The sequence below is a fragment of the Anopheles stephensi genome, chromosome 3 (assembly GCF_013141755.1).
Source record: "Anopheles stephensi strain Indian chromosome 3, UCI_ANSTEP_V1.0, whole genome shotgun sequence".
Classification (NCBI taxonomy): domain Eukaryota; kingdom Metazoa; phylum Arthropoda; class Insecta; order Diptera; family Culicidae; genus Anopheles; species Anopheles stephensi.
The window spans coordinates 55,766,645-56,343,360 of NC_050203.1; the positions used below are offsets into that span (position 1 = coordinate 55,766,645).

At 43.2% G+C, this 576,716-nt stretch overlaps 12 protein-coding genes and 2 long non-coding RNA genes across 48 annotated transcripts; 6 read left to right on the plus strand and 8 right to left on the minus strand.

The window, feature by feature from the left end:
* Positions 1-507: 507 nt before the first annotated feature.
* Positions 508-1,982, minus strand: LOC118509995. The gene is made up of 3 exons (XM_036051378.1): positions 1,789-1,982; positions 910-1,714; positions 508-822 (listed from the first exon to the last, which is right to left on the minus strand). Exons 1-3 carry the CDS (start codon positions 1,935-1,937, stop codon positions 508-510), a joined length of 1,269 nt encoding a protein of 422 aa, XP_035907271.1. The 5' UTR covers positions 1,938-1,982.
* A 5,735-nt stretch (positions 1,983-7,717) lies between these two features.
* LOC118513454 lies at positions 7,718-12,906 on the plus strand. Its single transcript, XM_036059215.1, has 4 exons — positions 7,718-7,746; positions 9,281-9,483; positions 9,558-10,362; positions 10,450-12,906. The coding sequence occupies exons 2-4, from the start codon at positions 9,335-9,337 to the stop codon at positions 10,762-10,764; spliced, it is 1,269 nt and encodes a 422-aa protein (XP_035915108.1). The 5' UTR covers positions 7,718-7,746; positions 9,281-9,334; the 3' UTR covers positions 10,765-12,906.
* Positions 12,907-13,330: 424 nt separating this feature from the next.
* Positions 13,331-18,455, minus strand: LOC118513452 (anoctamin-10). Of its 10 annotated transcripts, none has more exons than XR_004906475.1 (8): positions 17,600-17,902; positions 17,134-17,304; positions 16,304-16,682; positions 15,045-16,242; positions 14,577-14,956; positions 14,341-14,515; positions 13,803-14,242; positions 13,331-13,599 (listed from the first exon to the last, which is right to left on the minus strand). XR_004906475.1 is itself a non-coding variant. In XM_036059208.1 (8 exons), the coding sequence occupies exons 3-8, from the start codon at positions 17,147-17,149 to the stop codon at positions 13,525-13,527; spliced, it is 2,223 nt and encodes a 740-aa protein (XP_035915101.1). In that variant the 5' UTR covers positions 17,150-17,304; positions 17,909-18,002; positions 18,331-18,455; the 3' UTR covers positions 13,331-13,524. The 10 variants fall into 10 exon arrangements, 9 of the variants coding, with proteins under 9 accessions (XP_035915101.1, XP_035915100.1, XP_035915103.1 ...); XM_036059208.1 differs by lacking the exons at positions 13,803-14,242; positions 17,600-17,902 and adding exons at positions 17,909-18,002; positions 18,331-18,455; XM_036059207.1 differs by lacking the exon at positions 13,803-14,242 and adding an exon at positions 18,331-18,455 and having other exon boundaries at positions 17,678-18,002.
* A 70,225-nt stretch (positions 18,456-88,680) lies between these two features.
* On the minus strand, positions 88,681-291,259 carry LOC118513455 (carboxypeptidase N subunit 2). Of its 7 annotated transcripts, none has more exons than XM_036059221.1 (16): positions 291,070-291,259; positions 288,827-289,374; positions 212,198-212,219; positions 163,412-163,441; positions 106,501-106,902; positions 101,537-101,697; positions 100,698-101,023; positions 100,486-100,629; positions 100,302-100,406; positions 100,093-100,219; positions 99,828-100,024; positions 99,511-99,666; positions 97,468-97,614; positions 97,138-97,306; positions 96,893-97,021; positions 88,681-94,948 (listed from the first exon to the last, which is right to left on the minus strand). In XM_036059221.1, exons 6-16 carry the CDS (start codon positions 101,688-101,690, stop codon positions 94,779-94,781), a joined length of 1,824 nt encoding a protein of 607 aa, XP_035915114.1. In that variant the 5' UTR covers positions 101,691-101,697; positions 106,501-106,902; positions 163,412-163,441; positions 212,198-212,219; positions 288,827-289,374; positions 291,070-291,259; the 3' UTR covers positions 88,681-94,778. The 7 variants fall into 7 exon arrangements, with proteins under 7 accessions (XP_035915114.1, XP_035915113.1, XP_035915109.1 ...); XM_036059220.1 differs by having other exon boundaries at positions 101,537-101,701; positions 106,504-106,902; positions 290,944-291,259; XM_036059216.1 differs by having other exon boundaries at positions 290,944-291,259.
* On the minus strand, positions 207,540-208,225 carry LOC118513456. The gene is made up of 3 exons (XM_036059224.1): positions 208,179-208,225; positions 207,902-208,092; positions 207,540-207,771 (listed from the first exon to the last, which is right to left on the minus strand). The coding sequence occupies exons 1-3, from the start codon at positions 208,220-208,222 to the stop codon at positions 207,701-207,703; spliced, it is 306 nt and encodes a 101-aa protein (XP_035915117.1). The 5' UTR covers positions 208,223-208,225; the 3' UTR covers positions 207,540-207,700.
* A 13,000-nt stretch (positions 291,260-304,259) lies between the features above and the next one.
* Positions 304,260-324,410, plus strand: LOC118509955 (DENN domain-containing protein 1B-like). 5 transcript variants are annotated; one of them, XM_036051317.1, is made up of 10 exons: positions 304,260-305,125; positions 306,268-306,429; positions 312,813-313,137; positions 313,219-313,651; positions 313,726-313,874; positions 313,953-314,093; positions 315,176-315,208; positions 315,369-315,995; positions 317,292-318,224; positions 321,074-324,410. In XM_036051317.1, the coding sequence occupies exons 1-10, from the start codon at positions 305,109-305,111 to the stop codon at positions 321,851-321,853; spliced, it is 3,600 nt and encodes a 1,199-aa protein (XP_035907210.1). In that variant the 5' UTR covers positions 304,260-305,108; the 3' UTR covers positions 321,854-324,410. The 5 variants fall into 5 exon arrangements, with proteins under 5 accessions (XP_035907210.1, XP_035907212.1, XP_035907211.1 ...); XM_036051319.1 differs by lacking the exon at positions 321,074-324,410 and adding an exon at positions 318,672-318,866; XM_036051318.1 differs by lacking the exon at positions 315,176-315,208.
* A 2,649-nt stretch (positions 324,411-327,059) lies between these two features.
* LOC118509957 (leucine-rich repeat neuronal protein 1-like) lies at positions 327,060-329,562 on the minus strand. Its single transcript, XM_036051323.1, has 5 exons — positions 328,741-329,562; positions 328,530-328,666; positions 327,904-328,464; positions 327,751-327,839; positions 327,060-327,679 (listed from the first exon to the last, which is right to left on the minus strand). The coding sequence occupies exons 1-5, from the start codon at positions 329,070-329,072 to the stop codon at positions 327,221-327,223; spliced, it is 1,578 nt and encodes a 525-aa protein (XP_035907216.1). The 5' UTR covers positions 329,073-329,562; the 3' UTR covers positions 327,060-327,220.
* Positions 329,563-330,910: 1,348 nt separating this feature from the next.
* On the minus strand, positions 330,911-333,140 carry LOC118509956 (protein PTCD3 homolog, mitochondrial). Its single transcript, XM_036051322.1, has one exon. It carries the CDS (start codon positions 333,032-333,034, stop codon positions 330,983-330,985), a length of 2,052 nt encoding a protein of 683 aa, XP_035907215.1. The 5' UTR covers positions 333,035-333,140; the 3' UTR covers positions 330,911-330,982.
* Positions 333,141-333,554: 414 nt separating this feature from the next.
* LOC118509958 (transcriptional regulator of yeast form adherence 4-like) lies at positions 333,555-335,451 on the plus strand. Of its 3 annotated transcripts, XM_036051325.1 has the most exons (3): positions 333,560-333,630; positions 333,717-334,023; positions 334,116-335,451. In XM_036051325.1, the coding sequence occupies exons 2-3, from the start codon at positions 334,009-334,011 to the stop codon at positions 334,611-334,613; spliced, it is 513 nt and encodes a 170-aa protein (XP_035907218.1). In that variant the 5' UTR covers positions 333,560-333,630; positions 333,717-334,008; the 3' UTR covers positions 334,614-335,451. The 3 variants fall into 3 exon arrangements, with proteins under 3 accessions (XP_035907217.1, XP_035907219.1, XP_035907218.1); XM_036051324.1 differs by having other exon boundaries at positions 333,555-334,023; XM_036051326.1 differs by having other exon boundaries at positions 333,558-334,023; positions 334,087-335,451.
* A 5,774-nt stretch (positions 335,452-341,225) lies between these two features.
* Positions 341,226-439,493, plus strand: LOC118509959 (calcitonin gene-related peptide type 1 receptor). 14 transcript variants are annotated; one of them, XM_036051331.1, is made up of 14 exons: positions 353,198-353,468; positions 355,315-355,842; positions 406,111-406,162; positions 427,199-427,297; positions 427,954-428,289; positions 428,815-428,925; positions 429,024-429,130; positions 429,264-429,355; positions 431,996-432,122; positions 432,234-432,460; positions 433,199-433,372; positions 435,483-435,606; positions 435,795-435,917; positions 437,953-439,493. In XM_036051331.1, exons 5-14 carry the CDS (start codon positions 428,187-428,189, stop codon positions 438,010-438,012), a joined length of 1,248 nt encoding a protein of 415 aa, XP_035907224.1. In that variant the 5' UTR covers positions 353,198-353,468; positions 355,315-355,842; positions 406,111-406,162; positions 427,199-427,297; positions 427,954-428,186; the 3' UTR covers positions 438,013-439,493. The 14 variants fall into 14 exon arrangements, with proteins under 14 accessions (XP_035907227.1, XP_035907228.1, XP_035907224.1 ...); XM_036051340.1 differs by lacking the exon at positions 427,199-427,297 and adding an exon at positions 436,853-436,892 and having other exon boundaries at positions 435,795-435,921; positions 437,968-439,493; XM_036051339.1 differs by lacking the exon at positions 427,199-427,297 and adding an exon at positions 436,853-436,892 and having other exon boundaries at positions 437,968-439,493.
* Positions 433,270-436,450, minus strand: LOC118509961. Its single transcript, XR_004905961.1, has 3 exons — positions 436,326-436,450; positions 433,478-433,757; positions 433,270-433,402 (listed from the first exon to the last, which is right to left on the minus strand). It is a non-coding gene; the product is annotated as an uncharacterized LOC118509961 (long non-coding RNA).
* A 6,007-nt stretch (positions 439,494-445,500) lies between the features above and the next one.
* Positions 445,501-449,574, plus strand: LOC118509962. Its single transcript, XM_036051341.1, has 5 exons — positions 445,501-445,732; positions 447,968-448,095; positions 448,200-448,329; positions 448,570-449,157; positions 449,231-449,574. The coding sequence occupies exons 1-5, from the start codon at positions 445,651-445,653 to the stop codon at positions 449,329-449,331; spliced, it is 1,029 nt and encodes a 342-aa protein (XP_035907234.1). The 5' UTR covers positions 445,501-445,650; the 3' UTR covers positions 449,332-449,574.
* A 27,199-nt stretch (positions 449,575-476,773) lies between these two features.
* Positions 476,774-482,014, minus strand: LOC118511253 (sodium- and chloride-dependent GABA transporter 1-like). The gene is made up of 7 exons (XM_036054103.1): positions 478,764-482,014; positions 478,582-478,683; positions 478,322-478,505; positions 477,983-478,250; positions 477,811-477,914; positions 477,355-477,724; positions 476,774-477,280 (listed from the first exon to the last, which is right to left on the minus strand). Exons 1-7 carry the CDS (start codon positions 479,344-479,346, stop codon positions 477,062-477,064), a joined length of 1,830 nt encoding a protein of 609 aa, XP_035909996.1. The 5' UTR covers positions 479,347-482,014; the 3' UTR covers positions 476,774-477,061.
* A 17,221-nt stretch (positions 482,015-499,235) lies between these two features.
* On the plus strand, positions 499,236-499,776 carry LOC118511254. The gene is made up of 2 exons (XR_004906133.1): positions 499,236-499,291; positions 499,373-499,776. It is a non-coding gene; the product is annotated as an uncharacterized LOC118511254 (long non-coding RNA).
* Positions 499,777-576,716: the final 76,940 nt, after the last annotated feature.

Consider the following 576,716-nt stretch of genomic DNA (forward strand, 5'->3'; position numbering starts at 1 on the left):
TCTGTATGTTTGAACGTATAAAATTTACTGGGATCTGTTTTTTGTCTGCAAATGCGCGAAACAAAACAATACTAGCCCACAAGGGTAATATGTCAAGGAAATATCAAATGCGACAATAATAAAACTAAATATTGAAAGTTTTTAGGAAACAATACTGAATAAAAACTGAATGGTGAAAGGCTACAGTCCCAGCTTCGTCTGGCGCGACGAATCACAATTGTTGGTTATCATTTGGGCTTGTCGAACTCGAGGTCCGCTAATACCGATTTGTTCTTCATGTGTTTTGAGAAGCTGTCTTAGAGAGTCTGCGGTTTTGTACGCACAAAAGTTGCCAGCTCGATCATGTGTGTTTCTAGTTGCACGCATTGAGAATGATGTTTGGCTTTAGTATCTTTCCCTTTTATAATGGTATAAAACCGTCTTGAGCATCTGCTGTTGGTAGTATATGCATAAGTTGCTGCATCTAGGATGCATGTCTTAGGTTTAGGAAAGGTCGCACACGCAAAACTATTGATTGGCACCGGTGCTGGAGGGATCGATTCCGACCGATTCATCAAGCTCAACGGATAGTTTGTGTAGAAAGATTGCTTTTATGTAGCTCAATCCCACCTCGATTAGCAAGCGCAAAATGGGCCAACCCCACAGCACAGGATAATCGAAGATCGCTAGTGGCTCGTAAACGAAAAGACAGAACATATCGATGTAGAACCCTTCTAGACTATAGTCGGGCATAACTACCGTACGGCGATTCCACCTGGCGTGTGGGTCGTTTTCGTCCATATACTCGCACTCATTGCTGTTCTGGTGTTTGGGATGTTTGCTCTATAAGTAACGAATGGCAAGAATGATTTGTGTGAGAGAAGCGTAACATTTTTGATTGTGCTGGATAAATAAGCCATCCATACTTACAGAGCCGTTCATCGTAGTACAATACCATTCCTTTCCGTAGGTTTTTAGGAACAGGACGAAAGTGTCGAACAAAGTTCCCAAAAGTGGAAAGAGCATTTGTTTGATTGCTTCTCGTTGGAACGCTGCGTCGTCGAACAGCACGAATCGAATGAAAGGCAAACGTAGATGTTTCTTTATCGCGTTGATCCTGGTCGTGATTTGTTTGGTTTTGTGGTTTCCAAACAACATTAACGCCAACCGGCACAGTTCATAAACAATCGTGGAAACATAGCTGGAGTATGGAAATTCTCCCATCCACTGCTCCATCGACCATTGCAGTGCGACAATACCTGTGGCAATTACTGCCATCAGCATCATGTCCGTATGCCACCGTTTATAGCCGTAGATAAAAAAAATGTTAACGCGATTGAATAAAAGCCCGAAACCCGTGCCGTAGATCATCATCCTGTGAGGCAAAGCACACGGTTGCTGATGCGTATTGAAGTAGACTGCTGTCAACGCGATCAGTACGCCGGCCAGCACGTGGCACACGATATTGGCAACGAATCTTATTTGCAGTCGCCAGCCGCCTAATCGTGCCAGAGACATAGTCTTTTGCCAGTATTCTAGACGATATGGTGAAGCGGGCTGCATGTACAAAACAAATTGATCACGATTGAGCGGAATGTCGGTGCCAGGTATTTGATAACCATTGTTAGGCGCAACCAGTAGCTTGTAAAGTGTTGCTTTAAAGCAGTTGAAAGCGCTCTCAAAATCGGGTTGCTTTGCAGGAACACTGATATGAAATGTGGTCTTGTTGCTGGTGCTGCAAAACAGAACTCGAAACTGTTAACCCAATCTTGTTTCATGCGTGACGGTTTAATGGGCACATCGGTTTACCTTTTCAGTGGACGTTCGATTGATACCATACCACACTGTCGAATCTTGTCCACAACTCTGTTCATTGTTTCAGTCGAAACTAATGATTTGATCGTCAGTGCATAGTAGTATATTACGCTCATAATCGGTAGAATCTGCTGTCCATCCATCTTCTTGTCCGGTTCAACAGTGTATCGCTCTAGTCAGTCTCTAGTCAGGTGTGCCTGAAAAGAGAAAAGAAAGAAGCTATCAACATGCATACAAGCATGTCTTGCATCCGTGCGGCTTCCCCCGCCATGAGAAAGGCCCAACCAACCAGGATCGACCAGAACTGAGATAGAGTAATAGCGTTGGCCGGGAGAATGGTCGGGATAATGATTTTGCAGATTGAAGACTGCAAGCAGCAGACCAAGAGCGCGAAGCGGTTGTCCTTCAAGCACCTCGGACCAAATACCGCAGCATCTTCACCCCATCTTCAAAAGACAGGGATCCGTTAATCGAGAGTCAACCAGCTGAGCGATTCATTCCAGCCTCGCCAACTGCGCCATCAAATCATTCCAAACCTCATGTCCATCAGTTCCTCAGCAGCAATAGCTCCATCACACTTGTCACAAACGAAGGACTCATCGGTCTCGTACACTGACAGTGGCCGTTTTCTTACCATCGTTGAGTACGGCCTTTCTAATGATCCTCACATCATCCCTTCAAGGATACGAGAAAAACCGACCGACAGGCTATCGCACTGATGCAGATTGTCTTCGCCCACCCTAATCAGATAGTCCGCTTTCACAGCGTGTAGCCGGCCGCTTCAAACTAGACCTCCATCACGCACAACGCACACTACCATAAAAATTTCCCCCGTGTTTTTAGAAGAGACGAGATGGAAGAGATATCGGCAAGATTGAGAATGTGTGGATTATTCGAACTGGTGATATTAGTGGTGGATCAAACCCACTCCACTGGTGATCAACGTTGTAAAACACACATGTGTGCTGTTGGACCATTTTCCCGCAACAAATGCAGCCGGGGTAAATGATCGTTTGTAGCTGGAGGCGCCCAGTACTTCACTGCTTTTCATGCCCTTTATGGAATGCACCGTTGCTGAAGTGAATGAAGTTGCTTGCTCAACATAACGATCATTCGCCATCGTCGTGCGTGTCAAGGTCGCGTTCGCAGAGCATCGAAGTTATAGTGAGCAGTGCACCGAGGAAATTCCTGCGAACCAGCTGTCATAGACGCTACAACAAATGTTTATTTCTGCAATGGATGTACGCCGGAAGAGCAGTATAGAATGGGAAGTGTGTTTATGTCTGTGGGGTGTTGCGTGTCCCATAAATAGATTCCCAACAGGTTGGCGCGGTCATTGATCACCAGAACTAGAAAACACGTGTTGGGAGGTAATTGAGGAACACCTTTTTTCCTGTTTCGCTAGGTCATGGCGATCATCGAAAGACACACAAACACAACTTTGTCTACTGGCACGTTTTTTCGCTAACATGCCCATGCGCAAACGTAAACGAGTAAGAACACGTTATGCGCACGTCTGCTGAAGATTCTACACGAAGTGAAGACAGTAACAGCTGACGCTTAAGTGATGTCATCAATGATCAATTTGATCGAGACTGGCACAAGGTTGCGTCAGCGTATCTGTGATGCTTTTTCTAGTACAAACACACACACACACACACACATCGAATTTCCACACGAAGCGATCTGTTTGCCAATTTCTGAAAGGGAACGAACGTTTTCACTGTAGCCTACCTTGCCTATACACCCCTTCCCGATCGTATCGTTTGCTAACCGATTACTGCCCAGCTCCGGTAGTTGGAAAGGATTGAAGCTGGACGCACACAGTGCACCAGGAAGACCCCACGCACCACCGACGTTCACGAACCACTGGGAGAGCTCTCAATAAGAGAGAAAGAGAGAGAAAATCACCGATGCCCGAGGATCGAAACGAAAAACCGATGGCGATGGCGAAAAAGGAAGGCGATGCATCGTAATGAAAATGTGACGGAACAAAGAGAAACGAACGCGATGATCGTAATATATAGGAGGTGTGTTTCATTGCATCACCTACGATCTCACGCCATCTGTGATCTTGTTTCAAGTGTTACAGCAGAAAGATACGCGGAAAAGAGTAGACAATACATAAGCTACGAGAAGAATACTGAGAAAACATTTATTTATGCCAACTTTTTTCATCAATGAATTTTTTTATGCCAACAGAAAAGTAATCCCTAGCGACAGTCAAAAAAAAGAGAAAGAGAGAGAAAGAGAGAGAGAGAGAGAGAAGCGTCCGTGACGTGGATTTCATTTCTAACGAAAAAAGAATGTATTGTAAACTGAACGGGCGGGTTTCATAGTGTGTCCTGTGTATGACCTTGATTCAATGCATACCCCAACGTGGACTAACGGAGGAAAATTGTAATGGTGAAAAAACCGTGTCACTGTGTTAGAGTTATGTTGCCGCGAACGTGTACGGGTACGGGGGTGATCGCGGTCTCGACAACGGAGCTGATCCATGAGCCCGTTGTGCTGGCGGCTTAGCACTTCCACTTTTCGCGAGATTAGTTGCAGCTTTCTGTGCGACGGCAATGACAGTAGATTGTGCATCCAAAGGTCGCTCAGCAGCGATTCCGTCATGGCGTTGCTAGCGGTGCGCCGCTTCTCCGTGAGAAGCTAAGATGGCCTGCGGTCGCCAAGCTCCATGCTGTACATCAGACGATGGAACTGGCTGCGTTGGGACTCAAAATGGTCGAGAATGGGTTTTTTTTGCGAAAGCGTACTGTTCCGTTGTAGGTACACTATCTAGCAGCGGATGAGGCTCAGAATACACCCGTAGCGGAAGCTGAGCCATAACGATGTGGAAGAGCTTTTGGTTTGGAATTTTCGAATTAATATCGGATGCAGCGAACCAATGCTCCAGGGCACTAAAACATGCCGGAAAATTGTTCAGGTCCATCTCGGGCAGGTTCAATCGCAGGGCATGGCAGGCCACGACGTGTTGTGCGGCAGGCGGTTCCATCGTAGGACCGCTAGCCTTTTCGTCTTCCACGATGGCTACCGCAAGGACGGTAGTGAGCGTCGGGGCTGGGGAAGCGCGCTGTGGTTTGGGGCTATGTTGCGTCATCCTGCCACAGACAAAAAGGCTCGTAAATGGAATACACAACGACAGTCAGCAGATCACACGATAGTCGGAAAGTGCACTGATTGCGAATGCAAAGGTGTGCGTGCTAGAACCAAAATGTTGTCTGCAAACAACACGAAGGTATGACGGCACTGTCGGGCACACGATGGTGTGTGTTGCATCCTGATTAGAACGTGCTGTGGTAAACAATGCGGTTCGTTCGGATGACGCTTCGGCACACGTTCGATTCTATGGCTTACGGTCGCGGTACGATTTGGTGCGCGGCACTCATTGGAAAGTGCTAACTCGGACTTTTACGGGATGACACATCGAGCGGAGGTGAACTTAGACAACTGGTGTCGGATCGAGCTTCCCTTCCGTGATTGAACAACGACGGGTTGAAATGAGACTCTGGACGTTGGTTACTTTTACTGACGTCGGAGTCTCGAGTTGCATCAGCAACATGCTTCGTCTGTAACTCGGCACTGTCTGCCCTTGCTTCTCGAGCGGTTCTATTTATTTGAAGCTTTCTTTGATGGTCAGCCAACATTTGTCCATCATATGTTTATATGTTTGGCAAACGTGTGGCTGCTGAGTTGTTCCGGGTTTTGGGTTTACAATGTGTTTTCCTTATTTACAGAGTGCGGTTCTTCCGTATCAGTTTTGCGTATGGCCCTAGTGACAACAATAAATGTTTCGTTATGCTTGTTTATGATCTATTTGCTGCATGTTTCGATTGTCGCATCGGCATGCGGTAGTTTATGCTGATTTCTGTTTCTTTTATGGTTCTTGCCCTTTTCTTGGTTTGTGAGGCAGGTACGGGATGATCTAATATGCTGTTAACAGATGTAGCATGCTATACTGCAGTGCTCTCTATGCCGTCTGCGAACTGACAGCATCCGATGTGTAGCGGATATGGCTGTCTCGCTCTAGCGACGATCGGAGATGCGCTTTAAGAGCGTGGAAAGATCGGAGATGCGCTGTTGTTGTACAAAATGCCGTTCGCACAGCACGCTGGTTTGGACACGATGGTGTAAGTATATAGCGTCCGCACGAGAACAGTAAACAGTGTCGATGTTTTATGTACTGGCCCCAGACGGCTTTCTTTCGCGGTACGATGTCGAGGGCACGGCGTGACTCGGCTCAAATTCGGGGGGTCGAACGTCGAAAATGCGGCTTCAATGGCGGAGCTACGACGCGGGTGACGGGGGCGTGGAACGGGCGCCGAACCACGATGTGTGTAGCGAAAACGTCGGTGACGCGGCAGGAACACCCATTGTGGCGTGGATGGCGCAACTCGTGTCGCAATGTTCTAGTGTGAGGATCACACAGTAAAATACCGGTTGCGATAATGCGCGTGGAAATGCACGAAGCACTTGCGAGCCGCAAAAGAGCGTTACGATAGGCACTAGTGAACACTTTCCACACACGAGTCGTATCTTTTTCACCCGCAAACTATGGCTTATATGGCTATTCGCACCTCTTCACTGAGGGATCACGTCGGGGTCATATTTTTTATAGAACAAAAAAATACATCTTCTTAATACATACCCCATGGTCGTACGATGGAAACAATTGTTTTGTCGTACGACGGCCATCTGTCAAATTCCATACAAAATTTTAAAAACCTTACGACGGAGCTGTGCCACTGGCGTAAGTTGCCAGTACAGACCACTACCATTTCAGAGGTCTGCGGACGTGACAACGAAAACAAAAATGATGAAACGCAGAAATACGTTTGTAGCGAAAATGGCTCTAACAAAAAAATTGTTGCACACCGTCCGGAGTTTGGTTTGCGATTGACTTAATTTTATGCTTAACACTACTACATTTACAATCAGAGTATTCTTACATCTACGCTCCTATGCTAATGCTAAAGCTGATAGTTCAATACTTAACAACGTTCTTACTTTTTTGTTAAGCTATCACTAAACCGGTGCATTCAAAAAAATGCATGAAAAGCGATGAAGTACTGGGCGCCTCCATCTATAAACGATCATTTACCGATCATTTACGTGTGTGTGCTAAAACGTTGATCACCAGTGACGCGGTTTTAATCCAACGCCAATATCACCGGATCGAGGAACCCACACATTCTCAATCTTTTTGATATCGTTACACCGAACAAAGTGCTGCGCCTGCGTGTAATGTGTGTGGTTGTATATCAACCCAGCTCTCTTTCCGTTCGCAGTTATGAACATCTTGTCGAGACGTATGGTCACAAACGCGAGCAGCGGCTAGTGGCAGCATCGGGCGGAAGAATATAAGGAAGAAGAATTTCAAAGTGTAAAGTGTGGTTCACAGTTCAAAGTGTGGCAGGACCGCGGCTCACATCCCATCTAGACTGCCTCCCCGTACGTAGGCCTGACTATTACACTACTCTGGCTGGTTTGACGAGCTTTGCAGACAAGTGCAACGTGTGCAGGTGTAGCGGAATACTCGTGATTCATGATGGCTTCATGAGAATACTCTTGAGCCGGTTATCAGCCGGCTGTGTCCTCGGAGGTCCCCTTATCGTTAATGTTGGGATAATGAACAGTATCCCGATCCGACCCGATAGTATCACGATCGATTTCGTTCGTTTCTCTTTGTTCCGTCACATTTTCATTACGATGCATCGCCTTCCTTTTTCGCCATCGCCATCGCTTTTTCGTTTCGATCCTCGGGCCTCGGTGATATTCTCTCTCTCTCTCTCTTATTGAGAGCTCTCCCAGTGGTTCGTGAACGTCGGTGGTGCGTGGGGTCTTCCTGGTGCACTGTGTGCGTCCAGCTTCAATCCTTTCCAACTACCGGAGCTGGGCAGTAATGGGTTAGCAAACGATACGATCGGGAAGGGGTGTATAGGCAAGGTAGGCAACAGTGAAAACGTCCGTTCCCTTTCAGAAATCGGCAAACAGATCGCTTCGTGTGGAAATTCGGTGTGTGTGTGTGTGTGTGTGAGTGTTTGTACTAGAAAAAGCATCACAGATACGCTGACGCAACCTTGTGCCAGTCTCGATCAAATTGATCATTGATGACGTCACTTAAGCGTCAGCTGTTACTGTCTTCACTTCGTGTAGAATCTTCAGCATACGTGCGCATAACGTGTTCTTCCTCGTTCTCGTTTGCGCATGGGCATGTTAGCGAAAAAACGTGCCAGTAGACAAGGTTGTGTTTGTGTGTCTTTCGATGATCGCCATGACCTAGCGAAACAGGAAAAAGGCATTCCCCAATTACCTCCCGACACGTGTTTTCTTGTTTCGTCTGACCGTGCCAACCTGTTGGGAATCTATTTATGGGAGACGCTACACCCCACAGACATAAACACACTTCCCATTCTATACTGCTCGTCCGGCGTGCATCCATTGCAGAAATAAACATTTGTTGTAGCGTCTATGACTGCTGGTTCGCAGGAATTTCCTCGGTGCTCTGCTCACTATAACTTCGATGCTCTGCGAACGCGACCTTGACACGCACGACGATGGCCAATGATCGTTATGTTGAGCAAGCAACTTCATTCACTTCAGCAACGGTGCATTCCAAAAAGGGCATGAAAAGCAGTGAAGTACTGGGCGCCTCCAGCTACAAACGATCATTTACCCCGGCTGCATTTGTTGCGGGAAAATGGTCCAACAGCACGCGTGTGTGTTTTACAACGTTGATCACCAGTGGAGTGGGTTTGATCCACCACTAATATCACCAGTTCGCATAACCCACACATTCTCAATCTTGCCGATATCTCTTCCGTCTCGTCTCTTCCTAAAACACGGGGGAAATTTTTATGGTAGTGTGCGTTGTGCGTGATGGAGGTCTAGTTTGAAGCGGCCGGCTACACGCTGTGAAAGCGGACTATCTGATTCGGCTGGGCGAAGACAATCTGCGTCAGTGCGATAGCCTGTCGGTCGGTTTTTCTCGTATCCTTGAAGGGATGATGTGAGGATCATTAGAAAGGCCGTACTCAACGATGGTAAGAAAACGGCCACTGTCAGTGTACGAGACCGATGAGTCTTTCGTTTGTGACAAGTGTGATGGAGCTATTGCTGCTGAGGAACTGATGGACATGAGGTTTGGAATGATTTGAAGGCGCAGTTGGCGAGGCTGGAATGAATCGCTCAGCTGGCTGACTCTCGATTAACGGATCCCTGTCTTTTGAAGATGGGGTGAAGATGCTGCGGTATTTGGTCCGAGGTGCTTGAAGGACAACTGCTTCGCGCTCTTGGTCTGCTGCTTGCAGTCTTCAATCTGCAAAATCATTATGCCGACCATTCTCCCGGTCAACGCTATTACTCTATCTCAGTTCTGGTCGATCCTGGTTGGTTGGGCCTTACTCATGGCGGGGGAAGCCGCACGGATGCAATACATGCTGGTATGCATGTTGATAGCTTCTTTCTTTTCTCTTTTCAGGCACACCTGACTAGAGACTGACTAGAGCGATACACTGTTGAACCGGACAAGAAGATGGATGGACAGCAGATTCTACCGATTATGAGCGTAATATACTACTATGCACTAACGATCAAATCATTAGTTTCGACTGAAACAATGAACAGAGTTGTGGACAAGATTCGACAGTGTGGTATGGTATCAATCGAACGTCCACTGAAAAGGTAAACCGATGTGCCCATTAAACCGTCACGTATGAAACAAGATTGGGCTAACAGTTTCGAGTTCTGTTTTGCAGCACCAGCAACAAGACCACATTTCATATCAGTGTTCCTGCAAAGCAACCCGATTTTGAGAGCGCTTTCAACTGCTTTAAAGCAACACTTTACAAGCTACTGGTTGCGCCTAACAATGGTTATCAAATACCTGGCACCGACATTCCGCTCAATCGTGATCAATTTGTTTTGTACATGCAGCCCGCTTCATCATATCGTCTAGAATACTGGCAAAAGACTATGTCTCTGGCACGATTAGGCGGCTGGCGACAGCAAATAAGATTCGTTGCCAATATCGTGTGCCACGTGCTGGGCGGCGTACTGATCGCGTTGACAGCAGTCTACTTCAACATGCATCAGCAACCGTGTGCTTTGCCTCGCAGGATGATGATCTACGGCACGGGTTTCGGGCTTTTAGTCAATCGCGTTAACATTTTTTTTATCTACGGCTACAAACGGTGGCATACGGACATGATGCTGATGGCAGTAATTGCCACAGGTATTGTCGCACTGCAATGGTCGATGGAGCAGTGGATGGGAGAATTTCCATACTCCAGCTATGTTTCCACGATTGTTTATGAACTGTGCCGGTTGGCGTTAATGTTGTTTGGAAACCACAAAACCAAACAAATCACGACCAGGATCAACGCGATAAAGAAACATCTACGTTTGCCTTTCATTCGATTCGTGCTGTTCGACGACGCAGCGTTCCAACGAGAAGCAATCAAACAAATGCTCTTTCCACTTTTGGGAACTTTGTTCGACACTTTCGTCCTGTTCCTAAAAACCTACGGAAAGGAATGGTATTGTACTACGATGAACGGCTCTGTAAGTATGGATGGCTTATTTATCCAGCACAATCAAAAATGTTACGCTTCTCTCACACAAATCATTCTTGCCATTCGTTACTTATAGAGCAAACATCCCAAACACCAGAACAGCAATGAGTGCGAGTATATGGACGAAAACGACCCACACGCCAGGTGGAATCGCCGTACGGTAGTTATGCCCGACTATAGTCTAGAAGGGTTCTACATCGATATGTTCTGTCTTTTCGTTTACGAGCCACTAGCGATCTTCGATTATCCTGTGCTGTGGGGTTGGCCCATTTTGCGCTTGCTAATCGAGGTGGGATTGAGCTACATAAAAGCAATCTTTCTACACAAACTATCCGTTGAGCTCGATGAATCGGTCGGAATCGATCCCTCCAGCACCGGTGCCAATCAATAGTTTTGCGTGTGCGACCTTTCCTAAACCTAAGACATGCATCCTAGATGCAGCAACTTATGCATATACTACCAACACCAGATGCTCAAGACGGTTTTATACCATTATAAAAGGGAAAGATACTAAAGCCAAACATCATGCGGTACAAAACCGCAGACTCTCTAAGGAAGCTTCTCAAAACACATGAAGAACAAATCGGTATTAGCGGACCTCGAGTTCGGCAAGCCCAAATGATAACCAACAATTGTGATTCGTCGCGACGGACGAAGCTGGGACTGTAGCCTTTCACCATCGTGCAGTGAATTAGACTCGCCATGGTTCGGTGTGCTGGCCATGTCATGAGAATGACACCGGACGACCCAGCCCATAAAGTGAAGCCCGTGGAAGTGGATTTTCAGTTTTTATTCAGTATTGTTTCCTAAAAACTTTCAATATTTAGTTTTATTATTGTCGCATTTGATATTTCCTTCACATATTACCCTCGTGGGCTAGTATTGTTTTGTTTCGCGCATTTGCAGACAAAAAACAGATCCCAGTAAATTTTATACGTTCAAACATACAGAGGAAACACGTTGTAACGCACAAGCTAAAGCGATGAGCCGGCTTCAGACAAAACGAATGGTGCCTAATACCGATTTGTTCACAATTCCAACCGAGCGCCTTTCTCTTACATTCGGGTTTTATATTTTTAGATTTATATAAGGAAGTTGAATTAGTTTCCCCGTTGTGTTGATTATCATTCACCTCTCTGTGCCAATTATTAAAAGATAGTTAAGAAAAGACATTACCGTAGTGCGGTGGTGTAGCTGGCGCCAGTTACTCACACGAATCGATCCAAGTCCCGTAAATTTGATAATCGTTTGATTTCTCCTCTGTTTCCCTTTCGTAAGGGTTTGCTACTCAATGATAGGGGAATGGGGGAGAGTGATGGTATAGTTTTGTACAACTTAACTAATCAATCAATATGCATTTTGGATTTGGATCTGCTTGGCAGTTTGAGCAGGGCCAGAAAGAAGGCAAGAAAGGAAGGGCATAGAGTAAGAGCGCAAGAGAGAGGTAGAGAACAAGCAGGCTGTTCAACAACGGGTAAAATCAACTTAAAGACCTCTCGAGACTGTAGTGCCAAAGAAGACGAACTAGACAAGTGTTCCTTGGTCCGATCGGATACTTAAAGCTACGAGCTGTGAAAAGAAACGTAAACAAAATGGCAATCGTTACATTGATCATAGAATAAATATTACATCCCACGGATTTACTCTCTTTATGTATAACAAAAAATAAAGATTAAAAAGCTAATACACAAACAAAAACTTTCGGTAATGAAGGAGTGATTGATGCACCGGTCTTCACAGACCGCCTTCATAAGGACACAGGAAGTCAGAGGTGGGAGGCAAAGACCTTTCGAGGTTAGAATCACGTTTCAATACAAACAACACAAACGGAAACTTAGTGACTTAGTAGTGAAAGCGACATTGAGTGCAGCAAACAAAAATATAAACAATCAGTTACTTTACAGAACATGTAGGATATGAACTACGGCGATGACAGCCCACAGAGAGAACAGTGAGTAAGTTATGAGTGACATCGCCGTGAGAAAGAGCAGATAAACTGGAGACACTCATGAGCGACGAACATCAGCCAACGGGAGAACGATCCGTATTGATGAGCGGGATTACAGGTTGAGCGATCGAACTGAGTGGATGTGCGAATTAGTCAGGCAATAAAATACACATAGATATTATCTAAAAACTGAGGTTTCTACAGAACATTTTTGTCAAAACATTAATGTGTGAAAGTTTACAAAACAAATAAATAAATCGGTTAAGAAAGGGAGTATAATTAAAGCTTATTTAACCTGGACGAAGCAGAAGCAATTGGACCTTCAGGCTAGAGAGAGACCCCCTCCACTCACTGGCACTCACTTTTCGCTACTGAGGTACCCAAAGTGAGAATCTTTTTCAGACTGCTTACTATTATTATTTATTATTACTACAATTTTCCATTTTTTTTGTTCTCCATTACCCGAAAACAATTAATATCTACGATAGATACGACCAAAACTTGATGGCTTGCAGTTGTAGCACAAAAAAAACACACACACACACAATAATTTGCGCAACATTTGGTAATCTTTCTTCACACAATGTGAAATCATACATACGAACAAAACTTGATGTGCATGGACGGACAGTGTTTTACGGTGAAAGAAAGAAGAATTGATTGAGCAAAACATTCGAAATAAACGAAAACTTTAAGTTGATTTAACGACTTTTCTCCCGACCACTGAACCAGTGGTCAGTGGTGTGATGCTTTGTCTAGTTTGCGAAACTGCTTGTCTTCAAATTATTCACTTCTCTTTTGCCGACATGCTCCACTCAACGAAACTATAGTAAATTTGTTGTGATTTCTCGAAGAGCACTTTATCGCTAGCATTAACTGAGCTTCGTCCGTCTTTTAAAAAGCAAAATACCAATCGCGGTTGAGCTTTTCAACCGTGATCGATACAGTCCTTAAGAAAGGTTGAAAGCGTGCCCATGTCATCATACTTTTCTGTGGCAAGTTTTCGAGACTTATTTAACTGTAACTTTATTTTCATTCTAGCTACCCAAAACATATCGAACATAAATTTAAAAAAAAACTCTCACATACTTAAAATCCGCACCGTTGTCTAGCGGTTGAAAATCACTTGCGGATCGCTTCTCAGCGACAGCGGCAAGAAGCTGTCTTTATGCTCCCCGTTTGCAACCATGACTGTGACGCTTCTTAGTTCAGCATCGAATGCGTGTCGTACACGCTGCGAAATCTGCGAAACAGTACGTTACGAGATCGTTGCGCATTCTGTAAGTAACGAATAATAATGGGTGAACCATTGTACAAGCTCGCTGCCCGACAGCATGCTTCAGGCCCTAAATTTTGGTAAGCGTTGGCACACAATAAAATCTACACAAACGCTTTAATTTCAGCCTTAGCGCATAGTACGACAGCTATGGCAAGTTGTTGCGCTTGATTGAGGATTTCGCTCCGAGGTAGATCAAACGTACCGTAGTGCGGGTTCAGCTTCCGTTTGCAGCGGTTCGAAGCACCATCATCGAAGCTGCTGTACATTATCAGTATGAAACAAAACACTTCACGCGTGTTACTGCGGGCGATCGTTGCTGCTATATGATTAGGAGGCACTCTTTGGAGGTTAAAACAAGCGTTAGTAAGCTAACCGACTGCTGCTTACATCGAGTCGCAACGATCGATTCTACGCCTAAAATCGCCTTAGATCTCGAACAGTTCTGTACGCTCGTGTGATTGTGGCTGAGGTGAGATGAGTTGGCGAATGAAGAGCGGTATAGAAACGATGCAACAGGTAAGAGGGTGTCCAAACTGTACGGCCGAAGCACGTGCTTGTGTTTCGTGTGTTCTATTCCTACAAAGTGAAGTAAAACTTGTTCGTTAGAGGTTTTCGTGTGTGTTTGTGTTCTATTATTGTTATCTGTTGGCTTGATAGTGATGGTAAAAGGTAGTAGATAAAAAGAATGTTATGGAAAAGGAAGAAAACACGCACGCAAACGGCTCGCCTCATTTCCGTACCTCGCGTTTCAGCGCTTGGCGCGATTCGTGCTCGGCTTTCGCCAAAGCCACACGCACCCAGTGCGGTGTATCCGGGATCGCTTTATAGATGAACCAGGTTAACCCGAGCAGCACATGCTCGATAATAAGGAAGGAAAGTGTGTACGCCTCGCGGGTAAACCCAGCACCAAGCTCTCTGCAATGGAAGGGAACAATATTAGCCTAGTGCAAGTGGACCACCGAGCTTAACGCTTTACCTCATCTGGGGCGATAGGTAGAGAATGCCACAGTTGGTAAGGATCGAGATGACGGCCAACGTTTCGAACGCCAGCTGCCACGCACCGATGTTTTTCGTCCGGCGTGCAAACGGACGCTTGAAGAAGCTGCACAGCTTGTACGCATCGAGCCGTATCTCGATCACGTTGTTCAGAATCGCCCAGAAGGCCGTTAGTGGCGCGACGGAGGAGAACAGCACCACGTACCCGAACTGTATGTACAGCTCCAGATAGTCATCGTACGTGTTGTACTCTTCCAGGATCGTTTCCTTGCGATTCTGCACAACCCGCGGATCATCGTCGTCCAGCGACTGCAATCCCATTTCGTCGTACGATTCATGCGCTTGCTTGAGCTTCTCGTACTGCAAAAAAAAAAAAACGTAAAAGAAGACACAACAGTGGCGTGAAGAAGTGACTCAAACAGCCGTGCACTACAACCGCACAACCTACATTCGATTTCACAAACAGCCGCACAATCTTCAGGCCAACCTTCTTCTTCAGGTAGGGGTACAAATTTTCAAACACGTTCTGCAGAAACTGGAGCACGATCAGCTGCATCATAAGCTGCGTCTTGAGCATCTTCATGTCCTGCAGTATGAACGCGATGTAGAACAGGCACAGGAAGTTGTTCACAAACTCGAGCACTATCAGCTTGTTCACGCGGTGCCGCTCGTACTGGCTCTGGGTGCGATGGTTCTCCTTGTCCGTCAGGTACGTCGCCAGCCGATCGTACGCCAGCGTCGATACGGCAATGTAGATCGCGTTCACCACCGACGGCAGGTAGAGGATGTACGCATCCGCACCGAACAGTTCGGCCAGGTACGCTTCGACGTAAAACTGGAAGATCGTCACGAACGCGGCAATGCCCATGCACAGCATAATGATCGGTGCCGTCACGCAGTACATCTGCACGTACGTTTTCCACTTCGGGTACTGTGGGGTCCACTTGCCGGTGATGGGATCGCGCGCCAGCTTCCCGTAGTAGCCGGGCCTCGGTTCGTCCAGGTTCGTCATCGTGATCGTACCCCACCGGTACGCGTGCGATGAGCTTTTGCGCTTCCACAGCTCCAGAAACACCTTCATCCACACGACGTAAAACACGCAGAAGAAGGGCACGGTTTCCGTTTCCTCCGAAAGGCCGAGCTGCAGGAACCCGAACACGGTCGGCACCACCAGCGCGTACGTGTAGAAGCCGAGGAAGGAAAAGTACATGCCGACACTTTCGCCGAAATAGTCCCGTATCTCGTCGATCGGTTGTACGCGGGTCGGTTTGATCCATCGGTGGCGTAGCTCCTTCAGCGTACGCTTATCGTGCAGCGAGTACAGGTTGGCGATGAGCTCGGCACTCTGTGCCGCCTGTATGATCGATTGGCCGTGGTAGAGAATGATCTTGGTGCCCGGTATCCGGTGCTCGTCGTCGGCCGCCTTGATCGTTTCGAGCGCGTACTTGATGATGATCTGCCGGTCGGCGGGCGTCAGGATGTCCTCGAGCGCCATACCTTCGTCGTAGAAAAACTCGTCCAAGCAGGCCACGTTAAAGTTGCGTATGATGCCGGTCTTGGTGCGCTTCATGAACCCCATATCGTCCGCAATCTCGAGCAGCTTCATGTGTGTGGCGGAGATGTGAAAGATGATCGTTTGGCTGTCTCTGGAATAAGAGGAGACCGTTATACTACTGAAGCAAATGAAAGATAAATCGGGCCACTCACTTGCTTAACGGTTCCTTCCGCACAAGCAACTCCATCCCACCGTCCACCCGCCGACCACGGATCTTGTCCATGATCCATTGTATCGCTTCGATCGGAGCATCCTCACCAAACTCCAGCACCATGAGGCTTTCGCCGAAAGGTGTTTGCCCGTCCGGTGGTTGGGCCTTCTGCTCCTGGCGGGTGACTTTCGACTGGGTGAACCGTACCGTACCTTTGCGCTGCCGCAGCTCGCCCCGCTCATGATCCATCTGTTCCAGTAGGTTGATTTGCGAGTTGCGCTGCAGTAGCGACGGGATGGTCGGACGTCTCGGTGGTCCAATCTCTTCCGCGAGCTCCTCCTCATCGTTCTCCGCAAAGTGTAGGTTGGGGATAAGATTTTCTGGAGGAGTTTTAGATAGGCAAAGACAAAAGTTACACAAAAAAGTTAGTTCGAAAGGAGCATAAACAACACGGATGGAGAGAACACGTTGTGCTACTACTGGAACGAGGTGGTACAACAGGGAACAACTATATCTTGCTCTACAGTGCTGCGGAAGGTGGGAAAGTTGCACCAAACAACCGAGAGGTGACTTTCGAACGTGCACACCAACACACTACGTACTGAAACGTTCGGTTCCTTTCCGGAGAAAGGATGAATCATCAACAGGTTTGTTGGTGGGTCGTCTACGATTCATCGCAATCAGCTGACCTACCCTGTTGGAAGCTACAAAAACACGAAACACACGGTAGAACACATTGGTTCGATTTTTACGAGATTATCCCCTATGAGTGGTGGTAGATTAAACACCTCAAGTAAAGTAATTATAGAATAAAGCGATTAATTTTCTTACCCTTAATGTCTTCCATGTTCACCGGTTTCCATGCGTGTGACTGTGCGTTTTACACCTGTCCGTGCGTGTATGTTGATCGCCGATCACAACCACATCACAAGGCCGCTCTGGTGGGGACAGATCTTCAATGCCAACACATGAGCGATGCAGCAGCAGGCGACACGATCGGCGCTAATAAAACAACAGAGAAACAAAGTAAACAAAATGCGATCCACCATACAACTGCATTACAAGCATGTATTGACAAGTGGCGAAGCAATTTAGAAGAAAACATTTACATTACTTCCAAACGGTGCGATTCGCCGTGAGTTGGTGTGTGGGATTTCGGTTGTAGAGGGGTGGTTTAAAAATAATATTTTCCGCTTTGCTCCCGCAAATCGCGGGAACATCCGCCAATGGGCAGCAAGAGTTTACCAAAACCAGAAACAATTTCTTCCTTATAAGGACCAGGGTTAGGTAGAGGTACCTTGATATGAGCGTCTGATTGATCACCGAGCCACCAGAAGGAGCAATGAATTCTCTTTACGAAACTGTAATCACTTACGATAACGTAATGAACAAGCACTAACCGACGCCGATACGCGTACGAAATTAGATTGTGGCTTTTATGGTTCTCCCGATAAAGCCCCCTTAACACAACACCGCGCACAAACTCTTATCTTTGCAATAACGCTGTGTATTGCCACTGTTGGAATTAAGTCTTTTAATACTTTTTCTGTTTTTTTTAAACGAAGGTCTTGCACAGCTTGATCAAGAATAGTGAAATGATACGTACGCGAAAACTGTCGACGATCGTCTGCACGGTTCTCTTGATCGCGCTGCTGCGTACGGGTGTGAGTGAGATGTTGGGTGCTACCCGTACGCGTTCCCTGCAAGAGTGTGTTTGTGTGCGTGAAAGGAATTTTGCGCAAAATCGGGTTGCGTGTGTGGTGTGTTTGTAGCTAGGGCTATGCGCCTGAAAACAGCTGACTGTTACTTCAAACACCGGTTGCGGTGGGATTGGTTGTGCATTGTTATCTGCCGGTACTTCACAAGCAGTTCCTCGTGCAAGGCCTTATTTTAGCGTGATTAATGCCAAACGCAGCATAAACTCGGTTTGAAAGCACAATTTTTATTGCACTAAGGATGCAACCTGGTAGCTCACGACAAGTTTCACGTTTCTCACAAGATAATGTAAGCTACAGTAACACTTTTTACCTGTGCACTTCCGCACTTTGGCATAGAAATCGATGATGATTTTACGCAATGAAATAAAGAAAGAAGCAGAGATGAAACGGAGACTGCAGACGAGAACAAAAAACACGTTGTTGTTTGTATTGACAGTCGGTCTGTTGGACAAAAACATACGGTTTTCGCCCCACACTAGGCGTAGCATACACACGGTTCAAAATTTTATCCAGTAACAGCTGATCTGTGAGGGCCTGATAAAACTAAAGATACTCCAAGAGTATTATGTCTGTACAAGAATATAGATATCGAATTATTGAAATATTCTTTATAGGATAATTAGCTCAAGAAACCTAAATTTTTGAGTGTTCTAGTTTAAAAATGCGTAAAATTAAAATAATTATTTTGTCCTATAGCTAAGATGGAAGTAAACAGTGTGCTTGCGGGTTCGCTTTTTCGCTTCGAAGCTGGTTTGAGTCTTGAGTAATAGTTCGTACCATCATCACTAGAGCGCGCTATGGTGCGGCCCACGTGTTTCCAATTGCTTGCTTGTGTGATGTTATTATTAATAGATAGAGTAAATAGACTACAGTCTTTTTTATAATGTTAGAGGTTATATTTTTACAAAACTCTGTTAAATTTAAAGTATATGAAAAACAGGTTTCCTTATTTTTACATTAGGTTTTCGATTTTCTGCACTTAATTTAGCGTTCCTCTAAGCTTGTCAATTCAAATCATGCACTTCTTCAATACAACTACATATGCATAACAAAAAGGAATGAAGACGTATGATATGAAAAAAATACTAAAAATATTATGTTGCCTCTTTAATAATGCAAAGCAGAAAGCCCGAGAAGTTTACTACAATCATTCAAAACATATTTACTTTAATAAGGATTGCTAAGCTGCTTGTCATTTTTCCAATAACCTCGTATGTTGTAATTTATTTTAATTCTACAAATTGATTCGGATTATCAGGAAAATTTAAAGAAAACTACATTGAATGGTTATGTGCCTGAGCTTCTTTCAGCCAGCCTCTTTAGATCAGTCTTAGGAGTTAGGGACTAAATTCTTAGGACTTAAGACAGTTTCCCAAATATTGAGGAGAAGTATAAAACAGTCTGATCTAAAGGATGCGTCGCGGGCCTCGAGTGGAATTTGTTCGCGTACTAGTCAAAAATATGGCAAACGTTAAGCGAGACAATTTCGCGCTCAAGGATCAGGCAAAGGTGAGTGTGCACGTGTGTCTACGAACAAACTAGGGCAAAAGGGCAACATTTTAGCTGTGTGATGAAATGGCTTGAATGCGCTAGAAACCTATGCGGGATGGAATGTCCGCTGTTTGAAGCTGCTGGTAATTCCAGCTCGTGTGTCTTAGGGGGCAGGATGCATCGTTTTGTAGCTGTAGTCTTGTTGGAGAAGCACAACGATTAACTGGAACCTTAAGATGGGAACGCCCAGATAACCCAGATGACAACCTTGTTAGACAACTCTAAAACAAAAGCAAAAAGAAAAGATTTTGTGTTATAAAAGTTGCATACTTTTAGGAGCTAGAGAAGCCAAGCTTAGGAGGTAGTTTAATTTAGTAAACAAAATTTAGTTTGTTTCAACAATTAAACTTTTTTTTTCGGGAATAGAACCAATCACTGGGCAGCTCACGCCAAGGCTATTCGCGTCGCACTCAAACGCTTCCTAGCATGCCACCCATGGCTGGAATGTTGTCAGCAGACAGTGCCAGACCGGGCCCGGAATCGGGACGGGTCGCATCCTAATCCGGAACAGCATCCCTCCCGTATCGCTTCAGCGGGCGGAAGAAAAATGATACAAACACCCGTTTGCGCCCGGGAGCCGCTTCCGGTAGGTAGTTTTAATGATTAATGGCCTTTAACCTAGCCGGGAGAGGTTTAAAGTGACCGGGCCGGGCCGTCTATGTTCACGAAAAAGCGAGCGGTTAAACTTCACTAATTTATCGCTGTCTCAGGGCGGGATTTGGTCGTTGATTTGCTGTTGTGATGCTTTGCCGAAGGATTAGTTGCATGTTTACAGTGGGATCTCATGGCTACAGGCGATGGGATTTAAGGGTGGGTGGGTGTGTCTGTTGTTGTGGAATTAGGAGCTTTTGTTGTAGGGATTAAAAAGATATTCTAGTACCCGAACTACTGTACAATGTCGAAAGTGATACAGTGCTGTACAGAGTCTGTAACAGTTCGCTAGGTTCGTATTTAAAGTACAAGCTGCTGTTAGTCACTACTGTTGCTCAATCGATGAAACGGATCAGAGAAAATGGCCCCGTTCCTTAAGCCAAAACCACCGAAGGAAGACGTGTAAACGGCGCCTTTAAATTGCTTTTGGGAGACCCAGCACCGCCATGTGCGAACTCCCCCCGGCGAAAGGTGTGTAAAGGCCGAAGCAACTGCTGCCGCCGTATTTTGACCCGCAAAACCTTCGTGTCGGAGTTGTTTCCTGTTTGTACGGTGATAATTGAATTTGTTACCGCCGTTGCATCGCTGCACTGCTGCAGCTGCCCGATCTTCGTCCGCACTGCAGCAGCAGCTGGGGAATCAGAGATTGGTAAAACCGATCGCTGTATCGCAGAAACCGGAACGGGAACCAGCCACCACCGTGGTCGCGTCCTTGACGTGAGCTGCATTTGCCTTACCGTACATTCCACGGCCCAGCCGGTCGAGTAAGCGGAAATAGTTGTTAATTCAATTATTCAGTTCCCCGTGAGAAGCTTGTCGGAATGGTACCGGCACTGTACCGAAGTTCTGGCTGGTGCTCCCGCAAGGATTTGAATGTTGTTCCGTACGAACCGAACCGAACGATCCACGTGGAAAACCACGGCTGAGAAGGATGCGGATTGGAAGTAAATCTATCATTTCGTCGAGTTTCGCCCCGAAATCGTAATGTAAACTGGGGTTCCGAAATGGATTTATCGATTCGATTGCTACAAGCGTGTTTATGTTTGAGGGAGCTTTAGATATTTTTTGTTCTAATTCTTACCAGGAAAGCTTTCGCAATCCGAGCATCCCGTAGCAATTAACGGGTTTAATCGACCAGCAAACCAGCCTTAATGGGGTGTGTAAAAGACTTTGAAGAAGTGCTTCACCCTTTTAAAGCTTCGCGTGGCTTATACGTGGCGACAGGTATATGATGCAGCTCAGTAGTGGAGTTTAAAGTGAGTGTCTTAATGTCTTGATAGAGCGTTTGGATTGTTGCTGTTGAGCATTTGTTTGTTTAAAACGTCAGTTAATCGATCGAACATCTAATATGAGATCGCTGAACTGTTCCACATTGATTTCGAGGAAGTTATCTGCTGCCTGGCTGCTGCTGAACGGCCATGGCCGTATTGCACCCTGCCTCCTGGTGATACATTTACAAGTGATGCAGTACTGCTTAAATGAAGTAATTAAGTAATAGGACGAGTTGGTGGTCCGGTGGTAGATGTGACAGCCGCACCGGTCTTCATACGGCAGAACCGGGGTTGAAGTCTCATCTGGGGCGTTCCAGATGAAGATGATGAAAGATGAAGAAGATAAGGTACCTATTTCATTCGAGACCCTGGAACTGTAAAAGGCTTATCGTTGGATACTACCACAGCATTGGGACCTTGGAACTAATCGGGCTTGTCTGAAAAATATTTCTGTTGGAAAAAGAAAAGAGAGTTGAACTCTGCGTCAGGAAGTTGTTTACGACGACACAAGCTTTTTAAGTGATCTTTCCGAGCGACTTTTACGGGCTTTACTTTACGGGCCTGGGTCGTCCGGTGTCTGTCTCATGACATGACCAGCTCACCGAAGTCTCCTGACGAGTCTAATTCGCTGCACGATGGTGAGATCATCGAACAGCTCGCAGAGCTCGTCATTGTAGCGGCTCCTCCATTGTCCTTCCACACATACTGGGCCACACGCAATCCTTCTGAGCATTTTCCTCTCGAACGCGGCTTAGAGGGCCTCGTCAGTTTTAGACAGAGTCCATGTCTCAGATGCGTATGTGAGTACTGGGACTATGAATTTTCTGTACGTTCAGTTCCAGCTTCGTCCGTCGCGACAGGTATTTCAGATTGAAAAGTAGACAGGCAAGCCCATCTCCCTGGCGCAAACCCTTGGTGGTAGCAAAGGGCCCTGAAAGTTTTCCATCCACCTTCTTCTGACATGTGATGTTGGACATTGTCCTTCTTACAAGCCTTACAAGAGCTTCCAAAAGAGCTTATTGCGTCGTATAGTTTGCTACCCTGGCTATGCTGTCATATGTAGCTTTAAATAAAAGATGATAGGATCATTATCAATAAAGAGATGGTAGGAGTGAAGCTGTTGCTCCGCCATTTTCTACAGGATTTGCCGTCTCGTGAATAATGTCTAATATATTGCTGTTAAATAAAAAAATGTAAGATGTATGTAAAAAAAGTGCTCTGTTTATAGTGCTACTTAACAGTCATGATCACGTAGGCTAACGCTTGACATTTATGATCCTTTATGTTTGAAATACCCCCTCTGCTGTCTTGTGTCTCGTAGTTGTTTGGAGTATGCCCGTGTGGTTTGGAACCCCTCTGGATTATTAGATCTAGACTAATAAGCTTGAGCATCGTTGTTTTCTCTCGCATTGTTTTCTGACGTTTTATTGGCCAACATCTCGCTCCATTACTTCCTTACCAAGAGCGTTGCCAAAAGCTTGGTTTGGAGTCGCAAGAAAGTAGACGAGATCGTGCCCAGACAGGCTCTCTTTATTGGTGGGTTGTTTCTTAATGTATTTCCTCTCACGCATCCCTTTCTATTCACCTTCCCGCTCCCTTTGTCCACGCAATGTCCTCGTTGAGCTTCCTGCACGAACTCGTCATGACCTTTTCTTGTTTGTCTTTCAACCATTCAACCACTCCATCCATCTCTTCAATTTTCACTCTTATATTGCCTCCTTTCAATACTCCTTCTTCCCTAAATTTTTCCCTGTCATGAAAACCATCCGTCTTACTGATTATAAAAGATTAGAAAATGTTAGAGGTGGCCCAGTGGTTGAGATAACAGTTGCGCCAGTCTTCACTCGGCAGGACCGGGGTTCAAAACCCATCCGGACCATTCCCCCGTAGTGTGAGGACTGACTATTCAACTACGTGGTGTGGTTAAGTCTGGTAAACCAGAAACTGCTGTCAAGTCCTTAGAGGTCATTATTTTGTTGAACTTTTATGGTGGAGCTGGTGGAAAAAAGGGAAATCCTGAAAAAATTCTGTCTCCCGAGAGGATAAATAGTTATTTTAAAGCCTGTTCTACGTAAAGTTTTACTAGATTGCCCGTGGGATATTGACGCTGTACTACATTGTAAAAATCCCCTTTGCTGCGTTCGAGAGATATAGTTACCTAAGACGTTTGCGGGTTTCGTATCTATTGAAGGATAATTTCCTTTTTCAAAAGTCTAATCTTATAATGTTAATGTTCTGCTCGATTGAAGATTATTAAAAAATATTTCATTATCAAATGAATTAACAACAATAAATCCTTGCAGAACCTGTATTCTTAAAGCTTACCAACGAAAGCACCAAAGTATTCTGATGATGTACACGCCACGTAAATAATTAACATATTGCTGTACTAAAGGGTACAGCCTCCCCCCCTTGGAACTCAAAATTGTAGGTTACGATTTTAACGGCAGGCAGCTTAAAAGCAAACCAACGATCCTGCTGCTCAAATGCATATGACATGCATCAGCGCAAAGCCCCGCCGTCAATGCTGATATCTGGCGTAAGCATTGGCGACCTGTTTGCGTACCTGCTGTAAGTGTGTCATCGAATCGGATTGAGTTGTAAAATGTCCTGCAGCAGAAAATGGTGGCCATTAATTCCCATCCTGGTGATGTGAACAGGCACTATGGCACGGTGGCGCTGGTTAAAATAGATCAAATACACTAACCGGGCTATCGGGTGCTGTTTACCGTACGTACCGGATGCAATGTTCGCATCAAACGAGAATGTTAATAAACCGAATTTTAATTTAAACTCATAGAGAACTCATCGCACCGTCACCTTGAGCCCACTGTGCATCGTGCATTGATGAACCGCAGCAGATCATTGCGAGCTGCGGTCGGAGTGCTGTGTGCCGTCGGAACCTAATCGAATCACATCCGAAAAACCGAACGAACGCACCAAGATGGAAATGTTTACAACCGAACGTAGCTGGAAGGTTGGCAACGTTGGCTTGCGATAGGTTTTGCCCGGGCTTCATTCCACCTGCTAGGAATACCCGGAAGCATTATGAAGTATTTAATTTTCCTGTGCGGTACGCTCGTGGACGGATCACCGTGACTTGTCGGCTCGGTCGTATCGGATGTAGGATACCGTCGCGATGCATTTAGCGAACGATGCATCAAAAGAGGCTTTCTGATGGATGCTTATCAAATTTGTTGCTGGTTGCGTTTCGGGACGGGTTTCGGCGCAGAGAAGAGATTAACCTTCCGGCAGGGTGGATATTACTGTCCGTGAACACATTTGGGGTGTTCCATGATGAGTGGAAAGCTCAACATTTGCATGGCTAATTGGAAGTGGGTAATAATAGTGCAAATGCAAATAATGTGCTTCAATGTGCGCTGGTGAGTGCTGTGAACAATGTTTGTAAAAAAGTTTAATACTCCTCTTAACAGCAGCTGTGGTGTGCGCCTTGGAGGAGTTTGTCGAAAATTTGGTACAAGTGTGACCGAAATTTGTCGCCTGTTTCACGCAGTGAAGTCTCGCTAGTTGCTCATATGAGATTTAAAGTCTTAACTAGTGCCTGTGTTTAGAAAACTTAATGTGAAGAGTGAGAAGCAAATCTCGGTGGAAGTTTGCCAATTTTATTATTTAGGATAGCAAGAGAATTATCGCTTAAACTGGCAACCTGTTCAGAACATTCTGATTAACTTTCTGAAGGGTTGCAAATAATACATTCCAACATGGTTTTAAGGCATCAAAATAGTTTTTCAGTCTCTTCAAACTAATTTAAACTAAAACGACTTTAAAAAATTCACTGAAGAGTATTAGACAACCAGGATATCGATCTATACAATAGAACTTTTGAAAAGTTACAGAGGAAGGTTTGCAATCCTACTGTCGATCTGTGAAATCATATAATGATGAAATTCCGTATTTCCGTCATCAAGGACCTAGATGTCAGATTCGACTCTGGTTTATCTTTTTTGCACCACTTTGGGGTCTCGTCGAGTGAAGGAAATCCTGTTGTTTCCCTCTTAATATCACTGCCATACCGCTCGGGCCCTCCAAATATTTTCACCCACCACTGCGTTGATGTCTGTGATAGGTAACGGTTTAAGGACGCTTAGTCGGTTAATGCTTGTGGCTCACGATCTTACTGACTCTCTATGTCTGAAAGCTCTGTTTTGCTTGTTGACCAGGAGCTACTGCTCAATCATCTGAATCCCCTCTGCTAGGGTTCATATTGAACGAAGCGTGTTCAGAAACTGTTGGGCCATTCGTCCTCTGCTCTTTGCCTCCTTATGAGTCCAGATCAGACTAGTGCTCTCTGCAAGATCGCCGTTTCATCGCTTCCCTACTTCTCAAAGATCTAGATGCCCCCGCTCTTCTTTCCTAAATCCAGTTTTAAGTCCCCTCTCGTTCTCAGCGTTCTCGTCCTTCCAGACTAGGCTCTCTGCGATCAAGCAAGTTTCAATCGATCTGCTTATGGCTTTGATCCTCACTCCTCGATCTCCTCCTTCTCTTCCCGTCTAAGGTAGGTTAGTTGTTAGGGTAGCAGATAACATAGATTAACTTGCCATTAAGTAACATTTCTGTAGTCGCGAGGAATAAAAGTTCTGAAAAAATAGTAATAATAATATAATATTGCATACAGGTAGAGTACATTTACGCTCAGCTATGTTTTATGGGAAAGGTATCCAAAACACTTATTTCTTTTTGCGTTAAATCCGTTCAAATGTGAACAGTACGGTGTGACGATATGACGTTTTGCAATGTTACAGTTCGACAGGTTTAGACCAACCACACGGCAGAAAATCCACAGCTGATTTCAAAGTTCCAAAAGTGCGTTGCAAATGTCCCCTAACTGTATGCAAGATGCTATTGTAAGATTTCAAGATTCTATTGTGGAAATTCCATTATCCATATGACATATTCCTCTTAAGTATCCAGGATCCTAGAATTGTTGGATGATAGTATTGGATATTTGCATCGGAAGCCAATAATGAACAAATGAAAGATTCAACTTCACTGCACTTATTCGGATTTTTGAACTCTAGAAGATGTTTCTTCAATTCCCATTCTATCAAAATAGCTTCTCTTTACTGATCTTATGCAGATTTCAAAAATTTTCTAATGAGGTTTAGGTTATTTATTTATTTATTTTTTAGCCGTATTGCTAAAAACAAGAATATAAAACGCATACAATTCACGGTGGTTTGGAGACATTACATCGGATGAAGGTTAAGGCTACGATAGCTTTGGAAACGGCACTATTCCAACATATTGTGTTCCTCTATGTATCCAACAAGAATATTGTAAGGATATACATAGAAAAGATTTCAGATCATAAACATATTTTAAGATATTTTATAGACCTTTTCTGGTTTTTATGCAAAAAGGACTCCTTGGTCTTATTGGAATATTTTTCTCCCTGGCTATATATTTTCTTATATATTGGCTTACAGTAGAATCGTACTGGCAGATCAGATGGGATTCGACATCCTGCCAGTAAAACTGCCTTAAGGGCGGTTCAGAGGCCGAAAAGAAAACGGCACCGATCTACACACGAGTAGGACCCCATACGCAGGACTGACTATTCAACTCTGGGTAGTATCAAATCACAGAAAGCCAGAAATGGCAAATCTTTCGAGGTTGAAGGCATCCAGGAAGTAAGGAAACTACTTTAGAAGGCATCAAAAATTTTGGGAATATTATCGTAAGGAATAAGAAATTTATGTTCAAAAAAAAAAAATTATCTGAAATTGATATTAATTTTCCTTTTAAATCTCTCACTCTCTCACTTAATCAATCTCAACGGGGTGTGAACATTTTTAAAACTTTAATAGAGAGCCGTTGCAATTCTTACGGCTTCTGCCACATACGCGGGCTCCAGTCCGATGTGATATCTATGCCTGGCACGTGCTTGCCTGCCCATAATTCATACACATCGTTCAGACTAATTTAATAAAACAATTATTTACGCTCTTCATGCACACCGAACCAACAGCACCACACACACACACGCGCGCGGGCGTTCGCATGCCATCCTTTAGCTTAACGTCATAAAACATAATTAATGTATTTGTTCAGATTCATTGGGAGGGAAAAGCGTGGGCGTGGACGTACGAGCAAGGGTGGAAAGCTTAAAATTAAAGTCAATTGGGTAGGTTAAACGGTATGAACTGATGGCATGGGTGGCAGGTCATTTGAGGAAATCGGGCGATTTTTTTATCCTACCAACGTCATGATGACATGCATGTTTTATACATTTTTTGGTGCGTTGCTTTCGATAGTGCAGACCTGTGCGTCAGTCACAGCGCGTACGTGTCCATCATGCAGGTAGGTATTCCAAGAAAATGGATGCAGCAGAAACCATGTCCACGCCAGCGGAGCATGTAAATGGCATGTTTTTCTTGATGTAACTGTGCTCGCTGACAGACATTTTTTGGGTTGGCAAACGAAATTCAATGATGTGTGCAAATGTGTTATTGCCTAGCGTTTTACCTTCAGACGGGGTTACCAGAAGGAAAAAAAATGCATTAAATATCATGGTTTCCGTAAAGTGTAATCCATAACTTACACGGGTTGTAAAATGCAAAAATGGATTTCCTCGAACCAGAACCACAAACGGTATGTTACCGTTGCGTTTGAATTTAAAATTTCACAGCCAACTATGGTTGCACGTTGCTCGGCTACGCGTTCGTTCTCCGTATCAATAATGCAAAGCACGTGGGGCACTATTTCCCCCATGTTCGAACAATGTTTCAATTTGTTTTATGTACTCGATGGGGGAGTGCAACATTTTCTGTTAATTGTGCTCCGGAGGTGATGAATGTTTTCATCTCAAACCTAGCCATATTTTCATTTCCTTCCGTCTGCTGCTGACCGGTACGATGGGTAAGCTTAAGTTTGCCAATTGGCTACTCATTTTCATTTCACGCATCAGTGCGATTGAGTTTGCTCCTGCGGGAAAACTGTTCCGTAGACACTGCCGCACTGTTGCTACGACGCTCTGGGAGGAAGCATGATTTATGGTTGACCGTACGGGCAGGTACGGGCAGGTTAATTGGTGTGGAGCAGTACTCTAGCGAAAATCGACGCGTCGCAATCCGCACGTGATCAAAGAGCTTTTCCGGAAGAATTCATGCAGGTGTGTGTGTGAAGCAAGAGAGAGAGATAGGATCAAAATAAAATATGAATTATTATGGACTGGTCCTGTTTGGCTGGCAGGTAAGCCGGTAATTGATGGCCCATCGTTGATGCCTGACATGCTGCCCGTTTTGTACAGCGAGCTCAGCATCTGGGGCTGCTTTCTTGCCCATTTAAATACTGCTAGGATGCGGCAGGAAAAAATAAACAGAGAGTAAGACACCAATATTGAGTCAACTTGTATGACTTATTTTCGTTAAAAATCGGAATAGCTTATGTTTACTTAGTAGTGTCTGTGCTTTAGAAGACTTTTATTGCTCCCTATCTCGGGATGTTTTGCCTGCCATTTGTGACTTTCTTCACCTGATCAGTAGTAGGCCGATAGTTTGGTTTGCTTACACGAAAACGATCTATTCTGAATTCGTAGTCCTTCTTCTTCTTCGTCTTCTTTGGCACTATAACCTCTAAAGGTCTCGGCCTGACATTTCTGGCTTTCTGTGATTTGAATTTACCCGTAACAAAGACCTCGTGTGAATGGTACCCGTGTGAAGACCTCGTTGTCCTACCATGTGGAAATCTGACGAAATTGTCGATTTTTACTTACTTACTTACTTACTTGCGCTAGAACAGCTTAGCGGCCTCGGCCTGCTTCAACAATCCTCGATACTGCTCACGGTCCAGCACCGTCGTCTGCCAATCAATTATCACGGCCGTTCTGGCGGCCGCATCTGCGCCATCACTGCATCTTCGTTTGGGTTTATCACGCCTCCTCTGTCCGTTAGGACGGCCTAAAAAGACTTTACAGGCTGGCTCGTTTGGTGTCATTCTCATGACATGACCATCGTACAGCTCGTAAAGCTCGTCATTGTAGCGGCTCCTCCGTTGTCTTCCTCTCGATCGCGGCTAAGAGAGTTTCTTCAGTTTTGGAGTCCTTGTCTCAGAGGCGTATGTGAGTACTGGGATTATAAGGAGGATGAATGTGGTATGCAGTACAGTCCCAGCTTCGTCCGTCGCGATAGGTATTTATAGTGGAGCAGTTTCCGTAGGCTGTAGTATGGCCGGTTGGCAGCAACTTCCGATTTTTGCAACTTTAAAAAGCTTTTGAACCTCGGACAAAAGATGCGAGGTTAGGAGCTAAATATGTTCGTCATTCGGTAAGTTCCCTCAGGAAGTTTTCCAAGAAAGCCAACATCTCTTAAAACTCTGTGAGGAATTATCAACGGAAATTTAACGGATAGATGAAGTTACAGTTTTGACGGTACAGTCCAAAGGCATTTAAATGACATATTTTGTGTTTTCTCATACACTCAGACAGACAGACAGAGATTCTATCTCTTTTGAACCTTTCCTTTTCATTCTAACAACCGATCTTTCGAGGTCGTTTTTAGCATATAAGACTGAATTTTCGTTAATAAAATCACTTGCATTTGAAACCTTAATCGGTTTAGTCGAATCTTAGGAGTTTTTCCTCTTAGGTTCTGGACTGCAAGTTGGAAACTTGTCCTGGCGCCCTGGAAAAAGGCCTTCAGTCTAACTCGATGGCATTTGGGAAGCCATCTTCCGGAAAAGCGTAATTGTAAGGTCCATCGTTGCGAACTGGTCCTGGTTAATCCAGGACGGCGCCTAACGTCCGACCAATCCTTCGGTGGAATCTACTTTGTCAATCATGATCATGGAGCACTCTCAGTTACAGAGGGAAGCAACAGTAGAGAGTAACTGGTTATCGTCAAGGGCTGCATAGTTTAATCTTTTATTTTTCGTCTAATGAGTCCTCATTGATTCGCTCACACGCAACGAAATCGGAACAGGGCGAATTAAAAGCTTCTGTAATTCGACTGTTCCGACAGTTGGAAGGACTTCAAATGAAAATCTACCTTACTGGAGCATTGGAGATCTCAAGACAATACCATGGACAGAGGGACTTTTGACGCGAAGTATCAAGTTCGGCCAGCCGACTTTGAATATTCGGAAGGATTCCCTGGGATTCTTGACTCGAGGATCTTGGGTTCTAAGCCCGGTACTTATTCTTCTTCTTCTTTTTTGACCTAACGACCTCCTGCTCATGCCTGCCATTTCTGGCTTACTAGACTTATTGTTGCCGTGTGTTCCTGCCGTGTGAAGACCGGCGCCGTTATCGTCTCGGCCACCCGACCGCCTCATAAAGAAACTATTATTATGAAAAAGCTAGCAAATAATCGCAGCTTAGTATGGCAATCTCATGAAGCCTGCATTACGCACGTGGCAATCAAATTCGCAAGACTACTTCAGCATAATATATGTTCAGTGAAAATACATCTTTGTTTGTCGGGCTGTTCGCCAAACAGGCAGCTTCTGTTTTACGGCCGATTTATAAAGATCCCATCGCCGAACGCGAGCACTGTATATCATAAATGCAAATAATGCGCCATGCAATGATGCGTGCGTGAGTGCATTAATAATGCAGCCATGGGAGTTTTATTTGCGGGGAAAAAATGCAGATGTTTAATTATTGGCTGGAGCAGTACAGCAACCAGCTGAGGATAAAGTAACATTTTCATTGTGTACACAGAATGTATTGCAGCCGGTTACGTTACGCCGATCGGGTGCAACGATTCGTCGAGTGCAGACTCCCTTTCGGGCATCCATCGGGCCGAATGGGGGATGAATTTTTTGAAGGGGAATAAAATCATTTTTCTTCTGGTAAGGTAAGAAAAACCTGGGGTTCTTTTCCCCCTTTCCGTATGCTTTACCAGCGCAATGTATGCCACAGCACGACAAGCAAGAGCTTAAGTAGCTGTTCGCGTTTCGCAACATACCCGGTAATGTACTCTCCGCGTAAGCTAACCCACACTGCACCACCATTGTTGCCCGGTTTGGGGAGGTGGAGAGCGCACACATATGGGGTTGTAAAAATAAATACAATATGGTTGTTGTGTGAACAAAAAAAAAAAAAAAAAACGGAAGATGAATCTCGTGTACGCTAGTTTTGCTTATTTGCACTGCAGCGTTTGAATGGTGGTTGAAGGTTGAAAATCATCTCCAAAGCGGTGTGGTGGTTGTTTGCGGTTCGTCCGCAACAAAGACGGATGACGGTATAATTACGTGGGTAAGAATTTATTACACAAATCTTCACCCTTTTTTTTTGGTAAAACTCATCCCCATTTCATGATTACGGATGCTGCAAGGATCAGGTATGCTTACTGTGGAACATTTTTCCTTGAGGAATTTTGTACACTTTTGTAGCGAAACTCCTTGTCTCTGTGCAAGATTGGGGTAGGATCACGTGAGAAATATACCCTCGCATGCGAACCCGTTGAAGCGTGAGTGTCAGGTGAGGGGCGTTTTTGTGATAGCACTCCAATTTTCTGCTCGTTTGTTTGTTAGTTTTTTTTTGTGCACCGCACCACGCCACCACAAGATGGTCGTGCGATGATGACACAGTGAGGTGCAATGTTTGAACTGCACTAAAATAATATAAAATGTACCGGTGGCGGTGATTTGTGGAAAACGTGAACTAATTCGTAGATGAGCTTTGCCTTGTTTTACGTCCGTGTGTTATGGTATGCTCGCTGCAGGACGGGTTGATGGGCGCGATTTGCCAGAATTTGATGGACAACTGGGTTTCGCAACAGCTGTGTATCAATTCAAGGAACATCATGATTTTTTCTTGTATGAGCGAACAATGTTATGAATAGTTTTTTTTCGTATCTTTATTGTAGTTGGGATCTCTTGTCATTTAGAAGAATTCATACTAAAGTTCAAAACATTATAAGCTATTTTTTTTGTTTAGAGTAAAAGTAGTTATATTGCTGTATCCTGCATAAGAACAGAGGACGAGTTTTCCATGCGTTGTCATGGTGTCGATCGCTTGTACGTAGGGGTTAGTAGTATAGTTAGTTAGTAGTTATAGTAGCATACTAGCTCTTTCAGTAAAGATAACGATAAATTTGCCCGTGACTTCCTTCAATGCTATAGCGATGACTTCTACTGATAATATAGGAGTATTATCAGGAAGCTTTATACTACAAAGTACGTTTGATGTTATCATTCCTGACTCTTTCGAGCGGTGTTCTATTGGACCACCAGTGTAAATTGGGCAGAAACATTTGCATCGGTTGGACTTCTAGCTTTCGGAAATGTTGCGGTATTTCTCATTAGTTGTATTTCATTTCAGTAAGAGAAATCTGGATTTAGGAACGAACAGTAAAGGATGGGTACGAATGGAATGAGAGAGTACAAAGAACGGGATCGACGAGAGTAATGATGGCGAGTTCGAGAAAAAAGAAAAAAAATATGGAGGATTGGACAATTAACACAAATCTTGGTAACGAGGAAGTGTAGTGAAACTTGCCTCAAGCGTCTTGCTATAGTAGGAATCCTCATAAAAGATCTTTTTTAGCGACGGCGACCAGACTAGCAAACAGTACTCCGACAGTAACTTTGACAGTTGAGCAGAGTAGCGGTTTGAGGCATAAAAGATCACTGGTAATACTCCAAGCGTTTACCTCACTCTGGCGACCAGTGAGTCGAAATGGTTGTGGAAGGAAAACCCTGCATACATCCAAACAGCCAAACTCCGATATCCTTATTATGGTTACCTAAAATTAAACTGGTAACGAGAACGGGAGTGAGTAAACGAGGTTACATTTAATAGGACTCAGAACAATTATGACATCATTACTTCGCATGGTAAAACGATTATGGACGTTTTAGAGGGCTAACCAATCACAGGGAAATGAAATCAGATTAAAATGATTTGACGTCATCAGTATAAATCACCATCAACAAAAGTAAGCCAATAAAGAGCTGACATCGGAGCTGACCGACGAAAAATGTCAGAAGATTAAGGATACTTCTGTGAGGATCACTAGTGTTCGATAAAATGTAACACAATAGGAGCGATTACATGCTATACGAACGAAACTAAGAGACAAGAGATACGTAGAAGCCAACTTGCTGTAGCTTGTTAATGAGAAGCCAGTGAGGAATTAGATCAACCGAAGCTTTTCAAATTGATGAAGCTAGAGACATGTATTAGTTGATCTAGGATCTAAAATTTTTACGAGCTTTTACTTACTTACTTACTTATATTTGATATACTTCTAATTACTTGTAACGCGCTATATCGGCTGCGCTGTCTTAGACTTGGCATCACTCAATTCTTTTGGGGCTTTTACGACACCTCTAACCTTAAAATACTTGACCGACTTCACGAAACTCCGGTGTGTTCCTAAGACATGATCAACCCCGCTTATGAGTTAGATGCACTGCACATTGTCCTGTCTTGCTTTTTTTAAGTTCTCTTTGCGAAAAGATTATATGAATTGTCTGCAATATAGTTTTTGATAGAATAATAAAAAAAATCCTCGTAATTTTCTCCATTGCATAAGTGAGCTCAGTAAAACAGAAGTAAAAGGAAACAATCGTGCAACATCCAACAGGGGATACATTTTATTTCTCTACAGACGCAACGGAAAATGGAAAATGCCCCTATCCTCATGGATGTATCCAAAACTAACGGAGCAGTTGCCAGGTCTTAAGATGCATCGTCGAATACGGTAGGGTTTTGTTTATGTCCTTGTTGAATAGTTTTATAGTGCCACTCCCTTAGAGTGGCCGTATCTAGTTTCCAATGAACGAAGCAAAAAAGCACACACACACACACAAATCCTTTAAAATCGGATGTCGCGCTCCAATAAAAAGCACATCGAAACCACAACGAAACAAACCAAAAACCTCACCGAAGCTAATAAAGAAAAGTTTCATCCGAAAGCGTAGTTCCTGGTGGCGGAGTACTTTGCTTCCCTCTCCTTCCCGTTTTCCATCTCGCGCTTATATTTTTGTCAATTTTCAGTTCAATTGAGTGTCAGCGGGAGCTTTTTTGGCCCCTTTCTTGGTTTCTTGTTTCACTCCGTACCGTGCCTCACTCCACGCTTTACACGTTGGCGAATGGAATTGCAAATTGTAATTCCGTTGTCGTTGTCGGCGGCGTAGACCAATTGAAAGTTTTCCACTGTTGTCTGGGGCGAAAGGCGACTGGTTTTTTATTCGTTCCTACGCTTTCTTTGTTTTCCATTGCGCCCCGGTGCATAAAGCTGTGGTCGCGCCAGTTGTTGCATTAATTTTCACTTCCGGTCTTTGGAGGTGGTAGTGGGGTGGTTTTGCGGGTGTGGAAGTTTATGCTTACTGCAACACAATTTTCTGTCCTGTGGCAGAAGTAGTTCGCGGGGTGGTGCCGGTTTGGTTGCCGAGCGGGAAGATGCTATTGACGATGGGGAAAGTTTTCGAAGGGCTATTTTCGATTTTTATTTGGATTTGACTGTAAGAGGTGAAGAGCGGTGAAGCAGTGAATGAAAGTGGCAGTAATGAGGGTAGAAAGTATGAGCTTTTATACCAGTAAAAATAAATAAATGATAAGCAAACGGGAATGTATAGCTTATGAGATTTTGTTGATTAGCGCTTGTTTAAGCATGTTCTGTAATGTTATTCTTCCAGCTGATTTGTTACGATAGTTTGTAAACATGACAAACATGACAGCTAAATAGTGCACCTTCTTGGAGGGATGCCCAGCTGGTCTCGTTACCACGGGTGGAGCTAAAGTCAGAAAAAAGTCAATCTGCTCGTAGTGTATGGCCTGTCTCTGTTCTGATGATTATACTTGTAGTGAAATTATACTTGAATGCTCTATTACTGCCCATCTCTAAGCGTGGATTTGATTGAAAAATGTTAAACTTATTATACCCCCAACGCGACAGGTCGGAAAATGTATCTACCATGGGTCTTCGTCATCAGGGGGAAATGCACAAACAGCGAGATTTGCGAGAGTTGAATTAAATAGAGGGTTTTTCAGTTGATAAGGCAATAGCACCCAGTTTTATGGCAGGCTTCTTAGATGAAATGGCAAACAAAGCTAGTTGACATGGGAACGGCTTCAGATGGTAGGGCAATCAAATACCTTTTATTGTGATGTTCTCAGATGATATTGTCATAGTAGCCGTTGTATCATAGTATCATCTGAGGACATCACAATAAAATGTATTCGTTTTCTCTATGATCTGAAGCCGTTTCCATATCAACTAGATTTGTTTGCCATTTCATCGAAGGAGTGTACAATAACAATGGATGCTATTGCCTTATCAACTGAAAACCCCTGTAATATTACCCAAACTAGATATCTTTGCTTGGGATGGCTCTTTTGAACGAAACCGACTTTTTGTCTAATTGAAGCCGAAATGGGTTTGGTTTCAACGGTCATTTGTACCGCTACTTTTTCTAATTTGGCCTTACGACCTCTTCTAGACTACGTAGATAGCAACGGGTAAGTCACAGAGAGAACGAAATGGAAGGCCGAGTACTTTCGAGGTTGGAATGCTAAGGAAGCATACGAAGAAGTTTCCGTAGCGTAGCCCTGTAACCGGGTCACATTTTTTTTTTATTCATGAAGGTTAGCCTGGCCGTATTGCTACCTGGTCAGATTTACTAATAGCAAAACATTGTAGTTCGTTATTGATAGAATGGTTAAATATTTTTTCTAAGAACTACCACATAGTTTTACTGAAGAAAATAAGTCGATTTGTAGAATATCTTCTCCATAAGTTAAGTTACTCTTTGGTCGATAGATCATCTAAATCTTTGTATGTTAATTTACCTTAAAGATTTTTTTTTGTAATTTCTTAACACTGCATGACTTCTTCTTATTTCTTAGCCTAATGACCTCTCATAGGTCACGCCTGCCATTTCAGGCTTTCTAGACTTTTTGTTACCACATAATTGGATAGTCAGTCCTCACTATGGGGGATATGAACGATCCGGATGGGATATGATGGGGATGGGATATGAACTCTTGTCCTGCCGTGTGAAGGCTGCCACCGCTGACATCTAGACAACCTTCCCTTACGCAGGACTGGCTACTTTGCTACGGGTAAAATCAAGTCCCGGAAAGCCAGAAATGGCAGGCAGCGACCGCTTTAGCATTTCCTGTACTTCTGTTGGTATTCTTTCTCAGTTTACTGTATAGTCTGTATTGGTTCCATATAATAACCAGACAACCTACCTTTTTGAACCAAAGTCCGCTTTGGTGGAGTGAATCAACTTTTTCTTTGATTCGCTATTAGAAAAGGATATACATACGAGCTGGTATTGGAAACACAATATAGCTTACCACAAGAAATTTACAATACAAAAGTAGAACCAGTTTACAACATAGAACAAAATTACAACGAAACGAAATACAAGCTACAAACATCAGACCAGAAAACAAGCAAAAAATTGATAAAGCAAAAGAATAAATCGAGTGCAAAATTTAAATGAAGAGACAAACATAGTCAGAAATAGGCTGTAGGAACCTTCAAAGTAGAAGAAATATAACACAATAAAACATAAATTGCGTTATCCGGTACATTGCAGCAAATAAAATCACACATGTGTCAATTATTAGGCAAGTTTTGTTCAAAACAGCTAGCTTAGCCTCTTACCCACTAGTTAGCGATCTAGCACGCTTTAAATCAGGTTAAGAACCCTAAGAAAGTAGAAAATGAAATAGAAACACTAACTTTTGCACAAGAGATGGGCATACATAAAGAAAGTGGTGATGACCACAGCATTGGCGGTCGCAGTAAGTCTCTAGTCGGAAGTGATCATCGTAATGCATAGTACAATCTCTTACTACTGGAGACTTTTTCTGTTCTCGAGTTAAGTCCATCTTATTTTTTTCTATCAATCTCAGTGCTATTAGTATTTAAATCTTGATTATATAGTTGTTGCGAATTGCAACGCCTAACCGGCAATAATAAGGCGAATGGATTCTCCACTTACATACTTTTAGTACACTAGTACACTTTTATTTTCAAGCCACTAAAAATTCGTCCGCTTGACCCGCTGGTCAGGATCACAAAGAAGAATCCTTTGCTCGTCCAATCGATCGACACGCCAGACCACGTCATCCTTCGCTTCCTTCGTCAACAATTGCGTCGTTAACATAAAGTAACAATAGTTCAAAAACCTAAAACCTAAGGGAAGCAATGTTTGTAGTTTTTGAATCACACTGTCCTCACCACATCAGACCTAATAGCATAGTGAGGACCAATGGTCGGAAACAAACTTTCCAAGTTTTCCAAACCGCAAGGGTTAAGCAATCAGATTCCTAACAAGCTTGGTCTCTCTCTCCCTTTGTTTCCCCCTCTCTCCCTCCGTCTCCTATTCGCTCGCCATCAGACATGATCCTAGATCAAGCATGGTTATCAATTAACAACGCTTAGTTAACCCAGCTTAACGCTAACCATTAGGACGTGAGTATTTTCGCGCACACAGTAAACATTTCGATGGGGCGAACATCCAACCCGCTAACGTCTAACGCGCTCATAACTTTTGCTCCGTGCAAAACTGGCCCAACCGGGGCCGTAAGGCTTTGCTCGGCTAGAAACACTCGGCGGTTGAATGTTTGCGTGCCAACCGCACGGGAAGATGATGTGTTTTCCACTGAAATGATGAATTCCGCGGTTACTAATAGAGAGCAACTGGTGGTGATGGTGGTGATGGTTCTACTGTAAATGTCATTAGTAACCGACGCTCTCCCGCCCCCCCCCCCACCACAACAGGATGGGGTTTGGGTGGACCATTCACACATACACCCCTACCAAATGGGTGGTGTACGGTGGCTGTTTGTATGTGGCGTATGGTTTGCTGCAACAGAGTGTTACTAATATCCGCGACCCGAAATGACCTCTCTCTCTCTATCCTCTGTTTTGTTTGGAGTGCGTGCGGTAGATCCCAAGTCCTAAGTCCTGGCTCGAAAAACTTTTGGGAGGGAGAAAATAAACACGCACCAAATTAGATTTTTTCCTTCTCCGTACGGGTACCAAACCATTTTCCAGCTCCCAGTCATACATTCGTTCGGTCCGAGCTTAAAAGGATCCGTGCCAGGATCGCCGGTGCGTACCGTTTGTGGTTGGAAGGGGATTTTAAGGGTGCGTGCCACGACCAGACTAGGCCCCAGAACAAGCTGGAACCGTTGTTTGTGGTTTGTATCCGAAATGGTTCGTTTCCGGGTGCAACCGGGGCAGTCGGGTTTTATCCTTTCACAAAATTTGGCCAAAAGTTTACGACGGGGTAACCGGTACTAGGGAAACGGGGTGTTTGCGCCTGAGTTTCCACCTTCTGGTACCGGCAGGATGGTTCCGTAAGTAAATCGTCCTTACCACCGGCATGTCCTTTTTACCCGTGGCTGGTTTTTTTTTCGTTTGCACCCACCAGAGAAACACACACATTCGCACACACACACGTCCCGATAGGACCTATCCTAGCGTGAATGTGTGAATAATTCGACCAGAAAAGTGGCTAACGTGGTCCCATCACGTGCGATTATGTTTTCCCGCCCTGCACGCCCTTTTCTGCATCACATCATCGTAAGCCCTGCCCTGTGCTGGGTTTTTTTAACACCACCCCACCTGGGTGGGTTGATGTTAGTGATGCGGCACCAGTAATGGTACGGTTGTTTCATCAAAGGTCCCGGCGGTTACATTCAAGATGGATGGTGATGGACAAACGGATGAACGGAATAGATGGATGGACGGTATAAATCTTTTGGCAGTTTTCCACCACCTTGCCTTGCCGCCAGAGGAAGCGAGACGGATATGCGGATGGCTAGATGGGCTTAGTGTCCCGTGGAAATGAGCTTATATCGCAGTTTTTCGTACCACTGTGTGGTGTGTATGGGATTCCGGGCTTCAGCTGAATAGGAACGCGGTTTCAAATTAACACACACTTGACATTGATGTACCATATCAATACTTAGCTTAGTTTTGTTTAATTATGTAAATAATCTTATTTTTTTAATAAAATTTTAAATATTTTTCTGCATTTTACATAAGAAGAGATATTTATATCTTCAAACTAGTCACTTCGTCCAAGTTCACTTATTCTAGATTTAACAAGGTCCCGGACTTTTGGTTAAGCCGCATCGATTTTACACGATTTCTCCTGGCTCCGTACAGTGCATCATTGACTTTGAAATTAAACTATAAATTTTCCAGCTTTTTAGCAGCTAGACTTCGTTGATTGCGACTCATCATTCCGAAGGTCGTTGTGTAGGGCCAATATGTTAGACTATCTGCAAAACCAATAAAGCGTACATGATCTTCAAAATATTCCTTTAAAAGACCCATAAAAATCAATTTGGAAAGCATTTTTGAGTAAATTCCTTCTTAAAGTTAAGTGTTACATCAGGTAGTTGGAACGGTGGTAAACATAAAACTGCAACCGATAACTCAACAGATAAAGTATTTCTCGAGTCGCACGATCAAGAAAAATTCTTCGCCAAAATTGCCTCTCGGTCCCAAGAATCCTTGTCGCATTGACCTGATATGTCTTGGCTATTAGCTGGAGTCAAAAGTGATCAGCGTTTTGATAGAAATTTAATAGTTGAGGCCTGTAGTGAGTCTCTTCGGTCGATCGATACGCTCACTAACGTAAACATATATTTTTTAAAAGCACAAGAAGTCGCTTGATGATTATCACGTAGACAGTTTCGTTTTAGCTACGTATAGTGAGTTTTTTTTATAACAGTCCTGAGTATACTACAAAAACGCCTATCTTGTCTAGGATATTCTTCTCTGTTTTCGTGCACGCAGGCTAGGTTACAGATTAATTCTAGTCACAGAAATCCAGAAACATCAGGTTCAGACCTGATGAGATTGTATTGTATAGATATTTTAACAACAAAAGACTAGGAAACAATAAAGTTGCTGTTTTAGAAGAGTTCTATAACTCTGTTGGGTTGTCGGAATTTGTACCCTATTAGGTTTAAAAATTAAATAGAAAAGTGAGGAAGAGGCAGGTGTGATCGGTTATCAAGAAGTGGCTAACTATCTACATGATCTATCTACTTAGGGTTACAACTTATAGCACTGACAAGTTCTTAATCACGATTCCTCTTCTCTTTTGGCTATCATGGGACCAAATAAGCTGATAAGCATTCTGACATGATACAAAAGAATATTGGATCGCTGGGATTTAGGGACATCATAAGAACAATTGGGGTGGTCCGGTGGCTGAGGCGATAACGGCACCGGCCTTCACACGGCAGGACCGGGGTTCAAATCCCATCCAGACTACCTCCCCGTACGTAGAGCTGACTACTTTGCTATGGGTGAAAACCAAGTCACAGAAAGCCAGAAATGGCAGGCCGAGACCTCTCGAGGTTGTTATTGCCAAGGAAGAAGAAGAAAACAAGAACAATATATCAAATCAGTCAATTTTGATAATGCATACGTTAGATCTGGTATCTAATGCTATGAAGGCTACTTCTCCGAACGCAGGGTAAATAGAATTCCAGGAAAACACACCTAGAGCGAAAGATGTTCCAGTACTTAGAAGAAAAATATATTCAACCATACACCATAATTTTAGTGATGCTCAAACATAAATCAAAGGTCGAATCGAATCTCATATTTTGTTAGATAGTGATCGTGGTTGTTTTGAAGTTGATCTTGGCAGAAATAAGTCTGGTACAATTTAACATGAAGTACTTTTTATCAAAGCCAAAGTTGAGGGTCTCCATGTTATCCTAAATGTGTGTAACCGTAATCGGACAAGTTTTTCCCATTTGTAACTGCTTGCATGTTGTGCCGTGCGTTGGTCTAAAAATAGCACCCGCGAGTGTCTCATGTAAGCACTGGAAGTGAACTTAAACTGCAATGAATTAATCAAGAGGCGGGTTTTATTTGTCCCTCTACATACACTCGGGAAGCTCGCGGGTTCTTCGTTTATATCCAGTCCATGCTGCCCGTGAACCACGGCAGCCACCTGTCACTTGCTCACTTTACAGATTGTTCGTTGATTAATGTTGTTGATGGGGAAAGCACACAGAATAATTCGCACAAACGACAACAATGCCACTGTACGGTTTGGCGATGCTCAGAAGATTTTTCCACCATTTTTTTTTGTTTATTTTGCGTCACCTTCAATTACCATTTATTTCATGAACCTTGTTTTGAGCCTGATGAAATGAAGGAATGTAAATTTATTGGATTTTGTTTTTCCGTACACTTCCTTACCACAACAGGGACTTGCTGGGCTGTAATCAATTCGGATGGTATGCTCCGTACGCGCCCCGCTTCAACGCCACCGTATGTTGTTTTGCTTCGAACGTATATTGCTTTCGCGTGGCCATCAAATACAATTTGAGCGTACGGAGCTTCCAGCTTTCCAGTGTTTGCGGGAAGCGTTTCGGAAACGTGGAAAATTTTTCACTCATCAAGATCGACGGAACGGATCCGTTGTTCCGGGGGTGGGGAACGATGTGGAGAGGGCTTTTATTTCCACGTATGCGAAACGAAGGTGTACCGTGGACCCATTACTGGCGAGGCTCAGGGCTCACCTGGTGACGAGTTCGGCGGAAAGCTATCAGGCCCGACATCCGAAATGTATGCAAATGGGGAATCTATGTAGATGAACGTTTCGCTCCCATTGCTTATGGATGATTTTGTCGCTGATTCGAACGGTGGCCATAAGGCCTATTTTTGGGCAATAGGCTTATGGGGAGTTTTTTTTAAAGGGCGCTGCAGCTCCAGGAATAGGACAACGAAATGGAACGTTCGACTGATCTGTTTTACTGATGAGATGTTTTTTTTCTCACTTTCTCCGGGATGTTTAGGAGACTAATTTGCAATTGTACCGCGTGGCGAATAAAGGAGATCGAATTTAGAAGAATTAATTTTTCATGAAATCTTTGAAGTTAAAATTAAGATAACAGGAATGTGACAGATAAAGGTCAGCTATATTTATTGCACTATTTCCCAATGTTTTCACGACACATGTCCCTTTCCTTTTATTAGCCTTTATTTGACAGGATTTTATCAATTTAAATAAACGGCATCCGGGGTAGCGGACCGGCAAACGACAGGATGTGACACCGATATCAGATGTCGCTCGATACGATCTTATGTCGCTGAACCAAGGTGATGATAAATATTGTGAAAATAAATGTCGTGTCGTGGATAAGATATCGGAATATTTTATATCTGTTCCTTCCTCCCGAACTTTGGTTGTTTTTATTTTTAAAGATGAAGCTTGCTCTCAGGCAGAGCTCGAAGTGATTTAGAACGAGCGATACTACTTCGATTCGTTCGCCACACTGCTCAACACCTCGATCGTAAGCGTTCGATCCGTGCAGGCAGGAGTGAACAATCGGTGGAGCAACCCGTTTCCGGTTATCAGGCACAGGAAACTGCGCCGGAAAGTGATTCCATAAAAAATCATTTGAATTCACATCGCACACCGCAGCAAAGGTATTGGACGTTCCGGCAAATGTGAAGGAAATTGATTTCCTGTCGGTTCTGTCAGGCACAATCCATCCGGCTGGCGGTGAAGCATTCGGTTTTGACTGCCTGTTTTGTCTTGTAGGCCGATGATGAGAAAAAATGTGTGTCTCAGATCGAAAAACAATCAAGCCGCCGGTGTTTGCCCGGTAGAGGCCGGTATGGCCTTGAGGTGGAAGTGTGGAAGATCTCGATGTGATTTTGATCAAATATAACAAAACACAACCGATGGAAGGATATTTCGAACGGTGCCAGCAGAGAACGCAAAGGACAACGACAAATCGGTTGTGCTTTGAGGGATGATTCTTGCCGGTTGCGCTCTAGCGTGTCGATATGGCGTTGTTTTGCTCCTCGGCAGGCACGATCAAATTGTCCCGACCGGAAATAGGGAAGCGATTTGATTTGACAACAGTTGGTGCTTTTAATGTCTTTTAAAACGTGTGCTTGTTATAATCGTGTGAATGACAAGGTTGAAAAAATAAGCAAGGACATCCTGAATCTTTAAGCTTTTTAAACCGTCCATAGAGACGGTACTCCAAAAATGAATCCCTTTAATGTACACCAATATCCAATATCCCTTTACGCAGACCTCTTTTGAAGCTCTTCATGGGAATAATTTTCGGGACTGGGCCATTACTAATGTGCTGTCGGACAACATTAACCATTTTCAATTACACCCGTCCGCTTCCGCACGCACCCACCCCAATACGCACTGGGGAAAACTATTACAAAACCACACGGACCTCGGTTAGGGCGAACGTGTCGCCCAATAATGATGCTCATAAATCCTAGTGTTCGAGTCGCACCAACGTACCATGCTCGGTGTCCTGATACAATAACACACACAAACACACACATGCACACTTCCAATCCTGTCGATTAGTTATCATTTGCCAATGGATAACGGTGCACTAATTTTGGGGAAAAGTAATTTAAATTTAATTAAACCAAAACCTTGCACAAACGTTTCAGTGGGTATGTGGGTCGGTTTAAGCTTTGATTGTTTAGTATTTTCGTTTCGAGGGAAGGGGGGGGAGGGGGGGGTTGGGAACCGTAAACAGCATGCCGTATGTTAGTGTGATTCATTTTTTGTGAACAGAAAAATATTTAAATAAAAATATTTGAACGTCTGGTTTGATGTGGGAAAATAAATGCATTCAACTCTTTGCTTGTGGTTGATCGATAAGGTTAAATGAAGTATGTGCTGGCGATAGAGTTCGATTGGATTGTTTTTTTTTTCCTCCTGAACGGTAAACAGTTCAGAAAATCGCTTCAGTAGTTTGACATTTATTTCAGAAGATAACAATATTTTATCGCATAATTCGCGGACCCGACGGCCATGCCCAACTGCAGGCGTCTTTACGTGACTTCAGGTCCTGTTGCCAGTATAATACCTTAACATTCTCTACAAAAAAAGTTGTAGACAATCACTTTTAAGTGCACTCGACGACAGTCAATCTATGACTACCTTGCAGGAGGAACAGTGTGTCAAAGATCTAGGCGTCTTGCTTGAAACGAGGCTTTCCTTTAAGGATCAGCTCGATCATGTCGTGGCCAGCTGTAGTAGGCTGTTTCAACAAAGCGTAGTATTGCTCATTGATCCGTTCGTTGCTGCAATACGCCAACTGGTGTGATGGCCTAACTCTACCTTAGGCGCGTCTAGAGACCATAGTCAGTTCTGCTAGAGCTGGATAGTGAGTCCTTCTTATGGGGAGGCGGATGGGATTTGATATCCGGTCCTGCCGTGTGAAGATCACAGCCGTTGTTGCCTCGGGCATAGAACCGCAATTCTGGCATCACAGGCTGGAATATAGGACCAGGTGCATGCTGCTTGGTCTGTCTTATTTAGGAGAGCGAAGCTCTGCGAAGACTGTCCTTTATCACGGGATTCCTCGATGGCCGCATTACTTTGGGACTCTTCGATGCTCCTCTCAGTAATACATTTGTGCGATCCAGCCAGGTCTATGTCCGGGCAATGCTAGCCGTCTCCTGATGTAGGACATCAGTCGGCAACTCTGTTGCGATTCTTTAGATGTGTCATGCGTGCGCTGACGGTATAGCGGCGACTTCGAACAAGGGATATCGACAGAAAATTTCATCGACCGTGTTTTCGTTTATTCGTCATATTCCTTCTCATGGCGTCCGGTATCGATCAATCTATTCGATTTGTTTTCGTATTTATATCTGTAAAACGGTATCACGAGAGTTCCATCCATGTCCATCGGCTGACGAACAAACATTAAACATCTCGATCGATAAGATGCGTTGATATTATCCTTGAAAAATCGTATACAGATGTTTGGAATGATCCGACCACTCGTACAACCAGATAATGGAATAAGAACTTCATTTCTTCTCGGTGATCCAGTTTTTCTGGAGGCCTTCAACACTGGTCCTTGATGGTGTCTGTAACAGGAATATCCCTGAAGACTCGATCTTTGAACTTGTCAATTCAGCAAGAGCCTATTCCACGTAGGCTTGCTACTGAATATTATCCACAAAATAAAATGAAACATCTAGTCCAATTACGATCAATTAGCTTACGTCAAGGTCGAGTCTATTTGAACTGAAAAAGGTCAATTCTCACTTTTGTACCATCAGGATGAAACATTTGGTCATAAAAATTGATATTTTGTTCGGGTATTTGTCCCGAAATGTTGAGAATTGCAGTCTAAATTTGTTTGCCCTTTACGTTCCATCAATTATTTACCGAAGCTATGAACAGGAAGGCAACTCCGAGATTTCAACCATTTCTAGGCTATTTTTTTTTTATTCATAAAGAACGGCCTGGCCGTATTGCTATGGGCCGTATTTCTAGGCTATTTGTAACACACAAATTCCACAACAATAAATCCTCGCTGAAGTAACCTACTGAGTGAAGTACGGTTCGTTGCCCATGTAATTGACCATTTTTAGCATCGTGTATTTTTGTATTGTCCATTTCCTTTTCTTCCGTAGCAAACATTGCGATCCCCAAAAAAAGGACCAATCGCCGGTACGAAGGCGTGTGATGAAAAGGCTCTTTACAGCGACTAAGTAAATTATGATGGTCAGGATGAGGGCAGCCGCGGTACATCAGCTCAAGTTCGAGATTTTGTGCTGTGATTTAGAGCGTTGATGTACTGTGATCCAAGGCCGTCGCAAGGAGAGAGTGTTCAGTTTAATGTAGACCATTTTACACTCCAAATTCCGTCCAGTAAATGGTGAGAAAGTAGAAATTTAATTATAACAAATGTGCTTGCGAAGAATGTAGGCCACTGCTGTTTACATTCGGTGGACGGTCTGACGTATCGAGCATGCAGAACATTTTTAACGATGTTTTTGTAAGAGCATAACTTACAAAACATCATTACAGCTAGCTGTGCCTGAACACTGACCCAAGAATATCGGGCGGGAAGATCCTTGCATCTAGCAGGATGAGTGTCGCACGTTTATTGCTTCAATCACAATTGCGCTCATTTGGCAGTCAGCGCCACCTTAGTTGACGCAACCATGCCAACGACCAAGGTATATGGATATAAATACATACACCTTGCCAACGACAAAGTTGAGCTGTCAAAAGTTTTACGCGCGTGTTTTGCTCCCAGTCTCGTCGGAAGTGCCATTTTAACTAGCAGCTGAAGATTTTCGCTAAGTTTTTGCGTTTTCCTTTGGTGTGTGCTGAAAACGCGAACGATAAAAGTGTCCACCGTGACCGTGACCATGGGTCTAGCCGTCAAGGTTATCTGTTCGCGAGTGGCGGTGTGCATCACAATACGGTGAAGCCATGACGGTGGATTTGCCCAATTCTGCATCATTTATTTAACCGAAACGGTGCGAAAGAAGCGTTGTGTGTGCCTGTAGTGAAGAAAGATTCAGCATACTAAAGACTTTACTTCTTCCACCTTGTGGTTCCGTCGGAGAAGGTGAACATTGCGCGAGGAAGAAATAAACTGCGTTAAGACTGCCGGAGACCATGGTAGAATTCCTGAGGAGTGAAACTTTCAACTCGGACGGGGGCAGTACGTTTTTGGGAATGTGTTGAGCCGTTCAGCGGAACGAAGCGTACCCAGTGTCGTTCCCAACACGTGAACTAACAATGTAACTTTTCCACCGGAGGTAATAATGTTAGAAGGCATTTGATCATCATCCACGATGAACTTCCCCCGCAGCTTGCTGGTGGTGCCGTTGGATAGGCGACGGTTGAAATTGCCAGGACGCTGACACTTCATTACATTAGACGAGGTCTCCGGACCTAGTGCCGAGTGTGGATCATTACCGAGAAGTACCCCGTGTCGCCATGTTGCGTATGGCTCGAAAGGCAAAAGTTTGCTAGCCGTAAAACCGTCCGTCCTTTTTAACGGTGCGTCGTTCGTCCCTTCGATGAAGTGTGTGTGTGTGTGTGTGTGGGAGATAATTTGAGGTAAAGTAAGTTTTGCTAGAATGTAGCTGATTTAGTTTGTAAGTGTTAAGAGCGGAACGCTTCGGTTTTCAGAGAAGTCAACAGTTAAGGCGAACCGATTACGGTTGTATTTGTGGCAGCTTTGTGTCACAATGTGTGCAAAGTGCATTTGCATTTGGGTAATTATTGCCTAGCTTTTGTAGCGTTTTGCTTCGGCTGGCAGGAACCTTTTCTGGAGTTGGTGCTGTTCCGAATTTCGTGTTAGTTTTATATCAGTGGGTCAAATATCATACCAGAGCATACTGACTTGCTTTCGGGAAAGTGGATTTCCTAGGTGCCTATTGTGTGGAGGTAATATTTGGTGGCAATCCTTCCGCTTATTAGGGTCTTCAACCAGCTAAAGTTTTATCCCTTCATGTCCGATGGCTGGGCAATCGGAAAATTGAATCATCGTTAAGGGAGAGGGCAGAAGTTTCAAACAAGTCGGCATTTGAACCGAACGTGTTACATTATTGACCTATTCTACCAACTATGTCACTTTCCCGGTATTGCCCCATTTTCTTGTAAAATTGATCAAGCGTGTGTCCTAAAATTGTCACTCAAAGTTTGATACGAAGATGTGACTTTAAAATCATAATTATTCTCAAGCGTCTTAGGACGAGTAAACGAGTAGAATTTTTGAATTTAAAGACTTCTTATTTATTCAGCTTTATAAATTTTCCATCAATATAAGAATTTTTATAACGTTATTAGTGGATTTAGAGAAGCGTTAACCTAAACACTCATCGTGTCACGTCAAAAACGTTGTTTGAATTTACAGCTCCAGCTTCCTTCCTGTGTAATTTCAAATGGTCAAGAGGTAAGCGATTCTGTGGTTCTATCCAATCACTAGTTATACAAGCGTTATTTATTTATTTATTTATTTATTGAGGATTATGGTCCGATGCCGTATTGTCATATACAAGAGTTAGTTTTTCAAAAATTCTCTCACTTCTAGAGAAAGATCAGAACACATTGAAGGGGCGAGTTTCCAGCCTCCCAAACATTTAACTAGCGCCACTAGAGGCAGGAGGACATCAAAGAGAACCTGGTATATTTCGCCTTTCGCATGGTAGGACTAAAAGCAGGGTATATATCAATATAGTAAAGAAGATTCTGGACACGATTAGTAATTTAATGCATGACTACCATTAGGCATTTACCTAGAATGGATGCAAATCGAAACTCTTGTAAAATTTCTGAGTCGGTGAGCCCGAGCACAAAATACTCCAAATTTTCATCAGCCTGAATAATTAAATAAAGAGGGCATATCTCTATTGAAGGACCTCTTCTGAAATTTCTGTGACCAAGATGGCGGATTTAATGGCCATTTTTTTCCCTTGGCACTACAACCCTGATAGGTCTCGGCCTGTCATTTCTGGCTTTCTGTGACTTTATTTTACCCGTAGTAAAGGCCAATAGGCCCTAATGGCCAATAAGACCTCTAAAATGCGAATATAAAGCAAACATTAAACCTTAGCAAATGAGGACTTGAGTGCCTTATCCCTGTTGAAATTTAATCCCAGAAGTAAGGATACTATTTTTGGAGCAAACGGCAGAACATTGTCTCAAGAAGATACTTTTTTTTCTTCATTCAATAGTTTTATGTTTTTCTTGTTGCATTCAAACGGATTTATATTTATTACATCGAATTTTTACACGTATACAGTTCACGAAAATCGCAAACATCAAACGCACGGGCGCAGCACTTACATTGAATCAGGCAGAGGTAACCGCGTGAACACTAGGACGAATCTGATCAACCGGTGACCGTTGCATGTCCCGTTGTTCCCGTGTTCCCGTGACAGATCTGCCGAGCCAGGATGGACCATAACAAGAGGGATTTTATTTTAATCGTTTATTAATAGACCTTACCGATATGGGTCTCTGAGACCTTCATTTGCATCTTTAAATCCAGAAGGACGGTGTGGATCCGATATCCAGTCCTGGCGAGCGAAAGACTGGCGTAGCTACACCACCAGATAGCATACATTAGTACAAATCAAATTTAAATCAAACATTTTAAATCTTTTCAATAGCTTTTTCTCTGTTGATGTGCTAATCTTTAATCTAAAATTTCGTTTTTAAGAACGCAAATTAAATTTGACAGTTTCTTGATTTGCCTGACACAAAACAATTTCCTCGATGCCGGGACATCACCTAGCATCACTAAATAAATGTTTCACTGGTTAACTTCACGTGTATCCGTATGCTGCTTGTTCATTCTTGATCCAGATTCTAACATAAAAACGCTTACGCAAACGAACGGTTTCACGAAGCGTTCCTGCCGTATGATCTGTTTTGCTATGTGCCCATGTGTGCATTAGGAGTCGCAGCCAAAGAAATGTACCGTGGCTGGTTGCATTATTCAACACCATTGAACACACACACTGATCCGTGGCAGCAGCAGCAGCAAGTTCGCGTTTCGAGTCACCGATTTCGTCACCGCTGTGCACGGTAGATTGCACCCGTACCGAAATCGCGATACACGGTGTCGATCCCTCGTGATATTAACATATGATTGTTTTATCTGTATCATCCGTTCCGGTTCCGGGCGTCCATCCGTCGCATGGGCCTAGTGACTGCAAAGACGAGGGGGGCGTTTTTTTGCGCTTGGTAGGAAGGCGTACTCTCTGGCAACTTTTTTTTCCATCTGACTGCGATTCTATATCCTCTGCAATCGCGGCAGAGGTGCAACGTGTCGATATTCCCTTCGGAACGTGTCGCACTCCAAATTCAGAAGGTACACGGTGATTTCATTCCGGTGAACCACTTGCTTATTCACCGGCTAATGCCACTAATCGGACGACGGTAGAATCCCGTCCGTTCCCGTTTGGTGGGTAAAAAAGTTGACCGACCGATAGAGGAGCTGACTTGGAAATGAAAATTCACACGGGACGTTTGCATGGTATTTTAATTTGCTCTAGCTTGGCTTCGTGCTTCTGGCATAGAATGCTGCTCCACGTGTGTCTGGAATGTCGGGCTGGTGCGAATGGTCGTCTATGGTTTAGTTTTCCCCCCTCTGAAAAATGCGATATGTTTTAGAACAGAAACACCATTTTTCGGTTTGTTTTTTTGTTTTTTGGTTTGGGTCCAGTTGTTCATAAATGCAACCGCCAGGCGGTGTTGTTTGACTGCGATCGTAACGATAGGCGCCGGACGCCTTGTTTTTATTGCCTTGTACTCCACCAAAGAGATTCGTATTTATATCGACATCAGAGTTCTGTGACAAAAATTGTACAAACGGGACCTGGCCGGTAGCCAAACACCAGTGGCCCGGCCCGCTCGTCAATGTTTTAATACGGCGGAACGGGATTTTCGGTCGAATTGGACCTCGCGCGTGCTCTATGGCAAAGGTGTGCGGCTAATGCTGCTGCACGCGAGTAGAGTTGCGGAGTTAGATGGAAACATCTAACCAAACTGTAGAAGCACAAAAAAGATCAAATATGTTTTATTCATGAGTCATTTTCACGATTATGAATATTCAATTTTCACCGTTTTTGAGAACCCACCAACGTGTTTCCGGTAACTGAAAGAAACTAAAACGAAAAAAAAAAAAATCTTCCCGACCCACATACCAAACGCTAGCGGACGACCATGGCACGTTATGGTCGTTAGAAGGCTATCTGTGGCGATCGCTTAATGTTCGAGTGGTATTAGGCATGGTACGATAATTTCAAACGGAACACACACCACACCACAATCTCTATTTCAAATTGGAACAATTTATTGGAACAAAGAGAACGATACAAAGGATGAAAGTTTAGCGCGCGGGTCTGTGAGGGTTTTTTTTTGTTAGTTGTTGCTGGAAATGGCCTTTATCTCTAGGAACTCTCGCCGCTAAGCCGCTTCCTATCAGTGCTTGTTCAGAAATTGTTCGATTGAGATTTACATGGACTTGTACACGAAAGGGAGCTATATTGGGAGAAGTTTTTGCTACAAAAAATGCACTCTATGTCCAGAGAGATAGAGATCAGGGTAAGCTTAAACTTCTTATTGGATATTCTTTACCAAATGAGTATTTGATGCAAAACTTCAAAACATATCAAAGCCTTCGGTAGTAGTCCGAGAATCATTCGCATATGGCTTGAGTTCACCTTCCAGGATGTAAGACCACTGTCTTCCAACGCCTTATGGTCAGTTGGTTGTCATGCTTTTCTGATTCTTCGGAAAAAGTATTTTCCTTCAACACTGCAAGGAAGCTCCTCCCGGGAATAGTACCAAGAATTACTGAAGCATATTTTGATAGCATTTATATGACTACCGACGGCTCCAAAATAGACAGCAAAACGACATTTAAATTTAAACATTTCGCTACAGTCGGAAGCGCCATGCACTGTGTTTGTTGCTGAACTTGCATCAATCTGTTGTGCAGTGGAAGCTGTTGCTGCTAGACGGCCAGATAGATATTCCATTTTCAGCGACAGCCTCAGCGCAATTGAAGCCTTTAAGTCTCGGACGATTGGAACTTCAAAGTAAAAGTGACTTTGAATGGTCTGTCGGACAGATGCAGTGCGATATCCTTAATTTGGATTCCAGCACACTACCAAATAATTGGAAACGAGCGTGGCGATCGGCTGGTGAAAGTAGCTGCCCTCGCGGGACAAATTGCCCAATATATCATCAGGAGATGGAGATGAAAGTGAACCTACGACACTGCTTCAAAGACCTTGACATTGGAAGATCATTTATTCGATGTCTCGTGTAATCCTCAATCATTCCTCTCTAAACGCACACTTGCATCTCATAGGCCTTGTGACCACAAAAGAGTGCCCATTGGGCGTTGGATATCATGATATCGATCACTTATTGTGGTCAAGTCGGCCATTCGGTGCCATACGCCCTCAACTCCTTTGTGCAGTGACTGCCCTAGACACTCCAATAAGAGACCTGGTAGCGCTGAGAGACGTGGAGTACTTGAGACTCATACATCTATTTATGAGGAGCAATAGTAATTCTACCTAATTTAGCTTACCTCAATAACCCAAAATATATATAAACAGAGAAACCCCCCATTTTCCTTTCAAACACTCAAATACTTTTTCTTCTTCTTTCTTGGTCTTATGACCTCTTAGGTCATGCCTGCCATTTCTGGCTTACTAGACTTACTGACACCGCATAAGCTGGATAGTTAGTCGTCGCTATGGGAGAACGGTCTGGATGGGATATGAAACCCCGGTTCTGGCGTGTGAAGATCGGCGGAGCGGTTGTATCTACCTCTGGGCGGTCCTCCAAACAATCACATATTTCAATAGCATATTACATACAATCACATCCCAGGCCCATCCCATCATAAAAAAACAACAAACAAATTACAGAAAATGGTAAAAAAAATTGTTGTGTCCTCTCTTATGCACTTACATTTAAACATTTTTGTATCGAATCAACACCACAAAATGGAGTTTATATAGGTCGCACCCAACACTGGTTGCATAACTGAGTGGCCCGTTTACTCTAATCCACTTTTAATAACACATGTTACCCCTATGCTGATGAGATTTTGGACGAGTGAGTCCAGCAGAAGGGGTTGCACATAAGCTCGATGCACGTAACATAGATTTCGCCAAAGTTAGTGTAACTCGCCTAAGCACCGAGACCTCTCTCTCTGTCTCGGTCCGTTTTTTGGTAAAAGAGTAGAAATTAAATTACTCTAAAGCATCGCACGTACGCAAATGAAACGATGAGCCCATGTCATCATCATCCGGTGTTTGAAACAAAGCAACCTTCCGTGCAAGGGATGATCCCATCGGCCACGTGAGGTGTCGTAAATAGTGCAAACGAAATGCTATTTTGAAATTGAATAAATATAAATTCCGTTACTTTATGCATTGTTTCCTGCTTCCTGGTAAAAGCACACAGTGGGTGTGTGTGGACTGGGTTTTTTTGTTGTTTTGTGTGCCAAACCGGGACACTTTTTGTGTGACATTTGGGTGAGATATTTTCGCCCAGCATCAAGTCCTTTGAACCCTTGAAATGAGTGGCGCAAAGTCGAACAGCGTTGGCCAGTGTTAGCATCTGGTTTGGAACTGCCTTTTCCCGCTCACACAGATACGCATGTCGATCCGTGTCGACGAGTCGGTGAAGGTTAGCTATAGCTCGAGCGCAGGATCCATCCGTTCCCAGACACACGGACACCCACACACACACGAGATGGAGATAGCGCAGCATTTTCATTTCGCAAACTCCCAACTCGAAAGGACCCGGAGGATTACGTGCATAGGTTCCGGCTTGGACTGGACAGCAAGTTGGTTGTTCTGTCGTAACGAAGGTCCGCGATGGAGAAGAAGCTGTGAACGTGAAATGTATCCACCCGACGCGCTCCATCGTCCGTTTGAACTGCAATTTGACACGCAAACGGTGCGCCCCGGGACCGCCTGGCTAAGTACGAGAATAGAATTAATTGTATCCAGTTTTGGAGTGTGTGCCACTGTGAAATGGAACGTGGCGCGCTAAATTTTGTGTCCCTGGAAGTTTTGTTGTGGACGGTGTCTATAGTCGAATGTATGGATAGGAGTCGGAACAGACAGAGGACCATCGTACCATCCAAACCTATGGGTATCGTTGTAGGTTAAGTAGGTCACAATACACAGTTTAGAGTCCAAAAACATACACCAAAACGATACTCGGTACGATGGCTTCGAAAGACGTTCAAACGGACAGAGTTTTAAATCGGAGTTGTGGACGTTTTTGGGAAAGATTCGCTTCACACCAAAACTCTGGACCTGGCCGATAGTCAGTACGGGGTAGGTACTTTGTGCCATTCCAGGCGTTGATGCTCGGAGTGGACTTAACGGTTCCTCCCCTGTGTTTTTTGTTGTCTGTTTGCTGTGGTGCATATGCCAGATGTGGCACATGTGTGCGCGTAGGCAGACAGCATGCAATATTTGGTCCCACGTTTTCTGTCGGCACCGGATATAGAACGGGCGTGATATTTATTAAAGGAGTTTTCCAGTTTCATTAACCGGATCGTTCCACTTCGGGTTTGGAGTGTAATTTCATTACGAAGGTTCGGGGGTCCTACGGGTGCTGTGCGAGTTGAAATGCTTCGAATGAAATAAATCAAAGTCAGTTTAAGATATGCTGGTCAACAGCATTGCTAGTGGAACATAATGGTTTGTCCCGTAGGGTGTTGTAGGAGGAGGTTTTTAGCCGGACATAAATAATTGTGCGTGAAATTGAAAGGGAGTAAATTTAATTTTATTATGGAAAATGTAAGATTATTCGAATAATGGAGGCTAGCCACAAGATGGTTTTCTGAGGAAGGTGTCCAAGATATTTCCTTGACCTTCGAACCAAGGATCGAACTCAACTGGGCGGTTGTTTGGTGATTTTTTCATGACATCATCCTCTGGGTACAACACGAGACCATTACGGTGCAGAATAGTAAGGTCAATGCAGGGCCTCTTCCATTTTTACACTCTCTTAATTTCGCTGTACAATTTTGTCCAACATCCTGAGGAATGTTTGAAAAATAAATGCAAGAACTATTGTACTGCTCTGACGCAGTACAGGGATGATATACAGATTCCTTACGCAGGGATGATATACAGATAGGTGAGTGTACCTTTGAAGTAGTATAAAACATAATTTATCTGGCATGAAAAGTCAACACCGACAATGAGAATGAAGTTGAGTTAGGCACACGGGAGCTGGCTGCCAACCGATCATACTACAGCCTGAGGAAACTTCTCCACTCAGAATACCTGGAGCAAGAGATGAAGCTGGGACTGTACGGAACATTTAAAGTCGCAGCACTCTCATACGACTCGGAGACATGGACTCTGACCATAACGGACGAGCTGTTATTTAGACTATGAATTAGACTCGTCTGGCTCCGGTGGGATGGTCACGTGATGAGAATGACACTAGACGACCAATCCCGTAAAGTCCTTTAAGGCCGTCTACATGGGCAGAGGAGGCATGCCAGGAGACATCCCATTTAGAGATGGAGTGATGGGGTTGATGCGTCCACTAGGCAGACTAAGGTGCTTGTTCGTGAGCAGTATCGACAATTGTTGTAGCAGGTGAAGACTGCGAAGCGGTTGCAGCGCCTGGTTAGTAAATAAACTTTGTTCTGCTAGTTCTGCTAGTGCCTTTAAACAATCAGGAGTCTTTACAATGAATATGAATAATAAGTTTTTTATTAAGAAGCCCAAGTATTATTAGAATGTTTAGTACTATCAGTTAATGGAGAACAGCTTATCCAGCTACGGTTATATTCAAGTGAAGGAAGCCTGCTAGGAGTGTCAGGCCAGAACGATTTGAAGTTTCGAACAGAAGATTAGTGAAATTCTTTGATGATAGAATATCCAGAGCTTTCAGAACATGTCAGGCTTCAGTATCTTCCCTATACGGTATTGCAATGGCGGTGGCTCCTGCTGAAAGCATAGAAGCTTTTTCAGAACAATTTTCATCACAACTTATGCCTTTGATTCTTCAGAATCCATCGACTTTTCTAGAGCTCTGAAGGTGTGGAATTAATGATGTTGATCCTACAGTTTCTTAAGATTAAATATGAACGGAAGGCCAAGTTTGTTAATTTAAAGCGAAAAGTTAAATCCCACTCTTCAACCGCTTTTTCTAGTCCAGCTTTAAGCCTTAAGAAAACAATTTAGACAAAGCTTTAAATTCAATCATTTACCTTCTTCGCACGATCGAGCTTTGATAACCCGATTAGGGGAAGCGATTACTGTGCGACTTAAAACTTAACACTCGAGCCCACGATGGTGCCCACGCTAACACTCGCCCATTTACCTCAGCTGCCGTCAGCAAAAGCACTCGAAGAGACATTAATTTTATTTCACTTCACACGTGATACATGAAGCCTTTTGCGAAACCCGCCACCTAACAGCTACCTGCCTACCACGAATCCAATTTTTGAGCCCTCACTTCCTTCGATGGTTTGAAATCGGAGCCAGAGTCTGGCAGCTTTTCTTCTTCCACACGGTTCTTTGGAGCTGTTCGTCGCGAGAAGGTGGCAGCATAAAGTGTATGGTACGATAATTTGCATCGTTAGCCACCGCCTTGTACGCAATCATCGTAAAAATGTTACTGTGCCAAAATTTTAATGACCCCTCGCGAAATGTTTCTCGTTACGAATTCGCGATTTTCCACGAGTTGGACCGGGAGTGCAACTTATTCCTTCCCCGGGCGCGCCAACCACACGAGCAGAGTCGTCTCCGTCTTGCTGGCTCTGCTGGTTTGATTTCCGTTTCACGTTTTTCTTCTTGCAGGTCCGGGGAGGTTTTTTTCCGAAAAGCTCTGCCAGGAATAGAATTTGGAAGGAAGAAAAGTTTGTTGTACCCCCTCAACTCATCTTCTTTTTTTTTTGGGTGAAAGACGGAAGAGATTCGTTGGAAAAAGAATCCATTAAGCTTCCAGACAATCTCATTTGATTTTGCCCGCCTTTGGATTCCTGTTGGATGTTTTTTTCTTTCTTAAGATAGGTTTTCGGGTTTCCTTCGGTGCTCTCTGGAGCAAAGCAAAAGTGCAACCAAATTACGGTAATTTTCCGTTACCAGGCTATTGCCTGGTGAACTTGTTCTTCCACCTTAACCTCTTGGCTCAAAGCAGCAACACAAAACAAAAAAAACACTCCTCAGCCTTGGTAACGCCATTCCGTTACCGGTTTAGGGAAAGCACAGCGCTCAGGTATGGTGGTTAGAAAATCCTTAAAAATTCCAGGAAAATTGTTCCCTGTGTTTTCGCCGTACTCGGCGCATTCTTTTCCTCAACAATGCTTTCAGCAAATCACCACAACATGCCGCCGCTGCTCAGTGTAAGTGTGGTTACTTAAGGGTAAAGAAATAATTAATTAAAGCATCACGAGCGAAAGCGAACAGACAGAGGGGGCCAAAGTGAGCGTGCTCCCTTGTCACACCGGCCACGAGCCCGAGAGTGTTGTATCTCTCTCTCTATCTTTCTTCCGAGGCTTTTTCCGCATGGTGAGAGAAAAACAAAAATGCTTCCGTGTGCCAAAGGGAAGTTAGACAAAAGTTCGCTGGCTGCCGGGTTTGCACTCCGGTGAAACGTGCACTTCCGTGGTGCGAAAATGAGTGCATATCGTGTAAATGAGTAAGGCAAACATAAATTACCGCAATAAATCGCACGCCTCTCGGAACGGAGCTTGGCTACCCTCCCTGCTTGGGCTTGATGCAGTTTTATGAGGCAGTTTTGCAGGCAATAGGTCAAACATTTCGTAAGGGTTTTTGCTTTGTTTCTGGGGGTCGTAGAGCATGGTAAAATGCATATGAAGAATGGTTGCAAAATATGGAATGTTAATAGAATTGTCTGTCAACAGTTTTTATTTAGTAAAACAATTGTATACTTCTTATTGTATGCAATTTTACATACTAACTTATGCAAAATTCGTTTTCAAGGTATTAATAATTTAAGCTTGGTCCTCGTTACATTAATGATCGTAAAACTTGTGCTTGCTCCAATCCAATGTTCTATTTCGTATCCCTTCAGGCCATATTAAGTCCCCCCTGGGAAGCTTACTACACTGAGCGAAATAAAAATAGTACCAGCATGTTGTTTTTTGGGGCGGTCAGGTGGCAGATTCAATAACGGCGTCGATCGTCACACGGCAAGACCTGGGTTCAAATCCCATCCAGACCTTCTCCCCGTATGCAGGGCTTTCTACTTTGCTATGGATGAAAGCCAAGTCACAGAAAGCCAGAAATGGCAGGCCGAGGCCTCTCGAGGTTGTAGTGCCAAGTAAGGAGAAGAAGAAGCCTCAATATTTTCGAAATTTAAAAGCGTTGCGATTAAAAAAAAACTTCTTTTTTAATCTATTCAGTTTTTTTTAATTCATAAAGAACGGCCTGGCCGTATTGCTTAATCTATTCAGTTATGTCATAAAAAAATCATAAAAACGGGTGAGAAACATACTAGGCAAACAAAGCTAATTTTTTATAATTTTTAAACCAGTTTCGACTCTGTTGTCAGTTCCCACTGGAGATGAAGTTTTATACCAAAGTTTCATATACGGCTGCGCGTTCGTAATACGTGAGAGAATAAATTGAGCTAAGGTGCTGTATAAGCCGATCCGAGATGAGTGCTCCGGGTTAGAATCACGATTCTGATCCGATTCCACGTAATAATGAGTCAGATTTAATTTAAAAAAAAACCGACCAGTTCCGGACTCGTATTGATTCCGGAATCTGATTTGATTCCGGACTCGTTTTGATTCCGGTTTACCTCTGATGGTTTAGATAATTATCTACTTTTTTTTGCTAGTTCTTCTTGATTAGCTCGATTCTGATATGTGTTGGAACATTGATGCGGGTAAACTGATAATTTAAATCATTGAGCATTTTGATTACAAGGGAAGCTTCCATTGGCATGATATTCAACGAGACTGGAGTTGATCGGTATCTAAATGCTAGAAATAGTCGTTTTTCTCGATGGCATGCCTTGGAAGGGTCCAGAGTTCACCCAGCAGCTGAAAAATTACGCGATTTATAGCTCCAAACTAACTAAAGCACTTCCTACGGACCTTCAACTTCAACGGACCGAACCTCTTATCCATCCTCCCTCATTGCATTTATGAAGTTAGCAAACAATTGGATAGCTTTAAGAAGCTATTTTATCGCACTGGTAGATACTGAAAACATATCGAGCCAGGATAAAGGTATATTGGAAATATGGACACGCCATATGCAACTAAATTGGAATAATGACTCGTATACTTAATTTTAATACCTTGACAATGTTGTTTGTAGATAATGTAATGTAATGTATTCGTACTTTGTACTAATTTCATCGTAATGATTCAAATATTGTTTAAACATTTTTAACTGAAAATAGAACAATCGGTATGTAAATTAGAGACGTGCAAACTGTATCAAAATGAGTGAATGACTTAAATCTTAGCAATGAATTAAATTATTTAAATCACCACGAAGAGTTATTCCAACCCACCTATGATTTAACTCTCCGTGCCGACTAACCACTCACTCACCTCGTTTTAACTCACAAGAGAGTTAAATATCGTATTGGTATATCGCATTGAACACGATCAGTTCGTTGATTGAAGAAAATACAATACGGTGACAAGTCGTTAAAATAGATTGTTCATAAATAAATGATTCTAAAAGGGACTATGTAGACCATTCGCTTGTGTGTTCGGTAACTGAATAATGTTTAGTCTACATGTAGAAGCAATATCGGACGAAACGACGAAATGCTCCCATCTCCCTCTTTTTTCTAGCAATGAATGAATTAAAATTTAAAAACGGCGTGAAAATAAAAGCTGTCCGATTCGTGCGTTCAACCGTTTCCCAATTCTTACCTTAGAGAATAAAAATCGCTAGCATTGGTAACGTTTTTAGTTTCCCCACTGGCAGAAAAAGTTGTCGTTTCGTAAACCACGTTCCTTACCTGTTGTGGGCACTAATTTGAGTTAAATGGGAAAGGGTTTTACAATTCTTGCGTCCACTAATTTAGTCACGGTGGTGTGCAAACATTTTGCACGGCAATACTAAAACAACTCCGTACAACGGGGAATCGAGTGCTGTAATCTCGAGCACTTTTGAACCAATTTGCCCAGCTCACGTAACGCGTGCCCTTCCCGGTGGTATGGGATTGTAAAGAGTGCTGCTTGAAAAGGGTTAGTCGAGGTTGAAAAAATGGTGTGTTTCACACAGCCAGCCGGAAGGTATTTCGGAGAGGGTGTAGAGATAATAATTTCGTTCATTTTATGCACCACCCGAAACTACTAGCTTATGGTGTTTGGGTTAAGATAGAAAAGTTAAGCATCGTCGTCGTTGTTGGTTGGTCGATTATTGAGGGAGGCGCAAAGACGTGATTTTAGGAACAGAAGGTTTCGGTGTCTTTCCTTTTTTTTGGGAATGCCCCTAAAGCAACAGGAAAGGCTCGATAGAGGTGTGTATGTACGAGCGGCTAGTAAAAGCTAGACGGGAAGCCGTGAAAAGCGTACCAGCCTATGGTTCCGGTTCCGGTTGACTGGATGGTTAAGTAGATGCCAGAACGATCGCATACCAGCCCCGAAAAGAAGCAGGTGCTTTTTTGATATCGTGAGAGGTATGAGCAGGAAGGTTTTTCGGTAGCATCTCCTAGACTCGTAAGACGATTTGCTAACCACCGCCACCGAAAGTGCTCGTAAAGAGGGTTTATTTATTCGAACTAATTCGCCCACCCGCCCGAAGGACTTCAAAGCGATGTTTACCGGCAAACAGAGTCACGCTCTGTGCTGGGTCGCACTAAACAGGGAGCGTACAGTGAAGGCAGGTATGCTTTTACTCGATTGGGATCCGAGCGTGAAAGATGGAAATGAAATTAGAAAACCAATTAACTACTGTTTCTAATTGATTCGAGTGTGTGTGTGTGCGCGCTCGGTGCCGCCTTGTGCTTCAGTACAAAGTAGTAGTACAAAGTAGCGTAAGTGGATGCTGGTCGCCAAACAGTCAACATCACTTGTTTGAGTTTGTTGTAATGCGTTATCAAAAAGATAAAATGTCGGAACGTATCGTTCGGGTAAATGCAAGCTGATATGCTTCGGGAAGACTGCTTCATTTCCGTTAGCAAGGAGCTGAGGGTCAATTGGTGGAGCGAATTATGTTTGCCAGTTTTGGTTAAATTCTTTAACATTGTTTCCGTGTCCGGAAATGTTAGAGAGTAAAGGTTTTAAAATATTTAATTGCGGTGTGTATAGCGCGTTCTGTATATGCGCCTGGCAGTATGCAATATTAGGTTCAAATTGCAAGATCTCGAGCAGAAGAAAACAGACTATCATAGAATGAAATTATACAATATAATGAGCGACATAAGATTAGCTTTATCATGTTTTTCGAAATATTTTAAACGTTTACTTACCTCCAACTTCTTTATTCTGTTCACAATGTTGAAATAGCTTTTTTTTTAACCTTTTTTATATTATTCTAGGATTATTTTACCAATTGTTTACAATTCAGTCTAATTACCCGTGAAAAAAGTGGCCTACATTACAAAAAAATGAGTGTACGAGTAATTTTCTCGAATTGCTTTGTGTAAGTATCCAATATAATTTTCTAGGCTATGCAGCTCGATCGGTTTTCTGTATACACGATTACAATGTCACAGCTTTAAAAAGCTGTCCAATTAATTGTGTGTGTTTGGCAAATTGTGCTGACCAATTATGCCAAAATACATTCGATAAGGAAGGATGGATTAGAGGTTTGATATTGGTCTTCACACGGTAGGACCGGGGTTCAAATCCCATCCAGATCACCTCCCCGTACGCAGGATTGAATACTTTGCTACGGGTAAAACCAAGTCACTGAAAGCCAGGAATGGAAGGCCAAGACCTTTTGAGGTTGTAGTGCCAAGGAAGAAGTAGAAGAAAATGGTCAAAGATCCGTAGAACATACTAACCAATCAAAAACCTTTAAAATGCTGTATGAAAATCATGCTTTGATCAGTTTTGAGCTGTACGAAGTCTGGACCCTTACAAGAATTGCCTTGACCGAGTAAGACTATTTGGAACACTGAGATATCCTCTGACTTCAGTATCGTTTAATTTCATGCCAAATAAAGCATCGCTTCAAATGAAAAAGCTCACCAATTTATCAGTTTATCAGCATCAATGTTCCAACACATATAAGAATCGCGTTCTTCACGCAGATCTTTCGAAAAGTATTGTCAAAAACTCAAACCTCTTATGTTGAATTTCGTTTCATGCCATCAAATCTACATGTTTCTGTGTAGGAAATATATTTTTCGGTGATATTTAATCGATTCGAGTTATGACGCTCTGTGAAGTCGGATTCACCGAAGCTCCGAGACAGCACCAAATTTGAAAAAAATAGCAGTTTGTTCAGTGGTGCTATTTGCCTTTTTATTTTTTTTGCTTTAATATAAATGGTTCTCAAAATAGTCAACGTAATAATTCAATAACGTTTTAAATAGGTTGCCAAACAACATGCTGGTGCTATTCCTATTTCGCTTAGTGTATGCGCCTGGCAGTATGCAATTCAGGGTTTAAATTGCAAGTTCACCCGAGCAGAAAGAAAACCAACACTCCTCCTCTAACAAAACCCATATTATAAGAATGAAGTCACAAAGATATGATATTGTGTGCCTTCCTTCCGGTACAACGAAAAGCCTATCTCCAGCAGTAAAGAGTCAGTTGAATATGAATCTTGATCAGTGCTGCGTATATCTCAACCGTTTCGTCTCCGACTTGAGTGATGCTGCCATGAAATGCCATGTTGCTTCTAGGCAGCGAAAAACTTCTAAACAAATACGATGTCGAGCGTTTGGTGTGGAGAGAAAATAATTTTCCTTAACATACTTGCCGGTGCTCTACATTTCATCCCCGTGAGGGACGAAAAATTGCAGATGGTGCAGTTGTCAGCGCCCGCGTTGTTGTTGTCGTTGTTGACGTCGTCATCACCGTCGTCATTGCTCAGTCTGTTAGTCGGTCGCTGCTCAGAAAGAAATAAAAGTAAAAGCATTTCAACTTTCTTCCCAGTGTTCCAGTGTGTCTACGTAGCTCCTCGTGCTGGGTTGAACTTCAACAACAAACGACCGTTTTTCTCCAGGGCCCTATCGAACGGATTCACCGTAGCCAGCGTTGATGGAAAGAGTTGCAACGATCGTTTGCTTCACGAGTGGTTATATGAAAGTTTTCTGTTGCTTTCTTTTCCATAGCCTGCTGCTGCAATCAAATCATCTCTCGCCGCTCGCTGGGAACGCTCCGGTGACGCAGACGAATGTGGGCAACAATTTGCCAACGGCAATGTCAGCAAAATTGTGTCATCTTACCGGATGCTGCTACCGATGATATTGATCTTTACCATGCTCCTCGGGTTACTCGGTATCCGGTGTGTGTGAGTGTGTACGGTGTGTCTCGGTATGAAGTACAGAGTACGTACTATTGCCGGATCTTTGTTTATTGTTGATATTTCTTGAAGAATGTTTACCCGTCGTATGGGGTTAGGCCTGAGCTACTACCGAGGGAACCTTTCGCAGTAAACGTTTAGCAGTTGGGGTTGGGGATGTAGAAATGATACACAGCACAGATTGAAGTTGCAAAGTTTGATCAACAAGCGTTTTGCACTCGTGCGTTGAAATGACATTGCTGAAGAATAAGCAGCTTTTGTTAATCGTTTTTGATTGTGCAGCGGGTTTATCCCAAGTTTTGTGATCTCACTGTAATATATAAAAATGCAAAAATATTCAAGAGTGAACAACAACAACTTATTTGCTTAATTTCAATCATCCGGGATGTTTTGTTTTGTAGTGGCCTTGGTACCCCCTAGTGACTAAATTTGATATACTTTTAAGAAAAAATATTTACCAGTAAGTGTATTAAAACCGTCCCAAAGCTAGGACCGTAGTTAGAGTGACGTGATTAAAGGATTATCTGAACTGACCCGGCCAACAGTAATTTATTCGTGAGGAAATTAGCCAGAACGTCCTACCAACTATCCGCTGATTGACGGACGATTTTTGTTTCAGTTTGATTCAGTTGCGACGGCCGGTGAATAATTTCCCGAAATCCAGCTAATCTTTGGCTTTGCCATATTAAACACCATTCGTTTGGCAATGCACCAACGACCGTTCCAATCCCGTGCCTAGGCCGGTTTAAATAGAGATCGAGAAATTTCGGCTCCATTTTCTAATTAAAATATTTTCCCTACGAGACTCATGCTGGTCTATGGACTCGAGCGCGCCACCCGCGTTCTGTTCAGATGGTGGGATGTAAACTGATCCTCTTCGGTGCTTGTGCTTGTTTCGGTTTGCTGGCCTCTGGCAGGCGGAAATACGCCTCCCTGCCTACGGACAAGACAATGCAAGACACACTACGGACGCCGGTTTCCGGTTCTAGTGTTCAGTCAGAGCGGGTTTTTTTTTTATTCCGAAGGCCAACCCCCCCCCCCCCCCTGGACCTAGTTGAACAATTTTCTGTATAAAGTAAACGCCGAACCAACGCTCACACCCACTGTTAACGGGGTGGAAAATTTTAAACTCAAACTTTTGTTTTAGAACCGACCGATGGGGCAAAGTGTGCAAAAATGTGTGCTCCTTGGGTAAAATTATGACCAGTTTTACGGTGGTTAAATGCTCCGGTTTCTACTGCATTGTGCAACAGTGGGCAGAATGGAATAGGTTTGGAGGATGGTTGGCTAGAGAGAGCTGGTACTGGTATGTGTCGCGCATTGCTTATGAAAACCGTCGCAAGCTATATTGCACTACCGCACGAAGGTTTTTCCTCCGGGAAAAAGGTTTGCGTAAAGGAAAGTTATTCAGCTCATTAATTAGCGAATTTTCGCCAGGGTTAAACGTTCATTTTATGTGCCAGTTTATGGCAGCAGAACGGATCTATGGTTTGGTTGGTTGTTTTTTTTGTTTCTTAAGGAAGAATAAAGCGTTAAACATAAAATCGTTACGGCAACAACGGTTGAAAATGTCTTATGCATTATAATGACAAGGTAAGCTCAACAACAAAGCATATTAATTTGAAATATCTCAGCTAGATTCTGATCTCAAAAATAGATCGAAATTAATTTTTTCTATCGTTTCCTTGAAGCTACTGGCGTCCTTCAAGGCGGAAAATTCGGTTACAATTTTCAGGTCAACTTGGCAGCGGCTGGACACTACTTGATTGCTTTGCTTCAGCAACTAAACTCTGTCGCGCGCGCGTCTCTCTCTCTCTCTCCTTCACTGCATTTGACATAATCCTGAACAGCTGAACCAACACAACAACCTTCCCGATGAAGGATTTTGGGGCATCAAATAATAACCCTTCCCAATAAAAAAGATGGAAACTTTCCGTATCAGCTTCTCCACTCGGTAGCTTTCGGAAGGAATGGATACAATAACAAAAAATACGAGTGTTTCGTCAGGTTTTTTCGGTCGAGATAAAATGAACCGCCTTTCTTTTGTGGATGATTCCCTGGCTGACTGGCTCACTTTCTACAAAATTTTTGTTTGTGTTTTCGGTGGTAAATGACTTAAGAGGCTATGGGGGGAGTGAAGGCGACGGCATCATTTTTCCCTGATCTCCGCTTATAATAAATCATTGCAACAAATTGAACGACGACGACGACGGGTAGAGGCCAAAAAAGTGAGCGAACCAAAAAAAAAAAAAACATCCCCATATATACACACAAACTGGAAGACAAAACAGTTGAGAAAAGCGGGAACCACACAACACTATCACCCAAGCAACTGGGGTATCCGGCTTGGGCGAATAGTTCGGGCGTGGAAAATGTGTTTATCTTTGTTTTTCCGCCATGGAAAAGTTTCCCACACCCGGGCGGGAGAATCTCGGTCACAACGGTCCTGTGAAGACATTGCAAGCATAACCTCCGGGAACGGGAACGAAACAGAGGCGCAAGCGAACTGTACGCCCACCAGAAGAAGTGTAGAGGTTTACATTTTTACAAAGATAGAAAAAAAGTCGCGAGGGGCCAAGTTTTGCTGCAAAGGAGACAATCCGAGGACCGGAAACCGAGAAGCCGCCCGACTGAATGCAAAGCACTTGCTGGTGCGTCTTTGCATCGAACGGATGCAAGTAGGTGCAGAAATTTCGTAAAACAGTTTCGTAAAATTGATTGACTTTAGTTGGGAACTTTTTTAACGACTTTTTAACATAGACTCCGGCTACCCGAGATGGTGTGCGCAGCGTGGTCAGTGCCAGTGGGCGACGAGGAAAGTTTTGTGCTGAATGGGATTTTTGTGTTAGTTTCGGACCCCTGGCTGCAACGCTGCTCGCAGTCATTTTGAGCTTATTTCAATGAGCATATTTTGTGCCGGATAAAAACTAATTTATTCACTCGATCGAGGAAAGGATTTGCACGAGCAAGAATGATTAGTTTTGTGTTGCTTTGATTGACAATTATTTGTTTCTTGTGTGTATCTATCATTCGGAGAATCGTTGGCAAGATTTAAATTAATGTGTTGCGCGGATTGCATGACTTTAGGCGTTTTGTAATGAAGGTTGCATACTTTGAGCAGGATTCTTTTTGTATTGTTATTAACTAATTTCTCCGAACTCAATTTTAATGCCTTGCCACTGTTTTCTTCCTTTTTATAAAGAGAGCTACTTTAGTAGTAAAACATGAATCAATTTATCAAAAGGTACGAAGAGAGCGTCGGAAAAAGAAAAATCCATATTTTCATAGTAGCTTCTCACGTACCGCTGCACTTCTTGTGTTCGAAGTGCGATGCAGATTAAGTACAAAGTTACTACAGAGGAGCAAGGGTAAAGTAACAACAACAAAAAAGGCACCAGATTATCCTTCGTGAAAAGTGCAGCACAGCTTTTTATCATCCGCGTACCCAGGCACAGTCGCTTTCTCTCGGTTGCGATAATCCTTCCCGTTTTGCTATCAATTTTACAATCAGCCATAAAACTTTCATCAACGACACACTGGCTGGCATATTGATGGATTCAGGACGCGATCCAGAATCGCGGTGGGGCGACCTCTGAAGCTTTTTTTTTTTACTTCCCTCTGAAGCAACTACACCACTCGAAGCCCCCTTCGAGTCCATCTATTAGTTTGCTCCGCGTACTTGAACGGTAGAATGACTCTATCAATCGAAAGGGCAGCTAAATCTTGTCCGGGGTTGAGCAAACGATGAGCAAATCTCGCCGCTGGCGTGGATGCACATTCCGCACACAAACACAGACAGGAAGGGAAAAGTTTTGCGTGATAATTTATCTTACCAGCATCGGGCTGGCGATCGGGTTGAGCAGCGCAAAAAGTAAGGGCAGTAACATGCTTGCAAAGAAGGGGAGGTTTTTGGATCAAAGGAACGTAGAAAGTGGGAACCGGGAATTGATGCCACTTCAGCGCAAACTTACACAAACACATGCGGCTGTGTACGGTGGTTATGTTGTGTGGTTGATCAAAAGAAAAAACATAAAAATAAAAGCAGAGGAGGTGACTTATCCTTTCACCTCCAGGGAGCGAATGTATGTTGCGGCTGGGGCTTGCTGGCTGGCTGGCTGGCTAGGGGCGTGGACCGATCGCCCGCGGACGCAAAACGGGCGCACCGAAAAAGTGCACTAATTGATAGTTTAATCAAGCGGCTGTCGGGCGTGATTTACGGTGTGTTTTTATGTGCATTGTTAGCGTTGATTGTTTTCAGGGTTAGGATGGAGCGCCGGAAGCTCGGAGCTCCGGAGCTCCGGCGATGGAAATCCGGAGTTAACACATGACGTCAAACTAGCTGGGTCGTGAAACAGATTGTTTTTAGAATATGCACCGGAGAGGAAACGGGAGAGGGAAGTGAGGGAGAGTTTCCTCACCCGCAAAAGATAAATTGATGTCGGGGGCAGTGCTGTCGATAATCGACAAGGTTCGAAAAGTATGTTTCAATCCGCCCCGGCTAGAAGAATACATCGTTTCGACGGCGACGGGGGAGGAATGTTCGTTCATGCTTCTGGGAGTAAATTGTTTAACACTGCGTAAATGGGAACAACATAATTTGCATCTAATTTAAGTGGTCGAATGCATTTTTAATGCAAGAATAAGGAGTAAAGTTGAACATTAAATTGGTTTTTATTTTATATAAAGTGTTTTAATTGTTTGGAATGCATTTTTACAAACAAATTTTACTTATTGAATTATTAACCTAACCTAACTGCTCACCTAACTAAAAGGAAACTGGGAACGGAAGTAGGAAATAGAGATATGAAAATCAAAGCTGTTGGCCGAAATATCAAAGCTAACCATAGCACTAAGCACTTGATTTTTGTTACCATCTGCAGAGCACCTAGTGAGGATCTTTAAAGGAGGACAGGGGCGCAGTGAACGAGAAGGAACATAGAAATAGATGAAGGATTCGAGAGCGGGAGCATCTCGGAGATCAAATTAAAGGACAATGATGAAAGAGAATTGAGCAAGGAAACGACGGTCTTGAGGAATACTCCAGCCAAACAGCTAACATCTGGACTCATAAGGTGGCAGAATAGAGGCCGAATCATACAACAGTTTACGAGCGGAAAAGTCTGGAAAAAGTCCTCTGAATTAGCTCGTTACATGATCACTCAGCAATACTCCAGCAAGGACCTGACCAACGAACAAAACTGATTCTTCAAACATAAATATTCGGAAAGATCGTGAGCCATACGCTTCAACAACCCAAGTGATACCAAGTGATCAATTGATATCAATTAGTTTGAAGAAGCTGTAGGGAAACAAGTTAAGGATTTACAGTTTATTAATATTTTCATAGAATGAACTTTAACCATGAGCGAATAGAATATAGAGGAAACATCGCAACACATCCTGACCACCAGTTATAATCGCGCTTTTACAACACCTTGTTGCGCGCTCATTTCTGTAAAAGGGAGAACAGATTCCTTCCAATGAACAGTCTTGAGGAATCCTAATGCGTTATGAAGAATAATTAAAAAGTTTCAGACATCATCACTTGATGGGTTTTGAATTGTGTTTCAAATATTCTGGGAGTAGATCATTTGTCTAAATCTCCTTCTTCTGATTTGGCGTTACTACCTCGAGAGGTTTTGGACTGTCGTTTCTGGCTTTCTGTGACTTGCTTCTACCGGTAGCTGGATACATGGTTTTGCGTACTGGAGATTAAAACAGATCTCAGTAGTGATCAGATTTTTTTTTTTCATATCTCCAAACCTTAATTATTCTCTCTTGATTCAACCTTGGCAAGTGACAGCCAATGATCATAAAGAACTGTATTTAAAGGAATTTTGATATAGTCATTCAAGTGAACTGCTGAAAGTTCATCAGGGATGGAAACACTAAGTTCTTTGCAGATGGCTTCTTGAAAGTAAAAATCGAGCTCAGTTAGTGATCTTTAGTAGATTTACTTTAATTACTGTATGATGTTTGTCTATTGTTTAACATGCATTATGAACTATGTTGACCGTGGTACAGGATTGCTAATGGCTGAAATTTGAAAAAATTTAATTAAACTGAATAGTTTGCTTTATGTTGTTGCAGTTTTAGCCCAAATCACCCATAATGCTCATAGGTACATTACCAACATTGCTTTCTGACTGCAATCTATAAATCCTATCTGAGAATGGATTTTCTAGCTTTAAGATCTAATGATGCACATATCCCACATTTACAGGTGATAATAGAAGCGTTTCTGCATTGAAAAGCACCACCACACGGTTCGAGCATTGTTGCATCGCAGCCGTTTTGAAATTTCATCGTCCATTCACCACTAACAGTGGCAACCTTAAACGACAATCCCATTGAGGTGTGCGCTCCATTAAATCGCGTGCACGACGAGCGTTCCAAACCAGCGTAATGATGGTTGCTGTTTGCGTTCCGTGCAGCAATAGCACACAAATCACTGTACTGCACTGTACCATTTCGAACACCCTCCATGCCTAACCGGACCCGACGAAACACGCGTGTCTATTGTGTGCCACCACCTGGTGGCTGGTGCCATTTTTGTCACTAGCAAAAGTCAGCAGCAACATTTATTTATGCTTTCACGCGCGCGCTCGTTCGCGTCTGTGAGTGAAGCGTAACGGTGAGATAAAAAGGTGTTAATGATAATTGCCGCGATTAAAAGATATTCTACTTTATAAACACTTGAAAGCACAGTGGAATGGGGTCGTTTGAATGGGTTCGGTTTGAAAAAGTGAAGAAAACCCGGAGCCGAAACCCTTCCCGAACTGATTGTGAATGGAGGCGCCTGGTCATTTGTGGCTTTCGGGGCAAGTTGGTTATTTAGTGGCCGGCGGTAAAAGGACAAACGCGAGTGAGTAAAGCAGAGCAAAAAGGAAAAGAAAAGCACAAAAAGGATTTACGAATGTCTCGTTCCAGCGTGGTTGGTTGCTGTGGGTTATCTTTGCTAGACGCTGACTTCACTCTTGACCGTCATCAGGGGTTCATCGTTGTGGCGGTACGAGTTGCGGTTTGTCGGTCTTGAAATTGCTGGCAAGCTTGAATAAAGCTAACCGCCAGTGCTTGACTCATTCGCCACTGGCCATTAGCAGCGATAGCGTCTTTATCAGACCGTCACAATCGTCCGGCAGCTTTTTTGATGCTTTTTTATCCCCCCCTTTTTGGCCGAAGGGTCGAGGACAAACCGGCGTCCCGTCCCGGCTGGTGGGAAGTTGTGAACATAATGGGAAAAGGAATGAGATATTAAAAAGCGTTTCTAAACAACGTTGTTATCGGGCTGACATAAATCTTATCTTGCGGTTGGTGCTACAACGGGGGCCCGGCGGCCTGTTGGTATTTGTTGATACGGCGGATAAGGGAAGGGTGAGGGATGGTTGCGGTGAGAAACGCTACGACAACATTACAGCGCGAACAAGTAGCGACGATAGCGACGAAAATTGGCCGTAGCCGGGTTTCGTTATCGTGAAGCAAGATTATCGCTCGCAGAACATTTTGCAGCATGTTTCTGGTTGCAGCGTTGAATGAGAAATGTCACATGATCATTCATTCGAGATCTTTGTTGCTTTTCTTTTTAATTTTATTTTTGTAGCGACAATCATATAATTTATTTTATTTTAATTAAATTTCGTACTGATTGCTTTTTAACTTTATTTTTTTAATTTATTAGAAGCCGATGGTTTTTAAATGTTGAAATTTTCAAGTTACTTGGCTCGTACCCGTTTGACTGCCAATTTCCGCTCTTCACTTAGTAACTAATGCACCCACAAATGACCAGGCGCCTCCATTAAATATGATAAATAGTTGCCATTTAAGAAATGAAATTAAAAAAAAAACTTAGAATAGGTATAAACCTTGTTTTCATGCCATATTTTTAAACGTTGACCTTTTTATGAAATTTTCATCATCTGTTTGTTTAACTATCAATATTAAGATAGCGCTGTATAATTCGACCTTTTATTCAGACTTGAGCTCAACCTCTCAGACCATGCCATCCATTTCTGGTTTACTAGACTTATTGATACCACGTAGTTGAATTGTCAGTCCTCACTACGGGGGAACGGTACGGGATGGTATTTAGGTCCCGTCTCCTCTTGCTGTGTGAAGCCGGACGACGCTATCGCCTCTACCATAGGAACGCATCTATTTTTTCAAGAGATATTCATTGTATATATATTCTTTTTTTTTTCTTCAATTTCTTATTTGAGGATAACTGTTTATTTGTCAATGATGAGTTACCTGGCTCGTTCACGATTGGCCACCTTTTTCGCGTCTTTTCGCTTAGTAAATAATTTTTTGTGTATTATTTGTTGAATAAGAATTGCATTTTCATTGCTGAATATACTTGTTCTAAGACAACAATCAAAAAAATTCATGTTTTTCAAAACTCATATGAATTGATCGACATCAAAGAGATTAGTGTGATAACGATTTCTTTCCTTTTTTAATTGTTTTACGCTCCAAAAATTTTTGAAATAATTTGCTTAAATTACTCCTCCTCAACGCGAATAGAAGCTTAAATCTGTTGTGTGCTGTAAAACGCTTCACAATATCATCCCGCATAACCGACACAGGCAGGATGAATGCTTGATGTGGGTGCTAAACTACCGGAAAATCAATAGCAAGTTACCACATCGTTACCGCGAACGGTGGTGGCACGTTGCCTGATGCAGCAGCATCACCGGTTTCACCATCGAATCCTTACCATTGACCATTGTTTATGTTTCACAGTCGCCACCCGGCTCCACCAACCGATTCACCACCAGCTGTCGGCTATTGTTGAGTCGCCTAATAAAAGGGCTGCTCTACCATCGTTGTTGGTGTTGCTGTTGGCGCTGCATCCAGCAACAGTTATACCAGCTCTCCCACGATTTTATGGACCAATGTTGTTACGGAAGCGGTAAAACGGGTTTTACCAAACTATATTTATGCTATTTATTTCGCCCGCTGCAAACGAACAATGAAGATCTATAAATGGGCGTAATCGGGCTGGCAATGGGAAAGCGCACGAGAGTGTACGAAGAGTGCATTGGGAAGGGATAATGCGGAAATGCAAAAATAAACAGTTCTATCGCTTCGAAGCGGTACCCACAAATCTCCACTACTGAGAAAGGGTACGTGTGTAGTGTTGGATTAAACGTGTGGCACATGAAGTGCCACACTGGTGGGATGGCTAGTGCAGTGCACAGCATCAGGCAAACGACGGCAATGCCACTACTGACACACATAGGAATGGAAACAAAATAGAAAAAAAGAGTCAAGTACTACATTCAAGTTCACTCGGTCAAACGGTCGTCGAGTGCGAAGGAGAGCGCGTGGTAGCGTTTTCCCCTAGGACAAGCGGAAGATTGTTGACTGTTTTGCTTCGAATGAATTGCAGATGAACGCATGCGGGCGCATGCGTTCTTGGTGACTTGGGTTGGTGATGCTTTGACTGTGAAGTTCACTAGCGATGAAAGAACCGAGTCTGCAAGGAGCAAAACGGAATGGAAACATCATCGTTATCACCCAACGCGCGTGGTCTCGATCCCGGCGTGTTTGGGTGTCAACACCCATCTACCGGGCCCGGTACACCGTTACGGTAGAGTATGTATGATGGAATGATAATATAATGTCGTTACATCAGTTTTACCACCAGCGCAGGTGAACGTGTTGACCCGTGCTAAGCCACCAAACTCACCGGGGCGCACTAAGATGTGTGTGCGTGTCGGCCCAACCAAGCCAGCATGTGTCGGCCTTTCGCTTGCCAAACCGATGGAGACGCCTGGTCGCCCATGTATATGCATTTTGGCTGCGTACGTGTGGTTTCTTCATGTTGGGTGGAAATAGTTTCACTCAGAAGCGGCAAAGGCTACCGTAAACTCCTATTGTACCGTACCGTACCGGTGCTAATATTACACGGGAATGTGGTAGCTAGAAATAGTCAGCATTTCTTTGGTGTAAGTTGTGAATAATTAAATTCCCCAAAAGTTAGTTCCTCGTACTCGGCTATCCGCATTGTGCGACGGGGCTGGGAACGGGGGCAAGTTTTGAACCGGAACTTGCGAGTGCGATTGTTACCGCTGCGGTTAGCTTTGGTGGACCCGCTAGTCGGAATGTTTAGTGTGTGTGTGTGTGGGGGGGGTAAGCTGTGCGCGTCACGTGCAGTTATTCACCGGTGGCCGATGTTTTGTGCATGGCTTTCTCGGTCCTGCTCGATGCGGCTGTGTGAATGCACGCTTTGCATCCGCTTCTTTGCATCCGAGCACCAAAGGCGCGTACGTTACCGAGCCAAAGCCGCGCAGGGGCGCGGATTACACGCGGTTGTTTCACCCGCGTTTTCCCGGTCGGTTTTCTAGGACCCGGCGACCGTGCTGGAATAAATTTATCAACCTTTTGGGTTGCTCGGACAGGTGGTTTCGCAAGGGTGCCGTAGGATGTCGTTCGGGGAATGGTGTGTTTGAGGTTATGTTCACTCGACCCGACCCGACACGGTACGGTGTGTTTACGTTTGCACCGGTACAGGTATGAACCTACGTACACACACACACGCGCGCCGGGTGTATCCTTAAGGTGTATGGATTGCTTGTGTTAAGGGGTTCCAGCCTCAACGCACAGGAACTACGAGGACAATTCCTGTTCGTTCGTGTTGCACCCAATGTTCTGGGTGCCAGCTATTTCGCTTACGGGGTAAAGTTTTCCCGGGGTAGTGAAAGTTTACTGTCCGTGTGGTTGGAAGCGTGAGTTAGGAAGCCACAAGCCAGTCTAAAGACATGCAGTTCGGATGGTGTACCTGTTGGGTAGATGTTAAAGGTAGGATGCCTACGCTGGTCGGCGATATGGTTTTATTGGTTTTTTATAGTGTTGTGTGGAATATTTCCAATTCATTTGTTTTGGGTTACAGTTTGAAAAAAAAAAAAACATAAAAACTGCAAATACCTTGAATTTATTTGCCATGGTTGACGCTTCAGCACAACTTTATCATGCAGGTAGGAAATTGTTAATAAGCGATCTTTGTATGTAAAATACTTTCAAGGTGTCAATGCTGTGATGTCAATGAAAAAATATTTTATTTAATGAATAGACTCTGGTCCATAGCTTACAAAGCCACTGGCAACACCTACTCGAAGCAAAGGACAAATAAAAAGAAGATTGCTGTAATTTAATAGAGACATGGTCGCGGGAAAATTGATTATGTATTGAATATCATAAACTTGAGTTAAGTTAATAAAGTTTAAGTCGGTTAATTTAGTTAATACAAAAGATACAAAACATTTGTTAAACCTCCCGGCCACGACAGCTGACAAATATTTTCATCTCTCACTCTCTCACGGTTCGAGTGCTGAAAACGTTTGTGAAGAAACGAAGATTTTGTGCGAAATTTGGGAGGATTTTTTTTAAACAAATCTAAGTACAAACAAACAAGAATTTTGCAATGTGTTTTGTAGAGAAGAAGGGCAAGATAGAACACATTGTTTTTGAGTGCTACGACCGTTTCGTAAAGCAAGTGTGGAAGATATAACCTTTGACAATTCTATTTTCTTCTCCTTTATATAGAGCCCGGTAAAGGTGAAACGCCTGAAAATCGTCAGTTTTTTAGCATGAAAAGCTTTTTTCAGCTCAGCTCTAGTGGCCAGCTGGCTATTGAGTTGATTTCAAACTGTAAAAATCATCTTTCAATTAAAAGAATTTGGTTTGTTATGCTGTCGGGTTCTTCTTCAAACAAACACTCATTAGAACATTATAATTTGAATAATTTTTTGAGCTCGTGGCCCGTGGTCTGAGGACTGAAACATCGATTTTAAACCTCAAAATAAAAGATTTTAAAATAATTATAAACCATACATCCATTTTAGGCTGTTTTATTTAATTTATGTCAAAACATTAAACGGAAAGGGTAGACTATTTTCGGCAACGAGTTTCGTTGAATGTGACGAAAGAGAGGCGCGAACCGCTGGTTTACGTTGAAGAGGAGAGCGCCCAAAGTTAGGCAACAAGGTTTTAAATTGGGCTGTACCGGTGGCAGGGGCGATAATGGCGTTGGTATTTACACGGCAGGACTACGGCTCAAATCCCATCCAGATCGCCGAGTCGTACGCAGGGCTGAATACCTTGCTTAGATCTCTCGAGGTTGTAGTGCCAAGGAAGAAGATGAAGCTTGGATTTAATTTCTCGAGTATTAGTAAATCAAAACATCATTTGCAATTAGAACACTGTACCATGTTTATTTATGTATTTATTTTCGATTATGACGGCTTGACGCCGTATGGTCAACTGTACCATGTTTAGTTACAGTTAAAAATACAGTTAAAACGACACTGGGCAACGAAAATTTCAAACATGACTATATAGATTATTAAAAATTGTTTTGCGGATTGCATATATGCGCTTCGTGTTGTGGAGCACATGGAAATAAAAGATGAGTTTATTCTTATAAGAATAAAATTTACATGTTCTTTTCAGAAGCAAGATTTTGTTAAGTTAAATGTCAGACACTACATCATCCTTTGACGGTGCGTTCAAAGATTATTTAATAGAAAGACAAACCTAACCGTCGGTAAATAAATTATCCCACCCGTTTGCCCGATTTTAATCGTTGATTTACGACACTCGTTCCATCCAATTAACCCAGATTTCCCGTTAAAAAGCGCCACCGGCTGCACTTTCTTGCATGATAAATGTCCTCCTCCAGCACCCGGTCTCGAGGTTTCCTTAGCGTGTTGCGTGTGTATGCGCGTTTGTGCGTGCCTGAAATTTGTTGTCCGGATTAGTTGCTTAAATCATCGCAAAATTGAGTGATCTTTGCCTGCGCCAGACTGGGCCCGGCGCAACAGCCAGCAACCCGGTGGTGTAATGTTAAAATCGTAAAATGTACTGCATGGTCCATAAAATTTGGCACGTCTTGCTGCAAAAAACCCCGGTCAGCCCGGTTTCACCAATAGTACGGCTGCTGTAGCCTCTGCTCGGTGGGTTGGTTGTATTCATCTTCATCTAAGCTAATTTCGACCGGAACGCCCTGGATGCTACTGGAAGGTATAAATAAAGTTTCATAAATCAAAACACCGTCAGCAGTGTTAATGAAACAGTAGTCAACAGTTGGGGTAGCGTCCGTGTACCGCCGCAGCTCCTGTCAGCAAGTAACCGTATCTCGTGCCGGCAAGGAACGGAGCTTTTTTGTCCGTATGCATGATTAAAGTAACGTCACAGCTTACCACCGTCCGATGGGTTTTGATTGGTTGTGGGGTGTGGTGCTATGGGAGGGGCTGAAGAAAGCGATTTGTTTTCCCTGTTAGTCGCTGCTTGACGTTCCGGGACGGGTTAGTAAGGGCTCTTGAAAAGGGATGGTAAATTTTATTAGCACCTTTCTGCACACGCTGCTGGTAGTGTAGCCAACACACCCCCTGCTCTTGATCGGGTTGTTCCGTTTCGTTCGGAAGCATTGAAAGCGGATAGGAAAAGTTTTTGCCTTTGTTACGTTGATCCCTTGCTCTATCGAGAGCTTACGCCGCGGTAAGCAGTGGCCGTTTTATCGGCTTGACCTATCCTAACCGGATCAAATAGTTATGACTTTAGCAGCAGCAGCAGCAGCAGCAGCAGCAAGGCTTCACATCTTCTGCAGGCATTACTGGTGACAGAGCCGGCGCCTTGATGCGTTAAGAAGCATAAAACCATTGGGGAGGTTGATGGTGGCATTATGAAGCTAAGCGGAGGCTTAACGGCGAATATTGTACCATTTAAGTTTCTTATTGGAGAGTTATTTTCATTATTCTTTTGTCAGAACTTCTTCACGGATGTCCACATATGTAACCAGAATTAAGGGTAGTAAATTGCGAAGAAAGAACTGTTGATTTTCAATATTTGGAGAAAATTGAACTTTCGCCAAGGTTCAAGCGCTTAGAAAACTTCTTGATTTAAGAGTTCATTCCTTCTAAAACATCTCAACGCTGATCGGATTTGCTCTTGAATTTACTTTGATTTCTTTTTTTTGGTTACTTACAATCGTGTCGGACCGTTTCGGTTCAAATGGAACCGATGGGTGGTGGTATTGATGTGGCTTTGCATGGAAGGATGCAGCATACAGACAGCAAACTTTGTTCGTAAAAGTTGTTAAAGCGTTATAAATCGTTTTCAATAAAAACATGCTTAGCCGGGGGTTATCTCGGTCTGGTTGCATCTTTTCCTTCTAGTGCTTTACGGTACCTTGATCGTATGCTGCATTTATTGCAAAAAGAAACTTTGCTCACTCTCTTTCTTTTTTTTACAAAAACTCATCCCTTTTTGTATCAAATTGTTACATCGAATCGAATGTGTGGGAGCGTTGCATGATTTTGTAAATTGAAATTGATGTTGCAACTGACCAACCGTTTCGGTAGTGTAATGGTTGAGGCTCTTTCTCGATGCTGAAATTGCCAGTCCCAGTCAGTTGTCTGAAAGTGGTTATTTCGGCACCGTTTCTGTTCGTTTCCTGGCCAGATGTAGTTAAAATTGAATTCGGATCGTTCGTACGCCAGCCACTTTTCAGCGCAGGATGTTTGAAGGTGTTCGATATGGTGAAGGCGTAACTGTTGCAACCGGTTTGTATATTTTGTAACAAATTGGGAATTTATTTTTGAGGATTTCAATAGGTTTACTCACTATCAATTTATAAAAATAATGTATGAAGCTATGGACAAGATAAGGACTTCAATAAGCTGATATTTAAAATTTAAAAAAAAAAATCACAAAATCGAATAAAAGTGACATGACTTTGATCATAAGTTTTGTACATTAACCAAAACGAACTAGTTATTAATCGTGCTCGTAGTAAATATAAGCTTGAACGACTTGAAGATCTGACTTTGCGGATTGCAAAAGACCCCAAAACTGTTTGACTCAATTCAACTCGTGGTTGCAAAGTAACAAAAGCAACTTAAAGCTCCTGTTGAATGTGATTACAAAATAACGGCTTCCTCTGCCCCCTTCTTCGTGATCTTGGCGTCCTTTGCGATTCACACTTACAATACACTACAAGCAGCTTATCTCAAAATCAGTCTGTATTCAAGGCTTCATGATACATGTTTCCAAACATCATAAACATCCATCTCGTGTCAAATACTTATACTGATCATAGCATTCGTAAGCATTGTCTTTTTCACAACAGCATTTTATTAACAGGATAGAATCAATTCATCGCTAGGTCACACGTTTTATGCTTTATCGTCTTCCATGGTCCTATGTCTCTAGATGCCTTTTATTTATACTAGAACCACTCGAACATAGGAAAATGACGGTATAGGTCATATGTTTACATAAATGCGCTCCGTCGATCCTGGAGAAGATCAGCATTTCGGCACCTATTAGGATATTGAGACCTGGGGCATTTGTAAGATTTGTATTTGTAAGAGACTTTAGAATAACATTTTTCGGTGCAGAAAAACCATTGATGAAAATGCGCATTTAAGCTTAGTGTGTGATCCATTTTCTGAGCATTTAAAAAAATAAAAAAGTAATAAATAAATATGATGCGTTTAAAACTTTGCTGTGTAGGCTCACGATAGCTGACTAACTGACAAAGAATAAATGTAAAAGAAAATTTAAATGTAAAGCTCTCCTAATGGTTGCAACGAATTTTTATGCAACCTAGCTTGAATCAGCCCAATGCAAAAAAATACCCATTTTTCATTGCGATAAAATCTCGACAGGCCCATAAAATTACTTGAAATGTTTTCATTCCCATAAAATTACTCCGTGACTCTGGTTGGGCATGTAATAAAGCAGCGCATGCAAAAATTAAATTAAAATATCACAAAATACATTCACATGGTGCAAGATACTGGGGTGTTCCGACCTTTTGCCAGAAGCGTGCGATAATGTCACCACCTAACGACCGTCGGGCACGCTATGCCGCCGTCCGTCCAATCAACAGCTTGTGCCATCTCATAAGTCCCGAGGTTGGTGAATTTTTCTTAAGCCTGTGCAGTTTTTGCGTTCTTTTAAGTACATGCTTCCTGGATCGTTTTAATCACGGACTAAGTGAATAAATATGCAAACCCGTTCATACTGCCAAGAGAACTTACTTTGCTTGTAGTTTTAGCAGCGTTATTGTAAATGGATTACAACGCTGGTGCACGACAAACGATAGATGCTGATTTCGACTAACCGAAGGTATTTTTGTAATGAATTTAAATCTCGTCGAATGGCGTGCTGATGGCATCAGTGTAAGAGGGTATAATTAAAAGCGTTCGAGTTACATTTACATTGCAGTTCAAATCGTTTACATGATAGGGGGTTATGCAGCAAGTTAGCTCAACCGCAATCCTCGTGTTGTTCTAATGGGGTAAGGTGCTCGCTAAGGTGAAAGTTGATCACATTCTTCTCCCATTTACAAGAGTTGTGCTATCACGCTTAAGAAAAAAGTTCACTTTTTGCCATGGTTTATTGGAAGCTAGTGTTCTACGACTTCGTAATCGTAAGGTTTATAGTATTCAATAACCATCCAAAATCATAAGTTGACTCCAAGAAGATCGTATTCATACATCATAAGAGATACATTGAATTGCCTGTGGAGGCTCTCTAAGAAATTATCTGATTAAATGATCTTGTGTGAAGACATTTGCTTCTTAAATTCAATTTTTTGAGCATTTTGAGAATTAATTATACTTTAATCTTGGTCCTGGTAATACGTGAAAGAATCCTCATTGCTTGAAAGTCTTATACAGATAAATTGATGTACTTGCTGAAGCACGGGGGTAATATGAATCTCTTCCATAATAATAATAACCGTCAGATTTTTTTCCGGTGGCTTGACCTTGCCAGAAAAACCGTTGAAAACCGTTAAATTAGAGTTTAGGAAATTTCCATACTGTATTCAAAGAGGTAGACCTTAAGCACCAAACAAATACAGCTAGTTGAACTTGCTAAAACTTGCCCGGTTAGAAGCATCTACCTACACTGTGCTGTGGTTGAGTGCTCTGCTCTGCAAAGGTAAAGAATCTTAATGGGGCGTCAGCTTGTGGAAAGCGTGCTACGTCTAGCGACAAATTGTGTACCTATTAGCATGATCGTTAAACTCGCAGAACCCGAACGGAAGGTGTCTTCTCATTCGCTACCTGATCGATATGCTGCTTATTTCTAGGTAGCTCCTACGTAAGGGTCGTGTGAGCAAATGGAAGGAAAAGAACGGGACAGAGAGTACATACAGGTAAGAGTCGAGTGAAGATGGTATTTAACACCTAGGAGACGATCGACAGTTCATCAGTTGTGATCGTACCAGCGAACAGTGCAGTTGGCAGTGCAGTGCCTGTGATCTTCTTCCCATCGTAACAAGCGGTCCTAATTTGGGGCGATTGTCGGACTAGTCGCTGTCGCATTCATTCGGTTTCACCTTAGTGACTAGACCGAACACTCGCGTCCTAAACGAACGACCCAATCTCCTAACCAGTCCAATGCGTGTGTGTGAAAGTGCAGTTCAAGTGATTCATTGTTTGCCTTGCGGTACTGCAGCTAGCTACTTTGGTGTTCTACCTTATGAGTACTGTGCTAGACATCATAAAGCTAGACCATCACTGCAGATAGGAGCAGCGAACAGCAGCACCAGCAGAGGTTTGTTCTAGGAACGTGTACACCCAAGGAAGTACGCTGACGGGTGGCGATCGAAGGAACTCCCGGTGTGATATGTTGGTAAATCCGTACCATATCACAGCGGTAGTTACCTGATATTGCTGCCGGTCCAAACTCAACACGTGGCCTTAGCTGTAACCAGTGAATGTGAATTAAATCCGTGCAAAAACAGACAAACAATGGGCGTCTACATTGAAGGAACTTCTGCTGTGATCTGAGTTATGGACATATCACAGTAGTTGTACTTTAATGTCGGCATTTCCCACAGCCATCGAGGTGTGCGAGCATGGTGAAGGGTCGATAAGTGTGTGTGTGTGCCATAATTAACGATAAATTAATCCCCACTTGAAGCATGCACCTGATTGTGCGACAAACTCCGTCCAGAGGGTGGCCCCATTCTTAGAACTCATCACTGGGCAAAGTTTGTCGCACAAGCAATACGCAACTCGACGACGGGAGGATTCTTATGCTATGTATTGTTGTGATGATGGGTGGGATTGTTTGTTGTTGAGTGTCATCATGAAGGGGTACTTTCGGGGCAAAAGCTTGTGTTGAAAGCGCCACAAATAGTGTTTTTTGATGAGATGAATCTATAGCATTTACAGGTACGCAGTGTTTGAAGTGTGCTGGTGGATAATGAGTTTGATCATGTGTGATTGATTTACATGGAATAATGATTTTTGACAGCTATTTTTCTTTATTAGGGAAGCGTCTTTCATATGTGTTTAAAGGTACCTCAAGCGGTCGAAAGGGAGAGAGGACAGGTAAAGTTATGAAATCGACTCAAGGATTTCAATATTGCTTTATGGCGTTGAGATATGAGCGGCTGGGAGGATTAGCAGTTCTCAAAACAGCTAACTACCAAGTTGCCAAGGTCTTCTTCTATTGCGCTTGGAGAGGAGAGCCCCAGGTAACATTGGCTGCGATCGTACTCTCGCCTACACGATCTTCCAGGTAACCATTACCCTAATCCGTTTATGGCAGGATTAGCTAGGCAAAGTTTTATTTCGCTCCACGCGGGAAAAGCCAGCTTATTTATGTTGTTTCCCGGCCAGTAAAATCATTCCGACCGATGTGACAATTATGACAACCCCGGTTGTCAGGGATCACAATAATTGATGGCAAAACGCAAAATATCCGCCTCGAAGGTATTGGCCGTGTTGTTGCCAACGACGAGCACAAATTTTTTCTGCTGCCGGGTTTGACCTTTTCTGGTGAATTTTATTGCCCGTCACAGGTAGCGTTGATTGTCGTCCGAGCCGTAACGATCATCTCGTCGATGTCCGTCGTCCGAGGTCGATTGGGTTTTGTTTTTCGTTTCGTGTCCGTGTCGGTGTTGTCGGATCGAACTCTTAAAATGGGAAAATACGTCAACAGGGCTGAGGTGCGCACCTCATTTGCTTTCCATCGAATCAGACATTCGAGTTTTGCTTTATTTTCAGCTGCATTCGTAGGACGGATCGGGGGTTTTTGGATTTCGTTTTGCTGGATACTGTCTCTTTGTCGGCGCGTTCCATTCGTCACCATCAAAACATCCGCGCGGGTCCGGATGTGACCTGCAAGCATTGGTTATTGATTCTCGCGTGACAGCCCGCTTGGCGGACGGCCCTTGAACGGTGATGACTTAGAGTTATTATCCTTCATACCCCGTCAACGTCATCGGCAATATCGGGTGGATTGTGGTCGGCCCCGTTGACAGGACAGGTTGACTAGGTTTAAACAAGGCGCGTTTTTTTTTTATTTGTTTTGCGCCCAGTGTTGTGAGGATATCGTCCAGTCCACACATTTATTCTGATCAAAAAAAGGAACTGGATACACGCACAGTACGAAAACATGAGCAATCTCCATTCTTCTGAAGCACGGACCGCACACGTGCCCACGTGCCCGGGTGAAGCCTTTTCACAATGTCATCTCTGTCGGAAGCCTATTCATCATTCGCCTGTCATAGAGGCAGCTCTAAATCTTTATAAAAAAACTGCACTGCATAGCGACCGGCCACACACCGGTGACGATTGAATGTTGCATCGTGTGTTGTGACCCTTTTCCGGGATGAGTCATTGCCATTGCGCCCCGGGCCAAAAGGTACAGTTTGTTGCCACAACAAGCCATACTCGTCCGTCAGGTGGAGGAGAATGACAATAAGATTTGGGATTGATTTTTCGCATTGCCGCTACCCAACAGCCAATTCTGTGTGATGTGATTCGTCTGTGAAGGACAAAAACGAACATTGGGTTTTGGCGAAGTTTTTATTTACTTTTGAAGTGAGTTTGAATGCTTCCACCGCTGTTATCTTAACGCAAATGAGCAGCGAAGAACGACCACGCTTCAATTAATTGTTCATAACAAGGAGTTAATAATCGTTACGCCCTGAAATTGGTTGTTAATGGGGTGCGGAGAAGTTCGCTTGCAGACAGCTTTCCCGCAGCAACGCGATAATTACAGCCTCATAAAAACCTCGGCTATCTTGGAGAGCATCCCCTTCATTGGCACCATTTGTGGAAGGGTTCATTGTTTGAAGACGAAGATGTTGATGATCTTGATAATGATCTTTCTCGTCCGTTTGCGTTATTTTGAGTAATTGGCTTTCGTTTCTCACCTCACAAAACTCACCATCATCGGGTGAATGTGGGTTTGATCAAAATCGGTTCTAGGAATTTCCCGCACAATTATTACCGAAGCTGGGGGACGCATTCAAATCGCTTGTTCTGAGAATGGGGAGCAAAAACTTCCAAAGTCTTCCGTTCGCCCACGGCATTCTACGCTGTTGCGATTGCTTCGTCTGCGATGGGAGCGCAGCAGTAAAGAAGGTGATAGCCGGCGGTCAATTCTATCATTCGGGACGTGTCGGTGAGAATTGCAGCTGGGGACGATTGGAGGCTTAAAAAGCATCTTCTCTTTTGGATTCTGGTGAGCAGCTGGAAGAAATTGATTTCTATCGGATTATCATCGAACTTCTTGTTAATGTTGGCGCTATCGAACCCGATAGCCCCAGTGGCTTGATATTATCGATATTCGTTCTTGATGTTCGTTTTATAATTTAACAATTCTTGCTTCCTTTCGTTCCTAAGGTCAGCAGTAGACATCAAACGGCAGGCGCTTGTGAATTCTGCTGAGGATAGAGAAAGAAATAAACGTAGCAGATATTGTGTATCGAAGAAACGTGTTAATTATGAACGATTGAGATGAGCAGCTGCGTCGAGTGGAAAGCGCTCTCGATCACGCTTGTACGGGGCGTCGTCGATGAAATCAATGGACGAGCGCTTGCGATGAGATGCTGCGAATCGTTGTCACCCGCATACTGATAACGTTTTTCTTCTTCCTTTTTTGCGAGTTGGGAATATGCTAGAGAAGCTACTGATGATAGAGAACGGTGGCACGTGTGGGCATTCTGCAAGGGAAACACCAAGAGTGTCTACTTCTGTACGTGCACAAACAGATTCAAATGATGGTGTATGCGGTTAGCAGGAACACGACGCTCTTCACGGGACCTCTCTCTCTCTCTCTCTCTCTCTCTCTCTCTCTCTCTCTCTGGACGTCAGGTTTTTTTGGTCCTGCTTCAAGGAGCGTTTCAACGAGACAATAATGGTGTAATGCTGTTGTCGTTAAGCTGAAGTAGTAGTCTTTTGTGTTGTGTGACGCCTTCTGAAGTGGCGCACGTTGCCGCTGATGTTTGAAGATGCACGTCAATTTAATGCCCAAGAATGTGTGCCTGTTTGCGTTCAACACTCCTTCGTCCGTAGTTTGTTGTCTTAGGCGCTTTGATGATTGAGCTATGGGCTTTGTATTACGTGAGCTGTACAAGCTAGTAAGATTATGTCGATTTTTGATAGCGATAGGTTTAGAAAATGGTATGTTAAGGATTTAGCGAATAAAATATTAAAATAGCCTGTATTGAAGGTTATCAAGAAAATTTACTAGGAGTTTTTTAAGTCATAGAATTCATAAGCTCAAGATCCACCGTCAAAATAATCTCAATATAATTTGCGTTCCAGTTTTTTAAGCAAATATTGTAGCATAAAATTGATTGAATAATGCTGATGCTATGATGAAGTTATTTAATAGCATAAAAGCATTGGTTTTTTTGGGATTAATTTTTACACTTGTTATATTTTCCAGAGCTTCCTTCATTGCACCGAGAGTACACTGAGCAAAATAACCATAGCACCATCATGTTTTTGATAATATTTTCTAAATTTACTTACCATTACTGCTATTTCCAGTTTGGAATGTTAAAACAATCTATTCCTACTCACGACCTCTTATCCGTCATACCTGCCATTTCTGGATTGTTAGACATAATGATACCACGTAGTTGAAAAGTCTGCCCTCACTACGAGGGAACGGTTCGAATGGGATTTGACCTTTTCTACCAAAGTCTGGGACCTTACTAGACTCGTCATGGTTGAGTTAGCCTATTGCTTACATTTAAATGCCCTCTGATTTCAGTCTCATCGAGATTCATGTCAAAAGAAGATTTCCATGGAATGAAAAAGCTCTTCAAACTTTCAATCTGTAAACAGTAAACTTTTTAACTCAAATCTGCGTCAGGTTCTACGGGTATATCTTGAAAAAGGTGTTGATTGAACATCATTTCATCCTTAAAGATCACATCTTTATATTCATCCGTTGATGATATTGAACCAATTCGTGCTATGACGTGCTTTGTTAAGTTGCAGTGGCTGAGACTATTGTGCGGCTCCGAGTGGTTAACAGAATATGTGGCACAAGTCTTGTGGTCACTAGACATTGCTATTTTACAAAAAGTAATAATAATTCTCTTCTCGGCTGGCTCACTACTGTACGCCTGTGTGATTTGATTGAAATATATTTTAATCGATATCTCTTAAAGAGATGCATGGTCACTTCAGACGTTTACCTTTGCTGAGAATTTAGAATTCTGCACTCGATCTATTGCTACTATGCTCATGTCTATGGCTCATTAGCCAAAAGCAAAGGTAGTTCGTGTTTTAGGTTATGTAGAACATTTAATACAAATACTTTTCCGAAATGCTTAGAAAAATTAATTGAACCAGAACGACATTGAAGTTTAAACATTTCGACTGTCATAAGTCACAAGCGATCAATGGTTTTTAGGTGAAAATTTCAATCCGATTTGAACACGCTTAGCAATTACTAAATCAATGAAGAAAATGTATCATTAAGTTTAATTTTTATTGGAACTGTCTTTTTGTGATGATGAGCAAGCCTAATCCACGCATTAAAAGGCAATGGTTGTTGCTTTATCTTTTTTAATTCCTTGCCGCTAATTTAATTGCCCTCAGATATGGTCCTATTATTTGCTTTACTAGAGCATTACTTAATTGCAGTCTTTATTAAAATGTCATAAAAGTTGGTAGCTGTACCACTCGAATGTTCTATTACAACACCAGCTGAACGGTCCCACCCGAGCGCGGTCACATATACGCGCCATCATGGAAACGACACTTGCAATCTCCTTTTATTGGAGTTCATCGCTTGTAAATGTAATTATGGTAAACACTTTGCGATCGTTGCGCTAGCAAACTGGCAGTATGGAACGATACGACGCTCCTTTGCTGCAGCTCGTCTACCGAGAGCAAACTTCGTTCAATGGGCTAGCTGCGCTGCTTAATAGACGACAATTTTATTATATTACTGTACAAAGTGTCTCGGCCCTGCCCTGCCTCGTTGCGTTCGGGTGCGTCTCCAAGGATGGAACGATCTGGCGGGAGGTTGCATACACAAGGACGCAATGCACCGATGTACGCGTTTGACGTTTGAAGTGCGCTTTCGGGACGACAATAATTGGCCTTACTCACCTGTCCTTGAGGCGCGAGCGTATGTATGTGTGTGTAGGTTCCGCGTACGTTGGCTGAGCCTCTTCAACCGTTCATCAATCGATCGCATGATTGAGTGATTGAAGTGAGAAGGTGTGTGAAACGTGAAACATTAATATACGTACAGGTCCTCGTCCTTTTGATGTACGTGCTTTGATGGTGTACAACTGAATGGGAAAAAGCGTAATAGAACGGTTAATTTATTCGCAAGTAAGATTGTAGAGGGCAGTATAGGAGGTATGTTCATATTTTATTGCAAGCATCAATGCAGTTGGATGGGGTGTTCTATTTCGATCTAAATTAGTTGCAAATCGTTGATAGTAATGATGTGTTGCGAGGAACGTGGATGTAAATGAACGAGAGAAGTGAGCTACTATAACTCCCTTTTTGGCCTAACGACCTCTTCGGACATGTCTTCCATTTCTGGCTTACTAGACTAACTGATACCACGTTGTTAGATAGTCAGTCTTCACTCTAGGGGGACGGTTCGAATGGAATTTAATCCCGGGGTCCTGCAGTGTGAAGGTCGGTTCCGCTGTCTCCCTTCCCACCTACTTACGCTCCGAGTGAGTGAGGTTGTTCATCAGTTTTATTATCAGTATTAGCTCACACAAGTAAAAATTTGGCAAAAGACAAGAGTTTACACATTTTTCAACATTTTATGCCAGATATGCATAATTTACTAAGCAAATCGGCCAGGCCGTTCATTACGAAAAAAAACAGGACGAACCTAACCAACTAAGAATTTTCTTTTTATAGCGGGCTAAGCGACTAGACAAGGGTTCTCATCACATGCGGACATTAGGCAAAGAATATTTCAACTATTCCAACATGAGACAGAACTTTACTAACCAACCCAAGGAAAAGTCTCTAATATTGCATTGCTCTGAACTATGCACGCATCCCGATTGTTTAATTTTGATGCAACAAGAGCAATATCGGTCCTTTTGTTGGATAACTTAACCTACTTTCTAAGCCTAAGGTTTAAATTCAATAAGTTTATATTGCTTCATTTGCATCTTATATGGCTCTAGAACCTCAAGAAGTTTTTGGCTTGCAAGCAGTGGCTTACTTGGCATGATTGCAATAGTGATGGGAAAAATGAATCCCAGTGGGGATTCGAATCATTGAATCACATTCCTAATAAGCAAACACAAAACAGAATCCGAATTCGAATCATGTCCGTGTTTCCCCGTTCAAACATATTATATTCCTTGTTGATAGGCCACCGTAGCTTCCAAGAATGATGCAGTCAAGCAGTGCTTTTAATGAAATATATTAAAAAAAAAATGCTAACAAACTTTATCAATACTGAATCGAAACCCGTTCGCGTCCTAACTGAATCATAATCGAATCCCAATCGAATCATAATCAAATCCTAATCGAATCATTATTGAGTCCTAAACGAATCCTTAATCCTCAATCCTGATCGAATCCTTAACGAAGTGGAATGTTAAAAAAATCCCAATCAAATATAAATTGGATTCGAATATAATTAGATTTTTATCGAATCTGAAAAGGATTCGAATCCGTTATTCAGGATTCAATCTGATTCAAATCTTTCTAGGGATTAGATGTTCGAACTGGGAGGTGCGGGGACCGAGGCGATAATGGCGCCGGCCTTCACACGGCTGAACCGAGATTCAAATCCCATCAAGACCGCTACCCCATACGCAGGGTTGACTACTTTGCTGCGGGTAAAATCAACTCACTGAAAGCTAGAAATGGCAGGCCAAGATCTTTCAAGATTGTAATGCCAAATCAGAAGAAGAAACTTTTTACGGTTTATTGAGTATGTTCCGTAAATATACCAGTTTATCGGACCAAACTTTGCTCAAAAGGACAAAAATAGGACTTGTTTTACGGGAAACATGAATCGAGAATATTTCTATAATATTTCAAAGCCCTGCAAAATGTATTTTAAAGTTTGTTTTATTCAATTTGTCTATGAATATAATTTAATCTAATTTTTAGAATCTGTGTCTTACACGAAGCAGCTTCACTCACCTTTACATATGTTAATGAATCTAATTCCAGTTCTTAGTCAGGCCATTCATTTTCGGATATAATTATTAAAAAAACATGAATTGATCCATTTTTTATACAAATACCATCATATAGTGGTAATGGTGGTGTGGTGTGAGAGTGTTTATTATTGTTTTTCCTCTCTCCTCTCTCTTCCTCTTGCGAGCCCACCAATTCCAATTCCGTCAGAACTAACTCATAGCACTCGAACGGAACGGCTTCGCCATGTAATTTCCCTTGCAAATTCCGTTACAATTGCACTTGCCGTTCCCGTGCAATGCTCGGGAACCCTGCGCGCCTTTTAACCTTCGCACGAAACTCTTGTCCGCATTGTGGAGAGGAAGGAAAATTTAACTGCAAATTGCGTTTCCAGTTTCCGTGGAATCGTCGACCATGTAATGAATTATTCCCTTAGCACGTTTCGCGTTTCTCGGGGGGGTTTAAACGTAGCGAGATGGCTGGTGGTTTACGTGTTTTTTGTGTATGTTTGTAAGGAAACCGTTTTATTACTTTTCTTCCAAAAACGGGGTTAATGATTTTGCACCCATGCACCCCCTACTTGTGCCTAGAGTTTCGCGGCCCTTTGGGGTGGTTAGCGTGGAAATGGCTTAGTACAAAACAAGAGATTCACTGCGGCACACAACAAAATGGTCATGTAGAAATAGTCACAATGATACAAACAAGAGACACAGAGAGCGAGAGAGAGAGAGAGAAAGAGAGTACGCTTAACCATGTAATACCGGATTTAAATAAAATCATGTCCGTGTTAATCGGTGTGTAAGTTAGCTTACCAATTCCCTATTCTAATCTTCGAGTCTCGAATTCTCTTTCCATCGGTTTGTTGTTTTTTTGTGTGTTAAATTTTCCGCTTGTTTGCGTCCACCCAACGCATTTTATACATAATTCCGTTTGTTTTTCTCGCTACATCATCTAGTAGTAAAATGGATTTGGGGCTGAATCTGTGGGGCTGGGAAATGTAGGGAAAGGATGGATCTTGATCTACTAACACGCATTATACACATCTGGATGATTATACACTCACAACTCGCACGCAACTCGTAATAAATCTTTTTTTTCCTTCCCCCTTTCACGGTTCACTTATCTACTTAAGCTTAAACCTTACTTCTATTCTTGTTTTGTGTTGCTGTGTGTGTGTGTTTGTGTTTTTCGACTTGCAAAAAACATTTTTTTATCGACCAATTTCGCTCTATTGCAATACTTCTCCCTTTAGTTAAAGTTGTCTTAAAACATTGCAACGTTTCGTTTTTTTAAATAATCTTTTCGGGTCCTATATTCGGGGGTTTTCCCGCTTTCCTGGGTTGTTTCGTGGCAGGGAAATTTTTTGTTTATTTATTTCATCGCTCCCCACGCTCCCTTTTCCCTTTCCCGATCCGTGCGTTTCGCGTTTTTGCGTCTGTTTGTTTGTATTTTAATTGAAAAATGTTCCCTTTCCGTGCAAACGATGCACTGCACAGCGTCTAATCCCTTTTTTGGCCCGTCCCCCCCTCGAATCGCACTGCTTTCACTGGTGGATCTCATTTCGTTCCCACTCGTTGTGCACTCGATTCGTCGGGTGGAAAAACAGCAAAAAAAAAATCAAACTTGTGCCGAGGAATGTTTGCTGCCTGTGCCTTGGGAGATAAAACTTTTTGTTTTGGCCCAGCTATTTGTACAAAAATTGAGTGGGTTATGCCACTACGGGGGAGTAGAATTGCGGGTGCTTGTATTATAAAATATGCTTTTTTATGGGCAAAATGCAATTGTGAAAGAATGCTTGAAAAGCACGAGCATAAATCACTCCTTCGAAACCAGTCTGTCAATTATCTGCCCAAATAAGTGCCTAAGGGTAGGCAACCGGTATGACAACGTAACCTTGTAATGATTCTATAATCAGCTTTTCCAGATCCCGGTTTCGCGTGTCTGTCACCTAAGAGATTTGTCCCTTTTTCGTTTCTTTTTGATGCATTGACGCCGATGTAAGCGAATCGCTTCGTCAAAATGCTATCCCTTTCGAGCTGATGATATAGTAGTGGCTTTATTAAGCCCAGTTTTGTGAACTCTCCCCAATGAAGAAACAACAAAAAAAGGCGGAGGATGATTTCCTAACGGGATGAGGATACCGGTGTCGTGCGTGTGCCTTTGCCCGGCTGTGTTTATCATTAATTTACTCTCACTTTTCGGTTACGCCCGCGACACATCACAATCCTTTTACCCGCCTGCCTGTGCCCAGGTTCCCCGGCTAAGCCATGATGTGTGATGGGATGATGTTTGGGGCGAAAGAACCAAAAAACCGAGCTCATACCAAACGAGCTTGGCGGTGAATATTTATCATGGTAATTAATTATACCTCAGCTTTCAGCGCGTCAGCGCGGCTTCTTAGCGAAAGTGGAGCTTTTTTCGGTTTTGGGGAGGGCAATTTCAAAATTAAGTAACCCTCCGCTTCACAAACCCTGAGCCGTGTGTTCCGCGGGGAGCAGAACGGTCGGCTTGAGCTCCAACGTCGCAAGCGAGTGAATTAATATTTTGATAAATTTAATTCCTCAATTCTGCGTACCCACCATTTGGAATTCGTCAGGAAATCCAAGAGCTTTCGTCGTTTCATTCAAAACAGGGAGCCGAGTCGGGCAGGGGGAGGACGCAAACAGGCGGGTGATGAATTTGCGTTACGGATCGTGGATCCGTAACTTTGTCGGAAGGGCTGCTGTTTTGTTTTCGAAATTCCGCCCATTCATCCGCTGCGCCGGCAAAGCTGCTGCTACCTGTGACAGAAGTTTTTGGGTGAAAATATTTTAGGAATTTTCGTTCGCTGCCGGCTGCCCCTGTTGGTTTGTTTGGTTCGGCGCGGAATGTAGCCACGTCTAATTCGTCTCACTTTTGCTGTCGGTTTAGTCGTTAGCATGATTGGTATGATTGTATGATGTAAATGAACACGCGCGGGCTATTGCATACCTTTAGGCGGTTCTGATGAGATGCTAGGATGACACTTGATAGAATTAGCTCAACATATTTTTTTCAAATCTAAAGAATTTTCATGAAACGTGAACCGAAAGAGTAGTACGAACCATCACATCAAAAAGTAACATTATTGACAAAAAAACCCCATCAAACCCAACGCTCTTATCTTTCGCTTCAAGAACCGCTAGCGATGGAAAGGTTCTTAGCTTTAAGCAGAAGTAATGATCCCTTTTTTGTTGCGTGAAGAAAAACGAATTCCGTTCCTCTCCGTTTCCTTCTAACGGCAATCAGCAACCCACTAGACTAGGCCATCCCATGCCGCATAGACCCATTCTTATTTACAGCAAACGATGACACTAATGTTGGTTTATGAGTGTGTTTTGGTGGATGGTTATTGCCGCTGCCAAAGGGGTTTTTGCCGATGGTGAATGAGAAGTCAATTGAATTAAATGTGCCGTGTCGGGAAGGACATTCGGAAGGTCGTATTCTGTCAACATGGTTATAAATATGGCGCTGTAAACGCTCACCATGCATGCCATGCTTGTCAGTAAAAATAAGTCCACTCCATGTAAGATACAAACTACTAGCGATGGGAACATTGACTTCGACGACGATGATGCACCTTTGCTAAGTGAAACACATTTCTACGTGTGTTGTGCGGTAATAGTAAACGAGCCGGAATAAATATCTCATCAAAGCGTTGCTACACCATCAGCAACGCTTTTGTACAAATACATATTGCCCTATATATCAATTCCTTGGGTGTAACTGTATCCTGTCCATAACACAAGTACCTGTCTATAGACAGTGCAAATGGCCTGCTGTTAGATCAATGGAATCACCCCACCCACAAACGGTTAGCACAAATCGTCAGTGTCCGTACCGGGCGGTGACATATTCCCACCATAGAAATGTTTGACCATTTTGTCTGATTTATGCAACACTCGCGCTCGATGTTTCCGCATCCACACTGTATTGCAGTAATAAATGTGGGCTTGCGGGAACCATCGCCAAATAAATAGGAAAAGTACTTTTAATCCCAGTTAAAAAAAACGAAGGAAAGAATTTAATACTCCGGTTGACATTTTCCCTGATGGCATCCACCAAAAAACGGAACACTTTTTTTTCCCCCGGGTTCTAAAACACGCAGTTCGGTTTGGTTGGCGTCGGCGGTCTCTGCTTAAACGGTTGGTGTGGAACTCCTCTTGCAGCGCGCTATTCCTGTTCCTGTTGTTGCTATTCCTGGTGCGGTCGGTAACCATCGGTAACATTATTGTGAGCGTAGCGGGCCCAATATACCACCGACAGTAACCGCTGCGGTTTGCCACCGTGTGTCGGAGTTTTATGTTGACAAGCGCCGAAAAAGAGGAAACAAAAAACCGCCACGCGTAGACGCAACAACATTCCGATGGGAACTCGCATTTGTTCTTATTGTGTGTTGGGCCACCGTTTCTAAGCCACCGCACCACTCTGACCGGGGGCAAAAAAATTTACCATCCTCTGTCACACATATATTTTACGATAGTAGCTAGCGACCGGCATCGCTGTCATAGTGCACGCGCGAATTGGCTTTGATACAGTTTTATTCGCGATTCGCGTAAAACGGTTTTTTTGCGCTTTTGATTGTGTTTTTGTTGTTAGGTGGAGTGGGGGGTGGGGGGGGGGGGGCTTTTTCTGTTATTCGTTCGCCCTAACCGATAGCTTATTGAGTAAACGAATGTCATCGGTAGATTTCGTAACTGATTGCATTTTTAAAAGCGGCTTTTTGTTTGGTTAGCTTTTTTGTGTGATGAACGCCCAAAATCTAACGGTTGCAATCGGGTGCACCCAGTCAAATTCCTGGATTCCTGAATGAAAAATTTGTGGTTTAATTGAAAACCAAAACGATCATACTCGGACATTGATTTTTGGGCATGATTGAATAAGGGAACTTTATAGAACTAAGCTCCGTGTCAGTTTCACTACCTCATCGCCAACATCAGAAGTACTTCCCCAAAACTCGTAGGTGTACGGAGTAAGGTTATAATCGCAAACACCGGGTTGGCACACAGGTCGTTGAATCATGTCACGGGTGTAAGCCAACATGCAAGCCAGGTCGGGTCGACCGGTAGGGATTTGGGTTGTAAAATTATAAACCCATCATGATTGTCATCGTGACAATGTGATGGAACAAGGCTTAAACCAACAGGCACGCTTGCTGAGGAAACCCATCAGCATCTGTTGAGTTGCGCGTGGGATCATACGCACAGGAAAAGGAAAAAAAACCACCCAACAAATCCTCCCCAAACGCACACCATTAATCTCGCGTAGGGATTTGGGAGGCGGCACCTCGAGGGCAGACGGCTTCGCCTTTACCGGAACGATGATGATGATTTTCCCAAATATCCGCTTCAAGAGCTTCAGCAGCAGCAGGATCAGCCACGGCGGCTGAACAAAAGGGATTTTTGACGCACGCACGCACGATCGAAAGGACGCTAGGGAGTCACTTGACGTTGGTTGGTTCATTTGACTGCGAGCAGCAAAATCCGAGGAAATATCGGGTGTGTTTTACGGGTGTGTGTGTGTGTGTGTAGTATGTACAAGTTGGATTCTCACGCAATAAACCTGCACACGTCACGGCTCCCTGTTGCCGATGGGAGTCAGAAATTCCCTCACCGTAAACGTTTGCAATCTGTCAACTTCATCGCTAAAAATCCGCCTGATTATAATTAATAACTAATAACACACTTCGCACGCATTCGGGTGTCCGCTTGCGCTTAGATTAAATGCTTCCCGTTTGACACGGATACAGCGTTTTTTTTCTTCCGAAGGGTGCTTCTTAATGCATAAAATTCACCTGACGTACATCGGCGTATCCGGATGATGATGATGACCCCGTCAGCGGGATGGAACTATTTACAAGTGCATGTGATAGGATCCAACCTAGAGCCCCGTATCGGTACGCTTTCGGAGGATGCTTTTCGGTGTGAAGGGCTTCGCAGCGGGACCACCGCCGGTCGAGGGTGCATCCGGTATCGGTATGTCGGCACTCTGCGATATGCTGCTAATGGTGACGGTTCGCGTGCTGTGCCCATCGGCTGCGGACAGCAGCGAATCCTTGGAACCGGGATGGCTGCCCGTTAGCTCGATCAGGGCAACAGTTTCGGCGACCGGATCGGGTGTCGAGGATGGCAGTAGCCCATCCGCCCCGATGCGGACCGCTGGTTCCGTTCGTTAATCGAACCGTTCGATGCTGGCGGGGGCCAGTTTGCCGGGCGGTGGCGGTGGTGGCGGGATGCACATTTCGTCGATCGTGCAGACCCGCTCGTTGTACGGGAACTTGAAGTTGATTTCGCTGCCCGTCGTGATAATGGGGGTTTCCGCGTTTTTCTCGAGTATTGTGTCTGGGGAATTGGAACGAAATGAACATTTTTGTTATTGCGACAGTATGGAAGAATTGCGACAGAGTTGCTTTAGTGATGACATGTAGTTCAATGTTTGTTACATAGAAGTGGTAGGACTTGTTGGCCTATTGAATGGTGGTACGGCATGGCAGTTTTAGGAGCAAATACTATAGAAACCAGAACTTAGAACTGATGATATTCTACTTCGCAGCATTCAATAACATACAAATTTCAATCTATCTATAAGTTATAATTTGTAGTGTATAGTTGAGAACTGTATTAGGGCTTCGTTTAATTGATCATAAGTGAAAAATACTCGAAATAATGTAACAATTCAAAACCAGTTCAGGAAGAGCCTTTCAGTCGGCAGCTCCTCTTGCTGATCCAATATCGAAGAGAATCGAAGTCGATTTCTGCATATCAATCGGTTGAATGTATTACTCCTGAAGTATCACTACTGACTGGTCTATTCTACCTTCCCTTATCGAGTTTTGGGAAAATAGGTCGAACATGCATAAACTAAAATAATATGTCACTTTCCTAAGGTTCCCTTTAGTCAGGCCGGATTAACGCTTTGTTGTAACGTTTAGAAGAAGCTCTACTCTATTTGAATAATATACGCATTTGAGACGTATGAAATAGGTTCCTATTCAAATGCGATCTGGAATTCTATTATGTATACTACTTTCTATTGTATTGGACGTGGACTACATAAGTTCTAGACGCTCTTTGTTTGATGCAGTATGGAAGTATAAGAGAATGCCATAGTAGCCATGATGCAGAATCTATTCAGGTGAATTGACCCATGGCATGCAGCTATGACATGACTGTTATGCATTTGATTTAAATGTCCTGCGTTAGGGAAAAATGTCTGCTCAAAAGACCAAGGTTATGCCGAGCGTATAATGACTTATGGGACTAATTAATACCTCGTAGCTATTAGTTGGTTAGCTATTACGAGTTGATACGAACAGGTTACGAGTTGGGGACTAAACGTATTCGTTCAAAGCTACAGTGCGTAACAAAAAAATAAGGCCACTAGATGTTTGAGATCAACTAGTCGGAGCTATTTATTTGTTTAACAAATTTAAAGAGTTGGAGTCGAAGGTTAAAAATGATGTTCTGCAAAGTTGTAGAGAATTTTTTTAACTTCCTGCACATGTTTAGCGGACTGTAATAGGGATATTTATTTTTCTTCAACATATTTTGTAGTTTTCTATTTAAAAAAATGGATCAAAATAAGCGTTTGACTCCCCTATAATTTCGTTCCAGGGTTTACTAAACATTTAGATAATGTTTTAAAAACGGTTTTAATATTCTTTGGAAGACTCTCTTGCTCCTTATGGCTTTAAAGTATTTTTTTTATAATTCTGATATAGGAAACAATTTTCAAACTAGTAAAAAAAAAACATTTTAATGTGCATAAAATATGCAAAAAGTAAAGAAAATGATTTTTTTAGAGTAAGAGAAAACTCATAAATTAGCGAACATCATTTTTACTTTGGTCTCCAACATTTCTAATTATTCTCAAAAAACAAGAGACCTTATTGCTGTGTTGTGCACTGTATTACCTCAAGACCTCTAAAGATCGTTGAGTCTTTAGAGAATTCTTGCTAATGTTTCTATAAAAGCGATGTAATAGGAAATTTAATTTTTTTCCGGTTTTTTTCCTGGTTCTACAATCTCAGGTCACCTGAGAGCCTGTAAAACAGTGCTTACAAATTTAAACCTTACAATTTTTCAAAGCATAATGACGTTGAAAATGACATTCTAATCGTTGCTACGAACGAACAGCACTAGTCTATAGACTCATCACTGTTCCTATCATTTGCGACCATGTGCGAGGACCAGCGAAAGCTTGCCGATGTACTTATAATTTTCTACCCGTCAGTTTAACTTACACAAAGCAGATGAAGTAAAGTTTAAGCCTCCCCTCCCTCTTACCTCGTTTATCCTCGTGCGTGTAATAGCGCGCCCGGTGCCTCGAGAGACAGAGCGCCGTGGACACGACGATGATGGCAAGCACGATGAATATGATCAGCCCACAGGCTGCCAGTATGCTAACGCTGCCCGCTATAATGCCGCACGAGTGGGAGATAAAACACAGAATGGCATATGTAAAAGCTAGCCGAGATTGAGATTCGAAAATTGCCCACCCCCTTGCCGATAAGCCCTTAGCTTTCGCTTACCTTGCTCGAGAAAGTTGTGCGATGTGCTGGCAGCATCATGATCCTCGTCCACTATCACCTCCATACAGTCCTCCACACCGTCTTGGTGCAGGCCGTCGATGCGCACCTCGCGAAGTCGTTCCGGTAGAAAGCAGCGTGGAACTTCCTGCCACGGAAGACGTCGGTTTAGCTGCGAGAAGGAGAACAAAAAACCGCCCAAGCGGGAAAGGAATTAGCGCTAAGCGGCTAACCCAGTGTTGAAAGAGAATGCCGATTTGGCTGTATTCTCTAATCCGGGCGTATCTTTGTGATGTGGACATATGCAACCTCGGCGATGCGCTTGTAACGTACCTTTTTCGTCTGTGTGATGAGCGGTCCCATGTGACACCAGTCGCATATCAAAGGGTTGTTCTCCAGCTTGACGTCGTCGATTCGTGCGAGCTGAGTGGCGTACCGTTCCGGGATACCGTTCAGCTGATTCCGGGACAGATCCAAGAACTGGAAATGGGAAAGTGGAGAGATACAAGATGTAAAATACACCACCTTGCTGTAGTGGAAAATCAAAAAGCTGACAGCAAAGATGAACAGCGTACGAGCGAGCGAGCTTCTTGCCCCATTTGCCAGGGATATCTCGTAACTTGCGATCGCTTTGATGCAATGCAATGAAACGGCGTGACAGGGTCATGCTCGCTGACAGGTCAATTGCTGCCAGTGCTGCTCGTTGTTTTCCACTGCCTGATTCGATTTGACTTTGAACGCGCTTCGGTGGTGGTTGACACTAGAAAAGCGATTTATGTTGTTTTTCACGTTGCGTGCCTTTTTGAGGGAAAAATCGGTTCGATCGTTTCGAGCGAGGCATTTTTTGCCCGCTAGTTTCGGATGCGATTTCCATTTCCGAAATTGATTTTCCATCGAATTTCACACGTTCTCAAGACTCTCCCGGGAAAAGTGCAAGGAATTCAAATTCAATAACTTCTTTATGTGGAAGAGTGGTTTAAGCGTTAAGTTTTGTAAAGAAACACCTTTTTGCATTTCAATGGCGCTCGGTGGTGTACGCTTGCAACTTGCCGAAGCTCAAAAAGCAATTTCTTTATATTCGCCTCGGTTGAAGTGCATTACCACCTGAAAATGGCATATGCAGGTGAAAAACGACATATTGCAGTATGGGCGGCGAAGGAAAAAAAGCCGATGTTTATCTTGCGGTGGTTTCAGTCTGTTTTTGCTTTGGCCTCTGTGTGTGTGTGTGTGTGTGTGTGTGTGTGTGTGTAAGTGTGCCTTTGATAGTAAACACAAGCACATGGTATAAATCAAATATTTCATTTTCCAGCTTGGTGTGTATTTAGTTTTTCCTCCTTTTCTTTTCAGGGAGCCTTTTCTACTCTCCAGCTTCCAAAATGCTTGTTTTTCGTGTGCCTATTTACGGTCGAAAATTGGCTTTTTCCGGAGGCAGCAGCAGACGTATATATCCTAATTCTTTCCCACACAAACTGCGGTGTGTAGTTTCGGAAAAGATTTGCGCATTTTTTTCTTTCTTTTCAACCCGTGTGGCATAGCTTAGCTACGTGAGTCGAAAAAAAGAAAGAAAAAACTAGCAACGCCATTTCGGTAAATCATATCCACAGCACAATGGGTCGGTTGATTGAGAATCTTGTGTGTGTGTGGAAGATTGAACGAGCCCAGCAAGAAGTAGCAAAAGGAAATCAAATACTAGTTTAGATTTGGGTTGCATTCCCGGGCGCTCTCGAATCTGTGCTGTCTGTCCCGAGTTTCAGTGATAAGATTTGAAGTAGTATACATCCGGTTTGCACCAACGGAAATGGTTCACCACGCCTTTGAGCTTCCGAGATGGTTCGGAGGGGTGTAAATTTGTACTTGAAGCAATGATTCTTTTCTACCATCATTGCCGGTGGTACGGCAACGTACAATCGTCGAGGTTTTGCATCATGAATCGCCGACAGATAGGTGATGTTTCAAAAACCCGGGGCAGCCTCGCCTGATTGTCTGTCTGCAGTGCAGCGGAACGCGCTGGATGGAAAATTGATCTCTCCTTAGTACCCGGTTCGCGGGTATTCATTCCGAGGTTATTTATCATTGTGCAAGATTGTGGGTTGCAGTTTGCGGATGTATAAAATTACGGCTGTTAATATTGATGCACGATCTTGTGCAGCTCATTGAAATGCTCGGTCTGTGGTGCGAACTTTCTTTTTCCTCTGCATCATAGAGGACCATTGTGAGTGAAAAATGAATCTGCCCCGCTGCGGTGCAACCTTGCAACGAGCAAAGCTGCCTGCCCATCGTCAGTTGTAGCGCATAAGAGTGATTACGGATAAACCCCACCCCCGAGAACTCCGCATCGTACCACCCGCGCGGAGGGTTTTTCCAGGGAAAACTTACCTTCAAGTGGTGCAATGGTTCGATGATTTGTAGCGTGATGTTATCGATATGATTGCCAGACAGATTGAGTTCGAGCAGATGCCGGAATGGGCTGAAGAGGTTCGGTGGCAGCGCACCCATATCGGCCACCATCAGCCCTTCGATGTCCTTTATGACCTAGGCAAATCGGGGTTGGTGAGAAGCAGAAAAGGAATATGTTTTGTGTAAATAAAAAAATGTCCTGCTGTGAGAAAGACATTTATTGTTAACGGGGTGCAATATACATACGGGCGACACCCCCCACCCAGGTATTGATGGGGGTGATCGCACATACACACCTGTATCGTGTCCTCCATTTCGCTCAGGTCCAGCTGCAAATTCCCACTAATGTTCAGTGTCTTCAGATTGCGCAGTGGGCGAAAGCAGGCCGGCTCAATGTGGGACAGCTTGTTGTACGAAGCGTCCAGATAGATAAGGCTGGTCAGGTTCTCGAACGCCCGGTCTGCGATCTTGGCCAACCGGTTACGGGAAACATCTGGATGGAGAGTATGGAGCGTTGTTACAAAGTTGCTACATTGACTAATGCTAGTGCTGCCCACTTACCGAGATATTTGAGTCCCTTCTGGGAAATGAATAGTTCATCGACAATCACTGACAGCTGGTTGCCGTCGAGGCGTAACTTTTCCAGATGCACCAAGTCCTTAAACTCTTCCCGGTCGAGGAACTTTATCTTTTGAGTAAAGAATAAATTGAAGTTAGTTTAAGCTAGCAAATAAGTTGTACAATTTGTGTTATCGTCGTCTAGCCCGTACCTGATTTTGACCCAAGTCAAGCTCCGTCAGGTGAGACAGAATGTTGTAGATCTGTGGGTTAATGTTGGACAGGCGACATCCTCGCACTTTGAGTGTTTTTAAATCCTGCAAGACATGGATAACCGTAAATGTAAGACACAAGATGGATATCGTTTTTAAGAAAAGAATTGGAAGATTGCCGTACCTGTACATCTTTGAACACTTCCGGTGGCAGATCGTCGATAGAGTTGTGGCTCAGGTCCAGGTACTTTAGCTTGGCCAGATGCAGGAATAATCGCTGATTGAACTCGGTGATGGAGTTATCGATCAGATGAAGTTTTTTCAGTTCCTGCCGATGAAGGAAAGCAGTAAATCATCAAGAAACCATTTGCAACCGCTACCATTTGCGTGTCTTACCTTCAAATGACCGAACGTGCCGCTAGCGATATTGTCCAACCGATTGCGGGATAGATCGAGCTCGATCAGATTGTCCTGGCCGCGAAAGTTTTCCATCGACAGCTGGGTAATGTTGTTGTGCGAGATGTCTATCAGCTTCAGCCGTACCAGGCCCCAGAAGGAACGATCGCCCACCGACGGTATGTTCGCGTTAATGATGCGTAGGATTTCGAGTTTTTTGAAGAACTGAAACTGTGGTCCCACGTTGATTGGGTGGCGCGTGTTCGAGATTACGAGTATCTCTACGTCCGGCTCGAAATGGGATAGTGGTGGGATGATCCATTCCACTGCGAAGCGGAGGAGAGTATGGGACAGAAATTGAAGTTAATTTTGTTAAAATTTGTCGCGGAGAATTGTATCTATTTCAAATGATATTTTACGAAACAAAGGTAAATGATTTAATAAGATATATACACCCCAACATTCTTTTATCATGTTCTGTGCATTAACACTACTTCAAAGCCACACCTTAAAGGCATTTCATGCCTGCAAATGATGATTGCACTAGCAGGTTCATTGCATTGCCTACCGATAATTAAGAACAAAAACACTCATATTGACGCATAGCTCTGGCTTTGAGAAGGATCATTCGTTGTGGCAGACGCGTGTTCCGTTTGCAAGAAACAGCCAGCCCCGAGGCCATTCATTTGTTGGCAGTAGACTGTTCTTTATTGTTTTCATTTGATCATCTTCGAACACCTTAAGGAGTGTGTTTGACTCCGATAGCTCCAACCCCCAGACGAGTGACTAACGAAGTGGTGTATATGTGTGTGTGTGTGAGTTTATTAGATTGAACATACCTTTGTTGCAAACCGCACTGTACCGTCCTTCCTTGTCACGCTCGCAGCGACAATCGTTGGGACACTTACGGGTTGCGTTGGCTGCCATTGTCCCGGAGACTAGGGCGAGGACCGTAATCAGTACCGTCGCTCGGATAGATATGTTTAAATTCATTGTGGTACTGTGGAGAAGATTGGAAGAGAATGATGGGTGTGAACAGGTTAGAAAAGTTTAATTTGCAAATATAAAAGAAAAAAAAACAAAACATTCGATATGGATGATGGCGTTCGAGTGGACAGTGCTGGACGTTGCAGTATGACATTTATTGAAGGTTTTACGTCATTGACCCACCGTCGTGCACCATATAAAGGATTGAATTTGTTATTTTAATAGAAACCTTTTTTGAAATAAATTTTAATAATAATCGTCGGTAATGAATTGCGTGGCCCCAAAGGGACAATTAGAACAATAGTTTTGCCTGCCATTCGCATGGTTTTAACATTAATTACATATGTTTCCCGTAGGTGGTACTTTGTGTTAGTAATTAAATGTAAACAAAAGGAATTAATTAAAAGTTGATTGGAAAGCCCATTTGAAGCACATTGAATTAGTTTTTTTTCTCTATTTGTTGCTCATAATGAAGAGCCGATTGATGTAGAATACAATATTCACAACAGGTTGAAAGACAATCAATCAATTTTCTCGCTTGTTTTAGTATTTTATTTTTAAATCAGTAGAAGCATTTGTGGTTGTTATACTGTAAATATTTTAAAGCTTTATTTTTCTCTTTGGTTTAACGATAGCCACCTCAGTAAACATTCTGCAGCTTAGTGTGATGTTTCGTTAAATTTCCCCAACGTCAGCAGTATGGAGCTCAAAGAATAAAATAAAAGCACAAAACATTCCCCCCGCAGTGGAATCCATAAATTGGTGGACGAATTTATGAACCGAGCCACAGTAAATCACCACGCTGAGAGAAGATTCATAACCTGCAGTGTAGCAGAGCAAGCTAAACAACATGCAATCGAATGTAAATACACACTGCAAACGCACTGTTTGTGGACCCACATAAATCGATGACTATTAATGTCACGTTTTATTACGGGCTCGACTCGAACTCCGGGGAACGGCACAGCACGGCAACGTGAACAAAACAGCACACCGAGTCACCCTAATTCCGGGCTTGCACACGGCGCTCCCCGATGGAGGCGCCTGGTGGTTCATGACGTTACCGGGCGTTTTGGAGGTGGGGAATAGGAACTAACTAAAACTGCCAACCGGCATTAACTTCCAGCAAAAGCTTGAGCATTCAATCGTGCACACTGTTGCGTCGCATTAAAGCAGCGTTGCAGAACGGGCCCAACAAATAAAATCGAACGAATTGGAATGCTGTCAAAAAGTGGGGGTGTGGAAAATCGGTTCCCGAAAGCTGGGTTTTGCTTATCCTACTTCGGAGAAGAGGAAAAATGCTTTGCATCTGAAAAGAATTTCACTGTGAAGAGGTATCGTGGCTTTTTTCTCTCTATTTTGCAACATAAGTTTAGGTCTTAATCAGTGGAGTTTTGATATGTGAGAGTGAAATCTGAGGCAACCACCAAGGACAGCCTTTTTCTCTCCCCCCCGTGAGGACATTTTGGGAAATCAGCAGTAAAACCGGTTTTCCCATTTTTCACTGTCCTCCCGGTCAACGGTGGATGGTCCTTAAATGGACAAGAGCATAAGTTATACATGCTCTGTTGATTCTTTCGCTCCAATCACTCTTAATTCTTAGGTCCCATTCGGTTCCGTTCCGTAGTTTACCTCGGCTCTGGGTTTTTATTTGTATAAGCTTCAAGCGGTGTAGTGGCTGGGAAAATGTTTACCATCGTAAAAGAATCATCGCTCAACAAGTCAGCTATTGCGAGAAGCCCGAAAAATCGCTACCGTCCCCGATTCAGCATCGCGTTGCTACGGGCCCGGAGATTCAGTTCGGTCACGATACAATCGTTCCTTATCCGATTTAATGTCGACAACTTTCACTGATTTTGGTAGAGAAAAAAGAGAGGGACTCGCCCAATCAGAACGATCGAATTTTCTTTGACAATTCCTTTCCCATTTTTCCTACAGCTTCTAAGCTTTCTCCAACGGGGTTTCCCGCCGTTTCGTTACCTTCGTGATGCGCCGTTAGAACATAAATTAGGCCTGAGTTTGATTTATATCGCTTTATTTAGCAAAAGCGGATCGGTTTTTTTGTTGGGCATGGCACACAGCACGACAGATACGGTTCTGATTTTTCAGTTTTACCTTCAGTTACTTCTGGTTGCTGGTGGTTGGCGTGTTTACCTTTACCCGAAGCTACAAAAGGTGGGTGCGTACTCGTGCGTTACAAGTTAGCTAAAAATCTGTCTGTCGGCTGTCGAACCCCGGTCGAAGCGATGGCAAAGTTTTTGATCGTGATGGAGGTAAAAATATTACTAACGTTTGCCGTGGTGGTGGAACGGATTTAGATTTAGATTGGTTTATTTACGGTTCAACGATTGCCACTGGAAGTGTCAATATTTGCTATCGTTTTCGATCAATTTGCTCTGTAATATGGCGGTGGCGTACCGTACCCATCTGTAGACGGATTGATTGATTCGTAACGATGTATGATTTATGGTATACAAGTTGACGTTTTTTTGTAGCTTTATAGAGTTATTGTAAAATGAATTGCAATTCTTCAATTGATACGTAAATATGATGAAATACTACAGCTGCACTGTAGATAAAACTCGCAGTTATTTACGTCTCAATTGTACACTATGAAGACTTGTTTCCTCTTACAATCACTCAATTGATTAAAATCAAACACTAGCTGGAATCGTGTGAATGCTATGCTGTTCGAAAAACGTCACCTGTAGTGCCAGTGGAGATTGAAAATGGCAGGCTGCGTTTCAATATTTCATTCGCATCGAGACAGATCGGATGAATGTGCGTAGGATTAGGTTTTTGTACCGTAAGCCGCAATCAGTGATGGAATTGCTTCAGGAATAATGATATTGCTTTCTAGTGGTGCAATGATTTTCAGTAGAAGTGTGTGAAGTGTGCTCTTCTCAATTAGTTTAATGGACGTTGGACGTTTGGTGTTCAAAATACCTTAGAATTCTTAGAATATACTTCTAAGACTTTTAAATATTTAGAAAGATAATTGACTAAAAGAATATGTTGCCGATTTGAGAAAAAAGTCTCAACCCGAAAGAAAATCTTTCTTAAAGCAGTCTCATAATCCAAAACCCAACCGTCGTCTCATCTTTACGGCGAATATTTCTTTGTACATTGATTTTGTCTCGTCTCGTTGTGCTGTAAGCAAAAACTGTTGCCACAAGGACAAGCACTGGCTACCAAAGTTCATTTGCTATGATGTTTCATAACAGCATTAAATCCCAAGCAAAGAAAATCCTTATGCTAGAACAAGCACCACAGTCCGTTTGTGTCATTATCTGATGTTGAGTGATAATAAAGAGAGAGAGAGAGAAAAAACAGCCAGCAGACGGTGAGCAAAAGTTGTGGAAAAAACTCCTCGGAAATATGTCGAACCCCGGGGTGGGTAAACCCCGTAAGCAGTCATTGTAGCCTGAGCGAGATTATGAAATGAGGTTTACTTGGGAGGAGAGAGTGGAAGCATGGCGGGTACAGTGGCAAACGGAATGAGGTGCAAATTATGAGTGTTATCGAAGAAAAAGATTCGATTATTTGCACTGACTTAAGACTCCGTGCCGGCTGACAGCTGTTGCGTTGTTGTGGCGTTGTACTGAGAAGGGACAACCATTTTGCCGCTACAGTAGCTGCTCTACCGTCGAAGCTTGCATGTAAAATCGTTCAACGGAAATGTTAGGTTTTAGCAGTGTGGTTGTGCTAGAGTGAGTAAGTGAGGGCAGAGAGGGAAGGAGATAAACAAGAATCAAAAGACATCACGACGAAAAAGCCACAAAAAACATTTTGCCATTAAACATATTAAGCAAGGAACGTGAAATCTGTTGTGCTTCGGTTGAATTGAAGAGTGCTATGAGCGAAAGCTTAGTGATTTTTGTGTTGATTTGGGGTACTTTTTTAAGAGTTAATGATGGTTGACGGCAGATTTATGGTAAGTAATAGTACGATTAACTCTGACTTGTCTAAGAGCACAGCTAATCACGAGTATTTAAACTTTATTTGAGCTCATCGGAAAAGCTATAACCGAGAGACAGAGAAAGTAACCGCTCGAAGATGTTGGTGTCTATCGTTCAATCCGAACCATCATCAGCAATTTTCCCCAACAAAAATGTCCAGCATAGAAAGTCTATATGAAATAAACCATCAAATAAGCCCTGATTCTGACAGTCTTCCGGCCAGTAATCGGCGTATAATGTATAATGAATAATTAATTTTGAAATTTATTTATTGCCTTACTATTTGTCAAAAATAAGCACAGAAATAAGAAAAGACAATTAGTTGACAATAAGTGTTTCAACCTTCCAGATATTGTAGTTTTTTTTACAGTGCTTGAATTATTCACAGCTCTACAGCCCATTGCCTATATTTAGGCGTCTTACAGCTTTTTGTTATTGTGTTATTTTACTAACTAGCTATAGCTTAATTTAATTGATTCTTGTCAATTGAGGGTTGAACCTAATTTTAAAAGTCGTTTCAGTAAGTTCGTTCAAAAGTTTAAATGTAATGAATTTTGTATGATTGAATAGCACTCTGATGCAATCAAATAATCCATTGCATTCATTCGAGTAAACATTTTGAAATTTCAAAGTAATGTTTGCATCAAGTTGAACAACGGGAAGTGTACGTGTTTGGAGTTTAAACGTCTAAAGTCGAATAGCTCTCATGTGAAGATTAAATGTAATTTTTTTTGAGTGATTGCATAACTTCAGGCGTCACCACTTCAAACACAATGAAAGTTAATAAAACAGATAAATATAAACTTGCTTTTTGGCTTCTTCGAGACTAATAAATCACATCCATCTCGTTTACATACCTGTTTTTTTTCTAGAATGCGGATTTAAAAGCTGTGATAACTACGGTTTATTGTTTCACTTAACACTGTTGTCACTTAAACTACTTCAAATGCCGCTTCGTTTGAGTTCACTCTAAAATACCAGACGTCAGTCACATAACCCCCAACAGCATCATTGTACTAGCTTGCAGACACAAGTTCATTTACGGATGCATCACCGTGTTTCACTTTTGATCGGTGCACACACATGCAGTAGCGGGCACAGGCACACATACGAACGGAATTGACAATTGTGTTTGTGTCGTGCAGTACGTCCGATGATCATCGGTTTCATTTGCGGTTTTGGGGCTGGGAAACTGTTCTGCTCGTCGTCGTGAGTTTGGCTGGATGTCGATCAGATCTGTTGGTGGTTGGTGTTGGAAGCTGTAAGGAAAAACAAGAGAAAGTTGTTGTTAGCAGTCGAAACTTGATTGATAGGGTTATGGATTTTTACTGAAAATTCATTGCCCATTTTTGCTTCATACAAAAATGGGAAACATGATATTTAAGATGTACACTGGGCTTTATTATTTATGGAAAATTTTCATTTCTGCAAAAGAATGCTTTCCAGTTCAACGCTGCGGTTGGTGTAATAATTTCTCAAAATTACAGTAAACATGAAGCCCATAAACTGCACCGAATGTTCGAAGGAAGGAAGCATTAGAGTTGCAACCTTGCTCGGAATTTTTCCTCATAAAGCTTAAGCTCTTTAATGCTAACTGCTTCATCATCCAAATAATGCGCAGTTGTATTCTGATGTAGAGTTTTATGGCGAGACTCTCCGCCAGATGCAACTGTAGGCGCACGAATGATTTAGCTAATGATTGCCGTCGTTGCTGGGCTTGCGAGCTTTAAGAGGGCAATAGGGGAAGCAAAAAGGGCACCATTTCAGTTGTGGATGTAATATTTTTACGACGTACATCGTAAAGCTTAACTTGTACACAAATGGTAATTTTCATTTCCAAATGTTATGGAACAAGACGGCCAAGAGGGTTGTTGAATGTAGCTTCTTGCGATTGGAGGCAATGCGATGAAGTCGTTGTTTTCTTTTATTTTGAAAACAATATCGCATATTGTAGAAATTTTTAGTGAAAAAGTGTTTATAAGGCTTTAATAGCCGCATCAATCAATCTACGCAGGATTGCTCTCAATTTTCTGCTACGCACACCTCTCAGCCGCATGTTGAAAATGCATTTAACTAATTGTTTTAGCTATTCCAAATTGGTTCACTGAGCAGTGGGCTGTTTTTGCTGCAACCGATCCCGCAAGCTTGAGCCATAAAACTCAACCTCCCTCTTGAAAACCGGCAGGGAGTGCGTGCAAAAAATAGCCACTTAACTGGCAAACGGTAACACTTTAGTGCCAGCGGCAGACCTGCAACAATTCTTCGAATTGGCTGTTGACCGCTGCGTTTCTCCCTAGCTTTAAGCAGAGGGGTTTTTTCTGTTCAATCCCCGCTGATAGTGCAGTTCCAGTGGTCGTTCTAGCCCGTTTGCCATTTATTAAGTAATGGCAAGTACGAGGGATTGTGCACAATGTTGGAAATGATACTTTGGACAGGGTAGGGTCGCTTTATATGTTTGCGAGAGAGAGTTGGGGACTAGAAATCTGTGCTGCGTAGTAGCTATTCGATAAGCTGAAATTACTAACAAAAAAAACGAGGGGAATTTTGATTGTGGATTCGTTCGGAGGTGATTGTTGAAATGTAGCTACAAATTTATGGACGGTTTATGATAATGCCAAGTGGTGGTGGTAAAGCGAGGTAAAAGACTCGAGAAGGCCCCCCCTAGAATCTTTTGTGTGCAGCACTGTGGCCTGTCATTTTTGTTGTACAGTGGGATTTCTGTATGGTCAAAACCCATTTGATGTAAACATTGTGCATTGTTCCTTAATACTTTTAACAGACAGCGAGTAGAACTTGATACAATACATTGTAACAAGTGGTTTGAGATTATGAAATTCTTATGTTTCCTCCTTTTCTGAATATCAATGCAAGGTAACAAGTATTCATCGAATTACTGTTCCGTTACCGTCCGAGAACGCCGTGCATGTTTTAGGCCCGATTGTTCACCCCTAGTGCGACTGAAAACTAGTACGAAGCCCCTGTAACCCAAACTGAATGGCAGGGTTAGCGGAGAGGGGATTTTAATCAAATAATAACAATATTTTATTCGACTTTCTTCAACCAATTTTGACCACACTGAAAGCACACTGAAAGCTCACTGTGAAGCTCTCACAACGTGTACTGCGGATGGCATACCTTTAGGCGTAAATCCTACAGCGCCTAACAAATTTTGTCAGGGGGGGCCCTTCTCGAGTCTTTTACCTAAAGCGATAGTTAAGTTAAGCCAGCCAGTAAATTGGATGCAGCGGGGAAAGTCCAAGCTACAAGAATCTTTGAAATTCGGACTATCGTTGAAATATTTACACGAGCTCTAGGTATGAGATTGATTCTGGAAAACTGACCAGTTTTTTTGTGAAACAAGGTATAGGTTTTAATAAATTCCATGGCAAGTTTCAACTCTTTCGAATCCTAACAACGGATCGTTTCGGGGTTTTTTGTGTTTCTACCGTTGTTATTGTAACCCATCGTATTTTTTTTTAATGGAAGCATTAGATTATTTCATGGGTTTGTTCATTACTCAAAAAATTGGATTCGTTCACTTTAAAAATAAAGTTAGCATACATTTAGGCGTATTCGTCGAAATTACTCCTAAAGGTATGCAATAGAATTTACATTTTAATTGTCACGCTTGTTGAAATTTTCAGAAATTTAACGAGAACATTTAATGCAGTTTCAGGATTCTAATCATCCTTCGGGTTTGGAAAAAAACCTTCCTAAACAATTTTTTTTTAAATCATTTGAAGGCAGAGCAATTTAATCGAATATAATTGTCAATGGTTGCCAGGTTAGGAACAGATGCAAGTACTGTGGACAGCTGGTGTTTCTTTATAAAATACAAATCAAAACAAACCTTCACTGGTTTAAAAACAAATCACTTCAGCAAATAAATCAGACGGTAAAAATGTTAACACATCCCGACGCCCGCCTTACCTTCTTTACACCCTTTTGTCCAACATTGGTTGTACGGCACAGCCAACGCAACATTCTTGTGGAATAATTTATCGGCCACCGAAGAATAAATCTTACCCACCATAATCTCTAATAAATCATGCTCATAAACAAAGGATTGATTCGGTGGCTCGCAGCAACGTTCACGTCTACCGCCCCCCCCCCCCCCCCCCCCACCAAAACGGATGCTGCTCACCCAATGTACACGTACTTCACCCGTGCTGCTAATCATTATTATTCTGCCAGCCACGCACAAATTAGTGTGGTGTGTTTCTTTCGCGTGCGAAGAATTTATGGAGTGTCGAAATCGAAACCAGCGAAAAGGTGACGAGGTGTTTTGGAAATGAATTAGCCGCGCGATTCCGGGGGAACGTGTGTGGCATTGCGATGCACGGCCCGCAACCAGATGATTGGCCGACGATGTCTCGCTGTGGTGCGAATTGTTTTGTATGTGATACGCTTTCCGATGCCGGTGCCGATTGTGACGTGGTGTCGTCGAGCCCGGGAGTCTGGTCCGGCTCGGAAGGTCAGACTAGATATGGTCCGTTAAGCTCATAAATCAGCATAACAATCAATTATCGAAGGGGCGGTCAATTAGGGAAGGTCCCGAAAAGCATAATTTTCGAATGGCCGCACACACGCAAGCACTCTTCGAACCCGTGGCAGATTATTGATGATTCGAGCGCGCAAAATATGCAACTGATTGGAAAATGTGTTTGATTTGTGGGACGTGAGAGGGGGTTATAATGGAAAGGGAACATATTGGCAGGGCTTTGCGGGATTTGGTTGCTTCTAAGAATGAATAATTTTGTTTGTATAATCCTCAGTCAGTCAATTGAGTCCTGTTTTAACCATGTTTTATTAGCTTCATGAGTAGAAGATTGAAGACAAAAATTGTTATTTACCATTCTAAACAATAATTGCTACACCTTTTCTACAACTCATACCAAGAAGAGAATGGCAAACTGAATAGAAAGCTTCAAATTAAATTGCATACCTTTGGGGGCTATGCCTGCTTACGCCTGAAGCTATGCAATTTTACAATATTTATTTCAAATTTCTTCTTTTCTCTTGCTTCAGTGGGTTCTTAGCCAACAGTAGCAAACTAATAAAGCAATAAATTACCGTCTACTTTGATGTTAATCCAACGCCACGCGAAACACATTACTGTTTTCCTTACATTGTCAGGCTTTAAGGTGGTTTAAGGTAATTAAAATCTTTTCCAACCCCCTTCCTAACCAACCCTTCTGCCGCTAGGCATTCACTGCAACCCGTGCAGCCTACAACGCACCACAAACCCGGAAATAATAACACACCGTGCAGCCACGCGCTCCACGACGCAAGGCCCACTCGGTTGCAAAACAAAACCAAACCAGTGCAAAAGCCCACAACCCAAACCAGTGACGCCGTTGATGGAACCGTTTAATTATCCTACCACCATTTTTCACCACCAATCTTACCACCGCCCGATGTCTGGTTGTATCAAAAACAAAACAACAACAAAAAAACTGGAGGGAAAAACACGATGTTTTTCGTCCGGATGGCGAAAAATTGTAACCAAAACCATCAAGCGCTCGTTGGCGTAGGTAATTAGGATGAATTTTCATTCCGTAAGTAACGCCACCTCGGGCGAGGTTGGCGAGGAAAAGCATGCGTGGATCCGTACGGGGTCGTGCATTTTGGGGTGAAATCCCGCTCGCTCTTTTCACCACTTTCTGCACGCGGACTATCCAGAAGAGGATTGCTTGTTGAGGTTGTTTGTGGCGGTGGTTGGCAAGCGAGCGAGTGTGGTGGGTTAAAAACACGAATGACATGCTTTGACTAACAACATTGCTATTATATTTTTGTCTGCCCTGCACATTTCCACGCGGTGACGCGCCCACCAGTGTATTTATGCAAAATCGGGACGCGAGATTTTGTTAGCTAAAGAGCGTACATAATTCGTCAATTAGTTGCGGACACTCAGACGGCCGGATCGTCGGTGTTTTCGGATGGGAGAATGTTGATAATTTATGGAAAAGCAGGAGGATAGCAAAATTGGGATAAAAACGAGCAAACGAAACAAAAAAAACTATATCATCGTGAGCAAAAGCTCATCACATTGAATATTGAATCAATTAGTGTCAATTATGCGATATCTATTTGGGAGTTTTGCCGAGTGGCTACCAGCTACGAACACTATCATTGTGTGGAGGAATGTTTTTTAAATTTTAATATCTACATGCTCGGGTGAAAAAAAAGGTAAATTATTCGATGCTGGATAGAAAGGGCCATTCCGAGAACGGATATTTATTGGAATGTGCAATGTTGTTGAGTTTTTGTTGGTGAGTCCTCCTAGTGGTCGGTGTGGTTTCAAATCTACCACACTCACTCACGCACATCACACACAATCACAAGTTTAATTGAGTTTATGTTAATTAATTGATAAAATGCGCCATTTCGAAATGGCTGGTTTGGTGGACATTATGCAACTGTTCTTTTTCACATTGAAACCAATTACATTTGAGGTTGTTTTCGTTTTTTTATTCCACTCTTGTTAAATCTTGTTTGTGGATATTGATTAATGAAAAGTTAATGTTTGTGGCCGTATGTAACATGCTGTATAAATCACTACCGAAACACTGTTTTACTATTGCAACAGCTATTCGTCACTCGGCTAGCTTCTATGCTTTCGTAGCATTAAATTGTGGTTCATGGTTGAATCGATTGTAGCATCATAACCCCCCACGACGGGATAAATAACTGTACACACAACCACCAACACAACCGAACCGCTCGAAACGATCACGACCGGAACGGTTAGATCATCTGTCAGCATAATCACTAATTAAATGGTAACAGGATAACCGAACGCGCACTAAAACCCATCCTGTGATCGCAAATGCAATCGCCGCAACTGCGTACGTGCCCCGGTGTCGGTTTTATGCTGCTTCAACAGACAATAAGTCTCAGACGTCTCCAGGACGCCATGTGTGCCGAAGAGAGCACCACGGTGTAATTGTGTTATCCGGGCGGGGGTTTGGTTCTTGTTCTTATGAGAATTGGGCTTGTCGTTGGGGCCCATCCGCAAGATGACCTTTTTCTTTCTTCACTTGATGTGCCTTTTTCCACTTTGTTTGCTGTTCATTTGCCACGTACCGATGTGGCACGATACGCTGAATGGGGAAGCTTACGTGAGCGAAAGTTGCCATTTGTAACCGGGCGAGGCTTTCCGGAAAGGGTCAAGCAGTCAAGTGTTTCAAACCTACCGATTGTATTGATTGTGCTTTCCGAGGAAATCCCTAATGTGGATGGATTTTTGGTACGAAGGAAAGAGTAGCACGGGGTGCAATCGAAGGCAACCGACGTTTCGTGGGTAAATGAATTTGTCAAAAATTAGTTGTAGCGGTGACACGTGACTGGGAAATGGTTGGACAATGAGTACCAGATGTGAGGCTTTGTAAATGGTTGAAGATTTTTCCTGGAAGGCATTCGCTTTAATCAATAAACTATCGGAAATATATTCCCACGAAAAAACTGGAATAGAAATACATCAAACTAGTTTGTTCACATTTAATCCAACTTTTTCGATCTAATCACGTTGCTTTTCTGTGATATTTCAATATAAATTTTCCGTGTCAAATATTCACTTTTTGTACATATACATACACACACAAACCGTCGCTTGAAGTGTTGTAGTAAATATTCAATTATTTCTCAATTGTTTTTTGAAACTCAAGATGCTGCTGTGTAAGTCCTTGGATTTAAATAAATAAGTCATTACCCTGGGTCCCCAGTACCCCTACTGTGCGGTACCTCGGAATTACACTAGATAGCAACCTTACATTCAAAGCTCATATCGAAAACCTGAAATCTAAAACATGCAGTCTTCTACTCAGTCTATATCATCTTATCAAAAGACGGTTCACTCTTACAATAGAAAGCACACTTATCCTGTACAAACAAGTTATACTACGTGCAATTCTATATGGATCATACATCTGGGGGTCATGCTCCAGCAGGAGTATGCTTGTTGTACCGCGAATACAAAACAAATTTTTGAAAATGATCCTCAATCACCAGCCAAGATACCGCAGAACACAGCTTCACAAGGAAGCTGGAACACTTCTTGTCAGGGATCAGATCCAACAATATCTGGATAACCTTAAACACAAATGTCTCTCATCCAAAATCGTAAATATTGCCTTGTTTAAAATAAGACAATTAAGGTTAGTTTATTAGATACGTTAGGTACGTCAGAAAGATTAAGTAGATTCAAATAATACATGGGAAGATTCCTTTCATGAAGTCAGCATAAGTGCCCTTCCTCTACCAGCTAGTTTATCTGGTCTTCATGAAAATATAGTCCTTCTGACTTATTTTCTTCAAATTAATTAAATTCGGTAGAAAACTACAGCGTAAACACTAAATAGAAGGATACCTGTCAGGATGTTCAAAGCGACCTATTAATGTTAAAATTGTTGTAAAATAAAATCAATTTTATTCTTAAAAAAAAGTCAGGGCTACGGTCTTTCTTGTGGAACTGGACCTACGTCGGTGAAGCTGGATTTAAAGGATTTTATGTGTTGGGTCGTTCGGTGCCATTTTAGAAGTATGACTAGCCCACGGGAGCTTCACGAGTCGAACTGGCTACACTCGTCAAGCTCGGCAAACTAACGGGATGACTTACACACGTCGACCCGAATGATGCCAGGTCACTTACGATTACCTCCTACCAGGTTGACCCGCCCATTACTACTTTGAACCCGCGCCACGAGTACTACCTAGACTCGTGCCTTAAAGGGCTACCGGACGTATCTGTGTCCTTCTACATGTATGAGGCCAAAGATTTTTCTGAACGGATTACTCTCGATTGTGGTTATGCAGAATTTGGCGATGTTGGATCCCATGTCGAGTCCATTCATCCTGAAATAATTGTGAGTACTGGTACTACAAATGCTCTAAACACGCTTAGCTTTATCCTGGAGAAATCATTTTGTGACACGCTGATCGAAAAGAGGCAGTAGTGCCATTCTTTTATTCGGCAGGACTTAGTATCACATCTCATGCGGATTGTTATCTCCTACAGAAGACTGAATATTTAGTTACGTTTACCAAAACTACTCATGCTTTTTGTGCCGAAAATATAGAAGAAGATGGCGAAGTCGATGTGTAATTAGTACTATTTGCAACATTTCACCTAAGTCAGATATATCATAGGCTTTATGGTGATGGCTTAAATCGGCCACGATTCATCGGCCACTGCTGCAACTCATTTCAATAAAAAACGTTAAAATCAGCCAAAGTTTAAGTAATTCACATTAAATTTCAAATAGCATAAATTAAGGCGCAATCACAGTTTTATTTTTTTAGACCTGGACATTATTTTATACTATTTTATGAGTTTTACGTAAGGATTGGAACATTATTTTATTCTCTGCATGAAAGAGAAACACTTTTAACTACGGCGAAGCCTTCAATTTCAGTTATATTGCAATGAACATTGGAGAAGATTTTTACTCTCATAATAATGTTATTATTTGTTTTTCTCAGTCAACTGCCAATGAAATGGGGAAAAACTAAACTGCCCCAAAGCTTCAATTTAAATGAAGCTAAAAATATGCACACAAAATACGCGTCCTGTAGAGGATATAAATTCTTTCCATCGGCTGAGCTATTAGGATATTTTTCACTAACGCAACGCCTGACCATTTGGTCCATTACTGTGCCCGTCCGAAACATCCACCACCATCGCCACCATAAGCTTTCATCACCTTCAACCCAAGCCGAGCAGCAGGAGCAAAACGAGATTGTATGGAATTAAAATTTCATAATCATTGCAATGGAGTGTTTTTCCTCGTGTCCTTTTTTTCACCATCGTCCTTTTTCCGTTTGTGGGATGCTACAAACATACCTACAATACAGGGGTGAAAATGGTGAAAAGGCAGGAGCGGATTGGTGCAGTCGTCGGGGGCGGTACGGTATATTAGGCGGAATGGTTTCATCCGGTCGTTAGGCAGAACCATTTTCATTAGGATTTCAATTAAAACCGATCAGCGGATGCTTTGGATGCGGGTTCGTTCGCAAAATGTTCGCACGGGTTGGTGAAAATGAATTGCCTTTTTGCATTCTGCTGCCGACCGAACCAGCCGAGTCCGGATCGTGGATCGTTTGTTGACTGGGTGTTACCGATAGAAGCGGCGGCCGAGTGACGGTGGAATCGTTTCCCGTACAGGGCAAAAGTTGCGTGTATGGGATTGATTGGAGCGGTGGTAGTTTTGTAATTTATTAGCCTCTTAACAGCTCTTTACCGATTAAGCTGGTGTTACGGGATAGTCCTTCCCCGAATCACACTGTACAATAATATTTTGCATTTCAACAAGAACTCCGAGCTTTCGTTCCCGGTGGAGCCGTTAGAGAGCATCACTACTGCGCATCACTCCTTCTTCCAGCTCGACACTGTGCCTGTCAACACCATCGGCGTGGAAAGTGCCGTCGAAAGGATGGTTTCCAATTTGCATACTTTGCCAGCAGCCGCACCTACCGAAAAATTAAAGATTTTATAATGCACGCGGTTTTCGGCCCGTTACCATTTTAAGATTCCCAGCAGCCACAATCGATTTGCTTTCGGGGATGCCCATCCCATCCCAACCGCACCAACCATGGTGGAGTTGATTATTATTCACCCACCCTTAAGGTTCCCTTTCCCTTTGTAAAAAGAAGACAATTGGAACCCCAGTTTTTGGGCATTTTATTTATAGCAATCACTTAAACCGATTAATGTTTTGCTCTCCTGCAGTCCGGATTCGTCCCTTTTTTGCGCTCGCTTGTCTGTGTCTGTGTAGAGAGTATCATCTCCCTGCGGAAAATGGGCTCCCCAATATTCAACTGCGCTCTCCCATCCAACCATAAATGTAAATCATCCTGCTGGAATAATATCAATTATACGCGAAAGCACTTTCGCCAATTGTAATCCTTTTTGTTGATGCGAAGTGGCCCGAAAACCCCGGTTGAAGGAAGCAGAAAACCACCTCTGGCCAACCGTTGGCTCATCACCACCCAAAAAGCACATCACAGCACTGTGGATGAAAAAGAGCACATCTCGAACGGTGGATAGAATCGAAGTCGAAATTGTGGTAAAGGAAGGTAGACAATAAGATGAGATCAGACTGACGCGTATCGTGCCATGTCTTACCGGCACGTTTGCTTGTTTCGTTTGTGCATTTTAATTAACAGAGTCTCTCTTTTTTTCCACTGTTCGAAAAGCTCTCACAAAGACTGTCTCTTTGAGGTTGGTGTCTAGTGAAATGCGGTTGGGTGAGAGAGGATAATGTAATGAGCTTACGAGATGAGATGAGCACCTTACCCAACGTACGGCTGGGAAGGTGAGTTCCGGGTGTGTGATTCGATTGTCGTCGTGCCTTCGTCGTTGCACTGTTATAATGAGTCCGGGCGCAGCGGCAATGGGTTTTAATGAAGTGTTTGCAAGTGTGGAAGCGATATTCTTTTATTTCTGTTTGAATGCTGTTTAATTATCGTTCCAATATTATTCCCCGGGGCGAGATTGGGTTCGTTATGGCGCTAAATTTGTAATGCGTGATTCTTTTAGCTTTGTTGCAAATTTTTTTGAATTTTAATTTCTTTTATTTATCGTTTCTCGTTTAACGAGTGTTCACATTATCATTGCTTTTAACACAGTTCTGGTTGCAAAAAGGCCAGAATTTATGCAATAATTCTTTTTTTATCTCATTTGTTATGTCGATGCGTTCAAAGAATTAAAGGCCGCTTCGTCAAGGTTGCTTGACGCGTACATCGAATGATTGAATATTAAAATGCATATTGCATACTTTTAGGCGTTTTGAATTCTACACTGAATCCGTCGTAGCATTCCCTAGGATTGAACTTCGAAAACCTAAGCGCAAAGAACACTTAATGAGGTGTTGTTTTTGTAACGAAATTCTCTTCAAAGTATTAGCTCTGAATAGCAATACGGCCAGGCCGTTCTGATTGTTTATTCTACGATTATGACGCTGGACTGTTTCGTCCTGTCCGGTGCGTTTCTGAGTGTCTCTGTCTGAAAAATGCGTCAGAGGTCTCAGAGGTCTCTGAGCCTTTATAAATTTATGATTAAAAACTGTCTCAGCAATTTTGTGATATTTGAGACGAAATGCTAGGAATTATTCGGCAGCAGTTTAGAGCATTTAATGACCCACACTGTGTTTTAATATTCCATAGATCCTTTCGTCTAGTGAATGGACAAACAATGGCGGATCAAGGTTTTTGGAGGTCCCGAGCGGAATGGCAGTTGATGCCCCTCTAATTGTGAATCGTTTGTGAGCAAGACGAACAGAATTTCCCTCGTCAACCTAAACAACCAACCCCTGAGCGGTCGCTCCTTTCGCTCCTAGGTTGATCCGCCACTGTGGACAAATGGTATCCTATCTGTTCATAGACAAATTGAGCTTTGGTTAAGTGTAGTCAAGCCTTCAAAATCAACCTTAAATAAAATAAATAAATACATTAAGCTTACTGTCTTTTACTTCACCCTGTGGCGTAACGCAGTCTCTTTATCTCTATGCTCCTCATTGGTGAGATAGATTGACCTTATCTATTGGCTAGAGTTAGTTAGCAATTATAGACCACTTAGAACAGACCGTAGAAGGCGTGTATATAGAGAGAATGACATTATGACGAAGATTGTTCTGCGATTTAATTTACGTTACGCTTTGTTTAACTGGAACCAACCTATTAATTTGAAATAGGCTTGTTTTTATTCATGTGTATTGCGTTTATCTTTCTGTTTGTTACTTTGTTTCTTAAAAAAGTTAAGAAAGTTTCAATTCTAAGATAGTGATAAGATCATGTGTGACCAGGTCCTCATTGACTGTCAAAAAATAAACAACAACTTTGACGAGGATGATCAATCAGCACGATGAATATGTTTGGCAAAATTATCATAGAAGTTAGGTCAGAACTTTTGTAATATCGTTTATGAACTTATGGCTTATAGTCACATAATATTGTAATTTATACAATGTTCTAAAGTGGCATAAGTAACGCTCATGTCGCTACATGACATTAATAATTAAAATTGAAATTGTTTTGCGTAGCAAACGCTTCAGAGATGCACATTTTTAATAAAAAAGTATACTTAAATTTTTAAACTTTAATAGCTTGCTCTAATGCTCGATTCGACCGTTTATTTAAAAAAAGGAAAGACTCGCCATAATTACGTCAGCTAACCTCGACGTGGTAATTTATCACACCTCGCCTCCTCTCCCATCCCGATATCAAAGCACGGAAGGTCAGAAGCTTTACCGTTCGCTGAGTTTTCTGTCATCAGTTGGGCTAGCGTTGGCAAAGTTTCGCTTTAATTTCGCTAACATTCTTCCCAGGAACGGCGAACATTGAAACGCGAACGTTCGCACACACTCACACGTTTTTGGAACGTTTGATGAAGGAGCAAAAAGAAGGTTATCAGTCTTCTGTGGCTAAATTCTGCTCTGCTTTTACTCATAAAAAACACACGGAAAAGCAAATTGGAAACTAACAAAAAAATTCCTGGCACTGAAAGTGAAATAATGCAACCCTGGTTCGGAAACTGACTGTTTGACGAAAACGGTAGAATCAGAACCACGACGAAACCCGACGGACGGATGAAAAGTTGCAGGCACGTTTCAATAATTTATAGGAAAGTTTTTTAATTAAATAATATTCACTCATTTCCTGGTTCAGTTTTGGGCGGGGGACGTACTGAAGGCAATTTGATGACGCTCTCCGTACAAAGAAAAGTATGTAGCTTCCGTCCGCTTCTTAAAGACATGCCATGGTTTGATGCAATAGATGGATCTGATTATGATTCAAGGTGAACATGAACCATCAGTTTAATTTCTATAACTTCCAGCTCACCAGCGACAATCTTTGCTCGTTATCCTTTGAACGGGCGAAATTCAGCACACCCCAGTAAGCCGGCAAGAGTTTAAATTAGACAATTTGTCACGTCGCAGACATCAGGCACCGTCATGAACCATTGAACCAAATCGTTTCCCTTTATTTATTTCCTTTCTCTTCATATCTACTGATTGACTTTTATTGCAAATGTTCTACCCGCCGCACGGTTCTGGCACGATTGATCGAAAGCTCCCACGGAATTCTTCATTCTGTGATCATTTTTTTGCACATCAACTCCTAGCCGCTCTGTGTTTGTTGCACCGAAACGAGTGCTTTCCTTATGGTCCGTACCCGTCGCACTGTTGCTGTTGTTCGTTTGTTCTGTAGAGGATGCAATGCTTTTCTTTGCCATAATTTCATCACGCCACACCGGAATATGCTATCTACGGCAGGGGCAAAACCGGCGACAAGACAATCAGATTTAAATTTTCGATTCAACACGAAGACTGTATGTGAGGAAAGTACGGGCCGAGAAAGGGAAGAAGGAGAGAAAAACAGTCAGTCGCTCCTTCTCCTAAGGGGCCGGATATGGAAATCGATAAAATATAATAAAATATAAATTTAGATTGCTTAGCACGACTGTCGCACGAGGGAAAAACAGTACGTTAAAGGATGCCCAAAAGCATCGACACGGGGGAGAAAAAAAAAAAACAGGAGAAGCAACCGAAAACAGAGCGGAAGAAAGGAGCGATTTATTGGTGCTTAGCATGGAATTGCGATCGAATTGCGACGGGCATCGTTGTAGGCTGGCAGAGCAATGCTTTATGCGCTATCTGCGCCGAAGTTTTTCAAGCAGCAGCAGCAGTGCTCAGAGACCTGGACCAAAATGAGTTGAAACGGACGGAGCAGCTCTCTCATTTCCGGTCGCCGTGATTTCTTTGCAGAATTTAATTTATTTGCCTTACCCGTTTTGTTTTCCCACGCTTCTCCGAGTATTGTGGCAAAAAAAAAAAACGGGGGGAAGGGTTTTAATTGTGTCTCATAATCAGCTGACGGTTATCTGCTGGAATGGGGCGGAACATTCTTTCTTGTTCCGCCAAAGGTTGTGCTCGTTCGATATGTGAGCAATTTGTATGATTGTTGATACTGCATTGGGTTGGATTGTGCTTGAGCCCCTTCTTGATTCGAGTGGTATTTTGTGAGGATTGTGTGGTGTTTTTATTGAGACATTCCATGGCATCTTGAAGGAGATACATTAAGTCATATCAAAGAGACCGTACGGCTAATCTGCAGCCTGGGAGAATGGATTTGAGGTCAAGGAGTGGTAACATTGGGACTACGATGAGGTTAGGGAAAATATTAAAATATCTTGCCCAGATTATGATTCTGATTCACAGTTATGCAGTATTTAATCGAAAATCTTAGGGAAAACTTGAATCTAAGGGTGGCGTGTGACAAAAGACACATTTTTTTTTATACTGGTCACTTAAAACGTCATGAACTTGCAACAATTCTGTAATAATGTTATACTTTGTTTACGTTTGGGTTTATTGCCAATCTTCCCAAACGTGCATGAACGTGAAGAGCAATCTTCTTCTTCTTCTTTCTTGGCTTGACGACCTCTTGGGTCATGCATGCCATTTCTGGCTTTCTAGACTCATTGATACCACCATAGTTCGAATAAGGTTGATTTAATAAGGTTGAGGTTTGTTAGGCATGACAACCTCTAACTTTCGTATGACGATAACAAACCTACTCTGTATTGCATACATTTAGGCGTGCATTTTCAGCTGCTTTGGCTGGAAGGGGGTTGCTCTAATTTTGCCTGTTATTTTGCATAACGGACTAGCAGCATTTGAGCAACATAATATCAAAACACATTCGAGAAAAATAACCTATGTTGTGATTGATTGCATTAGTTGCAAACATTAATATTAATAACTTTTTGTTTTTACTGACAGTTAGTTGATAGGGTTCATAACCGCGAAGCATGATTCAACGTATGGAACTGATTTAAACCGTTTGGAAGGCAATGGTAGTCCTTTCTTAAAGACTGTTAGCTTAGAAGATCCTTATTTTTCGTAAATCGTTCTAAATGCTAAACTGTATTGCATACATTAAGGCGCTTTTTTAAACTGTTCCCTTTCATTTTTTGAAGCGAAAAGTGGTCTAGGGCAAATACATTATGGGTAAATTTTGTGTTATTTGCAACTTTGAACCAATCCGTAGTGAAAAACATTTTAAACATTTAACCAGAAACATGCTACAATTTTGATTCCAGTTTTTATACCTCCAACGCGTGGCAGGTACATAACATGTAACATTGTAACGCCACTCAACTAAACAGCCATCGTTCAGCATCACCCTCGCGGTACGGTGGCTAGCCTTGAGTGGCTTCCGAAAAGTGGCTCTTAATGGTACTTTATGATTTCCTCCCGGAAAGGCATTCAGCACGACGACTACGGCGACGAGTGCAGCATGAGTAGTTCTGGGAATGACCCATTAGGAGAAGATTGCCACGATTTGCTGCATCCCTGCCGCTCATCCGGTTCTTACCGATTTGCGCAGTGCGCATCGGTGTACCCATCGACCCATCGACTGTCTGCCACGGACGTACCGGAATAGCTGTCAGTGCAGTCGTACGAACATGAAATGCAGACACGCTGATTATGATAGTTCGTTTTAATATTCTTTAAAGGTTCGCGCAATAGCGATTGCAGTAAAAAGCAGCCAATAAACGATAAGACCGAGGATAATTTACTCTTTGTGGATAATTTACTCCCTCTTGACTCCAACCCGCAAATGTTGCAGATTTCTCGTTCAATAATTTAAGCCCAAAATAATTATCCATTTTTTTGTTGGTCGTCGGGAAGCAGTTCTTCCCCATTTTCCATCAGGGAAGGTAAACAGATTGGAAAAATATGCTTACTGAAACGATTTTTTTCTTGCTTATCTGCACCGGTCGAACCGGTAGCAGGGAAAGCTTTGGCCGAGCGTTGAATAAATATTTACTATTCATTATCCAAAATGTTCGCTTCTTCACAGTGTGTGCGGAATGTTTTTTAGATGTTGTTTTCCCCCGTACCTTTCTGCGGCGCATTTTAAACCTTTCCAAACAGTTAAACAAGTGTAGCCGGTATTTTCTCTTAATCGTGGAGGAATCGTTGGACCTCCGTTCTCAATTTTGATTCCCTGATTAACCCACAGCAATTTATACTTTACTGGTGAACGAGAGATTTGCGTACTGCAAACCCAAAATTCTCAAGTGTGATAATAAAACTTCCTCTTCGGTGAGTTAGATGAAAACATTAGCATCCTTAACGGGATGGATTTTTCCGCATAACGCGCACGGGAAAGTGTGGAAAACACACCCCTTTCAGAAAGAATGCAACACTGGATGCAACTTTTTAAAATTCTACCACCGTATGGGAAATATGTAACACAAAGTTACATGTAAAGATAATAATAATTGTGCCCGGTGCCCGGCACCCAGCACGGGTTGGGGTTCGCAACCCTCCCCACGGTGGGAATTAGGATCTGCAGAATCGCGGAAACTTTCCAGCGAACGGTATGCTGGCCGCTGCTGTAGGTCCGGGGAGGTTTTTTTTTCGTTTTTTGGTTGGAACGTTTGATGTTTGTTGTTAATTTTGAATTTGAATTTTAATTGAAGTTTATCCATATTTTTGTTGATTATTTTTCGTGCCACAAATCCTCCTACGCTACGCGTCGAAATGGTGTGGATTTCCGCACGTCTGGCATATTTTGGGCTCGTTGCTCGTTGCTCGTACAGTTGCCGGCTGGTGCGTTGTTTCCTTTGGCAGGAAGCATCGTGGAAAGTTATCCAAAATGTGAACAAAAACGAAAAAGTGTTTTTGCTACACCAGTGCAAAGGAACAAGCGATTCGTATGCCCGGTGTTCGAGGCCGGTTGAATTTCGGTGCGCATGGTGATTTTTCCTCCCCATGCAGTAAACCCATAATAATGAGCACGTTTGTGGGTAGATGTTAATACATGCATTGTGAGATTGTTATTTACATTTTTTTTCTCGCACTTGATCTTTCATTTCGATTTGGCAGTGGAAAAGCGAATGGTAAAGTAAGTTAAGGAAAAATGGCTTTTGTGGAGCTTATTTCCAATAGAATGTACAAAGATTCCTACAGCAACTGTGCTGGAGGCGATCTTCCATCCCTTGATAGAAAAGTTCATTTTTAACTCAATGTGGATGACAAAGCCATACTTTTTTCGCAAAGATTCGTAACTGTACAAAATTTTGACCTGCAAAAAGAATTCGACGATTACACAAATTACCTTAGCGACTAGACAATTAGAGTTAATAGCTCTAAGACTCATGCTATTGTTTGCCTCCCATCAAGCACAGAACTCATATGAGAGACAACCAAACATGCAAGGAAATACCGTATAATAGACGCCTGCTGGGGATAATACCAATTGTTGAGAGGTTCGGTGGCGGAGGAGATAAAGGCGCCGGTCTTCACTCGGCAGGTGTAGGTATCAAATCCTATCTAGACCGCCTCTAGAGGGCTGATAACTTTGCTACGGGTTGAAACGAGTCACAGAAAGCCAGAAATGACAGGCCGAGACCACTCAAGGTTGTATTGCCAAGGGAGACAAGAAGGAGCAGAGAGAAAATTGTGCTTCAAAGAGCATTTTCAATATTATCAAGATTAAATCTTTGGGTACATTAATGACTTTGTAGCCATTATTAAAAAGAAGATCCTCTCTCTCTCACTATCTAACGAGATAATATTCTTCAATTAGGTAATGCTTCCAACAATTACCAACGGGTCAAATGTTTGGGGTTTTCGTTTCCCAAACAATCTAAAAATTGTTCAAAGAGTATAGAAAAGGTTTTTAAAAAAGATGATAAATAACCACCCTAAGAGCTTCCTCAATTTTGAACTTCGAATCATCTCTTCCTCTAATGGCAGACACAATAAGGAAAGTCTTGCAGCGTCTACGGACTTCGTGCCTATGATCCTGTTTTCCTTTAATACAAAATCTTCTCAATATTCTACTCCATACGCATTATTTTCTCCTGCAAATACTTTTAACCTTGTAAATGGTTTTTCTTTAAAATCCATCTACAGCTAAAGTTGAATAGAAGTTTTTGTTAATTAGTTGATATTATCGAGACTCCATTTTTATCTATAATTTTTAGGTAGTATTCCATTAAATAGGTCATAAAGAATAATTTTCTACGATGGAGCATTTTCTCCAAACATGTGGCTTATAAACAGGAGATGAAAAATGTTCACCAGTTACGTAAGTATTTGTTAATAAAAATCATGACCGTAAGCCAAGGCTATAGAGTAAACTCTTTGTACAAGAGCATAACCTTGAAATAGGTACACAAGTACATCCCCAATTAAATGACAAATCGAATGGAAATGAAATCAAATGCAAAATTATGTTTTTATTTATTTAATTTTAATTATGACGGCTTGACGCCATAAGGTCCGCACCGCCTGAGCAGACCGGATTACAAATTTACAAAAAATATTCTTCAAAAAGTTGAACTTGTTCTCATTTTTGGTTCATCCTTTATGAATGCAGAAAAGTGGAGGTAAAAGGTTTTATGTTTTGTTTTAATATTTTTTAAGTAACTGGCATAGAAAGTCTTTATGTGACACCCAAATAACGAAACTACAACTCAAACAAGTGAAGTGTGAAAGCTGACTGAGCGTCGACTTCTTCAGTGAGAACGATCTTTCCCTCCCGTTATTTATCCATTCAAATTAGTACCACGGGCAGGAAAATTCAATTAAAAATCCATTTAACTCACCAGCGCTTCAGAGCGCGTTCAAAAGAATGGTCGTTCAAGACGGTCAAGAAGCAAGTGTCAACAAAGCGATGAGATAAAGAAAAACGAGAAAAAAACGAAAAGAAAACCGTCCAGCTCAACACGATCCCTCTCCTTTCAGTAATTATTGTTTGCTTCCGGGTGGCTGTAGAATCGTGGAGGAGATCGGATTTTTTGTTGTTGTTGCGTAAGTTAAGTCTTACATCGGTAAGGAACGCAACAAAAATAAAAAAACACTAATCCTTTTAGCTGTGAAGCAAAAAAAAAAAAAAAAAACCACCACAATCCTGCTAGGGAGAAATTATTTCTTTGGCTCGGTTCGCAATGACTGGCAGCAGTTGCAGGCTTTGAGCAAGCTGCTGTGTACGCCTTAAAGTATGCAATCCCTTGTGTGTGTTGCTGTGCTGCCCGGATGGATGAATATTTTTGTTTACATGTGCAAACTTTGACGCTACATTTCTTTAACATTGGGGTGTTTTGTTTTGCGTGAAAGGAAAAATGGGGTTGAAACGGTGGAAAAGTGTACCAGAGTTCTTAGCAGCTTTTCTGGAGACTTTTTCTTTGAGCCCATGAGCCCCTCCCCCCCAAGGCTCAGATGTGTCGCTACACAAGTACCTGCCAGATGCACAAGCAGCAGCAAGCAAGGTGTTTCTCAGCGACTTACTGTGTTCGGTTTCGTGCTCGGTTGCTTTCGCCATTCTCCCCCCCCCCCTCCTCCGGACACCTTAAGCAAAGCTCAAGTGGAAGTAATTTATGCACCAACTCGTAATCTCGGCCCACAGCTGTACGCGTGTGTGTGAGTGTTTCTTTGTCGCCTTAATCCTAGAGATTTTCCCGACGTGTTTTCCCCCCGGACGGAACAAGGATTTTTCTGCTTAAGCTTTCGTAGTTTTTCTATTATCCTGCACTACACAGCCACTCGGTGTTCGGGAAGGTGTTTGAGAAATCAATAATCCTTTCGGGGTGATGGCAACATGTCCCCTTTTCATGCACATCAAATGACAACGTCGTTCATCTTGAAGAAGCGTACGCACTAGCAGAGATTTCCTTTACCCCATTCGTCTGGTTCTCGCCAGGTAAAGTGTGTCCATAATCACACCATCACACTCTGTTCGGTGTCTCGAAAGCGAGCTTAGACGAATGGGCTTTGAAGGACAGTGATGGTGAGTGGCACTAGAAGCAGTTCGCACATGCCATCAGTCTGTTTGATGTGTAAGTGTCCGGTGGAAGGAAAATGAAGGGTAAAATATAATACACTCACAGCTAGCACAGATTCCGGCGCGATGAGCAATGCGATGGGTGTGGTACAGATTTGCAGGGAAATGGGTCAAGCTTTGGCTCACCGGTGTTGTTTGGATTTGGTGTCTCACAATAAGACTTCGTAGCCTTAGGTTTGTCGAGAAGAATCTTGACTTTTTTGCAGGTTAACAAAACCAAGAAAGAGATATTGAATAACCCTGACATCGTTCTTTCGTCATGAATACCATAAATCTTCGTATGATCTGCGCACATACCTCACAGCTTCAGATAAATTTCTGTGCTCCCTTCTTTGGATGTGTGCACGCTGAAAGCCACAAATGCAATAAGGCATAGAATGAATTTCTTGTCTGTAAATAAATATCGTCTCATAAATTTGCTCCTCTCAACCACACAAAAAGCTCGCCTAACCGGAAGCATTAAGCTAAGGATGCCGAAAAGGTTCCGTCGGTATCATCTCCTCGTTATCAGGCCACGATTATCGCATGCCACCATTAAACACAACTTGAAATTGAACCACGGTTTCTTATGCGTTAAGACGTACATGCTTCGAAGAAGAACCGGTACAACAACTCACACCGACCAAACCATCAATCGATTACTATCGTGTGCGATTATATCGCCCGACCCAGTGAACGTCTTCCGGGCAGCATGTACGGTGTCGTCTAGAGGGTAGAAACGCCACCAGACCTCACCGATCCAATCCGCAAACAAGGGGCCGGTTTCTTGGCGGCTTTTTGCAGAAACATCTTCCACAATCGCACGACTCATAAAAAAGTCAATGAGCCGCAAGCACAAGCGAACAGGTTTCGTCTTTCATGCACGCCTAAAATTAAGCATACACGCAGCAAAAAAAACCCAACTCCTTAAGATCGTACCGCGATCGGAGCGCGTTGAAGCGCGAAAAAATTGACGAACCCGTGCGAGTTGAAGTTGGTGGCGCTTTCGATACGGGGAACCGCAAAAAAGAAACCTGTATCAAAACCAGCTCCACGAAAAAGGAGACTGTTGGAGCTGGGATTCTCTGCTTTGCGCTGCCAGCACTCTCACTGATGAATGAACGGTTGAGTTTGGTTTTTGCGCTTGTTGCTGATTGTTCATCCGTTTCGCATTCTTCAATCTCGTGCTTATTGATGCATGCAATATGTTCTAGCCGATACATTCTTTTCCTTTTATACTGATCGCTTTGAAATGTGGTACACGTTTTTTTCTTGTTGTTTCGTTGAAAAAAGCTTCCGAAAAAATCGTGATGGGGTTGGCTTTGCTTCGGTAGGATTATGTGATGGGAGAAAACTGATATGAGTGTGCTTGCGAGAAAAGAGGAAGTTGGTGTTTTTCTTACGTTTCAGTGAATGATCCTAACGGTTGACGTATTGTGATTTATTTTTTTATTCCGGTGATTTAGAACATGAGTTCAGATTTTTGTTATGCCATAATACCAGCTTAAGGGTGTCATGAGAGAAAATGAGGAAATATTTATTAAACTTACACTTTAGAACATTTTCTTTTTGCTTGGGTATGCTGTTTTAGCTGTCGTATTTAAATAATACTATGATTGCTTATACATTGATCTAGCTTTGAAAGTTATCCGCAAGTATTGCCTACGTTATCTAAAGGACTTTTTAAGACTAGGAGCTCTGGACCAATATATTTCATAGCATTATAAAACACAAAGCTAGAACGTTAACATAAATAGCATGACGAAGGATTGAAAATTTCATGAATTTAAATATGATAAGATTGTTAATATAAATGATTGATAAATCAAATTCTCTTACGGCATTTAATTGGGACTAGCAAACAGAGCCAAAGGACTGGCAATTTTGTATTCAAATTACTCTGGAAACTTTCTGGAAGGATTATGTCTTCAATTACATCCTATTTTGTAAAGATTCAAGATTGTTCTGAGAAAATCATGTTGCATTACTCTACCAGACAGCGGCGCCGGTTTTCACACGACAGGATCGGGATTCAAATCCCATACATTAGTAATCCCATGACTACTTTACTACGGGTTGAACCGAGTCACATAAAGCCAGAAATAATGACAGGCCGAGACCTCTCGAGGTTGTACTGCCAAGGAAGGAAGAAATCGATCCCTAGTATTTTTTTTTCTTTCTGAACAAAACATGGTAACTCATAATATACAATCAAGTAAGACTATTCAACATGTTTCAAATAGGAATAATTTTTTCGTTATAGTTTTCTATATCAATTTAATCTATTTTTTACCTTAACAAAGTCAAACTTTGCTATCACAAAGTAAGATTTTTTGTGTGATAAAGATGTAGAACTTTATTCATTATTTTTCTCACTCAAAGTTTCCTGTTTTTAAAAAAAAGTTTTTATAAAGAAATATAAGATGTTAAGAATGCTTTAGCCTAAATTCGGTTTCATAATACCTTGTAAGAGTATCAAAAGCAGTAATTGAAAATCGGATATAAAAATTGTATTATTTTTTTGTCCATCACTGTATACGATAATGTTCTTATGCCCACAGCACGTCCAATATTATTATATGCCTAATAAGCTTTGAAGACTCGAAACTTTCCAGCCCTTTATGTCTCATTCATCAAGTCCGTAGTTTGTTGCAGAGCTGCTGATGCTTGGCAGCTTCTGCAGAAATGCATTAGCCTCGTGATTTCAGGGTGCTCGACTTTGTCTGGTTTTTCGTTCGATAAGCTGAGTTTGCCTATACTAAGCGGCAGATGTCCAGAAAACGCAGTAAAATCCTCCGTTTGTTGGCTTGCTACTTCAGTTACATGATTGGAAACAATGGTAACGTTTGTAATTTGTTATTGAATGTTTAAATGCAATTTTGTGCATTGTTGTCTCTATTTGTAAACACGTTTGTAAATAAATGTTTTATAAAAAATATCCGTTGCTTGATTATTCTCATATTTTTTAAAAAATTAATAAAGATACCCAAGAATGATCAAAAATTAATTTCAATATCACATGGTTCGAGAAACGAGAATCAGATATAATAAGAGAAGATGAGAAAAAACTAGATCCCGATGTGCGTTAGGACTTGTATGCTTACCTTACGTTTTTATCCGCTTGTCCCAGTTAACAAGCTTGATCAAAGGTCCATGCTCATACAAACCCAAGAAAAAAAGATCTTGATTTATTACGCTTGAACAGGTTTTCAAGCTTATTTTCGCAAAGCTACCGTTGCGCATCGATCGTTTGTGTTTCTTTCGCTTTGCGCTGCATTCAGTATTGCTGTATCGCATCGAACATTAAAAAAAAACACGTAAAGATTGAAAATTGCCCAGCTGTTGTTGAAAACACAACTCATAAAAGGAGGAAAAGGATATTTTTATTCACCATACAGCACCCGACAAAAAAGCACCGCAGGGGCAAACTGCAACAGCACTCATCAATAAGCAGTCATACACGGGGCGTTGTATATTCTTGAGGGAACTGAACCATGATAAAGACGAATAACAGCCGGCTCTCAAAATTTACTCAATTGCTTATACATCACTCATGTGAGATGTTACGGATGCAAAAAAAAGAGAATCTAAAAAAACCCCGTTCTACAGTCAAACTTCTGTTCAATAGGAAAACGACGTGAAATAATGCCTACCAAACGGTGGAACCAAGAACAGGAAGCGAAAGTTAAAATATGTGTACAACACATACAGAGCGAAAAACAAAAACAAAACAATCACACAAGCGAAACGCAACCCGAGTTTGGATAACAAGCAAGAAGGAAGGAACAAACAAAAAACGAATGACCCGGCGAGCAACATTTGCACCGAGAGATCAAGATTGATGAGCAGTTCGGCGTTTCGGGCGTTGGGTGTTGTGGCATCGTTGCGGAACCGCCGTCGGTGGTTGTAGTTTCGAAAGCTTGTACAGCATCAAACTCCTCAATCAGAAACTTTAGCGATCGATAAACCGTTGTGCCTTGTTGAGAAGGATGCAGGGTCAGACACAAAAGCCCGGAGGCCCAAATGCTTTATGTGGATTGAACTCGCGCACTCGACGAAAAAACCCTCGACACAGAAATAAAATATTACCCCAGCCTGGGAGAGGTTGATTCAAAAGCGAAACAACGACGGCAAAAGGGGTTTGGTGACCATCAAATCTAATCGTAATGGATGATCCAGTTAAAAGATTCACCCTGCCCGGTGGATGCTTCTGTTCAGGCAGATGATGCCTGAAATCGTGCTCGGAAAGGACCGAAATTCCACTTGAATGAAAATTAATGATTGCGGTGCCGAGCGTTAAGGGCGTATTGGGAAGTACGGTTGGTGTTTTTTTGCAAACCCGTATTGATGTTGATTCGGTCGAAAAGTGATGTTAGGACTCACCAATTTTGTTAAGGTAGGCAGCAGAATAGTTCGGATGCACTGAGGTTCAGCACATTCCATTAGCATCCATTTCGATTCACGGTTTGATGGAGCTGGAGCGAATGTGATGTACGATGGGACGGTTTATGGTCCACACAAAAGCCCTCCTTAATCGGATTTACTGCAATGCAAAAAACAGATCATCATGATAATAAACTGTAACACTGCAGTTTGATGTAGTTCTCGTTTGGTCGGGGGAACAAAAAACGAGCCACCGAAGTTGTGTCACCTTGCACCGGGACAGATTATCGCAAATAATATACAGAATCCTGCCCGGGGAATGTATGATGGCGTTTTTATCGCCATCACAATCTCTGTGCTGAGCGCCTTAAGCACCTTTTTACATTCTTCCAACTCAACCGGATACGGTAAACCGATTGACGCAGGACGGTTGTGTTGTGGCTTGGAGTGCATAAATTAAAAACACACACGCCCAAGGAGCCGAGGCACAAGAATTACGTCGAAAGTAAACAAAGCGCCCCAATACGAATGGACGGCAAAGTGATCCAGGAACGCCTCCCTTAATGGCACCTGAAGTGCAATTGCGGTGCAAATGCTCCACAACCCTGGACGCCATACAGCCGGTTCCATAATCAGGCGAGCGAAGAACTGCAACAGGAGAGCTGGCTTGCCAGTTCCGAAAATTAATTAACGTTCTACGGGCGATGCTTGGCACGGTACGAGACGGGGACGCCGGCGTCAGGTGCAACCGGAAGCGTGGTGTGCATCGTGTGATGCTGCGGCAGTATTTTCGTCGTGCCCGAGGGTTCCGACGGACTGGTCCGAGAACTGGTTTACTGGTTCGGAAACATGTACAGAATTAATCACGACCCGAACCGGCAAGTCCGAAACCGGATGAAACGAACCGTCCGAGAGAGCGACTGATCGTTTATGAGCCGTTCGGCAGCACACTCCACTGTGAGGAGGATGTAATTATTTCTCGAACGGCAGGATCGTTCGGAAGCATGCATGTCCAGGTGTAGCTAAGGGCCCTCGGGCCGGGAACAACAACAGCACATCGTCCAGCGAACGAACGAAGTACGCTGACGTTTCATTCCCACGGTGAGAGCCACGCGACGAGCCACCGTTTTGCCGCTTGATCTTCTTTTCGGGATTGTCCATAAATCAAACTGATCATCTTCGGTATCTTCACTTAGCGAAGCAAAGCAAGAAGCGACAAGCGTTTAGTGGAACGGTTTGAAAATCAATACGCAAGATGCATTTCCGTTTGAATCCGCAGGTTGGGTTGCAAGGTTGGGCTGCCATTTTCAAGCAGCTCGTCTTCACGAACGAGACATCAATTCTGTCAGTCGCACGGTACGCACCGCCGATAATACTGATTCCTGGAACGTTCCAAGCCCACGACTCTGCGTGACGGGATAAACGCTCCTCGGAACCGGAGACTGTGGCTGAAGAAATTAATCACATGTTCGCCGTATCATCCATCGCGAGTCATTTGTCGAAAACTTCTTCCCAACAGCACGACCCCTTCAGTTGGGGGGATTTCAATATATGCAACGCTACTGGAATGACCTTTCATTCCGGCTGTCAGTGAGCCGGGCGAGCGCTAAGGATGGCCATTCGATCGCAGTTCCTCGTGTGAATTCTCTCTCTCGAGTGTGCTGATGTGTCAAAACCCGAAGCATTGATGTTTATGCTCTGGAAAGGGTGAAATATCGGTCGAGTTGTCATTTGCGATGATGATGATGATGATGCTGGTGCCGCATTTAACGAGCACCCTCCCTACCTTGGGAGGGTCCTCATCCTCATCCCCGGTTGCTGCGTCTCATTTACATACGACGCACAGATCGATGTGGGTGTTCCTCGTTCCAGGAGCTCGTGTGCGGTCCCGGGTTTCGCATATACGAGAGGTTCGGGATCAAGTTAGACAGCGGTAATTAATATTTAGCATCATTAAGCGGCAGCTTTATGAGTGGTAAAAGCCGACGGGCAATGAATGGCGCTGACACCGCACAGGTAAGGTCTTTTCGGGATATTGGCAGCCTGGAAGTCCACCAGCGGGGAAGGAGAAAGTACTTAGACTGATAGGCTGCTGTGCTGAGACGTGTGCTGAAGCTCTGTTCGGCGCTGATGTGTTTGTTATTCAAAGTGATAATTTATCATGGTGAAGAGCGAGAGGCTTTGAATCGCAGTCACTTTCACTTCTGTGTACAATGCAACTGTCAATTCAGCTCCAACAATAACGCTTATTGTAATATTATTAGGAGGAACAACAAAAAGTGTCCAATACCATTAAACGTAGCTTTTTACTCCCTACACATGTTTCATTGTTGTATGAAATGTAAATAGAAAGCTTCGGTACGTAACGTCATCCACGCGCCATATGCCACGTGCTAAAGTTTGTCCACTTGAAGCCGGCAACGTCACGACGTTGCCATTTCGCTTTCTAAACATTCAACATTTGTCCAAGGTACGGTTTGTGTGTGCGTGTGTTTTTTTTTGTCGGCCCTGGTCTTTCGCAAACAGAGCATTCCACAACAAACTGACAAACAATTGCCTCCGGATTGTGCTATTCGAGCATGCCCGTCAAGAAAGCAGGTCCCCCATCCGATATTGGTCCCTACTGTATGTTTGTGTTTCACGTATTTCACCCACTGACGCGAATTCAGTCCTTATGGCTCTCCGTGAAGCCCACGGAATAAGAAAACCGGAACCCTTTATGGTGGTGTACGCACCGGCTCGCACGCCATTTTCCCGGTATTTCTGTCCAGCGCTCTGGCTGTATATAGAAAATGTAAAAATAAATAGAAGGACAAATAAAGTCAGCTCCTTTAAATAAATAAAGCGCAGCAACATCGTTGTGGTATGGCTCAACCCGTGGGCAGAGAAGGATTATAAAAGGCAAGTAGCGTGCTAATGGTGCGACCCGGGGCCCGAGACGATTAGTCGCTCGGAAAAGCTCGGGCAGGGTGCGGTGTTTGAACAATTTCTGTTCAATTTCCGTCTGGAACGGTTCAACGAGGTAAGGGTTCCAAGTGTTTGGTCTGGGTTTTTGAAAGGGGAATTGCTACAGACTACGTCTTTTAGTAGTCACAAGTGAAGAAGTTGTTGAGAGTGTATGTGTGTTTGGATATTTATTTTGCATACAGGAGACAGCACAAATAGAAGCTACGGTACATTTCTATTGAGAAAAATCACTTGCTTTGTTATTAAAATATTTATTGGAGTTTTAAGATAATTTTCCTGTGTGCAGTAAGGCATATTGAAACATTCTCTCATTCGAATTGCATACTTTCAGGCGATCGTGGTGTTCACACGAGCAAATTACCCTTTCAGAAACGCCTAAAGTTATGCAATTTCAGCTGCAATATTATCGTGTAACGACTTTGTTAACAACTTGATTGGCTACTCGGAACACGTGGGCTGTCCGAAGATGAAGGCTTAATAAAGCATCTGTCTACGTTCTCTGCTGCCGGTGCTGTGACTGTGACCAATCGATTGAGCTTATCACCAAGGAAATGAACATCAATTTCAGGATCCTTTTTGTCGGTCTAGCCAGCCAGCCTTGCCAGCAGACACATACATCAAACCGAAAGTGATTAAAGTGCTTGAAAACCGCAAAGAAAATTGCCTCTTTCTTTCGTGTTTAGATAGGGTTCCTCACTGAACTCCTCAACGGCCTTACCCCCCGTATTGTGCACTATAGCAACCAGCAAACATATCAAAACTTTCTTTCAAAGTGTCCTTTCCTACCCCCGCACTCTGGCTTCCACGTTTGTGCAACACGAAACAGAAGCTAATAAGACTGAAAGGGTCTGCTGGTCAGCACCGTTGTTATGCTTTATTGTTCCAACGCTTGTCAACCGTTCGGTAACAACCCCTTAAAAGCCATTCGATTTGACCGCTCTAAGGAGTGTTTTTTGTTGTTGTTACCCATCCATAGACTCTTAGGGATAATTTTGTTTGGGTACGGGCACGTGTGTTGCGTCGGGAGAGAAATAGTTCTTCTGTTCCTGCTCTTCCAGCTTATCCTGCGTCATGGAGGTCGGAAGAACGGTGGCCTCACAAAAACAACACCACAGTGACAACACTCACTCCAAGTGTGTCTTGGGGTAGGCTAAGAGTTGCCCGGCGGGAAGGATGCAACCGGGTGCCCTTTTATCGAATCGACCGGCCACACACAAAGAGGGTGTTAAAGTGAGATGTTTACCCAAGCCTCACCAAAATATCAATCTTGACGTGTCCTTAAGGGGAAAGTGTGCGGATGGGTGTTTTTTCCGCTTTAGTTTGCTAGCGTAGGAACAACGGACGAATGTGGTCAATCGTGCTGGTGTAGCACGCAAACCGCCCTGACTTATGAGCTTCATTTGACCACATTTGCTTAAGCGGACGAGCTGGTAGGGTACGCTTCTTCCGATCAGTGTCAGATTCAATTTCGGCTGGAGTGTTTTAGTGCAGGAAGGATGTGCGAAAAAAAAGAAGGACAAAGAAACACATTTCGATAGAATTGTTTACTTTTCCACTATGCTTTCTTTGGACCGGAGGGCTAAGCTCGGCTCCATCCTGTTTGGATTTCTGTGTCAAAATGTAATTATCGGAATTGGATAGTTTGTTTGGTGCTGATGGTAAGGAGAGGTGACAGCAGAAGAAAGCAACATTAACAGCGGGGTAAATGGACAAGAATCGAACATCTTGACAGCGTCCGACAGGGTGGTAAAGTTTGTCCCCTACTTAGCAGTACGCCGTGCTAAGTAGTAGTACTTTGAGGCTATTTTTGGCAAACGTTCCTTGAGAACGCTTCTCAGCTTCTTGGCTAGCTTCTTTAACGCGAGGCTAATTCCGTTCCGGGTTTTGGCAGATGGTCAAGTTTTATCGGGTTAGTGCAAACCCCGAGTTCTGTGGAAATGTTCCAGCAACACCACATCACATTAGGGGGTTGTGTTTTTAAAAACACGATCTGGAAGAACTAGTTTCACTTTGACCGTGTAGTGTCCTTGTTTGCACTGCTCTTAACAGGACCGCCACAGCGCAAACATGCAATAAATACTGTACTTAGACCTTAGAGCCGTACCCTCTGTGGCTTATATATGACCGCATCGGGACACATCGGGAACAATTAGAATCATGACACTTGAGACATGTTTTTCTGGTGCAACATTTACCCACAAGGTACTGTTGATGGTTTTACAAGACTTTCTTCGCTGCTTACATAGTCTCGGGCCCCCCCTTCCCTGTGTCCCTGTGTCTGGTCTGGTAAGTGGTGAGCACAGACCCAAACAAACGGCACGACAGCGGAAGATGCATGAACAATTTACCACATCAATTCACCCATTATCTTTGTGTGCTATAAATTATCAAACTTGTGCTTGCATCGTGTGTCGTGGCTTGTGGCTTCTGAAGGCAGGAGTCCGTGTCTCGAACGAAAACCACAACGCACTGACAAACTGCCTCTGCCTCGATAGAGGGTCGGTGTAAGTGCGGTGTTCCGCACTGGGGGAAGAAAAGGAAACTGGTTCGATGTGCGCACCAGGAACCAGGTTCGGTGTACGCACTTATATGCTGGAGTAGCATTCCGAGATACAGGCCGGCCGTGGTTTGCCTCCCATGTCCTCGGTACAGCGTGAAACTTTTGCTTATAAATAATATCCTGCCTGACTGTGCGAACGAAACCGAAACGACCGATTGGGGACATCGACCAAAGGCGAGACCATCGCGACAGAGGCTGATGGGCGGATTATGAAAGGTTTGGAAAGCAGGATGACTAAAAGTGGAACGGAATCCGGAAAATTGAGGTGGAAACAGAGAAAGGATGGAGCTAAACAAAACGTAGAAGAAAAAAAAAATCCTACGGCTTACAAACATCCGGCCATTGGGCAGAGGGAAGAACTTTTCTCACTGTGGGATTGCGATGTGGTCAAAATTATGATCTTTTAATAACATTTTATTGCAGTTTTTGTTGATTTTGGGTATAACGTCCATTGTCGCTTGGGCAAGTAAAAAACGGAAAAGCTTTTTCTGTTGCTGCTGTTGCTGCCCCCAAATCCCCATTAGAACGTTGTCGATCATAATCCAAAGCCTTTTCTGCACCACTTCTTCAACTTCCGGTTCGGCCCAAAAAAAAAATACACAAGGGGCGTAAGGAATTGAGTTGCAAGCAAAATTGGGAACACTAATGGAGCACAAATTTCATGGAAAGAAAAAAACGAATCTCCCAGAACACTCATTCTCACCGCCTGTATAAGCACGGGTCATCGTGACGTTCGTAGCGTACCTCAAGGCGTCCGACTGGCACGGAGCGATGGGCAAAACCCCGGAAACGAGCAACGGAAGTGTTTTGTCTTTATCGGTGCGCCGCCTCGGCACCATCAAGCTTTTTCGGAGCGCTTCTGTACAACACAAACACACATCCCGTGTAACGATTAGTTTAGTGTGATTGACACATTTATTGCGTGACATGTCACCGGGCTCGAGCGTTCCTAGCTGTGCGAGCGTTTCGGCTTCATCGTTAGGCCTTTTTCAGATGTGCCATTTTCACTCCTTTTCACTCCTTTTACTTTTGGGCGAGAACTTTCCCGCGCGTTGAGTCACTATAATCATAGGATGAACCGATTGGCGTAAGATTTCTTTATTGCCTCTCGGGTTCTCTAATTTTGTGAGGTCACTTCTTGCTTGCTTTTAAAACACAAACACTCGAAGGCTTCCGAAACCCCCCCCCCCCCCCCGGATACGATAGTCGCCGAGGTTTTTAATGATAAGCTAAACAGGATGTTGTGTGAGTGTGGTACAAATTGTGCTGCCGAGTTCGTTCCGGCTGAAATGATGATTGACATGAGTGGGAACCGGTGGTGGATCGAATCGTGTGCATGTTGCCCCGGTATAAGGAAACGGTGTTTGCGTGTGGTTCGCTTTTGAATATATCCACACGTCTCATATGTTTCGCGGGTGTTTCGGAAAGGAATCAACGAGGTCATCCTTCTATTCTCACCAAGTAACAGTGTATCACCTTGGCTCGGAAGAAAGTTGTAACGATTTGGTGGTAGAAATGAGATCCGTTTCCGCTTCAGTTCCTGGCGTCAGAGCTGAAATTGTCTTATGGGCATTGAACATGCAAGTGACACAGTTGCATATGATGGATCGGTTCGTTTGACGGCGGTAATATTCTTCCGAACCAAATGGATTCATTTTGCGGCTAGGGCAAACGAACGATACATGATATTTACACATTGGGGAGGTTCCATTTCCTCTTTTTTCGCAGAAACCCGAACCGTGTCCCCGATGGGATGGGCTTGACACGTGTGCAGTAATGCAGTTGGCACCAAGGTAAATTGCCGTTGGTGGTGGATTCTTGTTAGACAAGTCAAACAAATCGATCAAATTTATAGCCTAGTTCTAGCAAGTCTGACATATTTCGTGGAACTTTGAGCGTATATCATTTGCATTGATTTTAGCTGGAGCAGCATTACTGTGCCATGCCAGCAGAGATATTCTTAATCGTCATTCATTGTAAACCGCATGACGCTTTCCAACCACCCAGCAGGAAGGTGCGCGGTGACTTCGTAATTAATGAGCTAGCTTTTATTCTGGTCGTTTCACAGATCAAACAGCGGGCTCGCTCAGTAATCAGATCAAGCCGAGCCAGTACGACTTACCTCCAACGATGCATGATTGATTGACTCGTGATCAAGGCAGCAGCTTCTTGAGATCTGTTTGTTTTATCGTTCCAAGTGGCTGAACGAAAGCCTTCCCTTCATCCCGAAGCCAGCCAGGAATGGGCAGAAGATAAAAAGGGATAAGCCTGGCTGGGTTGTTAAAAGTAATTCCAGGGGTCTTATCGTCGCTTGGAAGTTTGATGATGATACTGGCTCGCTTTTATCGTTCAAGACGGTAGCAAGAACTCGGCTCGGAATCGGTTGGTGGGAGCAGTGAAATTTCAATCAATTCTATCCATTGACGTGTGGTGCTGCTGCTGCTTCTCGATGGAAATGTCAATTTTATTATCTCCATAATTAAGTTCCTTCAACACCCGCTGGTGGGGGTTTTTAACTCCCGCTTTTAAGCTTTATACGGGTTCTTCGTCACTTCGGCAGCCAGCTACCAGCCAGCCCGCCAGCGTCTGCCAGTGTTTGTTTATCTTTTTCAAGCATGCAAAATCTCTTGGTCATGCAACGAACGGCCACTGATGCGATTGTTGATCAGCCTTATCGTAAACAATAATGCATGGCACCGTCGCTTTCGAGTAGGAATAACTAAAGGCCATTCCTTACCGGATCACTGTAAATATAAATGTCACTGCTGGCGAAACAGTCGATTAAGATATTTTGATGCTCACACAGCACAGCAAGAGCGCTACCACTGGCGACAGGGATCGACAGCATAAATCGTGGCATAAAGCAACCGTCAAATTAGCGTCCCTAAACCGGGAGTCCCCAAGCGGGAGTGTGAGCAAAAAAAAAAAAAAAAAGAAAACAAAACAGGGAATATACTTTGCTGCATTGGCATAAAAAAATCCCCCCTTGATGGTTTCATTAGTTGGTATTTTCACTTCAAATGTCCACCCCATTCACCGCGGGAGAGGGTGCCTGTACAAAACAAAAGCGAATCTTGTGTAAACATTGTGCAACGATTGTGCTGTTGGAGTGTTTGAAAGTAGGGACAAAAAATTACCAAATTAGTATCACGTTGTGCAGACGTTTAACAATCCGTAGGACATACAGAACCACACAGAGCTTTGTTTATGAAGCTCGAGCCGACGAGTAAGCAAGACGGCGAATCAGCGTGTGGCCTACCGCCAGCGGTGATTGAGTTATATTCGGACACAAAAAGGCATCAAGAATTCTTCTTGGAACTTGAGCATAATTTGTGTCCATCGGCGGGGAAAAAAGTGTCCCTAAAAGGATTTGTTCTGTCCCTTAGGGGAAGTCCGATCAGAACTGCAGTGTGCTTCATTCGTGACCCTGGTAACTGGTGATGCTGATTAGTGGCGCTAGTTTGGCACAACGATTTGAGCGATTTTTATGCTAACAACAAACTGTTTATGTCTGCATGAACATTTTTGTTGATAAAACTGCTTCTTTGTCTAACCATGTTCCTCACCATGTGTAGGGAAACCTACACGAGCTTAATCCACACCGAGCGGGCGTTATTATTATTTCACATTGACATTTTCCGTCACTTGTCTTCTGTCTGGCGCCCTGGGCGTTCGAACTCGGGGTTCAACAAAAAAAAAAAAAAAACAATAATACATTTCGTAACTCAATTAAGGCGTGGGAAAACGTCCCAAAATGATCCGGAATCGCTTTTTTCTTCTATCGCATCGTTTGCTTTACCCACCGGCTTCTACGGTCACGGTCCTTTTCCTGAGCCCGGGCATTAGCTGGCGAGAAAGGAGAAGGCCCGGCCTATAATGCCTTGCCTCTGTCACAGCTTCGACCGATGGCGGGGAACCCTTTTCGGTTTCCTCTGTCGGTGAGCCACATTAACCGGCCAGTCCGGTGTCTTGTTTTTGTTTCGCCTGTTCGCTTAAAGTAATGTGTTTTGCGTCCTCTGTTTCATTCTGTTCATTCATTCTTCCATACGGCCTTATTCTTGCCCAGTCGCGATGATATCCGTTCCGTTTCGTGTCGGTCGTTTTGGGCTGGAAATTTATGCCTTTGCGTTTGATTTCCTTTATCGTTTGATTCTCATCCGGGGAACGTTAGGTTAGGATAAGGCTTCGCCACCGCGTGAAAACAACAGGAAGCAGAATAGCGGAGCAGTGATAAAGGCACGGTGCAAAGCGTGCGAGATTTCTCACACTGCTTACGGTGCTGAATTGAACGTTTATTGGGAAAATGTTATTTTTTTCTGCAATTCAGTCAAAAAAACGGAAAGGAAAGACAAAAACAAAGGGTTTTCATTTTCCATCTGGCATCGGGTCCTTCCCGCGAGCAATAGGAAATGTTTATTTATTATGGAAAATGTCACACTTCACATTTCCCTCCGGGGTGGCCGTGGTGGAAATTCATCATCTTTTTTATGCGCTCCTGTTCACCCTTTTTGTTGCTTTCTATTTGATTTGTTTGTTTTTTTCTTCCGTTAGGTTCAATTCCGGCAACCGGTACTGCTAAAATTGGGAAAATTGGAAACGTAAACAATTTGTCCCCAACATTTTTCCCCTCATGAGCTATTTGTGTGCAGTGACACTTTTGTCGAATGTAAACAAATCTCACCACAAGTTGGGGTGTGTTTTTGGTTTTGTTCTTTCATGCTGTAGTGAGCGAGTTGTTGATGAAAATGATTTTGTTTGAGGTTGAGGTTTTCCCGCATCCAGTGTTGCCCCGGTTCAATTTATTCATATTCTGGTTGATATGAATGAAGCTGTTTGTTTAGGACGGTTTGATGTTGCTGTATTTGAATAATGATGGTTTTACAGTGAAAGCCTTAAACTATTTGGTAACAGCATTGATCGGTATGCTTTCAATAAATCTAAAGCTTGATGTAGGGTTAGATTTTTCTACTGGAAATTTGTTTTCTTTTATTTATTTATCGAGCAATATTTGCCTGTGTAACAGAGAGCTGGTCTTAATTATCTACCTGGAGCAAGAAAGCTAACTTTTCCGGGAGTAAACCGGGCGTTTATAATTCCAATAATTGTTGAGTGTAGCAAAATACACTGTGCCGGCATTCTTCTATGTTCTAAAGATCCTAGTCCAACAAACAAACATCTTGTCCGGTAGATAGGAAAAGTTTCATTACGGGGAAAATGTTTTTTCTGTTAATTTACACTAAATGACTTCCTATCTTGAGGCCGACCCGGTGACGAAACCTTATACACGTAGAGTTTTTGAAATTGTCTAGTCTAAGAGATTCTGAAGAGTAAACTTGCAATCAAGAAGCACTCAGGGATCACGAGCGTCATCACAACAAGGAAGCGTTAAATCTGACATTTCGTGGTCAATCTTTAAGAACGTATTTGTCCTCAACATAATTCCAGCACAACCAAATACGCTAAATTCTATCAAACAATTTTGTAAAAATTGGTACCATCCGATCGTTGTAACTAACTTGGTAACAGGTACGTAGATTTTAAAGTCGTCGGAGTATAGTAATTTTCAAAAAATAGCACAGAAAGACGCTCCAATATTTACTTTGATTGACCTATGTTTGGGACAACTTTTCAGCCTTTTAACAAGTTACTCCGTATAAGGTTAGTTTCACCGAATCGATATCGTACGATTGATTCTATGATACGACGCATGAATAGGAGTAACGGGCGGCCTGGTGGTAGTGGCGACAACGGTGTCGGTCATCATACGGCAGGACCGGGGTTTAAATCCCATCAGGATCATACCCCTGTAGTTGAGGACTAACTTTGAAACTACTTGGAATCATTAAGTCTGGTAGGTTAGAAATGGCAGTCATGACCTTAAGACTTCGTAAGGCCAAATTTCTATCTAGCGGTTGAGGATATCACCCGTATTGCTCAGGGGTGATTATTTGACGAAACCCATGAAGAAGATATTCACTTATCAACAATTTACTTGCAGCGAAGAGCATATATATATATATATATATATATATATATATATATATATATATATATATATATATATATATATATATATATATATATATATATATATATATATCCCAATGGTTAGCTACATTACTCCTGTATTTCTTTTTATGCACGCTAAACATCCAAGAGGATTTCCAGATAAACGGGTAGCTCCCCGATTGCGGTGATTTGTTGAACAATTTTGTCATTACGTTTTTATGGACCTCTTTCTCTCAACATTCGAAAACAGTAATCAAAGCAGGTATGCATATAATTTCCCCGGAATGTAAAGCATCACCGAAAATACAGCACAAAAATGCTAATGAAGCGCACAGGCATCAGCATCGACACGTAGCGTGTCGTTCAACCGTGTCAATAGAAAGGCCGCCCCATGCAATCACATGCCGCCGTGTAAGTGCGTGTACGTTGTCGCAGTACTTTACGCAGCCCCGTAAATGAGCCTGTCAATCATTAACCTCGAACCGAACCTACCAGGTAACAGGCATGCACAGTCGTGGAAGAAATTATTCAACCCCAAACCCCACACAAAGTTCGAAGTCTTCACGATCCTTTGCGGCTGACATTTGCGGGCACGGCAGGAGCCACACGGTAGGTCAGACGGTTCGTTTTGTCCCCTGAGGCTTTAAACTTTAAGATGAAATATTAGACTTCAAGGATGGCAGTACATATCTCCTATATCCACTAGATGGTTTAAAAAACCCCGAGGCGTTTAAATTGCATCACAACTGAAGGGGAAAATTTCGCAAACAGTTGAAAAATGATTGCGTTCCGGTTGGATGAATTTCTAAAACAAACAATGCCTCAATCAATGCCCCGACGACGACGATCTGGCACATCGGTAATGGTGAAGGAAATTACACGGGAAATTTGAACCTGATTTTGGCCAAATTGCTCGCGCAGGATGTGAGCTCACCATGGATCGGTTATTGAGGTTGGCCTTACCTGAAAGAAAGATAGCAGAAAAGATGCGAATTAAATTGGGTTCATAAAGAAGTGCTTTAATAGTGAGTAGCAAATGGACGGCATCGTTTCAATTATAGAAGTGAATTTTGTACCAGACACCATCAGGACCAGCAGCAGCAGCAGCAGCAGCAGAATACACACCCATTAACGATAAGATGCAATAAAATACAATATGGCATGCGCTGCGAGAGAGAGGGGGTGCCAGACAAAAACCGGTACCTTCACGACTTCACCACTTCCTTTATTGGCCACTTCGTCCAGCAGACGTGGTACAGATGCTCTGGGCTCAATGGCGAAGAAGCTGGCTTCTTCAATTTGAAGATAAGCACCAGCGACGCACTTCCCCATCCTACCAGCGAGAAGGTAAATGGCGTATGCGTCGTCGTATTGCTTTGCGAAAGTTTAAAGCCCCAGGAAATGGCGAAAGGATATTATAAATGCCCCAGCAGGACACGCTCGTAGGGCGCGCCGGGGAGGCAGGCCGAAGGGCACACAAAACGGAAATTGAACGACGCAACGGCGCAACGGCGGCACTTTGAAACAAAACACAGCACTTCGTTAGTCAAATTTCCTCCGTTGGGTTGCCACCGTGTGACTTGGCGCCTTCGCTTCCCACCGTGTGGCACCATTAGTGTTAACGTAATTTTTACGCACAGTAACGGCTAAGAACGCACCGTACGAGTGGGGATGATAAAATATTGAATTATATTTGAGGCAGCGCAGGCAAAACGGAAAGAAAATAAAGTTGAATTGTAAAACAAAACATCCCGACGCCACCATCTGTCCCGTGCGTAGTTTGGGCGGGAAGGGCGTTGAGCTTTTAAGGGGCCCAGAGTGAATGTGTGGAGATGTTTTCATGTTTCTGGCAAAAACAGCCTCCCGGCATTTTAGCATACGCGATGGATACAAGACACAGCTTTTTGTTTTTTGCTGTCTTGAAGGTACATTGCTTGAAGGAGTTTGTTTTATTTGTGTTGTATGTAGAACGGAACTGAAAATTGCACGGATATGTCTATGTGGGTGCACTCCACACAGACACCATCCATCATGATGGGGTTGTGGGTTGGAGTGTGTCATCTATCTTTACATATGGTAGCGTGCCGTTGGTAAGGATGGGAGGTTAGCTGAAGGACGCCACACAGCAGTAGGCTGGCAAGCCCCTTTGTGACATTCTTTGAGCGATATTACTTTGAATGATTAATATTTGCACAGGTGGGCTAGAAATGAAGCCGGAAGCGTTGGTCAAGATGTGGCACAAGATGTGACAGAAGCATGTGATGCTTCAAATGGTACGTTTGTGTACAGATTATGTATCAAACTGCTATGTTGATTGTGCATAAAACGATGAACAAGAAAGAGGATTGGCTTGCGATAAAATGAGGCACGTATGATTGTCGCATCTACGTTCAAATCATTTTATTCTAACTATAGTATACCCGGTCGCAGTTGAACTTTAAATGGTTTAAATATTCTAGCTTAGCTTACTTGTTTCCTCTTAGATCACGCCTGCCATTTCTGGCACATTAGACTACCTGATACCTGATACGTAGTCGGATGTTCAGTCCTCACTACAAAAGGACGGTCTGGATGGGATTTTATATTCTGTCGTGTGAAGACCGACGCCATTATTGCCCATACCACATGGCCACTTCATATCCATATCCTTACTTTTTACTCTCGAGAGGTCTCGTCCTGCCATTTCTGGCGTACGGGGAGGCGGGCTGGATGGGATTTAAACCCCGGTCCTGCCGTGACTGGTGCCGTTATCGCCTTGGCCACCAGACCACTTCTAACTTATCCTTACTCCACTAGGTGCTAGAACTGGTGCTCGGTCTTGACCAGAGGCAGAAGTCACTCAAACAGCTCACGGGTCTAACGTTGTCGAGTGTCAATCTCAGCCTTTCCGACGGATACATCAATGCAATCCCTTCATCTCAGTTTAGTTCTACGAAAATGCTTTAAATACTGGATCTTGCCGAGCCATTTCCTGGAACACGGTGAGTCCGATTCCCTGTAAAATAGTTGAAATCACCCTAAAGCTCGTAGAACTCAACATTGTAACCTCTTCTGAGATGCTCCCATTCGAATATTCGTTTCGTTTCGTCAAAGTAGAACAGATTTCATATCTTATAGACTTTTGATTCAAATCACTAATCTGATTGCTCTAATATTCTGTTAAATTTCGCTTTTCGGTCCAATATTTTGTCAACTTCCCGCTTTTTTTTATTTTGCTTGTGAGTGTCACCTCTTCAATGCAAGCACTTTTTCTGAACGGCAATTCAAAATGGCTTAAAACACTTATGCGGTATCAAAAACACTAACACTGAAAGTATTAACAAATCGCATCGAACGTTTAATGAAATGAATTAAAATATATAGATACGTGTGAGAAAAGGTTGTCTTTATTTTTAAAAATGGTTTTTAAAGTCATTAAAACAGCAGAGAAACATATTTTACGAAGGTTTTCGCGTAGTTATGACATGACAGCTGTCAGCATTCTCGCGTATCAGATTATAAACATTTCTGTGGGAATAATGACGATGAATGTTGTTATAAAGATCATTTAGCAATTTTGTATTATTCATAGCCAATTGATGGTTTCAATTCATTGATTGATTGACAAGGGAGTAAATATTAACGAACAATGTATTAATCACAACGCAGCTGAGTATAATTTCACGAATGATGATGAACTGCATGTTTAAATCGGCTTACGGAAAATGTTAAAGTTCTGTTTAGATTCCAGATTATGATTAAAACCCTCGACCTTCCGATACAAAAAAAAAAAAGTTCCTTTGAATAGACATGTAATGGATGCTGTACAATGTTCAGCAAAAATTTAATTCCCAGTACAATTTGAATGGACTTCTGTGTTAATTCTGAGCCTGATGCGTATTTATCTAGCTAATTAAATTCATTGTAAAATGATACTCTATGCATATGTCATTCTAGTGAACCTTTTTGTTCATTAGTAAATGAGTAATTCCTTTAAGCTTACCTGAAAACCTACTAATAGGCGTACCAGTTTCAGTTGAAAATTGATAATTAATTTCTCCCCAATTGAGGCACAACTGATCAATCTGCCCGGTAAATCATCAGCTCTGCTTAAGGATATTTGTGGCTCGAAATATTATCCAACTCTCCCCCAGGGGATCGTTTCACGTGAAGCGGAAGCTTATATCGCTAATGCTCGCTCTTCCAATCATTTGGCATGGTTCACGGTGAATTCTAGCGAGGCGCCAGAGATAACGAACACCCGCTTCTAAACAAGCCTTCCGGCGAATGGCCGTTTGATTACTGGCATCGGCTTGCCTGGTATCCGGCTACACCTAACCATAGCGAGAGTCAAAATCAAACGGTGTTATCTTAGCACGCTGTTGCCGGATGCTTTGCGTGCCTTCCCTCTGGACTATCGATTGATGATGGACCGAACTTCACGATCAATTTCATTGCCGTCGGTTCGATTCGGGGTGACATCTATCTGTCGGATCGATAGCAGGCAGGCGATGAAGCGAATGAAGATGTGTCGATCGGTGAAGCATGATAGTGTTGAGCTGGTTATGCTCCGGGCGATATGATGTGGACCTGTTCGACATGTTGTTCGATAGGGTTTGAAGAAGAAATTGAGTGATGGTGTGATTAAACACTTTAATGATACATGCTTCACTTTATCATATTCGCGTTAATTGCTAAGAATGTGAGGTGAGAAACTGTGCTGGAGCTCTATTTGATTTAAATGCAATGATTGGCTTCATGGGTACCGGGCCAATCATAACTAGCTCTACCAGGTGATTGGTTCATTGGCTGTGAATAAATTGCAATCATTCCTTCGCTATTGCTGTGTGCAGCTAGATTGTCATCACACAGGAATGACACTACTCTGAAGTCTGTGGTGGCAGAAGAGACAGCCTCAAGCCACTGAAGTCATCGCTTTGTAAGTAGTTTTTAACAAGCCCTCGTTGCTTTTAAACCCATCCGTCCATATAGGACCGTTTGATTGATGGTGTGCTGTGACCGAGCTGATCAAACAGGTTCCAGCGAAATAAACCATCCTCAACCGCAACCGTGTCCCACGAAAGATCAATCCACTGCTCGGTAATTTGTTTGCAAAAATCTTTCATCATGCATCATTCTTGCCCAGCAATGCAACTGTTGCAAATCATGGTTCGCTTAGTGCAGGCGCAATCATATCGTCGTTGCTACAAATCTTCCCTGGAACAGTCGTCACACAGGGCACAGCGGTAATTTCGCTTGTAATTAGACGAAATGAAACATCATTCCAATCATCATTCCCTCTCGATTGGCAGGAATCGCTACGCTGCAGCCTCGTACTGGGTCTCACACACGCAACAAGCTCTGGTGGGAACGTGAGAATCTCTCCCCGGCAGGACCCGTCAGAAGCATCAGCCGTCGAAGGAAAACGATTTCAAACTGTAATTGACGTTGGAAGAAAGGTTGTCCCGAAAAAAAACGTCCCTCGGCCCTGGAGCTGTACTTAGAACGCTCCCGAAAAGTGGCTATTACGTTCAATCGCAGCTCGATTTTTGTTTTTTGGGAAGAAACCATCGAAACATCCGACAGCACCTCACTGCACCGCCCTCCAACCGCCGGTCGGCTGTTTATTGTTTTAAAGCATAAACATGCATCATACATGCATCCCGAGGGACCGTCTCCAGCGGCTGACAGTTATGGGTTCCACATGTGTTTGTGAGTGTGTGTAGCGTGGCCACATAATTGGGAAACACGAACCGGGAATTAGAGGGTGCCCTGGAAAAGCACTTGAGGCGTTGTATTTAAACCGTGGTGAGATTACAATTACCCGCCAGTCAGTGCGTGTGGATGACATGAGACAAGGTTTGTCAAAAATTGTGCCGCTCGTTGTACAGCTGGTAAGAACATTCCATCTCTTGACGTCAATTAGCCTTTCACCTGAGTGTCGCTTACGAGGGGGATACGTGAGCTCAAGGAAAAAAAAAGAAGAGGAAATCGGCAATACCCGAGTGATTAGTGTTAGTTTCAATTTTCTTCTCCAAACCCACCTTGATTTACGACCGACAGAACCCCAAACCGAAATTGATCCATTTCCGGTCAGTGTGCTTGATGGGTCTTTAAATCGAACCCCGTGCTGCTGGAAACATTTGGTGGTTGATTTTAAGTGCCCCGTATGGAGATGCTCATCAATGAAAAGTGGCTGCTTGAAATGCTCGGTTCAGGTTGGGCGCTTGATTGTTGGACATTAGTTTAGCTCTCTGTTTTACGGTGCGTATGGAATATAGCTGGAGGAGATGGATATGAATCGATTCAAGAAGAGTGCTGCCAAGCAATCTGTATCCATAATAGAAAAAATATGGATCCACTTCAATGTCCATACCCCGATCGATGATGGGCCAGTACGGTACGGTACGGGAACAGAATTCTTGACTTCCTGTGTGCATTGTTTATTTAAGATGTATTTACAATGTGTCCATCGGTTATGAGAATGTTGCATTCTGAGGAATGCACCTCTAAGAGTGAGCTCTCCCATTTGAAAGAACCCTTTTGTTTCCGCTTTTAGAAGGGAAGAATTAATTATAAAAATGGATTTCCTTCCAAGAGTCTTACTTTCTAAGTGTTTATTCTGAAAAAGAGTCTATGGTATTGGTTTATAAACAAGGAAGCATTCCTCCACACAAATACTGATAGACAGAAGTGATGGATAGCCGTGTATTGAGTGGCAGGGTTACTCAACGTATACCTGGAGCTCTAGGAAATGTTAACACGTAAGTCCAGAAACCAGAAATGGCAGATCGAGACCTTTCGAAGTTGTAGTGCCAAGGAAGAAGCGAAAGAAGAAGGAAGAGAAAAATCTGTATAAAATAATTTCAAATTGAATTATTCAAAATGCAGGGCTGATCTTTGAATCTTTCCGAAAATTTATCCTCTTACGCTGGATTGACCAAAGTTGATGTTGTCATGTTGTTTTTGGTTCTTTCTAACATCTTTTTCATGCTATTCAGTTTCATGCAATTGTCCATGAAACTGTAGACTTTCTAGCCAATCAAGGCAGACGAGGACCGATCATTGACAGCATCGCACTAACTAGAAGCGACCTGCTTCTCTAGGCCAAAAACATAGTCTCTGACACCTGGACCAGTAAGGTCAAAACCGTTTTCTACCACTCACAAAGATAATGGCTCTTGTCGAAGGCATATGAATGCTTCCGGAAAGGGCACACTCAAATCTCTCAAAATAACATACTCAAATATGCTGTTTTTGTGGTGTCAGCATCTACTCATGGATTGCTTGGGATATACCCAACAACGATCCATTCTTCAGCTTGACCAAATCATGAACACTATTCTATCCAACAACACTGAATCAGGACGACAACTCATCCGAGTTTTAAAATTCTCAGCATTTACTACCAATTTGCATAAAGAATGCATGAAATAAATATTCAATATAGATTTTTCCATCTCTTAATTAATCTTAATAGAACAAGCCTTAAACTCCATTTTCTCTGTGGTATTATTACTCTGAGTGGTTATAAAAGACGTTTTATTTTTTATTCGATTAATCAAAACGATTTGTCGAGCCCTGCTCAATTGCAAGTGGTCAATATCTCACCCCACCTTTTATTTGCATGGTCTCAGGAAGAGTAGAACGCATTGCCCTATCAGAAGACCGGAAGAAGTATCCATCTCCGGATGCTTTTTCAATACTTTCCACTGCCGGGGCAAGATCCTGAAGCTGTGAAGCTATTGAATGCGAGCATGAAATTAATATACCTTACAGTACAAACATATGCTGTGCGATGTGCGATAAACAATGCCAAAGGGGATCGCTTAGATGATGATGTGTAACACAACCGGAAATAGGCTTTTGATCGGAAATTAAATACTGTGTGTTGGTTTTGGGTTTCAATCATCTTGCAGTTCTTATCGGCGTACCGGGTGCGGCTCACAAGATCCTAATGTGGTCAGTGGCGTTGTCAATCGGCCAAGTAATGATCGACGAGCACCCATCGTAACTAGAAGATATGCGACCTTGCGCTCGTCAACGAGATTGTGGTTGCTGGTAAAATGTGGTTAAGCAATCGATTAACCGCTACATTAACGCACCTCTGGCGAAAGTGGATTTTAGTTGCACTTCCCACACCAAACCCGCTCGAACCACACGTGTCTATTTTACTGTCTTGAAATAGGTGAGGTTGTAGTCAACGATACACCACGTCGGTATTTCGGTTGGCAGATAAGTACAGTAAATTGTATCCCTATCGATGAGTTACTTCGCACACATCCGCTCCTCGGTGGGGATAAGGAATCCCTTTGAGAGTGTGGTTTTTGAACTGTTACTCCACTCGGAACCGGATCCGGAGCAGTGTCATCCGAGTACCGAATTAGTGGCAATGAGCTGGAAATACACATCCACTGCCGATACAGCCGTGCGTATTCCAAAAACCTCAAAATCTCTCCCCAAGATGTCGAGCAGATTGGGTTTGTGGTGTGGCAATGATTCGTTTGGACAGGTACAATCCAAACAGTTACGTGCGTCCGTCAAGCTTAGGCAATCAAGGGTTGACGTGCCAGGCCTAATCGGACGGAAGGCATGAGGAAGGGGGGTGTCTACGATATTTGAGAATTAGTTCCAACGCCTTTCGGTTCAGGTTGGCACCGTCGGCCTATTGCCTGTCAGCGGCTGTTTGACGGGCTGAAGATTACTATCACACGAACCTGAAGAAGGATTAATGAATTTTAAACGCTTCAGTAAAGTGAACAGCGTCTTGTGTTTGAGGTTTTCGGGGCACGAAATTGGACGGCAGCATGCCGTTGATCGATAATTTCCCGCCGGCGCTCGCTCCCCTCACCCGACCGACGCTTTGAAACCTGATCACGTCTAATCAGCCCAATTATCTATCGAACCATGTTTGGGTTTGTGCTCAAAAGGATAAGACCTTGGGAGCTTTTTAAGTTAGAAGCTAGAAGAAAGGCGCACCGATGTGTTGTTGTTTATCGGCAAAAAGTCAAACCACCGTCCACTAATGGTGATGAAAATTCGCCTGTAAATGGTAGTTCCATTGTGCTAGACACTGGTGGGAATGTTTTTTTCCGATAAGATTAATTATTATCCCAGCATTGCCACAGCCAGTACAGGGCTGTGAGAGCAGGCCAGGCCACCCGGTTCCTGGAAGTGGGCTCAGTACTTTCACCGCTTACATGCACACCCAACCGGAAGGCGCAAAATGTTTACCCCACGCGCCAGTAAAAGTCCTCGCAAACAATACCGAAACTGTTTCTTGGCAGCCAGTTTTCTCAAAAGAAAATCCGTGTGGTCTTGCTCTTCTTTTTTTTCCCCTGCTGTCCTAGGACGAACACTGGAGGAAAACTTCGGCCCAAGAATAAAAGATCGGCTGGTTGGTAAAACTTTTGCCTTACGGGGTAGCGGCGATGTTGTTTTTTCCTTCCTCGTCCGTGTCTTTTTGCCTGGTGTACACGTTTCGGCCACCATTTGGCTGAGCTGTTGATTGATGGCAAACAAAATGTTGCGTTGCGTTTGGGTGCGTGCCTGCGTGCGCGAACCGATGGAACTTTTCTTTTTCCCCCAGTTCGTCGACCGACGGCGACTAGCGAACGGAAAGACGAAAGCCTTTCAACACACCACAATGAGATGAGATTTGTAGGTCCTCGAATTTTCCAACGTGTGGGGTGGGAATAGGAATAAATGGGCGAAAAAAAAATCCTTCCCCGGTTGAGGTTGCGAAAAATCAAACTTTTCCATTCCGGCACATACACGCACACGGAGAGCCGGTTTTTGTTTTTCATCTTGCCGGTCGTCGAAAGGAGCAATCATTTTTCCGGGAGGAAAATTTAAGATTTTTTTGTTTTGTTTCTCAAGCGGATGCAAAACCCGTGATCCGGTTTGTGTATTGTGATGGTTGAGGCAGATACGAAAGCATCTTGCAAAAATGAAGAATAACGACCAACTACCAACTACCGGCTGGCCAGGCCGGTTGGTCGATTCATCTTTGTTCCCGACTACCGATGTGTAAAAAAATCTGTTCAAGTAGATCGTGATCGAATAAAGGTTTTTTTTTGTTTTTCAGGGCTGAGTTTTTTTTCCCCCCGAATGTGGCCGAGTTTTTATTGTCGGTTCCTTTGGTTGCAGGAGTCTTACACATTCCAGGTTTAAATCGGGCATTATGAAACGTTTTTCAAGCACGGTTGATTGATGTTGGGCTGCTATTTTGGGGGCCGTTCAGCGTCGGTGGGGATGCCGCTTTTGAAGAGCGAACGCGTTTTGAAATGAATATTTTTGATGAAATAAAGTGTGTGAGGGTTGGGTTTCAGTGTGAGATGGTCAAGTGGCAAAGAATTTTGGTAAAAATGGTTATCTATTTTAGGCAAGTACTAGGTCTGGTTATTTAATGCCTTTTCATATGGCCGTCCGAGGGATAGCATTCGAGTTGTTAAAGCTTGTTGGGTTCTTATAATAGCAGAAATCTATTTGAGCTGTATTGAGACACAAATAATCATTGCCTTGAGTAATAGGTATGATTCTTAAGTCATCATGATGATAATCAACAACGTGATGGTGATCCAGTGATGCTGTTGTTTCTCATGGAAAGCCAGGGTTTTAAATCCTTCTTGGTCCTGCTGACTAAGTGGTACCAGTAAGTCTAGTGCCAATTTTTTTATGTAACTTTGACATGACCTAGCTGTTAGGGTTGACGAAAATTAGATATTCTAAGCTAACTAGTAAAATAACTTCTTCGTAGAAGGCCAAAGCTCTAAAAGCATAAAATTTTGAACAAAATTTAGCAAATTTAACAAACATAAAAAAGATGAACCCAATGGTAACCGAGCATACTCAGGATAGGACAAAAAAAAAACAGTAAGATCATCAGAAACTTCGAACTCCGTGAAACGGACGAGCTCGACCTTTTCGCTCGAAAACTCGTACGGTACATTTAAATAAGGGATTTTAAAGTTTGGTTTAGGTAAGTTAGAGATACTGACAGGTGAGAATAATTGAATAAAATTAAATATTTTTAAATAATATAAAGTTAATTACTACTGGCTCCAACCAATCCGCACAAAATATTGCAATACTCTTTCAGTAATGGATTTATTTCTTTTTAGATCATAACATTTGATAGCTCTCGACTTTGTCCAGAAAGGATAACTGAAGTCAAACTTGTATTCCCATAAACTAAGCTCACTCTTACAATTCCATGAAAATATTCACAGAGAAATCATCTTCTCTACAGGCTCTACAACCTCAATAGGTTTTGGCTTGTCGTTACTGACTTTCTTAACCTTAACCTTCCCCTTGGTGGGAGATTCAATCCTTTTTACGAAGAGAAGATTCGGATGGGATTCAATACATGGCCACCTCCCTAGAAAAACAGCTCATGTGAGATTCGTTTTGAACGTCTGTAAAAGTTCTTATTTATCAAAAGATCAAAGAACAAAATAAAATAAAGATCGGTCTTGTAAAATTGTTAGAATAAATCTTCAGTTATAAAAGATTGCTCTATCTCTTACTAGAAGATTAAAGCGGATACTCTATCATCCTGTATCATCTGGATTGCAAAAATTTTGAGATTCATAAAGAAAACTATGTTTTATTTGCTGTACAATATTAATTTTACTCAAAAATTGAAAACTAGGATTTTTTTTACCATTTATACTGACAAAACTTTAAGAATCTACGACATGAAAATGAAGAGAACAAACACTGGGTCTGATTTATTTTTTATTCGTTAAGAATTGCCTAATCGTATTATAAATTGATTGTTGAAATCATATGTATATAAGATATAATATAAATATTTTGTAATGCTTAAAACAGTGCCTGAGCTGTTTAAATGCTGCTTTAAAGCTCCTAGAAGATAGGTGAAGCTGATGAAATACTTTCATGCCGCTGGAATCAGCTTGATTTTGTCTTCAGGGTGAAACACAACGAGTGATTGGGCTGGCGAAGAGAAATGGAATGAAATGCATACATTTTCTTAACTGGTGTCCACCCTTCAGACAGGATAAACAATTAATTAACTTGTTCATTGGACAGAAACTCAATAAGAGATTAGACAAGTCGGGTGTCAGTCTGTAGACTGTAGATAGACAGTACCACCAATGTTTTATTTTTTTGTTGTCGCTGTAACATGAATAAACTTTATACACCTAACACAGCCCGAAAGGACCACACAAAGCTCCGGCCATATCCCATTTCCAGCCCAGCGGGCAAAACGGTTTCCGTCCCAATAAAGCTTAAAACAACTGGCGGTACACTGATGGCTGGGCCCTTTGAAGTTCGGCGCACCGAATTAGTTGTCATTGGGCGGGCCGTCGACATGATTTTGATTTGTAACTATCATGTTGTCGAAAGGACCCGCTTTTCGGGGAGCGCCTTCACAATTCGCCGTCCCAAAATCAATAATCGATGCCATCAAATTTAATCGCCATTTAAACGGTCGTCTTTTTCCCCCGCGGGATGTTTTCCGTTTTCCTGTACACGAGAGCGCGCGCGCGCCAGCTTACCCGGTTCGGGAACGGGCGGGTGTCTTGGTGTGCGCTGGTTTGGGGTGCGGATTAATCACTCGGAAGGCTTTAATCGGGCAACCAAACCGAGCCGAGCCGGCCTGAATGCGGCGAATGATTATTTAATGAAGTCCGCTCAATGTTGGTGCCGGCTGGCGCCCATCCGCCCCGCTCGCTTCACGTAGAGACGATGTATTAATTATTAATGATGTAGCATTTGTTTTTAATCAACCCTTCCGGAGGCACGTCGGGACGTCCGTTTTCCGCGGTGCCATTGCTGCTGTCGTTCGATAATAATCGCGTTTCAATAATTTTCTGGAAGTGCTCGCCGTCGATGGACGCAATTTCTAAAGGCGGAAATGCGGAGTAAGTGGAGAATATGGGGAATGCGTGAAGGAAACGCAATGTTTTCAACCCGACTGGGTTTGGATAACTTTATTATGAATAGATTTGGTTGGCGTTGCGCTGGTTGATTGGATATTTATCTTACGATTGATGGTAACATAACACCATACGGGGGGCAACAGTTCATTCTGATGGTGGTGGTGATGTGTTTGATTGAAACAAAACATTGTAATCACACGAAACCGATCATATTTCCCATTTGAATATGAACCCTATTTTGCCTTTCTTTTGGGATCCATTTCGTCAGTTAAGCAGATCGTTAGTCCTAGCGAATATTGCAGCAATCAGTCACCTGCTGATGATGCCTATGTCTTGTGCTTCCAAACTGGTCATTTCGCAATCAATAAATGCTACCACCGACATCAAGCAACCCAACCTAAGCCGCACGACCGAAAAAGGCAATTTCTCGCCTTCACATGTCGCGCGTCAGCCTAACGAGATCAATCAATCGAAGACATTTGGACCAAGGGAATCCTTTCCCCCGGCATACGTGACTCCGGCGCCAATTTAGGCGCAACTGGCGCAAGGAAAAGCTTACCGAAAGGAGTGAAAAAAATCGTGAGAAAATGTGAGCAAAAGCCACAGCAGCCAACACCAATCGAACGCGCCCTATAACGATTGAAACACACCGAAATCTGCGTGTCAAAATATCCGCAAAAAAAGGTGATCTTGTGTGGTGGATTTTTTCCGCTTTCTCCTGCCTTTCGTCGAGCGCTTTGAATTGATTCAAGCCTTCCGTTTAGGGCAATCGTATCGAAAACACACACGTCCTTGGTAAACTCCTGTATCATCCCCGGGCGCAGGCAGGCGTGCAGATCGGGGCACGGAGCGGTTATTGAATAAATTTTTCAAATACGCAAATCGAAACCGGATGTTTCGTTCGGTGGATGTGGAAAATGGGGCTGGTTGTGTGTGTGTGTGTGTTTTTTACTGTGTTCTATCCCTTTTTGGACAGTGGGATGACCACGAGCTCACAGGATGCGTTGATGCGTGACAAGATTTAGAGACGGCTTCGCTGTTTACTTTTGCCGTTCGAGGAAGCGGACAAATAAAGCACATCATGCCGCGAGGTTTAAAAAAAATGGTCGATTGAAGCTGACTTTTTCAAGAGATAGCGTGTTCGATGGAGTTGGAAGAATTCTACTAACTTACTCAAGCAGCATATTGTATGCTTGCGTGGATGAATATTTTACGATTGAAGGCGTTTAAGTTTCTCCTGGTTTATTTACTTATTCGGGCGGATAAACCGTATGTGTGTGCGTATTGGGAAAAAGTTTTCGCGCTGTACTTGCTGTTAATGTCTAGAGCAACATCACATTTTCAAATGCCACTCTCTTCCCATAACCCCACAGTGCATATCAAATGTTAAAACGATTATTTTCAACGCTTCGTTAATTCTTCACACTCGAATGCGGTGGTATCGTTTCGAGGGAAGGAAGTAAGATTTCACTTGACAGTGTCAGAAAACGAGGGTGATGTGCGTTGCGTGTGTAAAATCTTGAAAGGCGCAAGGTCAACCTTCGGGTAAACCGGGAGATGGTGCAGGCAAGGATGTAATTAGAAAATCATCTTCTTGAGTAACGTCTCATATTAACTCGTCATTAGTAAATTTAAACTAAGCATAGTGGAGGGCATTTCTACAAGAGTGGGTTGAATAATGATGATGAGTTGTCGTAAAATTAAGCAAACATTAGCGTCAATCAGTTGTGTGAGCTGGAATGGAAAGATATGCTTTATTTGTTGGTTTTGTGGTGTTGTACTCCTACTCGTTTTATTATTTTAAATAAGCCAAGAAGTATGCAATTTAGGGATGTTTTTAATTTCTATGTGGCTACTGATTGCCTATTCTTGACGATACTTATAAGGACCATCTCTGCGTACGCAGATCTGACTATCCAGCTATCATATTGAAATAAAGTGAAGGAAGTTAGATTTTTTTTAATCATTTATTTATAGATGCTTAGGATCTTTGAGACCTTATTCGCCTCTTTCCTGTCTATTTTTACACGTGTGGTGAATCTATAGAATGTATGGCTTAGCTATGGATAACTGTTATGGTTCGTGTTATGTAAACACTATGGCGCTATGAATTTACATCTCTCGGTGCAGGCTGCTGATGGGCAAAAATCGAATGAGTTGGCTCTGCTGTTGTTTGTCGGGTGATTGTATGATGGCTAGTTCGGTATCAAGTTGGAAGGTGGCTCGGCGTGTAGTGTATCCATGGCAATCGGTGAGGATGTGGTGGTCGATAATGTCGACGACACAGAAGCTGTAGAAGTCATAAATGACAGTCCAAGTTCTCTTCAGATTGAAGTGAAAGACAATAATCGATTCCTTTGTGGTAGTTATGGCCAACATAATCGAGAAGCTGTCAATATTTATTTGTACCGATAGTTTAATCCATGAGTAGTTGAAGTTGTCAAGCAGACCCTGAACCATAGTTATAGCCGCGTCGAGTTTAGCAATATCTTCTTATTTCTGGAGATATCGAAAAAAAATACAGTTGACAACAACAACGATCAGCGGCTTTTGATGCCTGTTAAAAAATATCTCTGTGAGCACGTTGTCGATTCAATAGATTTATCCTGGCCTAATTTTTGCCTCTGATGCCTCTAAGTCGTAAAAAATATAATAAATAAGAAACTTATTTCCCGATTCCACGGAAAAATTGGAGCAGTGACTGACTCAGAAAGGGCTCAAAACATTTAAACTTTGATCCAATAATGGTTGAGATGGATAGAGTCTCAGCCGACCGCAGGTATACTTCTTAATTGTTTCTTGTTGGTCTCCAGATTTTTTTTTAATTAATCTGTAATTATTTAATTTGCACAATTTTCCGCATTTTAAAGCTTGTTGCACGAATGACCAGAATTTGTACAAGATTATGAACATTTAATACGTTTCATTTTCATTTTTTTTACACATTTAAAATTTATGTACACAATAATCGACCACCTTCCTGTACTTATCATGTTCAATTTAATTGCAAAAATTGTCTTTAAAATACACGCCACCAACATACCAAAGGGTGAGCTGCACTTGATCAAAATGTTTATCAATATTCAAAGCCACTCCCCAACTAGCAGCCGAAAATTTGTCAACAAATTTACAGCTCCCCGACAAGGCAAAATAAATGTATATCACCGATCCTCCAAACAATACGGATACGAATATTCAATCCTAATGTTGCTGTCTTCCCCATCCCATCCCATCTTTTGCCTCATGGTTTTACAGAGTTGATCGTAACGATCCCCGCACGTGACTTCGGCAACGGTAAATCATCGATATGCCCGGTGGCCAAAAACGCGCTGGACAACTTTCGACGCCATTACATATTCCTGCATCATAAATCACACACGGTTCGGGCTGCAACCGCAAGTGCTCAAAATGACACTCGAAAGTGCTCCACATCATGCCCTAAAATGCAGACCCTATCTCTCCCAATGGCGTTGGTAGTAGTAGAAGTAACAGTGGGATGCATTTCAAACAGTCCTTTCACACACACACACATGCAGACATATTATGCCATCGTGAACAATCGTTCATTGCATCCGGGATAATAGTGTCCTGCATCGGTTCGACCCCTAGTCCGAGAAACGCTTAAATCATCGCCGGATTGTCGGTGGAAGGCGGAAAAGCACAAACGGGACCGTCCAGCTCGACGATTCGACGTAAATGCAAGCTTGCAAATATCTCGCAACGCAATTCGTCAGCGTGTGTAGTGTAAAAAAAACTTCACTGCAACTGAATCGTAATGCATTACCGGCAAGCACCCTTGGGAGTGCTCCGGTGGGAGCGAGCGAGACCGGAATGGGCTTAGAAAAGTAAAATAATTTTAATAGTGGGCAGAGCATAAGCAAAAAATAAAAAACCCTCTACAAGAAACAAATTCAAAATGGGGTGATTTAAATTTTTCATTGTTATCCGCTCGTACTCCGGGGGGAGGCTTTCCATCATATCGAACCGTAGGCAATGACCGTAGAGGGAAATAAAACACGACACTTAGTTGGTGCTGATCCCGTAACGGAGATGTTGCGTGTGAGTGATGTGGAACGTGGTATTAATGTGGTGGCCCGCTCGATGGGTACCAGCTTCCAGCATGCAGTCCCTGCCCAAGTGGGGTTTCGGGGATGCAAAAGATGATGAATTATAACCCATCGACTTACTCGCAGTGCTTTGTAGCTTCGATCCTTCCGTCCATGTTTTCAGTGTGCAATTTACTGCAAATGGACATGATTGCGTGAGAGTGTGAGTGTGTGACGGGGGAATATCTGAGAGCTGGTTTTTCCTTGGTCAGAATGCTACATTCTAAACCCTCCGGTTGGGAGTGGTCGGCGATAGAAGTGAAGCATGTTGTGCCCGTACATGCACCGATCGACGAATGGTTTCATGTTCTTCCGGTGATCCGATACGCAAGAGGGTACTCGACTTATCAATTCGGAAGTTTCACACAATTTTGGGACTGGTGTATCATTCTTCCCTGTGCATAAAAGTGCATTTTTCGTTCACCAGTTCCAGTGTTGATGAACCCAAAGGGTGGGTAGGAAGCGGGGGGGAATCCATTGCAATCGATCATGAAATATTGCTACGGATATTGGATACAAGTTGGGCAAACTTTTATCATTCCCTGGAGGATTTAGAACCGCACAGGAACTCGGATACTCGAGCAGCTCGGCAAATTGCAGCACGTTGTTGCACGTTGATGCTGGCAGCTTACTTGTTCCGGAGTTTTTTTTTTGACTCGCTTCCTAAAAAATGAATATGGCTACATGCACGTCCGGTGCATCCAGGGCGTTACTTTGTGATGAAATGAAGAATGGAGTTGTGGCAACTTCGAAACGGTATTTAATTTCATGTTGCAGTCGACTGATCTTTTCCTTCACGGATCATATTGTACGCTCACTACAATGTGGCTTTCACCTGTGACATAATGCATCGAATTCTGGTAGCTGTCGATGGGGTACGCTTGTGGTAAATGTTCCGTTCTATTGGTGGTTGATAGCAACTATGTAAAGAGGATTGTAACATTTCACCGTTGACGGAGTGCCATCAAGAGTTCCATTGAATTTTGAGAAGTTTTTCCTTTGCAATATTATATTTTGTATTACTGAAATGCAAAACTTCGACCGAATTTCATTGAAGGTTTTCTACATTTGTTTATAATTTAGAAATTCTAAGCAACCAACCAATCGACAAACCAGCGAATGGAAAAATTTTAATTTACTACTGACAAGATGGGAAGACCTCCAGTGTTTAAATGGTAGCAAGTTGCTGATACGATGGAACCGATATCGAATCTCATTCAGACGGTCAGCCCGTATTCTGGATTGAATATTCAGCTGGGAGTTAAATCAAGTTCAAGAAACCAGCAATTAAAGGTCTAACTAATCCCGCAGGATTATAATTCCACTCGGCGTTATTAACTAAGGACTTCAAGCTGATTGCAAACCAAGTCTGGAAAGCATCTTCAGAGATGACCACTACATATTCCAGCATGCAGCAACCGAAATTGCTATTGTGTACAAAGTCTGGTGTTAGGAAAATTCTTTCGAATTTCCTGGAAAAATTGGGCAGTTTCCTAGTTCTCCGGAATTGAATCTTAAGGATTTTTTTGTGTAGTTCGATATGACATCAAAGCATACAAATTCAAGAGTAAAACGCTATTTATGTTGCTTTCGACGCGTTCCAAAAACATGTGGAGTTTGTACAGATATAAGGCTTGAATTAATCAAAGAAACACTTTTCGAACGAGGATAGTCCGGTGGTAGTCCAGTCTTCAAACGGCAGGACCGGGATTACAATCCTATCCGGATCATACACCTAGAGTTAAGGACTGACTATGCAACTTCATGGTATCAATAAGTCTAGTAAGTAAGCTAGAAATGACCAGGGATGACCTAAGAGTTCGTTAGACGTGCCTATGGGTGTTCATTGTCTGCTTTAAATCCCATCATAATAAAGCCTATATCATAATAATATATCATAATAATATATCATAATATATAATATATATCATCATAATAAAGCCGTAGTCTAAGTTGACCAAGTTTTTTTTTTAAATATGAATCCAAAAATCAACCAAGGCATGCTAATATTACTGATTTAGTAGTAAAATATTACTTATTTCTTGCAGAACTTGCAAATCAGATTGTTTTGTAGTGCCCTAAGCCTTTGTCGATATAAGGATTATCTAAATAGCCTTTTTGCATAACTTTAGGCGCAAAACCGTTTAAAATAACCTTCAACGCATTTCGATTGATTAAATATACTGTTATTCAATCCCTCGTGCCATCTACCGCATTAATGTAAAATCCATCCGCCTAATAGAACGACCCAGCTTTGTGTTTCATTTAATAATTTACATTTCTATTCCTTTAGTTCCTCCTCCCTCTCCACTGTAATAACATTTCATCATAGGAACATAATTTAATCATGCCCGCACCTCTTCACATGCTTTTGAATACGCTCCACCATGTGGTTTTATCATATTTTTTGTTGTTGTCTTGCTGTTACCGCTGCAGATGCATATCGTGCTGCAGTACGAAAGAAAGCTCCAGGCGAAAGTGCATTTCGAAACATAATAATTTACCCGTCCGGTGCTAACCAGACCGTAAACTGTGCCATAAAACATGTGTCCCCCGAGCACGCGGGTAGAACGCATGTTACATACACATGTGTGCCGAGGGGTGATGTGGCATTAGCGTGGTCTGGCTCCCTCATTCACGGTCACCGAACGGGAACCTCGCCACAAGATAAGACTTGGCTGCACAGGTGCATTAGATCTTATCGGCACCGTGATCAGCCGCTTTTGTAACGCGGTGCGGCTGCATGATTGGCAAGTGAATGCACTCAAGGTAAGCTTTATTAAGGTTGCAAACGGTTGAGCGGCCTGTACACGTCACATCCTTCCGTAATTAAATCCTTCCCTCGCATGAAGCTAACCTCATCTTTCGCACCACGTCGGCCGGCATGTGTTCTGTGTTTGGGTTGAATCGATCGGTTTTTGCGGTCGCTTTATGTAGCTTATCGTCACTCACAGCACGTACCGGTGATTCGGTTATGATGCTGTCAGCCTAGTCTGTTGGACACATTTGGGGAAGCATATGGAACGGGCCCAACTTTAAAAGGGGGTCCAAGGGTTCTTTTTTTGTTTCCTTGGTTAAAGTTGCTCATCGAACCGTGTCGGTAACGTAGAACTGGTGTTCCAAAAGCCGAAAGCTTCCCAAAAATCATTACCTCATACCACGCACGCACTACGACCGAGGTCAAGCACGGAAGTACACCCCGTTACGGCAATGGTGCTGAAGGTGAAGAATAGATCAGCTGCAATGCTTCGTTAAGTTTGGTGGCCAGTATCGCTGCTGCCGACTGTATCTAATTTAACGCTCCAATCTTCCGCAACTTAGCGGACAGCGGAGAGAGATTCTACACCAAATACCATACTTTTCTATGCCAGCTGAGCGAATAATGACTATTTATGCTACACCATACCACCCAGCAAGGGGTTAAAGTCGAATCGAAGACAGAACGCGAGAAAGCTCCGACGAATGGTGGAGAACGTCGCCTGTTTGGTGAAATTGTTCGAATGGCTTAACCGTTGCGACTCACTCCGGCGGAATAGGCCCGAGGTCGTTGGGGTTTGAAATGGTAATGAGACAGTAATAATGCGTCCGCGCGAGTGTGTCCGTACTGGAATGCGTCCGCTGCTGCGTAAGGTGCGGTACAATCAAAGAAGTAAATTAAACGCGCTATGGGTTCGCGTTCGTCGAGACGTTAGGCTGAAGGCGTTTTTGGGCGTTCTTCCTGAAGTAAAAAAAAAAAACAAACCTAACAGAGCGACGCACTAATGAAACAATGAGGGCTGCGAACGACTGATGAACTGCTTAATAATTTACGAATGCTTTGCTACGGCACGTGGTTGCTAGCTAGTGTATTGAACCGTGATTTTTTGGGGGAAAACCCCGTACGTTTGTTCAGTTAGGCTTTCGATAACCGAGACCGAGGTTTCGTTCTGTTAGTAGTGCGCTTGGGTTGGTGTGGTAGAAGCAACAGAACAATTTCTACTAATTGGGACTAACAGCTAATAAATAACTTAGTTAACCCTACCTTATTTATTTGTCGTCACTGAACGAGCCACTGGAAAGAGAAGAGAAGTTGTTTATTAGGTTTGGTTGCACTTTTGGGGAAGTTCATAATTAGCATGTGCTTCAGGTGATGATGGCCAGGGTTTTGATTTGTTTAAATTTTCATTAAAGTGTTTGATTTTTAAATATTGCTGTTTGCGCCTAAAGGTAGGCAATCCGCATTTGTTTTTCAAGGGTCGAATATGATCGGATGAATCAATGGAATGATCTGATATCAGGATTAGGAATTCGATTATTCCGCGACTCAACAGTTGCTTTATTTATAACTCTTCTAAAGCGTGCCTGTTATAATGATTTTTCTCATTAACACATCAACTACTTCAAAGCTGAGGAGTCACACAATTTTGATTAGTATTTTAATATTTGAAGCGTAGAAGTAAAAATATAGTTCCAGCTTATTACATACGTCGATTTGCTTTTGTTGCGGGGCATAAGGGTCATATCCATTTCGAATCCTAGTTTTTAACTCTTTTGGAAAATAAATAGTTTCTGTGTGTCTCTTAGTATCTCGAGATTTAGTGTTCTGCTTCGACCTGACATCTTGAGACTTCTGGTCAACAGAACTGATCCGTCGCTTTGTATCGTTCTGAAGCTATCTGTCAAGTTCCCATCAAGCTTCATGGTCATACAATTACCACTTACACACGTTAACTTGTTCAAACTATGCCCTTCAGCCGTTGTCCAATGTTGTCTACTTGGTCGTGGTGATTTGCTTTGCGGGAACACCAATTACCCTTCATTTCTTCGGATACGGAAGACTCAATTGCCTACTCTACTACGAACAGTAAGCAGCCTTGAACTTTAAATCTTCCTATCTAGTTATGTTTAAATCAAGCCAAGGATAGGTAACAGTAATGGCCGCCATGATATTTCCAAAGAAGAAAGGTCCAAAAAGAAGGAGAAAACAACAACAAAGTTGGTAAAAGGTGTCTGTTAATATTTTGCTTTAATATTATAATCGTAGGCTTTGCAAAAGTTTGTGTTCAAGCTCAATCCTACGCTTGATCGAGCTGAACGAATGCTCCGAACGGCTCCTCTTCAAGTTAATAAACACCGGTATAAAACTTAGATTAAATTGTTTCCAATTTGCACTTCACACCAAAAAACGGTAGGATTACACAGAAAAGCAAACTTATCCCAAATACATAGGATTGAACACCTTGTGATGTCCGTCAGTTAAAATACCAATAAGTAAATTGTAGATTGATAAGTCATTCAGAGTCATCCAGACGATGGTGCTTCACCATACGAGATTTATAAGGCACCTGTAGTCTTAATCGCCTAAAATCCTGTGATAAGGGTCGAACGCTACTCATTGGTCACTGTCTTGAAAGAATAATTTGCAACGATTCCACCACACTCTAATCTTGACCAACGAAGTCAAAGTTTTCCCAGCTCAATCAAAGCACTAAGTACCGAAATCCTTCCCTAAAGCATTTTGCCGCACGAATACACTCCTGATGGTTTCAGGCCGAACCATCCGTCTGATTCTCTCTGGCACACACACACATAAGTTGATCCGATTGCAATCGAGTCGGCTTTCGTTTAATTTATTCACGCTTCACCTGTCAATCTTTAATCGCATCAAACGGATGCCCTTCCCTGGGATAGGCACCAGGACGCTAGGTCGAACTGGTTAGGAGTAGCAAGTGTCCCGTCGAACACCGGGACCGGGCAAAATTGCGCTACACCAATCGGAATGGCAATTAATTAGTCGCATTAAGTTTATTGTCGCGTGTCGTCGAGTGCAATCACGCATTGGTAAAGCTGTTCCAATCATCGGCCGGCATCATGTTGCTGCGATGCTGCGATGAACTGTGGTGACCAGCGAGATAATGTCGCGTGCACCGGTACGTGCCCATATACAGCGTGTTCTAATGGTGCTTTCGGCACACGTCATGTCGACGAATCAATCATCATGACAAACGACCCGATTCGTTTTCGGGTCACGCCAGCGTTCGGCAAAGCATTGACGGTTTGCCGTTTGTCAGCGCGCGGGAGGACATCGGGTGTCACCAACTCCGCCGCAGAAAGCGCTCCAAGATGCTCTCAATTTCCTTTCGCTTTTGTACACCCGGTGCGATGCCTGGAGGCGCCGAAAATTGGTTCATTAATTTTGGTCTCCACGGTGTTCGGTTCGGCCTCTTTTCAATGAGCCGAACGGGACGACTGTATCCGGCAGTGGTTCCTGGTTTTCTTTTACTCGTGAAGAAGCGAACGTACCATCAACGCCACTCTTAATAAGGACATTACGAAGACATCCACTGCGGACGTTAATGCTGCGGGCGTGGAAACTGCCGTGACACACCAAGGGAGAGAGATTGAGAGAGAACGAAAAAGGGAAGTGAAAAACCCACCCGACCTACCTGTCGTCAGTCGGAACCCACCGGTAAAGGTCAACCTCGCGGGAATTGTGTACCGCACGGCGGTAGAGTTATGCGAGCCAGTGCCCCACGGGACCAACATGACAAAGTTAATAAAACATGTGCTCGAATAATAATCACATCGTGTGCTTTCACGAGTGCACGAGGTCACAGCGAGTTTGTTTTTTTTTGTGTGTTCGTCGATCGGCGCGCTTTTCACTCGCTTTTCCACCCAAAATATACAGCTTTTTTTTCGCGAAGCGTTGTACCAACAGCACACGAGTTCACGAGCGCAGGACGGGACGAGCATTCTAATGCCAAACCATTTGTTCAACATTGGAGTTTGTGTGTGTGTGTGTGTGTGTGTTTGTGTGTGTGTGTGTCTGTGTTGGTTCTCTCGTTTTTCCTCCTGTTTGTCTTTCTGCCGGGGTCGGAAAAATCTGTGCCCCCGGTACGAAACGGTGGACGCTTCGGTGAGCTGTTGCTGCTGGCAGGATTAGCTTTAATTTCAGCTGACAGTTTGTTGGTGCATGAACTGTCAAAAAACTTTACCCAAGCGGTGGCAGGGTTAGTGGCCGTCATCGGTTAGTAGCCTTCCAGCTTTCGGACTTCCTTTGCTGCTGCTGCTGCTGCTGAAGAAGAGCAATTTTTGTTTGGAGAATAACACGAGGGCAACCAAAAATTTGTCTCTCCAGCTTGGCTTTGTATGATAAGCTCTGTGCGCCGGTGACAGCGAGTTGGACAGGAAGCGAAAGTACTTGCGTGTGGGTTAACACGTGTTTTGCTGTCACCGCTAACTGGTTCGATGACATGTCGCTAATCGGATCGGTGGCAAAGAACGCGGGAAAGTTTTTGCGAAGGGAGAACGAATTTATTAAATATCAGCCAACAGTCTTATGGTTATTCACCATAGTTATTCTTTATTGGGTAAATAAATTTGAATAAAAATGAGCTTTCATATGAGCATTTCAAGAATGTAATAAATTATTCCAAACAATTAAGTAAAACATATTTTATTGGATTTTTTAAAGAGAGCATTTGTTGAAGGCCTTTTCCACTGCTGGTTATTCCAGTGATAGTTTGGTCCAAATTAAACAGGTTTACTTTGCCGTAATGTATAGTTCGATGTTTTTTGTCAAATTGAGCAACATTTTTTTTTCTAATTTGATGCTATTTTACCAAATGATCTTCTGGTCATTTTCTGATTTAATAGAAGAATTCACATTTTAAATATACTCGAATTGAGCCTAACTACTGATCGGTTTAAAGAGTGTCCCCGACTTCTGTCGTGGTTGTTGTTCAACGCTGAATTGGGATTCGATGGTTTTGTGATTTTTGCTTTTATTTTAATATTTTGATACTTTGATTGAATTATACGTAGTTCCGCAACAAAGTTTAACCCACCAATTAAGTTTAAGCGATCGTTGCAGATTAAATAGGATAAAATAATATTGTTAGCGCCTATGAGTATGCAACACGACGTTTAAGGTAGTTTCAAGTGTAGTATGAAGGTGGTATCAATGTATTTGTTAATTGGAAATAAGGCAAGGGATACAAGAAAATGCAAAACTTTAATAATGACCAATCCAAATTAATCCATCGTGCACATGATCACATCGAGATCAAACTATCTATCGGGAGCTAGCTATCGGTTCTAAATCGAACTTTATTGTTGTGATTTGATTTAATTGTGATTTGAGATTTTGTTTTAACTATTTTTACATCCATATGAGGAATCCAATAAGAATTGTGAAAGCATTAAAAGGACATATTATAAATAAGATTCAGCAATTTTGTAACCAGGATCTAATTTTTGTAAGCAGGATGTGGGACAGGATGGGTCGGCCGGGTGGTAGAGGCTACAGCGGCGCCGGTATTCATACGGCAGGTCCGGACAGTTCTACCAACTACCCAACTACATGGTAGCATTAAGTCTTATAGGCCAGAAATGGTAGGCATGGCCTACAGAGGTCGTTATGCCAAAAAAGGAGAAGATGTGGAGAACCTAAAAATTTTTTTTTAATAAAATGACCTTTTTATAGAGTTATTTTGATAAAAAAAAAAATAATTTTAGACGAAATATCGATTGTAACGACACCGTAATCGATCAATGTTGACGCGTAAATGGCTGCAAATAGCATTCCTTTAGCGACTACATTAGTGAAGTCTATGATGAACTAAGCCATGTTTTCATGTTTTTGATCTTTAGCGGCTGAAATGTTGCTATTTGTCCAAACAAACTGATGGGCAAAACTATCCACCAGCAAAGCATTGATTTCGTTTTAAAATTGTGCAGTTTGCCTGTGTCGGCTCAATTGTTTTGACGCCTCGACTGTTTCACAGAACACAGCTTTAATTTTTCAGGTTGTCTAGCTTAGGTTTAGCTTAGGGTGCGACCCGGATGTATAGGCGACAACAGAGTACATCTTGTTACGACAGGGCCGGGGTTTATATCAATTCCACCCTTAGTGAGGACTGACTATCCAACTACTTGGTATCTTTAAGTCTAGTAAACCAGAAATGGCAGGCATGATCTAAGAGGTCGTTAGGCCAAAGAAGAAGAAGAAGAAGATGAAAAAGAAGAAGAAGAAGAAGAAGAATAAGAAGAATAAGAAGAAGAAGAAGAAGAAGCATCGGTCATCAAAGACTCTAGCATTAGTATAAACAGGGCTCAGGCAGGTTAATATGACGAAAAATAAGAGGCGATTTGTATGAGCCTACACAACCTACATATAAACTATAATTTACAACTATAAACTACATATTACAGTCACCACATGCGGTGGTGACAATACGGCATCGGACCGTCATATTTAATAAAATAAAATAATAAACAACATATTAGTGATTCGTAATAATTTTGAAGTTTTTTTGTATTTTGTATCAACACTTATATCGGTCTAAAAGTGTAGGTTTTTTTTTGCTTACGATACAGAACTAAGCGATGGAAAGCTTACGGTGCTACCTAACAAGCACTATAAAGAACCACTTATGTCAACAAATCGGTGTGACATTTTCTTTCACATACCACCATCATAGAGATAGTTTTTCCTCTGCCTGAAAGCGCGTGCTCGTTCAGATGGCACACGGATTCCGGCGAAAAAGAAAAGACCTTCTGCACCGTTTAAGGACAACGATGGGTAAGAAATTCGTCGAACAACGAAATCTAAAAACCCGGCGCAGAGTTATAAGTATTTGGTGACATTATAAAACTTTCCACCACACGAGACTCCCCGGGTAGGGGAAGCGAACCACGGTGAAAGCCCGCAATAAAATGTGATAGAAAAAATAAAATAAAAACGGCTCGTCGCATAAACTTTTGCCTCGTGCGCTCTCGCTTTTGTTGGCGTGCAACTTTATAATCGGGCCGTGGTGTATCCCGTGCTGAGGAGCTTTTGATCAGACGGAAGCGGTCCAATGCGGATCGGTGGAGGCAGCTAGAGTTTTGTTGGTGCTATTATTTACCGCCCCAGATAGGTGCGTTCAGTTTTTACCGCACCAGTCACAAGGACACAACAACGATAAACTTCTTGCTGTGCTACCTGCCTGCCGACTGAAGGGAAAGAAAAAGTGCCCGCGATCGGAAAACTGCAGAACGATCAACTTTAAGCAAGGTGATTTATAAAGACTGCCACGTTCAAGTGATTTCCCGTTTCATTCATTTTTTTTCCACCTCTCCTTCCTTGTATCCCCCAGTGTTCTAGCCCATCGGCCCACAAAAACGAGAGTATTCTTTCAATTCAATTAAAGTGCCTACCGGGAAAAGAAGGAAGCAAGAGTTTCTGGGCAAACCAACGCTCGGGAAACAAAATGTTTTTCGCGGACAGCCGCTCAAGAGACATACCCAACCCGACGATGCCGAGATTTCGCCTTGCCTTTGCCGTGCATATGATACGCAAACAAAAGCCTCGCGGTAGCACAACCGATCTGAGAGGAATGCTGTTGTTTTTAAGGTAAAAATATTTGCTCTGCTACCAGGATGCTTTGCCTTATTTTCGTCATTTCCTGCCGAACGGTTCAGCGAACCTGTTGTTCAATCGTACTGTTTACGATACCCAGCCTGAGCCGTTCCTGGTCGGAGTTGAAATTTACCTCTTTGTTGTGACAAACCAGATACATTTGCTGTGATTTTGTTGGGCCTACTTTCAGGCGTTCCCGAGCCAACGTTCCTCGGTACGTGTGCGGCTTCTTATGAGAGGTTTTTCAGTGGTGGAAGTTGCTAGAACGCCACTGGAATGGCTTCTTTCCTGCCGGTGGATATTGGATGAGATTCTTCATAATGCGAGGACCCGAATGCCGACAAGGTTTGAAGATATTTCCGGATAAGGTTCCTGGACTCATATGTTCGGGAAGTGTTTGTGCGAGTGGGTAGAAGCAAAGCTGGTAGCGGAAGTTGCTGTACATGCTTTGGCATAATGAATTGAGTACTTGCCGGACAGCGGAATAGAGCACCGAAACAGGGAGTTCTGTCATCCTGCTCAGTGGCGAAGGATTCGTACCGTAACTCGATTAGAATCGTGCCTAGGTATCAATGTTTCGTTACCACCTGCTCTGTTGGGGGATGTGATTTTGTGCGGTTCTGTTGTGATCGCGTGCAAAGAATTTTAAGGAGAAGCTGTAGAATGGTAGAAAATAGCTCACATTCACTATCGTGGCACGTGCCAAAAATGTTGAAAATAGTTGACCTGTAGTTTTCTGACCGGAGTGTTGGATATCATCGAGAAGGGTGCTTGTCTGGGAAGGAAGCCATTGAAGCTTACTTTTTGATGTGGGATATTTAGCTCAGTTTCTTGTAGTTGAGAGATTTGATTCTGAATCTCAGCTGATGTAGTACGCACTCACTTAAATTATTTAATATTTAAATATTGAAATATTATTGCTGATTATCGTCACCAAATACGTGAAAGCACTTACTGCATCAGGTATTCCCAACCAGCTCCTAACATACATTCAGTGTGACTTGTGTCTCTATTTCATTCTTTGTCGGTCGGTCGGTAGGGTCGGGTCATTTCCACCGGCCTGCGCCGCCACGTAATTTGATGCTGGCCAGGAAGCACAAAACCAAACCGGCAAAGAAAGGAGTCCCTCAACCGAAACCACATATTCATTTCAATTTCATTGTTTCCATGTTCCAGCCGGTGGTGTACACGCATCGGTACGGTGCTGGAATCAAACCGTGCTCGGATAGCAAGTGCTAGTCAGTACCTGGTGGGGAAATGGTGCAAAGCAAAGCTACAAAATACCAACGTTTCCGAATCATTTTTCATCGTGCTGGTGGCCTGGTGGCAAAGGTAGTAAATGATTTTTCAGTCCTTAGCAACATGTTTTCCTTTTGATGTTACTGAAAATGAGAAAAGTTGGAGTAAAATCAACTACTGACTTTCAGCATTACTTTAAGCGAAACGAGCAGTGTTTTAGCTAAAATAAGGGTTGTCTCTTCCCTTAATTTAACACTCAAGTGTAGGGTGAAATTGAAGGACATCCGGAATGGTCCTTTAATCCATCCATTCCTATTAGTCTAGCATAGCACAATTTACTGTAGTAAGCTGGTATGCAAGCTGGGTCACTGTCCACCTATTGGGGACACACAATGTCAAATGATAGTTGATCTTAAGAGCATCGTAAAGGGGTTGTGTACAGGGTGACGCATGACAAACGTTAAAGCATGGAGGGAAAGCTCGCTTTTTCTTTTCGTCCTCTGACCATAGTGTACCGGTTTGTCGCACTCAGACATCAAACACTGGCTGCAAGTGCAGTTATGGGTCGTATGCATCGAGACCATCGAAAGGGTTCATGTTTCAAATATTTCCTTTTGCTCTACACTCTGACTGGCTCTTTAGTGGTTGGCTCGGGGAAGTAGCGAACGGCACTGGATGACCATTGAGAGTGCATCTTGAAAAAGGATCCCGCCAGCAGTGGTAGTAGCATGAATGTTTTGGAAACACTTTTCTGTGCGAATGAGTGTTTAATTTACTACAGCTTTAGCGTAACTGTTTCTTTGCCGTTTTGTTGCACTCGATGGTGATGAGCTTTGGGAACACTTCAACTCTAGGCAGTCTAGGGGACGTGGTCAGATGAAGTGTTTACTGTGTGTCTTATTTTGGACATGAAGTCAGAGCTGTTGACACGACCGAGAGGCACTGTGACACATGGTAATGTTGTGTATTTTAGTGCTCCTAAGCTTCTATTTTATTGGGTTATGATGTTTGGCTGGTTTAGTTTAGGGTTGAGATAGTAAGACTACTAAAAATTATAAGCCTCTGTCTATAATTGCAACCTTTTTTTCGTGCAACTCGCAGACTAAGAAAGAATTAGAGGTTTCTTCCCTCTAGAATGCCTATTGAAAAAAAAAATTTTAAAAAGAAGATTTTTTTAAATACGAAGCAGAAACATTCAGAATTTTAAAGTTAAAACTTGTAGTCTAAACACAGGTTAAAACAGTTTTTTAATTAAATGTTGAATCGGATTTATAATTAAAATAGTTGGAATAGCAAAGTTTATCATTTTTGAAAGTGCTTTCCTGCAGCGGATAAGCATTTAAATTCTATTAAAAGGTTTTAAAACTTACACTTTTCACTGTTCATTCCTAAAAAAAAATGTTTGAATTGCCTCAAACAGCTTCTACATCATAACAAAAATATTTAAAAAAAATGTTATTATTTGTTTATTGTTTTTTTACCCTGTTTCTCTCTCAGGACAAGGACCTCCAGTTGAAATAGTAACAGCTGAACATGAAACACGTTAAACAGCCGATGATTTTCTACATACAAAAAATTATGTTCCATAAGTTGCCCATTCTGATTAGATTACTCCAAATGCCTTAAATTATGAAGTACAGCCATACTTTTCGAACCTATTAAACTTTGAGCATATAATGGTTTTGATATAAACAAATTTCACAGATTATAGAATTATTTTAATTTGGTTGAATTGTTTCGTACTGTTAGGTGTTCAGCTTGCAAGTTACCAATTTTTTGTTTAATGCAATTTGAATAAGTATTTTATAGTTCCAATCTAGTTAGATTTTATTGCTGAAATTTCACAAATTCGGGCTGTATTGTTTTTATTTTTTTAAAGGAAATGTTATTGAAAAATTGTTAAAGGAAAAACTTTTGTATGAGAAAAATTTGACATAACTTTTACTATACTATCTAATCATTAAATAGACAAATCAAAAAAATTGCTGCTCGATATGTAATCAACATTAAGAAAATTGAAAGGAAAAAATCAGGCAGGTTAAATAGGAAGGAATAATTTTCAGGAATAACCACTCAGGGTTTTGTTCGCAACTGCAAATTAAGTTGTAGAAACTATAACTGCACGAATAATTAAAAAGGGTCCTATGAGCACCCGGTTCACCTAATTGTCTTGCCGATGCTGTGTAATGAAACGATACCCCGGCATATCGCCGGCGCAATGCTAATCCTAATTAGATGCTAAATGCAAGAAATCCTTATTTATTCTACGAACAGCTGTGATTATACGCTGCACCAATGTAATCCAAACTGATAATTTATTTCACTACCAAATAAATACCACACAACCCGGCAAACATAACCTCACTGCTCACTACGGGCGTATGCTATCCGGGCAGGGTGATACAGGGGCTGGGAGAACGCTCATTTCCATAACCGCTCATTTCAATTAGGCGCCTCGCATCGATTGTTATCGATGGGGGTGAGGTACGCGCACGGATACGCCAGGTTTGCCGAAATAGTTTCACACTCCACTGGCGACCGAGAGCACCGAGAGCACGTGGGGTTGGCGTCTGCCGATAGGAAAACAATCATCTGCAGTTGTACAGCAGTTGCATCCGCAAAACAGCTGTTTCCGTTCGTTGCAGTTCTGCTTGGACGGCTGGCGGCGATGGCGTTGTTTGTTAATTTGCTCACTGCCATGGCATCAGCTGCACCCGGAGAGCGTCTTTTTTTTTGTTTGCGTGGTGATACACCCAATCAAGGTCACAGCAGGTTGTGAGTGTGTGGGAGAGTATCTGTGACGATGGTTGCGCACGGTGCCGATCGGCAACCGGACGGCCTGTACAATGTGGTTTTGCTTCACCACGTGTGACTTTGTTTTCGCCGTGCGATCGCGAAGCCTATGGAGAATTAAATTAAATATATTCACCATCGTTGCAGGTGGTGCTGCCGGCTAGAGCCCTAGAGTGGACCTACCGACACCAGGACACCGGATCGGGATGATAATCTGCAAAGCCACCAAACAGTAGCGAAGAGTACGTAATTTGGAAGTTGATTTTTATTTGCGTACTCGCAGCCCTCGGACTGCTAACTAGCACGCATATTAAAACGGTTTCCAATGAATATTTGTTCCCTTTTTGCTGTGCTGAGCGTTAATAAAACACAAATTAGGTTCGCTGATAATGACGACACACACATTCATTTCCCTGTGCTTCGGTGGAAAACTCCGTTCCCTCGAAAAGGGTGTGATAGCTGTCAATCAGCAGCCGAGCTCGGTGTCAAATTTGAACTTTTCGCAGCTAAATTGCAATCTCGCCCGGTGACGCGTGATGAAAGCGTTAACCTCGTATGTACCCGGCGACCTACAGGCGTTTCGAGTCGGCAAACGAACTCCCTTAACATCCGGGTTGTCCCGCTCCAGCTGCGATGTATGCAGTTTGGCTATTTTATTTTCGCCCAGGAGAACTTCAAGTGGGAGCTCCCGAAACGATTTTAAGCCAGGTGTCAACCAGTGACAGTAACAAGGGTTGTCAACGGGGTTTGCTGTTCGATGTCATTCGAATGTCACTACTGGGGGGAGAAAAATGGGAACCCAATCGTTGAGGAACTGATGCCCGAACGTGGGAAAAAGGGGTTTGGAGTTGAAGAAAAGAATAATCAAAAGCGTGTCGTCACGGGAAGGAGGACAACTTAAAATAGCCTTGGTTCGAATTCGAATGTGTTTATCAATCATGATTGGGGACACCACGTGGGATTGTAAAAAAAAAATGGGTTAAAAAAGGACATCTTGTTTAAAGTAGCTCCTCAGGAATAAGTCTCAACCTAGCATGGCATCATCACAAAAAGATTCCTGTTCTGTAAATTATCGTCCCTACATTTCATTTCAGAACTCTGGGCAGGTAAACAATACAACAACGGCACTCCATCAACCATCATCATCTACTACTGCTGCTAATTACAACCCCTTACGGTTGTTCCCGGAACAGTGTACCTCGTACCGGTTCTGCCGGCAGGCTCTGGCTGGTTTGTTGAACCTGCTCGTACACCAGATTCCACTCATTTACATCAGGAAGGGAGGATTATCTTAATGCCACGTACTGTGCTCCATCCAATCCCATATGTTCCACCCGCAGTTCGGTAAACATTTCGTGGCATTTCCTTACCACACCAGAGCACCGTCTCGGGAGTCGTCTAGCGCAGGTTTGGAATTTTATTATTTAATTAAAGTAAACCGAAACCCAAGAAAAGCTTTCCACGGTGAAGGCATCGCTTTGCAAAAGCTAGCGGAGCTATGGGATAAAATTAGATTCAACTTCACCTCCCGACGTGGGGCCGAGTCTTCTTGGTCGAGTCTTCAGGTGGAGCGAAGTTTGACTTTAGCTTCATGCCTAGAGATTAACTGAGCCTCCAGTCTGCTGGATTCCCTGTTGCCGGTAAGGTTAGCTCAGGGGATACACTGGTTTACTTTAGCTTCGGGCAAAGACAATCGACAAACACAGGGCGCTCGGATGTTAATTCGAAGAAATCGCATCGTCCGTACTCGTGACAATCGTGACGCGCGTTAAAGTGTGAAGATCGTGTGTGTTCCGGAACCGAGCTCAGGGAGCATACGTACCGTCGGTTTGCAATTAAGATGTCCTTGCCGCTTTCTCGTCCTTGCTCGGCTTCACCGAATTGCCTCGTGCGCAAACAATCTGTTTCGATTCGAGCCGGCGTGGCTACGGATGTTCCGATGTGTGCGAATGTTAATGGAGATGATGAGGATGGTAATGGGCGTTGATGGCGTAATGGGAATCAGCACTGTCAATGCAAACAAACGAGTCTGCAACCTCCGAAAGCTACAACCGTTGATGGAGGAACCGGTGTGTGCATGATTCAGTTATCTGCCGTCTGGGTTACGCATCTGGCAGTACGAACCGGCAGTGGTCTGGTGCCTGAATTGTTTCATCGCCGTACGACAAACGGGTGTTGTCATTACCGTGGGGTTGACCATTAGTGTGCCAAGATCCTCAAGTGTCGCTAAGAAGATTAGGTCCAGTGTAAAGCCTTCCCGTGCCTAACAATCCGGAAGTTAGACTTACCGGGGAGGCTTTTTTTTTGGGTGTTCGCTTGACTTTGTCCGGGAAGTGTAAACGAACACTAAGCCCCACTTGTGGACCAGCAACAATCCGTAACTTTGTGTGGATTGGGCACTTCTAGTGCATGTGAAAACAAACATGTGCACAGGCCGGTGCACGTATGGGCACGGATAAAATGTCAATAAATTCGTCAAGTCAAATCCCTGGCACACGGGAACGCGGGAACACGGGAAGCCTTTCAACAGAAACCGTTTCACACTCCAGGCACCAGACAGATCCCAACAAAACCAACAGTGGTGAACGGTTTGGAAGCTTTAATTGATGCGAGATTTGGTTCTGATTTTTGAAACAATGAAACAAGATACGTACAGGGCGGATACGTTCGTGATGACCGAGCGCATCTAGATTAGCAGCGGTCGGCTTTCAGAGCGCGCTCGTAGGTTCGTCGCTTGTAATTTGGTCCAATTTGGAATCCCAAAACTGTCCATCAAATGACAGTTGTTCGCTGACCTGGGGTTAAGATTTTGTGTGTTTAAATCTTTTGTGTTAATCTGAAACCAATTAAATGAGTTGTGGAAAAATATTGCCCACTCATGCAAACTCATGGATCGATGCCTTCGGGCGGATCCGTTTGCTTTGATCCGGTTGGTTTTGTGTCCATTCGGACGATCATGGTGCTTGCGTGGTCGGAGCTGCCGGTCGGTAGCCTAGAATTAAATTTAAATTCGGCTTAGCTAAGCAGCCACTTTGAAGTCGGTTAAGATGGGAGTTTTTTTTTTCATTCGTGTAGATCAATATCGGGACACGATTGCGTGTCGCGTGTGTGCTGCTGGCGCTTGGCGATGGTTAAGCTTCAACAAATAATCGTTTTGTTCGGTTGGTTCGCAACCCCTCTTTGAAATTTTGAACGATAATCCATTAATATAAAACAAAATCTATCACGGTTTATGCGATCGGCGAAGGGGATGAATTTTCATAACGTGTGAAAAACATTTTATAAATCGAGAGTTTGATATTCCAAGAATGGTTGGACTTTGTCGAATGGTAACATTGACGAACGATTCAGTTCAGCTACCAGGAACTCATCACCCATTAAATTCCATCCATTCATTCCATGATGGCTATAATCCAATGCTTAGTCCAGCTGCTTTTTTTTGTTTCTATATACAAAAAGGGTTTGCTCCCGTAGGAAAATTGACCATCCGTGTGTGAATACAGCAGGCTACCGCTTTCACACCACTTTGCTACAGATAAAAAACTGCTCAAACACCATCGCGATGTAAACGTTGCAAATGGGAGATCTTTTTTATTTCTGTAACAGTTCTGTGCATAAAAACCGAAAAAAAAACCTCCCCTACCACCAGCTAGTGTTTGCTGAATCGCACCAGAAGTGTTGATAGAAGCATTCCAAGTTTTCCATCATCGGATGCACAGGTGTGTTTACAAGCGTTCGTTAGGAGAGTTGGAGAAAAAAAACAAACGGCCTATTTTCTATTATCGCTCTAGTTCGGCAGTAGTTTTGCTAGTGATGCAACCATTGTTGGTTTAGGCAGTTTTTTGCCTGTTTTCAATTAAGCTTTGAAATGCTTCGTTTTGTTTTATGTAAAACTTTAGCATGAAGTTTTTTTCTGTCCTGGGAAAACAGTTTCATCGTTTTATGTATGGGGTTCTACAACTGTTTTGATGCAAGTTGTGAATCTAGTTAATTTGAAGAATTTTATTAAAGATTTGTTTTTTAATACAAAAACTGCAAAAATTTATCTTTTTTAAGTAAAAAATGGTTTGTTCACGAAGATTTGCTTGGAAAGAACGCAGAACATGTAGTTCTCTTAACCTGATATGCTTTCTGTAATCAGCAACCCAAATATATACTCTATTGCTTAGAATTTGAGAGAACGTTTGATAAAGTCGTGCTCATTGTATTATTCATTTGAATAAATTTACATAGGAATTATACATTTATTGCAATTTAGCTCAAAACAATCGACAAGGTAAGAAGACACAGCACTAAAATCGCTAAACAAATGATGAAGTGGCTCAATAGAACATTGCAATCGTAAGTTATAAGAACAAATCCAAAATTAATAACGAATGAACAGAATGTAAAAAAATGATGAAAGTTACATCACAAAAAAAATAATAACAATTTCCTCAAATTGCATGAAAATGTTGATCAAAAACGGAAGTCTATTCTTCATGAAACAAAATTGTCGTTCTGATTTACGTACTATTAAACCTAAAGAATCTAAAAGTTAAAAGGGTCTACAAAAAGTAAAAATTCAAAGCATTTGGGGTTGTTGAACCTGAACATGAGACGACAAAAGATTAATACTGTTTTCCAATTGGGAACTGATCAGGTGTTTGAAGCGTATTTATTATTTAAATGTTCCAATTTTGTAATCTTGTACGATGGTAGGTAAATCTCTCTATACTGTCAAAAAGGGAAGGGAGGTTCATTTTTAACAACAAAAGGCCATCATATCTTTCATAATCTGATTGAATGATATTTTTTCCTATAGGGTTTTATAAATAAAAATTATAACAGGACATGAATGAGCTAAGCCGATGTCATTTAAAGCTGATTTATTTGATTTCAGTGCAAATATTGCCGAAGTACATTAGCTACAGCCGCTGCTTCCAGCTGTTTTTAAGACGATGAACAGTTTATCAGACCAGGGACTTTATCAGACCCTCAAATTTAGAACACTATCAGGATGGGAACATAGTAACAAACAATCAACGCATTGTATTGTCAAAAAGTCTATGCCACCAAAAATATTTGTTTATTTATATAAATTTTATTTATTATATTTTGACTGTGACGGTAAGCACCGTATTGTCAATAAGCCACCAAAAACATAATACTAGCCTCTATGAGCTTGAAAGTACAGTAAAAACGAGTAAAAAATTGGTGTTAATATGTAAAAAAATAATTTCAATAACCAAAGACATAAATATGTCCCTAGCTCCCAATATTCCCTTCACTAATGTTTCGAAACAAGCTAATAAAACCGCAGTTGAAAGAGGTACGGGATTTTTTTCGAAAATAATGCCAATTCTTTAATAATTTAATTTTTATTGTTGTAGCTATTTTATGCACTAATTTTAATCTTCATTTAATCTCCATAATTCCACCACACAGCCACAACCAAAAATTCACAAAATAAGGCAAATAAAAGTTAAGGAAACACCATGTTAATTCTTGTAATCACTTAATCGTCAGCTCTTCTTCTTCTTCTTTGGTCTAACGAACTCTTAAGGTTTACTAGACAACGTTGCCATTTCTGGTTTACTAGACGACATTATGATACCATGTAATTGGAAAGTCAGTCTTCACTACGGGGGAACGATCTGGATCGGATTTGAACCCCGGTCCTGCCGAAGACTGGCAGTACCGGCAATCAAATATAATAGTTGTGGGTTGCACTCAGATAAAAGGTTAAGCATTTTCTGACAAGTTTTTAACAAATCCAGTAAAACAAAAAAAAAAGATAATGAACTGATGCAACCCCATACTCAGTTCATTCACCCTGATTTTTTGGTGAAGTTCTCTATCACTAGCACTTAAAAACGCAAGGAATTAAATTTCATTTAGGACAGTTTCATTGTCACAGTGTCATTCTGCGCTACTTCCCCTATTGAAACTGTTCCCCCCATACCTTTGGTAATTCTTAATGTTATTTGATTCTCTCTTACCTTAGAAAGTGTTCAGGTTACACATTGAACCAACAGCATAGAGGGAACTACCGATGGACCGATGGACCGATGCAAAAGGAAGGTGAAAATTATAATGTTTGCCGCTAATGGTTACCAGCAGCAATAGCGTTTTTTCCCCTTTCTTTTATTTGCTTAGAAGAGAATATGACCGTCGTATTTCCACATGTTTTAACATTATCACTCTACCATGCAATATTCTTTCTCACTGCACAACATTTTTGAATCACCATAAACTCGATCGATAAACACTTATGAACTTTTTTCACTTTAAATTTTATTCCATAATTCCTCAGAAGGATTCAAATGGCACCGGTTCACTACACTGATAGGAAAGCAAAAGGAAAAGCTGAAGATTAGGAAAACTAAACACATTTACGCGTAAAACTGCTGCACCACAACTGGGGTCCCGCCTCGGTGTCCCGATAATCCGATCTGCAATTATTGAATTACACTCAACACCGGCGGCATCCGGTGTGTGGTAAGTTGTAGAATTACACCTTGAAGCACACGGCCCGATGGAACGGGCAAGGAGGAGCGAAAAGCAATAGGTGTGGGAAAGCTATGCTCAAAACAAATCGACGATAATCCGATAATTTTACACCAGTGTTGGTTTTTTCTTTCCTTTGCTCGTGGTGCCGGTGATTTTCTTCCGCGAAAACACCTGGGTGTCCTTTCTTTTTTTCCTCCTCGGGAAGAGGCCAGTTAGAAAGGAGCTAGAAACACACGCACACACACACACACACACAAACTTATTTACAGCTGCTGAAAAAAATGGAGTAGGGGATGATTGACCACCACAGGGTGCCAAGCGACGTGAGGCGCCGTTGGACAATCGAAGCCTAAGACCGCTTACCGAAATTTATGATCTTTGTTCGGTGATTATGTTTTAATTGTCGTTTCCCAGAGCACACTGAACGTACGCAAAACGGATCAAAACAGGATTTGCTTTATTTTCCTCAAATTTCGGTTTGTTTAAGGACAAAACGATCGTTTTATTGTGCGTTATAAAAATGTTTGATCTTATCTATAGAATGGCGCACGATTTTATCAACATTTGCTCCGTGGGATATTTCTTCCCCAATGAGGCCACCAAGGGGTGCCGTTAAGCTGTATTAAATGGGACTTATCAAAAACTGGTCATAAATAGATAAATCTATACACACACACACACTACACTGGGACGCCAAACCACAGTCGTCCTTAATTGAAGAATAGAGACGAGGATCAACCTAGACGCCGTCAACTTAATCCAGGACATGCGCTGATGTGAGTCCTGGATGCGTACGATGCGCAAAAACCACACACGAAATCAAAGCCCGCACACACTTATTTCACAGTACACCAACTCATCGAAAAAAAAGCTTCCGACGCGTGGCCCCTTACCGGTGAGGGATAACAATAAATTAAATCAACCGTCGTGGTACCTTTTCTTTCCCCCCGATTCGATTCGAACCACAATTGCGCAAAGTTAAATACACTACGCAAACACCGAACTACGTTGCTACTGATGGGCTGCCGAGCATCCCGACATCAAATCACCAAACAATAACGCTGTGTTACAGTCGGTGTCAACGAACGTGTCGAGGGGATGCGAATAGAAACAAAACCGGAACATTCACGCGTCAAACGGTCACGTTAACGGTTTTTACGCGTGCGACAGGACGGACGCGTAATGCTACCATGCGCGACAAGGTTGGAAAAAACACTGAAGAGGTTCGTCAAAATCATCGCACCAGAACCAGCATGCCATGCTACCATGAATTCTATGCTCTCTCTCACGGTTTCGGTGTTGTCGCTTTTCTGAAGGGTTGGATGTTAGGAGACGAAGCGAAATATGGATGTTAGAGGACGTTCAAAAGGTGGATTATATCATTCAATCATTAATTGGATATTTCTTTTTCGATTTTTCATTATTTTTTTTGTGTTAGAATTCTTTCGTATAAGAAAAAACGTTAAAAATAACCATAACGTTTCAACTCAACTACGAACCCTGTAATGTGAACGCTCACTCTCGCTCTCTCTCTCCGGCTGAAACTTCATTTATGCTGCGAGAGTGAATGCAGGTTCATACGCCGAACAAGTTCATTCGACCGGATGAACTTTTACATCGCCAAATGAACGCCACAGAATAAAAATGAATGGTGCATAATTTTAAACAATCAGCATTAAAATATGCTGCCGATTGCAAAGGGGTGTGCATTGAAGTTGTTTTTTTTTAGAAGTAGGTTTAAATTATGCTCTCTTTCTCTTGTTGTCTCTGTCTCAATGATTCGACAAAAGGCCGAGGGTGCCGAATTGGACCGTTGTAAAGCCCTTCTCTTCCGGTGCCACCCTTCCTTCCCGGGGCAAGGTGGTTTACGCGATATTTTCATTGCGTTTGGCCGACACTGGCGAAAATTTGGCAAAACAACTCCACGCTGTTCGATGATCGAATTTTCGGTACAGATGTGTGCGCCACCTCCGGGACACAATCAGGGTGTGTGTGTGTGCGCGTGTTTGTTTTTGCTTTGGTCGAGTTTAGATAACCAGGGTGGGCTTTTTTGGCAAATGTTTTCTTTTCCCTTTTTTATTTTCGTTCTATCGTGCGGAATTGATGCTGTCAGCTGGTGGATGCGGCTCATGCAGCGTACTTGGTGATGAGCATGTTTGCATAACTTTTGTCGCATTTGGATATCGGACTTGCATGTGTGTGTGTGTGTGTGTCTTTAAGAGAAAACATAATTTTAGATACGGTATTCATGAAACAACCATTCCAGATTAGAATCAAATACAATTGCAGCAAAATTTAGAGGAAAACTAAAATTATTTGGAGTGAAGCAGATTGAAATATATGTTAAAAATAGTATTCCATGTAAATTTTGCTTGAGAAATTATAACAAAAAATAAAAGGTTTAAGTTTACGGAAAATGGTTCATGATTTGCTGAGTAGTATGTATTCAGTACACGAAATGACGATGAGGTTTAAAATTACCTTATTACCTTTAAAGCATAATTTTATAGCTTTATCACAATCAAAAAATCTTCAAATCAATAGAAGTGTGTACCTAATATTTGCACTGGTCTGAGGAAGCTGCACCGGTTGAAGCACGTACCAGACAAATCAGAGTTGTAACACCTAGAGCTCCAAGCGCCATTACAACGAATATGAATCGCCATAAACACCCTGGCTATAGACAGGACTACTTTCAAGGTAATGATGACATCGAATGAATCCTAATGACGTCGTAATGATTGACATCGAATCGTCTGAATACACCCGGGATAAGGCGCTCCAACGCGATACAGATTCTCGCTAGGAAACAGGACTTTGTCCATTGGATGACAGAACACCACGCAATGAATCAACCGAGCGAACCTGGGATAAGCTAACTTTTCATGGTTCGGAGGAGCAAATGGCTCCAAAGTAAAACAGAATGACATGTTTTATTTTAATCTGCAACTGCAATGCTACAGCGGAATCAATCGATATCGTACAGATTAGATCAATAATTCCGCAGGAGTGCTATTGTAAATTTTAAGGCTCTAGAAATTGTATCTCTGAGCAAAGAATTTTTAAATGGTGAAATTGAAGGTTTTCATGATTATCGATGTAACCTTCTTCGAGTTTCCCAACATTTCTCACCTCCGTATGGAGATCAAAATGATTGATACAGATTCTGGTCATCCTTCTATTAAAGCAGGTATTGGTCAGAAAAACGAAGACTCTTTCGCTGTGAAACTTGGATCCAAGAGCCATGGAGTTAGTGAAGTGAATGTTCAATAGAAAGAATATTGTTGTACAAAACTCACTGTCCATATCTGAGATTAAGTCGATCGTGTCGTCAATCAGAGAGACTCAATATCAGTATCAGTATAATTTGTTTGCAAAAATCTATAGGATATACTTATTCCACAAAGTTGAATCTAAACCAGAGTACCAACTGATCTTATTGTCAAGATGTCAGGTAAGGAGCAGCTACAATTTTGGTTTTAAATCACTTTTGTTGTAAATTTTAAACTGATGCTAAAATATTTGTGTGTTCCCTAGTCAATCAAGCATACGGGCCTTTTCCGCTACACTGCTTTTTTCGCATCAGCAGTAAAAAGATTTAGAAGGGAATTTTAATTTGATGTACCAGGAACTTCTGTTGTTAGTATTTGCACTGAAAAAAATACATTTGCTGCTTGGGACTCAATCACAATATCGAATTCACTCCTATTTGCAGTTGACATGCATATCAGCTTCTAAATCAAACATTTCCCATCGTTTTACTTGTATGCTAATAAAATTAACTCCAAGAACGAGATATTGCAAAAATTATTTGTAAAGAGCAGCTGGAGGAAGCTCATTCCGGGAAATTTGCGTCTGCTTTTAATAAAGATCCATATGCGCCTTTACATGGTAAAACACACACACGCTTCATTTGTTGTGTTATTGGACTTTTTAATATTTGTGAGCAATCTTTTTATAATTAAATTCACCTTTTTTGTGTGCTTCTTTTTCCACGAAAACTCATGAATAAATGTCAAACAGCGACGATCGTATCTTACAAGTGCTTTGTCCCCAGCGAGCATGGAGCAATGACTCTTGCCCTCGGTGTACGTATTTGGATTACAATATTTAATCGTATGCTTTTGAAGTTTTTCTCCCAATGATTGTGCATTTGGCAGCAGCTGCAGAAGGCAGCGAGGACGACCCGGCAATGCTTGAAGGTGGCAGAAATTTGATAAACGTACCCCGCAATCGTCGGCTACCAGATAAAAGGGCTAGCTGCCACGTTCGTTTCCTTTTCTCCAAGTTGAAAAGGATTTTCCCGGGAAAAACGAAGCATTGCTTTTGCATCTCTACCCTCCCCCCCCCTCCCTCCAGAGTGTCCAGAGAAGATGAAAAAAGGGATCAAAACGTAACTTCTTGAGGAATGAGATTGTAAAATAAAAAATAAAAAACAACTAACAGCAACACCCAAACATCCTTTGGACTTGGAGTGACTGGGATGCGGATTCGTTTTACCTCGTTTGAGGTGCACGCGCTGCTGTTTGGGCTCGGGAGAAAACCATTCCAAGTGTGATAATTGAATGAAATTGCTTAGGCTATTTTGCCTAACCGTTCAACTCGGACCACTCGAACATCAAACGGGACCAACGAACGGGACTGGGTGAAGATGATGCAGGGTGGAGTTTCCCGGGAAAGTGAAAACTATTTCCGATTAGCTCTTCCCTGCGGCGTGTGATGGGATGTGGAAGGAGTGAGCCCTAAGTGACGTATGCTTAAAAACAATGCGAAAACCTCGCTATGGACTTGCGAAGGGTATAAAATCGGCCTGAAATACTTTCACTTTTTCACGGCAACAAGGGATTGTTGCCAGACCCTGTGCCCGTTTGTCAATCATTTTCATTCCTACGACGCATTTTTCGTGTGCGTATTCGTGCCCGCTGATCCGATTATGGTTGGGAAAAAGATAACTACGTCATTGGGCATTTTATTCGCTTCTGTTCCACTCTGCATACACTGAGCGTAATAAAAATAGCGCCACCATGTATCTTTGGAAATATTTCTAAAATTAACTTACCGATTCTTCTATTTCAAGTTTAGAATGTTAATCATTACGTTCTTTACGCGAATCTTTTACATTTCAGCTAAAAAAATATGAAAAAGGGTGCGAAATAAAAATAGCACCACTGAGCAGATAAAGTTTTCCACTCAATTTCACTCAACTGCTATCATTTCTCCATGGGGATGTATTTTCAACAAAAAGTCATATATAATCTTTTATTTTTCGCTCGTTTAACAAACAATGGGTCGAAAACTGCAATATGGGTCTGAGGAAAGGTAAAGGTCTAACCAAACGATTGATCAGGCAGTTCTTCGGAAATTGTTTATGATATCTTTCAATCACATCCTTAAGACGTACAGTTCATGAATAATGATCACTCACTGCGATACTTTGGAGGACAAGCTAACCTATTGTGCTGTATAGGCGATTTTTTGTGGATAATTAGAGAACCAGAAGCGATAAACATCCTAAATTCAAGAAGAAGTGCAATGTCAGGTGACCAAAAGACACAAAACGAAAGCTTGGGTAGGATCTTGGGTCTCGGTCAGCCAACTTCACAGAGTATCATAACTAGGATTGATTTTAATTCGCCAAAACATACATACACTCGACGGATAAACTAACCAGGTTGGTTTATATGATTGGCAAAACTTTTTTGACAAGATCTGCATGAAGAACGCGATTCTGATATGAGTTGGAACATCGAACCTTTTCACTTCAAGGAATGCTTCCTTTGACATAAATCTGATCGAGACAGTAGTCTGATCGAGACAGTAGAATGTTAGCTATAATCTTACTTGACCATGGTTCGTCTTGTAATTGCCATGAACTTGTCCTCCATCAGGAGGAAAATGACATGATTTATAGCTGACTAAAGCATAATTTTTAGAGAAAAAAAAACCTTGATTGATTTTGATTGGTTAGCATGTTCTTTGGATGGCTTATTGAAATAATTGGGAATAATCCAGTGAAAATTTAGTTTTATTTATTTATGAAAATTAAAAGGGTTGTACGTAAATATTAGAAATATTGCCAAAAAACATGCCGGTGTTATTCTTATTTCGCACAGTGTATTCTGGTTGGTTTCGTATTCCTTTTTCTCTGCGTATAGAAATTCTTTTCTCCCCCAAAAGTACCATAATGCTGTCGTTGTTGATGAGATAATCGATCGTTTCCTTTCATTGGCTAGACAAACATCGCACCGCCGTCCATCAGAAAGAAAAGGGGAAGCAAACGACGCAATAAACATTCCATCAATCCCGACCATCAATTGATACGCTGTTCTGGATGCAATTTTAGGTTTACCTCTTCGGCTACGGGCCCAAATATCGCAAAAACAAACACACACATCACGCACGCATACCGGCTAATCAAACGCTTTCCCTACCCCGGTAGCATAATTTATGCTACTGCGTGTCACACCGGGACCAGCTGTGTGTTGGGAAGGCACACCTTTCGACTTTTCTGGCGTGTGGTGGCCACCTAGCTTTCTTTCATTCGCCCCCTTTTTTTGCTGTAGATTTCGAGCTGGGAAGTGCAGCACCCGGTTGCAGTGTCGATGGGGTGTCGGTGTCCTAGGCACATCATCCCTTCGTTTGAGGGTGCTCTCGTGGATTCGTGATGCTTCCACGTTCGGGATTTTATGTTCTGTTTGCTTTTGGTGCCTATTCTATTCGCTCACTCGCTCGCTCCTCTGCACAGACCGTGGAAGTTGGCACCCTTGTCCATATGGGAAAGCGAAACCAGTTTTGCAGACCCCGCTCGGGGTTTGAGTCTCGGAAAAGCCTGGGCCAGTATTGTACTGCTATTGTGTTGTCTTGTCTTCTATCTCGCCAATGCAAGTAACGTAAGTGACGTATCAAGCGTGTTTTTTTTAACAACTCCAGCTCCGGATTTTGTAGGGAAATGGGCAAATGAAATAGATTTTCATTTTTCCGCTTAGCTTTCAAATCACAACTGATGGGTTTGATATGGTGATATGCACAACTGTACGTACTACCCGCCACCAATACACAATGTCCGATAAGGGTTGCGTTCTGTTGGTGGACCTTTTGCTCTTCTCGCACAATGGCAATGTGCTGTGTGTCTGTGTGTGTGCGCCGCCATAATTGTAATCATGTTTGGACGTCTCCTATTACCATACGCCGCTGCTCTGCGCCTGTATACACCACAAGTGTACCGGGTCGAAGGGATTACGAAAACGCACCGGATACAGCATCGGGTAGAGCAAAACAAAAAAGGATGAAGGTCCTGCCGAAGGCCACACACGCGTGTCGGCCACTTGCTGGAACCATATGGACGAGCTACAGATGTCGCAAGGATAGCATAGGTTTTTTTTGTGAGCACCAGAGCAACCGTTTACAGTGCCGTGTCACGAACTTGGGATCAAAACGCACCGAAGGAGAGCGAGAGTAAAAGGAAGGTCTTTTTTCTGCAGGGAAAGTCACGTGTGCTCGTTCGGTTTGAGAGTTTTGTTCTTGCTTTTCACATTCCAAAACTTTTACGAATCGATTCGACATCGCATCAAACCACTGTAATTCCTCAGTGTGTGTGTGTTTGTTAAAGTGATTGTAACCTTCCTGTGGTGCTAAATTCGTTACACACTGTGCGTGTGCGTTGAAATGTGTTAGGTTTCGTTACAAATCATTCAACAGACCGTCCCTCACGTCCCGGCAAGCGAGGTACACATGTGCAAAGAAAGGGACACGGAAACTTGATCACATCGTACGATGATGAAAAATGGAAGACACTTTTCATACCGAAAATCTACAAAGGGGACGCCAACCAAGACGAAATGAATGCTGTAGCTTTTAACTACCGTGATGAAGCCTCGGTGTGTCCTGCCGATGTGTCCTCATGGTATTTACTTTTGTGCGAACCTTACCATCAAAATGATTGGCCAAAATGGGAGCAAAGAGAGACGAGAAAACCTTTTCCTTCTGGTGCTATCACAGACGAAGACCATCATCAAAATACCGAGCGCCGACCTCCGAGTAACCCCAGGAATGCACGTGTTGAACGAGATGATCGAAAGTATTTGTAATATTAAATTTGTTATCCCTTAAAATCCCCCAGTCTCGGGGTTTTAGCTAGGGAACACCCGACTGGTGTCGATTGTCGATAGCCGACATGGGATGATGATAAGGCAGTTCAAATGTTAGGGGCTTGATCACACGGTTTTGCTCCTGACACGCATTCATTCATTGATCACACACGGATCGTGCTTTGTCGCGCTGTCGAAGTTAGCTAAAAAAAACTCACTCTATGTGATAATGGTGTTGATATTTAGATTTATTTTTTTCTTGCAAAATGTTGGGAAAAAAATATTGTAAGGACATGTGTGCGTGGATAGATTTGCGCTTAACAATGGGATTTTCTGCCGGGTTTTCCGACGGTGCGTGAAATGTGACCCGCGCCCCGGGTCAGACACGTTACACGGCGATGCGTTACATTATTGCGTAGCATGTCGCAGCACGTTGTGGAATGTTTGTTCAGTATTTAGGAAAAATGTTACATACTGTTGAAGCTGAGGTGGGAAAAAACGTGCTATTTTTGCTTTTTCTCTTCGAAAACACCATTTACCATGTTGTGAATATGTTGACATGGTTATGTTATGAACTAGCATATGAGTTGTAGATGTTGCGTTTTTTAAACTAAGTCCAGATTAAAACATTTGCATATTTTTTCTTATTGGATTTTTGATTGCAATTTCTTTTCATTGCTGGAAAGTTTTCTTTATTCTAATTTTAATTCAATTATATCACCTAAATGATTATTGACAGTTTATAAAACACATGCAAAAATTGTGATGGTTTTTCCTGTTTGTAATTTTAATTTGGGTTGAAATATTGTTATTTCCTTCGCTTTCCGTTAAAAATTCTTCTTTTTTATTGGTCTAACGACCTCTTAAGTAATGCCTGCCGTATGTCTGGCATACTAGACTTATTGACCGCATAGTTGGATAGTCAGTCCTCACTATGGGGACGCGTCCCATATGAGATTTTCCTGCTCCTGCTGGATGAAAACCTGCATCGCTGTCACATTTAGCACCGTGCCGACCTGGTAATTTCAGAGTTATCTGGTTTTCACCTTAACGCTGTAAATAGGCAATAACATGATCTGTCCCTTAGTCGTGTAGTCTAATTTACGTGCGAATGACTTTAGAATGATTAATTTAGAATTAAAATAGATTTTTAGACAGCTATTTACAAATTTATTTCATGTAAATTGTTTAATATTTTTTCTCAACTCACTTCTTTCAAGACATTTTATGATTTTTTGTTTTATGAGTATAAGGCTTTGAAATTATTTAAGGGCGGTTGGGGGGCCGAGGCGATAACGGCAATGGTCTTCACACGGCCGGACCGGGGTTCAAATCCCTTCCAAAAAAATCTGAATCCTGGGCTGACATCTTTGCTGCGTGTAAAATCAAGTGACAGAAAGCAATAAATGGCAGGCCGATACCTCTCGAGGTTGTAATGCCAAGGAAGAAGAAGAAGAAGGTTTTGAACCAAAATTTTGAACTAACTTAACATTCAAGGGTTTTTTAATTCTAAGTTCTGAATATTTCATAAATTTGTTCCGGTATTCATTTTCGAGACAAAATTACAATTTTCTTATTTTCACAAAATTACAAACAATTTTTATGCCGAATTCTGCGTATAGTTTTACGATAGTGATAGTTGGTAGTTTTTTGACATAAAAGGGCTGATTTAAAATTACTTTCTTACTCTCACCTTTAACGTAGAATTGTTCAACTTGCATTGGGATTTTAAGCTCAATAAAGACAATTAAGAATCGTATAACTTATCCTTCATTTAAAATTTTAGATATATGGAGAGATATGTACTTCCTTTTGATCTTTAAGCCTTTTTAGTTTTAAGTAATGAAGTCCCTTTTGCTCTTCGTTAGGTACTTGCCTTATTACTGGATCAAGTCTTTATTGATAAAAAACCGTTATATGAATTGGCCGGATTTAAATTGATTATCAACAATTGCTTGTCTCTCACTGGTAATTTGTTGTAGAATCAAGTATGACTCCGGAAGGGATTTAATCCCCGGTCATGTGGTGTAAAGATCGATGTCTCTATTGTGACCATAACTGTTAAAAATAAGTAGGAACATCTAAGGAGAAAAGTCTCAAACTCCCTACTGTTGAAAAAATCTGTCTTGTTTAATAGAATAATTCAATAATCTGTCACATACACTGTACCGTCTCAGTAGTTCCAATATTTACATTATTATAATATATTTTACTTTATATCTATCCTAATTTGATTAACAATAGCAATCCTACACACTCGTGAAGCACCTCAATTCTGATCGACGTCACTATGCCCTTTTGATGCCGACGGAAGTATGGATATCTGCAGGTGTCAGACCACGTCCAATATTTACCTTGGCAGAGACTGCGAATGAAACCTAATCCATCGTGAACGTCGTAAGTTTATCTGGCTATTGATACCGCGTGTGGCCATCACCATTATTATTGAAGCATCAAATCGGTTTGTTTGCTAAAGCAATCCATCCACCACGTCACCAGCACGGGCTAACGGATGACCTGTCGAATGGATGGCGCTGGGTGTTGCAAAGAAATGTGCGAAGGTGTTTGATAGCTGCCGCTCACCAGAACGCCAAAGCAAACACAACGATGCTAGATGCTGTCCATGAAAGCCTGTCTGCGAAAGTGGCTTCAAGTTGGCACGTGTCAACACTGTCGGCGTTCAAAGATAGGCTACTGGGCGAAACCTTCGCTAGACACTGCCTAAGATCGGCTGCGCTTCAGCCGTACGATCGTCCGCTGTTTGATGGCGTGTGCTTAATATTTATTCAATGAGCGCTCAGCTCGGTAATGGGTGATGTGCGGGAAATTCTTTTCAAACACATGTGTCCATGCGTGTTCGCTGGGGGAAAGAGCGGCTCGAAAGTGTAAAGCTTGAAGTACGCGGGATGCACCGGGTTGAGGGGTTGAGAAGAGTTAATCATATCGAGTAACGCGCTCAGGACGGTGGATGTATATGCGAGCTGATGCCAATCATGATTGCGACGCGATGAGGCACGTATCCTTCTCCCTTGCGTCACTCAGTTTTTCCCCCTTACAAGAGTCACACGGGGTGTGGTAATAAAGAACGGAAATTTGGCCAATCCAAACGGTGGTGGCAGGGATCGGAAGGGCTGGGCAAAATTCACATTAGAATTTTAATTTCCATGCTAATCCACCGATAGAAGATAGCGGAAGCGACCGAGGGTGTTGAGGCCGAAGATGATGATGATGATAATGAGCATGGAGCGTGATGGGAAACATTTTTACGCTGTTCCGATGGCATTTCTTGTGTGGAGAGTGCGCGTGTGTATGCGCGGCTACTGTATTTTTGGGCAAACGAAAGATCAAACGGAGGCCTCGTTCTCGCTCCATATCTCTTTGCTCTTTCCAACCCATTTTCCAGACCCATTTTCCCATTGGTGTTGATTCTGGTTCCGCTCAAAACATTTCCCTTTCCTGTGCCGTTATCCTTCGGCCAAGCTCCGGGTTGCTTATCGCGAATGTTCCATGCGTTATTCGGGCATGTTGTCTGGTGGGTCTGGTGGATCCAAGTGGAATAGATTTATCTGTTAGAAACGCCTCAGCCCTTGCAGATGATTTTACGGTTGTGCAATATTTGTTTAAAGGAGATAAACGACGGGAAGCTGCGTGAAGTGCCAGAGATTACTCGCAAAAAGCAAGAAATCTCGAGACAAACTGAATATCCAAGAAAGCACCAAAATCTCTACTTCAGGCCCTGCGTAGGATTAATTGTGAGATTATCTATTTGTTTACAAGAACTTCCATAGTTGAACTTAACAATTTTAATTCATTAAGCACAAGTTACATTCATGGTCGATTTGATACATTCTGGTCAAATAATTATATTTTTATTGCATGCCTCGTTAGTCAATTTATCATTGCGAATTCTTTCTCAGAATCGTTAATTGAACGCTTAATCATTTACCAGCGCTGTTATTTTATTCACATTCTGTATTGCTCCTACGGCCACTTAAAAATGGTCCTTGCTCATTTTCCAAGTAGTGGGCCATTTGTTTTTCCCGTTCTCGCACCCACCGGACCAGATTGCATCGCTGCGAAACCCGATACACCGCCATTAATTTGGACAATCATGCGAGTGTGAAATTAAAAAATCTGCTTCACTTCCCGCGGTCCGGCCTACGTCCTACGCCCATTCCCGGAAGTGTCGGCTTGTAATCCTGGCAGACATTTGAGCGTGCAAATAATTCGCGAGGGAGCACAGGCGAACAGGGAAGGCTCAAGTTCACTCCAATTGGGCCGTGAGCATCCTTTCAAGGTCCTTCAAAAGTGCGACAACAAAAAAAGGGGGCAGTGCGACCGTTTTGCAAAGCAAAATCTACTAGTAATGCACGGAACCGGAAGAAGACACGCGCGGTGAGGAGATGTTTCCGGTTGGTGAAGTTTTGGCGTGCTGGCGTGCATGAAATTGATGCTCAATTTTAGGGAAATCAATTTTTTACGGTTCAGCTATTAGTAACATTTTTTTTAGTCTCCGGACAGCGTTGAATGGTGCTAGAGGATGCTTGTATCGCGATAAGAAGGGTGGCCGGGCTTTTGGCTGTTCTGCGAAGGGGCGAGTTTAGTGATGTATGGTGCGTATGTGTGTGGCACGTTGCGAATAACGCACACGCGGTCCACGAGACAATATTAAAGTTGACGGTTTATGGGTTGAAAGTTTTGGGAATGTGAATCACGTTCTTTATCACAAAGTGCTGCAAATTAAAAGTAGATTTTCCAGTTCGGCTGGAGCAGTTAAGCCTCTGGCCTAGTAGTGTATTAGCATAAATTTCTATCCTGGTGACAGAAGGAAGGAACCTGGTCCATTGTTGCTCGGTTCTTAGCACAGCAAATGTGTTGTAGAATCATCTCCCCGAGGCTAGCTCTCGTTCACTCGCACCCTTAATCCTTCAATCGATTAAAGGCGTGACAATGTTTTTCTTTCTTTCCACTTCTTTTGGCACTCTCGGGTGGCATTGGCTACATGGGATGGTTTTGCGGCGCCCGGGAGAGGGTTTGCGGTGGATGCAATTATTCGATATAATCGACGATTAATTGGATTTCTGGTCGGTAGCCGGTTCGGTTGCCGTCGGTCCGTTAATCCATCATTTGTCAGGCCCGACCTGATTGGTGGGCGATCGAAAGTGACACTTGTGAAACGCCTGTGGCCATCGTCTCGGAACTGATTACAACTCGGCGCCCCGAGACTTACACCGGCCTGCGGACAGAACGGTCGGAGATATCCCAGGACAGCATCCAGCAATTGGAAGATAATATTGATTAGTGGAGGAAGCGTTAGTGGAAAGCATGGCGACGATATTCATTCCTTTGTTAGCGTGGAATAAACAAAACAGCTTTAATCGATGGGTTTGAAGATGATTAATCGATTCACAATATGGTTAGCATTGTAATCCCTTAAAGTTGTGGCTAGATAGATGAACAAAAGTAAAAACGGATAAAATAATGCGTTTTATCGCAAAAAAGTGATTCTCATGGTTTGTAAAGAGTTTTTGAGCCTGCAAAAAACTGCGAAGGGGCATAAATATCCTCCTCTTCTCGTTTCATGTTACAGTTTGTATAGTTTTCTTGCTGTGTGTTCTATATACAAAATGTTGAGATATAAATATGATGATGTTTGGTATAAATTGTGATATTTGCATGTGATGTGAAATGATTTATTGTCTGACTAATGAGCTCATGATATTAAAGTTAAAATGATGACTTACATTAACAATTCATTGAACAAAATTCAAATTTGAGTTTAAGGGAAGTCTGGTGATCGAGGCGATAACGACGTCTGTCTTCACACGGAAGGACCGGAGTTCAAATATTATCAGGAACGTTCCCTTGCAGGAAGGACTGATTATCCTACTACGGAGTATGATTAAATCAGGCCTTTAAATGGCCAAGATGACTGCATAGGTCGTTAAGCCTACAAGAAGACTTTAGTTTGAACAGCTGAATTTAGGTTCCCGTGAAAAAAATCTCCAAATACAGTTCACGATATAATTATCTTAGATTAATAAACAATTAGCTATCCTAGATTATGTATTGGAGCCGAGAAGACAGCGGTGCTGGTCTTCACACGGCAGAACCGAGGTTCAACTCCCATCCAGATCACTTCCCCGTACGCAAGGCTGACTACTTTACTAGGGATTAAATTCAAGTCACAGAAAGCCATAAATGTCAGACCGAGACCTCTCGAGATTGTAATGCCAAGAAAGAAGAAGAAGAACATGATGATTATGTTATATATAGTTATATAGCTAGTTGTTGTAAACATGAAGACAATTGTTCTATGAACTGGAGCAAGTCTTTATCCTTCACATAGATGAAGCCACTGCAATTTAATCCATATGATTAGCAGGCGGCACGGTGGTAGATGCGACAGCGGAGCCGGTCTTCTGACAGCAGGACCAGGATTCAAATCTCATCTGGGCCATTCCCCTATAGTAAGGACTGACTATTAAACTATGCGGTATCAATAAATCTTGCAAGTCCAAAAAAATGGCAGGCATGACCTAAGAGGTTGTTAGGCCAAGAAGGAGAAAATTAGCAAAATTAGCTCCAACATTATAAAATAAGTGTCTAAATTTTACATTTATCAGATGATTAATCGATGAGAGATCAACATCAGAGATACCATCTTAAAAAAACATTGACTATGATTACTTTGAAAACTTGAGAATCCTTTTCATCACTGTCTTTTGATGGGAAAATCCAAAATTTAAATAAAGAACGGCTTGATGAATGTTACCCTGACTTCAGTTTGTATTTTTTTACAAGGATTCAAGAGAAATTTCACTGGAATCACCAGAACAGAGGCCTTATTTGAAGTTAAAGACCAACTATACAACAAAAGAGGAACCGTCAACTTGAAAGATCGATTTATTGCCCCTCAAAAGCAGTTGTTTCGAGTAATAACATTGAACTTGACAAATAAATGTTATCTGTAAAATAGTCTTTATTGAAACTAGTTTATTGTTTATTGTATACTGTTATTATAATTTAACGGGCCACGCAGGGCCTCCTTGAAGCCTAATTGCTAAGACACTTAACAGTTATGAGGACGGTTCGAATGTAATTTAGAAGCGCAGCGCGTGGCATGTCCGATTGGTGACGATTACTGATACAATTATATTAAAAAAGCAGCGTTCTTGGCGAAGTGGCCTGGTAGGTACGTATGAGTTGAGCCCAGAGAGTAGTGTTGGAGAGTCGATCCGGTAGTTCAAAAGTCCCGCAACAAATAGTCTCTGGGCGTTGCAGTTTCGCTGGTTCAGCGACTCGATACCCAAAAGCGCACAGCGAGCAAAATAGTCAACTTGAACTGGGTGAATTTGCGCTGGATGGATTCCAAATGGCCAGAGTAGCTGATGGCCACCATACATGTTGGAGGCATACTCCAGCACCGATGGAAGCAAGGAGCAGTAGAGCGTCTTGATGGAGACCCGATCCCTGAAGTCGCGAGCAAGTTGCTTAAGCAAACCCATCAGCTGGTTGCCCTTGTTGACGACGTATTCGAGCTGTTCGTGGAAGCTCAGCTTCTCATCGAGGAGTACTCCTAAATCCCTAACACAGCTTTTCCGGATAGTAGTAGAACCGTTTAATGTTTAGTCGTACACCAGAGGACAGCGCTGTCTCGTGAACGTTACGACAACACACTTCTCAACGCACAATTCAACACCATTCTCTGAACACCAGGACTGGAATGAACAGAGTGTATCTTGAAGGCGGAGTTGGTGTATAATGAATAAGCTCATTACACAAGAATGATCTAGTAAATTGACTCATAGTAAATAAGATTTAGAATAAGTTTCACTTTCTCTTCGAGTTAACCATTTTCAGAGTAATATCACTTAAAACAAACTAAAAACGATTATAGAAAAGCGTCAAAAGGAGTGCGATTTTAATCCAAGATTATGGCAACCAATAACACACATGTGCACAAAACAATCATTGCATAAATTTAACAACTAGGTTGCTTCACTTCGTTCCCGAACTGCCGGGAACATGTGCCTGCATTAATCAGCAGTCCTTTATACGAGAAATCCCACCCGAAAATGCAATTTTTGAACATCCCTCCGATGAGAATACAAACACACACACACACACACGAGCAAAACTTCTTGCGAGATTGATTCTCCGCTATGGTCAAATTAAACTTGTCCTTGGCAAACAGCACCTACCGTCTGTAGTAGACCACCCAGGGACATTCATTCATCAAAGTCTAACAACATTTTGGCACGAAATTTTCGAAAACCGTTACGGTCGATGTGGCCGGGCAAAGTCGGTGCGCCCAACTATTCTCCCTTCTCATCCGGCTGCATTCCCAAAGCATCTTCGTCCGGATAATGCATGCTTCGATTGTTCAGCAAAAATTGATTGAAATGAATTGAACGAGAATCCCCGGACCGTGTATGATAGCACTGCGCAGAACCAGATCACTTGGTTTCGGAAGCAAATTGTTCCTCGATCGTGCAAATCGTGTTAACGTGTTCGTTTCCAAAACTCACTAACCATGATTGATCCCGGGTCAACTACGGGGTATTGAGCCGATGTCTCGGTACTTCTGTTTCGGATGGAAAAGATTGCCCGGGGTGGCAAAATTCTAAACCCGCTGCTGTACAATAATTTCTTCTACGCAATGAGTTCTTGGCGAAGCTCCGAGAAGGGGATGGCAGTCTGCCGATAAAGATGTTCCTTCCTAGCCTTATCGTTTCACACGTCGAGCGGTGATAAAATCCCATCACAAACATTCCATTCGAACTGGACCTGAATGGGTACTGGATGAAAATCTCGGCACTATAGAATGTCCAAACCCGACGACCCCTCAATCCCGCCGGGCTCCACCTTACACGTGACCTTGCCCCGGGGGTGTGAACACGCCAGTGTCACGCCATTATCGGGACAACATCAACATCTGCCAGCTGGAGCTTCTTTTTCTCAAGGTTTTTTTTTTGTGTTGTGATGCTTCTAGCCGTGTCTTCGTGTTGTTGGCCTGCTTTCAGTTTATCCTACAAACGGCAGGGATAAACCTTCAAACCATAACATCGTCACTACAGTCGCTTCGGATGGCGAAATTCTCGCCCAGCCGAAAGTAGCTCCCGTGGGTGTTGCGCTGAGGGGTAAGTTGGTTCTGATTAGCAGGAGCCTGGAACGCGTTGCTGAGCCGGGTGGGGGGGGGGGGGGGGGGGGAGGAGTGACCCACCCGAGACGCTTGTCTTGTTGGATACGCTTTGCGCATTTCAATCAGTTCTCGGTACTCGGGAATCGATGGATCGAGTTGAGCTCGTTCGCCACCCATCCTGCCGTCTCGCCGCTTTTGTTCTATTCAAGAGGTTTTTGGTCCCTCGGAGAGATGCTGTCTCCACGGGGCAGCCAGCTTGGGGAAAATACAATCTTCAAAGTAAGCAGCCGAACCGAGACCGAGGTATCCGAAGAATACATTGACTAATAGAAAGGGTGTATAGTGTTGAGAGTTTTTGTTTGGAGTAGGGTCGAAAGAACGACCCAAAAGGTTTGGGAAAGTTCCCAGAAGCGATTTCGATGAAGGATTCGCCCACTATTTTTTTTTTGCTCCTGGAGTCTGCAGAAACTAGGAAAAGAATATGTAAACTATTCTCCCTGCGATCAGAAACCCACTTGAAGCCAGCTCTCCAGAAAGTCTGCCAAGACGAGGCAAAAACAAAAATCGGAGGAAAAAAAGGTCCACTCAACAGGATCTTCATCCTTTTGCTGCTAGTCGACGAGATTCATTCAAGAGTATTGGTAGGAAATTTTCATTTCAAATGACCTCCGCAACCGATGTCCTCGCTAAACTTGTTTGTTTCACCTCCGCTTTTTTTCTCGTGCGTTGGGACACCACTCTCCATTTTTTTTGGGGTTGGGTATGCCACCAATTTCCCGTTCAACACGATGCGAAAATTGGCCTTTGTTGTCCGGTGGTCTTTGAACTGGACCGTGCCGGAAAGCGCATCGTTTGACCGGAGCATTCTCTCCCTTATGCCTACAAACTTTGCCACGGGAAGAGTGTTGGGTGGAATCCATTTGCAGCATCAATGAGCATCCGTGTGTATGTGTGGCTGGTCTGGTTTTTTTGTTCTTGCTATCCAGCGTTTCGGTTCTCGCTTTTCGGCATTATCTTCATTTATCGCAAGTCAACCGGAAATGGAAGCTTTACGCGGAAAGGCACGGCTGTATCCGGAAAGGAAGTATCTGTTTATGTCCTTTTTTTTTGTTTCGATGTCCGTACTCTGGCCTTCTTTTCACGTGAAGGACGATAAACACGGTGCGAGGGCGCCTCGGCTACTCTCGTTTTTAACACAATTATCTCGTTTCTCCAATATGAATATTGGATGGATTTTTATTGTTTGGATTTTCATTACCACCTTTTGCGCTTCGACGTTTTAATTTTATTCTCCTTTAGCGTGTACTGGAGCTGAAGGACGGGCAGATTTGTTGTTGTGTTGTTTGCTTTTTTGATGAATCAATGAAGCATCCTTTGCCGTATCGATGCTTCGGCGCTTGTTCTATTAGTCGTCGGCAACAAGGCACCAAGAAAACAACAGCACGATCGTTCTGAGTCATGAAAGAACCAGATCCTTCATGCGATTAAATGAGGCCAATTTTTTGGACGAATTATTTTACAGTTAAGAAAAAATAAAGCAAAACTCCCAAAAGCCTCAACTTTTTTGCTTCCATTTTCCTACCTCGTTGGTTTGTCAGAAAACTGTTTTGCTTTTATTTTATTCCTCTTTCGCCACACTGCCCAAAAGGGCCCTTTAGATCAAAAGGGCAGCAAAATTGATCTAAAAGTGAAACGCGTATCAAAATTTTTCCGAAAACATGTTCGAGGTCAATTTCAATTTAAGCTCCAAACTCCCACCATCGGTTCAAACAAAAAAAAACCTCCCAGCTCAAGCTACATTCTACACGGGTCAAGAATAACAAGAACCAGACAGATACACACACACACACACACAAAAAGCTCGCGGCATTGCAACATTCGAGTAATTTAATCAATGGGTACAGGTTTGTTTAATTAACAGCGTTGTATTGGAATTTAATATATTTTCATCCGCTCTATTTCACTGCACTGTTTCCCCCGTGATCGGATTGGACTGGAGCGGGAAGACCGGTGGAATGCCGATCTTTCAACGCTCTCAATAGATACAGTAAAATCCGGCTGAATGGGGTGCGCTGAAATGGCTCCATTTTGAGGATAGGATTTATCAATGGGGATGCGGTGTGTTGAGGCGTTTTGTTTTTTGTTATTCAATTCGTTTTGAATTAAATTCAAAATAAAGTCGGCTTTTGTTTTATACATTCATGTTGCAGTATTGATTGGTTTGTTTGCGAAAATGAACTGAATCGATTGAAATTTGGACCATTTTTATAGCAAATATTAGCATAAATAATTAAAAATAAAATTTAATTGTTTTTATCAAATTTTTAATAAACTCCAAAATGTTCCGGAGAAGTGTAATGGAATGCAATTACTTAGTATCATTAACCATCTTTATTTCCCCGGCCCAGAGTAAACTATTCTCAATCCCGCGAAACGGAGCAGTCATGAATGGTAAAAACCTCGAGCTGCATTTTTTTAACCGGAAAGACGAACTGAATGCACATTTCAATTGTTATTGCACAATCCTTACAAAAAAGAGTTAGATGGCAAAAAAAAAGAAACACGAACGGTTCCTCTACAGAAGCTCCACGAAGTGCTGTCTCTCAGGCAGCAAATCTTCATCTCCATCAACGTCTTCGCGAAGGTCGGTTTTTCTCTCGCGAGTAGTTTATTCGCCAGTCACCGTTACACTTCTGTGTCATCGTTTTGATTTGAAAAGCGCTTTGCTGGCGTTAGGTTTTTTTTCCTCCCCTCCACATCGATGGTGGTTTATGAGCGCCAGGAAGAATCAAGGCGGAAAATCATCATCAGCAAGGCAAATGCAAAAAAAGCGACAGTTCGTTCGAAATGGATTACATCTTGCACGCTGTGGATTCCGTCGAGAGATTACGCGCGATCATAAGTCATCGCAAATGGATTTTGGGTTTCGGTTTCTTTTTTTTGTCCTTACTTGTCCACGCTCAAACTTTTTGCTGCAAAACTGACAGTAAGTAGAATGTAGCGAAATGCATTTGTTGAAGGGGTTGTGGTTGAAAAAGAAAAACAACTGACTTTGAGATGGTCATTTAATTGCGCGTTCTATTTGATTTTCAATAGCGTTTCTTGGTTGAAGAGCATTAGAATGGTACACTTCCTCTACAGCTAAGAGCTCGCAGCTCACACAAGATAAAAATTTTTTTCTCCACTTCTGTCATATAATCTGCTCATCGAATCTCTCCCATTCCAGAGGTTTAAATTTTCTTGCTTTGCTTCCCTGCATTCTCCGCTCACCTAGACCAAGGTTTATCTGAAGATCTAGCCAGAGCTCAGGAAAGAAACGCTGGTTGATCTGTATATCTTCCGGCTTGTGTCGATGACATCATTATGCGTAAGCATGTCTCCATCACCATCGCCATTGTCACCATTGACGAGCAACGGATCGTACTGCCGCAACGTACGGTCCGGTCCAGTTCATTTCAACGCCGATGGATATCATAAACGGGCGACCCTTCGCCGGAAACGGTAATTTGTAAGCTGACATTACGAGACGTGCCACGATCTCGAAACCGGCATCCTACGCTCCGACTGTCCGATGGGAAGAGGTCTTTGACTTGTGGTAGCTACCATTTATTAAATTTTGTCCGGTCACCAGTGATTTGTTTTCGTTTTGTCTCATTCTACACCGGCGATAATCGAAGGGAAGCGGAAATGATTTCATCTCGCTCGATAGCATCGTTTTCGTGGCTCTGGGACACCTTTTTCGTGAGAGATGATTTTCATTCGCGTCTGTCACCTTGATCCACTGTTTATCACACTCTCTTCGTTATCTCACTCAGCGTGAAGTCGTGCTTCTTTTTTTTTGTTTGGTAGCTCTGGAAGCTACAACATTAATTAAGCTGAAGAGATAAAATATGGACAAAAATGTGCTCGACAGGAAGCACTCATAATGACCAAAATGGCAACAAAAAGATGGCTTTGTTAGTGTAGTGAATATTTAAATCTTTTCATTTTTTGTTTATAAGCTCCCAAAATGTTTACCCCTGCGTTCGAAATTCAAGGTGTGTCACTCAAAATGCATTATCTTCTGGAAGACATTCTCTATCAAGAAGCTTTTCAGTCGGAAGAGTCTTATGAGATAGGCTTCATCATCGTCTTACTACTGTGTTACTTATCCGGCGCTAAACCACCTTATTATCCTGGCCGTTCTGGCGGACGCATCGACACCATCACTCTACCTCAATTTCCTCAACGCCTCCTCTGCCCTTGTGGACGACCTAGTAAGACTTTATAGGCTGGGTCGTCCGGTGTCATGATCATGACATGATCAGCCCAACTGAGCCTGGCGAGTATAATTCGCTGCACGATGATGAGATCGTACATCGTACAGTCGTCGTCGTCGTCTACTATATTCATTTATCAACTACGTCTATCAATACACTACAATTATAGAGAGACATCCTAGTCTACCAGATCTCGTCGTCCGAGGAATTGCTTCTACTTGAATACCTTGTCGTTAAAAAAGTGAATTGCCTTTTTTCTTATGTTGATGACCTAACCCAGACCTATCAAACACTTTTTCCGCAGGGCAGATGCGCCCCCCCCAATAAATGTAATATGGCTCTCAAAAGACCTTAGCATTCATCGAGCAATTTTCAATAGCGTTCAACTACTTTCACAATTGAAAGCGTCCAAATGGTGGAAACTTTTAGTAACTAATATGCTAATATTAGTTAATATGTAATATGTATACCATATATTAGTTATGTAATATGTATACCAATATTAGTTAATATGTAATATGTATACAGTATGTCTTTACAAATTCTTCCTCTTCTTCTTCTTCTTTGACACTGCAATATCAACAGGACTAAGTCAGCCAAAATGCAAAAACAGGATTGCTTGACTTAGCGGTAGATCAAACTCCTTGGAGGCCCTAAGCTGAATGAAAGTTTGAGGACTCTAGCAAGTTGAGTCAATTAACAGATAATGAGTCCAAGTAAGGACATTATACAGGTCCCCTCAGGGAGTTCGAGGGGAGTTCCCCATATGTGGTTGAGACTTTCAGGACGCCACAACCATTTAAAAGGAAGATACACCTTTGGTGGTATTAACAGGGCCACTTAAAAAGCTCGATTCCTCATCTTAGCATCTCCTTATTCGGTTATGTTATGATTCGCCTCGGTTCTACGTTCGGGGATACAGTCCGGCCGTTGGAAACAGACCTGCAATTTGATAGAGTTCAGCGGATAAGGCTTTTTTCTGGATTATTAAATGTCTAAAAGTAAAATGAGTGATATTGGGACAAAAAGAACCTTCACGAGGTTCCTCAAGTCGCTAGATCTCTTCAAAAAATCAGTATAGAGGGTTGAACCACTTGTCTTCGCTTGTTACTCTCCTGATCAATAAGGTCAACAAATCCATCCACAAAATTTACCTCTATACGCCTTTACAGGTACACGTCATCCATCTTTTTTACTTAACCACATATTATTTCAACGAGAAATTTAATAGAAGATGAGGTTTACGAAAGAGCCAAACAAATCCCCTTAAGTTCATGTAGCGCTCGTAGTATTCTATTTTCAACATATAACCAATAGAATCTAGTTTTTTTTTAAAGCAATGTTGTAAGATAGGTAAGACTTTGGTGGACGAGAACGTAAAAGGAAATCAGTGACAAAAATTGTACAACCACACCACACGACACGACCCGTTCCAGCAACTCGCCAGTAATGGATGTGTCCGTATTGTTCAGCTGGACAAAGTTTACTGATTGCGGACGGTGACAGCTTCCGGCTAGTGCAGCAATACGTACCACGAGGACAGGATCGCCCCGCAGACTAACAAGATAAGTAACGTACCGAAATCAGTTTTGCTCGCGCTGCAAAAGCATTCGTGCATGGTTTCGGTTCGGGATCGAAGCTGGCTACCATTGTGGCTGAGAGTAAACGAAGTAAAAACGCTAGATACATAGACGATAGCAGACGTGGCGTTTCATGGTCGGATGGACGAGAGAGGCAAACAAAAAAAAAAAGCCCTCCAATAATTAGCTTTCTTATTGTTATGGCAGTAAGGTGGAAAATTGCTGGACAAAGGACAGGTCTTGGTTGAAGCCGCGATATGCTTTCGTTCACTTCATTAGTGCCCGCGTGGGTTCGGCACTGCGGCTGAAGCATAAAGGTGAACAGTGCTGGAGCTGATCATTATGCTTGTAGTTGGCTGAAAGACTGAAACAGTATTATGTTTCCTTTGGAATATGTGAGCTATGTTTGCTACAAAATGGCCACATTGAATTTTCCTGAAATGCAAAAATTCACTCAAACGTTTTATGCCCATCAGCCCAATTTAATCTACCGAGAGACTTGCAGCAGAACCATCAACAGACCAGCGTGACAATGTTGGAATTTTATCACCCCGGAAACGCCCCCTCGCCTCGGACCCCGGATGGTGTTGAAGTTTTTAATTAATCCTTTTCCAAGGCTTGATTGTGTCTCTTGAATAGACTTCGTATCGTATCTACTTAGCTTTTTTATTTCTTCTATGGTAAAGAAATGGTCTTCCATCGTCCAAATTCGTGGATTCGTCCAGGATCGTGGGGAAGATTGGGTGTGAAATACAACCATTTCCGGTTTGTATCGTTTCTTAAGTTTCGGTGCATTTATTCTCTACACCGGATTGCTCTAGTTGTCGGGCTAAAGTTTTGATGCTTGCTTCTGCTGCACTTTGCATAAAAGATGCTTCTTACACAGAGCGGATTGGTTGGGTGTGGGATAAGAAAACTTTCACCCGCTGCATGACAGAAGGGGCGAAACAAGGGCCCGGAAGGATGGGATGAATTAAAAGACTTCTCTACACAAGGTTTCCCGAGCATCGGGATCGGGAGGAAACTTCCGGCCCTAGCTGATGTAATCCGGATGATACACACACACAAGACAACGGAGCATCGATGCTCGAGCGGGAGGGTCTCGATGGGAGTGTGTGCTTTAGGACGGAAGCCGGTTGGTGTCAATGTAGCACTACCCACTCAACAATGGCTTTTATTTGGCAAGCGTTAATTGAAACGAACACCTGGTGAATTAAAAGTTTGTCTTCCGTTTTATGTTTTGGTGAATGTATCTTACAATTATGCTGCCATTGGATGCGCTTTGCATTGGGCGGAAAATAGGATTCATTTTGTGTGTTTGAAAGTTTGTTTCGTTTAAATTGAAATTGTAATAAATTTGAAACGCTTTCATTTAAATCGCTCATAAATAGAGCCGTTTTGGGCGAGATCGAGATGGGAAAAAGAGCTTTAAGGACTAACACGCACTCCTGATATAATCATTTCCATCTCCATTCCAGTGTGAAAATGGCTCGTCTCGCCTAACGAATTCGCTAGACCGTTTTATGGCTCATCGATTTCAATTTCTAGATCCGATTGCTATTCTTGGTCACTTCGCTCGATTCGATGATCGATTTAAAAAAAGAACTGCCGCCAGTCAACAGGACTGAAGTCATAAAACTCGAAGGACCATTTTAGTTGTGCCGTTTTGCGGCTCGTTACACCCTCCGGACAATTTGCTGTCGGGGAGTTGAAGGTGGTGGTAAAGGAGACAAGTTGATTATGACCACTTTACACATGTCCCGAGGAAAGGACATGCGTGTATGAATGGCCCGGTTGACACGGCTGTGAGACCGCTGGAAAGCATGCCAGTCGTAAACCGTTTTTCACCGGCAAACTTGGTGGGAAATGGGAATGCAGGAGGAAAAATGTTTTTTTGTTTTGTTTCCGGCGCCCCTTTCAAAAGGTCGTGGTCTGCAGTATAAATTGAAATTTTATGATCGAATGGCGACAAATGTCGGCGAAGGTAGTGGCAGGGCTTAATGTCTTCCGTCGGGGAACGTTTTAAGACGCGAAGAACCACGTCTCCTGCCCATTGACTTGTGATGAGGAGGCATGGCCTGAAGGTACGCGGTGCTCGATTCCGTGCGATCGATATCGATTTCAGCGACTGTATCGGTCTATTAGGCGGTACATACGGAATATCTGGACATCGTTTACGAATTCCCATATGCAGGTCTTGTAAGGCTCGTGTTCACAAAAAAAAGGAACACCAACGAACAAAGGATGTTAAAACGAGCGTCGGTAATAGAATTCAAAATCCAACCCAAGGTGAGTTGATCAGAGCGTAACGAACGTCCTCCTGCCTCCCGAATGGATCACTCCACCCACACGAAGCTATCGTAAAAGATAATAGCCCGTGTGAGTGTAATCATTTCACGCCTTACGAGTACTTCCAACGAGAGTCCATGACTCAGACGCTTCAGTACTTTGGAATGAGCACGAAACAAAACCCAGTACATCATCTACCGACGCTGATGTTCAGAGGAAATTCCAAGATGTCCGTCACGTCACGCTGAAGTAGACTTTACAGGGAACAAAAACGGGCAGGGAGATTCAGGTGTGTATGTTAGCGACAGCGAATCGACACGTGTGTTTGTTTGCCCGGTGAGCAGAAGAATGTCCAAAATGGCACGATAAAGGAATCAGAAATGAAGCAATAACACGTAATGCGTCATAATAAAATTCGCATAATATTTTCATGGCCGTAACTCTTTGCCACACTCTGCTCTTAGGGTTTGCGTTCCGCGATCGCCATCGGGGTGAAAAGTCCACGATCCTAACCCTCAAAATCTTCCCAACAGTCCCCCAACACTGGAGCGGGATGTTGGGCTGAATAAGTCTATAGCTTATTTATGGAGGCTTGATTACCTTCGGAGCCATTCGAGCCTGCTGTTGGTAGCACAACTAACTCACAAATGTAAACGAAGGTGCCATTTTTTTTTTTGTTGGCCGTGTGTATACAAGGTGTTTCTTTTGGTTTTCGGTGGTGCCGGGCGCGGGTTTGATTGCTGCTGTTTTGATGATGCTTGCTTTGCAGTGTTTATACCCGCGAGTATAACGGCCTAAAAAGGCCCACAGTCTCCAAGTGTTTGGAAGGGGCTGCGTAACGAGTTGCTGCCACTGCGGAACGAACGTACTGGTGGGCGATATAAATTGTGGCAGCATTTCTCCAGACGCTCGTATCGTGCGAAGCGGCGCTTCTTTTCCTGCACGGCATGGCAACGGCACCGTAAGATATCCCACATAGAGGGAGCTTCGCCAAACCAGGGGTTGGACCCATTGTTAAGTGACAATTATGCATGTAACAGCTTTTATTCGTGATCAGTCATCATACAACATTCATAATCGTATCCTCAACACATCGCCCACGCAAGAGTGCCTTCGTTGGGGTTAAGGTGGTGGCTCCCAACTTCTTCCCGGGTGCCTCCCTTACAAGTCTTCCTCAGCGTACGAGAGGCATCCTTGTTGTGGAGTTGGAAGTTTTTGAGTCGCTTCTTACTGAGCGCCAGATACAAAAGGATGCTGCTACCGGAAGGATACTTCTCGTGCACTGGTGCTAGGAGAGGACGGGGGTGAAGGGAATGGGTGGTGGGTCGGTTTGACTCTGCGGAAGACAGGAAAACTTATGAAACTCCTTTGTGCTGTAGCTTTTTGTGCTGTGCACGGTACCGTTTGCTCGTCGGGTGGGTTTTCCTGTCAGGGAGTGTTGTGTTTTTACTGTTGTGACTGCAGCACTGTTGTAGGTCAGTGTGAGGTTTGGCGCTGTACAATAGAAGCGTGCCTGTGTGTCAGTATGCGCGTGTGGAGGCAAATTTGTGCATCGGAAAAGGTGGAAAAAGCTGCTACACTGTGGGAAGCAGCTTGTCAAACAAAACTTTCCCCTATGCAGTCGAGTGATTGTTGCAGGAAAGTTGAATGTTTATTGGTTTGCCAAGATGCAGTCAGCATCTTTCGAGTCGGTGTTTTGTATCCATTTGTTGCTTCCGAGCTGCGTGCTGCTTCTTTGTGAAGTATTTATAAGACATCGAGAACATGGGAAAGTATGTGGAAGGTTATGGAAATGATGTTTGGCTGGTGGTTCGTTGCTTCAGAAGAGTAGTTTTGTACATAAAATGGAAATTATGGTTTGGATGTTAATAAATCACTGTTCCAAATAGTTCTTATTGATTACGAGAACGACTAACATCTTAGAAGGAGCTATTCTAAGAATACAATAGCACAATTCATTGAACTCTCCTAGAACCAAATCTTTCTCTAGCTCATCCTCAGTCATTCCACATGTCAGCAAGTGAATAAATTTGTAGACTGTATGGCTAGCAGCACGTCGCTGGTGCTTCCGTTGCACTCGTCCAATATGCATAGTGCGATATGTTCCAACCGGGCGCTGGAAGTGCATACGACAAGTCAGTTGATAATACCTCAGATGCTCAGTCAACACCGGCACACCGACTAAACATCGTGTGCATCGATGCGAAACCTGACCGGTCAAGAGGACAAAAATGCAAATAACTCACCACAGGCTGTCGAATAATCGTATCTTACATTTTCCTTGGTTTCTATGCGAACTTGCCAGTCTGCACGTGAGGAAGAGCCAAGCAGAACGTGGGAAGTAATATGGCCCGGAAAGAGAAACTCGTCCCTGAAGAACGTACGTGTTCGATGACTGCATCTCATCGGGTGACTGCCAGTGCCTCCCCCAGTATGCCTGCCGAAGAAACATGCCAATGCGGTGCCGAGGCTTCGGTTGCTCGTAGTCTAGAATGTTTCTTTTCCATTTTCCGTCCAACACACCGCTGGAAGTATCTAGATCCTTGAGACTTGCATACGTATGCCATGGGTGCAGGCAGACAAATACCGTCCACCCAAGGGGACCGGTTCGCTTTAAACAAGTCCGAAACATTCCGGCACTCTCTTTCACGGTTGAGTCTGTACGTGGGTCAGCATTAATGCACGCAAATCGCATCTATTAGACGATCCCATTCATTATCGGCACGATTCGGAGGTGGGAGCGTTTGTGCTTTTTTGTGCTATGGGATTTATTGAGAGGGCATTGGAGTGTGTTAAAAAGGCATTGAGGAGAGTTTTCGCTTTCGTGGCAGAAAATTTAACAAATTTTGTGCAATTTGTGGACCAACTCATAATATCAAACAACGTTTAGAGTTTTGATAAATTTAAGTTTATGCATGAAAATTCGGTGTAGCATTTTTCTCATTTTGATTTATTATTTCGCGCAATAAAAATGATTAAATTCCATTTTGTGAACTTAATTATTTATAGAGGCTTTGGGTCTCTAAGGCTGGTAATATTGCTTGATCGTATAAGAGTAGTCGTACAAACATTGTATGGGATTTGTCGGATGAGGGCGGATGACAGCTTGATTGCACGACCTCATCCGTCAAATCTCACACAAAATTTCTACGACTGGTTGTATACGACTCAGCAATGACTCCAGCCTTAGCCTTGATTCGCCACTTAAGAGTGGTGCAATGTCCAAGGCTACAACCATAATCATATATTTAGTCTATGCAAGGATTTGAGTCAGCTTACATATGGTATAACACTCTTACCTTGTCGAGAAGAACACGATTCATCTAGAATTTCTTGTATGTTAACTGTTTGTAGCATGTGATGTGAGTGGTAACAACACCAGTTCCTCAAACGAATGCAGAATCTCAAATCTTATCCTGATCTTATCCGTACCGTTAATGCCAGAGAAATTGGACATGAACTCTAATAACTTTTGAAAGTAATGATCCTAAAAAATAATACTTACAAACTGTTTGAGGCCCCAGGCCTGTTTCTCGCTAGATCTTCTCACTAGGGTTCAGATGCTTCATTAGTTAGGATCTATAACCTCAAAGCGCATGGATCTCAACGTGCAGCTTCCAACTATCGATATCTTCTATGGCAGCAAATGTGTTGATTTTCTGATCTCAGTAGGTCTATGTTTGTGACAGGTCCGGGGTTCAAATCCCATCCAGACCGCCTCCAATTCTTCAAGAGATTCAATCAAGAGTCTTCAACATAAAAAGTTTCAAGGTTAATGCTTAAAATACAATACCTCCTTTGGCATTGAATTTACTTCAACTAAATGTTTATCAGTTGCAAACGATTTTTCATCATAAAATATTTTAAAATTTCTGGCAAGTAGACACATTATCTCCATTCTTGCTTAGGAAATCTGTTTTAAGAGAAGCGGTCTGGTAGCCGAGGTGATTGGGGAAACGGTCTGACTATCAAGCTACGAGTAAAATCAACTTGAGTAGATCGAAGACCATTCGAGGTTGTTGTTGGTGGCGAAGACTTCACAGGAATCCTCCAGCATGAAGGACCACATTTATTCAATTAGAACGAAGAATGCACAAGCAGAGAAACATTTCTGGACTAACGTTGATAGGAGTGGCCCTAGCAGCCTTATCTATCCAAGTATGGGAAAACTAGCATACATTCAACTACCTTTCATCAATTATCTAAAGTTATACGTGAAGTACTAATTTGCATGTTATCTGAGAGACGACAGAAATTTCTTTTAACAAAAACTACACTTTCTAATTCTAAGAAAATTCTTACATACATATTCATTGAAATCATGTTTCGGCTCACAATCCGTGACCTGATGATCTCATAGCAGGAAAATTAGTCCGGACAAGGATGGTCTAACAAAATTTGAATTCGCACAAGGATTGCCGTTATGCGGGCTAACTTTCGACTAGCTCAATCAATCTCGACCCATGTGAACCAAAAGCTCGATGTTTAATATTTGGATACAATTTGTTTGGGAAATCAATATTTCATAGGCCCGCAATATGACTACGCTTCACCGGCACATTATGCGCTACACAAAATGCTTCATTTCATGTTTGGTATTTGAATCGAGCGTTTTGTGCATTGGGCACAATTTGGGAAAGTCAATAGACGGTGGTTTCGACGGCACACAGCCTTACAATGCCTAACCCTCGGGCCAACGTAGCTTTCAGCAGGCTTTCAATTTGTAGAACGGCTCACCAATTTTTAAGGCCCCCGGAAGCAATCAAACGATCCCATCCCGAATGCAACCACCCCCCTGATTGGAGCACATGCACAAGAATAAATCGGAAAACCGAAAACACAGGGTACACACCAGACCACAAGAGGCACATCGTTTAAGCAGCAGACTCGCTCGTAAGTGGGCTGCAGTGTGTGAAAAACCCGAGTGGGTGAGAGTGTGGGAAAATTTGGAACAAAACATGGTAAAGCCAGCGGGTGTTAATCACGGCATGATAAAACAACAACCACACACACACTCACACTGCATCCTGGTTCGGTTTTGTGGTGTGGAACAGGAGCAGGATACTTACAACAAAGTGTTTCTTACGCCGTGCGTAAGAAGGGAAATGGTTTCGAGAGGGTTCCATCCAATGCCACTTTTCCGAAAGAACAGTAAGATGCTCTGGATAATGTTTCCGGCCTGAAACCGGTGAAGACCGAAGTGCAGATCGATAGGACCGAAGGCAGAAGTTTGTTCAAAAGATTCATAAAACTCGAAACAAAAACACACACAGGTTGGCTGTATGCAGATGTGCAGTTGTTCGATGCAAATGCATTCCTAGGACGTTCTATGTTGGGCCCAATGCCGGCCGAGCCGAGTGTCGGCTTAGTAGATTTTAATTTGCCGAGCATGCTTCATAATTTGTGCATTTCTATTTTTTTGTTGGAGCACTTCGTTTTGCCCACAGAATGCAATCGGAAGTATTGCGTGCGTCAAAATTTGAAATTCAAATGTCGTACAAGGTTTGAGGAGCAGTGCTAGACAAATAAATAAACAACCACAAGCAAAGTCATGGCAGACTGGTTGGTCTGGGGAAAATTCTGGCTTATCTCATTGGGAAATCCTACCCCACAGCTGAGGTGGATCAAAATTGACTACATTTTCAACGGAACACATCAAACGGTACGCAGGATATCAAACGTTGGTAAGACTTTGATCGTCTACAGGCCTTATGAACTTTTATGAGCTGAACCATCATACAAAGGAACGACGCAGATGATAGGTGAGCCAAAGGGATAACAATTTTCTTTTGTGTGCTGATAATAGAAGCATATGAGGTTTGACAACGACGACGGGCAGCAACAATTTAGCCGGTACAAGTTTGCAAGTTTGCCATCAAAGGCAAGAATTTCGGTGTTGGTTTTGGGAAATGTTTACCATTGTCTTCTCCAGTGGTTTGCGGTCGAGATGTCACAATTCGCTTGTTGAACTGTCGATTGGGTTTGCAGTAGGGGTGGTTTTCGGTTAAGACCAATCAATTGAATCTCATTCGGGGTTCTTGGTGATGAATTAGGTTCTGTAACATAGTTGGTTAGCTGCCAGTTCCTTAGAAATTTTAGTTAGATTTCTGAGTACTTGAATGAATGAGATAGATTTCGTTAAATATTGCTTCAAAACTGACCTCCTTGTCTGTCAGTAAAATACACAACATGCTCCATTACTTGATTAAATAAAAGGCGGATTATTTTCCTTATGGTATTTATTTTAACCAGTTCACTAGAACTCACTAGAATAAATTTGTTTCGCAAACGCTCGTTCTACTTCAAATTACGTTGCAAAACTTTATCCACTATCGGTGGAACACGTCGTTACTCTACTGGTTCAAAATAAATCAGCGCTTCAGCAATTTGCCCACTACGAAGCATTTTCAACCCCAAGCGCAAGTAGTCCGTGACCAAAAACTAATTTCACCTCATTATCGGAGTGAATTGTTTTCCCCCAACAAACTTTTTCCGGTGGTTTCGGAATTTATTTTAAATTGTTGTGAAACGAATTTCCTTACCTGACGGTTGTTTTCGACGATCCTGTAAATAAACAAATAGACTGTTAGAAATCTTCTACCACACAAAAGAACATATTTTTATAACCAAAAACGGTGAACATGAAAATGATCGCATCCTCTCTCAGAGGGTGCTGGATAATCGATTTATTTTGTGATCACGATGCTAGCGTTGACAAGACGAAACAATCCCACATCAGCACATCACTCAACATGCGCCATCGATAAAGATTACATTTATTCTTTTGCTGCGATCCCTAGCGCTCATGTTATCGCCCTGTTAACGATAATGTTTAGCACTCATGCGAGTGAGAACCTCTTCGTCACCAGTAAAGAGCGGAGATCACTCGGACGGCCTCGGCGGAACCGTTCCCAAATGGTTTAAATTTATGGTGCTTCGGTACACGCCGGTAGATCATGCATTGGACGTTGGAGTGAAGCGACCCAGAACCAGGGTGCCAGTGCCTAAATTCATTGCTTTCATCTTTAACACCGTATCGAGCGCCGTGGGTGATGAGTGATGGTGCTCGCCCCCGGGAGAACGGAAGAACGGCCAAGAAGGGTGTGAAAAAAGTGCGCCAGACGTCAGCGTCACTGCGTTTTGCTGTGAGTGGTGGCAGTAATGCTGATTGCACTACGGTGTGGTGGCGGTCGGTTCGGGGTCGGGGAAACCTTCCTCGCAGTGCTTCGTACCGAAAACCACTTGAATAATTTCCGTATACATAATTCATAACGCTCCACGGAATACGATCGACCGTTTCCGTAAGGTTGTTGATGAATGCAGTTCGGCATGCGGCGAAGAGGAGCATTGTTGGTGGGATCTTTTTTTCGTCTTGGTTGTCGTTGCATTCGCCGACTAAATCGAGTGTTTCATTTGCTGTAGCATGTGAGCCGTGGATGGGTTTTGTTTTAATGATGCTGTTGAAGAAGATTTTAAGCTTTTTGAGGGATACAGTGTCCAAAGATTTAATAATGTGCAACGTTGTATGTGGATTCGCCTGTAGGCAATTAAGAGGAGATTTTGTAAAAATAATTTTCTTCCTTACATTTTCCTTTTCCTGACGTAGTTTTACTAAGTTATAAAGTTTTAAGATTTATTTTTGTTTAGGTCTAGGTTTAGGCTCAAATAATTTATAGTTGATGTCTGTGTCTTGATAGCTAAGATTCACTTCACTATTTCTGATTCATTTTAAACTCTTCTTCCTGCTCAAATATATGCTGTTCTCTGTACATCTGCAGCCTATTCCGATGCACTTTACCCACATCATAAGCGTAATAGTTTATGACGTTCATAGTGACAGCTCTTCTCCTGCCACATCGCAACAAGCATCACCGACCCACAATTCTCTCGCCCCATCTCACTGAACGGCTTACAGTTGAGCATAAACTATCTCAATCGGGCGTGCATAATAGATTTACCAATAAATTGTCCCATCATTACAATTTAAAAAACAAACCATGGTAAATGTGATCCTCACATTGAGATGACTCCTATGCTGATGTGCGATGTGGTCTGTAGAGCACTTTCTCTTCATGGTGATGACGATCACAAGAGCAGTGAAGATCATTGACACAGTCTGAGTGAGAATAAGAAGAGCCATTCTGTTTATGAACATTAAGTTTTTTTTTGAAGTTAAACTTGAAGAGAAGAAAGCAAAGTAAATATACGGTAAGTATGGTTGGTTCAATTGATTCTAAATATCAAAACACTGCCACAGCAACTAGAGCCACACCCTTGCAATCAATTACACGTCTCAGCCTCCATTTTCAAGAACTTGGTAAATGGCAGCCGGTGGAATATGTAATGCCCGGGAACCATTACACTAATTGGCATCCAAACTACGCCATTTCTCGTAGCGTTGCACACTAAAGTCATGCAAACCCATCGAATCTTGAACTTTCAGAACGAGTAGTCGGCCCACACTCACCGGGAACCGGGAATGTCGAACCATCCTCCCCCTTTCCGAGGCAACTCAGGGAACCACTGTTCCGATGGAATGGTTGACCCATCGGGCCCACCACCAAATGACCAACATACTTCAATAGTTGATTGAATTGCCAGTGCCACAATTAATTCACAACCACCCGGCCAACCAGAACCTAGAGCCGACCAGCAAAATGTGAAGTACCGCGATCGATGGTGATGATGATGATGGTGGAGACGATGATGCTGATACCGACCCGGCAGCCATCGATTAGGCTTCCGTTCATAATTTGTGCAATTTATTAAATGACTTCCCGTGCGGCCCCTTGATAATGGGTGCACACGCCGGCCGGGCCAGGGTTGACGGTTGGAAAGTAGGGCACAGCGTTTGCACAGAATGTACCACCCAGTTCCAAGTTCCGAGCGGCTCGCTGATGGATGCCGGAACCAATGCCACCGATGCCAGCGGGGGAAACATGTGCATGCCTCGTTGTAACTTGGAACGCGTCGACACCTTGAGCTCGGCTTGGGAAGCATCACACACCAGCCAATAATATACCTTTGGCAGTTTGACAATTTTGTGCCCGTGCCGTGTGTTCGGCATTATGCAGCGGGCGAACAATTTTATAATAAACTTCCCTCGCTGGGTTCGCTATCTCTGGTAAACCATATTGCACCTGGGTGGATTATGCACACAGGCGATGGCGTGATGGTGTGATGGCAACCGATGGTCGAGGAATGCATCATTGCATTGTGCAGACAAAACGGCGCATCGGTATCGCCATTCGTGTGTATGTCCACCGGTTGACAATTGATAGCGAAGGTCTTAAAGTGTTTTATGACAATATGTTGTGTAGGTGTATGTGTCAGGACAATAATACAATATTGAAACGGTTCATTTGGGGTGCTTTAAATTTCGATTTTCCGGTAGCATATTCGTGTGCAATAATCATGGTTTAATGCGTAATTATGTTTAATTATTAATTTACTTTTTTGTTTACATTTGTATCGATTTGCTTGTCTCTCTTACACAATACGTAGAATGCGATTGCAAACTAAAAAACGATTTCCACTTTTTGAGTTCTGAGCTTAATTAACACATTGAACAAAGTGAGTTAATTCACAATTTAATAATACAATATTGATCGCCAAATATATCCTCAGAGATCGCTAATGATGACTCAACTGCACTACCTTGATATGTGTCAGCAACGCTGAATAGCAGATTATCTTTCGGTCCTACTCTAAAATTACTCAAACAAATACTAAAAGTTCTAAAATACCTTTTTTTGTATACGAAACGTTTCGTTCCTAGAGACTGGAATCTTGGCATCTTCTAGCGCGTAAAAAAGATTAGAGATAGGCTAGAGTGCTTCATCTACAGGGGTTACGGTGTTGTACAAGATAGAAAACTTTCAGCGAAGACTACGAAACGGAAAATCAACCACTGACCAGATCATCACAATGCAGCAAATATTGGAAAAGATGACGGAGCAGTAGCTCCCCTCCTACCATCTCTTCATTGATTTTAAAGCTGAATAGCTATACGACTGAATAGCTAAAACTATACGACGCAATGAGCTCTTTTTGGAAACTCGGTCAAACTTACCATGCTTTGTTTGAATGACAATTGCCAATATCACATGCCAGGTGAAGGTGGATGTAAAACTCTCCCTTTGCTACCATCAAGGGCTCGGCACCAGGGCGATGGATATGTCTGTCTCCTTTTCAATCTGGCGCTAGAGAGAGCTATCCGTTACTCGGAGGTTGAAACTTCACGGAACCATATTCTATAAGTCAATCCAGATCCTGGCATACGCCGATGACATAGACATCATTGGTTTGAGGCTCTCCTATGTAGCAGAAGCTTATCAAAGGATCGAGCGTGCGGCACAGAACCTCGGGTTGGAGATTAACGAAGCGAAAACCAAAATGATGGTGGCATCACCAGCGGCCCTGCTAACAAACACTGATTTACGCAGGGGTGATGTACAGATTGGTGACCGCACCTTCGAAGTCGTCCAATCCTATCTGGGGTCAAAAGTCAGCACCGACAACGACATTGAAGTTGAGTTACGCGCACGGGTGCTGGCTGCAAACCGGTCATACTACAGCCTGAGGAAACTTCTCCACTCTAAATACCTGTCGCGACGGACGAAGCTGGGACTGTACAGAACATTTATAGTCCCAGTACTCACATACGCTTCTGAGACATGGATTCTTAAGAGGAAGATGCTTTGAAGGATTGTTGGCCCCGTATGTGTGGAACGGCAATAGAGGAACCGTTACAATGAGGGGCTCTACGAGCTGTACGGTGCTCTCATCATCGAGCAGTGAATTAGACTCGCCAGGCTCCGGTGGGCTGGGCACGTCATGAGAATGACACCGGACGACCCAGCTCGTAAAGTCCTTATACGGCATCTACACGGGCAGAGGAGGCGTGGTAGCCCCAAACTGAGATGGATTGGCAGACGAAGGCGCTGGACCGTGAGCGGTATCGAGGATTGTTGCAGCAGGTCAAGACCGTAAAGCTGTTGTAGCGCCGTATAAGTAAGTAAACAAGTGCTCAGAGATATGAAATTCATGAGAGTTGTACTTAAATGCTTTTCCTGTCTCTACACAGCTGATATAGCACGAAGAAATGATAAAAGTGGAATTTAATTCTTCCAGCAGTTCAATATCTTTCTTCGTCATTTTTGGAAAAAAACTACATAAAAAACCATTTGAACTTTCTCCTTTAAGTTTGTTTGCTCAGTTTTTCGTTTATGGTAGTTGTTAATCGTTTCCCGTGCTCCAGTTCTTTTTTTTCTCTATTACCACACCCATATAAAGCGAAAGCTTCCCGTTTCCTTCTTTCAGTAGGGAAAAGTTTTCCTTCGGCAAATGCATATGCAAATACGTGTTTGCGTTTTGCAGTCGACCGTTTTGCAGCATTTTGTGGGTTCGAACGAAAGAAAAAAAATAGCACAACCACCAACACAGACTGGTCGAAGCGTAGTTTGAGCTGTAATCGTGAAAGGAGTTCTTTTTTCCCGGAAACTGTTGCAGTCTACTTACATAAAACGGAAATGTTTGTGTGTATGTTTTTTTTTGTTTGTTACAAACCATTTTACTTGTTTGGCAGATAAAGTATTTCGTACCAGTAAGGTTAAGCACATGGTAGGTTCCTCTTTTTATTCGGAACTCAGTTTTTGCTGTAAGAATTCGGCGAAACGGACGATAAAAAGCGTAGTTCAAGTGGATCTTTCAATAAGCAAGCTAGAGGTTATTTTTTACTGAGGATTTTTCCGGAACAGATGTGGTTGCCGACGATGTAAAACACGTTGATTGGCAGAATGAGTTGTGTTTGGTTATAAATAGTTCTAATTTAGTTGCTCACTCTCATGGTTGAACGATCAACACCAAATCTAACTTTTCAAATGCGAACAATTAATTGCTTGAATTAAATTCTACCGGGTTGAAAATCCCTTTTCTACGGAAAACGATATATCCATCGGAAACGCGTGGTTCTGCACACTGCACACACAGGCGAGAGAGGCGCAACAGCATATGATCGAGGCATTGAATAATTAATTTCGACTGAACATTGTCATTTTGGACGGCTCATATTCACGCCACCATACTGCAGGGAAAGCACACATTAATGATTGTGATGCAAGTTCTAGCCATGTGTCCAGTTGCCAATAATATTTTCATGGTAACGAGCTGTGCTAACCAACCAACACCGTCAAGCGTACCGACAAAGTTTAAATGGAAACGGTATCTATTCATGATGGAGTTTGGCCGGAATGTTTCCAAACTATTTTATTAACAGTTTTCGAAAAACTTTCTAAATGAGATAGCTGGACGGTAGTTTGCAGGTAAACTCATTCCAGCCCCAAACACATTATGCGAACCCTGATGCATATTGTGGGGCTGTGTGTTGAATATTAAATAATAATTTAACATTATTTAAGAGACTACATTAAAGTGATTTTAAGTTTCCGAAATACCCATGCATGACAGTTGCATCCATCGATCGTTCGATGCACAATTTACAGCTCGCCATACCTCGTACCTCAAAGCACCACTATCGACCCCACACTTTCGAAAGTGATTGATGGTTAAACGCTTATCACAGTGAAACAATTTGTGCGCGCGTGGCCATCAGTAGATGTGATCGGTTTCCATTGATAGCCTTTTTTATGTTCATTTTCTATTTTTTTAAACCATAATTGGAGTGTCCTTTCCACATCCACTTTATGGTGATAAGATTTTTTTTTTGGGAGTTTTTTGTTACTGTACCCCTCGACTCTCTAAAGCGATTGTTACAATAATGGAAAAATGGAAATTAATTTTCCGAAAATAAAACCATCGACGCACATATCGGGTTAGGCACAAATGCGGGGCAACGAGTGATTTAAGAGCTGTCGATGCGATGTGGTCACTATCGATGAGGGCCACATCATCGTTTGTGGTTGCAGTTGTGTGGGCTGTCACAGTTAATAGGAAACAATAAATTTTAATTTTTTTTTCCTATCGTGTGGTTCTTTGCTACTGTTTTTTTAATTATATTATATTTTCAATGTATCGCATAGGAATGTAAGGATGCAATTTAATTACACAGCAATACATGCTTATTACTTTAGTTTTCCCCCGAAACCTTTTATGCCCGTGTGAAATTTCATTCGTGGAAATTATTGGCTGGTATGCATATTGAATTTCCATAAAACTGCCATCTGCACTAATGAGTTATAATTTTTTGAAAGTTACTGATTTACTTCAGTCGTGTATTTGCCTTTACCTTATTATGCTGTTAGATCGTTGCAAGTTTTTTAAATGTATGTTCTTCACTTGTTGTTTTCAAACAGCAAAGGTGCTAACGAGATAAACGTTTACAAAAACACCTTTGTGCAATTTAAATTTGACTCGGTTTGCAAGAATTTTATGGTTTTGTAGTAGTCTCCATCTGCTTTTAATGGCAGCGTCCCACCATATTATTTCAAATTTATTTTTCCATTCTTTATTTCATTCTGAACCTTAGACTGTATCAGTATTTAAACAGGTTGTAAGAATTACTGCTAGTTTAGATTACGAAATATTGCATACATTTAAATTTTCGAACTAAGACGACAGAACACACATAGATAATGAGAACACACACTGCTTGACGCTACACGAATTGACAACCAGGAAAAAAAGGATGAATTTCGAATGAATTATGTATGTAAAATGAACTAGGACGAATGCATAAAAAGTTACAAACTGAAAGACGTCAAAACTACAAGGGTTTCACTTTAAAACGCATTTTACCGCGATAATTTCACCAGTTTCGAGAATATTTCTCACACAGGTTTTCTTCTTCTTCCTTGGCACTACATCCTCGTGAGGTCTTGGCCTGCCATTTCTGGCTTTCTATGACTTGATTTTACCCGTAGCAAAGTAGTCAGCCCTACGTACGGGGTGGCGGTCTGGATGGAATTTGAACCCCGGTTCTGCTGTGTGAAGACCGGCACCGTTATGGCCTCGGCCACCGGATCGCCCCAAAAAAGATTTTAGGAATATCTTTTTAGTTTCAACTGACAAACTTTCAAAACTGACTTCATTCTCACAAGTTTTCGTTCATTTAAAGTGTAGACAGTGTTAATGACTGTATATTTGGACACGTCAAATCGTAAATTTTGTGGTAAAATTCTGTTTAATTTGAACAAAGCGGCAGTCAAAAGTCGTGTACAATTTTAGCTGTAGTTTATGGTCTGGCTGTACGAACGTGTCAAAAGTTTGCATGGTTCAAAGTGATGTTTTTGTTTTGAGAACCGAAACACGTGCCGACACTCTGATAAAGTTTGAAGGTACATAGCTGGAGGCATTGCTTGATCAACATTCATTGCAAACCCAAATCGAACTAGCTAAGACACTTTGAGTGACTCAGTCAGCCATATGCCATTGGGTACAAGTGATGGCAATGATTCGGATGATGCGAAAATGATTGACGAATAAACTGAGGCTAACGAACAACCGTTTACCCACTTTTGAACAAATACTGCACTGTAAAAGTGGAAAGGATTTTTGTATTTAAATGTTATTGAATATGAAACATGGGTCCATTACAAAGTATCAATAAGTCGCACGAAATATAGATACTCCGGCCATACTCCATCCGAATACCCACGAAGCAAAGATCATGATATTGTGCCTTTGGTGGGATCAGCTAGGTGTTGTTTGTTATAAGTTGCTAAAGCCAAACAGAACGATAACAGGAGACGTCTATCGAATACAATTGATGTGCTTAAGTCACTATTTGAAAAAAAAACAACTACAATAAGCCGATAGACACGACAAAGTTATTTTGCTGCAAGATAATGCTCGACCACACATGGCGCCACGCGTGAAAACGTAGCTAGAAACGTTGTGATGGGAAGTCCTTCCGCAGCACAGCCCAGACATTGCACCTTCTGATTTCTATCTCTTTCGTTTGATCCTGGTAACAAAACCTGACTGTACAGCACATTGTCAATTAACAAGAAATCAAAACTGTATCGATGCATCTCTTCTACTTCTTCCTTGGCACTACAACCTTGAAAGGTCTCGGCCTACCATTTCTGGCGTTCTGTGACTTGATTTTATAACTAGCAAAATAGTCAATCCTGCGTACGCGGACGCGGTCCGGATGGGGTTTGGACCCCGGTCCTCGCGTGTGAAGACCAGCGCCGTGGTCGCCTCAGCCACCGGACCGTCACAAGCAAGGACAACGATCTTACAAGTTTTGGGGAAAGAATTCATTGTCGTGGTAAAATTGTTATACAACTGCCGTCTTAAACTGCAAAAAGAATTTGAGGAATCGGAAGAGAATAACTTAAAGTACATTCGTGATAAGAAAAAAATGTTCTAAAACCGATGGCTGGACTGAATTTGCTGCACTTCGTTTAGAGCAGCGAATCTATCACCACCGTTCCAATCAATCAACGAATCAGAATGGAAGCGAACCTTATTCCAAGAAATTGTCTTCAAATTGTGTCTTGGGCTGCAGGAAGGCTTCTAGTAACAAATACATTTCATCAGCGGTTCTTCCACAATAATCCCGAGCCTTCGGGAGAAACGAGAGTTCTCGCGAATGTAATAAAGACTGTCACGATTGCAACTGCATTCAAATGCCGTAAGCCGCGTGGAAATGGTTCCAACTATGGTTGGAACCACAAGAATACAGCTTCCGTTCCTGTCGAGCTTCGTTATCGTTAGCAGAAGCTTCCTTCCTTTCGTGTTGCTTCATGAGTTCAAGCTCGAAGAAAACGTTGATCCATTGATTAAAATTAGCTGGAAGCTATGAATGCCATCCACTGATTAAATGGCACCAACCACCGGGATGAATAATTCTTCCGCCGCATGTGCAAGAAGAATGACCCTGATCGTGTTTAGCTCACAATCCATCATAATTATGAGTCTAATTTGCTGCTCACTGTCACACTAGCGAAGTGCTGGTCGTTTTGTGGGTCGTTTCGGGACGGACGGTCAAATGATTTGTTGATGATGCTCTTAGCTGGTAGTTAAACATGCACGTTAATGTGCATTTCCGTGGTGTGCTGGGTAGAGCGACTGGCTAGAATAGGGTATGAATAAATAGCTAGATAATTTAAAGTTGCGCCTTCATGTAGATGATTCCTCGAGCTAATTATGCGATGATTTAGTCAGTTGTGTTCTCTGAACACTATTACACTTAACTTATGCTACAGTTTGGTTCTTTTCAAACCCATTTTAATTTATTCCTGTTGTTATTTAAATTCAATATATTCAACACTTCCATGTAACCACCAATGAAACTCTAGCCAAATAACTTCCGACAATTAATTAGACTAACATAAATTAAGTTTCAGTACTATTGACTATCCGTTAGTTCAGTATATAGAAGCTAAAATATTTAAAATCACATTTGATTTCAAACCCCCCTAGAAAATTGCACCAAAATCGGTTAATCTCCCGAGTAAACTTACAAAGCACCAAACGTTTCCAAAACAATCAGCCGGGTTTGTTTACGTTCACATACTCTTACGTGATATTTGGTGGAAAGTAATGTCCAAAGGCGCACTTAAGTTTACAGCGGAAACCGTTTACCAGCCAGCAATTTCGTTCGTGCAATCGTTTTGCATTTGGAATATTCACGCGCTTGGAGAATAAAGTTTGAACGTGCATTGGGGACGGCAATGGGGTTTTTGTTGTACTGCTTTAAGATTTGATTTAAATTTTATTCACCATTAGAGGGAACGCATCAACGTGATCTTTAAAACCCAGTTTGAAACGAGTGTTTGAATTACAATTTATCGAGCTCAATGTATGCAACCCTAACATACCATCAATATCCACTCGTTTGGCGAGAGCTCATATACATTCCGATACGATATCACGATAACTCGTCGCATAAATTGTAGCCACAATGCAATCGAAACGACCATTATTAGCAGTTACATTTGATGAAAACTCGTTCGCCGACCACACACACACACACACACATCCTTACCCATCCAAACCGAAGATGTAATTTGGTGTACCTCTCGCCACAGCTCAGAAGTCAAGCGTTCGATTTGCCCCAACAAGGAACCCAACTTCATCTCCCGATAGTGATCCTTGCAGAAGGAGCATCGTCAGCAAAAAAAATCGAACCACAAGCACAGGTACGGAAAATCGAATTCGGCCAACTGTCGAGCATTGGTTCATGAATAGGAAAAACATGCTCCATGCGCCCGTGCCGTTCGTATGGGAGTTTGATTTGGTTTGCCGGTCAACCGGGTTCCCATGGTCAACGAGCCAAATGATCGAAATCAGTGCAAATGGAACTGTTTCTATGGCGGTGGTGTCGTTTGTTTGATCCAACCCGAGACACCCGAGTGGTTGGCGAAAACGAAAGGAAACTGCTCGTAGTTGATTTATTAAATTCACCAGTGAGTTACGGTTAACTTTCGTTTCTTTTTTGAGAAGTTGTTGAACAGAAAGTTGGAAAATATTTAAAATTAATTTCAATACTTCTCCGGGAAAGTTCCTTCAAGCGTACCGTATATATGTATATTCCAATACTCGGCTTTTTCGGCTACCGTCACACCAAAGCCACCAATTCGATTTCGTGTTCCAGATACATCGACCTGTACTGCAGGGCTACAGTTCACCTCACTTCGAAGACCTTCGGAGAGTGCGCGTCGATGCAACAGAACTGTCCAGTTTGTTGGTCCAGCTGTCGATCGGCGCTCTTTCTTTTTATTTCGACCCAGCGCACCAAGCAACCGAATGGACCGATGGGTTTTCGATACCGGGGCATCGGTTCGCTTCGGTGCCCTTTTGCAAATTCAACACCTCCGGTGAAAAGTGACCAACCAGTGCTGCTCGCTCCGTGGCTGCTCACCGGGCAGTTTCCCAACACGACACGACAACTCCTTTGGGCTACTGATGACTTTTGCACCGACGTCGACCGAACCGACGAGCTTGCTCATACATTATTCTACATTTCTACCGGGATGGAAATGGTGTGTACCTTCTCCCGGAACCTCGTTCCTTCCGCAATCGCCGTCCGAAAAAAGTGGGAAAGTTTTTTTTTGGAATGGTTGGTCCGATCAGGAGAGCAGGTTTTCACGTCCGGTCACACACCATTTGCTAGCGCCAGGGGAAAGACAGATCAGCCGGAACGCCAAACGGCGTAACTCAATCGAGAAAACACACTGTGCACACACAGGTATCATGTGTCCGCAAAACGACATGTGAAGTGTTTAAACATTTACCAGGCGAAATGGAAGCGAGGCGAGAAAGCGCTGGGGAAAGGTAGAAGAAAAACAGGGAAACTTTTCTTTTGCTCTCGGGCGAAATGGACTGAGGCTAATAGTTTTTTTTTTTATATGGGAGAGTGAGAGTGAGTGAGTGTATATACTCATTGATATTCAAAGATATGAAATATGGTTATATTTTATAGCAAAAATATGCCTCCTTAATTATATTTTTAAATAAAAAATGTTGTGTCTCTGTAGATGAGAATGTTTCTTAATTAATTTAGATTGAGAATGTTCAGAATATCTGACTAAGAATAGTTACGATTACTTTACACTAAAAGAATATTCGGGAAAATGAGATAAAATGTATCCGCATCTGTTCCTTGGTGACCTAAAAATATGATGACTGAGGAGTTTGGGTGATCTACAAGACATGAAGTCTGAGGAGATTCCTCCACAATGAACAAGGGATCTCATGGGCTATTATGTAGGATTAATGCATCAATTAAATCATTTACACTCAGGCATATCCCGAATTGCTGATGGCAATAAGAAGCAAATACGATTACGACCTCACGCATGATCGCGTGAGTAGTTTGTATTTTTGAGAAGTTGAGTAGTTTGTATAGTAAGACACTAGTCTTTCGATTAGTTGATCGTCCTTCAAGTCTATCATAGTATAACTCTCGAGGTCGGAGTTGTATATTTATTTTGTAACAGCAGTACTGACCTTGAAATTCATAGTGCTAAATGTATTCAAAGAATATCCTTGAAATCGTGAACTGAGACTATTTGTAATTTAGAACAAAAAAGTAAAGTGGGTTGATTGAACTGTAGTCAGAGTAAGCGATCGTCAAGTGCCTAGTTGTCCATTGTGCCTCGTACAAGGGTCCTAAGAGGAGAAGTTCTCTTAAGGAAGATTTTGAAGTGACCTTATCCAAGAGACCTCGTCCAAAGGAGAATATCTTACCATAGGTCTATCTAAAGACACCAAGAAAACCTTCTCTTACATCCAACTCGGACCTCTAAAACCCTAGATTTGCTATTAAGTAGTATTATACGTTCCTATAGTTCTCAGTATATGTAAACCTTTCAGCCTGTTTTGCTACTTGTTACTGACGGTCTTAAACTAAGTATGGTTCCTTCTATGCTATCCATACATACGTCACACATCTTTATTGAGAGCCAGGCTCACTGGAGGACAATCATTTATTCGGATGCTAATTGTGTTTATTGAATAACTCCACAAAATACGATTATAAATAGACACGAACAAAAACTATAGCTTGTAGTAGAACAAACCCCTCCGTTAGCACAGGCCATTGGTTAGTAACACGGACAAGTTTCTCGATGTAAAAGCTTCCCTACAAACCTCATCGATTAAAAATGGAACAATTCACTTCACAGCACAAGGGACGTATAAAATCGATAGCCCAGTTTCTAGTCTTGCTCATAGAAAAAGAATACCTAGACAAGGGTCTGCTTTTTCTGCAATCCCTTTTTACATGCATTCAGTGATAGATTACTCTTTTAATTGTGCGGAGAGCGTTTAATGAAAAGTTTGCAACAGCCCGCCCGCTTCCGCCCCACAAACTGTTGGTCAAAATTAGTCGATGTGTTGAACAATAGCAAAATAAAGCAGAAAAAAACCACGTCCAGCCCAAATAGTTTACAGCGTAGTGAAAAGTTTTTCATTTTCATTTGGCGGACCCGTTTCCCGTTCGGTGTTAAAGACGTAATTGGAAAACGGCGACCAACTTGTGCGAAAATGCAAGTAAAATCAAACTTCAAACCCAATTCCAAAAACAGCAAAACTTTTTCTTTTCTGTTTTCCTTCGATTTTACACACACACACACACTCGCGGTGGACTACCAAGCACAGATAAGGATAACCATTCGACCCGGAAAAAACAGTGACCCAGAAGGAATAGGTGTGAAGCATTGCGGGACCATTTGCTCCTGCCCGATCAATCCGAGAGCAGTTAGTTTAGGTGGCAGAAAAATGCTCTCACACTTTTTTTTTCTTCAAGGAACACGGTGCTCCTCTTTTTATGTTGATGCAGACCTTTGCTGTATAAACAGAGGAAGAAAAACCTCAGGCCCAAATCGAGCAGGAACATTGTGTGAAAGTTTAATCAAACGAAGCAGAATGCTGCAAATTAGAGTTTTCATGTTGTTGAGCTTTAGGTGCGGTTTCTCGTCTTGTCTTTTTGCGCCATTTTGGTACGCCGTGTGAATGTGTTGTCGCCTGTGTTATATTAGTTTTCCCGTGCCAGAACGACGGCACCGCACATGCCATCGAGCGCCATTCCGATCCTGCTGCTCTTTTGTTCAGTGGCAGCAAAAACAGCTCACACTCACACACACGAAAAAAAGCGCAAAGTCAGCCGAAACGAATGGAATGAATTAGCCATCGGTTGACCACGGTGCTTTTGCTAGTCGCACCACGTGCAGTTCGTTATCTGTTCGGCACGCTGTAAATGGAGCCTTACAACGACGAAAAATGCAACCGGCGGGTCCGGTGGGTCGAGTAATTACAGTATCGCCGGAATGAATGGTGTGTCCTTCCTGTGATGGCGGTGCGTGTTTGTGGGTGTTTGAGAGAGAAAGAGAGAGCAAAAAATGCCTTTCTTTACTGGCCACACATATACATCCACGTCGGTTTCGGTGTGTGAAAGTTTAAGGCAAGGACCAAATGAAGTAATTAAAAATGAAGAACGTCCGAACGGTGAGTGCCTTTTGACGTTCTACTAGATCCGTTCAAGAGACAGCAGAATGGAAATGTTAGATTTGTCGCGGACAGTGTTCATTACTTTTTAATGTGTTTTTCTGTTTCTACAACATTCGCTAAAGAAATTGGTGACAAAACAAAGGGGATGCAAGGATCGTTCCTGATGAATAAAGCAAAGAAGATGAAAGGAATATGGGAATATAAAGTTGAGCTTCACTCGAGTATAACTGTTTGAAACAGACTCTATACTTTACTTCAATTTTTGCAATAACCTCTTTACTTCAACATCAGCTTTATGATTATATTCCTTCGGGTTAGTCTTCTTTTTCGTTGGCCCTACAACTTCGAAAGGAGATCATATTCAGATTTGCAAGAGAGCACAGGTTAAACCTCTAGGTGTTTCCCTTCCCCTTAGTAATCTCAGCAGAATATCTTGTAATTTGTGTATATTGTTGGATTCATGTAGAAAGTAAACATTTAAAACACTGTACACAAGTTGAGCGAATTCAAGAACAACCGCAACAACCAACGAACGAAGCAAACCAACATAACTCTATTCAGCAAGGACGAAAGCCACAATCAACGACGCTATATGATCACTTGCGGATGATGCAGCAACAAGAAGGAGCTGCGATCGCAACACTTCAACCGAGTATGTCCGGGATAAGACAATACTCCTTCCTCTTCTTCTTTTTGCTTGGCACTACAACCTCGAGAGGTCTCAGTCTGTCAATTTTGAGCTTTCTGTGACTTGGTTTTCACCCATAGCAAAGTAGTCAGCCCTGCGTACAGGGAAGGCGGTCTGGATGGGATTTGAGCCCCGGTCCTTCCGTGAGAAGACCACCACCGCTGTCGCCACGGACACCGGGCCACCCCACCGCCAGGGTTAGTCTATCCTTGTAAATAACCATTCTCAATCCACATCTTGAAGCTCTTTCTTGGACTGCTTTCTTAGAAAAATCTTTAAAATATGGTCGGAACTCCGATCCGTTTGCAGTGATTTCTGATAAAATCGACACAACTTGATCCAGCGAAACTGAGTGAGATGAAACAGTTCAAGCTCTTTCTATCCTTATTCCTAACTATTCTGAATCTAAATCTCAAACCTTTTCATCTAGGGCTGCTCTCTTCGGAAAGTCTATGAGACATGGTCAAGTCTTCAATCTGTTCCAGAAATGGGCTTCACCAGGACTCGGATACGATCGACTTAATTTGTTCCAATGAAATTTAGAGAAACGAAACGGTCTAGGGTTAGTCTATCGCTACTCCTAACTATTCTGAATCTAAATCTCAAACCTGTATTACTTGCATCCCTTGTTTAGAAACGTGAACGAGATATAGAATTAGTTCTTCAATTCGTTTCAAGACATTGGAGTTATACTATCTCCGTCAGGATCGATTCTACGAAACGAAGCCAAAAGTATTCATTTTTTGATATTTTTTAATAATAATTCTGCCACATGTCTCCAAAATTGTAATTATTTGAATACTCATAAAGTTCTGATTTGTTAAGCAGCATCAAGGATCGTTCCAGCATGACAAGACCTCGATTGTAGCTCCTGATAAGTTTTTTTTTGTTTTGTTTATTCATATAAGACAGCCTGTCCGTATTGCTGAATGGTTAGTGAATAAGTAAATAAGAATTAGTTGGTTAAAGTTTTTATATAAGTTTAATGTTATAAATCGAAAAGTAATATCGAATATTCAGGATTTTACATACTTGGTGGGATAAAAATCCCGACAAGAATAAGGCATAAAGGAGCCAAGAACAACAACCAGGACAATGTCATCAAAGAGAGAACTAAACTTGAGATAAGAATAAACAAATACAGAAGGCCATGACTAGAAGATTTTATATACTTTCTCCCGTGAATTCTGTGAATTAAACTTCTTGATCTACAATGCATCTCTCACCGATCATTTTCCAATACTAACTACATGAACATTAGAAAAAATCAAAGACACGAAAACACACGATTACATTTTTTATCTCTAGCTGTTTTAATGGGTACATTCCAAGTATCCACAATGGAGATGACAAAAAAGCAATCTACAACAAACAAATGTCAAAAAACAACCCTTACTGCTCCTCCACATCGTGACACTGCAAATTAGCATGTACGAGTAGAGATAAAGAATTTCGTACCGAACACCGTTGTGGATGCAGTTGTTTTGCAGTACTCGCTGCAGTATTGCTGTGTTTCGCTTTGTTATCCTGTTTGCACCGAGATCTTACGTGTGATGGGAGGGTTTTGCAGTGCAAATTGAGTTGACGTTTTGGCGTTGGCCGGAACGGAATTCATTTTTGTGCATTTGTTCATTCACCTTTCATTTTACAATTGAAGTGCTGGGTATTTTTCTATTTTTCCCCCTGACTGTTTCATTTGCTGTTCCAATTACAGAAACTGGGTCATGGCTTAGCTTCGGGAAGGATTTGAATTTCGTACAGTAAATTTGAATCTTTTTTGGGGCAAACCCTTTGGTGACCTAGTTATTTAATTGAGGATAGCAAAGGCGGAACTAACAGCTGATCTTTTGCAGTCCGAAGGCTAATAGCACGCACCATAAGCTTCATATTGGTAATATTGTTCGTGTTTCATTCAAAATATTAACCATCGGTTGTAAATTATGCGAAAATGCCCAAACAAATGGGTATGAACTGAATTCATCCTTTCAACTTAAGGCTCGTTCGTTTTAATAATGAGCAATAAATCTTTTTGCTCGCTCCGATAACACACAACAGCGTCCTTTACGCAGCTAATTGAAGCTCAATTAACGGCTGTCGTTTACGCTTTTGCAGTAAACGCTTTGCTTACCTGACTGTGGGTGAGTTCCATTTGTTTCATACAAATTGTGGAAGTGTAATTTACGAGCAGTGAAAGCAGACCAATGATACTCGATAAATGCTTTCGTCGAATTAAAAACATACTGATGTGTAGCGTGGTCGTTGCTCCTCGCAACTCAAAAGTGCAGAAAATGCCGTTAAATGGCGGAGTGAAAGCGACCTTTCGGGTGAAAAATCAGAAAGGAAAATATTTACATGGCACGCATTGAAATATTCAAATTCATTTTCATAATAAAAGGATAAAAAAAATTCTAAGAGACAGAAAGGGAAAATAAATGGATATGATATAGCTTAAAAAGATAAATAAAACTGAGATAAATATGAACCGTAACGAAAAGGTTTACATTATACATTTCGTTATCTCTAATATTTAAATTTCCTCACTATTAACTCACTTTAAGCAATCGTTTCCTACGAGCAATTTACGTTGAAGAAGGGAACTGACATTTGGTTAGATTAAAGCAAGAAATATTCTAAGTAAAAACTGTCAAGACCAATTTAAAAAAATGCAGCTATATAAATCGGAAAATCAGATGAAAACAACTGAAATCAGTAATATTAATAAAAAAAAACCATAATTTTGAAGGTTTTAAGCAGAAAAAAACATTACTTCACAAGATTTTTACATTATACAGTTTCATATTTCGCTACAAAACTGTCAGATAACTTATTTCCACCTAATTAAAATAAGAATAGCCTCTATATTATTATTTCAATAAGGTTGAAATAAATTATCGTTTGGCTTGACATACAAAAACGATCATTTTAGAGAAAAACGTTGAATGCATTCGAAAATTTTGCCTATGATTTACAGCTCAAAACATTTGGAATCGTCGGATCTAAACCTGACAGCGATTTAGACCATCTTATAGAAAAAGTATTTTAAATGGGAACCCACCAACAATTTTACGTGTTTAATTAGCTCCCAGCAGAACAGTTTTACTTCTTCTACTGCAACTAGAGGTTATTTATTTAACCGAGCATGCCCGGGATAAGGCAAAATAACAGGGAGGAAATGCCTTGTTAATTTATTTGTACTAGCAATCGTCAACACACGCGGTGTTGTCAATACGGCGTCAAGCCGTCCAACTATAAATATAAATAAATAAATAGAAGTTATTTATCTGAAAAGCGAATTTTCAGGCTTATGGTCAGATCCTCAATAAAAACAAGGATAAATTAAAGCTAAATTTTAAGGGGCATTTGAACGATTTTTTGCTTCAAAAATAAAAGCTGAACCAAATTCACGCAGTATATCACTTTAAACCAACATCCCCCCAAAACGGGCATTGTTTTGGGCGATACTCTTTGCTGGTATTTCAATCGTTGCAATCGATGCAACAACCCATAACGATCGCTCGAGCACAAGAATGCCATAAGGGAGTAGCATATGAGGAAAGAAAGAATGTAGAGGGAAAAAGAAGAAATCATAAGAGATAGTTTGTTGTTATCAAAGACACAACGTAGGAGAACTTGGAACGATGTATGTAGTTAACGGACCCGCGCCACTAAGTGAAAAGCTTGTTACTTTAATATAAACCCAGCTGTCTCAAATGTTTTAATTAGAAATCCTGTTTTAAGATTTCAACATTTAGTTGATAAGCTTGTAAGACCAGTGCTAGGATTAAACATTCGTGGAAAACATCCAAGGCTTGATTAAGGTGTTTGTGCCTGACGGTAGGCAACGAGGTAGCATGAATTTAGATAGTATTAGATAGATTGTTAGAACACGATTCGTGTGAAATAAGCGGTCAATCGCCAATATTAACAGTAGGAATAAGTTACATGAATAAATTGTATTAGTCTAAGCCAAAACATCGAGCATTAAGCATCTCATTGAGCTAGAGAGACAAAGGTTCAAGTCTGCGTCTCTAAAGCCATGTAAGTGATTTTAACCATGCAGTGTTGGTTGATCAATTTTGTAGAATTTAATTGTAAAATGTGGTAAATTGTGCTCTATACCTTGTTTGGGTTTTTATATTTTTTAAAATTAATTCATAGCAAAACTCATGTAAAAGCTGTATAATAAATTTAAATATGGTGTGCCTGTAAATTTCTCTCCTGAATAGTTGAATGATTGAAGAATTTCATCAATTCCATTCGACGGTTCCGCATTGTTTTCACAAATTAATTCTTAAATGGATTGTTCAGTTTTCTAAACAATAGTTGCTTTTCCATCCCATCACCTAACCACAATCCTACAGCCCTTGATTGGCATTAAAAAAGGCTTGGCTGTTCCCGATCCCGTTCCATTTCTAAACCCATTGCACTTAGCACATAAACTAACACATAAAATCGATCACCCCTGCCGAACGATTTCCGTCCGTACGCCGTTTGCCAACGCTAAAAAGGACATCATTTGCAACGAAAAATTTAGTAGTTGCTCCTTTTATGAGTCCATCGGCCCATTCATGGTGGTGGTAATAGGGAAAAATATTTACACATTAGTGCCGTCCGTCCAACCCCAAAAACAGGATGTTTTTATTGCGCCCGAACGAATGCGGGCTGCAGACTCTGGTGTGTAGTTTCGAAATCGATTCCATTGACCTCGTGTACGTATTTGCGAGAAAGATAACTTTCTGCCCCATTTAAGCTTCCTGGCCGAAAGATAGTGAGTCAGCGTCGTCAGGCTTCGGTACTGGCAAGTCACCTATGCTGTTGTAGCGTTTGTCGGGAACAGCCAGGGAAGCAAAGGATGGATGCCATTTAGCGGGCAGGTTGGCTCCAGCAATGGTAGGTCGTAAAATTGACCACCATATCTACTGCAGAGTTGCATTCCTTGCCATGAAACGTCTTCCTAGTTTCACTCAGTCCTCTTTTTCCCGGGGTACGTGATTATTGGTTTCAGTACCGGCGGTACTGTGTTTTGAAAGTGGACAGCGTAAATGTACCGTGGAAAACGGTTTCCAAATCTGATTTCACACAGTGAAAGGAATAAAATGCTTTGAGCTTATTCGGTGTCGTAAAATGAGCAATTTACTCTTTTTGTTCACGTAAAATATTAAGCTAAACTATAATTTCATCCGTATGAGTAAGAAACATCGAAGGATAGTTGATTTGAAAGTGTTTAAATAAAATTATAAAACATAAAAGTTTTTAAAACAACTATGATAAGATAAATATGATAAGATAATATGAAAAATATAAACAAAATTCAAATGAAATATGAGAAATAAAAAAACTGAAATGACTACGTTTATAATACAAAAGCAAAAGACAAATTTAGTTACGAATAAAAAAAATGGGGTATTAATGCGTAAAACATTAAACTTTTGTTTGTTAAAAGGTTTATTAAATCAAAACAATAGCTCTAGTTTCCTCTCAAAAATCTTCAATCTTCAAATCTTTACGCTGCCACTCATCAGCATGCGACGAAATGGTTCGACGTCTTCTTCAAACAATCAAACACGACGACGCAAACAAGTAAACTCCTGACCGGTGGTCGATCGCACCAGTCTCGAAGCCACCGGGAACCGGGCGACGATGCCAATCGACATCGACACAATTCAAACGAAAAGCAAGCCCAAGTGAAAAAGAAAAACATCCAACTCTCCCTCTCACCTCTTCCCGTCCTTCAGTCCTTCAGAGAAGGGCGCAAAAAGGAATTGCTCGCGTAATCAGAAAAAAGCCCAGCAGCTTAAGAAAACATTTTTCGCCCACGGTGGCCCATCGCGCGCGCGATCAAATGTTTACACGTCGCGGGTGCATAAATCCGTACGCATCGCGCTGTCTGTGCATTGTGCAGCGAACGGTGCTGCATCGATAAGGCAGCGACAGAGCGCCCGTGAACGTGCCCGTGACTGATGTCGGTTAGCTTTCGGGGGCAACGCGAATCGAATGTTAACGTTTGCACTTTCTGCTTTGGTTGGGTTTGCCAGAGACAATGTTTATGCAGCCCGTGTCCCCGTGAAGAGGGTTTTTCTGCAAACAGCTCGACGTTTGACACTTTCTTCCGTGATTTCGGTGATGGTGTGGTTGTCGTATGGTTTTGGTGCAATTGTATGTACATAAGAGAAATCTGATGTGAGTTTAAGATTTTCTTTTAAATTTTAGAACTGAAATTGATTGGTCTAATTCTTTGGAAATTTGGAGTCCATCACGTTTAATCCTAGTCTAAAAAACAAAGAAGATCACATTATTCTTTTAAGGTCCAGCCTTTTAACCTTTTAAGCCAGGTTCGGTTGTTTTTCTTTACGAGTAAAGTTAAATAATTTTAATTTCGAATTGAGAAGGTTGATTCTAGTGGTTCCACTAAGTATTTAAAAATTATCCAAAGCTTTGAAATGTTTAGTGAGTACTGTCTGCAAATCCTTGGAGATCTACTGACATTCCTTAACTTAATTAAATCATATTCATTATCAAGTTCAGCAATCAGCCCCATTCTTCGGAATGGGATTTGGTTTCGAACGTTTCGAGTGAGAGTCCGAACTACTCAGCAATCAGAGCCAATAAGGACTTATACATGCTGTAGTTAATATTATTGATACTTAACTACTTGAAGCTCTATTGCTCAATCGAGCAATAATTGTGATAATGTATTGCTTGATAGTGGAATTGATAACTTGGGTCGGATGATAGAGGCGATAGTGTCGTTCGGATTTTAAATCCCATCTGAACCGTTCGTCCCGTCGTAGTAGCTGACTATCTTGCTACGTGGCATCAAGAAGTCCTATAAAGCAGACAGGATCTAAGAGACAGTTAGATAAACAGGAAGAATTGCATGATACTATTGGATACTGATTGGAAAAGTAATATTAGAACACCATGTTGTCATTACTTGGATTGAAGAATTTAATAGTAAATCGATGATAGGAATTTTCATCATTGTTCTTGAGTTGAGAGATGCTAGTGAAGGTTTAGGGATAATTGAAAATAGTACCACTATGAGCACTACGAAGACTTAAAGTTTGCTCGGCTTTCATTCAAATATATTATCATGTGAACGATCAAGGGGCAGACCGGTGGTCTAGGCGATAGTTACACTGGTCTTCACACGGCAGGTCCGAGGGCTCTAAAGCTCAAGTTCCGGGTAAAATCAAGTCACAGGAAGCCAGAAATGTCAGGCCGAGACGTCTCGAGATTGTAGAGCCAAAGAAGAATCAAAGAAAAAACGATCAAGTGCACGATGGGTATTAGGGTATAGGATCCCATCCTTGATAATGGATTAGTTCTGAGGGTAACTGCAGTATGTCAAGTTCGCCTAAATTGACAAAGAATGGGGATAATTAGCCATAGATATTTTACTATTTTTTCTTAAAGCAGCATGAACTCCCTTTGCAGCTAGTTCACCAGGGTAGATTCATTATATGCCACATCCACGGATATCTTCCAAAAAAGCCCAGTAATGAACTTACCAACAGACCATTTTAGTCCAATTACACACATCCTGGTCGTTAATTTCAACTTCATTCACAAACCGAATCTGTTACTTACGTTCGATCGAATTCCTTCTCCTACTACAAACTCACAACTACCATCGATTGTTGATACAAGTTCGAGAACTAGAACTCGCTCTCCACTGGCAGGAAACGTGCAAACAGCCATTCTTTTAATTACAATTCTTCAAAGCTACAAGAACCATAAAGTCAGTTAATTTGTCGGCCTAAACCAACCGCACTGCTACCGCTGGTCGGCGCTGCGGTAATTAATGTTCACGTAATTAAATTGCTACATTTTTTTTCTCAATACCCTCCATTGTCCATTGACTGCACACGGACCGGTATCGGTTGGTATTTTCGGCCGGATAACGATTGTTCTACGCCGACCGGTTTTTCCATTGGGAAATAAAAGCGTTTGCTGTACTACCGCACGGGATCCGTTTGCTTCCAGTGCGGCCACTTGAAGTGATAATTTATTGATGACTTTTGCTGCCTTCAATGAAATGGCGGATGGAATGAATACTTTACGCCACTTGGAAATTTGACTAGGCTCGAAACTTTCGTAAACGAACACCCAGCTCGTTTGCCCACCGGAAGCCACCGGGATCAGGGTGGGACATGGTGAAGATCATGGCAAACTTTTGTGTTTACTTTTCTCTCTCAAGAAACCGACGACATCCGGTTCGAAGGCAAAACTCGTTTTGAAGGACATCCGCTTAATTATTCTATTCTACGATCCTTCCTAGAGGACTAGAATTTTAACCCCTCCCTTTATTTCAACCTTTCCGCCGCTTCTTTGGATGCAATACGATTTCCAAAGCATCCAGCCACGAGAAGATGCAGGATAGATGAATGCCGGCAGGAACCGGAAAGTTTTGTTGTGAAAATTTACGATCCTGTTTACACTCGCTGCCACACTTGGCCATCGGTGACGATGCCGTGCCGAGGTCAGCAACGATTCTGGCTAGCCAAAACTATCGCAAGACGCTTGGGTGACCTTCAGCGCCTGGGAAGCGTAGTAATAATTTGTAGCTGATCCAATTAATTTCGTACGCAAAGTTTTTCGCTCACTTCCAGCGGAGTGGACGTGGGGCGAGGCAGAATCGCAAATTAGCGTGTTAGGAAATGACCTGCACGACGAGTGGACAACATTCTGATGCTTGAAGTTGCTCTCGCAGCCGTTTGCTGCTAATGACTTGTTAGAAATGGTAATAAGTTGCCCAGTAGAACTCGGGAGGTAAATGAGCAAACGGGCAGGGGAGGTAAGGAACAGGGCAAGAAAAAGTTTGCTTTTATAAGAAATTATTTTCTTCTGCATTTAATACGTACTCTTCTGAAGTATACAAAGGACACTTGAGTAATTGTCACTGAGTAACTACAACCTCCTCGAAAATTTGTAAAGGACCGTCAACGTTGCCGATACCAGGAGTTAGTTGACGCTTTCCCAGATATTTAAAGAATCAAACTTCTTTCAACTTATTGTTCCATTTGAAATATATTTTTAATTCCTTTTAATATTCTCTGAAATACCTATTTTCATGTTGGCAATAAAGCAAAACGTAGAAATCGGTATAATCAATGCAGCAGTGAGCTGACAAGAATAAAAACTTGTCTTTTTGTACCAAACGCATATCATTACACAAAGTTTCTGTAGTTGGTTTTTGCTAGAGAGAAAATTCCTTGAAAATAACATCAATCTTGAATATTTTTCATATTCCAATAAGTAATAAAGTAATAAAGTAATAAAAAGTAATAGGGATATCGTTAAATAACTATGTAATTGAGATTTAATTTCTTGAGAACCGTCAACAAACATTGAGACTCAAACAACTGTCATTGGAACTTCGTCAAAAATTTATAGAAAAAATATTGTTGTTATTAAATACCAAAATACACTTATCTAGAAAAAAATTAAGACAATTTTATTAGAAAACTGCTTGTCAATTCATACAACTCAATAAAGAGTGACATTGGGTTATTTAAAATGATTGTTTTAGCTGTCATCGTATTTTCTAAAATCAGTGATAAATCCCACTTAAACATGGTCAATTAAGGTCAACAAATGCGAGAAATGGAAAACCCTCGCGAATACTTAATGTCGAAGAAAGAAAAGAAAGAAGAACACACGGCAGGACCGAGGTTCGAATCCCATCCAGATCGTCTTCCCGTACGCAAAACTGGCTATCCTACAACGGGTAAAATCAAGTCAAAGAAAGCCAGAAATAACACGTCCAAGGATTTCAGGGTAGAGCTAAAGCGAAATGTCTCATAGAACTCTTGCTATCTGATCTTGGGGATGATACCACTACATATCCTGATCTTGGAAGACGCTAGATGCCGCTCTATGTACCACAAACCGGGTGTTATTTTATGCTAGATCAGCCGAGAAAGAGATGTCGTTCTTACAGCGGCAGCAGCAGTGGGTTGCATCGCCACGAGGTATGTGAACTCGCCAGCTGATTCACAAGGTGTAAGTCTACTTTGGGCCATTTTACGGGAAGTCGAGCTCTACACAGCACAGAGTGTTTGCCTGGACACGGTTTCTTTCAAGTATCGCAGAGGTGATCAGGACTATCATGCTCCATCTCCAACAGCGACGCATTCGCGTTGAAAGGGAAGGTACTGAGGCTGGTCGAGGATCTCAGCAGTAAACTGTAGTGAAGTATTGTACTCCCCTGGGATACTTCTTCAGGCAGTACGTCATCAACTTAGCTGGGACAGTATCCGGTGGAAAGCGTTAACTGACACGCCAGACGCCCTAACCATTTGGTCATTGCGCGATGGTAATCTTAGACAGGCGGTGAAAGCCTCGATTTGTTTTAACCGGTAAGAATCCGACAGTAGCCAGGGGGTAGTCCCGTAATGATAAATCAATTCATTTTCCATTATTTTTTACAGAATTATACGTTGATGTTACTTTTGAAATACGCTAGTTCTTCAACCACCAGAAATTGATCTTTAATAAAAACAAAAGTAACTAACTTTTGTTGTATATGAACGCTCCCTTCTGCCAAAGCAATTTTACAATATTTAACTCATCAGAAGTAAATGCTGAGTAAGTACATCCCCCATTCAACGTTTAACTGAATGAATTCCAAACAATACACCTCCAGCTTCATTGATTCGCTAACGTATCGGATAAATCATACCATTCCGGACATCTTTATTTACTTCGCTTTCGGCCACATTCAATGGAAAGTAACGCGGCTTCCACGAACAACTCGACCAAACTTCATTCACCGGCCGATGTCAGCCACAGACGCCAGAATCGTCCACGGTACGATAATTCATTCAGTAAAGCAAATGCACAATAAACAAAAAATCACCCTGCCAAAACCGAAATAAATCTCGCACGGACCAAATCCGTGCCGCAAAAGTTTCGATGCGTCGGTAGTAAAATTTAATTTACGCTTGTCACTATCAGCACTCGTCAAAGCGGGCATTCGTCTACCAAAAAAAAAAAAAATAAGTTTATTCCGAAAATGGTAAAGTTTGTTCCCGGACGTCAGATGGACGGATAGTGTGCTGTTGCGGTTGAAAATCGGCCAAAAGTTGCTTTGGAAGGAAAAATTTGCATTTCTATCGATGCAAAAGCACACGCACACACAAGTGACCCTTGTTTTGTTCGTTCGTTGTGGCACACAATCCCATGATTTGGCGCATTTCTACGCTTATTCAAAGCTTACTTCCGCCGCGTTGGAAGCTGGCAAACGCTGGGTGCTTTTGAATCCATTCAAGTAATTACCGTTTTCGGGCTAGCGGGCGCCAAATGAATCAATTTTCCAGTGGCATTGTCAATGGGGTGGTATTTTCTTCTTGCGCTTCCCAACAACCATGGCTTCTCTAATGGCGTTCCCGGCGGTGCTATTAATTAGGACGTTCCAGGCGCCATCGACTGGAGCTGAAATTAATTCCCAATGTCAACATCCATCATTCCCTGGGTGGATCGGCAATTCAGACGTTCGGGGTGTAAATTGAAAGCTTTCCCGGATGGATGGTTGGTACGTTGGAAGGCGCTAAGTGAAATCATCCTATTGAGCGCGATTGTTTGTGGAAAGCTCCTTCTTCCCTGGGATAATCTCCTCTCCTGCAAGACTGGTTCCAATATTATCCATCGAAAGTGATACGATCACGAGCTTGAGGTTTCCTGATGATACAAATCATAAATTCGATTTTTCCCAATTCCTAACGCTGTTCTCCACCTCACGTCTTCCCATGTCGTCCCGAGGAGTGATTCCCCGTGAGGAGATACATTTTCGCTATGCTTGTGCTTTTTTGTAAGCTTATCTCCTTCCAATCACCTACAGTAATCAGCGATGGTTCCGCAATGGTAAGAACGTTATTCCCTCACCTTCCCATAGGAATTTGGCTTGTCCATGGGCAAAACAACCCAAACAATTGACCGATTCGAAACCTGGAGCACCGAACCAAGGGCCCTCATTTTATTAACATAAACAAATTGAACCCAATAATCGAACGGACAGACGGTTGACGGTGAGTTCTTTCGGAGCAAATTTGCAACAAATGCTGATGGATGGGTGGGACATTTTGTACCCGGCTTTTTCTCTTACCGCTTTCCATCCAGACTCCAGACACCCGGTACAACGAACTCGGCATGCAAATATGCAAGCACGAAGCGAAAGGACGACGACGATGACGACGTGAGATGTGTATGTTAACTGTAATCAAATTTCTTCTCCTGAAGCAACCTTGAGCCATGCTGTGCCTCGCCTGGATGGTCCATTTTTCGCGGGCTGGACACAAACGATGGGGAAGGACAGGTTGGTTTTGATAGGAAAATTATAATCAAATACGGTTTTGCTTGTTTTTGGTTTTGGTTTGTATTTTATTTATTTATTTATTATTACGGACTACTGCCGTATTGTCACCACCGCGTGTGGTGACTGTGAATTAAATTCACGAAAACAAACAATGAAAGAAAATTGACTAGGCATTTCCTCCTAGTCATTTGCCATATCCCGGGCATGCTCGGTTGTGTAGTGAAGATGAGTGGTTGTTGTCCATTTCTATTGTTTGTGCGTGTGTGTGTGTGTTGTAGATTTTTTGATCCGGTTCTATTGCTGTGGCTATGGCTTCGAAGGGGGTTGGTTTGGTCCGGTTGTCTATTATGGGTCTGGACTGAAACAAACAAGCACAGTTATTTGCACAGTACAAACATGAATTTTTCTGCGTGCAATGTTCTCCAAGCAGCCCAGCAATGACACAGCCCGTGATCAACCAAGTCAACATCGAACTCAAAAAAGATCGGCGGATTCCATCTCGCAACAGCTGGAGTGACTCCACTGTTTACGAGGCTGTACCCGCCGACCACTCCCGAGCCCAACGCCAACCCAGGCGACCCCGCTGTTCCAAAGCTGGACTGACTTGGAGCGCACTACTACAGACAAAAAAAAAAACACACAAGCCTGCCTCCTTTTACGGCAGTAAGAAAATTGCCCTCGAATGCAATTGCTCCGTCAACGGATCACACATTGCACAACATAAAACATTTACCACAAAGACAACACAACATATAACAAAAGGAGTGGCGGATGTGGATTGGAAGGATAATAGGGATGCGGAATCAAAGGATGAGACCGTTGTCTCTGGCGAATCGGTAGATGAGCCTCATGTAGGCGAGGTCCCCAGTCGCCAACACTTCCCTTATTTCTATACCCGGTCGTCTGCCGATGCTCTCGACTGCGCTTAACAAGGAGGGTCTTGCAGTTTCAAACTCCACGCAGGACCACAGAAGGTGATCCACATCGTGAAATCCGTCACCGCAGCCACACACCTTCGTCTGAGCCAGAGTTATAAGCTGAAGATGAGCATTCAACGCGAAATGATTCGACATAAGTCGAGACATCATGCGTATGAATGCCCGGTCAACAGAGAGCCCACCGAACCAAGGCCGCAGGGACACTTGCGGAGAGATCGATAAAAAGAATCGCCCGAGATCATCCGCCTCCCACATGCTCTGCCAGCGAGACAGGAAAAGTTGCTGTGGTAGGCGAAGAAACTCTCGGGCCGAGATCAGACGGTCGTAAAATGCGCCTTGTTGGACGCCTGTTTTGGCCAGTGAGTCTGCCTTCTCGTTGCCGGGAATTCCACAATGAGAAGGTACCCAAATTAGCGAAATCCTGAACGCCTTGTCGAACATGGAGCCAAGCAATTCTATGATTTTAATGACCAGGAAATCCTGACTCTTAACAGCCTTCGGGGATCGTAGTGCTTCGATAGCGCTAAGGCTATCTGTAAAGATGAAGTACTGATCCGAAGGTCTCGCTGCTATAATCAATAGTGCGTACAAGATTGCGGCTAGTTCTGCGGTGTAGACACTACACGGCTCCCGCAATTTGAAAAATGCTTCGGCGGACTCACTAAAAACGCCGAAGCCGGTGCCTTCCTTAGAGGATGATCCATCAGTATAATACTGGCTTCTTTGGTCTAAATGACCATACTTATCCCTGAAAATGCCCGGAACTACCATCGGGCGAAGATCATTCGGTATGGTCTTAATTTCCTCGTGCAACGAGGAATCTGTTGTTAAAAGGGAATTGTAGGTCTCAGGAAGGGCAGCACGGTTTAATGCCTGTGGAGCGCTAGGATGCACTTGTAGGGCAACAAAATCTTCGTAGATTTTCAAGATCTTGCTCTTAGAACCTGTCTCTAGAAGCGCTTTAAAATTTTCTTCGATCAAGGGATTTGATACTGAAGAACGGACTAGAAGGCGAAGCGACAGCATTTCAAAACGAAGTTTTAGCGGCATCACTCCGGTCATCACTTCTAGGGACATGTTATGTGTGGATTTCATGCTCCCTAGTGCGAGTCTAAGACAACGATACTGTAGCCTCTCTAGCTTGAGGATATGCGTGTTGGATGCCCAATGGAAGCATATGCTGCCATATTCCAACACGGATAGTACCGTTGTCTTATACAGTCGCAGGACGTCTGATGGATGTGCGCCCCACCAGAATCCTGTGACTGTCCTTAGAAAGTTGATTCTTTTACTGCATTTTTGCACCAGATGGGTGATGTGTGTACTCCAGTTTAGTCTTGAGTTGAACCAAACACCAAGGTATCGAAAATTGTCGGTAGTTGATATCTTTTCACCGTACAAAAAGACATCAATTTTCGGGTCAAATAGTCTTTTCTCCCTGTTTTTTGTCGTGTCGCTGAAGGGAGAAAAGACTACCATCTCAGTTTTCTTTGCAGAGAACTTGATACCAAGGTTTTCAGACCACTCGGCAAGGTTGTCCAAAGTGGTTTGTAAAGCCAGTTGTATTTCGGCGGCGTCCCTGCTTGCAAAAGATATGACGCCGTCGTCAGCCAATTGTCTAATGCTGCAGTTTGGTGCTAGACAAGAATCTATTTCGCTAACATAAAAGTTGTATAACAGGGGGCTCAAGCAGGACCCTTGTGCTAGTCCATGGAAACTGGTCCGCTTTAGCTGAACATGACCATTGTTGAAATTCATAGCTTTTTCCGACAAAAGGTTGAACAGAAAGTTGTTCAACTTTGGACCCAGCCCCACATTTTCTAATTTTTGACTCAGCTTGTATGGTGATACTGAGTCAAATGCCCCCTGTATATCCAGGAAAATAGATCCCATGTTCTGCTTGCGTGCACGAGCAAGCTCTATTTCTGTAACCAGAAGGGCTAAGCAGTCATTAGTACCCCTGGCTTTACGAAAACCAAACTGGGTATTTGAGAGAAGGTTGTTCGATTCCAACCATTCTTCTAACCGGAAAAGAATCATCCTTTCAAGGAGTTTCCTCAGACACGACAGTAACGATATTGGTCGATACGAATCGTGTCTTGATGGCGGTTTGCCAGGCTTCAAGATAGTGACAACTTTCACTTCTCTCCACTCTTGCGGAACGCTGTTGACCTCCAACATATTGTTGAAGATGCTTAACAGACGCTTCCTCCCTATGTCAGGCAGATTTTGAAGCAATTTGCTACCAATCTGATCCAGACCTGGGGAGGAATTTTTGCTTGATAGGAGAGCAAGTGACAGCTCTACCATTGAGAACGGTGAATCCATCCTAGGGTCACTACCAGGCGCATGTTGTGTAAAGCTTTGCGCAGGAACGAAATCGGGACAAAGCTTGTGGGCAAATTCATACAGCCACTCGCCAGAAAAGCTTTCGCTCTCATTGATGTTGTTGCTGTTTCGCATCCTTCTAGCCATTCTCCAAAGCGAATTAAGTGAAGTAGCGGGGTCTAGATTATTGACGTATCTACGCCAATAACCCTTTTTCTTCGCCTTCAACAGGTTTTTGCACGTTCTCTCTAGTCCTTTATATTTTTCATATAAGGACCTCGAGCCCGTGTCCCGGAAGGCTTTAAATGCCTCACGCTTCTTGGTAAAAGCCGCTTGGCAATCCTTGTCCCACCAAGGAGTGGGAGGTTTTTTAAATGTCCTTGCTTGGTGGGAGCGCCTTGTTTGGGCCTCAAGGGCGCACTTGTTTATCAATGAAACAAGTTTTTCGTACTCCTTTATAGGAGATAAATCTTCCAAGTCAAGAGAAAGCGAAGCGGCTATTAATTCGCCGTATCTCGTCCAGTCGATGTTCCTCGTTAAGTCACATTTAACGGGGGTTCCTTCTACTGGACATCCTCCCTTGATGTAGGAAATTTCTATCGGCAAGTGGTCACTGCCGATAGGGTCCTGGATCACCTTCCAACTAAAATCCAGGGCCATTGCTGATGGACATAGAGACAGGTCCAGTGCACTCGCCCTACTTTGAGGTGTCTGCATCCTAGTTGCCTCTCCTGAGTTGAGAATCAAAAACCCAAATCTGTCGCAGAAATCTCGGATGATAGGAGTGCGAATGTCATCCTTATCGCACCCCCAGTCGATTCCATGGGAGTTAAAGTCTCCCAGGATCAAAAGCGGTCCAGGCAAGACCACTGCTAAATTTCTAAGATCCTCTTTGAACTTTTCAATTTTTTCTTTTTCATTATTGGCTATCGGGGGGATATAGATGGATGCAATTGTCACGTGAAGAACGCCCAGTTTAGCCTTAACTGCGACAGTTTCTATTATTTCTTGTCTAGGGGTGGGTATTCTGGTGAAAGTGTGACTCTTTCGAACACCAATCAGTACCCCCCCACCCCTAGTAACGCGATCTTCACGGATTATATTATATCCCGGGAAGGTTAATTTAATTTCATCCGATAGCCAAGTTTCACAGAGGGCAAACACATCGCAGTTGTGTTCGCCCACTAATGCTTTAAAGGAGTTTAGCTTGCCAAGTAAACTCCTACAGTTCCACTGTATGATAGTAGCCGTAGGAGCCATTAATCATCCAAACGGACCATCATACTTAAGCATGGCCATTGAGCCAGCCACTGTTTGATCATCCCCTTCAGGAAAGGGAGGGCCCAAGTAGCGATCATGTGCAGATGCTGCGGGAGGTTGAGGGTCAAAAGAAGGGACTCAAGGATCTCGGACAGGGACGGGGTGGGAGTTCTCGGGAAGCTCATGGGCTCGGATGGGAAAGCCAGGCTTTCCACTGGAGCTTCAGTCCGAGAAGATCGCTTCTTCTTGGGCTGTTTCCTGGCAATTTGGGGGGCGGGAGTTTTTGGATCAGCGTCACGTTTTGGACCGGGGGAAGAAACTTTAGCGTGGCGCTGTGGTGCCAAAGGTCTATTTTTTGTTTTTAGAACCTTCCGCTGTACCTTTTTGTAAGGTACTCTCATGATCTTTACCGATCTCAGTGGCACCTGTTCGGGTGCGGTCGGACTAGGCTCGCCATTTGCAGTTGTACCCAAAACTGCAAAAGGGTTCGATGCGTTTGCTCCCTTGAGAGCATCGCTGTACGAGCCGCGTGCCCGCTCGGCTACAGTTTTGGTCTGCTCCTTCTGGAGTTTCCGATACACAGGGCACAAGGCTACCTCATGCCACTCCTCCCGACAATGCGAGCATTTCTGGGATGGGGCTTTGCACTCCTCGGTAGCGTGAGCCCCTCTGCATTTTCCGCAGCAAATCTTGCGAGTGCAAAACGGATCGGCATGCCCAAAGTGCAGCCGGACTTCGAACAGGTGGCCACCCTTGGCACGTATGGCCGGTTGATGGGTATCCGGAGGCCTTCTAGGATGAGGGCCTGCGGAAGTACCGTTCCCTCAAACGTGATCCGGAGGGAGGAGGTCGGAACATATTTTTTTTCATCCTTTGTTGAGGGATCAAGCTTGAATAGCTTCTTCACCTCAAGAACTTTAACCCTTGGGGTACCTGGTGCTTGAAATGCACCCACCCCAAAGTTCAAAATATCCTCCTCCGGATAATCGAAGTCCTCGATTACGCCGGTCACTTCAACCAGACTACCGGGAATATAAACCCGGTAGTGCTCCGTAAAATCTGAATCAGCCGCAATGACGTTGGCTTGAGCCCGGTCCTTTGCGGTGACCCTGATCTTGTTCGGGCGCATCCGAAACACGTCGGCAACGCCCGGGTATTTTTTAAAAAGCTGTGCCGCGATCGTCCTTACATCGAGCGGTTTTGGTTTGTAATAAAATTCATTTTTCTAACCAAAAAGTTCATCAAGTGTTCCGTAGTTCATGGAAATGTGGTTGAAGGAAATTGGTACTACTGAACAAAGTTTTTTTTTAAGTTACACGATTTGTTTAAGTGTAAGTAAAAGTGTTATCGGAAGGTTTTTTTAAGCATATAAGTAAACTTAAGGTATATAATATTTTTAATGAGCTCTGCTGTTCATTTTTTAAATAACTCTATAAACAATGATAAAATTGCTTGGATGATATAGAAGCTTATAACATAACTTAAATCCCTTTCGCTTCAGTAATTGGATGTTTAGTGTCCACTTGCAGGATCAAGCTTTAAATTTAATCTTGAGCTAAACAATTTTATTACACGCATTTATTCTTGTAAAGAAAAGCTTATAAAAATATAAGATTTATTCTTTTAGAAATAAAATGTATTTAAATTCTCAAAAGTAAATACTATCCTTTAGCATTGATACACTTGCTAAGAACTGTAACGCGAAGCTCATAGGATTGCATCGAGGATCATTGCGACGAAGGCAAAGTAGCTGCTTGCCGGAGGCTCTGACCGTGATTTTAAGAGTAAATAAACGATAAAAAATAGTTCTGATCCTGATAGAACTTAGAAACAGAGTACCAGTTTACAACACGGATCTCGAGTGATAAAGGAGTTCTACTTCCTTCAGACGATTGATGTGACACTTCTCATAACTACGAAAGCAGCGATCTCTGAAGACGATTTTTTCAGAGGAATTGTGCCTACCTTAGCCACCACAAATGTGTGCGATTCAGACTACTTCAACAACTCACAGAGTGCACGATATATCGTCCACTACACCTTTCCGGGTACGAGTCCTGGACTATACTGATAGAGAACGCCAATGCGCTCTCCATTTTCAAGCGGAGGTCAAGAAGAATCATTGGCGCTGTGTACGATCAGGACGTGTGGAGAAGGTGAATAAGTTATCAAGCTGAGCTGTTTTGGCGGCGCTAACAAAGTTTGGTGGAAACGAAGTGGCTATGTCTTGTACACGTACTATTTCTCAGTCTAAAAAGAAGAAAAAACATGCTATGAAAATTGTCCTCGTGATGTTTTCAACCTTATTAATTGTACAATTTTAGATAAATTGCCCCTTTGCTCAACTTATAAGGTCGACTGATAGATTTTGGATCGATGATGAAAGAATATTAGATTTCTCGAAGCAAGTCATGAGGTCTCTGATGACTTAAGCCGAATTAAGTTTGCATTAGTGATGGGCGGGTCGACCCGAACCTACCGGGTCAGAGATATCCGTAAGTGACCAGGAGCGATTCGGGTCGTATTTCAAATTTCAAACGAGTTCGAGTCGACCGGTGAGTTCAACGACTTGTGATTGAGCCCACGTTTACTTTGCTGCACCTACGGATCAACCCGAACTCGTTGCACCCACGGGTTGAACTCAATTGCTATAGGTACAAACTCGACTCCGAGTCGATCCTTGTACAGTGTATTATGTATTTTGAAGTTTTTGGGCTTAAACGCTGGTAACTCTCCATACAAACATACTGGCAAAAACCTCTTAAACTTTCGAGGAATGTCTGTTGTCATATGCTTCGGAAGTGCATTACTTGCTTTGGTTTACTGATGTATGTTTAGTCTAATGCTCGAGGGAAGCTGACTAAAAATCATGTTCAGAATCAGGTTTCAATCTGTCGTCACAGATGATTGATTAAAGTCATCGTAGAGCTGAGTGTCTTTATTCGAAAGCTACACTATATCGAGAGCTACTGCATATATTCTATCCAATGAAGATACATTCCAAATGTAAAACCGATATCAACACTCAAAATCCCACCCGGTATGAGTTCTAATTTCTAATGAAAATTGGTGAGTCATCAATGACATTTCATTCATAGAATAATTAGCGCTTATTTTTCTCAAGTGAATCGCTTACTTCCATTGCCGGACAGCATTACCCTACCGTCAAATGCTGCACTACACAATTGAATTTAACAAATGGTTTAATATCGCAGTAAACGCGTTGAGGTTGCAATTTCGCTCACTTTAACGCACAATTCCGCTTTACTCATAAACCCAATAAAACACTCCGCGAAGTGTAACCAGGACCATCGGACGACCAGAAAGCCAACTTTCACTTGTGTGTGTGTCTTTCACTCTAACCGTGCTCTTTCGGTCGGTAATGTTTAGCGAGTGACCAACCACATCGCACGAGTACAATTGCATCCGGAATGCTTCGCCATCCGGATGCCGACGACGAGGAAGGACGATGAAGGCAAACCGTGAAGTGTGCAAGGATACTGCCAACTAGTCTCCTGCACTATCTCACAGCCACCATCTCCATCGCAGTGCAGTGCTTGCTTGCTTGCTGCACTTGTTATGCAGCTTCTTTTGTGTTGTGACACAAAGTTCTGGAGAGCGTTGTGGACGAGCGCCCCAGCAAGGCGTACATCCGTTCCCGTTTTCCGCATCCTGCGCCACTGCTCTCGCTGACCTTCGACAGCAAGCGAAACCATCTTCCACCGACCGGCGGAAGCAATACAGAGGGTGGTTATTTTGAACTGTTTATGCATTATTAACGTTTGGAAAATCGTAAACAAAGGAGCCCACACTGGGGCGACGTGCAAGGTGGACAAGTTGTTGCCGACACTGCACGCTCCGATGCTGGATGTATTGTTCTGCATTTGCGCTGCAATTTCTGGCAAACAATGTTTTCTGCCCGTGAACATCAGGAACGGTAGAAGATTTAGCATATATTTTTTTAAAACGAAACTCCGCTAAATACTTTCCAAAATGATTTTCTTTTCATCAAACCATCTTTGTCACCGGGGCCGCATCTAAGCGTATCTTACCCTAAATCATACCTGGCAACAAAGACGGAAACCACGAAGGATGTGAGTTAAATTGCCCAGCTTCGGTACCTTGCAGGATGCACCTACACACGCGAGCCTGACCTCATTCGGTGGCTCGCTGGCAATGTGCGCTCGTTTCGCAACAAATTGTTCGCTCCACAGCCCATCTAAATGATAAGTAGGTATTTGTTCTGGAAATATGCAGCCAGCGCACGGCACAGCGCCGCTCGTGGGTTGGCAACAAATTAAAGCTAACGGGGTGGAGGAAAGTGCGCGAGTCAGCGAGTATTGTGGTCGAGGCTTGTTTACGAGCCAGTTTCGGTTGGGCTGTGCTGCAGAATTTGCAATTGCAAGTGGGTATAAAGCTATAAAGAGTATCATTTGTCTGGCGAAGAGGATACTGTGGCGGGTTCTATGCGAGAATAGTTTTTGTTAAGGTTAAACAATAAAACGTCAGAAGAAAGTTTGTTGTGCTTGAGTAAATTATTAATTACGAAAAAGGGGGCTGGGGGGGGGGGGGGGGGGGGGGAGTAAATTATTGTGTCGAGTGAAGCAGCTAATTTATAGCTCTCTCGATAGTTTCCTGAGCTAGGGAATGTAAGTTAAACTTACATTAAGAATATTTAATGAAGATTGTACGATATGCATGAAGTTGTTCGTTGATCTCCACGGAAAGTTTTGGGGATAAGGTTATTCCCCAGTGTCATTTGGTTTATCAATTACTAGATGAAGTTTTCCAGCTGGCAAGTAAAATGATGATCATCCACATTTCTTTAGGATTTCGTGGGACATACGTCCACAGTTTAAAGTACCGGCTTCCGATCTGCATAATACAGATTACAAAATCTAAACCAACCAGGTTGCTTAGGATTTAAGGCACCAGGGACAACTCCGTGTAGCTCTCTTTTTAAGCCTCGGAAGCTGATGGACAACAAACAATCTGCTCGGAAGCCTGCCAAGGATTATCCTTACGAAACGCTTCCTCGACATAGGGCTGACTGGCTTGTCGGTAGATTACTTGCTGGAACAGTTGAGTCTTTAAAATGTATGATTCTAGCAATACGGTCAGGCCGTTCCTCTTGAACAAAAGTATATTTTTCTTAGATTTATATGGATTCATTTGTAAAATTTACATCGACCAAAGCTCTAGGGATGTGTTTGTGTTTGAGCTTGATTTTCCTACCTCGAACAACGTAAGTTGTGTATCAAAGACAAGAGACAATTGAGGTTCGTGTTAATAAATATTAAATGGAGCAATAGAAAATAATTTTTGGCTCATCATTTAACGAAAATTGATGAACTTCTTTTCTTCATAGAATTTGTAGATCTTAGGTCTTGGGAAATTAGTGAAATATCTTATGAAACTAAATTTCCTTAAAAAAATCAAACAATGCATTAATTCTTGTAAGTTATTTTTCCAGATTTTATGATACTAGTTAACTTGAACTTTGAGGGATAGATTCATCAAGCTTACTATCTAAATATCAAGCTAGATCATCTCTATAGAATTTTATACCCCTATAGACTTCACATTCACAGCAATACGTCAAAGCAATTCCGGAGAGGCTTCAGAACCTAGTTTGGTACAGGATGACATCGGCTACAGAACAGCAGCAGAGTTTAAATCGCTGGTAGTTGCTAGAGTCAATGGCATCGAGATAGTTCTCCTCATTTTAGCTATCTCACTTAAAAATGTGCTGCTCATAGCCCAAAATATTCAATTCAAAATTAAAGCTCTCTAATGGGTCATAGGAAAAAACTTTCCAGCTCCAGCATCCTGCTTTAAAATAACCTCTCAAGCGCATGAATGAAGATTTCATAGAGAGAATCTTCATTGACGACGCTAGTTCAGGTGTGGTGCTGCTGCTACTTACACATCTCCAGCTCCGTTCATCGAGAGCGGGTATGTGAAGTGTAATGTGTCGGAAAATTTCTCATGATAACATGAATAAATTACATGAGCTTTTTTTCTCCATTCCCCACCTGAGCTTGCTTAGTGGCATGCTTACCACCCCCCCTAGAAGACGAGGACGGCTCTCATGAGTGAAACAAGTGCTCGAGTCGAGACTGTTTCTTTGTTCCACCGTCTGGTGGGAACCATTTTTGCCATCCTTTGCGATTTTGAATGCTTGATTTTCATGCTTGACTCAAGTGTCCTTAAAATGAGATCAAATGAGGGAAAAGAGGGCAAAAGAAGAGGAAAAAAATGTTCGGGGTCGGGGTGGTTCTGGGATGAACCATGGGTCTACAATCTGCGAAAAAGTGAATTAGATGAAGGTCAGGTAAATGAGAGCGAATGATAGAATAATTCAATTCAAGTTTTGTCCTTGCGCTTCAACAATTCTTGGCACACGCACACAAAGAGAGAGAGAGAAGCAGTGAGAAGGAGAGAGAAGGAGAAGGGTGGTGAAAATAACTAATCACAAAAAAAATGTGTCCAAAGCAAGCAAACTGTCATTCGGCAAGGATAAAACAGGATATCCTCTCGGCAAAAGGTTAGCCATTTTTCTTCGCATCCACATTTTCATGGAGCATTCTGTGTTGCGGAACGAGTTAACCTTTTTTGTTTCCCTTGGCGCTTCTTTCTTTGCCGGCGCCCTTTCCTTGGGACAACCGTGCACGTGGCCTGCGGCTGGATTTGTAACTCCCAAGCGTACATCCTTTCAGGTTTTATCTAGCTCACAAGCGTGAGTGAGTGAGTAAAGTCGAGCTGGAAAGGAGAAAAAAAAACCTGGAAAAATTGTAAGTGGATCTCCCTCGAGATCTTCCCTCCCAGAGATGGAAGAATAGGACCTCATAAGGCACGGGACAGCGGGATTCGCGTGTAGTGCTTCGCGTCGCTGAGCGTAGGTCATGGATCAACTTTTACGATGATGGGAAGCGGACGAGCGACCGTTTCGATCTTTCTAAATCGAATGGAAACATAAGCTAGGTCACTTTAATCAAGTTTCAATCTTTTGGAAACAATGTGCCCCGTTTATTGGATTGGGCTGCTCGTGTCTTGTTGTGGAAGAATTTTTCTTCGAACGTGTCTTTTTTGTTCTCATGCTGTCGGATAGGTCAAAAACAGGGGCTCCTGTTTGGACCAAGAAATGGTTCGAAATAAAAACTAATGTTCTGCTTAGAATATCAGGCGAGATGTTATTCGTTTGTTTAAAATATTCACTACAAAATTTTCATAATTTTCAAATCACAAAAGCACGCTTGCAACAAGATGAAAACACATCTACAGAATTTTACAAAAGCGACCCTGCCGAATGTTTGCTGCTTTAATTTGAAATTAGTATAACAAAATTAACAGGAAAGTATAGCCTTTGCAGAAAACAAATAACGCTGGCGAATAAAGCTGGTGTAGTGATGGGACCTTTGGAACGGAGTGGTTCCACTCCGGATCCAACTGCTTCGAATCCGGTTTTGATTTCGAGCAACTGGTACTGTCAGTTCCATGTGGATCCTTTTGGAACGGTTCGGAACTATCTGGAGCCGTTCGGGACCATACAAAACGTTGAATCCGATCGAACCATCGGTATCGTTGGAACTGTGGGAACCGTCCGGAACCGTTCGGAACTATCGGAATCGTTCGGGACCGTCTGGAACCGTCAATTGTTAGAATCATCGGAACCGGCCTGGATATTTGGAATTGACAGAACTGTTGGAACCGCCAGATCCGTTAAGAAACCGTCAGACTCGTCTGGAACCATCGGAATCGTCTGGAGCCAACAGTGAAACTGTGGGAACCGTCCGGAACCGTTAGGAACGGTCTGGAATCGTCGGAATCGTCGGAATCATCGGATCTGGCCGGAACCGTCAGAACACACAAAACCATTGGAATCGTTGGAACTGTCGAAACTTTCAGAACTGTTCGGAATTGTCCGTAACCTTCGGTACCGTCTGAAATCGTTGGAATCGCCGGAACTGTCAAGCGGCTGTAAAATTTTCAACACATTGTCAAATTTCAAATGTCAAAGATAAATGGCAAAAATTTTTGGTAAATGGTGGACACACCTTTCGTTCATTCGGGCCGACTACGATTCCATTTTTAGCGTTGCGAACTTTTCCGTCGCCGATTCCAGATTCCGATGGTTCCGACGACTCCGACGGTTTTTAACGAATTCGGCGGTTTCGGGCGGTTCCGACGGTTCCAGACGGTTTGTCTGAGCCTTCCTTTTAGAACTGATTCCGATTTTTTAATGCTCCAGAACTAGTTCTATTTTTTTGTAAATTATTCCCATCTCTAAGCTGGCGGAAGTTGTTAGAAATGCAAACAACATTTCCCATGGATCCATTCGCATCGAAAGCTCTCCCACCGCATCGACCCTTGCACCCTTGGTTTCAAAACTAATTTCATCCGTGTCAGCTAAGGAACATGCGCGCGGACGGAAATTATCGTCACCTTTTGCCGTGACTTAATGACCCTTGGGGTTTTGAAGTGGTTGACTTTTTTCGGCGAACCAGCGAACGTTAGCCATCCCTTAAAGTGGTGTAGTCTCGGATAAACAAAATTCCCAAAAAGGGAAATAAAAGAAAAGCGATTAGAGGGAGCAACAACAAAAAACAACACGTCTCCCGAAAGGCGTTTAAAAATCAGGCCCATTTTTTTCCGGTGGGTAATCTGTGGTGGCTGAACGATGGTAGTAAATTAATTTTGCTCAAGATTACTGTCGGCTTGCTTTTTGGTTTGGTTTGCTTATTTGCCTGCTTGCTGCGGTTAGAGTATAGCCGGTTACCTGTGGTGACCTTGCCAGGGACAGCGAATGATCTTAAAGAGATTAAACGACGGCAGAGGAATGACTTTTGGGCACTTGAAAAACAAATTATGCCATTCCATCGCCCTGGTCGGTTTGAAGGATCCGTCCCGAGAGGGCTTTTGATAACAATGGCACGGTAACGAAATCAATGGTGGCGATTGTCGGCGATAAGCTGTTGGGACGAGAAATGCAAAATAGCCGCCATAAGTAATAACAGGTCTGATTTGATTTTTGAAGCTGCTGTGTCGGAAAGGTTGCCATTAGTGTGCGTAAATTGATGGGAATTAATTAGGAAAAATTAAAACAAATGGGGAATGGCTTGTCAGCTTAGTTAAGGGTGTGTTTGGAACGGAAGGCTATGCGAGAATGGCATATTTTCTTGTGGTCAGTTTGGCAAGGATAAATTGAAGAGGGATGATAAAAATATCACTTCTGCCTTTTTTATTAACTTGGTTTACCTCATATAGTTATTAAAATTGGAGAATTTAGGAATGTCAAATCAAGGAATACGATTTTGAACATGCAATAGCTTATTTGGGGTGTATTTGAAAAAAAAGTATGGTTTTATCCGATCAAATTGGACAGACATCGATACTAATTTTATTTTCTGATCAGTACAAGTCACTTAAGAAACCAGCTCATTCCAACAGAGTCTAAAATAAGGCTAGGATAATTCCGTTTTCTTCAGTAAATTTCTCGAAGTTTATGGTCTGCGCAATAGGATGTCATGTTTTCTAAAAATAATTTGCAAACATTAAGCTTTACAGACTTTAAAGAGTTACAGATCTTTTACTTGATTGTATATAAAGCTATGATTAAGGGTGGGTCTTTCATCAACGGGAATATAACGTTTTCCCGCACACAACAATTGTGAAAAAACTGCAGATCTAAAAGGAAATATCACCAATTTGTTGCAAAGACACAGATTTTGGAATATTTTACACAAAAGTTATAGCCATGTTTAGAAACCAGTCGTGTTGTAAAAATTAGCAATTAAATTTCAATTGAATTTGTTAGAAAATCTTTAAAAAATTATATATTTACGTTAAATGTTGAAATCAACCGTCAATTCATTCCATGTGAGCAGCACAACAATTAGTACAAGTCAGTCTCCCCTGCACCAACTCTTGAGCTATTTATCAACTCAATGAATAGGATGTTTTGCATTATGAAATGATGAAAAACAATGTGGTTGCAGCCTTGAGAAATATTTATAGCAGAAGCAAACAAACGCAAGCAAACAAAGCAGATCAAACGGTTATTCATTATTAATCAGAATATAACCTAAATATAAGGAATACTTGTGTAAAAAAAAAAACAGGAACCAAAAACTGGGCTAATTCTAAGCACTTGGATGTAAAGTGATGTGCAGTGTGTATAATTATTTTATTGTTTCATAATTAATCCAATATTTTTAGCAATACGGCCAGGCCGTTCTTTATGAATAAAAAAAAATCCAATATTTTTATTTATATAATTTAACTAATATACCAACAAAACATGTAAAATTTGTCTCAAAATAAGAAATCATGTAAATTATTCAAAAATGTTGGTATGAAACTACTTCTCGCCAATCATTGTTCATAATTCGATTTTGCATCGATAGCACCAGGAGGAATAGTAACAATGCTATTCAGATAGGTAGGATCATCGAATTTTAATATGCACCTAGCTGGTAAAGTTTAAAACCTAACAGATACAGGCCTTACCTGAAAAAGCAAACGATGTAGATCATTAAACCTAATTGTCCGACTCTTCAGAAATCTTAGTGAACATCATAGTTCTCATAAAACATACCAAGGAGCAAAGCTTCATCTGAAGCAGTTAAAAATCCCAAAGAAAATATTTTTCCATTCAAATATAAAGTTTTCAAACATTTTAAATGGACTATACAAGAGAATTGAGGACTTCTTAACGATCTTACATACTAAAGGCATTGCGATTCCGTCAGCTTTGCTCCAGCATTAAATTTGTTAAGAAAGCGATTGCGGTAAATACTGAAACTTGTTTCTGATGCCTTAAAATAGCTTAAAATGATCTGAAGAACAGTAAAACATACTTTCCGATTTTCGACAAGTATCCAAAAGATGACACTAAATTTTATTCAAATTTCCATCTGATGAGTGAATTTAGCAGCTCTCTACAGAGATCTTGACATGGCAAAGAGTAGACCGAACAATTACCTTCTGCCCATAATTAATTTTGAAGAAAGGAGAACGATTTATGATTGAAGCATCCCGACCGCTTCCACCACCACGATAAATCTACCGCAAGCATTTTATTCATAGAAAACTGTATTACTTTTCCACGATGCATGACTTCACCCTTCGAAAGCCGCTTACCCTCTCCTCGCAATTCTGTCCAACGTCATCGGAGAGCAAGCTTTTAATTAATGAAACTGCACACAAAGCATTATGTTTAAACACGCCATAGAGACCCGGTGGAAAGTAATTTAAAGTCCACTCGGGCCGGTGCAACGCAAATCTAATGAAGTCACCCACCGACCACCCTCGGGAGGCCACCTGCAGGAGTTCGGTAATAAAACCTATGGTGTTGATGAAGTGCCAAAGTGCACTTCTATGGCATTTACTCCATCGTGGGAACTGGAACCAGTACAAAAAATTGGTGCATTTAAAAAAAATACAAGAGCTGGCTAGAAATTTTTGCCCAAGCACATGCAAAATTTCTATGTCCCGCCTTGTGTGTGCGTTGCAGTTGCTTTAGGCGTCTCCGGGCCTCCTTCGTACGAAGTTTGCTATTTGTTTATGTAAATCAACCATAAATCATTCAACGAGCTGTCCACAGTAAAAAGAACCATTTCCCCGGTGCATGTGCAGTTTTTTGAGGCTTTCCTTTTTTTCCGTCCCCATTTCCGTCAGCCGGTGCCAGAGTGGTTAAATAACTGTCACTGTAAGAAAACAGAGCCGGGACGGAACGCTCTATGTGTGTGTAGATGCTCCTCGTGGCAACTAAATTTCAAAATTCAAAGAACTCCTCTGCTGTGTTTTGCTGCCGCTTTCGCAACTCTTGACAGCAGCACGCCTTCAGCTGCATATGCTTGTAGCGGGCCGGTACAGAAGCCGGCATGATTTGATGCTTATGCTTTTTTTCATTTTAATTTTAATGTACAATCTCGTTTCGCCCCTATTTCCAACCAGCGCAGGACTCCTGGTCAAGAGAAACAATGAATTTAAAATGTGCCACTGGCGTTGTCGGAATGCAGCTTTTTTTGTTTGTTGCTGTCTTGATGAGGTCCTCAAGCAGTGTTGATGCGGACAATTTCGTCTGCATGAATGTTTTAGGACAATTTTTATAACTAAAAAAGCAATAATAGAGTCTCAATTTCTTCTCTCTAATAATTGTCTCTAGCAACAAAGGAACATCCCACGGCAGTTCATTCTGGGCAAGCTATTCCGGTCGTGAGAGTGGGCTGCGCTGGCTCTAATTTTATTTACCATCATGTTCGTAACCTTTTTCGCTAGAAATATGGTCCTAAAACAACAACCAAAAATGTAATTTTTATCACCAATAAGCGTGAGCTCACCTCACCCGGGATAAGGTGCCCTTTCACGGTTTGGAGAAGGAAATGTTTCCAAACCATCGTGAATTGTACTTATTTTTGTAATTTAGCTTTAAGCAATACGGCCAGGCCGTTCTTTATGAAAAAAAAAAGCGTGAGCTCACAATAGAGACAAGGGCAAATACTACTACTACGTAGGTGGTGCGATTGGGAAATGTAATTATACTTCCAGATCGCCTACAGCTCCGGAAAGAAAGCACAGTTCTTGGCTGAATAAATAGGATTAATTCTGGTGAACTGCTTGAGGGCTGCCTTTTTTTTTTTTGGGGATCCTCGAACACAGATTTTGTCTAATAATAGCTCCTCGGTGCTTTGAAGCTAAAAATATGCTCCGGTATAACAAAACCAGGGACGATGAAACTGATAAAAGGCGTTAAATGAGTTTGTCGTGAGTTCACTCGTAGGAAGTAGTAGACACAATGCACTTTGAGCTGTGTTACACTGCTAAATATATTTCTTTCTTATATTATTCTTACTGTTCTTTAATGAATTGAATTAATTCAAATAAACTCGAAATATGGTAACGATGATTAACTTAACCTCAACAACTCCGATGTGTCCCACTGTTTATCGCAAGGATGTCACCTTTTCTGCAACAGAACAACAACCCTGTCACATGAAATTACTTCATCAAAACCGCTCCTGTGGCTTCCAGAGTGACTTTCCAGCATCTTGGTTGAATGCGTCATCGGTTAAACAACGATCCAAAATGCCGAGGTTTCTGTTTCACTCATTTTTGGATGGCCATTTGTTCTAATCCTGGCAAAACCTTACCTTAGAAACGTTATGTCTCGCGTGGTTTCTAGTCACAACCATCGCAAGGTGTGTTGTATGCCCCATCGTAGCTTCCACAGGTACGAGCGTCTTCGGTATGCTGGTACGTGCTGCCCCGACAGGCCCGGCACATTGCATAGAATCAACCATCGTACACCACATGACGTTGCCACATGACGTGAACGGACCGATCCGCAAGGCACAGGCTCAAAACCACCGTTTGCTACGGAATCAACGTCTTTGGAGCAAAAGGTACGAATGAAAGACTTCCATTAATTTAACCTGGGCCCATGGATGATGCTCACTAATTGAACATATTTGTACGGGCGTGTGCTTTTTCAAAAAAGGTTTCGTTGCTGCGTGTGAATGCTGCACACGACCATTGCTACGGGGGAATTCATTTGACCACATTTCATTCACCGGCAGAATCTTCACGTTCGGGCGTTGGATGCTGAGTGCTAGCGGACGGCCAAGAAACATTTAAATGAGTTTTTGCATGGCTCGGTACGGTACCAAGGTTTAGCATTTGTTGAACAAAATACACCGACCACCAGCCTGTTTAGCATAGAGCGATTCTTTCAACGTACTACGGTGGCTTCCGCTGTAGGGTCTTAATTATTTGCTGTTTTGAAATGGTTAATAGACAGCATTAAGTAGGGATATAATTTAAGGTTTGCTACTGCTGGAAGCATCAGGGAATTATATTAGTAACTTATTAAAAGAAATATTTTAAGATGGCTGATAAACTAACTTTCTATAGATAAGTGAATCTACTCAACTTTGCTCGGTTCCTGTATCCAAAAACCATTTGGTAGTTAATAGGAATCTTAATCAAGACTATCGCGAAAATAAGTCTAACTATTACGTTCTTAGTATTAATAGTAATATTTTACATGTCCTAAGTATTAATATACATCGTCGGTAGATGTTTAAGGTAATAAACAAGACAGTAGAAGGTATCTTCGTGCTTATCGTCGTCGTGCACGTTACAACTCTTACATCGGTAGGCTGCAGATGCGTTTTACTTTCAACCCTTTGTCATTTTGGCGATTCGTTAAGTCTCGTAGGTCCTCGAACACTTTGCCCAATGAAATAATGTTTTATAACTCGCGCTCAGCTAACACACCAATGAATCTTTGGGATTTGTTTGCCGACCACTTTTCTAGTGTATTTACTGATCCTGTCATTGATTTTAGCTCTTTAAAACCTGCACTCTTCTATACACCCGAAAATCTAGTTGATTTACCTAACATTAATATGTCTATTGAATTGATCGAGTGTGCTCTTTCAAAGCTAAAATTATCCTATTCGCTTGGCCCCGATGGCATTCCTGCCTCAGTGTTGAAAATGTGTCTTGGGTCACTTGCTCCAATTCTTCTTAAGCTCTTCAGTTTAACGCTTCTACTGGTTGTTTCCCTTCTTTCTGGAAATCATTTTGGATTTTTCCAATTCACATAAAAGGCTACAGAACATCCATAACAAATTATCGCGGGATAACAAAGACATGTGCTACGGCTAAAGCTCTTGAATTAACTATTTACCCTAACCTTTTTCACAGCTCTAAGTCGATTATTAGTGTTCAACAACTCGGTTTTATGCCGGGTCGTTCTACGTCAACCAGCCTTATGTGTTTTGTTTTTTTTTTATTTTCCGTAACTTTGAAGCTGGCAATCAAGTAGTTTCCATTTACACTGATTTTCGGAAAATCCATATCGTGTTGGTGGTCTGATTGCCTTAAGGGTCGCATTTGCTGTGTTAAGATTGGTCCACATGTTTCTCGTTGTTTCCCTTGCTCCTATGATGTTCCTCAAGGTAGAGTACTTAGTCCCCTCTTGTTTGTCCTGTTTGTGAATGATGTATGTTCTATTTTACCTCCTGATGGCTGTCTCCTGTATGCTGCCGACATCAATTTTACCACTCTTGCATTCTTGTTACTTTTCACTATTCTTTGTCTAATTCGTGACCTTTGGGTTATACTGGATAACAGGTTGAACTTTAAGGAGCATGTCGACAATTTGTTTTTTAAAGCCAACCGTACACTTGGTTACATCCTTCGCGTATCGGGTAGAGTTCAGGGATCTAATATGTTTGCGCACACTCTATTGTAGCTTGGTACGCTCTCATTTAGAGTATGCCTGTATTATTTGGAGTTTATGTACTTCTGAGCGTTGCAACTATATTGAGAGCTTGCACAAATATGTTACAAGAGTTGCACTTAGACGGATCAATGGTGATGTATCATAACCTCCCTACGAAACTCGGAGTCGACTCTTTGGACTAGATTCCTTAAATCTGAGACGCCACATTGCGCAGGCTTGTTTCGTTGGCGCAATGCTTCGAGGGTCTACTCCTTTCTTGTTTCAGATGGTTTAATCGATTCTATGTCCATTTCGATTTTAATATCTCCTTAAACTCCTTCCGGTCTGGTGTTGTATCCTCTCTTCATGTCTCTTCTGAAACAAGGTCTGAAGCTTCTTATCTAAGGTTCTAGTGGTCGGTGATGAGGTTTATTGGAACTCCGTTGGATCGATCACACACCCAAAGCGCCATCAGCTACTTATTCTGATCATCACATGACTCATGGCCATCTTGTTCAGAATTTTGTTCATCATACAGTCATCTGAATCCTTTGAGTTTTAGACCGCTATCTCTTTATTGATAAAGTTTTAGTATTCCTCATCAGTTTCTGCTGCATTTGTCAGTCTCAGCAAACAGTTGTAATGATCGAAATCTGTCCTTTTTATGACATATTTGACTCCCGTCGGAAGTAAGAAGTTGTTATAACGTTTAAATCGGTTATAACTGAATATAGAACTTTAAACCAAATAAATTTTCAAGTACAGTTCTGGGAACGCTCGAATCCAAGGACACCCTTAAAAGAACTAACGTAGATTTTAAGATTATCTTTAAAATTATAAGCCATTTTTATAATATTGATTGGTATTTACTATCTAGAAACTCATCTGATTATTAATTCTACCTGATCTCTACGATATTGACAGCATGAGCTAGAGATAAAAAATCAGCAACTTTGGATCTCTTATCGCCACCATTGGTAAGCGCACGGACTGTTCTATCAAAACGTTCTTCCGGGATGGCCTTTCCTGACATTCATTGTAATCCTGTTTCTGTCGTAAATCTGCTGCAATTACCGCTTCTTCAAACACGTCGCTCTCGTAGTAGATCTTTTAATTGCAATCCCCAGCAATCCCGGACGTGTTACCTTTCACCGTGCCATCCAGCACAATCGTACATTTTCTTCGATGGGATATTGAATTTTACGACAACGTTCTTTCTTCGGCGAAAATGGCGCCCGTGTCTCATTAGTGCGCTGCCAGTCGTGATGTTTTCCACACGGGGGCATGAGCGAGGTAGTTCTGGGATTAGAGCGAGCTCGTGGCAGGAGTTTTCTTAAGCCACTGCACCAACTGTCAGCTTTCTGTGTGCTGTGGTAAGGGCGTGATGGTGAGTGTGCCCATTGCCGGAAACAATGGTGGCCCGATGGTCGGTCAGTTGTGCAACTGCAGCGAATTGCAATCCCGCTCAGCTACCGAACTACCAACAAGGGGCCGGATAGACGGATGGTACTCGAATGTCGATCGCAAAGTCCACTGTACCACAGTGGTGCATCTGCTTTTACTTCCGACCCGCTGCCCAGAAGTGTTATTCCTGGCGGTGTCATGAAGCCTCCATTGAGTAGATGGTGGCCAGCCAAGGGGGGTTTAAGCTGTAAGCGTTGAGCCAATCATTTCCACTCGACACTTCCCGGTACGAGAAGCGCTCACACTCATGCCCGGGAAACTCCCTCAAGCGCTCTGTTGTGTCAGTCCCCGTCACTGGCAGCTTTGTGTGAGAGTGAGTGTGTTAGCGCACGCGAGTGATAGGAGATGGTAAAGTTTTCCTTCGAAAAAACATTTTCCCTCCAAACGGAACCGTCACCGTCACCCATTTTGTCCCGCGTTTTGTTTTGGGGACTGGCAGTGAAATGGCACCCTTGAGATAGGGTTAACGGCCGGAAGGGAAATCTGGAAAACCACTCGCATGAGTGTCGTCCACCCGACGTCAAGTGGAAAATCTCGACCACAAACCGTACCGGGAGTATCCGATAGAAAATTTTTACGCCGGGTCGAATTTTATTTCCGGACGTTTTTGGGCATCCGTTGTTTTCTTTTTATACTGTGTTTTGTTTTTCCTTTTCCCATTTTTCCTCCAGCTTGTCCTTTATTGGCAAAGGAAAGCTGGTACAATTGGGTCAACCTGGCCCAACTGGCTGAAGTAGCGATGGGGTGACTGTTGTTGCGGTTTTTGGACGACTTTGGAGAATACGTGAGGGACATCCCGGGCCGTTCCTGGCCGTGGAGATAAAACCTCAGAAACTATAGACACATTTTTAAAGCAGCCATATCCACTTGAATTTCAATGAGTGCTTGGTGTAGAAATCGGGGGGCAAAAACATCGGGAGACTGACGAAAGAACTCAAGAGCACGGATATAATACTGGGTTAGAAATACATCATAAAACTAGTGATTCATGGAACAACATAGTTCAAGAGTACTACAGCACAGGTCGGCTTTTGTTTTCATCCCGACTTTGCTCTGTAGATGTTATGAAAATTAAAAGTTACTGAAATGCGCCATTCCGCACATGAGTCTCAGTTATTGTGAAATAACCATTAGAAAGAAATAATTCATATAGCAACCCTCCATCCACTCCCAAACATCTACTCGAGCGCTCTCAGCTAACGAGGCATTCTGTTTTGATAATAATAAACCGATGTTGCTGTTGCTCACTCAAGACACCACACCATCAATAACGGCGCAAAGTGGAAATGGACACAACGAAACACGTCCAACGTATCACGAAACATAAGTAAAAACGAAATTGCATCGGCACGAGCCAAACCGGGAACGTGAAGAAGCAGATTATGAATTTATATCATCTCCACCTCCGAACGGTCGAACGTACGGACGAATCGTTTCGAACCGGCGTTATTTTCCATCTTTTCCGCATGATGAAGTACTGGTGGCTGCGGATGTGAGCGTACGCTTTTCATGGCCTCTCCAACCTCCGCCACACCATACGCCTACCAGCCAAAGCGTCATTCCTTCAAGACCAAGACCAGAATAAACCAAGCGTCCCAACCGATGGTTGAGTGCAAATGGTTGAAAAATGAAAAATAGCATTAAACGGACAGGTCTAAGGCTCCGGGTGCCCACAGTACGCCCACTGAAGATGGAGTACGGTACAAGCGAAATAAAACGATTTTGTCTCCAGTTTTGGTGTTTCGCTAGTGTAGTAGTGGCTGAAAAATGGCCTAAATCGTAGAAGATTTTTTCATTTGAACTCTTGTTTCAGTTGGTTTGGGCTGATGCATTAGGCTGTTTGATGTGTTGTGCTCTTTAATTTGTGTCATTTTTACTACTTTGACACTACATAGAGCATGAAGTTGAATTTCATCCAGTGTAGTCTATATGTTATGCGAATTATATGAATATTATTAGTCCCAATTCTTAGCATTCTTAGCATTATGGGTGACCAGGTGGGCCGGAGGCGACAACTTCGTGGTATCATTAAGGTGGACACGAGCTTGTCCATTCACCTAGAAGAACTGAATGTGACCCACTATTCAATTGGTATTGTATTTTATTATTTGGTGATGGTTATCGTTTGCCGAGGCATTAATACGAGGCTTTACCAAAATTTTATATTTTTTATGTGTGTCTGGGCGTTTGAACGGCCATTTAATAACGGATCGTTCATTTTGATGGGGTTGTGCGCGTTCGTTCACTTTACGAATCTTTTATTAACTAAACAAACGACAGCGAATATTTTTGGGCTCGTCTAAATTTCTAGTCTAACTGATTAAATAGATCGTTCAACATTCTAACTGAGCATCTAGAGAATAAATTCGCTAATAAGATTATAAATGTATGATCACACTGTTATTAACACAGCTTAGTTAATTATTGAAAATGTTGGATTTTTTTAATCAATCATTTACGAAAAAGGGTTACAGATGTGGTTGAACTTAATTAAAAATGGGCTCCTCTTGGAACTTATTAGGCTTACTTATTTGAAATATAATGCACAATCATACAGCATGCTGTATGACAAAGCAGGACCGGGGTTCAAATCCCATTCAGACCGCCTCCCCGTTCTCAGGGCTGACTTCCTTGCTGCGGGTAAAATCCAGTCACAGAAAGCCAGAAATGGCAGGCCGAGACCGAAGAAGAAAAAGAATTCACAATCATTAATTGTATTTTCGTAATATTTTATATCTTTTTTTCAAATAACTAGTTAACTATCAATAAATTTTGCTCGTCTCTTTAATTTATGAAAAAATAGTACACTCTATTTGCTTTTTCTTCTATTTTGTAACAATTTTATTGTTTATTGGGCTAAAATTATATATTTGTCTAAACATTTTGAAAATTTAAATATTTTCATTTTATTTTTGATTTAGAAGATTTTTTATATTTTTTTTTGTCATTATTTGATCTTTTTGTTGTTTTATGTGATATTTTGGGAATTGATATTCTTGTATGATTTTGTATGTTTGACTCAGAACTACCAAACTGTCTAAAATAAAATATTCTTTATTAATTATTCCTTGGCACTACATCCTTCAAAGGTATGTGGTTGGCCATATTTCACATGCTTTCTTCTCCTTCTTTCTTGGTCTAATGACCTCTTAGGTCATGCCTGCCATTTTTGGCTTACGAGACTTATTGTTACCGCATAAGTTGGATAGTCAGTCCTCACTTAGGGAGAACAGCCCAGTTGAGACTTGAGCCCCGGTCCTGCCCCCTGCTCATGCTTTCTATGACTTCTATGACCCGTAGCTGCGTCCAGGGAGGTCTGGTCTGGATGAATTTGAATTATGTTTACCTATTTTGAATTATGTTTATAAAAAAATTATTCACACTTAAAAATCCAACTTCCTTCTACTTTTTGTACTTTTGTATTTCTGGTGCATTTGTCTTTACCAAATGTTTCCATAAATGCCGCTCGTTAGCACTCCTAAACATTTTCTAATGAAACCGACACAACACAAAAAACCATTTAACGAATTTTCTCTAAAAAGATAAACAAACTCGCAAAAAAACAAATACCAAACCCCCTTGGTTCTTCTTCTTCCGACTGTGATTTTGGCCTTTCAGAAGAAACTCTAGAAAAAGCACAAGCACTAGCAAAGAAAAAGTCCCAAGTCCACTGTTTCCAGCTGGTACAAATTGAAATTACTTCCACTAAATTTGTGTATCATCTCGTATTCCGATCGAGTCTGAATGCAGATGGAAAACGGCATGAACGATGAACGGGAAAGAAACAAAAAGTTGAACAAAAAACCCTAGCACACACACACACACATCTTCTCATCAAGTGAAGAAAACCGGTAGAGAGGAAAACAATCAAACAAACAAAAGTCTTCTCGTCGTCGCGTCTTGTGCGGAGAGCTGAACGAGAAAAAAAAGCTTCACTGGAAGGGTGAAAAACACCGGAACGAAGGACAAAATTCTCATCACAGCGCCATTACGGCACACACACACACCCATACAGCCATAAAAAAAACATACACACGATTTCACGTGATTCCACCGGAAACGCGACTACCGAGAGCGAGCTGGTCCGTGGCGCAAAAAAAAAAGCGGAAAGCAAATAATAGGACGACCGGGGCAAGAAATGTCCTCCGGATTCCGGGAAATGTGGGCTCAAAACGGAAAGTTTTCACGGCACTTTACGGACTGGCCTGGTTTTTGCACCAAGCGTTGTTGGGGTCTTACGGAAAATGAGACGGAATTCGGTAAAGAGGACCGTGTAAATACGAAAACAAATGCTCCGCACAAAACCGGGTGGCCTCGGTGAAAACCGGGGGGCCATTAAAACGTCTTGAAGCTCAAGACTTTTGCGCGGTACTTTCATGTTTACCCACCTTAAAGCGACTACTAACAGCAGTTTGTTGGCTACTTTTATCAAGATAATATCAAAAGGAAAATATAGCGTTTTGCTAAAAAAACAAAAACATCTGGGAAATTAAGAGGAAAATGGCGACACTAAAACAAGTCTTACGCAACTCGTGCTCAGTGAAAGGGTGTAACAGCTTTCCGGAACCAGTTCTGTGTAGGTTTTATTGATTGGTGGCCAGATTTGGAAAGTCACCAACCTCTCTCTTGGAATCGCTCGGAATGTGTGTGTGTGGGGGGCAATATACACACATTCACCCCATTGATGAAGTTGTTCCGATAGCGTAAATCAGTCTAATTGATTCCAACTCATTAGGTGACGAAGGAACCTAAGCGCCGCGAACCATGTGATGTGGGTTGGCCGTTTGGTTGGAATTCCTGACGATCGATAGCTGCCCTCCCCAATGATGGGTGGGCTGGACTTTATCAATTAATCATCATTTGACCATTCATTTCCAGTTGCGAAAGTCAACCCAGACGTCAACGGCGAACGCTCGCAGCACGTTGATCGATCGGGCTCACTGATGTGAGGCGTCTCCAAGTCGTCATCATGTCTTGGATACCCCGGTAAAGGGTATCACATATGATTATCTGGACTATGGTAAACAGGACGAGGAGCTATACTTTACACATCACCAGTTTGGTGTTTTTAATCTTTAGCTGCTTCTGGACCAAGCTTAAAGTGATGAGCATCTCGTCTGTTTCACTGAATATTTATTAGGTAAAAAGTTCGTTGTTCGATGTTCATTCTCCTTTTCCTCCCCAACTCTTGTATCGACAAATTGTTTTATTACTGTTGGTTTCTGGGCTAGCATTGGCATCAGGCGACGACGCACGGGTCAGTCGGTAAGAATCGCCTTAAACCATATCGAAATCGAAGGGTTCCACCTATCAAACCTAACCAGACCAACAGGGCGGTCGTAAATCTTTCACACATTATCATCCAGCATCCAGCGAACGTCGAGGCGGTGGCAAGAAAATTGAGAAAGATGATCATAAAATCGAACCGCACCGAGCTTCTGCAGCTTCTCGGACGGTTGATCGATATTTCGGGGTCGAACGGTTTACGAGCGATAATTTGGTGATAAAAATGCATCGACAAGGAGGTGAATCATACCGACGAGGAGGCGAACAAAACATCGAACGTATGCGTTTTGGTTTGGTCCTGAGAAGTGTTTAAATTTTGGAGTAAGTTCAGAACGAGCAGAAGCAGAAGCAGCGCGCTTTTGTGGTGGAGAGTGATTAAAGCCAAGCTTGTTTACGCCCAAGAATTGAGCCTGAGGCGTTTTCGGGATATTAAAGCGGGTTTCCAATTAGAAGTGGAATATGTATAATTGGTATCCTGAAGGCGTGTATTCGATTTAGCTGTGTTTTTGAAGTATTTTTTGTGTTGCAAGATTTGTGCCCATAAAAAATTCTCTTAATTTTTGTGATGAAACAACCTTCAACAACACTCCAACAGTATCGGTCAAGCCCCTGGGGAAATCAATGCTTGAAGCAGTGCTTCTTTTTGTCTGTTTTCAGTTGTAAACCAGATGACGATGAACGCGTTCTCCACTCGTGCATCCACTTCTCTATCTCCCGAAACTTCAAGTACGATTCTAATCCCGTGCATGCATCTCCACTCGATCGGTGTAGTGCATCGGTGGTCGACGATGCCCTCCAACCGCGCACGGCAGCATCATCAATCGTATCGCTTTTATTTATTTCCAAGAATTGCCAATACACCGTGCCAATCTACCGTTTGGCAGCCACTTTGCAAGCAAGCGCAGCCGAAAATCAGACGCCACTTTACACGCGTCCGATCGGTTCTCATCAACATATTGCTTAATTCCATCATCAACCATGGGCTGGGTGCACATCCACATGCTCTTTGATGTGTTCTGCCCCTATTCATAGACGGCAAAAATCGGTTGCAATCGGGTTGTTTGGATTCAGTGCTTTGTGGTTTTACGCTGCGGACCACCGAGCCACGGTAGCCACCTTACCGCAGGGCAGGAAATTCATACGGTAGCGATAAAACACAGTGAAACCGAAAGCACACCCGAAAAAAGAACCCCGTGTGGAACGGTTTGACGTGTTTGAATATGGATGAGCACCCGAGAAACGGCGATGAACGGTGGAGCGAAAATCGAAGACGAAACGCAAATCGAATCGCTTGCAGCATCGGGTTAAAATTTCCCAACCCATCCCCATAGAGCGTTGGCATGGTGGCGGCAGGGTGGCCATTTCCTTTCACTCGATTACGGACCAAATCGTTCCAGCAGGAATAGAGCCAAAGGTGAATAGTTTTGCTGGGATGAAATCCTCGTCCACATTGGCAAAACAACAAATCCACTGGAAATGTCTCACTTGAGCTGAGCACTCGGCAGCCCGATGCCCATCCCGGGTTTGTGGACGCTGGTGAAGAGTTTCGAGAAATAAGCACTTGCTTTACCAATCGTTTTGCCACGTGGATCACGTTTTCATGGAAATGACAGTTTCCATCATTTGGCAGACTATTAAACTGATGAGCCGGGAGTTGCAGGTGATGGTTTGGGGGATGGTGTGGTGAAACGCTCCGAAGCAGTTGCATGATTGGGCGGTGAAAATGGTTGTAAAATTTGCATAATTCTGTTGGGATACCCAATTTTTGGATTATTTCCAAACGGGGGCCAGCTTCGCTTCCACAGCCGGACGATTTAACCTTCGGGTGTGAGCGCGAATGAGATCACTTGCGAGATTCTGTGGGCTGGGTTGGGTGGTAGAAAAGGGAAGCCGATCCCTTGCTACGGTGTGGATGAAATAGAGCTCCGAGAAGGATAAGGAAAATTTAATTTATTGTTTCGGAACAAGAATTATCTTGATGTTTCTTTCAATGGAACCTTATCTCAATTTATGATGAGCTTATTTTGCATCGAGCTCTGGAAGATTTTAAACGGGTACTTTATTCATTTTCACTTGAACCAAATTTCAATTATTTATTTCGCCTCTCAATTTTATGCATTTATTCCTTTAAATCAACAAACATTTGTTTATTTGTCCTAAACAGTTTTTGATAAAAAATGAAGGTAACTGCAGTTTGTATAAACGCTCTGTTGCAAAATATTTATCCCAAAGGCAGAATTATTTCAGAAGAGCTCCAGCTAAACGAGTGTGAAGTCTAGTAAAACTCAATTAATTTTTTTTATCTTATGTTTTTAAGATTTTACTTTTTAATTTTGTATTTTGTCGGTGCCTTAGGTAGGCATAACAGTATAAACGGTGCTGAAGAATTTGGTAAATATTTTTGAATAGAGAATAGGATAGGGAAGAGCAAGAACTATCCGGACGAACTATCGAATAGACGTAGTATTCAAGAACTTCGAGCAGATTTAGTAAACTAGACTGCGTTGAAGTTAAAAAAAATTTTTTTTAATTATTCGGGTAAATCGGGGAAATCACGGATTCCTTTGCGGAAAATGATACGTTTTTCGACGCTAGCCAGGTATCCAACCAATTCTGAATCTGTTCATAATAGGAAAACTGCTGATTGTGTTATGGGAGAACTTTGCCATCGATCGGAATAGATAGAAATCCGATGGTGTAAGATCCGGTGAATGCGGTGGGTGCGGTAAAACATCCCATTTGAGGTATTAGTCCCAAGGTAGTTTTTCACAGGTTGCGCAACATGTGGCCGAGCATTGTCATTCAGCAGAATAACTTTGCTGTGGCGTGATAAGTATCCCTTTGGTTGTTCTCGCAGTACTCAGCTTAAACTCATCAACTGTTTACGGTAGCGTTCACCAGTCGTTGTTTCTCCCGGATTCAAAAGTTCGTAGTAGATGATGCCGAGCTGGTCCCACCAAATACTCAGCATAACATTCGAGCTATGTTGGGATTTAACAGGGGGATCCTCAAGATTTTTTGCGCTTAGGATTGCTGACAAAAAATCCACTTCTTGTCTCCCGTCACGATTCTATGCAGGAGCCCCTTTCTGTTGTGAGGCTGGACCAGCAAATCACACACTACGAGTCTACGTTCAATGTCCCGCGGCTTCAACTCGTGTGGTATCAACGCGTTCAGCCGTGATGATATGGCCTGACGTGCTACACCGAGCACAGTTACAAGCTTTTCTTGCGTTTGGCGGTGATTTTCCTAAAGTAAAGGCGTCAATTCTTTGCCAGAGAACGTTTTGGGCTTTCCTTCACGCTGAGCATCCTCCACGGCGAAATCACCGCTTCGAAAGCTTCGAAACCAATCCCGACGACTTGTTTCGCTAAGAGCAGCATCGCCGTTAACACTCGAAAGCTCTCGATGCGCTTCGGCTGCCGTTTTCTTCGCTCGAAACAAAAACAGACCTCCCGCATATGGTGCTAATCCGGCTCGAAATCAAACATTTTCAATAACTAGGAACTTTTACTCGCACGAAATAATCGCTTAATTATTTACACAGTTTGATTATGTCATTCCCGAACTTAATGTATGACGTTTATAAACGTCAAAATCGCGCCACAGTCCATAGTGGCCCCATCGATTTCAAAACGGCCGTTATTTATTAGCGGACCTAATACATTTTGTTGAATTTTATTGAATAACATATTTGATCCATAAAATCATGAGGATGACAAAGAGATACTAATTTTAGTGCTAAATAATATTCCAAGCGTTTCTATTTCAATAAAAAAATATAACCTAAGGTTTACCCGGTGAGAAAAATTCATGATTATCTACAAATTCTGATTCACTCTGAAGACTTTCCTTTTTCAATAAAACAACATGAAAGTTATTTTCTCTCTTCAAGAACATTAAATCCATTCATGTTTACCGATACAAAATGTAGCACAAAACTGCAACTCTCATCAAACTCAGCTCGCACCTGTTTATATTCAACACATCATTCGCGGCTCCCGGTAGTCATCGTACCACAAATGTCATCATTATCTACACCCATCCGTAATTTACCAGCCCCTAAAAAGCCCCCGCTTGGCAATCAACCGATCCAATGCATCGAAAGCGGACGCTTACTCGCGGCATCCGAAATTGATTGACACTCATCCAAAATTGCAAAACGATTAAATAATCGTTTCGTAGTATATGATCCATTAAATCTGCCTATAGATCGGGCAGCCATCTCAACCTCACCTCATTCTCCGTCCTATCGCATCCCGAACGGTATCAAAATCAAGCTTCCGGTTTTGGGCAATTGCTAGCGATTCCATCCGCGAGGCTCAAGTATCCAACCTTTAAGCTCACACACACACACACGCCCGCTCGCTTACCTGCACAAATAGATGGGGAAAATTTTCGGTCAAATTGTACCGAAAGCCAAATCGATCCGACCCATCCTGCTAGTATGGGGGATGATGAAATTGGCAAATTCCACTTTTCCGGCCACTTGAGCTTCGATTTCCGTCGTAATGACGACATTGAACTTTCACTTACAACCAACCAGGACCATGGCGGGATTTTACGTCCTCGAGGAAAATGGGCAACAAAAGTGAGAGCTTTACCATCGTCACCACTTCAGTGTATCCTTTTCTACCGTACGCGGCATGCCAACGGCGCACTGAAGTAGTAACGACTAAACTCTTATCTTTATCTTGGTTCGCTTTGGTGTTTGATTTCGCTAACCGATCGTATGCCTGGCGCCTTCCGGCGACGGTTATGGTTATGGATGCGTACAACCAGTTGATAACTGCGAACATAACCTCACACGGCCGTCACCGCCATTGCCCCCACCGGCATCCAGCATCGGCTGGCAATCCTTACACAACGGACGAGAAGCCTCAGCTAAGCTCGAAATAACGTTCTAATCGCTATCCGAATGGGAAACACAGCAAAATTGGGAAAGAAAAACAAAATGTTCCGAATCCCTATCTCAAGGGCCAAGGTTTTGTCGAGTGTCTCTGTGACATAACGATGGCACACGAGCACTCCACATGGACGGTGGGAAATGGAGAGAAAGCCGTGGGAAGCTGGGGTGCGTTGCATGATCGGGAATTCATTACGTAGACTCGTTCCGTGTGCTTCGCATTTTCCGATACCGCCCGATACCATTCCCATTAACCGATAATGGCCACCCAGTCGGTCAGCGTGTGCTTTCGTCCTTCAGACGATTGAATCTCGATCGTTTAGTGTCTTGCTCGGTTGGGTAAGCTTCGCCCGGGAACGCGCCCCACACGCAATAACGAACCCATTAACTTATCTCGCTTTATGGAAAAGGATTTTCCGATGGAGAGCGAACTTAAAACCTTGCGCCGAACGGTGGATGGGGATGGGTTCTTAACTCAAATCAAAACGTTCGATAAAGATTTTCCGGTGCTGCACTTGGAGCACCGAGACGCACCGAAAAGCCGTCTCACCTTTTATTCAATTTAAAGCGATTCGCATGTAAAGATTTGAATAGCAATTCTTCTGTCAGGTAAAATCCGGGTTTCGGACTAATCTGATACACCGGGAATAAATAAAAAAAATCTCATCAACTTTTCGAATGGTTCGAAAGGAGCTAAAAGCTGGTGGCAGGTATCCGATTCATTTGTAAATGGGGAAATGCGGCTCAAATCCCAACCTCGCGCACCCACCCGAGCGTCTTTATCTTGCCCGATACGTCCCATTATAATTGATTCCAATTTCAATTTCCCACACAAACACATAAAAGTAATTCCATTATGCTGCCAAACGAGGAAAAGCTCATGCTACGTTGGGCAAGCTGAAAAAAAGGAAATCAATGAACAAACGCCTCCCAACGCAAGGGTGGCAAATGGGAGACTAACCAAATATGGGATAACGAAAAAATGCGCGAGAAAAGGGACGTGAAAAACGCACATCCAGATCTTTAAACGACAGCCGACTGAAAAATCTGTTGATCATCATCGTAAGGGGTTTTAATCGGCTTTGCAGCTGGCTGCTGCCTTCGTGTTAGCTTAGCGAGTCGAGCCTTAACACTCACCGGACAGCCTCGCTCGCCGGTTGTCTTCTTTTTGCTTCCTCAAGAAATCTTACCACATTCGGATGGGATTCAAATTTTTGGCACACCTCCCACCCAGGAAAAGTGCCAGCAAAAGTGAGCATTAGCGAGTTTTAAAGCGAAGGGACCCAGCGTCCTTTCGTCGTGCGGGAAAAGCTCGTGAATAACCTTTACCTTGCGCCCACTCGAAACTCGGCAGCAGTGGTAAGGGATGATGGATCATTCATGATTAATGTGGAGAAGGTTTTTCCTGTCGGGCCCTGAACGGACAATAGCGAAGTCAGTGAGAGGACGCGATGGTGAAAATGGCCAATTTGACAATCCGGGACAAAGTGGAACAAAATAGTCATTGGACGGAATAAAAATCCCGGTCCCGGGCAATCTCCGCCGGGACTGGCTGCCGAAAGGATCCAACCAGAATATCAACCGGTATGATACCCGGGGATAATATGGACCGCAGGGAAAAACAGGGAGAGTTTTAAGGTGGTAATTTTCATTTCTCCTTTGATTCTGCATTCTGCAGCAAGAATCAGAACCGTTTTTATGTTCATCCCTGTGCTCGGTGGATAAAAACAAAAATAAAATTGAAACATTTTTCCCATGTAAAATTTAATTAGCTTTTCCACATTTTTTTAATCGTGTAAGTTCGTCACCACCACTGCCAGCGATGCGGGTTTGTGGTGGAAGGATTTATGACATATATTTTATATGTTTTATTTTGTGCTTCCTTTCGATCATCGTGCGGAAATGACATATACTAACAAAAAAAAAGGCTCACATTTCCCTTCAGGAGAACCTTCCTGGCGTTTGGCAACGGGAAAATGTGAGTGGGAAAGTAGTTTAAATATACATGTGCTCTGCTGGATGGTGTGTGGACTAGCGTGATATGGGTGAATATGTGTTATATTATGCTTCTGTTTTTTTTTTTTCTTAGTTGATCCACATCCATCATGGTGATTATTGTGATTATTGCGATAATGATGGACATGGGAAAATGGTATTTATGCTCTAGGGCACGGACGAGTTACTTTGTAATGTTTGCGTTTGGGTTTTATTTTTGGGCTTGCTGTTTAAGCATTATTGTTCTACTCAAATGCTCAAATGATTGATGAGTCGTGTCTTTTATCAATACACACCATCTGTTCAACTCAATAATTTTCGCCTGATTGATTGTGATACAGTTTGTAAAATATAAGTTCAATGAAAAGGGTTAGGCGAGGGCAAGTGTCACATGTCAAATGAAATAAATTTCAATTTGTGCCACTAAATACCTTAAATGCTTTAAAAGGTGAGGCGATTCACAGTTCATGTTGTATCATTAAACATTAAATAGCATTCAGGTTTAATTTGCAAATGTCAATCCACGCTTAACTTTCGCTGCAAGATAATTAAATTTTATTGGAATAGGGACAGTTATATTCAGTAAAAGGGTTTTAAAATATTTGATTGAACGCTTTTATCAAAACCATTCAATAGTCGTAATGTGTCCTTTGTATTGTGCTCTTTCAGAATCATAATAAAGACCCTGTATAAAATCGGTTGTCTTTCGTCCTTTGCATTATGATTTTTTATAAAATTACAATCAATTACAGTGCCATACAGGTGTCATCTGATTAGGAATAGCTCTAGTCAAAACCCTCAAGTAACTTAAACTGAAGTTTTGTAAGTATGTTGAATTTTATCCCTAGCCGAAGAAGTAGGAATATTGAGCTATTATAGCGTTTATATATTACATGGAAATTAGTGTCAGTTTTCGGATGGCATACCCAAGGAGACCCGAGCACCAACGATAGAAATAAGAATACGATTAAAATAGAATTTGAAATATAGGTTTTTTAGAATCGATCTGCCAATCGCTAAGATCAAGTATTACAAGCTCACATAAATTACCAACAGAGCACACATCCATACAACTGATTATAAACACATCGAGTATTACAAAGTGTTCTCATTACTGGAAGACTCAGTGGCGGATCAACCTAGGAGCGGAAGGAGTGGCCAATAAAAATAAAATCGCAAATAGAGGGGCCTCGACTGCCAATTCGCACGGGGCCTCCAAATATCTTGACCCACCACTAGGAGGACTCTTAACAGTGGTATGTGAGGCATCAAATACAGAACCTAATGACAGTAACTGATTTGAAAAATTGGGGCGATAAAGCCAGGTCATTTTGTCGTTAAGAAACATTGAATTAGCAGTGAGAACATGTTAAATTACACAAAAAAACAACTAGCATCCATCCATCCATGTCTAAGGTGAAGTCGTCCATGTGACAATCAACCAAAACTGAGCGGCTGATTGCGTATCTGTCGGTGAGATTGTCATCAACTCAAGAGAGTCCCAACTAAACTCTGCAGCGACCAATACAACTGATTGATAAAACGCCTCTCGGAGAACATATCAGTAACCAAGATTTAGTCGCAAATGATAAGTTTATAAAATCCAACAAACTCTTTCGTAAATGTTGGCTAAGTTACTGCCATCTGCTTTATTTAGAAAATCCGCTCGAACGAGTAATTTTATACAGCAAAAAAAATCTCAATTTTTTAAGTCAATTTCTTGAACAATTGACTTTCTTACATAAACATAAATATTGTACTGTAACTGTATTCAAATAATTAATTCAAATAAGAAAAAAAATCCTTGACAATATTGAGTACGTTCAAGTTTGAAGCTATAATTTTTCACACTTTCTTGAGGTTTATGATCTGTGTATTCACTATAAATAGACACTGTGGGATTAGTAAGAGCACCTGAGCTGATGCATGATAAATTCCTATAAAAAAAAACTTCAGGTGATACGTTCGTTTTTATAGTACTAGCATTAAATTCTTCATCAAATTTAATCCAGTATAATAGATCTTTTCAAACCAAACTAATGCTTATTAAATGCTCTTTCGTGACTGTAATTTTAGCCAATAGCATGATCGATGGATATATCGATGTATTGTTATAAATATGCTGTCCAGTACAAGTTGTCAACATCAATCACTCATGTATGTGTGTTAAAATCTATTTATCCACGAAAATCATAAGCAACACTCGTGCGAAGGATTTTGTCCAATCCAAACGAATAAAGCCAACATCCCATTTCATCGACTTTCATCACGCATTCACCTTCATATGGGTCAATAATAATCGATATGATCAATCAATAATCGATAATCCCCAGCAATCGGGACAGCACCCCCCCCCCCCCCCCCCCAAAACGATCCAACTCGACGAAAACCTAACCTAACCGCTCGACACCACTAACGGTGGCGCAAATGTGATAAGCGTGCTGCGAAGCAAATTACTTCACGTTTATCATCGCATACATCTTCAACCGAAAAACCGTTCGACGGCTCGATTATCTCGTTTTTTTCCTTTCGTGTTTTTCCTTTGCTCAGCTAAACATCCGCAAGCAGTACAACGCAACACAGCAGTACAGCAAAGAAGCATAAAGACCGGAAGGTGTAAGGAGAAAAAACCGGGGATTAGGATAACTTTGACGCGTTGTTTGTGGGAACGGCCGGGAACGCTTTGCCCAGGAACCAACCCAACTGGTATTTGGATGAAATGAAACGAAAAGTTTGCTGCGTAAATTACACGAATGTAGTTTAATTGCGACCATTCACACCAGGCACGAACGGTGTCCGTTCAAAATTGAAGATACCTGTTGGTGTGGTTGTGTTTTGGGAGTGTTTATAGTTTTTGCCTCCGGTTCGCCTCGCAATCCCGAAAAGTTGCTCAGTTATCAGGAGAACCGTGCAGTGGGACAGCTCACGGGCAATCATGCGAGCGGCAGGTAAGTACAAACTTTGCCAGACGAAAATGATTTATACTGCTGTAATCACCTGCGCTTTATGCCCGAGACCAAATCCTTCCCACCTGCGCAAGGCCTTCCCGAGCTAGGTTTCCTGTCCTGTTGCGGGATTCGGGTTACGGTGAAACACTGCAGCACTTACTAAGCGCTAACATCCTGTAGCGATACAAACAATACCCCATTCGTGCCAAACTTCCGTCCGAAAGTCCTCCACCGGGCTTCCCCGAAGCCGGGAGGAATATATCATTTGGCAAATAAATAAATTAGAAAACTTTTCCACTTAGATCTACTGTTTTGAACCGAGGGCCAAGGATGGCTGGCGAAGGAGACCTCCACCAACCGGATGAAACGGATGATTGCGCGCCTTTACATGGGAACTGACAAGCCTTCTGGGCGGACCAAACCGGGCGAGAATTGTGTTTATGCTTCACTAGTTTATTTCTACTACGAATTCGCTTCGGCAACACTGCGTCCCACTCACTAACTCCCGCGGGTGCTGTATGTTGTGGCCATGTAGAAGTGATCTTTCAAGCCGAGCCTCTCGGCTCAGCAACCTTGAAGCCGATGGGCATCCTGGCACTGGCGAAAGTTTTACCTGTTTGGAAAGCTGACAGTCTTGGGCCTGAAGTTTACTGCCACGGGGATGGATGTTGTTTTCTTACTTTTTGGAACCAATTCGCTCTGAAATGAGCACGTGGGAGCAGAGCAATTTTTGTGCCCCCACCTACAAGCTACAACAAATTCAATTCCTTCAAGATTTCATCATTGACAGAAAGCTGAAGGCGTGACGACATTGAGCAACACGTACACACGCGCTGGAGGAAAATATTACACGCTTCAAAAATAAATCTTCTCCATCGGTAGTCCATCAAAACTGGGGTACGAATGGCGCTCTAAGGGGACATCTTTATAACCTTGAAAATGTTTACTGCCACACAGGTACGCGCGCTCTCCACGGGAACGTTAAGAGCTGCTCGGTAAAAATAAGCTCCAAGTCCATGATCATTTGATGTTTTTAAAGCGCTCTTTTGCATACCGCAAGAAGAAAAAAAGAGAAGCCTCGTCCGACCATCCTCCAAATGTCAGCCTTGGGAGTCGCAGTAATTGGGCAGAAAAATATTCGTTCGTGGAAAAAAGTTTAAGCACGTTAAAGCGGGCGGTGTGTCGCTTTTCCGAGTGAATTCATGCCCCAAAATAAAAATATACTCTTAAGCGAACCTTTCTCCTACCAGCGCCCCGCCAGACAGTCATAATTAATGTTCTATTTTGGTTTCAATTAGGAACACAAATATACCCGGACTTGTGATGGCCAGGCCAGGAAATTCCAAAGGGAGCAATTTGCTATCCTTCGAAAAGCTCCATGTACAGGCGAAAACAAAAAAAGGCTACCCGGTCAGCAGACGACACCCTTGTCAACAGAGACACATAGCCAGTGTGTCGTAGTCCACGGTTGCAACTGCGAAGTTGTAGTCACACAAAAAAAACCGAATACGGAAGGAGCGGTCATAAAATGCTGTAAAAAGGGTGAGGACAGCTTTAGGAAAGAGTTCGAAGCTAAGCGTTACAAATTGAGACACGGTATGCAACAAACGATGCAAAACGATTAGTCGAAAGCAATTGAGCGCAACCAAAGAGAAAGTGTAATAAAATGGATGAAATATGTAAAAAAGCATCAAATGGGCTGTTTCTTGAAAAAAAATATGGGACAGGTTTTTGCTACATCAGGATAGAGAAAAACTAGAATTTCTTCTTCTTCTTCTTCCTTGGCACTACAACCTCGAGAGGTCTCGGCCTGCCATTTCTGGCTTTCTGTGACTTATTTTTACCCGTAGTAAAGTAGTCAGCCTTACGTACGGGGAGGCGGTCTGGATGGGATTTGAACCCCGGCCCTGCCGTGTGAAGACCGGCGCCGCTGTCGCCTCGGCCACCGGACCGCCCCAACTAGAATTTCACTTGGTTAAAAATATTAGCGTTAAGACAAGTTCAGATGAGAAATGGTTCTGTACAAAGTTCAATTGAGTATTTGAAGTATCAAGTAGTTGAATTTTTTAAACATACATTATGCTTCTTAGCTGCCTTTGACTCTGTCTTTGACTGAGAGCTGACTGGAGATGGCGAAGTATGGAGCTTTGGTAAAATGGATGTCCAGCTATTTAAGCCATCGATACATTACTGTAAACATATCCAATACTACCTTCTTCTTTTATCGAGGACTATCACGCTACAACACCGGAAATCAGCTTCCTGGTCTTTCCCGTGTTTCTACGTGACTGTGCTTGCACAACCTCTAGTTTAGTGAACCAGAAGGCCCTTACCAAATGCTTTATCTGCATCTTATAGACAGATCCTTAACTGCTTTCTGTATTTATTAACAACATAGCGCATGCCATCCCAGAATGTGTGACGCTTTTATGTGCAGACGACTTTAAGATACGACCTAAGATAGCCTCTTACCTTAGGGATAGTCGAAGACTCCAAAACTATGTCAATTCAACTCTAAGTGCCAAAGTAGTTTTATACGTGTTAACATGAAAAAATGCTGTATCGTTCTCAAAAATGATATCTCCTAATGAAACTTATTATTTTAGACGGTTGAGTTATACCCACATACGACTTCAAGCTTATGATCTCAAAACAACTCCATACACTAGGCTTCATGTTTCGTGTTGCCTAGGATTTTAAGCACGCATTAGGTGTTTAAGTTTCATACTGAGAGATCGTCCGACTGATTCTAGAATTTGCGTTCATCTTATGAACGCCATCACAACAACATTTGTTTTATCGTCTTCCATGGTCCAGTGTTTCTATGAATTATTCTTATCGTAAAAAGTGCCTTTTTTACTAAAACCGGTTAAACCTAGAAGAATGAAGGAACAGAGCGTTTTTTTACATAAGCTCATTAATGGTAATTTTGAGGACACGTCTAGTCAGAAAAAGATCGGCATCCAGGCTCCTAATGGGATATTGAAAGCTTGGCTATTTTTAAGTGCAGACTTAAGCACGACAAATTTCGATCCAAATGACCTCCTAATGAAAGTTATTCTCTTGATACAAATGTTAATTTTTATTCACGGTTTAATTACGAGTCTTTCTACGTAGTATAGTTAAGGTGACGGTTAGAAATTACAATTTATTTATTTATTTATTTGAGTGCGGGTAACCATTGTGTTAAGATGTGAATTTGCGCTATAGGCTTGTGGAAAATGGATAACAGGATATGTACATTTATTAACTTAAGCAACGCAGTAATCATGAGATTTTATTTATAATTTCTAGATAAATGTTAACTGCATTTTGCAAATATATTTGAATATTTGTGGTCTGATTCATAAACGACATTTTTTATTTATTTATTTATTAAATATGACGGTCCGATGCCGTATTGTCACCACCGCATGTGGTGACTGTGAATTACATTCACGCAGAAAACAATTAACAAAATTAACTAGGCATTTCCTCCTAGTAATTTGCCATATCCCGGGCATGCTCGGTTGTGACGGAAGATGGGTGGTTGTTGTCCATTTCTATTGGGTGGGTGTGTGTGTGTTGTAGGTTTTTTGGTCCGGTTCTATTACTGTGGCTATGGATTCGATGGGGGTTGGTTCGCTCCCGTTGACTATTGAAGTGTGTGATGTGGGTCTGGACTGAAACAAACAAGCACAGTTATTTGGACAGTACAAACATGAATTTTTCTGCGTGCAATGTTCTCCAAGTAGCCCAGCCATGACACAGTCTATGATCGACCAAGTCAACATCGGACTCAAAAGCGATCGGCGGATTCCATCTCGCAACAGCTGGAATGATTCCACTGTTTACGAGGCTGTACCCGCCGACCACTCCCGAGCCCAGCGCCAACACAGGTGGACCCGCCGTATCGAAGCTGGGCCAACTTGCAGCACACTGCTACAGACGAAAAAGCCTGCCTCCTTTTACGGCAGTATGGACATCGCCCTCGAATTATACAGCCCGGTCAACGCAATACCCGTTGCACTACATAAAACACTTACCACAAAGACAACACAACATATAACAAGAGGAGTGGCGGATGTGGATTGGAAGGATAATAGGGATGCGGAATCAAAGGATAAGACCGTTGTCTCTGGCGAATCGATAGATGAGCCTCATGTAGGCGAGGTCCCTAGTTGCCAACACTTCTCTTATTTCTATACCCGGTCGTCTGCCGATGCTCTCGACTGCGCTTAACAAGGAGGGTCTTGCAGTTTCAAACTCCACGCAGGACCACAGAAGGTGATCCACATCGTGCAATCCGTCACCGCAGCCACACACCTTCGTCTGAGCCAGAGTTATACGCTGCAGATGAGTGTTCAACGCGAAATGATTCGACATAAGTCGAGACATCATGCGTATGAACGCCCGATCAACAGAGAGCCCACCGAACCAAGGCCGCAGAGACACTTGCGGAGAGATCGAGAAAAGGAATCGCCCGAGATCATCCGCCTCCCACATGCTCTGCCAGCGAGACAGGAAAAGTTGCTGTGGTAGGCGAAGAAACTCTCGGGCCGAGATCGGACGGTCGTACAATGCGCCTTGTTGGACACCTGTTTTGGCCAGTGAGTCTGCCTTCTCGTTGCCGGGAATTCCACAATGAGAAGGTACCCAAATTAGCGAAATCCTGAACGCCTTGTCGAACATTGAGCCAAGCAATTCTATGATTTTAATGACCAGGAAATCCTGACTCTTAACAGCCTTAAACGACATTTTTTAATGAATACTTTTATTTAGTGAAAAGGTAACACAACAGTTTTTGATTTTGAATTAAAATGTACCCATATTCCATATACAAACCATATATTTATCCATATTAAAAGCATGATTCGTTTATAAAAACTTCATCTTTTTGACAATATTAAATAATGTAATGTAGGAAAACGGCACAGAGCAGCAGATCATTGTCTAAAAATTAAAAACAAATTTAAACCGACTTAATTCACCGTCAATAATGTTCTGCCAACAAGTATCTGTTATCCTGCTTCCCCTTTTTTCGAACTTACAACCATCAAGTTGCCCAAAGCTTTTAATCCTTCAGTACCGTACCAGTGAAGTTGTCCTCGCGCTCACTCTCGACGATTAGTTTCACTTTCCAGTTTTCCTCTTTTGATTTTTTTTGTTGTTCGGAGTATACCACTTCTCGCATAAAGTTCATTTTCCGTACGGGTGCCACTGAAAGGACACAGGATATAAACCATTCCCCGGTTCAACCGCCCGGTTTCCTCTGGCGTCCTTCACCGTTCCTTCCATTCATTCGGGGAAGTCTTTTTCCTACGGACACACCAGAGCAGGCAAGCGTTGTAAATGGAATGGATACGGCCTATCTTTAGGTCAAAGAGCATTGCGGATCGGTACGACAGCAGTGCGTTAATGAGTGCACAGACAAGTGTCAAGTGTTGGATGCTGGGGAGAAAAAAAAGGGGAAAAACTTTACCAGTTTACCGTGAAAAGGAGCCAAAGCGCGACATCCGGAGTAACACCGAGTGGCACTTGAGACTTTCCGAATGGTTTCGAAGCAGCAGAAGTAGCAGAACGACTGATGCTGCTGCTGCTGCTTGAGCGTACTTTTCAGGCGAGAGAGTGCTGGGCGCGCAAAATGAGCATCGATCGAGTGCGGCAAAGGCGACATAATGCAATCAGCGAGGCTAAATCTATTATTCAATATTTTATTAGCAGTAAAAATGAAAGGGATGTGCCACGCATGACGCATGGCGGAGTGTTTGTTCGCTCCTGCTTTCGAACCTGCTTTGGGAGTCTTGTTTTCGCCAAATTCCTCCAGCATGATCTTGCTGGTAGAACAGCTAAAGCCAGCGGGAAAAAATGGAGCAAGGAACACCAATCTCTGACGAACGACACACCCATAACTCATGCCATCGTTAAAGTGCGCTAACGTGCGACATGGCAAAAGAATCCATTCTGTTTTTGCGCTTGCTAATATTCTTACATCTCGATCCCCGGGACGCTCCCGTCCGGGCCGTGATGAGACGACGTGTCGGAAGCATTGTTTTCCACCCAGCAAAAAAAAAACCTTCATACCGCTTGGACACGAACTCGCTGAGAGCGTTATTAACCGAACAAGAACAAAGGCAGGATGCTCGCGCTGAACACACGCGTCCCCGGGAGTTACAGGGCGTGTGAAAAAGCTTTCGCCCCCTGTATTATCTGTGTGTCGGTGTGTGAATATGGCTGTAAGGATGAGGTGCTAATGACAGCAGTTGCCCACGCATGACGCTTGCCTTTCTCATCATCGATCGCGAGGTACCGTCGAAAGCCGATGTACCGTAGAACCGTGCAGTTTATGAGGCTAAGCTGCTTGTGATGACACCCAACTACATGACAACACTTTCTCGGCATCCGTTAAGCTTTGGCTCCCGTTCTGGTTTGCTTGTCTACTGGCCCAACTGGGCGAATGTTTGTCTGGTCTCCCTCCCAAACTCCCCGGCGAGATAAAAGTGTGTCGAAATCTTCTTTACAGTCGGCCTACTTCCCGCGCAAAACTTCCCACCAGAATAAGCACATAATAGAGCGAACATCGCTTGGTTTCAGCTTTACGGATGCCTGCCCAGGATAATCAACCCGTGAAACGAGTGAACGCAGCGAACCAACAGGGACCGGTAAAAAGGAAGCCGTTTGCTGGTTCCGTAAAGGAAACATCACTCGCGTCACTCGCTCCTTCAAGAAGTCGTTAAAGCGAAGTGTTGCAACTGTGTGCGGCGGAGAAAAAAAAAGCAACTACACCGAGGGAAGAAGAATTGCTGGTGAGCGCGGTTATTCTGGGCGCGATTATACACCGTCCGTACCGAGCGGGATGGATGTGAATATTATGAGGCGAAATCTTTGGAGCTCGGCGCAGTGCACACGTCTCTGGGGAGTAAGTGCATACCTTTCCTGCTGAGTGCATCCTGAGAGTAATTACTGACGCGCACGGGAAGCGCACGATTCGTTCGAGGTGGTAATAAACAATGTTGCTACTTTGGCTACGGTACAAAGTGTAATATGCTGTTTGGCTGCAGGAAAATCTGGTCGCAAGCATACAAAAGAAGCGTCCATAAATAGCTATTGATGGGGAGGATTTTTACGCGTTTTATTCGTCTTACGAAGTTGGGATTTATAATTAATGAGCATCTAACTTGTATTTCTTCTTGTTGGACTGCTCAGGGTAGAGCTCGTCTTATGCACATGGCCAGGATAATCCAACTAGTTGTTGAGGGTAATATTTTAATGGAAGAGTTGTAAGAAACTAGTTTAGACAGAAAATATAGCCTGCAATTTTATAGCTGAGACTAGTTCAACTGTTCAATTACTAACAACAATCATAAGGGCTTCTTCCGTTGTTTAGTTAAATAGTTGACTTGAAGTCTACTTCAGTGAAATAGATTGTTTAAAGTTACATGATTTTTTCGTTTACAGACTACAAGACTACGTAACTTCTATTATGAGTCTTGTGTTGATTTTTTTTCTGAGAGGTAATCGTTAAGTACGAATAAGGAAACCAGCTTCCTGGATCTTTCTAAGTTACTCCACTAGAGTCCACTCCACGGCTCAACTCTGAGTCGCCCTTTAAACCGAGTATACAACTTTTTGACATTTTAGAGCTAATAGTCTTTCAGCAAAATCAACAAACCCTCAAAACCTCGAACAAGCTGATATTATAGTCCCAAAACTGTTGTTAGTTTTGTCCATTAACTGGACTTTTGTTTTACCAAAAGCAAGGTTGGTGTCTTTTTCAACTGTACACCAAGCCAATTCTCCTGAGGGCTAAGGCAGACTGGGAAGTTTGAAGGATAAACATAAGGGTTGACCAATTCGTGGAAATTCAAAGATAGCCATTTCTTAGAATTTTTAGCCTTGCCGGATCGTGTAGTCATATATACTACCTACCCTACCTTTGTTACTTCAAACCTAACTACAATGTTAAGCAACACCACATAAGACAATCTGAGGTCCGCTTCGAACAATGAGGTGTGACGTCACATCGCCTTCTACTTCTTTTATATTGGATAGTCAGTCCCGGGTCAGGGTCACAACGCCTTCGAAGGATGCATATCCGAAAAACAATCACAATTTTGAAGATTTTTAGTCTGTATTTCTCGAGAAATGCCCCAGCAAGTCGCTAGCAATCAGGCAGGAGATTGCTCATCAACTCATCGTTCGTGCATAGTGCTCAACATTGATATTAAAAAAATCATTATTTTTATTATAACTCCTCCTAAAAGTTGTGACTTAAATATTTTAAACATGTAAAACTGATAGCCGTTGCTCATTATTATGACCTTTTAAAGACCGCTCAAACAGGAGCATTAATTTTTCACTTAACCTTGCTGCTCGCACATAAAACAGCCCGCAACGCTCTTAACAACCCATAAGTGATAATGATAATGCTGTAATGGGGGGGAAAAAATGCTGCCACCATTTCTTAAATAAAAGCAAAACTGCCGAACAAAAACCAAATGCTTCCTCGTCTAAGCAAACAGCATCCCGGCAATCCCGGCCAGCTCCTCCAACTCTAGGCCGGGCAACATAGGTGGGCCGGCCCCGCCGTTTGCTAGCTTCTGCACATAAAAGTGAAACGTAAATCTTGTCGCGTACCATAAATTTACCGGCGCAAATGTTTCGCTCACGGATGAAGCCGTATTTTCTGTAGCTAATCTTGCCAGGAATTCTGCAAAACGCTGTCACCTGAATGCTTTGCCGTGTGCTAGCGTTCTAGTGCTTTATCTGTCTGCCTTTTTTTCGTTTTGTTTGTTTAACTATGTCAAAGGTCACAATAAAACTGGAGGCCACTGTTGTGCGGGATGGGCGTAGAAGAAGAGCAGAGGCTTTATTTAGCTAGCTTGAAATAGGTCCGCTACAGTGGGCTCTTCTTAGCTTCCCAACGGTAATAATTCTAGCAATCCCTCAGTCGTCAAATGAAGCCATCTTAAGACACCCGGAACAACTTTTTTTCCTGCTAGCCTTGCTGAGAAAATCCGAATTAAATCTTCACAAGAAAAGCGCAAAAGCAGCAGAAAACTGGGGTGCAAAAGTCGCTCAAACGCGTAGAAAAAGTTCTCGTAAACAAGTAAACCACCAGGCGGCTCCACCTGTTCGCGCTAGAGCGCTTGACATAACGTTCGCGGGGCATCGCCATCATCAAATCTTGTCCTACATTTCACAACCGGTTTGAAGGAACAAAAACAAGTCATACACAAGGAAAACCCGAAAAGCCAGCTCGTAAAACACGATAAGATTTAAGACATCACTGAAACCTGGCTGCAGTCGGCTGCATTATCTAGACACACCCCATTCGAGCTCAAAGTTCGGGCCCTAGATGCACAGTTCACTTCCGACTAGCTGTTCGTTGCATTATAGCCCTTCCTTTTCCGGTTCAAGAAATGTTTGGAGGAGTAAGATAAATTTACTTCCAACAGCACAAACAAACAGCTAATGAGACGGGACAGGTGAACATCGCAAAGCAAAAGTTTTGATGCACTTTAGCAAAACTTCTTTCATCGTGTCTGTTTTTTTTTTTAGCTCAATTCCACCAAACCACTGATGTGCAAAGAACTATGAATTTGGTGTGTCTGTGCGCAACTATGCACGCTCTTTTTTCCTTACCAGAGCTTTCAACCGATCAGGAAAAACTTTGCAATATGACAGATGTGTCCTTTTCGCACAAAACACGTATCACCGTTGCCATGGAAACGATTCTTTTACCGGGAGCTTTCCACTTGAGTTGTTCGCCGTTGAGTCGATGCTATCTGACAAATTTTCCCTTGGTCGAGGGTTCGCCAAGAAATAGGACCAGGGAAACGAGCTGCGAAGCTCTGATGTAAATCAGAAATCATTGCTACCAAGGTCTCAGCACAGAGTCTCATGGTCTTCTGCTTGCAATCAGGCCGTTTTTTTCTTCTTCCACTCCCGTAAGCCCAGACGTCATCCGGCCTGCCAACGTACCTCATGTACCGCAAAAAAAATAGGACCTTGGGTCATAAATATACGAGCTGCTACCCATATTACATCACGATGCCAGCCAGCAGAGAAGTGAATTTGATGTGAAACATGACCCTCGGTAAGGCGACGCGTGTGTGTGCGATATGATATAGTGCAAGTCGAAAAAGCGTCCAAAGTTCGTGCATCCACCGAGGCAGCACGCAGTTTGGAGCGTTCACCGTTGACTTTTTCGTTACAAAACAACCGAAAAAGACTGGCTGTAAAGTCTATCGCAAAAAAGGGAGGCGAGGTTTTAAAAGGGTAGCGTCACTTCTTTGTCAATCCTTCTTTTGCTTCCTTTTTCTTTCGTAAGGGTTGCGCCATGGCGTCTTCGTCGGAAGTTACATTCCAGTTGGTTGGGTTTTTCGGTTTCCTTGCCACCGTTTAGTGTGCTGCTCGTTTTTGCTCGGGGTTTGTTTCTGTCTCAGTTGTTGTAAGCCGTACCGATGTTTATTATAGCACCCGAGCATACACCGGCCCAAGCTTTATGACTTTTCTTTCGCGGTTCGACTGCAGTCGGTCTGCTCCCGGTCGGATAATGAACGCGCGTAGCGTGGAGTGCGGTGTAACGCACGGAAGATGCACGTGAAGGTGACTACAACCCTGAACGGCTGTGAAGGAAGCGACCAAAGATAGCGACCGCAGCGCATCTTCCGTTTCTAGCTCACTTTTCACGTTTTATCATCACTTAACGGTTCGGTGCGGAAAATTGCCCCAGCCAGACAAACGGGTCGAAACCGGCCCGGTACCACGCACTGTCGGTTTATATACCTCTCGTTAAAGCTTACATTGATAAGCCGGGCTTTGCAGGTCTTCGGTTCGGCTCTGCTCGGTGTGAAGCATCCTAGGAAATGGAAAGTTTCGGGCGAACCAGAATGTCTGGCAGACAAGGTAACGCTGATAGACTTGTCCTTACGAGCATGAAGATGTGACGTTCCGTGGAAAAAGAATGTGAGAAGGCAACCAACAACAGCACCAGCAAAAAGAAATCATAATTTCACCATCCTCTTCTTTATTCTCCGCCGTACAGCGCACAAAGGTAGGGACAAAGTTTTTGCCTTCAAACTTTCACAAAGCTTTCCGCAAGAGTTTTGGCGCCCCCGGGAAGACTTCATCAAAAACGGATCACGAAGACGAGGCGGGAGAAAGGCACGCGACCGGAACAAACCTGGAGGCCCCAAATCTGGAGCCGGTAATGAAATGAAAAACGTTCATTAAGGACCATTTTTCCGATGTCGTTTTGGGGAACGCCGGCCGGATCCTGAGCGTCCTTCAAATGACGCTTCCTCATTGAGGTGGTTTGATTGAAAGCTGTAGAAAAGACGTCGCCCCCAAAAAAACCGGCGTGTAGCCTGTACCGCCGTAATGAAGATCGTTAGGAGAGGTTATGCTTCATTTGAGATTGGGAGAGGCACAAAAACAGTTTAAAACAGTGCAATTTGAATAATGCTGCAGAAAGAACCCGTGGACCCGGGGAAGGAACAAAAACTAACTAGATTTGACCCTCGCAAAAAAATGACCTTTGGATTGCACACAATTGAGAGCGAAATTGGGTGGAGATTAAATTTTTGTTCACTCAAAACGTTGTGATATCCATCGCCGGACCTCTACGTGTAAGCTTTCCACCCGCGCATCCTAATTGGTTGTAATTCAATAATCTATCGTTTTCCATTTACCCTAATGCAATCTAATTTCCCTGGAATAATCGCTTCATAATTGAAAGCGCGATTCGACGCGCCCGAACGCTCCGACGCATGATCCGGTGCCACGCTTTAAAGCTTGCCTCCGCAACCCTGCCGAAATTGTCAATCACGCACCGGGCTCGAGTTTCCTTGCGTCCGCCGTGAATCTACCCGGTTTAATTAATTAAGCGCGATGAGATCATTTCGCGGAAAAGGGGGCGTTCCCACCCTGGAGGACACTTAACGTGGTGCACCATCTTGGGCGAACGATGCGCACTCGATGGATTCATCTGTCACCGGCGTTCTTCCCCCGAAAAAGGGTATGAATAGGGGGTTTTGAGGTAGAGCAGCAAACAATAAAAAGGCTTCACCGATACCTTCTGCTGCTAGTTGGCTAATGATTAATTATGTTTCATTAAATTCCTTTCGGCGGCGCCTTAAGGTGGGGTGCGCGTGGTTCAATTCGTGGATGCCGTGAATTCAGGAAGCTTTCTCAATATAATCAAGGTAAGGCAAGGAAAGGTAAGACATTTACTTGAAGATGCTTAATAGTTCTAGAGAAGCTTGATGAGAGGCGGTTCTGGACCACGGCTTTCCACTTCAACGCCCGTTCATTTCGCCGTCAGAATGTGTTAGAAGACGAGCTCGCACAGCTTTAATATTCTTGAAAAACTTTTGTCTAATTCTTCTTGCGGATAGATTTTGAAGGCACAAAATAGCCTCCTCCACTTTTAATGGACCAACGATAAACAAAAACCATTCCGTATACCACTCACAATGTTTGGTGCTCGGTGACAGCTAATTAAATTCGTCCTTTCAACTCCAGAAGAAGCTCTTTACGGTACACCAAGCAGCAAACTTTCAACTTTGCTGCATTTCCTGGCGCAGGAGACCATTTAGCACGCACACTTTTCAAACTCTCGCTGCCCAGCTTTTTCCTTTAAACTTTTCACCCGAACATTCCCGGGGCCAAAGCCTTTCCGCGTAGATAATTCCGCGCAAGGAAATGGAGGGAAACCTTTTAAAAAGTTACCCTCTCTGACTCGCCGTTTGATACTCTATTGGTAGTGAAGACGCGACCGTTCACCGTGACCCATTAGAGGGGAAGCTCGCAAGATACGCACGCCTAACCCTGATCTGGGAACCGGATGGGTTTACATTCCCGGGCGCTTTTGCTTTCCACCAAAGCGTCTGATCATGGAGAACTTACCTTTGGCCGGGTGCCTGCGTGAAAGATGGGCGTACGCGTCCGGTCCGGTGCCGGTGCCACGAATCCTGGACTGGTAATGAAGTCCTTCCGGTTTGGCAATTAGGGTGCTGGACGCTGTACGCTCTGTGCTCTGCCCGCTGGAAGGATGCTGCTCCGGATGATGTCCCCTTTTTTGGCACTGACCGAACGCGAACAAGAAGAAGCGAAGGAGCGTGAAGAAAACACAAATCTTTTGCCTTCGTTTTTCCAAAGAACCTTTCCACCGCCCTTTCGCGTTTCGATCGTTTCCTGGCGAGCTTTTCTTTGCGATTTGCTTTATCAAATCACTTTCCGCTCGATTTAATCGAATAACAGCTTCTTCTTTCTCACATCACCAAAAAACCAACAAAAAACAGCTTGATCACGACCGCCGAACATTTCCTGCGAAATTTCCCCCCGTCGAAAGGTTTTCCAGCACTGTAATCTTAATGTTTTCCTTTCTTCACCTTCACTTCATTGAATGATTTAAGCTTCCGCTTCGGGGATCACTTGCACCACACCTTAACGAACTTTCACACACATACACGCGCACACACCGCAAAGGGAAAACCCCGGAACCGACCGAAAAGAGAAAAAAAAAGTACACCCGTAAAAGCAGATGGACAGCAGTGTGGTGAAAGCATCAAACAAATCACCGAAACCGAGTTCGAGGACAACCGTAACAAGGATAACAAAAAACCCCGGCAAGATTGACTCTGGCGCAACCTTTCTCACACAATACATAAAATCTGGAGCTAATCCCAATCCCAATAACTTCACGGTTGATTTGTACACTTTGGAAGGGAGCTGTAGGGAACGGGACCTGGGACGAAGCAGTGCGAAAATTGGCTAAATTTGTGTAGGCTTTCTTGACCGGGACGCTCGGCCGATGGCAGACATTTCGTGGAATGTTGCCCAATCAAGGAAAGGTGGTTTTGTGGATTGTGTCAAGCGAATGGTGGAAAAACTTATCGAACCGGTGTTTGGAGAAACTTAATTGTCGCTTAAGTGAGGGCAGTTCTTGAAAAATCTTGATCGTTATTTTTTAGGTTGATTTGATGTGTGTGGCTTTTCTGGCAGTATTCCTGTGTTTAATTTTCTTCAGGCAAAATTTTATTTTCATCGACTTTAAAGCCACTTCAAATCCTTCGCAATGAATAATTTAACCTTTCCTCCCTTTTTGGATGCTACATTCAAACCGCACCCGAACAATCATACCGAAAAACCTCGGAATGCCGAATCAAACATTTAACCACACCCCGAACCAGGCTTGCTAGGGTGGCGAGGCAATACACAAATATAAATCCGCGTCAGCCACAATTGAATTCGCACACCCAAAAACGCAGATGGTGATCCCTGGAATCCGCAGCCCAGCCCAATAAAAAAAAAGAGTGGGGCCACAAGTATCGACCTCGGTCGGTAAACGGCATTCGCTGCCATAACGATGCGGTGCGTTCTTAAATTTTTAAAACTCTCCAACAACCAACAACCGGTACGCAACCGAAGAAAACCGGAGAAGTCCTTCAGTTGCTCCACCGGAAATGAGTCCTTAACCGGGTGGGGGGGGGGGTGGGGGGGAAGAGTTTGCGAATAGGAAGGACAGCAAGGGAACGATGCTTAGGTGGTAAAGGTTGCTACCTTTTGCTTTACTATTGCCATAATTTTCCTTTTTCCATACACCGTTTTGCCAGGCAACATATTAGCGAGCGTTGGTGCCATTGCGTTGTGCTTTAAGCTTTAGCTCGATTGCTTTAATATGTTCGGCTTGGAATGCAGCGTACGTTGGAGATATTTTCTTCGCTGGATTTATGGATCGCCCGTTTGGAATGGAGCTTGAAATAAGAAATAGTTTCCCCAGCCACACACTCTGGAAGACTCTTGATCACTAACTTCGAATTGGGCTTTAGTTATTTTGTTAATTAAATTAAGCTGAAGTACAATGCATTCCACGCTAGTTGCATATTTCCTTGAAGACAACTTGAACTCGTTTGAAGTGAAGTAGATTCACAAAGAAACCTCAACGCTTTAAAGCTTTCATCCAACGTGGACTTGCAACACAGATCGAAATTAAGAACCACTCTGATGCTCTGTGCACTTACACTCCATCGTAGAATCAGTGGACGATTTCATTATTTGCCATGATTTTAATTTGCTTCAACCAACACCAAACAACATTCCTTTAATCCTTCGCCAGCGGTATCCGCACCATCATCACATCACATTACATCACATACTGAACGCATTGTTAGCGGAAGGGAACATCACATTTTCCATTCCATTCGACCACTCCATTCTCCATTGTGCGTGTGTTGTGTACAGGTCGTGTGCAAGAATGTCGACCTGCGTTAACCGTGTACGTGAGTCACTAGCCGCGAATTCACCAACGCCGGCATCCAGAGATCGCGTCCGCTTCGACCGAACCTACGACAAGCACTGTCGGCCGGATGCTGACCGAAGCTGCACCTTTCGCGTGAAACCTACCCTAAAAAGCCCGACCGGCGAAGATAACAGAGATCGAACGTTCTGTCCTGTGCTGTGCGTACTTTAAGTAAGGGGAAGTAGTGTCCTTGTATGCTTACTATGGCAATTTTAAAGCAGGATGCAGAGGTTCGAACTCGCTGCGAATGAACACCGTGGACGGGCTTCGGATGAACAAAGCTCCGGATCGGGCTTCGGGCTGCTCCTGGTTCATGATGGTTTTGACGCACGCGCGCCCCATCAATGTTGCAGCTTCCCCAGGCTTCCGAGCCGGAGCCACCGTTCACGGTGGACAGCGAATGGTAGAATCAAAACAAACCGCGAATCAAAATATGCCGGCTAGACCGGAAGAAAAACATCGCCCCCGTGGGAGAGTCTTGGGCGATGGGAATTAGGAAAAAGCGAGAGAGAAGAGACATGTTTCGTTTTGGCGTGTTTCCGTGACCTATAGATAGGGAAAAGTGTGTGAGAGAGGCCAGTGTTGGGAGGTTGGAAGTTGATCATGAACTTGGGGATGCTAAGGACTGCTTTATTCATTGATTGCAAAATTCATTTCATCGAGAAACATTGGGGTTGCTTCAAACTGGTTACTCGTGACTCATAATCAAAAACTTTTATTATACTTTTAAGCTTTCAAGTTGTAGAAAATATTTTTTTAATCATAAAACACGGGGAAGTTATAGTAAACGTAGTTTCAAACTCACTGCAAGGCTTAATAATCTATTCTAGACTATGTTGTTCTAAATCATAACTGATATACGCAGTCTTTTGAAAGTGAACATCTTTGCGAATCTATTTGTTTATTTATGCTAATTATGTTCCGTGATAATTATTTACCCTGTTGATGTTGCAGGGCCAAAATAAAAAGGATGCGATTTATAGAGAAGATTCTAATTTTAAAACCTCATCGAGATATTTTTACATGTCAATATCTGGGATCCACCGTACCTATCCACACACAGTCAGCTTAATACCATGCTAAAGGAATATGTTAAAAGAAACCTTTATGTTTTGCAAGCAGAAATGGTATTACAAAACAATTTTTTTGTTTATTTTTATTAAGGAAATTAATCTGGAATCGTGATACGAGATTTACTAACAAAAATTTTAATTAAGCTTGTGAATCAGCTCCGTTTATTTTAACAATATTCAGTATATTTCAGTTGAAACAGACAACCTTCGATTTAAAATAGCTAACATATAACAAATAAAGCATTTATTTTCTAAAAGCTTTTCAAAACATTATTATCATTATCAAAACATTATCTGAGAAGCAAGCTTCTCAGCTCGAGCTCCCAGAATAATAATGTTCTTTCAGTCGATTTTACTGAATTCGGTAGATAGAAAGACATAGCAATACCATCAGGCCGTCCTTAACGAATAAAAAAATAGAAAGTCACGACAATGTCATATTTATCAAATAGTCAAATGGAAAATAGAAAGCATCAAATAGTCATACTTATATATAAGTAATAATATAGGAAGATACATTTATTCAATTGGACTAAGAAATCGAAATAGACACTCAACTGTCGCGTGATCCTCATTGGAAAGATACCTGAACCATACTATAGATTTCAAAATGCTCATTAGTAGACCTAATGATTTTATCTTGAAGCAAAAATGATCAATCGATGGTCTTTGTAATCGTAGAAAAATAAATATGCGATTTTCTGCCAGGCCGTCCATTAGGAACAAAAGAATGCGATTTTTAAACCAATATAGAACCTCTATCTGAAAACGCAAACAATCGCTACACGAACACTTCTTTCAATCTTATTTTCCACCCAGCTCATGCATAAAGTGACAACAGAATAAGACCACCTTTTTATAATCAATTAGAACGGCCTGACCGTGTTGCCACCACTTAGGCTTAATAAACACCCCCCCCCCCCCCTGCTTACGGGCACTCACTTTTCTCATATGAGTAACCTAGTACGGTATTTTTTTCTGACTTTTGACTGTAATTATTTAATTATTTATTTATAAATTTGTTAGGCAGTCTTTTTTTGTCTGTAGTAGTGTGCTCCAAGTCAGTCCAGCTTTGGTACTAACAAAAATTTTAATTAAGCTTGTGAATCAGCTCCGTTTATTTTAACAATATTCAGTATATTTCAGTTGAAACAGACAACCTTCGATTTAAAATAGCTAACATATAACAAATAAAGCATTTATTTTCTAAAAGCTTTTCAAAACATTATTATCATTATCAAAACATTATCTGAGAAGCAAGCTTCTCAGCTCGAGCTCCCAGAATAATAATGTTCTTTCAGTCGATTTTACTGAATTCGGTAGATAGAAAGACATAGCAATACCATCAGGCCGTCCTTAACGAATAAAAAAATAGAAAGTCACGACAATGTCATATTTATCAAATAGTCAAATGGAAAATAGAAAGCATCAAATAGTCATACTTATATATAAGTAATAATATAGGAAGATACATTTATTCAATTGGACTAAGAAATCGAAATAGACACTCAACTGTCGCGTGATCCTCATTGGAAAGATACCTGAACCATACTATAGATTTCAAAATGCTCATTAGTAGACCTAATGATTTTATCTTGAAGCAAAAATGATCAATCGATGGTCTTTGTAATCGTAGAAAAATAAATATGCGATTTTCTGCCAGGCCGTCCATTAGGAACAAAAGAATGCGATTTTTAAACCAATATAGAACCTCTATCTGAAAACGCAAACAATCGCTACACGAACACTTCTTTCAATCTTATTTTCCACCCAGCTCATGCATAAAGTGACAACAGAATAAGACCACCTTTTTATAATCAATTAGAACGGCCTGACCGTGTTGCCACCACTTAGGCTTAATAAACACCCCCCCCCCCCCCTGCTTACGGGCACTCACTTTTCTCATATGAGTAACCTAGTACGGTATTTTTTTCTGACTTTTGACTGTAATTATTTAATTATTTATTTATAAATTTGTTAGGCAGTCTTTTTTTGTCTGTAGTAGTGTGCTCCAAGTCAGTCCAGCTTTGGTACAGCGGGGTCGCCTGTGTTGGCGATGGGTTCGGGAGTGGTCGGTGGGTACGCCTCGTAAGCAGTGGAGCCACTCCAACTCACACACACTCACACACAAACAATAGAAATGGACAACAACCACCCATCTTCACTGCTCAACCGAGCATGCCCAGGATATGGCAAAAAACTAGGAGGAAATGCCTAGTTAATTTTGTTAATTTTTTTTTTTTGCGTGAATATAATTCGCAATCACCACATGCGGTGGTGACAAAACGGCACCAGTCCGTCATCATTAATAAATAAATAAATAAAAAATATTTTTAAATTTGCTATTATTATTATTATTATTATTTATTCTTCTTCTTCTTCGCTGGCAGTACAACCTTGAAATGCCTCGGCTAGCCATTTCCGGCTTTCTGTAGCTTGATGCTACCCATAGCAAAGTAGTCAGCCTTGCGTACGGGGAGGCAGTCTGGATGGGATTTGAACCCGAGTCCTACCGTGTGTAGACCGGCGCCCTATTATTATTTATTATTACAAAAAAAATACATTTTAGCCTAATCTATAATTAAGTATAATATATCAGTAGCGAATAGTGAGTGCTCGTGAGTAGGGAGGTCTCTATTTAGTCTTTAACCATCACAATAGTCAGTCCAATGAGACCATAAAATTCAAAAAAGTTTTAGTTTTTAATTTTGAACATTTTTTCCATGTACTTTTCAACTCTAGCATGCACCTGCGAGCAGTTTAGACGTTCTTTATGCTTTTTATTAGTACCAAATTATTTATTCATTTTTGAACTAAAATTAAAATTGCAAAAAAAAATAGGAAGTTGAGTGTGCTTGTTTTCAAATTTTGGTAATGTTGTACCTAGGAAAAGTATCAAATTGAAAATCAGGCACAAAAATGGTCTTATTCTATCATCTGCCGCTGTAGGAAAAATTTTAAAATTAGTTTTAAAGAGATCATCTGAGTTAAATAAAATCCAAATTCCCCTGTACGTCTCTATATTTGAAATATTGTAATGGTTATTTTATTAATACGATATTTTTCATTTTACATAAATGTGAAACAAATTTTAAAGCAATAAACAAATAAATGTGTGATAAAATGATTATGTATGTTAAGTTTTTCTTTTAGTGAATCAGATGACAGTAAAATATTATTAATCCTAAATAAACTTATAACTCTGTTCAAATATTCAAATCAAATAAATTCAAAGCTTCTGTCCTTATTTATTAACTTCTTTAAATCAAATGGCAGTTGGCATTGTAACGAATTTCCCACACACGATGCCATCTACTTCATTTTCAAAAGAAATCAATGAATCTGTTGTTGCTCTTTGCAGCAACTTTTAACGCTAAGCATTTTTGCACAAACTTTCCTAACAAAACACCCGCATCAATGTTATCAGATTCTTTTGTTCTGTTCCTGCCCGCCACCCAACGCCACCGCTCCACGAATGCTAATTACGGCTACTTATGCACAATCTCGCACCCTCTTGGGCGTCGGAGGCAAAGCGACGGAGTCAAGTGCACACGTTTCGTCTTATCGAAATCGTGAAGAAATCGCTCACAGCAAACCGGCACCGTCTGGGTGACTTATGTTTATGCAGCAACATTCGGGAAGGACAGAGAGACACCCAGAGAAAAAAGTTCATCTCGGCATAACATATGCAACCCCTTTTGCTAGACGCCGGTCGCGTGTGAGGAATATTCAAATATCGGCAGCTGTTTATGTATGACATTTCCCATTCGAAACACATTATGCAGATTGGAGGATGCTTTATTTTGTCGATTTAAAATTACAAAAAGTAATTGTCCGATACGTGAGTGTGTGTGTGTGTGCAATGTGGTGATAGTGGGTCGGATAATAAATTCCTCCCTGGCAGAAACCAACGCCATGCCTTCCTTAGGCTCTCTGGAAGCACAAACTTATAATGAGATGACCGCAATGACCTAAAACATGCCACCATGTCCGGTATAGCGGTAGGATCTGGAAGCCTGCCGTTCTGCTTTTGATGGGAATTTATTCACACCTCAAGCAAACCGCACACGTTTAGTCTTGTGTTGCTTTGGGAAGGGAGAGCAAAAAAAAAGCCCGATTGCTAAAGATGGAACTTATCCACTGGCATGTGGGGTGCGATGTGAAGAAACATGCCACAGAAACACCGACTTACCGAAACAAATAGACGAAGCATAACCCACCGGAAGAGAAGTTTGAGTTTCAGTTTTTTCTCAGTGCTCCTCCTGCCTGTGGCGCTGCGGACACGCTTCGGTGGATGCAGTGGAGTGAATATGCTCTCCCAAAAATTACCTCCAGAAATAGAAAGGGTAAGGCACCCACAGAAGCTCTAGGAACTTGCCTCTTTCCCGGCCTGGTTTGAAAAGTTGTTCCTGTTCAATCTGAACGGGCTAAAGCTCTTCGCCAAGACCAATCCGTATCACCTGGGATTGTCTGTTTCGTATCTCTTCACCCGGAACGAACATTTTTGGCCACATCGTCCAACCAACCGGACGCATTAAGCGGTTTTAGTGGAGGAAGAATAATACTAAAAGCCCTCATACGGTACGTTGTAAGCGGATGGGCAGATGTGTTTGGCTAGGTCGTTATTTTTTCATTCCTTTGGTTGAACTGAACAAAAGTTGTTCAATGTCACTCTATGGATTTTTTTTATCCATAAAGCAACACAAACAAAGCCCAGCAAAATAATCCCTGGTTCGATAAGCTTTCCACCGGTAGCGAATCATAATATGCTTAGGGTTTTTAGTATCAACATTAAAGAAAAACTTATCCGGAATATGAATTCATGACTAAAGCAAACAGTCTCAGACCCTCCACCGTTAACACCAAACTGTCCAGACGATGTAACATCTGCTCATGTCCCGGAGACTTCTCCCCTGTGTTCGGTCACTCCAAGGTGGAGTAATTAATTATTTAAATTCATTTCTTCACATCTGATTGCCGGCCGGCTGCTACACTGTTTGGAAAGGCATGTACGAACGAGCCGGTACCATTCGGAGAGAAGCTTTGGACTGTACCGCTTGACAGGTGAATAGTAGATTCTACCGTAAAGATTACGCTTTGCTGTTCTCCATGAGGTTTTTGTACGTCTGAAGGTTTAGCGATGCGATTGGAAAGAGTTATTTGCCACTCTGAACGAATGGGACAAATTGGGCACGGTTTTAATGCAATGAGATAGATTGAAAAATTGGGAAGGCTTTATTATCTTTGAGAAAATGGTCTTTGATCGCTGGGGCCTTATTATCTGTTCTAAACGACTTTCGATAAGACTAAAGCTTAGATCGATCTAATACGATTGAAATAGATTGAGTAAGATATTGTTGATGATGTCCGAAACTATGTTTTGAATTCTGTAATAATAAGCCGGAGCTATGCAATTCCTTGTCTCAACTTACCCATGGTGGTCGACCCAGTATTGATTTACACTGATTTTGTTTACAACATTCTCAGAAAATGCAATGCAAGTCCGAAGTCTCTGATGTAACATAAATAAAATTCAAGCAAAACGTATCGCACGAATGGCATCAAATGTTGGTACTGACTGGTTGGTTACTGAAGAGTAAACTGATGCGTAGAAGATTTCTATTGGAAATTGTATAGAAATTGCTGAAAAAATTATGTTGGTGGTATGCGTCGTACCATGACACGTGAACAATGCAATGCTCTGGGAAGGTCATGTTCCTGAAGTCCGTTTGTAGCAAATTCTGCGAAAAACTACTATTGACGTAACTGAAGTAGGAGACATCTAGACCGGACATTTTTATTAAGAATTCTGAGAAGTAGTCAATTAAGATTCTGGAAGTAGATACAAACAGTTGGGTCGAGGAATGCTTTATTAGATGATGTAACTTGTAACATTCTGGTATTAGAAAAATGGAGCTTTGATGAATTTTGGAATTGGAGTTTTCGTACACCAATAAACGACAGCAACGGTCAAAATGGTTATCAACGTCACACGAACTCGATAACTCGAATCTAGAAATAAGAAATATGTTAGAGAACCCTCTATGCATTAAGAGCTTTTATAGCAGACTATAGTAAATTATCAGCCAACTGAAATCAATTGAAGTAGAATCAGTATCTACGCTTGACATTACCAACCCAATATACTTCAACTTTCTTGGTTTAAACAAGGAGGGTATGGATACGACAAAAGGACGTTGTCTAATACTGCTGGTCTCTCTCCTCTCAAGAGAATGCAACGACTTCTTATAAGGTCATGCTTGCCACTTCTGATTCATGAAGCTGTATGTACCATAAAGTTGGATAGTCAGTCCTTACTACAGTGTAACGGTCCAAATGGGATTTGAATCCCGATCCTGTCGTATGAAACCCGGCACCGTTATTGTCTCTATCACCGGACCAGACATCAGCAGCTGATTCCGATCGATCATCGTATGATCCTATTACACAGCCAGCGACCAGATCAGCAGTACAGAATCCTCGAATCAGGACGAAGATAATTTACACGAGCGCTCACTCATCTTTTTTCTTAGTTTCTTGATATTTCATACAGCAATCTTCGTTTCAGTTGTCCTTTATTCGCACTGGAATTCCTCGACCATTGGCGATTGACGGCTAAGTGCATTTTTTACATTAGCTTATCTGCAGAGTCCAGGCACATAGGAGGAACCTTAGTCCAAGACTATTGTTCTATAGGGAGTAAGATCTCTGATGTTATTATCTTCAAAAATGGTTAATTCAAACACCTCTCTTAATAACCCTGTCGATATCAGCGCTATTTTAGGGTATTTTAAGCTCGATGAGTAGAAATTTCGTCCAAAGCTTCCAAGGTTGTTGGAGCTAAATAGACCATCGTTCAAATCATAACTCTACAGCAGGCCCTCCAGAAATGCTGAGAGCACCAGATCCCCATCCCACCAGATCCCATTGACTTCAAGGTGGTCTAAGATACATGATGATGGCTACAATGGACGGTGTGCAGTGCAAGATAAAAGTGTCGAAGCCCGAGCAGGCGAAGAAGAAGGTGTGATGGTATAATAAATAATGCAGAATAATGTCCTAAACATTTTAACAAGAGCGATGACTTGAACGTATTACAACTTTAAGGCCCCAAAGAAAATATTAATATTATTAGCAACAGTCTTAGATTTAAGCGTTGATATCACCTTTAGTTTTGTGCGATTTGTAATTCTGAATAATTTTGACTATATTTGGAAGTATCGTTCTGATGAACGATGAAGAATACACATTCTTATCATCATTATATTTGGCGATTCTGAACTCTTTAGAGACTTCAACGCGATATTCAGCGTATTCTGTTCAAAACGCCTGCATGTATGCAATAACGGCAATTGTCGGCAATTTCGAGATATTAAGAAACCGAATACAAGCTGAGACTGTCAATAATTGTCAGATTAATATATTCCATGGTAAATGTTGATGACTTAGAATAAAAAGTGTGTGCATCACTTTCGCTAGTACATTCACCTCTTGCTCTCTCGGGTCATCGGAACGCACAGCGGATATGTTCCTTGTGTAGTGTACCTTCCAAGGGAACAGAACCACGCACCCCAAAAACTCCCAACCATGACTGTCCCAAAGTATTACAGACGCACGAGATACGAGCAAAGCGAGATGTCCCAAGCAACGCCAGCCTCCAACAACCAGTACATTTGCCGGATGCTAATGTGTTTTATTGGTGCTTTTAATGGTTGCTTTCGGATTTTTAATGGGCCCGGCTGCCCGGCCGAACCCTGCTTGCCGTGCGGATTCCGCGGTGTACCGCGAACATTTGCACATCGACAAACTGGTAAGTGAAAAAGCCGCGGCGGCCGACACTCTTCCGACACCGAACGCGCGTGCCCATAAATGCATATGTAAACGCTAATCGTAATGAGCGACCCAGCCGCCATCGTCGACACGGGCTGGACGAGGTAATGCTTCACTGGCCCGTTTGATTCATGCTCCGGGTTTAATGGTGTGCATTTGTATCTTTTATTATAACCTTCCGCTTCCCGTGTCCCGTTGTTGTACCGTGATGATCTTAATTAGCGTGTGTCTTGCAACGGTTCCGGAGTGCCCTTTTAGGGCGGTGAGCAGTTTTACTGAGCTACGCTTTTTTTCGTTGCGTTAGTCCACAGGTGCAACCAAACTTTTTTCTCTTCGACAGCTCCTTTCGGAATCGGTTTAAATTGGTTCACATTAGAAGTCCTTCGGAACCGTGTTTCCGTGGGAGCATTAGTCAACCTTATCCGTTGAGCTATATTTAGCACGGGCACGGGTCCTTCACCTTGCCGTTCAATTCCATTAATAACTGGAAGGGCTTTATACCTTTTCAAACGTCAAGTAATTAAAATTTCCCCCCCATTTTTTCATCTACTTCCTACCATTCACGGTTTTCATTACTACTACTTGCAGCCAATATTTCACGACACGGGCTGGTGGTGTAAGGTTTAATTATTTTTTCTCCCCCCGATTGGCACTAGTCGAGTGTTCTCCATAGTTCCCGGAGTCCATTGCATTTGGAAGACGATACCGATATTTAACTTTTCACCTCTCGCTCTCTCTCTCTCGTTCTCCCCCATTCACCGTTGCCCCGGGGCGGGAAGCTCCATCCTTGGGGTGATAAAATTTAAAAACTTAATTATAAACTGTTCACCGCTTGCCGGGACGTCCCTTTGTGCATCACATAAAATTGATTGCATCGGCATTTATAAATAGCTGCCGATCAAATGTACGTACTGAGTTATGGGTGCCATGTTCCTTGCTGCTTGTATTTTTTTGTTTTGTTGGGGCGAACGATCTCAATTCATTTTTTTTTGACTTGCTGGCCGCTGGTTTCATACCGGGGGCGTTGGTTTGATCGTTCTTGAAGCTTTTTTTCCCCCTTCACGACAAGGAACAATGATCGGACCGGCAGTCATGTGGCAGACATTTATGGGATATAAATTTACGCGAAAAGCGTCACAACATTGTGAGAATGTGAAGTGGGCGAGAGAGCAAAGCATAAAATGAGGGCGAAAAGAAATATTGCGAAAGCATTAACCATCAATCAAAATGGTGAAGTACGGTGTGTGTGTGTGGCGAAGGTGTATTGAAAGCTTTTGAATAGGGCATCAATTTCGGTGTTTTCCCGTTTATTAATCACGCACTGAGAGATTGCATGGGGCGGTTCGGTGGCTGGCACCGGTCTTCACACAGCAGGACCGGGGCTCAAATCGCATTCAGACCGCCTACCCGTACTACTGACGGGCTGATTACTTTACTATGGGTTAAGTTAAGTCACCAGAAAACCAGAAATGACAGGCCGAGACCTCTCGAGGTTGTTAGTGCCAAGGAAGAAGAAGAAGAAGATTTTTTTATTTAACCTCATCAGAATAAAAATACAAAACGTACCTTGGGTGTGATGAAACACATGGCACTCGAAACATGATTTCATACTGAACAACATCGATTCACGAATTCAAATAACTCTTTGTCGTGCGGAAAAGCTCTCAATTACCGCTTAATCCCGGGCGCTCGTCGGAATCGGAATCCCTCCTCAAATTGTCTCCGAAAACGCTGCCCCGTTACAATAATGCCAATTAATGCTATCCAATCAACCAGAGCCTAATTGGTATGCTGTAAAGTTGTCGAATCCGTCGCCGGCCCTCGTCCTTGATTGGACAACCGCTCGGACGGATGGTTTCCCGTGTACGCCGGGCGGACAGCCGATGAGATGAGGTACGTGGTGCACAGCTGGTTAGCTGGAGCGCGGGTTCGAACACCGTATGGAATTAATATGTGAAAATACGTGCAATTACATGCCGGGCTGTTAATCTCGAGCACGTTGCTTTTTTACTCTCTGTGTGAGTTAATGCAGCAAAAAACGGGGAAATTCTGAGCTGCGTGGCTGATGCGACAACGGTGTCGATCTTCACACGGCAGTACTGGGGCTCAAATCTCACCTGAGCCGTCCTCTCAAAGTGAAGACTGACAATTAAACTATTCTTTGAGGAATATTTATTTTAAATTTCCGATTTAAAACCGATCGATCATAAGATTATCCCTAGCATAGAACGAGCCTCGTTTAGTTAGTTTGCTCCCCCCATCGTCAAATGACCCACTGTGAGGGCACGTGAACCGTCTATCGATAATCACCCCTCCAGACACACCGGATGCCACCAAGTCACCAAGGTGTGCGGACGGGTACGCGTACTGAACGCCGCAACAATTATGTATTAATGCGTTTCCAATAAACTTCAACAACCCGTACCGGAACTTGTGCACCGTGGCCGTCCCGAACCAGCGAAACCCGGCTCCGAAAGTAGCAAGGTGTTAGATAACAATCAATAACAATGTTGTTTCACTGGAATAGCGGATTTGTTTCGGCGAACCACACCGGAAGAAGACGCTTTGGTGAACGGTACACACGTGCAGGCAGATTAAGGTGTATCAATATGACTACCGCGATACGCACAGCAGTACGATCGATTCACCCGTTCACAGGAACGCATTGGCGATCGATAGTAATCAAATAATCACATAACGGCGCAACGAAATGCAGGTCAGTGCAACAATCACAAGCGCGATGCGGTGTACCAGCCGCAATGCAATTCGTTACTTGTCGGCCAGGGTTGCAATTCGATTGCAAACTTGACTTGATGGAAAGAGATTTAAGCAACTAAATGGTACTAAATGGGGTTGTGTGGTGGAGAAGCTTATAAAAAGGGGCAGATTTCCCTCCCTCCCTCCCTTCCCTTTTGCATATCTATTATGCAAATGCGTTCCAATGACATTGTGTTCATGAATGATCCGGTGCTACTGCAGGAAAGTAAAAATCGATCAACATAATCGAATGCATTTTGATTTGTGTGACATGGTTCGTCTGATTCTTCCATTGCTATTTTGACGAACGGCATCCTTCATAAATTGCTTATTAGATACCACATTCGACCGCCAATTACTTTAAATAAATAGGACCGTGAGATTTGTGGCAGATGGAACAGAACCTATGTCCTATGGACCTATGTCCAGAAATAAATCCTATCGTTGGTTTCAAATTATTTAGGTAAGCTTTATGACGAAATGTTCTTGTGGACTCTAATATCGGTTTCTCTCATAATCTACAACCCGTCGGTCTCATATCTCGTAGCAGTTCTGCAATCTCGTTACTGATAGCTGATAGGGCTCCCAGCCAGTAGCGTATGTAGCATCTTGGAAACCCTTAGCAGAATGCAAGTTCGGAACCCCTTACTGAGCCCCTTGCGGCCGCGCGGTTTTCGTATCGTTATACACGCCACTGCCTCCAACTTCCATTCCGAGTAACACCTACAAAGTAAACCTTCTCCCCTAGAACCCCGGAATGGCAGGCAGATACAACCCATTTTTTTTATTTTATTAGCATCATTAACTTCTTTTCAAGACTCTTGCTATTTTCGACAACGATAGCATTTTTCCAAACCAATTATTACTCCGCGTTATCATCTCACAAGTAGAGGGCGCTAGTGTTCTCAACGTATCATTCGTACTAACGGTAGGAAAATATGAAAATATTACATTGTATTACTTGAGTTTACGCTTTATAGGTGCTTGATTTGCTCCATAATTCTTTGGATTACACATTTATTGTGTTGTATACGCATTATAAGCAAGTATTTTGATCTAGCGACTGTTTGTAGATCGTTTTTTGAGCAAAGAAACAAAAGAAGTCTTGCAAGTTTTGCTAGTTTTGATTTCAATGAATTTATGTGAAATAGATTTGATTCAACTAATATCGCTTTACAATGTTTTCTGTGGGTTTTTTTTACAATACAAATTAGCGTAGAATTTTTGATATTTTTTTTACAAATTTAAATTATATTTTACCCTACGAAATGCAAATCGTTTTGAATAATACAGCGCTGAACTGCACCCTATATACAAAACCCGTTTGATACGTCAAAACCTCTCAGTCCCGATTAACCGGGGAACTGCTTCCACTGGTCACGGATAAGTGAGAGCCCTGTTGTATTTGCAAGCGAATAAACAATTGAAGCACATCGATGTGTCGTCTCCCGTAATTGTAGTGTGTGCTTCCTTGTTGTGTGGTGGTTGTGCTGGACGGTAGTGTTGTGGTGTCCCCCTGTTTGCTTCCGCACTAACAAAAGAAGCAAGTCCGCAATCGTGCACAATATGTCTGGAAGAAAACGGCAGCCCACGGAGCAATAGATTCGCCCTGTGTCCCCCGCACGTGTAAGCAAGTGTAGGTGTGCATGTGTATGTGTATCTTGTGCAGGAGCTGCTGCACCAGCTCGTATCACACAAGGGTTTGCAATTTGAAGATGTAGAAGCAATAGAGAGGAAATACGAATCGCATTAGAAAATATATCCCCCGAGTGAAGTGTTCCAGTGTTTTCTGAAGAATCACTGCACTGCACACAAAAAAGTGCAGCTCGAAGTGCAATCAGGGCGTATATGCGTGTGTGGGTGTTGTGTGTGTGCATCGATGTGTTTTGTGTTGTGAATGGTGTAGATTCTGTGTGCACCGAACGTGTCTCGTATGCTTCCGGGCCATCCGCCGTGTGTAGCTGTGTTTTTCTGTGAGTGTGCAGAAGCAGCAATCATTGCCAGAGCTTCTCCAGATCGATCGAGTGAGGCTGTGGGCGCGTCTTGAAAGAGCGCTGTAATCAGCTTGCGATTGTTTCACGATTGTAGAAGTGTAAGTGACAGTGTGAAGCTGTGTGTGTGTGCGTGTTGATCTGAAGGCTAGTACATACGCTACTACTGTCCCAAGTGTAGTGTGAAGCTGTGCCCGCTGCTCCCTCAATCATCGAGGGAGGCCCTTCGGAGTGACATGAACTCCCGAATAAAGTAAGTACTTCAAGACAGCAGCAGCAGCAGCAGCATCGTAAGCACTTTGCTCATTGACCTGTCTCAAGCTCAAGCTCTAGCTCCGTAGTAAATCACAAGTGCACGGCTGCTGCGGGAGAGAGACTAAGGGCCCAGTTTTTTTTTGCTAGTTGTCCCTGCCTGCCTGTTTCATTGTATGGGTCATTCATTCATCACGCGCAATGGTCACAAGGACAACGGGCGAGGTTAGGCCGTGATAGAATAGAAGAAAATCTAGGCCGAGTCGCAAAGAGCGAACCAACCTATCTTGCACAGCATCCAGCATCCATAGCGTGAAAAAAGACGGGAAAAGGAGAGCACGAGAGAGAGAGAGAGTCCCTGAAGGACGAAATTTTGAGATGAGCGCTACTCACGCGGTAGTATGTAGCTATGTACATCGTCGTATGTATGTGTGTTACTACAGCTACAGCTGCTGATGTATTTCTTCTTTTTTCTACTGTTTGCAAACCTTATCTCCACCTAAACAAAACCATTCCCTTGAAATGCCTCATCCCCTTGCCAGAATCCACTCGGCAGAGAGAGAGAGCGAGCGAGGGAGAGAAAGAGAACCAATTTTCCTTCATTCGGATCGTTTTTCCTTACCCATCGTCTTGTTGGGAAAAATGTCTCACGTACAATAAAAAGGCCCAATTTTCTCGCTGCCTCAATTCTCGTCGTAGGCGTCCTTATCCTTGCCCGCTTTGCTTTCTTCTGGCTCCTTGAGTGCTCCACATTTTCTGCTCCAGCAAGAAAAAATAAGGTGTGCCCTTTCGGTTGGAAAATACGGATCGGCTCGAGAACTGGGTTTCCGGAGCCTGCCTCAACAAGAACAGGCTCACTGATACCCGCTTTCAATGGTTGCTTGAGAATGGTTGGACAGGTTTCGTGAGCTGCCTAGAAGTTCCTCAATTGTAGTTCCCTTACTTCGTCCAGCCCTTGCTTTCGAATCTAAGTAGGCGTATCTAAATCGCTTCAAACGTCAATTTGTAGTTCCGAATGCTCTCCACTTGACGAACTGCGTGGCGTGCGTGCCAGTTCCCCATTCGGCAGGTTCTGCATCATAAACTACCCGTTTTCTTATCGTGTTGACTTGACCCGTGTACTCTGTTTCGATTTTCTTTTAGGGAGGATGTCAGCCGACTGTTTGAGTTCTGGTGTGAAATTGCCCCGGGTACGGCAGACGACTCTGCGCCGGGACACATCGTGGAAAGCTTCCCGGAGTCGTTCAAGGATGCGAAGGTTACCGCCGACATTCCTGCGTTTGCGTTTCCGTGTGCGTTTGAAAGGTGAGTAAGAAGCGCTGTCAAGAGTTGGCAAACCACTTGACGGATTCATAAGCGTTGGCGAAAGGTGGTGGTGGTGGTGGCCATCAAATAAGACGGAGTAGTCACAAAACAGGCATTCCAGTTCCAACACCCAGTGTCATGGCACAGTGTCAATGGCTGATTAAAAAAGTCTCACACTCGCTTTGGACGTGCCTTCGATAGTAATGAAGAGGATTATTGTTCTCTATTTCCTTCCGATGGGGAAAAAATTCGACAAGTGGCTACCAAATTCAACAGTTTTACCCCGACCATTCATACCGTCGAGGCATTCGTTCGTTCGTTCGTGACGTACACAATTAGAATTCACTTATCAGCGAACAGGCGGCATAGAAAAAGCCCTCGCCCGGGCAAAATTCCTCCACCATCGGTGAGTCCAGCTCTGCCAGGGGTGCTGACGATGATTTGACTTTTATCGCTTCGCTTTTCGACCGTGAATTGTTATTTATGCTCTCCACAACACCAACACGGGTGCGCCTAGCTACTCCGGTCTACGATTTAGTGTTCCTGTGGCTCGAAGCCACCCGCCACCATGACGCGCAAACCAACCACACCGGACGGAAGGAAATCGGACCGAAAATGCTTCCTAATGAGCGAATTTTAAACAGACACCCAATAATAATGTTGCCACGGCTACGACGAAGTTTTTGTTGTTGCTGGTTTTGATTGTTTTTCCCTTGTGATGACCACGGTGGTCGGTCTTTTGGGAGGGCTTTTTATTATTGATTGAGGTGCGTGGAAGGAAAAAGGTGTTTAGGAGAGGATTTGTTAGTTATGAAAATTTTGTTTCTGATTTAAATCTTTACTACCACCTGTAGTGAGCCGTTTCTGCCTTATGGCCGACTGTTTGACTCTATTTATTTACACATTTATGGTGGCTAGACTTACCTAGCGGCAGGGGCTCCCGCTCGAAGAACATTGACCTTGACGGGTGAACTTTGCTAATTAGTGTAACGTTTTCATGACCACTTTCCCGCTCTTATCCAGCTGGATCGTGATTTGATTGATAATCTTGAGCAACAGCTATGTCTAGCGACGTTGTGTTTTGATGGATTACGTCTGCAACATAACTTTTAAGTCAGACGTATTTCGATTTCCTATTAGAATAAGAGCGGAAGGTAGACTAAGGCACGCAGAAATCTCCAAGGCACCAGAATGTCTTTCTTAAAATCAGCTGGACAGACAGCACTCATGAGCTGTTCCTTAGGAATTTTATTGCTCCGTCGCAAATACAAGGTAGACACCTCTGTTTACATAAAGGGTACATTTGGACGATTTGTATGGCGAGTGAATCATGGTTTCTTAGTGTCAAGAACTCTACCAACCAGCAACGATTACCTGTTTAGCGCGCTATGTTTGCAGCTGGATTGTTGGACTCTCGCTTGAAAACATTGCAGAAAAAAATCACGGTACCGGACGATTTCGGGTCGATCGCATGATAGCGTGTTTCGGTGTTGAGTTTGTCTAACCCCCTACTTACTGGTTATGTGGCGAAAAATAAAGCCCAGCAAACCATTGTATGACAAGTTTGACCCAGTGCGTTGTTGAGCGGATGTGTAGAGCACCGATTACCGCACAATTCTGCTACACAGCATGCTACCGAATCATTAGCAATGCTAGAGTCTTACTCTTAGTTAGATTGGGTTGTAAGATGAGAATTCTCCGTATAAGTTCTAGAGAATGAATTATGAATGAGTTCCTAAAGACGGTTCACATTCCGAAACCACGGTAGTTATGAGCTAACAATGACTGGCATTACTATGCACTTGCAGACGGACTATTCCGTCAAACATTCAATAAATCGCTTAAATGTATAAGGTTGGTTAGGTTGGTTTATAGAGACTTTGAGCAATTAGTCTTCATTTGTCGCTGCTCAAATTTATAATGTTTGTGAAAGTGTTACCAATGCTTTCTATATTATTGAATAATGCCAGGCTGTTTTTTTAAAATAATATTTGTTTTAAACAACCCGGCATTTCAAACCAGAGCCGGTTCAAGTGCTTGCCAAACCCTAGAATCCTTTTTATATCAATAATACCTTCAGAATCCTACAACTATTCTATCTACTACCTATTTACTTAAATTATAACTGGAGAGATGCTTATTGTATGAATCCATCGCGAAATGCGCCATGAATGCAGTGATTGCTTATGATTTTAGAGAGACGTCGGCTCGGCAACTTAAATACGCCTTACAGGAAGCATTGTGTCTACCGCTGCTTCTTTAATAGTCTTATTGAATGAAGTCATTTTAATCTACCCATGTTTGTACCTCTTCACTTCGTTCGAAATCTGGCACAAGCGTTATGATCCATAAAGAATTGTTTTATGCATGATTGGTTGTCGCTTTTTTGCTGATTGTCAAGCTTCGATGATTTTTCGGTGGTTTAAACCACAGTACATCTGCCTTTGAGCATTAACATTGATTGCATTAAAAATACGCAAATAAAAATCGACAAACTCGGTTACAGAAAAGTGCAATGTTGATCAATTTCCACATTTGTTTATGAATTTAATCTTCGTTTAATTGTATGACTTTTCGAACGTAATCAAATAAACCCGTCATGCAAATGGCATAACCTAGGTAACCGGCTTTAGTACGTACCTTTTGATTGTCTCATAGTGCATGATAATGATATCGGAATTTAATCAAATTCCTATCTCTCTACCCATCCATCCATCCATCCGACGCGTAACGCTATTAAAGGGAAGAGAAAATCGTGTGCCCTTCGTAATGGTAAGCACACACACACACACTCATATGCCAACGGGGTATCATGCGACGCTTGGCGCTTGGTGCTGGAACACTGGACATGGAGCGGGATTTTTTCACTTCGTTAGTACCATTTAGGTTTGCGCTGTTTGCGCGCTGTGACCGCATCGCATTCATTATCGCTTGCAAATCGCGTCCACTCCACCGGGAGTGTCCAGCGAACGCGCGCGCCCGATCTTGCATTGTGACGAACGTGCTGCTGGACAACGCTGCCGTTGGCTTTTGCTTTCGAGAGTGTGTGGCCTCCCGATTTGGCACGTATATTATGCAAAACTGGTAACGAACGAACCGGCCGCATGCTCTCCGTTACGTTACGCCACATGTCGTGAGGGAGGAGGCGTTGACTACGTTGGTGGGTGGACATAGTTTCTCCCCTTCTGCTGCTTGTTGTTGTTTCTGGAGAAGTGCATGCCGGATGTGTCGGTGTCGGTAAAGTCGTCGTATTTCGAAACGCCGTCATCATCATCATTCCGATACCTTCTACTGTTAGGGATTGGCAAGTTCAGCAGAGGGACCGCCATTTGTTTATGTTTGGTGTTTCTGTTTCCTCATCGAATCGGTATTGCGATCGGAAACAGGGGAGTTCCGATGGTGTCTTCCTTTCAAATGCAACAGTTAGATAGGCCGAATGTCGGTGATGAGACCGACGATGACGTTAACGAACGGAGCCGGCACCAGTCCAATGTATGTATATTTATCGAATTACATCCAAACGAGCTAACCGAGGGCTAACAACAGTAACAAGATTAGCGGCTAAGCATTTATCGCCGAGTTGAAGGCCAACTGTGTGTGTGTGTTGATGATGATTGGGAAAAACGATATGGGTCAGCGGCGCGCGTTAGGATAGCCACCAGGGATGGATCGTTTCATTTCGCCGTACGCAAACAACCACCAGCCAAGGGATTTTAGGCTTTTAGGGAATGAAAACGCTTACGGCGGGGCAGGCACGCATCGCCCAATGCTAATAATTGGCTTCTGGGCGGTTCGGTTCTGCTTCCACCAATTATCATGCAATGGTCGTAAATGTCTTCACTACCGGCGGAGGTCCCGTTCCAGTTCATCGGATTCGATGCGATGCGTGCGATGTTTCCGGCTCTGCTGGTGCTGCTGCAACACGATACCCACATAATATCTTGCCCATCTTGGTTGAATCGATCGGTATGTCTAAGCGCTGACGACCAGCGATGCCTTAGGAGGAGGATGAAAGAAAGGAATGTCACATTCCGATGCCTACCACCATCACAAGAAGGCGACAGGCAGGGGCAGACACATATCAAAAAGGGCGGAGGAACCTGATGCTTCTTGACGAAGACACTTCTGGGTAGACGAATGATGGGGGTAGATCTGGTTGCCGGACCTTTGCGGCTTCGTATGAATTGGAGCACCGTTTCCGGTTTGCAGGACATTGCCTTCATGACCATGTGCGCGTGTGTCTGTCTGTGTGCTTTTGTGGTCCTATATTAACGTCCGTACCAGCATCAATTACGCTGCACTTCCGATGATGAAGAAACACCGCGCGCGATCTTGACGATTGACTGCTGGCTCCGTAGGGAACTGACTGGTTATTAGTTGTCGCCCTGGCGGACGATGGAATTCATCGCTCATCATGGACACCGTGGTGAGCGCGGTTTTCCTTCCAGCGCCGCTGTGTACGAACGAACGATCGCTCCGATGCATTTTATGTCCGGGTGACGGTCATCGGAATTTTACTGCCGCTAATCTTCCTCGTGATGGAAGGAAATTATCTTACGGCCATTGAATAACCACCCTTCTGCGTGGCGTTTCGGGAAGAACTCTAGCACTAGCTGCGGGAGACAAAGAAGTGGACGTGGACGAATTGGTTGGCAGCGGAAATATGGTGCTTTCGACCTTAGCGCGTTGTTACGGATCCATTCACCTTCAGTTCATTCCACCACACTCGGACCACGATAGCGAGAACTGCGTACGGCGCGGGCTGACACAACCTGACGTGCTCTCGATACCGGGAACTGCTGTAGGCTGACCGGGTGACTCATCGCCACGGGCGGCAGCATATGCTGGCGTACGGGGTTTTTTCGATAGCAGAGAGATTGGTCATGCAACACCGGTTCACGCCATCATGACAATGGGGTCTGAAGTTATTTTTCGATGGTTTTTTTTCTTGTTTTTTGTTGAGTGTGTGTAGTTGCGGTGTATTTTGAATGGCCGTTCGACACTTTACTACTGCGAGCTAAGGCTGGAAGCAAACATTATCTAATTGCTGTATGATGATCATTGCTGGGGATTTTTGTTTATCTACTCTCAGCTTTTTTTGCTTGCAGTTGCGGCAAGTCTACTCTCGAGATATAGCTTCATCTAGAAGTTAGTTTATCACTTAGTAAGTATGTCCACCAGCCGAAACGAAGCATGGTTTGTGCCGTTTCGGAGGGGGAGCCAGTAGTGTGGGGCTAATATTTAATCAATTAATTACTCATCACTGAACTCTCGTGGCGCACCTCGGCCACAGACAGCATGGGAAGCAGCAGTTAACCACGCGAAGAGGAGTAGGGCCATGGTCACCGCAACAAGTGGTTTATAATTCACGTAACCGACCCCACCACGGTCAAACTCCGCTAAACTTCACTGACCAGCTTCGCTAACTTTGTCGAATTAATGAATTTTGTTCGCAGCGCAACGACTTCTCCTGCAAGACATCCAACGGAGCAATCTGTTGCTTTCTGCCGCCATCGTGTGACTTCCATGATTTTTTTTTTGCGGTTTGCGTGCAACAGAACAGGAAATGACGCCTTCCGAGGGAAGTTCCGGTGATGATATAGCTCCGTCCGACAAAGGCAACCAAAATAGAACCATTCCCTAGTGAAACATGGTCGAATAGTGTTGTGTCATGTAGTTTTAATAATGAAAACTTTAAGAGGCAAGCCGAGTTTAGTTCGCGAAAAACGGCGAATAGCGTAATGAGTCATTGCCACTATTATTCTCCTGCGATTTAACTTCACGGACAGATATTGCGAGTAACTTGTGGCCGACACACACTCAGCGTGAGGGTTGCGAACGGTTGGGCAAACGCACGGTTATCATGCCACATGGGTTTGGCCTTCTTATCTTGTTTCATGCTTCACTCCCTTTAAAGGTCGTTTACTACCTTTTTACGCTGTCCCGGTCAATCAATCATGGCCGGCAAGTGGAAGATTTAATTTCATTGAAGAAGAGCACTGAGGGCTAGCTCTTTATCGTACGATTTTAAGGATGGACTTTAGGCAGACACATACGAGTGCTGTCCCTTTGATTTGCAAGAGAAAGATAGAACTTTCATGAAGTTTTCTGACCCTCCTCAATATAGCTCTGCGAGGTTCTGTCACAGGTTTAATACACGTTAAAGTATGCATTGACCTACCCAAATATTTGGTGACTTGAAAAGAAGTTTGCTTACATTCAGGCTATATCGTCCAATGCAATAACTGCGGAAATTGGTTTCAGATATCAGTATCAGATATCTTTATTTCTGTTTATCGTTTAAATATTTTATATTTCTATTCAAAAGTTATAATTATTTTCCATTATTTTAACTGCTCCAACATTGACCTCTTACTCCACAGCCGCACAATTCAGGTGCACTCGTTCGTGCTGACCAACATCGACTCCAAATGGCGGTTCGGGTTCTGCCGGCACGATCCAAAATCACCCACCGCGATGGTGATTATCACGTACCTTCCGTGGCACGATACGTTCATGCGCTTCCTGAACGTGTTGGCCGACATCCGGAAAAACCGACCGAACGAGTTTGCCTCGTTTCTGGCGGAATCGTACAACAAAGGTGTACCGGAGCCGGGGGCCTGCCTGAAGCTGCACTACGACCGCGCCTCCCAAACGTTCCTGTTCCAAAGACCTCAACAGTTCCAGCTTCCCAGTATTCCGGAGAACGTAAGTGCGGTGCGGAGCGGTCCGATCGATCGGGGTTTTTTTTATGAAATTAACTCCCATTTCTGTCCTTTCCTCTCGCAGCACAATCTCAATCAATACTACAACTTTGTGGAACCAAAGTTCATGATAGGCATATTTGCCGCTATGCTGGCAGAGCGGCGCATCATATTTGTTTCGCGACGGCTGGACATCCTCTCGTCGTGCGTGCAGGCGGCCAACGCGTTCCTCTATCCGATGGTATGGCAGCACATCTTCATACCGGTGCTGCCGATGCAGATGAAGGACATACTGGCCGCCCCGATGCCGTTCCTGATCGGCGTGCCGGAAGCGGTGTACGAGACGTTGCGGCGGGAGGAGATTGGTGACGTCGTTATACTGAACTGTGATACGCGAACGCTGGAAACACCGTTCGACGATGTGAAAAGTATGCCCCAGGAGTTGGTTAGCTCGCTCAAGAAACAGCTCTCCAACCAGGCCGATCATCGGGGCGATCGGGTTTCAAAGATATTTCTAGGTACGGTTCCGACGGTTTTTTTGTGGCCATGTCGAGCGCCGATTCTTAACTTTCGTTTTTCCGTTGCGTTGCAGGTATTCTAGTGCAATTAATCGGTGGATATCGGGATGCGGTAAAGTTTAACGATAAAATTACCTTCGATCCGGAAACGTTCATCGAGTCGCGACCATCGCATTTACGACCGTTTTTGGACAAAATGCTCGATTTGCAAATTTTCCAACAGGTTTGTTGTATGTTCTTGTTGGTTTGGAAAATTCCTTACTGATTCGTTTTTGTTTTACCTTTTTCGCTCTCCCATCAGTTTATCGAAGAACGGTTGGATATGCTTAATACCGGGCAGGGATTTTCGGACGAGTTCGAGGTGGAGTATTTCCGGTACGCGGAAAAGTCGGGCCGAAAGACGAAACAGTACAAGGATCTGCTGAAAAACTTCAAGGATAAGGTAGTGTCGTTGGTTCGGTCGTGACCACATTTTCCATTCTGGTTTTTTGTTTTTTTGGTTGCTTCCCATTCTGTTATTGCATCCCCCCGTCCCTGTATGTGGTTTCATTCGATTTGGCACCTTTCGGTTGTTTGGATTTAATTTTAATACCAGGCAGCACTAAACGTTTGAAAATTTTCTATGGTAGATTTTATAGTAGAATCTTGAGAGAGAGAGAGAGGCGAGAGAAATTCATCTACACAGGTGAACGATACTTGTGATTGTGATTATTTCAATTGTACTTAACATTCCGAGTTGTGATGATTGCATACCCTTGATTAAGTTATTTTTTAACACACCTTATGCTTAGACAATTTGATGCAACGCTCTAGGACAATATTTTGTGTGTTTCGGTCGATACCGAAATGGATAGTAAAGCCAGTTATTATAGCACTCACGTAAGATTTCTCAATAAAGAATTGCTTGTGATCAATTCGTACACTTATGAGTTTCAATTATGCGCTAGATGATTTGTTTGCTGCCCTTCCGTTAAGTATCTGTATGATTTTGCCCTGTAAACTGTATCATCCTTCCTTTGTTGGCTGTTCCGTTTCTAAGAAAATTCATTCATCAATTATTAAGCTCACCATTCTGCATCTTTTTCATGTCTTTCTTGCGCATCATCTCGCTACGTGCTCTGCCGGCACTGGTTACACTGTTTTCACTTCATGCATTTTCACCAAAATCGAAAACCCCGTCACATTCTGGACCGGTTGTGCTTTTCGCTACCTCTTCGCAACGCTTCGTTCACTCCACAACGCTCACGGTGCATGTGTACTACTACTACTCCATCCATGATTATTGCGCCCATCATCAACACGTCGATACTCAAACGTTTGTCCTTATTCATGGTTTCGCTGGGGTGTTGTGTGGCGTGATCGCTATCTCTGGTGTGTCCCGCCGCTTTCGGGGCAAACCTTCTTCGCTGTGCTGTGTTTTGTGCTTGCCATCTGGCTGTGCGATCGCGGGGATGTGTTCCATCGACAAATGCCGCTACCATTTTTGCTGCTGCCATTCCTGCCGTTTGCTGTTGCATTCCCTAGACTAATCCAGCTGTACGTTCGGCGGTCAAATCGGTGAGTGGGTTTTGTTGTAACATTTCTCTCTAAACAAACACCTTACTGGCATGTTGTTTATGCTTGGTGTGATGTGTTTTTGAAAGGTTTGCAGTATCAATACCGCTTGATAAGATGGTTCATGCTAACGCACGACTAATGCTGTGGTTTTCCATTTTAGGTCAAGGAAGGTGGGAAAGGTATGAAGACTGCTTACAAAGGCTTACGGTCAAAGTTTCGCGAAACGACCCCACCGAAAACCAAGCTCGACAGTAGCAGTAGCTTGCATCTGCACCACCAGTACGACGTCGGCGGCCATCACCAGTCGGCGCCCAACTCGCCCGTCTTTAACAAGCGACCGCAAACGATCGCCCTGCCGGACGATGTGTACCACACGCACAACCCGCACCAAATGCTTACACCCTCGTCAACCTCGCTCCACAACTCACCACATATCCTGCTGGGCAGCCACCATCATCACCATATGCATCAGTCACTTCCGCAAAGCAATGGTGTCGGAGCCGGTGGGGGCAGCGCCGGCAACAGTAGCAGTGCCGGGTATCATAGCTCGGCCTCGGCCGCGATGACGCGCAGCGGTAGCAGTGCTGCGGGCAGCACAAGCCACATGAACAACAATCACAGCTACGCCAACAGCACCAACAACAACAACATGACCAGCAGCAGTGCGAGCGACATTCGCAGCCCAACGCTTAGCCCCACCAGCTCGAACTCGTCGTCCGAGATGAACCTGTGGCAGGAGATGCAGCACCATCTGACGCTGTTTAAATCGCCCGCCGTTAATCGAAATGTAAGTAGGCATGATCGATTGCTCCCCTGGTCCGGCGGGGGAGTGTCAATATATTTTCTATTCCGTAGCATGAATGCCACTCTACCCACACTGCTCTGCGCTCTCTTTCTCCTGCCAGACATGGCCAGAATGTCGGCGGTGAAATGTGCTGCGATGAATGAAATTTAAACTTTATAGTTTAGTAAACTGTTTCTCTTTCGTTTCTGATTTATTGTTATCATCACCGTCAGGGGATGATCGTTTATCATTTGCGCCCTGCCGAGCACAAACAGGTGCTGTTGTGGCTCTTGCGAGAAATTACTAAAATTACGCCATTGTTTTAGTTTTTCGTAGTGTTTGAATAACAATTTTATTGTTTTGATTTTAGTTTTTCATGCCAGAAAGACTTTGTTTTATTTTGTTTTCATATTTTAAAAAATGCATCCGTTTTGCTGCACACGAATTATTAACGAAGCATAAGCAAATGAAGGAACGCAAATGCATCCTCTTGTGAGCATCACACAATACAGTACAGTTTTGGTTTTGGATCGAGTATATCGTGATTGTTGCGCGCGTGTGTGTGTGTTTTTTTAAATGGTACTTTTTGTCACTAACAACTGTAACGTCTTTGATTTTGATGCTGCATCATGAGTGCTAGTAGTTTTGACGAGTGCTGTAGAGTAAATATATTGAAGTGAAAACTCCGAGACACCACAACATTAGTGTATGTGTGTGCAGGTGATTTATTGAACGATCTGATGAGTTATAAGCTGATGTTGCATATATTCAGGCGTAAAGCGCCCTTCTAAGTTTATAATCGAATGTGTATTCCAACAGTGATTATTCGATTCGATCCTATCGATGGATATGATGGTCTGTGTGATGCTCATGTATCGTTTACAGATTACACTCAGTCGGTGCATTCTGCATAGCGTTGGTACTGTTAAAGATGGGTGTTCCATCATCTCACACTTCGGTTTGGGGGTTTTGTGGCTCATACAAAATCTATTCTACGTTAACAAAACCAAAAGAAAGCCATTTAAAATTAGCTTCATCGTTCATCTTAGCTGTGAATATCAAAATGCATTACCACTCTCTATCTCTATCTCTATCCTGTGCCGAACTCTTGCACGCATCCATTCATTCTGTTACTCACACTCTCGACATATACATGCATATATATATGCGCACACACACATTTCTTCCGTGCGTGTGGGTTTGTTTCTGTATGTGTGCGTTTGTGTTTGCGTGATGTTTCATTGGTCCTTTCCTGTCCATGCTGGGGCAAACCCTATTCTGCATCTGCCTCCCTTGCAGCTCAAGCCAACGAACAGTGCGGAAGGCGGGAACACTGGCAGCCGGCCATCGTCCCGGGCGGGAGCGCCGGTCAGTCCGCCGGGTGGAAGCGGCAACGCACTACCTCGCATACAAGAGTCGGTGGCAGTCGGGTCGCAACCGCTGCTCAGCTTGGATCTCGACGATTCGCGACAGGGTGCCGGTCGGGCGTGCAATAGCTGCAATAACAATGGCAGCGGCGGCGACTACCACGAGGACGATCAGTCAAACTTTGATCTCTCGCCCGATGCGCCGTGTCCACCGATACCGCCCAGGCGCTTCCAATCGGCAGCCGACGCGCTCGCCGCCATTCAGATTTCTCCCCCGCCCATGTCACCTCCGTCGTCTTCCTCGTCGAACTCGTCGCCCTACCGTACCTACAACAACTTCATACCTCCCGTACCGAAGGCAAAGCCACCGATCGCCGTTCCCTCCGGTACGTCTTCCCCGTCGATCATCGACCAGTCACCTCCCTTACCATCCCCTCCGCCTCCACCACCTTTGAAAGCGCAGGGCGACTCATCCACCCGGCGCAACGATATCCTCCAGTTCGATGACGAGGAGGAACAGCTGATCACGCTTACCACGACGACGGCGACGGTCGGTGGAAATGCGGGCATCGCGACGACCACGACCACCACCAGCATGTCGATGACGTTCGGGCAGCCGGTGGTGGTTCGCAAGCAAGAGCTCTCACCCGCGTCCAACAATAGCACAACAGTGCACAGCAATCACAAGATCCTGCCGCCATTGCTGGCAACGCAAACGCAACAGCCGAACGTACAAAGTGCAGCAACAGCTGGCAAAACGCCGCCCCTGCAGCATGCCTATACCTTGCCACATCCACCGAAAGCGCAAGCGCCCCAGCCACCGCAACGGCCACCGCTTGCTCCGAAGCCCACCTTCCGCAAAGAGGTAATGAAACTTGCCCTTTACCACACCTTCCACTGCTTTCTGCTGCTCTATTGCGTGTTTCTACTCTTTACGGTGCCCATCTGACCAAGGTGTCCTTATCTTTCCCTTTCACCCTGTTGTTTTTACGTTATTCGTCTTCTTCCAAATGTGTTCTACCCCGCGAATTGATTTTCGAGCAACAAAATCCATTCCATTTATCTTATCGGCTATCAATATTTGTTTCTTCAATCTTTTATCCCTTTCCCCCCCTCTGTCTTTTCTCTTCTGAACCCTCTTATTTATGTTGCGTTACTGCTCGATACTGCTTACTCAACGTTAATCCTTGTATGCTCCATTTCTTTTTGCCTGTACAACCCACTGAATACGCTCGTGACGATATTGTCTTCCTTGAATCTCACCAACAATGCCTCTCTAACACACACACACCAAATTTACTACGCCACGTAGTTGCTGGTTAAGATCGAGCGTAAGCTAAGTATGCAAACGGCGGCAAAGCAGGATGTTTAAGATGAGCTGCAGAACGTGTCCTCATCCCGCCCGAGGTTCCTCCCAATAACCACCTTGCCCCGTGCGAATGATACAAGCATGATGATAGATGTACATGCCTATCAGCGACATTTCTACTGACGATGTGTGTTGATGTTGTTGTCACGACTCTACCACGCCTTTACGCCAACCGAAACCCTAGCCCGTACCACATCGGCAGCCGAGCAGAGAGTACCCAGTTAACATTTCCCACAACTTTAATCACTATAGTAAGACCTGTTTGTATTTTCCCCCTTTACTACTTCTTGTCCAGTTTGTGATGTGTGTTACGTTATGTGGGCTTTTGTTTATGAATCCATCATATCCCTGTGGGGCCATTTTTTGGGGGCAGCAGGATCCTGCTGCTGCTGCTGCTGCTGGCTGTGTTGTGTTACCATTGTGTTTTTCATCATCGATAAATGTCGATCACGATCGCTATTTTTGTGTGGCACCATTTTGTTACGAATCATCTGCCTCATCAACTCCATCGTCATGCTCCGCTATTCTGTTCACCGCCATTAGCGCACACCAATGATCATCAAATCTGGTTGGGCATCATCATTATCGTCTGTACTGCTCATTCTGCTCAGTGTTTGTTTTTCCTTCTCTTCTCCTATCGCTTTGGAACGTACTCTGCTTACTATCGGTGTTTGTCTACGATCATTGTCATTTTATGGGAGTAGTACACTTTGGTATTATGAGTTAAATCAAATTGGGCTTAGCTAGAAATGGTGCATAAAGACCGCTCAAAGTCCTAGTGCTAAAGTGGTAGACGGTGCGCATCAGCGACCTAAGTTACAGGGTTTCTCAGGCATGTTCAATTCCAACTCGATAATGCTGTTTAACTACTTGATTTTGTACTATAATTGGTAAAAGACTCGAGAAGGCGCCCCCTAGAATCTTTTGTGTGCAGCACTATGGCCTGTCATTTTTATTGCACAGTGGGATTTTTGTATGGTCATAACTCGTTTCATATAAACATTGTGCATTGTTCGTTAATACTGTTACTAGACAGCGAGTAGAGCATGATAATATACATTGTAAGAAGTGATTTGAAATGTTATTATTCTTAATTTTCCTCCTTTTCTGAATATCTATGCCCGTTAACAAATATCCATCGTATCAATGTTCTGTTCCAGTCCTTACAGTCCGTTTATGTTGTAAGTCTGATTGGTCACTCCTTGTGTGACCAAAAATTATTACGTAGCTCCTGTAAGCCCATATAAATCAGATCAGGTCAGGATAGGAGGGATTTAATCGAATAATAAGCAATATTTCATTCGACTTTATTGAACCATTTTTGACCACACTGAAGGCACACTGTGAAGCATTCGCAACGTGTACTGCGGATTGCATACATTGAGGCGTAAATCCTACAGTGCCTTATAAAATTTGTCAAGGGGGGGGGGGGGTCTCTCTAGTCTTTTACCCTATAATTCCCAGGCTAAAGTCTGAATAGATAATAGAATTAGTGTTGAAGAGCTGTCTGTGAAACCCTGTAAGGAAGTTAAGTAAACGCTCCAACAAATCAAGTAACTTGCAGACTGTACTACTCCGTCAATCGTTCTCATCCTTTCTTTATCGTTCTTCATTCTTCCAGTGTGTTGTTTTAAAATCAGATCAGAACAACTTCATAGCCTATTTATTGAAATTTATTATAAAACTATTTGGAAGGTTCCAGTCGGTTGACTTTTTATTTGCAAAACAACTTTTTTTTTAAACAATAATCTATTATTTTAGTTGTTGCTTTATGAAGTGAATTGATTTAACTGCTTGGTAGATTTCGTTGATGAGTAGAACGTTGTTTATGTTTTTATTGCTATTTTAATTTGGTGTTTTTCTTAATTAAGATTTGCTCTTTAATGTTTGAATTGGACACGCTTTTACCGCTCAGAGATTTTCAGCACGAGTTTTTTTTTTAATGTTAATGCTTCCCTTTTTCGTTTGCTAATGCACTGGATTGGATTGGATGTGTGGTCAAATATTTTTTTAGATTGGATTTTGAGTCGTAAACTTTAGAAAGTTACTTTAACAAGTTGATGAATTCGTGATCTTTGCGCTGTTTCAATCTACCTTTGTAATGTTTTTTTTTTGCGCGTTGTTGCTTTTGGTCTGTAGATCGGGGGCTTTTTTTGAGCTACCGAACAAGTTCGTTTCGCTTTAGTGCCGGGTAAATGGTCGATTTCCTCCATTAAAAGTATCCTGCCCCAAAGGATGGTGGCCCCCCTTTGTGCACCGAAAACCCATTACACCCGTCAACTCCCGTGCGGCGGCCGTTACCTGCTGCTCCCTGTTCTCACACACCTACCGCCTATATTTCGCAGTCTCAAAACGGTGACACACCCGATTTCCCTGCGTCCGGAGCTGGAAGCGCAACGCCGCCGGTGAACGATGAATCCCTCGATCTAATCACACTGGACACCACCAACTCGAGCTTCGAGCTGGAGGACTTTGATCCGCTCAATGAACGGGCCAGACCAATCGGTACCGGTGGTCTGTCCGGCTCATCGCATGCGACTCCCAGCTCAGCACTAACAGCCCCCAGCTATGCGGCTGGCAGTAGCTTGGCAAACGCGTCTGGCGTGACGATGCCCACCGCATCCTTTCCCTCGACCAGCCTGAGCGTTAATAATCCGGTCTATCCTTACTTTACACCGCTTTACCAACAAAACGTCGCGTCTTCGCACCCCCATCCTCAACACCAACATCACAACCAACATCGGGCACTGCCAGGCACGGGAAGCGATGGACAATCACAGCGTCCGTTCAGTAGTGGCGGTGAGAGCACCAACTGCTCGTCCACTGGTGCTGGTACTGGTGCCAGTCCGCGGGCAAGCAGCGTCTCGGATGATTTCGAACTGCTGCGAAACTATGGTTTAGATAAATTCTCACTGCTGGACGGTGGTAGCACAAAGTCAACCGCACTGCACATGAACGGGAGCACTGGCAAGCCCGACCAGCAGCCGAGTACGACCAATCCTCTTCATAATGCGCAGGTTCCGAATGGCCGTCCGCTGGGATGCAACGGCAGCAAGTACCCGACGATGAACGGGAGCAACGGTCAGCCGAAATCTACATTCAGCAACTGGACGACTTTCGATTGATCATGGCAGGTGTTGGGAGGAAAGCTTGCGCCAGCTGCCAAGACGCGATAGTGGATAGTTTCACAACATGCACCAGAAGAAAGTCAGCAAATTTAAAGCTCATCTTTCGATGGGTGGTTTTGTGTTTAAAAAAAAAACGCCAGAGGCGCAGTCAGAAGCATGCATTAATCCGAGGTTACATCAATGCCTAGGCCATATTAGCCGTTTAATCAGTTATCATACAGCGAACAACTTAGAGCCAATACTGTTTTTCTTTGCGTGTGTTTAATATGTAAAAAGAAAGGTAAAACAAAACCCAGCAAGCAGTCTTTTCCGTTCTGTTCTACGTGTTATTTTATGTGTTTTCTTCTTTGTTTTGTATAGTGTCATATAGTGAGGAATAGTAGCGATTGGGCAGGTTTCAGTCCAGCACGGAGAGGGAAAGCTGTAGTTAAGTATGATTGTAGCAATGCTTCTCCGGCGGTTAAAGAAACACTAGTTTTACCGTAGTTAGCGGTAAGCATAGCTAAAACCATAATCGTAAAACGATTTAGAATAGAGCGAACATCTACGTTGGATTGTTTGAAAAGACATGGCACAGAATGGGAACGTATGCACAAACAAAGGCAGGCAGGATGAAGATGAGTAAGCCACAGTAAACGGCAGGACAGATTCTGCGGTGTCTTCTGGTGGTTGCGACTGGGGAATGTGGGGAATAAAGAAGATGTATGGAAGATTTGGACATCGTTTAACGCATTACCGCGACTACTAGTAGTGGTTAGTGCAGCAGAATTTTAAAGTATGAATCCGTTTGCCGCGAGTGAAAGGATTGTTGTTTAACCGTAACAAAAAGCATACACCAAATGCGGCTTGGCAGTAGAGGAGTTGGAGCGATCGCACACTCTGCAAAGAGCGTCCTAAGCCAGCGATATGGTTTTCAGGGCGAGTCATAGACATCAGGTACACAGGTAGTGCGATTGGAATGCCGGAGTGTGGGAATGTTTAGTTGAACGTAAATGTTCAAACGATATTTAGCTATTTCGGACATGAGTTCAGTAGAAAGTGATCATATAATATACTATTACTGCTTAAGACGATACTTTTAACGCATCTTTAGCTATCAGATGAAGCGCTCGGAAGACAAACCGCACACACAATATCATACAATCGTACTACGATAGATAAACCAAATATTCAAATACACAAACACACCCAATCGCCAACTACGGGGGGGGGGGATGTGATAGCGTTTAAGATATTTAGTCAAAATGTAACATGCGGTAGGTGGTTTAGCAACTTTTATCGATTCTCCGCGCGCGGAATACTGCAAACTTTTTTGCAAACATCACACACACACACACGATGCAGCTCAAATAGCCGTACTGGGAAAAAAAATGGGGAGAGAGAATAAGGGTGTTTTGTTCGCGTTCTTTTTATGTTTCGGTAATATGAGGCGCATAGTCTGCTCACACAAACACTACAGCTCTCTCTCTATCACCTAAACTCTATCGTGCATGAAGCTGTTGGCGATAAAACAGCGCCCCAAAACCATGCGTAACGACCAAAGCCGGGAGGGCGAGATGTTGTGTCGCAGCTTCTCCGTGTGTTCCGGGAGCTGTCGTGTGCAGTAGTAATACCACACACTCACACACATCACATATGATAGAATTTTTTTTAGTTAGGAAATGTAACGAAAAAAACAAAAAAACTTTAATACAATACTACTATACTGGCTACTGTAAGAAGCGCGGACTTCCAACCTTTAGCTGGAGTATCTACTCAGTCAGTGTGTTGGAGCTTCCCGAGCAGCAAAAGGGTCATACTCGTTTTACCACAATCTATCAATCGTCGGGCAAGTACCGGCACGAGCTACTTTAGTGTGAAACATGCAGGAAACAGTATCGGGACAGAATCAATCTTGCGAGCGCCGCATGTTTGTGAAGTTAAAAAATTAAATCAGCTGAAATATCTAAAAGAAGCGTTCGGCTAAGAAGAATGATTAGAAGTTTAGCAGTAAATAGCAAGCAAGATCATCATCATCATCCTTACTCAGAATGGCTAAATTTTAAACATTTAATCCTGCTCCCAAGATCATTCCCCAAGTTTTATGCTGTTGTCCCAGAAAAGGGTGGAAAAGGGTTGGAAAACCAAAAAGTATAACATCCGTTGTGCGTTTGCTGCTTCGTATATTATGTTTTTGCAAAGCGCGAATTGCTTCAAATAATCTACACTGTAATCGAATACGAATTGGGAATACCAAAAAAAAGGGAATCAATATAGATTTGTTTAAAAAAAAAACAAACCATGTTCAGGAACCAAATCATTCCAACCACCAACAGGGCATGCTTCTTTACTGAAGAGACAGCATACAGGGAAGGCTGGATGTTCTGTGCGGGATGGATACTGTGTGGGAAATGGACGAGAGCGGTAGAGCGAATTTTCCCTTGATTGGGTGTGTACGGTTCCAAAGTTTGTGGTGCGTGGTAGTAGAGCATAGAGATGGTAGAACAGACAGACTATATATATTGGAAAACACGGATGTTGAATGTCAAATAAAAGACGAAACATATTACATAAATGATGCAAATTCAGTAAGAGTCAACATATCACACACAATCAGGCTGTTTAATAAACAAATTACTTTATAAATTCCGGAATTTTAACACGTTGAACGGAACATCAACCACTGACCAGATCTTCACGATGCGGCAAATCGTGGAGAAGATGGCGGAGCAGCAGCTCCACTCCTACCATCTTTTCATTGATTTTAAAGCCGCATATGACAGCATAGCCAGGGTAAAACTATACGACGCAATGAGCTGTTTTGGAATCCCGGTCAAGCTTACCAGGCTTGGAAGAATGACAATGGCCAACATTACATGCCAGGTGAAGGTGGATGGAAAACTCTCAGGGCCCCCTTTGCTACCACCAAGGGTCTGCGCCAGGGAGATGAGCTTGCCTGTCTCCTTTTCAATCTGGCGCTGGAGAGAGCCATCCGTGACTCGGAGGTGGAAACTTCGGAGACCATCTTCTATAAGTCAATCCAGATCCTGGCATACGCCGATGACATCGACATCATTGGTTTGAAGCTCTTCTACGTAACAAAAGCTTATCAAAGGATCGAGCATGCGGCACAAAACCTCGGGTTAGAGATCAACGAGGCGAAAACCAAAGTGATGGTGGCACCACCAGCAAACCCTGCTAACAAACACTGGTTTATGCAGGGGTGATGTACAGATAGGTGACCGCACCTTCGAAGTCGTCCAAAATTTCACCTATCTGGGGTCAAAAGTCAGCACCGATAACAACATTGATGTTGAGTTACGCGCAAGGGTGCTGGTTGCAAACCGGTCATACTACAGCCTGAGGAAACCCCGTATGTGTGGAAGGACAATGGAGGAGCCGCTACAATGACGAGCTCTACGAGCTGTACGATGGTCTCACCATCGTCTAGCGCATTAGATTCGCTAGGGTCCGGTAGGCTGGTCACGTCATGAGAATGACACCGGACAACCCAGTCCGTAAAGTCTTTTTAGGCCGTCCACACGGACAGAGGAGGCGTGCTGGCCCAAATTGAGATAGAATGATGGCGTTGATGCGTCCGCCAGAACGGCCGGGATAATGGATTGGCAGACGACGGCGCTAAACCGTGGGCGGTATCGAGGATTGTTGCAGCATGCCAAGACCGCAAAGCGGTTGTAGCGCCTGATAAGTAAGTAATTAAGTAAGTAATTCCGGAATTTTATCGTTCCAAAGACAACACAGGTACGATAATATGTCTTTCGGATGTAATCCTCCGACATTGACTTTAGAACCGGTGACTTTAGACCTAATCGTTGAAACGGTCTTCACATGGCAGGACCGGGGTTCAAATCACATCAAATCTTCGTGCCTCCCCGCGTACGCAGGGCTGATTTGACTATCTTGCTACGGGTAAAATCAAGTCAAAGAAAGCCAGATATGGCAGACCAAGACCTTCCGGGTTGTAGTGCTAAGGAAGAGGAAGAATCGTTGAAACTGCAAGTTGCATAAGTGTGTTTGTAAATTACTATAAGCTATGAGGTCTTTCAATAGCACGTGTCTAAACTTGATTTGCGAGCAATATTCAGAGCAATAACGAACGTAGACATTGCCGCGTGTTGATTACTATTAAGAGCTTGGAGACAGACTCCATATTTGCTTGACTACAGAGGCGAGGTCCATTCCTGTGTGAATCGGTTAGCTCTTGCTACAATTTGTCGAATTTGGGCCCAGACTAAATTTGCCCAATTGTGAGGTATCTCCTAAAAATTTACTATTTAGAGTGCGTTTTGCGGTTGAGTATGCTCTCGATGAAGCCAACATATCCTTGTTGATTAATGATGATTGTATCTCGTCAAAGCGGTGTCTCATCACCTAGCTTTTGTGGTTTAGCTTTGCTAAGCTTTTTGTTTTCTATGGGGGTTTGATGTCCATACGATCCTGCCACAGATTACTATGCTCTAAGAATCAACGTTGCACCAATCATGAGCGAAATTCAGCTCGATTTAAGCCGACATCTCGAAATAGTGGTGATGAGATCGCGAGAAAAGGAGTTTGATTGATTGATTGACAGATTGATTGAAATCTAGTCTAGAATGCTCTGCAGGATACACATCACTTGGCCTAGGCTCGATGTTTTCTATCAGTTATTGTTGGGATCGATTTGACGTGTAACATAGGACATCGTAATAATATTCCGAGGCGAGATCTTTAAAGGCTTTTGCGAATGAACCAGAGTCACCAGAGCCACCAGTCCAAACACCTATCGCGACAGACGAACGAAGCTAGAACATTTATGGTCCTATCATTGAATCTGTGGAGTTAAATGTGGAAGGACAATGGAAGAGCTGTTACAATGACGAGTTCATCGAGCTGTACGGTGATCTCAACATTGTGCAGCGGATTAGACTCCACAAGTTCTGAGAGGCCAATCATGTTATAAGAAGTGTTATGAGGTCGTCACAAGGACTGCGAAGAGATGGTAAGTTGAGATGTAGTTATGACGTCAAAAAGGTCATGACATCGGATAGGCAGACGTCTTCTTTCAAGACCGCGATGCGATAGAACGGCACCAAGCCTGCCAAACATCATGACACCAGCCAAAAACATAAACTTCACCTTCTCCGCTGGTACTGCTGAGGCTCTTTGCTCTCAACAGCTTGTTTTGGAGTAGTATATATAAGAAAGAAAAGAACAGACATCCCTCAAAATTAGCTCAATATTTATGGGTTTCGCATTTGATTTCTGCCTGCCCTAACTACGTTACATACTGTTTTTATCATTTTTCTTTTCTATACGTCTAAAGCGAGTTTTAATGTCATGTTACTGCCTTCCTATAAGTGTTTAAGTCGAAAGCAAATCAAACACTCACGAATAGTACAATGGGCGCACTATGTGCCGGGGCTGTTGCAGCTTCACATAAGCCAAACACAGGCTCATGAAGATGATGCCCACTATTAAGCAGGCCAGTATAATTTTTTGCGCCCGTACAATCTGCATCTGACGCTGCTCCTTCATCGACTGGACAACCAGCTCCATGCCGGGCAGATTCATCTCGCGATACTTCAGACACAGCAAATTGTCGTGCACGGTTAGGTAAGCGACCAGATAGTCTTTGTACATTGCCGGCTGAGCACAGCGCAACTCGGGGAACAGTTTGTGCAGCTCGCGGTGCGAATGCATCGCGGGAATCACTTTATCCACCAGCCATTGCATCGAGCAGTTGCAGTTGATTGGGTTGCCCTGCAGATCGACACCTTGCTTGATTGCCTTCCAGTTGATCATATCCTCCGGCACCTGCTGTAGTGCGTTGTAGCTAAGATCAAGCTGCAATGAGGATCGTTTGCTTCGGTAAGGAACTCTCCATTATATCGAACGCTGAACGTGTCTTCACTTACTCTTTCCAACTCTTTCAGACCGGTGAATGTGTGGGACGCGATTGTGGCCAGCCGCGGACAGAAGGAAATTTCAAGCTCCTGTAGATGCTCTGCGGGAAAATGTGTGGTCAGCTGAGGTTGTTCGCATCGATCACCTGGTTATTGCTCACTTACCTGTATCTTCAAACGCACTCTTATCGAGCGTTCGCAAGTTTGGCATTCGGTTGAACGAAACCTTCCTTATAGTGGCCCCCGTTAGTTTACCAAACTTGGGAAACTCTTCAAAGTAGTTGCTCGATAAGTCCAGCTCCTCCAGCAGTGGGAAACAATCGCCACAAAAGCTTGCCAGTCGGTTACTGGAAAGATCAAGCTTTCGGATGTCTGGCGCATCTTTGGTTAATTCGAGCCGGTTGAAGCTGAGCGATAGGTCCGTCAAAGTGTACGGCAAGGATTCGAAAGGCCACTCGGTTAGCTCGTTGTGGTGTAGCAACAATCGACGAAGCGCTTGCGGCAGTATGATTGGTCTATCTCCCTTCCTGATAGAGTTGTGCGATAGGTCGAGCGTTTCCAGTGCCTCCAGCTTGGAAAGTTCAGTACGCACGGACTCAAGCCGGTTGTATGATAGGTTTAGGTGAGTTAAGCGAGACAACGTAAACGTTTTCAGGCCCTTGATATCTGTGATCCAGTTGTTCGATAAATCCAGGTGCTGCAGGCTGTTCGGTTGGTAGACAAGTTCTGAAAGGAGTGGTAACCAATAAGCCCAGGCTGCCTCGTCAAGCTCAATGTCTCATGTAGCTTACCGTTTACGACCGTTATCATATTTCCACGCAAAGAAAGCGTCACCATATTTTTAAAATTCATGAAAGCTTCCGGTTCCACTGTGGTTATTTGGTTGTCATCAAGATTGAGGATCGTAACACTTTCATGGCCCTGCGATCTGTGAAGAAGGTGAATGGTTTACAGCTTGCTAGGTTTGCTTGGGGCGTATGGCGTTAATGTTGGATCACTCACATATCGATAAGGGGGATTTCGAGCCCGTTAAATATTATCTCAAACGTTCGGTTCTCTTCCACTACACTGTCCAGCTCGGCCCAGTTCCAGCTGGTAAGGTCAAACGCAACATTAGACTGCCTATTGAGTGCTTTCCACAGGGTGTTGTTGAACTGCAGCGTTAGCCGGGAACCATCGTCCGTACACTGCATATACTGACAAACTTTCGCCGTATCCAGAGGCTCACTCAACACGTGCCCAACCGATGCAACTAAGCTTAACAACTGTACAAAAACTGTTCGCGCCCGAACGTATCCCATTGTTTCTGCCGCGAGCACCACTTGAAACTGCATTCAAACCGCATAAGCATGAAGCCAATGCGAGCAAAAGTTCAATCAAGAAGCATCGATGCTTCCCGCTTCGGAGCAACTGGTCCCCGGACATTTACTATTTACCCCGGCTCGGCTGTTATCATATCAACGTGTGATAACGATAAGGCAAAGTTCTATAAAAAAAAAAAGGCGGGAGGGCTTATTTTCCACCTCGTCGAATCACCCGACGGCCAATCTATCGCCGAAGGTCAGTGAAGCATAATGCTGTTTTTTTAAACCACGCGCCCGGCGAGCAAGCGAGCGAACGTGTGCCGTGAAACGAGGCGGACAATGGAGGTGTTCAGACGCGCTTAGTCAAACCGCTCAATGCTGACCTTTTTACCGACGTGTGTGTGTGTGTGTGTACGTGCGAATGCAGTAGTGGCGCTCGGGCTGATAGGGCGGTCGCAGCTGGCATTAGTTATTCATACAACCGAACTTGAGACATGTTTGAGGAAGTTAAAATGTGTGTCTTATGTACATATTCTACGTGGAGGACTAGCTTCCGAGCTACGAGGGCTGAGAGAAACAAATAGTGTAAATTTGGTGATTAATTTAATTTGTGAACAGTTTATTTAGTAAAACATCAAAAGAAGACTTAAAAGAGGTCTAGGTCGCAAAACAGTTTGATATGAGAAGGATGCTGATGAGTGAACAATGTGTGATTGGTGGCTTTATCGTTCGGCACTTAAGGTCCAAGAATCAGAGAATCCAATAAAATGTTGAGTAGGATCCTGAACGAGATAGGGATTGTTGGACAATTTTTTTAGTAGAAGTCGTCCATTTCTGAGCAGAATGATTCAAAATGAGTGGCGTCGTCGATAGAAGATACTCCCAACTGCCCTGAGCAGCGATCGGTAGAATTTTGGGCTATGGGGCAGCCCGGTGATTGAGGGAAGTACGGCGCCGGTATTCATACGGCAGGACCGGGGTTCAAATCCGACCCCGATCCGTTCCCCCGTAGATAGGACCGACTGAGAACTGAACTACGTGGTAATTAAGTCTAGTAAGCCAGAATTGACAGGGCATGACCTTAAGGGATCGTTAGGCCAAGAAGAGCGAAACTCGAAGGTCTAGCGAGGTCTAACCCAATACTTAACTGTCGCAAGAACACATTGTTTTACTTAAATCTTAGGACTCGAATCTTGAGAGATCTTTACCTGACATGTCTCTACTAGACTAGACTCACTAGATTTTACCCTACAGGATATCAGTATCGGGATCAGGATAGTCTGTCCCAAGTTCTTCGCCGTGCGGTGGCTCAACCCGACATGGAACCGCAACCGACATAGATCTTTATGGTAGTAAAATGCTTCAAATTAGATGATCTGGACGCCAATAGGAGTTTTTTTTTCTACTGAAGAGTGCCTCTCTTCCAAATTGTTCAACACTTGGGAATTATTTATTTTATTTATTATTAAAACATTTGGGAATTATTGGCTAAATAAAAAACTATGATTTCAACTCGAAAGATAGCTCAACTATAACATTGAGATAATAGCCATTAGTTGTGAAGATAGACGAATTTTAAATATTGGAAGAATTTTTAGTAATTCTGCATATGGTATATGGCATATGCATATGAAGCTCGGTATATGGTGGGATCAACTAGCAATTATCTAAGAGCAACAGGCAGTAAAGCAGTAGCAAAAAAAGCTTTGAAGGAGATTAGCTCCAAGAAGACTACCACATTATCAAGATACCAATTCAATATGATCAATCATCACAAAGGATGATCAGATAGCCCAACTAACTTCTGTACAAAGGAGAAAAAAACTTAAAATAATAGAATTTCTCTCAAAAACAAGAAGTAAAAATGCCTTTTGATTGGGTGTTTAATTTTATTCACCTCCGCTAAATGTTACTGGCTTGTTTATGTTAAGGTTCTCACCTCATTCGCTTCCAGCTGCCTCTTCCTTCGTACCGACCGGCTTAACTGCTTCCGCACCGACAAGACTACGTATCTTCGACACCTGCGACTGGTCCAATGCAAACGAGCGGAAAATATGACGACCAATATCCACGCTCTCCGGAAAACCGTTCTCGCTACAGTACTGCAGACACTGAATCGCAACCGACGGTGTTCGGTTGGCGATGCAAAGGTTAACGAACTCGCGCAGCCCATCCACTCTCGGTTCACCCACGATCGAGTTCTGTTCCTTGCTTAGTTTCGTGAACACGGCCGACGCTTTCTCGTAATCACCGGCGCGGGAACACAGCAGCAAAACATCACCCAGCATCGGCCCAGGCATACCGGTGGACGTGGTGGCTCGCGGTGCAGCCGCACGTTCCTCCATTCGGTTCCACATGTCCCAGGCGATGTTAGCGAACCGCTGAACCAGATCGGCATGCTTCGGATCGTCCGTCGAAGGTTCGTTCGTGACCATAATGTGCAGCAACAGATTGACTAGATTTTCCCGGTTCGTATGATCGAACTGTACCATGTGTGACCATAGCAGCGGTATGTGCTCGATGGCGGTGGTCATCTCAACCGAACGCAAAATGTCCTCCATAACCGATGGTTCCGGCGTGTACACGTTCGGCACGAGCAGATGGTACGTTTCGAGGAAGCTTTCCAGTGGTTCCGTTGTAGCGAGCAGCGTGAAGTAGTGCCGGTAGTAGATCGATTCTTTGTACGAATCCCCAATCAGGTTGTAGTTCTCGCCGTGATGGAGCAACTGGTTCACCCGCTTGGCAAGCTCCTTATCGTGCAGATGATTGCGACACACGTCCATCGCCGTCACGAAGAAGAACGTATCCTTCGGATCCTGAATGGTAAACTCTTTGCCCTCGATTTCGTTCATGATGTCGTGCAGCACATGGCTGACGGGGCCTCGCTCGCGGCAGAAGATCACCAGCAGATAGTACCAGGTGGCAAGCGACGGTTCGATGCCGAGCTTCTTAAACTCGGCCAACGTTTTCAGTGCGTACGTGCGGGGATGATTGTACCCACCGATAGTCGTCACCGTCTGCAGGATGCCATTGAGCGTGCCAAGATTCGGCCGCAGTTGCTGCTGCTTCATGGTGGTCATAACTTCGCACACCAGGTCCCACCGCTTGTCGTAGCTTTCCTTCAGGAACGATGCTATGTGCAGCAGGCTGTTGAACGTGTTCGTGTCCAGCTCGATACCCTTCTCGATCGTTTCCTGGTATAAGGCCCACGCTTTTTCTACCTGGAAGAATCGAGCCATCCCACGGATCATCGCGCAGTAGTGTTCCGGACGCTTCGTTTCCAGCCCATGAAATAGCTCCTCCGCTAGCTCAAAATCCTTCCACGTTTTGCGTTGTCTTTCACGGCCCACCGTACCCTGGCGGAACCAACGCTCTTCGATGAACTGTTCCGGAAGTGTATCTTCGTGGTTGTAGAAGCACACCAGCTCCAGCAGCTGCTGCTTCAGCTCATCTCCAACCTCTATACCGCTCTTTTTCAGCAGATTGTAGACGAGTATCGCATCCTTCACCTCGACACTGTCCACCAGCTTCTGCAGATCGGTCGTTTCCACCTTGCTCTCCTCATTGTACACCATCGTCGGTGCGAACGCTTGGACCGGTGGGTCGGCTTCCTTGTGCTGGAACAGATGTGCGTTCTCCTGCCGTATCCAGTGGGCTGCCTTCCGTCCGGCTTCCTGCGCCAAGGCGAACGTTTTCTTGTTCGCGTTCGAGGTCGGTATCAAGTACGGATCGTCATGATATTTGTAGTGTGGTGCAGTCGGGTCGAACCCAACGGTGGCGGAAAGCGCCATCAGAATGTCGGTTGGCCCACGTTCGATTCTGGTTGGTATCACTAGCTTCTCCTTCGGAACACCGGCTTCGGTCGAGGAAGCAGATGCCGGTTGGTGTGTAGTGGTGGTGCTTTGTGGTACACATAACACTTTTCCGTACGCTAGTGTGTGGTTGCGTGAGTGCATCCGTAACCGGTACATCGATTTCCACAAATTATTCATGCTTTTAAACGCTAATCGAGTGATAATATTGAGAAATTCCTATGGAAATGCGGCTCGTCGGTCTTCCTTCGCAAAACACCTTTTCGACACAACAAAAACAACATGTGTTATGTCACGGGCGTCAACTGTCAAATGAGCTGTTGTGCGTGTACAGCGCCATCTATGTGTGAGATGTTTCAACTGGTATAAATAAGCATTTGAAAATTGCTGTCCACCGTTAAACTCAAAATGTGGTTGTAAAATCAAATAAATTGAGCGTAGATGATCTACATTGCGTAGTGAGTAAAAAAACGTGAGATAGATATTGATCAGGCAAATATAAACTAGCTTTCAAACGAAAATATTTGTGTAAAAATCATAATATTTGCACACAATCTCACGATTACGATGTTAACATTCTGGAACCGATACCTATCCACACTCAGTTACAAGCACCCATTAAATGAGACCGCAAACACAGAAACTGTGATGTTCCATTTTCTACCGGCTCACTCTCAATCAACAAGTCATATGACGAGCCGGCACAATCGCCACTGTCCTTCATTAGTAACAACGAGCGGCATATAGTTACCACCGCTAGTTTCCACACAAAACAGGTCCATCCCGCGTCAATAATATTGACCCTTTTGATAGATTAACAGCAACCGTTCTGTGTTGTGTCTTGTCAATTGAATCATTTCAGCACCCACGTCAGAGAAAAAAAGAGAGATGCTACGCGACAGAAATGCTAAAAATATACACTCCCACCTGACTGACGTTCACTATTACTGATAGTATATTAGCGTGTGGATGCTAATTGTTCCTCCGCTTTTCGGTGGACTTTACCTCCAAAGACGGAGCGATAAAGCGCCGACATTGATATATTGGTGAGTTTAGTCCGTATCAAAACTTCTACCAGACCAGTCCGTGTAAGCTTGTGTAAAGTGTTTCATAAAAATTTCGACAAACTAAACTTAACTAGCCCGCTCTTCAAGATGTCTGAAACGCAAGTAAGTATTGGGTCCTTACCCGGTCGCAGTGCGTGTTCAAAGTGGCACAAAGATTTTGATCAGTTTTCGGTGTGTTTGTCGTACAATTTCAGTTTGTGTGCGATCTGTGCGGCCAGCGGTACTCCACGTTCGAGATCCTCATGACACACAACCGGCTGAAGCACTATCACACGATCAAGTTCGGTTGTGGCTACTGCAACGAGACGTTCCGCCATGAGGATGATCTGTACTGCCACTTCGTCCTGACGCATCGTGTCGATCCGTACGCAAAGTCACGGTGCAACAGTAGTGAGTCGGAAGCGGAGTCCGAGGTGTACGGCAGTCCGGGCGATACGCTTATCCGTCAGGCGGAGGAAACCTGTGGTCAGATGCGTTTGATCAGTGAGAGTGATGATGGGTCGGAATCGATCGGTAGCTGTTCGGGCGAAAGTTCAGGCGATGAGGAAGACGGCAGCGATCTGGAGCTAAACTACAACGAACTGTACATGAGACGGAAGCGTAGTGCGATGACGCAGGAAGAAATTTCCGAGCTGACGGACGTGTTCAAGAAGTCGGTCCAGTCGACGTACTCCACGAAGCTGCGATTATAGCGAAAGGGGTGACATCGATAGCCTGTAAATAGTGACACTAATGAACAGTCGACAAAGACGGAAGGCACGAGGGATGGCCATACGTCACGGCTGTAGTCATGCGATACAATTAGCTTCTTGCTAACGCTTTTTTTTTCTTCCTCTCGGTAAGTGGAGAAAAAGAAAACCCCTCGTAAACTCGTAATTCATAATTAGTCGATCGAGGATCGCGAAGATCGCGCTTTCCGGCATCTGGAGAGCGTCGACGATATTATACTTAGCACTTAGGATTGGAATGGAGCCAAACCGGTGGACCCTGGTCTCAACAGAGTTCCCATACACTCCGCCTTTCGGACGACAGCCGCACTCGAACCGGTTGTGTCAACAGCGAAAAAGACAGCGCCTCTTCTCCGTCACACTTTTCGGAGTCGCTAATGGTGGTGTGAAATAATTTTTCGCAAATATTATGATTGTCACTGGGCTGGTTGGTGGTGCGCTTTTATGGGTAGGCCCTTCCCCGCCATACAGCCATTGTTAGGTGCATTTATCGCATTTCCGACGTTGTTACCGTGCGGCTAACTTACTCTCGGTGTGAAATGACCCCCGGGAAACTGTGACCCGTGGGGGGAGTTGGAGCGGAGTGCCTCGCGGAGTGCGGTAATTGCAAAGGTGACGAAACGGAATGCCACCATCTTGGGAAGATCAACCAGACACAGGACGCGATGGAGCGGAGGGCTAGGACGGAGCACGTTAATGGTGATGTTTTATTTGGAAGAGAAAATGTTGTAGAAAAAGTAGGAGCATTAAGCGATAAGAAACATGAAAACTGGACAAATAAATGAACTTTAAGTCAACGTGATTGCCCGCAGTTTTGGAGTCCCCTTTTTCCGTTGTTGTTGCTCTGTTTGCTGACACGCACCGACAATCGGTTTCTGGAGAAGGACATCAGGGAAAGGGGCGCAACTTCGGGATGTGTAATTATGGTCCCCACTGTTAATGTTAATGATAATGCATCGGAAGAAACCATTGAAATTGAACGGAGGGAACACGAGATAAATAAATAAAAAGAAATCACGCCACCGTAGGAAGATGGCCGGCAGACATTATCAGAACCTTCGACCTGGCCTTCCAACAACGCGCCCCGCGCAGTGTCGCAGGTTACGGAGCGGATGCTTTAATGCTCTACACCCAACGAGTGGTGGTGGTGGAGGACCAGGATGGATTCGGTTTTTCAATAAAAATAAGATATGAAAAAGCATCACGTATAAATGGCGCATACCGTGGGCTTACATTTATGATGTACCTTCTTGATGCTTCCTTTTATTGCGGATCTCCTGACATACATTTTTGCCTCATTACAGCATTCGTGGACTTCATGGACGTGCTGCTGGTTTCCCATTTCTTTTTTTTATTTGCTTTGCCTCCAGCTTCAGCCAGCTGCAGGTCGTTATTAGTCATAAACGTAAACGATGAACACTGGTCGAATGGGCTGGAGTGATGGCTGGCCGGTGATCATTAGGAGGCGGCTAGCTACGCGGTCTCGTTACACCCGGCAACTGGTTAGGTAATAAAAAACCCACATTGGCCCCATATTTAAAGACGCCATACATCAAAGAATCCTTTCTTCTCTCTCTCTCTCTCTCTGTGTTTTGATTGTTGGAAAGGATGTCTTTCTTGGGTAAACATTTTCCAGAGCTCTAAACGAGTGCAGACTTCAATACAAACCGTCATCCGAAGGTGATTAAGATTCCTATACAAGCCTCCATCCTCGCTTTCATTATTAGCTACGGTCGGGCAGGAAAAATAACGTGCGAATCGGTCGGTCGACGCGTGCCAAATGGTCATAAACATTACCCACCCAAAAATTACAGTCTTTCAAGCTTTTAAATGTCAGCTAGCGGGGCTGGTAATTTTCTTATTACGCACAACGAAGATTACCTACCAATCGGTTGGTTGGCGGTTTTGGTTGTTGTGGTTTTGCTACCCTATTTGGATGGTTGGATGGTTATTGTGGCGACCACCTGGTGATGGAAGAGGGATCTCTTTTACGAACGATATTGATGCATTGGTTTATGGTTTATTAAAGGTTGGTCGTTATGCCTTTGGTCGGTTGAGCCCAATATGGTGGGAGAATTCGATGCTGGTCTGAAATTAATTAGATAAGTTATGAGTTGTTGATTTTAATAAGCATAAAAAGTCATAAATGATTTATTGTTTAAATTTTCATGCTCAATTGGACAATTTGAAGAACATTAAAACTTATGGAAAAGCGAAAACTTATGGATTTAGCGATTTAGCGATTTCAAAACAATGGACGTTCCACAGCGCTTTAATCAACCAGAACTAGAAATAATATAAAGAGCTAGAAAGTAAAATAAAAATAATAAATCTACCACAATGTAGAAGGTCTCTTCCATAAACTGTTATTAAATGAAAACTCGATCGAATCAAATTACCTTTATTAACTTAATCATTTGATATTATCTGTCAAAATCGTGAGCCACTTCGTCATAATGATCACACCGTAAGGAAACAACGGTACAAGCATACATAATGGGGATTACAGCCTTATGCTTCACGAGGTGACCCTCGCAGTTAAAGTTGAAAAGGAGCTTAAAGATTGAAAGAGAGCTTGATCATATCAGCACGAACATAAAATAATGGGCCTTTAAGCCAGATTTTTTTTGCTTTGTATTTGCTGCCCTCATATTTATAAGACTTCAACAGAACAAATCAACCTGCCACAAAAGTTTCAAGATAATTCTAGTGCTACTTTGCAGACCATAGAAAGAAACGCAAAGAATTGACAATATTCTTGTTGAGAGTTTCAGGATATAAAGTGGACAGTTTTGCAGGAAGAATGTAATAGAGACGCGCTCAACAAAAGCCCGCCAATGTATCCGTTCAATAACACCTTAAAGCTAGCAATAAAAGAGGATTGGAAAGAAAGGGGCCGAAGATCTGTCGGTGAATCCTGAGAACCATACAGCTAGTGCCAAGACTTCGTCACAAAGGAAATTAGTTAGGGTAATACGTTTGCACTCTTTCTATACTATTGCAGCATGGATGTGGGAGACAGTGGATCTTTTTAACGCTCAATAATGAGCGTTACATATAAAAAAGCATCGTGTTATCGCTGGTGGGTGAGAATTTTTCTCAAAATCCGTAGATCATATCCATGTACAACATCACTCTAATCATGCACTAGCTTCAGCTATAGATTTCATTCAGAGTTGTTAGAACATCAAGAATGTCAATTTTTACATCAAGTGTCTTGAAGTGGTTCCCTACAATACTCAATAAACAAGGAATGTGCAGTCCATCAGTGGGCAAATATGTTAAGCATACCGGCATTTCCAAATGATTGAAATGAGGACCAAATAGCTTCTCAGCTTTTCAAATATCGTTGTTTTCTTAATTCAAGGGAATTAAATTTAGCTATTAATGTTTTTTTTTTTCGGGGACGGCAAGAGCGGCGCAGGCAGGACCGGGCAGGTTCAAATTCCCACCCAGACCGCATCTCTGTATGACTGCCTTGCTACGGGTAAAATCAAGTCACAGAAAGAGAGAAATGGTAGGTCGGAAATGGACATTCGCGAGGTTAAAGTGCCAAGGAAGAAGGCAGAAGAAACATTTTTCCGACAACATTTCCTTTGCAAAATGTAGTTTGCGCTGCGAGGAGCGCTTCGTGTTGACTGGCTTTAAGCAAACTGAACCGATGCCTGAGGCTTCTTCGACAGAGGTATATTTTCCGTCCAACTGGTTATGCAGCCTTGGAAGCCTCAATTATGTAGGGGGTGTCCAGCTCCCTAAGGAACCTAGCATCATGTCTGTGCTCGACCTCTGACTCTAGCCCAGTCGGCAGATTTGACATTTGAGATTTTTAAGATGCCTTCAACTTTCATTCTGTTTTGGGTGTTCAAATGAGCTTGTTCGACTACTGGTGATAAGTCGTGAATATTATAAGAAAGTCTATAGAATTTTAATCCTAGAAATATGAAGAATCGCGCACGAAGAGCGTTAACAAGGTCATTTGAGAATTCTTCGATTTTTAAACAACTAACTCGGTAGATTTTAGCCTACATTTTCTTGCTTTCTTGGCTGTTTATTAGGCTTGATAGTTGCCATGCTGCGTACCTAGCAACGGTCTCCCTTGATCAATAATAGATTGGAAAACTAAGCATAAAACGTCGTGCTTACTGTAAACACATTCAAACTACTCACAGCACATTTATTAAGTGAAAAAATAAAACTGAGTCTAATTCATTAGATTAAATTTGAAAATACTAACAAAACCTAGTTGCTAAAATTGAAACACTTCTAGCAACCCTAAAATTGCGACACTGGAATGAATTTTTTTAATTTTATTCCTCTTCCCTGGCACTACAACTTCAAAAGGTTCGGGCCTACCATTTCTGGCTTTCGGTGACTTGATTTTACCCATAGCAAAGAAGTCAGTGACCAGGCTTGTAAGAATGTAGTCAGTTACCAGGCTTGTAAGAATGACAATGGCCAACATCACATGCCAGGTGAAGGTAGATGGAAAACTCTAATGGCCCTTTACTACCATTAAGGGCCGGCACCAGGGAGATGAGCTAGCCTGTCTCCTTTTCAATCTGGCGCTAGAGAGAGCCATCCGTGACTCGGAGGTGGAAACTTCGGGGACCATCTTTGGCATACATCATTGGTTTGAGGCTCTCCTATGTAGCAGAAGCTTACCAAAAGATCGAGCGAGCGGCACAGAACCTCGGGTTGGAGAATAACGAGGCAAAAACCAAAATGATGGTGGCATCGCCAGGAACCTTGCTACTCTGAACTCTGAAACTCTGAACTTTGCATGGGTGATATACAAATAGGTGACCGCACCTTCGAAGTCGTCCAAAACTTTGCCTATCTGGGTTCAAAAGTCAGAATTGATGTTGAGTTACGGGTAAGGGTGCTGGCTGCCAACCGGTTATACTACAGTTAGAGGAAACTTCTTCACTCTAAATACCTGTCGCGACGTACGAAGCTGGGATTGTACAGAACGTTTATAGTCCCAGTACTCACATACGCTTCTGAAACATGGATTCTTAAGAGTGATAGCGTTGATGCGTCCGCCAGAACGGCCGGGATAACGGATTGGCAGATGCCGGCGCTAAACCATGAGTGGTATTGAGGATTGTTGCAGCAGGCCAAAAGCAGTTGTAGCGCCTGATCATAGAATTGTAATCCTGGAAATATGAAGAAGCACGCACGAAGAGAATTCTTTGTCTGTAACATTACAAATTATGGAGAACTTAGTCTGCTTATTCCTGCTTTCTTAGCGATTTATTATGCTAGATTGTTACAGTCCTGTGTACTAAGCGGAGACGAATTAGAGTCTTTAGAGACCCAGAGCGGAATGGTAGTTGAGGCCCCTCTAACTGTGACTTGTTTCTGAGTAAGATCGTCAGGATTTCCCGAGCGGCCGCACTTTCTGCTCCTAGGTTGATCGGCCACTGGTACTAAGGAACGGTTTGTCTGTACCGGATTAACCAATACTTCAATTGTGGTTCCCATGCCACTAAATCAAACATTTAATTCGTAAATTGAGTTTAAAAACATTTGTTTACTCGAAACACATTCAAACACATATAAAATTAATCTTTTTTTTTTGTTTGCATGTAAACGCAAACACAAACATGTTACATGTTGGAAATGAACGCGGTTGTTAGAATTGAGACTCTTTTCAATAGAGCTCTGAAACAGAGACGCTGGAATTACATTTTTGTTACTCGCACCCTTACAAATCCTTAAGTAGCTCTGTTATTTACACTGTTCTAACTGGCCACAGCTAAGCTCTAGCTGATATATTTGACCGTAATATTTACATACTAACAACCACCACGCTTTTGACACCTTTTCAGCATTTGTTCAGCACACCCGTTCTGGAGCATTTTACTTGTGTCTCTAGTCATACACAACTCGCTTTGATTTTCTTCTCAAATTTTACTACTAGAACATGAGATTTTAAGGTCTAACTACTAGTTGGGTAATACCAAATCGTATGATAAGAAAGTTTTTACTTGAAAAACTTCCGATTTATTGAAATTACTTTCCAGAGAGCACATTTAAGATTGATCTATTTGCGTACACTCCATCCGTAAGCAACATTATTTGTTTTGGGGCTGCGTACTGCATTCAATTGGCACACACAAAGCAAAACAAACACACATTAATCATCGATCAAACAAAGCGGTGTTCCAGCTCTGTAAGGGGTTTGGTACATAAAAAGAAAGTCTTAAAAACTTTACAATTTCGAGCGTTTGAAAGAAAACCCCCTGCTCCGTGTAGTCGAGTTTCGAATAAAACCGCACAAGCACAAGCTCCTCACGTACCTCCGATTATTGATGGTTTGTTGAGCTGGTGCGCATCGATCAACACAGCCAACACGGGGAATGTTGTAATATGCGTCATGCATGTGCGACATTGTAGCGGGGCGAGTTCTGCACCGCGAACAAACAACACTTTTGCTTCCTCTCGCCGGTCTTGCATCTTCAAAGTTACGACCAAGCTCCAGTTCGCTGGGGGGAATCGGCTCGGCAGTCGACTGTGGTTGCCGCCCTTGGACTGGATTGATCTTCCATGATCGTTCGTTCTTTGTTCGGGTGTGTGTGTGTGTTTTTGAAGCTGCTGCTTATTCTCAAACGGTTCGCCCAATATAAATCAATCACTTCCTTGATGGCGGACGCTGGATGAAACGATTGTGAGTACACACGGAGAAGAGTCTTTTTTCTATTTTCTGACTCGGAAGCGTTAGTTCATGCAAAAATGATTTTATCAAAGCACGGCTTTGAGTGCTTAGGGCTGGTGCGCGGATTAACACTCAAGTGGCGCATTAGTGACGGGAAAGGTAAAAATATATCTTTAGGCCCCCCAAAAAAACATCCCCAAAATGGCGTTACCTTAACCTACAAATATTGATTTTATTACCCTTCAAGGGTGTTTTTTTTTCTTCTCTGTTCTTCGTCACACCTTCATGAAGCGTGGCAGAAAATAATCAACCTGCCAGCCAGGAACTCCCGGGAGGGCAGGTGTGAGATTTACTCGGGTGTAGCAATAACCAAAAAAAAACCCCGGAACCACCCTTTCAATGCCAACCCGTCATCCCAGCACACCGTCGTATATCATTCCCCGGGCAAGGGCTTTATTTGTTGCTGTGTTTAAGTGAAGATGTTAGCCTGATTTTCTGCTCTCCGGAGTTGGAACTTTAAAAGCCGGGCGAGTCCAACGTTATCCCTAAAGCAGCGTGTGAGCTCACCGTTTACGACACTTTTCCGATAAAGTCTTGGGGTGCCGAGGGTTTTTTTTTGTTGCCGACACGAGACGACTCACGCCGAGCCACGGTTTCGATTTTCGTGCGAAAATCAAATAAACCATTAAAGTTTAATTATCGAGAAATTGTTTACGATCCAACAGAAACCCTCCCCTCCGGTGGTCCGTGAGGGTTTTTGGGATCGGAGTTGGCCCCTCACTGAACCGTAGCATCTCGTTATCTTCCGAACGCACACAAACAGTGTGAATGAGTCCCGAACCGTCCTGAAGACACGTGTTCCACCAGCTGAGACTCGGACGCAGAGAAGACGACGATTATCGCCAAGACACTGGCGCGCGCTTTTTGTAATAAAAACTTTAATCGATTACATCGTCAGCGATGGTGCGTAGTGTGGCGAATGACAGACGGACCGAGGAAAAAGGAATCCGTGACTGCGTCTACGTACCAGCTTCTTTCCAGCGACCAGCGTCTTTCCCTCTGTTTCACTTTCGGCCGATGTCTTGCCCAATCTTGTGAGATTTCTCAATCAGCCAATTGGTTTCTTTCGCTTCTCGCTTGAGTCTGTATTTTTTGGGTTGTCCTGTGCTTGTCCTCCGCTCGACGGATAAATTTGGAAGTTGTTATGGAAAATAATTACTCCCGTACGGCTCTGCTCCTCTGCTCCCAGCAGAAGTTCGCCCGGTGTGTCTCTTTAGTTTTGTGGTCCCTGTTCTTGGTTGTGGTTGCTCCTTTCTTTTCGTGGAGTTTTTGCCGGAGCTTGCAGCCGACCGGGATGAATGAGATATCGAACACAATTAAGACGCCTGATGAAGGATGACTGACACTGACGATGGAAGGACGTGGTGTCGCTTTTCGCGGTAAGAGTTGAAAGTTCAATGAAATTTGTCATGTTTTAATTGAGTTTTTGCGCTGTGTTTTTGGTCATCTTTTTTTTTTGTTTCTGGTTTGCTACAGCAATAAATACTTTTGCTTTAATCCTGCAAAGGAAGGACCTTGGTGTTAAAACTTTTTCAATAATGGTTTTATGGAAGTTGCTTTTTTCACACCTTCCCCGACCAACCGGATGGATTGATCGTCGTTTGCTGGTACGATGCATCAGACCAGGCAGCAGAATGTAAATGTTATAGTGTTTGAGTTATTTATGCAAATTTTTTTCTCATCCCCGCTCGCCCGCTACGCTGGTCCACGCTGGCGAGCAGACACTTGAAGCTTGTTCGAGATGTGATGGAACGTTTTGCGACAGACGCATGCTGGCGACATTGTTTGTGTTCGTAGTTTCAAAACGCGACCGTGTGATGATAGTGGGAACGTTGCAAATCAAAACCCGAGGTTTTCTTTTTAGTTTAAAGGATTTTTTGTTGGGAATAGTTTGCTTAGCTCAATTTCTTTGATTACATTTGTTATATTTTTACATACATTTACATATTTTACATACATTTTATTTTTATTTTACTAGTTTTGGATATGAATTTCAATTTTGGGTAATACTAATTCTCACTACACATTTGTTTGGTTTTAGTTTGTTCTAAAATGGCATGGATTTCTTCTATAAATTGTAAGAAAAATCTTTTCCATCATATTTAATCGTTTAAAGATTTATACACTTTTGTATTAATTTTGACAACTCTTAGTAAGTTAAATTTAAAGTTTAAGTTGAATTTAAAGCTACCGCGGAGGTAGACTGGACGAATTTTTTTATCATAAATTTGGCAAGAGCAAATAAAACATTATGAAATCAATTTTATTTTCACTTTTCATATTTTGTTAATTTCACCTTGTAACAGCCGAGATGAAGCTCTCCACAGGTTGTATAAAAAGAGGACATAAACCATCTTCCACAGAAAACAATATTAAAATATGGCTCAAAAATTGCCTTGTAGAATTACCTAAATAAAATTTGATTCTAATTAGTTTAGTACCTTTCCTTCCTTTTCATCCACTCCTACTGTTTGTCTGTTATATGTGTTGTACCTCGCTTGTGTTTATGAGGATTAATGACTGATTGAATGAATGAATGTATGAATGAGTGCGACGATAGAGGGGCCTGGTATGGCATAGGCAGAATACCTATAGGCAGAATACCTGGATAAGGAACTACAACATTGCAAGAGCGTATTGCAACGACTATCAACAGCAGACAACAGCAGAGTGAAGGAGGAACTCTGGATAAGCTCCACATAACCATGGAGGACCACGAAAAGGACTCTCCCCCAAGGACGGACGGGATGTGATGCCCACACACGATACCGACCCTCGCAACCAACACTACCACGAATTTGGATGGCGGAATCAGCATTAGCGGATCTGCCGAGCTCACCCGGGATAAGGTGTCCTATCACGGGTTGGAGCAGGAAATGGCTCTAAACCACCGTGAATTTGTTTTATAATTTAGTTTTAAGCAATACGATCAGACCGTCCTTCATGAATAAAAAAAATATTCTAATGGGGGGTACCTTAATTACCTTAAATATTCGGAGGGGGTACCTAAAAGGAGGTACCTTAAATATTCGGAGGATAGGAGTCCGAGCATTGATGATTGCGAAAATGTTCACTGGTAGGCTGAATGAAGAGAGATGTAATCACTTGTTGGATATAGTCCAGCTAGTATTGGGCATATCGTCCTGAACCTGAAATAGGTTCCGTTCCTGCAATGAAACGATCAATCTTAGGTTTAAATTCGATTTCACAGCTACATTTTTTTGTTCATGAGAAGCTTATAACGTGCACTCTCCTTCTCAGAGCTGCATCATATTGAAGCAAAAGTAACGCCCATTGTAGCAAACCGAGTGTAAACAATTGTTTAATGGTTTGGTGGAAAATCACCTTAAATGATTCTTGTAAGCCTTTTTAAAAAATTGGAATAATAATTCCAATCCAAGGTAAGAGATGAAAAAGATGAAATGTTTGCGTCCAATTCTAAATATTAACAATAAATTTGGCTTTGGATGTATGAGGATAAACCCATATAAATGAGCATGACCTAAGAGGTCGTTAGAGCAAGAAGAGAGAGAGAGAATAGCCACTGTTTTGAGGAAAAATAACTAAGATAATGTTCCTAGGACCTCGATTTGCCACAAATTTGTAACCAGTACGTTACTATTTACATTACTATAATCCTCTCACCATACTTTGCAACCGCAAACACACAAAAATACAATCTATGGAATCCTTCTTAACATTCCACTCGTACAATGTTTCCCATAAAAGAGCCAATCAGGAAGAAATTATGCCACAATCATGTTGCTTGTAGAGCTTCCGTATTTCCGTAGCGTGTCGATGAGAAAAGCTCTCAAATCAGCGCTAGCACGTACAGTAGCGTAACTTCCCGGGCCTGAAAAGAGCACCACCAACGAGGGCTTGAATGCTCCAAACTCATGCTTTGAAAGCGTCACAGCAAGCGTCACGCGAAGCGCCGGTTGATAGTTTCACTAATTATCGTCCCACCGGCAGCCAGCAGCTGCTTGTTTCGAGTTTAGGCACGCGCTTGGCACACGAGCCGCGAAGTCGAACAGTCGAAGCGCGATGATGAAGAGATCACGATTTGACAGACTGATTTTCGGCTGAACGCTTCGCTAAAAATCAGTCAAGGAAAGTCGTAAGTCGATGAGGGTTGATGAAGCTTTCCAGCGGTAGGAGGTAGCTTTGAAATTACTTTACTTGCCAAACGGGGATTGACAAATGAACAGGAAAGGTAAAGTAATTGGAATTATTATGAACGATATTTCTAGAAAGATTTAAGACAACTTCCAAGATGCTTAGTGTGGCCCTTCCCAATCGATACATTTCCCGGTCGAATGCATCGAGTCCCAAGGGCACAATTGTCCCTTGTTTCGTGTGATTATACGAGTGACAAACCACTTTTTAACGCAGTTTCGACGCACCCTTGAAGCTGCGAAGATTAACGTTCCAGCGAACCTAAACCGTTAGACACCGTGTTAAACTTGGCGGGTCGAGAATTGATGGGCCGGCAGTTGCGATTCAACGGGAGAACCCGGCACCCAAACCGGCACCATAACTAACGGACTTCAACTTTATCGCCTGAATGGCAGCCGCCGACCGGGACATAAAATGACAACCATACCGTGACAGAGTAGTTAGAAGTTTTGCTGCACGCGCTTCTGTACCGGGCAGCGCGTGTTCCGTCCACATCGACACGTTTCGATGGAGACGCACAGTACTTTGAAGCTTTTGTTTGGTTGTTTATTTGATCGTTGTCAGCCAGTTCCGGGTGAAGTGGTCCGGCCTTCGGTGGTTAAGTTATCAGCAAAAACAACAACAACAACAACAACAGGAACTGTTTAAAGTTGCAGCATAATCGAAAATCGGATGTCGGCGGGGGAGAGCGTTAGGGGTTGGAGAGATAATGCGCAAAGCAGCTTTTATGTTCCGCGAATGATTACTTCGCGTGGAAGATTTTGTGAAGCTGCTTAAGCAATGTGGGATGTGGGTGAAGAGTGAGCAGGAAGCGTGTCGTAAGTAGATCTTACAACTGGTACGTAGCTAAAGGACAATTGAGAAAAGTTATTTCATTTTATTGAGGGTTTGGAGATTGGACTTTTGAAATACCTTCAATTACGTTATGGATTTAGGAAGTCTTTAGGAAGTACGTTTAATTAGGAACTAAATCGTTTGAGGTGTTTTAAAGTAACTTCAGTTCTTCTTCTTCTTTGGCCTTGTGACCTCCTCTTGCGTCATACCTGCCATTTCTGGCTTACTAGACTTACGGGGCCTAGACTTCGTAGTTGGATAGTCAGTCCTCACTACGGGAGAACGGTACGGATGGGATTTGAACCCCGGTTCTGCCGTTTGAAGACCTTCTTTCTTGGCTTAAACCCATCAGGGTGATTGCTATGTTAGGATAGTTGCTCGGCCTGTCAAATCTTTTGTTGAACTTGAGGAAACGCTTCCTAGCATAGGGAGAGTACGAGAAGAGAGCAGTAAAAAGAGAGGACGGAGGAAGTCAGATTCGTCGTGCTGGTGAACAACCTCGAAAGGACTCGGCCTGCCATTTCTGGCTTCCTTGAAGTTGATTTTAGCAGCAGCAATAAAGTCAGTCGTGCAGTCCTGCGTATGGGAAGCTGCTGGCGAATAAACTTCGTCCAATATTATTTGGTATCTAGTCCAACCAGACTCATCGTCGTCGTCAGATAAATAACTACGAAAATGCTGACTTTGACACTCCTCTTGCTTCTGAATCCTAAGAATGCACTGGGGATCGAACACGAAGTTCCCAGGTGCTTCTGCCTCTGTTTGATCCTCTAATAATATTTCTGCTACTCTTACCTCTAAACAATCAGCATCAAGAGATGTCTTCGTGATCTTCAGATCTTCTTGAGAGAGTTCAGAGTATTCTTGAACACACCACATGATCCAGATGGTGACAGATACCTAGCTTTGCTAAGTGATCGGTGACTTGACCTTGAGAGACACAATTGTAATACCTTTATTGCTTTTAATTAATAGGAAGAGTTTACAATTATTGCCACTTGCTGTGCCCTATTACATCCTCTTTATATGTATTATCTAATAGTACGCAGGGCTGACTACTTTTCTACGGGTAAAATCAAGTCACAGATAGCCAGAAAGGGCAGGCCAAGACGAGGTGGTAGTGCCAAGCAAGAAAAAAAAGAATAGTGAGTTGTGCCATCTAAAGGGAAGAGCACGATATGTAAGAACCAGGGCTGTTAAAAAAATTTGTCAATACATTAGGACATATCTGAGGCATCTAATTGTTCACCGCCCTTATCTAAGGAGAAGAATGCAATTGGATGCTTCCAACTATCCAACCTATTATGTCACTGTCCAATACCGCTGAGTGTAAACAATAGATTATGGTGCTACTCGTTATTTGTGCCCGCTCAAGGGACTCTGCCTGTTCATCCGACTCGTTGTATTAGGCGAGTACTCTGTAATGTATCACGAAGCCCTAAACACCTGTCAATACTAGGCATCAGGAAATGCAGAGTTGGATTGCATAAACTAATATTAATATGATTTGGTCATTAGTTATCCTGACCAACTTTAGGAATTCGCTCCTCAGCTTTGAACAGAACAGATTTGATAAGATGATGGAAACCTACCCAGAAATTCTCACAAACTTCGTGGTACGCACATAGTTAATAACAATTCTACAATTCTTCTGTCCGCAGTAAGTATTACTGTAGCAATATTTAACTGTTCTAACTGGCTATTTAAGAAGCAATCATGATATTTAAAAAAAAAATCATGATAGTTGTACCATTTATTTTAAAGCCTCAGGAGATCTTGACAGGATCTCAGACGATGTAATACTAAAATAATGATCAATTCTACTGTCCATTCTCCGTGTTTGGTCAAACACTTTTTCAATGACTTCCTCAGCTCCCTTTAGAGAACGTTCTTTTCATGCCAATAAAATATCGATTTGTTGGTTCTTAAAAATCAATTCCTTCCTCGCCTCTACAATGTCTCCTTCAACCATACTTATCCTCTTTACATCCTTTTGCTTACCTACCCTACCAACTAACAAATTGTGTTTTCGCTTTTTACGTCCTAAAAGTTTCCCAACATCGTCCCCGTTAGCTTGACGGTGATTACACTCAATTAACCAGTATCGACGTGAAATAAAAGACGACAGCTCGAAAACAACAAAACCCCCACAAAGTGTTAACCAAAGAAACACCGCTTGATGTATCCATGAGAGCTCCGTCGTCCAATGTCGTTCAAGGTTCCGATCGCTTATCGCGCCGGTGCTCCAGGAAAGCCCACAAGGCTCTTCGGCACTCGCCCCAGTCCCAGCCGTCCATCCATAGCTGCCGAGTTTGGCTGTCCTTCAACCATTTTTCTTCCGAATCGCCCGCGTGTGCTTGACGAGTGGCGGGAACTCAAAATCACACATCGAGCCCAGGTTGCTTCAGGGAAAATTAAGAAATAAAACCAAAACGCATTTTGTGGCCCTCAGCTCTTTTTTTGTAGCGCCGAAGGAACTGCTTCCTTCTCATTCATTCTCGTTTGCTACGGGATACGGGTGTTTTCGGCCGGTGTAAAGTGAAACACAATAAATCTTGTCCCATTTTATCCCCCCACTTGCTTTTCCTCTTCACTTCGGGGTTTCAGTAGCTCGTTCCCATGTATAATTTTTATCTTAGTCATGAAGAAAAAACGCGTACGGTTTTTGAAATATATCGCTTCATCCCAACCGCAAAGCAGTTTTTGCGACGAGTTTTAAAGTACAAAAATATTCCTCAACTTTTCTTTTGGAGGGTGAGAAGTGAGCTGCTCGGAAGGGCAGCCCCCTTCACAGTTCCAAAGTCGACGCCACCATTATCGTAAATAAATTAAAAAACATAAATGAATATTAATCGACGATTATTATTATGTTTCACGACGTGAATTTATCATTCACCGCGATCCGAAACTGCGCCGCGCTAGCCCGAGGGGATGTCTTTAAAAGTCTCGTCTCCAGCGTCCAGAGTGGCGGATCGATTGTTGCCGGCAAGCCAGGCCGCACTATTTGTTACCTGGTTTTACAAACGTGTGAATTTATGCATGTTCTGTGTGTCGTTTTCTTTTCCCATCCTTCCATACACTGTCACATAAGACATTACACGGAACGGGTTACGTTCCGGAGTTTTCTGTTTTCCGTTTTTTTTTGGCCCGAAGAACTACTCCGAGGCCTTCTGTGCACGCTGATAATGGAAGATAAATTGACAAAGCGTGCTCGAGGGCCTCCGGCTTCGGCTTGGGGTGTGATTTATTTGGCCATTAAGTGTCCCATCGGTGTATCGGTTCGGTGGGTGACATTCCGCTGCCGCGAGGACACACTGTTACGAATTTCACTTCACCATATAGGGGGAAATAATTACTCCACCGGTATTGTACAGATGGACCAACCCGACCCCGACTTACCTTACGACCGAACCGGATCGGGTTTATCACCAAGACGAGATCTGGTCCCGGGGATCGATTATGCTGGAGATGGCCACGGCGCAATGGATGCACTTTACGGTCCATTGTTTGCGTGTTTCATCGGGTGGCCCACCCAAGTTGCGACTCTTTTTGCAACCAGCTCGTTAGCGACAATCAGATGACTCGCTAGCCGACCGTTCGTCCGAGGCTTAGAACGCGAGTACATAAGTAGCTGATGAAAGCGATTGCTTGCTGCATGTAAATTGTGTGTGTTATCCTTCCGAACAAGCTACACTCGTTTTGCGAATAGGCCCGGTAGGCCATTCAGGATCGGCGCCAATCGTCGATAAACCCGAACCACGGACGCTTCGAATCGTTAGCCGGCTGTCCCGTCTCGCAGCCACACATATGATTGTTTTCAAATCGGAGCTTCATCCAGTCACGTTTGGCACGGCGCAATTATCAACCGGTACGATCGGTCAAGTGCAAGATTTATGCTGTCTTGCATGGCGCAGAGCACGAGGTGGATGGAGCCGGGACTCGTTTCGCTACCGCCGTTCGAATCGACGGGAAACGATCGTTAATCAGAGCTATTTGCTCTCAACCGATGGCTGCGAATGGTTGCAAATTGTCGTCCATTGGACAGGTTGAATGTGTGGTCATTAGGCCGTGACTGTTGATTGCCCACTGTGCTGTAATGCAAGTGCTTGGATGCCGATGGTGGTACCGCTAATTAATTAGCCACGGAAAATTATGCTGCCCGGCGAAATAATGTGACAGCATTGTACACTCGCAGGGTAGCACTTAAGTTCTTGTGATTATGATTTCTATATTTGACTGCAAATTCTACCCCAATCCCGGTGACTTACTTACTGGCTGAAATTATCGTGCTTCCTCGTGGCCCCGTTTTCATTTCCACCGTTGTGAGCCAGCTGCAAGGCGACCTTGGGAACAGGCACAATCACTATGTTTCATCGCTCGTGGCTCGACAATCGAACAGATCATCATCGATGTGCCCAGACCCCATGGACGGTGGCACCAATTCGTGGGCTAGAATATTCGCTCACTCTGTTTTATCGCGGAACAACGTGTGCCTTCGTTGCGGGTCGTTGTTTTTGTGGGGCAGTTTTTTGTTTGTTCGGTTCGGTTTTATCTGCCTTCGACGAGTCTGGTAGATGGTAGATTTAATTAGCAACACCATCACCGAATGGGCGATGGTCTTATCGGGCTGAAGATGGTGAAGATCTGGTGATTTCTTCCCGGGGTGACCGTTTTTCCTGCTTCTGATAAGAGCATCTGTTACGCGGCATGCGTGCGAAATGTGTCGCGCAACAGCAGTGCGTCACGTAGCCGGCACACAGTGAGATCGTGACCGATGGTTTGGTGGGCAAAATTCAAGAGGAAATAATATTGCTTTCGTTGTGGTAATATTTACCTGTTGGAGATCTTTCACTTTGAGAAACTTAAAATCTCTTTTAAATTTTTCAAAACTCTTGAACCGGATGTGGCTAGTCCAAAAAGCTTACTGTGTTTGAAATTATGATGTTCTTCTTCGTTCCAAATTCTTCATTATTCTTCAATGTATGCTATATTTCAGCTACAAATTGTGAAAGTTTCGATGAATTCTACTGAAAGGTCTGTTTGGTACCTTTATTCAAAGATTGAAGATGTTAAAGAGAAACGGAGAAAAAGATTATTTTAATTTTATTGATAAATTTTCCATATAGTGCCGGTTAAATTCCTCCACTCAAAATATATGTGGCGATGGACGAAGCTGCGTCAGTAAAAAACATTTACATACATGCCTCTTGAAACATTGACTCTGTCAAATACTTATGAAACCCTCTTAGCCGCGTGGGAAAAGAAGATGCTCATAAAGATCTCAAGATGGGTGTGGTATGCCCAAATTGCGATGGAGTGATGGCGTGGATGCGTCTCACAGAAAGGGCAGAACATTCGATTGCCAGTTGCTTTACTGCGTGCAGTATCAAAAACTTCTGCAGCAGATAAAGTTGTGGCGGCTGATTATAATGTAGGTTGTTAAGACTGCTTTTACCAGCCTGATGGATTTATTTCTTCCTTGCTCTAAGGCGGGTGTTATTAACCAGTATTGCATATTTAAGAGTCAACCTGACCAGATCGCTTCCCTGAGCACCTGATTATCTAGAATTACTAATGCAATGAAAGCCTTTAATGGTTCACAAAAGTCTTCTTATGGTTTTAGTCCGAAAGAAGAAGAAGAAGAAGGATTGGCATCCTTTTTATTCTTCATCCAACATCAATGAAGTTTAAAAGGAGTGTAAGGAGTTTTAATAGGAGTAACCCAATCCACAGATAAAATATTATAAGGGCATGAGCTACTGTAATAACATAATTGTCTGTAGCAAACAAAAGACAACAAATATTAAACAGATTTTCCTTATTTTGAAGTGCTACGGCTAGGTGTTGTTTTTTCAGTACTGTTGTGCCAAAAATGTACACAAATCCCGAGGCATTTTCTTCTCATTTCTATCTTGATCTCGGGCATGATTGATTGAAGTGATTTATTTGTTGATATCTGGTGCTATTGTAGTTGCAGTGTGTTGTATCAGGTTTAGCAAGTTGAACATGAATATGTTGAACAAAGAAAGTTTAGTAATTTATAGTGATTGTAATTTTTTATAACAGTAAGGAAGTAAAAATAAAAATAAATCGTAGACAATTTCCTAGAGTCCTGTTATTATCCAATATCTTACAGCTGCGCTAGAAGCATCGAAGGCTATTGCGCAAATGCTCGAAAAGAAAAATTAAGCCGTAGGCAGAATTTCATCCTGTTCGATTTTTCACAACAGATGTATAAACTAATAACTATAAAATTGTAATTATAAGAAGATTTGAGTGAAAATCGACTCTGCTGTTTTGAAAACTAAAGAGCAAGTTTACTCATTATTTATTTTCTAAACAATGATATTTCGTGTGTTTTATGCTGCGAAATACAGTCGTTAAAGTTTGCCCGTACGAAGAGCTGACTACTGTGCTACGGGTACGTCCCAGAAAGCAAGAAATGGCCGGCCTAGACCGTTCACGGTTGTAATGCCAAGGAAGAAGTAGAAGGAAGTTTGTTCTAAGATTCCTCTACGCACTCAGAGAGAGTACGTTTAATTTTGAATTAAGCCACCTAAAAATCTTTCAAAAAATATGTCTTTAATTTTAAATAACTACAGCACGCAAAAAAAAACTTCCATGTGAACTCCACTGATAATCGAAATTTCGTTTGAGATTTTACTCCAATCAATGGCATTAAAAGCATGCACATCTGTATGTCCCCATCAGAACCCACCGTGCACGAATGTTGCGTCGCGTGCAACATGTGGTGCGACAGACGCTTGCGCTGTTCCCTGCAACAACTCCTCGCCCGCACATCGTATCGTTCGCACACGACGACGGAATGGCGCGGTATGTGCGGGCCAGACCGATGGCGGCGGTACCGAAACCCCAGCCTGACTTTGGAAAAGCATCAACCATCGAGCTCGCGCTCAGTTTTCCCCCGTCATCTGGTGCGTACGCACAGTGCACCGGACGGCTGTTTCTTGTTTGTTGTTGCCCGCCGCCCGCTCGTTCTGTTAACGGTTATCGGTACGGTCCCAGTGTTGTCGGAACGGATCGCGATTTTAAAACCACCAGCAGCCGCAGCTCTAAACGGTGTGATAGTGGTGAGATTTAAATAAGACGAAATTGTTTACCCGCCGAATTTATTGTGCCGACCAGCCGGCCAATCCAGTGAGTGTGATCCGTGGTCTTCCGGAATAGTTTTATGGTGCGTCGTGTACGAGGAGCTGTACGGTGTACATGTTGGAGAATATGGAAGAAAGCGTTGTCTTTTGCGTGTCTTCTGTAGCAAGGACGGACGGACGGGTACGGCACGCAAGACGTTGGTTTGCTTTAAATTGAATTAACATCAAACCCTTCTTGGGTGGTTGCGTCGTTTGCTGGGGTTTTTTTTTGTGTGTGCCCTTCAGGGATTCCTTCATTACCTTGCCTTATCTGCCTCGCACTAAAACTGGTCATCATCACACAAGTGTTAATTTTGATGTCTCACTAGCTGGATGCGTAGAAAGTCTTCAAAAGCTTCTAGTTTTAAGAAAACTTTTTACAAAGTCAAGCTCCATGAGGTCTTTAGTCCCACACACACGCACACACGCAACCCACCATTGCAAAACTGCGAGTGCAGTCGTTGCACTTGTGCGCTCTGTGACGTGTGATAATGAAGTGCGTTTGAATGCAAATTGATCGAAAGTGTAATTGTCACCCAGATTCCACAAACGGCGACGGGTGCCGGCGTGTGCCGTCGTGCCCCGGGCGTCCCCAGTAAAAGTGAGCAGAATACTTAAGCGTGTCGTCTGGTGGCGTTGTGACTGCCAGTATGCGTGCGTGAGTCTCTTTGTGGGTGTGTGTGTGTTTTATGAGTGGCTAATGAAGTTAGGGTGTGTTTCCTAAAGTGCATCATCGATGGGGCAAAAACAAAAAGCTCATAACGATCAAACGATTCGAACGCTGATGATATGATGCTGTTGGCGTGGTAGACGCTAGACAGCTCCCTACAGCTTATCCAAAGTCTGTGAGAGTGCAGTTTTATGAGCAACACAATTTATGCATCACTACCTCCGATCGTGTTGTGCCCATGCTAATTAAACTCATCAGCAGCAGAAGATCATCCTCGATCGTTCCGTGATGGTTGAATAAAAGCGCTTAAAGCTCTCTCGACAAACGATCACGAACGCGGTCGGATGGGATAAGGAGCACGCTCGATAGATAATCAGAAGGAATGAAATGAAAGAGAAATTTCACCCTCGAAAGGGGATGGATAAAATTAATTCTGTCCCGCTTGTTTCCAGCACACCCCATGCATCATTAGACATGCAGATTTGATGCATGCTGACAGGGATAACCGTCCAACGATCCGAAACGTGGAGACCGGAAAGTGTTCGTCACCGTGTTCATAGTTTGACGAAGCACGTCATCACGCATGTGTGCCAGTTGGGTGTAATATTTGCGTTCACAATTGTCCACACGAGGCACCCGGTCGGACGGTCGTGATGCAACAGGGTGATGCATGTTACTTATTTTAACTTGCTCGTGTGTTTTCCTTGCATCGCCTAGGTGCAAGGTGCCATAAGCGTTGGGTGATCATGCGTAAGCCTCATCGGGGCGGTTGTGGCAAGACCTGTAAAGCTGCCGGACGGAAGTATCTGTGCTCGTTCGCTCGCCGTACAATGCTGATCTTAGGGCCTTAGGCTTTGGGCGCATACCGGCCGTAATTAATTGGCAACCGGACAGGACAGGCTCACCTGCCGGAGACTCGCTCTTTTACAGTCGGCTGGAATTAAAATAGAAAACTACTCGAACCCAGCGAAAGGCAAGACTTTAGGAGGAGATGGCAGCATCAACAACATGCAGGAGTTTTCATCGGTTCGGTTTCGATCCGTGAGCTTAAATTTTTATTTTCCACCGAAAGTACACAAATTTACCGTCTCTGTCTCTCTCTTTCCCGATCATCAGAAAACAGAAGTGATAAACCCCCAGAAAGAAAAATGAATGCAATTGAAGTGCCGAGTGATCGAGTGTGTTTGACGGTGCCGTTCAGCCCAAACCGTAAAAGGGAAGTGAAATAAAGCAATTTAGCGCACGAGCGGCCCGGTGTCTGTGTGAATGTGAATTATAGTGCGCCCAGGGTTGGCGATTGCACTGGGAGAATTCCACACACGGCGTCAGTGTGCAGCGACAAAAAGTGCAGTGGCAGTGAAACAAAAAGAGGCGAAAGAAAAAAGAAACCTTCAAGCCTCTTTAATCAAAGGGGTTGGTTGTCGTAAGATACAGTGCCAACCAGAAGCAGATCTAAACAGCATCCCCACAGGCAGCAAGATTGCTGGGGTTGATGTGAAAAACTGGAAAAAGAGGGAGCAAAACAAAACACACACAGAAAGCATCCCAAGCCATCAATTAACGCCCAGATTGGCAAGAAAAACGGAGCAACGGTGCATCGGTGTGTACTAAAGCGGCCGCCGTAAAGAGCTGTCGAATTCCAAGGTAAGTTAAGATCGCCAGCCACCCCCTAGTACGTGGGGTGTAATATTGTGAAAATTGCACGTTAATTAAATTGGGCTCATTTGAATGCGATAAGCAGCGGGCATTATTATTAGACCAGGCGCAACAAGTGTTGTGAATGGGAACAGGTGGGCTGGGTCGGTGTGTCGGTGTGTTAAGCACAATGATGGCCATTCCGGGTCCGAGGTTGCCAGAGGCACTCACAGATGGCAATGTGCAACCGAATGGAATTGTGTTTGATAACACGCTGGAAGCGTTTGGTGATGAGTAAATTAATTTCACTTCGACACGGTTCGTTTTAGGGCTATGATCTGTCGTTGTCTCTTGTTCGAGTCTGTCTGACCTCCATATAACTTGATGGGAGTTGTTCGTGTTCGATGCTTGACAGAGCATAGTCTGAGAGATGGTTTTATGGCTTAACAAATTGAAAGAGTCCCTTCGCAAGGAAAAAGCTCCTAACTTGTAACATTCACCTGGGTGGCAGCACTTACGGGCAAACTCGAGCAAGATTTAAGTCAATATTGTTCCAGCACTAACAGACTCGCGGTTGCTTCCATTTGACTCGCGTCAGGTGTAAAAAAATCCTCACCAGACGCATGATACAGCTGCAATCGAGCCTATTTTTTTCTTCGTTCCATGACTTATAATCGATTTTAATTACTCCACTCCATTGACTAGTGGTTCAAGTGGCGGTTGTTGAGTAATGAATATTCATCGTTCTTTTTTTTTGCGTACCAACTTGCACCAAGTATTCCCACTATCAAGATTTGCTTAATAAGCTTGTAATAGTGTAATTAGAGTGCAGCTCTCTGTTCCATCCCCTTCAGGTTTCACTTCGGTTCAAATATTTACCGATCCATTTGTAGAAAAAACCAAATATCATTATGCTAACACTTCAGGAAACCCATGCGTCCCATGAGTGTGTCGATTTTTGTTGTTTGTTTGACTCGCTACAAAAAAGTACACACACTGACAATCATTGATTGAAATCAATACGGTTCATAAAAAGCGTGGCAAATAAAAATGGCAGCTGCATGCCGGGTCCCGTACGGTGGTGGCTTTCAGATATGTATTCAATTATGGGCAGTTTATATCGAGCTGCATCTCCAATCGGATAGCGATGCGTTTTACAGCGCGGAAAACATGCTGCTGGTTAATAAAGGTTTATGAATTGAAGTGGCTTCACCTACTTTTTTGTTTGTGAGTGTGCGTGTTTTTTTGGTTGAATAGTTTCTAGCGTGTAATTCCTTTATGGTAGAATCGCAGTTTTTTGTTATTCCTTGCTTGGGGTTGGAATAGTGGGATGAAATTTATGGCATATTCATGCAAACGGTCGAAGCTGGCGCGTGGGAATCGCTTCCGAGCGGGCTTTATCAGCATCCGGGTTACGATCTTTTTTTGTTCCGCGAATACGGGAGGTAAACGGGTTACGATGAATTGAGTTTAAGCAATCAACTAGCTAGAATGCTTTTGTTGGGGAAGGACACATCTTCTTTGATTAAATTTTAGTAAAATTCATACACAAAATACTAAATAAATATAAAAAAATTGATTTAAATTTAATAACTTTTGGTTTTATAACCAGCAGTGTTTTAAAAGGTTCATCAAGTTATCATACTAACTTAATTAGATTGGATTTCAAGTTTCTGTTGTATGCTGTTTATGTTTTTAAATTTCATTGCGCAACGTTAAACTTTGAATCTGAAATATATTATATCATAAAAAATTTTCCGGTTTTGTTTTGAAAATCTGCCTGTTCAATAACCACGGTTAGAAGTTTCTGGCGATGTGGTATTGGCTTTCGATGTAAAAGATGTGTAACAGATTATTTTTTCATTGATCATGGCTCATCAACGATTGTGCTCGCATTGAATCAATTTTATTCTTCATTTTATATCTTGGAATAATGACCACAAAAGGGTTTGACTTGCGATTTATATAGCTTCTTGGACATGATTTTATAGTTTCTGCGTTTATAGTTTATAGATTCTGCGTACGAGCCACGGAGTTCCAGGTCCACCAGATGACCCCCGGTACGACCGATACGGCCTTCTGGAGTTTATTTTCCTCGTAGATCACAGCCTAGAGATTCTTTAACTACAGGGAGGGATCCTGTTTCAAAAGCATTCAAGTGATTTGGGACTATAAATGATCAGTATAACATATCTGGCTACAGATGGCTACAGAATGATCAGTATAACATATCAGTAACTCGGCCTTCCGGTGGCCGAGGCGACAACGGTGCCGGTCTTCACACGGCAGGACCGGGGTTCAAATCCCATCCAGACCACCTCCCTGTACGTAGCTTTACTACGGGTAAACTTAAGTCATAGAAAGCCAGAAATGGTAGGACGAGACCTCCCGAGGTTGTAGTGCCAAGCAAGAAGAAGAAGAACACATCTGGCTTCCACACGAGATGAATAATTTCAGATTTTTTTTTTATTCATAAAGAACGGCCTGGCCGTATTGCTAATAATTTCAGATTTATTAGAGTTGAAAATATTCGATTGTATTTTCACTTCCTCTTCTTGGCTTAACGACCTTATTTTAAGTTCTTGCCTGACATTTTTGGCTTACTAAACTTCATGATACAACATAGTTGGATAGTCAAGTCCTCAGTACGGGGGAGTGGTCCGGAAGGAATATGTACCGCCGGATCTGCCGTATGAAGACCGGTGCCGCTGTATATATTACTAGACCACTTCGTTCTAGATGATAAGCACTTCAGTTTTTACGCAGTAAAGAGCCTTAAACCTATGCCAGCGACTATGAAACATTATCCTCCTGTGAAAGATACTTTCTGGTCTTATACTCTGCTACGACAGGTCAAGATATTCTGACTCAGGTGGTTCAAAAATTTTTTCTTTGAATAAATGTACCTTAACTCGGGAAAATCTGAAGCTTTACAATTTCCTATAATTTTAAACACACAACAAAATGTTTTATGCTCACCCAAGACGTTAATCAAGTTGCAAATGTAGATAATTTATTCAACAAACATGCTAATTCTTTCTCGGTAACTGCTTTGGCACTGCCGAAGACCTCACCGAGCTGGAGATACGAATTAGTCCGAACTGTTCTGAACACTTCTTTAACATATGTAGAAGAACTTGCATATCGCTATCCGCATTAAGCTGAGTTGCTCACTGATGCAATTGTTGCAAATGAAGATTTGCAATGAATTTAGATTTATTTTTAACCTAGCATAGCTCGCTTCTTCAGAACCATCTGTGCGATAAAAATATTCATAGAAAAGTAAATAACGTTCACTGCACAGTCGTCATCCTTCGAAACACACCTTCTTCAAGACGTCACCCATCGCTCACATGATGCAGCTCCGCCAGTGCTGAATAGCGTCCAATTTCCAGCTATTGCCAACGACTTTGTCCGTTGGATCCCCAAGCTTCCTACCACTGAAACCTTGCTTCCCGTCATCCATCAATCGGTCGAGCTATGCATAAAACTGTGCGCTTGGTCCATATCTTTACCGGGAATTTCTGACGCGAAGAGGCTAACGTTTTATCAAGGACGGCGGACAGCAAGACGGAACGCTGCCAATTTCCGGCATGTGGTAGGTAGTTTTGTGCGATATCGCCACTAGCCAATAATTGCGCTTCGTACTATCAAGTGTACATATACGTCGATGGACTTGCGTCGCTGGGCTAGCGAGCGTGCACTATCGTGTGCCGTCAATTGGTCCCCGGATGGTAATTTCGTAGACGAACGTACGTGGTTTGCGTAAACTGTTGAATGGTAAATTCAAGCGATGCAAGAACTTTCTTCCCAAAATCGATTTGCTCGCCCAAGTATCCTTTCCGCGCTACTGGTACACGGTGGGAAGAATTTGCAAAACGAAGTGTTTCACCACCGCATAACAAAGTTACGCCTGCGAGCTGGTACAAATTACCACAACAAACCAAACAATTTTCACGGGTCATTCAAGTGTCGGAATTGGAATTTGGGAGCTCGAAGGAATTGAGAAGAAATCGAATTAGTTGCTTTTTTTTGCTCTTCTTCTCACTTTTGCCATTATCTATGGCCGTGGCAAAAAGCATCCCGGAAGGGGTTTTTTACGCGATGCTAGAAGTTGGTTGAAGAGATGGCACGGTGGTGACGCATCGAGATAAAAAGTTTGCTCGATAAGAATGGCCGACGAGACACAATCGGAGATTGGAATAAAAGGAAATCAATCACGGCGACTGGGAGGGACGCAATCGAGTTAGTCTGTGTGGGAATGAAAAAGGCAGACGCCTTTTGTGTGTGGAGGAATCGAAAAGGAATGGATGACAAACGCAAGATGTAGTACGCCTTTTAGGTTGAAGTGTAAAATAGACGAGAGTTGAAATAGTCTCCTAAGATTATAGTAAAGCTTTAAAATGAATCCTAACTTTCCTAAATTTCAGAACATATGAATCATTTTGATGTCTAAAAGATTATTATAAAATGAAATCAAACCTTGACAAACCTACTAAAAATCTGCTGACTGCAGAATATTATAGCATTTTATAGCATCTTACACCGCCATTGTTTCTTGAATGACGATATTGTCTAGGTTTTCTCAAATGCTAAACATCCTTGTCTTATATTACTGGAATCTGATTACCCCCACTTCTGAAATTCAGAAACAAAGAATAGATTAAATTGTGTAAAAAACTTACTTAATATGTCATAAAAGCTACCATAAAAATCGTCAGGCAATTTCCAGTACTCCATAATGTACCCTGTTCGCGCAGCATTACGTACACATTATTGGAATAAAATTATTCAATTACGCTTCAACCGCATGAAATGGCGCTTGCATGTCATTTTTTCCATCAATAAACACATAATCCATTCAAAAATAATGCCTTTGATCGAGTACCGACCGTAACACCGCATGCAAACGCAGACTCTGGACCACTTTGTGGTCGATTGACAGTGTAATTCGGAAAACCCCCGCCCAAAAAGCACGACTCAAGAGAGGTACTCCAAAATTTGCCGTCAACAATTCTAAACGCGCTCTCTCCATCTTTGAATTCTCATTACCCTGGGGCGAAAGTCGGGCGCGATAGAAGACCGCTGAGCCTGGCCATGTTCCGGCTCATTTCCAGCGGCACAAATTGTCTGCTGGTTAGGAAGAATTGTTGTGTCCTGAAAACGGTTTAGGCTGGTAGGATACTTCCTGCTCGCTCCCATTCGTGCTCAAGAAAGCTGACACAAGTGGTTCGGTTTCCGGTTGGCGCTCTGTAAGCATGGCACCCAGCGCCACACGTAAGTTCATTAATCCATCATCGTTTCGGTGGGTGTTTCGTCCATTTTTTTTTCTCTTTGCCCGTGGTAATCGGATCTTGCCCGTAATCTCGTAATCTAAATTTCATCACCGGGCCAGTACGACGGATGGCTCGTTTTGCGCCGGTGCCCGATGCCCGGTTCTGTCGGAAGATTTAGTTGTTTTCGATTTTGTCAGTCGATTTGGTGCGAGGCGGTAAATCCAAGGCTGGCGATTGGCAACACGCTTCCTGCTTCAATTTGCTGTCAAGCTTTATCGTGTGGATGTGTTGTTGTGGATGGTTTTCCGCACCGATCGACGTGGATAATCCCCAATGGTGGAAAGTATTTTCGGTTACCGGGGTTTTTTTTGTGGCATCGCCCAGGACGTGGAAGTTAAGGGAAGGAGTTAAGCGTTCGCGATGGTGGAGGGCAGGTGGATGAAGTAAGTGTTGCATAATTCATTCATGCGAAAATCTCACCATTTCATAATTCCCTCGGGTGCTTTCCGATGCGGGAAGTTGGAGGAATTTTTCCGGCTTGTAAGAAGTTCATCGGTACGTGCCACCGGTTGCCAGCACCACGGAGTTGGTTAAGTAAAGGATTTTGGAGGAAAAGTTAGACATTGCGGTTGATGTAAGGTTGATGAAAGGTAAATTTCGTGCAGATTTTTATACCACGGTTAAACGAGCCTGACGTGCTACTTCTCACACTTTTTTATAAGTTTTTAAAGGATCGTTTTTGATTAAAATCAATTTGGTTTAGTAAGATAAGGAGTTTTAGTCTTTAGAATAAGCCGAATATGCATTATATTACATAATTTAGGTTCATTCATTGTTTGATTGATTCATAGATAGATTCATTCATTGATCACGATTCCATTTGCTTGTTCATCCATAAATCAGTTGATTAAATCTGTTTGAACTTATAGTTGAACGTTGTTTAAATAATCTTTTTTAAATAAGGGACGATCTGGCCGTATTGCTTACAACTAAGTTGCAAAATAGAGCACAGTTCACCTTGGTTTGGAGACATTATCTTTTCCAAACCGTGAAAGGGCGCCTTATGTCGGTTGAGCTCAGATGAACATGTTACGTTTTTAGCGAGCGTCTGTATCTTGAGTCGACTTCGTATCCCGGACTTTCTTGGAGGGTGTTCTTCTTGTATTTCTTGAGTTGGTAGCACCAGTGATCCTTCAGCATTCTACTTTGTTAATTCTCTGCTTTGTTTTTGATTTGGACCCTCTAGGACATTTCGCCCGTAGCAAGCCTTTCTATCGGACAGTCTTTCATCATCATACAAATGAACAAGCGAGATACAACACATATAACAGACAAACGTTAGGAGTAGAAGAAAGGAAAGGAAGGTAATAAAATACTATACCATTCGCTTGGCAGAACTCAAATATACACCTACCTTCCTGAAGGCATCGACCCAGAACATCCCGAATAGGCACGTCAGGCGATCTGTCTATGTCTTGAACTGCGTCCGATAAGGTGGATCGAGTAGACTCGTACTCCACACAGGACCATAGAAGATGATCTGTGTCGTGGTATCGAAGGCCACAGCCACATGCTCTGAAGAATGGTTAGACCTAAGCCTAGGCATCATTCGAATGAACGCACGGTCTCCTGTGATGCCATGGAACCACGGCTTCAAGGACACTTGGAGAGTGATCGAGTATCCCACATACTCTGCCACCGAGTTATGCAGAGAGACTGTGGGGCATTCAAGTGAACTTGAGGTAGGCTAGGCCTATTGAAAAAGAACCCTGCCGAAACAGTCCGCCCTTTCATTACCTGCAATATCTTTACTAGAATATTTTGACTGCAATCAATAAATTTATTCAAATAATGAATAATGCCAGTCAGCAAGAGATAGCTGGCTCGAGGATATATTGCTGACAAACAGACAGATTGACGAACCGTTCGTTCTAGTGCTTCGCATTCTGATAAATACTAATCACAAGCGCAGAAGACATCAAGACACCAGACGAGCGTATTGATTTGTGAAGTGAGACCAACACCAAGCGGTCGTGATAGATAATGAACATTTTGGACGCAATGGTACGGCGTCCGTCATTTCGTAAGGATTCCTCCGGCTTTCTTCCGCATCATCCGACTTCATTGGTGTGCTGCGTTTTGGAGCCAGCCCAAATCAAACGACACACCATCCCACAGCATCTTACGGCGCAGAAGAAAGCGTACACACGTACGAAATAAACAGGGCGCACAACGTTTCTCAACGGTCTTCTGTCGGCTTCACAATTGACTCAATTTAAGTAAATGACGGCTGTCGGACCGTAACATTAGCCGAATGCCGCCACAACAGCCCCAGCCGACTGTCCGAAATTTACTTTTCACCACCAGCAAACCGCCCGGGGCGGCCCCATCACTCGGGCGGGTGTCACGGGTCAGCCCTGTCAGCCCGACGGAGCGCCCTCGGGGGAGACGGAAAATTCACCACGAAGGAAAAACTTCATTTCGCGACTTTTTCGTGTGCCACACGCAGCCAAAAAAACATAAAACAGCAGACTGGCGCGAAACCATTTTGCTATTTTGCTAACGTGACAGCAAATTGACGTTTCGTGTGGTGTGAAGATGCTAGCGAGCGCGCGTGTTTTGCTGGATCTATGTGGGTTGGTTTATTTGCTGCGTAGTCTGAGCTGGTGCCAATAGTTGACCGTACTGAAATGTTCAACAAATGTTGACGTCATCAGAACTAGGATGCGAATAGATGTCAAACACCTGTTTGCAAGGCCACATTTTCGGGGTAGCATCCTAATCAGCACAACATGACATCTTCAGTAACATTGCACATAATAGTTAATGAGTATTAAAAAAGACTTATGATCACAATATTCTGAGGCAGGTTAGACGGTCTTCACATGGCAGGACCGAGGTTCAAATCCCATCCAAACTGCCTCCCCGTACACAGGACTAACTATCCAGCTATTGGTAAAATCAAGTCTCAGAAAATCTGAAATGGCAGACCGTGAACCTCTCGAGGTTGTAGTTCAAAAGAAAAAGACCAGACGATTATTATTTTTGAAAGTTAATATCGAAGGACATTATGCTGTGACACATTCTTGACTTGAACAATCACCGTCCTGCTTTATTTCCACCGGGAGTTTACTGTTTCAAGCAGAAATAGTCAAACTGAAAGGTCAGACGTGAAAGCTACTATCGTTTTTTAGTGTTAGCATAGGAAAGACTTTAACGTTGAGGAATCAGTGGCGGATCAACCTAGGAGCAGAAGGAGCGGCCGTTAGGGGCCTCGTCGATCAGGGGGGCCTTATCGGCGAAGGAAATCCTGTTGTTTCACCTCTAATATCACAATTAGAGGGCACTCAACTACCATTCCATTCGGGGCCTCCAAATATCTTAATCCACCACTGTTTGGATCATCAGCCAACTCAATTACTGTAATATTTCCATAGCTGAGCATTTCTTCGCGCTACCTTTTGATCAAAATAAAGTTTAATTATTTGAGGATAGAGACTAAAAAAAGGCCACCATTTTTGAATGCCTAAGTCAGCTGGGATATACATTCTTATACCTTCCAGGAACAGATGGGTTATTTATGTTATGTCCACCATTGGCCATGGGACTCTTAGGCACTGAATTTCTGAATATTCTTCAACAATAGCTTTTCTAATCCTTGTCCAAAAGCAATCAACTTAGGCCCACTTTAGGAAATGTTTTTTGTTGACTGTTAATAAGGACGCCAAACGAGTAATCACAAATTGTGTTCAATCATATCACGTTTAAATCGAGAAAACACTTTTTTTCAACATCTGGCCCAGCCACCAAAACTTCTATATTCTCGATACCCCAAAATAAACGAAAAGTCAAAACAGTCGATTCACATTCACCTCTAATCTCAGTTGATCGCTTCGCTAATGTTTGTGTGACATCTGTAGCGTTACAGTACAGCCTATGCTGCCGCCCCGAACCGACCCGGCTGTTCGATTATCCAAGATTAAATCTTGTTTACATGGTCCGATAAGGCACACCGCATTTGCATAAATCAACCGCTCTCGCAAGTGATCAGATAAACAGATCCTTCGCACATGGTTTCTTCGCACAGCTTCGCCGAGGTTCGTCATGTTCAAATCATACCATCATGAATTATTCAATCACCTCAAAGTGTCGCCCGTATTGCATTGCCGAATCCTTTAAGCCGCCTTTGCTTCCATTAACCGATCGATTTGCCGATAGGCGAGATTTTACCCGTCCAACCTTTCCGCTTTCCACCGACACTCTCAGCACGCCCGGTTATGAAGCGTGGGGTATTTTATGCACCGGTCATTGATCCGTAAGCACTTAGCACATATATTTTCACCTTCCGTCTGTGTGTGCTTCGAGGAGAAAAAGAAGCAAGCTACCTCACCATTGTCACAGTTACCATCACAGCCATGAATAGAGAATATTTCTAGCACAGGAAAAAAGCGTCCCCACAAATCATCCTAACACGTAGGCTTTTCCCGGAGGTCCTTCACATGCTAACAATGTCGACTAGCAGTAGCAACGACAACAAAAAAGAGCATTCATCGGATAATAAAATTTTCACGACAGCAGGCTTTAACCAGCGGGGGGGCATGAGGTGAGGGGCAAAAAGGAGGAGGAGAAAGGTGGAACGCATTTGCGTTAGGTCGAAAGCGCTCTGGCAGGTAAAGCCGGATGATCCGCTCACGGTGATAGTGCTACCAGGGTCGGAAAAGCTTCGACCGCGTTTGTCTTTGGGGGCGGATTTTGGTTTTACTCGGCAGAGAATACAAAGGACACTCACTCAGTACGCAGCCGGCAGCCGAGGTCAGTGCGAGCCGAGGAGAGCTTTTGTATCGGGGTTTGTTTTTTTTGGTTGCTTAATGGCTATAAGGCTTGTATTCAAAGTCTCAGAAATAGAATTTTTGTTGTTAGAAAAAAAAGAACAGAAAGGAAGATGATATTTATGGCTGCCGTTCAGGTGAGTAAATTTCAATTATTCAAATTCCAGCATGATAAACAGAGCAGTAATAGGTATCATGAATAGGTTACTTTATTGCTTTGTTTAGCTTGTTTCGCTTTTGACTCTTCTTTCTTGTTCGCCTCTGTTGGTGTGTCAGTAAATTGTGCTTTGTTCATTATTTATAAGTCTTTCGTTTTCTTTTCTTTTTCGCAAATCGTTCACTGTAATATCTATGTTTTGTTTCAAATTATATTTATTTGTTTACGTTTTTATTCTTTATCCTTCTTTATATTGAACTTTTGCCATTTTTTATTTTCTGAAAATTATTGATCTCTTATACATAATATTTCTCGTTTTAAACATCCTGGTATTTAATTTTTTTCTTATTGTACAAATTTCAATATTTTAGCCTACAGGGTTTCTCAATCTTTTCTTACGTTTTCCTGAATAATTTAATTTTCGTCGCAGAGTGGTTCACCCTAGCCCAAATATTTTTGAACTTGTATTAATATTTTTCTTATCTCCTTCTTATGTTTTAGAATGAATAAAACTTGAAAGTATAGAAAAAGTGTTTTAGTAAGCGGACAAGAATTCAATTACACACCAGTTTAATTTTTACACATGTTTAATCACACTGTTTTTTCGCCAACCAGATTTTTTTTCCAGAAAAACGTATCATAAAATGTAAATTTAGGTAAAAGGTTTTTTTTGTACAAACAATTGTTAAAAATCATTTCCGAGAAGAAAATAATAACCGGCACCAGTAGAAAAATGCCGGGTAACAAGACAAGCGGCAATAAATTCGACCCCTTTAAACAATTATTAAGGAGGCGTTAAAATTTTGTCTGCCGAGGTCAAATCGACTGGAACACATCCGTAACTCCACATAATTAATATTTGAACCACCGAACAGAAACCATGATAATGCTTCAAAAAATGCTTGAGATACCCTGTAACTTGATAAGTAACAAGCTTGTATTTAAAGAAGCAAAACAAACATTGATTCATTGTTTCTCATTAGCTCAGCTTTGCTCCAATTCTAACAAAAAAATGAACCAATACTGCAAGACTTCACTCCAGTTCACGTTCATTAAACAAAGCCTCTAATTACTAGCTAAGAATCCTTCAGCTTCACAAAACTCGAAATACAAATACATCGCTCGTAAACCGCATGGTACGCAGTTTCTGCCCCCGAGCTTCAGCACGGTACGCATTTACGCGAACATAACCCAAAAAAAGAAATTCTATTCCAACCGGCCCGGGCAGCCTACCATACTTAATAAAGATCATTCTTTTTGCCCTCTCCGTTGGATGCCAGGATGCCGTGAGTTCGTTCCATATCTTCATCCCATCATAGGTCACAGATGGGGTATGGCCAGCGTCAGCGTTCACAAGGCAGCACGGAGAACCAAAACTCTAACCACACACGCATACCACTAGGGCTCCAAGGAACCAACAACAACAAAAAATGGAAGGAAAAAACTGGCACACGGACCGGAGCATCCTTTCCGGTTTTCAGACCAGCCTGTGGAAAACCTCCCAGCTATTTGTATGGGGTCTGCTCGGTCTCCCGCGGGCGAAAGTAAATGGCATGCCGTCTGGGAAAGGCTTTCCATAAGCATTTAATCTTCAGCCAGACCGGCAAGCACCCTCTTTTCAGTTTTCTTCCTTCTCTCTGTGTTTCTCTGGAAAACTTTTTACTAGAGAGGAAAAAACCAGCCGTTGGAGTAAAAGTTTGCCTCCGTACCCGAATCGTTCCGTGGGCAGCAGTGTGCGTTCGTTCGTTTGTTGTTTCTGAAGTTATTTCCCCGGGAATAGACGGCTCCCTCTCTCTCTGTCTGTCTCGGGTTGATTTTTCATTTGTTTGAGGCTTTTTTCTGTTTCTCCACAACATCATCATCACACACGGCATGTGGGTGGTGCGTGCGAGCCACATGTTATGAATCGTTGCCATCCTGCCAGCGAGCGAGCAAAAGGCGCCATTTTGCCTTTCATCCGGATTTTTTGACTTCAGCCTCGGTACGGTTCTTTGTGTCGGTTTTGTTGTGGTCCGGGCTTCAGAACGTGCCTGGACTTACTGGGGAAGATCCGTTGCGTGTCAGTTTCCATTTTGCATTCATCATTTACTGTGCTCATGAGCCTTTTTCCTGTGCCTCAGCTATATGCAACAGAAATAAAGCTTCCAAAAAAAGGAAAAAAACGTAGGTGAAAACAGACAATACAGAGAAATAGAACAAATACAATTTACTTGCTTTTTTTTCAAGAAGCGTTTTCTGCGAGTGGAACCGAAAAATCAGTTCAAAATCACCAACCTTGGAGTGTGGTGTGAATAAAAGCAATCATATGGCCGCGTACCGCCATCCCATCCAACAGGTGGTTGAAGTTGTACTACACCTGGAAAACTTTACGCTCGGCACAGAACGACTCGTTGCCGTCGCTTGGCCCGAAACCGACGCTGGTCTATTCCGGTCCGACTCTTTCTAGCTCAAGGCCGGAAAGGATTTTTTTGAGCGAAACGGTAGCTCGAGTGTGGTTTTGCCGTGGGAAAATAACGCAATCGCTCAGCTGTGATCGACGATAGAATTGTTTGAGCTTAAAGCTTGTTCGGGGTTGAATTTTTGAGGGGGGTAAATATGTACACCCGCCCAAAATGGTCGGCACATTCTTTTGTGCCCGTTGTTTATTTTTAGCTTCGAGTATTCGAGAGGCTTGCTTTTTTTGGCCCAAGACTTAGGGACCACCTTGGAGACGACGACCAAGAATCTGTCCTGGTGAAGAGGCGTTCCACGCGTATCTTAATCACTCGTGCCCGATCGTGGTGCATTGAATCCTTTCTCCGTGGACGGATTTCAGTGGTAAACGCGCCCCGTCATGTTTGTTTTGTGGAGTTAAAGAATAAAGAATCACGATAATCGGATAATCCAAGCTTTTCCGGGGGCTTTCTTGCTCGATTCTGTGAAATGATTTTTGATGCTTAGATCCTTACTTAAGCGTTCCGGCTTTGGGGCTCCCTTTGAAGCGGGCCTCGTAGCTTTGAGTTTACACACGCTGCCTCTTCCGTGGCCGCCAGATTAATCCTTGGGGAGCGGCGTGCAAACATAGACATTCATTTTTCCTCTGCCAAAGCAAACTTCGTCGTCCGCGCGGTTCGACAATAAAGAACCGTTTGGCCCAATTGGTGACGATTGTTGATGAATGGATGGGAGAATCGCTGTCCGCAGGCTGTTGACTTTGTGACGTGCGTATAAATACAGGAATACGGTCGTTCCGCGAACCAGGGCGAGTGAGGCGGCGTGAGCGCGGGCGCGTCTTGTGCCAAATTGGTAGATCTTGATTAAGTGTCTGTGAATTACGACAGCTGCTCCGAAGCCGAAGTTTTCGGCCGGTGTGTTTTGGTGGTTGAACACGGTATGACATCGAATTTAACCCGAGCTGTGTGCCGACCGTGCTGGGTGGGGCTTGCGGGACCCGATGACAAATGTTTGTGTTTTGAAAAACAATCTATTTAAATGAGAGTTTTTCTTTGGGGAATGTGCTAAATATCTGTGTGTGTGTGCGCTTGAATCTCTGCTATGTGACACGCGGTTGGGAGCATTATTAAATTAATAATCATCATAAACGATGCGCGATAATTTTGCAATCCAAACGCTGTGTTTGTTTTCCTCATTTCTCACTCTATGTCTGGATGGAGAATAAATAAAAGAAAAACACATCAAAGTGTCGTGCCTCTGCCCGAGAATGTAGTGGGAACATTAATCAGAATGTGCGATGATATGGACGACTTATTTTGGGGACATTTTTGTGTGGATGATGTGAACCGTGAAGAATGAAAAAAAAAAATATTTTTTCGTAAAATGAGTAAAATTAATTCTTTCTAGTCGATTTAATCCTACCACATAACGAACATACGAAGAAAAAAAATATCCTGATCAATTATGTCTTCGAACTAGAAATATTTACTTTTCTCCTGTTATTTGGAAAGAGTTGGATAAGTAATTGTTATATTTATTTTTGTTAAATTAAATTTGCTTGGAAATTTTAATTTCATTGTTTTTGAGCCAGACATAGCTTACTGTTACGATTACTTGATTTCCCTTTTCTATATTACATGAAATACTTAGTGGTTCTGTGATTTTCTATATAGAGTTCAAATTCTCTTATTAAAAATGGTATATTATAAAAAATGCAATTTTTGATGATAAAAAACACAAAAGTTATAGCTAACCAAACATTCTAAATTTTAAACTAATTTACTGTAAGACCTCTTGGGTCTACAGACAGAATCTATTGCTAGCTGAAGCTTCTAAGATTACGAAGCCTAGTGACGGATTAGGTTCCCTGGAGCTCCTAAGAGGAATTGAAGATGAGGCATACATCGAGCCTACTAACCAGGGGTGAGCTTCTTTGGGAGATCGAGCCCCTTGCGAAAATTGGGTCCACGTGGCGATCCCGTCCATCTACCGTTAAACCCGCCACTGGCGAAGCCTCCTGATACACGAGATAAGACAAGGCCTCTTGGAAAAATAGGACAACGAGACCGTCAGACATCTTGGACGAACAGGCCTTGCAGTCGCCGATATCCTTTGTCATTATTTAAATATTGAACAAAAAGAGATAAAAAATTTTTGTGCGAATTCGTCATTAACTTGTAGTACAACAGCCTTTTCCATCCAATGTTGGTGAACTTATGTGGTAATGATATCTCATGTTTGCAACGCCTTTTACCAAGTTGCTTTTCAGAAATCAGAGTGAATATTTGTTTATTTCGATTTCAATTATTAAGCACTATTGTTAGTTAGTCTCAGCTCCTAAGAATGTTCCAGATCTAAGATTGTAGGTTTCCGTTAAATTGTTGGAGAAGTAGCTACTAGAAAACAAGCATTTCCATAGATTTTCCATGTTATCAAAACGCGGAAACCCTGATACAGGTTGTGGTTGGCTACAGTTTTTTTTTTCTCTCTTGTAATTTATAACGGTTTAGCAATACGGCCTGGCCATTCTATTAGAATATGAAAAATCATAGAGGTTTCTTCGTATTTTTCCCATTTACTCTAATTGACTTCTAAAAATACGGCCAAGCCGTCCTTGTTGCATACAAAAGTTGATTTCTGGCGCATTTTATCAACGTTTTTGATCATTTTTCGCTAATAGACCATTCTTCGAATTTTGGAAAACTGAAAATTGCGTGCGTGTGTTTCGTTGTACCAGGAAAACCATCTCTCTGTCACTCAGCAAATAAATAAAATGTGCGTAAGTTGTTTGCAATGTTTAAGGATATTTAAGTTTAAGAGAGGAATGAAAACAAAACTTTTAATGGACAAAACTGAATCGTAATCTTCAATTCAATGTAATAAACCATTAATGAACCACATCCTTTACAGTAAGGACTTCAACCTGTACGCAAATAGCACCAATTCCATTAGAAGAATGAGATCTCCCTTCCAGCCGTTCCCACAATCAGCTTTGGTAAATTAGAACAATAAGGAAAAACCAACCAATGAAAGCATGCCACGATTTAATTAATTAGAAACAATTTACACAACTTTTTCCCCAACCAACGATCCGCGTCACCCCAACAGCAGGTTACCCATCCCAATTTTAAAAACAATCCCGCTAAAGTTGTTTCGCACAATATGACATACTTTACTGTCATTGAATCGCAAACCGGCATCCAGCACAGGTTGTCTCCTTTTTTTTTTTTTTCGACACTGTTGTGTTCTACCGTTGTGCCATCAAAAAACTTGCACGAAAGCGAAATATTGTTTGCTGAAGACTGAAAACAGTATTATTACCAACTTTATGAGGGAGGCGTGTTCCTTTTTTTTGTTTACTTCCTCTACCTTTAAGCTTTTCTCAACGCTCGAGGCAGCATCCGAGCTGGGAGAGAGAGACTCGCAGCACTTGGAGACCTTTGATTGAAAACATATTTCAACGTCATAACGTGTGTGCGGGAAGCATAAGGTAATGTGAAAGGCAAACTTTGACAGCAGCAGCATCAGAACCAGCAGTAGTAGCAACAGAGATAAGGACACACAGTGCTTCAGGTGACATGAGACTCGGAGTAGATGATACATGGGAGCACGGGGTACGAAGCAAAGGGAAGGACAGGAACTGAATCATCATTCTTGTTAGTGGGGTTGACATGGAAATATCTCTCGGATGTAGGGTTTTTTGGCCATACACACGGGAAGTTTGTTTTCGGTACTCTTGTGTGTAGCATCTTTTTTACGACCAGGTGTGACTAGGTGGCAACTGGTATAAGCGAGTAACTAAACTGTGTACGTGGAAGAGAAACCTTGTGAGAAAGTTTATTTTTGCAACACAATCATTTTTTGGGATGTTTACACATGTGGGCAAGGTAAACAAACGATGATGGGTCTTTCGGAGAAAAGAGTTTTGCTTTGAACTTCGAGCAGTTTTGCTAGGAGTCCTATTAGGGGAAGTTTCTCGTTCTATTTATTCTACTATTTGTGTTGGTACTAGAGTTGGGAGATTTGGGATTCGGCAGATCCGATCCCTTGAAAGATTTGAATCAGATTGGATCTTAAATGATGGAATCAAACATGATTTGGATTCGACATGATTTCGAATCCTATTCAAGTTCGATAAAGATCCTAACCGATTTGAATCGGATCCGTATCCATCCAAATCCTTTTTAAATCCGATTAAGATCTGATTGGGAAACGATTGATATTTGATTGAGATTCGATTGGGATTCGATTTGAACTCGATTGGAATTCAATTGATATTTGATTGAGATTCGACTTAGAATTTAATGAGATGCGATTGGGATTCGACTAAGAATTGACTAGGATTCGATTGGGATTTGATTGGAGCTTGATTAGGGTTCGATTGGAATTTGAATGGAATTTGATTGAGATTTGATTGGGATTCCAATAGGATTCTATTCAAAATCGATTCAGACACGATTGAGATAAGATTGGAGTTCTACCGGTACTTCATTTTGATTCAATTAAAATTCGATTGGGAATCGATTGGAATTTTATTGAACTTCGATTGGGATTTGACTTTGAATTGATCGAGATTTGATTGGGATTCCATAGAGATTGTTTTGGGATTCGATTGGGATTCGATTCAGATTTGATTGGGATTTCTTTGGGATTCGAATTGGGATTGGGATTTCGATGCCTTCCCCCAAGCTCGCGAACACCAAAAGGAAAATTCATAACTGGAGGGATTCAGATTCGGATTCGGAGATTTGGATCCCTAATAGAATAGGAATTCGAAAAATCGAATCACTACTGGGATTCAGTTTTCCCCACACTTGTTCGCACTCGAAGTATCTGATAACCGATAAATGGATTAAGGATTGGTTATTTTTGTGTAAACACTTACAAAATCAATACAACAAATTAAGACTCATACACAATAAAAACAAACATCGATGTTTTGTTGACACCTCCGAAAGAACCTCCTAGCTAGAAAAATTATTCCGTCACAATTCCCCACACGGAACTTCCACGAAAATGGGCAAAAAATTGGAAGGAAACAGTCTGTGTTGTGAAACAATCGAATCAATCACGTCAACATTTGTCTCCACGTCAGAGCTGAACCCTTGGCGTGAAACCTGTCCGCACGCAGTGATTGCTCATCACCCGGGGTAACATTTCAGTCGCTAGGTCGCTAACACAATTTTACACTTGAGCTAATTTAATTCTACAACCTCGTACGTGACAGATATTTAATCAGCAAGACAAACAAAACAAGGTTTTTTCTCGGTGTGGTTGACGGGTTTTTCCAACGAATCGTTCCATTTTCCTTAATCTTATTCGCCACGATCTCTGCAAGCCGAACCGATTTCCGGGTAACCAATCAAGGTGTTCCATGCCGTGTGTTATAAGGGAGAAATAGAAAATCTCGCTCTAGTGATGGAATTCCTCCACAAGCGCATGGTTGGTAGGGACGATGTTTTGAACCGGTTGACCCAAAATCAGTATGGTTTTGTTTTCTACTGCATGTGTTTTTCCGGAAATAAGAGATAATTTGATGTAAAGAAGGTGCTAGATGAGGCAATTTTCCACTCCACAAAACCAAGTTTCCCAGTACGCGTCCCGAGCAGCAAGGGCGGGATGGTTGGAATCAATCATGAGTTTGAGAGCCCCGATGGGTTCTTTACACCGAACGAAAACAGATTTTCACTTGCTTTTTCCACTGAACAAACCCCGCGATAAGCAAACATTTTCGAGCGGTGCCAAGCGATGGTGTAAAGCATCCTTACGGTGAAAAGACAAGGAAATCGGAATCGCACCAAGTGCACCGACAATCGTTTTGCGAGAAGAAAACTTAGTCCGTCCCTTTAGAATGCTTGCAATAGATACGACAGGATATAAGGGTAGGATCGGTAACAGCAGCCGTCTAGCATTTTTCTTTGTTAAGAAAGGAAGGAAGAAAGTTTTCCCTTTTTTGCTTTCCCGCACCACAATGGCAACAAACGCATCTAGCAGATACGAACCAACCAGCAAGCGCGTTATGTACAAATGTTTGTGCTTTCCGAATCGTCCTTTTTGGTCTAGCAGAAGGATAAGGTAACAAGGTTATGAACAACATTTTCCCAATCTTCCAACATCGATCAAATCGATGTTCACAGTTGAACGATGCTGTCGGATGAAATTTACAATCCGTTCGGGGTGTTTGGGCCCTCCGTTCCCTGTATCGGTTGCAAAGAACGCTCCTAACTTCTGGCTAGAAATTGTTGCTAGGGCCACAAGCAACAGGACCTTTACACCGTCGGAAATAACAAAAAAACTTCACCTCCCTCCGAGGATATATTTCCTTGGCCCAACTCCACCCAGACAGCCGGTACGATTGTTTCAATCGTCCGTGCGTTTGACTCCGGTGCACAGGGAAAGGATCATGATCGGTCGGTTTCGCTCACGGTTGCGTGCATTTGGCCCGAGCGCACCCGGGAATGTCTGTGGAATGTCGTCTTTTCGCTCCAATAACTTACGATTGATTTGGATCAAATGTACCGTTCCTTGATGTTGCTGCTTTCTTTCGCTCGGTGCTGGTGCTACGCTTCTAATGCTGGCCGCATCGACAGTGTCCTCGTCGATTCTCTGGATGAGTGTGTGTGTGCGAAGATTATTCCATGCTTGGGGGCATCCACCAAGACTGATTGCGATGGAGAACAAAATGGATTAAAGCGATCGGTGTGCGATCAGCATTCGGAATGCATTTCGCCGAAGAAGTTTCACAGCAGAGAAATCGTTACACTTTTTCGATTCGGTTGAGGGGGAAACGTATCCCAAGAATGAATTTAACGCGGGCATGATGTATGTTTGGCGTAAAAGACATCATACAAAGAAAGCGAAACGAACGGACGATGTAATGGATTACAGTGTGAGATGAGTTCTGAGAAGAATTTAAGAAATGTTAGTAACATTTACTAGATGTCAAGGGAATTCTTTCAATGCGCTTGATCTATAATTGAAACTAATAAAAGAGTGACAAAAAAGACACAAATTTATAGGGTGGCATGTCCATGTTTATATCAACCTGTTAGCGGTTTGTGGAAGTTAATCCACAGGAAACTATTCACTGAAGACTAAAACACTGCACTCAAAAATACATTGTATTTTCGATAATTCTCTCTTTGTATAGTCAGTAGTTATTAAAATGTTGACGGTTGCTTTGAAGCAGTAATGGCCAAAAAGCGTGAAACGGCTGTTAACAGTTTGTCTGTAACTCTGAATTCTATACCTGAACGCAGAAACTGGAAATAGTCTGGTTATTCCTGGCAACCGGCGTCAGCCTTTGACCATCCAACACTTTTGGGTTACTTACCGTAGAAACTACATAGAGGAAATCAAAGGCTTCATTGTATAGAGCATTTTTTGCTATGAAATGTTTATCCAAGTGGCGAAACATCAGTTCAAACAGTGCATACTTTGCTGGACAATATCGACAGTTTCGCCTTTGATGTCTAAAACGACTAAGCTAAGCTGTGCTTGAGACAATTACTTACAATAAGTCAGCTTGATACTATGATTCTTGAGAAAATATTTTTCTTTTGATGGACGCTTCGTCGTTCGAAGGGACTCCCTATTGACACCAGTGACCAAAATCATTCTTTGGTCAATCCTCGATCGGAAGACCTTATCCATACAGTCTTCAAGAATGCAAGATGGAGGATCAACTGATCTTTAAAGCAAATTTTACCAGAGAGAGCTGAGAAATTTAAAAGTTAAAAAAACTAAAATTAAAAAAACTAAAAAAAAAAATTATACAGTGGAACAGCCTATACTCTCTTGCCACTGTGTATGACAATGATACCTTTATACTGGCACTACAACTTGAACTTGACGTGAGGTGTACTATCAACCGAAATGCGAGGATTAGATTGAGGATCGTAACTTCGGACAGCGGGGTCAGCAGGAAAAATCTGAACGTGGATTGTTCAGGGGAATCATGCCTACTACGGGCTCCACAAACTCCTGAGATCCAGACCGTATGGAGAAGGAGAATGAACCACTACCACTGTAACCAAAATCTGGAAGAATACGCTCAAGAATACGCGTTCGGCACGAGGCGTAGAGGACAAAGGCTGGACAAAGTGGAGACAGACCTCAGAGACAATCGGATGTAGCTGGGGGTGGAAAAGCACTGACATGGACCGTGTTTCCTGGAAACGGATTGGACACCAGGCCATGTCTCTTACCCATGCTTCATAGGAGTAGGCGAAGAAAAAGAAGCCTACAACTTGATGGTTTGGCAGATCATCAAATGATCACCTATCTGTTTATTTATCCGAGAACTAGGATATTGATTGGCTCTACAACGTAGAATTTATTTAGGGTGAAAAGTTCAGGTATAGACAAATATGGTTAAGTCAACTTAGCTAAGGTTTTCTACTAGTCAGAGCTAGAGAGATCATTATTTGTATCTTGTTTGACATATAAATGTCGCCCCGGTCGTAAAGTTCACTTAGGGTTTTACCAGTTACGAGCTGTATTAGAGGTGAATAACCAGATTAAAACCTCACAAAAAAGAGCCATCGGAGAGCAAGGTTTCTTTATTCCCTAAATAACGTAGAACAGACCAAAAGACTTGAAGTAAAGTCTCCCACAGTCACATCACGTGGCATATTGGTATATGCTTGTTGACCTTTGCTTAGCACCATGTCGTTACATTAAGAAACATGGAATATTTGCTATGCGTTGCTACTGCCAATAATACAATGCCAATATGCCGTAAGCATCCCTTAAACCCATGTTCATATAATTATCACGTAATGGCCATCTTCCAAAAACGGTGTCCCGATCCCCGTTTGCGTTCCATCAGCTTAAAACTCCGAATGGCTTCGAACGAGCTTTTCCACCGCTTTATGGTTGCCGATTAACGCATAAAAAGGGATAATTGCACCCAGAGCACGTCTCAAACAGCAACAACAACAACAACACATCCAAGCGCTGGGCCACAGCCGTATGCAGTCGAAAATGGTGTGTCGTTCGGGGCCGTTTTTCACACCACAGACTACCATATGAGGGTGTGTAATTTCGGAACGATTATTAGTCTCCCATTTGTTGGAACTTTCAAATATGCTCCACCTGCGTTTCGACCCGTTCCATGTAATCCTTGTTTTTCGACACCAATATCATCCACCATCCTCCCCAGGCAAAAGGAGACTGGTGGACCACGTTGTCCACGGCACGCCCTTTTACAAATCAAAACATAATCCCAGAAAAACCGATCATCATATCGCTGATGTGTCATGTCGATCTGGACCTACCGGTAGTCATAACGCCAGCCAACAGTCGTATGAAAACCATCCGGTAGTGACACCCCGAGGACACATCACACAAGCTTTTGCCCATTATCACGGACGCATGCTCGAGTGGGCCACGTGCTCGAAGGTGTACTCTGCCATCGATGCTATTTGTTTGGAATCACACACACACACAGACCCATTTCCTACGCGTAATCTATGCTTATTTTACAATTCCTCGAACGTCGTCCAATCCTCATGCCCCACGGTACGTGAAGTTTTCGTTTGCGTACCGTGATAATGTCATCGACCACGCAGCACACCGGCACGCTGGAATGTGGACGCTTTATCCCTCAGATCGTACGCCCTCGATTCGATCCAGCTTTTTGGATGGGCATTCCGGACGACATGCAGCATTCTGGTAGAGAGAATCAATAAATCCCGCCGACCTTCCTGAGTTCGTTCTCCGTTGCTCGCTTCCCTTCAACCTCGCTCCAACAATGTCCATGCCATTGGAAAGGAAAAACAAGCAGCGTGCTTAAAATGGAAAGCAAGGAAGAAAAATGGCGTGAAAAGTCCGTAAATTTGGATGCCTTAGGGTGAGGCCATGGCTGTTGCTCTCGGTGGACGTTCGCTTACAAATCCACTTACTGCTACGATTCCGTTCTGGCTGCTGGCTTTGCTCGGCGGGCTAGATGATGGCGACGGGACTCCAGTGCTCAGAGTGTTAGCCCAAAAATTATTCCCTCTGGTGCACAGACCGACAGAACGGTTCGTTACGTGCCATCTCTCTTTCATGTTCTCCCCTTAGCCGAGTTGTCATCAGGCCACGCGCTTGCCGGTTGACCTCCAGCAGCGATTCGCTGTTGCCCGGTCGATCGATAAAGAACCATCCGAAAAATGGTTGCTTTACATTTTCATTTTTATCGGCTTAAAATATTCCATTACGGACACCGTTAGCCTCGCACCGTGCAATGCCGGCAGATCGTGAGTGTTTGTTTTACGAGTGCACTGGCGTTGGGAGGGAAATGCTTGTGGCATTCTCCGGTTGCCAAGGTCACCGGTAGCTGCCTGGCGGGAAATAACCCGGACTGAGCGAGTTTTTTTCCATCACCAGCTTTACTTTCTCTATCAATGAGCGGCGAACGAGGTTTGCGGATTCGAGCCGGGAATCCGCGCGTCAAAAGCAATCCGTGTTAGTGTTTGCAGCCCCAAAAATCCTCATGGCAAACCGCATGGCAAGCGTTGGGTGGGCCCGTGTGTGGTTGGCGAATTATTAAAAAGCCACGAAACTGCGGGTGCGTTGGCATGGAGTGAAAACTGTTGAGGCCACACCAGTGTTCCATATGGTACAGTCGGATTTGGTTGCACGTGTTGCCGTGGCGAGAAGCTTAATGAATTCCAATTTATGCTAAATGGAACTGGCGGAGTGTTTAGACTGTGTGTGTGTCGATAGTGTAATGAGCGATATGATTCGGGAACAAAAGGGCGTGGAAGAATATAGTACGAGAACTGTCTGTAACACGTATGAAGAGGGAGCTTACAGGTGTTCAACTTGAAGTAGCTTAAAGATAGAGAGGGCTTTCTGTAATGATCTGGTGATGAATAGAAGAGCAGTCGATTATACTTTTTGCATGTAAACAATAAGATAATGGGCAAAGTTGAAGATATTCTCTTTCATAGCTAAGCTGCTTGAGTGATCTTAACTGTTCTGTAGAGTGTAACCATTTTTTTTGAGGTTTATTCCACATTGAAATTCTGCACTTGGTTCTTCACATCTGTTAATTTATCTAACAGTATACCGGTTGTTTGGCGCTCATATAATCCAGAAATCTGTCCACGTAACAGGACCAGCCAGAAATACAATCGTCAAGGATTTTTCGGATGACCTTAGTCCGGATTAGACCTTAGATGATTTTAGTAAAGGATATGCAGCATTCATTAGCTACTGCAGTGTAGTACTCAAGGACTATGCTTTAAACAACAGATGCCGAGGAAGTCGTTTGCCATACATTTCTAGCAAAAAGCGTGCGGTATTCTTTAAATGTCTTAGTGAATGGGCAAATCATGCCGAATTAGGAAAGAATATTGTGAGAGACGATAGGGCCACTATAAAGCAGAGCTTTAATTAGCTTTAGCTTGATTGCCTTGACCTTTAATTTATTAGGACACAAGGAGCAATGGTTTGAGTTACGCCATATAGCATTTTTTTAAAGAATAACCACTCAGCCAGATTCAGAGGATACAGTATACTCTTCAAAACTAATTTATCAGATGAGAATGAGATCTTGCTAGTATTGTATAAGCCAATTAAAATATGAAAAATAAAACATTTTGATTGGAAAAACTAACAGTGTTAGTTTTATATTGAAAAAAAAACATTATTAAAAACTGTTTTTAATATTCCTATTACAAGTCAGATCAAACCAAACCAAATGCCAAATCACCAACCGGTTCCCTTTTTGAGCACGTGTTTCGGATTAATTCAAGAGATTTCCCCGTCCAGTCAGTGCTCCAATCGAATCTGCTGAACCTTTCCCGGAATTCACTGGAAACTGCACTAAGACCCTTATTTACCTAGACTGGCTCAACCATCGGGTGCTGTACGTACTCCCGCGTACGACTCACTAGAAACGTTTAGTAAAAGTGCCACGTAGCGCAAAAACCCACCGGAATAGAGCTTTCCGTGGGGCGATAGGTTCTAGCAGTAGTGGCCGTGCATATTTCCACTTTTCCCCAGTTTTAGCCAACCAAACACTCTTCTCACATTTGTTCTGAGCATCTCCCATCGTCGCTGTGTGTCTATATTTTTTATTGTTTGAAGAGCACTAGAAAGCAGTAGGTTGAAACATAGCGCAAGGAATTTACTCGCAGTAATGGTGTGTCGAGTGTCCGGCCGCTTGCCGTGCTGGATCCGCCCGCTAGAAATCGCTGTAACAAACCTGACCTTCCGTAGGACCGCCACGAAACGTGCAAGATAGGACGAGAAAACATGGCAAAAACACTCACACACACAGACCACCACCACCTCCGAAAGAATAAAAATCCGAGGCCAAGGTTACAGACGGTGTACCATGTATCTTGGCCACTGGGCGATGTAAGTACACTTTCTTCCAGCTCGTGCTCGCTGAGTTTTCCCTCTCTCTCTCTCTATCCTCCATTTTCCTTTCGCAACCTTCTCCTCCTAGTGGGGGGTAAAAGTTGTGCAGGAATGTACGAAGACACTAGCAGCAACACACAGGGCAGTGCTGTTTGTTTGATGATTCCGACCTAACTTCTGGCCCGCTTCGGTGGCTGGCCCCTTTTGCAGTCCATTACTTTACATTCCTTTCCGCTTTAATCGGTCTTTGTGTCAGTATTGATGTTTTAAATCGAAATTACGCTCGACGTCCTTCGACGATGCCGGGGGTTTGGAAAAGCGACATGGGAAACTTCACACGACCGCCATCACTGGCACTCGGCGCAAAGAGAGGACACACAGTAAGAAGCGTTCGTACGATTCTGCACCGGTACGTCTCAATCCCGGCACCGAAACCAATGAGACAAAAGGGGCCACTGGGAACGAGGGACAGCAATAGGATTAAATGGAGTATTTACTCGTCCGACGACGAGTTGGGATGGGTTGAGTCGGTGGGGTGGTTAAGAACGGTTCGCAACTTTTCTTCACCCGTTCCCGGGCTAAATGTCTTAAGAATTTGCTTCTAAAAGTTTTTTTTTCCCCGGCGAGTTTCGAAGGACTCAAAGTATCAACAGTAAACGAAAGGGTTGTCGTTGATGAGAGGCCAAGTCACCGATACAGAGAAAAGGACATCGCCCCAAAACCTGAGGTTCATTTTCTGCCCCACCAAAAATGGGGTTTTTGTTGTCTCACTCGACAGGAGTGGTTTAAATATTGCAAACAAAACCGGCCAGAACTGGATTAAATGAGGGACTCGAAGCGGTCTGAATGGGGTTTTCCGGCGTACAAAATGAACTCCCAAAATTTCATCCCCACCCCCCCCCCCCCCTCCAACTCTAAACATTGCGCAGTGTGTTTAGCGGATACTGTAGCGCATTTACGCTGAACAAATAAATACGGGCATTAAGAAGGAGCATGGAGACAACCCTGAGGGGGCAGGAGAGTAGGACATGAGTGCAGCCGAACGTATGAAAAAGGGTTTGTTGAATTATGAAATTGGATTGTTTTTGCACAAAACTTCTCTCCCTTCCCAGTAAATCTGGAAGGTGCTCTTGTTCTACTCTTGTGTGTGTTTGTGTTGAAAAGTGAACATATACAACATTTGCACGCGAAAATGGGTTTTAAGCATAGTTCAAGTGAGGTTGGTTCGTTGTTTGTGGTGGAAAGTGTGTGTGTCGGTGTGCCGATGGAAATGTGAGAACCATTGAGATGAATTTATTGTAAAGCCTTTTAAATCACTGTTTAATGCTCAGCGGGGGAACATGCGGGAAACTTTGTTGCTTTGGGGCTTTGATTGCTCTTTTGGGGTTTTTTTTCGGGGAAGCCAACAGCAAAAATGTGTTTATTTGATTGCGAAAACTAACCTTTGTTTTCCATTTTCCGGGGAAATGAAGATGGATGATTTAGTGTTATTGGAAATCGATTTGAATCGGGAAAATTTTAAACGAAACTTGGTAAAATCAATTGTTCATATACTGGAGGCAATATAATAGTTTGTGGAAATTGGTAGGATATAGAATTTCTTAGTTTTCGATAATAGCGAAAAATAGTGCTCAATAGTTTTCTCTGAGCAATAGAATACTTTTTTAAATTCTATTTTTTTCATTCAATAGCATGGGCCAGGCCGTATTGCTTAAAATTAAATTACCTAAAACAATACAATTCACGATGGTTTGGAGACATTTGGAGACATTTCCCGGGTGAGCTCGGCCGATCAGTTAATAATTAAAAATTTAAATTTTAGTGAAATAAGAAAAAAACTATGAATTTTGAAAAATTTTAGTAAATAATAAACTCATTAAATTGCTTGAAATATACAGCGAAACCATGGGCTATGTAATTAAAGAATACTAAAACTTACTAGTTTTTAGTTGAAAATTTAGTGTCTAATCGAAATGTGAAGTGTAGTTTGATGGTATGTGTTGGAATGCAAACTTGACAGAACTTTTCACAAAGTACAGAAATAAAAGGTAATAAATACAAGATTTCAAATAAGAAATTAGTACCGCATAACTTTACTAGGTATATTAAGCCGAAGCCGTGGACATATGGCCACTAGTAGCTAGCTATCTGCAGTATGTTAAGAGGTTATTATTCAGCGAACCCTCATACAAACGGAGAATCTAATTATGACCCAGTAAAGCAGATTCTCTAGTCATGCCTCGAATGTACCTCCCAAATAAGTAGAAAAAGAAATAGAAGTACTTTAATACTTATTTGATCAAATTGTTAATGGAGCTAAAATTTCTTCCAATACTGAAAGGGTCGTGAAGTAGGGTCGGACCATTTTAACTAATGAGATACTTGGGTCTAGCAGCTATCACCGGCTCCGTTTATATTGAATGAGGTATATCTTTCTATAAACGAGCTGTGGGTTTGTGTCAGGGGGGAGGACCCTGAATTTCATAACGGGCTTTGCCTAACAGAACTCCACAATCAACTATTCTTCAGATTCAAAGAAAAGCTAAAAGATTTCGCTCAAATTGATTTTTTAGCAAAGTTGTAGCATAAGTAATAAAACAAGCTTAAAAAACTAGTAGAAAAGATAGTTTTAAATCATTTCATTCAACGTCTTTGGCTCTCTGTCAGGTAGCTTTTAAGAGAAAGCATTTGAATTTTTCATTGATTTTTAAAGGTCTTATTGTAGCAGATCCGTGGTTCAAATCCCAATCGGAACCGTTCCTTCGTACTGATGACTGACTATCCAGTTGGATGCCGACTCAATTCGACTCAATGACGTGGTATCATTAGGTCTAGTAAACCAGAAATGGCAGGCATACCCTAAGAGGTCGTTAGGCCAAGTGAAGAGAGAGAGAGAGAGAGAGAGAGAGAGAGAGAGAGAGACATTGGCAGATAAAAATATTGTCCGTAGGTGCTCGTATAGTATTTTCCATGCGCTGAAATAAGATATTTTGATGTTCTGTTAACTTTATAAAAAAATTGTTCTAGTTGTAGCTTAACATCCCTTCTTCCTAAAAACCTCAGATCTCAAGATCTGATCCCGTCATGATCTCGTAATGAAGCAGTTTGTAATCGTACCCAAATCCATCCTTTCAAAAGCGATTCCATCAGATCAGGCTATTTAAGAATTTACTTACAACTCTATAATTGCCTCCCGTTTCCTGCTTACCACTTTCACACAGGCCTCTTTACAAGGCGATAGTTTAGTGGCTCTGCCACTGACAGTTTATCGTTATCCTTCTTATCAACTCTTGGGAAAAACTTCTCAAGTCGACTTACTACAACAAGCAAACGATTAAAACGCTAAAGAAACAAGACAGCCCCACGAGAAGGTCAATGCTTACCGAAGCTTTCCGAACCACTTTGCCCGACCGCTGTCCGTTGAAGTAGCTGTAGTAGTTGCTCAATCAAACTTGAATCGTAGCGTTTTTTCTTCTCTCTCACTCATGTTGTACACTTTCCCGCCACCATCCACCGGGGGGTAAGGGATTGCTGGAAGAAAACTTTTCCTCTCCCCTAGAGATGTTGCATCATAATTTATCAATGTCCGCAACGTGTGAAAAGTTGAGCGGAATTTAATTACGTTTAAGTCTCCGGGTGGGATAACTTTTGCCAGTTCTGGATCATTTTCGTTCCCTGGGTGGGTGGGAAAAGTCGGGGCAAGTCATTGTTGGTCGTAAAAGTTGGTCAGAATGGTTAAGAAGATGGGTATGATTTATTGCATGTATGCTGTTTGTACGTACACGTTACAATGCACCACCATCAAAATGGCAGGAAGCTAACAAGCACCCAAGAATGCAAAACCTTGTTTAGAGTTGGGACAGACAGTGACACTTACTGCTATTACTGCTAGACGTGTAGAGCGAATGGGACTGTGAATAATTTAGCGCACTGGAGCACATGGGGAGCACTGTTTATTTACCTTCCCGTGCGAAGAGAACTATTTTGTGCTTAACAATGTTCTTGCGTGGATGCTGTACGTACCGAGAGTCTCTTCCAGGAAAATGATTTATGTTTCGAGAACAGTTTGAACAACACTTTGGAGACTGACTATTTGACTGTTAAGAACAAATCTGTGAAAAAAGGGAAGGATAAGCAGGACCGACCGAAAGAAAATGGTTTACAGATTGAAGTGTCGGTTCTTGACGTAAAAAACATGGAGGAAAACAACAACTCAGTGGTCATGCTATGTGTATGAAATATTTATGATGCTTCTCATTTCTCACAGACGTACAGGGGGGTTTTGAGCTACACGAACCATCATCACCATCATCACGATCCCAACGATCGTCAACATGTTGATGCCAATCGATTATACTTTCTCACCAACACCTTGCTCATGGACACGCTCACCCCACACCCGCTCGTTATCGGATGTTTACGATCGTGTTGTGCTTCGGGTTGATGTTTTTGTTTGCTCGACCAAGAAGAATATGTTGGGATGTATTTATGATGATATCGTAATGGAATGCGCAACGCATAAAGCCACCGGATGACCACTCAATACGAGTGAGCCAACCGTATGCTGCGAGCAAATCCTTCCTTCCACTCCAAGTCCGGAAGGGGTTTTGCTGGTTTCAAATCGTAACAGTCCGGAGTTGAAAATGGCGAAAAAAATACCAACATTTATTTTATGGCTCGCAGCTGTCGCACATGTCGGAAAGCACACAGTTTGACGCAGTTCCGCAGCAGAGATGAACATCATACGGAAAGCTGTTGTCAGTATAACTCTTTGCTACCGTCAACTCATACTCCACAGCCAGTGTCAGCAGCGAGCTCAGAGAAACAACCCGTTGAAACGGAAGCACAAATCCACACACGGCTAGTATGTTGCCGCGGAGATCCGTTGTTAGGGTGGGATAAAGAAGGAACAGGGTAAAATACAAAAAAACAGTCCCCCACAACAACGACACTACTATCCTCACCAACCCAATTGTTACGACCAGAAGGCGTTTCGCATCCTCGCTTGCGTTTTTTTTATGCTCACGCCTTTATTGCAGCGCCTCATTTCCGTTTATGTCGAGTGTCAACTTTCCGCCTGTTGCGTTTCTCAGATTGCATCCGGGCCGATAAAGGTTGCCAAGGGACGAAAATAAACTCCATTCTCCAGCTTTGCCCAGTTTTCGTGTCTCTCGCTGCACAGGGAAAAAAAACCATGAGGACGTTATTGGGGTTGCTGTTTTGTTGCTTTTGGAAGTGCATTTGCCAGCTTGCACATGAGTGCCAGCTTGTGTGTGTGTGTGGTGTGTCCTGCTGGCAAAACGCATCGAACTGATTGCATCGGAATGCCACGCTGCATGTAATGGCAAAGTGATAAATGGATTGCACTCGAATCGCAACCGAAGCTCGCACCGATAAAGCGAGCGAGGGATAATGGGATAGAGATGTTTATCCCTAGCGCCCTTGCGCGATTGATGGCAAACGGTGTTTTTCTTCGACACTCTTTTTTTTTCCTCCGCCCCTACCCCCCCTTTTCTCTGCACTTAACGAGTGCATTAGAGTGCAAAAATCTAACATATTGTGTTTTGTGTGCATAGTTTTATCTCTTTGCGGGATGATGCATTTGTTTGGACATTGGATTGTTTGAGCAAAATCGCCATTTAAGCAACAATTGCTTGGTGTGCAGTGATTGTTATTTATTTTAAGTGGTTTTTTTATCGGGTAACTTTTTTTCTGACAAAACAATCATAAGATTTGCAATAAAATCACTCAGTGAAATGTTTCAATTGGATTGTGGAATATTACTATTGGTGATAGAAAGTTGCAATCACAGTTTGGGGAAATCTGATCAAGTGTCCAACCCTGTCTAGTGATGGGATAAGTGATGGGAAAAATGATTCGCTGTGGCGATTCAAATCCTCATATCCCAAGGAATATGAAGGAGGAGAGGAAGATAGGATGCATTTATCAACTCAACCTTAGCAAACACTCCACCAAGAATGATGCACTTTTCTAACCCAGTCATCCTTAAAAAATCTCTTCCAAATCTCGATAAAAGCTCATTCGAATCCTAATCAAATCTCAATCGAATTCCACTCGGATCTCAATCGAATCCGGGTGGGACTCGGATCAGCTTCAGATCCCTCTTGAATCTGAATGGGAATTAAATTCGTCATTAAGTATACATTCTAATTTGAATCTTACTAGGGATTGGATCCCTGAATCATCCGAGCCCTGAAGCTCCCAATACTAAATTGAATCAATTGGGTTTAATGCGGAAATTTGTCAGACTTTTGCTTTTATTCCCAACTTCATACGTTCACGTCTGATTGTATGATCATTACTTTTCAAAACGGGATTTCAAAACGAGATTCAGTTGAAACATTCTAACGAGTGATTCGAATTTTCCAATATATGATTCAAAATCCTGTAGAACTTTGGTTTTGTTAGCTAGCAGCTGATTCCAATAATTGTTATTGACTCATCAATATTTATATTTTAAACTACAAACGGTTTATATGTATTCAATGCTTCGAAACAAACCGTGTTGAAGATCCCCTTTAACACAAACCCTTTTGCCTTCAATCTCGCACACATCCAACAGCCTTCCTGCTCACTACGACAAAAGTCAACTGCGTCCTACCTCTTCCATTTTTTTTAATCAAACTCATATTAAACGTCGTCCCACAGCAGCTTTACTCCCACAGCTGTGCAACTCGCTCGCCTTTAATTTCCACATCGTGCCTTCCGTCCGCTTTCGAAGCAAACGTTTTATTTGCCTTCGGCAGGGTGGCAATAATGTTGTGAAAAATATGTTTCATTGAATATAACCGATGCCCGTAACAGAAAAAACTCTTCCATCGTGGTGAAAATGGGCGGATGGGAGAAATGAGCATAACAAACCTAGCGTTCGTATCGTGCTTTAGGCGTCGAATGCTTATTTTTCGCCACTAACGTCTAGACGACAGTCGTCGTCGTCGTCGTCGTGTTCGAGTCGCTTAATGTGTGCAAAATTATTTTCCGGCTTCGATTAGTGTCACACCGGGGCGTTAATAAAGCTCTCCGGTAGAAGTTGGGCCCTGTTATAAAAAAGTATATGCGAAACACGAAACAAATAGATCGGTTTTTTTTCGCCTAGGATGAGGAGTGGTCGAAATAGACTAGATAATTGTGTACTCAAACCCAGAAAAGAAAACACGGTTGGTTTCCTAATGAACTTTTAGTATAGTCAGCGAGCACACGCCGGGAACTAATGTGAATCTCGTAGCGAGACGTCTCTTCGGGAGAGGACCGTACAGACGACACCAATCCGATGAAGCCGATTGACCAATGATAATTAGATTCCTTTGCTAGCGAACCCCCCCAGCATGTGGCATGTCGGTTGAATGTTGTTCTTTGTCTGTTGTTTTCTGCGGCTTCGGTGAAGCGCTGATCGTTTAGCAGAAGCGTTGGCTAACGAGCTTCTACTAAATCCAAGGTAACGTATTGATGTGCCAGCGGGTTCTTGGAATGTGATGAAACCGAAGACCATTTCATCAGCTCAAACATTGTTCGAGTGCGCCTTCCCTAAGGATAAGCACAGTTTCGTCTACAGTGCCAGCACATCCGGAAGTATCGCATTGGGAAATTGGAATCGTTTCTTGAAAACAATATGGAGCTCAGTAATAGAAGTGTAAGAAGCGGGTTTAACTGCCTTTCAGATTGCCAATTGAATGCAATTCAAAATAGAACGTTGAGCAGTAAACGGGAGCTAAACAGAAACCTTTTTTGCCTTCTTCTATTAAGATCTATTTGAACGGGATTCGTTTGCCGTTTCGTAGAGTTAAAGTCTGACAGGTACCTTCGCTGTGCCTTACAATGTTGCCATTCGCTGCACGGTGCAAACCTTTGCTACCGGTTTTTGCTTCTATTAATACCAGTTCCTGGAAACGGACCCAAGGATTGCTGGACGCAATAGAAATGTAATAATTAACACAATGCACTTGAAATGAATGTGCAGCCGTTATCGCTTGGTTGTGCTTTGTGTCTGACGGAACACGGCTTGAGTACCTCATTATCTGTGAGGTATGCAAGGCAAGATTACCGTTTCCCAGGTGCAAGGATTTTGCTATCTGGCTGGCAGAACAAAGTGAGGAGTTTTTTCTTTTGCTTTAACTGGAACTTTAAGGCTTCATTTATAATACTAAAAGCATTAAAGAGTTCTTAAACAAGGCTGGGAACTTGTCACAAAATAAACTTCGCACTTTTAATGGCTTCTTAAGCTGTTGGATTAGCAAATATGAATTATTCAACAACAATCTTCCCTTTCTGGGAGCTCCCGCATGCTAATTCTTATCCCCTTCACCTACACTAGACACAACGTCCGTTGTTTAATGTGGGGGAAAAAATCTCTCCCCATTATACAACACCTATCTAAACAGTATTTTTAATCGCTTTAGAAGTGAGACAACCGTTTCTGCTTTTTTTTTTGCTGTTGCTCATCGCTCCAATTTCTCTTAATATTCCTGTCAGATCCCGAAAAATCTGCTGCGAAAACCCCAGAGCGTCCTCCATACACCGGGGCTATTTTCCAGCTCGTTACGCTATTCGGGGTGTTTTGTAGCGCCCGTGCGCCTGTAGATTGGACGCTACTGTCCCGAAGGAAAACCCTTTTGGACATAAGCACACCGACGCCCGGCGGAAAAAAAGAAGCTTGCCGGTGACCCTTTTTAATTAGAGTGTACCAAGGGCACCCGAGGTTGCTCCAAATCGTCAACATCCGGCTGGTGGTAACGGGGAGAAAAAAAAAACGCATCGCCTAGGAGAGCGTCTGGGAAGGCGCATGAAGATGTGCCTCAAAGGAGCAGACACCGTGGCAACTTATCATGCTCGACCGGTACAAAAATGGAGCCTGCCAGATTCAGGCTCTGCCGCTCAGGTGAGCAGAGCGAAAGGCAAGGAAAACTCACCACACGCCCGTCTCTTGACCGGTACTTGGGCGATTCCTTTTGCTGGCGGCTTTTACTCGCCCCGGATGGAGAAGCCTGGTCGTTCATGAAAACGGTTGGCTAGGTTCTCTCGGAAAAAAGCTTATTAGGATGCGTGGTGGAGCGTTACACGGTTACTCTGTTGAGTTGTCTGTTTGTTGTTCGCCAACAGCCTTCCGGAGGTTTTTCGTGTATTTTTACCATGCAGGGACCATATTCAGCGGAACTGGACCGAGAATTAAAAAAAAAAAACGGGCTCAACTCCAGCAAACACCCGTACGCGCAAGAAGTGGCGATAGGAATCGTAATTTACTGTACATCCCACACCTGTGGGTGGGTATGAAATAATGAAGCCCAGATTATGTTTCCCACTGCCACACTTTTCCCCAGTGCTGGTACCCGTGCTGATTTCGTGAAGTAATTTCCGACCAATTATGACCCAAACCGGGCCGGCTCGGATTGCGATTCTACGGTACGCTGTGTGCTGGTAGTTTTCTATGTTTGTGACGGTAAATGCTATTCGTAATACGCACAAGTAGCAAATAATTGAGCCGTAAACGATACGCTCGTTCCTTAAACCTTTGAAGGATGCTGTGTGAGTGGTCGGTCATGGAAGGTGCTTCGGAATCGGCTCGCCGGGAAGTGATTAATTACGCTATTAGTATAATTTTACATTCTTTACGCTCATTTGTCTCACTGATGTATTAACTGCGATGCGAGCTAGAGTTGTTTATCGTTTTTTTTTTTTCGGCAAGACAAAAGCCCCATAATAAAGGGGTAAATGTGCTTGACAAATGATGCTTTGTTACGGACAGGCATTTTAATTACTAGTAAATTAAGCTTTACTTCACATAGACAGTTTGGAAATGAGAGAAAAAAATTGAAAAAGTATTCCAACTGAAAAGCTCTCACATTTATCAAAGGAATGCAGGTGGGGAAACACCGTAACGAGTAATAATTGAGATTAATTATTGGCCTGCAAGGGACTGTTTTGCTATATTTTGCTCATAGCAATCCAGTTACGGGTAATTTACTGACTTAAATGAGAATGAATCAGTTTTGAAAGCTCAAAACTCTGTCAACCATGTTCTTGGCAATCATTAAAATGGATGAATTCTTTTACTCTTGTGCACACAGTTTTCATTTCGTAATGGTTTTCAAAGGATGTTATGACTTCTGCAATGATTTTTTTGAGTTGATGCTGATTGCATCGGTTCAACAATACATGATTGACCACTGATACCGGTAAAGATTGCTATTGTGACGGAGATGTCCTCGCTGGTTTGAATCATGAAAGAAAAGATGAAAATGCTGCTCATAGCTGTATCTTGCCATCTCCGATACCGGTGGCTGGTATTATCATCAAATCCCTTTCTTAATATCCTTTATAGAATGAAGTAATGCGATAGTCGATAATAATCATTGAACTTTTTTTTTGAAATCTTTTTTAATGCGATAGCTTTGTCATGTGCATTTTAGTGAATGAAAACAAGGAAACGGTTGCAATTGTACTACTGTAATAGAAATAAATAGCAAGTAACGGGTACCTGCAAACATTCTGGAAACTCTGTAAACTACCTGCCAGATTCATGTGGTCTTGAAAATATATATTTTGTTTCTGTAACAGAGCATCCAATGCACAATATATTAATCATGAGAAAATTAGCAATTTTTTCATAAAAAAAAGTTTTTTTACGAAAATTAAGATTAATTGAAAAATACAACACTGCTTGTCTCTTGACTCAGTTTTAAATTTCAAATACATTTTTCATCTCGGTAAAGACTAGTTGAACATCGTTTCTCTTTTTGTTAAGTGATATTATAACAGCCTGATCACTCAATAAAAAAGAATGGCATAAACTTGCCTGTGCCTTAAAAATTTTACCAACTTTAACTTTAAGAATGACTAGCCCGATAACTCGGACCGATTACAGGGCTACGCATGGAAACTTAGGGTCCATAACAATTTCAGAAATATTTTACCATCGCAATAAGCATAATTTTGGTTCATTGTTAAGGTAAGAAAAGGAAGAGAAAGCCAAAAAGAATATGGGAAATCTTTCCTTTTACGGCCCAAGAACAGTTACTCTCATGTGAACAAACGGTTTTCAAGTTCTCTCGACTTAAGTTAGTGTGCCTTCTAATTTCCAATAGTCGAGATCGTTCCCGTGATTAACTTACTCCATGTGTCTTTTGCAATCTTTTCTAGTGTTTCTTTAAAAAATTGCCTTTCTTACTCCAGATACACCATTTTTTTTTTTTTTTTTTATTCATAAAGAACGGCCTGGCCGTATTGCTCAGATACACCATTTAGACCACGACAATTTTTACGATCAGATTTCACATCAACAACATACAGCGCTAGCGAACCTATTATACAAATGATGGAGGCATACAATGGTATAGACATTTTAATAGATTTTAATATGACGGTTACTCACTTTAAAAATCTTTTTTAGAACAACTGTTTTGACGATTAATTACTAAGATCTGCTCTGTATTATGTTGGCAAATAGGGCTCGAGAACTAAATAAACGAATACGAATACGAATCATCACTTTGAGGCCATGCAAACTACATCCAACAAGGTTGCTTTAGCAAAGGTTTGGTTACTATAAACTACCACCAAAATTGGATGACTTTCAACAGCCATTTGCTTCATATGGAAATAGTTGAGCTGTGTTGCCTGATTTAAAAAAAAATTTCAATCTAGTGATGACCGGTTTGATGCCGATACATCACTGGCTAATTTTCACTTCTAAGAGTATACACAATTTATTAAGACGCATATGTATCATTTCCAAAAATTTGTAGCAGAACTCTCCTTAGGAAAAAAAATATTAATTATGTATTAAACATTGACCATATATTAGCATTGCCGAAAATCTTTTATTATTAATCAACATGATATTACCGTCCCCACATATTTTTTATCATTGTATAACTTTAAAAAATAAAATTAAAGTTCTGTTCAATTCTTTCAACTTCTATTTACGCCAGAAATGCTCAACAAACAATTTCCAACAATGTTGCCAATTTTATCCGATGGTACACATTTATCGCTCAAATCATGCCCGTACACATGTTGCTTGCTGACCGATTGCTATTACGTAGTGTAAATTTATCTCCTGCACACGAGATACCGGTTCATCCCAGGTTATTACAAAATCGTGGCCAAATGTTTACGCTAATGCAAAACGGACAGCTAATGGCCGATCGATCGCTGTGGGTTTAGTGCGGGCCGCCAGTAAACCGCTGCAAGGGCATCCACTAAATTGTTTACTTTCATCGACAGGCCCTACCTGACAGTGGAACGAACGAACAGTATGAAATGCTTTCCTTGGCACATAGCGTTTTCACTGCGACGAGAATTCGAGATTCAAAGTGCATTAAATGGGGTTTACATTTTGATGTATTTGCTTCTCCGCCCCTCCCTGCGTTGGACTGTTGACACATATTTGACCAATGATCGATTTTTTGGGTGATGGGTGTGGGTTTTTGTGACAAGCAATATGGACGTTTTGCGTGCTTGATTGAGCAGAAACAGCCCAACCGGTATTGGGAACGTTACCGAACTGGCTCGATTCATAAATCGGAATGTTTGCAACAAATGGTGACGACCGTCAAGGCGAGAAGTCAATTTCCGGGCGCCCGGGCGTATCGGTTCTCGGAAGCGAACGATCACAGCATGGAAATGATTCGGCCACACTCGGCGTTCAATTTAATGCTTTCGTGAGAGGAAAAGTGACAAAGCTGAAGACGCGGTGACGCGGGAGTCCTGCACAGCTTCTTCTGTTTTTCTACTCTTTTGGCCATCCAGCTCTGATCGAGAGGCTGTTACATAAAGCCGGTGTAAAGGTCAGCAGAAGGTGTTGGGCTGTTTTTGTTTCTAGCGGACATCACAATTCGCGCAGTGGAAGTGATGATTGCATCTGGTGTTGATTGCGGATCCCGGATCGTCAGCTGGGCATGTGGTGGTTGATTTGGTTTTTCTAGTGCTAGAATTATGCTTTTTTTGCATTCGCTTTCAACGATTTATTTATTGCCAGCCGGGGGTTTTGTTTTCCATTTCTGCCCTTTAATCCATCGCAACCGACCTGTCAAGAGCGGTCAAATCAAACTCCAGCCCTGAACGTTTAACCGCGAAGGTTAGGACTGTGGGTTTTTTTAAATTTCTTGGGATAAAATATGCTCCGTTTTTTTAATTCCATTTTTGTTTCTCTTTAACGGAGAGCAAAAATCACACCAACACACGCACTCAAACGGTACTGGTAGTCATAATTAATTTTCAAGCCCCGTTTTGGCGGGGGCTTTTTTTTAAACAGGCTGCAGGCACTATTGTCACTGTGGGGCGTAGGTTCAAGGGGTTGATTTTGGAGATGAAAAATCTAATTAAAAATTTGCAAACCGTTTTTTTGTGTGTTGTTTCTGCTTACCTTGCGTTTTGTTGCGCTCGAGTGTTTTTTTGCTGTTGGGTAACTTGTCAAAGCCAAACGATAATCGATAGTGGTTGGGTGCACGTGCAGCACTGTGTTGAGATTAATTTCTTTGTGTTGAAGATGAAGGCTTAATTAAAACCGGTTATGAAAGGTGAGTTGCAATTAGCTGCCAATAATGAGAAACAGCGGCTCTGAAGCGCTTGGGATACCAAACTCAATTTCTGCCGTGTTGATGAGGTCGTTTACCTGGGAAGAGAGTATTATTTGCTGGAGGGTTGAAATTTATTGTAGGTTTTTGAACACGTTTTTGGAAGTACTTAAAAAATCTATTCAAACAATTAAAAAAGGAAAATTTGAGCATGGAAAAATAGTCCACACTTCATAAAGTCCCGTTCTGCCTCAATTACCACCTATATTTTTAATCTCACTTCAACACATTGCGCTTCACCACAATCAATTAGAATGCTACAAAAAGTGAGCACCTGTTGCGGTTAAAGTGATTGCTCACGCTTAATCAAACACAAATCACACAAACACACACACACACATCCCATCCAGTTAACCATAAAACCATGATTTTCCGCAGTTGACATTTGTCCTCACAATTCAGCACACCCGCAAAAAAAGTTGCTGTCAGAAAGTAATTGCTTGCAGTGCAAAAGCAAACCCACCTGTGCCACTACCACAGAACCATGGTTAGAAGGCGAAGGTTTGATGATGAAAAATGGCCTTCCCGGACTAGAATGTTTCACACATTAATTTCCACCACCTTGCCAACGGGGCACGTTTTGTTGGAAAAGTTTCTTTTCTCGCCGTTCAAAAATTTAAACCCCATCTGCATACGGTTCTTCATCACCTTCCAATCATCCGGACCGAGATGCGGAACCCAAGTTTTGCTGGCGTGAAGGTAATAAAATTTTTAAACTAAACCATTCCCAGTATCGTTCAGAAGTTTGCACTTCACCACGTGGAGAAGCAACGTTTTGCCTTTCCTCGATTTGTCGGTTCTCACCTGCACAAGTTCTAACCGGTGCGGCCAACTTTTGCTATCATAGCTGGTGGAGTGCCGTTGATAGTGGTGCTCTCACATACAAACACGCTCACTACAAATAGATAAATTCCGGAACGCGCTCGGTAAACATTGCGCTGCAAGCCGAGTCAATAAAACGTACTCCAACCCCGTCTTGTAGGTCAGCGAAAAGGGGGGGTTGGTTCTTCCCGGTGGCTCTTAAATCATCGCAAGGCGGCACGTTAAGTCAAGCGGGACCTAAAAATAGTTGCCCTAAACCCGTACAGCATCCGGTACGATGCGATGGGTGGTAGGGGCTTTTGCTTCTTGCTTACGCTTATCATAAAACTCTTTTTTTAACCCTTTGCTCCCAACCCCAAAGCAGTAGCAATCTCGAATAGCTTTAGCACCTTCAATACGCTGGCGTCTGTTTAATGTTTGCACACATGAGTAAAGTGTGCTTTTCGCTTGATTTTTGTGTGTGTGTGTGTGTGTGTTTGTGCGTAAAGACAAGCACCATTAGCGCCAGCGCAAAGCACCACGATAAAGCAATAGTTTCCGGTTGTTTTTGGGGTGTGGAGGCTCTACTACCCCTTATGCAAATTAAGGGATCGTTGCCCTTGCTGTACCGTACCGAGGGGTAGGAATTTTCTAAACAGATTTTCGGAACGTGTATCGATTGCTGGAGAGAAGCGAAAACAAATTGTGCACCTTTTGGAACTTGGTGATCAAACAACGGTTAAGCGGATCCTCCAGCAAACGCTACAGTGAGCGAAATTCTAAAAGAAGTTTTTTTAGGCAGCTGATTTCAGTAATTAATATCAAATTAAATATTTGAAGTAAATAATTATTTTACATGTTGCCAATCAATCAATAAAATTAGAAACTATTTTGTATTCTAGTTTAAGCTACAGTAAATGTGAAGTACTTTAAATTTAATGTAGAAAAATCTCAAAAAATTACATATTTCACAGAAACAGATTGAAGATTTATGTCAAAACTACTGAGCAATAAAATAAAAATGACGCAGGAAAGATTGCTGAGAAACATCTCATCAACAAGTTTGAATCAAGCTCCTCTTCGTTAGGTACAACAATCTCGTGAGGACACGTTCTGCAGCTTTTCAACTTCCTTAACTGCCTTAGCTCTCTTTCCTTGAATTTATCCATAGCAAGATGTATAAAAATTAAAACAAAAAAAGGTTTTTAGCCGCTCTAAAGCTTTAGGCGAAACATTAATCTAGATCGGTGGAATACTATTGGGGAGGTACGGTGGCAGAGCTAACAGCGGCGTCGGTCTTCACACGGCAGGACCGGGAATCAAATACCTTCCGAACCGCCGCCTTGTATGCGGGACTAACTATCCAGATATGGCAAGTTAAGACTTTTCTAGGTTGTAGTACCAAACGAAGAAGAGGAAGTATGAGCTTTCTTGACTTATTTCATCTGTGGTTAGATAGATGTGATTGGGTACGAACGAAATTTGACATACTATCGTGTGAGCACTGGTATCGCCACCGAAAAAGCAATGAGTGGTTGGTCAAGATATTTGGAGGTTGAGCCTTGCCTCTGGAGACTGAGCTGCCCTGAGCTGAATGGCAGTTGAGGTCCCTCTAATTGTGATATAAGGGGAAACTACAGGATTTCTCTCGCCGACAAGGCCCCACTAACCGACGAGACCTCGAGCGGTCGCTCCTTCCGCTCCTAGGTTGATTCGCCACTGATCAAGGCGATCCTTCAATGGCGTATTAAGTAAATATTAAATTTCATCAACTGTATATCCCAAACGAAAATTAATGACAGTAAAAATTGTCGGAGGTATCTTGTTAAACGTTGAAGATCCTGACGGTTTTTGAAGACACTTATGGTGACAAACCTCCTTGAAGCATTTCGGACTTTAAACAAAACGAAGCATTTTTTCACTTAGAAGAAAGCATAGAATGAATTCATAAAATTAAAACAAACTCCAGCTCTATTCCTAGAAGAAATAATTCGAAAAGATCTGATATTTAAGATGCATCATGCTGCTATCCATGTAATCAAGGTTTCATGATAGCAGTTTTTGACTCAAGGATCAACCTCTGCTGAAATGGTTTACACAAAATCCAGGTCAGAATACGCTGTAAAACAATTCCCATAAGCTTTGTTCAGGAAATGCAAAAAGCAATAAAAAATATTTTTTAGTGGTCCATCGAAAGCGGTGAAAAGCCGAAAGAAAAAAAAAAGGGCTTAGTAGCAATGCTATGTTTCGCTTGTACTTAGCGAACAAAAAACATTTGAAAACAACATAATACGCTCATAAGATTATCTCTCACTGTACCTTAACAGGAGACGAGCCTGCGAGGTATAGATGCGCCCTCAGGGAAGCAGGAAAGGGTCACAAAACGTCTCCCTCGCTCTCTCCCGGAACCAAAACCCAGGCTAGGGGGAAAAGATCATTCGTTACGACTCATTTGCAATCATAATCCGCAAACGATTATATCCAATATCGTATCGTGACGCAAATTCCCTTCCATCTACCGACCGTCCGTACACGTACCGTGTGCATTCCAGCATTCCGGCAAAAGGGTTCAGGGTTATTTTATGGCACGTCGTAAAACGGGGCAAGTTCAATATTTGAAACGGCAAACACACACACATGCTAGTCCCACACACGCTGTTTATCGACGGATGATGCATCGTAAAACTTGAGATGCTACGACCGATCGCACTTGTTGCACGGCGCTCCACTTGATGTGGATTAATAACGGATAATTGACGAACCATCACGGATCACGTTGCAGTAAATTTGCATCCCAATTGCCTGCCAGCTCGTACGATGCTGTACAACATCCAAGATCGCGAGGTCCATCTCTCAGTACTTTGTAGCAATTGATAGGTTCCGAAAGGACAGCTCCGGATCAGTACTGACGCGTTTCACAGTCGTTGATCGGTTTGCTGCTTTGACCTGGGGAATATTTTCCCGCACTAAACAACACATCACGGTCAGGCTGTGTGTGTTTTTTTTTTCCTCTTCTGTTTTGCTCATCAACACACTTTACTTTGCGTTATTAATCATCTCACGCTACCAAAGACCCCAAGCCAGACGCCAAGATGCTCGCCCCTTCGGTACTCCGGATGGATGATTGTCGCGCACACTTTCAACACACCATCCGGATTATATCGCTCCGTCACGTAATAGCACGGTAGCACCGCATCATGTCGCAAATTAACTAATTGGCCACTGGCCACCGGACATCGGGTGCAGCGAGGGAGATAAAAAAGGCCACAACCGCAACTGACACCGAATGATCGAGCATGGCACCAGAAGCTAGTGAGTGGAGAAGAAAAAAGAAGGATGTCCACCACAGATGAGACACATACGTGGAGCAGTAGGTCGTCTGGTTTGCTGGATGTCCCGGGACTCAAGTAATCCACCGACTGGAGCAAGATTAATGATCCGAGAGTACAACCAGCTCTCCATTCCGCTCTCTTGTTTGCATCTCTTGCTCACGCGGTGTCTGCTCGACGGCAGATCGTCTCAGCAGAATGTGTCTCACTCGTCTCATCTCGCACTGTAACTCAATGCCAACTTCGATGCTGTGACTCGTGGTCAGTGGGACTCCGTGTATCACGTGAAGTGTGAAAGTGTGGCATTTCAAATTTGTGTCATCTCGACACACACACACACATCCTGTCAGTTGCCTGAACCGTTTGTCACCCGACGATATCCCTAATTTAATGGCCATCCTCATCCATCTTTGGCCAGTTTTCGCGCACCGCCGTCTACATGGGCAGGATAATTTTTGCACTTCCTTTGGCGATGCGATATGACCCAGGGACTCTTTCAACGCTTCTGCTTTTTAAGTGGATTTGGTAGATGTTAACCATTCGCAGACCAGGTCCGGGTTCTCCATTAGCAACCGGATTAGGGCAGACTCCACCGTCCGTTCTGTTGACTGGGTTGTGTTATGTAAAAAGGATAAAGTCCGGACCCGGGCACTACGTTGGAACGCCTTTGTTCTGTGCGTAACGGTTGAGGTTAGGAAATAAATTGGGAAGGATCACACAGGAGGTTTGAAAGCAGCTCTCAAACCATCATCTTTTCGTGTTGGTAGGGACTTTGGAACGATGCTTTCATCCTTGTTAAGTGATCCCATCCCTTGATCCATCTTATTCACCGGGACACAGGGGTTTCGGTTCCGGTTACGGCGGTCATTATATGTCCAGTAATTTGTCCTGGGTCGTTTTTGAAAGCAAAAGCGTATTATTTAATTATTTAAACAATGTACTCCAAATTGACAGAATTAGCACACGCCAATTGCTTCCGGAAATTCCCTTACACCGGTGGCATGCAAATGGTTTTCTTGTTGATGATGGGATTTAATTAAAATTTATAACAGAAAGCTTCAAGTGGCTCGTACACTTGTAGCCTAGAACAAGGCAGCACATCAATCATCCCACTCGATTACGTACATTAAGGAGCGTCTTGGTAAAATTGCATCATAACCTGTGCAACCTGCATGCGGCATCGAAACATGGGACGACACGCCACAACTACCCACTCAAATATCAAAGGCATTAAAGGAACAAATTTGCTGCCGGTTCCTTTCAAGTAACTGCATCGCCGCCATGGCAGTCAAAACTCCCCCAGCACTCAGGCCAGGGGCAAGGGTCCAGCTCAGCATACTTAAAACTTTTACGTTCGCATTTGTTCGGGCTGGCACGAACGCAACAACGTTTTGCCCATCTTCATCACCTCGGCAACACGGCACACGTTCGCCGTGGAAAACTCTCCGTGCGCACAAAGAAAGGTGGCTGTTTAGCTGAACACTGCGTAACAAGTTTTGCCTTGCCGTGGAAGTTTTCTGTGCCATTTCGACGCCCGTAGGACGACGTGCAAGGTGCACCAAGACGTCCTGGGATGCGCGTGGCTGGAGGCTAAATGGGGCTGTACCTGTGTGTCGGTGTGGTGCAACAACCGCAAACAATGCTTCGGTCGAGGTTCGAGTGTTGAAGTGAGTTGCGCTAACAAGAAGTTTTCGTTGAGAAGGAGGTAGAACGTGATGATGGGAACATCGGAACCGGAAGGTAACTCGGTAATGGTAGGGAAGCTAATGAATGATATGAGTGGAGAGATAGAAAGAGAGAGAGAGAGAGAGAGTGAGAGAGAGAGATAAAAGAAAGCCAACGTACAAATCAAATGCAACTCTATCATGTTCCCAACGATTTGTGGTGTGTTGCTGGGGTCATTTTGTGCGGAAGTGTGGCATTTCTTGCAACTTTTGTAATCTGTTTAGTAGAGAGAAAAAAGTACCTTGGAAAGAAAAGTTTTAAATTTAAAGTGAATAATGTGCTTTCAAGTCAATTGAACAGTTTATCCTTGCTTTTATTTATAGTTTACCTTTTTTATTTATAGTTTAATTTCCGACTGACTGCTTTTATGTTTTTGTTTCTTAATTATTTTTTCTGAAAAAAGATAATCTCATTGAAAAACGAAAAATCATAATTAATCACAAAACACATTGAGTGATGAATTTATTTTAAGGTTCCCTTTAATCATTACCGGTTTCGCGCTTATTGCAAACCAAATTTACGCGAGGCAAATTTTGTCGAGCTTTATGTTTCAATACAAGTATCGTCCCTTTTTTCCTACGTTGTGACTTTGAGGTTTTGATTCTATCGAACACTTTTTTATCCTTACATTTTTTTACTTCTACATTTTTTCTATCATTTCCATTCGCTAATGGTGCACTTGTCGTAGTTATCACGACACGATCATCTTCTTCTTCCTTAGCACTACAACCTCTAGAGCTCTCGGCCTGCCATTTCTGGCTTTCTGTGACTTGATTTTACCCGTAGCATAGTAGTCAGCCCAGCGTACGGGAAATCACGACACGATCGCAAGGTTGATATACCAACAAAGCGCTTCGCCCAGTAACTAACAATTTCGCGGTTCTGTATTCGATTTTTTTAAATGTAAAGATACTTATGGGGCGGTGCTTCGGTGGCCGAAGCGATAACGGCTCAAATCCCATCTAAACCCTCATTTTGCCTTCTAGTAAAGGATTTTGAATTTTCTTACATTTTGTTAGAGAATTTTAAGTTGGTACTGCTCCAAAATGTAAACATGTGCCTCTTCTTTGGCTGTACAGCTTCGGGAAGTCTGGGGCCTGCCATTAATGGCTTTCTGGACTTTCCCATACCTGGATAGTCAGTAGTAGGAGCTAGTCCGAATGGGATGAGATACCCGGTACTGCCGTGTGGAGGCTCTGCGACCGTTTCCGCTACCGTCACCAGTGACAGGCAGCCATTACAAGCAAAACTTCAGTCTTTGAATATTCTTCCGTCTCAGACTTGTATAATAAAACTTCAAGTTAACTTATGTGTTCAAGCGTGTGTCAGCAAGGAACTATTGGCAGTAATCGTTAATCATGAGTTGCTCACTTTTTTGTCGAATTTTATCATCACCCACTTCATTGAGCCTCGACTCTTCATTAAATGTTTGATCAAGCAACTCTAGGGAATAATTTATTAAAGTTATTCTGTAACTTTTTAAATGACCTCTTTATCTTAAAATGGCCAGTTGATTTTTATTTACTTAAGTACGTTAAAAATCATTGATCTGAAAAAGCACTTTCACAAAATATTTAACCAATAAACTGCTCACACCAGTTCAAACCAAAAACAAACATGACACGAAACCACTCCGAAAACACTCAAATATGCAGCGCAAATTTAGCATCAATCTGTCGAACATCGAACTCGTTCGATTATAGTTGCTTCCCTCGGTTCGCTCATAGTTAGCTCAGCAACGCTTTCCAGAGGTGCAAAAGGGACGATGGCAATAAAATCTCTTGCCCCCCTCCCCCCATTTCCTGGAAAATCTCTATCTTTATCCCTATCCCTACACCCGGGCTAATGGAACGGATTGCCTTTCGGTTCCCAAAATCCAATCTGAATCGATGCAAAGTTATGCGGCAGATTGTGAAAATGGACAATCTAAACAACACCAGAACACTTCTCCATCTCGCCCTTTTCTCCCACCCAAGCTGTCCTCGGATGTCCCGAACAAGATGGAAAACCGGGCGAGGGTGCCCTCTTGGAAAACTCAATCAATTAGCTATGGAAAACTTTCTCAATCAACCCTTTTTTTCCACTCCCCCCCACCGGGTGGTGCATGTTGTTGGTCGGTTCTGGCCCTGGATTGGAACAAGAATCTGATTAATGGAGGAGATTAAAGCAAAATCTTTCGTGTTGCCAGCCAGCCAGTCCGTGTGATTCGATACCGATAAAACGGTAGTCAACCGGTACGGGTGGATCAATTGGGGAGAATGTGCTGTGTTTTGCCTTTTGAAGGTCGCCAGGAAATCGATTGTGAAAGAATTAACGCCACACGCGTTGGTGGGCAGAAGTTGATTAAATATTTACATCACCCACCAAGTACCTCAATTTAATTGCCTCAGCGTCCCCGTCCCCGAAAAAAAAATCCCCGATTTGCAATTATCACCAGCGCGCGTGATGTGTTTGGTGTGTTTTGTAAACAGTTCCAGGAAATGTTTGTTTATCGCTACTATCTAAGCAAGAAAAAACGAAGATGCGGGAGTAAGATTTCCACCAACAGAGCAATGAACCGTAAACATAAAACTCGATGGCCAGTAATTGTGTGCGTACTGAGCATAATCATATCATGCACCGGGATTTGATTATTTGCAAGGCACAAAAACACACTCCAAAACGCGTACGGGCTGGACGGATTATAAATTCTTCGAACGAGCTTCATCTTTATGCTGGGGATTATTTCCGTTGCGCCACGGTCCATAAAGTGGCAAATTGATCGCCATTTGCTACCGGGGCTACGATTTCTTTGCACTTGACCCGGGCCAGCCAGTCCAATGGTCCAGGACCATTAGTGACTCATCTGGCATTCCGGCCGAGACTAAATTACGTTCGAATGCTTTCCAGCCCGAAAAAGATGAGCAATTTGCTTGCTCGGTTTTCCTGGCTCTCTACCATTTCCCGGACTTTGGATGCTTCGGTCAAGTTGATTTAAATAATTCCGAAAATAGATATCACTCGGACTCGCTCGCTATCGTTTTGGTTTATTAAGGTTTTTTTTTCTCTCTCCGTCTGCTTTTGTTTCATCTCTGTCACACCAGCTGGGCCGAAAAATTTGCCAAACGGCCCGTGATACGGCAGGCGGAAAACGTGATGTCAACAGATTTATTAAGTTGGCAACTTTGCTTTGGCGTCGCGTTTCTACGGCCAGTTAACGTTCGTCTGGCCGGCCCGGCTCGCTATGATGGATGAATTATTAATGATTTTCCGACCCAGACTTTACGTTTCCCAGTACGATTTCTTGCCCGGCACACTAAACAACGGTACGCTCGAAAGTTCGCTACCGGACGGCAATCGAATCGGGAAAGAACAAAATATGGTTAGAACATTACCGTATTGTCAGAGGCGAACTTCGTGAGAAGAATTTTTGACTTACTTAAGGCAGTTTTCTGGTGGGAGAAAGTTTTCTGAGCTCATGCTCTTTTTTGCATGCCACTGGCTTGTATGGCTTGCAGTTAGTCCTGTCTTGACTGTTGTGGATGTATAGTTTGCCAAAGTTACAGTCTGTCACAGGCAGTTGATGGTTTCGACTTCCAAGGATTCGGACTACGTGGAAAGCATTTATCTGCACTTAATGGAGGAAGACCATTAGACTTGCAACTTTTTTAATTTAATTATTCAAAACGCTATACGCTAACGCTAACGCTAACGTACAGGGAAGCTGTACCCATTTACCGGCGACACCATGTACGTTTTTCACAAATAAAACCGATGCCGCTGAAATGCTGCAATTGCACAAGGCAAAAGCATTATTTGCCTGCTGGGCTATACCCAATTGGTCCACCAATTGAACCGCGTGCCTAAGCAACTTAGTCACCACTTGGTGACCGGACCGGGGTGTGAAGCTTACACGCACGAGAGATTAATTCAATCGAACAATGTGGTGTTGTTCGAGGGCTCTCGTATCTCGTTGGTCTTGTTAGTGACCACTTGGACTCGAGTACGTTGTAAGGTGAAGCTGAAATGGTGCAAGGCAAAAGTGTTGCCCAAGCGTTAGAATTGCGCCAATTGGGAGTTAAACGAATCATTACCTAATTCGATTAGCAAAACAGCTTCAAACGAGAACCGGGGTATGGGTGGAAAGGAGATTTTTCAAAGGCATGTGTATGTTTGAGAATACTTATTGAAGTAGTTTTCCTTATGGAATCTTACAACATTCGTATTTGTTACATTGTCTAATTCAGTAGTATAAAGTCATTTGTAAGCTCATAAATTTCCTTTTCTTCTCCAGGTAGGAAACTTATTTAATTACTTGGGCTGTTGCAGCAGTCGTCGAAATCGCTTACGGTATAGCAACGTCTTTAATCTTGGATGGCAGTACCCGGTCGTTCTGGCAGACGTTACAAAGCTATCACTTACTCTGAATTTGGAATTTTCATACCTTCTCTGTCCATGTGGATGTCTTAAAAGAACTTTTCCTTCTGGGTCGTCCCGGGCCTGGAGAGTCTTATTAGTTGCATGATTGTGGGGGCTCGTCATTGTAACTGCTCGTTAGATTTGCACATAGTCCATGTCTTAAACGCGTATGTGAGTACTGAGATTATACATGTTCTGTACAGTCCCAGCTTCGTTCATCGCTGTAGTATGACCGGTACAATGTTGATATTGATTTTGACTTATGAATTCAGATAGGTGAAGTTTTTGACGTCTTCAAAGGTACGAAGCACATACTGGAATGAACAATATAATAAGACCACTTTCAAAACCGATTCTAAAATATTAGCTTTTGAAACTTCTTCTGATTAAATTAATTATTTTATGAATAATCTTATTATCTTATTTTATTGTATTATTTGTGTTGACCATATTGTCATGTAGGCTGCCTGGTAGTAGATGCGGTTGCAGAGCCAATCTTCACATGGCAGGGCCGGGGTTCAAATCCCATCTGAGCCGTTCCCCCATAGTAAGGACTGACTATCCAACTATGCGGTATCAATAAGTCTAATAAGCTAGAAATGGCAGGCATGACCTTGGAGGTCGTTAGAATAAGAAAGAAGTAGAAGATATTTTCATCAGAATACAAAAAAAGGTTAACGATATCTAAACTGATACATTGATGTACACTGAATTTCCCAAAATCTTAAACTAGAATTTACAAAAAAAAACTACATTGGGTGTTTTTATTCTACTGTCCCTATACATTATATCATCTTCTATGCATCGAATCACTGTAATATTATTAAGATATCAAATTTGTTTTTTTTTAAAGTTTTAAATCAAATGTTGTAGATTCCAAAAGATTTAACGCTTTTTTAATTTTTCAAACAAACGATTGAATGTATGTTAGTAAAATTTTTATTTATTTATTTTCAAAATAATAAGGTATAAACCAAGCAATATATTTTTCGTAGTATAAAAGTTCTGTACAGCAATACGGCCAGGCCGTTCTTTATGAATAAAAAAAAAAGTTCTGTACAAATTTATTTGAATAATACAGCCTATTTATAAGGAGAATTCTGTTGATTTATTAATAATACATCTTAATTTATGTTCATGTGTTATTTATCATTTCCTGAATAACTTTTGCTTACTTTCTGTCACAACTATTTCCATGTATTTTTGTTTCTAGTTATAATAATTAACTGAAGTTTTAATAAAATGAACGTGATGAGATTTGAACTTTTTTAAATAATTCTTTTGTTCAGCAAATAAACATCTATTGCCATGATTACTCTTCACTTCAAGTCGCAAAACGCTAAACAGTCCAATAATCAACATTTGCTCTCCATTTTCTTTCAGAACCAAATCCAATTCCTGTTCCGTATCTACTGGCCTGTTCGCTATCAAAACGGTATGTAATTATTCGCTTTCCTGCCTGATCAAACCCACTCTAATTGTTAGCCCATACGCCCTGTCCATTCCAATGCACCTTCGCTGGTACGACAGGGCCGTTGGAAGCCCTGGAACTACTTTCCCATGGTGATGACGGTACAGCAGACCGCAGACCGAAGCACTGTCTTAAGATCATGCCCTTAAGCGCTGGCCTGCACCTTGAGCTGCTCACGTTCGCTGCAAGCTCAGCAGGTGCACTTAACAGCAACCTTTCCGTTATACTACGGCATAAATCAGATTATCTCCCACCGGACACGCCTGCCGAGGGAGAGAGAGACACAAACAACCTAAGAGCTGTGAATGGATGCAAAATCCCGAACGGCACGCTAGCTGCAAACGCACGCCACGCCAGCCAAACTGCTGCAACTGCACCGCAAAACCGACGTGTGTGCATGATGAATGGAACCGCACACGAACAGGCGATCGTAGGACAAGTTTTAATTAACTTGTTGATGTGATCCCCCGTGCTGGTGGAACGAGGGCGCACAGAAACGGTGGGCCTTCCACTCCGGTTCCTCGCAGCGGCGGCGGATATTACAAATTGATCCAATCATACGTTGCTTTGCGCCAATTAATAAATTATTGGTCGATTGATAGTGCGCGACTCGCGGCCCGCCTTGCCAAACCGTGCCCACTGTCTGCACACGCAAACCGAACACGTGGAGTGCTAGAAGATCCCACTCGTTCGCTTGGCTCGGTGGCGGATTGCTTCCGGAATGTAAAAGCGTGACCCTCGTGAGGTACGGCCAGAGCAGCAACTTTGTCTAAATTGTTGTCAGATTTATGGGGTTTTCGGGGTGGTTCGGCAGCAAAAAGTCATTCGTTTCGCGGGTAGTGCAATACGGGAAACGGACTTAGGACCAGTGGGCTTAGGGAGGCCGCGCGGAATGGGCGACGGAAACATTTGATTGGAACGCTTTGGCTACCTACCACCTCGGGCACGCTGGGCTCGTGTGAATAAAAGTGCAGCTGCGAATGGTAGTAAATCAAGTGGAAGAGGAAATTGGAGTTAATGGTGTGGCTATAAAGAAGGAATAGCAACATTTCGTCGTGGCTCGGTGAATAAGGCATGATTCTTGATTTGCTGCAAAATCGACACAGCAGTAACGGTAGCATATGAAATTTATGGCTATTTGGGAGGTTGTTTTTACGACATTTCCTTTTCTTATTTAACTGGCCAATTCATGCCATTAAAGAACAGTTAGAGCAAAATTGAAAAGCATTTAAACGCAGGACTAGTTACATGTAAAACTATAAGGTAGTTTTATTGGAATATTGAATCATTCGAAACAAATAAGGTTCCTTGTAACCGACTGTAACAGCAATATGTTTGAATTTAATACAGATCATCGTTTAAAGATTATTAGGGCTATTTTTTTGGAGTTAAAAATCTATAAAAGATCCTCGATTTGATATTTTATCATTATAAATATCTTTGCCATATTTGCACCTAGATTTCAAATATGAGAAATATTCCTTACTCTGATGTTTTTGCGGAAATAAAGATTCTTGAGGCGACTTAAGATCAAAAGACCACTGGAACTCCAAACCCTCCATAGACTAATTGTAACGTGTACTGTGAACTTGTAATTGAAATGTGATACTTTGAATTGAAAAATGAAGCACTGCTGCAAAGTGCATGAGCCTCCTGGTGCCTCCCAGGGGCTATATTATGTACTCCTTAGGGTACTCCTTATTTATCTGTACTCCTTATTTTATCTGCACCTCTGAAAATATGATAACTGTTTATTTTATTCCTGGTGCGATCTGTTGACAGGGGCGATCAGGGATCAAATCCTATCAAGAATGCCTCCCTGTGCGAGGAGGATTTAATAAAAGCAAAGTTGTTGTGTCAAAGAAGAAAAGGAGGTTACTTTTTTTTAAACGGGGCAAGTGCTATGGCAACAAGTGCTATCTCTTGATTTCTATAGAACATTGGATTTCTATTGGTTTGTCTAAACGGTCATTTCAAAGATTATCTAGATCCTGAGCTCAACTGTGGTCATTTTTTTAACCGCTCGTTTAGAGGTATCTGGCGTGTAAGACACACAATCAAACGATCGAGAGAGGGACAGGTCGGATGATAGCTCCGGATAGCTTAAACCAGTGACCTGCGTCTCTAGACCATGTCAACAAAAAAAAGGCTACCGAGAGTCTTCATGCCAATCCACAGCCTCGTGTCAACACATCTGACAAATGGAGGCAGTTTCTTGCGCCGCTTCGCCGTACTCTAGCTCAAAACAACTCAAAACTCAAAACATGCCGCACGTAGACTACTTTCTGAACTGGAATCTCCAGCTACAAAGGACTCCGAAGACCATCGTTAGCATGCGCTCTGTCCTTAGCTCGATGCCTTCCACTCAGTATCTGACAGAAATATCGGCCAGCACCACGAGGAGGTGGATATCGATCTTTGCAAACCTGTAAATAATACATTTGGGAAAATTAAACTGCAAATGTAAAATTATTCCAAGGCTGCATTCAGCATTTTACCAAACAGCTGTAGTAGAAATAGATTAAGTAATAATAAACTTAATTTACTTTTACAAAAAGACGTAACAATAATGATGATTCAGAAGTCAAGGAACATTTTGTATCGCCAATAAGCTTAGCCAAAGAAGTAGGGATTTAATCACTTAATCTTCTGCCCGAAGTTGAAAAATAATTACAGTACATATGGAAACTTCAAACATAATCACCTCGCCAAAAATAATCTCTTAATGCATCTTCCTGAAAACATGAAATATTCCCACCAGAAACTGATTTGAAAAATGCATACAAATCCTCTGAAATCTCTTCTGAAAAATGAGACAACAAGAACCATAATTATAACACTCTCATTAAGAAGAAAATAAAACCCCAATCTGGGTAAAAGCACCAAGATAAATAGTGTTGGCACTCTAGCTGCTCCGGTCGCAAGCAAACCGGCGAACCCTCTTAGGGGCAACTTCATCCAAACCATGCTCAACGCCAATGCGAATGACCTTCTGTACTTCCTCGCCAGCGAAAGGTCCCACGGCGGCGGTAACGGCGGTCGCAGCGACGCCGAGCATACATCACCCGGGAGGCAGACGGCTAAATTGAATCAAAATGATATAAACAAGCTTGTCAACCGCGGGACAGCGCGCATTATTTATAAGCGCACTTTCTTATCTGTTCCCTACGTTTTTTTTTCTTCTGTACGGGCCACTAGAAACCCGTGCCATGCCACGAGACGCATCACCGGTGGTCATCATCAGAACGCAGGCACGAGGATTTGCTTGTAAGGCAGGGACAGGATTGAAAAGATAAACCGGTGGCATGAGGGACGGACCAATACCACTTGTTCGCGTCCCAAACGCAATCGTTTTGAATATTCAAATGAGTGACCAGTCGGGGAAACGATATTTCATTGCAACTGCTGCTGTTGTGATTTTTCGCTGCAAAGTGTTAAGCATTATTGAATTTACCAACTGCTTAACTCGGCCGTAATGAAAAAGCAGCATGCCAGAGATTGAGGACTCCCGGTGGTGGTCGGTTGCATTGTTCACTTTTGATATTTACCTAATAAAGAGCGGGCGTACGGTACGGTCGATGCTGCTCTGGCATGAGCATGCTAAAATAAAAGCCACTTGCCGTCGCTAGGGGCATCTAGAGAGGGGTTCTTTTTTCCCCCAACCGAGCCATATCTTCTCGGTACTATTTCCGTACCTCACGTGTGGCTTTGAAGAGGGATTTGGAGTGAAACCGAGTTAGGCAAACATCAAACAACGCCACTCTCGGAAAGATCACCGACTGTCTTCAAACACTCATCCACACTTAGCACCAGGAAGAGGATTAGAAAAATTCGCCCTCAGACTATCTTGGTGTGGTGTGGTTCCGTGAGGTTTTCAGGAGGTTTTGCTTTAACCTCCGATTTGACCGGTTACTCCGATTACTTACTTCCCGGAAAATCCATAACCTCCGGGCTCCAGGAGCTTTTTTTTCCAGCCACCTGTCGAGCAAAATAAAGTCAGGCTGACCTATGAAAGGCGAACAATTGCCCAGGATTTGTACGTTTACCAACCGAAAGCTTAAAGGCCATCCGGTAGAAGATTGACCGTACTCGGAGGCTCTTGGGAGACCTAGGACTAGGAATGGACGCTCTCCCGAAGCAGGGAAACCACACCGAATCGTCAGCTTTATCGGATAAAGGCCACGAGTGCCACTATTATTTGCAAGTTGCTTCCCCAAGGAATTTGTCTTTCCCGCAGTGTGCACAGAGCAGGGCAACAAATACCCGCAAAGCATAAACAACTTGGAAGTTTCAGAAGGTGAGGACGCCCGGGGAGAAAGCTTTCCCGCTGTATATTTGTGTGTGCTTGTGTTTGGGAAGGAATTATACGTCTACGCCCAGGTTGTTGTAAGGAGGTTTGGACGACGCAGTAACCATTCCTTTTGTGTGAGGAAGAATTCAACCTGAATGTGGGCAACGACGAAACCGTTAAACGCTGTCGTTTACTTTACCCGGTGGGTGTTAACTTATACACACAGACACACACACACACACATACACCCTGTGCAGGAATGCACTTTTATGTTCGCACATCTTGAATGCTGAAATGCTCTTTCATCAAATGTGGTTGTGAGCTTTGATTCCGGTCGGTCGTCGTCAAGCTCGGTGGAACGAGTCCTGCAAATTATTGTTTGCCTTCCACTTGCTGGGACCTGGCCTGGACCTGGAACCCGTATATCTCTTTGGTGACGCCTCATTGGCCGGTGCTTGATTTGAGCAGTGTAACGAAAGGGACACGATAAGAGTTTGTTTTTAATTAAAACCATTTCATTGAGGTGAAGCTTTCTAACTGCGAATAGCACTCGCGCCACCGAGAACATCCTTGTAGCAATGTTCTAATTTGCCGGCTGTTGGTGTGTTGGAATCTTATCCTCAATTAAATCTTCAAGGGTACTTATTAACTCGCGCTTTTCCTTAGCTTGCAATGGGCATTCGTTGCATCGGTGCCCTCGAAGCTAGAATGGTTATTCATCCTTTTCAAAATGGATTAGATGCTTCACAGTACACAGTACTCGAATTTGAAAGCGTTCTTCCCATCAAAGGATAAGCACATCACCGGAAGAACGAAACCAGGTCACAACGCACGCTCCTCGTTCCGGTACATTTTTCTTCATTTCGTTTCATTATCATCGCTCACCTGGCCGCGGCTCAATTCAGGTTCGAAAGCAAAATTGAAAGAAAAACCTCTCACCTTTGCCAAACCAACCAACCGACGCGAAAACGCCGGGCCAGCAGTGGTAGCAGCACCAGGTAACCGCTCTTTGAGCATGGGGCGTGTTACTTGTCACGCGGTTTGACACACGCCAGCACGCGCCATCCCTTCCTTGTTAACGGAGGACCCATCCGCATCCAGACAGCCCCCCTCCGGGCGAGTATATTTGTAAGTCGTTAGGATCGCTGGCTGGCGATGGCTTACATTGGCAAAACGAACCACTTTGCACCGACCGCGAAGCACGAGGTGCTGTCACGCGGGGTACGCGTACGCCACATCAGACGCCCGTCACACTGTGACCATGTGCGACACATGTTGGTTCTTTCACTTTGTAGCCCACGGTGCCGTCGCGCAAAAAGAAGTTCCCCTCGGTCCTCGCTTGACGATGGCTGAGACTTCCGACAGTGCTGGTGTTGCATAAGGGCAGATTAGTTTCGAGAATAGTACCAGCACGAGAACTTACGTTGCAGACAGTTGGTGTGTGTGTGCGTTCCAAGAAAGCAACCAAGAATAGCAAAGAAAAAAGCAGCATGCAAATAGTGTGTGGATGGAATCGATTTTCTTTGCAGCTGTAGTATTAAAAGGGAAGCAACTTCACTTTCAAGCGTAAGTGACACAGGAAAAAGGAGTTCACTGGATTGCGCCAAGTGCGCCAGCAACTCACGGGATGGGTGCCATGCTTCCGAAAGGTACGAAAGAAGATGTTTATCGTTACCTTTTGATTCTGACGTGATTAGAATGGAAAAGTTACCGGATCGTATCACAAGCCAAGGCATTCCGACGTGACACATGGTTGTGCATAGAAATAGCGTATTTTGCAAAACCTGGAATCAGAAGCGTGTGCGGCGAGCGCGACCAATGCTCGCTGATCGAACTGATGGATGGATTGGTTTTATTTTCATGTTTGCTCTTTTCAAGAGGAGTTTAGAAGGAATTGAATAAATCCTTGTTCTTTTTTCGAATTGTTTAAAGGTTTTTATTATTTAAATATATTTTAAGTTAAATATTGACATGTATTATCATATTTTCATAATAACTTTTGAATGGTGTTCGTTTCCAAAACGATTTTTTGAGTATGCTATTTTTTGTATCCTTATCTATTGCCCTAAGCATTTAATTTACAAAATAAAAAGCCTTCTTCTTCTTCTTCTTCTTGGTTTAACAATACCTGTCATTTCTGGCTTTCTCGACTTCTCACCAAGGGGGGAAGGTCCAGAATAGATTTGATCCACGTCCCTGCTGTGTGAAGATTAACACTGCTGTTGCCTCTATCATCTTAAACAGGCGAATGAGGTCTCAAAAACCCAAAGCCTCTATAAATAAACGATTAAAAAAAGCCTCTATCATCGGGCGGCTTGAGCGAAATGGTGTTTACTTTGAATTGCTTAGAAGCGATCCTTTTCCTTGTTTCGAAGTGTAAGTTGTGGGATGTCAGCGACTTCTAGAAAGCTCTTAATATGCAATTAGTTAATTGGCTATAAAGTCAAATTATGTTAATGAGACACTCAAAACGCTTATGATTTCTAGCTAATTGAAATACTGAAGTACCCGGCAGGCAAACATTCTATTTGCCATTGGAGTCTAACGTGAAGAGTTGCAAGACTCGCAGTATTTAATTGTCTAAAAGGGATCAATTTGTCAGAGCATACCTCAATGTATGGAAAAGGTCATTCCCAATATTATGCCTTCAAGAATTTGTGTTATGGTTTTTGGTATGTCCATGGTCAAATGTGTGAGGTTCCTTTAAATCGTGAAGATATGAATATCTGTAATAAACCTGGTAGTCAAGAAACACATCCAGCAGAGAAAGAATCAGGCTTATCCAATCTTTTACTAAGGTGAATAATAACTGCGATATTTACAATACGTATAACAACTTCTTCTTCTTCTTCCGTCTTGGCCTAACGACCTCTTAGGATCATGCCTGCCATTTCTGACTTACCTTGCTTACTAATACTGCATAATTGTAAAGTCAGTCCTCGCTATGGGACTGCCATGTATGGGCCTGCCATGTAAAGACTGGCACCGCTGTCACCTCGTCCACCGGATCGCTGATTATTAAGAATGAGTAATAGTGTATACGTCAATTTATTAATAATGATATGTACATTTTATAATCGTTGCTAGTTACAGATACTCGAACTCTCAGCATTAATTTTATTGCTGTCATTTCGTGTTGAGTCCTTATGCCCATTTGCAGCAACGGCTGCATTGTACATTTTGATTGATTTGAGTTATCCACTTTCACCATTTTCTCAAATTCAAGAGCTTTGACTAAAATAAGTTTTATAAAAGCACTCTTTGAAACACCGCTTACCGAGGAGGCCGTATTGTGTCCGTATTTTCGCATGTCTCGAAGGCCAGTGAAGAATGCAAGCCAAAATTTTTTTCAAACACAGTCTTTTTAAACAAATTATTCAAATTGGTTACTTATGCTTTCACCTTTGCTTTCAAAGATGCACCATGTACCTCACGATGATATTATCATTGTTTGAGCAAGATCTTAAGAGTCACTCCGTAATCGAGGGAATTGCTACTAAGAAGACCAGCGAACATGTAATTTCTGACGCTCTGTTCCCTGGAACTGGTCTTTTCGTTATTGATGTGATCTAATTCCTCATTAGGATAATCATATACACACGATCTTTGCTCAACATAATATTTTTATTCATTTGATGGTTACGACATGTCTCAGTATTGTCCATACAATCATAATCTAATTGTATTAATTCTTTTCTACGTAGTGATATTAAATCAATATTATTTGCTGTGATTTTCTTAGTTCTTAATAACATATATGTTTTGGTAAGTTTAGGAGAGTTATTAAAAATTCATTGGACTCAAGTATATCTGAAATATTGAAGTCCTTAAAAGTAAACTTTTTCTTTAACCATGCAACTTCATGACTCGTTCTACAACTTCTCTTCTTAGTTTTTAGCCTAACGACGTCTTAGGTCATGCTAGCCATTTCTGACTTACTAGATTTAATGAAGCGACGTAGTTGGCTAGTCAGTCCTCACTACGGGAGAACGGTTCTAACTAAATCATTACCTTTTTAGCCCTTATTTCTGACGACCCAGATTAGATTTGAACCTCGATCTGCCACCGTACATATAAATTCTATTCAAACAATCAGAATTTCACAACAAGAAACCCATTTCCCCCCTTTATAACCATCCGTGATTAGAAAGTTTATGCTGCTGCCTAGTGCCTGTGCGTACCATTTTCCAGGTCAAGGAAAATCACACTGCAACACACTGCAACACACAACAATTCCCCACTACAAAAGCATAATTAAGTCCTCATGCAAGCATTGAAACGCATCGCATCCCGCTAATAGCTTGCAAAAACGGAGCAAACCCCCGTGCCAGGTTGCAATTAAAACACCGTTGCATACATTACCGGCAAATGGGGTGCTAACCTTTAATCCAGCCCGGGGCCGGAGCCGTACGCTGGATATTACAGTAAACACAACATGCGCAGCCCAGCTGTGGTCAACCGTTTCGAAAGCAAATGCAGCAGTCGGCTGCAGAATGTCCCGGGCGGCGAGATGGTTTTGTAAATAATTTAATTATTGCATTCTGCAAACAGACTGTGCTTCAGGTGCATTGTCAGCTTCGTAAAGAGAGTGTAAAGAGCGAATGCAAATGATGCAAATGCCACAGGAGGAAAAGAAAATCGTTTGCTCTCACGCTCAATGGATCAATGGGTGAATAAATATGGGTACTAGCATTAATGCTAATATTGCTGCCCGATCGGTGGATATTGGTAGAATGTTTTAGTTTGGCTGGTTTACCACGCTCTGGTTTGGTTGGTTGGTGCAAACATGTGCGGTCGAATTTTCCCGCCCAAAACAACGTTCCATTTTCGGTGCCTAGGCGGGGCTAGGCGGGTTCGGATGATGGGTTTATCCCATATTTGGTAGCTAACTCGTATGGATTTGATGAGCTTGCTCGTTAGAATAGCTTCCACCTTGTTACGTACAATCCGCCATATAATTCGGTTGGCTAGTCGTGCCGCTTCCAGCCGTAATAAACGAATTAAGCCACAATAAATCTATGACACAAGCTGACACACTTTCGCCGCACAATGTCACAGTAAATAGCTCGCAGCGGAAGGGGGACCGACGATGGCTTTCCCCGTTTTCGGAATAGTTTAAACACTGTTCCATACACAAATAAAGCAGATCTTCTGCTCAAAAAATAAAATTTCCTCTTCCATTCTCCGACCACACTCAGCGTACCGTTCTGAGCCAGTAACAATTGAATTTCAATTTGCGGATGCAATCATCATTGTACTGGTGCTGCTGCCTTTGCATTCTCATTTTACACGCAGCAATTAAGAATTCATCACCGCACAAATTATGCCGCTCGGATGGGTTCGGTTTGGCGAGTGAAGCAAACAAACGCTACAATTTAGCTCGGCTCGTTAGTGTGGTGCATTCTCGTCAAGCAATAATCATGCATACTTCGCTCGGTGAACGGGAATTCTGCGTGAGGGCGTTAAATTGAAAACGGTCTTTGGTGGATCTGTTTGCAACATCTGTTTCCAGGAAGGGAAAACGAAACGCGCCAGCACAATGTGTCGCTTCTTCGGGTTTTTTCTTTTTCTTTTGTCCGCAATAACAATGTATGGAAATCAATTACAGCGCAGTGTACTGTGCACGAGCCACAGAACACATTGTTGATAAGAATGTACCTAACATTGGCAATGGAATTTCCGCTTTGATACGTAATAATAAATGGAAAAGCGAAGTTAAAACCACAATTAATGCTGTCATGGAAATTCTCTAATTTCGGATGTATAAAGTCTATTTCAAAATATGTTTAATAATACACAAGCATAATATAAAAAGGCTCGTTGCAAGTTCTTATGCCTATTGCAGACTCCTACTGGCAATTAACTCTTCCAAACTCGATCGAGCTTTGTCATATTAAAATAAACGACCATCTCACAAATGTTTCATAGGTTGAGAGTTGGATGAACGCAGCATCTGCTACCACAGCGAATGTTTAAAGTCAAGGTCTTCTTCTTCTTTGGCACTACAACCTCGAGAGGTCTCGGCTTACCATTTCTGGCTTTCTGTGACTTAAATTTACCCGAAGAAAAGTATTCAGCCTTACGTACGGGTAGACGGTCTGGATGGGATTCGAACCCCGGCCCTGCCGTGTGAAGACCGGCGCCGCTGTCGCCTCGGCCACCGGACCGACCCCAAAGGTCTAAGGGTTCCAAAATGTTGGTTTTGAGATCGCCTTCACCGTAACGAGTAAAAGATACCTTAAAGCTTCATGTCTTCAGATGTGTTAAAATCCATAAAAAAAACCTCTTTTGACTTATCTACAAATAATTAAATGCTTCCAGAATTATTTGGTTGAAGCTGGGCTTGCTCCTGGGAGATGTCGCAATGTCCAAAAAATCATTTTAAAAATTGAAGAATGAAAATGATCCACAAGATATGGACCAATTTTTTCAGAGGCATGGATACATCGTCTTAAAATTATTTTCAAAATGAAGGAATCAACTATATCCAGCCTCTAAATATAGTTAGTTTACGAATTAAAATTTTGATAGAAGAAAGTAGGTGTCTGAAAAGGTTCTGAAATCAAGTGATGCATTCTGAGAGCCGAAATTCCCAGATATCTGACAAAACCTGCTATGAGAATGATTTATTGACGCAGACGACGAGCTTCTTCGTCATAATATTATTGTGAGCGAATACAGAATCATATTACAGAAGTTACATCTCTTGCATCAGTCTTGGCCTGTTGCAACAATCCTCGATCCTTGATCACGGTCTAGTGCCGACGTCTGGCAATCCATTATCCATTATGTGTACAGCCTAAAAGGACTTTATGGGCTGGGTCACCTGGTGTCATTCTTATGACGTGACCAACTCACAGGAGTCTACACCTCATAGGGCTCATCATTGCAGCGGCTCCTCCATTATCCTTCCGCCAAATACGGGGCAAACGTTGTTCTGAGCATCTTCCTCTCGAACCTGGCTAAAAGGGTGTCGTCCGTTTTGGACAGAGTCCATGTCTCAGAGGCATATGTGGGTACAGGGGCTGTAAATGTTCTGCACAGTCCCAGCTTCGTCCTTTGCGAAAATGGTATAAGCGATACAAGTATTTTCAATGTAAAATTTTCCTCAGACTTTTTTATGACCTATGGTCGGCTGTTAAAGTTACATGTAGTTTAACTATTCTTTTTAAATTATTTAAGATTTTGAACTGAAATCTAATGATTTCTAATGATCTTTCTCTTTTTTTAACTTATAATAAATGAACAGAATTTTGGGGACTACAATTTTCACTCGGAAATCTTGACTGTAACATATTCTAAATTTCGTGAAATATGTGGACATATCATCGAGAGTAAAGATTGTGTTAAGGATCTAGGCGTGCTCATCGACTCGCGATTGATGTTCGAGAAACAGTTAGACCTTCTCGTTGTGCTTCTCGTTGGTTAGTGACCAATCCGCTAGGTCGCTAACATGACGTGAGCTTAGTGACTAGGAGCGAAATCTAATCCTTCCAAGTACCTGACCAAGTGCTGCCTATTTGAGCTACCATCCCTAGACGACCGCTTAAAACATGCTAACCTGGTCCTCATCGCTGGACTCCTTAATGGCACACCATCGATTGCCCAGTGATGCTTTTATGGGTGATCCTCAGCTCTTCAGAGCACTGGATCATCTTTGACTCTTGAAATTCTTGGGTCTGTCGATATCTCGATTTTTCAACGCAGCCGGTAAGGCATTTGAACGTTTCTGGCTTTCTATGACTTGATTTAACCCGTAGCTGGATACACTGTCCTGCATTCTAGAAGGCGGTCTGGATGGAATATAAACCCCCCAATCCAGCCGTGAGAAGACCGTCACTTCGGCCAATTATATATAAGTCAGTATCCAGGATGAGTGCAATATCAGTCGTACAATAATACAGTAATTAAAGTTGATGGTATTCATCCAATAATAAGTAGACCATTAGACTGCTATTACGAAGTCACCATCAAATTTCCGTCGAGTTATCATAAAACTCCCCCCGATAATTCATATTCATTACGCACAACGTGTAACATTTCTAGCGCTGACCATAAATTACACCAGTCGATCGCTCGCACTCGACACCATCAATCGTCATCGATCGGCAATTAATCCCAGCGAATCATCACGATGCTTCAAACCGCACACACCGGCACAGAGCAGCTATAAAAATCACGCTACATATAATGCGACACTTATAATTCACTGGCCGTGCATTAAATTATTTATTTGTGCATTCCACGGCCATCCATTGCGCACTCGACCAATCGACAGGCCAAAAAGACATGTGGCAAATCACACGCCATCCGTGCGGGATTTGCTGATCGATCGTTCGATACGGGACTGGGAGCGTGATTTATGGTGCGCTGAGTTCTTTGATGGGCCAGCAAATGGTCCAAATAGTGGCGCCACGCGCTTGCTGTTACTGTACTGGCTCGAATTAATTCGCATAATACCGTCTCATCGCTTCAATCATCGGGCAGGATTGGGATTGACTTTAATGGAGCGCTCAAATAATGGTTTTGCGAAAATGGGGCCGCAAACGAACGCTCGCAACAAGAACAAACTGTACGGCTAAGGGTATGTTAATGTAGCGCTAATTGAAATTGAATTTTCAGCTTCTCATTCTCCGCTTTCAGCATTACTGTTAGCGTACTGTTCGCGATGACTTCCATAATGGCACGAAATGAGTGTCTGAATGAGGCTGATGAATAAAGTGAACAGCCGCGAATGGTGAAAATTAAATAAAATCCCATCGATTGTCGATAATTGATGAGCAGGAAGAAAATTTCGGTCGAAAAACATCGGCCCATCTGTGGTAACCATTCCCAGGAATGCTACATCTACAACGTGTTCCTGCAGGAAAAGGCCTTCCGCTTCCGGTAATGCTTCTAATCAATTACAATCTCCGGTATCGGTGAAAAAAGGTAGGCCGTATATCTGCAAATGTGAAATCAACGTTTTTTCCTGGTCTTTCCTTCGCTCAAAGAAAGCAAATAAAAATCCTTAAGAAATATGTGTTTTTCTTAACAATTTGTTCTCTCTTTCTGCCTTTCGCGGTAGCATTCCTCCTTTCGGATGGAGCATTCAACTTTTTACAGTGTTGAAATGTTGCTGCGCGCAAAGAATTCCAAATTCTTTACAATTTGCTTTCCACCGAAGAACGCCGTTTTTCTTGAAGGATGAAGGTTTTAGTTTTTTTCCCCCCGAGGCGCATATTTTCGTCCGCGCTCGGTACCGCTGGCACCAAAAACATCGGCTACGAGTGGGTGGTAAATTCGTGCTTTCTTCATGCGTCCGATGCTACAACATTCCTATCGTGCTTTTCTTCTGCCCTGCGAAAGCCCACTAGCGAGGGTTGTGGAGATGAAATTGCCAGGCGGCCAGGAAAAAGGGAACGCCGCACAAATCGGACCGGAATACTCCAACCCACTCTTCTCACGGGGCGTTCATTATTTTCCAATACGTAGCATCCTTCCTTAATAGGTGGCAACGGTGTGTGTGTTTGAGATGATTCGTTTCCCTTTTTTCTGCATCAACTTGATCCTTGATACCGTGACCAAAAAGGATCGGTTTCGGTGTTATTGCGCTTTCCGGCCACGGGATGGTTGAATACTGAGTTGGGGAAGCAGTCGGGATGGAGACGCATACTTATGGCAACGAACCGACGGTGGAATGTTAATGATTGGTGAATGCACGTTTAAAATGTGCAAACATGTAAAGGGAAAGTGAGCAAAAGATCAGTTTTCGCTTTAAAAGGAGGCTTAAAATAACGAGCTTGAAGCGCACTATTTTAATTGGATGTTCAGGAATCGTTAAATGCATTTGTTTTAATTTGTTGTAAAATGAGTTTTAGTAAATTTTGATATTGATATTGATTGAATTAAATTTATGACTTATATAAATAAAACAAGATTTTCAACAAAAAACGGTTGCCTTGGATTGGGAAATGCCGATAGATTTCAATAAAAATTCTTCAATCTATTAAGTTACGCTGAGGAACTCTGGGAGTGATGCAGCTTTGTGATGCAAGAACTAGTGCAACAGATCATCATGGATCAAGCCAGAAATGGCAGGCATGATCTAAGAGGTCGCTCGGCCCCAAAGAAGAAGAAAGAATAAATATAGATGCAGAGCAAATGTTTAAAATTTGTTTATGACTAAATAACTGTGGTTGAAACTAAATTGGTAATATAATTCGTCCTTGCTGCTTAAACTGAAACTTGAATGTACTGTAATTTTTAAGGTTTATATCAACATTGGTTCATGGAAGCAATAAGCACTTAACGGTGTTTTGAGGCAAGATACGATACTCTGAAGTAGAAGTTATTATAAAGAATGAGGATTTTTGTTTTGCATACTGGATCCTGAAATATATACAATGCAGTAGGTATATAACAATTTTTAATTAAAGATTCCTAGAGGTCAGGCTGATCAGTTAGCTCTTAAGGCTGCTGATGGTGATGACATTCAACCACAACCACTGAGTCGATAAGAACGTTAACAGGTCTGGACAGGACAGGTTGGCCTATTCTGCGTTGATTCTAATCGCCTCGAAATTAATAAAGTTTGCAAGTTCCTGAACGTGCAAATGGACATGTTTATATTGTATGAACGTGTATAACACGTGTTTCTCAGCGTGTATAACATGATCGCTTTCTATTTTTGTTGCAAAATGAGGATGATGTTGTACTTGAAAATTTAGCTTTGTTTTTTACCTTCTTGTGCTATCTTGAGGCCTATTTCGATGTTCTAATACTTCTTTAGAAGGCTTCTCGGCGAACGAGGCGGTAGCAGCAACGACCTTCGCAAGGTAGAACTAGGCTCAATTCCCATCCAAATCATTCTTCCGTAGTGAGGACTGGCTATCCAACAGCATGATGTCAATAAGTCTAGTAAGCCATTAGATGCCCAGAATGACCTAGCAGACTATCAACTCAAGAGGAAGAACATGATTTTTACAATATCTGGAGGACTCAGTAGCGAGTTAAGGTATTCAGAGGCCCTGAGCGGAATGGCAGTTGAGGTTTCCCTCTAATTTGATATGAGGGGAAAACAACAGGACTTGCCGTGCAGACGAGGCCCTCCTAAACGATGAGGCCCCGAGCGGCCGCTCCTTCCGCTCTTAGGTTGAGCCGCCACTGGGAGGACTTGGTCTATCATTCCTTGACTTCTATTTACCTTAGGATGATTGAAGATTCGAAACTCGATCCTGCCTTATGAAGATCAGTGCCGCTGTTATTTCGTTCTCCTAACCCCTCATATTTTATGTTTAGTCGTATTGAGTATATGCAGAACTTTTTCGGTACTTCAAGCAAGGCTGTATGACTGTATCAATTAGCAGCTATCAACATATTTAAAGGGTTTTATGAGAAACGCTCAACAACCAAAAATAAGAAAACAAAAATGGGTTGATTAGAGTTTGTCCAGAGATACTTTAGGAGTGCTTTACAACACTAGCATGATTTTTTTTAAATTGAAAACATGCTAAATAATTTGTATATTCTTTATACTTTAAGTTTTGCTAAATGATCAGCCGTAATTGCATTTCAACTAGCAATTGCTTGACCATATTCGTTTCACATTAAATGTATTGTAATATTAAACCTGAACACAGATTCTAACGCTACACGCGTCAAGAGTGATATTCTTGCTGTTGCGAACTAATGCAGAACTACTCTCTCCATATCATTATCGGGTTCAGTTTAATCTGCAGCATGTGTTTAAGGAAACAGGAACCAGCAATTCCTTCACCGCTAATAAACCATTCAATCTAGATTCCATGAATCCAGCAACAGATAATGCCGTTCCACATTCTATTGTCGTCCACGTGTTGCTTTAGAAAAAAAAACGACAACGTGCATAGCAAAAAACAACGATCCTCGTCTCTGCGTCTAACTTTGCTCCGGGAACGAATAATAATCAGCTAGCTTCATACGAATGCCCAGGCATGCAATCAAAGTTGGAATAATTTCATAGAACCGTACGCAATGGAGATGATTTCTGTGTTGCTGGTCCATTCTGCCTTACATTCTGCTCGGCCGGCCTCGGCCGGCATAGTGAGGCACGTGAAGAAGATGATGATAATGAATATCATTTCAACGCAGCACAAATCATTCTATGGCTGATTGCAGAATTGTTATGGGAACTAGAATTTAAATGACGACACAATTTCTGCTGAACGATAAAAGCACTGTGCGAGCGTGTGTGGGTCAAACATAAACCAGCAGATAGAAATAAGCTACAATTTGATGTCTTTATATTACCTTCAAAGCACAACATCAATCCCACAGTCGGACACAGTCGTCGAAGAAACTCCCGGTGAGAGACTTCCATCTTAATGCTCAATTGCCTCACCACGGGCTCTGTGTCAAAGGTTAAGGTGAAGGATAAGTGGCCATGATTGGAAAACATCGTCGTCCTTGCTGCTGCTGCTGTATAAATCATGCCTTCCTGTTCCATAAATCCTGCTCTCACACTTACGGCTTTGTTGCGCATCACTAACACCCAAAACTACCATGAAAGGAAAGGCTTCCTTGGCTGGGCTGGCCTAACACACATACGCAACATTCGAAGGCCTTGCCGCACGTCCATCCCTGCGAAAGATTGCGTCCAATGAATTATTGATGTTAATCATGAGGCGGGCTGCCAACAGGCTGTTAGATTTATGAAATTTCAATTGCTCCTTTCGTTCGCCTGTGTTCAAATCATCCTCAGGAATTTGCTAGAAACGCGAAAGGACGCAAAAGCCGTACGACGGGAAGAAGGAAATAAACCCGCCCTTGGCCCATGCAGCTACATCAGCTGAGCGCCGTACGATTGCTCCCCTCACACGCTTATTTGTTCTTCCATTAGCGTAATTGAGTTAGTATTGACCTTCTAAATTGTCTGCTGTCGTTGGGCCGGTCGCAGTCCAGGCGGAAACGACCGGCCCGGATGATCAAATGACAGATCATACACAACACAACGAGAAGTCAGGCGAACAGGAGAAGGTAATAGAAAGCAAAATGGTTGGCCCGGTCAGCTGACAGCTTCTGCACCCACGGATGAAACTGTCGGTATCATCTCTATTTCGTAGAATTCCCGATCGATATCGTTGGGGAGAGAGAGAGAGAGAGAGAGAGAGAGAGAGAGAAATAGCGAGCTCCCTAATAGATTAAATTCATGAACGAGAAGCTTGAAGAAAGCATAATCGTATGCCTCACACTCGTTTCAATTATCTCAATATTGCTTTTTTCCTGTGTCCTGCATATCATCAAGCAGAAAGTTCTGTTCTGCTCCCTTTAAACTGCGTCTCGCTTCTTGACCATTGAGTCCAGGAGTCATTCTTCACTGTAAAAAAAAAAACAAAGAAAAGCGAAACTGATTACCCTGGAAGAGAAAGTTTTCCAGACAAACTTTTTAATTACAGTTTATAATCACTGTCTTAACCTTCCTGTCTTCGGCGGACTTCGCTTGAGCTGGCTTTGATTGGGGTTAAAGGCCGGTAAATTGACATCGGTCCGGTGAGGGGGAAATGTTAGATGGAATGAAGTCTCGTCTAAACATTTTCCAATAAATCGTTTGTACCAGCTTCCTGGAACGCTAACGCAGAAAAGGATGCACTTTGCCGAAGCTTAATTTGACAGTCATATCAATCCAGTAATATCCAACAATCAAAGAGCGATATACACGTCAGCAACGTCGGAAGCTCATAAAATGCGAATTCCGCCCTCGTGATGTTTCGTTATCGAAATCCACTCACCCATGCCAAATACCGTGTGTCTGGCGTGGGAAAGCGCATTTCAAGACCGGCGACAGTTATGGCTGGTGTTGTGCGGGAAATACTATTTCCTGTACCGCCCACGTTCGGTGTGTCCGGGTGCTGGAGAAACCTAACCACAAAACCGAGCCACCGAGGAACGATAATCATAGGGCTGCCTGTATTCGACGCTGGTGAAACGATGCCACTGAGCTGTTGAGTAGACGGCTTCCGGCCGTCACATAGCGGTAGCATCACTATTTACTTCCGTTTCCGAGCATCCCTGCATCCGCGGAATCCACCTAGTCCACCCTACCCAGGAACCCATTTTGTGCATTTTCCCAAAGACGCATACACAGTTGCGTATGGTGAAATGAGCAGTCTCAGCTGCAGCGAGATCGATTGTGTTACGACAGTATTGTGCGGTGTCGAATGACGGAAGTTGCCACGATGCTTCAACTGGTAACAATTGATGAACGCTTACCGGCTTCCCTGTGCCGGTTGTCCTTCGGGTTTCGGGACCGCTTATCGAGTGTTTTCCAGTGTTCTATGGGAGTGAAGTATTTGCTCACTTCAATCAGATCTGCATTCTTGAGTATGCCGTCTTGCGAATGTGACATTTTCCCGTACAGACTTGTTGCTGTGCATTCCTTGCGCCAAGTCAATTGTAATGGTTTCCAGCCAATAGCTACGAGCCAGTCGGCCGGTGGGAAGTTGCGCATTCATTGGCGGTGTATGTATTCTCACCACCGGCTGCACGTTCGCTGTGACTGTTGCAAAGTAAAATGATAGTCACTTGTAAAACGCAAAGTGAACATGAAAGGGGATTTCATTTCCATCACGATTTCTATCCATTTGAACGCACGGTGAAAAGCGAGTACAGTTCTGAGAGGAATCTAGACTCTAGGTTTGCTTTTCAAACACAGTTTATGTCATTGTAGTGCTTTCTATTTAATGATGGTGGGAAAGTGATCAAACGATTGTTTGCAGGGTTTATAAAGATTGTTTGGGAATGCGCCTATGAGTAGGCGATAAGAAGGCATGTATTGCGATGAATTAGAATATTTTATAGCAGTTAGGGCATATTAGTATTGGTAAGCAGTAATTATTAGTAGGGCATATTAGTAGGTAAGCAGTACCTGAATATATTGTAATTAGTCTTAAAGTGAAACCCCACCAGAGGTCATTGTGAAGAGCGATCCGAAATTGGTTGAGCTACGAAACAAAGATAGAATTTAAAGCAATTCAATGGAAAGCAATATAATGAAGATTTAAAGCTGTTTATATGAGTCTCATAAAAACGAAGGAATATTAAATGTATAAATTAGATAGAAAAGTTAAAATAAGTTTTAATGCTGTCTTCTTCTTCTTCGACCTCTTAAGAGCATTCATGTCCGCCATTTCTGGCATACTAGATTTCTTGATACTGCATAGTTGGATAGTCAGTCCTCACTATGGGGGAACAGCCCAGATCGGATTTGAACCCCTGGTCCTGCCTTGCCATCTACTACCGGGCCACCCCTTTAATCCATCCATCCACCCATTATTTTGTACGATGCACTCAGGCAGTGCAGCGATTCAACGCTTGATTTCTGAAATTCGGAGACTGCTGCAACTTCTCTCAAATAACATTGGTTTTGATTCTAAAATGAAAGCCAACCCGATCAAATACTGCCACATCTCATTGAATAAGTAAACTCCAGTGCTGCTCAGGTCAGTAATCTTGGGCCGTTGCTGTACGTGCTCGTTACATCATCGACCTGTCAATGGTGCTTCCTGATGACAATTTTCTGTTGTACGCCAACGATGCAATCATTTTCCGGAAAATCCTTACGGATCCGAATCCGAATTAAACGGACAAATCCTCGCAAGATGCGTGAAAAATTTAGGCGTGTTTATGGATACGAAGCTGTCTTTCGATGAACAGCTGAATCATGTCTTGGCTTGGTATAACCAATTGATAGGATTGGTTACAGACAGATATGTCTTTACACTGTTCCCTGGTTCGATCACTAATGCAAGCATAGTGTGGTGGGCTTCCTCGATCCGCTCCTTAGCACGGCTCGAGTCCACACAACGCGCTTCACCCTACGCTGCTGGGATCCTATGCTGGACTATAGAACCAGGTGTCTGCTGCTCGTGTTGCTACAGCTCGACGAACGCATTTCACGTACCAGACTTGCCTTCGTTATCTGAATTTTCAACGGTAACAAAGATTCCATGGTGCAGTGTTCCTCTAGTCGGTGAGTGTATACGTGTCAGCCAGGTCGCTCAGGTCTCGGGCAATGCTATCGATCGCGGAGCCCCGGAACTCGTATGGTTCGCGTGACCCATTCGTCACTACGTGTCGTCTGCTCAACTCGGTCGCTAAGGCGCAGCTGAGAGAGCTTATCTGTTCATCGGTTTTAATTAAATAAAAAAATAAACAATTTAGGAAAAATTATCTTATAACGAAGATGCCAGACTGTGGCTCTCAAACGTCAAAACTTATTAAAAACTGTGTTTAAATTCAATCCCTTTCCTGACTTCAATTTGTATTTTTCTATTTGTCGTATTTCAAGGAAAGATAAGACTTTATCCCCAAAATGACATATTACTTACAATTATTTCAGGTTTTCCAATTATCTACCATATATCGCCTCTGTAAACGGAAATTCAAGCCTTCAGGACATTGCTAACGTAACTCTAACGCAATATGATTTTTAATAGTCCCACAGACTGCTAACTGAAAAAGTGGACCAATTTTAACCATTATTCCTCCCTTTATTCTTTTTGACTCCACGCCTTTTAAGGATATGACTGCAATTTCTAGCTTACTAGACTTACTGATTCCGCGTAGTTGGACAGTCAGTCCACATCAATCCGGATGGGTTTTTGCTTTTTCCCTCCTAATCCTACTTAATCCTATTTGGACCTTTTCCTCATTATTGTTTTAATTTATTAAAGAAACTTTTTTTCTTCAAGGACAAACTGACCGTTTCATGCTTAAAGAGCCATCGATGCCTGTGGATTTCTAACGTAGTTAAAAAATCATCCGCATTACTCAAGCCGCACTAGCATCGTGTAAGTTCTGTCAAAGACACATGTTCGTCCTTTCGAGGTTGTTATGTCAAACTTCCAAGAAGCAGCCTCAAGCGTTGGAAGCACATGCTGAAATATCTTTACAATGTTGAATAAAACAGAAAAGAGATAAACAGAAAGAGACTAGGATTATTAGCAATTTTAATTCAAAATCTTTTGAGAGCTAAACTTTAAAAGATGCAGTGCAGTGATTAGAAAATATATTTTTCTCTACTACACTGTTCTCACACTGCAATTGAACCTTTTTTCTGGATCTGGTTCATGAGTCTCCATTTACCCTTATTTTCAACTAGCATTAGAGATCTCATTGTTAGAAATGCATTTGAGCAAAATTGTTCAATGTTCAAACCTTGGAAAATATTGACAAAACTATGTCTCGATGTTCCATTTTAAAGACATTACGAAATTTCAGATAAAATCCTTAAATTATCAAAGATTCGTAAGAAATGTATATGATCTTGTGTCAAACATTAAGCGAATAATTCTCTCAACAGCGCTAAGGAAGCAACCTATCGTACGTTCCGGAAGGAACCTCGCCCGATAAAGTCTCCTATAAACACAGCACTCGCGTACTCCAATTTCTGTTCCCGGCAGGAAACTAATTCACAGCACAACATCCCTTCTGCTTCTCTTTTCAGAATGACAGCCCCGTATTGACACGCAACTAGCGGTGTAATATGCTTTCACTTAAGCAAATGCACGCGTACCAAGCCATCCCGGGACGGCGCTGCAAGTGACAAAACCCCGATCCTTCACGCAAACACACACACACACTACAAATTGAGACACACACATTTTGTTAGCAAAAACCTTCACTCAAAACCGAGTTTCCTTGAAGCCCACCGCACCGCTTCCCGCCGACAGCAGCAAGATGGCGCTCAGTACGACGACCGATGCATCGGTGGATGTGATCGCACAAAAACGGCTCGAGTGTCTGGAGACCCTGAACGAAACCGTCGACACGACGATATCGGGTAAGTGTGAGCTCCGTAGCTAGGCTGCAGCATCATGGGGTGCCGAACGGGGAAACCCGAACGGGGAAAACTCACCACACCGACGAAACGCAAACAAAAGATAGAATCGTGGTGAAAATCCAATTAAAAGTTTATCTGATTAATGATGGCGGAACGGTGCATCGGTTCGAAGTCGTGCTTGCTAGGAGCACACGCAACGCAACGCAAAAACGGGGAAACGCATAACGAAAGCTGCAAGAAAATGTGGTTCTATGCATTAGACACCGACAAAAAGGGTACGATGAAACGGAACCGGTCGGTTAGTGCGGGAGGGGAAATGCAACTGAGAGTGCATAATGATTGGATTTACAGTTAATTAGAAGGTTGAATTATTATTGTTACAATCGATCGATCGGCTTCGTCTGGTCGTCCGGAAGAAGGAAGTAACATTTCTTACCCTGCCCAAGTGAGGTCAACCCTTGCTAGAACGCTGATATCTTTATTGGTCCGTTGTTTTTCATCCCCATTTTTTCCCCCTGAACACAGGTCTCTTCTGCCCCGGGACGTGGGATGGGTGGTTGTGTTGGCCGGATACGGCGGCAGGCACCTCGGCGTACGCCCTCTGCCCAGGCTTCATATCAGGTTTCGATCCAACGAGTAAGTATACTGCCGTTTGCGATCGATTTTCCATTCTCCCACGGAAGTGGACGCTTTTCATCCTTCTTGTCTCGTGCATTTCGCTCATCCGTCGGCAGGGTTCGCGCACAAGGTGTGCGGCGAGACCGGTGAATGGTTCCGGCATCCGGAGACGAACAAGAGCTGGTCCAACTACACAACCTGCATCAACCTGGACGACTACGAGGTAGGCGAAGACGCTTGCACCGATCGCTTTCTAACGTCGTCGTCGTTTGTTTTTATCGTTTTTTTTTACATCCGTTCTATCACACCCTCTCTCTCTCTCTCACTCTCCCTCTCCTTCTTCTCACCCAAAACAGTGGCGGAAACAGGTGAACCTAATATACGAAACCGGATATGCCATCTCGCTGATAGCTATCCTGCTATCGCTCGCTATTTTAAGCTACTTTAGGTAAGCGCTCGTTTCAGCGCCCGGACGGGTTAATGAATTTCGTTTACGCTCATTAGGGTTAAGTTACAGGACCAAACCAACAAAAAAAGTGGGGGGGGGGGATGGGGAAACAAGGGCTTGGCCTGATGATTGGGTTTCCGCGTTAGCGGTAGAATAAAAGGTTGGACAGCTTATGAAACCGCACCGTCCGTACATACATCGGTGGACTTAATGAGCGGCGGCTTGCTATCTTGCATAATCAGCGGAAGGGGTTTTTAGTATTTACTGAGCAGACAAGTCGTAACAGAGGTCGATTTAAGGCGAATTGTGATGAGTCTTCACAAAGTTTTTTTTATTTATTCTATTTTTAGATGATTTGGGTCTTTGAGCCCTCATTCGCTTCTTTACTCTCTTGACAAAGTGGACGATCATTTTTGGTTGTTCCTTCAGTTTTCATGTGTTATTTTTTAACATTTTCTATGAGCTTTTAAATAAATTTCTATTTTCTAGAGAGCTCAAGGATTCTTCATATGTTCTGCAAAGCCAAGCGAAATTTAGTAGATTCTTCTTTATTGTCAATTAAAATTGCAATCAGTCCTTATTTCTTAAAAACCAGGCAAATTTCTAACATATTATAAAAGTTTGCGCATTTTTGGTCTTTTTGGCGGAAGATAGTTGATTCTTAATTTATCATAAACAATTTATGCTTATTATACGGACGAACCATTCTTCATGAATAAAAACTAAATTGTAGCTGAGAGAATGATTTCAGATTTATTAAAGGGATAAAATGATCATGTGGTCTACAGAATCAGAATCAGCCTACAGAATGATTTTGGGTATTATGTTTTAAATGAAACTTATAAACGCAATTTAAAATGTTTAATATACCGTTTCTTTGGTCGAAAAATGTGTTGCTCGACCTTATTTGAGAGATTCTTTTGGACGCTACATTAGCTACAACTGGACCAACTTTGACAGCCTAGTGTCCGCATTGATGTTTATAAATTAAAGCCGTTTTCCCCCCAAATTTTCGAAAAATTTCTGGAGAAAAAAATTAATAATTCAAAAAATTCATTCATTTAGCAGTCAAATAGTTTGCAAGAATTTTACGCTATTCTTTAGCTTTTCCTTACAATATGGCTTCAAGCCGTAAAACTAACAATCTGTAACTTCGGATCGGAGTTTCTATTGAACATCAACGAAAGCTTAAGCTTACGATAAAATGTCGATATTCTTCAAAGCATATTTTTTTATGGAGGTAAAACTGCTAAGCCGTATTAATATTCTAAGAATTTATTTAGTAAAAAATAAAATAAAGAATCGATGCAAAATTACAAAAGTTAAAGTATCTAATTCTGAAGAACGTCTTTATCCTTCAACGGTAAGAACAAGAAGACTCTACACTCGAGATCAACTGACAGTGGAAGTGGCAGAGAAGCTTCGATGAAAATAATACATCTTATCTGTATACAACATTTACCCAGAAATGATATTCCAGCTATAACTCAGAGAGTATTATATTTGAGATTTTTTGAGATAGGAATACTACCTTTAAATTGCTTAGAAAAAAAATTTCGAGTATCTCTCAAGAAATTATTTGCTAGTAGTATGAATCAAAGGATTGACATTGTCTGTGTCAGTTAGCTTATTTTATCAAAAAACTTTTTAAACAGTTTTTTAATGGATTTTTTAAATTTTGGCATATTACGATCAACTTTTTTTAAATTTAAAAAATACTCCATGCGTCAGACATTGCTTCAGAAGTTATAATTAAAGAGAAAATGCATAAAAAGAAAGAATTTACTTCAAAATTTTTTTATATAAAATAAATTAAATGTTATATATATTTTATATAAATATATCAATGTAATTTTATATAAATATATAGGGGCGGTCCGGTGGCCGAGGCGATAACGGCGCCGGTTTTCACACGGCAGGACCGGGGTTCAAATCCCATCCAGACCGCCTCCCCGTACGCAGGGCTGACTACTATGCTACGGGTAAAATCAAGTCACAGAAAGCCAGTAATGACAGGCCGAGATCTCTCGAGGTTGTAGTGCAGGAAATTAAATGTTATCGATATAATAACAAGGACAATATAAATACAATATAATACAAGGAAAAACAATTAAATGTTATCGATATAATATGATGATTTTAACTTGTGTTCAAGGTTATTAACGATCTACTGATTAAATCAAAAGACCATCTCAATTTTCCGAACCACAGAACGGTAACCCAGAATGGTTTTTAATAAAATTTTAAACAAAAGTACATTGTAACCAGTACGACACCGGTTAATCTGCTGCTTCCGCCTGATAATGTCAGCAACGCTTGTCGCATTTATTAAAATCTACATTACCTGGCGAGATGGCTGCAGGTGGTCGCTATATTCCTTTCCCCATAGGAAGGAATCACGATTAATGTTAGCCACCATCAGCGTGACCGGGTATGGTTACACGGATGTCTGTCCACCTTTCCGATGCAACGCCCATCTCAAAAGCCCAAAACCCCCAAGAAGAAACTTTAACTTAAACCTTTCTGAGGCGGCGAGCAAAATTCAATAAAACACGACCCACCGTGTGCTATTGGATTATAATCCTGTCCCTTACAGCCAACTTCCGGTTTACTGTCCATCTCTCTCACACTCTCTTCCAGATCGTTGAAATGCGCACGAATAACGCTACACATGAACCTGTTCGTATCCTTCGCCTGCAACAACTGCCTCTGGCTGCTGTGGTACCGGCTGGTCCTGACCGATCTCGATCTCCTCAAGCAAAGCGGTGTAAGCTACGGCTCTAACCGAACCACTTCACTCACACACACACCCTCTCACCTTCACACATTAACAATCCATCGTTTGCTTTTTCATCGGTTTGACGCGACCGAAACGCAGGCTGGCTGTATCACACTGCATCTGGTGCTGCACTACTTCCTGCTGACCAACTACTCCTGGATGCTGTGCGAAGGTTTCTATCTTCACACGGTGCTCGTGTCGGCCTTCGTGTCGGAGAAGAAGCTTCTCAAATGGCTGCTGGCGCTCGGTTGGGGCTCGCCCGCTTTCTTCATCGTCCTGTACGGGTTCCTGCGCGGTTACGTCAGTCCACCGCACGATACAATAGAGTAAGTGAAGACGTATGTGTGTGTGTGTGTGTGTGGCTCAAGTGTATTGAATAAATAAAAACTCATTCCGTATAATGGCTGCCCCGGTCGCCATCATAAACGTCATCCGGTTCCATGCGGTTCATCCGAGCGTCGGATGATGGCGGACAGGCGAACGTTGATGTGTTTGCGATTGATGATCCAATTAAAAGGCTATATTTGCAATCGCATTTGCATGGACGCTTTTGCTTTTTTCCGCACTCCATCATGGATACTCTGATAGTTATGATGGTTGGCATGAAGGCGTCGAGGCGCCAGGACCGAAAGGAAGTGCATCAATTAAATTTAAAAAATTCTTTAATTCATTTCCATGTTTACACACGTGTAACGTACACTATCTACTTGAAGGCTTGCCCTTTTTTTCCGCAGGCATATAGAATATCCAGTTTTTCACTTAACTTTTTTACATGCCTGCAACATCCGGCTACATTGTTGCAAAAGCAAACAAAAAAGGAAAAATCTTACTTAAACAATGTAAATTCCTCGTGTGTCGGTTTTTTTTCTGCCTTGGCTTACCAGCAAAAACACATGCTTACCTCCCGGCATGACGAGCCAAGCACAGCTCCGGTTACTTTCCACCGTTTCGTACGGCATTCATTTATTCATTCGCTTAAAACAAAACCCCTTAACCTCTAATCTCGGTTCTGTTGGAACGCTTTACTTGCTACGCTTTTTTAACGGCTCGTTTTCCATTCCCAGATGCTGGATGAACGATAGTTCCTTCAACAAGGTGTTCGTCGGACCGGTGTGCATTTCGATGCTGCTGAACCTGGTGTTTCTGTTCAACATCATGCGAGTGTTGCTGCTGAAGCTAAAGGCACCGGCCGGTCCGCAGGGTGCCGGTCCGTCGAGAACGATTCTACAAGCCTTCCGGTAAGTATGCGAGGATGGAGCTTACTCGACCTGTATTTGGTATATTATTTAGGTTTTTCTGTTGTTGTTGGTTTTTCTTTATTCGAAAAGTCGTTCCGTACATACCCGGTACAAACGTTTTTGCCTGTTAGTTTGCACTGAATGAGATGTGTTTTGGGGCTTAGTTTGGGAAGTTGGGGTTGTGCCTTCCGGACATGATTACCTGTACGCTCGAGTGAGTTTCGGTTTGTCTACTTATGGGACAACAATTGCCATTAGGAACAACCAATCTCGGGTGGTATGATTAGTCATGCTGCTGTGGCACAGTAAAACACAAAACTGGATCGTTTTGGTAAGCAAATGGTTGGATGTATTTTTTTTTTCAGCCGAAAAGTTGCTCTTCATCCTGTAGAATATAGAGTGTAATATTGATTAGGTTTTAAAGTACGATCATGGTCAAGTTTGTTATAAGTTTGAGATAGCCTCTTATATCTAGACTCTCAGGACTAGATTCTGCTACTATAATATGTATTATTTGTCAAGAGAATTATTTAGAGGCACCAGACCTTGCAATGGATAAACTTTTATAGCTTTATTTTGTAGCCTTTTTAAGCTCAAGCTTCATTGAATCAACGAAAATGAATAAAAAAATACCTGAGATGCTTGAAGACTAAAGCTATTTTTACAATAATACGATTGATTATTTGATAACGGGGAGGATATCTGGATACATTTTGTTTCAAATGTTACGTTCAAGAAGCATTCGGCAATCCTGCAGTTCTTCCCATCTGAGGATTCTTTTCGTAGGGCAATCCAATTCAGATACCATATGACTAGAAAACGATTGAGTAAGGTAGCTCTGATTGCTTTTTATTCGTTCGCAGTACAAGGTCAAGAGTTTTGCCGTTTGCCATCAATGGTTTGCTTCACATAATGTATAACCTAGCTTGCAGTTAGGACGGGATTCGATACTGGGTCTTGCCGCGTGATTACCAGTGCACTTTCCACTTTGACTCTTTTGATCTCGGCTGAGGTTGTGTAAGAATATCTTTGTTTCATGATGTGCTAACTGTCATTTAAACAAGCCTCATTTGTTCCTCATTCTAAGCTGGCTTCATTGCTTGACTTGACAAAGCAATTCCTAGGGCATCGTTCCCATCGAGGGAAGGGTATTGAGAGTGGTGGAAGCTTTAAACTTGGTGCCGGTGGTGGAATTGCTATTGTTTTTTGACGAATAATGCAAACAAATGTCATTAATCGTCTGTAGACATTTGGCAAGCTGGGTCATCTTATCAATAGCAAAATTCCTTAACGAACGAAAAACATGAACCTGTTTGTTCTTGTTGATAGCCCCAGTCCATATGAATTTGTATACAAACTCTGGCAGATGTCGACTAAAATGGTTCTCGGTCAAATCGATAAAAGTTTGCCTTCTAAATGCATAAACCTTGGGCTACTCGTAAAAACTTTGTATGGGATTTGAACGATGAAGTAGTGCAATTATCATCGTTTAGGCGGATGATCGCAGAGCCCCTGATGCCATGAATTTCCTTAGCAGTTTTTCACTTCAGTTTTATAGCTTACAGCTATGCGTGATCGAACTCTGATCCATATTAAAAACTTTTCTCTACATACTATGAGATATATTACGAAGTTAGGATAACTTGTGGCAAAGATGAGGTTTCAATAATTTTTAAATGTTTTACTCGGGGAAAATAAGTTAACAAATTAAAAAAAAAAACAATTTTAATTGCAATTTTTCAACTCCTTTTTATATGCTGAAAAATCAAATGAGACCGCTGAAAAATTTGGCTTTGCATTTCAAACCTGATTAGGATCAGAAGGATGGTCGTTAGGACCTAGTGTCGTCGTTGAAATCCGTCTATCTTTTAATGCCTGCGTTTTAATTATAAAATAGGGTAATTCGAATGCCGAGGCAATATCGGTCTTAATTTTCATTTATCTCCTATTTTCATTTTGACAGCATGAAATGCGAACAATTCACAGTAAAAATCATAATCCGAAAAAAAGGGATTTACTGAATTAAAATAATGCTAAATTTTATTCCACAAGTTTGTCTAAAAAATTTATTGAATATTCATTATTCGTTCAATATCCATGTACTCCACAGCGCAACACTGCTACTAGTTCCACTGCTCGGTCTCCAGTACATACTTACGCCGTTTCGTCCCGGCAACGGTCATCCGTACGAGCGAACGTACGAAACGATGCTTGCTTGCACTTCCTCGTTTCAGGTAAGTTGAGCTAAGCTCAACAGCAAAAGCAAAACCAAACCCCGCCTCATATGCGTAGTGCAAACGTGATAAAACTGTCGAAACCAAACCCCACCCTTTCGATGTGGTCCATCATTGTTTTTGCTAACGTTTGCATCTAGTTTTTATCTAACGATCTTCTTTTTTCCACAAACCCCGTTCGCCCGCAGGGTCTGTTTGTGGCGGTCCTATTCTGCTTCCTGAACGGTGAGGTGATCGCACAAGTGAAACGCAAATGGCGCACCGTGTTCCTGCGTACCCGGGCCAACTCCTACACCGCGACGCAAGTGTCCGTAAGTACGTTAACGCCTCTCCTTGTTGAACGGTTTTGATTTTCTTGCGTTTTGGATTTTGTTTTAGTTTTTCGAAATAGCACCACACAGCTTTCCCACACTCAAACACACACACACACACATGCAAAGCACCACACGCGTATGTTGGTAGAACGATGCAATGTGCACTCACGGCAAACGGCAAGGATACGTGTTTGCGTTGAATTGATTTTGCATTAAAAAGGGGCTTTCGTTTAGCGTAGAACGCGGCCAGAGCACTCCAAATCGACACCGTTATTTGCTCTAGAGAAATTCTAATTAGGTGCACAAAACGTTCTTATCTCACGCTACGACGCACCTTCGTCATGGCGTTCTCGTTAGCCAACCCTGACACCCTTTCGGTGTGCCCGCTAGTTTACACAGACCCACCCTCACTGCTTCATCCTGTCGCTCCGTTCCCGGTCCATCCGCACCGGTCGCTGGGGTGTCGTTTAAATCAAAACTTAACTCGGCGCCAGCAGTGTTTATTCTCGTGGCCACCGTTAACGCTGTTGAGGGCCGTTTAGATGGTCGCTTCGCCGGTCGAGCGTATGTATAGGTGCAGCCACTACGATGCACCGGGGAACGATAGGGCAGGGATTAGAGGCACGATAAACAACCTGCCGTTCTGCCAGGGTTCGCTTTATCTCGCCCTCATCGCTGCCCTTACCTTGTGGTTAAGCTCAAACCAAGAACGAACGAACTCAGTTCACCGGTTCTGTCAGCGTTCCTCCCGCTCCTCCAAAGCCTCCCCTGAACCCCTCCATCCATCCATCCATCCCGATTGTGCTCGTTTATTGTATAGTTTTCCGCTCGAAATTGTATCACTCTCTGTCTCTGTTTCTCTCTCTCTCTCTTTCTCGCTCTCTTTTTCCCACTTTTCTTCTCTTTTTTCTTCTTTCGTCCTATACTTTCAGTCCTACGCTATATCTGAGACGAGTTTTTAAAAAATTGAATGCAAGTATCTTTATTTTCATTGCATCACCTCTAGCGGAAAAAAAACAAACGATTGAATTGTCCATTTGTTTCGTTTTTTTTTTTAATTTGAACATTACATTACAAAAGACAAAAAAAAAACGTTCTCACACAAACACAAATTCTACTCAGCGTTCATTTAAAGTCTCATGAAATAGCAAACTTTTCCCGGTTTTTTCGACCACCATTTTTGTGTTTTGTTTCGCTTCATTACAATGTTGTTGTTACAATGTTGATTTCGCTTAATTTTTGCACCTTTGTATTCGATGTTTTTGTTCGTGTTTTTTTTTATTCGATTAAACATTTTTAACTGATTTTTATTGTTTCATGGTTGTGTATGGTTGTGTGGTTCGCTTTGCTTTTTGTTGTTTTGTTTTCCATTTTCAACATTCAATTTTTCTCAAAACTTTTTAATCTCTTTCTCGTTGTTCAAGTTGTTAACTCTTTTTTCTTTGCACCCTTTCATTCAATGAATTTTCCATGTTTTTTTTTAAATTCGATTTAAACTTGTTTTAATGACTCTTGTTATGTCTGGTTGTGTGGTTTTGTTTTTTTGTTTTCTTTTTTCTACATTTTCAAATATTCATCACTTTTTAATTTATTTTTCATGTTTCATTTTGTTTTCCATTAATTTGTGCTTTCATTCCTTCATAAACTTTCTCACAGTAATCCTTGTTTTGTTGCACTTTCTTGATCGTCTTGCTCTCTCTCGCTCATGTAGGAAAATAGCAGATTTTTCTCGTAATTGCTGTGTATTAAAACATTGTTCTCCCAATTTTCCATTCCTTTACTTACCTCCTCTGGTAGTCTGCTCCAAGTTGCTTTTACTCCAACCCGTTCACTGCCCGTTCGTTTGTCCTATCGCACTCACGCACACACTGTTGGTGTTCACTTCATTCTCTCTCTCTACTCTTTCTCTCTGTCTCTTTCTGTCTCTTTGTATTTCTTTCTCTCTCGCTCGCTCTCTCGCTCTCTTTCTCTTCGTGTGTTTAATGTTTGTACTGTCCGAAGTGTAAAATAAATCCCCAAACTCTAATCACAGCCGGTCACCTTGCAGTTCGTCCGTTGCGGTCCACCAGTGCCCGGTGAGGAGAAGGTTTGACTAAAGGAGTACACCGACCGCGGCCCAACTAAATCCGCCCGTAACCCGTTCCCGAACCGCACCACCCGGAAGCGTTCGCTGCTGCTTGCTTCCTCCTCCGAACCGTCGGATCCGGTGACCAGCACAATCCCGCCAAGGTCTCCGACCGACACCGTGGTTCGCGACCAACGCACCACGGTCATCGATCGTCCACAGCCCGTCCCAACCGCGGAGACCGCTACAACCGCGACAGCGCAGCGCGTACACTTCCGACCGGAACCGGTAGCCGATCTGCGTCCACTGGCGGCGGACGGTAAACCGATGTTTGTGGGTTCGACCGCGAAAAATGGTGGCCATACCACTCACCGGCAGCCGACACCGGTGAACGGGTTTCACGCGACGCTGGAGGCCGAGTTTCCCGATGACATTGAGGCACCGGCGGACGAGATCCTTTAAGCGAGGCACCCAGCCACCAATCGGTTATTCGGTTTAGCTTTAATAATGATCCTATCGGTGAGAGATAAGTTAAGTTACTGTGCGCAAAATCGGTTAAAACGAGTTGTCCTCCGATAATGCTTCGTTTTTAAAACGAAACGGTGACTTGGATAGAACGCTTGGTAAGAAGGATTTTATACATATTTTTACCCGGAAACACAAAAACTAAAACTGTTCCTGTCCCTTTGACGCTAGCTAGAAGTACGTTAACAGACGTATTCTGTTGGAGCTGTATGTAGATATTGTAATTGCTTTCGTTCCGTTTACATCGCTGTTTCTAATGGAAAGGTAGCAAAAGGAAGCACGAACGCTTTAACGTGCTGATGCATTGTTTCCAATGGACAAATATATATAAAAATGTACTTTTCTGCACGGTTATGATAATACGAACGAATAAATAATATTAAATGTTAATGTAGTCAATGGTAAGCAGCAAATGGGAAACTTATTCGAACGTGTATTAATGACTGTGTCATTTGCCAACGTGAATTAAATAAATATAACACAGAGCAACCTAGACGAACGATGTCCGGGGTGTGCTAAAAAGCCAAAAAGAAACCCGAGCACATACACACTTAATCGTACTCGAGCTGGATGGATGGCTCGAGCAAAACAGACAAAGATGTAATAAATAACGTTAAGCTGTTCGTTAAAAAACAACTATAAGGAAAGTCTAGCAAACCCGCTCCGAAAAAGAGTTATGCATAAAGATGTCTTTGTGAAATAAAACTATTACATGTAATAAAATGTGCGAAAAAAAAACGTAGAAATCTTTAAGGCAAAACACACGAAACAGTAGATAAATTTAAATGCGTATCGATATGAGACGGAAAAATCATTCTGTACCACACTGTAACTATCACGTAAATACGTTGTATCTGTGCTCTTGGAATGAGGTAAGAACAAAAAAAACCAAAACTGAAACCATGTAAAACAATATGAATTCAAGATGAGTGGCAAAAAAAAAAAAATAAATCGGAATTTGCTGTAAACTGATACAGTTGGTTTACGGTATGGAAATTAATTACTGGCAACAGTCATACAATATCACAACCAGTTTTGCTTTTGTGAATGCATAATTAAGATATTATCGAAGGGGTATTTGTTACATGTTGAGCGAGAATGGTGTGCATGGGAAAGATATTTACAGCAGAACGGTATTAATTCCCGGGAATCGAATTGTTGATCGTGCAACAGTGTGTAGCAAGAATTTTAAAAACTTCAACATGTTGTTGGGAATTCGGCATTTTGTTGTTAGAAGTAAAGTGACATGAAATATTTAATTCACAGAGCATGCTGCTGAATGATATTATCACATAGTTATTTGACTCAGTATGAACTAGAAAACAAATAGCAACACCATGCTTGAAATCTGACTTTTCCACTACAGCTTATTTTTGTTTCAATTTAAAATACTCGAAACTGGAGCAAACCTGAAAAACTCTGCAATAAAAAATAAAATACAAGGATTATTTCGTACTAAATGCACCCGGTATTGAATGGAGGCGCCTGGTACCTTATGGAGGCGCCCAGTGCCTGTTGCAAGCACACGGCTGCGCTTTCTGTTTGAATTGACCCACAGTGGTGAAGCCTTTGAAGTATTTCATTTATTTCCAATTCATCGCAACAATCTCGGTATGCACATCAACCAAAAATGTCACCGAAACATCCAACCCATCTGCAAAACATGCACAGGCCGGACAGCACCCAAAGCCGTGCGGAATGTGTGCTTTGACGAAAATGAATCGTTTCGGCAGGGCAACATTGTAGCGAGCATTGCATTCCGATTTTGCTTTCATCTACACACAACAAGCTGAATTGATTGGTTTGACATTTGACGCTATTAACCGCTGCTCCGGAACAACTTACCCTTTGGCACCAACCAACGTGGCATCCCCGGCATATGGGCGCTTAATTGATGTTAAGCTTTTGAGCATTCTATTCGGCTTCGGCTTCAAACTGTTGAGCAACATCTGTTGGTTGGTTGTGTCAAATCAAATCCTGTCGTCTTCGCAGTTGATGGGAGGGAACGGTAGTGGGGGACATCATATCCGGCCGGTGTATGTAGTGTCTTCATACGAAGCTTCATTTCCTTCGCCGGCCGCCTTAAACAACTGTCTTGTCGGCTATGGTCTGTGCGTCGCTTGGGATCGTCGGCACGAAGAAAATCCATAAAGACGTATTTGTTTTCCATTGTAACGCTATTAAAAAGTGGCTCTCGAGTAGGAGGAGTTTAGTGTGCCACATTGCACGAGATCGGTATGTTTGTGTTTCATTTTAGCAGAAATAACATTTGCCAGTTCCAATCATCCACCATCGGTGTGGTGGTGCGATGGTGGCAGAGACCTATTACAATCATAGCTACATTAATCATACACGTTTTGAGTCGAAGGAATATTAAAGTTGCTCCTTGTTATGAGAATATTCTGAGTTCCTTTACTTCAATCTGATCTATCTGATATGGGTCATTAGGGAATCCGCAAGATCTTTGCTTGTGTAAATTCTGGTTAAAAATACAAATTTTCTTAAAAATGCTGTACAAAGAGCTTCAACTTACTCAATTTTCAATACAACCGCTTTATTTTCGAAATGCTTAAAAAATGCTCCGTTAAAGATGAAAACTAAATATCGCAATGGAAGTGAACGCTTTCTTACACAAAGCAAATATGAAACCCGATGACGACAGTACGCACCATGGTATCGGCCGGGAGTGTCTGCTAACGTCCTCCATCGCTTAGCTACTTTCTGCCCCTGCTTTTCTCGCATTCGATTTCGACACACATCCACCATGCCTCTGCTCTTCCGGTGTCATCAATCAAAGTGGTACGGTCACATCATGTTCACGCTCTTCTTTTTGGACTCTGGTTGGACGCCAACTTCAACCCCCTCCCAAACCCAATGTCAGCCAAATCGATGCGATCGAATTGAATTATATCTTGGTAAATATTATTTTGTTGGAAATTGATTTCCATCCCCAACATCACAATCGTTTCCTTCACGGCGGTGCTATTGTCTTGCTCGTTTAGTGCAGACGAATCGTTTTTTTTTTCTAGGGTGGTTGCTCTTTCGGCATTCGGTTGGTGATTGATGTTGTTTTTGAGTGGGAAAGTGTAATGGGGCCAACTCATGCGTTTGATTTAACTGCTTTACCTCCGTATGCAGCTGATTTCGTGGAGTATTGTCGATGACATTTTATGTTCTTTTAATTTGCTACTGTATTCAATTGTTCCGAGATGCATTAAATTGCTGGATAATCATATTAAAAATAATTATCCAGCAATTTAAAATAATAAAAATAATAAGAACAACCAACTGGAATTTATAAGATGTTTTCTTCTTAATAGCACATTGACCTGCTTTATTGTATCGCCCTTATAATTTTTTTCCAATAAGGCAATCGAATACTCTCAAACGAAAATAACATCCAAAGATTTGGGATTTGGAAGCGATATGGTCTTGTCTAGCGAATTCTGCAGCTACAGACCTGATTGAAGATAAAATAGGTCAGTGATCCCCATTAAAATGCAAGAACAAGCATCAGCCAAAAATACATGGTCAAACGACGTCAGAAAAGAAGCAAACTACTTTTTTAAATCATATCATGAGATGCAAAAATAAAATTACAATTCACTGAAACAAAAACGAGTTCAATAGGTGTCTCTTAGCCGAAGGGTTAAACTACCCCAATGGATTCAAGTCAGCGGCATACAGCTTGCATACAGTTTGCACGTTGCATACAAACTTCAAAGGTAAAATTCCAAATGATCATCTCGTCTTCAAATTTTGATTCGTTTAACGGCCGATAGAATTGAAAAACAATTGTTTAGGCCAAAAACTTTCATATTTTTAAAGGTCTCTATTTTCTAACACTGAATTTCAGTATTCAGTCAGAACTTCATAAGATGGCTTTCTCATCGTTTGTTTCCATTTCAAGTCAATCAGAGCTAGAACACCTATTGAGTTATCGTACTTTTCCTGAGCTATACCAGTTTTACACTTATCTACTATACAATGTATAGAAATAAATTCAAAAATGGTTATTAAAAGCTCTTCCACCAGCTCACACCAAGACATGAGTCAATCTAAAAGTGTTGATAATGATCTTGGGGGACGTTACGCTTGTTTTTGTTTTGGCTCTTTTTTATGAGCAATAACGTATTTATTAAATGTGATTCTGAATCTGAAATGATTTTAAAATGACCATTTAAAGTCATACGCAACGGTAAAATACCATTTTTATTATTAGCTCCAAAACTAATATATTAATGATTTGATCTAAATATTTCTGAAATTTCATTGAAATTTTACAGTCCAAAAATTAATTTTGCGTATTCTTTAAACTTTGGAAAACATATTCAAACCAATCAAAAGTAGAAGAGTTTATTTAATTCTCATCAGAATGATGCATCTATGAAGAATATCGTAGTTAAAACATGTAAGTTTCCTACTTTTTTGCCCATGATTAAACTTGTTGTAAAAGTTCTCGATCTCAAGAGCAGTTTTGGCCTACTGCAGAGGTCCTCGAGGTCACTCACGGTACAGCGTTGTTGTCTGCCAATCTAATATTGTTACTCGCGGACGCCATCATTCCATCTCAGTTGGAATTGGCAGCAGTTTGAGCCAACCACTCCTCCGATGTTTATGTTGTTGGCCTAAAATCACTTTAAGCGCTGGGTCGTCCAGTTCCATTACTTGCTACTATTTGCTGTTACTTCTACTTCCATTTGCCCTCATAGCCAAAATTACTTTTAAACTTCCAATCTTGGCTGGACTCTCTGGGCATTCATACGCATGGTATCTCGATTTCTTCTTCTCCTTTCTTGGCACTACAACCTCGTGAGGTCTTGGCCTGTCATTTCTGGCTTTCTGTGTTTTAATTTTACCCATAGTAAAGTAGTCAAATCAATTCACGTTGCATGCACATCTACAGCGTATAACTTTGGCTCAGACGAAGTTGTGTGGCTGCGGTGACGAATTTCACCTTGTGGATCACCTTCTGAGGTCCTGTGTGGAGTTTGAAACCGCAAGACCCTACTTATTCCTTCTGCTTCATTCCTTTTTGTTATGCGTTGTGGTGTTCAAGTGAACGGGTGATCCGTTGACGGAGCAAAAGCATCCGGGGTCATAGTCAATTCTGTCGTGAAAAGGGAGGTAGACTATTTTCTGGTTATATTTTATATAGCCTCAACACACGCGGTGTTGACTATACGGCGACTAGCAGTCACACTTTAAATAAATAAATAAAAAATAATTTCATATAATCTTGTGGAAAGCAAAAGAAAATAACATTAAAAGAGAAAACTACTCGGAAGAACAAGACAGGACATTAATGGCATGCTTAGTTTGTCGTCAGTCAGTGGTCAGTGGTAGGCCAAAATTTTGAAATGGCTTAGTTATTAAACAAAATAATCAGTCTATCAAACAAATACCATTTGAACAGGGTAATTTTAGAAAGGTTGCTAACAAGAGAATCATCATCCCATGCAATGTTGCGTACAAGACCTAGCATAACAAGCGTAGACCTGCGTGCAAGAAACTGTGGTTGGTTATGTCGACTTCTGTTTGAACGACATACGAATAGTCGACATAAGTTTAAATGGTGGCCGTTTGTTTTTGAATTTTTGTATTCAATAAGGAGAGCGTAACTGACTATAAGTATTTCTAACAACAACAAATGATACCTTTCAATGCCTTTTGACCAATAAAAGATATTTATTTATTTGTTTTATTTATTATAAAAGCTTGACGCCGTATTGTCACCATCGCATGTGATGACTATGAATTTGGGATTCACGAAAAAAAAAAGCCATTTTCTCCTTGTTGTTTTCCATGTCCCAAGCCTGCTCGGTTAGGAAATGGGAAAAGGGTGTTTTTTGTCCAGTTTTGTTGTCGTTGTTCTGTGTGTGCTAGATTTCTTGGTCCAGTGCTAGTGTTTTGGCTATAGCTTCGATGAGAGGTGACTGTGGCTGGGAAAGAGATAATTCATTTAAACTATAAACTATAGTAAAACCTTAACAGAAAACTATTAAACATAACTTAAAAACAAAAAAAATATGAGAAGCTTCTTGAGCTGATTGCAACTATCTTCATATCTGTAACAGTAACCTCTAATGGGTTTGACCTACTTTTTATGGCCTTCTCCACTAGAATTTCCTAAGCTTGAAGCCAGTCTAGTCGATACTAATTCTATAACTTAAAAAGAAGCGTAGCAGAAAAATAGAACAACAGACAAACTGCTGTGATGTGTCCAAGTAAGGTAGGCCTGACCTATTAGTACGTCATTAGACCAAACCGAAAACAAAACCATACGTAAAACGACATTTCAATTATATCGCAGACCTGCATCACACAAGAATGTGTTCAACCACTTGACACCTCGAGCCACTATTATGTACTACCTTTCTTTCGTCATAACAACCGGAAACCTTCGTCTGCCAGCGAATTGTTTACGTTCAGCTCCATTTATCAGCACGTTGTTCACGTCATACTTTAATTTATCAATGGAGTTCTAACCTTTTTCTTTTCGTGTCACTAGCATCCAACACATTCCACGATGAGATGCATCCCGAAGTTGGCCGACGATCGGGACTTTTTATCGTTCTTTCACCATACAGTGATCACTATCATGTCTCGCAACTTGCACACTCACAACATCAGTTCATTGATTATCGTTGGTGTGTACAATTAGCCACAGGAAGTGCCAAATTAGAACAACATCCAGTGGAAAGTTACAGAACGAAAGCAACCGGAAAGATCAACAACGCGCTTTTGAGCAACCATCGTGACCTGCAGTGTGTAAGTTTTGGGGCCGGAAAAACTTTCACAACCACACTGCGAAACACTTATGGAAAACCCGTGTCTGATAAGACGTACTGACCTCCACCTCGTAGTTTCGGGCACGAATGGTGGCATTTTATCACACGCAACGATAACGACGTCTGGCGACCGACGCGACGTGACCAAAGTGCGCCGGAGAAAGCGTGCCCGGTCGTATAAAAGGATTCTCTCACTGTTGCCGATCGTCATTCTTGGTGAGCTTTCGATACGACGGTTGTTCTCGGTGCGCCGTGCCATTCTCAAGCAGAAACACTAGATTCCGATTTGTTGCGTTTTTGTTGTGGTTCTTGTTGTTGTCGTGTGGTGGACCTAGCTGTGACTTGTACGATGAACTTCCCGGTGGCCTTCGTCCTTATCGCGCTTGTCATCGGGCTGCTGCAGCTGTCTCCAGCGGAGGGCCAATATTCAGGTACAGTGACGCTGGCGACCACCAGCAACATGTAAAACATCGTCCTGCAGACGACGTGGGGTGGTTTGGGCAAGTGCAGTGTGCAGAGAATCGTTTATTCAGTGCTTCCAATTGGCGCCTTGTCGCGATGTTGTGTGTGTTTGCGTGTTCCCAACAGTTCCATGTTGTCCGGAGTAACAAAAAAAAGTTGACCAATTGATTACCTTGTTCCGGTAGCGAGATATGTATCGACGTGTCAGTAATGATGCGATTGGCATCTGTAGACTGATAAGCGCAACCGTGGCGCGAGTGCTTGGTGCTCGGTGCTGTGTGCTGGTGAAGCCGGTGTCGGTGAAGCAGACAATGCTGGTGGCGCTCTGCATATCATAAGCATCAGAGTGCGTGGCATCCCTTCTAAACGTACGAAAATAGTACTCAATTCGATCTAAAAATAACGGTTCGGTTTTCCCATTACAGTGGTATGTGTAACTGATAACATTGCTGCTTTTTTTTTACTACTAAACCGAAGAAAATCGACACGTGTATCGGATGTTTGCTTAGACAGATCGTTTGTGGTATGTGGCAATGTGTATTATTTTCCCGAGTGAAGGTGTTTGGCGTATCGTCGATCAAACAGACTCTAAATGTCATAAGCAGCGACCAATAGCCTAGTAGCCCTAGTAGCCTAGTAGCCTGTGGAATTCATCTTGAACGTCTTGAACATTGTAAGATGAAGATTTCACAAGATCAAGGATATCCTAAAACAAGAAGGACTGTACCAAAAGTCACTTTTATTTTATCTCCTGTGTTTAACACCACAGTCAACTTTGATGAAGTCGAGGCATCTTGAAGGTCACCGTTAGAAAAACCATTGGAATGGAAGGGATCCAAGTCATCGGATATCATTTAATATGACAACCAGATAAAAAAGCTACAGGACATGTTAGTTAAGAACCTTTGTTAAAACTTTGTTAAAAAAAAAAAGTTAAATCCCTTTGATAGATTCAGCAATCTCAAGGGGTCTTACACTCCCAATGCTGGTATGCTTGACTTCATTATAACCGTAACTGGATACCAAGTAGAAATCTGGATTATAAAATCCAGATAACAATAATCACATTCGTTACGCATCAAGGACTATTCTTTTAGGATGGATTTGTTCAATACTCTTTGCTCAAAATATTTGATTTGTTTTTATTGTTTAGTGTTAGCTATTCATGCTATTGCTTTTTAGCTATAGCTATTGATTGTTACGTCGGATAACTTATTTATCAGGTGTTTGAAGTTCGTTAAACTACTCACAGCAAAGAACAGTCTTAACCCGTTTCAACATCCTGGTCTTCCTAACTTACACTTCAACTCCATCACTCTATTTCAGTCTCGACCTATCCCGCCTTCTCAGTTCAAGTTGTTTGAGTTCTTGTTTGAGAAGTTCTTCTAATTGATGTCTAAGTAATAATAACGAGATCATTACATGGCGAATAGATAGCACCATCGTAGCTGATCCACGACTGTAATTCCAAATGGGATATCCTATGAAATTCGGGCTCTCCAAATGATCGAAGCTCAAAGGACCGCATATCCTGCTAATGAGAAGAAACAGCTATCCTGATATAAATAGAGTCCCCTTGAATTCTCGGAGTATCTGAACTCTTGAAAGCTTCGCATTCTTTTCTATCTTATTAGAAAATATTAAGGGCAATTGTTTTGAAGAAAACAAATACTAAGTGATGTGGTAAATAACTTAAAACAGATAAAATTTTGATAAGACAGCCTTGTCAACCTGTTGCCAATACAAAGTTAAACCCTTCTGAATAGCAAAAGATGAAACAACCTTGTCACCTCCCGGTTGAACTGTGTTCCAGCTTCATGATGGACTCGTGAGCGATTCATTTTCACGCTCTTATCGGCTTACTGTAAATTACACCACACTCCAACCCAAGACTGTACCGAAAATCGATTAAGTGGATGAGATTTCGAAATGGTCATTACGAGCCAGCCCAAGCCACCAACGAGTCAACCCAGCCGGTCTGGTAATCTGGGAAGGAAATTAACACGTCGCCTACAGAGGAGAAATCATTTTTAGACCAACTACAAGACCCGTACGCCAACACTGAACGGAGCTTGTAATACCGTGCAAAGCTTCTTGTCCTTTAGCCTTTTTACCGGGATTAGTAACCAGCACCAGGGCGACAACGCAACAAAACCATCCCCACTAACCCTCTCTGGCTTCTCTTGCACTTCTCCCCTTGCTAGGTCCAACACTGGTCTGCGGCGGTACGTCCCTGGTAAAGTCGACCACACTGCTTGCACCGAACAACATTCCAGCCACCGGGCTTACCTGCGTCTACACCATCCGGTCGCTCAATCTGCGCATCTGTCAGGTAAGACACCAGGATGGAAAAAAAACGGAAACGATACATCTCTATCGGGCTCACACTTCTGAAAACTGACCGGATGCCCTTGTCTTCCCTGTTTTTCGTCCCAGATTCGATTGGATTTCAACTCGTTCACGCTCGCCCAGCCGACGCTCGATCCGTACCCGAGATGCATCAACGACGTGTTTTCGGTGGAAAACTTAAACTTCAATTTATGCGGTGAAAATAGCGGCCAGCACGGTAAGCACAGAGCCGAACAGGGATTTGACCGGGAAAATTGATTTTTCGGGATGCCCCTAAGGCAGGAGCTTCATTGAAGTACTGGGAAAAAAGGGATGAGGAAAGTCATTTGATGGACACCGTGTTGATGCGACGAAATAGCGTGAAGGATTATCCCGGAACATGATCCTGATGAGTGGGGAATTGACTTTTGGTCGACTTTTGGATTAATAAATTGTTCTCGCTCGGTGTCCCTTCCAGTGTATGTGCCCTTCAACCCAACCAATGCCGACCGTACGATGACGATCACCTTCCAAATTGCCAGCCGATCGCAGATCCCAACCCTTTCCAACCCACACTGGAGCATCCGGGTGCAGCAGCTCGAATGTCCAACCGGAATGACGGCCGCATCCAAGGATGCTGCCCGCCAGCTAGAGACGCCCGAAATGCTTCCCCTGATCGCTCGGACTCTGCATCCAGACATTAGTCTGCTGGCACCTACCGGCTGCCTGCAGTACTTCTCCGAAAGCTCCGGCACCGTCGAATCGTTCAACCTTGGCAATGGTGAGGGTCCGTACCTGGGTGGATTGAACTATGCCATCTGCTTTCACCGTCCTCGTAACAGCCAGATGCTGCGCCTCATACCGACCACCTTCGAGATCGCTTCGTCCGCCAATCCGACCCCCGAAAACCCGGGAGTGGATGAGTTGTGCTACGCGAGCATTGCCATAGCGGCACGGTCGGAGGACAACCTGCACATTCCGAACGCCGTAGCTCGATTGCCTTCCTTACCGAACCTCAGAGCCAGTCGGTTTTGCAGTAGAAGCCTTAACAATGGAGAAGTGGATGGTAAGTTGCTCAGAATTTGGTCTTTAACGCCCGAAAAATCTCTAACACTCTCCCCATTGTATTCTTCCTTTAGTAACCGGACCAGGCCCATTCATGATGTACTTCACGAGCGATCATCTGTTCGATCCGTTCCGTCGTGAGGCTGGATTCCGGATGCAGTATCTTATTCTGTAAACTGCCCCTGCCGTATCCACACAATCCCAGCATCGAAAAAGATTTTCCGCATCAGCCGTTCTTAAACGAAACCGTACTAACAAAACATACTAAGGTTCTCCTGTGTGTACTGGTCAAATAATAATGCAGCACGTTCAGCAAAATGTACAACCAACTCGTGATCTTTAACCCGCGAGGGCGTCTTACTGCATGCGACCATTACCACCCCGAATAAATGCTACTCTTAGCCCATTTCCATGACAACAAAGGGGTGCTTGATGTTTACTGTAGGGATTACTTGGAGCTTTGAAATAAAAAAAAGGTTTAGGGATGAAAACAAGTAATCAAACCAATCTTATCAAGAAACTTTAATCAAGAAGGAGAATGTTGTTTTTTGTTTAATTTGGACTCCCGGAACCACAATTTTAATAGGGATAGTTTTGATGAATGTTATTAAAACTAAAATTCATTTCGATAAAGTTATTGTACATGGCCTGAGTGTCTATTCGTTGCTTTCTAGTGTCATTTGATTTTGGTAAAAAAATGAAGTACACATGAACTTTTTCTGGATAAAGAAACGTACATCGATTTTAAAATTGATTATGCATGTCGTGAAAATTCTCTTTTCCATTATCTTATCCAAGAGAAAATGAAAATGATAAAGAGGTACCCCTAGAACATCAAACGAAAATTATAGGTCATTGTCATGTTTCTGATCACATTGCAAATCTGATTTGTTGGGGTGACGTTTTTAGTATCAGAATCTCTTATTACATCCGTAGACTCCTTGCAGTACCAATTTGATGACACTTGGATATGGCCGTTCTCGTGCATACTTCACCTGTTCCTTTCTTCTGATCGTTACTGGCGTTCTTGCTGATCGGCTGCTGGAGTTGATCCATATCCAATCACTCTTCTATTTGGCCTTCCATTTCGTCTTACTCTATTTCAAAGCTTGTTTCATTTCGATTTTACCCATAGCTTGATAGCTGGTGCTGCGTACGGAGAGGCAATTTGGATAGGTTTTCATCCACGGTCCCGCCGTGTGAAGTCCGGTATAGCTATCGCTTCGGCCACCGGACCACCAAAAAACAATGACAAACAATAACATATGTTTAGATTGCCTGTCTCAAACATACTTTAGATTTGCCAAACAATGCTTTTCTTTTACTCGTGAAGTCGTTTACTTTTACGCCTGCAAGTCTCCTGGGTCTTTTCATAAGCTGGTTTGTTGCGGTAAAGTTATTTGTATTCAAACATCTAAGTACGTCTGTAGACTCCTTGCAGTACCGTTTGATGACACTTGGATGTGGTGTCACATGATTTGAATTTTAGCTTATCTTAGCCAGATATCCTTAACAAAATTCAACTTTGCGGGTCTACTCAGAGAAGTCTATCAACATTATTTGACTAACCCGTTTCTTATTTATATTTTTAATTCTTTTTTTCTGATCGCGTCGCTACCGGAGATGAAGCTTTTCGACTATAAACCTATCAATATGATGTTACCAGAATATTTGGAAATAAATTTCAACGTGACCGAAGTCTTCCAGGAAATGATTTCTCTCTCTGTTTTGCCCAACGATCTCTAAGCGTAATGCCTGCCATTTTTGGCTAATTAGACTTATTGTTACCGCAAAGTTGCATAATCACTCCTCACTACGGGGGCCTCGATGGGATTTGATCCCCGGTACAGCCATGTGAAGATTGCTGCTTTACCGAATTTAAACACACCACAGATACGGATAGTAAGATGTGTAACAGATGGATAACAAAAATTATTCGCCATTTCGCGAATAAATTTTATTTTTAAATATTCGAAAAATATGCCTTTTTGCTTAAATTTATTAAACCGCTATCCATTTCCCGCGAAATTAAATTGGTGTATGAAGCAAACTTCAAAGATGGATTTTTTTTAAAGCCATAATAATGATCACTGGAAAAAAAAGCAATTCCGCTTCACCACCATTGATACAAAATGCACTATACATTAAATTCTATGTAAAAAAATGATTGGAATTGGTCGTTTTATATTTATACTATGATTATAATATATAATATGATGATGTACATTACGATATTGTTAAAAAATATTCAAAGACTCGGTGTGGAGAATTTTTTGATTCAGAGAACATTTTACTCATTCATCCTATTTTTAAATGAAAAACCTAGCTTTCCACTGTTACATACATCACGATTACCCTTCCTAATTATTACAATAGAAAAGCAATGTATTACTTGAGCTTTATATTATCTACTTTTCTCAGCAAACAATGCATTCTCGCTTCGTTACAATGTTGTAAGCTGAAATAAAAACTCAAGAATCGCTCTCACCGCGGCATGCCTTCACAGCTGAGACATTTTCAACGGGAAGGCATCAAAAATTAGTACAACATGCAGGAAAACTCCCGCGTTTCACACTACGACTCCCACTCCGTCCAATCCTTCGGCCCTCATCTACCTTCGGTCGTAGCACTTCGGTAGCCCATCCAACGTCCAAATCACCCAACGCGAATGGCACGTCCCAGCGCTGTAACGTTCTACACGCTCGTTGAACATGTTAAAGTGAAATAATACTCTGCAACAAAAGGGCGGCCGGTACCGTACCGCATCGACAACCGTTTTGCGGTCGTTTCAACCGTTCTTAAAGCACCGCCATCGTAGCAAACCGAGAGCTGCTGCTGCTGCTCAACGGCAGCGAGAGACATCGCCGAGAGCGTCTAGTCCCCGGGTGAGCAGCATACAGCAGCACAAAACAAAACAAAAAAACCCACACACACACACACAGGAAAGTGGGATCGTTTCACCGGATGAACCGAAATGGGCCAGCAATTTCCATTGATATTAATAATTAAATTCAATAAAACTCCATAATAATAAAATAATCTATGCCGAAGAAACGCTCGGCCAACCCGGCGCTCGGGTCCGGTGTGTGTGTGTGTGTGTGTGTGTGAAGTGTTGTAATAAACTTGAGACATCGTGCTTCCTCCGCCCGGTGCCCGCCGTACGTCCCTCCCCTGCAGTTTCCGGGGTCGATCTCCACCGACGGGAAAATGCTGGTGGACACGTAGGTGTAATCGGCCTAGTACACCGGCGAATACATGTGTTTGTGTGTAGGACGCTCCGGGACGTTCACAGTGAAATTGGTTGGCCGCGTTTTGGGGAAAAAGGGGTTTTCCACCGTACATGGATGTGTAGCACGGCGATGGATGATGGTTTGTATGATGAGCTCGAGTCTTTTTCCGGTTCGCTGGACGGGTTTCACTCGTCCGCCCTCCTTTTTTCATTCACTCCAGTGTTTTTGGGCTACACTGCTTTTGGCACATCCATTCCGGACGGACGAAACATACGTCACACATGTAAAACATCATGCTCGGAAAAATGTTGAGGATTTGGGTAAGGGTGTTTGGAAACCAGTTGGAAGATACAGGTAGCGGCGACCTTTGAAACACTATTATCATCATTATATCACATTTTTCCAGTTAGCAGTAACTGTTAAAACCATTGTTTGGGCGGTATTTTGTAGTGGTAATACTAAAAAAAATTAATTTAATTTAATTTAATTTAAAATGAATAATTATTGCTAGCTTTGCTTATAATCAGGCAAGAGAGAACCTACAACATTTAAGCTAAAAATATTCAACAAGGACTGGACTCTCCTTTCCGACAGTATGACGGTTTGCACCGTATCGCAAACACCCCACATACTGACATCATTTAATTGTTGAGAAATATAAATAATAATGTTTCTTTTGACTTAAAATAAAGGAAATGTTTATAGAAAATCTACTAATTGTAATTAACCATTCAAGCGCTATATTATTGATGCTGGCTATCTAAGATTTGAAGACTCAACTGACTATTAAGTAAGCTAAAGTTTGAGAGGTTTGACCATGTATAGATTGTTTTAATGAACCTTAAGGAGCGTAAAAAAAGGCTTTGATATAATTTCCTTTATTTTATAATCTTTTTTACTTGTCAACTCTCTCTCAGCTCCAGTAGCTTCTTAGCCTTATGTCTTTTGAAGACGTTCGATCAGAAAGCTTTGGGTCTTTAGATAGCATTCGAATGCCAAAATCAATCTATTTGGACCCTTAATTCTAGATAGCCTCAGATTCCAATTCTTTTAGACTTTAAGATCTCTATCGAGGATCGAGACTAGACTAGAGAGCCTTTTTGACAAGTGTAGAGATTGGAGGAGTTTCTTCAAGGTTAAAAACCCAGGTTAAATCCAGGTTGGTTGACTGTGCCCTTGTGTGAAGCCGTCAAAGCATCAATGTTAAGATTGATATGGCAAGTATTTTAGTTTTTTATTCATCAGTTTTAATTGATACGATTCTCGATACTTCTTACTCAATCTACTATCGGACACTGGATCCATTTCCAAACTCATAGTATACAGGAAAATCAAGAAGTAGTTCTGTTTGGGCTATCAGCTCCCAAAATGCGCTTCGCTAGCGCTTAACAGAGCTTATCTTCCAATGGCGGGAAACACAAAAAGTCAGATTGATTAATTGGAAATTTGTCTTTCAATTAGCGGTCAATTGTACGACTCATTCCAAAGTACAGCTGGTGACCGATTATCGGCCAGTGTTTAAGAAAAATTATAAGCAAATAAAATTCGAGCTAGGTCTAGCAATGGTGAGAATCCGGAAAGCAATCAGGGACGGTTGAAAATGAGTGTTTAAATGTAAAGGTGTTGAAGTGTAAGTGAAAATTAGTCAGTAAAGGTAAAAACTGTAGTAATATTAACGACTCTACGTATATTACTGAGTTGTTATATAAGCTCTTTTTTTCAGCAACATTTCGATTATGTCTTGTAAGGCAGAATAAAGAAATTACATAGCTTCGAGAAAAGAGCGTGGAAAGGATCCTTGAGCATCGCCTAAGAAACTACCAGGATTCAGTTCGAATACGGCTTGACGAATAGATATGTTGACTAGATACTCTTAAACGTGTCTTCGAATGATTCTTCATATCTTGTTGGTTTGATATAAAATTATTGGTATCTTAAACGTACCTTTAAGAAAACTGGAACCCAAGCACGGATATGGGCAGAATCATAATTTTAAGCAACGGCTCCGCCAAGAGCCGATTTTTTTCGAGCCTAGCTTATTTTATTTATTATTTATTTATTTGCTATCCAACAACAGAAATGGTTGATCTGTAGCGTGTTTCCGGACTCCTCCTGATATCGGATGTGTGTCCAAAATATTCTGATTGACCTGGGAACTTGGTTGGCTTTATGAGATTTTATCTTTGATCTCAACATATAGTTTAGAGGCACATACAGTAATTTAAATTAGAACCATGACCATTATAAAATTTCTTAATATTAATTGAATTGTCCACTTATTAAATTTTAAAACCAATGGCCAAAACCGAAAATCAATCATTCAGCAAACATATATTAACTACCGAAAAATGTTTCTAAAACATTAAATAGATCAACAGCAGCTAAGTGGGTGCTAAATTGTAACATAACTTGACTCCCACACCATAAGTAAATCCCTGCACGGTAAGTATAAACGCTCTCCCTTACCTACATTCCTCAGCAGGCCCCAGAATGCTTCCACCAATCCAAATCAATAAACGCGCTTGACACGCATTCCGTGTGCTGCTTCGAAAAACCTGAAATTTGATGCCACAACGATTCCTCCCGGCCAAACTCTCGCCCCAATCGATTGCTCACCAGCACGGGAGTAGACAATCCAACACCATAAGCGTCTCCATCCGATTAAAGGCCAACCAGAGGAAGAAAAGCACCGAGGAAGGAAACCCGTCCGCCGGGATGGATAACGGCGTGGAAAAGCCGTAAAAGCCGCACGCATCGATCAGCACACGCGTGAAAGATGAAATCGCGTTAAGGTGTGCCGGTGTGCCGGTGTGTGAGAAGAGGGGATGTCTTCTCAAACTTTTCCGTCAATCTCGAACCCCCGACAATGGGATGGGGGGCGCATCACCTTCAATTCCCGTTTCGTATCACGCCCAACATCCAGCAAGGGATAGGCCGCTTCATTTTCCATCCGTTATCCGTCCGTGGGGGCGCACTTCATGCGAATTGATTGATGATGTAAAAGTATCTTTCGTGGCCCAATACCTTTCGGATTTTTTGTTTTCTCGTTGCTTTTTGTCGATGCTGTCCGGGCTGGTGGGAAAGCGTGATAAACTTCCCGGATTTTGTCGGATTGAAAGCGGGCGCGTTCGTTTCCGGAGTTCCGGAAGGAAGTGCCACTTCGCCGGATGACCAACGTCGGGACGCGTGCTCACGGGGTAGGGGCCGGACCACAGCACCGATTTTCCGAACGATTGTGAACAGATCAATCGATGTAAATTGATCTTTGGCACCTAAGCGCTCCATTATCGCGGGAAGCAATCGAACCGCTTGTTTATGTATTTTTGATTAGACGCGAAAACGTGAAGTGTTTCTGAGACATTGGCTATAAGGTTTGGGTTCGTAAAGAGCTCGTCGGTAGAAGTAAAGCAATTATTCTGCTTTAACAAGTGTTATTTAAAATTGCAACGGATACTCGTGTCCATACATAAAAACCATCCTCCGACAGTACATCATAACAGACAACCGCATCGATTAGTGCCGCTCATTTAGGTATCGGTTCGCTCATAAAAACCAACCCCTTTTCCACGGACCCTGCAACAGAGCAACAGTACAGCCTGACTCTTTGTTTCGTGTCATTCATAACAAATCATCGACCGGACCACCGACAGACAGACAAAATGCAATTACCAAAAATTAGCTTCCACCGCACTCTTTAACGGCTCACACACACAACGTTCACTCGCCCGCCGGGGATCGGGAATCGGGAAAACCGGAGCTCCGGAAGGTTGGGGTGGGGGCGCCTGAAACGGGTACAAATATTATTAACATTCCATTCGCTGTGGAGTGAAATTGTTGCCAGTGCTTACCATTTGGCGCTATCGATTTTCCCGCGCCGTACGGCATTTAAAATTACTTAACAAATGCCGGCCAAAAACAGGTTATGCTTACACCGGAGCTGGTAGTCTTAGGTGGTGATGGAGGAGAGAGGAAGTGGGAGGGAGGAAGTGTGTGTACGACGGAATGTTCATCAGTGGATGTGATGTTGGCATTTTAACAAGAAAACTGTTTTTAGTTTAGCACTGCTGATGAATTTTAGTTCAACAGAAGCAGCGCAGAAAGCTTCCACCCCATGCAAGCCATTGTGTTGTGGTGATGTTTGAGCAGAAAATGTTATTAGAGGGCAACACTGGATCGTTTGTTTAATTAATTTCATTCTACTAATAATTAGCGAGCACAGGAATCGCAATCCTCACTTTTCTCATGAAAGTTTTCAGAGAGTACTTATTGCATGTCTTTGTTATGGTTGGCTTTAAATGATTCTTAGTCAATCTCAAAAGTGATGTGTTAAGCAAAGATTGTTCGCTTGTAGTAAGACATTTCAGCTGATTCATTGAACAATAAGGCTTATTATAAATTTTGCTCTTGCCTTGTAGTTCAATATCACTCAAACTGCTCCAATAAGCTGACAACGGCAAGGTTATTAATCGACTGAAATCTTAAAAAAGTGATTCCTTTCATCGTTGAGTTTGGAGTATGAAACATTCCATTACTTGTATATAACATTTCAAACATTTTATTAGAAACACGATCAGGCCGTTTTAGAATGATAAAAACAATTGAAATTTGATATTAATAAACAACGGTTTATTTAATATGTTCCGTAAACTCCAAGGTGTTGAAGTATAAAACAGAACCGCCTGGAAGCTATTTTTCAGACCTTGAAGTTCTCTTTCGACGACTTCTTCCTGTTTCGTATAAGTTTAGTTGCAGCAGCTCTCACACTTATAAGTCCATAGATAAAAAAAAAATCCTATGTTATAGATCTTACTTTTCATGTCTTGATGTAGTTTTCGGGAACGAGTATAAAAGTGCCTAGCCCATGGCTGAGGAGGCTAGTGCAAAAGGCCTCGTATTTTGTTGATGGGGGCTCCGTTAGCCACTGACTGACTGAACTGACTGAAAAGACTTTTCAAATCCCTCTTCATGCATTCATTTATTACTAACAGTAGTATATTAGTATCTTTATTTATCTTTATAGTGTTTAGTATATTAGTATCTAATATGATTCCTCATAGAAGTATAAGCGATTGCCGTAGTTAATATTGTTACTATCTCTTGCTAACAGTTTTAACTAACAGTAGCCAGGAAGGTTCCATTTTCCGGTAAGAGCGTGAAACATAGTTTTTTATTTGTGTCAGACATTGCCTTAGTACATTTTGAATCTTCTGCTTCTTATTTGGCACCACAACCTCAAGAATCCTCAGCCTGCCATTTCTGGCTTTCTGCGATTTGTTTAAACGGAGAAGCGATCAGGATGGAATTTGGACTCATCTTAAACAGCAAACGGAATAATTTGAAATACATTTATCTTTGGTGACCTAGAAATATATAAACAAATTGTCCTTGCAAACTATTCCGATGCGAAACAACAGCATTAGCAGCAGTCAAAAGTCAGGAGAATCAGTTTGCAACAGGTTTGTAGTGCAGTAAAGTTATCATTTCAATCCTGATCCTTGCAAATTCTGTTCAATGTCCTAAACAAATTGATGAATCAAGAAGTTTTGATACTACAACACCAACAATATGCCTTTTTTAAGTTTTTGTAAAATATCCGGTTACGATTGCTGTAAGAATCATGAATTTATCTGCTGCAACAATACTCGATACCACTCACGATCTCTAGCGCTGTCGTCTGGCTATCAATTATCCCAAACGATCAGGCATCAACGGCATCACTTCATTACAGTATGGGTCTAAAATGCCTTCTCTTTCCCTGTGGACGGCCCAATAGGACTTTACGGGCTGAGTCATCCTGTACGATTCTCATGACATGACCAGCCCTCCGAAACCTGGCGAGTATAATTCGCTGCAAGATGGTGAGATCATCGTACCGCTCGTAGAGCTCGTCATTGTATTGGTTCATCAATTGTCCTTACATACATCTCTTCTTCTTCTTGCTTCTACAACCTCCAACGGTTTCGGCCTGCCATTTCTGGCTTTCTGTGACTTGATTTTCTTTCTTACTTACTTACTTACTTACTTTCTCACTTATCAGGCGCTACAACCGCTTTACGGTCTTGGCCTGCTGCAACAATCCTCGATACCCGGCACGGTTTAGCGCCGTCGTCTGCCAATCGGTTATCTCCGCCGTTCTGGCGGACGCATCAACGCCATCACTCCATCTCAATTTGGGCCTACCACGCCTCCTCTGTCCGTGTGAACGGCCTAAAAGAACTTTACGGGCTGAGTCGTCCGGTGTCATTCTCATGACGTGACCAGCCCAACGGAGCCTGACGAGTCTAATGCGCTGCACGATGGTGAGATCATCATACAGCTCGTAGAGCTCGTCATTGTAGCGGCTCCTCAATCTCTGAGTATCTTTCTCTCGAACGCGGCTAAGAGGGCTTCGTCAGTTTTGGACAGAGTCTTTGCCGCAGAGGCATATGTGAGTACGTGGACTATAAATGTTCTGTACAGTCCCAGCTTCCCAGTGGAGAAGTTTCCTCAGGCTGTAGTATGACTGGTTGGCAGCCAGCACCCGTGCGCGTAGCTCAACATCAATGTTGTTGCCGGTGCTGACTTTTGACCCCAGATAGGTGAAGTTTTGGACGAATTCGAAGGTGCGGTCACCTATCTGTACATCACCCCTGCGTAAATCAGTGTTTGTTAGCAGGGCCGCTGGTGGTGTCTCCATCATTTTGGTTTACGCATCGTTAATCTCCAACCCGTGGTTCTGTGTCGCACGCTAATCCTTTGATAAGCTTCTGCTACATAGGAGAGCCTCCATCCAATGATGTCTATGTCTTCAGTGTAACTCTTGGATGCTAACTTGATTAACCCTTGGCAAAGTAGTCAACCCTGCATTCGAAGAGGTGGTCTGGATGCGATTTGAGCACCGGTCTAGTCGTGTGAAGACCAGTGCAATTATCGTCTCGGCAAACCGCCCCATTCCACACAAAAATTGTTCTGAGCATCTTCCTCTAGAACGTTGAAGAGTCTGATGTGGAAAGTCTTGAATGAAAACCTTGAAGCCTTAGCCAGCCGACGATCACGGATTTTAGCCGGTGGCCTACGGCGAAAGCCGTTCCGAGGATATGGTCGTTACAGCTGTTATAAATGCCGTAACGGTTACTACCACGCCTGTTGTGCACACCATTCCCTAGCCATCAAATCTCTTATAAAGCAACAAGGTCTCTGTTCAATGTTTCTAGGGTGCCATCTAGTTACTTCAAGGCACCGGCTCCGGGTAGAAGTGCGTATGTTCCCTGAGCACATTAACATCGTAGTCCGAGAGCGATTTAGGCCACGATTTAAGTCAACCGCACCGGTCTAAAATCGTGTAATCTGAGTATCTAGAAAGTATATTCGATATCCATTGTCGAGTTTTTACTCTAGGAAGAATGCGGCGTTGAAGAATTTAATGACTCAATCATTGTAAAAATATAAACAGTATTCCATTTTCTGTGAATCAGGCTATAGATTTTTAACTAGTTGTTTCGAAGAACTAGATGTACAAACTCCTTTCCTTGTCATTAGATGCTCTCGTTTCTGCGCAAAAAAGAGAAATGTTGTTTCAATGTGATAATTGTTGTTATAATTCTCTAAAAAAGCTTTATTTATATCCTATTTAACTATATTCTCATTTTCTTACGGTAAGTTGTAATGTCAATCCAGCTTTGATGCTTTGAACCCTGGTTTCTACACAAAAACAAAGTACAGTCCTGCCTCCGAAAAATTGTGCAAATGTGTCTAACCAAAGCTCCTCAATTTTCTATCTTCTTCTCCATCTTAACTTGCTGCAAGATATTCACCATTCGCAGAACACGAAAAACACAGTACCATGACACCAATTAAGCTCCAGCCTAGCTCCATCGTATCGATTCCGTGCAAGACACAAGTACAAACACCTTCGCAAAAATGTTTCAAAACGCATCCGAAAATCCATGGTAATCATGATTTATGAAGGTTTTCACGTCCCCTCCGGCTCCGGTGGTACCAAGACGATTCGCGCCAGATACCGAAGCGAACCAAAACCGATCGATTGAAGGAAAAAAATCCAACCGAAGCACCGTGCACCAACACGCGTCTCCGCTTTGAAATGACACATCATACAGGCAGGAGTTCTTTAATTTTGAGACCAAATTTCTCCACCCCTAAAGACATGGGGCGCAGGACATTGAGAAAGCACTGAGGGTGGCGAGGATCCGAAAAACACCAGTAAGCAAACAGAGCAAGCAAAAACACAATCCGCCCGGTAACGGTAACGACGGTGAAGATAAATTTTAATAAAACCCACCCAGAAGAAAACAAGGAAAAAAAGGAAAGGAAAAATGGAAAGAAAGCGAGAGTGAAAAAGAGCAGCAAACATAACACTAAAAACTCAAAGTTCGCGAGCCAAACCAAAAAAAGGGACCAGTTCTTCACCTGACTTCACAGTTTTTGGGTTGGAGTCTTTTGTGCTTCTCAAGATCATTTATGTCTCTTTGGAGATTCTTTCTAGCGCCGAACGGAACTGACGGAACTAGTACTTGTCTTTTAACTTGCCCTCAGTAGAGAAGAAATCACATCCCAAGCTTTACATATTCAAAAAGCACAAGAGGCAGTGGAATTAGTACCCTTTTCACATACACTTCTTTTGAACTCTTTAAAAACAGTGAAGAAGAAACCACAACCCAATGGTTTGCTAATGCTCGAAATCCTTTTCTCCGAGCGGTGGTCTTCTGTGTGCAGGTGTCTGCAGCGAGACCAGCGACGAGCATTTAACCGATAAGCAAAACTCTTACCATTTCGCCGCCATATCGTGCCGTCTCATTACCCGATGCCAGTAGACGGGCTTTTCGCCAAACAAAAAAAGAAGGAAAACCCCCGGAATTAAAGTTTTCATTTACACTTGCTCGTTTTGCTTTATTTTTTATTTGCAAAATCTTCGCTTCACTTCTGGGCGACTCTTTTGCACCATTTCTATCTCGTATTATCGATTGGAAAAGTTTCATCACAGCTTACTTACCGATCGGCCGGAACGGGTAGACAGAGAATCAATGAGAACGAACGAACGTGTGGAAGGAACTCACCAACCGAGCACCAACGAACCACCTTCAGCATCGAGGCTTAAGGCCTCCTCCAACAGCCCGATCCACGTACCGACTCAGCATGACATCCTGACCATCCTCAACAACACCAGGAAGCTATCGTGTTCCGGAAGATTAGTCTCCCCAGCGGGCGCGGTATCTCCTTCGTGATATAGTAGAAAATTGAGAAAGGAAAAAAAACGACGCACAGCTTCAAGCTTTTCTTCACCCCTTAGGGCAGCTTTCGGAAGGATTCGATCCAGTTCGCTTACATTTGTGTGTGTGTGTGTGTTTATGCGTTGCTCTGGGCATGCATTCGATAGTAAGGACGGATAAGTCGAACACAAACACTATCCGGTGACAATAATGAAAAGCTTGAAGGAACACTGCCCGAGCCCGAGCCGGTGTGTCGAGGCAAAAAGCAATTCTCACTCCTCCTCCTGCTGGGGTTTTCTTCTGTTTTTCTTTCCTTTTTCTTTGGGCAAATTTCAATATGTGTCGACTTCGTGACTGTTGAGGTGAGGGGCCGGAGTATGATATTAGCATACTTTTGGGCAACCGTTCCTTTCTTCCCCAATCTTGACTAAGCTTCTGTTTGGATAGCTCATGTTTTGTGTGTGTTTAGGGAAAGCAGTTTTTATTTTCTTGGTTGGAGCACATGCACACATTCGAGTGCACTTTAAAATTGGTAATCTCGGAAGCTCAAAACATGCTCTAACGGAAAAGGAAGACAAGACGAAATTAAATGATTTTAAAATTGTATTCAAGCGAGAGATGTGAGGGGGAAAAGGTCAGAAATTGTGTGTTTAGAGATGACATGACAACTGCTTTTTGAATAATTGATTTTTACGTAAACACGTAAAACAAGAAATATTGGATTATAGGATTGAGGAAGGTTAAGAAAAAAAATCACAGATTCGATGGCGAGCACATGAATGAATTATTCCTAGAAGACTAAAAATGATAACTAGGGATTGAGTTAAACTCGTCTCAAAGAGTCCTAGTAGATCTCTCTCTATCTCTCTCTTTTTATCTGCTTGGCCTAACGACCTCTTAACGTCGTGCCTGCCATTGCTGGCTTACTAGACCTAATGAAACCACATAGTTGAAAAGTTAGACCACACTTCATGCGAACAGTCCGGCTGGAATTTGATGGGAGTCCTAGTAGTTATAGATTCTGGTAATTAAAAATTAAAGTACGCGTTTGACAAAGACTCGCAAATGCTTCGATAACCACGCCAAACTTCAAACAAAGCGTACCAATCCATCTGGCATAATCTAAGATCCTTTTACATTATTTAAAAAGGACGACCAGATCGAATTATACATCTGTTCCTAAGCGTGTATGTATTTATTCGTTGACGGTTGAACAAGAAGAGGGATCAAATGTTGGGTTTAGCTGAAAACGGAACTAGCCATTGTCTGTGAACCCCCGATTAAAATATTACGTCTTATCTGTGTATGAAAATCCGCTAGTAATATTATAAAAGCTTTAACTACCGTATTTTTAATCGAGGGTCCTTCGTGCAACTCTTGGAAACCTTGAATATTACCGAATTGTATGACAAATTTCACCTCAAATGATCCTCTAAAAAGTAAAGTTCAAATCTACAGCTGTTTTGAACACATTCATTTGAACACAATTTCAGAAGTTTGTTTTAGTTTGAATAACGTAAGAAGATTTGTACGTTGTTGAGTTTAGTTGGATTTAAAATGCCTATTTTTCATTTATTTATTTACGATTATATGAAATTTATGCTTAGTGTCAGGACCTTTGTTAGAGAGTAATCAGAAAATCTGAATTTGCTATGTGGGCTTACGAAAGCTAACTTTACACTAAAGATAGATAATAATAAGTTTAAAAGCAAAATCAGGGAAAGTAAAATAGAGCAAAATTTACATAAACTCTTCTCATTTGTTTAGTTTCGTTTTAAAACTATGCAATCTGTTCAACAAAACGCACTAAATTATATGAAATAAAATTTGTCCATTTAACTGCCTGTCTACCTTCTCATTGCATGTTTTTTTTACACTTTTCCATTCTCTTTTTATCAGTGTTTCAAATGCTTTTGGTTTCGTTCTCAAGGTTTTCGACGGTTTTCCAAATATTTCTATTTTCTTCTCGTCGTGTTATGGGGTTTCCTAATGCCCAATTCTTTAAAAAAATTGAAACATCAGTTTTATTTTTCTTAAAAGTAAACATTATTTGTTGAGACTTATGCTGTGAGCAAGTTTCTTGCTTTAACTTTTGCATAATCTTCTTCTTTGGCACTACAACCTCTTAAGGGCTTTTCATTTAAAATACCTTTGCGGTACAGAACACTTTTCGTTGAACCATATCTTTGGAAGAACATACAGAAAGCAAATGTTTTCAAAAATAAATCTGTTGGACGAAATAAAAAATAAAAAATAAGCGAAAGCGTAACATCGAATCCAGGATACGCTGTAAACATTATGACACCTACTCTGCGTCCATTAAAAACTGACTAAAGAAACCCGTCTAGTTCAGCATTTGTTGGTTATAATAATGATACATTGTATAAAAATAATATTGAGTTTTTTAATTAATACACAACATAATGTAGCGTCTTATTGTCTTAAGTAATCCTTACTACTGTTGAGATGTCTCGAACGAAGCCAACCACAAAGTATAAACGGAAGAGGAATGTACTATAAAACTGGATAGTGGTTAAGAGGAACAAGAAATGGAAAAGGATAAAAGAGGCGATGGATAACGAAGTTAGGTTCTTCTAACCAGGTTTATCCACCGAGAGAAGCAACACTTATACTGCAGCACTCTTCCATGTTTCCCCGTCGCATTGTGATATCAACTACAACAGGTCAATTTAAGTTAGTTTTTCAATTGAACTATTTTGAGTATTGAGTATTTAGTTTAATCATCTAATATTCTTTATTACCTCTCTGATTTTTAATTGACAAGACCATTCTGGGAAAAAAGCCGCAACTAGAGATCGATGCTCCTTGTAAGCTGCTACTCTACTGATTTAGATCACTCAGCACTAAATAATTCTAGTTACTGGTAGCCAACAATTGATGCTGCTTCAATTACCAACTACCGAATTTATTATAGCAATTCCTATAATCTAACCTACTTCCTGGAACGCCACAGTCACCGTTGATTAAATCAAATCAATTCAAAGCCCCTCCACGAACAACCCCCAGCCAACCAATCTCACCGCAGTATCACTTGCTCTAAAGTTGCAAATAAAACCTCATTTCCGGTGGTAAAAAGTTAAAAGAAAAACCTCCAAACCCCCCCGAAACAAACACCATCAATTCTCACCGGCAGATAGGAGACGATCTGATATCGGGGCAAACAAATCAAAACGCAATCACCACCCGATAATATCTCAATTTATTTTTCGGGCTTATTGTTTCCAAACAACGCGAAACAAAACGCACCACCACTTGACCACCTGTACGTACGTGAACGTGTGTCTGTGCGATTGCGTGCAGGCAATTGAACGGAAGCGAGGAACCGATTGATCCGGACGCGCGCCCTTTTCATGCACACATGCTGCGCCGGATTTGGAGTAAAACTTCCACTTCAATAGCATCGGAAGCTGCCACCGTGTGGAGTGCATGTTTAAGCCGTGCCGTGATACCGCGTGTTGGCTTCAGGAAAATGCATGCCCAACTAAGTGTGGGCACAAATATTCACAGCCGATGGAAGCACCGTTGGGTTTGATGAATTACTTTACAAAACCCGAACCCGTCCCTAAGGTGGACTGGTGCGAGTGCATAGGCTCATCATCGGGCGAAAAGAGTCACATTTCGAGTGCCATTCGCAGCCCACTCTCACTCTCGAGTGGGCACAAGGATTCGACGGGTTTTGCCGATGCCGACGCAAGCCCCCAAGTTTTTGGTGCCGAGCCAAATGTTAAATCGATCGATGAAAATCCATGCTGCTCGGGAACTCCTGCCGTGATGGGCTGATGGATGGATAGATAGATAGATGGATGGATGGATGGATGGATGGCTCGTGTGATTTGATGCCTTCACGTCTAGACTTAATTGTGGATTGATTGAAATTGAATGGTTTCAAATGATGCTGAACGATCAAACTGCCAGCCGTTAGTTAGGCGACTGGGCCGAAAAATGTTGGCTGGTCGCCGTTTTGCGGTTTTGGGACAAGGCGGAATTGTTTTTGATTTTTTTCCGCTAGGAACTCAGTGACTTCCTACTTTTTTTTCTTACGCTCTTAGGCCAACACTCAAATCGGTGCTAGCTTAAAGTGTGTGTGTGTCACGATTTATTTTTCGCCATTGTTTTAAGGGAAGGTCCTTTCACACGTTTGGTGATCGGGAAGTGATCAACCAAAACGGGACTGGTAAGCGTTGGAATGCGTGTTATGAACTACCCCAAGCGGTTTAGGGAGGGCTGATAGAACGTTATCATGGTTGGATCCCAGGAGTTTAACACAGTTTCTAGGACATTCCTTCTCGTTACTGGTAAGTTGGACGAAGCTTGGTAATTTTTTACAGCCTCGTGAAAAAATAAGAAAACATTTGTCCATTTGCGTATTTTAATAACTTTTCATACAATTAAGGGTCTATTCGGTGGCGCAAAAACCTCGAAAGGGCTCGAGGCCAGTCATTTCAGGCCAGACTTTATTTGACCCGTAGCAGCAAGGCAGTCAAATCCTGTGTACGGGGAGGTGGTCAAAATAAGATTTGAACCCCAGTCCTGCCGTGTGAAGATCGGTGCCGCTGTCGCCCCGGCTTCCGGACCCCCTTAAAGGACTATAAAAGTGCTCAAATGTAAGCTTGACTAGCAATTGTTCTATCTTAGGGACACCAAACTGGGAATTGTTTACTCCAATATGGATCTGCCAAGGTTCATGTAAGCTGAGTTTGAACTTTTCTTCCTGGATATTTGAATTTGGCATTTTTTTACTCTTCACTAAAGTTCTATATTATGAATAAGCGCACAAACTTTTCTTTTTTCGTAATTTTTATGCTAATTGGCTAAGCATAATGTCTAACCACTTGCTTAAAACCTACTCAAAAGTCCTATCGTTACAGGGAGTTCTACGAGCAACATTATTACTATCACATGCCAGTAGCTCAAGCACGTTAAACTAACCTTTTGGGTACGTAAAGTTTATCCAGTGTAAGTTATTCTTACACTTTCCCATATCCTTTTGATTTCTTCCCCAGATTTTATGACAGTTTTTCATAGATATTTGGCTCAGTTCCAACAGTTTTTTACCGTTTTTTTTTGGCACGAAAAAGTATGTTTTATTTATAATTTTTAAAAACAATTTTGTAATTATGTACATTTTTTTTCAATATTTTCAATATTCCATTCCAAACCTAGGGTCATAAACCCACAGAAAAGGGTGAAAAAACTTCGGGATACCCTGATAGGAAAAAATATTCTAATTGATCAATGTCACGTCCTCTAGCAAGAAGCTCTTAACAGTAAGTAAATCGCATAAAAATAAATCGCGCACATCCTTGAAGTACTATCTGACCGCTATTTTCACTACCAACTAAAAGCACCACGAACTAGCCCAAAGTACTGAACCAATTGCTTGGCATCAATTTGTCTTGAAATTGAGCTGGCGATATAAGCTCACTACTACATTCTTACACAGGCGCTCCGGTAGTAAATGCGACAACGGCACAGGTCTTCACACGGCACGGCCCGGGGTTCATCTCTCATCTGGGCCAATTGAAGCCATAATGAGCACCGACTATCCAACTATGTGGTATCAATAAGTCTAAGAAGCCAGAAATGGCAGGCATGAAGAAAGAAAGAAGAGTCTGAAGGTCTTCAGGACAGATAGATAATGTCAGGCAAGTAAACAGATAAGCAAAAATAGGAAAATTGAGGAGGTTTTCTATAAATTCTTCCGTGATTTCTTTCGTATTTTGCAGCCTTATATTTTTCCGATTTTGAACTCAATTCCTAGTCCTACTTTTTTGCTAACTCAATTTGGCTTTTATTTACCATTATTTTTTTAAATAATTCAGATTTTCTATTTGTGTTAGGTCTCTCTAAGGCGGTCCGGTGGCCGAGGCGACAGCAGCGCCGGTCTTCACACGGCAGTGCCGGGGTTCAAATCCCATCCATCAGTCACAGGAAGCCAGAAATGGCAGGCCGAGACCTCTCGAGGTTGTAGTGCCAAAGAAGAAGAAGAAGTTAGGTCTCTCGGTCAACTTTAAACTAAATTCAGGTGTCTTGTATTTAAAGTTCGTTTTTATCAGCTTTCCCTAATTTAATTCAAAATAAATCTCATTTCAACGACTAAGTCTATACAATAACCTATCTATGCACAGTAAGCTGTTCGAGATGTTGTCTAGCAATGGAAAATGTGAAGGTTTTCAATGTTTGTTGACATAAATATAACCTGTAACCACCCTAGCTAACCTTAACTAATACAAAACTAATAACAAACTAATGCTCATTATCGTCTATACACATAACTTTTTAATTCCATAATAGTTGAAACTCCAAATCTAACAAGATTTTCTAACGGCAACGTTCCTGGACAGCTGTTGAAATCTGTAGGCCGATTCCGTTGCACTCCATTTACAATCATTTTAAGTACCTTATGTCCTGATATCAAAGTCCTTTTTCCATACTCTCTATTTTCAAATTTCTATGTTTTAAATTAATACAGTATGTTATTTTACTACCAAAATTTACTTCAAATTTATAGTCTTAACAAACGACAAATAGATGAACCCTTCCAGAGACCTTTATGGTGCAGAAAATTAAAGTATTTCACACAGCAATAAACCTTTTGCCGTTTATTATGAACCGAAGCGCGTTACGACTCACCCATTCGATCATGTACCTTCCCTGGAAGCGCCTGGCATTTTCCACCTGGTGTTCCAGTTCAACCTAACCTACCCGATAATCTGGGCCACCGAGTTTTGCTTTGTGTTAGTCACATGTTCACACATAAAACTACCCTACCACCCCGAAAACAGGCGAGTATCCTTCCACAACATCGGTGTCACTAGCAGACGAAAAACGAGGGTTCGCCGGAGCATTCGCCTTCTCGCTGTCGATGCCGTTGATCGGGGGGCAGGTTGTGAGCAAGTGCATTTCCTCCAAGCTCACCTCACTGGCATCCACTTCTAAAGGATCTTCTGGTCGTTTATCAAAAGCATATAGTTTTATGTTCGAACAGGAAAAATAAATGGAAATTTATGACATTTGCTAACCGACTCAACAACACCACCACCACGCGCGACGAGCGACAAGCGCGACGACCAGAGATCTGGTTGAACACCCTATTGGCATTTACACCGGAACAGGCAGCGGTGGTGACCTACAGAGACCGCTTACAGAGAGAATGCAGCAACGCACAGTGAGCACCGTAGAACAAATATCTGGATAAAGTTATGTTTGTGTCTTTTTGTACCAAATGTGGAATTTGAGGCAATGTGTTTCTGTACCTTCCCACGAGATGACCCTGGTATTTCTGATTCTTATGGGCATTGTTGAACGAATTTTGTAAAGTGTTGTACAAACGTGCGTTTGTTTTAATTTGTATCGTTTTTAATAAACAAATTGACACATTTTAATAATCATAGTAGTTCCTACAGTCACTCAAAGCTTCCATTTATTTATTTATTTATTTATTTATTATTACGGTCAGACGCCGTACTGTCCACTCTAAGCTTCCAGCAATGATTTTTTTTATTACAAATGACATATAATAGCAGAGCTCATTCGGGCTAAAGTGCCCTGTCACGTTTTGCAGAAGGAGCTATCGTCGAACTATCGTGAATGGTATTCGTTTTGTAATCTAGTTTTAAGCAATAAGGCAAGGCCGTCCTACATTCAATTCAATTAAATGTACTTTCAACGATTAACTTGCGTTAGCAATATTAGATTAGGCTTTATATTCTTTAAAAAAACTTTATCAATCGTAGTAAGGACTGAGAATACAACTACGTGGTATTAGTAAGTCTAGTATGGCTAAAATCACAGACATGCCCTAAAAGGTCGTTAGGTCAGAGTAGAAGAAGATGTTTTTCTGAGTATAAACATGGTTAGATAAACATGATTTTACTACAACTGGATCAAGATGATAGAGACACTGGTCCTTCGATGGGAAGCCCGGGGATCAAATCCCATTCAGACCGTTCCTCTGTAGTGAGCCATTAAATGGCCTGTATGGCTTGACTACACAGGTCATTAAGCCTAGAAGAAGAAGAAGAAGAAGAAGACGAAAAGTATTCGATATTCGAATCGGAAGAATGTATAGCTTTCCCGAATATATCTGTAATATAACTCGCTCTAGACAGTTTGAAAGCATTTTCTGTTTTGGTCCCGCAACTGAAGCAAACCAAAAGGCTCATCACCTTAAAAACAATGAATATTTAGGATAGAGTGTTATAGTTTCTTACTTGTCAATATGATTGTTATAGTCAAAAATAAATTTTCCTTCCGAAAAGGTAAAAAAAATATCAGCAAAAATATCTAAGCTACTAAATAAGTAGGAGCTTTTTTAAGGATTAACTTAAAGGTCTTTTATTTGTTTCTTTTTTGAACATTTTCAACTTTGGAAAATCGTAGAGAGGAATGCTTCAACAGTAGGAAATCAGGATTCTGGTTTTCTCTTAGTTTGAACCAAAAGATTGAGTAAAAAATTCGAATTTGATATAAACTTTAAGTTGATTTTTTTACCTTTCACCCGGCAAAATGCCCACCGTGCAACGCAGTGCAACAACACCAAAAAGTGTTTCGAAGCGACTGGGTGGATTTTATGGAGCTGCCAGGCGGTTTTACGGGGTAGCATTTTTAAATGTGTCGTGTTTGGCACGGAACAAACCAAAAAATCCGGCCAGTACATCGGTTTAGAAAGAGAGCGTACCTAGATTCCGTTGGATGAACTTTTCCCGCATGCACTCCTGTTTCCAGCACTCCTGTGTGTCATGTCCGTTTTCCCCGCGAGTGCCCGCAGCTTTCGCTGAGTTATGTGAGAGGTCACACGAATGGCGTATTTAAAACAATTTCACCGGTGCCAAACGGCCGATTAAGCTCCTGTCGAGTGTTGATGAAGTTTATGGATTTAAATATCAGCCTTCCAACTGCACCGCAGGTGGTGAGTTTTCGTCACGCCGAGGAAAACAGCAGTGCAGCAGATGTTAGGTGTGGTTTATGTGCAGCTCAAAGCTGAACAGCCCGACGAGATGCGAACATTTCATATGCATATTAAACCTGAATGATTAGTTTTATATTAAAACAATTTCGTTAGTGGTGGAGAATTTTAAACTTAAAAATTTATTAAAAGCTCCATCCAACATCCAAAGGCATCCAAAGGCGAACACCAAACAGAGACATAATCGTAAGTTGTCGGCACTAATTTGATCATAGTGCATTACATTTCTTCAAGACAGACTTCCGCTCGCACTAATGACGCCGGGGCAAACATTTTTTGGGCCCCCAAACACCCCGTCATCATCCTCATCATCCTCATCATCATCACAAACATGTTGCGAACCTTGACGGGGAAGTCAAGCAAATGTCGCCACGTCAAAATGATCCCCTACAGACGATAAGAATGTGCTTGCCCTGGGTTCCACTCCCTTGGGGTTCCTTTCTCTCCTGCCTTTACGCCAGACGTCAACGACGACGACGATGGCTCACTTGATGGGACCAGCCACCGAGATTTGCCCCCTAGGAATAGATGGCGGTGATGATGATGATGTCGTCGAGAACGATTCCGTCATGGTACGACGCGCCCGAAAGGGCTTTCCACGGGCGAAAGACACACAAAGTGCATACCCACCGTTGCACCAGGGACACCAGAGGACCACAAGGACGTTCAACCGGAAAGATGTACCGAAGAAGACGTATCCGTTCGTCGACGAGACGACACGTTGCAACCGTTGCACACACACAAAGACAGGACAGAAAAAAGCTCCCAAACTCAAACCCAACCACCCGCGAAAGATTCGGCATCGTGCCAGTGGTGAAGTTATCGCTTCTCGTTAGCCGGAACTGGGATGAAAAATTTAATTAGTGCAGCCACATATCTTAGGCAGAGCCTTTTTGCGCAAACGGGGGTTTTTCTCGCGCACCAGGGTCAACCATGGCCACGGTTAATCGGTTTAGCAAACCACCTTCGCGTTAGAAGAGTGGTGAGTGCTCGGGCAAGGACATGAGTAACGTGTGATAAGACTGCATGTCGGGACGGGAGTAGCAATGGCAGCACCAGGAGTTACGTGGGTAATAATTTACCTGCTTTATGATGCGATTCCCTTTTAAAACGATTCCCTGTAATAGGGTTGAACGCAGGGAGCGAGATAAAAGTGAGGCTTTTCCAGGTTTGGCAAAAATTTCAAGAACGAAAAAAAAGGATGTAAATTCGGACGTTATTAAAGCCTAGGGATGAATGTCTTTCGCCGAAATGTTTTCAGGCTCTATTTATGGTGTAAATTTAAACTACATTCCTGTGCTGCGAGAAACGTAAAGGCTTTATTGAATTTTTCCTACTTCAACGATGTCATCAATTGGGAGAACTTCAGTGTGCAGTAGAACTCTTCAAAACGATCGATTATTCCAACATTATATTTACTTGGAATCTTTTGCTGTGAATAGTGGGCAGTCCTGGTAAATTATTGCGATAAAATTTACGTGTGTAGCTGTCACTGATATAGCATTAAATATAATTTAATTTCAATACTACGTTCCAGGAACATTCTGCAAAAATATTGCCTCCGTATCGCAAACTTACAGGGGTTTTGATAAGGTTGATAAGGCAATAGCATCCATTTTTATGGCAGGCTTTTTAGATGAAATGGGAAAACAAAGCTAGTTGATATGGAAATGGCTTCATAGGACAGGGATATCAAATACCTTTGATTGTAATGTCCTCAGGTGATATTGTCATAGCAGCCGTTGATATTGTACACGTTCTTTCAGCACTCCGGTAAGTGCATGCAAAATCAACGACTGCTATGACAATATCATCTGAGGATATCACAATAAAAGCTATTTGATTTCCCTATCATCTAAAGCTTCTCCATATCACCTTGCTTTATTCCAGGTATTACACCGTTTTAGAATTTGCAGATTGATTGGGTAAGGTCCTCCGACAGATGTTAGCCTAAAAAATCCTTCGTTTTCATGGCCTAAAGACCTGCCAGGCCATCACTTAAACCCTGCAAGCTTCACAATGATAAAGCTACTCGACGATAAAGGCTTGGATTTTCTCAGCAATTGCTCTTCCATATTACGGTCGGCCATTACAAAAACAAAAGATTTTTTATTTATTACATTTTTCTATTACTTCAAAAATGTAAAAATGAGGCAAAAGAGAGTAAATAAAAATGATATTCAAATGATATTCAATGATATGAGTGTGACAAACTCTTGTTGCGGACCGGTGGTAGAGGCGACAACGGCGCCGGTTTTCATATGGCAAGACCGGGGTTTAAATCCCATCCGGACCGTTTCCTCATTTGATCATTAAGTCTAGTAAGCCAGAAAAGGAAGGCATGACCTAAGAGAGTGTTAGACCAAGAAAAGAGAGTAGTGCGACAAACCCATAAGGTCTGAGTCTCACGGAAAGTAAATAGGGCTTTCTTAACTGTGGTGGAAACCTTCTCGGCATTAACTTGCGTAGCAAAGAGACCATCCATACCGTTTACCGATTAAAACCTGCCCGAAACCTTCATCACTACTCCAAGATCACTAACAAGAGTATGGTTTTGGAAGTAATGGTATATGATAGAAATATATATCTTACAGACACGTATCAGCACCGTAATGTGACAAAAAAGCTTTACGGATCCTATACACTTCAAAAGTCCTGTATTGTTATCCTAGAGACTGCAAACATAGTATTATCACCGTCCTCAACCTGTTGAATTTCGTAAAATCTTTGCCTCTGGTTAACAGCTGCTTCCTAATTCCGAACGCCTACAGATCTTTGGGATTGAATCGATGGAATCTTATCGAATCCAGGCTCAAGCGGCATTCATTGTGTCTATCTTGGAGACAAAACAAAAATGTCTGATTTCAAGAGTTTTGGGCGAGCGCAGAGGTCCTTCACTAGGTTCGTTGTGCTCAAGCTTACTGGTGGTTCTATCTCTGATTTGCCTCATTATGAGTCGAGATGCGGGCTGCTAGGTTTGTGCGCTTTGGAAGACCACCGCTCTTTTACCCAATCCTACTTCTTCGCATCTCCAAAACTTCACCTATCTGGGTGAAGTCAGCACCGACAACAACATTGATGTTGAGTTACGCGCAAGGGTGCTGGATGCCAACCGGTCATACTACAGCCTGAGGAAACTTCTCCACTTCTAAATACCTGTCGCGACGGACGAAGCTGGGACTGTACAGAACATTTATAGTCCCAGTACTCACATACGCCTCTGAGACATGGACTCTGTCCAAAACTGACGAAGCCCTCTTAGCCGCGTTCGAGAGGAAGATGCTCAAGGACAATGGAGGAGCCGCTACAACGACGAGCTCTACGAGCTGTATGATGATCTCACTATCGTACAGCGCATTAGATTCGCCAGGCTCCGGTGGGCTGGTCACGTCATGAGAATGACACCGGACGAGCCAGCCCGTAAAGTCCCTTTAGGCCATCCACACGGACAGATGAGCCATGGTGGGCCTAAATTGAGGTGGAGTGATGGCGTTGATGCGTCCGCCACATCGGCCGGGATAACGGATTGGCAGACGACGGCGCTAAACCGTGAGCGGTATCGAGGATTGTTGCAGCAGGCCAAAACCGCAAAGCGGTTGTAGCGCCTGATAAGTAAGTAAGTAAACCCAAAAATTTTGGAGCTCATGATATTACGTCCATCCAAAAAGTCATTATCAAAAAAACTATAAATTTAAAAATGAAATAAAATTATATTTTAGGAGGAAATTATACAGCGTTCTAAATATATACTTTTCCAATGGTTCCTTTACCTTCTTCGTAAGTGATCTTCTTTTGAATGGCCTAACGACTCTTTTAGTCATGCCTGCCAATTCTGCATTACTAGACTTTATACGATATCTCATGTGAATTTCATTTTTTTTTGGTTTCTAAGATTTATTTATTCTTTAAAATTCATTAATAGCAATGGTAAACAGTTTATTCAACACATAATTTTCTTCTGAAATTTCAGACAGCCAATTATGATATTTTCCATATAAAAATCACTAAAAATACTAAAGAAAAATCTGGCCCGTCGAATACCCATTGTGCAGTGTAAGTGTGCTAGTATTCCGTTCCATTACACAGCTTCAAACAACGGCTCCGCACGACAGCCTGCAGCTTCGAATCATTCCGAGTTACCGATTTGTCATCACGAGCTTTTCCACGGGTTGTGATCGTTTGCATTGTGCTTGTATATGCTTAACATTTCTTTCACCCACTTTCCACGGAAACCCTCCCACCCATCCCCCGGATGCCGGACCCGGTAGCTTCCCTAGTAACGTGCCAATGGCCTCGGGCACTAGAAACCGATGAGCCTGGCGTCCATGATTCCGAGTCTGAGTGGAAATTCTCTACCGGACGAGCGAACGTGTGTGTGGTGGAATGAATTTTAATTGAAATTTACGATTAACCCTACTGAAACCGATTGTTGGTCATTTACGTAACGGGAGTGTTTGCGGTGTGGTTTTTCCCCCATCGACCGATCATTTCCATCATTAGCTTTGACCCGGGTTGAGTAAGTTTGTGTGCGTTTCTATGCGTGGCCGATGGTGAAGATAAAGCATCGGAGAAAACATGGAACGACATCGACTTCTGCCGTCAGCTCTTGCCCGGGGGGACATTCCACGCTATAACCACGCCACCACGCCGACGGAATAGCCAACCGCCACTCGAAACACTGTCACACTGGAACTTCTTATGCTAACATCTGTTTTTGCTTTTACAAAGGGTGGCCCAGGAGCCCACCGGGCCGGGAAAAGTCACTTGGGCAAAATTCGCACAAGCAAAGCAAATGGTCCCGAGCGAGCCTTCCACCGTAAAACCGCAGCTATTTTGCACTCGATCTTAGCCGGCCATCCTTTCATCGATCCTGCTTTCATCATGCATGCGAAGAACATGAGGAGACCGTTGTGTTGGAGGGTGCGCATGAAGGAGGAGCATATAAGCATGAAGTAAACTAACTGACCGGTCGGTTGGTCGGTCGAACTGGAAGCATCATCATCGTAAGAAAATGGAACAACGGGCGCCGTTCGAGCGAGTGAGGCTGAACGCTTTATGCTAATACGCATACGCAACACTTGACAGCTAATAAGACAAATCGATAAGCTACGCCACAGACGGACCGTGAACGGTCCGGAGACTGCATTCTGCACGCCGAATGAATTGTTGTTTGTGGTCAAGCGGGGAAATTATTTACTCTTGCCCGGGCGTTCCGTGGCCCTCCGATGTCCATTACACGATGAGCAAATTCTTACTCGCCCCCAACTTGCAACTCATGCCCTTTCATGGGAGACTGATAAGTTCCTCGCCATGTTGCGATGATTGGGAAACTGGTTTACATGGAGCTGGAACTGGAAACCCACCTAAGCTTCTTCGGATGGCCTGTTTTTGGCTCTCGAAAGTGACTCACTTTCATATGCGGTTGTACCACAAAACTATCGTTTCGTCATTTACGCTGCACCACATCATCAATCAACTGACTGGACGTACCCGCACCCAACCCACCTGGGAGGCCGATGAGGAAAATTACGACCGATCGATTTCACTCATAACGCATTTCCACCAACCGAAAGACACCGAATGCTTGGCACCGTTCCGATCGAGAGAAGCTCGAGCTCTATTGATTTGTTTGTGTGATCGATGGATGGCGACGGTGCGGAGACTCCATGCTCCATGCCCCATTCGGGCTTCAGAAGCCTTCATTCAATCTCGTCAAGATGACGTTCCGTTTCGTTCCGAGTCACCGAGCCCCACCTGCATGGGTTCGATGACGGACATTGAAAAACGGAGCGGCTCTTGAAGATAAGCAATGAAACACAATAGTGTGCCCAGCACACACACAGATTTCACAGGGGAATGTTGGGAGGATTGGTTTGGGCCGGTAAGGACATAACCGTCGGTACGTTCGCACATCGTAAAACGAGATTCAATAGTGGTGCTTTTGTAGAGAGTTATTATGCTGGGTTCGATTGATGTTTGCTGGCACCAAACCAGGGATGCAGTTTCTGAAGATGTCCATGCGTGAGGGTCGATTTTCGGAGCGACAGTCTTCATTGGATAAGACCGATAAAGAGGAAGCCAGTTCCTTTTAAGCGGCTCTTTGTTTGTAAGGAGGGCCCCTTTGAAGCGGAAGTAAAGGGAATTTCGGAATGTTTGTGCGTGTGTGTGAGTTGCATGTTTAAAACAGTTGGATAAATAATCGTTATAAGAATTTATTTGCAACTAAGTATTTTCACATCACATGGGTTCAAAATAAAGCTCCAGCAATATTTTTAAGGCCTCCGTTCTCCAGTGCTCCAACAGCAGTCTGTGAAAGAATGTTAGTAATTCCTTTACCCCATTTTAAGTCCCAATCCCTTATAAATATAATTTACCTTCCAAGGCGTTGAGTTGACGGGATAGACACCTGTAAATTCTCATTCACTCGTTCCTCATTCACACACTCACAGTAAGGCGTCACATCGAACAGTTAATACCTTGCTACCGAATACTTACGACACAGATGGCAGGAGTAGTGATGACCCAGCAGAACTTCCACCACGACAGCGGATAGTAGCCGATCATGTCCTTGATGCCGTCGTAGAAGCGGTCCACACCGTAGGCCCACGAGATCGACACGCACTCGAAGAACATCAGGAACAGCAGACAGAAGCCACTCACCGCGTACGAGTCAAGAATTTGGAACACATACATACCGCCCTGGGGGAAATCGAAGGACAGACCACCATGATATCAATCTCTCCACTATTGCTGGACCAATTTCTATTGCGTACCTCCGTAATACACGTCAGTCCAACCAGATAGCTGATCATACACACGATGGCGATGAAAATTTCCTTGCGCTTGCGCAGCAGATGGGGCCACTCGTCAATCACCGCCGTAATGAAGCCCTCCATCGTGCAGAACTGCGAGTCGAGACCGATCAGCAGCAGCATGAAGAAGAACAGACACGACCAGAGCGGTGCGCCCGGCAGCTGTAGGACGGCCGATGGGTAAGCCAAGAACGCTAGACCTGGCCCGGACGCGGCCACTTCGGCCACTGGACGCTGCTGCTCGTGTGCCATAAAGCCGACGACGGAGAAGATCACGAACCCGGCAAACATACTGGTACTCGAGTTGACGGTACACACAATCAGGGCATCTCTGTCGAGGGATGGCGAGCGAACAATGGAATCGATTAAAACATGCGGGACCAAACATGGGCTGCTTATTGAGTTGCATAGACGTACTTGTACACATTGTTGTTGAATTTGTTGTAACTGCCGAGAGCGACCAGCGTTCCGAGACCGAGACCGTACGAGAAGAAGATCTGTGTGACTGCATCAATCCACACCTGGGAGGGAGGAATGTAAGGGGGTTTGCTAGAATTCTCCCAAACTCTTCCCATCCGCAGTTACATACCTCCGATTCGGCTAGCTTCGATAGGTTGGGACTGACGTAGAACTTGATGCCTTCGAATGCACCGGGAAGCGTGATGCCACGGATCAGCAGGATGGTTAGCAGGAAGTACGGAAACAGGGCAGTAAAGTACACGACCTTGCCAGTCCACTTGACACCCTTCCAGATGCAGAAGTAGCACAGGATCCACACCAGCAGCAGCGTTCCGGCGAGTTCCCAGCGGATCGATCCGACCTGATCAATGCCGCTCGAGATCATCAGCGTTCGGCGTCTTCAAAGTTGCAAAAGCGTTCATCAGTAACTTGAAGCATTGATTTCGGACAACAACAGGCGACCACTTACTCCCAGAACTCCTTAACCGGATCGGCCAGATCGCTCATGGACACATTGTTGGAGTTTAGCGAGCAAATCTTGGTGAGCGTACCGTTCACGCCGAGCGTTTCCCAACACAGCAGGTCCTTGCGATCGTACGGATTGACGCAGTTGATCGAGTTCCACGCATTGTCACACGTTCGCCAAGGTACATCTGGTGGGATTGATCGTTACGCACGTGAGACGGTGATGGTTCAGACAACGAACAAAACTTCCCAACAAGCACATACCTGCACGCAACGACATGAAGAAGTAGAATATGGCCCACGCTAGGATGACGATGTAGTACACGTTCATCCAGCAGGACATCACTGCCGCTGCATATCCAATACCTGCGGGTAGATTCAAGCCAATAAAAAGCAAATTACTTGCGCTGTTCAAATTTAAAGACAAAGCAACATCGGTACGCTACCTTTAAAGATGGGCGCTATCTTGAATACGCCCAGCCCACCGATCGTCAACATCTGTCCGAGTGCCAGCTCCATGAAGAACATCGGTATGCCGGCAAGGAACAGTGTGACAAAGTACGGTATCAAAAACGCACCACCCCCATTTTTGTAGCACAGGTACGGGAAGCGCCACACGTTGCCCAACCCGATCGCCAAACCGACGACCGACAGGATAAAGTCCAGCTTCGACCCCCAGGAACCACGCTCCGGGAGGTCTTTGTCCACCTTCGACACCGGCTTTGTGCTTTGCGACATGGCGACGACGGCCTTCTGTGGTTGCTGGTGCTTTGCTGGTGAGTCCTCGGCTGACTCCTTACCGATGGCGACTAGCTCGACGGATCCTGCCGATGGCGCACTCGTTACCTCGATACGTACACCGACCGTTCCCGTCTCTAGGTGGTGTTGCTCCTGTTGTTCCTCCTGTTCCTCCTGTGGCTCTTGCTGGTGCTGTTGCTCCTGCTCCTGCTCCTGCTGCTGCTGCTGCTCGTTCAGACCGTCCAGTGTGTTATCCAAACATTCAACCGTCGCGGCGGTGCCCTCTGTCATAATATTGATGGAATTGCTCGCTGCTGCGACGACTGCGCCGGTCGTCGTTGGTTTGGACCGGGTGTCAGTGAAAGGAAAAGGAAGAAGCCGGTACCTTTGTACGAGTGAAGTAGTGGTGGAAGGTTACAAGAAAACGCTAAATTAGTGAGGTGTAAAATTTAAAAGGACATTCTGCGGTAATCGAAAGAGAAGCATTTAGTTAAATTGTGGTCCGCTCTGGATGTGATGGGTGTTGTTCGTGTTCTTTGGAAATGGAGGGACGCATGGCGATCTGTGAAATAGGATGAGATAAAAAGAAGCTAAAGAGAGAGAGAAAACAAAGGAACTTATTTTTGTTAAATAGAATACACTGCCAAACAATTGTCCTCCTACTCCTCTTCATCAATCTCACCCAGCGCTCGGACATGCAGCAAGCTGACCATCAACTGTCATTAGTGTGAGGTCTCTCCCGTCCCGGGTATGATGGACGGTTTGATCGGGCAACAAACTTTGAAACGCTTTCTGCTGCTCCAGAGCTATTCAAACCTCGGGCTCGTTCTATCAATCAGTCTCGTTACTCTTTTCACCGCCCAGCAGAGCACAGGGATGAGGGCGAGTGTCTTTTGCGCTTCCTTAAATTCCGAGCGACGCCACACTCACACGCTGGAACCTATCGTTGCAGCAGCGCTCAAATGAAGATGATAAAGCTCCATCCGTCCGACGGTCCGTTCGTTCGTTAACTGGTGTCACACATGTCCCGGTCCTCTGGATGTGTCCTTTGCTTTGGGCTGTCAGTCGGTGTGACACATACGACGAGATGTCTCTCGATTGATGAAATCGTTTGCCACCAGCTGTCGATGACAGTCAGTGCTGCACATAAATCATATTCATCCCACATATCACCACCGCGTTTCGAGCAGGACCACCGTCTTTAATCATTTGCCGAAAGGATTCAACCGGGTGGCAGAGCTGCCGGGTGGATGTTGATGGTTGGTGATGGACCCCCTTCCAACCCAAAGCTTGGGTGCGAACAACCGGGTGCCCGTCCGTATGTCCACCACGTGGTGTCGACGGGCAACGGGAGGGAAAAACAATCAGCGTAGATTTTCCCTTTAATTTCCTCGGGGAAATTTGCACGCTTTCGCAGGCGCACACACACCGAAGGCGATCCCTGGGATAGGCGAAGGCATGCAAGATTCATTTCATCGACGTTCGGTCGTTCGTTCGTGGAGCGTACGTGTTCCGATCTTCGAGTGCCCCACCAACGCCGGCCAGCAAATCCCACGTCCATCGAAATCCAGCCATCAGCCATCATTATAATTTACGGCATGTACTCTTTTGGCTCGTGATTGAGCCGAGGAAACACAGCAACGGCTTGCTTTCCGTTTCGGGGTTGTGTTGTTTGTGGAATACAAAGTTTCTGATTTACTTGGTGTAACTTTAACCTGCTGCTTTGCTTTTTAAATAGTTCAGAATATATTTAACACCCAAGGTTTTGTATGCGAGCCGGGTAAAGGTAGAGTTTTGTTGGCATCCTCCTAACGCACTTTAATCTACCCGGTGAACCAGAAAAACTGTGAGTTTTCCCTTGCCTTTCCCCCCCATTTTCAAACCAGAGCGAGTCATTATTGGATGCTTTGCGAAACGTGGTGGTCGCCCAGCACTGATTGAGAGATGCGAATGCACCACGGTCCGAACAACGAGAAAGCTCAACTGTAGCAGTAATCTACCGAGCTACGCGACGGAAGAAAATAAAGTAAAACGAGTGTAAAAGCCGAACAGTGCCGGGTGGTCCGAGTCATTGAAACGAAAAACAATGCAGCAGGATAAAACCACAATCAGCGCAACAAACAGGCGAATGAATAAATAGAGTTTCGGAATGAGCATACAAAACCGCCGAAAGAAAATATCGTATCGCTCGTTCTCTCGCGCGTTTTCCATTGGAATAGTTTTTTCCACCCCATCCACCCGGTCTTCCCGGTGCCCGGAAACCGAAACCCCAACCGCCGGCTGTGTGCGCGCGCCGTGAAATGCGAATAATCATGATAATAATCAGAAAATTCGCAACACTACCCGGATTTATGCAGAGATTTGTGCGGACGTGCCGTCGCCCTGGTTCCTATCGTTCTGGTGCGCACGTTTCGAAGGAAACGGCACCGGAAGGGCCGTGATTTATCAATGCTCCAGGATCCGGGGGTGGATGATGTTGAGAGGGGGGGGGACGCATGATGGCACCACCTCCACCCGGCCCCTATATTTCCCTTGCTCGTGACCAACGCGCGTGGAAAAGCAACACGAAAAAAAAACGATAAAAAATATGAACGAATTGGAATTCCGTGGAAAAACTCGTCCGGCATGCTCGTCGGTGCGCGGAGTGCTTGAATGCTTGACTCGTTGCACTTTTGCACCGGAGGGTTTTTTTTTCCCCTTGTGCACATTACATCTCGGGAAATGAACGCCGTGCATGATGAGGCACAAAATTGCATTCTGAAGAACGTTGTCAGTCAACAGGTTGCGAACAGGAGAATACCAAAAAAGAAAAAAAAATGGCGGCTGCATTTCGGGCTTCTTTTCATTCCTGTGGACGTGAACCATACTTTACCCCGTCTTACTTACTACCACGAACACAAACCCGTTCGCTTGTCACCAACTGCTCTCGGGGCAAGGAATCGTCCTGAAACAACGAAAAAAAAAAGAGAGACAAAAGGCCTCACAATGAAAATATCGGAAATTAAAAACTTATCCCCTGTAGGGGGGGGGGAGGATTTTCCGCGCTTTTGTTTGTTTGTTTGTCTTCTTCATTACAGTGGGTTGGGTTTTAAACAGTTGGTTTCACTTTACCGCAAAGTCCTGTTACATTCTTTCGCAACAATCTTTTTTCCGTCTCTCTCTCTCTCTCTCTCTATCTATCTCTCCGGTGCCAACGAGCTGAAATGGAAAACCACCATCGACTTTACATTTTGTCAGATCGTCCGGACAATGATAGCGTTCCTCGCTGGCTAGAAATAAAAGCAACGAATGAGCTTCCAATGGTCCGGGAGATTTTCCCGCGAGGTCTTTGCGGAGGACTCGTTTGGTTGTAGACAGCCCCTGCTGACGTATTACACCAGCGCTGTCGGCTCGCAGCAAACTATTGTGTAATTCCCACCGAAGGGGATAATTTAGCCAGAGATTTCTGGCCCATCCGTGCCCGCACTGGGACGTTTTAATTCCTTCACCACACACACACACATCCAGCGAGATGATGAGGACGATCGGGAGGTTCCGTGTTCCATCTGTTCCATTCTTCGCTTAGGCCTGTTGAATGTAGGCGATGAATTTGTGGAAGAATGTTTGGTTGAAGTAGCGCCACCAACGAAAGGAAGGATGCCTAAATCAATAGAGAGAAGCAAAAAACAAAAAAACAATTCACAGACAGGCATTCAAAAAGGGTGTTCTCTAGAGGCCAATGATGGTAATGATTGGTGGCGTTTAATTAGCATTTGAGAATGTTCGTTGCGGTTTTGATGTGATTGCTTCTTCACGGAAGTTACAACTTGCTTCTCCGCAACTGAACAGTTCTAGCCGATAGATCTCTTCAATCATTTCGCTCCAACGCTTCTTCCGCTTACTCTCCGAACAGTCTCAATAGAAAGGTATCAATAGTTGATAGGCAACAGAGTGTAGAAGATTATGTGCTGCCCCCCCAATCGATAACTAACCCCGAAAAATTCCACCGATAAGGTTCCAGCAAACACTCCAAACCGCGCGCTCCTTCGGTTCATTCCAATCAATACCAGACACGGAATTCCCCGTGTCCGTACCTTCCGGCGCTTTCCCGCTAACATTCCAATTCCATGGCACGGCTCGGAACCGGAACCTTCCGCCCAAACAACTCGCCGTCTCACAGCTCACTCACTCAAATAAACTTCAAAAAACCGACACAAAAGGGTTAACCACGAGCAGAGACGTCGGATTTGGGCCATGTGGAGTGGAAACAACCGTCCGGAGAGAACCATCATTCCTTACCGTCATCACCATTCGCAAAATTGAACCCGGAACCCCGCCCGTTGCTGTGGCTAACTTCTGCAGCACCACCAAGGCGGTTCGTCCCGAGCAAGTTGCATTCCGACGTTCGGCCAGGAAGAAGTAATAAGTTGCGAATGCTGCATATTTCGTTGATGATAAATTTTATCATCCTCCTCCACAGCCGTGCAGGAGTTCGGCCCGGGCGAACGCAGAAGCATCCGGGGTTCGGGGGATCCGTTGCATTGTTCGAGCGATGCACACCAGCAACGGCATCACGTATTGTGGTGCACTCTGCCACAGGCCCACAGGTGGGTGAATTGAAGAGAGAAAATTGTTCTTCAAAAACTCTTTAACTACCTTAAATACTGTACCATGAAATTGTATGCCAGCAAATAGGAAAATTGGGCTGGGACTTCCTGATGCTGGTGCGTTAAACTTCTGATACTTCTGGTGTGCTACCATCGAATTTTTCCGGCCGGTGGAAACTTTTCGTCCATCCCACTACTGGAGCTGCACCGATACAAACGCGAAGAAGTTCCCTTCGGGTAATCCGTAAGCTTGCGAGACTCGGCAACGTTTATCTTGCTGTGCAGCAACCACCACCAACCAGAACTGCCTGAATGGAATGCACCGATGCGGCTAGAGCAAACGCAGCCAAACGCAGAACGGTGTGGGCTCGGCGGTCCCGGCATCTTCCGCAGGAATAGGAATGGCAAAAGAAAAATAGCGATCTCGCGGTCTCCACTTGACTGTTACACTATAATAACGCGCTCGTAATACCTCTTTCACTCTCGGCTTCCCTTCCGATGCCCGGAAACGCCCAAGACGGATTGCATCAAAATCATCCAGCGTTGTGAATCGGAACGGATTTACCATCACCCCAAAAACCTCCCTCTCGTGCCCTTTTATCATCCGGGTGCATCCGACTTGTAGTCTGGGCTACTGCTAAGGATGCTCTTATTACACAGGCCCAGGCCTCGAGTTTACGCGTGCAAGATTCGGATGCTTTTGCCCACGGATTGAAGCCCACGTAAGGAGAGTGGCATGTGAAAACATATCACCATAACCGCGCCTTGAAAAGCTCTAGAAAGAAAAACTTGCATCCCCTTAGCTTGCCGCACGCAACGGAAAGCTCCCAAAAGCATGGCAAAGAAGAGATGTTACGCTAGCCGAGCATTACCGCAAACGGCAACTGCAAATTCCGGCAGGATGAATTTGAGTGTAATAAATGTCTTTTTCCTTCACCGTTAGCTTTCTAGCTGCAGCATCCGAAAGATGCAGTGCAACAGAAGAAGCCAAATACCCGGTAAATTTCGCCTGTTAAGCAGCGCACCCTATCTCTAACCGTTCTTCTTGTGTGCGTGACCATAAATCATAAATTCTCCAAAGAGACATTGATAAAACACTTCCCGTACGGGAGCTTTCACTCACGACCGTCAACCACCACCGTTCCACCTTGGCAATGCTTCTTCTTTTCCAAGGGTTTTAAGACCGATATCTCCAACAAAACTTTTGCACCCTACAAAACTAACTCTTGCCATATCTTGCTTGTGGTCGGGAGGACGAGATGAATCACTCGCCAATCCGGGGACCAGGAATATGCTGGTGGTAAAATCACATCTGCTACGCCAGCTCGTCAGAAGTGCAATGACCTGACTGACACCCGTTCATCCTTTCTTCCAGGTGTGTGTGTGTGCTGAGTTGGGATTGGAAATTATGTCCGTCTGAGTGGTGTACAAAAATAGCCCAAACAAAAGAAGGTCGATACTGCGGGTGGGACGGTTTGATGGATTCGATCGCGGTTGGTACAGGACAGCGCAGACAATCAGTTGGATAGGATTTTATACCCACACAGCCACACAATTCAGCTGCCCACACGCAATTGAACATTGTGTTGCCTCGCAGATGTCAACCGGCAAATGCGCGTGCCTGGATGATTGTCCTTTTTACGGCTAATAGACAGCTGCCGGAATTGCATCACCCAAGATCCCTCAGGGTTCGGCTTTTTTGGGACGTTTTTCCCTTCACGTATCAGCTGTCAATAGTTGTAACATTATTTGCTGTATTACAACCGTATCTCAAAATCGGTGTGAGCTTTGGTCATAGAGGATTGTCGTACCATGCTTCAGCTGTCCTTCCAGCTTAGCTCAGGTAATTGCTGTCGATGCTGATCCTTTTTCTTGTAGCGTACCTGAGTGCCAGGTAGAAACAGGGCATATTCAATTGGTCACAAAACTGCCACAACGGAAGCGTTTAGAGGACACATGTTTTACAACGCATTTTTTGACACCTAACATGCAAAAAGACTTTTTTTAACTGACTAACTTACTTAACCGGCGTAACAACCGCTTCGCGTTCTTGGCTTGCTGGAACAATCCTAGATACCGCTCACGGTCCAGCGCCTTCGTTTGACAAACGCCATCTCAGTTTGGACCTACCACGCCTCCTCTGTCCTTGTTGACGGTCTAAAAGTACTTTACGGGCTGGGTCGTCCGGTGTCATTCTCATGACGTGACCAGCCAACCGGAGCCTGGCGAGTCTAATTCGCAAGCACCGTACAGGTCGTAGAGCTCGTCGTTGTAAAGGCTCCTCCATTGTCCAGCGGAATCCTTCTGAGCATCATCCTCTCGAACGCGAATAAGAGGGTTTCGTCAGGGTTGGACAGAGTCCTTGTCTTAGAGGCGTTTGCGAGCACTGAGACTACAAATGTTCTGTACAGTCCCAGCTTCGTCCGTCGCGATAGGTGTTTTGAGCGTTGTAACTCAACATCAGTATTGAGTTGTCGTTGCCGCCTTTTGACCCCAGATAGGTGAAGTTGTGAACGACTTCTTGTCCAACAACTTTTTGTAGCAATTTTATCAATTTGGTGTTTAAACCCCTAACGCATTGTATGAGTATTGCCCCTTTTTCCCCAATTTTAAAGCTCAGAGTTCTCGCCTGTTCTCGAGTGTAAGTAGCAGAAATAAGTTAATAAATTAGCATGGTTGAATCGGAAATGATTTATTCAAATAGCGATAATTTCCCGCCACTTGGCACAGCATCCCCACCTACAGCAGCAGCAGCAGCAGCAGCACGCACGTACAAGCACGGAAAATGGCACGTCAACCCTACTCGGAGGTTCCCGCCACCGTACCCAAGTGTTTTGGAGTGTTTGTGCGTATTTACCTAATTAACTGCCACTCAAGCGTGGTGCGCGAGCGGTGGAATTTGTCAAATTAAATGAACCGAACGAAACTGGTGCGGCACGGCGAGGAAAACCGGCAACTGATTCGAAAGTATGTTAAACAATTTGCCCGTGTGACAGTAAAAATAATGTACTTCATCGCCCACCGTTTGGGGTCCCTGCCAAATTCCACACAAAACCGTGCGCCCTCGGAAAGAGTTCCGCGAGTTTGGTTCGGGTGGCAACCCGAACAGAAATTATGATCAATTTCAATCAACACACAGCAACTGACAGACACCTGGCGGCGTGGGAAGGCACCAACGTCGCACTAAAGTATCTGCGTGGACCGGGAGGAGTTTGTTCGCTGGCCCTGACGAGAGGATAAAATATTTCAGGCTGCTCTGGTAGTTTTGGGAGGGACGTGAAGTGCACACGCATATCGACGGGTTGGAAAAAATGGATATGAAATGATAATCTGCAGATAAAATCAATTAAGTGCATTGCGGAGAAGTGGTTCGGATTTTTTAATTCCATCTATCTACCTGTCGTCATTCGTCCGTTCGTCCGCGCGCCTTTTTTTACCACGCACACTTCCGTTAGTGCCGCATAAAGTAGCAACAGCATAATTGAGCCGATCTGCATTCTCACCACGAATCAAGCGTGCGGGAGTGGGCATTCGAGGGGGGGCTGCTGGGCTGGTGGGAATGCGCGAGAGTACATTAACATTTTGTATCATAATAATTCGCTCAATCGCGAATACATTTCGTCAATCGAAACAGTCAAACCCAGCCGGCTGTTGCCTCAGCGACTCCTTCACCCGAACCCCGGATTGGGACACAAATTTGTTGGGAAACTCGTTAAAATTGTCGCAACTTCGATTGGGTTTCAAAATACTGCGGGTTTTGGTCGGGTTTTTTTCGGTTTGTTTCTCGCCTCGATGAGACGAAGGGCTTTGGCGTTGAGTGAGATGTGTCCCTCGGTTCGTTTATGCGAGGGTTATTGCTGACACAGTGTGGCATCGGGAAGCATAAACTATAAACCAGAAACATAACCGCGGCGTGACAAAGTGTTTCATTGGTTATGGTACGCCCGGGCGAAGCAACAAGCAGAAGTCGACCACGACCGGTCTGTTTAAACGATTGGGACAGCGCGCGATAGGGTTGCTTGCCCGCTTAACAGCCGTCGTCTTATCGTTTGGTAGTTTGGTGTGAGCGTCTGAGAGCGTTGAGAACGAGCGCTAAGTTAGAAGTGAGATAACATTTGAATATTTTGCTTTTTTGGTAGTTACGAAGAATGTTCTTTTCTATATACGTTATCTGTTAAGCTTCTGATGTCAAAAATCCGATAAAACTTAATTGTTCTGTTAACGTAAAAGTCTGGCTAGATCGTTCTTTTTTCTTCATGGCCCTTAGATCTCTTAGGTCATGCTTGCCGTATGTGGTTTACTTATGCCACGTAGTTGGATAGTAGAGCGGTCCTGTGGTAGTCTCGACAACAGCGCCGGTCTTTATACGGTAGGACCGGGGTTCAAATCTCATCCGGAGCATATCCCGGATTCAGGACTGACTATCCAACTACGTCATTAAGTCTTTTAAATCAAAATGGCAGATATGACCTTATTAAAAGGTTGTTAGGCCAAGAAAAGAGAGAGTAGTTGGATAGTGAGTCCTTACAACGGGCGATCGGCCTGGATTGGATTTGAATCCCGGTCCTGCCGTGTGAAAACCGATGCCGTTATCATCTCAACCACCGCCCCTAGGCTGTTCTTTATGTGTAATAAATAAATGCAATCATTTTAACTTGAAATGTTAACCAAATCTCTTTATCTTCAATTTAAAATAACTGTCATTTTATTGTTTTTTCTAATAAATCCGATCATGAATCATATAGTTTTCTCCTGAACTATTCTAAGACTAAATTTCTCCCCAGATCATGTTACCAGCAACATCAAATGGTGAAATAACACCCGCAAAGCGCACGCTGACATAACTTTACACGAGTTCCGAAACACGCAAGGCAAACGTCAGGGCGGAGAGGCTCACAATGTGGTTTGCTGCTTATCTTATCAGCTGAACGAATCGAACCACACGCGCTCGTATGGGAAATGATTTAGCTGAAAAAGGAGGAAAAGAAACGATAAAATACGCTTACGTCTAAAATTACAACGTGATCTTGCTCACTGCACGATCTTGTTTCGAGGTAACGAATTGCATAGGATGTCCGTTCTTTCAATATTCATACTGGTAAGGATTGGTACGGCGCACAAAGAAGGTTCTCACTCTCTCTCTCACTGTCTCGCTATCGATCGATTATCCCACGGTGGGTAAAGGTGACCCGGGCCCTTATCAGTTCTCCGTCCAGTTGTTAGAAAGCACACGGGGCGAAAGAATGATAAGGGTTCGAGTGCACCGGTGCATTTCCGATAAATGAAACCCGATTGATCACCACCACTACCACCAGCGGTTGGTTTGTGGTATGGCACTGTTTAGCAGAGTTTGGGACGCAGGAAGGTGATGGTTTGGTGAGGTTGGTGGGTAACGCAGTCGGCAGCGAACCGGCAGCTGTTCCGCTGCTACGGCAGCAGCGAATGCGTTGTTGATCGTAGGGAACGGAAGGAAACGGATGAGCTTTTGGTTGTTGGCACTACACGCACTACACACACACACTACGTACACTACGAAATAGGGAAATAGGTGTCATATTCTACAGGGAACTAATTATTAGTAGCGAAGGAAATCACACACACACTAATGGAGTAAGCATCTACTTGGACACTGGTCTTCAGCTTTTCCGCGTGTCTTCTCCAACTAGAATCCGACGACGGGGTAAACCACTGACCGAGATTAAGGAGTTGTGGGACATACAATCGGACACGGAATGGATTTGAAGGTTTTGTTTTTTCGTTGATAACATAAAACATTACAAAAAGCATGAAAAAAACACACAACAAAAGCGCGGGAGAGATATGGAGGATGAGGGTCTGCTGCTGAGCTGAGTTCATTATCAGGAAACACACCGCTTTGAGTATGTGTGCTATGATGTACACAGAGCAGAAAAAAACATGGGCTAGATTATTCGAGCCTGACTCACTTCCGGTAACGGGCGACGCTTGGCTTGGTACACAATTGCACAATTCTTACGCCACAGTTTTTCAGACGAAGAACGTTGTCGTTGGCTCACTTCAGAATAAAAATACTAAATAATTCATCTATCATGTTTGCAATCGGTTATTCGATGTAGTTTAAGAGAAATGATGTTTAAAATTGTACGATAGAATGATTTGAACTTAATCACAAGAGGGCACTTTAAGAAAATATTTTAAAATAACACTCTCCCCTTGCTGAAATGTTCACGAATCGCTAAAATAAAAAGAAGATAAAATAACCAATTACTTGCCAACTTACAAGAGCATACGTTCCGTTCCTGATACCATCTTGAAGCCAAATATTCAATTAAATCGAATTATCGACAGCCAATTGCGCGCACACAAACACACAGACACAAATTTCGTACGTCGAAATATTTCAACGTCATCATCATCCTCTTCGTGTAATAAATCCCCCTGGGCGAGGAAAGCTGCAACCGATACTCCCTGCCAATCCTGCAAATAGAAGTAAGGAAGGAAAAAAGGCATGAGAAAACACGCGTGATAGATACACAACACGGGGAAATTAATTTAAAATCATTGCTTGGTACACAAACCCCCGTTTTCGCAAAACAATTCGCGGAAGAAAGACGCAATCCGACAGATTCGAGGGAACACACATGCGATTGATTGATAATACAACCCGACAGCGGCACACAACAAGCGATTTTGGGGAGAATTGGGCAATCATTCCGATCAATCGATCCTTCACAGCTCGGAGCTTGCAAGGCTCGAGGCTCCAGCCGGAAAATTCGTCAATCACACACACACACACCATCCTATAAACCGATACTCTGAAGAATGTGTGTCTCGCTCGGCAACCAGACCGTGAAACCGATGGAAAATCCACACCATCCTCTGGCTAAGAAGCGAACTGATGATAACTTTCACGCCTCAAGATGTGGGAGAGACAAAAACAGAGCGCAACCGTACGTCACACACGCGGCAGGAAAGCCAGTCACGAAAAAAAAAACCCCCCGGAGCCAAATGGAAAGTTCATGTTTCTTTCCATGAGTGCGACCACCGTCCTCGCGCCGTTTGTGAAACTCTATGGCTCTTCAGGAGAAGAAAAGGAAAAAGGAAATCGGCACACGGCTGGCAACAGTTTTGCACTGTCACACGACGGACCACCGACGACGACGCAATGGTTATGGGTGGGTGGTGTAAAGCGATAAGAAAAACTTTGTGTGTTTCTCCCTCCGGAGACGCCCGTCTGATAACGCGATGGGGCGGTCGTTGGAACCCGTGCGTGTGTTTGTGTGGCTGCGAGCGCGCGCTAATTGAGATGTATTCGTGTATCTTCCCCACCCCCGGACGACGGGTGGGGGGGTTCTGAAAGTAATAGATAAAAGCATCTTTTCGCGTCTCCATCCCCAGTGCCACCTCTTTCCTGGAGCTCTGGCTCAAAGCTCTGCGTCGATTAGGAGGTGTCTGGAGTGCCATTACACAATAACCGAAGCGCTTACACATCCGTGGGATTTCGTTTCGGATGGAGCATTTTTTTAGCCAAAAGAAATCGGGCTACACTGGGCGGGAAGATTATGGGATTATGCTTTAAAGCAATAGCGTTTGATAGATTAACGAGACACGGTGGGCGGTTGGGTACGTCATCTTACAGTTCGATTGTGCTAGCACAAGAGACTTTTAAATAAAAACGCTTCCCTCACAACTCCTGCTTCGGGAGCTCCCTCGACAACGATAAATTCAGCCAGCCTTGTAACGTAACCCCATTAATGGTGTGACTCTCTAGCCTGCTCTAGGAGCAGAGAGCATCCAAACGTTATCCGACACCAAATTGAAGTAACGAAGTAGTTTTGCGTTTGTAGTGGATTGAGTCTCCACGGATCAGCAGCCAACCGGAAACACTTGCCAGGAGCGTGTAGCAAAATGCTTTCAACGCAAAGTCACACCAGCCAGCCAAGTGGTGGTGATTTTTTGCTCTATACGTTGCTTCTTTCGGTGGTCTCTCACTCGCTGCTCGCAGCCATATGGGTTGGAAGTCGTGGACTTGGACATGGATACAGATTATTATGAGTGTAAAGCGAGCAACAAAAAATAAAACGTGTCATTTCTAGCGTTGCTTGCGTTGTGAATTCTGGCCGGAAGGCGGCGGAAGCGGGATGACATCGCGCTAAGCAGGATAGTAGCGATGAGCATAAATTGATGGCAATTTGTAAAACCGTTGCTGCCGCCACCCGGCCACGTTGTTGTTTACAAACGAATCGCGTTTCCGGTCCCTGGGAGGGATTTATGCTAGAACATGTGTGTGTGTGTGTGGGGGGCTATTATTCTCACCCGTTCGTGTCAACTACCGTCCCAGTTCGGACCGACAAAAGGTGTGTGGGCCGGACACATCAGCGTTGTCCCCAACGGGTTTTTAGGAACATCCCTCACGATCAACCCCCAAATAATACAACAACAAAAAACCGACACCGGAAATGAAACCGGAAGGGGCGATGTTTAGCGTGCGCGTATATCAAAGAGCGCACATTTCGGCGCTTAACAACATTCCATTTATTTTCCCCATTTCACCACATTATCGGGTGAAAATTGGTAAAAGCCATAAACTCATTCCCATATCCGGGCTGTGGTTTTGTGGAGGGGGGGAGTTTGGGGCGAGCGGACGTTGGCGAGTTAAGCGGAATCGCCGAGAGTTGAGTGAATTTGACTTCATTTTAGATGCCGAATAATGGTGTGGTGTGGTGGGGCGGGTCCGTGCGATTGTAATTTTCACCTCCCTGAGGTTATCGCTCAGTTCCCATACGCTACGTAAATCGATCCCGGCCCGAGGTCTCGGTGCGAATGGAGACGCCTGGTACGGTGTTCGGGAAAAAGAGGAAAATTGCGAAAGAGTTGCATCCGAAATCCCACCCCCGGGGACACTACTGCCGTGTTAAACATACACGCAAATGGAGACTGCATTCGATCGGCCACACAGGCAACAGGAAGGTGCATCTCACCCCTTCCCAATCAAAACTCAATTTCGTATCGCCCAACTGGATGCGAGGAACTGGTGAGGCCTGGGGCATTGGAACGTACGCACGGATGAAGCGATTCAAACACACCCCGTGGGGAACTTTTCATGTCAAGTTCTGCTCCCACCGGACAATGTGTTTCGATGTCTCGTTATCCGTTACGCAGACTACAGCGTAGGTTCCGAAACACACGACGCAACATCAGCAACAGAGACACTCTATACCATAAATTATGCTCGAAAAACATGTTGCTGATGCTGCTGCGTTCAACGATCAAGTACAAACGATTCTAGATTTTAGATGACCCAAGGCTTTACGCTGCCACTTCCGAACGGGGGACAAAGAGAGACGGGGAGTTAGTGTATGTGTAAAGGGGGGGAGGTTTGATCATTTATGGGCCGGACAGGACAAAGACACCCGCGGAGTGAAGCGACATAGTTGAACGATCAGATTACGCCCTGGCAGGCACAGTAATAATCCGCCACGGAGAGGACGTCCACGTGGGGATTGAAGACGGGAGCCAGACAAACATTGCCAGCGGTTAGTTGGACAGGCCTTTATGTGTGTGTGCGTGAGTGTGTAAATATACAAACAAGCCTGATAACACGAGATTTCGCCATAATCACACAAAATTAGAAACAGACGCTGCCGCTGACCGAACACCCGTTTTCTGGGAGTTTCTAGGTCTGGACTCCATTTTGAACGCACGCGGAGAGAATGCTCATGGAGACTCGCGGGATTTAAATGACAAATCCACATGCTACTATTACGCCTTTCACCACCCACAGAACAGAATTGGAGGGATTTAGACCTGGATGATCGCGTTCTTTTCTCCCTCTACACCCCAGTCGTCGTCGTCGTCGTCGTCATGAATGGAACGCATTTGGAGAGTATCAAAAAGTGAACAACACTTGTGTTTGCCCCCGCGCATCATGATGTTGTGGCCACCCCTCCCGAACTCTTATCTCCCATTCAGATGATGCTCTACACCAGTCAGCCAGCAACATAGCGTAAACAGCGCATTCCGGAGCAATGGAAAAGAAACGCAGATCACAATCCCCAACTGCCTCCCGGCTCAATGGGTTCGCCCCCCGGCAGTGTGTTCTGGCCTTTGGCGCGAGCTCATTGGCGTAAACATTTACATAGGTGAAGAAGCGCGCCTTTCCCAGCGAGATCATCGCGGGGTGAGAAGTTGGCTGGATGTGCCGAACGCACACACACACACACACACACACATCGTTTCGGCGTTATCTCACAGCTGAAATCACCCTCCTCCAAAAGTTGCCCCACACACACACATTGCTTCCCAGCGTCATCATCACCATCAACGTACAATCTCAGTGTCTAACCCAAGGCCCATTTAACCTCGATTCGCCGATGTACACGCCGGCTTAGTACGGGGCGGCGGTTTTAAACGACGAACCAACAATACTCAGTGAATCTGGAGCAGGCATGGACTAGTAGTGTCGGGTTGGGCATAATTTTAAGGGAAGAATATCTGGAGCAGCTGCTTTCGAATCCACACGAGAGAAGAGAGTATGAAAGCGGGCAATGTTTGTGTGCACGGTTCTTAAAGATGTTCCCACACCGCAGCCAAATGGCAACGACCGCAGCAACACACACACGCATTTGCGCCATTTTACGTTCTCCACAAAATGTGCGATTTCTGTTGGGGAAAAGGAAAAAAAAAACATGGTTCTGCGGTTTTAGGATAGCTCTCGAAAGAGCCAAATCAACCTCACATCAGTGCCACAATTTGCGATGGGGTCGCGCGCACTAGCGTTCGGTCGTTATCATCGCGGCCATTCGCCTTCGCGTGATTTTGCCGCGCGCTGGTGGTGTGTGTTCCAACATCATAACAATTTATTTATGTTTTATCTAATCAACTGATTAAATATTTGACGGAGGCAAACACATGCATACGCACACACACACAGCCCTGGTGGGAGCCTAGAGTCAACAGGAGCGCCAAAAACCGCCAACAGGCGGCAGAGAGTACGCTTTTCCCGTGAACCTTTAAACACACCGGTGTGATCGGGGACCGGGTTCAGGGATGCTCTGCTCCAAAGTAAACTGTGTCCGCATTTTCTCGTACGCACACACACACACATAAGAGCGCGCGTCCATCAGCACGTAATCTTGGTCCCTTTTTCGGTTCATCGTTGAAAGCCCACGTTGTGAAGCGCCTGATACGATTCCAAGATTATTCTGGCTAATACCATATACCCGGACGAGATAGAAGACGGGACACGACACTGTTTGCCATCATCGCCGGTGGTGGTGGTGGTAATTCTTCGCATGTAATTATGGCCGGGATCGTGCAATATTTAAGGACCTTTTCTGGCTGGTCTGGAAAATTATCCTACCCACACAGCAGAGAGGTGCAATCTAACCGAAATGTGTCCAGAGTGCGAAACCTAACCTCAAAAAAAAAAAGGAAGGTACGTTCATAATTAATAACCTCGTGATGTTCTTGTAACGGCATCAGCAAAAAAATACGCACTTCTACTTTGCGCTTATCGTTATCGAAGCTGAAACAAATTTCTTGTTCAAGTAGGCCACATTTAGGTTCACCCGACTTATCTATTGACTGTATCGAATTTCCGGTTCCGTTTTGCTTCCCGCTCTCGGCAAACCGTTGCAAAAATCTCGTTTTGGGTTCCATTTCTTTTTCGCCATCTCGAACCTTACCTTTTCCTTCTCTTCTCTTCGGGGGGAATGCCATTTCCTGTGTCTTTGGTGCGAGAGGAGGCAAAACGAAAGGAAAAGGAATTGGCAGGCATCTGTTACCACGGGTCGAGAAGAGCATGCCGGGAATTCGCCACGGGATTCCCGAAATAAAAGTGACCAAACGTGAATGTGTGTGTGTGTGGATAAGGAAGGAGAACATAATAGTTGCCATGCCAACCAACTATGCTTGCCTTCTTCGCTTCTATCGGCTAAAGGTTAAAGGATGGCAAATTTATATGCGGAATTTGTGTTCGTGTGCGAGCCCGTGCCCAAGTTTCAGACGTGTGTGTATGCGCGCACACGGTTCGTGGATTTATTTGCGCGGCTTTAAGCGAACCGGAAACGCAGCTGACCGTGAGCAACATGCGGTCGATGGCACACTAATTTCCGCTTCCGGCGGGCGGATGTTGATAACCTCAATGCCATGCCATCGTTTGCGGTATCGAATTCGCTTTCGCATCGGATTCTTCGCTGCGACCAAACGTCCACCACACGCTAACCGGGCGTGGTGGTGAGTGGACGACGTTCTTTTATTACATTCCCTAGGCCACCTTTCCTCGCTACATACCCTTTCCTTTCCTTCACCGCACAGTCACAGCGGGAGGGAGATCCCACCCAGTAAAGTAAGTGTACGACGCGTAGCAACTATACTGTCCAGGCCGGTAGAGAGTAGTCAACTCCGATGAAGGGGTTTGATATGGAAGGACTAGAAATAATTGAAGGATGTTGTAAAAGTCATCGATATCACCACACAACCTTCGGTTAATATGCGTGCGTGTATGTGTGCGCTTCGAAGTATGGAGACTAACGGCAGCTTCTGGAGTGGTTTGAACTTTATCCCATAAATCGTCAACATAACCTAACGTGTCTCATCCTTACGTCAGAATCGGACCGTATCCTGGTGGTTTTGTATTGTACGAAGACGGTCCTCCCACACCCACCACCGGACGAGGGAGATTTGATGAGAAAATCCCGTGCGCAATTCCCGCTAGGAGCAGTTTGCCAAGGGAAATAGTTCGTGCTCCGACAAACTCCCCGGAGTAAATCATTTAAATCAATTACACAGTCCCTTTTCTGCAGGCGCCACAGGCACGCCTCTTCGCCTTCGTTAGGGATCCTTCGTCCGTGAATCACTTCAACGGCGGGCTGTATCCATATTCTCCGAACTCGAAACTTGGGATGAATCATGGAATGAAGTTGACTTCGGTGTGGTTTGTAATTGAATTTTCAGGTACGTAAGACAATCGAACGGATGATTAATAGAATTTGTAATAATTTAGGTAAGCGCAAGTTGTAGTAATAAATTACAATTTTCGTAAGGGGCTTTTCCTCCCCAAAAGTTGCTTACAATAATCTAACAATCCTCAATTTATTCTTAAAATTTGCCATCCGAGCAACCATGCAAAATTGTCTCTGCATTCATCAAGCTTTTGGCGAATTTTGACATTAATTTAACATTCAAGCTATATTCAATTAGCTCCTTCCGCGGAATGTAAACTCCAGCACCACAATCCCTCATATAATTTAACTTGTCGCGACTTGTCCAACTCTGCCACTGGCTGGCACTTGGAGAACAAGCCACCCAGTAATGAGCAGAGCAGCGCACTTTTAGCCCAGCCTGCTTGAAAATGTTAAGCATCGCATATTGTTCCATATGGAAACGATAAAAAATATGTATGCCACCATTACCTTCTTCTTCGGAGAAATTCTGTGGGAAAAATGCAGAGGCCAACTCATAAAAAAGTCATCCGCGTAATCGCGTGCATATGACAAAAACCCTTTGGCTTAAGCAAAACACAAAAAAACAAGGACATAAGTCCTAAGAAATGACGAAAAATTATGGCGATGACGTACGGCAGAGCTGCTGTTGTCGAGGGCCATCATCTTGAAGCGAGCGCGCAACAGCATCATCATCATCCTAGTCGTCGTCGTCATCGTCACACATCGAAGACAACGGTGGCGGCTTGTTCAAAATTCCTTCCCAAAATTCGCAACGACGTCGTATACTTTACCATCGCCACCACCACCATCATAGCCATTTTACACCGAGCCGTCTCTTCCGGACGTGGTGGTCCTGAGATGACGCGTGCTGCTGGATGTACGTTGGAACTCGAATTCTTACCCTTTCTACAAACACACACACACGCATGTAGTCGTTTCGCACACGTTGTAAAAAAAATAGCCTCACACCCTTTTTTTTCGCAACGGTCACACACAGCGGGCCAGACAGGACCAGAAATGCAGCAGCACGGGCGCCCTCTTCCGGCCATCCACGTAAGCCACGAGCCGGTAACAGCTTCCGTCAGGACGTTTTTTTTTGCTTCTTCTTTCTCTCTCTTCATTTCCATTTGTGGGCATCGTAGTACTCGGCGCTAAGTAAAAGCAGTTCCAGTGGAGGCCTGCCTGCGTGGTGGGATTTTTTTTCTTCCTGACCAGCTTCCACTTCAGATGCGGCGGATACTGCACAATGCACTGAGTGAGTAGTGTTCTTTTTTATTGTAGCATTATAAAGGCACGCACACTACCGTTCTCGTGACGCACTTACACACAGGATGCACGATGCTGAAACGCAATGTCGCCGAACAAACGCACGTGCGCCTTGGAGTGTGGTTGGTACATTTCCCTCTTCGCACACATCTGGAAGCAACAGGAAGCATGATGTGTGTGCGGAATTTATCTTCCAACAGTGTTCTTTTCGTGCTTTCTATTAAACCGCGATATACACACTGATTTACTAAACACTTCACTAAACTAAAAACCTAAAACCCCCACGGGGGCACGTTTAGCGCGTAGCGAACCGAGATATAAGTGTGGTTAGAATCGAACGAGACACTTCGAAAATGGAACACTTCAGTAGTCGCGAAAACACGCGGACCGGGCACGTCCGTTCGCCAGCGCGTTGGATGACAAAATGAGAGAGCGAAATAAAATGTTCCGCCGAGCGTTCAAGATGCGGTGCAAAAGAGAGCGAACGGCACGAACGCACACACACGCGCTCACGACGCTGCTGTCTCAAGCAGCGCGCGAGAGTGGCGTGCGAGAATGAGAGTGCAACTGTGTGGCAGCATCCTGTAGGTAAGCGTATGCCTTAAGGAGGAAAAGAGACACAACACACTCGTTCTCTCTCTCGTGCCGTACGAAAAAGGACTCTTTCGGCACCACACACACGCGGACGTTTGGGATTTTTTTTTGCCATTCTTCTCCTGCGCTGATCAGTGTGTGCGTGCGTGTGTGTGTGTGTGTGTATATGACGGAAATGGAAATGATGGATTGCGAATGTGTGCGTGTAGGTTATACATTCAGCGCGTGCATCGGACAGAGACAGCGCGATTATCGGTATGTCCTGCCAGGCACACACGTCCGCTCCAGATTCCGTACGTCGTCCAGCCGTCTCAGCCGCTGCCAGCAGAAAAAAAAAGGATCAACAACGATAAAACCGTACCGAACACGTTTGTGCCCGATTTTGCCCATCATCCACACACCACGTGCCCTCGCTTGAACTTTGTCCCCCTGCAGATCCTTTCTGCATTGGAACACCATTCCCTAATGTGAACACTTTTATAAGAACATGATTTTTTTTTTTTTTTGTCGTTACAATTCCATTTTGGGTTTCCATTGCATGTGTCAAATTGAAACAACGTGATGTGTTCCCTGGTGTGGTGGTAGCCCAAAATCACGCCAATACAATCTTTTATCCGTCTATTTCCTCCCGATGACGATGTACCCGTTCGGTGTGTCTCAAAACTCATGAACACGGATCCATTCTTTTAGGAGGGCGAGATCTGGCTCTGTTTACCTTCGCTATTATTGTGGAAGTTAATCTAAAGAGCAAGCAAGCTTTGAGTTCTTCTCCTGTGTGTGTACTTCAGCGTTTTAAAAAGGCTCACCGAGAAGGACACTCAACCGCCGACAGCAAGAATTGCACCGGAAGATCTTTAACAGTGCGTAAGTAAACATACGATTGACTGTATCTCCCTTCAATTTATCAAACCCTAACCTCATCCAACGGCAGCTTTTTTGTTCTAGGAAATCCAACGATACGTCTGATTTGTCTCCAGCCCTTAAACCCTTAATCACTGCCGGCATAAATACATAATTATGGGCCCCAGCTACCTCACCGTGGCCCCGTGGAGGTCGATGAACGAGACGGCTGTCCAGCTGGGACAGCGTAAAGAAGCTACGCTACTACTCATCCTTCGACCCGTATTCATCACCCGCGTTACATTTGTCCAGGGTCCTCGCCCGTGTGTAAGCCAGCCCCGGTCCGTCAACGTGTAGGTGGACAACGGAACTCCGGATGCTCGTAACCAGGCCCCCCTGCACAGCTGGCACATTCGTATTCGTGGCAGCATAAAAAAACGCCCGACGCATGACGGACCGACGAAGAATTGGATAAATGCGTACACAAACGGGGTAGAAATTCCGCTCAATTATGGATTGTTTCCATTAATTTAAATCCCTTTCATGCTCTCGCTCTATACATACTTCCAGCTCTTTCGCTCCGGGCACTGGTGAACTATGTGCTCGCAGCGGCTTATGCTAGCCCATTCTGTTCGTCCTCGCTACTCCCTCGGTATGTGTGTGGACGATATAATGGGATGCTGCTTCTTAACCGGGTACTGGGTTTATATTTCTTTGCATATTTATGCGTGGCACCGCATTGACCCGTGGGGGGAGGGGGCACTGGAGACATCCCACTTTCCTGCTGTGCCGTAGACGTTACACGTCAGGCTCAAGAGTTGCTGCGTCGCGGATCATAACATGAAGGTAACCCGCGCTAGTTCTCACACCTCACAACAAGTCGTAGAGAGCGTTCGGCTGTTTTCTCACGATGCTGTTTGCTTTCGAATCCTTTCAGTGTCCTCGACAAAAATTGTTTGATCCTGTGTTCGGTGGTGTGCGCAGATCACAGACACACACAAGAAGGATCGTTTGCAAGAGGCAAGAGGTTTCATGGTTCTTTTTTGTCTTCATCTGTCTTCCTCCATTCCACACATCAGCCTGGCTGTCCGCCTATTCGAAACACGTGCGAGATTCGTGATGGCTGACAGGCGGGCTGTGATGTTGATAATTTCCCAGCTTCAAATGATACGTCATTCCGCCCCGCAACATGTGAAGCTATCCATCCGTGAGGTTACAAAGGGTAACAGCGGATTATAAACACCCTCCCACCCTGTTCCGATACTCGCTCACCGTCCCCTGTTAACCTTCTCAAAAGTAAACTCATTTCCCGCTTCACAGATGAAATGTGAACAGATTAAGGTTTCGATTCGGCGCATGAATATTGTATTAGAAGCATAATAAAGTAATTACAGCGGATTTTCGAGTTCAGCCGATGGTAGGACTGAACCTGCTTGACAATACCGTTGTCATTCACCGAGACTCAACCTTCAACCGATTGCTCGCTAACGATCCGGACGAGTTTTTGGTGGTTTTTTGCTTAAAAATGTTGGTACACGCAAACGGTATCGCACACACTTTGAGCTTTTGCTGCCCGGGAAGTTCTCCTCCTTAAGGAAAGTTTTCCCTACCTCCGTCATCTGCCAGACCCACAAGACACCCATCACCCCCGTGTACCGGGAGTATAGACACACCATTAAAAGATTTGTAAACCACAAGTGAGCAAATTCCTTACTTGGAGCAAATTATTTCTAATCAAAGTGAGAAGACGGTGCCCCAGCTTCCTGTGCCACAGTCTGCATGCCTAATGTAACCGATGTCGAGTGGCGCGGTTTTGTCGAAATCTTGAAATTAACTAAGCGACAACCGACAGCATCCTTCCGATGTGCTGTGGAACTCTCCACTTCCATGCTGAGGAGCGCTGGTTGTAGTAGAACCATCGGGGAACAATAGAAAATAACTTTGGCAGTAGAGTTTCCTTCTCCTGCTAATGAATTATTTCACGTTCGCGTTTCTCGGGTATCGGGATCTCAGGCAGCTCTCAACCGCTGCTAGCTAATGTTGTCTGATTCATTCACAGGCACGCAAGGCACAATCATTATCCCCTGTCCGGGCCTTAACCGACACCAGGAATAATCGTTGGATAGGGTGCCACCGCGTACAGTCGTCCCAAAAAACCTTGGGGGAACACTTATGTGAACCGAAAAGTTGTGAACACACGAACCACAGCTCGTTGATTCGCACCGGAAATATGGACCGGGAAACGATGATGTTACTAAGCCGGGTTTTCCACCCGAAAATATTCATAATTTTCTGACTCAAATCAGTTGGCAAAAAGAAGGGCGAAAGCTCAAATCAGGTGGACACTTGGCCACGGGACGGCACTTTTTTGTTGTTGCTATTCTTCTGTCCCAACATTGTGCTTTATGCTTCATTGTTCACTGTAATCCTTTTACGGGAAGGTTCACTTTTCAGCAGTTCACCCTGCCCATCCACAAGGGGTAGGACGCAAGTAACATGCATGTTTCAGGTTAAATCTGCCGGAAAAGTCGCTCAGTTTTTCCCGCAGATGAACACCGCACACACACACACACACACACCAGATAATGTGATGGAGAGGGCAAAAATGGATGGTGGCCAGGGATCTTTTGTTGTTGCGGTGAAGTGAGCGCGCGCGTGTGGGGATGAAGCTGGGGATGCTCTAGAAAGCAATCACGGACGGATGGATGCCACCCGCTTCAAAAAGTCACTCAGACTCGCTCAGGTGTAGTACGGTTGTGTGTGCGGGGATCCGATGTTGAACTATTTTCCAAACCAACAGACACCGCATGAAATATTAAATCATGCTGCAAACGGAAGATAGGTGAAATTGTCATGGTATTGTGCACGGGTACGACGACGGTCGGTTTTGCAGCCATCTCGGTACCAACAAACAGTACCGGGATGCATTACTTCGGGCCAACGGGACACTGTCGGGCTTAAGGTGTGTGGCATCCACTTTAAGGCAAATTGAGTCGAGTTTTAGGGGAGATATATTCCACCTATTGATTAGGAACCTCAAGCTTTAAAACCAAGTTTTCAAGGGAGTTGGACGTGTCTTTTTTTGGAATTCTTGATTCGCCTAATTTATTTGTTATAACACTTACGGTGAGCTGGTGTCCAAATAAAGCAATCCTTCCAGAACCTCGATTGGGCGTGAAAGGAGGAATAATATACCCGGAAAGCTTCTCGGCAACTCACGCTACAGTGAAGTGATTTATGATGGTCGGCCACATCGTCCCCTTCCCCTTGATTACCTCACCCGACGGTAGATTAGTCCCCTCCCCGGTTTGGTATCGCCGTTCGGTTCGATACTCTCAAGTAAGCTCTTGGCAATTCTGAGGGAATTTAGCCGCAGAAAGAATACCTCCAATTTCCAACGACATCTCCGATGCTCTTGAGTTGTTCCGCTCCACGAAAAAGCCCACCAAGAAGCTTGTACCACTGCGACACACGGGAGGAAGTACAGCAAAGGAAGCATAAACAAAACATCATCATCATCGTGTCGTGCGCTGGTTTCTGTTTCCTCACGACAGATCTTCATCTGCCGGGCGCTTTTCGAGTGGATGTATGTTTCCTCGTGTGGAAACATTTTCAAAAAGAGCGGAAAAGTTAGTCAAACATCTTTCGAACCCTACCCCGAGAGCTTCGCATTGCATAAGAGCTTGCCCGTGTTCTGCCTCTAGCTCTGCTTCCCTCCTGCCAATCGGAATATGTCATCCAGCACAGCGATGTGTGTGGTGTCTCCCCTTAGCTGGACCTTTTTTTTTGCTGGGGGAACGTTTGGGTGGTGACCAACCGTACAGTATTTTGTTTATTGTTTATCTAAGGTTATGATGGTTTTTGCTTTTCTTTTTGCGGCTGATTCAAATTTTCATTTATTTCGTTTTCCCTGGCTACCAATTGCCAAATCGTACTGGAGGACGATTCCGGCTTGTCCGCCGGTACCATAATCGGCATGGAGTAGAGTTGGGCAAAGGATTTTCTTTCCCCCCCCCCTCGCTTTTCCGCCCTGGTGTCAGTCAGCAGTCGCCGGACGTGGAGTTGGGATCTTCGGAACCGGGGGACACCAAAAAATAAGCTGAACGGCTGCATGGTCATGGACAATTCATTCACACAAATACGATTAATTTCTGCCGTTTGCCGGTTTGCCGGAAGCGCCAGTTTACGATAGGGATAGGGACCCTTTTTTTCCGTCAGCAGAAAAAGCACAACGCTTTTCACAAATCGCTTCGGTTCGCTTATCGCCTGCTATTCTGCCGCTTCTGCTGTCTGCAGTCCCTCATACGTGGAGGTGGGTGAGATTTTGGTCGGACTTCGTAGTTTTCGCACCGTCCCACAGTAGGGACGGGACGGTCGTGGAAGAGTTGCAGAAGAATTAACCACCAAAAGTAGGAGAGAGAGAGTGAGAGCGAGCTCCAGGAAGGTGAAGTTTGGGGCACCAAAAAACACTCCCGGAAAGAAATGGAACCCGATTTACGAACCGGCCAAAAATGGTTTCGTGTGTGTGTCCTGGTCCTGGTGTCCTAAAAACTTTAGTGTCTTCTTTTTTGTTTTTGCTCTACCCCGTTTGTCCTGGAACTCCGATTGGCTTATGAGGAAAGCTTCACCGTAGCATGCCCAACTTTAGACTGCAGCGGACGCTACTTACGGTCTACACGGTTGGCCGGTAAGCGTTGAACCAGCATCCCTCGCTCGGATATGACACTTGGGAGAAAGCTGGAACCAATTTGGCAGTGCGCCAGGCGTTTGTTATTAAATCTTGATCCAGGAACTGGAACGAAGTCCGACTACCGTCCATCCACTACAATTAGCTCCATGCTGTAGTTGGAGTGTGTGTGTGCAAAGCGGGTGGGTGATTTTGGGGGGACACCGAGTCAGGGGCATTAAATCCGAGCTGCATTCGAAATAAATAAGTTCAATTTTGTGTGTGGTCCACCACCAGCCGGAGTGTGTGTCAGGATTTAGGCACTGGAATACGTTGCTAAGGGACCAGTGTTTGGAGCGTCTGTTAATGATAAGACACTACCGAAAACGTTCGCAAAGGAGTATTTTAGTGGCATACCCCGAGGATCCGGGACACGGGACACGGGGATCAGACACGCGCATTCAGGTGCGAGACTTGGGGGAGCTCAAATTAGGCGACACAAAGTCACCTTGGATTGAATTATGTTGCGGAAAAAGAGTATTAAACGGCCGTCGGTGCGATTTCTAGTCCTTTAATGAAGTCGTTCTTTAGTCTGCTGCCCAACCATCACTAGACATCATTCATCATTTTTGTCTGAGCATAAGGACTAAAACAAAACCTTAGGATGCAAAACCTTTCCATTGTCCGTCGCTCATTATAATGACTGCGATAGGGCACGATCGGGAACAGACATCTATGCCAACCGCCGGGCGTACCATTTATCATTGGATCGCTTGTCACCGAACGGTCACTTTTGGACGGGACGCGGCTTGATTTTGGAGCTGATCCGCGTTGCTGACCATCGGTGTCTATCAACGATGCAACATCTTTCCCGACACGAGCACGCGTCCGGTCCGGCACGGGGAACGATTAACATGGCATCAATTCATCCCTGTAATCGTGAGCCGGTGAGCCCTCTGGCTATGATGTGTGTGACTCATTTATCATGCAAAGGGATTGTCGCGCATTAATGGGTGAGCTGTTAAGCTAAATCTTCTGCAAAACCGTTCACTTTTAATATTAAAGCGATTGCCACGGAACAGAGATTTATTTGTTGGCATTTATTATTGAATTATTTGGTGATCAATTGGGAAGGCACACTCACACACACACACACAAAGTGCTCTGAATGGAAATTTAAGTGCTGCCGTCCCTGGTCTTGGGCTGTTCATTCGATTAAGGCTTCGAAAAGGTAATCACATTTTCATTACCGTCGAATCGAATGTTCTTCCCCGTGATGGATGTCCCCCGGAACCGACAAAAACCGGATGTTGACAATTTCCATCAAGTTTTGAGATTAGAATATTTGAAAGCGTTACCGTCTGTTAAACAGATGCAACAGGATAGCCAGGATGACATATGGTGGCTGCTTATGCATTCTTCCCTGCTAGCCAGGCCGGTACTTACCTGGGATTTGCTGCAGGCCACATTCAAGTGGCCACCATCCCGAAAGAGGGTTAGGGGCGTGATGCATGTTTAATTTTTTCCACTCCTCCTTTTGTGACGTGGTAACGCTCCTTCCCGCAGAGGGTCCAGGGCCAACGTACATCCTCACGTACAGCATCCACAGGTACAGGGCGACCGAACCCGGTCACGGTTTGGAGGTGTTTTCGCCTGCAAAACAACGGGAAAATTCAAATCAATTGCTATTTGTTTCGCATAACGAGCATTCTGCTTGCTTGCATAATTTATCGTCCATCATGCTGCCGCTACTGCTGCTGTTCGTTCGATTTGAATGGGAAGTTACGGCGCCTGGATCTTACGCTCGCCAGTGCTACTTAAGATTTCATGACGCAAAGAAACCTTAAAGCCAGCCCCTCGCTTGGCAATCCTCCTGAGCAAAACCGAGAAGTGACCGATTTTTCAAACCATTTCCTGTTTTTGACCATTAGGATTAGGCTTTACGTGGAATGGGAAAAGGAAAAATTACGGACCGGGTAGTGAGAAAAAACGGGCGATAAGATGAGGCGGAAATTGGTTGGTTTGGCTTGGCGATAGAATTGTGCCTGGGGCGAAGATAGGAAAAAAAACCCGCGTCGCGACTTCTTTTGCTTCCGATGGAAGTCGTGATCGTTGCCGTAGTAGCATTTAGCAGCTCGGTCGTGTAAAGCTCGAAACGTTAATACCGGTCCAAAATGGCTTCGCTCACGGTGTTGAAGGGCAAGTGTTTGTGGGAAGGATAAAGTATTGGCTGTGTGTTGGGCAAATCTGTGGACAGTGGGCGTTAGTAGGAATTGAAGGGATCACGCCCGAACGTCACTATGCATAATTTTGGAGTCCGATTTGGCTTGTCCAAGAATTTTGTTCGATGACTTAAAGTCCTGTTTTTAAAGCTAAACCTTCCTTATGAAAATCAATATTTAAAGGGTACAAACAAATTAATATAATGAAATGTACCTCAACAAATAATGAAAGTTTCATTTAATTATGTAAATATTTTACTTCTCTTGATTAGCCTCCCCTTTTTCGCAATTATTTTCCCTCCAGAAGGAAGAAACCATACGATCATAATTCTCTCGCTATTGCTAGCCTATCCGCTACCCGTTCCCGCAAAAAACTATCGACTTCTAGTCACGAGAAGTTTTGTTTCCGCAATCCGGACTAACATCTCGGAACCTGGGGCTCCACTTCTTCCCTGCGAGGTGGTACGGCGTGATAAATAAAATTGATAAACAGTTTACCGTCACCTTTCGCTCACCGTCATCTGCCCCCGAAGTACCGAAGTACCTCTGCCTGCTGCCAGAGATTCGACGACACCAAACTCCAAAAACTCTTACACCGCCGTGCGCTTCCCTTTGATGGGGAGTAGAATAGTAGTGAAGGTTGGCAAAAGTTTCCCCCGCTCCCCACGTTTTTAGTGGCTCTTTGGCGAAGCATCACGGCCGGGTTCGGGGCCCAATTTTTGCGACACAGATAATTTTGGGGAAGCGACCTCCTGCTCGTCGCAGGCTTTCCCATCCGAGGCAAAACTTTCGCTCGTGCTGCGGAAAACGGGAATTAATTTGCATAAACAAAATAACCAACCAACCAGTCGAGTCCCTCCGGTTGGCCACCAGGACCGACCGACCAAGCAAACAGTCCAAGAGTTCTCCGGGTCACCGAAATTACTCCACACGAAACCAAACAGCGGTTGTGTAAGCAGTGCCGGCTGCACGGTCGTTGCAAGCTTGCGACCCCAAATGACACCACACTGCAGCATGTGCCCATTTGCCTATTGCAGAAGTGTGCAAAGAAGGGTGCCCTTCGCTTCCTGGTCAGAGCTCGGCTTTCGAGAACAAGACAACGCACACTGCAGGACCATCATTTGGTGATGTATCACTTAGTGTTTACGCTACTACTACTGCTGCTGCTGCTGCTGCTGGTTCTGAGGTTGAGGCCTGTTCCGAAATGTGAAGTGTTTCCTCCTCCCAAAGCATGTACCTGCCATCGGAAGACGGTTTTGGAAGGACACAATTAATTTGTTTACCAAGCCAAACGAGCAAACGGACGGTTTGCAACATTGCAACAATCAAACATTACTGGAAGCACCCGGCACTGGGCCGAGCGTCCAAGGCAAGGATGAAAATTGTAATGCATGAGAAAACGAACTTGGTCCAAGTCTACGGGAGCAGGAAAGGCAAGCGTCGACCAGCATCGAGGCCCATATGGGTGGTGTCTGTGTATCGTAGCGAAGAGAGTAGTTGGTGATTATTTAGAAGTTACTTCAAACTTCTCCTCGAGTATGCCAACTAGAGCCAGAGCTGGTGGCGCATCCATTACGCCGCAGCAGCAAACGCACAAGCGAAAGGTCAGACAGCGAGTGCGACTGGGGAAAATTAGAATTGGAAATTTGTGTAGCCGGTAGAGGGGCAGCCAAAGGGTAGTATCGCAATCAGTGTGCTGGACCCAGGGCACAACAAAAACAAGCTCTCTTCACAAGTTTTTGAAGCACTGAAGTTCATGCCCGTGTACCACCTCCAAAGTGTCGCTGAATGTACAAGTGGACAGTCGGGAGAAGCGCTTCCGGAAACCGATGCAGCAAAGTCAAGCCTGTCCTGTCAAGCTGGGCCGAAGACAATCGGCAAATGTTCAAGTCGAGTTGGGGGGAGGGCTTTTCGTACAAAACTTTGCCATCATTGGAAGGGTGCCTCGAACCGATGTTTCGTTTCGCCGCTGGTAGCTTTTCGATAGCCGGATTGGATTTCTGGGAAGCCTCCGCTTCACGCGCGAATGTCCCGGGTGTGCCCTGAGGTCGATTAATTGCTGGTAAAAGATTGTGTAAAGCCAAGATTTTCGGGTTGATAAAGTCAGTCGCTCACTTCGGTTCGAGTTTTTGGCGAAGGCGAAGTCCTATAAAGGAAACAATTTATTTGACTGCAAGAAACAGCAAAACCTTAAAGAGTCACACCAACAAAAACAGGCTAAAAAGTATTCAATTCTACCTCTTTGAGGAATCTTTTCACATCACACTTTTGCGTTCTCGACACGGTGAAAAGCGGCCTAGTTTTTGTCGGCCCTACCGACCGCACGGGAACTTTATCAGGAGAAACGGACAAATTAAAGCGAATTAATTAGCTCATTAGCGGGAACGCAATTAATGGCTGTCAAACAGGGCGAACGAGAGCAATGGTGGCTGGCGCGAGAGCATTTTGTGGTGGTTGCATGCATAGTTCCGCATACTAACTAAGTCATACACAGTTCACAGTTCTTCTGTGCTAATTTATGAGGCAAAGAACTATAGTGCCACTACGCCACTTTGAACCGAGTTCCTGCTAAATTCGTTGAAGGTTTGTTGAAGCATTGGAATCTTTTCATATTTCATGTCGTTTTATGAAGTTCTGAGAAGGTTTTATCACAAAAGATCTAAAGTTTAAACACCATCCGAGCTCGTTAATATAACCGAGTCTTTAAAAAGCCCTCCGAAAACAAAAAATCAGCGCAAATCTTTCCCAAAAACCCACTGCAAAAGCCCAGTTTGCCCATGTCCGCTGACGTCCCATGATTAGGGAAATCAACACCGATTTTTCCCTTTTCGTTTGTTTGCACAAAAACGTCCCACAGATTATCTTCGCCCGGCCAGCCCGGGCGCCCTTTTGTGCGGCCACCGTTCGGGCAAACCACAGCCAGGCACCACTGGAAACGAGAGCCGAAATGAGAAGCTGCGCCACCCTGCCCAAGCTGTTCATTTTCCTTTGCCGAGTAGCGGAGCCACGGAAGGGCAAATCCCTTTAGAGCCTGCCTGGCCGGTACAACGTGTCGAAATGTGGGCTCGTCGGTGGTGCCTAAGCAATCGGTGGTGCAAAAACCCTTGGATTCGCCCGGTTGAGGTGAGCAAATTTGAAAATTAAACATTCCATTTCGTGCCGGGCTGGGCTGACGGGGGACCGGGGGGGGGGGGGCGTTCTCGGCCGGGTGAGGAATGGCCGTGGAGATTTTCCGGAAACGAATCCTCTCGACGGTTGTCCGTTTTGCAAGCTTTGCTGTCGTCTTGATTTTGGTGCCACTGCCGAATGTGGTTACGGTGGTGGGACATTTACGAGAGGTGGTCTCACATTTCCACCCAACGGTGGAACATACGAACCGTGTCCACTGTGTAGTGTCCCTTTTCTTTTTTCTTCCTGCAACCTCGCTTATTAGACTCCAACGCTCTCTCTCTCTCTGTCTCTCGATTCGCCCGTCAGAGTAACCAGAGCGTTTTAGACCAAAAAGTGACCAAACTGACGCTGTTGGAGCAGTGCAATTACAAACGTGAAATCCCACCGGTCCGGGGGCAAGTAAGGTATGTGTAAATGGGGGAGATGGTGGCCACTGGGGAGATAGGAAAACTTGATAATTCCTTTCACACCGTACTCGCCAGGCTCGACTCCAGCTCCGGAAGGTAATGGTTGCGATGAGATTGTGGGTCATTTGGCAAATAAAGGCGGTCAGCGTACGAGCGTGATCGTGTGCGTGTGATGGTCGGAATGCCGGGGAGTTTTGGGGAGGCTAATTTAGATTATCTTTTGATTGCAGTACCTACGGCCTCGGACCAAGTGCTCACAAAACGGTCCAGTCGATAATTTCCAGTTTTTGGAGTGTTTAATTTTTATCCTTTCGGGGAAGGTCCAACGGAATAGCCTGGGTCATCCGGGATCCGGGTGCAAGATTCAGTTTTATTAAATGAGTTGTAAGCTGACCGGTCATTAGATTGGTTTGGATGCGAAACCCGTTTCGGTGTAAGCGAAGCGTAGTTATCAATTATGATAACGATATTTGGAATTATTTTTGTGATGTAAAATCATTTGCACGTTTAAAGCTAGGATTTATAATTGTTATTTCTTCTTGGAAACTGACCCTTGAAGAGTCAAGCGATTGTCGGCATGACATCAGCTCCTTTACAGTTTGAATTGCCACTATTTTAATTCAAAAGCCCTCCCAGTAACAACTCCATCAAGCAGACATCGTAGTCAATGTATTGTTTGTAACTCAATCCTTGCCATTCTCAAGAATTCCTCTTTAATCAGAAGTAGACTTCTTCCCTTTTGCATCAAACAACACTTCCATTCATTCCAACCCATGGTTCCAGCTTCTGTTGATAAGTCGATCGCAAAACAATGAAAAAACGCTCGCCCAGTCTTCTACTGTGTGCACTTCAATCAGACGTCACTTAGATAGATATCACGCCCCGGCACAACGACGCTCTTTACGGTGCAGATCAATTAGTTTGATGGATTTAATTAGACACATTTCGTCCCGAGCGCCGAAGAGGCAAACAGCTCGCCCGAGACTTAATCCAAAACCTCGGTCGTACACAATCACCATCGGTAATTGTTGGTTGGGGGGGGGGGGGGGGGGGGGGGTTGGGTGAACCTTTTACCCCGGGCCGGCAAGTAAGTGGATCGTGAAGCTATTACTATGTAATGATACTATTCATTTAGCACCGTGACGCACGGAGGTTAAATGGGCGTTTGATTACCGGGTTCCTTTAAACACTTCGACAGTGTTCGATAGGAAGGTCTGGGAGTTGGAGTTTTTTTGTCTACTTCTTCGATTCGACTTTCAGCTCAACTGTCACCCTTTCGATGGAAAACAATATGGCCGATAGTAGAGGACGTTAAAGACACGGTTCACCTTTACGTAGCGAGAACCTTCAATATCCTCCCCCCGTCGATATGTCGAGTTCAATATGTATTTTGCTCCATTTTGTTGGAGTACAGCAGCCTCAAAATTACACGACACAAGTGTGGCACCGAAGGGTCGTCGTTCCAAACCATTTCATTTCCTGCGGCTGCGGTGCAATTTCAGCTGCCGTTTATCGCGGTGCATGAATGGAATCGTATCGTATGCACAGCGGCACCGACTTGTTCTACCCAGCGGCAAACACGCTCTCGGCGTGCCCACGTGATATGCAATCAGGTCTGGTGTCTCCCGTGCAGTTTTTACTATTTTATTTGTGAGTATTTTATTTACCACTCGCTGCTGCTGCTGCAATCGATTCCCCGTGACTTGATTTGTCTGAATCGGTGAATTTTCTAGCGGCCAGCATTCGGTAAAAGAAGCTGAAGAAAGGTCCAGCACACGTCGCAATGGACCGGTGGAGGAGATTCAGACAGTTTCAGAGGTACAGTAAATATACGTTATTGATTTTAGATTCCTCCGGCACTTGGGGTGTACCGTGGGTCGGTACATCCATCCCTGCCGATGGTTCGAGAGGTGTGACTTGGAAGGTTTTTATGTTGTCAGACGGTATTTGCATATTTGGAAATTGAAAACAGTTCTGCCATAGATTTCTCGGGACACACACACACGTGTTTTCCACCCACCTTTTCGAGGGGAATGGTTGGGAAGGTGATTGCGGGGGTCGCACATGAAGGTTTAGGCTACACGGCTGTGTGTCGATCGATGGGCACGGGATGAGATGGACGTGGTCGCTGTCGCTGTCCGTGTGTGCAATATTGCCCGCCGGCTGGATGCGATTGCAAATCCGCTCGAGAGCCTTTCGATATGGTGAAATGTTTATCGTGGTGTTTTTTGTTCTAGATTTTGTGCAGATATTTTAAAAGATAAGGTAAAGGTAAAATGCTACATTGCAACCCAAAGAGTTGCTCTCGATAGAACTCTTCTAGACAGTAGAGGTTTTTAACTAAAATTGTTTTCCTATTTTTAGTACGTTATTCATGTTTCGTTTAAGTTTAAAACATTCTACTTCTTCTCCCTTTTTAACATTTAAATATTGAATAGATCGAACTGATTGGGATGGTCCAGATGGGATTCGATACTCGGTATTGCCTAGTTCGGTGTTCGTAGTTATAGGATTTCCAAATCATTTAATACTAATCTTACATCTAAAATACTATCAAATTCATCTAAAAATTATTCATGCGTCTTAAATCTATATTATTACTCTCAAAATCTGACTCATTTTCTAGTAATTAATCGATGAATACTTAATTCTTCAAAAATTTTATAAAACATGTTTTAAACAAATTAAAATTAAATAAAATTTTCTAGAATTAACACCAAACTACACCACTTCGCTGGAACTTTCAAATTTGCAGTAATATTAAGTAAAGAAGATTAAATGTTGAACCCTCGTGATTGAGCAGTACTTAGCGATTGTCCATATAAAACCTTTCCCAATCCAAAGAAACGTTAATGTTGACTATTCTAGCAAAACAAATAACAAACCTCAACACAGGTTTGTCTATCATTCGTAAAATCTAATATTTTTCTCCCCAACTTACTTCCTCTACAGCAAATCACAGATAGAAACCGGGCCCCACACACCAATATGCATGCCAGCAAGCTAACCCATCATACCATACCGGACAGAAATCGTTTCCGTCGGGCGCATTCGCAAGGAAATAAGAGCAAACAAACCCAGCACCAACAAAAAAATAAAATCATACGATACCCCACTCTTACTGCTCGAGAACGCTGGCAAAACCCCGAAAACCCCATATTGCACTGGAATGCGTTTTATCATTCCTTTTCCAGCTGGCAGTCGGAAGGAAGGCAAGACGGCAGAGAATCGGCACAGAAACTTATACACTCAAAAATGTGCACACCAGATGAGGGACACACTGCCAATAATGGCAGTGGACGCTTGATGGAAGAACGAAATAAAATCCAACTAACAACACCACGCTGCTGGTGCTGCTGTATGGAGTATTGGTCGCGGGTGAGTAACAGCTTTTTTTCACTTAAGAACTCAAGTCATATAAACACACACACACGCACATGTGCAGCAAGCACCACGTGAACGAACATAAAGCCCACTCAACATAAAAGTGGTGGCCCGACAAGACGAGAAGCTCTGGCCACTGGGTAACGAGGCCTCCGTGAAGCTGCTGCAGACGGCAGGCAGGGGTGGAGATTCCTGGGGATTTCCCGCGGTGGGAGGCAATATGAGCAATATAGATGTGTGTCTGTATGTGCGATAGTGGTACGGGTACACCCACGACCCAGCCTCAGATGGCATGGCGATCATTGACGGAGCCAACACCAGTGGCCAGTGTGCGATACGGTTTCACAAAAACCGACGGCATGTTGCCTGTGCTTGTCCACGATTTTCGTCCAAATGTGGGTAGCATATGTTAACAATCTTTGCCATACACACACACTGACCGGGTGAGTGGACTGGCAACAGGAAGAATGGTTGGTCCAACAAAAAAAAGGAATCCAAAACCATGAACACGATGCAATCGAAAAATGCGGGCCACAGCAGCGCATGCAGCGCGGCATTAGAGCCAGAGAAGCGGCATTAGGAACGATTGCAACCGGGCAACTTCTAGAACGGGGAACTTCATGTCCGTGTGTGTGTGTGTGAGTGGGTTTTATGCTTCGGGTAGCATAAAAACGAACCACAATACACCAGTCGGCGGCGGCAGCGGCAGCGGCGTCTAGCGCTTGTCTCACTAAGCAGCAGAAGCCTTTCTTTGGCCCAGCACCAGCCCCACAGGCAGCTCATCATTAACCGAGTAAAAACGCGTGCAACATTTTATTTATGTCGCACAAAATTATGCCCCTTTTTCGGGTGGTGCTGGAATTGTTTATAGTTTCATAGCACGATGGGTAGTCGGCACGAAAGGGCCACGGGCGCCAATCGAGTGGTCGGGGTTTATGTTTTGTGGCGTGCTGAGCTAATACCGCTACGAGAATGTGAGATGTGTGTGTGCGATGCGTTGATTATGTGTATGCTACGTGTAGCAGCAATTCTGGCCGGTGGTTCCCGTTCCGGTGGCAGGAAGGAAATGAAAAGTGCAAGCGTGCGGATGCGTTTGTTACCAGCGACCGGTGGCTGCGGTTGACCAGCGCGTGATTGTCACAATGGTTCGTTGCTGCCATTCGCTCTCGGTCGGCCGTTCCGTCACTCGAACGGGGAAAAGTTATGCGCTTTACGACCAAAACCGGACCGGCGACGTGTCATGTTTTCTGGTCGTTGCCGCCATTGCCGTCATCGTTGGCTCCGGATGACGGACGGAAGGAAGAATTCAATTAGCTCCAAATTAGCCAACTAATTCGTGTCCACTTTTAATAAGGCGAGCAGGAATCTGTTGTTAGCTGTGGTTTGCGCCAAAACTTTATGCATCAGGAATATGGATAGCGTTATTAAGTATTAAATAATACTTCAAAATGGCAAAGTTAGCTTCTTCCAAAAAATTGAGACCTATCAGGTTTTATTTGTAGCTACGGATATCTTCTGACATCCCGGACAACGCTGTCCTACGGTATGAAACGCTTCATTTTTCACACCCAAAATCCCTCACCGAATGACAGAAGCTTTATTTTGTGAAATTAATCAATCCATATTTCCAAACTTGTAGGGCGAGGATCATCAGGACAGACGGGAGAGGCGTCAAACGTTGTGAGTTCCTCGGTCCAGGGGAGACTCTTACAGGGAGTCTGGGAGCTTCAAGAGGAGCGGCCGATATGAGCTACATAAATCTACTGTATTCATTTTTTGTTAGGGCTTTAACTGCCAACCCTGTATCACTATCAAATTCGCATGAACAACGAGCGGCAAAGCGCATGCATTTTTAATCCCACCCAGCAGCAAGGATGCACCTCTCCATATGCCTTATGACTGCAACACCCAACACAGCAGCACTGCGTGCATTATTTACATTTCAAAACTCATTCACCTCATTCGCCCCGCGTCGTCCTCAGCAGTTTCAGGATCAAGTGCCCAAATGACTGCCGGGAAGCAAACTTTATGAATGCTGAAACCAACTTACTGGGTTTGCCCTATAAAAAGGGAAATAAAAACAAAAACTACAGGGCACCACAAGCGTACCCAGAGACAATGGAGCATATTTTTTGGGAACCGGGAGTTTCCCGGTTCTTCGCATATGGTCGGATGCAGATAGAGTCCAGGCTCATCATATGGTCCGTGCGGTTCGCTGGATGGTTTTAATGTTTTATTTGTTTTTATTTATTTTATTGTTACGATGAATTCCCCTTTCAGCAAGGGTGCTGATGCTAGTTGTCGGTGGGTACCAATTTCTTTCCCGTGCCGTTGTTGATGCCCTCCCCAGCGGTATCGCTGAGCTAAAGTGGCAAAACCTTACGCGTGTGAGTGTGTGCATATGGTTCCGTTGCCCTTCGGTGAGCATAACCGTTGGCCAAAACACAGTGCGAACATGAGTTCGCAACTTGTTGTCGTCATCGCCAGCAGCACAGCATTACTCGTGGAGGACGCTGACGACGACGCCACCAGGATGAATAAGGGAGGAGGGCAATCATTCCAACGGGGATGCGACAAAGAATGGATGGATGGTGTGTGTGTGTGTGAGCGGCCCTGGATTCAATCACTGAATGAATACTTCAGCGACAGAGTAAATTGATGTTGATTAAAACAATATAAATAAAATTCTCGTTTCGCTCGCAGCATGTCCGCGCGATACGGCACGCTGCATGCTGTGGCCGTTTGTGCCTGTGTCCAGCTTGGCAGATCTGTGTGTGTGTGTGTGTGTGTTTGTACATATCAGTTTATTTGTTTTTATTGACGTTTTTTGTTCTCTCACCAGCTCTCACCACCAACCACCAGTCGCCGGGCCAACGTTTTCCGTCGAGTGCATTTTCGTTCGTGTTTGGTGGCCTATGATTAAACCACCGGCCAACCCCTGGCGGACACTCGCTACAAAAAAAAAAATTGTAGGGAGAACGTGAAAAACCTCACTTCATCATTGGATCGAATGCAGCAACAATGGTGGTGGTGGCCATGCTTTTGTGTCCCGCTGCGCAAGCGGGGTGGGTATTAATTTTTGCTCTTTTTTTTCCGTTGCGTCTGTTTCGGTGTGTCCACTCTTGATTCTCTATTTGTTTCGCCCGTCTCTCGTTCAACCTCAACATGGACGGGATGGACGTGATGATGGTTGTCCGGTGTAATGAGGAGCATCCGCCCCTTGGCGGGAACGATTCCGCATCGGAACAGCTCGGCCGGTACCGGCGGTATCATTCCGAATGATCAAACCGAATGTCAAGCGCCATTATCCGGTTCCCGGAAGGAAGGAAGGAACCGTGGAAAAACCCCAAACGGGAAGCGCTCACGTAGAGCAGGATTTTACATCGCTACCGCTCGTTCGCGATACGGGATTTTGGATGTAATCGGATGCGTGATAAAACACTGTTTTTCCGTTTTGCATTTTGGGACAACTTAAAGCGCCTTGGAATGTATCCAGATGGCTTGTGAAGATTTTCGATTCCAGTTACAGTAGGAACGATGAAGGGGTACGAGTTTATGAACTGATGACCTTTCTATTTTTTTTCTGGCAGCATTGTATTACTGCCTTTTCTATATCTATTTAGCTTGGCACTGCAGTTTCTAGAGTTGCAAGAAGATATTCGAATGTTCATCTTCTACACCTCGACTCAACTCAACTCAAGATCAGCGTTGACGAGCCAGACTCCTGCATCGGGTTTGCCTTGAATTGATTCGAATGGGACTCAAATTCAGATGCTTCCGTGTTCCAATATCGCGATATAAGTTCTTAAAATTATATTCACTTAAATTAATAAGCTAATACCAAATGTGCTGACAAATTACCATTTAAGCAAAATAAACAAGGCATTTCCTCCTCGATAGCTGCCTTATCCCGGGCATGCTCGGTAGGAGTTTTAAGAGTTAGGTTAGGTATTAAATATCCTTCAGACGATGGCTAGACGACATCTTAATCCTCACAACATCGTATTGATTAATGAGTTGATGGAAACTAGGCTATTATAGTCGAGAAACTGCTTTTGGTCCTCTGTGTTTACGATCATCCCTGTCCATCAGCGGAGAGGTTTAATGATTAAAGCCAACTTCGAATTCTTAAGAGAGAAAACATAGAAAATTGGAACGAACTTAGCCAGGTCTTCTCCTGGTCGTTAAGATCATAAACACACGCATAAAATTATGGGTTTATCTTTCCTAAACTTTAGACCATGAGTCAGATTATTAATCCATCTATTGAGCTCTGATCATGAACTCGAACATCAGCATTGTTGAACAAAATCCTCATTTCTGGGATCAGTTGCCTAGCTCTGTTCCATCAGCTGTCTAGTTCTCTGAGTAATGAAATGGATTAATAACATCTTGCAATACGAACGAAAGACGATTTCTTAGGTGATCCTTTCTGAATATTCTGGGAACAAGATGGATGATCAACTGATCGGTAAGTCCTCTATGATGCTTAAACAATGTAGCGGCCATGGCTTAAATGTTGGCTGATTTCCTTTATACCCTCATCGATGGTGATCTATTGAGATGTCTGTAGTAGCTATATTTTAATCCCGGGGAAAGACGAATTCTACACATCAACCTTCATTGACATTGACAATCTTCGTCTAGGTCAGTTAATTTATTTGTTCTTCTTTGTCGGGCTCCTCAAAAAGTCTTGACCTAACATATTATTAGCTGAATAGTCTGCCTCGTTTACAGGTGAACGCTTTGAATAGCAGTTGATAGTAATATATCTCTTCTGACATTATTATGATTGCTTGCTCTGGATGAACGAAAATTGAACACACAAAAAAAGTTTAACAACAAAATCCCACCATCCAACAAACACCAGAAACACACTTTTGTAGCGCAAAGTAATGCAGCCATAAAACACGAAGGGGTCATTCAGGTGTCCCTGACACTTTAGAACACCCGCCGTAAAAGCTTTACGGAAGGGTAGCAGTAATCGGGATGAAGTAAACAGGCAAACTTTAGCAACGCGCTCAAACGACGGGAAAGCGGATTGTGTAAACGCAATCACATTTTGCAGTGGTGAAAATATGCATCCACCACCCGGATCCAACAATCCAACGAATTGGTTGGGTCGTGCACACCATCGCCAAGCAGGATGGAAACAGTTTGTGGTAAAAAAACAAAACTAAACCAACAACCGAAAGGAATAAAAACCGTATTCGCGCTCACACACACTCGCGCGCGCAACAACAAAATCCAAACACACGCACGCAAACAGAAAAATATCCTCCAAGCCCATGGAAATCCGTAGCAAGAGGTCTTCCAAAAAAAAAGAAGGAAGTTATCATCTGCAATTTCGTTATTTGATACGGTGCCCTCGCTTGCTGCAGGGGTCCAGTTCTGGCCGGGTTTTGAGGGGGGGGGGGGGGGGGAAGGTGATCCCGGGGCGGTGCGGGGAGCTAGGGGGGAAAAACACACACACACACACACACTGGTGGCCAAGGGTTTCGCGTGCGGTTTCCATCTCGCTGATGGAAATGATGAAACCCTCCGCACGTCCTCGTCATTACTTTCCCATTACCGTAGCCTCGCTGCCCGTACCACACACTTAACACGGCCATGTTTACATTGGCATTTATGCTTTCGCTGCTGCCCTCGCACAGGAAGTTCCGGTGGTTATCCTCTGCCAGCATCCGCCACGAAATGTCCGAGACATGCAATGATAAATCCGTGCCCCTGCGTTTTGCGAAGAGCAATTCCAAAGCATTCCGAATTCCGGCGGATTGTGGTGTGGCCAGGAAAACTCGGAAAACAAAACGAAACGAGGTAACTCCGGCAGGAAGAAAAAAATGCCATAAAGCAGACAGGGAACATCCTTCGGGCACCTCCAGAACCTCCGAGCTACTCGAGGCACTTGTCAGAATCGGTGCGCAATGGTAGAGCCTGCCAGCACAGCTCGATTTGTCTGGCCGCTCTCGTTTGCGCTGTTTATTTTACATTAAAATAATAATTTATACTTTTACGATACGAGGTACGCAGGATGTCTGGGTGTAGCGAGGCAAGGGGCACCATTGGATCGGATGCTGGAATTCAGCGAGAATCTTTTCGGTGGCACTAGCGCAACTGGGAATCTGGTGTACTGCTCAAGGGCGGGAAACTGGAATACTGGATCATAAGTTATTGTATTTTCCCCCACGAAAAACCAAAACAAAAAATCCTTATCTGCATCTGCGTTACTTCAAGCACGTTGCGCTTGACTTTAACGACTGGCCACCCCATACTGTAACGATCTTATTGAACAGTGCCTCTACCCCGCGCACCGAAAAGTGCTCTGGCCTAAATACTCTGCTGCTAATGTGTGTTGCAGATAAATCGGGAAAATTTTTCCCTCGGTAAAATTATTTTACCACAGCGTACTGTAAACAGACCACAAACGGACTTTTACCCTGGACCCTTTCCTGGAAAGGTAAGTAAATAAAATTTATTTAATCACATTTAACTAACTACGAGCGGGCCCGGGGTACCGGGAACCGATTGGATAAAGTGATCAAAGAAAAGCGAAAACCCGGAGCCCAAAACCCTTATAATGGCAAATTGAAATGATTTAAAGTGAGTAACCCGAGCACTTGGATGGTCGGGTTGGGTCTTAAATTGCTTCTGAATCGTTTACGTGTCGACTGCGCGGTCCATTCAACGGGTCTTCCCATCTCCAAGTTTTTCCTTTCGTAGTACTACAAAGTGAAAATTTCATCTGCTTCCAGTGGTGGATACATTTGCTACAACTACACCACCACCAGCAGCGTAAAGTCTCTTTTAGTGCGCTCGATGGTGTGCACCATAAAAGTGTTTGAGTTGTCGTAAAATTTTAGTGTCCCTGGGTCGCCGGGTTTTCTCATCCACACGCTCCATACTCCGGAGCTGGTGTATGGAGTTGATCATCTGTTGCCGAGTTGCCGAGCCCAGCAAAACCCAAGGAAAACTGCTCGGGGAAAAGCAACAGGCAGGATAGTGAATGCAGCTGTCCACAGACACTAAAGGACACTGCAGTGACATTGGATGAGAAAATGATGAGCTCGGGTGTTTTATTTCGGTGTGGTGTTATCAGCAATCACTGTTAGTGCGTGGACAAACACTTGGCATCGTTTCTGACGCAAAGGTGTTACAGGAGAGTAAAAAATGTATTAATGTAACAGAAACACAAACAGTTTAATGATTAATTAAGGATATTGAATACGGAGGAACAGCATCATGTACTTGAAGCTTAGCGTCAAGGCCTGCTTGTACTACTCTGTTACAGGTAGAAACTCCTTGCAATTGACACGCAATCAGCTAAACTAAGTAGTGAATGAACGGCTTAAACGGCAATCCCAAGAGCAGCATTCCGGGCAATTGTTGGACCGTTCTTCCGGGAAAACCCCCGCTGGAAATTTCCAGCGAATTCGCTCCCAACCCGCATCACGTGCGCATCCCGGCTCACCTCACCATTCACACATGACTTAATCCGTCGAAAAGTCAATTTACCTTCCATCAGTGAGAAGAGCGAGCTAGCTTTTAAATGGTCTGACCGACCGATACTCGAAGGAGGTTCCATCACGAAACCGTAACAGTATCCTTTCTTGCCGTACAATCGTTTGCTGTTGGCAAATGGTTTTATTCACGCGCCAGCCCACTCCTGGTCCGGCCGGTAAGGATGGTTTCACTTTCATCGCCAATTCCTTATCGGGCTCCGTGGCCGTTGTCTGGGGAACCCATGTTCGCACCATTATCGTAAATGGGTTCAAAGTCGTGTGTGTGTGTGTGGCTTATCGATTCCTATTCCCGACTTTTACCAAACTCGATAAGAAGTGGTACTCCGAACGCAACGATCTATCCATCGGCTGGACAGTTGAAGAAAGGAAGTCCTTTTTTGTGTGTTCAGGGATGGAATGGGTTCTCGGGACTGGGGAACACGAAACGTTTAAATGATAGCAAAGAGCAATGCCAGTGACAGGTAGCGTTGGAAGGACGTGACAGGTCAATCGTCCGGATCAGCTTGTGGGAGCGAACGGACATGACTTTTCTTCTACGCAATCTCACTCCAGTTCTGTCTGTGCTGCTGCTGCTCCACACGGACAATCAGCAAAACAATCGCGACCGTAAATTTGGTCGATAAATAGAAAAAGGTGTCCTGGCGATCGGTTACAGCTATCGGCCATTATCTGGACGGTAGGGGATACGGGGGGGCTTTCTGGAGATAGCTGGCAAGAAATTACTCCAGACGTTACGTTGTTGTATGTTACTAATCAAGCGATACTCTCTCGCCACCTCTTTACAGCCGGGACCGATGATCAGCGAATGATGGGCTCGTAAAGTTGGAATGGAAGGACTACAACCCCACAAAAAGGGATATCCTACGATGACTTCCTGCACGTGAAGCAGTCCCTGTTGCACCATGAACTTCGAATACTGCCCTCGAAGATGTATTTCATGTGTGTGCGCGAGGGGGAAACAAACAAGAACATAAATCGTCCAACTCGTCCAAACTATTCCCCAACCGCTGGGCAACGGGGTCGCGAGATACGTTATCGGATACTGTAAGACGACAACACTCTCCACCTCTCTGTGATGGTGAGGTGATGTAAGTTAACATGCTTTTCTGTACCCCGTAGGTCTCTCGAACAGGGAAGACTTTATCTCTTGGGAAGACTTTGTCGCTGGCAGCTTGCCAATGCTGCCTTCCGCTTCTTAACCATTTTTGGCCAGTGAGCGGAAGGAGTTTGGGAGAAAAATTCAATTAAGATATAAAACCCTGCTCCCCGAAAAAGATGTACGTTTCTTGGGGAGCAAAAACGGTGACACAAACGCGGTGCAAGAGAGGGTCAACTGGGACGAACTAGCACCTAGAAGTGTAAGGATAAACAAGAGCTATCACCAGGTGCTAGGTGTGCCCGACTACAGGCAAGTACAAATAGCCGTTCGGTTACGTTTCATTTGCTCCGGACAAGACCGGCCGGTCCGTTCCGAACGAAGTATCGGTCGCCCGATTCGTCCGGTAAAAATAAGGGATGAAGAAAAATGAGCTCCACTTTAGCTTGCTTGCGGGACTGTGAAGCTGTGGGAACGATCTGTAAAACGATTCCCTCGACTCGCCTGCCCATCCGCACTTCAACCCGTACCCGGCGTACTTACGACGCTCGCTGAAACGGAAAACCGCACCACAGGGGCTTACACCACACCAGGGGCTTTGCGAAGATAATCGTTCCCTCGGCCGGCTGTCAAATGGTGATGTCACACTTAAGGGACAACGATTTTTCGCCCACCACCCCTTCCCCCACAACACCTGCCCGACCAGGGAGGGTCCCATTTCCTCGCCTTGGTCGTCTAATTTTATCACCCTTGCGTCAAACTGTGGCCACACGGGCCACCCGTATTTCAACGGATCGATACTGTAAATAATTGACAAGGCGTCAGTATTCAAACAATGTTCGGGTTAATTAAATTCCCTCCTTCCCCTTCCTGGTCCCTTCGTGTCCCACAGGCAGGGGTCCACAGCGGACAGGGCAAAAAGATGCTGCGCCAGTGGAAGGCATCGTGGATGAGCTAGACAGTATTGTAGAATCGAGCGACAACGGCCAAGCAAATATTGTGCTTCGGCGAGCGTTTTTCGACTCGGAACCTCGGGCATCTACGTCTGGCCGGGGACGCTGGTCTTTTCTTTTTTGTTCTTTGATCCATCCGCAAGGCACGCGCTGGCCTCTTTTCTCGGTACGGTACTACCTCTCTCACTGGTGACTGATGGTTGTTGGGGAAAGATTATCGGGTATGTTTTCTCGCCCGGGCACGTCGTGCCTTGATGACGTGTCATTTTATGTTATTTGTTACAAAAGGCCTCTGGTACATGATCTAGATCTGCATCGTTTGTTTGCGTGATGTTAAGGGATGCTGGTGATGTTGAGGTGATTGTGTTGAGCTAAACTGGGGACTGGGAAAAATTGTCTACCCGTTTTGAATTATTAACTTCTGCGTGACGGAAAAGGATGAAGTATTTAAGCACTTATGGTAGAAAGTGAGTCAAAAGAAGAATCTCATAGTTCAATAATTAATTCGAATATTCCTTCAGAACTCGCTGACATTCCTTCAGCCAGCCATTCCTTTCACCTGAAATCCACCTTAACTGGATCCGCTTAACCCAATATCATGCTGGTGGCCTGGTGTGAAGAGTCTCCTTAAAAATCCATCCAACCAAAAACACTGTTGCGAAAACTGTTTCCCAATTAGTGCCTACCGGTGAAAAAGGGCTTCTGAAATTTTAGCCACTCGGATGGGAAAAAATGCTCCAAACCTACACCAACTCCAAGGAGCGAAACCGAAAAGGCCACAGAAGCCGCATCACCTTCACCGCGATGATGCGTCCGTATCCGGCGGGACTTCAATTTAACGCCATCGGGCGAAAGATCAAACTCAATATCAACTGCCGTTGCTGTGTAGGTGCTGCTAGTAACGGCGCTGTTAGTGTTCACGCTAGTGAGACCGCGAGCTCAGGAACAGGAGCTCGATTTCGTGGGCATGGCCTTTGTGTGTTTCTTCTCCTAACGCGATGCCTCGATGCTCCTGATGCGCGTGGGCTTTGGCTGGCCGCTGGAGAGGCCGCTTTTAATTCGGACCGTAATTGCTGGGATTCAATTTTAATGAAGTTCAAAGTAGTGAGTGTAATTTTGAGGCTCGCCCCTAAGCTCGCCGGCCGGTGTGGATCTGTACTGCTCTGGTACAGATGGAGTTGACTTGCTTTTTTTTGCTTGTGGCCTCTCTTCTGTTTGCTGTTTGTTGCGGCTGCCTGCATTTTGCCCGTTGGTGTCGTGCCGGTGGAAGCCGGCGAAGGGTTTGTTCCGCGCTGAATGGCAGTTGTTTTTCCTGAGCTCGGGCTTAGATGGGATGGAAAAAACGAGGTTTTTATTATTTTCCCTTTTAACCCATGCTCGCCGTGGTCCATTGTTGCTGCCGTCTTCGTCGTCAACGTCCTTACTGACGGTTACACTCGCTCCCTTTTTCTTCTCTCGCTCTTGCTCTTGCTTAGTGAGATGCCTTTGTCGTGACATTTTCCACGTCGCTTTGGATGCATTCCACGATCGAAGCGCTTTTCATTATTACTCTTCTCGCCAGCGTTGACTCCGAGGGACGGATGGACGGGTTAGGAATGAAGGAAAAGCCCGGCCCACACCCACACACACACACATACAAACAAACAAACGCCTCCGGGTCCTTTGCACTCGATGCTTACTTTTTAATTAGGGCAAACTGGTTCCGTCCTCTCGTGTTCCCAGCCTCCCTATCGGTGGCGTTGCAGTTGAGGCAGAGAGAAAATAAAAACTCAAGCAACTACAGAAAAGTGAACGTGAGCAAAAACTGAGGAAGGTGTAGGTAGAGCTGGCAGTGTGGCGTTCCACTCGATGGATGGAGAAACATTTTCTATTCAAACTGAGCAAAGCCGGAAAATTGTCCCCGGGTACACTGTAGCCGCGCGTTTGGGCCTTAAGGATTAGTGAAGGCATTAGTAGTTTGTGGAGTTATTTTTTTTTTCAGCAAACGTTAACCAAGAGTTAAACATGTTTAAATTGTCTTAAATGCTTCATAAGGCTACATTGAAAAATTTTCACTCTTGTGCTTGAGAGAGGAGAGAGACATTTTTGAGTGACGAGAATAATGGATCGCGTGTGTGGCACGGTTGTTTGTGAAGTATTTGGAACTGAATAATAAATATCGCACTAAATGTTGCATTCAGCTCTGCATGCATCACACAATCACACACACACCAGCAAAGGGAGCTGAATTCATATTTTAATAAACTCCGATGCAAGTGCATCACCGAGATGCATCCACCGCCGCAAACGACACTGTAGTGCGAGCGAGTGAGGCAACGGAGAGGAAATTAAACGTTCGTTATGAATCGAAATGAAACGGAAGTGCGTCAATCATGGGCCGAAGCTCCTGCTGATGCTGCTGGTGGTACCACGTGGGCACCAGTCAGACGGGAAGGTAATTAAATTACTGAGTGCATAATGAGAAAATTAATGCATAAATGAAGCAGCAGAAGCAGTTCTGTTGTAGTAGGGTGAAAATAAGGATCGGAAAAACAAAATGCACAATTTGTTCGCTTGCTGTGCCACGAACGGGATGTTAGTGCCGAAGTGTTTGAGTATGCTTTAGGAAAAGTTCTTTGCAGTATATAGGAGGTACTGGATAAATTTGAGTATCTTTTCTTCTTCAATTTTCCCTTCTTGGCCTAACAACCTCTAACGGTTATGCATGCCATTTCCGGTTTACTAGACTTATTCAAACCGCATCATTGGATAGTTAGTCCTTACTATGTCCTCACTCAGTAATATATAACGTTTAACGAATTGGCAATAAAATTCACTCAAAATAGCTACCATTCATCATAGCTTTCACCTTGATTCGGAATCTCGAACCAGCTGATATTACAGTCTCCCTGGGAAGGGGTCCCCCAAAAACTATTTTCAATTTATGCAATAACTTCTATTTTAACTGGAAGTGTCTTCTTCAACCTTGCCTCATACAAAATAATCCTTGAGGTGAATCTCTGAAGAGTTTGGGCTTGACTTGAATTCGTAGAAATTCACAGAAGTGTGGCCAAACTTTGCTGCTATATATACGACCTTGCATTCGTTGTCCAAAGCTTGACTATAAATTTAAACAACTCCACCAAGACATATGTAGTCCAGCTGAGGTCCTCTTTTTTTAAAGTGCGAAGGCATGACATCGCCTTCAGAGGATACATATCTGAAAGCAATAACAGTTTAGGGAAATTTACTCTACATTACGCGAAGAACATCCCAGCAAATCTCTAGTTCTTGCCTGATAATTTTCACTGTCTAAAAGGAAAGCTGTCATAATATCCCTGTATGATTGGCTGGCACAAATCATCATGGAGCTAAGTTTGGAGCTGTGGAGCTGTTCATGTGGAGTGGTGAAGTGCTATTACAACTAATATTAGACAACTAATTTTGACTCTTCACATAGGTTTGGTAAGATATCTGTCATGTTACTATACGTATGCCTTAGGTGTGGCGGTCTTGATGGGATTTGAACCCTAGTCCTGTCGTGTGAAGACCGGCGAAGCTGTAGCCTCTGCCACCGGACCGTCCTCGAAAACTATCACAGTTTGAAGAAATTTAGTATGGAAATTTACAAGGAACGTACTGGCTGCTCTTTACTCCATGTCTGATTGCTTTTAACGTCTTCAGGGAGCATTGGGTGGGTGCAGTAGTAATATCCCTTGTGATAAGGACGCCGTGAATCATCATGATCTCAAGTCTTTTCTATTTTCTCTAAAATAGAGGGTGATTCCAGTCATCCGTCCTCACTGATTTTTTTTAAAGCAAGATAATTGTATGTTAACATATCTAATCTATCCGGCCATCCTGTTCTTAAAATTCCGTTGTTTAGAGGAGTAAAGAGTTAAAATACTAGTTATAATCTCAAAGAACTATTTGAATTTGACTTCTATGTAAATTTACTTCACCATTCAAATGTCACATTAACTTTTTGACCACGATTGCTCACAGCTCGAAATGGCGTTAAAAAAAAACGGTGTCCCAAATGCCCGGCATCCACTAACCCCCCCTCAGGTTTCGAGCTTTTGATTCTTATGTTTGCTTAATTTTTTGTTAACCCTTGCACCGTTCGCTTCCCGACTTCCCTAACGAGAGAAGTCATCGTTTCATGTCGTTCGGGTTCTAGTCCCAGTCCCAAATGCTTGCTCCACGCACACGTTTAATATTCATTCAGTTACCACCATCGGAAGGTCTCCCAAAACCATCCGGACTGCATGCATGTTGTTCCTAGTCGCATTAGCAAACTTTTGAAATAGTCTCGTTATTCTTTCGGCCGCTGCCGTTTTTTTTTCTCTCTTCCGCATGCCGGTTTGGTTCGTTCAATGGTTCTAAAATTTGATAGCAACAACATTTATACCAAGTTTGGTTTTTTTTGGCTGTTGGTTGGGTTTGGTATCTGCTGCTCGACTCCTATGGCCCCGCGGCACCGAAACTAGGTTTGTTTGTTCAGAGCCCAATGTATATGTATAAACTATGCTCTTACGGCTCGCCGGAAAGGAATGCGGCCACAGTCACAACGGCGGCGACGACGGTGAGGGCAATGTAGGAAAAAATAAATAAAGTATAGCACAGCAAGCGTACGAAGGAGCACAGAAAATGAATGAATAAAAAAACATCAGCAGCAGCAGCGCCGGAGAACGTATGAAGCACCGGTGAAGAGGTCAAAAGGCAGCTTCCACACGGGCACGGGCTCAACTGTTTGTAGAGCGATAAGCATGACTTTACATTCATTTGCATGTAAATGCCGGTGACTTCCTTCGGTTTGACGCGGGGGCAATCCGGTTCGGGACGATTAGAACGGGCGGGTGGTTCCCCGCGCTGGTGGTGGTGGAAGAAGCGACAAAAAAAGACACAGCCAACACACGCCATACGGTGGCCATGCCCCTTCCACAACAAAAAAAACAAAACAACCCAGCAAAGGAGGGTGAAAGCACACGACTAACGAGTAGTTGTGTGTTGTCACCCCGTAAGTTTATCATCGATTTAGGAAGCAACTGACGGGTCTGGTTGAAGAAAAGAAATCCATTCCCGGTCGCTCCGTTCAAAAGTCGCTTCCCCACATATGCTTCCAGCTGCCATTTGACGGCGTGTATAGAGAGATCGCGGGGACACGATTATGCGAACCTTGCCATGTTATCCTTTGGCCCCCTTTGGGACAGACACGGGCCCGAACAACACATCAAACGATCTGCCCCGGGAACATGCGTTTTCAAACGAGACTAATTTCCATTTGACGCAAAAAGAGGGCGGATTCTTGAGGGCGCTCTCCCTAATGGCGCTTGTCCAGTCCAGTGAGCGGGAGGGATTTTCATTCAGCAATACCGCTACTGATGGACTGATGACGTTTGTTTGTTCGTTCGAGGTTGTCATGGAGATTACTGGAGTGCGTTGCTCATAGTGGTAACAAAAGCGTTACTATAGCAATGGAACCTTGAGTCAGTCACACAACAAAATTGGAGTCATTTCATTGGAGCTCGGTACCTCAGAATACTGACTTCATGTGGAGTTTCACGGGTGTCCTCGCTCCGCCCAACCAAAAAATTCATTAGTCCCACCGCAGGACCGTAACGCTAGTTCCAAAATTATACTTCCACACGCAATCACTCGACCATTGGTCAGTCGATTGAAGCCAACCACGGAAGTTTGCCACGGCATGCACCAGAAGGAAGATTTAGCTCGTTGGTAGGGCACAAAATGGAAGGTAGTTCCTTCCTGGAGTCCTACTGACAAGAAGGAACTACCTTAAACTAGACTCCCTGAGTAACGCCCCTATACTGTAAGAAGTCATTTTGGTCGGGTTTTGAATGACCGTAAGGAAAAACGTACTTCAACGCCAAAAGGAGGGCAAGAAATTTATCGCGTCTGCTGACCATCAACTGCAGACATGCAGTTTGGAATTTAAATCACCCCGGCGTTCGTCCAATGTAAGCGAGGAAGGATACTCATTAGTCTTAGGTGCTGGGGTCAGGGTACATCCCAGCGGTAGTTTTCTTGGCTGGTGTTAAATTATCAAAACCGCACTGAATTCTTCCAACTGCAAGAAGCAAGTACATACCTTTCTCGTGGGGTGTTGTTTGCGACTCGCGGAGCTGCACCGAGCCCGGCACGTCCAAAAAGTCTGTGAATTGAAAAAAGGAAAAACAAAACGACGAGAATTAAAACACGGTTCTAAAGGATTTGCCACACTTACAAAGCCCTTCGTTTGCTGGCTGGGGTGTTTTTTAAGCGTTGAAAAAACTGTTTACTGAATATTGCTTAATAAACAGTCTCGGCTTTATCATGCTCCAATTACAGTTTCTTCGTTCACGTGACGCCTGGTTGTTTGTGGTGGAGCTGGGGGTGTGAGTTGATGCTTGGTGGCTCACATTTCATGTCGGCACCGCCGAAGCGCCTACCACACACACACACACATCGCATTCATTCGCATTAAAATAAACCTTTTAAGTGTCGAAGGCGAGAAGTGGTGCTCTATCAAAAGCAGGAACTTAAACCTCCGCGTTGCGGGAGAAAAGAAAATAATAATGATTCAGGCCGTTCAGGGCGTATGTGATGGCTGGAGGCTGAATGCTTAAACAAAAGGCAAAACCCATTAGAAGTCGGATTATGATGATAAAGTAATTTGAGCGGAACGGATACGAGTCACGGTCGTAAAACTGGCTCGTGAATCATTGAAACGAATCATCGAATCAACCGACGCTTTTCCCTGGCAGAGGAGAGGCTTGGATTAGGGAGGTTGGAAGACGACATCCTTAGCACTTTTTTTGCTGCTGCTGCTGCTGCTGGAAGGTGCACGCTATTTTCTTGCCACTCATTTGTCCTCTCCGGAAGCCATACTCTGTGGCACAGTATTTGTCATGCGTGAGTAGCACGTTTCGTTGGGACGCTTAGTTTTTCTCCAGACTTCTGTGGACCTCAATTTCTCTGATCAAGATCAGGGAGCTGGCTTTTCCGGCAGTATGAAATCGTATGTGTCCCGGACGTTAGAGAATGATATATTGATAATGGTTGCATAAGGCGTACCGATAAGCGATCACGGGTACCAGTTATGGCCGCCTATACGTATAGATACGAATCGTACCAAACACGTAAAGACATATGATGAGAGGAAAGCTCATAAAACCGGGCAGCATCCTATTAAGTGGATATTTATTTTATTTATTCATTTCCCGCCCACCTCACCACAGCCGAAACCACGCTTGGCGAGTTCCTTGGGTGTTGTTGGAAAACTTAAAAAAATGGCCACTCGCTTCAAGCGACAGCGCATGAAATCGGCTTTTATCGGTTAGATGCCAATGCTATCCGCAAAGCCATCATAAACTGGGTGTTTTCGTGCGCTGGCTGGCTCGATCCGAGATTCGAGGGATTGCAGACGACTCTGTCTGCGGACAATGTTTATTTAAAATGTCCTATAAACCAACAATCCCAACCCCGTTTCGCTCGTTCGTGTGGGTTTGTTTTCGCATTCGAGGGAGTGTGCAAAACCGAATCGCCTTCTAGGAGGATTAGACGCGTCTTGCCATGCACAACGAGCAGCATTGGTTTGCTTCAGCTGACCGGGCCTAGTGTGTGTCTCTGTGTGAGCGAGTGCTCTTTGGAACTTACTGTCGTTGCCGTTGTGACTGTTGGTTCTCCGCATGGACTAGAAGCGATGGCACGATGGTCACTCACCAGCAAAAAAAAAACTGCCGCACACGTGCACACATACAAGTGCAAGTACACCCTCATGTCCATGCTCGGACACAAGGCGTCAGATTGTCCATGCGTCTTACTGGCGCAGTATGCCGACACATCTCAAGTGTCCCCATTTCTGCACGGGTTCACACAAACACGCACACACTGCACGTACACGCGCCCCAACAATGGCCGTCATTTGATCTATGCAGCTGGGCCGCTGCACCTTGATGTTGCTTGGCGTGGCAGGAATTCGCTAGCATATGTTGCGTCCTGTTGCGGTTCGCGAGCTGATATAGCTGATTGGATCACTTGACGTTGCGTATCTCACACATAAGCTGGACACCGTCTCGCACATTGTTCCCGCACATGGTGTGCGACATCTTGTACACAACACCTATTTGTTTGAATCTCTTCCCGTGTTCTTCACTTGGCGATGTAGCACTCCCGCACCGAGCTCTGCCACTCCAACGCCACTATCGATCACGTACTCTCGAAGGCTCGCTTTCACGTAAGGACGCAGGACGCATACTGGTCACCGACCGTGGCACACACCGGGGAACGCTCGTGGCTTACCGCACAAACGTCGACGGAACAACTGATAACGGTGGCGTTGACGAGCCGTGGCGTTTACTGTTTCGAACCACCGACCGAGCGAGCCGCGGCTCCAGTTACACGGTTTATGGGGCCAACCGATGATGAACGACGGCGCAACCACGACAAGTACGACGACGACGATGCTCTGATGCCGAGGTCCCCGAGGACGCATACCCATACAACACGGCCAAAACACAAGCATACATCCGGCCCGAAGTGCGTATGCTCCAGCGCTTTGACGGTGGTGGCTCGCACACCAAAGCGAGACAGCAGGAAGCGCGGCTGACTAACCAGCAGCAAGTGCAGGCGAGCAACATCGCGACCGTGTTCGTATCTCTCGGCTGGAGCATGAGATTGATCGCACCACCACCTAGAAAGTCGTCGCGCTCGTAAGGGGAGCACTTTATAGTATGCTCCCACATCCACAGAGCTCGGATGATGCGGTACACGGCGTGACGTTTTCGGGATGCAAAGTTAAACTTGCTGACTCGATTGGATTCTTCCGGTCTCGTTTTCGAAACGCACCGGAGACTCACACTCCGGCACACACAAAAAGTGAGGTAGTCTCGTCGGTCATTTAATGTCCGCCCTTTTTTTTCGTTTCCACGTGGTCCGCCAGTTAACGTTTCCTGTCACAACCGTAATGTAGTAGCACGCGCGTCACTTACAACCGATTGGTAGGAAACTGGAGGAGACGTAATTCTACTACCAACACTACTGGTGCATAGTGTTGTGGCCTTTGTGCCGATATTCATCAACTGTCAAATGTCAGTAGACGCAGTCCAGGGTGCTTATGTGTTGAAGGGGCTCGGAGGTTCGCAACCAGAAGGCGCGTTCCCACAACATCTTCCCCTTTTCCCTGGAACCTCCAGGTCGACAACTCAAAAACCCGAACGCACACGCTTTGACACTTCTCACGGGCCGATTCCCTTACCCTGCCCTGGAGAAGCGCATGCTCGGTTCGGCGTGTATCTAACCTTTCACTCACGCATTGGCACGTTCCGTGGTTGTCGGTGACCGGCGGCGTTGAAGCTCGATGGAGACGGGTAGCGCAGGAACCTGGTCATCGATCCCTGTGAGCCGCTGGACGAACGGACTGGACCGACTGGACGGTTTGTTGGATGACGGGGAGTTTTGCTCCGATGGCCAGCCAACGGACGAAGCGTTAATCGGTTTTTGAGTTTCGCAAAAGTAAATGCACTAATTATCGACCCGGGTAGGTGGCGCCGGATGGATGCCCAGGAAGCTGGCGGGTTAGCTGCCATGTTTAAGAGCATTTAATTGTTTCCTTTGCAGCGGGGTTTTGTGATTGCCAAACTTTGACTAGAGGATAGTAGCACTTCCATCAAAAGCTTGCCACTAGTAAGTGGTAATTTATGGCAAATAGTAGCATTTAAAAAGTCACACACCGAAGTCTCTTAAGCTGCTAAGCTCCTGCCTTTTAATCACATCTCCCGTACAGTGTATTTACAAGACATTAAGAATGTGTACTTTAAATAACCATGAGGCAGGTATTAAGTAAACAGCGTGTGACGCGATTACTCGTGTAACAAGTATCCCAACCATTCAGGGAAACATTATTAGCACACGGGAAACTTTTTCACACCGTGCCAGATTTCACAGCCGATCACAAAAGATAACTTTGCTTTTTATTAAACCACAAATTAGACACGGTTGAAATCAAATCAAACTGATACGACGTCGACAACACACACATCCACATCCTTTTGCTGCCTTCTAACACAGGGTAAGCAAGCAAGAGCAGCAACAAAAAACTTGACACTTGCTGGAGAAAGTTGTTCGTTCGTTAGCAGCTTATCAGTGCACTTTATCACCGCTCGATCGACAAGATACGACACGCCGGTTTCCTCTCGAGTTTCAGGCCAGCGGTGTCAAACTTTTGCAAGAAGTACAGCATAATGTCGCCCTGTTTTTAAGAAGCTTAGAATTGAGTGAAAATTATGTGATAAATCATTTATATGTTTTATTTATTATTTTGGCTGACAGACGTATTGTCAATATGGGATGACATTTATATAAAAATATTGTATAAAATCATAAATGAAGGTAAAGTTATTAAACTTGAATAATGGCCTCTTTGGACCATAGTTACTTATCGGACGCAACCGCTTCAAGGTCTTGGCCGATTTCAACAAACCCCATCACTCCATCTCAGTTTGGACCTACATCGCCTCCTCTGTCAGTGTGGACGCCCTAAAAGTATTTTACGGACTGGGTCGCCCGGTGTTATTCTCTTAACATGAGCAGCCCACCGGGACCTGACGAGTCTAAGGGCTCCTCCATAGTCCTTCGACACATCACTCTTCTTTCACTCCACAACCTCGAAAGGCCTTGGCCTGCCATTTTGCTTTCTTTTTGTGAAGACAGCCGCTGCTATCGCCATGGCCACCCAACCGTCCCACATGTGAGGGTTTCGTCAGTTTTGGACAGGGTCCATGTCTCATCAGAGAAGCATGTGAGTACTAGGACTGTTGCCGTTCTACATTGTCCCAGCACTTATTTAAGAATTATTCGTGATACTAAGTAATTCTTCACTCATCTGACTGGTAATCTGATTAAAAAATATAGCCAGGCCCTTTATACCGGAAAAACAAACCGATAGATTCGTGTATCGAATATGCAGGGGAGTTCCAGGACTTTAAAGGCCAATTACCCATTAGACTTATTTACTACTAGACCTGATGTATTGTACAATATACCTTACTTAGAAAAATATTATTAAACCTGATACATTGGATTATATCCATAGCAAGACGAATTTCCCTTTGTACTTGCTTTGGAAAATATTGTTTAGTAAATAATTTGAATATTATTTATTTAAAATTGAATGTTTCACACTGCAAAGCATTTTTTTTTCTATTTACATGAGATTTTTGATTCAATTTATACAGTGATACAAGGGATACATATAGAATTCTGCGGTGTTCTACATCTCCGTCATGGATTAAAACTTTTACCAAATCACATGTTAGCTTCGGGTCATGGAGGATAAACTTGAAGCAACTAGAAGGAAGGCAATAATTTCCCGTTTTTCCTACGCGTGTCGCTACGAACTCATGGGAGCACGGAGACAGATTTTGGGATTCGGAAAAACTTTTCCCTTGCACACACACACACACTCCCCCTCACACGCCTCAACCACACAAAAATTTACCTAGTGAATGTGTATTTTCCCCCCATTGCCTCAGAATGACGCCCGGAAGAGGAGATGAAAATCTCGTCCTTCGTTTTTTTTGTTAGACTCCCAACCAACGACGACTGGTGCGTAGGTAGGTAAAATCGCGCTATTCTCCAATCCAACACATCCGAACCTGGGCGGGGTGGGTGGAATGGGCCGAAAAAGCCGGCGAACGCAACATTTCATTTCGTCGACGTTAATTTGGCATCGCGTTAATGAGTGAATGGGATATCCTTAAATGAATTACGAATTTATGGCAACGGAACCGGCACCGTAACACGTCGTCGGCGACGGTGGGAGATGGGGTGTTCCTGTGTCGGTGCGTTTCCCACCTCGAAATCCCGTACCGGCAATCCGGAAACCCGGTCCATAATTGCACCGTCATACGTGCACGGACGACACAAAGGCACACGGGTCCGCGGCCACATCACTGCCAATGGTCGGTTGTCAAACTGAGATCGCGCGCTTGACAGCAGCAGCAAACGAAAATATATTACCATTTAACACAGCTGTTTCCTCTAACAGGCGACCGGTGCCGGAAGGTGGTCCCGGTGGTTGGCGGTCGGGCCCCGGGGAATGGTGGTGATTGGCCAAGCACAGCTAGTTGGGCAAAAAGCAAAAATCGACCCACGAAATAATGTGGGGCGGTCGCTTACAAAGCGAGCCCGTTCGGGGAGGGAGGACTTCCTGTTCCCTCCGCCTAGGGCCTAGGGTCGGCAGGCGTGTTAACAAATATTTTTCCACCCAACCTCCAAACTCCCTCTTCACCACCTTCCACCGATCAAACGAGCAAACGTTCCGTTACGCAATGGCAAAATCATCTCTGCAAACTGCGGCACTAATGTTTAAACATGTTGACACTTCTGGATCATGTGCGAATCCGGATCGTTATCATTTGCCGTGCTGTCTTCGATCAAGATAAAAACAGCCAAGGCAACGGACAGGGCTGAAAAAAGTTGCCCAAGAATAACAGCACCGGCTTCGGGAATTTAAATGGAAATTTAAAAGCATTTGTTCTGGTTTTTCGTTGCCAAATCTAACATCAAGCTTTGTGATTTTAAATCTCTTTTTCTTCGCTTTAGTTCTGCACGAAAAATACATCGGTGACATGTTTGGCAAAACTAACAACTACCATCCAATGCCAATGGCCAGGAATTCTGGTTGAGCAATTGGCTGAGAATCAATTTTAATTATTACGCCATCATTTTCCGTCCGCTGCATCTCTGGGCCGTGTGCCATATCGTAGCACAAGCATCCAACCTCGGGAGGGCTTATTAATCGGGACAACGTTCCCAGCCCGAACTGCCCAGTGCTGAGGTCAGGACTTCAGGAGTTGTGCGGTTCAAGTGATCCATCCATCCATCGACTCGGGGACGCTTGTTCACTTTTGGATCGCTTCCAGCTCCAGTCAAACGCTCGGTTTTTCGCAGAATTCGGTCCGAAAAGGGGACCCATCCGTTTCTAGCAACCGTCAGCAAATGTCCACAATCGATCGCACCAACAGCGACCGGGGAAGTTGGGCCTGGAAGCACCGAAATTAGATTCCCATCACGTTCGCTTATAAATTCTTAATTCCATCGATTGACAAACATGCGGTTCGGCCACCCGGTTCGGTGTCGACGATGCTGTGGCTAACGGTGGGGATAGATGGGATTTTCGCGAAACGACCGCTACCACCGCTGCTAGCTGCGAGTCCACTGGCCGGTGTCAACGATGTCGGTGAACAACCGCCGTTCTGCTGCCAGAGGGACGCAAAAAACCGGAAGCGGAAAACAAAACAAACAAACGGAAAGGGGAAACTGGGCCAAAAGGAGCGAGCTTAGTGTACGCGAATCGGGCAATCTGTTTCGGTCGGGCACTGGGACCCGGTAATCGAATCGTGCGTGTACCGTCCGTGTGTAGTTTTGTCAGCGAAATGTCAGCAGAAGTTGAGTTGTTTGCTAATGGGTGAGGGATGGATGGACTCTTGCTAGGAGGACTTTTGAGCGGAGCAAATTGGACAAGAGGCAGAGGTTTTGATTTTGAGATTTTTTTTTAGAAGCGGGTTTCAAACGATATACAGATGGCTGTGACATGTGTTTCTAGCGCAGAATGTTTGATGACAAGAAGCCAAAGCGTTCCTTACAGAGCGCCAGAGACGAAGCAAACGAGATGGAATTGAGTCAGGAAACGAGAAGGAAATTGTGTACGAAAAATGCACCCAGAGTGCTTTAAAAGTTAATCCCCTTTAGTAAGTGTTGATCTTTTAGTGGATTTGGAAGACAGCAGTGTGAGGAGTAAATTAGAGTTTTGAATTGAATTAAAAATCCAATCCTAATTGACGTTTTATCTATTACATTGGAATAATGAGATGAATTCGGACATATGGACGTTTGGACATAAGGCTCATGATATAGATGTTTTGATATTGTTTGTTTAGAAGAATAGAAGAACTAGTCACAGTAAAGATTTTCCAAAATAAGGCTCTATAGTAACTGAAAACTTTGAACTTTCATAGACCTACCAACTCTCTATGTGACTTTCTACTATTGCGGGTCGTATCAGTTCCACTAATTCTAGGAATATTCTTCTCAAGGAAGGTTGAATCGTTGCAATACAGCCATGTTTCTCATCTCTCTTCTCTAGAACTAATGTTAAGCGGATCATTTTTTCAAATAGAATTCTGGACATAGCAAGACATCAGTACTGGGGTCGTTTTGGGAAGCGCCTTATGGCGATTCTAGAAAACTTCCGTTGTACCCTCTCCAACCTATCCATAGAGGTGACACCTGCTGGGGACCAAAGAACGCTGGCGTACTCCAAGATAGTACGGACCTAGCACCAATACAACGCACTCAAGCACAAAAAATCACGGACCTCAGACGCCATTCGGGTGATATAAGTTTTGAAGGCCCGCTCGAGGACTGAGTTCAAATGTGGCTCAAAAGACAGTTTGTCATCGAACCACACACCAAGGTTCTTTGCCAAAGTAACTCGTGGGAGTGGTGAGCCACTGGAGCTAGTAGCTATATACCTCTTAATTGAGAAAGCTGGCCGAAGCGGCAGCAGAGGAACACCAATCCGCAAATGCATCAGCGTAGCTTTGAAGGCAAGGGAAGTCTTAAGACGAGGCGACAAGAAGATAGAACTTAACATCGTCAGCATACAGCAGACATCCTTTGCGAGGGAGCGAACTGATGCAGGCTGAGATAAAAAGCGAAAACAATAAAGAATTTAAGATGCTGCCCGGAGGAACCCCTGACTTGCCTGCGAAAGGGTCAGAGAGCACAGCGTCGACCCTTGCCCTGTAAGTGCGGTCCTTCAGAAAGGAACAGAACCAGAGAAGAACTGGACCACCGAAACCTAAGCGTTTCAGCTTATCCATAAGCAGCCTATGAGCCTATAAGCGTCTGTGTAAAAGGCGAAAATGAGAATGATGAAGGGACCTACACAGCTCCTTTTGACTCTTTGTTACTTGTAAATATCTCGCATTGTTTTTCGGACGACCTGCAACCCTGAAAGATACTTCGTACTTAATTTTACCCGCAGTCGGTTATTCAGTTCTGCGTACAGAGATTTAGTATGGATGCGATTTTTGCCTCAGTCCTAATGGTCAGAATCATATTTTATTGAGATATGCACAGATATTGTTCAATGCGATCGTTCAAAGGGATGACCGAAAAGTGATCATCAACTGGAGATTCTTTCCTGGCTAAAAATTCAATATATTGGCTACCAGTCACAGCGGTCCTTACACCTTTAAAGTTCTGAGATCGCTGTGTTAGTCCCTAAAAGGGCTTTTAATTACATGTCTTTCTAAAATAACTTGGGTAATGATTGATCCTAGCAAATAATGAAGGTCTCGAGAACAGATAGTGTAGACACTGTGTAACTTAAAAATATGTATTCTGTGAGGATCGTCCAGGAGTGTGTCATTATTTGGAAAAAATCTAAATGATGTTTATCTTTAATTAAGAACTCTATAATCTTTACAACAAATTATCCATTAAAACCATTCCACGCATAGCTCCAACATTCCCAGAGTGCTTAATCTATGCTGCAACACATATTTACACACTTGCTCGTCAATTCTTTAACCTGTACCTATTTGCAACTTTTCCCCCAATGGCATGATGATCTACGACCGAACCCGCGCCCGACGTACAATGTGTGGAGCTTGCGCTCGTTGCCACATAGTTGCGTAGTGTTCCACGCTGAAGTGTGCCGGAGTGTGCTTCGCGCTTCGTTAATATTAAATTACTTCACACCCCGTACATTGTGAAGCTGTTAAAAATCTAAATAATTACTAAATAACTCCCTCGCTCTTATAGCTCGCCCGCCGCTCACCACACGGCTAAAACCGCTTGCTGTCGCAAACATCGGTACGATCACGTCATCACCCTCACACGTACTCACCACACACACACACACGTACACACGTACACCACCCGTCCATTCAAAGTTCCCGTTGGATTGCAAATTTGCCTCATTAAATATCATGAAGTGAAATGCTATTAAGTAGATTTCACCAACCATTCGCAACGGCTCGGTAGACAGGTTGGCTAGCGGCGGAAGCTGGGTGGAACTGCAGCTACCATTTCCGCCCGCGTGCCATCAAATCAGTACCGAGTGGGAGAGAAGCGATGGCGAAACGAGCAAAAAAAAAAAAAGGCCGGAAAATCCGTTCACTCACTGCTGGGCTGCGTTTGGTTTGGTGCCGCATCCAGTTCGACTCTTGCCGGGGCATGCTGATGGCGTATTTACATTTCTTTTATGCTGTGCCTCACCTCGGCCACACCTGTGTTGCGTCTCCTGTGTTGCAGCGCACCACCGTTGCATTGCATAAACGTGCCCAACGAAGTGGTGGTGCTGGTTTGTTTGCACGTTGAGTCGCGGGTCGTGCCTTTTGTTCTACCAACCAATGGCAAAGCGTCTGAACTCGAACGAACCTCAAAGGATCGCACCCCTACACAAGGACGAATGTGAACAGGTGTGTGTGTGTGTGTGTGTTTGAGAGTATGTACATAATCCTTTTGCGAATCGCATTCCACTCATCATCACTTTAGCCCGCTCGTTACAGGCAAACGTCGTTCACTGCTGCTCGAATGGTTCCGCGATGATGCATTCCTTCTGCATGCACACACCGGTGGGACCAGCAAACGCTAGTTCACTCTCCGCCACTACCGTGCCTTCGGTGCCTAGTTGCAAGTTCCGTTTTTTCGTCCCAGTTCCGGTGGTACGGATGGGCAACTTTTTTCTCTCTTCCCTCAGCAGCAGCAGCAGCAGCAGCAGCAGCAGAAGGAAATTAAGCGACCTCCACTCACTCGCACCATTCTCCCTGTGTGTGTGTGTGTGGCCTGGGTAGCTTCAGGAGTTAGAAGGAAAGCCCGTTTTTTGTGCTAGCTAAATCTCGTGCCTTCTCATTCCCACTAACGCCGACTCACCTTCATCACACCTCCAACCGTGTCCTTATCCTGGCCGGCCACATTAATGCTGCTGCTGCTGCTCGTTTGCATACACATCCTTCAGAGCGAGAAATGGGGGATTCCATTACTAGCTTCTTTTTTTCTCCTTTCGCTTTCACCCTTCTTTACAAACACGAGTCTCGGCCGCAAGAAGGGAGCAAAAAAAAGAGAACCGAGCGAAACGTTGGTGGAGGCGCCCAGTGCGCGGTATTTGCCTTCTGGTAAGATAATTTTAATTAAGCGACAATTTTTATTTGCAACTTGCAAATCGTTATCACCCACTGCTGGGTGATGCCGTTGCGTGTCTGTGTGTGGATGTGTCAACAAGGCAGTGGAGAAATGAGTGAGGCCCCCCGGTTGGCTTCGTTCGTTCGAGCACAAACGGGAGACTAAAATCACACAAAAACGCTCGCTGGTGGTCCGTTATGGGCACACACCGTGAAGCTGTGAACTGCAAAATGCACAAATTTTCCCTCCATCACACCGGCAGTTGGCACGGTATGAAAAAAACGGGAAATGATTTAGAAGATGTGTTTGAGGGACTTCTATTTTTTCCTAGCGCCACTTTTCCAGTGGAGCGCAGGAATTTGTCTCCTTCAGGGAATGATTTCATTTTGGAGATGAGAAAATAACCACCAAGAATAGAAAATCCTTCAAGAAGCTTCTGTTGAATGTAGAATTTTGATTAAGATTTTCGAATTTATATGACCGGCGGTGGGTTAGCATCCTGTAATAAAGCATGTTTCATACGCGGAAGAAAATTAATTAAAATTTTCCTTTACCCATCCATCTATGGTGCCAAGCACGCCACGAATCTTATTCTCGGTGGGGATGATCCCTCATTTCGCGCATTCGAAAACCGTTCTTATGGAAGCCTAAACTTTCCCTAAGTGGATGTCTCTGGGTTGTCCGCCTGACCCTCCCAAATGTGGTGAAAGTCAAACAGGCTTCTGTGTTTTTCCGGACCGTCTCGTCACGGTCAACTAATAAAGCTCGAATTAATTAACCCAAGAACCCATTTCCAAGTGAGTGGTTCTCGAACGGGTGCACGATCATCACCGACGGTATCATCATCAGGAACGCCGCTGTCGTACAGAAATGGTGTGTTTTTCCTTTTTCTTTTAGGTGCCACTCAGTCCGCAAAAACCCCAAAATGTGTCCACTTTTCCACGAAATCGCTCCCGAGAGCTGTCCGCCAACAGAACCGACACCGAATCGATTAAAGCTTTTCCTGCCGCAGTGTGGTTGTGCACTGCAGGCGGGAAAACTCTAGCCCAAATAGAGAGGGACATACCACCCAAAACAAAAAAAAATAACGCACCCCTCCCCTCCACTAGCTGACCGACTTTGGATGGCGGTGTATGTCTTCACAGAAAAACGGAAACAACATTCCACCCACCGCACAGCACGGCACTAGTTTTCAGATTAAACGAAATTTTGTTTATTCATCAAGTGCTGTGGACCTTTTCCAAAACTAGCCGGCAAAGCTTTTCCGGGGCGACCGCTGCGACAATGGACAGCCTGCCCGGTGCCAGAATCGTCAGGAAGCTGTGGCGTGGAAGCTTGTAGTGGGAATCTGTTTTCATTATTTAATAATTGCTCTTTGCCAAAGTGGGCCACTCGGACTACCGCTAGCGAGAGAGAGAGAGAGAGAGAGAGAGAGAGAGAGAGCGAGGAAGAGGAGTCACCAAAGTTCACACTTCTGGCTTCTGGAGGGGTTGATGATCGTTAGCACCGAAGGGGTCACCGACACCGAAGCCAGGCAGCAGCAATCTCGGACGACTCATCGCTCGGTATGCTGTTTGCTGCATAAACAGGAGATTCTTTCTGGCCGTTTGCTCGTGCTGGACATTTGAACTCGAGAGACCTCAACGACCCCGATGATGGTCGGGCTAGGAGTTGGGCAAGGAAAGGTACGAGGGTACGATTTATTAATACAGGAGGCATAAAGGGCCATATACCATATCTGGAAGCGAATCCCTTCCACGGACATCCCGTTTTTGGACGGCTGTCGTTGATGTGCTGTACCGGACGTTCATTGTCACATTAGCAGCAGCAGTAGTAGGAACTCCGGTGGAAAATGCTGAAGGCAGGTAGAACGGGAAGTGAGACGTGAAAATTGTCACCCTAGAACCGACAGGCTGACATCCATCAGGACGCTATCACCCGATTGGTGAGTGGGCTAGCCCTGCGGTATGTTGTATTAAACTGTCACAAATATATCTCTAGCCCATAAATATGCTCATCCTTGGCCTGTGTTTGGAGCAGGTCAACCTGTGTGTGTGTTGGATCCGTGACCGGAACCGCGATGGGTCCCGGATGATCTCCTCTAACCTCGAACCATTGAATTATGAAGGCTGTAAAATTTTAATTCTATTTATAGCGTTTACCCGCACCGGTGGACCGACCTATCCACCCGGGAACAGGCACACTGGGGATGGAGGGTTAGTAGTAAAAAGTAACCCCTTAAGGTCGGATACGTGCACACGGTCGATTTGTGGGCGAACGCTTCCACGGGTGCTAATCGTTGTCAGGTGCTGGCGTCACTGGTCCACCGTCACGCGAATGGAAGGAGTTGTGGATATTCATACATAAATTGTATACATCTTTGATGGCACCGCTTCCATTGCATGTCCCGGGCAGCAGCGGGACCATGCTCGAGCAGCAGCGAGTCCAACATCTTGAGAATTTGCTCCGAGTTTGTGTTCACGCTGAACTGAAACTCGAGCCAGAACAGTAGCCTCAAGAAGTTTGCACTCACCAGGACCAAGACCAATCGTACCGGGCCGGGTAGTTCTCGTTGGGGGTTTATAAAATATTCACACACGTTTGCCTGGCTGCCACACCGAGCAATTCATGGACTCGCCAAGCGGCTAGGGTACGTAGGTACGTCGCACGAAGGGTGTCATGAAGTCGTAGGCTAGTGGCGAGGGTAAAGCGAACACATAAACACGAACGACCACCACACGTTAGGGGTGGCGACCACCTACACACGTGCCAGAGTTATTGGTTTCCACCGGTGGACATGAAACGTCGCCCGGCTTTTCTGGTGGACGAGTTCTTCATACGAGGCAAATTGCTCTACTGCTTGGCTGGAAGCTGTGTCTGCATGCTGGCCAGGGGGAAACGCCGGCCGGAACCACTCGTCATAAAGTGTAATTTATTTTGGAGGAAAATTTATTAGGTCGCCCCGGGATCGACGTCCCCGGGTTTTTGGTCCGAGACGCCTTAACGCGCGGGATCGTGCATCCTGGGCTAGTACGTACCGGGCGCCGGTTTCGATCGATTCCATTAGGAAAATAGTTTATTAGCGATAATGGAAGCCAGCCCAAACACACACACACACATACAGACAGGCACACATTCGTTGGCTCATTCGGCTCGTCTCCGGTATGCTGTCGATCGCAGAGTTGGGAGAGTGTTTTAAGACGTGTCTTAGTTGAGTTTACCGTTTCACCCTGGGGTAGCGTATCGTGCCTCGTACCGACGCTAGCCCTGGTAAGGTGTCTAATTTGTCAAACAAAATTTGTCTAATGTACTTTGGGGATCATTCGAGTTGGTGGTTCTACCAGGGGTGTGCTGGAATGATCCAGGTAATATGTTAAGGGATAAGTTTATTTTAGAGGTTTTACGCAGGACATGGTGTAACATGAAATGATACTGTAGAAGATGTATGATGAAGATGGAGGGTCGAAGCCGTTTTTAATTCACTTGTCATCTTCTTCTTCTTCTCTTTTTCCTTGGAAATGCGTCTCGAAATATCCAAAGAAGAATCATTGCTTTATTTTGCTTCTTGTACTGAAGTATATTTATTACTTCTTATAGCTGCAAGCTGAGTATTAAGTTAACATTTTAAATAAAATCCGTGTTGTGATATAGGATTTGAGATTCGAAAGATTAAATGTATTCTAAATTAATCTGATCCTTGCATGGAAATCGTAGTTTTATATGTTTGTGTGGACGGGTCAAAATCAAACCATTTTAGTTGAAAATATGTCTCTATATAGAGAGAAGCAGAAGAACAGCTTATGTCTGAAGTCCTAGGAGCTACGTTCGTAATATCAACGTTGTCTCTAACCAAAGAAGAATAGATGCTAATTCATCTCATTTAGGAGTATTTTCTATAGCCAAGATTGACTTTTAAACTGCTTCCCAGTTTTACAGAAAATCTAAATCTTTAAAAGGAGGTCAGGGTCTAGATAAATGACAGTCTGTAAGGCTGTAAGTATAATAAAACTGCGTAGCACCATTACGCACCTTGGGCTTATGCGTCAGAGAATCCTTGAAGAGGTTTGAATAATATCCTATATAATATCATACATCTACAACAACTGGGTGTGGATAATGTCTCTCGTAGGATCATTGTTAAAAGAGGCTTACAACCGTCCTCAGCATCGACCTATAGAGTGTGTCTGGAAGCTGACAATCCCTCTACGATTCTCTACGATCCCTATCTTCGTCCGTTGCAACAGGTTTTTGGGATAGATGACGCTTTCAAAATATGTTCTCCCTGCTACAAAAATTCTTATCATAAAATGATATCAATGATTCAGCTCAGACATAAACTTGTAAAAGACTGCTGAGTGCACGAGAAGCTGATGACGAAAGCTGTGCCTTTCGATGAGGACCTGTATGCTTTATCGGTACCCATTGTTGTTTCTATTGCTTAAGGTTGAACAATTCCAACATCACGTTTGCAAAAGATCCTAGACCTGATCTGCATCTGCACTTCCAAATCAACGAATTGATGATTCATGAAGCTATCATTCAAAATATGTGGCACACATTACTCGGGAATAACTCGTGAATCTCTCGTACGATCGTTGTTAGAAGAGGCTTTCCACTGCCCTCAGCTCAAGCCCACTTAGTGTTTAGGGCAACTGTCACTTCAAACACCATTTCAAAGCACTCAATTCAACTTATCACTAATGCTAGCACATTTTTTGTAGAAAACTTCTTCGACAGGTGATTGGGGTCCATTGGTCCATTGGTTTATTGCCTAGGTTCAATCTAGGAATTTGAAGTTAGGGTTCTTTGCAGAAACAAATATTGAGTAACGCTAAAAGCGCTATTTTATTGTTGGTCTTGATCACTCAATATGTCATCTTGTTTTAAATGTAGAAAGATAAAAAAGATGAATGAGTAAAATAAGAAATTTATCTAGCAGGAGCATAATGTATTGAATGCACCTCATAGAACGTAACATAATTAAATTTACTAAGAAATCTGTGTAAATGAAGTATTCTTCATAAAAACTATAACACCAGATGAAAACGAAAATGATTTATTGCAATTCCAAGGACAAATATGGCATTGCAATAGAATTTTTAATATTCATTCTGGTTTCCCAAGCATTACCGCAAACATTTTCATTTGCATCTCACCCATCCACAATATTCTCAAATCCTCTCCTTTATTTCAGTCGGTCTTGCATTTGAATGCTGAATATGCGATATTCATACCACATATCGACCCTCGCATCGATTAAGCAAACATAACCACGCTTACCGATGCACACTTGCACGAGCGAGGCATTTGCATTTCTTCAAGAGGTACACTCTTGGTTTAAGGTGAAACACGTGACAGGTGAAACAAAATATGGCCCATCAAGAACCCGAACAGTCGAACTAACGACATCGATCGGGGCCAGCAAAAGCCTGGTAAACCAACCACTTCTTCACGCCCGATTCCCCGGGGGTATACATCAGGCGTGACGCAGGAAAAAATGTCCCGGGCGAGGACATTTGTCGTTGTGCCGCCTCAATCGCGCTGATGATGGTACTTGGCGTTAATTTGCGGCTCGAGAGGGATGTGTTTAAGCCACGTGCGAAGAAGTGGCGCTGATTAAAGACGGCAGGCAAAACGGAGGCAAATTTGGGGCCCCTTTTATTTGAGTGTAAGAAAAATTGGTACCGAAAATATACCCATGAATCACAGCCGGAGGCGCCATGGCACGCCAGGCCGGATTGTGTCGCGGTGTCTTTTTCCAACCTTTTTCCTGCTGAGTAACGATGAGGGAAGAAAAGGATTTTCTAACGCAAAAAACATCAAAAATGTTGAATAGCTGGTTTGATTTTACTCTGTCCGAAGCCTCAAGTCCTCAAGTGAAAACATATTTTAATGCACATTCCCTCGCTGGGCAGCGGGAGATAAATCAAAAGGTAAGAAAATTTAAATTCGCGCTCCCAACCGGCTGCGCAGGGAAAGGCGTGTGACAATCACGTTTGGGACAATTTTGAAAAACGTAAAAAAAACACCACCGGGGTTTTCGTCATCGTCTTTCGCTTTTCCGGGTTGGCGCAAAGATGCAATAAAGTTCACCATAAATCTTCATTTGCCAAGGGTAAAAGTTGCGTGCCGGCGGGAGGGTTTTTTTTTGGTCGTTGCTGTTAGTTTGAGCTTGGAAGTGAAAATGCAAACAGAACAAAAACACTGCCAACACTTGAACCGCGTTGGGTGGAAAATCCCGTTAGCGGATTTCGCTTGAAAACAACTCTTCGCCACTTCCGGGGAAAAAACCGTTGAGAAAATCTGTGTGTGTGAGTGCGCGCGCGAGCCTTCGTGGAGGGAAGTTGATGCAATTTATCTTCCTGCGCTGTGGCTTATTACATTTCGTTATGATTGTTGCGTTCTGGACGAACTTGATTTGAACAACATGGTTAACGAAATTAGTGTATCGATAGGATTCCGCCTTACGCAGTGTAGCTCTCGCCGTTGGAAAATGATGATGAAAAATTGATGCTTCAACCAGGCTCGCTCTCGTGAACGGTTTCGTGTGTCTGGTTTCTCCGGAAAACGGGAAAGGAATTCATACATACCCTACCGAGTCGCAAGGTCCGTCCGAAGCTAAACTTTCTCTGGCAATCTCTGACGTATCCAGCGCACATCCGCATTCCGCATTCTCCCATCGTACGAAACTTTCCCTCGAGCCTCAATCGATCGAAGGAGGAGGTGAAATTTTGTGAACCATTGGAATGCGCTCGGAAGACTCACTCCACCGCGGACGAAACTTGTGCGGGTCGGCTGGGTCAAAGGAAATCGTGTGATCCAAAATAGGGAAAACACCGGCACGGCCAAGGACGGTGTGGTTCATCCCTGCCAGTAGGTTCTCCCCGTAAATGGAACCGGGGCAATAGGAATATATCACAAATTACGAGGAAAATCAATTCCGTAAATATTTTTCCATCTCAAAAAGCCCCCCCCCCATGCCTAGTCACCAGTCCGCACGTACGTACGTATGGGCATAAAGTTTTCGAAGCTGGAAGTTTCCGAATTTCATGTCCGTATTTTTAGGTTTTTTGGGTGGTTTTGGGGAGTTTGGGAAATGGCGCCCGGCGAACGCATAAAATATTTGAAAATATTTGTTTACACAGGATCAGTCGGCAATGGCAGCGAAGTGGCCGAAACGTCGGCGGGGAAAATGAAGCGACCGGGAAAGGTAGTCACAGAATCAGGAAGGTAGGCATCCTTTTTTTTCTAAAAAGCAGGGCAAAAAAGGATGTACTTTCCTTTTTTTTTTCGTAGTGTTTCCTTTCCCTCAAAGAACCTTTTTTGTTTACAGCCTTCTGTTTTGGTACTTGCGAGCATGCCTGCGGTGTGGGGATCAGAATTTTATTTTTGTTTCAATTTCAATGTTTGAATGCTTCGAACGGCGGCTAGATTGTTTGATGTTTGATGCTTGGAAAAGTTTTTCGAGAGCGAACTAAAATATCGATCCAAGCGAGATTCAGGGTTTGAAATTTTGATGAGCTGTAATCCTTTTTTCGGGGGACAGAAAGAAAAAGTTTTACAAATAAAATTAAGCACTTTGTGTCTTAGGGAAACACAGTTGTGCTTAAAGTAGGGCACGCGAACACAGCTGCTGGTGGACGCCGCAAATCAGCCACGTGCAGCTGGCAACTGTTGCCTTCCGCCATCGTAATCAATCCTTGCGACGAGATCCACCGAACCCATCTCAAACTGATGACAGCTGATTTTTGTGTCATCCCGCGGAAAAACAGAACAAAACTCGGGGAAAGGGGAGAGCAAACAAAAGACGGGTGCGAAAGAAAATCCCAAACGCCAAGTTGCTACGCTCGGCCATTCCTTTGTACCATTAATTAATTATTGTTAGACTCGGTTGTTTTCGTTTCGCGCACTTATTTCAACGAGTTCGCACAAGTGGCCGGGACCAAAAACAGGAGGAAAACTCCGTTGTCCTTCTGCATGCTAACAAAACGGAACCTTAGTTAAACAGTTAACGGTTGTCGGGCCAGTTTTCTCACCGAAAAAAATGGGCCATTTATTTACATCCACTTGGGACAAAGTGTTTCGCAAAATATGAGTTTCACGATCGGTGGAAAATCTTTTCCAAGCTCGTTCTCCTAGGGCACGTGTTGGGTGGGAAAACTTAAAACTTTGCAATTGAATTGTGCACCCCATCTACAGGGTGTTGGTGGCAAATTTTCCAATAAATTTCTAAGTAGCTTCTATTGCTATTTCTTGAAATTATGCAAAATATCTGCCTTTGACATCGATTACGGCGATCGTCGATCCGGTTCCAGAGCCTGGAGCAAACCCGGACAGCCAGACTTAGAATTAGCTTAGGTGTAATTCGACGATCGATTAGTGTCACGTTCAATTGCGCTTTTAAACAAAAAAAACATCCACAAAATTCAGATCCGACGAGTTAGGAGTCCACACAATAGACCACTCTAGTGATCCAAGACATGTGCCCGTTCGGTCCGGGTCCTTCACATGGCAGACATGGGGTTCAAATTCGATCCATACCGCCTCCCCGTACGCAGGGCTGATTACTTTGCTACAGCTTAAATCAGAGAAGAAAAGTGTGGTAAGACTTCCCTATCGTCTCTAGCATCTTCATATAGTCATGATAATTGAACCGGTGGCTTTGTGCAAAGAAGAGCGTTGGCATTTAGTTCTTTTCTGACGGGAGGCACCAGAACAGCATCACTGCCTGGGGAAATGTGGTCGATGGCACTCTTGAAACGTCCGAAGAGGGCAGTAGAAAAGCTTTCGGTTGTTCTGGACGTTTAACTTCTAATCCTGGCATATTTTCTTCTCAACCTAAAAGAGCCTGAACTTCCACCGGATGCTTCAGCATGTTCAGTAGTTCTTCGCGTTCTTCAACAGCCTCTCACGATCTTTCTCTATGAGCAACTGACCTTTGATGAAGTCTTGGTTCTGACTTTCGGCGCAGATTATCGGGATGCACGTGATTCATTCCCACTGTCGCTGATAGGATAGGTAGCAGTAATAAAGCATAGGATTGCATAATTTTAGGAGTAAACATGAATACGTAGCTTAGCAATTGCTATAAGAGCATGCGGCACAAGAATGTATACCTTTAGACAAGCACGAAAATAAAGCAAGGTAAACATCTCCAGAGGAACTTAAAACGGCCTTTCTTTCTTTCAAACTGCTGGCACGACACTCACATTTTCGTACTTTTGCATCATTGTGCAGTGAATTAGACTAGCCAGGCTCCGGTGGGCTCGTCATGTCATGAGAATGACATCTTTCAGGCTGTCCACGAACACGAACAGAGGAGGCGTGGTAGGTCCATACTGAGATGGAGTGATGGCGTTGATGCGTTTGCCAGATCAACTGGGATAATCGATTGGCAGAAGATTAAGTAAGTAAGTAAGTTAGAAATTTGGTAAACATTTTTGTCGTATGTATTTATGTTTAACAGATATGTCGAGACAATTACGAATTATAGCTGCAACCGTAATTACCAAATTAACCTTGAACACCCTGTACAAAACTACGTTGCATTGATCGGCTGTTGGCTTGATTCTAGGTAAGGAGTACCCCCTTGACTTCACGCTCGAATGTCTAATAAATGTCCGATCCGATGGAACTTCTTCCCCATTTTCTCACTCTTAGGATCTTAATGAATCCAGTTCGAACTAACCGGGTCTGTTTTCCACGACCGTGCACCGATTCGCATGAATCTTGGAAAATTTTGCTACCAAATGTCATTTAAAGTTTATGATTACTCTGAAAATCGGTAACTTCCCGGGGAAGGTCCGCTTGTCCCAAATTCCCCGTAACTGACTGTCGACCTATTTTTCCCCCTTTTTTGTTTGCCACCAATTTTCTCCCCCTACCACCCATCCCCCCGCCAACCTCTTCTCGCTTCTCCCAAGGCCACCTCCACCCTCCGAAATATGAAAAAGCATTCATTTTCCCAACCATTTTGTAACGACGGTTTTCCGATTCACTAGGCTCTCCCTTGTGCGTGTTTCTGCTTTTCCTTTTCCACGTTCCACCCTGGTGGACGGGATGGCGCAAAAACGGGATGGCGATTGTCCATAATTTTACGTTTTACCATCACTACGTACGCCTTGGTAGCGCTGGGCAAGAAGTGGCCACTTCTGGTACGGTCCAAGTCTTTCATTATCAGCATCAACGTTCGTTGCTTGCGTCACCGTCGCTAGTGGAAAACTCGGGCCGGGACGCTAGAGAACCCCCCACTCCCCAAAAGAAAACGATGAAAAACGCGAGACTCATATTTTCCTTCGATTTTCTTCCCTTCCCACTGTCGAGACCATCCAGTTGACCAGGACCCTTTTTGCCGGGGGGTGAAATGAAAATGTCGTGATATTTTCATAATTTATGATTTGGAAAATGCCGCCTTCAGTCTATTACAGGGACGCCATCGCGGACAAGAAGGGGGAAGGCACCGTAATGGGGAAAAATGGTGAAAATTGAGTGGTAGATTCGTTTGGAGTGGCTGGAAATTTTCACTTTTTTTCACACCATTCGAGAAGGGCGAAGTGTTCGGTTTTGAGAGGTTGTGTTTTGCCCGCTCTGTAGTGATCAGCTCAAAGAAAATGGCTTTCTTCTGCCGTGCTTGCAGAGCGCTCGCATTCAAAGCAAATCGTTAGCTTTGTATGCCTCTTCATGCCATACCGTACCGTAGACCAGGCATTACGGATGAGCAAATACCGATGATGAAGAGAAATGGTGGCCTGATCAGTAACCGGCATGCTGATTATTGTGACGATGATGGTGATGTTGGTTGAAGCCAACTTAATGGAGAGAAAGAGAGAGAGTAACCTCCTCCAGGGGTGAATGGTCGGGGCTGTGGAAAAACTCGATTGAATAACAGTTTTTACTCGCGACACTGTGCGACCCTTTCATCGTTGGCTCAGCAGTAAAGCGGCAAAAGCAACCGATTAGCTGTGATCTTTGATGGTTCTAGAGACGTGCCCTCCTTTAAGCTTCTGGCACAGTCTGGCGTATTTAATTGTGTCTCACAGACGCTTCACAACGGTGTCCTTTTTTGCTTTTCACCATGATTTGCTGTCAACCGTTTCATCTCTTTACGGAGTGGCCTGTGTACGTGTGTACGCTAATTGGTTGTTCTTCGCTGCTGGTTTGCTGTGAGCTGGCACGATCGATCGATACCACTCGGTGGATTGACAGAATGATTTGCTCAAACGGTGTGATTACAAGTCAAAAATGGTTTTCCCAGAATTCCAGGGTTCACTTTACAATGATTAATCGTTTCGACGGGAGCGCTAGCGGGCTGCAGCGATAGGTGTAATGGACATTGGATGTGGTTTTTAGTGGAGCGGAGGGAGTTTTCGGGTTGATGGGTGGATTCGAGTGGTGTTTGATTTGTGGAAATTGGTTCACGCATGGTAATCGCATATAAATATTGTTTGTGAGATTTTATCTCGAAAGTGGTTTGTCAATTCAAGGCGTTAGCTAAAAAAACAAATGACGAATTTTAAATTCCTTATCTGTTCCTTATCAAATTTCAGGATACAAAACACTATTGTTAATTTATTTTTAATTACTTAAAATTGTATACAGTCTTATGTTTACTACGTGAGTCCTTATTAAGAAATCCATAAAATATTCCTAAATCTTTTTGAAACTTCTAGTGTATGGAAAACACTGGTCCTTACAAACTGTACTAATGAACATCTAATTTGTTACTTTCAGCATTGTTTTATAGCTTTGACATTCTTTAAATACCTATAAATATCTTTAAATCAGCATTACTTAAAAGCTCTAGATTGCCTTAGCAATATTACATCATGAACAAAATTCGTATTCGGACTCGACCTTCATACTAAATGCGTCTCAACCATGGCATACAAACATTTCAAAGGACTATTCGAAACTATAAAAGAATAATCAATCTCATGTACTGTACTTTTGTATGTTGCAAATAACTCGGCTGGATGAGTTTTAAACTCATTAAGATCTGTCTCTCTCTCTCTCTCTCTTTCTCTCTCTCTCTCACACTTAACGACCTCTTAAGTCATGCCTGCCATTTCTGGCTTGCTAGATGTAATGATACTTCGTAGTTGGATAGTCAGTCCTCACTACGGAAGATGGTATTTGAACCCCTTTCTTTCCATATGAAGACCGGCGTTGTCCCCTCTAAAGTTATCAAGACGTGCAACAAAGCTTCCTGGTCATGCTGAAATCTTATCGACTGATATAAAAGCGATGATCATAACAGCTGACGAAGAGTCTCATTCCTTTAAACTCAATGTTATCTTTAAGGATAGAGCTCATAGCTTGGTTGTCCTAGAACGAGAAAGATCTTAACACGGCTGAATAACCTTGACACAATAGCAAAGGAGATATGCAACAAGTCACCTTGTGTAGCCCGAAATGGGAAACAACTTAGAAATACTAAGATGAAAAAAGAATGTAAGATGAAAAATGGCAGCAAGAATGAAGAATCGATCTGACGTTCCTTATGATTTTTTATGTTCTGTACCTTATTCATCTGTACCAAAAAATTTAACATTAACATTTTTATTTAACATTAAATTTTCAAACAAGGTCCACACTTAAAAATGCATTCAATTTAGCAGAAAAGGTAGAAAATAAACACCGACCCGTTCGAACATATTGAACACGTCCATATAAAACATTCAAACCCACAAGGTTCACAAGATGTTCAATTTCTTTCAGACGATTGGCACCCATAAACACTTAACCGCAGTACCGGCCGATTACAGTCCATGCTTGAACACAACCGGGCAAAGGAGTTTTCATCCGAACACACAGCAACAAGGATTCGAGTGCATTCAACTTGACCGATAAATGGCCAGCAATCAGCAAAACAGCACTACCGATCAGCCAAGCGAGAAAAGCAGCCGGCAACCAACCAGACCGACACATGGAATGCATATTTTATTTCACACAAAAGCGGGCGAGCGAAGAGCAGGACTTTACCTTCCATATGTAAGAAGCACATTTCGCGACCGGATTATGGTGGCATTTTGTACTCAATGGTACAACCCACACCGAAAAGCTGAACCCGTGAACCAAAGGGAGGATAATCTCGTGGTAAATGTATCGTACCCAGAAGATCACAAGGTCCTTCAGTTGGGGGTTGATACTGCTGCTGGTGCTGCTGCTGGTGGTATCGCTGGTTGGAACAACCCGTAAAATGGGAAATCCATTTATCTGCCACCGTCACACACACACACACACACACCAACAGTGGGAGGCCGGAATACCCTTGTTGCAACACATGGGAATGAAGGTCTCGTGTGGATTCCAGCACACAGCAACACGCACGAGTACGATCAGTGCGATAAGCTTCGTATCGAAATCCTTTAAATCTATACCGGGTTTGGGAATGGTTTTACATTCGCCATTCGCCAGAAGACACGGGAAAAAAGAAAGGCAGAGAGAAAGAAAAAAAACCCAAAAACACACACAGACAAAATGCGACACCATTTACAGCTCGGCTCCCGGCCACTTCCCGGCACTAACGGCCAGATGGGTCCGTTGGTAATGGTTGGTGTTGCTTGAAAACGCTACACAAAATACAATTTGCATAAATTTACTTAATTTTATTACATTACGACACACCATCGACCAAACGATGCTGGGTTTCGGGACCGTCGTTGCCGACAACGCCGATCGTCGCCATCGTGTGTCGTGGGTTATTCACACGCCCAGGAACTCCCATCTGCTTGCTCGGCATATCGTACGTTAGCGCACGGATGAAACTGGGCGCGGGATCCGGCACGCTAAAGCCTTTGCCACAACCAAAGATCACAGAGAGAAAGAGAGAGAAAGAGAGCGAGTGTGTATGTTTTCTCCCATTTGAGATGGAGGCGCCCGGTACTTCACGGATTCATCGAAGCATTAGGTTCTCAAGCGAGTACTGTATGTCGTCGTCTTAGCGAGCCACACCACACCAAGTCACAAATCGTTACCCGGGTAAGCCTTCGAAGAATCACTGCCATTTCGAATGTGGCCGCCATCCTCAGCCACACAACTGGAGTGATAAATTTACAGCGACGTGCCGGACTAGCGTCCCGAGCGTGCCGCCGTAAGCCGTGTGGAACATGAAGACATTCGGTTAAACATGGCGGGCATGGCACGAAAACTGGCGCTCTTGCAATGCAAACCAATAATTTTCCCCCACCGACGGAAATGGCGGCACGCGACGAGGACAACGAGCATGGCGTTGGGAGGAAAATCCAACAACGAGCTTTTCTTTTGTCGCCTGTTTTTCCTTTTTTTGTGCTCGTCTCAGTGCATCTTCACTAACAATGACGACTTTTCCATCACTTACACTGTCCCGTGCAGAGGCAGAAGAAAGTTTGTCTTTAATGGACCACTCTACCACTTCCACGCGCCGTCGTTCCGCCGTATCGCCCCCCCCCCCCCCCCCTTTCCATCCAATTTTATGCGTGCTTGACTGTGCTTGTGTGGGTGTGTGTTTGGAAAGAGGATTTAAAAGCTGAGATTTTCACGGATCGTTTTCGTCGCTTCACCCAACGTTGCATTTGCTCCTGCAATTTCGTCCTTTGGGACCATTTAAAGATAGAATGAGTAATGACAGGGAAAATATGCTAGAAAAGCAGGGCAACAACAACAACGTAAAACGATGAAACCATCCTAGATAACTAGCGCCGGTGACTGTTTTTTTTTTTTTTGTTTTTTGCTTCTCTCCCCTTTTCTTTCCACAGCTAAGGGATGTTTTATGGCAGTGCTTGAAAGTAATGAAAATCTTTACTGGCAACCCACAGTACCGGGCAGCTCTTACGACGGCGCGTGCCTTTTTCCTTGTGTTGTATGGAGTTGCATTTTTTTGTTTTCACCATCCTCCTTGTAAGACGCACATTTTCCTTTGGTCGCTCTAAGACACCGAGCAAAGCAAGAGGACACACTTGCAAACCATTGCGCAGCGAGTGAAAAACTTTTTGGCGCGCACAATTTATCAGAGCCCGCTCACTGGCGGAGTTGTGGTGGAAATTATTATCACACGAGCTACCCAAAGCAACAGGGGAATTGTGAGATAGGTGCCAGAGCAGCCAGCCAAAACTAGCTATAAATGATGTGACGAAAATGAACGAATGGAAGCCACAAAAAATCGGAACGGAACGCCGGATAAGGGACAAGTTAAACAATGGTTTGTGTGTGCCTGCGTAATAGGTAGTAAAATGGGCCAACGATAGGATGGCATAAATTCAACGGAACGCTAAATGGCCGCCTCCCATTGGACGGTGTGATAGATGGTCAAAGTTTTATCAATCATATTTGTGTCTGTGTGTGTGTGTGTCATAGGGCTTTGTTCCCGTCTGGTACGATATGCCTTTTTCATGGGCACAGAAACTTGTGCAATCGTTCATTCAAAATGGTTTCATTAAAATGTGCGCTTCAGTGTTTTATGCATATGGGAAAACTATTTCATTACAATTAGTAATTTGTTGCATGAGTTTGGAAGCATTTTTATTCTTTTTGTTTTCTTAGAACATGATGCTAAGGTATGTTTGATATGTGTGATAGGAAAACAAAGTTTTACAGATTTCAAATTGAAACAGCTCATTGAATGAATTCAATATACAGTGCCGGTAATGTCATTAAGACCATCCAGTTTAGCTATATTTAAAGTTCAGTTTGTTTGGTAATATTTGTCCATGGAATAAGATTGAGTAGTTATTTGAAGCTTAATTTAATTTTATAGTAAAATTATAGCTCAGGTTTAAATAATTGACTTATAATTTAATTAGCAAACATCTGCTAAAAATGTTGGGCCATTAAGAAAAGCTCAGCTAACTGGATGTGATGTACAGTAACGGGCAACATAATAAAACCACTAACTCTAAAATGTTTAAGAGTGAGGTTATGGTGAAGATGTTATACAAATCGATACATATTTTATTTATAATGATTTAGCTGGTGATCTTTTGATCACGCGGTTAGTATTGCATCGAACACGAGTTTGATTAGATTTTTCTTTATGCTATTCTAAACAAAAAAAACCCAACTACATTATATTTTACTTCATAAAAAGCGACCTGGCCGAACTGCTTAATTAAACTATTTATCTTATTTAAAATTAGAAAATATTTGTTTTTGTTTGAGCTTTACCTCCTCAAAATTTCTATCTTTACTCTCACATAACGTTGGTTAAATAAACTATTATAGTTGAATTGGTACTCTAGCTGGGTTATTTCCATATCGTTATTTTTTAGATTTCATCCAGGTCTTTACGCTATGGTTTGGTAGTTTCTGCGGGAAATTAAAATTACGATAGCCAGTTAGCAAGGCACAGATGGAAGAATTCCTGCGCGTGTATCCATAATCGAAGGCAGTAGTGATCTGTCATGAATCGAGTTAGAGCCACTATACATAAGCGTGGACTAATGTTTTGACTTACTGGATTAGTAATAAATTAGAGTATTGTAAAGAATTCCACACGCTCGTTTTCCAGCAGTAGTGATAATGGAATAGTTATGTCTGATAGAACTATCGAACATAGCAGTTTCAACACTGTACATAAGAGTGGTCTTATCATTTTATTCCTCACTGTAAAAAAATGTAAGGCATGAATTTGAGTAAGTTGTTGAAGGGTGGTATCAGTGTGTTTTTCTACACTGTATTCACGAAACTTAATTGCTTTATCGAGGTTCCAGTCACTTCTGATTAATCGTGGTTTAATTTGTTAAATAATATTTTACGGATTCAAAATTCGCATTTTATAAGCAAAACTCTCGCAGTATTCATAATTGACTCAATACTGATGAACAATAAAAATAAAGTTTCAAGATGAGATTAAACATCCAAACATCTCCGCTTCTGCTTGTCTTCGCTGAACCATTCAAAAGGCAGCAATATCAGCAAGTCCGCTCCATCACTCGCGAAAGGTGCCATTTAATAAGCTCTAAACACTTTATTTCGCCGTGTCGCGTTTACGGACAGAAAAACGGCGTGCGCCTAATTAGCCTACCATACTTCAAAGCCATTGTAATCGTAGAACGGTGAAGTGGAACAGCGGTTGTACAAATAATTACATTGCGCGTTAGTCTCAATAATCCTCTCCGTCAATAGGAATGCTTTCCCAAGCGGGCATCGGCACTTTCGTCCGATTCCTTGGCTTTCTTTTGAAAAAAACTACCACCCATCCCAGCCCGCGGAGCTGCTTGCTATCCGCGCCAGCAACCAGCTAGCAAACGGTGGAAGATAATGCTCTGGCACAGATTATCTTCATTTCCATGACCGGCAGGCAAAAGCCAACCGACGAGCGACGAACCGTAATCAGCGTACAAACTTTCGAACCAAACGGGCAAAAGCACCCAGCACTGGATACTGGTTCGAGTGAGTGGCCGCAAGCGAACCGAACCTGGGTACTCATTTGTACCGTGATGGCGCGGGCCCTTTGATCTGGGGACGCTGGCAACTGGAATATAAAAAAAAACCCGCCAGTTCCATTGAGTAAAATTTAATAACGCCATTGTTAAGGTGGACATAAAAACTGGGCGCCCAATTCTTTTGTGTCGTGTTTGCGCTTTTTCTAGCCCTTAATATTGGAAGAGTCTGTCGTGCTAATGGGACGATTTTGCCTGTACCTGGGCCTTTCTTTGGAAGAAATTGATGCTAATTTTTTGTGTGCTCAGTGCTGAATCTTTAAAGATCTGGCCAAAGTCCTGGCTCGCACACTGCTACACACGCACACGGTGGCGCTATTGTGGTGTGAAAGTCGCTTAAGTGAAAAAGAAGAGATCAGCTCACACGCTCTCTGCTCATCCGCCCGAGTGCAGGACGGTTTTTCGTTCGTGACAGTAAGGCCAGAAAAACCCAAAATGGAGCGAAGAAACTCCATGCGGGAGGAAAATTTGTGACCACGGTGAAGTTTTCAGCGCGCAATTAATTTCGGTCATCACATGCCATCGTACGGGCGCGTTTTTCTGCGCTAAGGATGACTGTGGGGTACCCCAAAAAAGTATCCCGAAAGAAATGTGGCCCAAAAGAGATGCAAGAAAAACCCCGGGCCAAAACTGTGATGGTGACTGGGGCGAATAAGGGCGAACGAAGAACTGAAGGTTGAAGAGCTTGGCAGGAATCACAGAACACACTGCAGCGCTGCACGAACACCGAACACCCCGGACCCAGGAATTCGTCCCTTTCGTTCGTTGGCGTCAATTTGTCCTTTTTCCGGGGCATCGAAGGACGAAAAAGTTTTCTCCCAGCCTCCCGGTTGCACGTCCCACGGAAAGGGCGGACGACGACGACGCTGCTCACTAACCCGGAACCATTTGTCTTGCTCGTAGCGCACGTCATTTGCTATTCGTTGTGGCCGATGTGGCCGGAACTGGGGGGCGGTTCGCTGGGAACAAAAAACCCTGGCCTGATAACATTCTGTTAACATGCAAATAATTTACTCTTACGGTGAAAGTTTGCGCCAGAAGGCTGTACTTTTATTTCGGGACACTTTCCCCCGGTGCTGTTCGGCTTTGGGAGAGTTGTGTTTTTTTGCTGCAGTACGTCATCGTTTGGTGTTTTTTTTTTTCTTCTCTCTCGTAGATCGTGACCCATCGTGTTGAATGGTGTGTTCAGGCACAGTCGTTAACGAAGGACCGGATTTTGTGCACTTCTTTTCTACTTCCCACAGCCATTACTATTTGAGTGTGTGGGATTTGTCGCACGTAACAACTCTTCGGGGGAACTATTTAAAACGCTTAGCTTTTGAGCAACAAGGGTCATAGAAATTGTATTACAGTTGATGTGCAAGGTTGGAGGGTTTAATATGTTGAACAGATTCATTTTTATTTGCTTTCCAGTTAGCGAATAAACTTCTCGAAAATAAATCAAAGAACCAAATGCTTATGGTATCTAATGGATTATTGTACCAGTGAATGATCGATCCAAATATTTATCTCATTATTCTAAGACATCTTCAAAATGCGTAAAGCCTACGTCATGAGCATTTTATTTAAGTGAATTATTTAGATGGGGCGGTCCGGTGGCCGAGGCGACAGCGGCGCCGGTCTTCACACGGCAGGGCCGGGGTTCAAATCCCATCCAGACCGCCTCCCCGTACGAAAGGCTGACTACTTTTCTACGGGTAAAATTAAGTCACAGAAAGTCAGAAATGGCAGGCCGAGACCTCTCGAGGTTGTAGTGCCACAGAAGAAGAAGAAGAATTATTTAGATTCTCAGTATTTGAGAGCTATACTCTCAATAATGTGAGGCCGGGGCGGCCCAGTAGTAGATACAGCAGCGGCATCGATCTTCATACGACAGGATCGGGGTTCAAATTTCATCTGAGCTGTTGTCCCATAATGAAGACTGACTATCCAACTATCAACGCGTCTTGTAAGCCATAACCAAAGGTAGGCATAACCTAAGAGGTCGTTAAGCCAAGAAAGAAGACTTTCAACAGTATAAGACGCATTTAAGGTCTGTTATGCATATTTTAGATATTTGCTTTGTGTTCCTGCTCCTTAATCAATCAGGAAGTGGAGTGTAGAAATCGATGAAAGAGAAACTTAATTACCAAACGATGTGAAATACTGAAAGGATCTTCTCCGACCGATTTAAGTTATTGACGCCTTAAGCTACTGAATTCATCACAGGTAGTGTCGTTGATGCAAAAAAGGACCAAAAATAACATTTAGCCAAGGCTTAATCTAAGCTAAACAACAGCTGATCTATGATTGATTATGTTGTTACATTAAAGGTTACAGTTATTACAATGGAAAACGTTAGTTTTAAGGTAGTTATCTACCGAATAACTGTCTCCCCATGCACAGGATTGATTGAAGTGCCACGAGAAAAATCAAGTCTCTCATGCCAGATCAATAATAACAAGTCGGAGTATAGCTCCTGTTTGGCTCTAGTCACCCCTGGAGTCCCATCGAGTATGCCAAGAAGCCAGTGATGGGTCAAGATATTTGGATTTCTTGCTCTTATTGTTATATTAGAGGGAAACAACAGGAATTCCCTCACCGGTGAGGCCCCCCAGACAGACGAGGCCCCGAGCGGCCGCTCCTTCCGCTCCCAGGTTGATCGGCCACTGCCAAAAGAATTGGCTAACGATCCCTAAGGTCAGTCCTGATTACCTAGACTTATTGATACCACGTAGTTGGAAAGTCTGTCCTCACTACAGCGGGACTGTTCGAAGGTTTTGCAATATCCGCACTAGTTCAACTAAGCGTCTTTGCCATCTAAAATCATGTTAGGATCAATATAAAACTCTTTCAGAAGAAAACTAATAAAATAAAATAAAAAATCAAAGATTAAATATAAATAAATTTGTCATTTATTTTAATTCTCTGTTCCTCTACAGATAAACTTCTCCTTTAGACATAAATTTGCATTCAAACCCCTGCTACGATGAACCCTCGTATGAATCACAATTTCTTAACGATATCTTGCATTTTTCTCGTACAGCTTCTAGTTTAGATGTAACCTACATTTCACGAAGACCATGCAAACAAACCGACCTGTGTATGTGCACTTTACATCCCATTTTTTATGCTCATAATTATCTGCACCACAAATGATGTACGAAACCATAGACCCACACACACTGGGCATGATAAATGGGATGGCGATATTTTACAGAAACTTGAACACTAGACACTCTCGCACCTCTCCACTACCCATAGCACACACCGGGGTAGAATTGCACACTCGACTCAAAAGCATCACCCGGCAATCGATTTTGCTTTGAAAAATAACCAACGCTCAAATAAGGAGGACATGTTTCTTGGTTGACCATACAATAACGAACCGTTCGAGCTGGCTGGTTCGTTTGGTCCACAAAAAAAGGAGGTTTTCTAACAATAAAATGTATCGCACCCTTTCATCGTGTGCCTGTTGTCCGGGTTCTTGAAACACCGGCACCAAGGAAGAAGGTGCAAAGAATCTTTCCACAGCACAAGGATGCTTGCTTGTCTGTAATTTATCGTGGTCCCCCCCTTATCGTTGCGGGCATCCGGCATCCAACCAGAACTCACCTTAAGATCGATATCGACGGTACGTCTTCTTGTCTTCTTGGTTGGTTTGCAACCACGACGAGTGCAACCACACGCGGTCGACAAACTGTGAAGAGACCCGGTTGGTTGTTTTGTTGTTTGCTTGCGTTTTCTTTTCTTGGGACATGAAGTAAACCCGGAAGAGCGTTTCTGCACAATGGGAACGGGATGCTATACAGGGAGGTAATGTGCTAAAACAAGATGGCCTCGAACGGGCGTGTGTGTGACAGTTGGAAAAGGAAAGCTTTATAAAACTGTCGCCCCGTACTAAATCCGGTGCAAGTGTGCATCGATGATGCACTTGTTATCCGCTGTTTTACAACTTTCTTTTTGCGCTCTCCCAGCAGCGATAATGGCATCGCAAGACGGCGATATCGATTGGCGACCTGGGCTGATAGTGAAGGGTGCGTTGCGAAATTTCTCCCTCGATGGAAATCGATCGTACTTTCGAGAGGTAGAGCAGGAACGCTTGTCGCGTGGTTTAAAACACAGCACAATAAATAATTTTCTATCCGATGCTTACTCACACATCTGCTCATGCTACGAGGAAGCGATAGTTATGTCGCCAGCAACGAAGCAATAGCAGGTTTCCTCCCACTTTCTTGCTTTAAATCTCCACCAAGCTCCATGTGCTTGCTTGCTTGGGAAGCGAAACTTTTTCAACTCCTAACAAAAACTGGTTCAATCTCGTCTCCCGATACTACTTACCACCCGTTCAGTGCAGTTCTTTGGTTAGCGAAAAGAAACTGGGATAGAAAACCTCCCTTCTGCCAAGATGCAGTTTGCACTCCGAAGTAGCAGAAGCAGCAGCGCAGTTGCCTCCGTCCTCGCCAACGACTGTGGAACGAAGCAAAAGTTCCAGCAATCGCAAGGACAAACTTTAAATAACTTGATTGCACACAGGTAATTAGATTCTGAGACTGAGCGTCCAACAAACCCCGACTCTCCGGCTGACTCCGAGCACTGCTGTAACTACTGTAACGATCGCCAAACACTCGAGGCTACGAGCCACTGTTGGTACCGACACTGACTTCCCCACATCACACAACCAGTTGGAACGTGGTGTATTGGTGTGTTTTTCTTTAGCGCCATCGCACCTCAAGGCTAGGTGGAATTTTCCCCGGGAAAGAGCAAGAAACCATCGCTTCGCCCTACGCCGAGCGACCCACTGACGACACAACGGGCAAAACCGAAAGCTTCCCAGGAACTTAATGCGGCAGCTTAAAGGTAACTGGACCAAAACGATTACCCGGATCGGGTTGCCTGCTGGGAGGGTGGAACTGGGAAGGAATTAAAAAAGTTTACTTCTCTTAAGTTGGTTGTTTGATTAAAAATTATTATGCTTTAGCGTAAGCGTAATTTAACTTGATGCTTCATTTAGTGCCGGATGCCGGGGCAGTCGCCGCTTATGTGTAACCTGCCAACATCGAGCACCGTACACTGGCTGGGAGAAGGTTAAACCTTGAAGGAAGGAAGCGTTCACGGTGAAGCTTGCCAGGTGAATTATCCGTTTTAAATTAATCGTCCTCGTGATGGAATTGGGATGGAACCGGGGGTCGGTTCGGTTTCGGTGATTCACGATATTGTTTTGTGGCAAAAGGCTCCTCATTATGAGGTTGTGTTTGAAATTTCTTTAAATTGTTTTTTTTTTTTCAAAATATAAACTAAGCACTTACCGGCAAGTCATAGTTGTGAGTCATCGTCATCTTCTCAAAGCTTCTGCAAATAAAAAGAGAAAAATAATACTGATTAAACAACATGACTAAAAATGTTCATTAAACAAGATATAGCTTTCGGCAAATAAAATGATTAGTTTTTTGTTACTAAAGAATTCAGTTGAAGAATTGAAGTTGATCCTCGCCGTTTTTTGAAACTGCGGGCTTATCGTTGGTTGAATAACTTTTGTCCTAAATTACGATCAATTCGATCTTCTTAATAAATGCTCAGTCCTGATATTTTCCCTCATAGCGTAAGTCTTATGATAATACTACCACAAATCACGGTGGGCATTTGCTTTTTAAAAAAAACAAATCCAGTTTTTTTTCTATCCCAGCTTCAAACGCCACGAGAGGTATTTTGAATGCAGAAACTTCCTGCAAGATGTAAAAAAACTGTCTATAACACGCAATAAGAGCTAGAACACTGTAAAATTTCCAAAACTGTCTATTATTCCTTGACACTACAATCACGCAAGGTCCCTGCTTGCCATTTCTGGCTCTCTATGACTTGACTTTACCCGATAGTCAGTCCTGCGGAGGAAGGCGGTCCGGATAAGATTTTTCCTCCCGGACCTGCCGTATGAAACACATTAATAATAGATAAATCATTGATTATAAATAGATTGGCTTGCTGCACAAGTCGTAATTCTCCCTTATGATCTAGCGCCGTTTTTATGAATCTTATATCTCACATTAGCCTCCTCGCCATATTTATTCTGACCTTGTGAACCGCTTAAAAACGTATTACGGGTTGGGTCGTCTGGTGTAATTCGCATGAATTGATCAACCCACCGGAGCTAGGAGAGATTACTTCGCTGCACAATGGTGAGGTCACCCTACAGCTTGTCCTGATCTATGTTTTCTTGCATTCACTGCTTCTGAACATTTTACTCTCGAACACTGCTAAGATCCCAACTACGCACACAAACATTTTGAGTGGAAGAATTATCTCAAGGTGAGTATAAGATAGTTTATAACATACAATTAGAGCTTGGCACAACAATAGTTAATAGACAATAAATTAAAAATAAAGAAACTGTCATTCTGTTATTTACTTGAGGCATTCCCTTGCTTAATTTAATAAACAAATATTTCTGCCAACGAGGATTTGAATCCTCGAAAAGTATATATCCAGCTTTAGAGGAATGATACAATGTTCATTCCTCTTAAATCTTCCTTGGAACCTGTTTAAATACCGCTCATAAAGCATTTAATAGTTCCTCCGAGTTTCCGACCAGGGACACACCGTTTTATTGCTTAAAGCATTTATCTAAACTCGTCCAACCATCCAAGACCGAGCCAACATTCCATCGCGTTACCTCGTTAACTGATCTTCCCACAATACCTTTTTTTAAAGGCGAACGGTTTTCACACGATTTGAAAAAGATCCATCCACCACCAAGCAGCCGGGCGACCAGTGGAAAAGTGATGTTCCACCCCTTACCATTCTGGGAAAATTCTTCACCCTACACCGTTCCCTATATCTGTCGGTGACATTCGCCCAAGTTTCCGCTCTTTCATTTCGGTGCCCGTTCGCTTCTTCGATGTCAGCGAACCACATTCCGCAACGCGAGATGAATAGACGCAAAATTAGGACCAGGACAGCGCCAGAATTTTCCTTGCCTGTATAGGCAGCACACTCTGTCTGTGTGTGTACACCGCTTTGCTCACTCCGGATGCAGCTCCCAGCCCATTGTGTTCGGTTGCGAGACGACGGCACATTTTGCTTTCCACAAGAAAGCTTCACTTTAAAAGCTTCCTGCTTGAGACAGCGTTCACAACTCTTAGAGTGTGTGTGTGTGTGTGTGTGTGAGTGCGTGTAAAAGAAAGCCGTATTTTTTTTGGGGTGAAAATGAATCCTATTTAGGCCACGGCAAAAATTGTGGTTACTTGCGTTCACCGCAGCACACTTCCGCTTTTCGTGTGGGTTTTTTTATTTCCCTCTGCATGTTTTCTTCTCACGGTCTTGCTCCGATTCTGCCTGCTGAACTGTGGTAAGCGGAAAATTAGGTCCCTCGATCGTTAACACCGGTTTTGGCGGTCTAACACCAGCGCAAAAACCCAAACGCTCATCCGGCTTTGGGAGGACAAAAAAAAACCCCTCGGGTCGTCCATTGTGGTGGGCGACGATGGCAGATTTGAGAGTTGCAAAGTTTTCGGGAAGATGTGTTCGCGACAATGCCGCACACCCACACACCGATCCCTCCGAGGGAGAAGAGGATGGATGCGCCTCGGGGGTGTATCCGGGTTCGGGATGTGGTTGCTGGTTCGAAGGCACCAACAGAAGGCAGCAACAGAAGTTCCGACCCGTCCTGATTAGTTGCGATGCGCGTGAATGGCTCAAGTTTCAGCCGCATGCCAACGTCGGCTGGAGACAATTTCTGCCGGGCGCGTCTTTTAATGAAGAAAAACGATGCCATCGGCCGGGCCAATCGATGGGCACGAGATTAAAGTGGCACGAGAAATGAACGTGTGATGTTGTTTATGGGTTGTTCACGCTCGTTCGTTCAGTGGGAAATATTACCTTTGATATTAGTTGGCAGATTGCCTCACCAGTCGAGTATATAAATTAATTTGAATTCTCTTGAGCTTTGCATCGATCCATTTTTTTGACTTCTTACCATTTGGGAAAATGCTGTTCGGTCAGACAACGTTGCATCGATCTGAAGAGATAGACATCGGAAGGCGGAATGTCTGAGCGTTACTGCGGATTGGGTGGGATTTCCCATTTCTAGCGTTTCTAAATACGCTTTCACGGATGACGCCACGTGTGGCTGAGCATTATCTTGTAGTAAAAAGACTATGTCGTGTCTACCGTTTTCATTTTAATGTAGCGTTCAGTTTGGTTGAAGCAACTCATACTATACAACATCTAACTGATCCCACCAATGCTCTTCGTATCGTGAATACTCGGATTAGTTTCAAGTCTGCAACGTAATGGTGAAGAGTCCGTCAGGGTTTCTGTTCGATGCTTAAAACCTTTCCGTTTTCGCCGTAAGTGCAGCTGTACACATCTGATACCGGAATCACACCAACTTATTAGAACTCCTGATAGTATGCAAAATATTCTCAGATGATAGAACGTTACAAGCTAATAAGTTTGTGTTAGGCAACGGATAACATTTCAAAGGCCTCAGACGACTTCTACAAGATCATTACGAGTAACGAAATCGAAATGGAAAACAGATAAGATTCTGGATACGATCAGGATCTCGCTAATAGATTATGGCAACGAAGTGACCGAATACATCCCGGGATAAGGGGTCAGGCTCAACCATATAGACCTTCGCTAGGAACAGGACTTTACCTTTGAAGCAAGGAATGCCTCGCAACGAACAAGATGTCCCCCCCTCAAGGAACCCTCAGGGAACAAGATGTCATTTCACGGTTCGAAAGAAGCAATAACTTCTAAAATATTGAAAGGATTGTTTGTTTAAATTTTAAACAGTTTTAAGTTTAAGTTTTAAGCAATACGGTCTCCGTTGTATTCGAATAACAAATAGCTTTTTACATCGATAATGATTATTGACGAGGCTGTATTTCATTCCTTAAACAGTTAAAAACATATACAAAAATTGGAATTCAAGCTACATTTTCAAAATTCTAACTAAAATAGTTACTGTTAAAGACATCTGAGAGCCAAGATGTATTTTTATCTTTTCCAGAACGTACATCACAGGACGATGCCTTTTTATATGCCTTGTGCCTCGCGGGTTCTAATTTAAACTTGAAACAAATTCACAAGAAATCTAAATGTAGCATAATAAAACTCTGTTTCAAGCGAATTATTAACTTTTCGCCGCCGTTCCGTCTGGCTACCAGATTTCTGGAGCTTCCCGTGCCTCTTCCGTCCTCTGCCTAACCCACTCCCTTTCGACCACCCACTCCTCAGCGACCTGGCCATAAATGGGGAATTCCATATTTCTCAACACGCTGCCTCCGCATGCTCGGGGAAAAAGCTCGGGATTTTCCAAAGCACCACCGAAACAAACGATATTTCGATCGTAGCCGCGTTTTGTTACGCCAAAGCGTGTTTTGCTTCGAACCAACTCAGCATAACAGCCAGTTTTATGATGATTATCGATTTACGGAAGATTTTCTAATTAAATCTCCCACGTCCTCGTCCACCACGCTGCGCACGAGGACGGTCAATAAAATTTTTATTTCTAATTAAGAAAACCTCCTCCCGCGGGGAACTTTGGCGACCTTCGGGAAAGAGAAACCTTTGGAGGGCTTTGAAAGGGGAACAGGAGCTGCGTTTAGCCAGTTTTCGAACAGCAATCCAACCGTTGCTCGTTTAGCGGGAGGAAGTTTGTGCTGAGCACCGAAACAAATGACAGTTTGCTAATAAAATTATAAATGAGTCCAAATTAGCTCGACCATAAAATCACCCCCAAGCCGTGTTTTCCCGCAGGAACTTTCCTGCCACTTTCGCCCCGAGGTTGACGAGAGGAAACGGTCGTGTCGGGTGGCCACGGTGTGACCAAACTAATCAAAGAATTCATTTGTGTTTGTTGTTGTCAAGGGGCCGAGTAGAAAATGTCGCCAAAAATATTCGTCTTCTGAGGTACGATTTTTGCTGCCCCAGGTTGCTTAAATTTAGCACACAAACGATGGCCACACGAGTCACGCCGGGTTCGCTTTCGGTTGAGGGATAAATTGAAAACACCTCGCTTCATGACAGCAGCAACATACGAAACGCTTAAATTGTACCAGGAATTTGAGAAGAAAATCCCATTTATACATGAAAGCTACCAACCCACACACACTCGTTCGTGAAAGGATCCCACCCAGAGTTTTGTCCATTTTTTTTTTTTGTTTGGGACGGATCACTTCCGAGAAATGGTTATCGTTTACCGTGCTGCCCTTACTCATGTCCCAGCTTAGAGCGCCCGCCCAGCTCCGGAGTAAGGATCTTTAAACGTAAGGAGATGGGAAAAAATGTTATCCTACAACTCTGCCGGCAAACAGGGAGCCAGCCCGGGAGCCCCATCTTCTTTCCCAGCAGCTCCCAGGTTCAATAGGGCGCTCTTTTCCACTCCAACATTTTTCACACATCGTTGCACCCGAGAAACAGCAAAAATCGCTTAAAAATTTAACAGCTTGACTCTCGGAACCCGGTCCAAGCCGAGAAACCCAACCTGACCCGGGCAGTTTCTCCTGTTGTGTCCTCATGCTCGCTCAGTCTGTGTGCGTCATGCCATGGGAAAGAGCAAAGGCGGTAGGATTGCTCCATTTTTTGTTCCTTCCCTTTTCTTTTAGCTCGGGATTGATGTGTGGTTACCGGGGCCTGGGTCGTGCTGAACCATATGGAACGATTTTAGCAAAAGCATCCGCCAAAGTTTTCCTGCCCCAGAGCTTCGTGATGATGAGAGTAGTTTTGGAGTAAAATAGTAAAGACCACTATAGCACGTGAGCTCGAAACGCCGTTGTCGAAACCATGGGAGGCATATTATCGGCAAACGATCGGTGTACACCGGTTGCTGTGTTCACCCGACGGTGATTCATTTCAGCATCACCTGCCCACGGAAGTGGAAATTAATTAAAATAAATAATTGATGCTGTTTAGGATGTATCGAGCCCGTTCGGGATTTCAGCCGTTCGTCCGGATCTTTCATCAGCTTCACTCCGTAACTTTGAAGCTTTGCCGGAAGCATCCCAATGTTCAGCCTCTGTCCGGTACGGCGTGGATGCGCTTGAATATCGGCTAAAACGGTACAGAAAAATCATTGGCCCCTCATCCAAAGGCTGGGTCCTCAAACGATCGGAATTCCGCGGTAGCTTCTTTATTGCTTCTACAAGATTTCGCTCATCTCAATCATCCGCCTTGAGAGCGTCCCGTTTAAACTGTTGCTGGATGATTGATGCTGCTGCTGCTGCTTCTTTCATGGCGGACATTTTACGCTTGATGGTTTTAGCGTTTTTTTCTGTTTTGCACTTCCGCACACTTCCTTCTCTCCCGGGCTCATAAAGGCTCCATTTTCATTATGAAGCATCCGACACGCCTTGTTCGGCGGCGTCGTTGTTGTTTTTATACACCCATTGGGGATGAAAATCGATGGCTTGGAGCTGGGCACACAACAAAAAATCGCATAAAAAACCTTCTTCGGGCGACAATCACTTGCAATCCCCAGGCCAACCCAACCAGCCCTTCCCCAGCTGACATCCGCCCAGCCGGCTAACCGCGTGGGCTTTGAGAAACCATCGGTAATCAATCTTCGTGTAATTGGACCCACACTTGATATCGCGGGCTGCACGGTGGCAGGAAATACAAGCTGCTGCATCCTTCTTGCGACCGGATTTATGTAGCCCGATCGGCGGACGGAACTGGGAACTGTGGCCTACATAACGCCTTCGACAAGGGGGCGTCCAGATACGAGGGCAAAAATAGGGCGGACCCGGGAAAGCCAGCGGAATGGTTCACTGAGTGTGGATATTCGACTAATTGGAAAGATAATTAATTAACAGCGAAGAAGCGTGAACACCGGAATCGAGTTCCAGAGCACGACTCCCCCGGAGCAGCTCGGACTTGTGGAGGGTAGAACTCTCGGGCGGAAACGGCTGAGCCTAGGCTGGCAGCTATTTACCATCCGTCCGAGGGGTGTTAATTGTTGTTGTGCTGACTGCAATTATTGTTCAAGATGGTTTCGGGTGATCGCGCTTTCGCGCACAGTATGCACTTTTCTTGAGCCAATTTTTTTTTTTGTGTGCCTTCTTCCATTCTACTTGGTTTGGTAACCTACTTTCTTGGGCTTAAGAAGCTTTTTTTGTGAGTGTGTGATGCTGTTGAGTAGATTAGGGACGATCTCGCACACAGCTCTCGTGGGTGTCGCATGTTTATTCATACTAATTGGAGCTTATTTGCTTGGTTGGGTTTTTGGTTTGAGGAAGAAAAACGTTGGAGAGCAACCATCATCAGCAATAAATCGGACCGTTTCATTGAAAGTGAAAGCTTATGTTGCGTAAATTAAGAAGGACGCAGCAATCTGTTAATAAATACAACAGATACAATATTCGAAGTCCAGTTCCACATGACAAAAAACTCTACTTTAAGTTAAAAGTTAATGGTTTAAGTGAACTTTTATTAACGATCCCGCCAATGTTCCTTATTACCATTTTTTTTAAATTTATCTAACTTGACTAGTTTTGCCAAGTTGGGTCCAGGCAAGGACAGATTATATTTCAAGCAAACTAATCAGTTGCTTGTTCCCGTTAGCTTAGCTGTAAGCTGGCTGTGAGAACCTGGAAGGCTTGATCATTTAGAGGAGAACTCTAAATTTAGATCTTCATACTCCAGAACTCCTCGTATAATCTCTCTGCTTGGTCTCTAACTCTTGCTCAGTCAACAGATTCGATGTCTAACTTTCATTTTGATTTGGACCTAAAACGCACTTCATCCGCTACCGGGTCCAGGCCTAAGCCACTTAGTCGTAAGGATATTTTTGGGTACACAATGTTGGCAATATAAGCTGGAACTTCTCTTCTTATGATCAATGCTATTTTTGGTACATTATTTCATCAACTACAAGGTTTAAACTTCGCATTTTTGTAAATACTGGAGTAAAATAGCCAACTACTGCTAAAAGTAACGCTTCGTAACGCTTTCTAACGTTATCTTTGATCCGTTTAAACCCGTGAGCATGGTAGAGTACTATGAAGAATGTGTTTTAATATCTTATATCAAATGTTGAAAATGTTGCTATTGAATTACCACAGAAAATCGTTACTTCGTACTGTTATTGGCTTTACCTTTTCGACTAGTGTTGGCTAGATAAAAATGACTTAAATATTTTGTCATTGGGATCTGCTAAAATAAGATCATAGTTTGTATCGTAGTAAAATTAACAATAATTGTATTAATATTTTTGATTAAAATATTGTCAACATGTTAATTTAAAAGTTAAATATTCGTTAAATAGAACCTGGCTAATTCAACCAGGACTTAAGTTAAAATAAGGAATACTATCTGCTTTAAATATGTGATGTCATTGTAAAATCCTGTGCATTCACAGAGACATATAATTCTTTTAAATTATATACATTTTAGAAATATTTTCCAACCCTTCTCATAAAATCCCATAATTAGGAAGATTAAACGAGCGGCTAAAGCAAACTCCCCTCCCCCCAAAACACTAGACCGCTTCCATCGTCAGCTCTTATCGGGCCAAGCCAAACGATTATATAATACACCTTTACCGTGTTACGCATAATCTCCCGAACCGAACGGTTGGCCACGTTATTTCAATCAATTTTCCCCAACCAACAACAGCAGCCGCGACAGAGCTTCGGGCTTATAATCACCTTTTTTTTTGTCGGTCACCACTGAAGACGGCATGAGGATGTCCGGCGTGCAGAGCGAGGATCGCCGTCCGGTTTGCACAGGACCACACAGCAGTGTTCTCGTGTGTTGTGTTTGTGTTTTTACTCTCGGGGAAAAAGTTTGTCTCTTTTAGAGCGGTACGGTACACGCGGTGCCTCGGCTAAGGGTTTGCTCTCTAGCACTAACACACTGGCACTGCAGGGACACTGGCCATATACACACAGCAGCAGCCAAGGATGACTAACGTTTTGACATTTCATAGTTGAAATTGGATAATGGAGTTTTTTTGTTGTCGGCTGTTGTCTGTGTGAACAGTAAAGTCTTCTCCGAGGCCGAGAGGTGTGTATGATTTAGCTGTTGGGTTCTCTATTGCTCAAAATGGGGGAAAAATGGTGAGTCCCATTTGGATCGGTTCGCTCAGTAGAAACTCGTTCATGTTTGTGTGTGAAGGCGATGCGAGAGATTTTAACGCGATTTAACACGCGGATCGTGAGTGAAGTTAACTTGTATGCTTCCCCTACGCTGTTGGCAGTGATGCGAAAAAGTCTCATTATTAAATGAAATTCTCAACAAAAGAGAACAATCTCCTTTAGCTGTTGGGCAGCAATCCTTCTCGGGGATATAATATTGTTCTCCATTTTAAAAGAAAATGTTAACGTAATCTTTTGCTGTATAGACAACAGTGTTAACTTTCAGCTGCCAGCTGTTACGATGATGTCTAAAGATGAAGTCTTTGAGCTTTAACTCTATCGTTGATGTACAAATTCTTTTAAACTGAATTTGAATTGTTGATTTTAACTATCCTAATTCTTAATTCCTAACATCACTATCACAACTTCCTAACTCACTTGAAAACTTTCTCAAACTCACCTAAAACTCTTATTAATCTCGATCACCAACTTCAGTGCGAGTAGCTATTCATTAAATTGTTCCTTTGCACGACTGCATCGCGTAACTGCATCGCTCGCTGCATAGCTCTGTTCACCAAAACAGTTATCTTAATTCCACGGCACGCACGCACACCTAATTGCACTGTTGCATCACTCGTATGCACCTGTGTCACATTATTAATTGTCTTGTCTAAGGATGCATTCGATGCACGCACGCATGATTACGCATGATGCAGTTATCGTTCTGGATGCACTAGAAGCAGTTGCAGTTGCAGTTGTACCTGATGTCTCTTAACGCACATTCACACTTACACACGTACACACACAATTCACCGTCAACTCGATGCTCCCAGCTACGGTAACACACAAAACGCCAGCGAGGACTTGCCTTGGAATGCTTTCGTACGGACGTCACACGGACGACTTTCGCAGGAAAGATTTTTTCCGGCGCTTTTATACCCCGGGACCCCCTCCTTCGTGTCGGTACCGGGATCCGTCCGGTCGGTTCTTTCGCTCGGACGTACATCCAGCATCCGGGGGACCATTTCCATTACAATTTTTGCCACCACCCCACAACTTTCGGGCTACCTCCCAGCGGGCGAAAAGAGAAGTGGGAATGGGAGTTTTCTTCTCCAGCGTGAACGGACGGAGGGACAAACGGAGGGGTTGTGTATCCTTTTCGAGGCGCGACGATGTGTTTTGTTGTGGATTGGTTGAGTGTATGTGTGAAGGCGAGAGAGTGAGAATCGGTTGATTCCACTTGTATTGGTGTGTGTGGCGCGAGAGCGTACAATCAAGAAGTTAAAGCCCCAACGCTTGTAGGGGTGTGTTTGTGTGCGGGAATTTCCTTGCAAGAGATGCTGCAAGAGCGTATTTCCGCAAAGGGAGAAGGTTTTCCCCTAAAAAGGGGGAAATTTGAGAATCTTCTTGTAAGGCAAGGCTACACTGTGTACCTTAGGAATGGTAGTTTTTTCTACGAGGATCAAACAAGAGTTTTGTATTAAACAATTTTATTTTAGAAATTTAAAGATGAAATATCACATCATAAAACTTTATTAAACATAAATAAAAAAAAACAACTTAAAACTTGTTAAGAGCAAAGAAATGTAATAATACTTGATTAGTACAATTACAGAATGAAATTTTAATAGGTCAAAAATGACTTAAATATAAATATCAAAATGAGCATACAGAACTTAGAATTAACAGAATACAACGAAAAATGCCCATTACAATAGTAATGAACAATAATAATGCAAAAAATCAAATTTCAAAACAATAATTAAATTGATAAATACAATAATGAAAAAAATCAACAAAAAGAAGATTAACTAAAAATAAAAATATGACTATACGGCGTCAAGCCGTCATACTCTTAATAAATAAATTAAAAAAATATATAAATATAAATAAATTAACAATGATAACAAAATAAAATAGACAAAAAAATAACAACAAAGCAAATCAATAAAAAAAGATTAAGGGATGAAGGAATGAATAAATGAATAAAATCTTCAACAATACTATGCAATAGTTTACAAAAAAAAAGTAAAAAAATAAGAAAATCAATATCTAAATAAATAAGCAATAAAAAATATAAATATAAATAAAACAACGGAGAAATGACTTAATAGATGCATCAACAATTGATGTAATGTTTATGATAGACTATATAAGTGAAAAGAGTGTGAGAAAATAAGTAAATAAATTAAAAGTAAATAAACAAAGGCATTATTGAAAGTAGTATATAAATAAATAAATGAATTAATGAATGAATGAATAAAGCGATAAAATAAGTAAATAAATACAACAATCACAAAGTAAAACAAATCAAATTTAATTCATTAGTGATTCCATGACTTGACAAAAAAGAATATTTGTTTATTCAGTATGGACGGCCTGACCGTATTGCTGACAAAAATAAATAATCTGTTAACAATATGTAAGTTACCAAAAATAACAAAATAAAAAATATATATAAAAATATTTAATTTAAAAAATAGCAAAAGTAAATAAATGATTAAAAAACAAACAACATCGAAAAAATTAACAAATTATTAAAAAAAGAAATAAAAAGCAAAAAAATCAACAAAAAGTAAGATTATTCAATCCATTTATGAAACAACAAAAAGAAAAAAAAATCAACTAATTAATACAGCATTAAACAAAAATGAATGTCATAAAACCAATTAGATTTTTGAGAATATTAAAAATGTTCTAAGAAAAAAAAATTAAAATAAAAAAAAATTAAGGTAAAATAATATTTATAAAACTAAACCAGAAACCTGACATTAAAACCTATAATATTTTCAAAGAAAAACAGGCTCATGCGGAAAGTATAACTAAATAAAAGTTTTCATGCTAAACCCGGTTTAATCCACTCATAAAGTTACATAAATAAACACAAAGAATAATGTGTAAGAAATATCTGTATTCCTATCGTAAACACCCTGTACAAAATATTCCTACCACAGCCACGTTCTTTACAATGCACCTCTTTCTTTTTACACACATGGTCCGTTTTCCGCCCCATTCCAAATGGCCATTACATCGGTTCCTGCGCAGCATCATCAGCATACATTTTCCCCTCGATCGATCCGATTTGGAGTTCGGATTGCACAGTGTTCCGACCCCCCGAAAGTGACTTCGGTTTTCCTTCGGCAGAGAAATTATCCGATTCGATGTGATCCGAACCCGATACGAACTGACTGCTCGTGAAGATGCGCAACAACTTGGCGCAAACCGTAACGCATGCACGAACCCATTTTACATCGCTCACGGTCATATAAAAGTTCCATCTCGTGCAGGTGCTTAGTTCGCGAGCGAGCCTTCCTGGAGGTTCAACCAACCAACCGCTGAGTAGCCAATTTCTATGCCGACCGTGCAACCTGCAGCACGCTATTGATGACGGTGGGCCCGTAAAGATGGGAACCTTCCTATCATCAGCGGCAATTACCTTTCCAGCTACTGTTTGTAGTTGAAGCTCCTCGAGCATGCCAATGCTACCATCACAAACTGACCACCAGATCCTGATGGGTTTTGGGAGAAGTTACAACCCCGTTACAACTAGGCTTCCAAGCCAGGCTGGACCGTAGATAGGGGGGCCGTAGATTGTTGCACTTTATGAGCTGTGGTGGTGTGTGAACATAACACCGTACACTTCAAGCTTCTTTGAACGTGATCTTTTCGGGATGACTTTACACTTCTGAAAGCCGCAGCCGTCCGTCCGGAAGTGAGGCTCATTTCGGGGTGAAGCAAAAAAAACTCCCCGGCAAACTTACTCCCAACCACAACGAGAAGATATGGATATGGTAGCTGAACAACCAGCGAAGTATAACCACGGAACAGGAGAGAAAGAAAAAAAGCCAGCCCACCATACAGAGTGGCGTAAGGTTTTACCACCTTCTTGTGAAGCGTTCACGCGTTACGCTTCTCCAGCTACAGCAGGCCGTCCCGTGCCGGTTGAAGTGGGCAAAGTTCATTTTTCAGGTAGATTATGATTATTGCCTTATTTTCAATCCCTAATCTACCTTTAACAAGAGTGAACTAGAACGGGCAAAATTATCAAAGTGAGGCTGGAGAGGTGGCCCGAAGTGGCAGGAAGTTGGAGTAAATATCCTTTCCATTTTACCTCACTTAGAACACCGAAACTCCGGTACGTTGGGGAGAATCGGTTTTGGAGCCTTTTTTATAGAGGTTAGGAAGCGAGGTCTGAAGAGGCATATTCACTGCCATTAGGAGCTAGTTTGCGCAGTGTATGGAGTAAAAAGTCTTTAAAAAATCATCAATTTGATGATGCGTCGATGTTGTGAAGTGCTTTTTGATTGAGATTGGACGATGAATTTCGGGGTGTTAAATGAAATGAATTGTTGAACAACTTACGTCGTTCGAGTTCCGGTGAGAAAACTATGCGTAAGAGCACGTGTGTTACGCTCCAGGGAAACCTGGCTTGTCCAAACAAAAGCATTTATTAGCCCGAAGTTATGGCAGTTCGTTGCAGTGCAATGATAATATGTTGCCATAATAATTAAACATTTACGAGTCAATTTAACTATGAATGGGCACACCAATTTTGAAGATTAGGCACCAAATACGTGTTCGAAGTCGAATGTTGGCTTTATTTAAAATTAAACCTACCCAACGCCACTGTCGATTCCGAGTCGCCTTACATCGCCGTCGCTGATGTCCCACTCATCGCGTAACGGTCTTGTTTTCTTCCACACTGTATCGAGTGGGAAAGTTTTATGTGACTGTCGGCTGTTAAGAAGATTGTAAAGTCTACAAAATTACAAACCATCGACATCATCCCGCATAAAATCCCGCCCTAAAACGTAGAGGGATAAACAGGAAGTAACAGGGTGAGTTCGCCAAACGGCTCTTCTTCTCTGACTTTTCCGAATCCCCATTGTTCTTGTGCATTTCTTTCGCCCAAGACCGGTGTACTGGCTTCCGTCCATTCGCCAACGCAAAAAAAAAGAAATCCCCCTTCAAAGAAGCCTTGTATTTGCATCATCAGCAACAACGGAACAACATCAACAGGCGGCTGTAAAGTAAAGCCTTAACACTGCTTCGTAGCGGACACAGCGGTCGGGCAAAAACTTTTGCACGGTAATAAATCCAACGAGCATCGAAATGAAACGGAACAGGCGTCCCGGGGAACAGGGCGAACTGTCGAAGGGGTTGAAATCAGTACTTGGGTGTAGATTTGTAAACCTCCGGCCCGTATCTCTTTGGAATTCGGGTGAGAGATCGGTGGGGCTGAAATGGGTCTGGCCGGACGGTCACATTGTCATAGGAAAATCCTTTCCTTCATTTATGGCAAGACATAAATGGCGACAACAGCTCGTGCTTCCTACGTGTGCTGGGTGGGTGTGTGTGTGTGCTTCAAGGGATTTTGGTTG

Excerpts from the sequence above, each read along its gene's own strand:
- LOC118509995 (XM_036051378.1), bottom strand. The coding sequence starts at position 1,937 with ATGGATGGACAGCAGATTCTACCGATTATGAGCGTAATATACTACTAT. Across the intron at positions 1,715-1,788 it reads ATCGAACGTCCACTGAAAAG|CACCAGCAACAAGACCACAT; the intron begins GTAAACCGATGT and ends TCTGTTTTGCAG. Across the intron at positions 823-909 it reads GTACTACGATGAACGGCTCT|AGCAAACATCCCAAACACCA; the intron begins GTAAGTATGGAT and ends CGTTACTTATAG.
- LOC118513454 (XM_036059215.1), top strand. The coding sequence starts at position 9,335 with ATGGATGGACAGCAGATTCTACCGATTATGAGCGTAATATACTACTAT. Across the intron at positions 9,484-9,557 it reads ATCGAACGTCCACTGAAAAG|CACCAGCAACAAGACCACAT; the intron begins GTAAACCGATGT and ends TCTGTTTTGCAG. Across the intron at positions 10,363-10,449 it reads GTACTACGATGAACGGCTCT|AGCAAACATCCCAAACACCA; the intron begins GTAAGTATGGAT and ends CGTTACTTATAG.
- LOC118513452 (XM_036059210.1), bottom strand. Across the intron at positions 16,243-16,303 it reads CGGAAGGAACCGTTAAGCAA|AGACAGCCAAACGATCATCT; the intron begins GTGAGTGGCCCG and ends CTCTTATTCCAG. Across the intron at positions 13,600-14,340 it reads GCCAAGCGCTGAAACGCGAG|AATGCGCAACGATCTCGTAA; the intron begins GTACGGAAATGA and ends CGTTACTTACAG.
- LOC118513455 (XM_036059221.1), bottom strand. The coding sequence starts at position 101,690 with ATGAATTTAAACATATCTATCCGAGCGACGGTACTGATTACGGTCCTC. Across the intron at positions 100,220-100,301 it reads TTGACTTGGGTCAAAATCAG|ATAAAGTTCCTCGACCGGGA; the intron begins GTACGGGCTAGA and ends TTTACTCAAAAG. Across the intron at positions 94,949-96,892 it reads CACGCACGAGGATAAACGAG|ACACAATACTCGAGAAAAAC; the intron begins GTAAGAGGGAGG and ends CCAATTCCCCAG.
- LOC118513456 (XM_036059224.1), bottom strand. The coding sequence starts at position 208,222 with ATGGCATACGTATGCAAGTCTCAAGGATCTAGATACTTCCAGCG. Across the intron at positions 208,093-208,178 it reads GGATCTAGATACTTCCAGCG|GCATACTGGGGGAGGCACTG; the intron begins GTGTGTTGGACG and ends TTTCTTCGGCAG. Across the intron at positions 207,772-207,901 it reads CGATTATTCGACAGCCTGTG|CGCCCGGTTGGAACATATCG; the intron begins GTGAGTTATTTG and ends ATGCACTTCCAG.
- LOC118509955 (XM_036051317.1), top strand. Across the intron at positions 313,652-313,725 it reads GGTTTCAAAGATATTTCTAG|GTATTCTAGTGCAATTAATC; the intron begins GTACGGTTCCGA and ends GTTGCGTTGCAG. Across the intron at positions 315,209-315,368 it reads TACGTTCGGCGGTCAAATCG|GTCAAGGAAGGTGGGAAAGG; the intron begins GTGAGTGGGTTT and ends TTTCCATTTTAG.
- LOC118509957 (XM_036051323.1), bottom strand. The coding sequence starts at position 329,072 with ATGCAGTTTCAAGTGGTGCTCGCGGCAGAAACAATGGGATACGTTCGG. Across the intron at positions 327,840-327,903 it reads GAGTGCGTTTGAAGATACAG|AGCATCTACAGGAGCTTGAA; the intron begins GTAAGTGAGCAA and ends ATTTTCCCGCAG. Across the intron at positions 327,680-327,750 it reads GTCTGAAAGAGTTGGAAAGA|CTTGATCTTAGCTACAACGC; the intron begins GTAAGTGAAGAC and ends TCCTCATTGCAG.
- LOC118509956 (XM_036051322.1), bottom strand. The coding sequence starts at position 333,034 with ATGAATAATTTGTGGAAATCGATGTACCGGTTACGGATGCACTCACGC.
- LOC118509959 (XM_036051334.1), top strand. The coding sequence starts at position 428,187 with ATGGCGCTCAGTACGACGACCGATGCATCGGTGGATGTGATCGCACAA. Across the intron at positions 435,607-435,794 it reads CTTGCACTTCCTCGTTTCAG|GGTCTGTTTGTGGCGGTCCT; the intron begins GTAAGTTGAGCT and ends GTTCGCCCGCAG. Across the intron at positions 435,918-437,952 it reads ACACCGCGACGCAAGTGTCC|CCGGTCACCTTGCAGTTCGT; the intron begins GTAAGTACGTTA and ends CTCTAATCACAG.
- LOC118509962 (XM_036051341.1), top strand. The coding sequence starts at position 445,651 with ATGAACTTCCCGGTGGCCTTCGTCCTTATCGCGCTTGTCATCGGGCTG. Across the intron at positions 448,096-448,199 it reads TCAATCTGCGCATCTGTCAG|ATTCGATTGGATTTCAACTC; the intron begins GTAAGACACCAG and ends TTTTCGTCCCAG. Across the intron at positions 448,330-448,569 it reads TGAAAATAGCGGCCAGCACG|TGTATGTGCCCTTCAACCCA; the intron begins GTAAGCACAGAG and ends TGTCCCTTCCAG.
- LOC118511253 (XM_036054103.1), bottom strand. The coding sequence starts at position 479,346 with ATGACAGAGGGCACCGCCGCGACGGTTGAATGTTTGGATAACACACTG. Across the intron at positions 477,915-477,982 it reads CGAAGCTAGCCGAATCGGAG|GTGTGGATTGATGCAGTCAC; the intron begins GTATGTAACTGC and ends CCTCCCTCCCAG. Across the intron at positions 477,725-477,810 it reads TTCAACAACAATGTGTACAA|AGATGCCCTGATTGTGTGTA; the intron begins GTACGTCTATGC and ends ATCCCTCGACAG.